This window comes from Girardinichthys multiradiatus, chromosome 4, assembly GCF_021462225.1.
Source record: "Girardinichthys multiradiatus isolate DD_20200921_A chromosome 4, DD_fGirMul_XY1, whole genome shotgun sequence".
In the NCBI taxonomy this organism is placed as follows: domain Eukaryota; kingdom Metazoa; phylum Chordata; class Actinopteri; order Cyprinodontiformes; family Goodeidae; genus Girardinichthys; species Girardinichthys multiradiatus.
The window spans coordinates 5,136,791-5,713,506 of record NC_061797.1 but is presented as its reverse complement, the minus strand read 5'-3'; the positions used below and the strand labels follow the sequence as shown (position 1 = coordinate 5,713,506).

Here is a 576,716-nt window from a genome sequence, read left to right as displayed (position 1 = left end):
ACCTGTTCGAGCTGTTGATTCGTCTGATGTTGCTGTAAGGTGGAATCGTGAGACTGAATATGTTGAGTATGATCGAAAAGAATTGCCTTGTGCGCCTCTGCTGGGTTGGGTTGGCTCGAGAATTCTGTCATAGTGTTATGTATGGCTCTGACCCACATGCAGAATCACGCTCAAGGGAAACGGGTACAAGGTTGAAAAAGGTTTATTTAAGGAGAATGGATCGGTATGGTGTGCAGGAACAACTGTAAGGAAAAACGACAGGTAAGTGGCGCAGTAAACGAAACCGGAACTTAAATGTGAAATGTCTCTTACTAGGAGGGAGTAGGCCATCCACCAAGAGGAGAGGGATTTGGACTGGAGAAGAAGTGAATATGGAGACAATGGTAAGTCCGATGATTTCTTAGTTACTTGGGTTAGAGCTTGGAGTGCAGGCGAAGCATCAGCGGAGAGGTGTAGGGTGGACAGGTTAGGTTGAATGGTGTCTGGAGAATCTGGGTCCGAAAGCAGCCAGCCGGGGAAGTTCCAGAGTTCGGCGTCGGGTAGGTGTGTGTGGAAGATGCTTCCTGGGGAGATCCTAGGAGTGAGGCTAGTGTGAAACGAAGCCACCGGGGCCAGCCTGGGTAACCTCCAGGTAGTCGTCGGTATAATCCTTGAAAGGTCCTTGAAAACGTAGTTAGTGTTTGAACGAAGCCACCGGGGCCAGCCTGGGTAACCTCCAGATAGTTGCCAGTTCAGTTCACCAAGAAGAACAAAGAACAAGTTAAACGTTGTCGAAGGCAAAGTACACATAAACTCAATTAATACAAGGCTGGCTGTGTAGCTACCACAGAGGCTAATACTCGAGCGACGAGATGCTGGCTGCTTCCTGCTTAAGTAGTCCAGGACTCAATCACCGAGATGGAAAAGACCTGTCTCCGCCACTGCTGAGCACTAGCGCCTACTAGGAGTCAAAAAACACAGACAAAAACATACAACAGAAACGCCAGCCCCGACACTAGTAAGGTAATATTAGGTAAATAAATAATTGAAACAATAATAAATAGCCATGAATAAAAATTTACAAAATTACAAACAATATACTATCGAATTATTTAAATATTTAAAGACTGTAAAATGCTTAAAGAGAAAATTGGAAAGAAATTGGAAAAACTCGAAAATATATTTATAGCTACATAACTACAAACTCTAGATAATATACAGTACAATTCCAGGCTGGTGAAAGCAGAGGGAAAGATGCACGGCAATGCCTGTTTGTTCGCACCTGGATCCCAGGACCAAATCTACCTTTCAACACACCTCTCTTCAGGCTCTGCTCCTCTGTTCAGTTTGGTTTTTTCCCCGTTTTGTTTTGGTCATTTTACCAAGCTAAACCTCATTATACAAGAAGGCAATCACAGTAAAATGCTGAATTTTAATATTAATATGAATATAAATATGAATAGATGCAGTATGAAAATGTTAGACTTTAGACTATTGTCTTTCAACTGCACATTCACAATGTACATTTGACAGACATTTTGTTGCAAGGCTCTGAATAAAAACAGAAAAACAAGCCAGAAAAACACCCAGCATGGGAGTAAACATAATAATAAGCGAATCAAAATAATGACGAGCATGTAAATAAGCTACGTTCAAACACTTTGATGCTCTGTGACAATTAATGTAATTTTGCTAAATCATCATCATGACACATTTAGGAATCCAGTCTAAAGTCTAATTACTAGGAGCGCATTTGTTTTTTTTTCTTTGTAACAACCCATTACAGCTCTTAGAAGACAGTGTCACACCTAGCATCGGGCTCAACCACACCACCTCACTAAGACAGAAATTTCTGTCAATCTCAGCAGAGAACAGAATCCCTCTTAAACTAGTCTTTAAACAAGTCTTTGCCAATAACTTTTATACTAAGTTAGGAGCTCTCTGAGAGGACTTTAAGAATCTTTGTGAAAAAGGGCCCAGGTCTAATATGACTTAAAATGAAGATTTTATCTGGACTACGGTTATTTTGTGATAATTATTGCTATTCTGTGTATCATATTCAGCTAAGAGGTTTGTTTCTAAAAAGAAACAATCCAGAGATCTACATAATGATAAAAACACAATGTACAAGACTTAGAATTTTTTTAAAAACAATATACATTTAATACCCATTTTAACAAGAATGGCATGTCAAAAGTTATTTATACTCCTCTCATTAATCAATAGAAAAATCTTTACTGGCATTACAGCTATCAAACCACTATTAAACATTGCTGAGCAAATCATCCATGTTTATACTGGTATTTGGACAATTTATCTTTGGTGTCGTAATCTTTAAGTCACTCCCAAGATTCTCCATCAAATACAGGCATTGACTCTGGCTGGGTCACTCCAAAACCTGAAGGCACCTTACTAGGCTTCCCCAAACAAGAGTCTTCTTCAGCTTCCTGGAACCTGTAAACCCAAAAAAGACACTAACCTTTCCTCTGGATCACCTGCCTGCAAGACTTCTGCCTGTCCACCCTCCAACTTCACATACACCACCTGGAAGGAAACCCAAAGGAACAATCATCACCTCACCACAACCTCACCTGTCAAATTCTACGTGGACTCTGTGGCGTTACTCACCTTCTTCCTAAAAGACTTGTCCTCAAACATGTCTAGTCGCACACTACCTCCACCTGTACTCACGTACTTCTCTTCCTCAATGCACCGACCAGCAGAACCCGGATTCCCTGACGACCCCATTGCATTTTTATCAATAAACCAGTTTAATTTGAACTCTGCCTTCGTAATTGTTTCTTGCACTAAAGTAATCTGGTGTGCCATTATGACACACTATGACAGTGTCCATTGTATATTCGAAATAAAGGGCTGATCGAAATAAAAATGTAAATGCCCCAATATATATATATATATATATATATATAATATTCTGATCGGTTTTGGCCTGATTGGAATTAAATTGTATTCTGAATGAGAGGGATTCTTTGTTAGAGAATATTATTAAACAAACAGCATCAACAAGACCAAGAAACTCCTTTATAGAAGTATAAGCAGGGTTAAGACAATATCCAAAGCTTTGCAAACTGTTTAATTCATCATCTGAAAAATCCTTCTATAAGTAAAGAGTGCAATCTCTTCTGCACCAACTTAAAAATTATGGAACCTGACTGTTGTGAAGTGCCTTGAGACAACATGTGTTGTAAATTGGCACTATATAAATAAAATTGAATTGAATTTAATTGTCTTCTGCTTATCAAAAACTGGACTATGGGGACAGTAGGTGCAGGTGGGAACCCCAGATATCCTTCTCCCCAGCTTCATCCTAAAGCTCATTTTTGGGGGATCCAAAAATGAGCCTGTTCCCAGGCCAGACCAGATATATAGTCACTCCATTGAGTACTGGGTTTTCCCCGGTGTCTCCTCCCAGTGGGATGGTGTCCAGGAGGCTCAAAGGCTGAGTCCAGGCACCTCGGAGGAAGCTCATTTCGACTGCTTTTATCCGGAATCTTGGTCTTTTGGTCATGATCCACATCTCCTGACCATAGGTGAGGGTTGGCATTTAGACAGACCAGTAAATTGAGAGCTTTGCTTTTTGGAAGTGTGAACTGAACATCACTCAGACAGGTCCCTTTGTCTGATGATCCCAGCTCACCCATTTGGGTTTACCAGGTCTGTCCGACAGCCTCCCCTGCCATCAGATCCAACTCACTTGTGATCAGTTGACAGCTCAGCCCCTCTCTTCACTTGAGTGTCAAAGACATACTCCCACAGGTCTAAAGATACAATTAGAAAATCCATCAACAATCTGTGGCCTGGTACTTAGTACACTAATGAGCCACCTTCTGCTCCACCATGTTATCGACATTCCATGTCTCACACAGAAGTAGGCAATAACAAAACAACACATTTTCTGATTGGGGAGGCTGTTTTCCCAATTGACTATGTTATCAGAATCATTGTTCTGACCCATCTTCTGAGGCCAGTTTACAACAAGAGACCCTACCAGGAGCTAAAGCTACACCATGTTAAGATGATGATTCAACTGTAGGTGCGCTGGAAAATCTGGAGCTAATTGCGCAATAAAATGCAACACATTATTAAAAGGTAATACAACAGAGAATGCTTTCAGTCAGAGGTTTCTTCAGATCCCCTGTAATACAGACTGCTACAAGAGATGATTGCTGCCCACAGCTATCAGTATTTTTGAATAGAATTCAGGGTCTGGCCTTTAAAAACCACACAGCATAATACCCAAAAGTAATGTGTGCAGTATTCATCTGACAAAGCAGATATTATTTATTTTATTATTTTTTTAATTGTCTCATCTACATCAGTTCTAAAAAACAGCTCTGCTAAATGTTATTCAAATTGTTATAAATTCAGTCACATTTTGAGAATTTGTAATTGAACCTTTATGATACAATTTAATAAAAACTCCAAATAACCACAACCTTAAACAATGCATAGCATATTTTTTTATTTTGTTGTGGCATTTAATTTAAAGTAAGTCCTGATCATCCCTACAAATGACTTAATGAAACCATGTGCATTGTGTATGTTTGAACCATTGTCCTCCATTTTTGATGCTGAGCCTGTATTTTTCCCCCTACCCTCATCACTGCCTTTCTCTCAATTTTTCTTTTTATCTCTCTCACTTTCTGTTGCAACTACCCATTGTCAGTTTATCCCCTCAACAGTGAGAGCACATAAGCAGACTCCATCCGCTCACCAGGGTGTAATCTCTCTTTGTTTACACTGCCAAGGGGTTATTTGGCTGTCTGTTAGAGTGTGACACAGACAGCGTAACACTGTCAAAGACAGCCTCAGCGCACTGCAGACAGGCAGATTCCGTATTCAGTGTATCTTGCACGTCAGCCCACACTGACAGTAGTGATGGCTCACAAACCCACAGTATGCTTTAAAAGAAAGGATCTATCCAGATGTTGGACACAAAAATTGGCTGCAAAATAGATTTTGGCTGTTATATCAGGAACACATGTCAATGGCTAATATTTTACCATATTGCACTGCTGTGCATATGTTCTTGGGCCTCTACATGTTTGCATATCTGCTTCTGGTTGCTAGATGCTGATGAACACCATGCAGCTTCAGTGCCCAGGATGTATTTGAAAAATCTGGTGATTTTGTGCAAAATACAAAGCATCCAGATACAACTTACTATGTAGAGACAATAAACAGGAAAAATAATAAGTTAAAATACATTACAAAACTATTGGCACTAAACATGCTTACAATATTATTTATGTTATTATTTCTTTCATAGTCCAATCCCACAGCACATCATATACATATATGAAAACTCGTGAGAACCAAGAGCCATAAACAGCAAAGCTTAAACGGAACAGCAGCCATAGGTGAACACCAGAAGAATCTAACAAGAAATGAAAGAAAATATAGAGCTTAAATACTGGGAAGGGATAACTGCTTGACTGTTAGCAGGTACGTTAATTAGACAAAAATGTGAGGGGGGAGAGGATTAAGAGCCTGGGTCTATTCCTTACTGTCAGCTGATAGATCTCTAGAGTATAATTGATCGTGAGGCGGTGGGGAGGAGATAAATAGAAAACATCGCTTTTGCTAGCAGAACGACTTGACAAAGTTTATTATGTCATCAACCTATTTAAGCAACATTATCATCTCTGGACCCAAAAAACTCAGTTATGTTTATGTCAGTCACATAGTTGAAGTAGTTTCATGGTGCTGAAGGATTTGAACGGGCCGTCCTGAGTATGGGGGGACAGGAGAAGGAACTGGAGAAGAGTAAAACCAGAACACAACCCAACATAAGAAAACAAACAGGTGCTAAAGAAGCAGGTGATAAAGAAGCTAAGAAACAAGAATAACAGGGAAACAGAAAGTGAACAGAACACATAGTTTAAGACATATAACCTCAAATAAACAAGGAACTATAGTCTAAAGAACATACAGATAAAAGACCATGGCAACTGGTATTATAAAACTGTGTAAGCCCCAGAATTTAAAGCTCCAAGATTTGTTTTACCTGGGTAATAGGAATTCCTGGGAGTCTCGTACTTTCTTCTCCCATTGCCATGGGCAATTTATTTAAATTAGCGTAATGACGTATGGGAAGTTGTGAAGAAAACTGCAAAACACCTTCATTCCTACAAATGACTTAGTCATTTGTAGGAATGAAGGTTCCTACTCAGTTTAAAAGCTAATAAATCATTTTTTGTGTCAACTGATAAATAATAAATGATGAGCAGCTTTAGAGTTATACAGTTGATAAATACTTTACGTTACTCCTTAAGTTGCACTGGATCCAAAAGCAGAAAAAGTTTAAATCAATTTACTATACATATTTTACCAACATGCATCTGACCAGAGTTGTTGCTTTTCAACAGCATGATTCATTTACAGTAACTAGTAAACACTGATGAACACACTTATTTTACTTTTATTATCATCAGGTAAACTCGTATCAGATAACTAAAAAACATGTTTTTAGTAAATCAGTCCAGCATTACAGGAAATTGATAACTTGACTGTGTAATCATAAGCAAATATTTATATAAAGTAAAAGATGGTTAGACTGTGGAGTAGACGATGGAGTCGAGGTGGAGTAGAGCTTCTGCATCCAAACCTGGAGCTGTGGTCTCTCCTCCTGCAGAACCATCTGCATAAAACTATGTGAAATCAAAAATATTAAGTGCTCTGATCATCAGCACTGCATTAAAACATTTGTTTTATAGAACTATGGCAAAATAGTTAATTATTCATGCCAACAATAACTTAGAATGTCACAAGTACTCGTACTCTTACTCTTCGTCTTCCACTTCATCCGGGACCAGGTCGCGGGAGCAGCAGACGTCCCTCTCCCCAGACACCTCCTCCAGCTCCTCTGGGGGGAGCCCAAGGCGTTCCCAGGCCAGCCGAGAGACATAGTCCCTCCAGCGTGTCCCGGTCCATCCCCTTGACCTCCTCCCGGTGGGACATGCCTGGAACACCTCCCAAGGAAGGCGTCCTGGAGGCATCCGATATAGATGCCCGAGCCACCTCAAATGGCTCCTCTTGATGTGGAGGAGCAGCGGCTCTACTCCAACCCCCTCCCGGATGGCCGAGCTCCTCACCCTATCTCCAAGGGAGTGCCCGGCAACCCTACGGAGGAAGCTCATTTCAACCACTTGTATCCGGGATCTCATTCTTTCGGTCATGACCCAAAGTTCATGGCCATAGGTGAGGGTAGGAACGTAGACTGACCGGTAAATCGAGAGCTTTTTGGCTCAGCTCTCTCTTCACCATAACAGACCGGCACAGTGACCCCATTATCAAAACCATATTAAATGGAAAAAAAACAACTGTATTGTTTATTCACATTCAGCATATGTTGTACGTTACAAAATTAATCCAATTATAAATTATCCCTATCCTGTCATTTCTTAGCTTTGTTTCTCTCTGTTGATTGTTGTCTTAATTAAACACATGACTTTATCTCATTCTTCTTAATATGCATGCACGCAAGCAAACAGACAAAAAAAGACATTAATGTGAGAACACAATAAAAATATACTCCATTCAAATTAAAGGATGAAACAATGTATACAAGACATACTCATAGTAGATACCCCAAGTAGAAGCTTCACAAATCAGAATACATGTTGAGTGGAGACACATAATGAGACAGTCATTCACTCACTGTCAAGGTGTAAAACTTTTCTAGACTCCTATAGTTTGAATATATAAGAATCAGGGCATTTAAAAGCCATCACATTGGTTTTTTTAAAATGCTTTCCAGTAAAAGAGAGATTGATTACAAACAGGACTGTTTCTACAAGTAAGGTTTATCATGCAAAGCTTTGAATTTTAAGTTTCAATACAGAAAATGTCTACTGTTAGAAAAGTTTTTGTTCTCTTCAATCGAGTGCAGACAGATCATGACAAAAAAGAACTTAATAAGCTTGAGAAAACCAAACAGTGTGTAAGGCATACCATTGCATTCAGCATGGTGTAGTGCATGGCAGGTAATCTGAAAGACAGTCAACGTACTGAGCAGCAGTTCCTGCACACTGGGCTAAGTGAGTTAACATGATGCTGCTGGCTCTGTAATAAAGCGTTTAATGGGCACACAGTTTCCCTCTGCCTTGGGGGAGCAAACACTAAATCCCTCTTTTACTGTCACTGACCCAGATGTTACTAAGTTATCCATCTCTTCAGTCACCCTAGCGGCTGGTACATCTATCTTCAGGGTGAAATACACATAAAAGGTTAGATGTAGCTTTTTAACTAAACCCGTTAAAGTTTCAATCGGACGATTATTATTGTACAGACCAGACCGTACATGTTCCTTGTTATATGAATGCTTCATTTAATATTCCACTCTTCTAACCTTTACTAATAATGAGAACACTTTTTTCGACTCAATAGACTAAAACCATGATGTGAATTGGGTTTCACAGCAGTACTATGTCACTATATGTATGGCAAGCTGTGGCTGATGTGGTAAATTTTGCCAACATACTCAATAAGCTTGATAATTTTTTCTTAAACTTTTTCTATTTGTGTCTTTGAAGCTTCACAATCAGTTACGTTGTCAGTTTCAGTTCGAGTGTGTCAGCTGTTCCCTTGGGTATCTACTCCTGCTTTAATTACTCACTAGGTGGCAAGCTGGCTATCAGTTTCCTTCATTTGCATTAAAAGCCAAATATTATTGGCACTGTTTACTGTTTTCATGTTGGGCATTTCAATAGTAGGCTAATCTAATCAAAACTTTCTGGGAATATAAGGATACAAGCTACCATCCAAATCACCAAAATACGTTGTCCACTTGTTATCCCATTCAAACTCAGTAAACTCTACTTACTGCAGCTGGTTCATTGATCACTAACTCAGTGAAAGGTTCGACGGATGGTGGATGGATGCTTAATACACAAACATCTAGGTATCCCACTCTCTTAAACATCCTGGCTTCCTCTCCATTCCCATTCATTGCTACTAATCATTTTACAAGCTATAAATATGAACTGTTTTGTAGGAGAACACACTAATGAAGAAAGTGAGATGTATGAAATTCAATATCTGAAATACCTTGACTTGTGGTAAGTTGTAATGACCTCCTAAAGATGCACAACTGAATTAAGTTCAATTCAGAAATATTTTATTACTCCCAAATGTATACAGTATTAAAGATATAGAAAAGCCATTGAATGACAAAGGTGTGTTTTGACTTTTGACTGGTAGTGTATATATTCGAATTACACCTAAAAATAACATCAACAAGGGTCCTACTCGATATTACCATAGAGACCATGGGGAAAGCAAGAAAAACCAAATGCAATTCTGATTGGTTAGTTATGAAAGCCTATAAGATTAACTGTAACAATGCCTGCTCCTCAATATCCTCAATATCCATGACCACTCAAAAATGGCTGGATTAGGGAAATCTTAAGGCATTTTCAAGGCAATCGTGATACTGCTACACCTTTTGTATCTTCCAAGAAAGCTTTTTCGTGCTGCTGTCCTCCCAGCTTCCTCCTACAAGGACATCACCACAGGCCACACAATTGCATTAGACTGACTCTAATGCAATTGTGATTGTCTATATATATATATATAGACAATATATATATGTGATTGTCTATATATATATATATATATATATATATATATTTATATATATACATATATATATATATAGCAAGAAGGTTCTGGGTTCAATTCCCGGCCGGGGGTCTTTCTGCATGGAGTTTGCATGTTCTCCCCGTGCATGCATGGGTTCTCTTTGCGTACTCCGGCTTCCCTCCACAGTCCACAGACATGCCTGTTAGGTTAATTGGTCTCTCCAAAATTGCCCTGAGGTGTGTGAATTAATGTGTGCATGGTTGTTTGCATGTTGCCCTGCGATGGACTGGCGACCTCTCCAGGGTGTACCCCGCCTCCTGCCCATAGGCTGCTGGAGATAGGCACCAGTTTACCCGAGACCCACTATGGAAGAAGCGGTATACAAAATGACTGACTGACTGAAATGAATATATATATATATATATATATATATATATATATATATATATATATATATATATATATATATATATATATAATGGGATTGTAATACAATATATAATTACTGTTGGATGATGAAGTCATTGTTTAAATATTAAGATATGAAAATTTTAATTATGAAAATCAATAGATTTAAAGATAATTATTTCATGTTCATATGGTACTTTAGGCCTGGGAACAAACAGTGCAGTTTTGAATTCCTAGTCTTCAGCAATGAAGGGTTAGAGGTGCACTGGATGTTATGGATTTCATGAGAAAATATTTATTTCAATCGTTAGAGACCTGAGACTTGACTCTGACCCCCCCTCAAAGACTTAAAACTTGCCTTGGATTTGCCCCTCAATGACTTAAGACTTGACTTGGAAAATCTCTGGGAAATGGAAACACCATATGTGTTTTCTTGACCATACCAGCCTAAATACAGTACTATAGTCTCTCAGCAACCAGCACAGCCAAGTCTGGGAAAAATGGGTAGGTTGCACAAATCCTCCCAGACGGGGACTCCACTCCAGCAACTAAAGAAGTGTATATGATCTCTATGTAAAAGGGGCTCTAGCATGGCAGAATATTTACTGCTACAGAGAGCATAGATTGTTTGTTGCAGCTGCACGGTGAGATCGTTTTGGTTGTAAACAAAACAGTGGCTCGGCATGGTTTAAGCAGCAGCACTTATCACTGCAACCAGGTAATAGCGTGATATGCTATAAATTCTGTAATTACCAAGCCTCTGTTGCCACCAGACAATAAACCACTAAATTCTCCAAAAGGGAGATTTTAGATGCTCAATATTTGCGCATGTCATGCATAATGGGGATTCCAATCCTTAATGGAAGACCTTGTAACTTATGCAAGTAGCTTAGCAGCGAATGTCCAATGTAAATAATTTTGTTCTGAAATGATCCAGTCATTTATTACAGCATATATTTCTAGTGAAATTCATGTGGTCATTATTGTTAAGCTACAGCTAACATGAACAGATTGCTATAGGTCATATACACCTACAAGTACAGAGATAGAGACAGACAGAATGCAAAACTGCAAATGAGTGAGACATTAACCGGGCTTTCTTTAAAAAGGAAAAAAGTTGACAAAAAATAGACATTTAAATCATCCTTTAAGACACTTCTGAACCTATAAGCAGCCTTGAATATGTATATTTAGCTCCTTTTTACCACCTACAAAATGTAACCCTGACAATACGAATAAAATGTGTCCTCTGAATTAAACATATGAGCTAGACTGAGGAAATTAAAGAAGTAAAACAGTCAGACTTGGTCAGCTTTTAGCAAAATTCAGACATGTCAAATCTGTAAACATGACAAAAATGTGTCTGGCCTGCTGATATAACGTTGTCCCCTAACTGAACTTTTTCAGTGTAACTGTGCAGATCTGTGTTTAAAGATTCTCAGACTAGACGTTTCCTGGTGGCTATCTGACAATCTGATGTTTAGTGAGAGGTTACACTCATAAAACAACTGTCAACATGTGCACATGAATTTACTACAACAAAACAGTACATACGAGGACTCTTCTGCTTTATCCACATATTCAATACCTTCAAAATCAAAGTAATCTTGTGCATGCTTATTTAAGACAAGCTAAGGTGCTCAGGAGTGGACGTTTTTGAAGAGACTGTGGAAAAGGTCGTGCAGAGTTCAGAGTCTGCAGGGAGATGAGTGATAGCCACAGAAACGGGGCTCTGTTGCTAGGCCTTGTTCTTTTCTGTGTTGCCTGTCGACCCACACAGCAGTAGACTGAGCCTTGATGGATTGGTACACAGTGAAAGGAAACTTAACCATCCCCCCTCCCCGTCCACGAGTCCTTCTACCCCTTCCAAACCAGACTCCTTTAAAACTGTGTCCACGCTGCCCACCTTTTACGTGCTCATGTTTCCTGCTTAAGTGCTGCTTCCTTATGTCACAAATTCAGGTAGAGTCACATAATAACAACATCAGACTACAGAGATTATAGAACGCTATGAGATGAGGAGGATCAGGAAAGCAACATGTTCCTCAAGATTGGAGGAGGGGTTGAGGCATGGGAGGGTTAAGGGGTTTAAGTACAGAACATTCCCTGACCCAGGTCAAGCTCAGAGATTCGTAACCCCTCTGTAACCCCACCCAAACCACAACCTCCGTGTGATTTTCAGTAGCAAGGGGGACTGTGTGGTGGGATGGGAAGGTTGTTGTACCTGGACAGACACAAAAGAGGGGCAGGCAGCAGGAGAGGGGCTTGCTAAAATAAACATCAAAGCCTGCAGGCCATGTCCCGCTTTTGTTGCCTTGAAAGGGCCGGCTCCCTCTCCCCTCTCCTGGGTGGTTGAGGGGAGAGGGAAAAGGAGGATAGGAAAGGGTGGGTGTGCATTCACATATGCTACTTCTCAACCCTGCCAAACTTCCTCTAGAACTCTCTTATTTTTTCTTTTGATAAATAAACCATAAAACTGTTTGTAACTATTTACTGCCCTCGTTTTTGCTTTCATTTCTCAGGATATTTTCGTTAGATTTAAGGAACTTAAAGAAAAAACAAAACCAAAAGTCTTATTTTATCTCACATTTATACTTACAAAACATAGAAGTTAGTACAGTGCCTGCTTGATCAGCCCATCCACTGACCCTACACACATAATTACCACAGCATTCAATTTCCCTCCCCCAAAATTGGAGCTGAAAATCAAATCAAGCCTAATTTAACTGTCTTCTATTCGCAAGTTATACAATCTGTGAGATTTGATAAATGTTGTGCTTAGCAACAAGGGTAACTGCATTTAGCCTAACCAGCTGATAACAATGTTCGCCATTTCTATACATTCAAAGACTATAAGAACATCTTCACAAATAGATATTGCACAGTCTTCTTCTCTACTCTGTGGTCACTGGCTGGCATCTAGCTGAACCATAGCAGTCTACTTTATGGGCTTGTTGTGAATAGTTGATTGTTGATGGCATGCTGATTCTATGTAGTCTTGTAAAAAGACTTAGAATCTCCCCCAAGATTGTCCAAGTGTTTCTTGATATTTCTGTGGAGGATAGTCAGTATCAGACTTTGGAAGATTTGCCTTTGGTTTATAAGGGAGATGCTAGGCTTCTTTCAGACCCACGATCAGATTACGTTTTTTTTTTTATTAAAATGGAAAAAACAAACATGCTCCGAATACCGAAAGATGAAATAGAGACAGCAGCTTATGTTGTCCATTTTATGGAGTTAACAATTTAGATTTTTTTTGTAGAAAAATACCTGATTAACACATTGTACCAGATGCAAATCAAATTAAATCGTAATTCATGGCCTCAGCTAGATAATGACTTGTTGAGGAAAGTCCCGTCGTGTATAGCATAATAATAAATAGTTTTTTTGCCAGTGAAGCATATAGTAAAGAAATGTTTAATCTGTGTAGCATTGAGAGTTGCACCATAGTGTCCAACTGTTATTAAAAACTTTCCACTGTCTCCTTAGGCATGTTCTGTATGAGGGATTACTTCAAAGTCAATAACACAATGTAAGCAACTGTCCACTGTCGCTACATGCTTATACAGGAGTGAATGCTGCAAGTTACTGACTCAATGCAATCAGCTGGGTTTCCTTAGACAGAAAACCTTTTAGCCAATTTGAACAAAAAACTGAATTTGAAAAAACATTGTTTGATTACTAATTTCAAATGTAATGTATATACTTGACTTGGATTCTGTGTGATATAACTGAACTGACTTTGCAAAGTGCTTTGAGACATGTGTTGTGAATTGACACTATATAAATAAAGAGAACTAAACAAAATTTTATTTTATTTAGGATATAGCTGGTGTTTGAAACCACAAAATGTTGCTCATCGTGGCATACATTGTTTTTGTCGTTATGCTGCTATCTGGATGGACAGGAGAGCTGTACCCTGCCTTTCTTGTTGACCACTGGAGATAGGCACCAGCTCCCCAATGACTGAATAGATTCATTTATTTTGAATGACTTTATTTTAGATCAATAGGATCAATGTTTTTAAATAGATACACATTAAAGAGGTGTTTATTTTCTGTCTAAAAACACACTAAAACGTATTTAGTGAAAGTTGTATCTATTTCTTATTTGTTCGGTTTTGGGTTTTACCTCTCTGAAGAAACAAACCGCGAAAGCAAACACAACATAGATACAGCTGTTCTAGAAGCTGTCCATCACTGAAAGCACAACACTACCCAATGCTAATCTTTGGGATCTTTCCAATAAAAGCTAAAACTTCACATGCTCCAACATGTGTTTTCGCACACATACCGGTCCTTCTCAAAATATTAGCATATTGTGATGAAGTTCATTATTTTCCATAATGTAATGATGAAAATTTAACATTCATATATTTTAGATTCATTGCACACTAACTGAAATATTTCAGGTCTTTTATTGTCTTAATACGGATGATTTTGGCATACAGCTCATGAAAACCCAAAATTCCTATCTCACAAAATTAGCATATTTCATCCGACCAAAAAAAGAAAAGAGTTTTTAATACAAAAAACGTCAACCTTCAAATAATCATGTACAGTTATGCACTCAATACTTGGTCGGGAATCCTTTTGCAGAAATGACTGCTTCAATGCGGCGTGGCATGGAGGCAATCAGCCTGTGGCACTGCTGAGGTCTTATGGAGGCCCAGGATGCTTCGATAGCGGCCTTTAGCTCATCCAGAGTGTTGGGTCTTGAGTCTCTCAACGTTCTCTTCACAATATCCCACAGATTCTCTATGGGGTTCAGGTCAGGAGAGTTGGCAGGCCAATTGAGCACAGTGATACCATGGTCAGTAAACCATTTATCAGTGGTTTTGGCACTGTGAGCAGGTGCCAGGTCGTGCTGAAAAATGAAATCTTCATCTCCATAAAGCTTTTCAGCAGATGGAAGCATGAAGTCCTCCACAACCTCCTGACAGCTAGCTGCACTGACCCTGCCCTTGATAAAACACAGTGGACCAACACCAGCAGCTGACACGGCACCCCAGACCATCACTGACTGTGGGTACTTGACACTGGACTTCTGGCATTTTGGCATTTCCTTCTCCCCAGTCTTCCTCCAGACTCTGGCACCTTGATTTCCGAATGACATGCAGAATTTGCTTTCATCCAAAAAAAGTACTTTGGACCACTGAGCAACAGTCCAGTGCTGCTTCTCTGTAGCCCAGGTCAGGCGCTTCTGCCGCTGTTTCTGATTCAAAAGTGGCTTGACCTGGGGAATGCGGCACCTGTAGCCCATTTCCTGCACACGCCTGTGCACGGTGGCTCTGGATGTTTCTACTCCAGACTCAGTCCACTGCTTCCGCAGGTCCCCCAAGGTCTGGAATCGGCCCTTCTCCACAATCTTCCTCGGGGTCCGGTCACCTCTTCTCGTTGTGCAGCGTTTTCTGCCACACTTTTTCCTCCCCACAGACTTCCCACTGAGGTGCCTTGATACAACACTCTGGGAACAGCCTATTCGTTCAGAAATATCTTTCTGTGTCTTACCCTCTTGCTTGAGGGTGTCAATAGTGGCCTTCTGGACAGCAGTCAGGTCGGCAGTCTTACCCATGATTGGAGTTTTGAGTGATGAACCAGGCTGGGAGTTTTAAAGGCCTCAGGAATCTTTTGCAGGTGTTTAGAGTTAACTCGTTGATTCAGATGATTAGGTTCATAGCTCGTTTAGAGACCCTTTTAATGATATGCTAATTTTGTGAGATAGGAATTTTGGGTTTTCATGAGCTGTATGCCAAAATCATCCGTATTAAGACAATAAAAGACCTGAAATATTTCAGTTAGTGTGCAATGAATCTAAAATATACGAATGTTAAATTTTCATCATTACATTATGGAAAATAATGAACTTTATCACAATATGCTAATATTTTGAGAAGGACCTGTATACACATAGGGAAGATTATGACAACTGCTGCTAAAAACATTCACAATAATTTAATTAGCTGACATTTGTCCAAACTATACTAGTATTATAAATATACTGTTACTGTCTTTTTCAATTTACCGGAAGGTTTTTGCCAATTCTCAAAGCCTTGCCTGAATGATTTGTCAAGATAATTAGTCTAACTTGATCAGTGAAACTTGTCACACAAAAAACTACTTTTAAATACATTTGTGTAAAAACATTCTTGCATTCACTTTAGTTTTCAAACAAACATGACAGTTTCTTACTCTACTGGATGGTAATTGGTTTTGTCAGCTGGACCAATTCACACTTTGATATGACTGCTGTTCAAATCAGAGTGTATAAGTTAACAGTGTGGGTATATGTGTGTGACTGTCCCAGAGACAGAAGTGTGTGTGTGTTTACTGAGGGGGCTCATTGGGTGTGGGTAGCAAGGGAGATGATTATGCCCATCTGTGGCAGATGCCAGGTGTGCAACCATCCTATTCCCCGATCTCCTGTCTACTCCTTTGAAATGACCCCCCCCCCCCCACTCTGTTAGAATCTCCCTCTTTATTTATCTCAGATACTCTCACACAAAATGCACACACATTTAGCTTGCATACAATCAAGCTCCATCAGCACCCTCCAGCTGGCAGAAAAAGCAACTGCCAACAGTCATTGTCGTTCTAACTGGTATCAGGGGGCAGCCCTCTGTGCACATGCACACATACAAATTTTCTGCTGGTAGATGTATGTGCAGATGTCTACCAAAACTTTCTGCCACAAACAAAGCAGTATAAAAGTGACAAGGAGATAGAGAAAACCATTTCTTCACAACCAGAATCAGATGAACAGTACTGAGGCCCTCCGTGGAACTGTAAAAATAGGGGAACACTTTTTAATCAGAGTACAATATTAAGTCATTCAAACTTCTGGAATATTGATCTGGTCCTTTAAGTAGTAGAGGGGGTTGTTAATCAGTGTCAGCTGTTTTGGTGTTAATTAAATTAACATGTGCACTAAAGGGGCAAAAATGAGACATTCCCAAAAACAGCAATCGTTTAGCAGGTGAAGGCCCCAGATATTTTGCCCTCCTCATATTTTTGACTGCTTTTCAGTAGTTTTGCATTGGACCAGGGTGAGTGCCGCTACTTGAAACAAAACAAACAAAACAAAAACAGAGTTCAGGCGGGCGACCAGGAGGTCGTCCCGAGCAGGCACAGAGTTCAGGCGGGCGACCAGGAGGTCGTCCCGAGCAGGCACAGAGTTCAGGCGGGCGACCAGGAGGTCTTCCCGAGCAGGCACAGAGTTCAGGCGGGCGACCAGGAGGTCGTCCCGAGCAGGCACAGAGTTCAGGCGGGCGACCAGGAGGTCTTCCCGAGCAGGCACAGAGTTCAGGCGGGCGACCAGGCCTGCACCAAAGACGTGGAGGCCGACTGAGCAGAGTAGAGGACTTCCCAGACACTCTGTGGAACTCCAGAGGTGTGGAGCCTGTCGAACCCTCAGAGGCTGAAGCAGAGCCTGGCGAACCCTCAGAGGCTGAAGCAGAGCCTGGTGAACCCTCAGCTCTGGGTTCAAAAGCCAGAACGAGGACAAAACATTCCTTAAACTCCTGCAGACTAGGAACAGGAGCTGAGGCGTCGACCGGACCCTCCGTGACGTGAGCAGGAGCTGAGGCGTCGGCCGGACTCTCAGTGACGTGAGCAGGAGCTGAGACGTCGGCTGGACCCTCAGTGACGTGAGCAGGAGCTGAGGCGTCGGCCGGACTCTCAGTGACGTGAGCCGGAGCTGAGGCGCCGGCTGGACCCTCAGTGACGTGAGCAGGAGCTGAGGCGTCAGCCGGACCCTCAGTGGTGTGAGCAGGAGCTGAGGCGCCGGCCGGACCCTCAGTGGCGTGAGCAGAGGCGTCGCCGGGGCCCCCGATGACTTGAGCCGGGGCGTCCCTCTTACGACATCTTCTGCACTGTTTGGAAGGGGTTGAGGCTGACTTAGTGTCAGGCTGTGATGCGTCGGGCTGTGATGCGTCAGGCTGTGGTGCGTCAGGCTGTGATGCGTCAGGCTGTGGTGCGTCAGGCTGTGGTGCGTCAGGCTGTGGTGCGTCAGGCTGTGGTGCGTCAGGCTGTGGTGCGTCAGGCTGTGGTGCGTCAGGCTGTGATGCGTCAGGCTGTGGTGCATCAGGCTGTGGTGTGTCAGGCTGTGGACCTGGCGTGGGCTGCTCTGTAGCAGCTCCCTGGAGACTTGACATGGATGATGGAGGATGGCAGTAAAACAGCCTTACTGCTGCTTCATACTCCATCTCAATCTGCCTTATCCTCTCCATCAGCTCAGGAGAGGAATACAGGAGACCAGTCGTCCTGAGGATCTTTATTTGGCTTGCAGTGAACCTCAAGCGCTGCTCCAGCTCAGCAGGTGCTCCAGAACATCGGGCTGGAGCGAGCGCAGACGGCATGGGCGGAGGTGCAGCGAGCCTGGGAGACAGTGCTGTGGCAGACGAAGATGCGGGCTTACTTGCTGCAGCCCTCAGATCAGCTGGCAGGGAAACCACCTCCTCGCCAGGCGACCGGCTGGGAATCCCTGCATGACGGTGATTCTTGCGGCGGGAGGAAGATGACGGCTTTGTTGCCGGTACGGAAGCAGGTGGGGAACGTCGGAGCTTAGGCGGAGGGACAGAACAGCCCTCCCGAACTCTCTGGCGATGGGCCGCCTCACACTCCATCTGTTCCAGCAGCAGAGGAGACGGCAGAACCTCCAAATCAGTCGGCAGAAGTCTCATCGCCTCCTTCATCTGCTGCTTAACCCTGCGATCCCTGGCGCTCTCCTGCCTACTGTCACGGTTTACTTTATATTGGACCTCAGAATGCAGACGAGCAGGCAGCGTGATGGTAAGTGAAAAGGTTTAATATCAAAAACTCACTCACAGCAGGAGGCAGGAACAAAACAAACGGGCAGGCAAGACAGGCATGGCATGATCAAAAAGACAAGACTTGGTTTGAAAACAAGACATGAGCATGAGAATGAATGATGTTTCCACGATGACTAACTGAACAGGTGTGTATAAATGGAGCATGGTACAGGTGGAGCAAGGAGACAGATTAACTTGGACAGGTGAACCAAATAAACTTAATTGACAGAGAACACAACGTGACAGGAGCAAAACATGGCTTGAACAGAACGCAAATCCAAGGAAACAAACTAACAGAAATATAACTAGAAAAACATGAAACAAAAGCAAAACCAGATCTGAAAACCAAACTTGACAAAACATGAACAAGACGACAAAACAAAAGCATGACCAGGAAAATAAACAGAAACATGATTCAAAATCTAAGAAGAATAATAACAAAAGAACAAGTCAAAACCGTAACTGTGAAAAACATAAGAAGAAACCCGAAACCAAAAACCAAACAACCCTACATCATGACAAATTCAATTAGAAATCTGTATCTCCTGCTCTCTCAAACATATGTACAGATTCGGAAACACATATAAAGACCAGCAGCCACTCAGACAAACCCATGCACACACACTGTGAGCCTACAAGCAGAGAGGCTGCAGATCGTAAAGCAAGTGGTGATGGCCTGATTGATCCCCCAGCGAAAATAGGCGATATTCTCCCAACATCGATATCAATAAACCCTCTTAGGCCTGAGGCTTTTCAGGGTCTGCTTTTGTTTCTCTTCAGAAGAGAGCTAAGAAAAATCTATAGGCAATTGATGGGTGTCTGGGAGAAAGGCTCTATTGGAGTATATCAAATCAACATATCGGAGAAGAGAAAGTTTGGCCTGTGAATTAAACTGCTTTTTTTTTTCAAGTTCAGCAGCAGAAAGGGATGACAGTGGTTGTAATTTAAAGCTATAGAAAATGTGGATAACCAGTAATAGACATGAGAACGTTTTTCTTTTGGGAATGGATGGGTGCATGTGATCCCTGTTTATACCCAGTTAATTTTGCAGTATTTAGTATTGCAAGTAATGTTAACAATGTAGTTAAGATGGTGAGAAGCAGTTATTTTTCAGATGATCTCTGTATAACTGTATATAACAATATCTGACCCTAAACACTTGTTATGTAACATTTCCTTATTTTAGGGTTAATGGTGGTGACAAAACTTTCAACATAGGAGAATGTGTGTGTGTTTGTCTGGCCTTTAATTCATTCAGGGTTGGAGAGGCAAATAGATCAATGATCAGCTTTTATATGATTTTATGATGATTTCATTTAATAATTTACAAAAGATGTCTAAACCAAGGAGGCCTTATCTAAATGTATAGTGAAATATAACTGCTGCTATTGTTAAATCATGAATTTATTTACTGTTATTATCCTCATGATAGTGTCGTGTTATGAGGCGAAGTTCTGACCCACATGCAAAAAAACTGTCAGGACACAATGTTCACAGTTTAATTGGTTGACTAAAATACAAGGGAATGGAGATTTCTGTTTCTGGGGGGGTTTATCACAAAAAGGTGGATCACTTTGAGAAAAAGGGCAAGAGTCTCACAGTCTTCCTATGTTAGTGTAGTAGGTTGAAAAAAAACACTACATACGTTTTGTATGAAAACAAACACCCCTTATTTTCTTTTGGAATACAAATGTGTATTTTATAAAGGTAACATTACTATGTACATCCACACCAGCAGAGGATGCAGTAACGCCACTGTGGACATAGAGGGACTTCACGCAGGTGCAGCTCAGAAGTAAGAAGGGTCAGGGTAAGAAGTAAAATGAGCTATGGCCTGATGATAACGTGTCTCTTGTCTGTCCACAGGTATGTCTATCTTAGCAACTTAAACTTGGTCCTAATGTAATGAAAATAAGTATGGATTAACATGGAAATGCTGTGCTGAAACGGTGACTGTTTTGGAGCATTTGTTCATGGGGTTTCTGTATGTTTTCTTGTACATGTAGCCTCCCCATTTTTGTAAGATTGCTATTGTTGTTACACATAAATGAGTGCTATAAAAGTTTTTTTTTTCAAAGCCAGTATTAAGTATTGTAATGTGCTACTGAGTTTTCTAACAGGTAGTGTCAGTTGAGCATATTGTAAGCTTAGATAAGTAGTCCAAATCCAAGGTTGGTAAGATCTTCTTGGTTGTTTGGCTGGCATTTGGTGGTGCGTTTTTCTTCATTTGGCAAGCGCCAGAGTATAATTGGGCTCTTTCTCAGTTAAATATGGAGTATTGAAGAGAGTCAACATATTTTTTTGTCAACTTATTATTATTTTGATACATTTTATTATTGTTTAATGTCAATTTTATATTAATCACCAGTCTCTGTATTATCATTTTCACCTTTCTAAATTTTGCTAATTGTCTATTATGTTTTTGATCTGATTACTATTATATTATTATTTATGCTTTTGTGGTGTATTGTATGTTGTGTAAATGTGAAAATGTGATGATTGTGTGTCAGAAGTAAAATGAGCTATGGCCTGATGATAACGTGTCTCTTGTCTGTCCACAGGCCAGCAGCCATAGTCACTCATTTAGGCAACACAGTCTACTGTGTGCCACTTGCTACCGCCCAGCTTACCCCTAGGGCTGGCGCCGGTAACATTAGGTGTTTGAGTTCCTTATTTGTTTCTCTGCATTTTAGTTTGAAAGTACTGTGAGATGTCCTCCAGCATTTCCATATCCCTGCTTATCTGTGTTAATAAACCTTTTTCCAACAGTTGCTCTACATTCCACCTTATTAGATCTTTTAGTTCATTGGTCATTCCTCCTCCCTGCCTCTGTAGTTATGCTCTTTGATTCGCGTTGCTCACTACTAGATCCTCCTTTTAACTACCTGCTCCATGTCCATGTACCTGTCTGTGTTCCATATCCTGTTTCATAGTCGGTAAGTTACCTGATAAATTATTTTTATTAAAACTTTTCAACTCACCATGCTGCTCCCATGCTCTGGCCCAACCAATACTCAGCCTTATATGACAGAAGCATCCAGTCATGAGGACCAAGCAGACAGGGTAGGCAGAGTTTTTAAAAGGTGCACTCACTGCGCTGTACCAGCACCTCCTTTACTTTCTCAGTTCACCATGGCAAAGATTGGAAGTTGTTAAAAAGCTGAAGCTCTGGCTGGAGGAAAAGGGGGAAATTTATTCCCTTGAGTACCAGATTGGTGAGATGTCAGATTGGTGAGATGTCAGATTGGTGAGTGTCAGTGAGTTCTGACAGATCTCTGTCTCTCAGGAGTCGATCACAACCTTTTCCAGATCTCCGAGAGTCATGCTGACATCTACACTACAGCCTCTCAGAGTCTGGATGAGGCTTGTATTCCATTTACTGCTGCACCTCCTGTTTCCTCCTCATCCCACCAAAGACAATGCCGTCGACTAGAAGCTGCCGTCCCCATTCCAGTAGGTCTGGCTGGTGCCTCCTATCTTTCTCCGAGGGTCAAGCCGAAGGCTCCCTGTTCCAAAGGGTCAGACCAACGCAACAGCTCTAAATGCAAATAAAGTCAATTCAATTGAATCATACAAAAAGATTCCAAGTGAAGTATATACATTCCAAATTCCTCCTAATTATTGAACAATCCAGTCACATTCAGTTTATTATTCAAATTGGTTTAAACATTTTCTACCTAAGGAAACGTAGCAGATTGCATCAAGTGAGTGACTTGCAGCATTCACCCCTCCTACATGAGCAGCAACAGTGAAAAGTCGCTTGCACTGTTTTCCCTTCATAAATGAAATCATAAATTTGTATATCGGATAAAAAAAACATTGTCTGATGATCTGAAACATTCAAGTATGGCAAGAAAGTAAAAAAAATGGCTGTATTGTATTTTCACAAAGAAAAAACTAAAATGATTATTTAAAAATAAAGAAGAAAAAATACAGGTCATGGTTCATCCCTCATGTAGTAAATCTATTTTTTATATGTTTAAAGACATGACTTTAAAATACTTGTCTTTACCTATTAATACTTTTTTAGGCTTTTCAAAGCTCACAGTATACAACATGCTGTCATGGTTAGGTAAGAAAAATCATCCAAAATCCAAAGAAAACCTTCGAAAGACCTTTAAAAGAAAAACTGAGTAAAACCCCTTTAAAAGATACCAAAAAAGTTATATTCAAATTAGACAATTCTGTTTTGAAATTCCTCAGGGTCTTTGCCTTTCCAGGTATCAGCTAGAACACACAAAGAACACACAAAGAACATTGTAACCAACTGAAGACGATACCCAAGATCCAAGTGTGGGTAGGAAAATTCAGTGTTAAAGTGGGAGACACACAGAAGGTGATGGAGAATGATTGGACTAAGATCCTGCAAACCTTCAAGATCTAAACTGACTAACTAGTGGTAAATAACCAAGAAGTTATCAAAGTGGATGACAAAGGAAAACCAACAATAGGAAGTAACAAGAGATCACTGAAATGTACCAAGTACTAAATAAAGTTAGAGTAGGTGTTGAAAGTGAAGGCCATGGTGATGTCACTGGTCATGTGATCATCTGTAGCTCTAACCTAAGAGGCAGAGAGTGGTGTCAGTAAATTTTAGAACTGAGAAGTGTGAGTCCTTAAGTATGATCCCTAATACCAATGTAGCTACACCCCAAGAACCTTCAAGCCCAACTTTCAGCTATAGGATATTGTTCCTAAGTTGTTGACAAACTAAAACTCTGAACAGATTGTGTGGGTATCCAGACTCTTTTCTCATAATAAAATAAATTTTTCAAATGTCCCGTCTGTCATTTTTGCGTCACTAATGTAACTTTGTTTATGTAAGTGTGAACTGATGAAGAGCCCCTAAACACCTCAGCCTTTTTGCAATTTTGTTGATTACTGTGGCTGTGTAGTTACCATACTTTAAGGCAAATACACATCACATTAATTTTGATACAATTTAGCTCAAAATTATTTTTAACCCTGGCAGATGTACCCTTTAAGCAACATTTTTCTTCTGATAAGAAGTAATATTAACATTTCTGAATGGTCCATCCAGAGTCCTGACTTGAATCTGCTGGAGAATCTGTGGAGGGATTGAACGATTAGGGTGATGGCAAGAGGCCTTCCACCCTCAAATACTTGGAGCTCATTATCTAAGATAAATCATCAAAATACCAGTGGAAACATGCAAAAGCTGATCAGAAATTATAATTTGGGTTTGATTGCTGTAAATCCAAAAAAAAAATAATTTACACTGGTTGTTGAGAAGGGGTTGAACATGCTGTGTTTGAATTAAAATGTAAAATAACTGTCTCATTTCCTTTCAAAAACCAAACTTCTTGATTGAATGAAAATAATTTTAAATCTATTCCTGCCAGGGGTGTGAATAATTACCTGGTGTTACTTTTAATGTAAATTATGTTGCTGAGATAGGAAGCCTACAAATGCATGCAGATAAAAATAAATACTCATACACCGTTATTTGGACAGACCTACCCTTCACACACACACATCCTGACACAAGTTCACATGGGAACAGCAGTATTTGCTTTATGCATGAGGACAAGTAAAAAGCACACAATGCCCACAGAGGACACAGACTGTAATTGAATGTGACTCCCTCTGAATACTATCCATAGCTTGGGGATCCTGCCAGGTAATTGGAATATACAGCTCCCTAAATCACTGGTAAACTCCACAAGGAAGCTAGGCTGTCAGATGCCGATGGCCCAACACTAGTTTAAGCTATGTTAAGGTGGCATTAGATCTCATTCTGGGCTTTCATGGTGGTGTGTTGGTTAGCACTTTTTAATTACATCAAGAACAACTTTGGGCCGAATCTCTGCTGGGGCCATTGAGTATGGGAATATGCAGGTTTTCCCTGTGTGTGGTCGAGCTTTCTCTGGGTACTCCATTTTCCATACAGAGTTCACAAACATGCTTGTTAATTAAACTGCTAACTCTAAATTTACCTCCAGCATGAGACTTGGCCCTCCAATGGACTGGCAACCTGTCTATAATGTTGTTTGCATCTCACTAAGTGATTGAAGGTATAGGCTTTAGGGAAAAAAAAGCCAAATAGACTGGAAAAAGGCCAGACGTACCACTAATTTAGCACTTAAATATCTAAAAGCAAAAAGAAATGTTTACTACAAGGTTGTTTTTGGTTTCATGGGTATAACACTACTTAGGGCTATAGTTCATAAAGGTATATGCAGTTAAGTAAATATTTAACCAGCTCCATTGATCTAATCAGACATCTCTTCTTCCCTGAATGTTAGAATTTTATGTTAAAATAAAAATGATATTTGTCGGTACCTACTCTCATTTTGCTCCCATGGATAAAGTTTTTCAATTGATATAAGATGTTTTAAACATGCAATATTAAAGTCCTGGGTAAAAACTCAACTTATTCTTCCTGCTGTTGCTCTGTATTCTGTGATTTTGTAAGCCACAGCCGTTAGTTTGTTGAGTCAGCGGATCTGAGTTTTAGTCAACATGGGTCTGTCTGCGTCATGTGCCCTGCCTTTTGCTTTGCTCTGATCACTCAGATATCTCAAGCTGTCCCTGGAGAGCTGAAACTGGCCAGAAAATTTTACATGCTCTTAATTGACGCAGTAAGTTTTATCAAACAGAAGAATGTTTTTTTATGTTTTGTCTGCACATTAACTGGAACCACACTGAAAGGTATTACAAGCCAAATTATCAAGTAGTCACACCAAAACGAATAGTAAATATGCTATTCTTAGCCTACCACTTTAGCAAAGTAGGGCTCAGGGTCAGTTTGGCCCAAGCCAATTTGCAAAAACTGACACATGAACGTTACTAAAATGACTCAAAGGAAATGGCTACTTTTAAACAACTAAAACAGCAAAATACATAACAGTAAAAAAGGTGATATGACATACAACCACTTAGGGGGTGCTGAGAACACAAACATTGACAACAGGAGCATGAAATAAGTTTATTGAAGACTGCACCTCTAGTAGATATATCTTCAGAAGCAAATAATAAAGCTTTTCCTGTTCAGGGCTGCCCATTGTCATGTCATTTTAGTCTTTTTAACCTAAGTAACCTACTGTTAGAGAAGCATATAAAGGCTGACTTGCAGAAACACCTGGTGGGACAAAATATATGTTACTGTAGGAAAAACTAGTATTGCAGAATCTGCAATGTTATTGGTGAGTGATCTGAGACATAATCCCACTAATGTAGACCATGTCCTCAATTAAAGTAGCTTTATTGTATATACATGCCATTGACAAAACGCTGTATCAGCAAAATACTATTTTTAAAAGACTCTGATCAGTAACTGAGACAAAACAAGCCATTGTTGGGGCATTCTGGGTTATTGGAAATGTTTTTGAATTAATAAAAATGACTTAAATGACTTAAATCCTTTTGGTCAAAAAACAACATGTAGATTTGTATTTTGCGTAACAAATCTGTGCACGTGCCTGAATGTGTCCAAACTCTGTGTTGACAGCTGGTATCACATGCAAAATCCTCATTTAGCTGTAACTTTCTATCCCTATCCACGTCACTTTTGCACCTGTTATCAATTGTGCATGCAATCTTATTAGATCACCCGCAACACTCCCACTAATTGCAAATGCATTTTTTTTTTTTTTTTTACACACACAATTTAACACTCCTTATTTGGAATCTAAGTTAATCAGGCCCTAAAGGCCTGAAATGCTTGGATACATTCTGGCGCATGCACAGATAGACCCCTAGTGGTGCTGAAGCACCTGGCCTGGATGAGAAAAGTCCCCTCTCTGCTGGAGCTCAACTTTTTCTTCATTCACCAATATTTAAAAATAAAAATTACCCTCTCTGCCATTAATTTCCCTAAAAGTGTTTCGAAATTTGAAAGGCATTTATTTGAGTGCCCTGGCTCCGCACCGGCCCACAGCGTGCACAAGCCCCATGTCTTGCTCCCTCCTCCAACTCCACTTTGCTGTCATGCAGTGTGGAGCACATGGCTAAATGTCTGCAGCCACCACACTTCTCCTCTGACCTGCATGAGTTAGGGACAGGCAGACAGGTCAGTGTTTGTGGAATCCCAGTAGGGATGCTGGAAGGCACATTGAAGGAAAAAAAAAAAAAACAACTTTCAGGCCCAGACCAGTTTCTTTCAGGTGCGCTTGAGTCAGTTTTTATTTTTTCACCATCCTTTCATATTGGAGACATGTTCTATGGCTCATAAAGTTTAGTTTTGGTGGTTTTAAAATATTCAAAAATATTTAGGCTCAGTCATGGTGTTTTTCGTTTTAATGAGAAATGGCTTTGAATCACATTGGCCCATGAATACAGTGCAACTGCATTAGCCTTTCCTGCTTTTTCCCTCACATTCATGACATTGTAAATAAGTGGTGGAACATACAGCAGACGCGCCACCATTTCTGGGCTAAATAGGAGGGCTCTTCCAGTGTAATCCAGAGACAGGTGTTGTGCCATAATTGTTCACTAGAATGATTCAGACCCAAGAACTTGCAGCGTTAAAAAGGCGTTTTTTTCCATAGGGGATATGGCATGGCTATTATTTGTGGCATGCTCCAAGTCAGCCCTCAAAAATGTCATTGCTGGATAGATGATATGTCTCTACTATTTTTATTTCTGACAGTCCAAATAAGTTGACATGTGCACAGAAGGTTCTTTCTCTTTGTTGACTGTCAATCTATGCCTCCTTCTCACCACAATGACCACAGACGTGTTCATAATGCTCTGCCAGTTTGCACATGCCTTTCAAACATGCTAAAAAATAGATACAAATCTGCAATGTTTCATGTTTTCATGTTTGATAAATCACATTATGATCATGATAAATGATGACAATTGCATATCCTCCTCCCAGTATTTTGCACGTTCTAATAATTAGCATATATTCTGCATATGAGGGCAAACACACTAAATGGATTGCGACTCCTATTCTGCTAATTTGACAGAAGCAATCCTCTGTGAACCTGGTCAGTTGATCAGCTTTGCACAGGCTACCAATTTTGCACCTGTGTTTATCCAAATATAAAATGCATGGTCATGCATGGGGTGCTAAATTTGCTTTTAATGTATAGAAAATAAGTTTGTTTTACAAACATTAGCTAAATTAGCTAAATTGTGTCTGCTGTTCTTAGAGCTAAAACTAATAGCTCTGCTAGTTGCTGAAAGAGGGCCATTATTTGCTTTTTTGAAAACTGAGCCACCATATTAGTAGTCGATCATTCCCTGTGATGGATGGTTAACATTAAGAAACAATCGTCCAAAAGGTATTAGGCCAAAAAATACTTAAATTATTATTTTATTAAAATAATATTTTTTATTTTTTTTAATTTGCATTGTGAACTGGTTGTTGAACACATACAAATTGTTGCTTGATTAGTTTTAAAGGTGATTTGGCCATACTCCTCAAAACAAACCTTCGTTTTGAAACGTAGATATTCACATTAAACTGTGATATGTATTATTTTATTGGTTATGGTTTATTCTTTTGTCTTATTTTTCATAGTTTATTAGTTTTCGTTATTCTTTAAAATTTTTTGTAGTTTTCTTATTATTTTACAAGAAGTTAAATATTTTTGTTAATAATTCTTATATTTTTGAAGGTCGTTGTGTGTGTTTATTCTATATATTTGCATATGGCTTACTGTTGAACACTAGTCCCCAAGTTCACTCTTTCACCAATTGTTCTATAGTACCGCTGCACTGGGCTTGTATTCACAGGACAGGTTTTTGATCAAATAAAATATTCAAATTTGTTAATGATTTACATTCAAATTTAATAAAAAAAAACTTTATTAATCCCAAAGGGAAATTCGTTCGTTCGTTCGTCGTCTTCCGCTTATCCAGGACCGGGTCGCGGGGGCAGCAGACTCAGCAGAGACGCCCAGACGTCCCTCTCTCCAGACACCTCCTCCAGTTCCTCCAGGGGGAGCCCAAGGCGTTCCCAGGCCAGCCGAGAGACATAGTCCCTCCAGCGTGTCCTGGGCCGTCCCCTGGGCCTCCTCCCGGTGGGACGTGCCTGGAACACCTCCCGAGGAAGGCGTCCAGGAGGCATCCGGTATAGATGCCCGAGCCACCTCAACTGGCTCCTCTCGATGTGGAGGAGCAGCGGCTCTACTCCGAGCCCCTCCCGGATGGCCGAGCTCCTCACCCTATCTCTAAGGGAGTGCCCGGCCACCCTACGGAGGAAGCTCATTTCAGCCGCTTGTATCCGTGATCTCGTTCTTTCAGTCATGACCCAAAGTTCATGGCCATAGGTGAGGGTAGGAACGTAGACCGACCAGTAAATTGAGAGCTTTGCTTTTCGGCTCAGCTCTCTCTTCACCACAATGGACCGGCACAGCGCCCCCATTACTGTGGCAGCTGCACCGATCCGTCTGTCGATCTCCCGCTCCATTCTTCCCTCACTCGTGAACAAGACCCCGAGATACTTAAACTCCTCCACTTGAGGCTGGAACTCCCCTCCAACCTGAAGAGGACAAGCCACCCTTTTCCGGTCGAGTACCATGGCCTCGGACTTGGAGGAGCTGATCCTCATCCCAGCCGCTTCACACTCGGCTGCGAACCGCCACAGCGCATGCTGTAGGTCTTGGCTAGAGGGGGCCAGCAGGACCACGTCATCCGCAAAAAGAAGAGACGAAATCCACTGGTCCCCAAACCAGACCCCTCCGGCCCTTGGCTGCGTCTAGAAATCCTGTCCATAAAAGTTATGAACAGGACCGGCGACAAAGGGCAGCCCTGCCGGAGTCCAACATGCACTGGGAAATTATATAAGATATTAACAATTATGATTTATAGTTATTTATAATTATTCATAATTATTTATAGCTGCTGAAACCCAAACCAATCATTATTTCACATTTCAATTAGCCATTTAAAACTAGTTTTACTTTACTTTACTTACTTTACTTTGGATAGAAAGTCATAGCTAAAGAGTCATTGTCCAGACTGCAAATACGTTCTCATTAAAACAATTTGGCTCATGTCATATATTAGTGCTTGATTATTTAAGAATATTTTGTGCCTCTGCCCTTTCCAAACATCATGAGTACATCCAGAAAAAAAAACAAAAAAAAAAACATATGTGACCCTCTTTAGCAGACAAGGCAAACATAAAAGCGTTGTTCAGAGATACTTTCAGAGTGAGGCAGATGGACAGGAAAAAATTAAGGTCCGAAGTATTCCACATACTAGCTGCGCTAAAGCTAAAAGCTAACCTTGCGACACTGATTTTTGGGAGCAACTTAAAATGGTCAGTAAAGCTTCGGTACCTGCAACAGTGAAGTAGTAACATAAACTAATGCGATCTATTTCAATTTCAGCTTCACAGACACTGACAGTCCAATGGCGGTCTTACGATGCGCTTCCTAGGTCAGAGTTCAGAACAATACAGCACTCGGTTCTGCTGTGGTACGAATTCATGCAGGAAAATTGTTAATTAGTTGACAGCTCAGTCCGCTACTAAATAGTAAAACAACAAATCAAAGCAGTGCGCTCCCTCCATTACTCCTTTGTTTAGTTATAAAGGCACTGGAGGCTAATGTGGATAATAATTACATAGGTAGTGGAGCTAGACTAAAGCTGATAATTATAGCAGAAAAAAGTAAGAAACCATAGCAACCTAGCCTCCTGCTGTGGTTGATCACTAACGATAACACCATCGTCCCAGCTCTGCTCCAGGAGAAGCTCTCCCAGCTGAGTGTGCCCGACTCCACCTGCAGGTGGATCACTGACTTCCTGTCTGACAGGAAGCAGCGCGTGAGGCTGGGGAAGCACGTCTCTGACTCCCTGACCATCAGCACCGGTTCCCCCCAAGGCTGTGTTCTCTCTCCTCTGCTCTTCTCCCTGTACACCAACAGCTGCACCTCCAGTCACCAGTCTGTCAAGCTTCTGAAGTTTGCGGACGACACCACCCTGATCGGACTCATCTCTGATGGTGACGAGTCCGCGTACAGATGGGAAGTGGACCATCTGTTGGACTGGTGCAGCCAGAACAGCCTTGAGCTCAACGCTCTAAAGACAGTGGAGATGGTTGTGGACTTCAGGCAGAACCCAGCCCCACCTGCCCCCATCACCCTCTGTGACTCCACAATTGACACTGTGGAATCTTTCCGCTTCCTGGGAACCATCATCTCCCAGGATCTCAAGTGGGAGCCAAACATCAGCTCCCTCATCAAGAAAGCCCAGCAGAGGATGTTCTTCCTGCGGCAGCTGAAGAAATTCAACCTGCCAAAGACTATGATGGTGCACTTCTACACAGCCATCATTGAGTCCATCCTCACCTCCTCCATCACCATCTGGTACGCCGCTGCTACAGCCAAGGATAAGGGCAGGCTGCAGCGTGTCATTCGGTCTGCTGAGAAGGTGATTGGCTGCAGTCTACTGTCGCTCCAGGAACTGTACACCTCCAGGACCCTGAAGCGGGCAGGGAAGATTCTGGCTGATCCCTCCCACCCTGGTCACAGACTCTTTGAGACTCTCCCCTCTGGCAGGAGGCTGCGGTCCATCCGGACCAAAACCTCACGCCACAAGAACAGTTTTTTCCCATCTGCCACCAGCCTGGTTAACAAAGCCCGGAAACCACCCTGACATTCCCCCTTTCCCCCACACCCCCCCTTTTTTTGCTGACAGGACACCTGTAACTCTATGCGTTACATTAACGCTCAGCTTGGACTCCTGCTTACTTGCACTGCTTTACTTGCACAATGATCACCTGCACTGTTGTATTGCTCTTGCATCTTATACTGCTCTATATTTACTCTCACTCACTTAAAACTGTGCACTTATATTTATATTATATTGTAGATATGTTTGTACTGTTTAACTTGTACTGTATTGCACCGACTATGCCAAAACAAATTCCTTGTATGTCCAAAAACGTACTTGGCAATAAAGCTTTTCTGATTCTGATTCTGATTCTGATTCTAATAGAAAATATTATGCAAAATTACAAGAAAGACAGAAATTATACAGGGCTGCTGCTGAGCACATTTGCATTGAATAGATCCTAATTCATAAAAATATGGTTTGTATGCGTTTGTATGTCTGTTTTGAAACAAACTATTTCAAAACAGACATACAGACATTTTAGTATATAATGATCCTTTATTTGTCCCTTAGTAGTAAACTTTATTTGTATCAACATCAAATTGACAGGCAAATGGAAGCACACAGTATCACACAATGAATAAGCAATTATAAAAAAAAGTGCATGTCTGAATCAAAGGTACATGCTTGCATAAGGATATTAATACTTATAAAGTTATGTTGTCTTGGGAATAGGTGTCACGTTCTCAGTTTGAGTCGGACCAAAGAGAAAACAACAAACACTAGGAGGCGGTAGAGGGAACAAACTAACAGGGAGCAAAGGGAAATAAACAAACAAACATGACTACAAAACCCAAACTAAATAAAAAGTTGAAAACACATGACCACAACAAAGTCCAAAGATGTCACACGAAAATAGGGAAGGGACACGTTAAAATTATATTTTTTGCAAAATGAGGGTTGAATGTCACCTACTTATTGGTTTTGGTAATCGACAGGTGCATTTTAGAAATTATATTAGTACCGGTATTGTCTTAGAACTTTTAGTATTGTGAAAACCCTACCGTCATCAATGATTTATTCAAAAACCTTTTATTAATTCACAGAAAACAACCAGAGCTACTGCAACAAGCTGCATCAGGCTGCTACATTGTTTGACATGGAAATTTGTGCATAAAATATTTCCAGAATGGAGACGTAGTTTTGTGGTGAAAAACACAGAGATGTTTGAGTGAAAACCACAAAATATTTTGAAGTTAATATAAACATGAAATGTACCAATGAAAGTAAGTCCTCTGAAAAAGAAAGAAGTATATGCTTGGAAGAATAACACATTATGGGCAAAAACAATTGTAGTTTGTTTGTAAATCTGCCGCTGGCATGGCAGTGCAACTAGACCCACCTAAGCTACAAGGTCAGGATGCACACAGTAAGCATGACTACTGCATGTCACTGTACTTCTAAAATTATTTTTTTCCTTTGAGGAACAGTTCCCTAAATTGCAGTACATGTATCTGGAAAACAGAGATGTATTACCACCCTATCTCCTGTTCGTTTTGCAATATTTTACTATCTACCCTGCCCTGTTGCTTTTGTCTTTTCTTGATTCTTTTTGTCTATCTGTGATTCCAAACAGTAGTGAGCATTATATCTTTCCCACATCAATTGTGAATCACATAATTATCATATCATAATTGCAGTAAAGATGGCTTTGACAGAAATCATTTCCCGTACCTAATGCAGCGCTAATCAAATTTGTTCCCCCACTCACTAATGCTACCTCTGGTGATTGAGTTCTGGACATTTGTTTGTGTGTGCTCATGTAGGTAGAGGATGGTTGTGTGTCATTGGTAGTGATCGTCTACCAGCTTGAGGGCGGTGCTTTTTTTGCCATGGTGTTCTCATATCTAAGTTTTCTTGGACTAACTGCACACACAAAAGCACACAAAAATTTCTCCTGCACATTTCTGTTAAACGCTTGTTTTCAATCTGTGCTTTTTGACTTTCACTGATTGACATGTGATCATGAAATCTCATCTGAACACATGACTTTCTCCATGGCTGGGGGAACAGATATGAAAGCTGTTCGTAAAAACTGTTTGTAAGTGCATGAAAATGAGTCGGTCTGTTAAATTTATCACAAAAGATTTCCCTTTAAATACAGGACAAATTGACTTTACTTATAAAAAAAAATAAAAAAAACATGCCTCAAGTTGTTTTACGAAGTCAGCTAACTTTTTAATGGTCTTCATAAAATGTGTTTTTCTCTTTTCAACCCCATCTTTCCACCTCTGTTCATCACAACCAGTAAAGATCAGGGTTATTATAGTAATTAAAAACAAATGAAAAAATTAAAACTAAAATGTATTTATTTGTAAACTAAAATAAATAAAACCTGTAATTAAAAAGGGAAAACAAACTAACTATAAATGCATTGTGTGTTCATAAAATTAACTAAAATGTACTGAAATTATGGACAGAATACCCTTAAGCATTGTGAACTGATGTGAAATAGATTTTTACCAACAAGAGTAGTTTACATCAGCTGTTCGCACTGTACAGCACCCCATTGTCCCAGGTGGCACTTTATAAATTACACTTTTGCTAAAAAGAAATTTGGAGAAAGGATCAGAGTCCTATATGGGATTTCTTTGAGTATGACTGCAAGAGGGATACAAGCAAGTGTCTTGTACTAAAAACAGTTGATAAAATATGTGGAATACCTTTCAAGGGGAAAGGTTTCAAGTACCTTCACAAGAAAGCCTTTCTGAGTAGAGGCCCTGAAAGAGAAGCCACATCACAGCCAGGTAGCACCAGGAAGGAAACAACCTTAAGGCAATGCTTTTACCATCGACCAAGCTGCAAGCCAGTTAATACACAGGAACACTGCAAGCGCAAGAATGCATGGTAAATATGTTTATTGAGACTCGGATGTCCACACGACTATGTGACAATTAAAACATTTAAATCATGTAATTTGTTTATTACACAAAGCAAAGCTTTGCAAACTGTGGTAGAATCACAACTAGCAGTACATGGGCTGCCTGAAGTGGCATTAATTTATTATTGGCATTTATTTATTTATTTAACTATTTACAGTGTTTATCTGAAGTAAATTAGCTGTAATGTAGACCAGATATGTCCAAACAATCAAAAAGATTAACTCAGGATCTGGGGATACAATTAAAGCCAATAAATCATGTTCTAATTGCAGTTTTGAAAGCAACCAGGCTAATTGTTATAAGTAAAACAAGCTAACATCAATATCTGTCTTTTCTTTCTATATATTTGAACAGCAAGGACAAGGTTCACAATACAGGCTGTACATGTTGTACATGTAGGCTTACATGTATAATGCTGTGTATTTGTCGGACCAACGTGTAGATCAACGCTCGGGAGCAGCATGGTGAGTTGAAGAGCTTCACTTTTAATAATAATAAGAAACAGAAATAACTTACATGGGTAAGCCAGAATGTGTAACGAACATAGAGCCAGGTAGCAAACAGGGTAGTATACAAGATGAACCAGCGTGAGAACAGAAAACCAGAAAGTATAAATGCTGGGGGAAGTGGAGAATGGACCATTGAACTAGGGGAGCAAATCGGGAGAGAATCAAGAACAGCTGGTGGAGAAGGTAACTGAGTGAGAGTGACTAATTAACACAGATGAGATGGGAGTGCAGGGAGGTAACAGAAAACATCTGAGTAAATAGAAATTAGTAAACAATGAGCCTACCAAAAATAACATGAACAGGGAGAAAACAGATCTATAAGAAAATACTAACTAAAACATCTAACCTAGGAATCCAGGAAAGTAGGAAACACCTAAACAACAGAATCTAATAAACACAAATGAACTGAAATAAAAGTGAAGACTATTGCGGTGTAGAGAAAGTAAACAGAACTCAAACTCAAAACCCCAAACATAGGCAGATCATGACAGTCCACCTCTTTACATGTGCATGCTGAAGATCTGACGATACAGAAACTCCCTGAATAGTAAAAACAAAAAATTTTATTGCTAGAGCCATCACACACAGAGGCCATATTGGGTTTCAGGGGCGAGGTTATTGAGAAGTCTCTGTCTTCCTCCTTTCACAATGCTGACTTCAGTTTTTCTTTCTTTTTATTTTTACAAATGGAACTTCCAAATGTTTATAACAAATCTGCAGCACAAATATATGCTTTTTTCTTCCTTTATTTTTATAAAAACACAAAAACCCAGAAAAGTTCATTTCTAGCATGGACAATGTCTTTACAGTATGTCACTAAAATATGTAGGATATTTAGTAAGTTTTATTCCATGCAAAATGTTTGAGAAACTGTACCAAGGCTAAATTTCCCATTTTTTTCCCATATTATATAAGTGCTAACAGCTGTTGGCTACATGGGCAAAGCATGTGTCAGATTAACAAGCTTACTGATTTAGGATCTCACAAGTAATTTGGAATTTTAAAGGAATTCCACTGCATAATAACAACAAGTCAGACTACTCTGACACTCTGGCATATTTGCTCAAACATTTGCACTACAATACGTGAAGGCAATCATATAACTGCTGATAGGAATTACATTTTTTATTTATTTTAATTTTCAAGAAGAAAACAAAAATTGAAGGGCAAAACTGTGTTTGTATGTGCTATATTTTTAAGTTAGCTTAACTAGAGCATAACATGAACTGGTCAAGACAATGACAGGAAGCCAGGATAAGTCTACCATTAGTTATGGCTGTAACAATTCAGCATTTATTTTTATGTCAGAGTTTTTAAGTTAACAGATTCAAAGGATAATATTATTAACGCATATGTTGGTACTAGGCCGAGGATAGTCCTTTTAACAGTTATAATTACTCTAAGAAGAAGGATGGAAGGAGGAGCTGCATTTGATGTAATAAATGCAAAATGCTGGTTCTCCTGACCAGCGGAACAACAGATCTTGCTGTGCATATCCCTAAAGGTCAGCTAGAGTTCGCCGGCATAGGAACTAATGTTTATAAGCACCTATTTTGATCCAGAAAATTTAATTAGTTTCATTGTTATACCTAATATTTACAATTTAGTTTGATAACAGAAAAAGCTTTCTGATAAATTGATGTGTAAAGATGGAAGAAGAAAAAAGATGTTTCCTCCACCCAGAAGATTAGGAAAGAGCACGAATCCATTAATGCAACACTGGTTTTCACAAATCTACATTATTCAATGAAGGACTCCTTTTGCCAGTTTGTGCTGCTGACATTGTTACCTATTAAACTAAATACAATTAAAAGTTTAAAAAAAACAACATGCAAAGAAAGAGAAAGAACTGGTGTGATCGAAATTTGGGGGTTGTAAAAGAAGACTTCCATGTTCTCAGGAAGGGTGAAGCATGTTGAGTAATGAGTGCTGCTGCTCCCAGAACAATCAGGGTCTCCATTTTGCTGTGTGTTTCTACCTGATGTACAGCTGGAGCTGTGGGAACTGCTGTAATAAGACCATTTGGACTTCTCATTGGTGAGCATTAGCAGCAAATATCTCCTATAGGTCCAAAGACAGCCTGAAGGGCTAAAGAGAGAGCAATGTTATCTTTGCTGCTCATTTGGTCCAAGGTAATGTAAGCTGTTGGGAACGGTTCGAGTGAGCTTGTGCTCATATTGGCTTTGGTAACTGGATGGATTCAATAGTGATTGATTTCCCAGAGTCCTACAACTGTATTTAAGATAGCTTAAAACTGCAAAACAAGAATTCCAATACGTCAAGAAAAATGAAGATTAAAAAGATAAATGGGTCATTTCCTGAACAAGCTTAGATTAAGAGAATGGTACTTGCTTGACCCCTACAGTGAGGGGCTTCAATAAGTCTCTCAGGGTGCTAAGATTTGGATTTGCGATTTCACTTAGACAAAAGGTCAAGCCAACTCAGTGCACTTGGAGTCACTGTATTGGGTGAGAATTAACATGATGTGAATCATGTGCTAGGTTCTATCACATCTCAACCCAGCTAAACACCTGCATGTAATGGTAAGACTATTCTCTGAACTACTATTTACAAGACCAAACATTCCAGTGGAGGACCACTGAAATCAGCTGTAGATTCATGTGAATCTGTTGACACAATAACTATGATGGTCTAGATTTTTCAGTGGAGTTTTGCTAAGATATTGTAATTAGTAAATTATCTCATCTGCAGCAGATCCATCTCTTCGCATCTTTACTTTGATGGAACAAAAATTTGTTTAGCCATCCTGAATAAATCCAGTCTCACAAATGTCATTTGCCTCTTTTCCATTCATCTTCCAGCACTGCATGGTTTTCCTCCTCTTGACCTTGCTCTACTCAGCACAAAACCTGTTGTGTTTCCATTCACTCACTGACAGTCAGCATTCACTGCTGTGCTTCAAAACCGTGCAACCAAAACGAATGTCGTCATTTTTCCGAGACACCATCGAGCTGCCATGGAATATTGCAGTCTCCTATGATGCACAGAAAAGCATGCATGCTTTTTTGTGCACCAAGGGTTAGTTAGGGTTACTTGCTGGTTGCATGTGAAGATTACATGGCTTGCCTGTAGTGTAGCAAGTTTGGAAAGTAGTTTTTCTGCTCATGGATATGAAATGGTTGAATAGTCACTAATGATGGCCTCAGATAATGGACCTGTGTATGTACTTGTCCTGCTAGATATCAGTGCTGCATTTGATCCAGTAGATCACAGTATTCTCTTAGAAAGCCTTAAACATGCTGTAAGAATCAATGGAACAGCATTAGGCTCTTTCAAGTCTTATCTGTCTGAAATATTCCAGTTTGTTCATGTTAATGATCATTTTTCTTCACACTCCAGGGTTATGTGTGAAGTACCACAGGTTTTTAGTGCTTGGGCCAATTCTCTTTACTACTGTGTATATGCTTTAATTTGGTAAAATTATACATTTCCAGTTATGTTTATGATACACAGCTATATTTATCCATAAATCCTAAAGAATCCAACCAGTCCGGTAGACTACACGCATGTCTTCAAGACATAAAAACCTGAATGACTTCAAATTGTCTGCTTCTAAAATCAGATAGGGCAGAAGTTGTCGTTTTTGGAGCAGGGTCTTTGAAAAAGAAACTGCTTAGTCAATCACTTAATCTAGATGTCATTTCATTTGTGTCCGGTAATAAAGTGGGTGTTATTGTTTACCAGGACTTTCATTTAAATCCTGTATTAAACAGGTTTCTAGCATGTTTACTTTTTTTTTGTTTCTCACTCATGGACAGGTGTGCTGGTGCTGCTAGCGTTTGCCAAGTGGTTGGGCGGGCTTGGCGGTGTGTGGGAGTTGGATCCTCTCTTTGGATGTGGGGTCACCGGCATTTGGATTGGACAGTGGAGCTGAGCTGGTTGGTGTTTCTCCCTGGACTGTTGTTGCAGTGTCGGTGATGTGGTGTGTTTGTGTGGTTGTGGGCGCATGGTGGGGTGTCAGCCCCAGGTGCGTGCTGCCGACAGGGGACTGCTTGCCGGGTGAGTTCCATCTTGATGTGGGGTCAGAGGTCCGTTGTGAGTATGGTGCTCGTGGCTCATGGGGTTCAGATCGGAATTTGTTGGGGGGTTGGGACTGTTTGGATGTCTGTGGCTCAGATGTCCTCCGTGTCTGTCTCGGGTCCAGGGGGGCAGGTCTGTGGTTTCTCACACTCACTATTACATATTTTTATGGAGAAACCTTATATACACAAGCGCCCTCACACAAGTGTTTGGATTCAGGTGTTAACAGATACACAGACATTCTGTATTGAGCCGCAGTTACCACTAAATACTTGCATTCATTACTACCGTACACGTTTTTGTAACATTGCTGTTGTTACATATGTGTTTCTGCAGGTGTAGAAGCAGTCTTCTTGGGTGTTATTTTGTATTCTCTTCGTCCTTCTTTCTCTCCTTTGTTCTTTTCTCCGTATCTCCCTTTTTCATTTTTTCCCACCTCTCTCTGTCTTGCTTGTTTTTTTTCCTCTTCATTTCCGTCTTCGTGTCCATTGCAACTGAAATAATCCCAAAGCAGATTCTGAGTTAAGTTTTTTTGTTTTGTTTAAGTTTTGATACTTTTGTTTAAGTTTTGATACTTTTTTATATATATATATATATATATATATATATATATATATATCAAGCGGAACATCATATCCTTAGTCGTAATGCTCCACTTGTGAAGTAAATCTTTTGGGCTTCTCAGACTTCAGACAACAACTCTGAGTGCTACTCTGCTGTTTCTAGTTGCTTAGGTTATCCTGACTATCTCTGTAGTTATGCTGCTATAGGCTTAGGTTGGACATAATGACCACTTTTCCTTACTCCGCTGCATCCTGCTATTACTTTCCAATTTTGCATTATTTGGCATTATTTCAGCTTTAAACTTCACATTCTCTCCCTGTTTTTCATCTTCATGGAAGCTGCATCTGGTCTGGCTCGATGTTTGGCTGTCACACATTCCCAGAGTGGGACATCGGTCAGAGGGGTGGCCACAACACCGCCGGAATAACATTGGCCACCCTAGTGTCCCCCAAGTGTGGTAAGCTGTTGGTTTAACTGAAGCTGAGTTGTCCACGTGTCAGCAAACGCACCTGCCTTTTCCGATTACCAGTGGATGCAGCATCAAACATTGGCTAGAATTTGCCCTGCTTATAATGTTTTCAGTTACTTGTTTAGTGTAATGAAGCATTACTCTGTCTCTTTAAATTATCTGTGTTTGAGTGGTCGGCTCTGTAACACGTATAACAGGGTGAGTAGGGTGAGCTCGGTAATCTGTATAAGACAGAGTTTGTCATGCAGAGGGCTTGCCTATATGCATATTTACACCTTGCATACATGTGGTATTTTAGCTCTCATGCTGACTCCAGCTAGCTGCATTCTACCTTTGAGAGACTCACTGTTCATGGTTGGAGATCCTTGGCAAATGAAGGGAGGTATATCATGTTGTAGATTTACATTGTTCCTAAGTTTACTTGTGAGGAACTTTGCATGTTATTCCATATTGAAGTGTTTGGTGTTATGACTTGGAATTTGGTTTATTCACATTTATTCTGCATTTTATGACAATGTAAAGCTATATTCTGAAGGCAGGACTGTGATGCAGCTTTGAACCTCATCATTAGGGGGAGTGGCCGGTTTTGAGCAATGTTAACAGAGGTAAACAAGGCATCAGAAGCTGAGTTTGGATGCAGTTTATGTAGTATCTTTCGGAGTGTGCGTCTATAAGAATGGTGATTTGTGTATACAGTTCTATAAGTATAATTTATTAATTAGGTTTGTTGCTCTGGACATTTTCTGTTAGCTCTTTTTACTTAATAAAGATATGGCTAATGAAGCCAAATTTTTACCTTGAGTTGGTGATTTTTATTATATTTAGTTGCCTTTTTGTAACTTGATCTCCAGATCACAAGTGACTGAAACACAAGATTGCATTATTATTAAAACAGTAAATTTAATTTGTTACCAAACATAGTTTAGGCTACAAATAAAGATTTTTGGGCCAATTAGTTAGGCTAAAAATACAGCTTGTGACCATAATATTCTATGCAATCTACTGATATGAGAAGTTGTGATAACAATGAATTATAATCTGGGATTTATTTGTGTATTCTGTATTGTAGAACCACAAACACCCATACCAGTATACCTGATTCTGTGTATTAAAGAAACCATAAAGCATCACCTGGCCAGATCATTGACTTGGGGGTCATACACACATTTAATCAGTGCACACTCTACGGTCACCACCATGCTAAGCTGGTCATTAATCTTAGAAATCAGTATTATAGTTAATGCATACAGTTATGTTTAAAACCTTGTTTATCAAACACTGTATAAGCATCAATTTATGGATATTTTGTAGTTTTCATGGTGCTGGTAAGTGTTCTGGCAATGAAAGGATCATCCTCGGTGCTCTGAAATGATTAAATGAATATCTGGGCCCATCAGAGACTTTCTTCTGGGATTTTTCAATGTCAAGGGCTTCTACATTTAGGCTGTGAAACTTTAAATGCACTTTTCTAGTCAGTCTGAAATATAATTTTGTAAAAACAAAACAAAAGACAAATGGTCTATGATAGGTTCTTTGTAGTTCCTATTAATGGAACAGCATCACAGCATTTTTCAAAGTCAGTCGATGGTTTTATATAGAAACTACTCCCAGATCCATGCTTCTGTGTGTTAATGTCTGTCTTCTAAAACCCCCAGTCGGTCATGGCAGATGGCCACCAATACTGATCCATGTTCTGCTGGAGGTTTCTTCCTGTTAAAGGGGAGTTTTCCTTTCTGCTGTTGCTACATGCATCCTCAGTATGAGGGATTGCTGCAAAGTCGATGTACCTAGTGGACTGACATGAATCATGGCACCAACACGAGAGATGTCAACTGAAACAAAGGAGAGGATTATCAAATTTCTTAAAGAAGGTAAATCATCATGCAATGTTGCAAAATATGTTGGGTTCACCTTCAGCTGTGTCCACAATCTGCACCAAGTACAAACAACATGGGAGGGTTGTTATAGCATACTGGGAGACCAAGGAAGACATCAAAATGTCAAGACAGAAAACCTAACGCAATATTTCACAAAAACAGAAAATGCTAAACAAAACAAATGGGATTGACATACAGAAAAGCTAAACATAAGCCATCATTAACACCTAAACAGAAGAAAACAAGGTTACAGTGGGCTAAGGAAAAGCAATGGTGCACTGTGGATGACTGGATGACCGTCATATTCAGTATTCACAAATCTGCATTGGGCAAGGCCATGATGCTGAAACTTTTGTTTAGCGCCATTCCAATGAGATTTAGAAAGACGACTGCCTGAAGAAAACATGCAAATTTTCAGAGTCATTGATGATATGGGGCTGGACGTCAGGTAAAGGCACTGGCACAAGTTTAAGTTATCTTATTTAATAGACACGTATCTCTAGACTGCTGTGTGAACCATGTTTTATTGCCATCCTGACTTCACCCAGGCCAACATTCAATCATTTCCTTAATCCCTACATTTATTTACAGTTCTCACTATGGCAAGCCTAGAAGGACAATCCGCACCGTTAGCAAACAATGTAAACAATACAACACCTCCCTTTTTTTTAAACAGGATACAGCATATCTGCCATTAGCTAAGCTAGGCATACATTCCAAAATAAATCTCCACTGAGAACGCAGTATTCATGTATTCAACACTGTTACATAACACTTCTGCTACAAGAGAACAACATAGAAACTGCAGTCATCACTTCACATCAACATATGAAAAAATTGATTTTGTATTTCTTTTTTTTTTTATTTAGGCAGTGATCCGGCCTACACCTTCACGATCATAAGTCAAGAATTGTTCTTGGCTTAACCATTTGCCCTGATCCTGTGATCAGTAAAGGGATTTTCCTCAAGGTTGGTGTTCCAATGTTTGTTTAGTTGGTGTCAAGGGTGGTGTTGGACCTGTGCTGTTGTTAGTGTCCATCAAGTGTCGTCGTTTGTGACGTATGGTCTGTCCATCGCTGGTGCCGATTATAAACGAGTGCTCAACCTCAGCAGGTCGTATGATGACAGCTAGTTTACAGTGTCATGCTGAAAACGGATATGGTCCCCATGCTGCAGCTTTGGTAGAGGTGCAGCGTTACGATAGTAGTATCGCCTTTGGTGTCCTTGCCGTCTGACTTTTCACATGGGGCCTAAGTTGATGTCTTGTGACTGGAAGCACTGATCGTAGGCGTCGGCTCATCAGGAGCTGTGCAGGCGATTTGAAGTCATCAACTGGTGTGTTACTTTGCTCTAACAGAGACACCTAGGGATCCATTCCCTGGGCATGAGCTTTATCCATAATTCATTTGGCTGTCCTGACTGTTCTCTCAGCAATGGCCTTGCTGAGAGAGAGCTGTACTATGAACCATTATCAGAAATAAGCATCTCTGGTATCCCATGTCTGGCAAATAAAGCTTTGAGGTTTCTAATAACTGACCCTGCCGTGATGGAGGATAGTCTTTCTAGTTCAAAATAGCGGATGTAATACTCCGCAACTACAATGTAGTCTTGTCCATGCCAGGTGAAAAGGTCCGAGGCCATGACCTGCCAAGGTCATCGGGGATCTGGTGTGAAATGAGGGTTTGGTTTGGGTTCACCACTCGCCTCTTTTTTGTCACCTATGAAAATCATGCTGTCATAGTGTGAAATTTCATTACAGTTTCATCAAGTCAGGAGTGTTGTGGGACCCTTTTTCCTGTCCTCAGGCCAGCCAGCATGTACAGTTTGTTTCAACAGGAGGAGCTGTGGGTCACCTGCTGTTGCAGCTCTTATTACTGAGAGCTTATTCGCTTACAGGTAGGCTGTTTATCACTGAATGGACTTGGTCTTTGGTGCATTCGCTCAGCGTGCAGGGGCTTCATGGACAGGGGTATCAGCGACAAGTATGTCTTTTGTTGGCGCACAATGTCTATGTCACATCTCTGCAGCTGTAGGAGCATATGTTGCAGATGAGCCAGAGCCACAGAAAACGGCTTCTTCAATATGTGTTCCAACGGCTTGTGATCTGACTCGACAATTACTCTTTTGCCATATATGTATGTGTGAAATCACTTGCATTCAAGTAACACTGCAAAGAGTTCGTTCTCAATCTGTGCATAACTGACCTCTGTTCGGGTCAGTGTCTTTGAGGCATTTGCTACTGGGCAGCCATCTTGTATTAGCACTGCTCCCAAACCATACTTTGATGCATCAACCTGTAGACACAGCTCCTTAGTTGTGTCCTAGTATGCCAGTATAGGGCCTGGCTCCCTGATTATGAGGTCCTCCATTTGCTGGAAGACTTTATCATAACAGATGTCGCAACTGACGTCACCTGGGATTATAAAATCCGCGGAAAATAAACTTTCGTTGCCATTTCCAAGATGTCTCACAGAACAGCAACAGAGGCGCATATCTGGAGAGACAAAAGCTCACAGGCAAACTCTTCCTCCACACGGCCATGCCTGGAAGAGCTTGAAAGCTGGAAATCTGTCTGATACAAGAAGGTCAGAAGATTCACATAACAATCGAACCCCGCTGGAGGTGGAAACCCACAGAGGTTTCATTTATTTCATATAATCCCCGTTTTGGACGGATGAGAAGTTTACCGTTTTTTTTGGTTTTTTTGAGTTGATCACGGATGCATGATTCCCACCCCCCAATAGAATCACCAGTAGTTAATCCAAGGTATAAACTTGTTGCATGCAATACTGATTAAATTTTTTTATGTTGAGCTCTTTTTTTTATTTTGTTTTTTTTGTTGGTGTGCAAGGTGTGTGTTCATGTTTTTGTCCGGCTGATCCCAAATCAGCCAGGAGTTAGAAGTTGGACTTTTAAAGTTTTTCCATTCAAAGCAGCTGCAGTCTGGGCCTCGTGGCCTGACCACTACTTTGTCCCAGTTTTATTACTGGAGTTTTTCCACTAAATTCCCATCTCAGAGTTTTATGACTCTTTGTTCATTTGGGGCAATCAGCTGGCTAAGAGGACAGCTCGCCATCGACCAGCTGATTCCTGCTATCAAGACATCAGCACACCAGCAGGACATTTTGTCCATAAAATTGCTGGTTTGATCATCATAGACACTCAATGCGGATATATTTTATTTTATTATTATTGTTAGGTAGTCAGTTTTATCCCCTTTGTGTAGAATAGTGCTTGTTAGTTAGGTGAAAGTTTTTGGACCAGAATGGTGGTATATCAGGGCTTCAATAAAATTTCACATATATATTTAAGAGAAGCATATGTGTTTATTTCATGCAAGAGTGATTTATCTGTCAAAATAAGGTCAAAGTTCCCCCACCTACAGTGAAGCAGTTGAATAAACAGTGACATTTAGTGGTTTTGGTAAATAATTATCAATTATTAATGATAAATAAGTAATTGTAATTATTAAGGGCTTTGAGCCTGTAATCACAACACCAGACTACATCTCTGATTTCTATTTTGGTTAAGAAATTATTTTCCTGAATTCTGAATTTTAATCATAATCCTTACAATATTCTGACACACAAGAGAATATGGCATGTGCAGGTACCGATCCTTGTAAGTTTGTGCGCGGGCAGACCATAACTGGTTTTGTGCAATTTCATAGTTTCATCTGAGCGTGCAATGTCTAAGGCCTTTTCTAATGTTAAATATGATCCCTGGTTCAGCAGTTTTTCTCTAACTTGTGGGGAATTAGTTGAAAGACAGTTCTGTCAGGGACCATTTCATCACTGTTAACATATCCACACTGCTTGAAAAGTAGCTTTGACTCTTTTGCGAAGTGTTCAAATGACTCTCCTTCCCCTTGGAGTCTTTCATTAATTTTGTTTCTAGCAAAAATTATGTTCATCTTCAGCATTAAATATTGTTCAAATCTTTCAAAATAGGTATTTAGCTTCTTAGCATCTTAGTCAGTCAACTGCCATGTGTTATACATGTCCCTGCCTCTTTCTCCTACCCACAGGAGGAGATACCTGCACTGGGTCTCCTCTGTCTTGCCGCTCAGCGGACCGCTAAACATCAGCTTCACATGCTGCACGAACCTTCACCAGGCATGATGAAGCTTAGCTGAATCCCAGTCCATCTGCGGTGCACAAACTCAAGACGAATCCATTTTTGTGTTCTCTAGTGGACGTCCAATCCGTACTATTCTGACACCATGTAATGTTCTGCTTTATGTTATTTAATTTAACACGTATCTCCAGGCTGAAGAAAGACACATAAGGTTAATGTCATGGCTTGCAAATAGCCTAGATCTCAATCCAATTGAAAATCTGGGGTGGAAGTTGAAGAAAATAGTCCATGATGTAATCTTCTATGTTGTTTTTAATAAAAACATATCTCTAGACCTAGTATAAACCATGTTTTATTGTCATCTTGACTTCACCTAGGTCACTGTTCAATCACTTCCTTAATCTCCACATTTATTCACAGTTCTCTCTACGGCAAACCTAGAAGGACAATCGGCTCTGTTAGCAAACAATTTAAGCAATACAACACATGACAAGGCTCCAACCTCCAAAGCTCATCTGGCAAAATCAATCAGAGAAAGTTGGAGCAAGAGTAATGTAGACTACTGTTTGTCATTCATTAAGTCTTTGCCTCAGAGACTGCAAGCTGTTGTAAAAGCCATAAGTGATGTACCAAACTGCTAGTGATGTGTTGAATTGTTCTTCTGTTTTTTAGTGTTTCTTAAAGCCAGAAAGTTGCATTTTAGAATGACCATTTGTTCTGTGTAATGTCTAATGATCTGCTTTTTTACGACAAAATTAAATAACTGAATGAACATACTCCGAGATTGGTGATTCCATAATTTTTGACAGGAGTTGTTATGGCACTAGTCAAAACAGAATAACTGTCTATATTTGGAACAGTAAATAATATATCCTGTTATTCAAGGAATGAAGCTTTGTAGGAAAAGGTATTTGTGGAGTTGGTTCATGCATGTCCGATCTAAGCTGTTCCTGACTAACAGTCCTGCTGCCCAGCCTCCACCTCCAAGCATATACCTTGCATCATCCAAACCACGCGCTTCATCTTTACACGATTTCCACTCAAATCAATCCTTCATTATCACCATCATCTTAAAGACCTCCACCTCCAACAACACTTACATCATCTTCGGTATCATCCCTTGGTTCTCCATCAGATGTGCTACTTTCATCCTCTCTACAGATGTCAGATATACAGATATTATTATTAAGGCAAGGCAAGGCAAGGCAAGGCAAGGCAAGGTAAGGCAAGGCAAGGCACTGGCTTGTGTTAGCCGACTCTTTACTTTATTGTTGAGTTTTGTTGACATTTCTTTTGGTACACCTGCATCAGTGCAGATTTAATTAACATGAAGAAATGTAGAGAGATATCCTGTAAGACAATTATCCATCCATCCATCCATCCATCCATCCATCCATCCATCTTGTAAGAGGCAGGGTACACCCTGGACAGGTCGCCAGTCCATCACAGGGCAACAACCCAGACAAACAACCATAAATGCACAGTCATACCTTAGGTCAAGTTAGAGAAACTAATGACCTGATAGTTTTGTTTTTGGACTGTGGGAGGAAGTCTATGTCTCAATACTACAATTTTAATTAAGGAACACGACACCTAGACATTGTTCTTATATTAATACTCAAGAGTAACTTTTATTTACTTTGGTATGTTTTAGTAAACAAAAGGTGTCAGAGAATAGTGATAACAGAATAAAGAGTCACATTTGAGAGAGCAAAATATATTATGCAAGAAAAGACTAGTTGGACCCTTCTGTTTACAAACCAATCAAACTGAATACATGTGAATACATTTGAAAAAAAAGATGTATCACAACATGACCATTTTTAGATCAAATGACTGCAGCACAAATCAGAAAACATGTTAACATTGTATAAAAATGTATACACTGGCCTCCTATATTGTGTGGCAAATAGAAAATAGTGATGGTGAACTGATGGTGAAATGCTGATCAAATAAATGACTGTCCAGCAGGGCAAGATACATTTTAGAAACAACAGAGAAGTTACCCAAAACTGAAAACAAAAGCAATCAGTCAGAATGTTTAGAGAGTATGCTGATTGCCAAAAAATGGTATCATTACTGGGATCATCATAAACATGCAAGTCAGCAACACACAAAAAAATGTTTCCCATCTGAGTGATTCAATTACACTTTTATTGTCTGACCGTTTATTCCAGAAAGCAAAGAATGAATGAGCACAAGTGCATGTATGTGCATGATTTTTGTGCCTATTTTGTGTGTGTCCAAGCAATGGAGTTTTTTTTTTGCTGCAGAGGGGGAGTAGAAGGCGATAAAGACTGTGAGTGGCAAGTGTACATGGATAACTTCACATCAACTGCCAATATGTTGTGCAGCAGCGGTAACAGGCAAGGGTCTCGGGGGAGGGCTGCAGCAGAACAGGCCAGCAGCAGACGGGGAGGAAAACAATTTCTGGTGCCAATAACCTCGAGCGGCACAGATGAAAAATGTTTTAATATTTGCAGCTGCTTTATGGCAGTCAGGATGACAGTGATGGAGTCAATGTCAGCTTTTTCCTTTTAAATGTCATGCTCTGTCTCAGGCTGTCACAGCAATTGCGTGCTTGTGTTAGTGTGTATGTGTGTGAGTGCTTGCAGAATTGATCTTTTCCTCTTGTAAAGTGCTCGAATGTGTGCCCCACCCCATCCCCTCCACCATCCTACCCCTAAACCACCCCTTTGCGCCTCTGTTTCTCATGTCTCTCCTCCCCTCTCCTCCTCCCAGTATCCTCCAGATGTCCATAAAGACAGTGCGCTCAGCTGTCAGATAAAACTCCCTGAGCCCAGCAGCCATCATTTAGATAATCACTTCCTCCTCTTTGCATTTTATTTGGATTTGATTATTTTTCATCTGCAGGAAGATGGAAACCATAAATTACATTGTGTCCCTGATTCCGTTGCTGAAATCAAACATGCAGCCAGAATCACAAAATCAGCAAATGGAAAGATATGTTCAACATCAAATTTCACAACACATTGAAGCTCTGTAAGGGATTCCACACTTAGCAATGTGCATGATTGGCTTTCTTACATTAACAACTTTCATTAAGAAACACATTGTAACATTCTAAAACACAAATTAACATTTCAACATATTTATAGGCATGCAAAAAAACTAAATTTCCTGTAAAATGAAGTCAGGGAAAACAAAAACCTGCCCTCTTTCTATTCTGAATATTACACTCAAGACATAAAAAGATCTGGCCTTTAACCCGTGTGTGTGTGAGAGCAAAGCAGCACTAGTGAAAAGACAAGGACAAGATGTAGAAGCTTGAAATAACAAGATAAAATCTTGTGGATGGTCAGAGTAAAGCTAAGGTAGTTGTAGCAAGCAAGATGGCAGACAAACATTGGCACCAATCTTAAAGAAGGAGCAAAGACTGCTAGTGTCATGGTTTGGATTGTTAGTGTGCTGGGATGTGTGTGATCTATGGAAATGACCACCTGGGGAAAAAAAAAATACCTTAAAACTAGGATGCATATTAAGTGCATTTTACTAAATTCTTACGAGTAATACAGAAAAATATCATACATTTATTAGAAGTTAATTATTGTCTCACAACCAGAGTTTAACCTGAACTTGATGAGTCAAATTTGAAACTTATATTACCATTCTTTTTTTTCACACTGGCACAACATCTTGACTATATCATTCTGTACTTTTATCACAAATATCCTCTGAACCTCGTTACCTTCTGTTGTAGCAAAGCATGTTACTCTGCCAAATTTATCAGGTAGGTCACGCTAAATTAGTTGTCTTCAGAAATCTGAGTAACCAGTGACTGTTCTACAGCGTAAATCAGCTATACCCAGAAAAAGAGTTATAAAATCTTTATAGTCAAAATGAAACCAACAGCAAAGAATATGGTCATAAGAAGAATCATCTATACTTCTGCATGTAGCCAGTTTGATATATGTCAGAAATTATTCTTAGAGAGTTAAGATTAATGAGATTAACAAGTTCTGAGAACGGATAATGAGATCTCTGCTATTTACATATTAAAATACTCTGATCAGATCATAATTTTTTCACACACAAAAATAGAAAATACAACTTAGCCTACATGCCCAACATTTACTGAACTTTATAAAAGGAATTTTTAGTAGCGTATGAATTGTAATGTTAGCCAGCTCATTTGGCCTTATATGTATTTAAATGAAATATTTAAATTGTCTACTGTATTTTACATTAAGAAAACATGAGTCAAATAGAAGTCATCAGGGAACATTTAAGTACATGTAATAGCGACATCTATGAGATACATTGGATTTTATTTAAGTTAGTGCTGATGGTAAATATAATCAACAGAAAACATTCTTCATGTGACCAGATTGAAATGGCAGTTTTGCAGGTATGTGTAGCATTGGAACAATCTATCTGAAGGAAGAAATATAATATCCTACCTGTTTAATATACATATGTAGATGTAATAAATTCCTTCATCAGAATATCGTGCCAGTTTAATATATACACCTATATAGTACATTTGATGCACTAAAACCCTTCATCAGAATGTCCTACCTTTATAAAATTCAGAGTACATGCTGATGAAACAATCAGAATATCTAACTTGAAGAAGAATGAAAGAATGAAACAGTCTCAGATGAGCTTTTATTGCAAATAAATAAATAAGCATCTACAAATACAGGTGACCCCTGCAAACACTTTGAGCATAAATAAGTTATGTGACAGTCTTTATTAAATCTAGCACAGTCAAAATGTACCCATCGACCCCACAGGTCACACTGCACCTGAAATGATAAAGTGACAGATACAGAATAATCAATACTCAAAAATATTGAAATGTAGTATAATTATAAGTGCAAAATAGCCTGAAAAAAAGACCATGTTTGTTGTGATTCACATGGTTGATGCTAAAGAAGGGAAGTCATTTGTGGTTTATAGTAAAATAACGATAGACGTCAAACTAAAGTAATACTAAGTAACAAGAAGTAATAAAAAAATAAGACATAAATAAATGAAATAAGACTTAATGTAACCTTTGACGAGACGAAACTTCCACACGTAGGATGTCTCAATAAGAGGGCTTTCAGGTAAGTGATCTGTGACATATGGGTGTGTGCATGCGCATTGCCACAAGGTATGATGGATTGTCATGTAGCACAGAGTCTGAACACCGGAAATGAAGGATATCACCAAAGAAGAAGAACTTTCGCTGGAAAACTACGGACAATAAATTAGTAATTCCCCTAGATACTGGCTACACTGAAACCCTGCATTGATTCCAGAACTTCTGTCCCCCTTCTATCTGTATATTGTGTCTCCGGGAGGCGCTGTTGGTTCACATGGACTGTGTGTTTGCCTCAAAAGATTATCCTCACCACTCTGCTATCCACTAACCCAAACCTCACAGGACTCATACCTAAACCTAAAGAACTCTGTAGAAACACTATATGGTGAAATAAACTACGGGTCAAAGGTTTTAGAACGCCTTTCTCATTTAATAGTTTTCTTTATTTCCACGACTATTCACATTGTACGTACATTCTCACTGAAGGCATCAAGACACTGAATGAACACATGTAGCAAACAAAAAATTGTAGAACTTTAAATATGTTTTTATATTTTAGATTCCTTAATGTAGCCGCCCTTTGCTGTGATGACTGAAATATTAACCTTTGGCCATCTTTCAATGAACCTCTGGGACGTTCCTTCAAGACTCTTTGGATAACCATTTCAGGTGACCACCTCATGAAGCTTATGGAGAGAATGCCAAGAGAACAAAGCAGTAATCAAAGCAAATGGTGGCTATTTTGAAGAATCTACAATATAAAAAATGTTTAAGAGTTATTTCAGACTTTTTGTTTACTACATAATTCCATGTGTGTTCATTCATAGCTTTGTTGTCTTTGGTTAGAATATACAATGTAAATAGTCATGACAATAAAGAGACCCATTACGTGAGAAAGTTTATGTAAAATGTTTGACCGGTAGTGTACATGTAGCGCCCATGGTGTAACATTGGTGCTGTGTGACCAGGGGAACAGATTATTTCAGGGGAAAAGAATTTGGCACAATAGGTTATATTATCAATGCAGGGTTCCAGTGCAGCCATCGCTAGTATCTGGGTCTGCCAGAAGGTCCTAAATGGTGATCTAACAAAATATAAAACTTGTCTTTCTTTTAACAATTAAAATGAGAAAAACACAGCCTTTTTAATTTGTGGAATTGTCATTTTTCTAATTTAGTTTTAGAACCAAAAATATATAAAAATGCCTGATTCTTCTTTTTTTTTTTTTTTTGTATTATTTTGAAATGGAAAAACCAAAGAATGATCCATAGGCCTACATAGATTTGGGCAGAGTGCTGCAGTCACACCTGTTTGCAATGTTCTAGTATATAATGTTGAACCATGTGTTACTTAATATTGGACCATTTGTACGTTGCTGGAGGCCACTATCCCTTCCGGCGTCATTGGCCATTTTGTACCCCAGGATAGTCCGCTACCACAAATCCCAGCGGGCACCACGGCTGACAGGACGGGGGCTTCGCAGCTCTGATGTCACAGTGGGCTATATAACAAATGAGCCCCTCCCAACTGGGCTTTTCAGCATGGAACCGAGACGCGGTTACCTCGCAACTGGAGCGTCATTCTGGAGAAGAAATTCCACGTGGATTTTCATTCATTCTCCCTTGGCCAACGAGAAGAAATTAATGAAAGAAGTTTCTGGAATTGGAAGGCCAGAAATTTCACTTTACCGATCAAAGACGTGAGTTAAACACGTAACAGAAGAAAAATCCCACGGAGGGTTCAAGGAGATGAAATCGTCACCCTTGTTTTTGTTCCAGTCGACTGCTGACGGTCCGTCATATCGTTCCTTTTCACCAAGGAGACCAGAGGACGAAACTGACCGCTCTCCTGAGTTATCCACAGACGTGTGGAAACTTTTCTCCCTCCTTCTCTCCCTCTGCTCAGAGGAGACGACAGCCAAGTAATTCCGTTTTATTTTCTTTTTCTTTTTTAGAAATAGCTTGGGCAGAATAGAGTAGGATGTTAGGGAGATTTAGAACCCCAAGCGCAGGTGTGCTGTAAAGCTGAGCTGCTATAAAAACCTTATGGTGAAAATCAAACATTCTCTTTGTCTTCAACTTCATGTTTTATTGGTTGCCGCCAAAAGTTTTATAACTCTTTGTGTGCGCTGACCTTGCAGCGTTGGGGGACGTTTTACGACCCTTGACGCCTGGTGGGGGAAGTTACACTCAAAGATTCGCTTAGCATAATATTCCCTTTGTATTTTGCCATAACTGTCATAACTGCTGGTATGATTTCATCCACACTCAAGGCTGTTTTATTGTGTTCAGTTAGATATTTCTTCCCCTTTTGAGTAGAACTTTGCTTGATTGTTTGATTAGGTGAAGATTATTGAATCGGAAGAGCGAGTTGTATCAGGGCTGTTGATTTATATTCACATACACAGCAAAATCAGAAGTGTTAGATTTCCAGTGTTGTTGTTGTCTGTTAAAAATACGTTGTTAATTCAACACTTGTTTAGTCTAGGTCAACAATATGAGTGTTGGTTTCTCAAAAGAGTTGGTGTTATTCCGGGGAGTTAAATTTAAGCAACTCAATCTGGTGTGGAATTTAAAATCAACGCCTGACAGAGTCGCTCCCAGAATTCCAACGTATCTGTGACGTGTTAGTTCAAGAGCGGGACCGCAGTCTCATGAAGTCTGGAGCTTACATCGTTGACAAGGTAAGTTTTTGCATTAAATTTTTTATGGCTGCATTAATTTTCCCTTTATGCAAATGTGTTGATTAATATACATAATTAGCTTAGTGTAAGTATATGTGTTTTGGTATCGCAGTATACATGTACAACTGCAATTTTTGTGAGAGGGTAAAGCTAGCCAAAATGGTGTAGCATGAGGTGTCAGGTTAACCCATTAAACCTGTTAACATATTTAGCTGTAGTGTCGGTTTCTTGATGTTCTTGGCTTTATACGACATAAAGTATTGAGGGGGTAGAGTGCCTGTGCTGGACCGGGGGTTTGAGCTCCTGCTTGTTGATGGACAGGTACTAAAACTCAGACAAGCTCTGAGAGGCGAGTAGTATGTGGCTGCTGGATGAATAGCTAGAGGGATCCTAGCAAAATAACTCACAGGGCCGCCACACCAAGTCCTGCTCTAAACTCGGAGCTTGTAATTAGCAGTAGTAGTTTATTTGTTAATTTTTTAAAGTTCTGGGATAAATAAAAAAAACAAAAAACGTTTCATTTTAAATTTACCTTGTAAGCAGAGCTAGCAACAGGGTGGCAACCCTTCGGCCATAAATCTCTGGAATGTCGGTGAGTTCTTATAACTTTACTCAATGTTGCAGCTATCCATGCATATAAAAAAATAACGACACCGCAATGTTTATACCTTCAAGTGATGTTATATTGTCAAACTCTTTGTATTTGTGGGTGTTGGTGCTGTTAGCCGTCATGGCGGCAGGCAGGCTGAGCTACAGTAAGCTGTCACGGTGCTGGCTCCCATTGTTCTGGTGGGGACTGGTTGGCATGACTCCTGAATATAAAGAGAATCAAACAAGCACTCCCACAGTCGATCTCATGCGAATAAAGCAAAGCAAAAATGTTTCTGTCTTTACACATCCATGGTGAACATACTGTAAATAATGGCAAATTGTGGCTTCCTTTTCTTTATTCTTCAATAGTATTTGGAGAAATGCAGAAGTATGTCAAAGTGGCTGAGACTGAAGATGGTTATGACTTCAACACATTTATTCAGAAAGGTTGGCATCAGTTTTCATGTAGTCCAGAGTGTTTGTGTAAATGGACTACTTGCTATAATACCTGTTGAATTTATGTGAAAAATGTCTTATGCAGTTGTGTTTATGATAGCTATAGCCTGTGAAAAAAATTACAGAAGTACTATTATAAGTTGACTTAAAATGTTGAAAAATGTCTGGTAATATTTTTATTGCAAGTTTTTCCATTGCTCTTAATATAATGTTTTTATCAGTCATTGAGAAGCTAGATCTTCCACTTGAGACTGAGCTACACTTGACAGATGAATCAGGGACAGAAGTCGATGCAGATGTGTTTGAGGATCTTTTGCAAGCAGGGAGCCTTACCGTTCGGGTGACAACTGAAAAGTCAACAGGTGAGGTAAAGCCTTGTTGGGGAAAGAGTAGATTATAAGTAAGTATTTGGAACTAATTATTTTTTTTCCACTTTGTGTATAAATGTTTTCAACTGTTTCCAGTTGTGCTTCAACATGATTTATCATCTGCTCCGTTGGAGTCAACCATATCAGACAACTCATCTGTGGCAGTTTCTGGAGACTCCTTGCTAGCATCCTCTGATTTATCTGATGCCACAGTGATTGTTCATACAAACGGAGGGACGAGAACACATGCTGAACGGGAAGTGGCAAAAGAGGTGTGCAGCTTTTATAACAAATGATGTAAAACATCATGCACAAATATATTTAGCTGTTAAACTGTGTGTGGTTTGTTGAATTTGATCAAGATTGATGAAAATTCTGACTTTGTGATGCTTCATCTTGTAGATGGTGAGAAATGTTTTCCAGGCTAAACCAGGTGAGCAGGTTATATTAGATGAATATGATAAAATGAGAGCTTCGACGGATGGCACAAGAAGACGTTTGGTCAACCTTCTTGTGGCCAACATGGTTGAAATTAATGGGTAAGATGTCAATCATCATACTTTAAAAATGTTTTGAAAGAGCACATTCATTTTAGGATGTTGCAGATCAGTAATCAATTTCTTTAATATATCCTCTGATGGAAATAAACATCAAATGGCTAAAACATGACATGAAAACTGACAATTTCAGAGAGACTAAAACTCATTGGAGCAAATAACAGTAGAATTTGTCTCTTTTAAATGCTGATAGAATAGTTGTAGTAATGTGATGTTTATCTTTCAGGATGATCCCACCAGTCTCCGTGAGAACTAAATATGCTTTGGGCATCATCTCACTATTTCCCAGCCTCAGAGATCCATACTCAGACAATGGATATGTAAATCTTTACATTAAAATCTTTTATGTCAGTTTATGCAGTAGGAATACGTTTTGAACTTGCTCTACAGTGTCATATTTTTACTATTACAGGAACACTTCCATGACCAACAGAGTGGATCTGGCTACTTGGCCTGGAGAATAAAAACTGTTCAGCGCAACTCTGCAGCTCAGACCCATAGATCCTACACCAGCATCGCCTATCAAGATAGTCCAAAGAGAAAGAGAGAGGTTCCCTCCCCCGATAAGCAGATGCTTGGTGAGGAGTGTTGTGAAGCGAAATCCTTTTTGAAACATTCATCTGATAAATCGGCAGTCAAAGAGAAGATAAGGGCCACGTTTCAGTATTGTCAAACACTGGTTCAAGATCAACAGTGCTCTTCAACTGTCTTGGATGTCTTCCCACGATTCCTTAACATCACTGGCTTGGTAAGACAACTTATTATTACGTGAACTGTCACTGAAAGTACACACTTTTAACTTGAAATAGTATAAAAATGTGTATTCTCTTGTAGATTGACCAAGACTTCACCATGATGTTTGGAGAGGAGGTGTCGGGCAGATTTTTGGCAAAATGGCCTACTTTTTTCAAACATAAGATCCTGACAGAGTGCAGAAAACTGACTTCTAATGAGCACATTCAAGAGCTCCTGTCTTTGAATGTAGCCGTGCTATATTTCATGATTGTTCTCATTTCTCTTCTTAACATTTTGTCAAAGATGGGAGCCAGTGTTGAAACGTTCCTCGCTGGTGTGGAACCAGGACAACCCTTCCTCCTGTGTGTTGGTGAAAACAAGAGCAGCATCCAAAGATACTACATCATCATTGATCACAAGGCCATCCCTTGCAAGGCACAGACCTCCTTGGCAGATTTCAATGAGCTCTTCAAGGCCCACTTCATCTTCTGTATCAACTACCATGAATCCCTCTACAACTTCTATACGTTCATCCAAACCACTGTTTTTAACATTGATGTGGGAAGTGCCAAGGAAAGTCCCAGAGTCAGGGAGCTAAGAGCAAGATGTTTGCACGACGCTTGGTGATAAATATCCTTGGATGCAAATATGTTTCTTTGTTATGTCTGTAAAGCACACCACAAAATTTCTGCATTGCTTTGTCAGCATTTAAGATTCCACCATGGTCTATATCCCGGAAAGACATTGCGTTTAAAATGTGGAGAGTTGGGTTGTTGTTTATCGTTTTGCACATATTCAGGTTTTAAAAAGCATCTTGTTGTGAAATTGTCAGTTTTCATGTCATGTTTTAGCCATTTGATGTTTATTTCCATCAGAGGATATATTAAAGAAATTGATTACTGATCTGCAACATCCTAAAATGAATGTGCTCTTTCAAAACATTTTTAAAGTATGATGATTGACATCTTACCCATTAATTTCAACCATGTTGGCCACAAGAAGGTTGACCAAACGTCTTCTTGTGCCATCCGTCGAGACTTTATGACCACATAACACTTGTATTTTTGTGCAAATATCATTTAAATCTAGATTATTTCTGTATGGCGCCTCTGCACAACAAGATGCTGCTTTGACTGATACAGCTGACAATGTGGACACTCAGAATGAGTCATATGTTAAACATGTGTGCCTCTGTTGTTGCACAGTTGCAAGCATCTGGTGTTGCTGAGAGCACAGTCCAAGCAATGGTGGGTTCTATGGAGGAACTTGTTCATGACATTCATAGGGAAGTAAGAGAGGCAATTTGTGACTGTACTTCAGAAATTCAAGGCACAGATTTGGAAAAGAAATTGGAAAAATGTTTTGATCAACAAAAAAATCCACTAGAGTCAAAAGACAGAAGTTCTTTGAGAAAAAGTGGGAAATTGTTGAACCTGTTGAGTTTGTTCTTGGGGTGCGGTTTGATGTTCGCAGAGATCAAACAACAGGACTTTACAGTCAGGTCCCTGTAACAGATAGATTTTTGTATACACCCATACTAGGAACTCTTAAGTCTATGTTCAGGAATGCTGAATTATGTGAAAGTTTTTTGAAAGGCTATCTTCACGAAGAAGCCATTTATAAAGACATATGTGATGGTTCATACTTCAAAAGTAACATTTTGTTTTCCCAGAAGAAACATAATCTACAGATTCAACTTTATTTTGATGAGTTTGAGACAGCAAACCCTTTGGGTTCAAAGAAAGGAATTCACAAACTTGGTATCATTTACTTTATTTTGAGGAACCTTCCCCCAAAATACAATTTTGTGTTGATGAATATACATGTTGTGGCTCTTTTTCATTCACAAGACCTGAAAAGATATGGCTTTGATGACATCCTAAAGCCTCTTGTTGATGATCTTAAAATTCTTGAAATTCAAGGAATTGAGGTGCCTTTCTCAGACTCACCATTGCTGGGTTCTGTTATACAAGTAACAGGTGACAACCTTGGTTTACATGGACTGGTTGGTTTTGTTGAGTCCTTCAGTGCTACATATTTCTGTAGATTTTGTTTGACAAGTAAAGATGAGTCACAGTCCGTCTTTAGTGAAGATGACCCTGGGATGATTTTCCGTACAAAAGAAATCCATAGCAGAACATTATGCAGTTCTACAGGAAAATCCTATGTTGGTTTCAACATTTGGTGTCAAAAAACATGCTTACTCAATATGTTGCATTTTTTCAATACCTGTGACAACTATGGAGTGGACATAATGCACAATTTACTTGAAGGTGTAGTACAGTACGAACTCAAACTTGTCTTTCAGTGCCTTGTTAACGAGAAGTATCTGTCTTTGGAGTCGATGTCACAGAGGATTCAAAGTTTCAACTATGGTTATTGTGATGGCCACACCTGCAGCCACACAGTCAGTAACCCCACACACAAACACTTTTTCATTTTGAGTTTTCATATACACATTAACTGCAGCATAAATACATGGGTTTCTGTTCATATTTTCATTTGACAATATTGAAATACATTAGTTCTAATTGTAGTGCACACATTTGGTTAACTTTTGTATGTTTAATTTTGACAAATGTTTAAAATTTTTTGTGTTTTCTTTGCTGGTGCTGTGGGGGAGTACCTTGAACAGAAGCAATGGACTCTGGCTGGCACACTCCAATTCCAGATTGACTGATTGGGTGATACCATCAGGAGTTCCATCATGGGGGAAGACCATGGAGTCTTTATTCAAATTTTTGCATAAGTTCTTCTTGTTTTTGTGATTTGCTTATTTTGTTTAGTTATTAGTCATTCAAGTAAATTTTTAAGCTAACTGTGTTTAGTTATTTTTGTTAGTTAAATTTCTGTATATGTTTTCCTTCTCTCTTCCTCAGTGTGTTAGTCTGTTTAGCTTCTTTATTGGACCTCTTTTTAGGGCACTGTAACTGTTATTTGAATTTTGTTATTTTGGGGAAATAAAACCCATATTCTTTGAAAATTATTATTGTGTCCTCATGCTTGACCAGCCCGGTCCCTCGCAGTTATATTGAGAGAAAAAATAGGCCAAGTGGGTTGAAAATGGATGAGGCTAGCAAGGATGTTGGACTAAATGCAATTCAGTCCTGGTGTCTTGTGAGAAATGCTCCTCTTATTTTTGGCGATTTATTGGAAATAAATTACTGTTACTGGAATCTGCTGCTCCTCTTGATTCAGATTGTGAATATTGTGTTTTAACCCATTGTACCAATTGGAATGACTTACTATTTGAAGCACTTGATCAAGGACCACCACAAGCTATTTAGATCTTTGTTTTTGCAGAAAAGATTGATTCCAAAGCGTAATTTCATGCTACATTATCCACATTGTATAAGAAGAATAGGTCCACTCCTTCATGTATGGTGCATGAGATTTGAAGCAAAACATAATTTTTTTAAAAGATCACTGAACAATTTTAAAAATATTACAAAAGCATTGGTTAAGCAACACCAGAGACAGCTATCTTACCACTGGGATAATTTTGATTTTCAGAAATTTGAGTGTGGTCCAGTGAATACATAAATTATTAATAGCTTGGATGGAGGTGAGGTTTTAAGTTACACTTTTAATGTAAGCACATACTGTGAAATGTCAACCACTAATTGGGTGAAAAACTATGGAACAGAATATCAGATTGGCATGTTTGTTTGTACTGGAACAAAAACAGAAATTCCTGTTTTCAGAAAAGTCACCAACATCATTGTACATGATGAACAAGCTTTCATTTTGACCTGCAGAGTGGACACTCTTTATTTTGATGATCATTTCAATGCATACTGTATCAATGAGAGAGCAGATTCGTTTTCTGTTTTTCCAGTTAAGGACTTGGTTTATTACAGACCCTATGAGAAGCAGTTTTCTAATGAGATGTGTGAGAAAACATACATTGTGCCACATTGCTGTATTGTATGACTTCTGTTGTAGTTTTTGAAAAGCCAGAGCTGTGTTCTGTGATTTGCTTGTTTGAAATACAGGTGGATGCAAACTGCAACTTGTGTGGTTTTATTTGTAAATTCAGGTGGCATCTTTTGTTTTTGGAAGTGAATTTTGGGATTAGTAATAGGATTATTGACTACCAGTATGGTTTTTAAAAAAATTCAGTTTTCTATGTTAAGCTATATTTAACACTTTCCGTCGAGTTAATATATTTTGAACCTTATTCAGTGTTAAATTAACACATTGATGGTGTTAACGTTTGACACTACACACTAGTGTTGGGTAAAATCAGCATTGATGTGTGTTTAATTTCAACTATTGAGAGTGTTGTTTCAACTCTTATCATGGTGTTCACTGCTTAACACTTTCAAAAGTGTTATTTTAACTCGATCCAGTGTGGACCAATATAGACACTTTGAAAGTGTTGAATTAAGAATTAAGAATTAACGCTTGTAATCTAGAAGATATCTTGGCTAGAATTCGCTCAGTTCTACTGCAGAGGATAAAATAATCTTTCAGAGGTGTTTTTGTGGATGCAAGGTGGAAGTTGGGATAGCTTGTGGTGTGAAACTTAAAGTTAAATTCCAGCTTGCAAGGCCCTGCCAGGCATGGAACATTAGCTGCAGCAAAACCAGCTCTGATAAGCATAGCAATTAAATTCCGGTAAAGGCAAGAGGCATCAGATCTACGTCCAGCGTCTGTTAGGGGCAATCAGCTGTTACCACAGCAACCAGATTCCTGTTACAGGTTTGTGATCTGGCCCCGGTGTCCGTTGGGTGTAACTACAGCTGTGACCAACACTCTCCTGCAATTTTACTCTGGTGGCCATTGAGTAAAATTGCAGTTGCAGCTGGATTTTCCCCATTGCAGACCTGCACTCGGGGCCATCTGGTGGTCACTAGTGAGAATTGCAGTTCCAACCAAGGAAATTTCCTACTTTGATTTTAGTCACTTAGTTCATTATCACGGGCAGATGATTCCATCACCTATCATCAAAGGGCATAACTTGAGCTGAGAGTTAAAGTTATTGATCATTCATTACCACCTTTGCTATAAAATTTAAGCATTTTTCTGGGTTTTATTGTGTGAAGCATGTTGGTCTGACTCATAAACTAACTTAGTTGTCTAACTTTGTAGGCCCAGCTAGAAGGTAAGTGATCCATAGTGAGCACTAGAGGGTGACACGGGAGTGGATTTTCTCTCCTGTCCCATCCCGTTCCCACAGAAAAATGTCTTGTCCCATCCCAATCCCAGGCCAGCATAACAAAAAAAATCCTGTCCCATCCCACTCCTGGTAAATTGACTCCCACTCCCATCCCGCTCCCATTTAGAACGACTCCCACTCCTATGCCACACCCATTTTTGTTTTCTTCATTTAGTCTTTTGGCAATTTCTTTGAAGGACCAGTTAGGTTCCTGTTTTTAGTTGTAGTAAAGGCCAGTTAAAGTAAAAATAATAATAATGAAGAAATAATAAGATATCAAACAAGGAAACAGACCATGCCTATCTTAGTTAAATAAACAAAATGTACATAATTGTATTTTACTCATTTATTAAGTGATTGTTTCCTTTGAACAATGACATTACTTTTATGTTTCAAGTTGCTGAAACGGAAGAAAAATGCACCTAGCAAGAGAACTGTACTTGGTGAACAAAAGTGCAAAAAGGCATTACCTTCATAATTTAGAAACAATTTAGAAACGTTGTGAATGTCCCATAAGTGAAGTAAATGTAACATGAAAGAAATGTAACATTAAATGTGCCATTAAATTATAGGTACCATTTATTTATTTAATACATCATTAGAAACAATAAATGTACCATTATATCATGAAATGGACTATTATGCAATTAAATGTGCCACTGAATAATTAAGTATAATTTTAAAGGCATGACGTAACTTGTGGTACACTTAATATTTAATGATGTATTAAAATAAATTGTACATGTAATGGTACATTCAATTTTTTTCTATTCCACAAGGTATTTATTTAATATCTTCCCTTGAGGAAGCCTTTCTACGGAGCCCGCGATGGGACAAGGGGGAATTTTTTTTCTTCTGGGTCCCGACGTAATACTTTTGTTTTCCCATGCAATACTTGTGCGTTCGCTCGCAATACTTTTTGTGTTATCTCACAATAATCTTTGCGTTATCTCGCAATACTTAGTGGGAGACCCGTTTTTGAGATTTATTGAGTTTTATTTTGAAATCTGCCTTAAATAAAAGGATCTTCGATCAGACTTAAAGACAGTTATTATCCACAAGCTGTTAAACTACTGAACTCTGGACAATAATACTGCACAAAACCACATCTGTGACACTTTATTAGCTTATTGCTGCTTCATGATGTGTACTTTTTTTTTTTTTGCACGCCATTAGTGCTTTTGTTTATATCGTGATTTAAACAATTCTTCTTATCCTAAACATTTAATCACATTGTTGACTGCATGTTAACCTGCATATGACAAATAAATCATATTAATGCCATATCAGTGTTGTTTGTTTTGTGAGCAGTTTGTCATCTGTGCTGCTGTTCCAAAATGTACAGATTTCTCAAAGTGATTAACAACTTTTGCGAGCAAACGCAAAAGTATTGCGTGGGGACACAAAAGAAAAAAAAAATTCCCCATGTCCCCTCACGGGCTCCATACCTTTCCTCTCTACTGTGGCAAAGGCTCTTAAATCTTTAGTGCACATGCGAGCAATTTTGTTGACACGTGATGGTACTTTTCGTTTGACGAATGAAGAGATGCAGGGCTGATTCAATCCAGAATTTGCCTTACAAGTGTCCCTTAATCACTGGTGAACTTGATTACGACTAAACACGTTTTACAAGTAGCATACTGCGTGTTAACACCGATACATTCAACTCTCCTGAAGTTCGGTAATATTTGCGACTTTCCTGTCAGCTCTATGAGTTTAATAGATAAGTCCTAACTTCTGACTTTACGTTGCAAATCCAATTTTACCACGTCCAGTTCTCCACCTGCGTTTGCTCCCTCCATTCTGAACGCAGGTGGAAAACATCGATCAGAAGCACTGTTGGCTTGTGGGTCGTGTAGTTCGTTTGACTAGCATTATAGTATAGGCTTCTTGGAAAAAAACTACACAATGGCGGCGTCGATCCAAATATTTTTTCTTAAAGTTTATAACAAAGTCTCAGTTTTACATTTCCAAAGACAATTGATCCTAGTTTCTTTTCCCTCCTATTGGTTGGCTCCCGCTCCCGTCTACTCCCGTTCATTTTTTATCGTGTACCGTCCCAATCACGGGATCTTTACTAATGTTGTCTCCCGTCCCGCGGGATTCCCATGGGAATACCGTGACCCGTGGGATTTCCGAAAAAATGTCAGCCTCTAGTGAGCACCACTAACATTCATTTGAAGCTAGAAAAAGTGCTTGAATGTTTTAGTTTGCTTATTTCTTGTTTGTTTTTTTACTTTTTCTCTAAAAAAAAATGTGTTTTATTTTGTTTGTTTGTTAGTGTGCTGCATCATTTCCAGTAAAGCCTAGGGTAAGACACAGTTTGAATAGCCAAACCCATGCACCCATTTTAAGTACATCATACACCACTGAACAGCTTAGTCTGTTTGCGTTGCTGCTAATCCCAACAATAGGGAGCTGTCTGACGACCTGTACGGTCCACCATAGAAATAGAATTCAAGCCAAAACTAACCTGTTAAGACCTTATTTGAGCCTTCTAATGTTGTCTAGTTTTTCTACATTTTCCATTTTCCAATGATCCAAGAAAAGACATATCTGATCATGTTTCAGCCTCCTCGAACAAATGTTCTTTCTGGAGCCTCAGACCCAAGAGTCTAACTTCCCAAGCTATACTCAGATCCTCTGAAGAACCTCCTGGATATCTCCTCTGTTTCCTTCACTTCTGAGTCCTCTGCCTCCATGCTCTCCCACTACACTGCAACTGTGTGACACTTTCCTCGCAGGAAGCATGCAAGCCAGACTGGAACCTCTCCCTCTCAGCCGCCTCAGTCCTGCAGACACAGTAAGCCTGAGTACATTCACTTACCCGAGCATCTCTTTCAGTTATATCTCCTTGAGACTCTCACTGTTGTTCCTTTAGAGAACCTGAACAACCTTAATACCGATCATCATTTCAATAAATTATTCAAAGCTGTTATTTGTTTATTGCAAACAAGGTTAGTAAGAGAGGCGGAAAACACAGACAAAACCAGAACAAATCAATATGCTATGACCCAGCTGGGTGGATATTAAAGCTACTTATATAGCAAAACGTCTACCATGGCAGGCAGTCTCTGGACTCTGCCATCCCATTTAGCAACTACGAATATCTTTGCCCAGACACAAAGCCACAAAGTTGGGAGTTGAAGATCCCATCATACACCTGCTTCAACAAACGCACTGTCATCTGGACAAAGCCAGCAGCACTGTGAGGATCATGTTCTTTGATTTCTCCAGTGCATTTAATACAATCCAACCTGATTTGCTTTGTCAGAAACTCCAGAAGACTCAGGTGGAGGCCTCAACAATCTCCTGGATCAAAGACTACCTGACAAACAGAACACAGTTTGTGAGACTGAAGGGTTATGAGTCTAACCAGGTAGTCAGCAGCACAGGAGCACCACAGGGGACTGTACTCTCACCGTTCCTTTTCACTCTGTACACCTCAGACGTCCAGTACAAGACAGACTCCTGTCATCTGCAGAAATACTCAGATGATTCTGCAGTCGTGGGGTGGATCAGAGATGGACAAGAAGCTGAGTACAGGAAGGTGGTGGACCGCTTTGTGGCATGGTGTGGAAACAGTCATCTCGTTTTGAACGTGACTAAAACAAAGGAGATGATTGTAGATTTTAAGAGAAACAGGAAAAAGTAAAAAACTATTTCTATCATGGGAGAAGAAGTGGGGGTGGTGGAGGAGTATAAATACCTCGGTGTTCACCTGGACAACAGACTAGAGTGGAGATGCAACTGTGAAGCCATCTACAAGAAGGGACAGAGCAGACTGTACTTCTTGAGAAAGCTTAGGTCCTTTGGTGTTTGCAGCAAGATGCTGCATATCTTCTATAAGTCTGTTGTGGAAAGTGTGATCTCTTCTGCCATCATCTGCTGGGGAAGCCGCATCAGAGCCAGGGACTTAAAAAAGCTCAACCAGCTGATAAAGAAGGCTGGCTCTGCTCTGGGGTCTCCTCTGGAACCTCTGGAGATCATTGTGGAAAGATGGATTCTTCATAAAATGAAGAACATTATGGAGAACCCTGAGCATCCTCTTCATGAGACTGCCCTACAACAACAGAGTGTCTTCAGTCAGAGGCTTCTTCAGATCTGCTGTAAGACGGAGCGCTTCAGGAGATCCTTCCTGCCCACAGCCATCAGCATCTACAACGGCTCTTTGAAGAAACCTTCATAATGAGCTACAACAACATTTAATTTCCCTTTGGGATTAATAAAGTATGTTTGAATTGAATTGAATTGAAAAAAGTACATTGAGGGGGAGAAAGCACAGATTCAGCTCTTTCACCTTCGATTCCACCTTGAAGATCTGGGTTCAGGTCTTCCTTCTTTAGTTAATTAACCAAAGTGCTGGTTGGATAAACAGCCGGTCTCTAGTTGGGATCCAAAGTTCTTCAAAGAAGGGGACGTCTTTTGCTTGACCAGCATGTTCAGAACAATTATCTAGCTAGGGTATTTCCTTGTACAACCACAGTGTGTCACCAGAAAGTACATGTTTTTATGTGTTCTGTGCTTTCATAGCTATGATGTAACGATGGATCCTTTTTTGCAAGGAGCTCCCTTGGCCGAAGGGCGTAATCCAAACCCAAGTGGTAAAAATGCTATGACTGCTGGCGTTGAAGTCTCACAGTCCTTTGTTCTCAGGCAAGCAGTCGGGCTTGTAAAGTTGCATTTCAATAAACCACAGGAGTTTTGGAACAATGTACTTTAGACAGCTGAAACAAAAGTAGAAAAGTAAATCAGCAAAAACACCTTATACTAATTCCCATGCATGGTGATGGAGGGAAGATAATTCATATTTTTTTGTACCAACAGGACATGGACACCTTACTGTCTTTGAGTCAACATCAAACTTTTCCCACCATCCCAGATATTTTAGAAGCTCATGTAACACCATCTGACAACTACAGGTTGACCAAAACAAGACAATTAAGCAATGTTGTAAAGAAGAGGGGGGGCAAAATTTCTTACTACTCAAGGTTACTAATTAATTACTAATTACTGCTGAAGGTGCTTTAGGAAGCTGCTGTATTTTGTTGTAGACTTGGGTTTGTCACACATTCTATATTGCCTTCAATATGTCTCAACAAATGTCACTCTGAAATCTGTTGTGTTTTCATACACTTTGGATTTATATTACTTTAAAATCTGTTGAAGACCACATCCTTTATATTATTTGTCATTTTTAGAATCCTGGAAATTGTCACGGTGTGACATTTTGGACTTTCTTTGTGGTTTTTGGTTAGTGTCTTCATTGTTAATTAATCCCTTCGCCCATGTTTAGTCTATGCATTAGTTTCACTTGTTGCTTCTGTCTCCCTGCCTCCTTGTCTCACCTGTTCCCTCTTCCTTTCATTACCTGCCCTTTGTATTCCCTTAGTATATTAGTTAGTCTGGTTCATGTGTTGATTGCTGGTTCCTCGTCTCTCAACTTGGGTCTCTACACTTGACTGCCATGTGTTCCATGTTCCTGCAGAGCTCGGAGATGTAGGTTTTGGACTTTGACTCTGGTTAACTCCTGCGGTGATTTATGTTACGTTCTGGATGCCTCTGAATAAAGCTGAAGATCATTCAACATGTGGCTGCCCAGCTCTTATCTGTACTTTGGTCCGACAACAAATATTATTGTGACAGTAGGAATCTGCCAGTACCAGGACCAAGCAGATAAATGTAAAGAGCTGAAGAAGTGGGTGACACAGTAGGAGGAGGAATTGAGGAGGATTTACAGAGAAGAGGTGGAGATATTACCTTCGCCCCTGTTGCTCCAGGAAATGGAGGGAGCTAGAGGACCCCAACCGACGCCGGTATCTCCAGTCTTCATACCAGGTTGGATCCGCTCCAGTTTGCCTCCGACAGTCTCAGCCACGTCCATTTCCTCACGCCGCCGCCGTCATCGTCGCAAGCCCTCCTCCTCACCCACGGCCAGTGAGTTGTCCACGCTCACCGCAACTTCCTCCGGGCCATTCACGCCAGCTGCAGCCTCGGTTGAGTCTTCAACGTCTGCAGCAACTCCAGAGTTGACCGAGTTTCCTGCTGGTTTCGGCTCCCACCCAGGATGGCGTCACAGCCCCAGAGCTGTTGTCTTTGGGGAGGTTTCGGACTGACGCCTCCTACCCTTCTACGGAGGGTCCATCTGCCATGGTCTCCTCGCAGCTGCTTTCCCCGGAATTGGTGGGTGGTCACCCAGCGCCCTCTGCAGGTCACCAGTCGCCGGTGCAGCCTCCAGCCCTGAATTGGGTTCAAGCCAGGCTGGAGAAAATGAAAGAGGATTTCATGAAGGGACATTGCTGTGATTTTGTGCTTCATTTAATGGATCATCCAGAGGATCTGAATCTGGTGCACTCTGTTCTACAGGCCAAATTCATTGCAGAGGAATGGCTCGGTGCTCCAGCTCCTCTTTCTGCTGGAGGTCCTTTCGACCCTCTTCTTGTGGCCGTTAGAGCAGCACAGATCTCCAAGGATTCTGAACCACAGCATGCGGCCAAACCTCTGGACTCGCAGCATGCGGCCAAGCCCCTTGACTCGCAGCATGCGGCCAAGCCCCTTGACTCGCAGCATGCAGCCAAGCTACAAGACCTTCAGCCTGCTGCCAAGCTACAAGAACCTCAACACACAGCCAAGCCGCAGATCCCAGAGTCCAGAGAGGGGTTCAATGGAGAGCCGCCTCTCATCCTAGTTCCTGAGTTTCCTGAGGGGTCCGAGGATGGACTGCCTCTCGTCCTAGTTCCTGAGTTTCACCTGTTCCTTTTGTCTCCTTGCCTCCTTGTCTCACATGTTCCTTCTTTATTTGATTACCTGCCCTTTGTATTCCCTTAGTATATTAGTTAGTCTGGTTCATGTGTTGATTGCTGGTTCCTCGTCTCTCAACTCGGGTCTCTACCCTGGACTGCCATGTATTCCATGTTCCTGCAGAGCTCGGAGATGTAAGTTTTGGACTTTGACTGGTTAACTCCTGCAGTGATTTATGTTACGTTTTGGATACCTCTGAATAAAGCTGAAGATCATTGAACATGCGGCTGCCCAGCTCTTATCTGCACTTTGGTCTGACAACAAATATTAATGTGACAGAAATAAAATAAGGCATGCATTTTTTTTCCCTGAACGTAAATTAGAAGAACACTCAGTAAAGTTATTTTAACCTGGAAAGTCTCACAAAAAGAAGACAGGGATGCAATTACAAAAGTTTATTAGTGAATGTTTATTTCTTTGGCTCTTGGACCCCAGTGGAAGATGTGAATGCTGAGAATGACATGCGCTTGAATGAACATCTTAGTGTTAGAATTAAAGATGTCTTCCCCCCTGGGATCAGATCGTGGTGGTGCAGTGGAGGCCTGAGGGGATTTGGAAGGAGTTTGGAAGCCAGATGGTGGAGATGGGGTGAAGGAAGGTCAAAGTTCATGGTGATAGTGAGTCTTCCATGTTAAATCTTCGTTTAAACTCCTTGAGTTAAATCAAGATTGTTACCTATTACTTTTAGATGTAAAATTAAACCTTAAAGTTTTCCTTTGAGATGTTGGCATTATTTGACAAATGGCTTTAATTTGACATTAAAGTAATCAAATCACCAAGTTTTTATATGAAGCAGTTGTTGCTCTTTAGCAGTGTTTCTGTGTTTTTTTCTGGGGCTGCTTTTTGTCTTCTCAAGTCCCAGCCCAGTCATGGCAGTTGGGACAATCATACTGAGCAACTGCTGGAGCTTTCTTTCTGTAAAATGAGAATGGTTCCTCTCCACTGTTGCCACATGCTAGCACAGGATGATGGATGCAAAGGCAATGACTCAATGCAATCAACTGAGCTTCCTTAGATATTTATCAATTGGTTTAAAAATGTATAATTTTTAAACCAATTGATATAAAATTTGACTGTACTGTATGATAACAATGATGACTGAATTGGATTAAATAAATGGATATGAATCTGAAGGGATTGCACATAAATTAATTTGATTGATTTTAAATGAATTTGGTCAGAAGATAATTTTATTGGACTTGGAGCACTAGATGAGCAAAATGTATTACATTGAAGTAAAGCTGATTTGTGTGTTTGTGTGTCACTAGTTTCCTCTTGATAAAAAGCCCTGTTTCAATTAAAAGTGTTTGTTACAACAGCACAGCAGGAATGATGGGGCTAAAAGTTGGATGGAGGGAAGAAGCTCTGCTTAAGTGACCCCCTTCTGGTATGTCTACAGGATACTAATTTTTAATTCAGCACCAGATTTGAGAGCTGACCCAAGATATTTCACCTCCAATAGGTGCTTCCAACCTGAAGCTGGATCCCCGCTGAAGGCGTGAAGTGGTTAGAGGTGGCCTTTCTGTTTAAACTCCAACTGTCCTGACCCTTATTGGATGATTTACATGTATTTAAGCCTTGGATACAGGCAAAAAACTAAAAACAACGATTCTAACAGTGACTTCATCATTAAACTGGGGCCAGAATTGTCTGGATAGTTTTTGTTCCCTTAATAAAGAAATTATCAATTGGAACTCAATTTTGTATTTACCCAGGTCATCTTTGTCTGATACTAAATTTTGTTTTATGATATGAAAGATTTATATTATGGGAAAAAAGTTAAATTCATTTCTGTATTAAAAAATGTTCCTTACTAGTCTGATGTAATATTCTATTGAAAATGTCATGTTTCTCAGCTGTAAACAGAAAATCATGATAATTAACAGAAATAAAGGCCTGAAAAAAATCAGTCTGTGTGTAAATAATCTCTATATTGTGTTTAATTTAGTGATGGAGTTACTGAAATAAATCAACTTTTCAACAATATGCTAATTTATCAAGATGCACAAGGTTTATTTTATTTTTTTTATTACAAAAGCTTCTTGTGAAATGGAGTTTTAACGAAAATTCAACTTGGAAGACTCACCTCCATTTCCAGCTCCGTCTAATTACTCCACCCCGTTCTCTGCTCCAACCAATGAGCTCCTGATCTACATTCCTCTTCAGCCAATCATCCCTCCAGGCTTTGCTTTAAAAGACCTTCATACGCAGAATCTCCTGATCTTCAGCTGAGGTTCGATCCTCCTCCACCCCATCTCCACCATCAGGCTTCAAGCTCCTTCCGACTCCCGTATCTTCTCAGGCCTCCACTCCACCACCAGCGTAAGGATCCCGTGGGGAAGACTTCTCTAATTCTTATCCTAAGATGTTTATTCAAGCTCATGTCATTATCAGCATCCATGTCTTCCACCGGGGTCCGAGCGCCAAAAGAAATCAAACATCAGATAATAAACTCCTCTAATTGCCATCTCTGTGTTTCTCTCATTTGTGAGTCTTTCCAGGTTTAATTACTTTGTTAATGTTTATTTGAATTATACTTGAACTACAAATGTTGCTTTACCAGTAATTGTAAAGCAAACTGGAGCTTCTTTCAAAATTAGTTTAGCTGGACAAAATCAAGCTAGCTGCAGCAGGGTAGAGCTTTGTGAGACAGGCTGCCTTCTGATGAGACATATTGAGACCACAAAGTCTTATGAATGTTTTGATGCTCTAAACTTTATTTATTTTAGAAAAAATAAGACAAGAAAATAACACAAGGACTGGATACAACAAACCATCACATTAAACATTTCAAACATTACCGTATTTCAATAATAATAAAAAAACATAACATGTATTGGTATTATATACTAACAATTACACATCAAAATTTTTCCAGCATAACAGAATGCTGTCTTAAAATTATGTCGGATTCTTTGATCGTTGTGTTTCAGTCATGACTGAGTCCTCAGTGTATCTCCAATGCGTGGCCTAATTAAACTGCTTAATCAGTTAATGACTTCAGTGAACACCGTTAAAAGAGAATTAGGCACAAAGAGATTAAGGGAAGGAGCTGTGAAAATGCTGAGGAGACTCTTCACCTGTCTCCTGTGTGAAATAAAATCCGGGAAGTAACTGAGGATAGAAGGCAATTAAAAAGTGAGAGTTTGCTACAAATGTGCTTTGGACAAGGGATCCAGTCAGGGTACATGTTTAAGTGCAAAGTGGTATGCTGTCACAAAGAGGGAAGTAAAAATGTTTAACTAAGCAGAAATAATGCAAAGAGAAAAAAACAGAAAAACAACAAAAGTAGAAAAACTTAGATAACAATTGCTTCTTTACAGTTCTCAGGTGAATTCAGTACTGTTGTACTTTGAATATTTAACTGTAGATTTTTAAAAACTTTTGCAGGAGGTACATGCGAACCAACTTTAAAGTTTTTCGGTAGATGCAATCTTAAGTAAAAACAAAGGAGTGGTTAAAATGTGCATTTTTCTTTTACTATTTCTTTCCTTCAGCTTCTTCTTTCTGATTTAATTCTGTACTTTGCCACACTGTTTTATGCCAAATTGATCATTTTTATCTGGTATTTACATAATATTTTTCTCCACATGTCATACGACTTATCCATGGCTGTAGCTGCAAATGTCAGTCATGCTTAATTAGAGATGTTGATTTTTGATTAAGCGCTTCTTTCTTTCCTCTCACGTCATGCTGATGTTTGACCTGCTAACCAATATGGATAGTGACACTGGTACTCCTGCATCTTCCAGGCTAGAATAGGTTTGAGCCCCGTTGGTTCTTGGGATGTTCTTGAACATCTTAAATAAAATAAGGTAATTACGTAGACATCAGCAGGTTATGGTGCAGGGCTACGAAGGGGTTGCAGTAGATGAATGAAGAGAAGCCCGCATACTTAATGTCAACAGCATTGCTGGTACCTGGATGGTTCTTGAACATCATAATACACTGCTCAAAAAAATAAAGGGAACACTCAAATAACACATCCTAGATCTGAATGAATGAAATATTCTCATTGAATACTTTGTTCTGTACAAAGTTGAATGTGCTGACAACAAAATCACACAAAAATCATCAATGGAAATCAAATTTATTAACCAATGGAAGCCTGGATTTGGAGTCACACACAAAATGAAAGTGGAAAAACACACTACAGGCTGATCCAACTTTGATGTAATGTCCTTAAAACAAGTCAAAATGAGGCTCAGTATTGTGTGTGACCTCCACGTGCCTGTAAACTCCCTACAACGCCTGGGCATGCTCCTGATGAGATGGCGGATGGTCTCCTGAGGGATCTCCACCCAGACCTGGACTAAAGCATCCGCCAACTCCTGGACAGTCTGTGGTGCAACGTGACGTTGGTGGATGGAGCGAGACATGATGTCCCAGATGTGCTCAATCGGATTAAGGTCTGGGGAACGGGCGGGCCAGTCCATAGCTTCAATGTCTTCATCTTGCAGGAACTGCTGACATACTCCAGCCACATGAGATCTAGCATTGTCCTGCATTAGGAGGAACCCAGGGCCAACCATACCAGCATATAGTCTCACAAGGGGTCTGAGGATCTCCGGTACCTAATAGCAGTCAGGCTACCTCTGGCGAGCACATGGAGGGCCATGCGGCCTTCCAAAGAAATGCCACCCCATACCATTACTGACCCACTGCCAAACCGGTCATGCTGAAGGATGTTGCAGGCAGTGTCTCAAGACTCTGTCACGTCTGTCACATGTGCTCAATGTGAACCTGCTTTCATCTGTGAAGAGCACAGGGTGCCAGTGGTGAATTTGCCAATCCTGGTGTTCTCTGGCAAATGCCAAGCGTCCTGCACGGTGTTGGGCTGTGAGCACAACCCCCATTTGTGGACGTCGGGCCCTCATACCATCCTCATGGAGTCAGTTTCTAACCGTTTGTGCAGACACGTGCACATTTGTGGCCTACTGGAGGTCATTTTGCAGGGCTCTGGCAGTACTCCTCCTGTTCCTCCTTGCACAAAGGCAGAGGTAGCGGTCCTGCTGCTGGGTAGTTGCCCTCCTACAGCCTCCTCCATGTCTCCTGGTGTACTGACACCGCAAACCTTCTTGCCACAGCTCACATTGATGTGCCATCCTGGATGAGCTGCACTACCTGAGCCACTTGTGTGGGTTGTAGAGTCCGTCTCATGCTACCACGAGTGTGAAAGCACCACCAACATTCAAAAGTGACCAAAACATCAGCCAGAAAGCATAGGTACTGAAAAGTGGTCTGTGGTCCCCACCTGCAGAACCACTCCTTTACTGAGTGTGTCTTGCTAATTGCCAAAGATTTCCCCCTGTTGTCTATTCCATTTGCACAACAGCAGTTAAATTGATTGTCAATCAGTGTTGCTTCCTAAGTGGACAGTTTGATTTCACAGAAGTTTGATTTACTTGGAGTTATATTGTGTTGTTTAAGTGTTCCCTTTATTTTTTTGAGCAGTGTACATTTCCTTTCATCTGAGGGTGACAATTCTTTGTTCAGAAGCTTGAACATAATTGGATGTTCAAACAGATCAATGATTCTAAACACACTGAAGAACCATGTTGTTTCTCTGCAACTTGCTGAGGAGCTTTTTATCAAAATATTATTAGTATAAGTATTTGAACCTGTATATATTAACGGTGCATAACTTGTGCACCCAAATATTGCTTTTATTTTTTGTATAGCCATTTTGTCCTTGAAAAACTAACTGAACAGCCCAAAAACTTTGCCACAATCCTTGTAAAATGTTTAGTGTACCTATCTTTTTATACATCTGATTCAACTGAAAGGCGCACATGTTTTCCAATATATTTTCTGTTGTTTTCTATATTCCTAATTATGTTATGGTATGCAGTTATTTTATTTCCCTTTAAAGTACATGCAGTAAAGTTATTTATGCAACTCAAAGCTATTAAGTTTAGTTTCCACATTGTTGCTATTTTTTTAAGAGAGATTTTAACATTTAGTAGTTGGACAACAAGCATTCAGAGGCCATTTATTTCTTAAGTTAAAAACAAAACACACAACTGCAGCTGAAGCATGGCTGTGGAGTTTCCCTATGGAGGAATTCATCCCAGTCCATCTCCTGTTCCATCCTACCATCACTTGTGAGGACTCGATATTTGAACTCCCCTACCTGAGGCATAGACTGTAGCACAAGTGTGGACATTAGTTCCACACTTGTGCTACAGAATAAATGGAACTGTGACACAAATATCACAGCAAGATTTAATAGGAACAGGATCAGTTAATCTCACTCAGTGCTAAGCAGATTCTTTACGTAGCTCATGAAGCTCTATGCTTTAGAATGAAAGACGCTGACAGCATCACTTACTGTCTGATTAATTTTGCTAATAATTCTATGACCACTTGTGGGCACTCAAAGAGCATCGCAATTTTGATCCCATGAGAGCAGTTGTTTTCTTAATATGAAAAAAAAACAATAACAAGACAATGAAGTCACAGAAAAGTAACACACACTTTCCTGGTGCAGCAGAACACTATGAATTACACCCCATTGTTATTAGTATACACAAAATAATCAGAACAGTAGCACATCAATTGCGATACATACTTTAAAAATGTGACAGGACCTGATGTTCCACCAAATGCCCCTCATTTCCTCATGTTTTCACCCAAATAACGTGTCTTTCCAAATGCAACCATATTGACAGCAGGTTTACACTTTAGGACACTAACAGAAAAGGAATGTACCATTTTTATATTCTCCATTGTTACTCAATGGACTCCTTTGCTTTCATGATCATCAAACAAGTTGAACAACTAATCTGATCTTTATTCAGAAAACCCTAAAAGCTATATTCTTTGTTAGTAGTAGTTAAAACTTTGCCTAATGTTATCCTGGATATGTTGAACCTGCATTGTAGTGCCTCCTCAGGGAATATGACTAAAAGAGAAATTACAACCAGTTCTAACAGGCCATGGTAGTTCTAAACTTTCAGACTAAACTTACTTGAATTACTGTTGTATTGCTATGTCCTTCCATCACTAAATGTAATGGCATATGTGAGAAAGAGCTACTTTAACACAATTGACTGGCAAACGTCTTTGGTTCAGTGGAATTACGACCTGATTAATCAGCCATGATTTTCATTTATCTGGGCCTTACAGGACTTTTTCTCTGTGGTGAGTTATTTATTTATAAAGCTATAAACTCTCATTTTTTCTCCAACACATTAAACTGCCAGTCTTGTCAGGTTGACAGGGTCAGTGCCCTCACTCATTAAAGAACCTGGTTGCGGAGGTGAGATGGAACTGCCAGAGAGCTCAAAACTCACTGAAAGCCACAGTGTTTATCTTGAAACCCTCTGTGGTGTGTCTTCTGCTCAGTCCCAGCAAACATAATGTAAAAAACTGTCTTTGATAAAGTGTGTATTGGGTTTAACTCGAAATAATCTTGTTTTGTTTCTCTGATTGACATTCAAAAGAAGGTTCTCAGGTTTGAACTCTGAACATGAAGTGTTTCCCACAAGTAATTTATCAAAAGAGACTTAATTCCTGTTTTCAACTTTTATTTGAAATCTCACATTAGATTTTCAGTTAAATAATTTTTTTATTTTTATTTGCCACAAGCCAAAGGTTTGATGGATGAGCAAAAAAATTGGCATGTTACACCACAACTTTTGTAGATAGCTAGCTAGCATGGATACCTTTTAATGCAATACTTATTGTTTGTCATCAATATCAGTCAGTATTATCAAGGGATGGAAAATCTTAATCAGTGTTGTCTGTTTTTTACTGTATGATGCCTCTCAAGGTGTTAATTAAATAAAAATTTGTATTTATTTTCCTAAACATTCTGCATGAAAGGATACTCACCCATTGACCCTTTCAAAGAGCAAATCATAAAACATGTTTATGTGCAGCTTGCAAAACTATCAGTATGGAACTTTTGAAAAAAAAAAGTGGCAGCAGCTGCAGTTTGCTAAGTGCAGTAGACTAGCACTAAATCTTAGGAGTTAAAGTTTTACTGGAGCATTATGGGTAAAAATGCCCTGTCAGCCTTCTGCCACCTCCTCTCCTGGCAGCCATATTTTCAAGTCGGTTGGAGTCCTGAGAGGGAACCACAAGCTGACCATCTTCATTACTGCCTCTTTATACTGTAGAGGAGACAGACAGAAGAAATTTCAAAGATAGGACAAAACTGTAAATAGTTAATCATGAATGTGTGCATACCATACATTTACCTAAGTAGGAAGACAGACCATCATTTTTGGACCAACTTCACTCTGATTTGTGAGCAGGCATCTTCTAGTAAAACCAACAGAAATTCCAATCAATATACTGTCCAGGAAAATACAATTAGAAAAGAAAAAAATATATACGTCTTGTACGGAAACCCTGCCTGGAGACATCATATTCATTTTAGAAAGGAAATGGCAGCATAATTTATTTTGCAAAGTTGCACCTAATGACTCCCACTACATTTATGGAATAATGTCCTATGTGATAAAATACTGAGTTGTCCATTAGGTGAAAGCCAAACAAAGCATATCAAAGGCCACCACGTCTGGTCAAATCTTAAACATACTGGCTGACAGTTAATTTGAACTTGTTTTGCATCCACAAAACCTTGGTACCTTGAAGTCATTGAGTCAACTTTCTCTGTAGAGCAACATATATACAGGGGTTGGACAATGAAACTGAAACATGGGTGACATACCAGAGTTCAAAAGAGGACAAATTGCTGGTGCACCTCTTGCTGGCGCATCTGTGACCAAGACAGCAAGTCTTTGTGATGTATCAAGAGCCACGGTATCCAGGGTAATGTCAGCATACCACCAACAAGGACGAACCACATCCAACAGGATTAATTGTGGACGCAAGAGGCAGCTGTCTGAAAGGGATGTTCGGGTGCTAACCTGGATTGTATCCAAAAAACATAAAACTACGGCTGCCCAAATCACAGCAGAATTAAATGTGCACCTCAACTTTCCTGTTTCCACCAGAACTGTCCGTTGGGAGCTCCACAGGGTCAATATACACAGCTGGGCTGCTATAGCCAAACCTTTGGTCACTCATGCCAATGCCAAACGTCGGTTTCAATGGTGCAAGGAGCGCAAATCTTGGGCTGTGGACAATGTGAAACATGTATTGTTCTCTGATGAGTCACCTTTACTGTTTTCCCCACATCCGGGAGAGTTACGGCGTAGATAAGCCCCAAAGAAGCGTACCACCCAGACTGTTGCATGCCCAGAGCGAAGCATGGGGGTGAATCAGTGATGGTTTGGGCTGCCATATCATGGCATTCCCTTGGCCCAATACTTGTACTAGATGGGCGCGTCACTGCCAAGGACTACCGAACCATTCTTGAGGACCATGTGCATCCAATGGTTCAAACATTGTATCCTGAAGGCGGTGCCATGTATCAGGATGACAATGGACCAATACACACAGCAAGACTGGTGAAAGATTGGTTTGATGAACATGAAAGTGAAGTTGAACATCTCCCATGGCCTGCACAGTCACCAGATCTAAATATTATTGAGCCACTTTTGGGTGTTTTGGAGGATCGAGTCAGGAAACGTTTTCCTCCACCAGTATCACGTAGTGACCTGGCCACTATCCTGCTAGAAGAATGGCTTAAAATCCCTCTGACCACTGTGCAGGACTTGTATATGTCATCCTCAAGACAAATTGACACTGTATTGGCCGCAAAAGGAGGCCCTACACCATACCGATAAATTATTGTGGTCTAAAACCAGGTGTTTTACTTTCATTGTTCAACCCCTGTATATATATGTATATATATATAGTCAGTCAGTCATTTTCTACCGCTTGTTCCATAGTGGGTCGCGGGAGAGCTGGTGCCTATCTCCAGCAGTCTATGGGTGAGAGGCAGGGTACACCCTGGACAAGTCGCCAGTCCATCGCAGGGCAACACACAAACAACCATGCACACACTCATTCATACACCTAAGGGCAATTTAGAGTGACCAATTAACCTAACAGGCATGTCTTTGGACTGTGGGAGGAAGCCAGAGTACCCGGTGAGAACCCACGCATGCACGGGGAGAACATGCAAACTCCATGCAGAAAGACCCCCGGTTGGGAATCGAATCCAGGACCTTCTTGCTGCAAGGCAACAGTGCTACCAACTGCGCCACCGTGCAGCCCTATATATATATATAGTGAAAGTAAAGCCATCTGTCCAGCAGTTTTCTACCCTCCTATTACCATCCTGTCAATGCAGACTGGATTTGGCTTGTTTCTAGTTTTGCATGTTTTTTTTTCACAGTCAAAAACACCCTGTCATATTGAATAGCTCACTGATACTGAAAACTGAAGTTGTCTTAGTCTTTTACTATGTCTGCAGCAATACAATTGAAAATAAATACTTTATTTTGTCCTGGTTTTAAGAGAGTTATGGGACTATGAAACATGATTATGATACCCAGCACAGCACCAAATCAGCAACAGACTGGCTAAAGAAGTAAATATTATGCTGCTGTTATGGCCCAGTCAACGTCAAAACCTCAGCCTGCTGAATACAAATGTCACTTTTCAGATTTTTATCTTTAAACACTTTTAAAAACCATGTATCTGTTTCCTTTCCAAAACTGTGAGAAGAACGGTCCCTTTCAATTACTTATACGTATTTTGTTTTAGTTTCTAAGATAAATTAAATTCACCCCGTCAAATCAGATTAATAGTACAATTCAAATGTTTTTTTCATTCTAATTTCTCTGACATATGTTTTAAGCTCAGAACACTATGACACTGATTTGACTGAGTGAGATGAAACAAGGCCCCACTTAGTTGTACCGTTTCTGTTTTAGTGACCCCTACATTTAATGACTACATACTCCTCTTTTTAGTTGCAATTCTGGACCTGAAATCAACTTGCTCTTTAAGCTTATGTTTTAATATAAGAATCACATAAAAGAAGAACGCCTTGGGATCTGTGCAACTTACAGCATGTATTAACCAAGAGTGAAGCAGTGATGTGCAGACTGATAAATGTGCTGAAATTACTCAATCCTTTCTCTTTTAATAATTCTGTCATCCCTACCTACCATTTGACCATTACACTATTAAAGTAATTTTTTGCAGAAATAGATATTACCATCAATCATTATAATCATTTAATACATCTTCTTCACCTCCGGAACAGAGATCATGATAACCTCACTACATTTAAGATGAATGTGTAAGAATCGTTTGGATTATTTTTGTGTTACAATAAAGCATTTTCCTATGTAAAATGATCTCCACTATAACTAAATGTTTATAATTTATCAGTGTAAAAAATATGTGGAATTCATTTCTGCCACAAAATGAATTAAAACATTTTAAATATTTCGGAACATTTTTGTGTGTGTCTTGTTAAGGGAAGCTAAGAGAGATTGTGGTACAGGGTTTTTTTACTTGCATGAATTGCAAGCAGAAGACCAAAAAGTAACAAAACCTTTGACATTGCTGCTCAAGATGTCAACAATTGCTAATTCTGAATATTTTCATAGGATCATACTATTCCATTTTAAATTCAGTGTGCACCAAATTTTGAGAAGTGAGGAGGAATCATTTTCCCTCACTAAACAATTTGCATTGCAGACTACAGTTAAATTCAGAAACATGTTAAAGGTTCATCAAATAATGTTTACATAAACCACTGACTTTTTAGTTTTTTGAGATGATATAAGTCTGCTTTGGCCTGGGACAGCCAAATCTGGATTCATCAAGACACATATAGCATTATCTACTGCAGGTAAGATCAAGTTCTGCTTCAACAGAACCTTGCTTTAAAATTCTGAACTATGGCTTTAGGATAAAAAACTGCGATAAATGTACTTTATCCATTGATTTGTTGCAGCTGCTGGTGTGGGAGCCATGGCTGCTCCACTGGCACATTTGATTGTCTTTCTTCAGCAGTATTTGACTCTAAACCCTCCACAAGATATCATGTGAATGGGTAACATCTCCATAGGTTAGGTAAATACCTGTGTTTTGTCTTTATTTCACAGCTTGTCAAAGAATACTAATGAAACTGATGGCTGCAGACTATAATGTCTCAGTTGCCCTGATGATAAACTGTTGTTGATAATGGACAATACGAAGAAAGAAAAAGTCAGTGACTATACTTTCATAAAGATGCTGCAGAAATGTAAATAGTTAATATTGCTCCCTTTTGATTTGATTGTGCTCGCTAAATACAAGGGGACTTAATCAAGCTTAAAAATAACTAACAAATAAAAGCGAGGTCCTGAGAGAACTCATTAGAAGCCTTGTCAAACTCCAAGAGACTACGTAATTACTATACCAAAAATAAAAATGCAAAGCTATTTTATTTGTATTTACTTTTCTTTCAGAATTAGTGCTGAACTAAGGTCAATGAAACTTTTATCCCCTTTGAAAAGTTTGATGAAGCAGAGTAAGTGCCGTGTGAAGGAAAGTGGATTTTTTTTCCTCACCTCCTCTCAGCCTGCAGATTACCCCTCACTGCCTTAAACCCATACAACCAAACTGCAGCAAATTCTGTCTATGTCAGGGATACAAAGAAAAGGTTTCTCCCTTTTTGTTCCATTTGGACATGGAAAACCAGAACCCAATGACAACCAAATCAGTCAGTTGCTCAGATAAACATCCTGGACATCAAACTTTAATTAATGTCACACTTTGCAGACTGCTGCGATACTACGCCTGATTGAAAAATAACTTCAATGATATTTCTATTAGTTTGTTTTATTAATAACATATCAGTGCTTTAAAAACATGTCATAAAATGGCCACTCACTAGAAGATGGCTCTACATCTATTCTTTTTTTATCTAATTTGTTTCAAGCTCACACTCCCATGAATTGGCTTAATTATTTTTCTTCTATAATTTAGCCCTTCACACCCCCATTTTCACAGTTTGCTTGCTTTCAAATTCTAAAATCAAACTTTCTATCTAAAACATAAAATCATGATTAAATGAAAAAAAAAAAAAAACATCAAGGAAATTCAAAGCAACTCTCCTAGTTGTTGATCGTAACATATATTTATTTCAGTGTCAGGTCTGGCCACAGACAAATGTTCCTACCACGCCAGCAACACCACACCTGTAGTGTTACGACTAGCTGTTTGATGGTTCAGGAAGAAGTCAGCTTTTTGTCAGAGCATCCACTGTTTGCACTCAGTTAAAATGTTCCACTGTGAAATGAGACACTCCTTATGGAAGTGAATATATCCCAATATTCAAATGAAAATGTATTGATAAAATGCTTTTTCATTTTCAAAAAAGCTGCATTTTTTGACTCATAAATAAAATTTAAAATAAATCATTCAAACTGCATTTTCATTTTCTTCTCCAAGACTGCTCAATTTGTAAATTGATTAAAATGATAAATAAAATAATGTTTAACGTTTCATTTTCATATGATGTCTCAGAAGAAAGTGACCAAAATACATTTTAAATTTCAAATTTGAAAATTAAAATGTATTAACAGAAATTATTTTCCATTTTAAAGTCATAGCTGCATTTTGTGACTCATTAATGAAACTGCTAATAGATAATCCAAACTGCATTTTCATTTTCTTCTCCAAGACTGTCAATTTGACTTTGCAATTCCTAGCAGCGCAGGAGAGTGACATTTCAAAATTAATTTTGGTCACTTTTTGCTGGGACATGTTTTGAAAATAAAATGTTATATGTTATTTTATTTATCATTTTAATTATGTAACAGAATAAGTAGTCTTGAAGAAGTCAATAAAAATGCAGTTTGAATTGTCTATTAGCAATTTCATTTGTGAGTCAAAAAATGCAGCTATGACTTTAAAATGAAAAAGCATTTCTGTTAAGACATTTTAATTTTCAAATTTGACATTTCAAAATGCATTTTGATCACTTTTTGCAGAGACATCTTTTGAAAATGAAATGTTAAACGTTATTGTATTTATCATTTTAATTAATTAACAAATTGAGCAGTCTTGGAGAAGAAAATGGAAATGCAGTTTGAATGATTTATTTTTAATTTTATTTATCAGTCACAAATTGCAGCTTCATTTTGAAAATGAAAAAGCATTTATTAATAAATTTTGAATTTGAATATTGGGACACATTTCCTTCCATAACTCCTAAGGGTGGAGTAAACAGTTTTCTGTCCTGCATTGGATGAAAGCATTGCAATATTATTATGCTTGGCAAGGACGGAAAACATGCACCTAGTGAAGCAAAGATTTGTGTTATTCAAAATATATACAGATTTTAAATAATGTATTGCTTAAATGTTGATAAAATATTGTCAAAATATATAATCATAAGGAAAAACATCCTAATTTTTGTGACAGCGAAACATATTAAATAGAGAATTCATATATACTTGTTAATAATTATGTGAACATACCACATTATATTAAAACAGTTAAAACAATATGTTACAGGTGTTATTGTGCTATTAAAAATATAGTAACTGAAATTAAATTCATATCTGCCTGCTTGTGAAAACACAGCTCTTACCACGTTGTGCCTAAAAGTCTCAGCCTGCCCCTTAGAAACTTTGGGTTACGTGTTAAGATTGTAGAGCAAGGAGTGAAATGGGACTGAGCTTTTGACAGAAAGTATAGGAGAGACACTTTTACTCGTATTTGTGTTTCTTTGAGTAAGTTGACCAAACAACTTATGTACAGTACTGTGAAAATTTGCCCCTTTAGATTTTTTCTGTTTTGGATTTTATGTCACACTAAAATTTCTTTGTCAGCTTAAGATATCCAAAAAGCTGTTTTTAAAAGCTGAGTAATATGTAAATAACCTCGAACAGGCATTATTCTGTCAGTACTGTAGATTGAAATGAAAAAGACTTTATTAGACTTTATTAGAAACTGCTTTGGGATTATTTCAATTGTTACGGACACAGAGACAGAAACGAAAAGAAAAACATAAGCACGAATGAGAGAAAGGGGGGCAAAAAGGAAAAGAGGAGAGAAGGATAAAAGAATGGAGGAGAGAAGGAAGGATGAAGAGAATACAAGATAACACCCTGCTTGCTTCTACACCTGCAGAAACATACATAATAACAGGTTTTTTACCGAAAAGTGCACGAATGCCTGATGTATTTAGTGGTAAATGCGGCTCAATATAGAACATTTGTGTATCTGTTAACACCTGAATCTAAACACCTGTAGGTCGGAGGGTGAGCGTGCTTGTGTATACAAGGGTTCTCCATAAAAATATGCAATAGCAAGTGTGAGGAGTCACAGACCTGCCCCCCTGGACCCGGGACAGATACTTAGGAGATCCGAGCCGTAGACATCCAAAGGCCCCCCATAGCACAGGAACCCCAGGAGAACCCCCACCGGGACTACCGCAATCTCCTCAGAGAAGAGCAGGGCAGAGTCGCAGGGGATCCACCCAGCAGCCACAGTGCAGAAGCCCCAGGGAGCTGCAGCTACAAGCCCACAGGCCCCGCCAACAGCAGTCTACGCCCGAGCAAATCCACCCATGGACCCAGAGACCCGGGACATATCATTCCCCAAGCAGAAGCCCGACAGAGCCCAGGGGTTCAGGCCCCGGCAAGCAGCCATGGGGAGTGAGCCGGCACACACCAAAGCACCAAAGCAGATCTAGGTTTAAAATAATCCTTTAATTTTACTAAGCTCTTTTGTTCCATATTACTTTCAGATTATTTAAACAAAACTATATTGTAACTTGTGTTTTTTCTTTTTTTTTTTATCTATTTTATCCTTGTAACAAACATTCTACACATCAGCATAAACAGTTCAGGATATTTTAGGTTTCCTGAAATTTGGTGTCTTTGTTCTGCATTTCTGCAACAATTTTTTTTTTTAATTCAAAGCATAAAACCTCAATAATAAGAGCCAAAAAAGTAGTATCTGTTAATTCAGCAAAAGATTCATTACATTACATGTTCTAGTATTATGTTGAGTTTTCCCATGACCTGACTACTAGGTAGCATATTCATATCCAGACAAACTAGTTTTCATATTAACAGGTGAGTATAAATCATGTGTGAAGTGACAGACTGCTTCATGTGCTCTTCAGAGGCAGGATGAATAAGAGACAGATTGGGATGATTACTTTAGCAATACTCCAGCACTTTGCATATGATATTCTCATCTCTATCCTCTTCATCTCCCTGTTATTTTGGTTTCTAATGAAATCACACACAAAGTGCCCAAAGTGCTGACACAAGCTGCAAGGCCAGAAAGTCAATCCTCTCAGGACCCCATTTATACAGAAGCTAAGCAGGCTCTGTCTCTCTTTTTTTTTTCTTCCAGTTCCAGCAATTCCAGTCGTCACTTCGGTGTACAAGTATCATCATGGTCTAAAAAAAAAAAAAACACTTCAGTGAGTTAATCTAAATCTAAGCCCTGGACAAAGAAAGAGGAGAAGTAAAGAATGAAAGGCAGGCAGAGAGATGTAGAGAATAGCTCCACATCTGTGGCACTTGTAAACTCCTTTGCATCTCGCCCCCGTAGCTGTGGCTATATTTCCTTCCCAAAATGACACTTTAATTAAACAAATTACCGTGCCTCGGGAGAAGGACCTTCAAGAGCGTGATAAGGCCGAGGGTAGATAAAAGCCTTATAGGCACTGTTTATCAGAGGCGCGGGGGTTTAAACCTTTAATAGGTAATGCCCAGATAAGTAAGCCTTTGTGGTGTTACTGGTGCAGAGATAATTTACATAGAGGAGCTTACCAGAGAGGGAGGGTGAGAAAATGGGGGGTGGTGGGGTGGAGTTGGATCAAACCAATGACTTATAGAGAGTCTCTGATTAAGAACAGCAGAGAAAAGAAAAAAAGAGGGACACCAAAAAAGTCTCGCTTCAGTCGCTCTCCTCTCTCATTTATTATTATTTACTCCATACAAAAGCTTCAGAAATAGCACAGATGGTTTAACCTTGACAAGAATTCTAAATACAGATTTTGTGTGTGTGCGTGGGGGGGGCTAGCATTTGTGATAAGAGTCTTTAAAGTTTTCATAGATTAACATGAGTCACACACATCCTTGCAGCAGATTTTACCTCTCTAAATGTGAGCCATTTTTAGATACTTGATTGTTTTTGTGCTATTTATAATATGCAAAAAAGACCTGGTAATAATAAAACCAAAATTAAATGCATGGGTTCCATGAAATCAGGTTCTTGAAGTCATTGATTTTCTAACTTTTTCACAGTACTGGTGGTTGTCATGTATCTTTTCTATGTAGTATGATAGTATTCCATATCATTGCATAGTAAAGCTGATACCTGTATGCAAATCCTTTATACTGCAGGCTATATTATCTCACAGTCATGTAGATAAAAAAAAAAAAACAGCTAACTGACAAAACAAAGCAATATCACAAATAAAACAAATGTGGGCATTAATACAGTTACTGTCCCTGCTGAATGAAAACGTTCCCACAGCATGATGCTGCCACCATTGTGCTTTACATTTGGAATGGAGTGTTCAGGGTGATGTGCAGTGTAGGTTTTCCACCCTAGCATTTGTATTCAAGCCAATAGGTTCTATATTAGTTCCAGCTAAACAGAGTACCGTCCTCTACATTTGCTGTGTCCCCTGTACAGCTTCTTCCAAACAGCAGCTGTTTGCAACCATGGCCAACCATGACTTTCTTTCACATTGCTTTCTCCTTGGCATTTCTTTCATCAATGCATTTGTGGACTGTAAATACCTCTGTGAATGTTCCCCCATTAGCTCTTAGGACATGTTTATTCTGCTTCCCGCTGAATCAGGTAAAACATGACTGATACTAAAAAACTGACTCAAAAGAATTGGTTGTTTCTCTTATTCTCAATTTTCATTTGCTCACAAAAAATATTGATCACAATCTGTGTTGTTTTTGTTGTCCCGAGGGTATCCAAAGGATATCCTCTTAGCATCTTGATGAATAGAATGAATGCATCATCCAGTACACCCCTGTCAAAATGTCAAGTTTTGTAGTGGATAAAAAAATGAGAGAAGATATATCCTCACATAACTTCATTTTATTTTTTTGCAACACTAGTGGCCTTTATTTTTGTTATCTTTTAAAAAGTAGGCAGACAGAAAATAGGGTGGAGTGAAGGGGATGACATGCAGCATAGGTCTCCGGGGTCAGGACTCGAACCGACTGCATTGAGGACTGAGGCCCCCATTCATAGGTTGGGCGCTCTACTGCTATGCCATGCATGTCCCACTATTTCCATCTTTATTGTGACATATATCCTGCACATCTCAATTGAAATACAAGCCAAAATCTTTCAGTGAGAAAAATAAGAAGTAGCTTAAATAATGTGGTTGCACATCTTTAAATGAATACTTTGCTTTCGATTTTCTTAAAACTTTCCGTCTTTTTGGATGGGATTCTATGAATTTGCCACATCTGGACAAAGCAACACTTGCCAGCTCTGCTTTGCAATAACACTCTAAATCTGTCATATTGTGAGGGCATCTCCTGTGCACAGCTCTATTCAGATCACCCTAAACATTTTCCTAGGAAATTAGTTCTGGGCACTGGTCCGTCCATTCCAAAACTCAAATTCTCCTCTGATCAAGCCATTATTTTCTTGTATGTTTGTTTTAGTTTTCTTGCCTAAAGATGAAGCTCCTCTTCATTCCCAGCTTTCTAGCACAAGTGTTAAAGATTTTGCCAACACTGACTGATAATTGCAACAGTTTATAATTCCCTCCTTGACTAAGCTTGACTTTGCTCCACGAAATACTATTTCAAAGCATGAAGCAACCACCACCATGCTTCAATATATGGTGTTTGATTGATGATGTGCTGCGTTGTTCTTGAGCAAAACACACCATTAATTATGGCCAAAAAGGTCTACCCTGGTTTCATCTGACCATAGCCAGGTTTGTATTTTTTTTCTTCATAGGAAATTCATTTGTACCCTCGGACCACAACTTTTGTTACATCACACAGATGACATCCAGATTTATCTGTCCTTAAAATCAAGTGACAGTGAATACCAACACTGCCTTCTTGACTGCATTCCTGCAGTTAAACAATAGTTGAGCCAAATTTCTTGTTTTTAAATGAACAAAAGACTGAGCAAATTCTATTTAGTAGTACTGCCACCACTGATGTTAGTGCTCTGAATTTTAAATTCATTAATACTTTTAAAAATCTGGGGGTGATTTTTGATAAGGAATTTAAGTTTTGTAAACAAATTAATTCAGTAATAAAGTTGAGCTTTTATCATCTACTCTTTTCAGCAACAGTTAAGCCTTTTTAAAACCACTCAGGGCTTGAGAAGGGTACACACGGTTTTCTCAGCTCAAGAGTTGACTACTGCAATGCTGTATATGTTAGTGGCAGTCAGTTACTACTCAGTCATCTGCAACCAGTCCAAAATGCAGCTGCCTGGCTTCTTACGGGTACCACTAAAGAGAGCACATCACTCCTGTTTTATTTTGTTTACATTGGCTTCCTGTCCGTTTTAGAATAGATCTTAAACTTCCACTGTTTGTTTTTAAGGTTTTAAATGGTTTGGTCCCATCTTATTATCTGATTTGCTGTGTCTTTGTGTGCGTGGTAGATCCCTGAGGTCTTTATCACAGTTTTTATAAAATGTACCAAGGGCTAGGTATGTGCATTGGGGTGACAGGCGTTCTCAGTAGCGACTCCTAGACTGTGGAACCAGGTCCCTCCGGACCTACATTATCTCTGATCTGGGCCGCTTTGAATCGAAACTTAAAAGTTTATTACTTAGAAAGGCTTTTAATATCCAATAGTTTGGTGGCATATTTTCCAGTGTTCCTATTGTTTTGTTGTTGTTTTATTTTTCCCTTGGTCTCATTTAACTCTTGGTCTCATTTTAACATTACAATTACCTGGCATTTTAGCAGGGTATTTAGGTCATCTGCCATTTTGGTCAGGTAAACGACTTACTACTCAGCTCAGCATGCATCGCAGCAACGGACTGGGCAGCTCAACAGGCGTCGCAGCCCTGACGTCACTAAAGTTTATAAAAACCAGAGGGAACAAACTTTCAACCCCCATTTCTAGTCGCGAGACTACGTTTGGAGGCACCTCTCAGGACAAATAGAAGCTCGTGGAGGGGCCAACCTTTCCTCCACACTGGCCGTTTCCAGAAGAGCTTGAAAGCTGAAAATCTGTCTGATACAAGAAGGTCAGAAGATCCATATCACGTTCTTTTTTTTTTTCTTTTTTTTTTACTGTGTCCTGTCTGGCAGAGTATCACTCAGAATTGTTGTCTGAGTGCCAAGAAATTGCCCAACAGATTTACTTTCACAAGCAGAGCATCACAGCTAATGCTTTAAAGCTCTGCTTGATATTTATAAAATAAACTTTATTATAAACTTCTTTGAGAATATTTCAATTGTTATAGACACGGAGACTGAAATGAAAAGGAAAAAAGAAGCTCAAAAAAGAAAGATATGGGGGGAAAAGAGGAAAGAGTGGAGGAGAAAAAGAAGGATGAAGAGAATACAAGATACAAGCAGGGTGTAATCTCTACAAGATTACACCCTGCTTGCTTATACACCTGCAGCTGTTTTTGTTTTGTTTTTTTTAACAAAATAGTACACGATAATTCTGAATGTAAAATGTACTTAGTGAGAGGTGCAGCCCAATATAGAACATCTGTGTATCTGTCAACACCTGAAGCTTAACACCTGTGAGTATGGGTGTGGACGCGCTTTTGTTTCTCCACAAACATATGCAATAGCGAGTGTGAGGACCCACAGGCCTGCCTCATGGTCCCTGGATGGACACTGAGGAGATCCGAGCCACAGACATCTAAAGGCCCCCCTAAGCACAGGAACCCCAGGAGAACCACCGCCGGGACTACCACAACCCCCCCCCCCCAGAAAAGAGCAGTGGAGAGTCCCAGGGGAACCACCCAGCAGCAACAGTGCAGAAGCCCCAGGGAGCCGCAGCGACGAGCCCACTGGCCCCGCTGGCAGCTGTCCACGCCCGAGCAGATCCAGCCATGGACCCAGAGGCCCAAGACACACCACCCCCCAAGCAGAGGCCCGACAGAGCCCGGGGGCCAGGCCCCAGCAAGCAGCCACCGGGAGTGAGCCAGCACACACCAAAGCACCTGGCCCCGGACACCGAGAACCACAAGTAGACCAGCAGGCAGAGACTCCAACCACCGGCAGGCAGTGTGGTGGGGAGGAAGCTGATCCAGGAGAGGGAGCAGTCCAAGACCCAACCTGTCGCAAAAAAAAAAAAATAGGCACACACGTCATACACTCACTCACACTCCCCATGCATACTCTATACTCCCAGGTCCAGGCGCCGGTACCCCCTAGGGGCAGCCAGCCCCCGAACCCAGGAGGTGGTCTCCTTCCCTCCTGGGGCACCCCGCTCCCCCACCACACAGCGCGCCGCAACGGCGAGGCAAAGGGCCCGCGCAACGCCACCCCCGCCCACTGGCGTAACAGGGCAGACCCCACCCAGCACCGCACCCACAACCGGACCCCCGACCCCGCACCATGACAGGACAAACTCATCCACCAAGAGGTCCCCGGCCAGTGGCAGGCACCCAGGGCCAGTGTCACCCACCACGCCCCCCCTCAGCAACAAAAAACACTACATCACTGCCACTGCAATGACCGCCCAAGGAGAAATACTATCCAGTTCAGCTCCACCATCGCCGCCCAGCTGATCCAAACGCCAGTGACCCCACGCCCTAGAAGTGGACACAACCCCTCCACCCCACAGGCCGCAGCCCCTCCACGCCATCCCCCAGCCCACCGCCCCGATCCCCCCTCGGACAAGACAGCCAGCAGAGCAGCACACCTCCAAGCCCACCCAACCCTCCCAGACACCGCCAGCAGCCCCAGCCCACCAGTCCACGAGAGGGATACATGCACCAGCCGGGGACCTGGGCCATGCAGGCCAACCGCTCCGGGCCAAGCACAACCCACCAGCCGCCCCGGTGCAGTCACAAGACATGCTCTGCCGCCCCACCCACCCGACCGCCAACCACAGCCCAGTGCCCGACCCCGGGCCAGGACCACAGAAGGAAGCAGTGGAAAAAAGGCCACGGCAACCCCTGTTACCGGGCACCCCGCCAACCCCACCCCCAAACCCCGGGGGTGCCCCAGCATGGCGCACCACAGCTATGCGGGGGTGCGGGTGGCACCCCCACATGGCCACCAAGCGGTTCAGCCAGCTAGCCCCTCCATCAAAGCGAGGTCACATCCCAATCAATGCCGGCTAAGACCCTCCTGCTGGATCCCGGCACCCCCTCAGCTGGCAGACCAGGGCCCAAAGCCAGGGGCCGAGATCCAAGGGAACCCAAGTGATCCCGAGAGAGCCAAAACTCCAGCCCAGCCCCAGACAATCCCCAAGACCCGACCCCCAACCCCAGCCCAGATCCGACTAGAGGGCCCACTCCCTCTCCCGGCCTCCGACCACAGATGGGAAATAGCGAATGGAGCTGTGAAAAGACCCCAAGCCTGCCTCCGATTTTATTACCCTTGGGGTTTTTCCACCAAGCTCCCGCCTTGTTTTTATGACCCTTTGTTCGAGATTTGGGGTTGTCAGCTGCTAGATGCTCTGCAACTGGGGCGTGGCCCTACTGTTCTGCCAGCTGATAGTCGCTGTCAAGAGGAGTAGGAGTGATTATCTGTCAAGATAAGGTTAGTGTTCCACCATTCGGTGAAACGGTTGATAACACAGTGACATCTGGCGTGGTTTTAGTTAATAAATATCAATAATTAATGATAATTTACTAATTTTAATTGTTAAGTGCTGTGAGCCCAATAATCACACCACCAGAGTGCATCTCTGATCTTTATTCGTGAGAAATTATTTTTGGTTAGAATTTATTTCTTCTAAATTATGATCTATCTAACTATCTATCTATCTATCTATCTATCTATCTATCTATCTATCTATCTATCTATCTATCTATCTATCTATCTATCTATCTATCTATCTATCTATCTATCTATCTATCTATCTATCTATCTATCTATCTATCTATCTATCTATCTATCTATCTATCTATCTATCTATCTATCTATCTATCTATCTATCTATCTATCTATCTATCTATCTATCTATCTATCTATCTATCTATCTATCTATCTATCTATCTATCTATTATATATAGTTTTATCTCCATTTTATTTTAATATTTGGGGTCTAAAAGTAGAAGGGCAAGAAGAAGACAATGGTGACCACAGACAGTTCTCCACTTTTCACATACCTGCTGCTGCCACTTCCCTTTACTATAAACAAGCTTGAAATGTTTACCTGAGCACATTTCTGAGGGAGGCCGTGAGATGGGAGCTGGCTCGAGCTTTATAAGCGGTACACTGTTGCGTCAATTAATGTATAATAAACCAGGGTAAAAGAGGGAAAATCTGGAGATTGAAGAGGACACAGAGTCCCGTCTGGATGTAAGGATGTCAAAGTGCACAGTCCTTTTGCCACTCTGTTGATCATGCAACCAAAGTAAGACTACTACAGATGAATCAAACCTGATGCATGCTTGTGCCTTCAAAGCACACATTGCCATGCTGTTCACGTCATAGGACAGGCACACATTTGCTGTCCAACTCCTCTTTCATCTCACAACTTCAAAGAGACCCATTGATTACTTTAAGTGGCCATTACCAAACATCCGATCTGCTGCCTTAGTCAAAGGGAACTACTGGAAAAGAAAGAAAAACAGTCACCATGAGGCTGAGTCTGAAGGGGATATGAAGGACAGGAAACGATAGAGGCTGCAAAGCAGCAGAGTCAGGCAACGTGGAATCAAAAGGAGCCAGAAGCTTAGAAGAAAACATCACTCACAACAACAGTAAACAATGAAAACGACAAGCCCTTTTATTTGTACACAAAGAACTTGCTGTTGTCGAACATGTGGTAAGAGAGTGATGTGAACATGGGATCCCCCGGGAACTCCCAAATGATTTTACAAGCAAACAAACAGAGCTAAGATAATGTCTGCCAGCAGACAAGATGGCAAGGGGAGCTGAAAAATGGAGAAGGATGGTGAGTCAGAGATCCAGATACAGAAAACACTGAGCATTTCTGCAGTATAGATAGAAATAAGGCAGGTTAAAGAAACACCTGATGGATGGATGGATGGATGGATGGATGGATGGATGGATAGAGTTATATATACAGGCTCAAATATATGCACTCCGTCAATATTAGGATAACTATCTGTCAAAATGAGGTGAGATCCTTTCATGTATTCATGCAGAAATTAATTAAACATTCATAATTAAATCAATGAAATATGATTTGGAGTATGTTTTAATTATTCTTTCTTTTGTAGAAGTGTATCACTATGATTGAGTTTAACAACAATCACATATGATGAAATGAGAGCCTATATTTTAGAGTATCAAATAAATAATGATCATATTACATGGATAAGATGTCATGAAACAGTAAAATGAGTTTATCTTCACACTCTGGAACTGAGGACTGAAGAGGCCTGTATGGAGTCATACATTAATTGTGACTCTCTTATCTTTTTCTGAAGTGGAAAACTACAAGTATAATCAAAAACATATATATGATGATTTTCTATTTTTCTAAAATTATTAAATGTAATACAGAGAGATAATGTTAATCAATCTTGATGTATTAATAAAAAGAATGAAGTGATGTTTTTTTTAGCTGTCACTGGTGTGAGAGCAAGAAGCAGAGAAATACTGTGTTAAAAGCTTGAGGCTGAGCAGATAAGGAGGGCACCATGGCCTGGGAGCCAGAGGCAGAGTCATAACATTAGGACGGGAGGGGCAGAGGAGAGGAGAGGAGAGCCAGCTTCACGGGAACTGGGCATGGATGGAAGGTCAACGAGCAAGCTCAAGTCATAACAAGCATGGAAGCGAGAAACGAGAAGCCAGGTGCATGCTGTTTTTCGGCAGTCTGAAGTTCGAAAAACAGGCAAAAGTAATGGCACCAGGATGGGAGCGGGAGGCGTGAAGGTCGAAGCTACTGACTTTCGAAACATATGCCAACTGTTCTGTTTTTTTAATTTTTAAATGTTTTCATTTTTTTTTTTTTTTTCCAACTTGACCATCAAAACCCCGAGCATCAGCGCCTGTCCAATTAGAGGAAGAAAACTGAAGATTTGCCCTTCACCCTGTTGGACCACTTGTTTGCTGAATATTGGACCATTTGCACATTGCTGGATGCCACTATGCCCTTCCAACGTCATCGGCCATTTTGTATCCAGGACAGTCCGTTACTACAAATCCCATCGGACACTGCGGTTGATAAGACGGGGCGTCGCAGCCCTGAGGCCACCGTCAACTATATAACAGAGGATGAGACGACCCACCATTTGCTTTCATGTTGGATACCAGACCAACATCTGAAGCATCTCTCTCTGGAGAAGAAGGGGTCCCACGTGGAGTCTTCATTTATTCTTCATTGTCCAACGAAAAATTCATGAAAGAGGTTTCTGGAATGAGAAGGCCAGAAATTTTACTTTGCCAATCAAAGACGTGAGTTTAACACGTAACCAAAACCACAGTTTCAAGGAGATGCAACTTTCCCTCCTTGCTTGGTTCTAGTCGACTGCTGACAGTCAGATCCTATTTTTCCTTTTCACCAAGGAGGCCAAAGGACGAAGATTGACCGCTCTTCCCGTAGTTAACTGTGGACGCACGTTAACTTCCAACTTTCCCCCTCCTCCTCTCTCCCTCTGCTCAAAAGGAAGACTTCAACAAAGTAAAACTCATCCTTTTATTTTTATTTCTTTATTAGGAATAGCGTGGGCAGAATAGAGTAGGAGGTTTTAGTGCGATTAGAGTCACCATTTAGAGTCTAATGTGTTCTGAATTGTTTGTGCATGCCATTGTTTTGAAACTTGCTGGTACTTTTGGAGGCCGCCGTGTCTCGCAAGTGAGTCTTCACCATGCAAACACCTGCGCGCAAGTGTGCTGTGAAACTGGACCGCTATAATAACCTTATGGTGAAAATCAACCATTTTCTTTGTCTTAAACTTCATGTTTTACTGGTTTGCCGCCAAAAGGGTTTATGATCCTTTGTGTGGGCTGAGGTTTACAACCTTGCTGGGGGAAGGTTTATGACTGCCCGTGTCCCGCTGAGCTACACTTTGGGAGGGGCGCACCCAAAGCTTCGTTCAACCATATTCCCCTTTTATTTTGCCATAACTGCCATAACTGCTGGTTTGACCTCATACACACCCACTGCTGTTTTGTTTTATTTTGTTTAGTTAGATATTTTACCCCTTTTGTGTAGAATTTTGCATGTTTGAGTAGGTGAAGATTATTAAATTGGAAGAGCGGATTGTATAAGGCTGTGATTTAATAAATATTCACATAGATAAAGAGAAGGCATTTTGTGTTTATTTTGTGCAACTGTGATATGTCAGTCAAAATAAGCTTAAAGTTCCATACTTTTCGGCAGAAACAGTTGATTAAACAGTGACATCTCTGGTAATAGTTATCAATTATTACTGAGTATTTAACGGTTGTAATTATCAAAGGCATTGAGCCACAATTACAACACCAGAGGACATCTCCGGCTTCAATTCATAAATGAGGATTGTGGTTAAGAAATTCCTTTTGTCAAATTATGATTGTTAATTATAATTCTTGATAAATATTAATTAATCAATAATCATGATTCCAACAACCCAAGAAGACAATCACTAGTTGCCTACTGAAGAAATCATTTCATTTGGATCCATGGTGAGCCTCCGTCTCATAGCCTCTTCAGCCTTACCAGTTTCAGCATTAGGGAGAGATAGGTTGAGTTGATTGATTTATTTCTATTATTCAAATTATTAAGTTTTGCTGATTTTTAAGCTGTTACTGACCCCTGCAAAAGCATTACTAATTAAGGAAAGCTTATAAAATTCTAGATTTATTGTGGACAGTCAATTATTTGAGTCATCTTTTTTGGTTTTTCATTGGTGGTAAAAAGTTTTGTTGCCTGGTTCCAAATGATTTTAAGAGGTTTTTATAGGTTGCCTTAAGCCAAACATGTTAAAACATTGCCCTTGGGGCTTGTGCGGAGCCACTAAAATCAACCTAATCCATATACCAATTGCAAGTTGTAAAATAGGGAATGAGCAGCCATTAACAGAAGTGACTGTCGAGGAGTGCATGACTGCCGTGGGCTACTCAGTCGTCCAGACCACCAGTTGAAGAAGGGCGAGACTTTTGGATGCAGGCTGTTAGAGGTTAGGCGTGTCATTTCCCGACACCAGCTTAAACAGATTTTCCAGTAAACCTGCTTAGAAAGATCTTCCAGGTTTAGGGAAGTCCGGACCTGTTGGATGGAGAGCTGGAATGAGCAATCCCCTTAGAAATAGGGAAGTAGGAGGGAGGGGTTAGCTCATCGGACAACGAAATATCCCCCAGCAAGCTGCAGAGAAACCACTTAGTTTTTGAATCAATCAGCAAGGGCCTGGCCTAATTTTGTGTGGATTTGTGATCACTCTTCTCATCAGAAGTAGTAGAGCACATTTGAGTTGGCTTCCTCAACTCCCACTTTTAAGTGTTGTCTACTAATTGTCAACAATACGTTCAGAGCTATTCTAGAAGCTTAATCATAGCCTGCATCATCTATATTAAAACAAGTTTTGATATTTGCTTGGGATACTGAAAACACAACTGAACATTCCCACAGGAAATGTTCAGTTGTGTCTGTGTGTTGACCATATAGCTGCTACTGTGAAGTTAAGAGGAAGAACTTGGAGTTTGTCCTTAATTTTATCTTATCTTGACTTACGTCCTGTCATTGTGAGAGGACATCTCAATCTTTGTCACTGCTGACCATAAACCTTTCTCCTGAAATGAACACATGGACAAGTTGCCTTGTCCATTGTAGTTTAACCTAAAGGTGTACATTTTTGATCAAGAGGTTCTTTCCTGTTGGCACCCTGTAAGTCCATCTTGATGTAACATGTCATCACTGTGGGTAATGACAATAAAGGAGTGTTATTCCTGAGTTTTTCTTGAACATGTTAACCAATTTCCTCACACACAAGTGTCACAGTTTGGGTCAGGTGTTAAACCTAGGACAAAACTGGATGTTCAAACATGATCTAAAACACACATACAGGTCCTTCTCAAAATATTAGCATATTGTGATAAAGTTAATTATTTTCCATAATGTCATGATGAAAATTTAACATTCATATATTTTAGATTCATTGCACACTAACTGAAATATTTCAGGTCTTTTATTATCTTAATACGGATGATTTTGGCATACAGCTCATGAAAACCCAAAATTCCTATCTCACAAAATTAGCATATCATTAAAAGGGTCTCTAAACGAGCTATGAACCTAATCATCTGAATCAACGAGTTAACTCTAAACACCTGCAAAAGATTCCTGAGGCCTTTAAAACTCCCAGCCTGGTTCATCACTCAAAACCCCAATCGTGGGTAAGACTGCCGACCTCACTGCTGTCCAGAAGGCCACTATTGACACCCTCAAGCAAGAGGGTAAGACACAGAAAGAAATTTCTGAACGAATAGGCTTTTCCCAGAGTGCTGTATCAAGGCACCTCAGTGGGAAGTCTGTGGGAAGGAAAAAGTGTGGCAGAAAACGCTGCACAACGAGAAGAGGTGACCGGACCCTGAGGAAGATTGTGGAGAAGGGCCGTCTGGAGTAGAAACATCCAGAGCCACCGTGCACAGGCGTGTGCAGGAAATGGGCTACAGGTGCCGCATTCCCCAGGTCAAGCCACTTTTGAACCAGAAACAGCGGCAGAAGCGCTTGACCTGGGCTACAGAGAAGCAGCACTGGACTGTTGCTCAGTGGTCCAAAGTACTTTTTTCGGATGAAAGCAAATTCTGCATGTCATTCGGAAATCAAGGTGCCAGAGTCTGGAGGAAGACTGGGGAGAAGGAAATGCCAAAATGCCAGAAGTCCAGTGTCAAGTACCCACAGTCAGTGATGGTCTGGGGTGCCGTGTCAGCTGCTGGTGTTGGTCCACTGTGTTTTATCAAGGGCAGGGTCAATGCAGCTAGCTATCAGGAGATTTTGGAGCACTTCATGCTTCCTTCTGCTGAAAAGCTTTATGGAGATGAAGATGTCATTTTTCAGCACGACCTGGCACCTGCTCACAGTGCCAAAACCACCGGTAAATGGTTTACTGACCATGGTATCAATGTGCTCAATTGGCCTGCCAACTCTCCTGACCTGAACCCCATAGAAAATCTGTGGGATATTGTGAAGAGAACGTTGAGAGACTCAAGAACCAACACTCTGGATGAGCTAAAGGCCGCTATCGAAGCATCCTGGGCCTCCATAAGACCTCAGCAGTGCCACAGGCTGATTGCCTCCATGCCACGCCGCATTGAAGCAGTCATTTCTGCAAAAGGATTCCCGACCAAGTATTGAGTGCATAACTGTACATGATTATTTGAAGGTTGACGTTTTTTGTATTAAAAACACTTTTCTTTTATTGGTCGGATGAAATATGCTAATTTTGTGAGATAGGAATTTTGGGTTTTCATGAGCTGTATGCCAAAATCATCCGTATTAAGACAATAAAAGACCTGAAATATATTTCAGTTAGTGTGCAATGAATCTAAAATATATGAATGTTAAATTTTCATCATGACATTATGGAAAATAATTAACTTTATCACAATATGCTAATATTTTGAGAAGGACCTGGACAATCTGGATTTGCACGGTAGTCTCCAAACTGGCCTCATCAAAACACTGACTTCAACTCTATTCACAATTTGTGAACTTTACTAAAACGTAGAAGGAAACTGAATTTTTTTTAAAGAATTCTACCAATCCTGCCAAGATGAATGGTTGAACACCCAGAGAGTATTACGCCTAAAATCTGACAGCCACAAAGTCCTGGACAAAAATAACACATACATTTATTTATTGCTGTCATAAATAGATGGCGTTTTGTTGTATTGTTTTATAATCAGCTCTTATATAATAAGACCATGTGGAAAATGGTAGTGGACCTTCGGAGAACACCACCCCCATGCACCCCCCTCACCATCCTCAACAACACCGTGTCGGCAGTGGACCACTTCAGGTCCTTAGGAACCACCATCTCTGAGGACCTGAGATGGTCTTCACACATAGATACTGTTCGAAAGAAGGCCCAGCAGAGACTGTACTTCCTGAGGCAACTCAAGAAGTACAACCTTCCACAGGAGCTGTTGGTCATCTTCTACACTGCCATCACTCAGTCTGTCCTGTCTTCATCCATCTCAGTGTGATTTGGCTCATCCACAAAACAGGACAGGTCCAGACTGCATCGAATAATCAGGACTGCAGAGAGAATAATCAGGGCTGACCTTCCCTCCGTCCAGGACTTATACAAGTCTAGGGTCAGAAAAATAGCTGCCAAAATCTCTGCAGACCCAACACACCCTGCACATAAACTGTTGAGAGTTTTACCTTCAGGCCGCCGCTACAGAGCACTGTTCACTAAAACCAGCCGCCACGGAGACAGTTTCTTCCCCCAGGCTGTTTCTCTGTTGAACATTTAATAGAGTACCAAACAACAGCATACAGACGTTGCAAATGCACCTTTTTATTTATATATATGTATATTTGTATATTGTATATATGTATATTCTTTAATGCAAAAAAAACAAAAACCAGAGAGGAAAGTGTACCGGAGTCAAATTCCTTGTTTGTATGTACGAACTTGGCAATAAAGCTGATTCTGATTCTGAATAAGAGACCCCTTTGAGTTGCAAAGCTGTCATCATTATGGATTGTATGTATTTTGATCATCATTTACCAATTTAAGATTTAGATCATGGGAGCATTTGGAGCTGATATGACCTAGGGCTCACCAGTGTAAAGTAGGAATTATTAAGAAGTCATTTTTGACAGTGACAACTTCCAGGAGGACTTTCTGCAACAATCTTTCTGGTAAATACATATTACATACTTCCTGGTGGTAATGGCAAGATTTCTGGTTTACTTGAAAATTGCAAACACAAATCAAAAAATATTTTTGTTGTTATGCCTGTGCTCAGAACCCAACTTAATTCAGTCTTATTAGGTTATTTAAACGTAAATTCAGGATTACATAAAACAGCATTTAAGTGCCTTTTTGGCGCTCCCACATTGTTATTGTTTTAAAATGTTTAGTACTGACTTCAAAGGTAAAGTGAAATATTTTAAAGAGTGTGTAGATAGAAGTTACTATGTGTCAGTGGTAACTAGACAGGCTAGGACACGCATTAGCAATGTCCTGACTTGTGCACCAGCAGCATTTATAGTTTTCTTATCAGCAGCCCTTTGGCTCTTCTGATCACTCACTAAATAATGGAGATGTCAATATTGTCCCGGTCCTGTGACTCTGGAGCCCACTCATGCCCTCAAACTCATTGGTTTGTCTGCTCCGCCTCCTCATTTTGGATGCTCTAAAAGCAGTCTCATTAATCACGCATTATGTTTGAAAAGAGTTCAGACTGTCAAGTTCAACAAATTTGCACATACATAAGCACAGATGTTCAAGTGCATGCTTCTCGTTTTTTCTCTCTAACATACATTAGTGGTCAACAGCCACAACGTCTTGTCAATGAGTCAGCTCCATTGACTAGCACTTGCAGCTTCTGTTCTGTCCCAGGAATTACCCCTCTAATCTTGTAGTGAGTTATTTGGTGGAGACCAATCAGCCTGATCAGACAAATTACCCTCTTTGTGACTGCTTGGATGCCCAAAGATCTTCAGCATAGGCACACAGTGTTGAAATCCCCTCTTTGTTCCTTTGTCTTCCACACGTACACACACAAACACACACACACACACACACACACAAACATTGTGTCGTTCTATCTTTACAAGGACTTTGCATTGATTTCCATACATTTTCCGTTAATTTTCCATTAACAAAATATCACAAAATCGCCACCTTATTGCCTACAGGACTAACTTTGTGATTTGATTACCCCAAGGGGTCCTGTTAGTGAGAGCATCTGGTGATAAATGTCCGAAACGCTTGTAGAATCAGTGGAAACAAATGATGATTACTCCTGAAATTCTGCTTTAGTCCTAGCTATGAGGTAGTACAGGGTCAGTATTGCTGCCCCTATACTAACTATGCAATCAACCTAGGAACCAAAACAGTTTTTAGAATTCAAAGAGGTTAAAATAAATTCAAATCAAAACTTTAGTATTTAGATCACAAAGGATAACTAAACATTAGACAATACCTCTCTATGAAATAGTCCAAGAGAATTTATAACATGAAAGTATCTTGGTGGACTGTAGCCAGCAACTAGGGAATAGGATTTTCCCCAAAACAAACAAATAGACTCTACAACACAGACATATCTCATCTGTCAAAAAACAAATTGCTACAGTTTTGATAACTTATCATGCCCCACAAGACTTATTGAAACTGAGCTATTCAACGGTAGGATGGAATTATAACATACCACCCCAAGTGCAGGTCCAAAAGGAAATAGCTGATAGGAACTGTGCATCGTACAGCCTTTTATTTATCCACAGAAGAGTGCAACTGTATGGTTCAGCATACATGATTCAGCCAAATTTTATATTTCTCAGCTTTCTTTGCCCAGTTGTAGCCTTCTCAGGACTTCCAAAAAACCGTCTCCCCAATTTTACAATTTTTTACGTAGCTTTCCATTTTGCAGTCCTCTAATTTGTTACACTTAAGCCCTAATCCTAAAGGCTTTCCTAACCCTAGGTGTTCAAAGTTTAGACAAATAAAGTAAGCCCTACCCGAGTTAAATAGCTCTAAACCTAAAACACTGAACATATGATTTGATTACAATAAATGTGCCACCACTAAAATAATGCACTCAACTTCTAATGAAAATACGCAAAACATATAGGCCCTACCCTTGAAACATTAAAGCCCTAAACTGAAAAAGACCTAGAACCTTAATTTATTTTTAATTGTTTACATAAAGACATCTGTCACCCTTCTCTTTGATCCTGCCCCCATCCTGCCCCCATCCTTACCAGTAACTACCACCCACCAGAACTGGATTGCCCTGTTCCACAGCAGCATGCTCAGCACACAACAATCATTAAGGTTGTCTCCAATGGCCTCTTGGAACAACTGTCTACACCATACATTTTACAGTTGCTCAAGATTTGACCTGGGTCCGTATTCATAAAGAATCCTAAGACTAAAAGTAGCTCCTAGTGATGTCATTTTAAGAAAAATCGTAATATTTCTCGAATTCTAAGATTTTGCTTAGAATTTTACCTAAGTAAGATAAAAGTTATTCACAAAACACATTAAGAGAGCCCTTAAAGAGGTGACTGTGGCTCAGTGAGAAAAGTGATTGTCTTGCAATCCAAGGATTGTGGGTTCAATTTAAGCTTCCTCCTGCCACATGTCGATGTGCCCCTGGGCAAGGCACCTTTGTTAAGTGCCTTGCCTACCGGTCTGCGTATTGGTGGATGAAGGTGCACATGTTAGTGAGTGCGTCTGTGTGAATGTGGCTCTAGTGTAAAGTGCTTTGAGTGGTCAGTATGACTGGAAAGGCGCTGTATAAGTTCAGTCGTTTTCCCATTTAAAGTGAACAAATTTTAGGAGTAGTGAGGAGGACTTTCAGTGATCTTAAGAGTGTCTTAAGCAAAGAAGATGGTGGAAAGACCGAGAGAAAGGAGAGATATTCTCTGTATGTTGAACAACAGTGAAATAAAGAAACGCTACCGGCTCAACCGTGCAGGGATCCACCCCAAAATTACGGTGGCAGACAGATGCAAACATTCAGCAAACGGTTAAACCAGCTGCAAACACAAAACGCGGGGCAAACACACAAACACACAAAAAAACTGCAAGTTACAAAACAATTGCAAAAGAAAAATGCAGCAAATGGCAAAAAAAAACTGAAGTTAAATTCAAATCACAAAACACGGGTTTCAATTAAGTTTGCTACGGCGACTAACATTACCATTACAGATAATATAGAAATGCAAACTATAATAAATCAAAGTCTCTAGAATGCTAATACTAGAGATGCAAATATGCTGCTGTTCTATAATATTGTAAAAGATTAAGGGCCTAATCTTTAAAGATCCCAAATAGCGGGTGCTTACTTGCATGTACTTAAATAGATTCCACGTTTTCAAAGATTGCGTGTGCTATGGATAACAGGTGCAAATCAGGTGCAGACCACCCTATTTAAATGAGGAAATTGCATGTGCTACTGACTGGAACAAGAGAAAAAGCAAACAGATCCTCTGGTGTGTTGCTAGAAATTGTTACGCTGCATCATTATAAATGATCCAGTTGCTGATTTTTTGCCTTCTGTTCTGTTCGGCCCCTGCTTTTCTGGACTGTTACAGTTAGTTAACTTTTGTTGTGCTACTCACAGCAGGTTTGTCATCTGCCCTGACGAGATTATTTCTCTTATTTTGCTCAACGTAACTCACAAGAAATTGGCCAATCAATATTAACAATATGAAAGACAAATATGTGTGTTAATTAATTTGTCTCCCTTGATCTTTCAATTCTTTTTGAAGACTCACCGGGTTCTGTTGTTTTTTTGAGAGTATATGTTTGAAGAGTTCGGAGTTTATCATAAGCAGCCACAATATCTAAGCCTGATCGTAATATTAGCCACATAAAAATAGATTGTTGTAGGAGTTGGCAATCTGTATGTTATAGCTTCACATAACTGTCCTGCAAAAAAGTTTATGTATGTAAAAAATTATTTTCCAATGATTTTACTAAATTCGCTCTGTTTGTTTTGCCAATATTTTAAGAATATATAACGTGTTTGATTGTTTAAATTGTTTTTTTGGTCACCCAAAATAATTTTTTACTGCATAATCCAAACCCTCCCCTCGCATATGTTCACATTTAAACAACGTAATCAAACTGATCCAGCTCCGATTACCCTACAATGACATAACGTTACTGTCAATAGTGTTGCTTTAAAGTGGTGATTTTTCACCTGCTAAATGATTTTAGCATCCAGTTTGCAAATAAAGGATTTAATCTGCATTATAATGACTTTAGTTCTTTCCTATTAATTATATTATAAACATCAAAGCACAGTGGGTATTTTGCATGATGTGCATGATCAGGTTTGTGTGCCTTCAGCAGATGATCACTGACAGCGATGTTACGCTGGAATGATGTTGAATCAAGCATTGCAAGAAGTTTTACCATAGGAGAAATACCATGGCTTTTGTTTGTGATTGGCTCCAAATCAGAGCCTAGATAATCCTACATAGAATCCTCTATTCTATCTAATCTGTTGGCACATGTACAGAAGATTCTCTCTCCCTGTCATCTGTCATTCTATCTATCCCTCCTTTTGGCCAAAGTGACAGCAGACATTTTTGCATCCCAGTTACCACCTGCATTTCAAACGTGCTAAATCCGCACACAAAAATTGCACCCACAAACCTTTTCAGGCTTTCAAAATCGTATTGCGGGTGGTAATGGATGAAATTTGCATATGACATTTGAATATCCTATGTTTTGCATAGCCTATTCATGGAGGCAGACATGCTAAAACGTTTCCACCTGCAGTTGCTCTTCCACCCGCTGATTTTGCACATGCAATCCAATTACCACCTCGTTTGTAGATCAGTTTTGCTGACGCAAACAGGCTTGTGTGCGGTTTTGTACAAGCAAATCTTTTGAAGATCAGGCCCTTTGTGTTTAAAAAGACATGAAGAAAAACATAAGTTTTCTATCTTCCAGCCAAGTTTCCTATGGGCATCCAGTTTATGTTCACTAAGGGTCTGGTCCCACTGGACTGGGTGGTCGACTCCCCAAACTGGTCTGACGCACTTACGTTTTATGGAGCTTTTCTTAACTTGCAGTTGTTTTGCTATTTGCTGCAGTTTTCCTTTGTATTTGTTTTGTAATTTGCAGTTGTTTTTTGAGTTTGCATCATTTTTGTGTTTGTAGCGCATTTTGTGTTTGCAGCTTGTTTAACCTTGCTTGCGCCTTTCGGAAACTATACAAAATAGTCAAATAAATGAACACATAAGCCTCAATCATACAATCATACAATTATTAATACATAGATAAGATTAACCTTATCATCTAACAGGGGGTAATTAAATGGTTTCAGCAGTAGGACAGATTAAAGGTGCACCTCCGGGAAAGTAATATTAGGAAGGATACATGAATAATAGTGTCATATTGAGGGTTTTGTAGTAGGACTAAAGTGCAAGGAAGGAGATCTCAGGAGCCAGAAGACTGAAGGTAAGAAGGCTTTAATTCCTTCACTCACACAGATTAGGTAGGGAAACCAAGAGTATGCTGAGCTCCATCCAGACCAGAATACAAGACATACATTCGACATGACTCGGATACACGACCAGGTATGACCAGGAATAAAGAGAAGTACGACCAGGACACAGAGGGGAACAAAGGCAACTAAGGAACTTAAATACAAACAGGGAAAGCAGGCTGAACCAATGAATAGAGGGACCAGGTAATCAGGGGAACTAGCAACAGGTATGGGTCAGACTGCAGGGAGACAGAGGAAGTTAACAAGTCAAAAACTAAGGTAAACTAGGACCAGACCAGGGGAAATAAACAAAAACACAAACTCAGAACACAGACACTGGCTGGAAATAACAAATAGAAGCAATAATTAATGAGCATGAATAGAAAGTGAACAAAGTTACAAACAAAATAGTACAGAATTATTTAAAGATTTACAGACTGTAAAATGCTTTCAAAACAAAAAAGTTGGCAAAAATTGGAAAAACTCGAAAACATATATCTAAATAGAAATTGTAGACAAGATACAGTACAATAATCTAAACACAATATACATAGAAGGAAGATAAATGAGGTGAATAAGTATTTGCTGTATTGTTCATTATGACGTCAGTAGCCTAAGCGTATGCTGGTGTGCTACAATCTCCTCTCTAGCTTCTGAAGGCTGCAGGTACCAGCGCTGCTCGCATTCCAGGCTGGTGCTAAAAGCAGAGGGAACGACGCATTGATCTGCTCGAGAATGCCTGCTTGTTTGCATTGTAATCCCAGCAGGCGCTGCTCCTCTGTCCATTTCGGTTTTCTACATTTATTTTTATCCGTTTTGTTTTGGTCGTTTTACCAAATCAGACCTCTTTATTCTGGTAATCCCAGTAAAATGCTGACAGTTGAGTGTCCACATTAATATCAAATAGATGAAGTAGTATGCATGGTGAGTATACATAACAATATGCAAATAAAGCAAAACAATGATGAGCATGTAAATAATGTACATTTTGATGCTGTCTGACAATTATTTAAATTTTATCACAGTTCTTAATCCAGCCTAAATTATATGATCAGTTGATTTCTCTCCATTGATTACTAGCAGCAAATTTTTTTTTTTAAAGTCACACCTAGCAATGGGGTCAACCACACCTCCTTAGTAAGATAGGGATTTATGTCATGTTCCTTGCTCAATAATGCCGAATCACTCTTAATCTAAGACTCCTTGGCAGGAATTTTTAGGCCAAGTTAAGAGCTCTCTGAGAGAACTCTGAGAATCTTTGAGAATACGGGCCCTAAACACTAGCGAGGGTGCATACTTCTGGCCTCAATGCCAAACTCTGAGTAGCTATTGAGCGGCAGGGGGAGTCAACTGAGAAACTATCTCACAAACCTAACCCATTACCAGTACATGCCTAACGCTAAACCTAACCTAGACAAAATTCATACTTTAGTCCTACACTTAACCCCTAACGCCTAAAAAACATTTCTTATGGGGCCCAGTTGCAGACAATTATGTTTATTCTATTATGCATATTTATTACAAATTATATTAAAAAATCCTAATTTGTAATTAATCATTTCTAACCATAAATATTTCCAAAATAACTTGTCAATATTACTGCCTGTCAATAGATTGTCATATTTACAGGCCTATTTAATTCAATTTCAATTCAGTTTCAATTCAATTTATATAGCGCCAATTCACAGAACATGTTGTCTCAAGGCATTTCACAAAAGTCAGGTACATACATTCCAATTAATCCCAAACACTGAACAGTGCAGTCAGATTCAGTTATTTATTCAAATTGGATAAAAACTTTTTCTATCTAAGGAAACTCAGCAGATTGCATCGAGTCAGAGACTTGTAGCATTCACTCCTCCTGGATGAGCATGTAGAGACAGTGGACAGTCACTGGCGTTGACTTTGCAGCAATCCCTCATACTGAGCATGCATGTAGCGACAGTGGAGAGGAAAAACTCCCTTTTAACAGGAAGAAACCTCCAGCAGAACCAGGCTCAGTGTGAGCGGCCATCTGCCATGACCAACTGGGGGTTTGAGAGAATAGAACAGAGACACACAAAGAATACAGAAGCACTGATCCAGGAGTACTTTCTATGGGAATAATCACATGAATGTCCATACACTTCAACAAATTACTGTAAAATCTACATCATGATTTTACTGTAAAGTCGCTGGGTTTGAAAATATAGCTCTTTGCTGTGAATAGAAATGCATCTGGAAAAAATATGAAATTTAATTGGATCGCTGGATCACGTGCTGGATCACGTGCACTGTAAATTTTAAATGTACAGGTGCATTGTGGGATGTTAACTGGCAGGAGCTGAATGTTTGTGGGCTAGAAAGCGGGACCAAGAGGGACTTTCACTGGGTAAGCACCTTTTTAATCAAACATGTTATTATCTGTTAGTGGACAAAAACATATTTTATATGGTTATACATCAGTTTGTTTGCTAAAGCTAACTTCGGTTAATTATAAGCTAGCATTATGTGCAACACAAGAGCTTTTTAGTTCCATTTTAACGTTTGTTTTTCACCCAGAATTTGCCGATAGTTACATTATAAGCTAACACTAATATTGGTATTGCCATTGGGGTAAATCTGTTATTTTTTCCTGTTATGTCTGTTGACAGCCTTAAACTGGCGTATTTTTTGCCTAACTCTGGCATACTGTGTCTCAGACGACATTAAAGTGATTTTTTTATGTGATCCTAATCCAGACAGTTGAGTGTTAATCTCTGCTGTGCTCGGTTACTCCACTAGGGGATTAAAGCGGAATCTAATCTGTTTTTCTGCTAGTTGCTGCCGAAGGTCTGGCTCCATGGAAATGAATGCTTCGTGTAGTTGTTTACTTGCACCTTGGAAGTTGGTACCTTGGTCTGAAAAAAGTTCGAAGGGCTTTCCCCTATGGGCAATGAACCGTCTGAGTGACATCAAGCAGGAGTCAGTATCCATGTTCACCAACAGGTCCAGATATACTGCTCGAATAGTAAGACATTTGAAAAGGATGCCCCACCTCTTTTCGGTGTGTCATCCAACTTTGATGAGCATACGGCCAAAGCAGTCTATACCAGTTGAGTAGAAGGCAAGTCGGAAAGGCCTCAAACTTGAAGGGGGTAGATCTGCCATTCTCGGAACCTCTGCTTGACCTCGCCACTTCTTACATTCAGGACAGTGGTGCTGGTGTTTCCTGACTGCTTCTCTCCCCCTTAATATCCAGTACTTCCTCTTGTAATGTTGTCTGCAGGATTATTTCCTGAGTTGATGTATCGCCATGACGCTGGAGCAGAGAGTTCTTGTATCTCTGCAACTCGGGTGCCCACGAACACCTTATACTGGCATGACTCGGAATGGAGCCAATTGAGAACCGTTGTCAAGTCTGTCCAGTACATTATATCCTGAATGTCGAGAGTCAGTTCTTTCTTCAGAACAGAAGTTAGCAGTGCTCCTGTCAGGGCTAAACACAGTTCTAATCTAGGAATGGAGAGTTGTTTTTGGGGGGAACTCTCGACCTGGCAGCCAAGAAGGCAACTTGGACTTGTCCTCCACCTTGGTCGATGCACAGATATGCCACAGACCCGTAAGCGCGCTCTGAGGCGTCACAGAACACGTGCAGGCTTCGGTTACACTTGCTGTAATCCAAACTTGGATCAGTGTAACATCTCGGCAGTGTTATCTGTGATAGCTGACTCAGTTCAATTTCCCACAAACGCCAGGCGTGGAGCAGATTCTCAGGTAAGTGGGGATCATCCATCCTCTTTTCTTGTCCCAGAGGTGTTGCACAATAACCTTGGCTCTGGTGGTATATGGGATAAGAAACCCAAGAGGATCATACTGGGCAAGCAGTCGATAAATGTTGCGCATTGTTGGCTCTGAACTGCAGCTCTGGTGTTGGTTGTACCGCAATACATCAGTCTTGCAGTGCCATATGAGCCCAAGAGTGCGCTCTTGAGGGTCTGCTGACTCCTGGGAGAACCAGAGAACACTGCTCTCTGACTGGGACTCAACCGGTAGATGGCATGGTATAACTGCGGGAACATTACTAGCTCATTGTCGTAATTCAAATCCTCCCTCCATGTGGAGGGGGTGCAGGCACTCCACTAACTTCTTGGCATGGACTTCAGAAGGGAGGCTCTGCAAACAGTTGTCAACATAGAAATTACGTTCCACGGACAAAAGAGTACCCTCTTCCGGCTCAGTATGCTTCTGGACATGGTATTGGAGTGCAAATATGGTGCAACATGGGCTACATGTCGTCCCGAAGGGGAGCACCTGCCATTTGTAGATAGTTGGTTCCTAATCTACCTTCATATCTCGCCACAGAAAACAGAGGAAAGGTTTGTCTTTGTCTAGTAGACGGACCTGATGGAACATCCCCTTTACATCACTGCTGATGGCGACTGAGTGTTCTGTTGAAGTACCCCCTTACCGGGGTCTTCTGCACGTTCGTTTATTCACCGTAACCTAGAGGAATTCACAACACATTAGAATAACACGTTCAGACACTGTTGTATTCAAGTTAAATACCTGGGCCCAGGGAGAGAAGCTCATGTAGGTAGGATACACCGAGACTTCTTCTGGCTCTCTCACTGGGCTGGGTTCTTTTATTTAAAACACACACGAAAACGGGCAGCGCCCCTGTTTACAATATTTTCTCTACACATAGTCACGTACACACTTTTCCGGTTAACCATATTTAGACAGGTATTGTCTTACAGCTGCATCCCGTTTGCACTGATATGAGCAGGGAGTAACTCTGTCAGTTGCACTTATCACTAATTTTCACACACATGCAGTTCTCAGTAATTTTCCACTTCACCATACCCCTGTGAGAAATACCTCTGCAGGCCACAAAATATCTTATACTAACACATGTTGCACATTTTATTTCCCACACTGGTTTTGAACATAGTAATAATGCACACACATAATATATCTCCACAGTTCCCTGAACCCGAGAAGGACTCCCAGCAAGCTAGCTCCCAGTGTAGGCCTGGCAGCAGGTAGTTGTTCAGACTCTGACCTTGGTATGCAAAGGAGCAGTTGAATACTATCCTATATTTGCCGTTGTGGTGCACCATGTGATGCGGAATAAACCACAAACACTTAGTTGCTGCACTCTCTTTTGATGCCACAGCTGTAACATAGCCAGCCTGAAGTAGTTTGTGGATCTCCTTCAAGTAAGCGGCAGTCTTCTGTGGTTCCTTGGCAAGCCGTTTCTCCGTATTGCGAAGCTGAGCCATAACCGCCTCTGGTGTAGCATGGAGGGGGGGAAGATTCTCCTTCCACAGTAAAGGGGTGGCGTAGCAGTTTACTCCATCAATTGTTACTCTGATCGTCTTTTCGTCAAGTCTGCGGATGCCTTTAGCATCTTGTCGGGATCTGGTAATGAGCCGCTCACTCCGATAGGGTAAGGTATCCATTTTCCATAGTTTCTCCACATGGTTGAAGAGTTCAGCTTCTGGCGAAGCACTAGCGGTGAAAAGACACTACTGAGGGGCTAGACAATGACGTAGGAGTCTTGATGGACCCTGTAGAGTCCATCCAAGTCGGGTGTGCACAGCTGCAGGCCCGCCTGGAGGGCCCAGATGTACAGACTCCACTGGAGTGAGAAGATGTGGATTATCTGATCCAATAAGGAGAAGGGGCCGTACTTCCTTTATATGTGGCAGTGGCAGGTCCTTAAGGTGACGGTATCTCTCCTGTAAGGCTCAGATTGGGTAACTATGATGTGCAAGGCCAAGTTCCTTCGCAGTAAAGGCTCTGTGGATCTGGAAGGACTTGTCAGGATTTGAAGCTGGAGAGATATAAAATGATACAGTGGCACCATGGACTGCGCAGATGTCTTGACGGACAGTGCGGAGTGCTAGGTCCTCAGGTTCCCCATGAAGTCCTAAGCGATCAGCCGCTTCACATAATAATATGGTACGCTCCGAACCATTGTCCAATATAGGACATAGGTTTCAATTGTTGTGGTCCTGCTCTTAGTAATAACACGAGTTAGCTTGAGTAGCACTTGACTGCTATTGGTTAGCCAATCTACATAGAGAGTCTCAGAGATGGAAGTTACTAAGCAGGTGCTTCCTTCCGGTGCACTTGGTGAATCAGACACTGCAGCATTTTGGTTAGTGTTGACGTCATGGAGAACTTCAAGGTGTCGCCATCCACATGGTTTAGCCGTCGCCGTCCACAAGCCTTTAGATTACACTTAGATGCATGATGTTCACGGGCACCTCTTATTTGCATTGATCCACTCTGTCTTCTGCTCCTCTGACAAGAGTTTGAAGTTACTGCACTGATTCAGATAATGTTGCATTGAATTACAGAATGGGCAGTACTTCTTTGGTTTTTCTTGTGTGGTCATGTCTTTCTCTCTTTTCTTTCAGTCCACTATCATAAAGAATGGTTGTAGCCTTCTGAAACTTATACTCGGGGCGTCTCTCCTTCCGTGGAGTTTGGTTCTCCCTGTTGGAGTAGTCACAGTACTGATCTCCAAATACTTGGACACGCATCTCATACTCAAGTCATTCAGCCAGATCAAGTAGTGTGGGAACAGGAGTGTTGATGGGATCAACAAATCTCTGGAAATTTGCTCTTAAGTCATAAGGTAACTTAGCTAAGAGCCACACTTCAGCTCTGTCCAACCCTGTTCTCCTAACTGTCGTAACATTCCTACTAGTGCACGAACTTGTAGTGCGAATGACTTAAAGGCTCTGATGTCACCGCTCCTTATGTTGGGTGCATCCATCAGTTTGGAGATCCGTTTTAGGGCCAGATGTTGAGGTTGACCATACATCCCCGTAAGCTCTCTCATGGTATCCGCAAATGGGAATGGAGTGTATGAGTCAGCAATGAGCAGTGCTTCTTCACACCTAAGGTGATCTGTCAATATCTGAAACTTGAAGTGTTCAGGAGCATCAAATGGTAGTACATTGTCTAAAGCTAACTTTAATCTTGCGAACTCATGGGGATCCTCACACACCAAATCAGGGATTGTTGGTTGAGGTCCACGATAAGGTTCTGGTGGTCGGGTTCTGCCGTGAGGGAATGGTGTTTGGGGGTATTCACCTGGATACAAGCGATCGGGTGGATACTGTTGACGATCATCAGGATATTTGACCCCGTACCGGTACTGATTACCTTGATCCTGATATCTACAAGAAGTGCAATCACGACTGTCGGAGTAGCTTGTTGGATCATGGGTAGGGTACCTGACATCTTGTCTGTAATACGGATCATCATCATAGTAGTCTCCCAACTTTGGCAATCTAGGAAGAGTGGTAGCCGATCTGTCACAACGAGCATAAACATCCTCAGCCTTTCTTTCCTCAGAATAGTGCATTGACTGTAACCGTCCCTGTGCTTCCGAATCCTGAGGTAGAATAGATCTTTCACCTGGTGCGGTAAGCAAAGGGAAATCTTGTGATTCAGGAGATGATTCAACTGAAGATGATGATGACTGTGTGCTGTGCTGCCTGGTGAAGTCTGCTCCCTTTAGACTGTGGACGAGCTCCTCAATCATGCCATGCTGATTCGGTTGTGGACATGGTGACTTATCTTTAATTGGCACCTGTAGAGCACTTTCAGGCTGATGTGGGTGCTTATGACCTCTGACTGGCAGCAGCTTACTAGTGGGTGGAGGTGTAGTTGATGTGGTTGATGTTAACTTTATGTTAATAGAAGTGGAAACAGAACTGCAGACAATTCAACAAATGCACTTATGGCCAGCAGAAACATAACAACAGGTCCTTCTCAAAATATTAGCATATTGTGATAAAGCTCATTATTTTCCATAATGTCATGATGAAAATTTAACATTCATATATTTTAGATTCATTGCACACTAACTGAAATATTTCAGGTCTTTTATTGTCTTAATACAAATGATTTTGGCATACAGCTCATGAAAACCCAAAATTCCTATCTCACAAAATTAGCATATTTCATCCGACCAATAAAAGAAAAGTGTTTTTAATACAAAAAACGTCAACCTTCAAATAATCATGTGCATCATAACATTAAACTCACGGTTTATGAACGCACACACTGTCAGTCATTCAGCTGTAGTTTTCTCTCTGAGCTGCGCTGCTAACACACACACCTGTGGTGCATTCAGGGGCGCATTCAGGGGCGCGTGGGATATTCCATATACAGCTCTACCCTTTTGTACAAAAGTGATACTGGAACGTGAATGGTAGAATCGCCAACTGCATGGAAAGAGGGGAAGAAGAACTGGTGAAAACAAGAACTATAATCTTGAGGAATAAACGAGAAGTATTTATGTTAATAGTAGAATGGCTTACTAAGTGAGATAAGTAAGGTCACCAGGGGTGAAGGGAGTCGGGACCCAAGTGTGTGAAGCGGAGAAATTTAGGATCGGCCTGTCGAAAACACAGATTAACTCTCAAACACAGTAAAAACACCAAAATTCAATAAAATGTTGACTAGGAGCGCTCACATTTTGAAACACACTGAGTCAGAGCTCAAACACAGTGAAGGCACCAACATTCAATAAAACCTTGCATAAAAGCGTACAGTTAGAAGACATTGAATCAAACAGTGATACTCCTAATTCACCTTACTTCTAACCTACTTTATCCTGCCGAGACTATGAGAAAAGTACCAAAAAAAAAAAAAAAAGTTTACTTGACTGACATCTTCTCTTGGACAGATACATACTTTATGAGCATTTACGGGTCCGTAAACAATGCAGAAAGGGTCTGCTTTTCCTCCTCCAGCAAAAAGAGGAAAAATATGATGAACCAATGGCAGTCGACTGGAACCAAAATCAAGGAGGTAAACCTGTCTCCTTGGAATAATCTCTGTTGGATTTTTGCACACCTGGGCAGCAACGCTACAGGTCTTCGATTAGAATAGTAGATCTGCTGATTTCTTTTCCAGCTGGTCTCTGGCTTTATCAAGATATCCTTTGAAGTTTTGGTGAAGAAGGTTAGCTCATCACCTCCGGGGAGTTGTCCCCTTTGTATCTTTGTTGGGGTCATCCATTTTGATCGGACAGATTGACTAGGCTGCTCAGTTTGACACGCGCAGCTCAACAGATGTCGTAGCTCTGATGTCACCCAGGATTATAAAACCCATGGAAAATAAACTTTCGTTGCCATTTGCAGCGTGTCTCATGGGACGACGCAACGTGGGCGCATATCTGGAGCTAACAGATAAGCTAACAGGCGAACCTTTCCTCCACACAGCTATTCCTGGAAGAGCTTGAAAGCTGGAATTCTGTCTGATACAAGAAGGTCAGAAGGTTCATATACCGATCAAAGACCACGCCGACACCCAGCGCAGGTGAAAAACCCACAGAGGTTTTATGTCCAAGGAGACCCCCATGTGATTCAGCCGACTGCACGGTTCTTCATATTTTCCCCATTTTGGACAGATGAGAAGTTTACCAATTTTTTGTTTTAAGTTGATCACGCACGTGTGATCCCCCCGTCGTTTTTCTTCAGACCTGACCCATCCACAACCGGTGGAGAGAAGAAATCAACGTCAAAGCAATTTCATTGTTTTTTATACTAATTTGGATAGGTGTATATAGATGTCTTGGCAGGATGAGCCATAGTTTAGGGTGATTTAGAATCACCAGTAGTTAATCCAAGGTATCAACTTGTTGCATGCAATACTGATTGAAGTATTTTACGCTGAGCTGTGTCTGATTTGCTGTGCAAGTGTGCTGAATTGCGGAACACGGATGCAATCAGCAAGGTGCGTGTGTATGTTTCTGTCTAGCTGATCCCAAATCAGCCAGGAGTTAGAAGTTGGTGCTATGAATCAGAAAAAGGCGGACCCAAGATTCCCGCCAGACACAGTACTGAAAGTTTAAAAGGTTTATTCAGCCACAGGAAAACGTCACACAGGTAACACTCCTCAGCTTCCAGGAATCACTGAGGCAGAAAGAGGGATTAGTGACTTGCAGTCTCTCCAGATTTTGCAGGGATCAGAAAAGCCACTAACCTGCTTTTGTCTTGAGTGGAACTGGAAACCCAGAGGGGAAACCTCAGTGGGCGGCGGGCAGTGATCTCCACAGCACAGGTAAGAAGTGACTCCAGGCTGAATAATCCGAGGGCTAGGCTGGCTCAATAATCCAAGGACAGAAACAGGGTCAATGATCGGAACAAGAGGCGTCAGACAAGGGGCTGGCAGAGGCATAAACCAGATGCAGGAAACAAGGTCGACAACCAAAATCCAAATAGTCCGACAGGAAGCAGGCAGAGGCATAAATCCAAAAAGGCAAGGCAAGGTCAAGAACAATGATCAGACTGGAAGGAGCGCTGGATAACTACTCACACGATGGCTTTCAAAAATCTGGCACCATCTGCTTGTCAGAGTCAGTATATATCAGGGAAGACAAAGGTGCTTGGCATTCCACAGATTGCACTACACTGCAGCAGCCACCAGGTGCATCTAATCTGCTGATTGCAGCCAGAGAGACAGGGTAGAGCAGACGTGCCAAAATCATAACAGTTGGACTTTTAGTATTTTTTCCATTTAAAGCAACTGCGGTCTGGGCCTCGCCTGACCATTCCTTTGTTCCAGTTTTATTACTGGAGTTTTTCCACTGAGTTCCCGCATCAGAGTTTTATGACCCTTTGTTAAAGATTTGGGGCAATCAGCTGCTAGTGACTAAGGGCACAGCCCATCGTCTACCAGCTGATCACCGGAAATTGAGACACAGCATACCAGGAGGGCTTCTCTTTCTAAGTTAACTCAAATCATTTTGTCCATAATACTGCTGGTTTGATCTTCATAGACACTAAATGCACATATATTTTCTTTTATTATTATTGTTAGGTAGTCATTTTTATCTCCTTTGTGTAGAATAGTGCTCGTTAGTTAGGTGAAGGTTTCTGGACAGGTGGTTTTGGTTAATAATTATCAATTATTAATAATAATTTACCAATTGTAATTATTAAGGGCTTTGAGCCTTTAATCACAACACCAGAGGAAATCTCTGATTTCTATTAGAAAGTAATGATTTTGGTTGAGAAATTGTTTTTCTGAATTATGATTTTTTAAAATTGTAATATTTGATATTACTTAATCAATAATCATAATCCTTACACTTTTGTTGCGAGGTAACGTAAAAGGCAAAGCACTCATCTTGCAAAGGATATATAGGTACATCTCAAAATGTTTTTATATTTGCTTAAAAGTGCAATATTTTTCACCAGTCATTTCAGAAAGTGAAACGGTTACTTTATAGAGATTCATTCAATATAGAGTAAAATATTTCAAGCTTTTATTTCTTGTAATTTTGATGATTATGGCTTACAGGTTAAGAAAACCCAAAATTGAATGTATTAGAAAATTTTAATATTACAATCAAAAAGGGATGTTTTAAGCAAAAATAGTAGCACAAAAGTATGTCTATTTCTATGCACATGGTTGGGCCTCCTCTTGCATGAATAACTGTATCAATGCGCCGTGGCATAGCAGCAATCAGCCTGTGGCACTGTGTAGGTGTAATGAAAGCCCAAATTGCTTTGATAGCTGCCTTCATATCATCTGCCTTGTTGGATCTGGTGTCTCATCTTGCTCTTGACAACAGCTTATAGATTCTCTATGGGGTTCAGGTCAGGGGAGTTTGCTGGCCAATCAAGAACAGGAACACCATGGTCATTTAACCACCTTTTGGTACCTTTAGCAGTGTGGGTCAGTACCAAGTACTGCTGGAAAATAAAAACAGGATCTCCATACAGCTTTTCAGCAGAGGGAAGCATGAAGTGCTCTAGAATTTCCTGGTAGATGGCTGCATTGGCTGGACTTCAACAAACACAGTGGACCAACACCAGCAGATGACATGGCATCCCAAACCATCACTGACTGTGGAAACTTCACACTGGACTTAAAAACAACGTGGATTCTCTCCACTCTTCCTCCAGACTCTGGGATCTTGATTTCCAAATGAAATGCAAAATTTACTTTCATCAGAAACTGGACTTTGGACCATAGAGCAACAGTCCAGTTACTTTTCTCCTTAGCTTTGATTTTACAGCCACTTCAAGCATTCAGCTGGCCAAGGTGAATGAATCTTTATCAGTGCAGACAAATCGCCTGTAGAGCATAGCATGAGATTAATATATGATATTATTTCATCATTACTGCAACAATTAAATAACACTTAGGGAGATATGCAATAGTATAATGCCACATTATAGGCAAAAACCCTCCTATTTGTAAAAGAGGGTTGTTTAAAGTATTCATAGCAAGCACCAGTTATTTTGTAACTTGGAATTTTTTTCCTCCACATAAGACATTTTAAATATTTTGACTCTGAATGTTTTATAACACACTCTTCTACACTGTTAAAAAAGTCTGTAAAATAAACAGTAAAAATCTGTGAAATCAAGACATAAAAATTCTGTAAAGTAAAATACAATATTTTGTTCAATTACCAGTATGATGTGGTATAATGTAGAACCGAAAATTATTGTAAATTTTGAAATAGAAAATTGCAAATAATATTGTATTTTGTTGTGGAAAACACACATTTTGTATTTTTTACAGAAAAAGTTGTATCCTTCACAACATGTTTTTTTTTTACATTTCAGTAGTGTAAAACTAACATTCAAATTCTGTGATTAATAAATTCAAAGAAATTGGTAGCTACATTTAACAAACATATTTTGAATGATCAGTTTTTAAGAATTTAAGCAATAAAAAGTGCTAATGAATGTGGCTATGGAGTGGGAAGTCTGAGCTTCTCTGCCTAAACTGTTGCTCCCGTGACCCAACTCCATATAAGTAGAAGAAGATGGATGGATGAACAATGAAATAAGTAAATAAATGAATAGATTTGTAAATTAATGTGGAAAAAGCAATTATGATACATCATTGTTTACTTCCAATTTTGTTTACTAGTTATCTATTTATATTCACTTGTATTTTCCCACTTTTTTAGATTCTCATTTCCTCTTTAATTCATTATTATTTATTGTCAATTTTGCTTGGATCATTCCTTCATTTTTCACGACCTCAGACTAACATGGAGGAAACACCAGAATCAACAAGGAATTCATGTAATTGCTCATTGGTTCATAGCTGTATTTTATTTATTTATTAATTTTGCTAAAACTGTATTTTTTACCTTCACCGTTGCCATTATAAGTCCATACTTCTGCAAGACAGAGAACATTGCATTGTGCTCAAGTTCTCATTTTAGCTCGTTAAACAGTGCGGCCTGTTCTGCTCTCTAATTGGTCCACTTACCTGGCGCGTGAAAGCTGTTTTGAAAAAGTTCGTTCAACGGTTCAGAGGCTGAATTGCGCTCAAACCTCGACATAGAAAACAACGCTGTGTGGACCACGTCAGCTTTCAGCAAATGTGAGTTAAGCTTTATTTTCTTCAAACATAAAAGGCACGGTAGTTTGTGTTTCTGGGGAGATTAAATTTTGTTTTTAAGGCGTCATTACAGTAGAATAATTTTTGCTACGCCTGCAACACGTGTAACTTGTATAGGTAGGTTAACATTGTTTAAACATGACTACATGTACGTTTTGCTGTAAAACATTGGAATCATTGAGGGGCTATGTGTTGCATTGCAGAGTGCACAGAAACGAGCCCAGTTGTTTATTCAAATGCCTCGGCACAGAATGTAAGCAGACATTTTGTACATATGCAGCGTTTAAAACTCATTTTTACCGAGTTCACAACGTGACTTCACAACCCGAATTAGCCAAAGCCATTGTTGCAAAATTGAAATGCACCATTTCATTGTGTGGACACCAAAGTTAAACTGTGAAAGAACTTGTTACTCATTTAAAGGAACATATAATGGAGGGGCGGCCTGTAGCATGTCCAGTAAAAGCCTGCAAAAAAGTTTTCACCATCAAATCATCATTCACAGCTCATGAATGATGAGCTCCAGGACCCCCTCCTGGACCCCCTGCAGTTTGCCTACAGAGCCAACAGGTCTGTAGATGATGCAGTCAACCTAGCCCTTCACTTCATCCTCCGGCACCTGGACTCCACAGGAACCTATGCCAGGATCCTGTTTGTGGATTTCAGCTCTGCCTTCAACACCATCGTCCCAGTTCTGCTACAGGAAAAGCTCTCCCAGCTGAGTGTGCCCGACTCCACCTGCAGGTGGATCACTGACTTCCTGTCTGACAGGAAGCAGCGCGTGAGGCTGGGGAAGCACGTCTCTGACTCCCTGACCATCAGCACCGGTTCCCCCCAAGGCTGTGTTCTCTCTCCTCTGCTCTTCTCCCTGTACACCAACAGCTGCACCTCCAGTCACCAGTCTGTCAAGCTTCTGAAGTTTGCGGACGACACCACCCTGATTGGACTCATCTCTGATGGTGACGAGTCCGCGTACAGATGGGAGGTGGACCATCTGTTGGACTGGTGCAGCCAGAACAACCTTGAGCTCAACGCTCTAAAGACAGTGGAGATGGTTGTGGACTTCAGGCAGAACCCAGTCCCACCTGCCCCCATCACCCTCTGTGACTCCACAATTGACACTGTGGAATCTTTCCGCTTCCTGGGAACCATCATCTCCCAGGATCTCAAGTGGGAGCCAAACATCAGCTCCCTCATCAAGAAAGCCCAGCAGAGGATGTTCTTCCTGCGGCAGCTGAAGAAATTCAACCTGCCAAAGACTATGATGGTGCACTTCTACACAGCCATCATTGAGTCCATCCTCACCTCCTCCATCACCATCTGGTACGCCGCTGCTACAGCCAAGGATAAGGGCAGGCTGCAGCGTGTCATTCGGTGTGCTGAGAAGGTGATTGGCTGCAGTCTACTGGCGCTCCAGAAACTGTACACCTCCAGGACCCTGAAGCAGGCAGGGAAGATTCTGGCTGATCCCTCCCACCCTGGTCACAGACTCTTTGAGACTCTCCCCTCTGGCAGGAGGCTGCGGTCCATCCGGACCAAAACCTCACGCCACAAGAACAGTTTTTTCCCATCTGCCACCAGCCTGGTTAACAAAGCCCGGAAACCACCCTGACACTCTCCCTTTCCCCCACACCCCCCCTGTTTTTGCTGACAGGACACCTGTAACCTGTAACTTTATGTGTTACATTGACGCTCAGCTTGGACTCCTGCTTTATTTGCACAATGATCACCTGCACTGTTGTATTGCTCTTGCATCTTATACTGCTCTATACTTACTCTCACTCACTTAAAACTGTGCACATATATTTATATTATATTGTAGATATGTTTATACTGTTTAATTTGTATTGTATTGCACTGACTACGCCAAAACAAATTCCTTGTATGTCCAAACACGTACTTGGCAATAAAGCTTTTCTGATTCTGATTCTGATATGTCCCGTAAACAGAGATTTTTCTGTGGATAACATTGGTGTTTTGTACAAGGAAACTACAAGTCAGATCATTAGTCTGTCAGAAAACGATGGGCCTTCTGAGAGCTTAAATGATGCTCAGACTAATGAAAGTCACTAATTGTTTCCATATTTTAATAAGGATTATCTCAGAAACTTGTCTTTTCTACCTGAAACTTCAAGGACAGCTGCTTCTTTCAGCTTCCACAATACAGAACATTGTTGAAGTGATGCAAAATGTGCATGAGCTGGGAATGGATTACACTTTGAGTTAACTAAAGTCACTTTTAAAAGATGACATGTGTCTAGCAGATGATGCTATTGCTAAAATTTGTGATTGTTTAAGAGATTCAGATTTATTTTCTGTTTGTCATCAGGGGCCACTGAAAACAACATATTCAAGAACTCAGACTTTCAAAAAAAATTTCAAATACACAGAACCACAGCAAATATCTTTAGGAAGTGATGAAAACATGACTCAGAGATCTTCTTACTACATTCCCATTAAACAGACACTAAATGCACTTTTAGAATCAGAATTATGGAAGAATTCAGTGTTGGAACAGTCCAATGAAACACACCCGGATGTTTTCTGTGACTTAAGTGATGGCCAAAACTTTAAGTGTAACCAGTTCTTTATTGAAAATCCTGGGTGCCTGAAGCTTATTCTGTACCAAGATGCCTTTGAAAATGTTAACCCCCTTGGTTCAGCAAAGAAGAAACACAAAGTTGTTGCAATTTATCTATCTGTGGCTAACTTACCTGCTCATGTGTGGTCAAGCACTGATCACATGTCTCTAGTTTCATTGTGTTCAGAGAATGATTTAAAACAGTTTGGAACTGCTAAGGTTTCTCTGAACTTCTCATGGATTTGAGAGATTTAGAGGAACATGGCATTATTGCAGGTGAAGAAACCATCGAAGGGGCACTGTTCTGTATTGCTGGTGACAATTTAGAATCACACAGTATTGGTGGGTTCACTGAAAACTTTAGTACTTCTCAGTACTTTTGTAGATACTGTGAAATCACGAGAAAAGACTTTCAAAGTGATCCAAATGCTTGTGGTCCACAGCGAACCCTTGAAGCTTACAACTTGGCTGTCCATCATCGACTTGAAATATTTTGTTAAAACAAAGAAATGGTTTACATATTCCCAGTTCAACCGTCGAATCAAGCAATTCAAGTACAAAGGATCAGATGCTCTCACAAAGCCATGCCCTTTCAACTCTGAGGCAATCAGGCTTTCAAGTCAAGCTGTTCAAAACTGGAACTTGCTGAGATTGTTGCCAGTGATTATTGGTGACAAGATACAAAATCCACAAGATGATGTTTGGCAGACAACTCTCCAGCTCAAAGACATTGTTGATTTGATTTGTGCACAACAAATTTCTTTGCGACAGGTTGCCTTTCTTGAAATAATAATCCAAGAATATTTGGAATCAAGAAAATCTTTATTTCCTGAAACTTCCAAAACATCATTACTTGCAGCACTATCCAGCCCTAATTTTGAAATTTGGACCTTTGATTAGGTTGTGGACAATGTGTGTTAAGAGTAAACATGTCTACTTTAAAAGATGTGCAAGGCATTTAATAAACTTCAAAAACATATGCTTGACACTATCAGAAAGACATCAGATGTTTCAGGCTTACATCTCAGCTGGCCCTAGATGCAATCAGCTGCTGCTGGTCAAGGACAGTTTTGTTTTTTACTCAAGCCTCTACAGTGATGAAATAAAACATGCAGTAAGAGACCTGGGATTTTCAGAAAAAGACACAAGTGTTTCCACAGAGATACAATATAAGGGAACATTGTATAAAAAGGGGCATTTCCTGGTATCAAAGTATGATGAATATATATAGTTTGGAGAGCTGGTTTTAATTCTGATTCAAAATGATACTGCTGTGTATTTTGTTATGGATGTACAAACAGCTGTTTATCATCCTGATTACCATCTGTATTCAGTGACAAAACAGACTTCAAGCACTTTGTGTAGTAACATAAATGACTTGGTCGACTTTTACCCTTTGACCACTTATCAGGTAAATGGACAACAAGTTGTTCCTCTGAAACACAGTGTGTTTTCAAAATAGAAATTTCTTTATATACCATGATGGACATTCCACTTAAATCAGATATGTGGATGTAAACAAAAAAAATAAAATAAAAAACAGGGAGAGAGAAGTTTGATTAAAAACTTAAGGATGTACATGAATAAAAAGTGTGAATCAGGCACAATATTTTGTTTGACACTAAGTATAAGTGTCTTTAATCTGTTGAATACATGTGATATTACAGTTATCTTGTTTTCACCATTATCTTATCTAACTGATTTTATTTCAGAAATGGCTGAGCAAACATTTTTACGCAGCGCCATCAATGAGGTGTTGCCTGTTCTTGCAGAGGCTTCAAAAGACATTCTCGAGGAGAAATTACAGTCAATTGGAGTGGAAACGCATGATGACTTCCAGTTCATTGTTGAGGAAGACTTGCTGTCAGCATTAAGACCAATTCAAGCCAGAAAAGCACTTGCTGCTTGGAAATTCAGATGTAAGTAAAATGCTACAAAAGCAAAAATCAACCATTAAACACTGATATTCATATTCAGTTCTGATAACTTGTTTGTTTTTTTGTGTTTTTGAAGGCCAGACTCCTTGAAACCAGCAGGTCCTCAAGTAATGCATCACCAGATACTCCTCCATCACAGCAGTCTTTGTCCCTGCTAAGTGTGTCATCAAACACCTCCAGCAGCAACCAGACATCTGCAGCAGACTGGGTGGACACCTTTGAGATACGATGGGAAAAGTTCTCAGAAGAACTGATGCAGTCATTAGAGAGAGGGAAACGGCCAAGTCCAAAACTGAGGAAGGAGATGGTCAGGATTGTGGTGTCTGAAATGATGCAAAAATGTTCTTACTTGGGTAAAAAGAGTTCTACAGAGGTTGCAAAGAAGATGGTGGCAAAATATCCAAAATCTATACAAGACGTCATCAATGGAGATGTCATTGGCCCTGGCTATCATTTATTGGTCAAACAACTTCAATATCGAATTGACAACGTGAAGCGATCTACAGTGCCAAAAATAAGAAAGCATAAGCGCTGCTCTGAAAACTCTGACACAGATGAAATTCCTCCAGAACAGAGAGCTGCAATTCAGGACACCTATGGGTGTATCAACTGGAATGTAAAATTCCGTCCTCTTGGAGAAACTGATGAAAGTCAGCAACAGAAGAAGGACAAGCTCAAGATGATGTCTCTGCAGAATGAGGCCAATACTGAGGAGATGAAACTATTACTGAGGACAACTTTCTACTCACAGCGCAAAGATATTAACCAGGGGAAAAGCATTCAAGATGTCTTGGAAGCCTGGCCACTTTTATTTCATGACATTGGGATGGCTGTACACTACAAGGAACTTACGGGACTTGGATTGAAGGAAACCTTTATGAGGAACATGGATATGAAGGGAAAAAGACTGCTGAACTACATGAACACTGTTTGTGTGAACAAAGACAAACGGTTTTTCCAGGCTCAGACAAAGTTGAAGATGGTAAGGGGAGAACTGGACGGTTACTCTGAAGATGTTAAAGAGATGGTGCTCCTTCTTCTCTGCTACTTCAATGAAAATTAAGAAGCAATGGTCTTCTGTGTGAAGGACACATGCCTAGCTGAAGAAGTACAGATGGATAATGTCTCCTTGACTCCCACCATCATTGTGTGTGGTGAGTTCATTTTTGTTTTTCCAGTTTCTTTGTCCTGTTGTATTTTTTGTTGTCTTGTCCCTTTTCTTTGCCTTTTTGTCCATCTTGCATGTTTTTTTTTCTATATTGTTTTTCTTTTTTTATCATTTTCTAATGCTATTACTATGTCAAATGTTTTTTATTGGTACTTTTTACTTATTTTGTTATCTTTCATATAAATGTCATTGTTTTGTTGTATCAGGAGTCTAAATGTATTCTTCTTTTTCTTTAGGTCAATCCTGCTTCTATGCTAAACGATTCATGCTGAATGTGGATCAACAGATGGAACACAACAACATCTCCTGTTTTATTTCTGCCCTTTGCATGATGTTTGGGAGCTATTATTGTTTTAACATACATTACCCATCGGGGCTGGCGTCTACGCTGGAGTTTCTGCAGAGGTATGAGGTTTTATTTTTTTTACTTGTAGGGAGTTAAATTTGACTTTTGACAACTTTTATATATTGAATCAAAAGTTTATTGCTTTGTGAAGCAAATGTTGATGTCGTTTTCTGTTTGTCCTCTTTTTCTGAAGGTGTTTCTATATTTTTCAAAGATATATGTTTATTTTTTTCAATATTATCATTTTAGATACAATTTATATTGGGCTTTCTTGTGTTTTAAATTTGCATTTAAGTGGTAAATGTTTGTTGAAATTTCATGCTTATAGATATTTGAAAAAAGAATTATTACTAAAAAGAAAAACATTTGAAGCAAATTTCAGTTATACAGACAATATTAATAAAATGTATGCTGGAAATAAAAGTGTATTGTAGGATTATGTTATAATCTTCAAGCCCCACCCTTCCAAAAAAAAAGGGGGTGAAAGTTACTTCTCATACTGTTTCCGACAAAGTTAAGAAGGTTGAAAAGACATTTATATTTGTTCAGCGGGTGCATTTGCTTCATGTTTGATGTTCAGAAAGACAAATGAGAACTTCATTGAAAATAAATTTTTCAAAGGTATGCAAGTGTATGTTTATTTTTTTTTATATTATCATAGAAACAATTTATATTGGGCTTCCTTGTGTTTCAAAGTTGTCTTTAAATGGTAAATGTTTGTTGAAATTTGATATTTGATGCTTATAGATATTTGAAAATATAATTATTATTAAAAAGAAAAGGAATTTTAAGCAAATTTCAGTTTTACAAGAAGTATTAATAAAATGTATTATATTGGCATTTTAACAGTTTTAATCTGTTATTCAAAGGTATTTTTTCAGTAGGACTAAATGAAGTTTTATGTACAACAAACAAAAACTGGCTAAATCTTACTGGAATAAAGTGTAAAATAACAGCATTATTCTGATAATTCATCAGAAAATGTTTGGTAAAATTACTTGATAAAACTGTTATTTTACAAAAATAACTCTTTTCAAATCACACTTAAAATTTGTGCAAGACTATGGGACAATCTGTTTATTTCACAATTTAACACTGTTGTAATTACTGTTTGGTCAGTAAAACAGTTTACATGTTCACTGTGTTTTCCACAGAATTATTCTGGCAACCATAGTTGCCAGTTTTTGTTTTGTAAAAACAACAGAATTTTTTTACAGTGTAGCAGTGGAACTAAGGACTCATGGGTGATGGTCAAGGTGCTGTAGAAACAGAAAGTGAGACAGAAAAGAGAGAGGGATGCAGTCTGTCAATGTCACCTGGTTTCTACCTCACCATTTTGAAGTCAGATTGGGATAAAAGGGGAGTAAATCATTCTGGTTGTATTTAGAGTGATGCTTTAGTTATGATGGACTTTTGTGTCTGGTCTCATATCGCTTGTTTTTTTCTGGGTACAAAGGAAGAAAATTAGAGTAGAAAAGAGTTGTGGTACTGCAAAGAAATTAAATCCTGATTCTGAAGGATTTATTTTACCTTTCAGCTGTCCTTTTTCCATTTCTGTAGTTGTATATGAACCTCTTCACAACCTTTCTACTCTACATATTATATCTGTTCCTAGTGAAGTTAATGTTGAAGACTTGCTTCAGTTACCACCCAATATTCAGGAGTAAACTGCTACAGGGTGGCATAACCTTTCATGTAGTGCCAGGCTGTACATACACAAATAATTGGAGCCCTTGACCCTGTCGAGCAGCACCAGGCTGGAAGTACAAACCTGACATTTTGATACTGCTCCAGGGGCCCCTTCTACCACTTATTTTTATATTTCAATAACCCATGTCAGCCTGATGAGAAGAAAAAGGGGGGAGGTTGGGGGTGGATGGGAACTGTGAATGATTAAGACTGCGAAAGCCAAATAATGCACTCAAATGACAGACTATAAATCAGGTTTTGTGACATTTTTAAAAAAAAATGTGTATGAAGAGTAACCTGGGTTTTATAGCATAAACCACTCAAGCAGTCACAAACACAAAGACATCCATACACATTGCTCCTTGCCCCAAATGCCATACATTTATTATTTATATGTAGTATATTTATTTATTTATGCTTTTTCTTTCTTACTGAATGCTTGTAACCTTTTCATTGCAATATCCACTGGGGCATTTGAGGTCTTGATAATGATATCTGGCTTTATGTGTGGACAGGCACCACAGGGAAGGTCAGTGGATGACAGTTGTTGAATTTGCGGTGGTGAGAGTATCCTAATGCAGCAATGGACAAGCAGTTAAGGACTGACAGCTATTGACAGCAGTGAAGACAATAAGCCACAGCACAGCTCCTAACAGTGGAAGGATGGTGCCTTTTTGCCATTGACTGAGGCCCAGTCAGTTCAGTCGATGGTTATCTCCTGCTTCTGCACCACTCATTATTTGCATGGCTCTGCTCTCTCCCTCAATTTTAGCTTTCACACTTTAATCATAGCTGCTGAGATGTTGTTTGCTGTCACCTCTGCCAAATTTACAACACCATCAACAACATTTGCATATTGTCTAATATGGATCTTTCCAATTGAAGCTGCCTTGCAACTGCTAATGGTCTCTGTTGTAGTTTCTGAGGCATGTCCATTGCCCCCATCACTGCAGCTTTGTCCAGATAAGATGACTAAAGGTAATTCCTAAGCAAGTGATTTACTTATTTTCTTTGTATCAGCAATGGTAATTTCACAATCTGCAAAGCTTGGTCTTTTACCAATGCAATGCCCATTAAACCTGCTAGAGTAAAAAACAGGAAGCATTTATGTCACACTCTTTTTTTCTTAATAAGATTGTATTTCTGCTAATACTGTTGTGCAATGTCACTCAACTGTAACTCAAAGGGCTTTACGAAGCAGATTTTTTTTTCCCTTTTTTGTAACGTGTCCTGTCCGGCAGAGTAGCACTCAGGATTCTTGTCTGATTCCCAGGACGTACCCTAACATATTTACTTTCACAAGTGGAGCATTATGTATTTTGCTATAATTCTCTGTTTGATATATATAAAACATTTTATTAGAAATTGCTTTGGGATTATTTAAAATGCAATGGACACGGAGATGGAAACGAAAGACTCGTACTCGTACTCGTCGTCTTCCGCTTTATCCGGGACCGGGTCGCGGGGGCAGCAGACAGCAGAGACGCCCAGACGTCCTCTCCCCAGACACTTCTTCCAACTCCTCCGGGGGGAGCCCAGGCGTTCCCAGGCAAGCCAAGAGACATAGTCCCTCCAGCGTGTCCTGGGCCGTCCACTGGGCCTCCTCCCGGTGGGACGTGCCTGGAACACCTCCCGAGGAAGGCGTCCAGGAGGCATCCGGTATAGATGCCCAAGCCACCTCAACTGGCTCCTCTCGATGTGGAGAAGCAGCGGCTCTACTCCGAGCCCCTCCCGGATGGCCGAGCTCCTCACCCTATCTCTAAGGGAGTGCCCGGCCACCCTACGGAGGAAGCTCATTTCAGCCGCTTGTATAAGGGATCTCGTTCTTTCAGTCATGACCCAAAGTTCATGTCCATAGGTGAGGGTAGGAACATAGACCGACCGGTAAATTGAGAGCTTCGCTTTTCGGCTCAGCTCTCTCTTCACCACAGCGGACCGGCACAGTGACCCCATTACTGTGGCAGCCGCACCGATCCGTCTGTCGATCTCCCGCTCCATTCTTCCCTAAACTCCTCCACTTGAGGCAGGAACTCCCCTCCAACCTGAAGAGGACAAGCCAACCTTTTCCGGTCGAGAACCATGGCCTCGGACTTGGAGGAGCTGATCTTCATCCCAGCCGCTTCACACTCGGCTGCGAACCGCCCCAGTGCATGCTGTAGGTCTTGGCTAGATGGGGCCAGCAGGACCACGTCATCTGCAAAAAGAAGAGACAAAATCTTCTGGTCCCCAAACCAGACCCCCTCCGGCCCTTGGCTGCGCCTAGAAATCCTGTCCATAAAAGTTATGAACAGGACCGGTGACAAAGGGCAGCCCTGCCTGAGTCCAACATGCACCGGGAACAGGTCCGACTTAGTGCCGGAAATGTGAACCAAACTCCTGCTCCGCTTGTACAGAGACCGGATGGCCCCTAGTAAAGAGCCACCGATTCCATACTCCTGGAGCACCCCCCACAGGGCATCACGAGGGACACAATCGAATGCTTTCTCCAGGTCCACAAAACACATGTGGACCGGTTAGGCAAACTCCCATGAACCCTCGAGTACCCTGTAGAGGGTATAGAACTGGTCCAGTGTCCCTCGGCCGGGACGGAAACCACACTGCTCCTCCTGAAGCCGGGGTTCGACTATCGGCCGGACTCTCCTCCAATACCCTGGCGTAGGCCTTACCAGGGAGACAGAGGAGTGTGATCCCCCTGTAGTTGGAGCACACCTTCCGGTCACCCTTCTTATGAAGGGGGACCACCACCCCAGTCTGCCAATCCAAAGGCACTGTCCCTGTCCACCACGCAATGTTGAAGAGGCGTGTCAACCATGGCAGCCCCACAACATCCAAAGACTTGAGGTACTCAGGGCGGATCTCATCCAACCCGAAGCCTTGCCACCGCGGAGCTTTTTAACCACCTCGGTGACTTCAGCCTGGGTGATGAAAGAGTCCAACCCCGAGTCCCCAGCCTCTGTTTCCACCAGGGAATGCGTGATGGCAGGATTGAGGAGATCCTCGAAGTACTCCTTCCACCGGCCGATAATGTCCCCAGTCGAGGTCAGCAGCTCCCCACCCCCACTGTAAACAGTGTTGGCGAAGCACTGCTTCCCCCTCCTGAGGCGCCGGACGGTTTGCCAGAATCGATTTGGGGCCAACCGGTAGTCCTTCTCCACGGCCTCACCGAACTCCTCCCAGGTCCGAATGTTTGCCTCTGCCACCGCCCGGGCCGCGGCACGCTTGGCCCCACGGTACCCGTCAGCCGCCTCAGGAGTCCCACAAGCCAACCACAGCCGATAGGACTCCTTCTTCAGCTTGACAGCGTCCCTTACTGCCAGTGTCCACCACCGGGTTTGGGGATTGCCGCCGCGACAGGCACCACAGACCTTACGGACGCAGCTACGGGCAGCAGCATCGACAATAGATGTGGAGAACATGGTCCATTCGAACTCTATGTCTCCAACATCCCTCGGAATCTGGTCAAAGCTCTCCCGGAGGTGAGAGTTGAATACATCCCTGGCCGAGGGCTCTGCCAGACGTTCCCAGCAGACCCTCACTATGCGCTTGGGCCTGCCAAGTCTGTCCGGCTTTCTCCTCCTCCAGCGGATCCAACTCACCACCAGGTGGTGATCAGTGGACAGCTCAGCCCCTCTCTTCAGCCGAGTGTCCAAAACATGCGGCCGAAGGTCTGATGATACGACAACAAAGTCGATCATTGACCTCCTGCCTAGGGTATCCTGGTGCCAAGTGCACTGATGGACACCCTTATGTTTGAACATGGTGTTCATTATGGACTATCCGTGACTAGCACAGAAGTCCACCGCTTGGATTCAGATCGGGGAGGCCATTCCTCCCAATCACGCCTCTCAAGGTGTCACTGTCGTTTCCCACGTGGGCGTTGAAGTCCCCCAGCAGAATAATGGAGTCCCCAGGAGAGGCACTATCCAGCACCCCCGACAGGGACGCCAAGAAGGCCGGGTACTCTGCATTACCACTCGGCCCGTAGGCCGAAATGATAGTCAGAGACCTCTCCCCAACCCGAAGGCGCAGAGATGCGACCCTCTCATCCACTGGGGTAAACCCCAACACGAGACGGCTGAGCTGGGGGTCAACAAGCAAAACCACACCAGCCCGCCGCCTCTCCCCGCGGGCCACTCCAGAGTAGAAGAGAGTCCAGCCCCTCTCAAGGAGATGGGTTCCAGAGCCCACGCTGTGCGTGGAGGCGAGCCCGACTATTTCCAGTCGATATCTCTCGACCTCCCGCACCAGCTCAGGCTCCTTCTCCCCCAGCGAGGTGACATTCCACGTCCCTAGAGCCAGCCTAAGCATCCGGGGATCGGGCCGCCGAGGTCTCCACCTTCGTCCGCCGCCCCATCCTCTTTGCACCGGTCCCTCACGGTTCCCCCTGCTGGTGGTGGGCCCACTGGGGGATGGTCTCGCGTCTCTCCTTCGGGCTTGGCCCGGCCGAGTCCCACGAGGAGCAACCCGGCCACCAGGCGCTCTCCGACGAGTCCCGACCCCAGGCCTGGCTCCAGGGTGGGACCCCGGCTCCGCTGTACCGGGCAACGTCACGTGCCTCGATTCTGTAGTCATCATGAAGGATTCTCGAACCGCTCTTTGTCTGACCCGTCACCTAGAGCCTGTTTGCCATGGGAGACCCTACCAGGGGCATTTAAGCCCCAGACAACATAGCCTCTAGGATCATTCGAGCACTGAAACCCCTCCACCACGTTAAGGTGGCGGTTCAAGGAGGGGGGAAACGAAAGAGAAACAAAAAAAAGAATAAAAGGGAGAGAGGTGGGGCAAAAAGTTAAAGGGAAGGGAGATAAGAATAGAGGAGAGAATGATAAAAAGTATACAAGTTAGCACCCTGGAAGTCTGCTTTTACACCTACAGAAAGAAAAATAGAAAGAGGAAAAAAGCACAATGACAACGAACGCATGTATAACAACATTACTAAAAATTACATGTTACTAATTAATACAGAATGTATTTAGTGCCTACTGCAACTTAATATAGAGTATATCTGTCTGTAAACACTTGAATCCAAACACCAGTGGGTCTATGTGTGTATATAGGGTTTCTCAATAAGCATATTCAATACAGGGTGTTAAGGAGCCACAGCCTTGCCCCCAGTAGACACAGAGGAGATCGGAGCCACAGACATCCAATGACCTACCAGAGCCAAGGAGCTCCGGGAGGACAACCACCAGGATCATTGCAACCCCAAAGTGAAGAGCAGAGGAGAGCCCCGAGGGAACCACCCAGCAGCCACAGTGCAGAAGTTGGGGTATATGTTCTAAAACTATTGCCGTGCATCACTTAGGGATGTTTTTTCTTTTTTGACCGCAACAACAGTAATTTTGTTCCCCCAAAGTTTGAGGAAAGTCATATCTATTCCAACATGGAATTAAAGCTGCAAACACCATTGAGCAGCATTGTGCCACTCGGCCTGTGTTTGCGACCGCTAAGCAGTACCATGAGCAAGCTTTCCAAATACCTTTGGTCGTGCTGAGTTCTGCTCTGGTCACATACAGAATCACAACAATCTGTGATGAAATGTTAAGTCAAGGGTACTAAATGTACTAAATGGATGTCATCAATTGACCATACCAACACGTTGAACAAGTTGTTCGCGATGAACATGTCCACGATGAAGCACACACAATTTGATGCGAATCCAATGATGCATCAGTGAGTTATTAAGAAGGCCTCTAGATGGAGCTCTCTAGAATATTTAAAATATTCTTGAGGGCGCAGTTGAGTCAAATTCCAATGTAATCCAACTGAGCTGTGTGGTGGTTGACAAATATCATGCAGATCATGCATGTGTGATTAAGAGCGGACGGTATTCAAACAGTGAGATATCAAAATTGCCCACATGGCCCAGCCAACAGTCACTGTTCAGAGTAGGAATCAATTTGACCTTGTTCTGTGCCATCAGACATGTTTGAAGCTTGTGTGTGTAAGAGTTTAAAAGGAGGACATCTAACAGTGAAACATATGACTTCCTGTTCTAAGTGGGTGGGGCTTAAGTGATGTCAGCAATGAGCATGTGAATGTGTTGAGTGCTGGTCTGAGATGACACACAGAAAGTTTGGTGCTGCTGCATCCTTGTGTGTTGAAGTTATTAAAGTTTCATCTTTTATGGCGAGAAGTCAGATGTTGAGACTTGGCCACTCCCACATGCTTTGATGCAGCAAAAGCCTAATCCTACTGAGCAGTTTGTAGGTTGACAAAGATCATTCTTATCTAGTTTGGAGCAAATCGGATCATGGATGTGTGATTCAGAATGTATCCATATGGATATGGAAATTTGCCACACTGTCATACCCACACACTTAGATATAGCAAAAACCTTTTGATAACTTTTGACGTCTAAAGCTGTAGGAGAAGCTTGGTCAGATACAACGTGTGTAAATGAAAGGAAATGGCAGAACTCATCCAAAATGGCTGACTTCCTGTGCAGTTTGGACCATGGCTCCAAGAGACGTTTTTGTACGTCCTGAGAGGTTAATATGTGTACCAAATTTCATAATCCTCCATCACAGCATGGCTTGAGACTGGTTGTTTTAGTGCTTTTAGGGGGCGCTGTGGAGCAATTAGGCCATGCCCACCAATTTTTTGACTGAATATCTTTTGGGGGCTGGACTTAGATCGATTGTATTGAATTTGGTGCAGATCAGGTGGAAAATGTGAAAATTAGAGCCAAACATAATATGTTTGGCTTGTATTGTCTCGTATATTTGCCCATTGAGTCCATACTTGTCATATGAAATGGGCTTTATGAATAAATTTGACTTTGACTTGACTCATGGCGCCACAACCACAACCTCCAATGAAAGGTTTCTGTGAGACCAACTTATTATCTGTCTTGTGACACAGTTTCAAGTGGATTAGATCAAGAGAGTCAGAGAAGGACCTTTCAAAGCAATTTGGATAAATGCCCATTTGCAAGCTGCAGAGAAACCATATCCTTTTGTCAGCATCAACAAGATCGTGGCACATTTCTGGCTGGGTATTTGATTCTCTCAGACAATGTAAAGCTCATTTAAGTTGCATTAACATAATTGGCCTTTAAGCAAAGTCAGATTAGTGGAACTGTGTCAAAGTTCCACTAATCTGACCAAAACTGTAACCTCTACTGAAAGGAAATTGGTTAGGTTGAATTACAACTTAGCAGCAGTCACGGATCAAGTCTATAAACTGACAAATGCAGGAAATGGACTGAGAGAGTGCTGCACAAATTCTTATTTTTTGTTTTTACCTCTGCCAAGTAAGTTATGTTTTTGTCGCCATTGATCTGTCTGTCTGTCTGTCTGTTTGCAAAATATCTCAAGAAGTTCAGAACGGATTTCGATGAAATCTTCAGACAAGGTGCATATTAGGACAAGGAACAGATAAAATTATTTTGGAAGTGATGTAGAGCACCATCTGGATCCCAGATTTTTTTAAATGATTCTTTATCATTGCTGGACCATAGTGCAACAACTTGGAATTCCTAAATGGTTTGCCACCCGTTATAGCTCATCAGTGTAGAAAAAAAGCTGACATGCATCAGTGACCCTATGGCTTTGGCAGAGGTTTGGGCTCCATGAGTGCTTTCCTAAATTTTATATTTTGTAATACTTGTTACCTATGTGTGCATCAGCATGTTTACATTTACACCTGAATTTCCCCACTGTGGGACAATAAAAGATATTTTCTATTCTATTCACATAGATAAGCCAAAGGTATTCTGGAGAAAACGTTTTTTAGTTAGACTTGATAAAGATCGAGCTGTTTGGCCACAATGACAGAATGAACATATGTTGAAAGAGTCAATGTGACGCTTTCTAATCCGACTGTCAAGCATGGTGGTAGTATGGTCATTCTGAGAGTATATTTCATTGTTAGGGGTACTGCCATATGTCACAAAGTGGATGGGAAAATAAAGGGGGAGAACTACCTCTAAATTATTAGACTTTATCCTAAATTAGAAGTTAGAGATTAAACCAGATATTAGTAGGGGGCATAGCTGTGCCTGTTTATATAACTCTGATCCTGTTTAGAGACAAAAACTCAATGTAAACTTGTGCACCAACGTGTTTAAAATTTATCGACGTTGTATTCTTAAATACAGAATGCACATTTAATTGCTAACCTAAAACCCCATATTAATATGACCTTCATGTCAATCATGAGTATATATAAACTTATGCTTAGCACTGTATCTCCCTTCCTACACCAGTACATATCTATTCTGAAGCTGAATCAGACATGGTTGGATTTATTTATAAATGGAATGAATTTGATTTCAGTAATATTAATCACAAGCTTATATACGATTTTAAAAATTTTGATTTCATTTTTGTGTCATGGATATTGATATCTTGAAACCGGTTTTCTTTGAAGACTTAAGATTTTATTTAAATATTTTTAGCACCTGTTAAAAACCTGATAATTTTCCCAATGTCCTGATACATGAGCTCTAGAAGTGAATTAATTTCTTTTTACCATGGCTGTACATGCACAAATTCACCAAACAATGAGACAGATCAGCAAAAACAGTTTTTATAAGATTTGCAAAGAACAGTGGACAAAGCAAAAACAATCACAAAATGGAACTGTTGAACAAAAGCTCATGATTCAATTACTAATGCAGACTTTTTTTATTGCTTTCTAATAAAGATGACTTCCTGCTTTAAATATTGCAGTTGCCCGCATGTCAAACCATAATGACCATAGGACATCTTGTGCATGTCAAAGAAAAGTCTTTCCAAATATGTCAGCAGGACTTGTTTCTATATCAGTTACCACTTGGATTAATCTCTAAATGGTAAATGGACTGAACTTATATAGCACTTTTTCCAGTCATACAGACCACTCAAAGCACTTTACACTAGAGCCACATTCACCCAATTGCACTCACTAACGCTCACACACCGATATGCAGATTGGTAGGCAACTTGAGGTTAAGTGCCTTGCGCAGGGTCACATTGACCTATGGCAGGAGGAAGTTGGAATCGAACCCACAACCTTCTGATTGCAAGACAACTACTCTTCCTACTGAGCCACAGTCGCCTCTACATGAAGAAAGCATAAAAAGGTCCAGTTTCACGTAGGTGTATTCACACCAGGAATGTCCTTTGGTCTGCTTGTTTGGTCCGGACCAAAAGTGAATTTTATTTTTATCATTTGGTTCAGTTTGTTTTCACATTGTACTTTTTACAAGTGAACTATTACTTGTAAACAAAGCCACGCGGGTGACGATCATTGTTCCCATTGGACAGAAATGACGGGGGCTGGATAGAGCGCAGACCCGGAAATTTAAGAAAACAGCTGTAGACGTGCTGCGTGCAGCACCTCTGTTCTGCATATTTGTGCTGTTATTACAGCCGCAACACTATTGTGAGAGTCAAGAGCAGCTCATTCAACACAGACTTTGAAACGTTCCATTTATAATTTTGGAACCCCGTTGGAGAATGCGTGCTGAACGCCGACGTTCTCTACGTGCCTTGTCCCACAACAAGTCAGTAGCGTTGCTAAGCAACACACAGCTTATCAGGTATGATTACCTTACAACACACACCTTTGCTACTGGCCACGGTGGCTTTTTATGTCCAAGGAGACGCACACTTTTTGTAGTTGGTTCAGATCAGGGCCGGTTTGTATTCAGAACATAAGCAAACCGCACCAGAGTCCGTTTGGAAGTGGACCAAGACCACCTCAAAAAGTGGGTCTCAGTCCGGTTGTTTGGTCCGGACCAGGGTTCGCTTGAGTGTATTCACACCTGCACAAAAGGTCCGTACGAAGGGGGGAAATGAACTCTGGTCCGTTTAAAGTGGACAAGTGTGAATACACCCTTAAAAAATTGCATTCCTGCATTACAAAGCATGTTAAGTCTAATTTATCAAGCCCAGTCTCTTTAATGGACTCCCTACTGCTTGCCTGCATTGTGCAAAGACAGATCTAACGTGACAATCTTGTAGAAACACTTTGTTAAGATTTTGACAGTTGCTGGCAAGCCATTCTAGCTAATTACAGTATTTTAACAACCTCTTCATTCAGCAACAACATTACACTGCATATTTCCCAAATGCCAAACCTTAAAGGTTTTCTGATATTTTTTCACATTATACTCTTCTAAAACATTTAAAATTTTTGTTTCTACAAATGTAAAAACTGTACCTCTTTTATCCATCAATTTATGCTCAATCAGAAACATGCAGCCACAACAGTAGAGAATCAGCTCCCACACTCGTTTTCTCCTGTTGTCCTTAGCTTCATGTTGTTTTGATACATAGCTGCCATATGTGTGAAATATTAATGCAGTGGGCTGATTTGGGGTGTCGAGCAGTGTCACTCATTTGGCTTTTAATCATGCGACAGCTTGAGAAAAAAGGAGGGAAAATAACTTCCCTTCCTGGGTGGCTGTCAAAGTCTTCCCAAAGTCATCTGGCACGTAGGGCATCATGCCTGTCACCTGTCTCTTCTATCATTGACAGCTGCATTTTTGGCTCATCTTCAAGTGGCTGAGCACGTTCACGTCTAGCCTCTCTTTCAGCCAAAACAAGGATGCCAACCATGAAAATATAAATAAAAGCTTATTGCATTGTAAACCCTCTGAAAGATAAACAAATTTGAATGCTGGTAAATGTTTCAGCGAGTTTTAGTTGCATGTATTTGAACATAATTTGAACAATGTTGCCTTAAAGACTATCAAGATTCTAAATAACATGTTTCCTCTGTTGGATACTACGCCTGTCCATTTATCCACTTTCTAAACATGCTGTATACTGTTTAGACTACAAGGAAGGGCCCGAAGCCAATCTTTGCAGTCATTTGAGCAAGACGTACTGTAAACCGTGGACAGGTGGCTACTGCATCACAGTGCCCAGACTGGTCTGCGAGGAAACTGTATCCAGACAAAATCAACACACGTACAAGGAGAAAAGCTAAAAACCGCACGGAAAGGTTTAAGTTGACATTTGAATCCAGCAGCTTCTGAACTACTCTGCAGCTTTCTTTGCTAATCAAGTCTTTTTATAAAATAAACAATCTTGGAATTTAATGTACAATGCTATGCACAAATATTCATTTTCGTTGAAATTGTTCATATATTTATGCTTCACAAACAACAGTTTTTTATTTTATTTTATTTTTTATTTTGTGGGACTAGTGGTCTTTATTTTGTAAGTTGAACAACAGGAAATGGGATGGAGAGACATAGAGGGAAACACATACAGCATAGGTCAATGGGCTGGGACTCAAACCCATGACGGCTGCGTTAAGGAACGTCCGTATATGGATTGTAAGTAAATTATGTAGGATTTTCAAAGGTTTCTGCAAAAAAAAAAAGAAAAAATGTAAGCATGTCAATTTATCATATTGTTTTTTGTTTTCCTTTGAGTCTCATGTCTCATGTTTTTATGCTTTTATGTTGTACTTTAATTTTCATTTTAATGTATTGGGTGATTTGTTTTGATTTTTATGTGTGTTTATGTCTTTCTTCCTGTAAAGCACGCCGTGTGTAAATGCTGCTATTCAATTAAAAGTACCTTGTCTTAAAAAAAATGAAAGTACCATGCCTTGTATTCAGCCCCCCTTTACCTGTAATTATAGGTAGAAGTCTTTTTAGGTATGCCTTTACCAGCTTTAAACATCGAGAGACTGACATTTTGTCTGTTCTTGATTGGAAAATAACTCTAGCTCAGTGAGATTTGAAGGAGTGTGCCTCTGAGCATCAGCTTTCAAGTCTTGTCACAGATTGTCAAAATATATTACCTTCATCTTTGACCAGCTTTTCTATTCCTGCTGAAAAAAAAGCATGCCCACATTATGACGCTGCCTCCAACATGAAGGGGAGGTTGCAGAGTTGCCTTTCTGCTCTGTAAACAGCAACATCACTTTGATTTTACACATTATATATATTTCTTGTTCAATGTAATATACCAGTTTATAAATAGTGTTCTCTTTTACATATTTTCATGAAAAATAAGAATAAATAAATAAACACACACATATCTATCTATCTATCTATCTATCTATCTATCTATCTATCTATCTATCTATCTATCTATCTATCTATCTATCTATCTATCTATCTATCTATCTATCTATCTATCTATCTATCTATCTATCTATCTATCTATCTATCTATCTATCTATCTATCTATCTATCTATCTATCTATCTATCTATCTATCTATCTATCTATCTATCTATCTATCTATCTATCGATAGATATACACTGTTTATGCACACACATGAAACCTTACCTGGGTTTTTAAATATTGGCCTCCAATTAATGTTCATAGTGTAATTGATTCTGTGCATTTTTTACATTATGTTCTTGTGAAAGAAGAATCAAGGCTAAAATTGGGTTGTTGTTAATTATGACAAATGCATTAATTATTAAAGGCGCAAACATGTCAGGCAAGCATAACTAATTATTCTAGTGTGTTAACAGTTGTTTAATGTTAGCAGCAGCTGAATTATTTAGAGCTCAACTGCCATATTTGGATTGTTTGTAAATGGGTTAGAGAAAGTTTCAGCAGGATCTTGCGAAACAAGAAAACAAAAAGAAACACACATACTGACACAGACGCACACACACAAACACACACATAATTGCTTATAACGTGACTGTGAAAGGGATGAGGAGGTGGAAGGAAGCATTGGTGTTAATTTAATGCACTACAAACTATGTTGGGTTTTAGCCAATGTAATATACAATGTCTGTGTGTGTGGCAGGGTTTCTTTCTTTGCATTGAAGGGAAATTTGTCAGTATATGAAGGTAATTGGATGTGACGGCAGACAATTTATGCTGTTATGTTATAATTGTCACCTGATGTGTATGCAGCCTGGAATCAAAAAAGAGATTCTTCTTTACTGTACCGCACTGAGATGAGGTGAAACGAGCCAAACCTCTTAGGTGGATTTGACAAATTTGTACAAAATAGCCTGACATGAGTGTCAATACATTGAAGAAGCTTTTGATAAAGCTTAGTTATGAAAACTTCTCATCTGTGCACAGAAAAAAACATGCTAACACAATAAACCAGCATTTTTGCATATTACAACTAATGCAGTGTTTAATTAGGCTGTTTTGGGAAAGTAGCTTTTCTGAGGGCTTTAGGTTCATAAAAATTATCGTACCAACATTTTCAGTTTTAATCATCCCTTGCCTGTCCCCACCACCCCCCGAACATTGTGATATCTGTCACACAAACATGGTCTTTGTTAAAGTAATTGCACCAAACTCAATAAAATATTCATTATGTAACCCTGACATAAGGATCCATCTGCCTGGCTTTTCATCAGGTAAATACAATTTTGCATAATAAGAACATCATAAAGATGACAGCATCTGGAAAATGTCAGACATTTTTTCCTTGGGAATAGGTTCATCAATGTAAGATTAGTATGTCTGTCCATCCATCCGTGTGACATAAATGTGGCCATTGCATGTTTCCACTGGTGTTTTAATTATTTATCTTTGTTGCTGAGCTCAAAGGTTAGAAGGTCTCCTTGCTAAAACCCTAATCTTTCTTTCTTTCTACCCACTTAACGTTATTGACCACACCTTTCTTTAGGTTTGATCAAGGTTTGATTTAGATAAATACTTCTCAAAATAAAATTAAGGAACACTTTGAAACAACATCAGAATGCAATTATAAAAAATAATGCTGGATTTCTATACTGATATGCAATGGCAATTTGTGTGAAAAGGATTCCACATCGTTTGATTAAATTTAAAATGATCAACCCACAATAGGCTTAATCTGAAGTCAGAAAGACATTTAAACAGAAAAACTGATGTGGTAGGTTTGTCCATTGCAGCAACTCAAAATGGTACTCAGTAGTTTCTATGCCCTCAATGTGCTTGTAATGCATGCCTGAAAACATCTGGGCATACTCCCTATGAGATGAAAGATGGCGTCCTGGGGTATCTCTTCCCACACCCTGATCAGGGCACCACTGAGCACCTGGACAGTCTCAGGTGCAACCTGTTGGAGTCGGATGGACATCATGTCCCAGAGATGTTCTATTGGATTTAGGGGAGAGTGAAGGCCAGTCAATGATATCAATACCTTCATCCTCTATTATCATGCACCAGGAGGAACCCAGGACCCACTCCGGCAGTAAATGTTCTAACAAAGGGTCTAAGGATTTCATCCCAATACCTAATGGCAATCAGGGAATCATTTTTTTTATCCTGTGCACCTCCCCAGACCAACACTGACCCATCACCAAACCAATCACGCTGAACAATGTAGCAGGCAGCAAAACTTTATCTGCAGCTTCTCCATACCCTTTCACATCTGTCACGAGCTCACATGAGAGCGAACCTGGTCCCAACTGTGAAAAAAACAGCGCACCAGTGCCAAACCTGCCAATTCCGGTGTTCTCTGGCAAATGCCAGTCGAGCTCCACCTTGTCGGGCAGTGAGGACAGGGCCTACTAGAGGACTCAGGCATCCCTCATGAAGTGTGTTCCTATTGCTTTGGTCAGAGACATTAATGCCAGTGACTAGCTGAAAGTCACTTTGTGGGGCTGTGGATGTTCTTGTCAGGTTGCTCCTTGCATAAGGGAGCAGATGCCTGTCCTTCTGATGGGTTAAGGATATCTGATGGCCCTATCCAGCTCACCTAGAGTACCTTGCTTGCCTTCTGTATGGCTCCAGAAAAATATCTGATCTGTATGGGAGAACACTGTGTGAATGTTAAGACAAACTGGCCAAGTGAAATGCATTGAAAGGGGGTCTTTAAGAGGCTGGAATCCTCATATTTAATCTCTGAAGATCTCCAACAATCATTTCAAGCCAAGGTTTTATAAAAGCCTTATGGCCTTGTCAATGCAGTCAATTAAGAGTCTGGTAACTAAACAACGATTTTCAAATCCATATGATAGAGAACTGCTGCATCACTCACCAATACCACTGCACAATGGTGAAGTTTGAATTTCCATTGATACAAATCAGATCAGGTTCTTATTCAAATCACAGCTTTTAATTTAGAATTTGTTTAATGCTATTTCCAGACAGTACTAAATGTCAAGGTTTGACCAGCGTAAATACTGACCCTAAGTATTTCAGTTTTTGAAATAGAGTGGATCCAAGTTTATGCATATCTTTGACAGTATTGCAAAGCCCTTTTCTTTGAGGGTAAAATCTATGCCCCTTTTCCACTGGGCTGATTTGGCCCTACTGGACTGCACTCGGCTCATTTTGTGAAAGTTTCCATTACTGTTTTTTTCCATACGGGTACCTACTTTTTTGGTCACTGAGCAGGTACGATCGGGTCTGAGTCGGGACTCCATGTGACATGACCAGACTGCTGTTCACTGATTGGCCATGGGACCAGGAGAAATGTTTTCAAAGAGGTAATGCAGGGAAAAGTTAATAAAATTCATGAGCGACTACAACAATATTAAGAACCATAATGGCCGGAGCGGGTCAAACCGAAATATAACTTTACCAATTACAAATCATAAACCAATTAACTGTTTTTGACTAGATTTGAGTTGTTTTCCTTAAATGAAAAGTCCAACATACCAGATAAACATGCTTCAATATCTCATTCAGAATCTGTCAAAAGTTACTTTTCTGGACAATGTTTACTATGAAGTTGTTCCTCGGGAAACTTCCTGTCCTCTAGTTGTGGCTGTTTTTTTTAATCTTTGCTACCTTTTGAAAGGTTCAGCCATCTATCCCTTGTCTCCTGTTCAAAATGGGAATTCAGACCTCCCTCTGTACAGTGACACTCTCCAGCTCATTCTAAGGAATCAAAAAATATTCCTAGGCAGAAACATATTGGCCATTCCAGTGGGTTCTTTGTGTACTCAAAGAGAGAAAACCTAATACATACATCCTGGTCACTTTCTGAAACCGGCTCATCTTAGTCCTTTCAATGTGTAAGAGCACCATCTCTGCTGGTTGATGGAGCTCCTCTCTTTAAAGCTAATTCCAGTCAGCCTACAAATGAGGCTCCTTCTCCAGTTGCTTGTATCTGGAATATGGGTCCTGCCATCACTTTTGAATTACACACCCAGATACTTGAAGTCATCTGACTGAGCCATATACTGCTCTAGAACCCTGTGGGAGCCCTTCTGGTTAACCTTTTCACCTGAGGACCAAGACCTCAGCTCCTCAGAAGAACTGACTGTTATCTTGGCCACATCACACTGCTGTGAACAACCCCAGTTCGAACTAAAGGTCATGGTTTCCAGAACCCATGATTCCTTCAGTAATTCTTTGCTGGTGAAAATCTGGTCCAAGGTTCCATGGCCAGGACAAATGCCATGTTGCTCATTCTAATTCTAACCTAATACACACAATGTAAAATTTGTTGATTTGAAACATGCTTTTTAAAACTCAGGGAGTACTAGAAAAAGTATTCAGTACTCATACTTCCCATTGCAGCTAGAATATCTTGTCTGTTATTAATACATCAAATTAAATTATTTGAAGTTATTAATTCAAAACAATAAACATGAAACAAAAAAAGTCAACCTAACACCCCATCCCTTCATTGTCGATTAAAGAGCTGGTATAACTGGCTATGAAGATGTCCACAAAATAATTCGGTACGAACTGTCTTCAGTTTTAATATATTATATCTATGTACAGGGGCTGGACAATGGAACTGAAACACCTGGTTTTAAACCACAATAATTTATTAGTATGGTGTAGGGCCTCCTTTTGCGGCCAATACAGCGTCAATTTGTCTTGGGGATGACATATACAAGTCCTGCACAGTGGTCAGAGGGATTTTAAGCCATTCTTCTAGCAGGATAGTGGCCAGGTCACTACGTGATACTGGTGGAGGAAAACGTTTCCTGACTCGCTCCTCCAAAACACCCCAAAGTGGCTCAATAATATTTAGATCTGGTGACTGTGCAGGCCATGAGAGATGTTCAACTTCACTTTCATGTTCATCAAACCAATCTTTCACCAGTCTTGCTGTATGTATTGGTGCATTGTCATCCTGATATATGGCACCGCCTTCAGGATACAATGTTTGAACCATTGGATGCACATGGTCCTCAAGAATGGTTTGGTAGTCCTTGGCAGTGACAAGTGGCAGTGGCATCTAGAACAAGTATTGGGCCAAGGGAATGCCATGATATGGCAGCCCAAACCATCACTGATCCACCCCCATGCTTCACTCTGGGCATGCAACAGTCTGGGTGGTACGCTTCTTTGGGGCTTCTCCACACCGTAACTCTCCCGGATGTGGGGAAAACAGTAAAGGTGGACTCATCAGAGAACAATACATGTTTCACATTGTCCACAGCCCAAGATTTGCGCTCCTTGCACCATTGAAACCGACATTTGGCATTGGCGTGAGTGACCAAAGGTTTGGCTATAGCAGCCCGGCCGTGCATATTGACCCTGTGGAGATCCCGACGGACAGTTCTGGTGGAAACAGGAGAGTTGAGGTACACATTTAATTCTGCCGTGATTTGGGCAGCCGTAGTTTTATGTTTTTTGGATACAATCCGGGTTAGCACCCAAACATCCCTTTCAGACAGCTTCCTCTGCGTCCACAGTTAATCCTGTTGGATGTGGTTCGTCCTTCTTGGTGGTATGCTGGCATTACCCTGGATACCGTGGCTCTTGATACATCACAAAGACTTGCTGTCTTGGTCACAGATGCACCAGCAAGACGTGCACCAACAATTTGTCCTCTTTTGAACTCTGGTATGTCACCCATAATGTTGTGTGCATTTCAATATTTTGAGCAAAACTGTGCTCTTACCCTGCTAATTGAACCTTCACACTCTGCTCTTACTGGTGCAATGTGCAATCAATGAAGACTGGCTACCAGACTGGTCCAATTTAGCCATGAAACCTCCCACACTAAAATTACAGATGTTTCTGTTTCATTGTCCAACCCCTGTATATCTATCTATATCTATATATCTATATATATATATATATATATATATATATGATCTATACATCTGTACATATATATATATATATATGTATACATTGTTGTGATTTATTGGTGGATTCTGATCTGTGGGCATATGACAGTTACTTTCATTTTCTCCAATATATTTTTCAGCCTGTCACCAAGGTCATTGATAAGCAAACCTCTTTCCAAGCTCTTTCCAAGTTTTTCTCTCTTATTTCACAGCGCTTTCATCCCTGAATCCCTCCCTCCTCTCAGGACTGATGGCCTCATGAATCATCCCATCTTGCCCATAGAACTGCTTAACACCTCATTCCCACTGCAGCCACCCCAACCTCCCCAATCCTTCTTTATTCCCACTAACAATTTGGTAATGAAATATTGATTTTTAGTTAGAATCAAATAGACGTTATTAACTTTGCATTGATAAATTGTCCTCTCTTCCACATTTTACACTTACCTGTCTGTGTTTTTGGAGCATGTGTGGCAAACACTTGATTCACAATGAAGCCTACATGACCTACATTGCTTCTTTTAGAAGCCACTCATTGTTCACCTACCATTGACACAAACACGAACAAACACACACACATGCAATCATTGCATTAGAAGTGATGAGTTTAATGTTTACTAGTCTTAACAATTGTGCTCATTGCCAGTAAACTGAGACCATGTTTTACAAAATGTCGTAAAACCAAATCAACTTCCAGTCTCAAAGTAAGGCAACATTGACATTGCATCACCATCTCATGTTTAAGGCGAACAACATCGTTTTTGAAGTGCACAATGAGATTTGCACTTTGGATTTGTAAAAAAATTGATAACTATAGAAGGATCATGTGAATGAGAATGCATTGATGACAATAAAGAACAGACTGAACTAAAGACAAAAGATAGAAAGATAAAAATAAAAAAACATCAACACAATGTAGCTGTGTTTGTGTTTGTTTTAGGTGTGTTCTAGTGAAACCTGAAATGTGTGACATATGGATTTAGCCTTTTATCCCCTCTTCTTGATGAATTTGATGAATGGAAATCAATAAGAAACAAATTTCTTCATAGATCTCACTGTGCTGGAAACACAGGACTGCCCTGTATTTAGCTTCATCCATCTTCTGATCTACTCTGATCTACTCTGACCACCTTTCCTGATCTTGCATAAGAATAGCATTCATAGAGTATGATTCTTCCACCACCATGTTTCACCTTAAGAATGGTGTGTTGCAATTGACGTGCAGTGTTTTGCTACGCTGGCCATAAAATAAGTTTTAGTCTCATCTGTACAGACCTCCTTCTTCCTCATTTTTGCTGTGTACCCTACATGGATTTTGCAGACTGGAGATGTGACCTTTTTCTGTTTTTTCTTCCTATATGAAAACACTAAAGGAGCTACTTCCATTAAGATTTGTTTTCCTTCCCATAGAAAGTACACCTGGATCAGTGCTTGTGGGGCTTTTTGTTTGTGTTCTCTGTCCTCTCAAGCCCCCAGTCGGTCGTGGCAGACGGCCGCTCACACTGAGCCCGGTTCTGCTGGAGGTTTCTTCCTGTTAAAGGGGAATTTTCCTCTCCACTGTCACTACATGCATGCTTAGTATGAGGAATTGCTGCAAAGTCAACGCCAGTGACTGTCCACTGTCTCTACATGCTCATCCAGGAGGATTGAATGCTACAAGTCACTGACTCGATGCAATCTGCTGGGTTTCCTTAGATAGAAAACCTTTTTAATCAATTTGTATCATAAACTGAATCTGACTGCACTGTTTAATAGTTAGGATTAATTGGAATGTATGAACCCCACTTGAAATCTGTATGATTCGATTGAATTGACTTTGTGAAGTGCCTTGAGATGACAGGTGTTGTGAATTGGCGCTATATAAATAAAACTGAATTCAATTAAATTGAATTCTTTTAACAATTCCTGTTCCTATGACTCCTTAAAGCAATTAGGCAATTTGTCGGTCTTAATTTCATTTAGAGGTATATGTGTGAAGGGGGCTAAAAACATTTAAGATTTTTGTTTGATGAAAAATGTGTAAAGCATTTATCATTTTTTCTTTGATGTCAGAATAATGCACTACTTCGTGTTGGTCTATCACATGAAATCCTAGTGAAATGCATTTAGGTTTGGATTTGTAAATTGACAAAATGTGAAATATTTTAAAGGTTATGAGTCCTTTTGCATTGTCCATTCAACCTCATCCAAATAACTCAAAGATACAACAACACAATCTGCTCCTCACTCTCTTTTTCCTGAATATGTGGCAATATAAAACTACTCACAGGCACAAGTCAGGAAAGCCCCGAATGGCAGTGAAGGTTATTGTAATTTTTTTATTTATATATCAAGATTTGGAGCTGCTCCACTGAAAGTATTGTTAACATGTTGTAAGCTGCAAAATCAGCAATTTCTGTTATTCATAAAACAATAAGCTAGTTTCGTCCTCCTTCTGTGTTTAGTTCTGTTTAGGTTATGCTTTTATGCAAATTCAATGTAACCTTTAGGTAAGGTATAGTATTCTAAACTACCATGAAAAAACATAAAAAATATAAATACATTTTTGCATAGTGTCCTTGTTGCATTAGACATTTCCAAATAATTTCATATTATTATGCACACATCATTGCACATATATCTAGGCAGAACTAGGCACTTGACACAAGATGGACGTGGTGGACTGGCAGAACCCAGGGGACACAACCAGGGTCTCATATGTGGCAGCCATTTCTAAGAAGACCATTTATTTTTTTTCTATGTGCTCTTTTTCATTTTTTTACTGACAGAATAACAATTTCCTGTTCCATCTGGCAAGCTTTTGACTGGAAATCTGAGACTGAAATGCAATCTTTGGGGCTAACACTGTGCTTGGCCTCCCAAGAGTATTGCCACACAAAAACCTTGAACTCACATTTATCTATTGAACTGTTTGTTTTTAGCTTGAGAAAGTGGCTACTTTAAAACACACTGAGCAATACCCCCACCATAAGATGATTTTGCTGGCCGCACATATGCTTCATTCAGAAATCACAGAGAAACACAGCAGCAATTAGAGTAGCACAAGTTCTCAGAGTACAAAGCACTCTTCTTCTGTTTTAGCATCTGTTAATGGTGTTTTTTTCACCAATATGTCCACATTTCTATAGGTTTTGATTCAATTTAGTTCATGTGTTCACAGACAAATTTAATTATTATTATTTCTTAGTGGAAATATTCTATATTGTGTTTAATCTCAAAACTAAATTGCCTAATAATGCTTTGAGAGTAATGTATCTTCTTAGTATTATTCAGGCCTATTATAATATATTTGAATTTGTATTCATTGTTGTTGTCTGTTCACTGAGTAAAAACGTCCAAGGTTACCATTAGCCCCATTCAGATCATAGTTCCTCAATGTACAGTCAACCATGAAACCCAATTAATGGATCTTGATCATCACGCCAGGCCAGTTCAATCAGTGAAATCACAGGGCCATGTGCGCTTTCAGAACATACAGCTGGGATAAAGGGAACCAAGGGGGTGTGTCATAAATCTCAGCATTCACCTGCACCATATACAGGTCCTTCTCAAAATATTAGCATATTGTGATAAAGTTCATTATTTTCCATAATGTCATGATGAAAATTTAACATTCATATATTTTAGATTCATTGCACACTAACTGAAATATTTCAGGTCTTTTATTGTCTTAATACGGATGATTTTGGCATACAGCTCATGAAAACCAAAAATTCCTATCTCACAAAATTAGCATATCATTAAAAGGGTCTCTAAACGAGCTATGAACCTAATCATCTGAATCAACGAGTTAACTCTAAACACCTGCAAAAGATTCCTGAGGCCTTTAAAACTCCCAGCCTGGTTCATCACTCAAAACCCCAATCATGGGTAAGACTGACGACCTGACTGCTGTCCAGAAGGCCACTATTGACACCCTCAAGCAAGAGGGTAAGACACAGAAAGACATTTCTGAACGAATAGGCTGTTCCCAGAGTGCTGTATCAAGGCACCTCAGTGGGAAGTCTGTGGGAAGGAAAAAGTGTGGCAGAAAACGCTGCACAACGAGAAGAGGTGACCGGACCCTGAGGAAGATTGTGGAGAAGGGCCGATTCCAGACCTTGGGGGACCTGCGGAAGCAGTGGACTGAGTCTGGAGTAGAAACATCCAGAGCCACCGTGCACAGGCGTGTGCAGGAAATGGGCTACAGGTGCTGCATTCCCCAGGTCAAGCCACTTTTGAACCAGAAACAGCAGCAGAAGCGCCTGACCTGGGCTACAGAGAAGCAGCACTGGACTGTTGCTCAGTGGTCCAAAGTACTTTTTTCAGATTCTGCATGTCATTTGGAAATCAAGGTGCCAGAGTCTGGAAGAAGACTGGGGAGAAGGAAATGCCAAAATGCCAGAAGTCCAGTGTCAAGTACCCACAGTCAGTGATGGTCTGGGGTGCCGTGTCAGCTGCTGGTGTTGGTCCACTGTGTTTTATCAAGGGCAGGGTCAATGCAGCTAGCTATCAGGAGATTTTGGAGCACTTCATGCTTCCATCTGCTGAAAAGCTTTATGGAGATGAAGATTTCATTTTTCAGCACGACCTGGCACCTGCTCACAGTGACAAAACCACTGGTAAATGGTTTACTGACCATGGTATCACTGTGCTCAATTGGCCTGCCAACTCTCCTGGCCTGAACCCCATAGAGAATCTGTGGGATATTGTGAAGAGAACGTTGAGAGACTCAAGACTCAACACTCTGGATGAGCTAAAGGCCGCTATCGAAGCATCCTGGGCCTCCATAAGACCTCAGCAGTGCCACAGGCTGATTGCCTCCATACCACGCCGCATTGAAGCAGTCATTTCTGCAAAAGGATTCCCGACCAAGTATTGAGTGCATAACTGTACATGATTATTTGAAGGTTGACGTTTTTTGTATTAAAAGCACTTTTCTTTTATTGGTCGGATGAAATATGCTAATTTTGTGAGATAGGAATTTTGGGTTTTCATGAGCTGTATGCCACAATCATCCGTATTAAGACAATAAAAGACCTGAAATATTTCAGTTAGTGTGCAATGAATCTAAAATATATATGAATGTTACATTTTCATCATGACATTATGGAAAATAATGAACTTTATCACAATATGCTAATATTTTGAGAAGGACCTGTATACAAAATGTTTCATCAATATCCTTCATGCCCAATAATATCTGGCTGTGTTCTGTGTCTCAATCTTGTTGCAGACATCTCCAAATATATTCAGTGCTTCAAGCAAAAATGTTTTAACTGCATCATATTCAGCTTATTGACATATTTCTTGGTCTAAATAAATGCTGACTGATCCTTGAAGGGAACATATCATGCAAAATCCACGTTTTTAGCCTTATAAATATATGTTGTTGTGTACTTGAAGTCTGTAGGAGTGCAGAAAAGTTGAATTTAGTCTCTCCAGGTCTTGTAGAGATATCTTTATATTATATTTTGGTCATATTTTTCAGTCTGTTCAGCTTCCTCTATCATCTGTTACGATTTTCAAAGTTGTACAACAGTATTTGCTGTGGAACAGCTAAATAAGGTTATGGACTTCGGGCTGATCAATTTCGCGTATCCGCCATACTTATTTCTCACTGTGACGTGTGCCTACAAAGAAAACTAATGAGTTCGGTTTGGTTGTTGGATGTATTAATCCACACAAATATCGCACCCTCCCCCAGCATCAGAACCTCTTTGAAGTGTCTGGTTACATTTTATTTTTCATGGAAATCTACCCATATCAGAGGTGAAATTCCTATTTCCAGACTTCAAGGATGAGTACATACAGGAACCTCCACCAGTTTCAAGAAGGATTTGCTGAAACATTTCATCTGATTAAGGGGTCAGTTCCTTCTATCAATGGAAACGATGAACACAGCAAAGCGGTAAGCTGCAAATAAGGCTAAAATGACAACAAACTTTGTTTTAGACATGAATGTATTGTGTGTTGATATTACATCCTGGCCATCGTTTTGATAGCAGTAGCATCGTGCTCTCTGCTTATGTTAGCGCTGTGCGCTGCTTTTAGCTCCTTGAGGACAGAACCGTACTGCGTGTTTTGATTAGTATCATTACATGGACAGTTTTGCATTGTTTTTGTAACTTTTGTCTTGTTTCTGCGGCGCTAGATAGTTGCTATCAAACTACAAAAATGGCTGAAGGTATTGAAGTGGGGCACTTTTTGACCTTGAGGGGAGCGGGTGTGAAGTACCTCTGTAGCATTTAAAGAGACAGCACCAAAAGGAGTTGCTTCCAGATGCACTTCAGAAAAAGATAAAAGAGGAGCATGTGGAGCTACAATAACAAGGAGCTCAGACCAAAGCACTGCAGTGCCACTTCATACAGAACACAGCTGAATGATTTGAGAAAAGGAAGGATTTAAAAGCACAACATGTCCCCTTTGAGTTGCATGCTCTCCTGAGGTTCCTTAGGTTTACTGCATCACTCTTCTCTGCAATGCCATCTGACAGTTACAGTTTATGGTCATTATGGCTGTGTGACAACATACCAAGGTCAACCATAACAAGGGTGGGTTAGCTCAACCCCACATTCTCTTAACTTTTAGCTTGTTGCAAACCATAAAGAACACCTGTAAATCACAGATTAAATGTGGGATCTGAAAGGGTTTAAAGTCACTGAATGCACCATTCAAAGAAGCCAATTATGAAATTTCTCTATTTCAGATTTTGTATCTACATCAGTGTTTTACCAAGTTGGACCATTTAAACAGGATGTGAAATGGCATTTTTATTTTAGAAAATAATCCCTAACAAACTATGGCCAAACCATCGAAGAAAGAGTATTTTAGCAAAAAAAAAAAAAAGTGTGCTTTACAAACAGTTTCCTGAGTACAGAGCTAAACTGACACCTTCCCAGTCAATTAACTCTGAATGCATTTGTGGTTGTACGGTAGACTATAAGTTCATTGTAGAAAGTTACCTTATCAACTGTCAAGATTGCTACAACATTTCTACTAGGCACCTACTTGCATGCTCAGTATTAGAGACTGCTGCAAAATAATAACTCAATACAATCAACTGTCAACATGCTTGTTCAGGAGGAATGAGGGCTGCAGAGACGATGCATTCGACTGGGTTTCTTTCCTTTTATGTAAGTGACCATTAATCTGTTTGTTTGAATGGACTGAATTTGCTACATATTTCTGTATACAAATTAAATCAGTTTGTTTTCCACAGAGCCTTCAGACATTTGTTCTGAATAGGGGCAATATAAATAAACTAAACTAAATTGAAAACTCAGTTAAATTTACAAACACTTTATTAATCCCAAGGGAAATTGAATAATACATGTTTCGTTATGCACACCTTAGGTCATGCAAAGGTCATTCACTTAGGTCATTCAAGGATACAGTAATCCAGAGTGCTTAAATATATGGCAACTGGACTTCTTGTTTCTTGAAGATGTTTCACAAGGTTCATCAGTTCTGGATAAGAGTTAGGTGTACCTGGATTTGAAATGGTTGTCATCACACTAATCAAACTATTCAGGTCACATGAGTGTCCGACTCAACCATCCATCCTGTCCATCATTTTGGGTTGTTATAGTTTGCGAAATGCTTCATTATGATGCCATATGAGTGGTTCTGGTCACATATCTCAAGGTGCGAATAGTTATGAAACCACCTGTGGAGGTGAGTCTAGACTGCGCTGTAGGTGTTAAAGATGGAACTCGAGGCCACCTCCTGTGTTTAATCTTGGCTTTCCATGTTTACGTAGTTGGCTTCCCCATCCAAACTGTACAAATTGCTATCTTCAAAAGAGTGTTCCCCTGTCCTTGGGTTGTAGAAAAGCTTGTATTGACTGGACGAGCTGGGTTTTTTCTGTTGGAGAGTTCTTTCCTGTGGCAGCTGTGTGGTTTCTCCAATGCAGATGTGTTAAAATTCCCCATTGCACTAGTCTACATATAGCACACAGCTAAGCCTGTATCTGGGTGTTTTATTCTTTTGGTGAAAGAGTACAATGAAACTGTTAAAAAGCTCATCATGTGACCCTACTGGCCCTATATAGATGGTTGTGAGATAGTTTGACCATTGTTCTCCTCTGGAAGATACACACCTCTTCCTTTGCTTTCTACCTTACTGCTATAAGGATATATTTAATCTAGATTGGATTGCTCTATTAAGTATGGAGACTGTGTCATGCTACATGCAGATAACCTTGTGTTATTAGCTCCCTGATGGCCAATCAATACTCCACTTCGTTGCTGCAGAGGCTGAACCCAGTCCCTTACCTAGATAATCATCTTAATGTTGGATGCTGAATAATTGGTAGCCTCTCAATCCCAGCCTGGTTGACAAGGATAGTTTGCATATTAAAAACATTGCACTAACAGTCTATCATTCTGAACAGGGAGGATAAACATTCATATACATAATATTTTGAGATAATTGAGCTGGGATGCATTACGAAACCACAAGAAGCCAAAATAGTTTGATATAAACAAGGGGCTGGTTCTTCCCTAAAGCTGAATGTTGATGTTTCTGTAATGATATGCACTGTGAGGAAAGATAGCGTTTCTAACTGTCTGAAACAGAAGAGGGGTAGAGAATTGAGTCTCTGGTGGCCATTTCTCTGTGGAGTGGGGAAATCATCTTCCCACTGAGCAGCTGCTCTCTAGTGGATGGAACTGACATGGATGATGAGGATGGTGATGATGTCTGAATGAAAAACTCCCTGTCCATCTGTTCATACCCACATTTTACTGCTTTTCTTGGTACTTTTCTTTTCTTACCTGTTTTGTTTACCTAAAGCACAATTAAAGGTAGTTTGATTTTTCTTTTAGAGAATTTTCTACACTGGTGCACTGAGAAAATGTGCTAATTCTATTTTGAGGCCTCAGTGTCCCTCACATCTACAGCGTGTGGCTTTAAAGCTTCCAAATCCCACACACAAAACATTCTCATGATCTCGCTATTATGTTTTTGTTTAGAAATATTTATTTCTTCAGCTTCATAGTTCAAATGACTTTTAATCTGAATACATTTAAATTAAGTGAGCTCATGGCAACTGAACATCAGTTACATATAAAATAATTTAATTCACAAACTGGCTATTGGAAAAAAATTTCAGATACTTATACTCATCTTATACCCACTCAGGTGCAACTATTCTTCTTCAAAATCTTAAAAACGTTCTTAAGAATCATTTTAACAGTTTTTGAAGGGTATGTCAATGCTATTTCTAGAGATTCTAGATTTTGTTTTGTTACATATAATGAGATTAAGGCACATTTTAATGGAGAAATGATGAAAACTGTCCTTCAAAGATAGTGAATATATTTTTTTTAATAAATGATCATATAGATAGTCTGTGCTTGTAAGTGTCGCCAATGTATGTAAAAGGTTAAAAAACAATGGGAATGACATGGAACAGGCAGGTAAACAGTTGAATCCAGCAGTGAGAAGAGAACCAGTGAGTATAAATACAGGGAACAACAGAGGAGAAGGTATGTCAGGTGAGAATATTCAGGTGAAAAATGAGCAACAGCTGAGGACACTGAGGACAAAGAGCCAAGGGAGAGGGAGATATATGCGGCAGACTGTGCATCACTTGTTGCGCATATTTTGACACCATATTTGGCAGGTTCGCTTGGCATTTGTTGTTGGATTGGACAGTGCCCAGGAAACTTAACCAGGCACTCCTCAACAGTCACGCAGGGGCCTGGATTGTAAAGCAGGGGTAAATTTTGCACCCACTTGTCCCACACACCCTCATTGCCATGGTTTGTCATGTTCTTGTCGGCCCTGCCTGATTTGTTTGTCGCCAAAGCATGTGACACAGGGCAAAACTTGGAATGTCTTCAGAGACATTGTGGCTGGAAATATTACCCTTCCAGCCCCAGCATTCCAAAGGCTTGCTGTTGCTTCACATTTTGATTTGTAAAGTCCTGACAAATTGTGCAAGCCAATGTAGGCTTCCAAGTGTAGTATGTCCAGGTCTTTCCAATTGTCCTCATACGTACCCTTCCCCTCTAAATTTGTCATCCCCAGAAACACATTTTCAATCAATGGCATTATGAAAAGCTCAAATGATGATTTGATGTCTTCAACACAGCTGACTGTATAACTGGTGGGGCCTGGAACCATTTTGATAACATTAGCAGCGCTAAGTCTACCCTGCTGTTGAAGTAGAGAATGGACCCTGTTATCTTTCCATTTTTTGGAGGGATCGTGTCACCTGCTGGTGGTTGAGTGACAACAGGAGGGTCAACACTCTCAATTTCATCAAGTGAGAATGCTTCAAAATCAGTCTCCTCTTCAACACAATCCTGTCACAGAAACAGTCTCTTCTATGTGACTTTCACTGTCAAAGAGCCGTTCCAAAACCTCATTGACAGTAAACCTTTTCCCAGAGGATATTTTTCAAGAGAGAAAACAAGTGTGCACAGATTGTAGTATACACAGAGTACAATGAGGAATGATTTGGATAGAGGGCTGGCATGCAAAGTTTTATGTTTGCTTACCCCTTATTTTACAGGAACTACCCTGTCTTTGCAGGGATACCGTGACCTCCACAGCGTGGGAAATGTCAGTTCTGTTATGCAAGGTGTGAGTAGTAGGTCACACATACACACACGGACACATGTGCATAGAATGTGAAAGTTCTCATGAGAATATTGTCCCCACACCCCAGTCATGTATCAACTCAAAAGTATCAACTCTGCACCTGCAGGTGGGGGGATTTCAGATCACACATGGGTTACACACAGACAGACAAGTTTCAAACAGCTAAAACAGTTTGTGGTCAAATTGACCCCAAAGGAACAGCAATGTGTGCCATAATAATTTTATGCTTATTCAATTGTATTGGTCAAATTAGAAAGTCATGAAATACAAAGCAAAAAAAAAAAGGAAGTCAACTATGATTTTTTGAATGATAAACATTGAGTGGTGTCAAATTGACCCCAAGATAATATGAGAGTATGTCCAAATGCAACAGCTGAGGTTTTGCTGAAAAAAAAAGCATACCACAGAAGTCAATAGTAATATTTTTTTATTGGACAATATAAAGGTAAAATCAAAATTTGCCAATGAAACACCATATAATCCCTGGACCCCAGAGGGTTAAAAAGTCTTCCTTGTGTCCTGTTCTGTGCATTTTGGTTTAGCCTGTTATGTTAGTAGTACTTTGCTTTTGAGTAGTTATATACTCTGTCTCTTCATTCAGTTTTGCCTGTACCTATTATTCTGCCTTAACTCAGCTCCCTGTTATGAGGGTTTTTTGGTTTCAGGTTTTTTCCTTATATGTTTTTCACTGCTCAAGTTTTGAATCATGCTTCTGTTATTTTCCTGGTTCATGCTTTTGTTTTGTCGTCTTGTTCATGTTTTGTCAAGTTTGGTTTTCGGATCTGGTTATGCTTTTGTTTCATGTTTTTCTAGTTTGTGTTCAAGAGTCTCTGTTTTGCTCCAGTCACGTTTTGTTCTGTCAATTAAGTTTATTCGATTCACCTGCACCATGTTAATCAGTTTTGTTTTCCACCTGTACCATGCTCCATTTATACACACCTGTTCAGTTATTCTTTGCGGAAACATTTCTCATTCTCATGCTCAAGTCTTGTTTTCGGATCATGTCATGCCTGTCTCGCCTGCCCGTTTGTTGTTTTGTTCCTGCCTCCTGCTGTGATTGAGTTTTTGTTTTTTGTCATTAAAACCTTTCTACTTACCGTCATGCTGCCTGCACCGCCTTCAGGATACAATGTTTGAACCATTGGATGCACAGGGTCCTAAAGAATGGTTCGGTAGTCCTTGGCAGTGACGCGCCCATCTAGCACAAGTATTTGGCCAAGGGAATGCCATGATATGGCAGCCCAAACTATCACTGATCCACCCCCATGCTTCACTCTGGGCATGCAACAGTCTGGGTGGTACGCTTCTTTGGGGCCTTTCCACACCGTAACTCTCCCGGATGTGGGGAAAACAATAAAGGTGGACTCATCAGAGAACAATACATGTTTCACATTGTCCACAGCCCAAGATTTGTGCTCCTTGCATCTTTGAAACCGACGTTTGGCATTGGCATGAGTGACCAAAGGTTTGGCTATAGCAGCCCGGCCGTGTATATTGACCCTATGGAGCTCCCGACTGTTGGAGCACATGTTGTGCTGAATATTGGACCATTTCCACGTTGCTGGACGCTACCAGGCCGTTTGGCGTCATCGGCCATTTTGTATCCCAGGATAGCCCGCTACTACGAATCCCAGCGGCCACCGCGGCTGACATGACGGGGCGTCCCAAGTCTGACGTCACGGGAAAGCATAAATGAAGGTGGCCCCTTTAAAAGCTTTGCTTTTCACGCTGGAAACCGGACCAGTAACTGAAGTGCATCTCTGGAGAAGAAGAGATCCAACGTGGATTCTTCATTTATTCTTGTTCGTTGGCCAACGAAAAATTCATGAAAGAGGTTCCTGGAATAAGAAGGCCAGAAATATCACTTTGCCGATCGAAGACGTGAGTTAACACGTAACCAAAAAACCACGGAGATTCAAAGAGACGCAACTTTCCTTCCTTGTTTTGTACTAGTCGACTGCTGACGGTCAGATCATATTTTTCCTTTTCGCCAAGGAGGCCAAAAGACGGAGATTGACCACTTTCTTGGAGTTTAACTGCGGATTCGCAGGAGCTCTTCAACACCCTTTTTCTCTCTCTCACTGCCCCAGAAGGAAGACTTCAACAAGTAAAATCCACTTTTTATTTTTATTTCTTTATTAGGAATAGCTTGGGCAGGGTAGAGGAGATTTAGTGCAATGTAGAATCGCCACTTAGAGTCTAATGTGTTCTGAATTGTATGTACATGCCATTGTTCTTTTGAAACGTGATTACTGTTGTTTTCTGAGGCTGCCGAGTCCTGCAAGATTGTGCTTTTACTGTGCGAACACCTGAAAGCAGGTGCACTGTGAAACTGGACCGCTATAATAACCTTATGGTAAAAATCAACCATTTCCTTTGTCTCCAAATTCATGTTTTATGAGTTGCCACCAAATGTTTCATAACCCTTTGTGTTCTGTAACATCCCCAGCGGTGAGGGAAGTTTTATGACTGTACATCTCACTGAGCTACACTTTATGGCGGGCTGTGCTCCCAAAGCTTCGTTCAACAACATATTCCCTTGTCATATTATCACTTTTGCCATAACCGCTGGTTGATTCCATACACACCCACTGCTGTTTTGCTTTATTTTGTTTAGTTAGATATTTTACCCTTTTGTATAGGACTTTGCATGTTTGAGTAGGTGAAGATTATTGCATCGAAGAGTTGATTGTATCAGGCTGATTGGTTTAATAAATTTTTACGTAGATAAAGAGAAGGCGTTTTGTGTTTATTTTGTGCAAGAGTGATTTGTGATTTATAATTATTGATAAATATTAATTAATCAATAATCAAAATCCCAACACGACGGACAGTTCTGGTGGAAACAGGAGACTTGAGGTGCACATTTAATTCTGCCGTGATTTGGGCAGCCGTGGTTTTATGTTTTTTGGATACAATCCGGGTTAGTACCCGAACATCCCTTTCAGACAGCTTCCTCTTGCGTCCACAGTTAATCCTGTTGGATGTGGTTCGTCCTTCATGGTGGTATGCTGACATTACCCTGGATACCGTGGCTCTTGATACATCACAAAGACTTGCTGTCTTGGTCACAGATGCGCCAGCAAGACGTGCACCAACAATTTGTCCTCTTTTGAACTCTGGTATGTTGTGTGCATTTCAATATTTTGAAGAATTGTCTTTATTTACATGACTATGAATATTGTAGCTTCACACTGAAGGCATCAAAACTATGAGTTAACACATGTGGAATTATATACTGAACAAAAAAGTGTGAAACAACTGAAAATATGTCTAATATTCTAGGTTCTTCAAAGTAGCCACCTTTTGCTTTGATTACTGCTCCAAACACTCTTGGCATTCTGTTTATAAGCTTCAAGAGGTAGTCACCTGAAATGGTTTTCACTTCACAGGTGTGCCCTGTCAGGTTTAATAAGTGGGATTTCAAGCCTTATAAATGGGGTTGGAACCATCAGTTGTGTTGTGGAGGAGGTGGATACAGTACACAGCTGATAGACCTACTGAATAGACTGTAAGAATTTGTATTATGGAAAGAAAAAAGCAGCTAAGTAAAGAAAAACGAGTGGCCATCATTACTTTAAGAAATGAAGGTCAGTCAGTCCAAACAATTGGGAAAACTTTGAAAGTGTCCCAAAGTGCAGTCGCAAAAACCATCAAGCGCTAGATAGAAACAGGCTCACATGAGGACCGCCCCAGGAAAGGAAGAACAAGAGTCGCCTCTGCTGCGGACGATAAGTTCATCCGAGTCACCAGCCACAGAAATCGCAGGTTAACAGCAGCTCAGATTAGAGAACAGGTCAATGCCACATAGAGTTCTAGCAGCAAACACATCTCTAGAACAACTTTTAAGAGTCTGTGTGAATCAGGCATTCATGGCAAAATAGCTGCTAGGAAACCACTGCTGAGGACAGGCAACAAGCAGAAGAGACTTGTTTGGGCTAAAGAACACAAGGAATGGACATTAGACCAGTGGAAATCTGTGCTTTTGTCTGATGAGTCCAAGTTTGAGATGTTTGGTTCCAACCACCGTGTCTTTTTGCGGCGCAGACGAGGTGAACGGATGGACTCTACATGCTTGGTTCCCACCATGAAGCATGGAGGAAGAGGTAAGGTAAGGTAAGGTAAGGTAAGGTAAGTTTATTTATATAGCGCTTTTCAGCAACGAGACACTCAAAGCGCTGTACATAATATTACAATACAATCACAAAGCAAATAAACACAGATACAGACACAGAAAAACGAATCAAATGACAAATCAAACAACAGAGGTAATTTACAAAAGTAAAATAAAATGAAGAGAATAGAATGATGGACAAGAGAATGAAAGGAAAATTGGACTGAAAACGCAACTAATCATGCCTAGATGGCACAGTCAAAGGCCACTATAAACAAATAAGTTTTTAATCTTGACTGCTAGGAAACCACTGCTTTAAATCAAGTTTTTAATCTTGATTTAAAGCAACTTGGGTTTCGGCGCTTTTACAGTTTTCTGGCAGTTTATTCCAGATTAGTGGAGCATAAAAACTAAAAGCTGCTTCTCCATGTTTGGTTCTGGTTTTGGGTATGCAGATTAGATTTGAGTGAGATGACCTGAGAGATCTGGCTGGTTGATACACTGACAACAAGTCTGTAATGTATTTTGGTGCTAAGCCATTCAGTGATTTATAGACTAACATAAGTATTTTAAAGTCTATTCTCTGAGCTACAGGGAGCCAGTGTAGGGACTTTAGAACCGGGGTGATGTGCTCCACTTTCTTACTTCTAGTGAGGATTCGGGCAGCAGCATTCTGGATCAACTGCAGCTGTCTGATCGACGTTTTAGGCAGACCTGTGAAGACACCGTCGCAATTCTACTAAAGATGAACGCATTAATTAGTTTTTCAAGGTCCTGCTGAGACATTAGTCCTTTAATCCTGGAGATGTTCTTTAGGTGATAGAAGGCCGACCTAGTTACTACCTTTATTGTGCCTCTGAAGGTTCAGGTCTGAGTCCATCACTACACCCAGGTTTCGAGCCTGACTGGTGGTTTCTAGCTGTATTAACTGAAGCCGTGTGCTAACTTTTAAATGCTCTTCCTTTGGTCCAAAGATTATTACTTCAGTTTTGTTTTGATTCAGCTGAAGAAACTTTAGGCCCATCCATGCATTGATTTCTTCTAAGCATTTACCCAGCGCTTGAATGGGTTCATGGTCACCTGGTGACATCGTAACGTATAGCTGTGTGTCGTCTGCATAGTTATGATAACTTACGTTGTTGTTTATTAAAATCTGAGTTAGGGGGAGCATGTAGATATTGAATAGGAGGGGCCCTAAGATGGACCCTTGGGGAACGCCTCATGTGATTTTTGTGCTCTCTGATGTAAAGTTACCTACTGACACAAAAAAGTCCCTGTCCTTCGAGTAGAATTTAAACCAGTTGCGTGCTGTACCAGAAAGGCCGACCCAGTTTTCCAGGCGCTCTAATAAAATGGAGTGATCAACAGTGTCGAATGCTGCTCTAAGGTCCAATAATACCAGCACTGTGGTTCTTCCACAGTCTGCATTTATACAGATGTCATTGAACACCTTGACAAGAGCAGTCTCTGTACTGTGGTGAGCACAGAAGCCTGACTGGAAGACATCGAAGCGGTTGGTCATTGTTAGGAAGTTGTTTAACTGCTGAAACACAGCTTTTTCAATAATCTTACTGATGAAGGGGAGGTTTGATATAGGCCTGTAGTTCTGTAGTAGCAGCTTGTCCAAGTTGCTCTTTTTCAATAGAGGTTTGATAATTGCTGTTTTTAGGGCCTGGGGGAAAACACCTGACAAAAGGCACGTGTTTATAATTTGTGTTAAATCAGATGTTATTACAGGCAAAGCTTTCTTAAGGAAAGCTGTGGGTAAAACATCGAGACAGCAGGAAGAAGAGCTTAGTTGAGAAATTTTGTCAAAATCAGTTCTAGTTGGAGACAACATTGGTACTGGTGTTGATGTGGATCTGCTGACTGCCCCTCTGATCTTTTGGGTTTTTTCAGTGAAGAATTTAGCAAATTCATTGCAGGCCCTTGTAGAGTGGAGTTCAGATGCTACAGTTACAGGAGGCTTTGTTAACCTGTCGACCGTGGCAAATAATGCACGAGCATTGTTAATGTTTTTGCTAATAATCTCAGAAAAGAAGGATTCCCTTGCATTTTTCAGTTGTAGGTTATATCTGTATAATCTCTCTTTATAGATAATATAGTGAAACTGGAGTCCAGTCTTTTGCCACCTGCGTTCAGCTTTTCGACACTCCTTTTTTTCACTTCTGACTGGTGAAGCACTTCTCCATGGAGACATTTTCTTCCCAGAAACGACTTTCACTTTAATTGGAGCAATTGAATCAATGATGTCCGAGCTTTTAGAATGAAAGTTACTACCAGCTCATCTACAGCATTACAGGGTAAAGTGGAGGTAGAAGAGTAAATCTGGTTAAAGGTTTCAGCAGCACTGTCCTTAAAGATGCGTTTTCTTATCATGTCTTTGGCAAACTGAGTCATTGCAGATGATGCTTTCAAAAAGAACAGAAAAGTAGTCAGATAGAGCAACATCAGCTACAGACACCTTGGAAATGTTTAGACCCTTAGTGATGATCCAGTCCAAAATATGTCCCTGTTTGTGCGTTTGATGTTTAACATGTTGAGTCAAACCAAAATTTCTAAGAGTGTCACATAGATCTATTGCACGTCTGTCTTCAGGATTGTCCATGTGAATGTTGAAGTCTCCCACAATAATTAAACAGTCATAGTTAACACATATCACAGATAAAAGCTAATTAAAATAACTGATAAAGTTAGTTTTGGACTTAGGAGGCCTGTAAATATTCAAGAACATTGTTCGGACCGGGCTCTTTACCTGGAGAAGATGTCAGAGCCATTTGGGTCCCGTTTTTAAGAGCTCCTTTCATGTTATCAGAATCTAGTAAAGCAAAAAGAGGGCTCAGTGGGGAGATGTTAGAGTTCTGTGCGGTCTGGGTCGGGGTCTGGGGTGAGGGGGGTTTACCGGGGGTGTCGGTCTGGGTTTGGGGGAATGGGGGTATAATGGGGGGGTCCACTTCTCCTGTGGATTTTGACGGGGAGACCTTTTGTAATGACCTCTCTTTCTCAGCCAACTGGCTGATTGTTTCTGCTGGAGCTTTTGGAGGCAGCGTTATCATTGTTGTTGATACTCCATGTTCTCTGCTGAAGGTCGAAGCTGCTGGCGGATTATTTACTGAATAGACGAGATTAGATGTGAGACGTCTGGCTCCTGGCTTGTTCAAACAGAAACCATCTTGCTTGAAGAGTTGTCTTTTTTCCTAAAAAATATTAGGGTGTCGATGAAGTTCACAGGTGTGGTGGCACAGGTGGGTTTTTAATCCCATCCACAGCTGTGTTGCCCACTATTAGGGTTCTTGGTCCGGTGGGGCGCTTTTTCTCTGGCAATTTAGGAGAAGACTTGAGAATGAAGGTTGTTCTCAAACCTTTTATTGTTCTCAGAAGATGGATCATTTTCCTGGTTTTCACTCTGTAGTGGAGCAAATCTGTTTTGGAGGGGAATTCCATTATTTCCAGCTGTCTCACTCCTATCAGTTGTTGTGACAGCAGCTCGCTGTCGAAGTCTCCTTTTCCCAGGGGAAACGGGGACATTTCTCTGTAATTCTGGCCATTCTAATTTATTTAATTGCTGAGATCTTCCAGTGAGTCGTCCACCTTGATTTTTTGGGCATGCCCCTAAAACATGCCAGGGGGGTCTGCCGGTACGTTTATTCTCAGTGTTCTGATTGCCTGCTGAGTTGCTGAGCTGGCTGTCACTGTTTGGGATCACAGGCAGAGTTGAATCATCGTTGTACACCATATTCACCTCCACATTCACTTCTAGTCGGTGGATTTTAATCTCCAAAACAGCCAATTTCTGTAAAAGTTTGTCAAAGTCCTCTGTGGTGAAGGGAGGCATTTTGTGCTGATTAGCTGGCGTCAACTTGTCCTGCTTTCGAGTTCGATTATAAAAACATCAAAGTCCTTTAAAAAAAAAAATTATAATAATAATAATAATAATAATCCTTGGGAGTCGCTGGTAAGAAGTTGCTTTAGTCGAATATTTCCGTAATTTTGGCTAAGAGATAAAAAGTTAGGAGTAAAAGAATGCAAGCAAGCAGGGAGCTTAGGAGAAAAGCATCTGAGCAGGCAGAGAGGCGGAAGCAAAAGGTGTGATGGTTCAGTATGCCGTCAAAATTGAAGGCATACCGAACCAACAAGGCTGCCACAGCATCTTGCAGCGGCATGGTATTCCATCCGGTTTGCGTTTAGGTGGACCATAATTTATTTTTCAACAGGACAATGACCCCAAATACACTTCCAGGCTGTGTAAGGGCTATTTGACCAAGAAGGAGAATGATGGGGTGCTGAGCCAGATGACCTGGCCTCCACAGTCACCGTACCTGAACCCAATCAAGATGGTTTGGGGTGAGCTGGACTGCAGAGTGAAGGCAAAAGGGCTAACAAGGGCTAAGCATCTCTGGGAACTCCTTCAAGACTGTTGGAAAACCATTTCAGATGACTACCTCTTGAAGCTCATCAACAGAATGCCAAGAGTGTGCTGAGCAGTAATCAAAGCAAAAGGTGGCTACTTTGAAGAACCTAGAATATAATACATATTTTCAGTTGTTTCACACTTTTTTGTTCAGTATATAATTCCACGTGTTAATTCATAGTTTTGATGCCTTCAGTCTGAAGCTACAATATTCATAGTCATGAAAATAAAGACAACTCTTTGAATGAGAAGGTGTGTCCAAACGTTTGGTCTGTAGTGTATGTATATATATATATATATATATATATATATATATATATATATATATATATACTCATACTTGTACTCGTACTCGTCGTCTTCCGCTTTATCCAGGACCGGGTCGCGGGGGCAGCAGACCCAGCAGAGACGCAAAGACGTCCCTCTCCCCAGACACTTTCTCCAGCTCCTCCGGGGGGAGCCCAAGGCGTTCCCAGACCAGCCGGGACACATAGTCCCTCCAGCGTGTGCTGGGCCGTCCCCCGGGCCTCCTTCCGGTGGGACGTGCCTGGAACACCTCCCGAGGAAGGCGTCCAGAAGGCATCCGGTATAGATGCCCGAGCCACCTCAACTGGCTCCTCTCGATGTGGAGGAGTAGCGGCTCTACTCCGAGCCCCTCCCGGATGGCCGAGCTCCTCACCCTATCTCTAAGGGAGTGCCCAGCCACCCTACAGAGGAAGCTCATTTCCGCCGCTTTTATCCGGGATCTCGTTCTTTTGGTCATGACCCAAAGTTCATGGCCATAGGTGAGGGTAGGAACGTAGACCGACCGGTAAATCGAGAGCTTCACTTTTCGGCTCAGCTCTCTCTTCACCACAACGGACCGGCACAGCACCCCCATTACTGTGGAAGCCGCACCGATCCGTCTGTCGATCTCCCGCTCTATTCTTCCCTCACTTGTGAACAAGATCCCGAGATACTTACACTTGAGGCAGGAACTCCCCTCCAACCTGAAGAGGACAAGCCACCCTTTTCCGGTCGAGTACCATGGCCTCGGACTTGGAGGAGCTGATCGTCGTCCCAGCCGCTTCACACTCGGCTGCGAACCGCCCCAGTGCATGCTGTAGGTCTTGGCTAGAGGGGGCCAGCAGGACCACGTCATCTGCAAAAAGAAGAGACGAAATCCTCTGGTCCCCAAACCAGACCCCCTCCGGCCCTTGGCTGCGCCTAGAAATCCTGTCCATAAAAGTTATGAACAGGACCGGTGACAAAGGGAAGCCCTGCCAGAGTCCAACATGCACCAGGAACAGGTCCGACTTAGAGCCAGCAATGCGGACCAAACTCCTGCTCCACTTGTACAGAGATCGGATGGCCCCTAGTAAAGGGCCCCCGATTCCATACTCCTGGAGTACCGCCCACAGGGCATCACAAGGGACACAGTCGCATGCTTTCTCCAGGTCCACAAAACACATGTGGACCGGTTGGGCAAACTCCCATGAACCCTCGAATACCCTGTAGAGGGTATAGAGTTGGTCCAGTGTTCCACGGCCGGGACGAAAACCACACTGCTCCTCCTGAAGCCGGGTTTCGACTATCGGCCGGACTCTCCTCTCCAATACCCTGGCGTAGGCCTTACCAGGGAGGCTGAGGACTGTGATCCCCCTGTAGTTGGAACACACCCTCCTCTCACCCTTCTTATGTAGGGGACCACCACCCCAATCTGCCAATCCAGAGGCACTGTCCCCGTCCGCTATGCAATGTTGAAGAGGCGTGTCAACCATGACAGCCCCACAACATCCAAAGACTTGAGGTACTCAGGGCGGATCTCATCCGACCCCGAAGCCCTGCCACGGCGGAGCTTTTTAAACACCTCGGTGACTTCAGCCTGGGTGATGAAAGAGTCCAACCCGAGCCCCCAGCCACTCTTTCCACCAGGGAAAGGTGGAGTTTTTGCCTCTGCCACAGCCAAGGCCGCGGCATGCTTGGCCCCACGGTACCCATCAGCCGCCTCAGGAGTCCCACAAGCCAACCACAGCCGATAGGACTCCTTCTTCAGCTTGACAGAGTCCCTTACTGCCGGTGTCCACCACCGGGTTCGGGGATTGCCGCTGCGACAGGCATCGCAGACCTTACGGCCGCAGCTACGGGCAGCAGCATCGACAATAGATGCGGAGAACATGGTCCACTCGGACTCTATGTCTCCAACATCCCTCAGAATCTGGTCAAAGCTCTCCCGGAGGTGGGAGTTGAATACATCCCTGGCCAAGGGGTCCACCAGACGTTCCCAGCAGACCCTCACTATGTGCTTGGGCCTGCCAAGTCTGTCCGGCTTTCCCCTCCTCCAGCGGATCCAACTCACCACCAGGTGGTGATCAGTGGACAGCTCAGCCCCTCTCTTCACCCGAGTGTCCAAAACATGCGGCCGAAGGTCTGATGATACGACAACAATGTCGATCATTGACCTGCTGCCTTGGGTATCCTGGTGTCAAGTGCACTGATGGACACCCTTATGTTTGAACATGGTGTTCATTATGGACAATCCGTGACTAGCACAGAAGTCCAATAACAAAACTCCTCTCGGATTCAGATCAGGGAGGCCATTCCTCCCAATCACGCCTCTCCAGGTGTCACTGTCGTTTCCCACGTGGGCGTTGAAGTCCCCCAGCAGAATAATGGAGTCCCCAGGAGGGGCACTATCCAGCACCCCCGACAGGGACGCCAAGAAGGCCGGGTACTCCGCACTACCACTCGGCCCGTAGGCTGAAATGATAGTCAGAGACCTCTCCCCGACCCGAAGGCGCAAGGTAAACTCCAACACGAGATGGCTGAGCTGGGGGGCGACAAGCAAACCCACCCCAGCCGGCCGCCTCTCCCCATGGGCCACTCCAGAGAGGAAGAGAATCCAGCCCCTCTCGAGGAGATGGGTTACAGAGCCCACGCTGTGCGTGGAGGCGAGCCCGACTATTTCTAGTCGATATCTCTCGACCTCCCGCACAAGCTCAGGCTCCTTCCCCCCCAGCGAGGTGACATTCCACGTCCCTAGAGCCAGCCTAAGCATCCGGGGAACGAACCGCCGAGGTCTCCACCTTTGTCCGCCGCCCAATCCTCTTTGCACCGGTCCCTCACGGTTCCCCCTACAGGTGGTGGGCCCACTGGGGGATGGTCTTGCGTCTCTCGTTCGGGCTTGGCCCGGCCGGGTCCCGCGAGGAGCAACCCAGCCACCAGGCGCTCTCTGACAAGTCCCGACCCCAGGCCTGGCTCCAGGGTGGGACCCCAGCTCCGCCGTACCGGGCGACGTCACGTGCCTCGATTTTGTAGTCGTCATGAGGGGTTCTTGAACCGCTCTTTGTCTGACCTGTCACCTAGAGCCTGTTTGCCATGGGAGACCCTACCAGGGGCATTTAAGCCCCAGACAACATAGCCTCTAGGATCATTCGAGCACTCAAACCCCTCCACCACATTAAGGTGGCAGCTCAAGGAGGGGTGTATATATATATGCATGGGTGTGGGCTCGATTCAATTTTCCTCCCCTACCAACGGGAATGTGTCCAAGGGCTGGTGGTGCAACGATCTGTGACTAGATGCACTAATGTGTTCGCAATTGTGAATGTTGCTCCTGTGTAGAAGCACTTTAAGTGGTCAGTATTACTAGAAAAGCACTACAGTTAAATCCATTTTTATCAGCTACATGTATATGTCTTGGCTGGCATACGCTAATGCGGAAAACCCTGTCCTGACCTTTACCCTAACACTAGTGTTTGTCTACTTCAGGGTTTCATAAGGTCACGTGGTCATATTCTGTGAAGTCATACACTGACTGGGAGGGTAAACTTTGTGTAGCTGTCATCTTTCTTTCTATGTCTCCCATGGTAGCACTAAGGGCATGGACATTTGTGCCAGTTGTACAAGGGGAACATCTACTGAGTGTCAAAGTGATAGAAGAGATGCTCTTTTATCCAAACAAAAGGAAATAGCTGTCTGTCTTGCTTGCAGGTTGGAAGCAAGATGGTGGATGCTCTGGAAACTGACAGTCAGCCAACAGCCCACCCTTGGAGGCTGTTGCTCCAAGGGCACAGATATGGCCAGGCACCAGGGGAGTTTCAGAAAATATCTAGACTAGGAAGGATTTTGGGGTGAATGCTGTCATTCATGGATCACTGGAAGAGGCAGGCACCATGGACCTCAGCACACAAATAACAAAATAGCTAAAACATAGTTGTGATAAGAGTTATATTTTTGTGGAACATTAACATTATAATTTATAGGCAAAATATTTTTTTTTTGACTGAAATACATCATAATCCTAAAAGATATAAGAGGTCATGAAAACTCACAAGTATACTTGAACATATGTGAATGAGGATGAAAAAAGCAGCAATACTTTTATTTAAACATAAGGTGTCTAAATAGAATGCTGATAAACAAATTATAGTGTATGTGCAGAGATAATAGCTATTAATTAAGTTTTTAATAGGTGATACCTATAAAAAGGTAACACAAAACATTATTCAGTATTCAAAAGAAAAATACTTAAGAAGGCTGTATCCTTGTAATTATATTACACAATTATAATTTGCTGTAATAGTAAAAAGTATAAGAATGTTGTCCTTAGTTTTTTTCTGTTACAAAAATGACCTCTAATGTGTTTATATTTTTAGTAACACTCATAGATATCTGAGTGTCTGGAAACGTTCAGATAACCCATTCGCCATTCTATTTATAAAGCATACTTAAAAAAGTGTAATATACATTTTGACCTAGTGAAATATATATTTTTAACGTATGTATGTATGTGTTGGCCTGTATGAACTTTCTGGAACTTTCAAAATAAATTGCATTAACCTACTTCCAGCTCAACCCAGGAAGAGGAGGAGTCAGAGCTGAAATCTTTGATCCTAAGACACCATTCCCCCTCTGGTCGTTCTCATTCCAGCCACGGACAGCGGCTAATGGAGGGACCAGAGGTTGCGTCAGCTAAAAGCATTGTAACTCGGAGGCGAGTAAGGCTTCTGCTTCAAAGAATCCTTGGACCAAAAGTGACTACAATCACGCCAATCATATACAACAAAGTTAAGTAATCACTGTGCTGTGCATGTACCAAGCATTACTTCACATAATGGGTGTAATAATACAAGTGTGGCTTGACCTCCAGAAGCACCCCTAACCCTAAATATAGAAGATTTTTCTCCATGGCCTGGAAAAGAAGACATCGGGACTGCAGCATAGCACACCTTCCTGCAACCATGTCAATGTAGAGAGAGCTACCCCTACTGAAGTTGCTGCAATGTGCCTTTGTCATACAGTATGGCCAGGCCAGCTAAACAGCTGACCCCCTTACAGCTACTGAGATTAGCTGCAACACTAGTCCCTTTTAATACCCACACGTGGCTGACTGGGCCAGCTTTGCTTACCTTAACTCGTCCCCCAGGAAAACACTGTCTTCAGAACGGTTAACGTAAGAGGCAGTGTTTGGGCAGAGAAGATTAGTTTAGAATGAACTAATCTAAATAATGTTTGTTTAATGAGGTTTTTTGTTTGTGTTGAGAAAACTTAGCTAAGTGCTAGCAGACTAGCATAGTTAGACTTTGTGCATAGTTGTTGTTCAGTAATGTCTGAGCTTGGCTCACCCTTTTCACTTTTGTGCTAATACCACTGCCTTATTGGGCTGGTATTCACCAAACACTTAACAGACCATATTATTATTTATTAAAATACAAAATTTTAATATTAAATATTAACAAATATAATCATAATAATAATCACAACAGATGTATGTATGTATGTATGGATGGATGGATGGATGGATGGATGGATGGATGGATGGATAGATAAACAATTGTTTTTGAACATTAACAAGGAGAATCCTGTTGAAAACCTGGTTGCAGTATTGTTGCTTTGTAAAAATACTTTACACTCAGTTGAAAGTATCTTTCCTCGTTGGCTGAAAGTCTTGTGTTACCATGTTCTACCTGTAGGCTGATTTTTTCCCCATCAATTTTCTAAAAACATTTCTCTGGTCAATAAATGATTGACTATAGGAATAAATGTCACAGCATGCATGTGAAGAACTGCCCACAATTGTTCCCTGCACCTTCCACAACATCAGGCATCCTAGGCTTCAGCCAAGATGGCGCCGACGATGGCAGCCTCAGAGCTTCGTTCTCTCTTTGTTTTTGTATTTTGTGTGTTTTTATGTTTTTCGAGCCACAGTACTGTGGTCTCAGGCCACAATTATGTGGTCTCATTCAGTAGAGAGGAACTTCTCAACTTCAGAGAGTCCTCTCTTGGGATTTTTTCACCATCTTTCATCGATCCAAGGTTCACTGAGCTCCTGGCAAGCAGAGCTGCGGCACTATACAGGATACTGCGCCGAAAGCGTCAGAGGGGAAAGCATGCTGGCGTGCTGGTAAAGCTCCACAAAAGAGGACTTCGCACACCACTGCCTTCAATCCACCTGGCAAATGTCTGTTCTCTAAGCAACAAGATGGACAAGCTGCTTCTTCTCACCGGTAAAAACACGGACCTCCGCGGATCAGCGGTTCTCTGCTTCACCGAGACATGGCTGAGTGAAAACATCCCGCACCGCGCACTGCTGTTGCCAAACTTCCAGCTGTTCAGAGCGGATTGCAGCGCGGACCTATCGGGGAGCTTCCAAACCCAAGGTTCACACTGTTAAAAAGTGAACTGAGGAATCAAAGCAGATGCTACAAGCCTGCTTTGAATGCACAGACTGGATTGTTTTTGAAACCACAGCCACTGACTTAAACCAACTAACTGATGTGGTGACATCATACATCAGTTTCTGTGAGGACATGTGTGTGCAGACCAAGACCTTCTGCACCTTTGGGAACAACAAGCCATTGTTTACTCCACATCTCAGGAACCTGCGCAGGGAAAAGGAAGAAGCTCACAGCAGTGGAGATTGGGGACGGTACAGGCAGGCCAGGAACAAACTAACAAAGGAGATCAAAGCAGCCAAGAGAAGCTACAGTGAGAAGCTGAAAAACAGCTTTTCTACTGGTGACACTTTGGCTGTATGGACTGGTTTGAGAAACCTGACTGCCTACAGGAGCCCCCCCCACCTTTCCTGAACAGAGTCCTCGCCTGGCCAACCATCTGAATGGCATCTACTGCAGACATGACAAGAAGCCATTCACACCTCAAACCTCCACATCCCATTCAGGAACAAATTCCTCCCATAAAGTAACCAACCCCCTACCTTCAGATTCTCTGCCTGCACTAAAGATCTCCGAGGATGATGTAAACAGGCTCTTTCAGCTCATGAAAACAAAGAAAGCTGGAGGACCTGATAACGTCTCCCCATCATGCCTGAAAGCCTGCGCTAATCAACTCGCTCCGATCTTCAGCCGGATCTTCAACAAGTCACTGGAGACGTGTGAGGTCCCCTCCTGCTTCAAACGATCTACCATCATCCCAGTGCCCAAGAAACCCACCATCCTAGGATTAAATGACTACAGGCCTGTAGTCCTGATGTCTGTGGTCATGAAATCCTTTGAGCGGCTGGTGTTGAAGCACCTGAAAGACATCACAGGCCCCCTGCTGGACCCCCTGCAGTTTGCTTACCGAGCAAACAGGTCAGCAGATGATGCTGTTAACTTAGGTCTACACTTCATCCTGCAACACCCAGGGACATACGCCAGGATCCTGTTTGTAGACTTCAGCTCGGCCTTCAACACCATCATACCAGACATCCTCCACCAGAAGCTCACCCAGCTCAACGTCCCAGCCTCCACCTGTCAGTGGATCAACAGCTTCCTGACGGACCGGCAGCAGCAGGTGAGACTGGGGAGCATCTTCTCTCGAACCAGACCAATAAAAACTGGTGCTCCCCAGGGGTGTGTTCTATGCCCACTCCTCTTCTCCCTGTACACAAATGACTGCACCTCAGCGGACTCGTCTGTGAAACTCCTTAAGTTTGCAGATGACACCACTGTCATTGGACTGATCCGGGATGGTGATGAGTCTGCATACAGACAGCAGGTGGATCGGCTGGTTCACTGATGCGGTCAGAACTACCTTGAACTCAACCCACTCAAGACTGTGGAAATGATGGTGGACTTTCGGAGAACAACACCCCCATACACCCCCCTCACCATCCTCAACAACACTGTATCGGCCATGGATCACTTCAGGTTCTTAAGAACCACCATCTCTGAGGACCTGAGATGGTCTTCACACATAGACACTGTTTGAAAGAAGGCTCAGCAGAGACTGTACTTCCTGAGGCAACTCAAGAAGTGCAACCTTCCACAGGAGCTACTGGTCATCTTCTACACTGCCGTCATTCAGTCTGTCCTGTCTTCATCCATCTCAGTGTGGTTTGGCTCATCCACAATACCGGACAGGTGCAGACTGCAACTAGTAAGGAATGCAGAGAGAATAATCAGGTTTGACCTTCCCTCCATCGAGGACTTATACAGGTCTAGGGTCAGGAAAAGAGCTGCTAAAATCTCTGCAGACCCCACACACCTTGCACATAAACTGTTCAGAGCTTTACCTTCAGGCCGCTGCTACAGAGCACTGTTCGCTAAAACCAGCTGCCACAGAGACAGTTTCTTCCCCCAGGCTGTTTCTCTGTTGAACATCCAATAGAGTACAAAACAACAGCATACAGATGTTGCAAATGCACCTTTTTATTTATATATGTGTATATTGTTCATTGTAAATATGTATATTCTGTAATGCAAAAACAAAACCAAAGAGCAAAGTGTACTGGAGTCAAATTCCTTGTTTGTATGTACAAACTTGCCAATAAAGCTGATTCTGATTCTTTAGGACCCATAGTAAGATAAAGGTGTAAACAAATTGGATGAGTGGAATCACTTTTAAAGCGGTTTTAAAACATACACAAATTATGAAAATATGCAGAACAAAATTTTTTGCATTATATAATATTGCTAGGGCCAGTTGCAGTAGCTAGCAGTGGTAGCAGTAGCACCTGATTTATACGCATGTTGACAGTGTATGTATATTGTAAGGAATATGATTATTGATTAATTAATATTCATCAAGAATTACAATTTAAAATAATAATTTGAAAAATATTAATTTCTTAACCAAAAATCATCACTTACGAATATAAATCAGAGATGTCCTCTGGTGCTGTGATTATGGGCTCAAAGCTCTTTAATAATTACAAATTATTAATAATTAACCAAAACCACAAACTGTCACTGTTTATTCAACCGCTTCACTGAAGGTGGGGGAACTTCGAACTTGTTTTGACGGATAAATCCCTTCAAGAATTTTTGAGGACAAAAATATCGAGGCACGTGATGTCGCCCGGTACGGCGGAGCCGGGGTCCCACCCTGGAGCCAGGCATGGGGTCGGGACTTGCCGGAGAGCGCCTGGTGGCCGGGTTGCTCCACGCGGGACCCAGCCGGGCCAAGCCCAAACGAGAGACGTGAGGCCATCCCCCAGTGGGCCCACCACCTGCAGGGGGAACCGTAAGGGACCGGTGAAAAGAGGATTGGGCGGCGGACGAAGGTGGAGACCTCGGCGGCCCGATCCCCGGATGCTAAGGCTGGCTCTAGGGACGTGGAATGTCACCTCGCTGGGGGGGGAAGGAGCCTGAGCCTGTTCAGGAGGTCGAGAGATATCGACTAGAAATAGTCGGGCTCGCCTCCACGCACAGCGTGGGCTCTGGAACCCATCTCCTTGAGAGGGGTTGGACTCTCTTCTACTCTGGAGTGGCCCACGGGGAGAGGCGGCGGGCTAGTGTGGGCTTGCTTGTTGCCCCCCAGCTCAGCCGTCTCGTGTTGGGGTTTACCCCAGTGGATGAGAGGGTTGTATCCTTGCGCCTTCGGGTTGGGGATAGGTCTCTGACTGTCGTCTCGGCCTATGGGCCGAGCGGTAGTGCGGAGTATCCGGCCTTCTTGGTGTCCCTTTCGGGGGTGCTGGATAGTGCCCCTCCCGGGGACTCCATAATTCTGCTAGGGGACTTCAACACCCACGTGGGAAACGACAGTGACACCTGGAGAGGCGTGATCGGGAGGAATGACCTCCCCGATCTGAATCCGAGCGGTGTTGTGTTATTGGACTTCTGTGCTAGTCACGGATTGTCCATAATGAACACCATGTTCAAACATAAGGGTGTCCATCAGTGCACTTGGCACCAGGACACCCTAGGCAGGAGGTCGATCATCGACTTTGTTGTCGTATTGTCAGAACTTCGGCCGCATTTTATGGACACTCGGGTGAAGAGAGGGGCTGAGCTGTCCACTGGTCACCACCTGGTGGTGAGTTGGATCCGCTGGAGGAGGAGAAAGCCAGACAGACTTGGCAGGCCCAAGCGCATAGTGAGGGTCTGATGGGAACGCCTGGCGGAGCCCTCGGCCAAGGATGTATTCAACTCCCACCTCCGGGAGAGCTTTGACCAGATCCTGGGGGATGTTGGAGATATAGAGTCCGAGTGGACCATGTTCTCCGCATCTATTGTCGATGCTGCTGCCCGTAGTGCGCCCGTAAGGTCTGCGGTGCCTGTCGCAGCTGCAATCCCAGAACCCGATGGTGGACACCGGCAGTAAGGGATGCTGTCAAGCTGAAGAAGGAGTCCTATCGGCTGTGGTTGGCTTGTGGGAATCCTGAGGCGGCTGACGGGTACCGTGAGGCCAAGCGTGCTGCGGCCTGGGCTGTGGCAGAGGCAAAAACTCGGGCCTGGGAGGAGTTCGGTGAGGCCATGGAGAAGGACTACCGGTTGGCCTCGAAGTGATTCTGGCAAACCGTCCGGCGCCTCAGGAGGGGGAAGCAATGCTTCGCCAACACTGTTTATAGTGGGGGTGGGAGGCTGCTGACCTCGACTAAGGACATTATCGGGCGGTGGAAGGAGTACTTCGAGGATCTCCTCAATCCTGCCATCAGGCATTCCGTGGTGGAAACAGAAGCTGGGGACTCGGGGTTGGATTCTTTGATCACCCAGGCTGAAGTCACCGAGGTGGTTAAAAAGCTCCGCAGTGGCAAGGCTACGGGAGTGGATGACATCCGCCCTGAGTACCTCAAATCTCTTGATGTTTTCGGATTGTCGTGGCTGACACACCTCTTCAACATTGCGTGGTGGTCGGGGACAGTGCCTCTGGACTGGCAGACTGGGGTGGTGGTCCCCCTTCATAAGAAGGTGGACTGGAGGGTGTGTTCCAACTACGGGGGGATCACACTCCTCAGCCTCCCTGGTAAGGCCTACGCCAGGGTATTGGAGAGGAGAGTCCGGCCGATAGTCGAACCTTGGCTTCAGGAGGAGCATGTGGTCTTCGTCCCGGCCGTGGAACACTGTACCAGCTCTATACCCTCTACAGGATACTCGAGAGTTCATGGGAGTTTGCCCAACCGGTTCACATGTGTTTTGTGGACCTGGAGAAGGCATTCGACTGTGTCCCTCATGATGCCCTGTGGGCGGTGCTCCAGGAGTATGGAATCGGGGGCCCTTTATTAGGGGCCATCGGGTCCCTGTACGAGCGGAGCAGGAGTTTGGTCCGCATTGCCGGCACTAAGTCGGACCTGTTCCCGGTGCATGTTGGACTCCGGCAGAGCTGCCCTTTGTCACCGGTCCTGTTCATAACTTTTATGGACAGGATTTCTAGACGCAGCCAAGGACCGGAGGGGGTTTGGTTTGTGGACCAGTGGATTTCGTCTCTTCTTTTTGCAGATGACTGCTGCCCCCCCTCTAGCCAAGACTTCATTGGGAGGTGTTCCAGGCACGTCCCACCGGGAGGAGGCCCAGGGGATGGCCCAGGACACGCTGGAGGGACTATGTTTCTCGGCTGGCCTGGGAACGCCTTGGGCTCCCCCCGGAGGAGCTGGAGGAGGTGTCTGGTGAGAGGGACGCCTGGGCGTCTCTGCTGAGTCTGCTGCCCTCGCGACCCGGTCCCGGATAAGCGGAAGACGACGAGTACACGGACGAGTACAAACTGTCACTGTTTATTCAACCGCTTCACCGAAGGTTGGAGGAACTTCGACCTTGTTTTGACAGATAAATCTCTCTTGCACGAAATAAACACAAACGCTTAACTTAATATATATGAAGATTTATTGAAGCCAAATAATCCTGATATACCATTATTCTGGTCCAAAAACCATCACCTAACTAACAAGCACAGTTCTACACAAAGGGAATAACAATGACTACCTAACAATAATAATAAAAGAAAAATATATATATGCATTTAGTGTCTATTAAGATCAAACCAGCCGTTTATGGACAAAATGTGTAATTTGGGTTAAATGGAAAGAAATCCTCCTGTCGTGTTGATGTCTCGATCGCAGCGATCAGCTGATGAAACGGTAGCGCCACGCCCCTTTAGCCACAACCAGCTGATCGCCCCAAATCTTGACAACGGGTCATAAAACTTATGAGGCGGGAACCCAGTGGAAAATTTCCAGCAATAAAACTGGAACAAAGAGTGGTCGGGTGAGGCCCAGACTGCAGTTGCTTTGAATGAAAAACTTTTAAAAGTCCAACTTCGAACTCCTGGCTGATTTGGAATCAGCCGGACAAAACATTAACCACGCATGATTCAGCAACGCTTGCGCAGCAAATAAAAATACAGCTCAGCATAACATAATTCAATCAGTATTGCATGCAACAAGTTAATACCTTAGATTAACTACTGGTGATCCTACATCACCTTAACTGCCTCATCCTGCCCAGACCTCTAAATGCACCTATCCGGTTTTATGAAAAGAACTAAATCACTTTGAAGTTGATTTCTTCTCTCCACCGGTTGAGGATGGATCGGGTCTGAAGAAAAGGAGGGGAGGGGGATCACGCGTCCGTGATCAAATTAAGGGAAAAAAAACCGGTAACTTCTCATCCGTCCACGAGGGGAAAATATGAAGAACCTTTAGTCGACTGCGTACACAAAGAGGAAACTCTTCTCCTTGGACATAGAACTTCTGTAGGTTTTCACCTGTGCCGGTTGTGGCGGGGTCTTCAATCGGCAAATAAATCCTCTGATCTTCTCGTATCAGACAGATTTCCGGCTTTCAAGCTCTTCTGGGAATGGCCTTGTGGAGCACCAGAAATGCGCCTTCTATACGCTGTCCTGCGACAGGCGGGAAATGGCCCCAAAACTCTCCATCTCAGCCGGTTTATACTTCCAGTGACGTCAGGGCTGCGACGTCTGTTGAGCTGCGCATGTCAAAATGTGCGACCAAAATGGCTGGCCCCAACAATATATTTGTGGACGTCTGGATCTATGTCCAGGATATTGTCAGTGTAGTGACATAGTGTCGAAGAGAGCAGTCTGTACGACAGGGGGTGTCACAGGCATGAGTGGGGAGATAATCAGACAGAAAAGATAAGAAAGAGGAAGGTGCAGGTCAGTGTAGAAGAACAATGACAACATGTCTTTCTGGGTTGACTAAAATACAGCACCACCAAATTAGAATATTTACAAATGCCAATATTCGCCTGTAAAGGTGTTTGAGTTTCCTTATATGTTTCTCTGCATTTCCTTGTTTATGTTCTTTAGCTTCTGCTATTTTAGTTCATCCCATTATTTACTTATTTATTGTATTTCTGTACATTTAGAGTTCTGTTAGATTCTTTCCAGTGTTTCGGTGTTCCTGCTCATCTGTGCTTATTAACCTCACTCCTTCAGTTGCTCCATATTTTCCCTGCCACCAGCTTCTGCACCATTCATCTGATAAGCTTTTCTACTTCAATGGTCATTTCTCTACCCTGCCTCTGTATTTAAACTCTGTTTTTCATTGTTCACCACTGGATCCCACTGTTTACCTTTCTGCTACATGCCCAAAATGGTCTGTAATCACCTCTGTAAGTTATATCAATTCTGTTATTAAATACTTCTACTCACCATGCGGCTATCCAAGTGAGCAGGAACATTCCTACAGGCAGACCAGGATGCAAGAAGGTCTAGTAGAGCAGGGACTGCTAAGGAAGATACATGGACACCTTTAAGACCTAGCCTCTCAGGCCAAAGAACCAGGAAGGCAGTTGCCATTTGGAGTCACGTAGAGGAACATTTAGCAAGAACCCTTTTGAACTTCTGAACCCGTTTGATTGCAGCAGGGAGAGAGGCAGGTGGCAGAATTAGCTTGATAACTGTACGAGAAGCATATGCCATTTGACATTATAAAGGACTTTAGTAGGTAGAGGTACTGTGAGTCCTTCTCAAAGCTCTCATAACCTTGCTCTAGCAGGTTTCTTATGTTTATAGGACAATTCATAAATTCCTTTCAGTGATTTCTAAGGTTCAAATTCCTAAACTATGATTAAAAATTATGAAGATTTGAGAATTCTTAAAAAACAAGAAATGCTTCCTTGAACAGGTCCTTCTCAAAATATTAGCATATTGTGATAAAGTTAATTATTTTCCATAATGTCATGATGAAAATTTAACATTCAAATATTTTAGATTCATTGCACACTAACTGGCATATTTCAGGTCTTTTATTGTGTTAATACAGATGATTTTGGCATACAGCTCATGAAAACCCAAAATTCCTATCTCACAAAATTAGCATATTTCATCCGACCAATAAAAGAAAAGTGTTTTTAATACAAAAAACGTCAACCTTCAAATAATCATGTACAGTTATGCACTCAATACTTGGTCGAGAATCCTTTTGCAGAAATGACTGCTTCAATGCGGCGTGGCATGCAGGCAATCAGCCTGTGGCACTGCTGAGGTCTTATGGAGGCCCAGGATGCTCCGATTGAGCACAGTGATACCATGGTCAGTAAACCATTTACCAGTGGTTTTGGCACTGTGAGCAGGTGCCAGGTCGTGCTGAAAAATGAAATCTTCATCTCCATAAAGCTTTTCAGCAGATGGAAGCATGAAGTGCTCCAAAATCTCCTGATAGCTAGCTGCATTGACCCTGCCCTTGATAAAACACAGTGGACCAACACCAGCAGCTGACACGGCACCCCAGACCATCACTGACTGTGGGTACTTGACACTGGACTTCTGGCATTTTGGCATTTCCTTCTCCCCAGTCTTCCTCCAGACTCTGGCACCTTGATTTCCGAATGACATGCAGAATTTGCTTTCATCCGAAAAAAGTATTTTGGACCACTGAGCAACAGTCCAGTGCTGCTTCTCTGTAGCCCAGGTCAGGCGCTTCTGCCGCTGTTTCTGGTTCAAAAGTGGCTTGACCTGGGGAATGCGGCACTTGTAGCCAATTTCCTGCACACACCTGTGCACGGCGGCTCTGGATGTTTCTACTCCAGACTCAGTCCACTGCTTCCGCAGGTCCCCCAAGGTCTGGAATCGGCCCTTCTCCACAATCTTCCTCAGGGTCCGGTCACCTCTTCTCGTTGTGCAGCGTTTTCTGCCACACTTTTTCCTTCCCACAGACTTCCCACTGAGGTGCCTTGATACAGCACTCTGGGAACAGCCTATTCGTTCAGAAATTTCTTTCTGTGTCTTACCCTCTTGCTTGAGGGTGTCAATAGTGGCCTTCTGGACAGCAGACAGGTCGGCAGTCTTACCCATGATTGGGGTTTTGAGTGATGAACCAGGCTGGGAGTTTTAAAGGCCTCAGGAATCTTTTGCAGGTGTTTAGAGTTAACTCGATTCAGATGATTGGGTTCATAGCTCATTTAGAGACCCTTTTAATGATACGCTAATTTTGTGAGACAGGAATTTTGGGTTTTCATGAGCTGTATGCCAAAATCATCCGTATTAAGACAATAAAAGACCTGAAATATTTCAGTTAGTGTGCAATGACCATCAAGGCCATAATCATTTTCAAACAATTTAGAGACCATCTTTCTTAGTGAAGAACAGTTATAAGCTAAAAAGCTTGCATGACATTGACCAGTCTTCACAGTAGTAGTTCAGCCCAAGACTGTTACTCCTCTGAGTCACAGGACAAGAAGTCAACTATGACATGATTTTGTCCTGGTGTTGGGATCCCAGCCATGGGTTACAACATTAAAGGCCAGTAAAATGTTTTCTGGAATTTTCTAAATAAATCACAGTAACCTACTCCAAACTCAGCACAGGAACAGAAGGAGAGTGGACTTCCCGTGATGTCACAGTTTGAATAAAAACCCCGCGTTCCAACAAACAGGTCTCTTTCCATGCCGATTCCAGATGGGAACTGGACAGGAAAGGCACCAAACACACGCATGTGTCCTTGCTGGCAAGCAGACATGACTCTTCATCTTGGATCCAAATGTAACTACAGTCGCATGCAACAAAGGTAAGTAATATTTGCTGTTCGAGTATCCTGCATTTATTCATATAAAGGTGTAATGAGACAAGCGTGACTTGACTTTTCCACTGAGGCTTTCCAGAAGCAGCCCTAATCTAAGCGGATTTCCCCCACGGCCTGGAAAAGAAGGCCGGGACCGCATCGCACGCCTTCCTTCGTGCATGTCCAGGTAGTGAAAGCTACGCTGCCAAATCGTGGCTACTCAAGGAGACGAACATGCCTTTGTCGTATGGTTCGGCTGTGCCAGCTATAAGCCCTTCCCCACAGCTACGGAGGTTAGCTGCAAGTTAACCCTTTGTTTACCCACACGTGGATGTTTTCCTCAACGCCCAGGACAACTTCTCTTCAGCACGGTTCACGTAAGAGGTAGTGTTTGGGCAGAGAAGATTAGTTTCAGCTAAATAATGTTCGTTTAATGATGTTTGTTTTTGTGAGTCCGATCAGGGTGGTGTCGTCCGCAAACTTCAGAAGCTTGACAGACTGGTGACTGGAGGTGCAGCTGTTGGTGTACAGGGAGAAGAGCAAAGGAGAGAGAACACCGCCTTGGGGGGAACCGGTATAAAAAAATAAATAAATGTGGGTAATAAAAACAAAAACAAAAATTCAAAAACAGGCAGTTTTAGACATGTAAAAAGTAGTTTATTACATTTTTAAGTAAAAACACAAGAAATCTCCACTTTTGCAGATGGTGCCCAATTGTGCCGAAATGTGCCATATGGTGCCAAAAGGAAAAACGGCTATGAATGTCTTTACTAAAACCTCTGTAACGTTGCTTTCGTTTACCTCAGCTGCATGAAACTTTTCACAGGTAATGTCCACAAGTGGATTTAGGGTTTTCTAAAGTATGTAGCCTGGTTCATATTTCTAAAAGGTTTATATACTGTACAATGCAGGAACAATTCTGGTGAGGGAAAAAAAAATCATTTTTTTCTGTGTGCCATCCTCATTATCTCTGAAACAATAGCTACAACTGTGATATTTAAACTTCTGATTGAATCTCTAGAGTGTTAGGTTTAATTTGACACCAAGCTTATTTAAATAGAGTCTGTAGTTGCTTGTAAAGAGCTTGTTGATTGAAATATGTTTGACTTTGAGTTGACTTATTTCTTTTAATAAATTCTTGTATTTTAAGAAATTGTGTGAATTCATTCTGTGTGTGCAGAGTTTTGCCGTTCTATAATGCCAGAGCTTGGCTCATCCCTTTCAATTTTGTCCTAATACCACCACCTTATTGGGCTGGTGTTCACAGGACGACCTTTAACAGACCAAATTATTATTTAATAAAATATTAAAATAAATAATATATTCATAATCACTACACTGGTCTATACTGAACCTGAAAACAAAAAGGCTGGAGAGATAGGTACCATCCTGTTATTAGTGTCTTTCATATTGTCGGTCCATTGCAAAGCATGATGATCAGTCTCAAGTACAAATTCCTTTCCAATGAGATAATATCTCAATATGTCTAAGGCCCATTTAATAGCCAATGCTTCCTTTTCAATAGCTGAGTACCTTCTATCTCTTGGAAACAGTTTCCGGCTGATGTACTGAACTGGCAACTGTTCTTTCTCTCCTTGCAGCAAAACAACTCCCAGACCAACATCAGATGCATCCGTTTGTACTGTAAAGGGAAGGCTGAGACCTGGACACTGCAAAAAGGGTATTTGACACATACGTGTTGGACCACTTGTTTGCTGAGTATTGGATTATCTGCACGTTGTTGGACGTCACTGTGCCCCTCCAATGGCATCGGGCCATTTTGTACCCAGGACAGCCCGCTCCTACATATCCCATCGAACATCCCCAGTCTGACGTCACAGGGTGCTATATAGGAGGCGCTCATGTTTGAAAACTTGCCTTCTGCTAGAAATCATCTGGTGATTGAAGCGCGTCACTTTAAGAGAAGAATTCTGTGCAGAGTTTCATTCATTCTTTCTCGTTGGACAACGATCCATTCATAACTGAAGTCTCTGGACTAAGAAGGCCAGAGATTTCACTTTGCCGATCGAAGACGTGAGTTAACACGTAACTGGAGACATGGAGTTTCGGAGAGACGAACCGCTACCGTGTTTCATTTTCAAGTTGACTTTGATGGTCAGATCATATTTTTCCTTTTTGTCAAGAAGACCAAAGGACAAAGACTGACCGTTCCCCTGAAGTTAATTGTGGACGCACATTAACTTAATCCCACTTTTCCTCGCTCGAATTCCCTCACTCGGAAGAAGACGACACAAGTAAAACCCATTTTTTTTTATTTCTCTATTAGAAGGCCTGGGCAGGGTCAGAGGTTGTAGAAGCGATCAGAATCGCTGGTTAGGATCTCATGTGTTCTGAATAATATGTGCATGTAACCTTGCTTGTTGAAACTTTGATGTGTTATGTAATATCGGGATCCGCCGTGTCCCCCAGAGCTGTTTGTGTTTACTATCTGAACGCGGGTGCGTTGCAAGACTGGACTGTTAAAACGACCTCATGGTAAAATTCTCCATTTTACCTTTGTCTTCAATCTCACTGTGCTAGCTTGCCGCCAAAAGTTATCAATCCTTTGTGGTCAGGAGTTAGGGGGAAGTTTTATGATCAGAAGACCATAAGGACAGTCGGAGCTGCTCTCCAACCCCCACCACTCGCCACCACTCATATCCCCCTCTCCCTTCGTCTGTAGTGCCATAAACCGCTGGTTGACTCAATACATACCCACTACCGTTTGTTGATTTTGCTTATTTAGATGTGTTACCCCTGTGTTTGTAGAATTTTGCATGTTGAGTAGGTGAAAATTAATAAATATTCACATAGATAAAGAGAGAGCATTTGGTGTTTCATTGTGTGCAAAAAGTGATGTGTCAGTCAAAATAAGGTTCAAGTTCCACACGTTTCGGCAGAAACGGTCGATTAAACAGTGACATCTCCGGCAATAGTTATTAATTATTACGGAGTATTTAACGGTTGTAATTGTCAGAGGCGTTGAGCCACAATTACAACACCAGAAACATCTCCGGTCTCGATTCGTAAATGAGGATTTATGTTTAAGAAATTGATTTTGTCAGATTATGATTTGTAATTATAATTATTGATCAAGATTATTCAATCAATAATCATAAACCCAACAGACGGTTCTTCAAATCACTTTATGCATTCTCGGCCTCTTTAGTTCACTTGATCTGTCATAGTTTTAGTAAGATGTTTGACCAACATGCAGATAACCACTCAGGAGAGAATCATAAAGATTTTAAGATGTTTATTGCACAACAAAGTGAAAACTCAGATCTGGAACCGGGAACCGCCAACTGCACAAAAGAAAGGGAAACGGGTGAGTAGGTATTGGTAGGGGGGAAATGTAAAGCAGTAGCTAAGCTTCTGTCTTACTATAAGTATGAAGAGGGAACCGCCAGTGGGAAAAGATTTGTGGCGTCTGGGAGCTTGGTACGGGAAGGTCCTCTTGACTTTTTCTGGAGGTAGGTGAGGTTTGGTCTTTTCGCCATAAAGGGTAGACAGGTACTTAGAGAGGAACACAGGTGAAGGAGGCTTTCTGGAGGGCATGTGGAGAGTGAGGTTGCTGATAACTTGGGCTGGTTGGTCGTTGATCCAGGAAGTTGCCAGCCAGGATGACTCCAGGAAGATAACTAGATGCTTGGGTCTTGAAGTCCAGGAAGATAACCAGGTTACTAAGAGTCCCCTTGATCCAATGAAAGGAAGGACTGTGCAGTCTGAACCTGAGAAGGAGCACACAAAGGTAAGTTGAAGCACTTAGAGAAACTATAATCAAAGCTTAGGAGTCTTGGCGTGAGTCTGTACCACTGAAGACTAATACTCAGGCACTGAAGTGCTGGCAGCCTGCAGCTTAAAAACACCCAAGAGCAATCAGGGAATGACAAACACCTGCTCCTTCATTACCTGGTGCTCCAGTGCCCTCTAGTGGCCAAGCAAAGTTAATAGCAGGCAAAACACAAACAGAAAATTCCCAGACTCCGACATGATCTTTTGTAGGACTAGATTTTCTAGTCATGTCAGTTAGTACAGCAGCTCTTGAAAAAAAGTTGGAAATTAGTCTATGGTAGCAACCCACTAACCCCAAGACAGATCAACCTTGTCTTAGTAAAAGCAAGGTGTTTCAAATGATCTTCCCATGTTCGAATGAAAACAGCAATGTCATCAATGTATGCAGCTGCATCATGCTCTGCAGCTCTCAAAACATCAACCATCAAACCTTTGAAATGATGCTGGTGCTCCATGCAAACCAAAGGGCAACACTGTGAATCTGATGAATCCACTTGATACTCTAAATGCTGTTATGTCCTTTGAAGATTTTGTCAAGGAAACTTGCCAACATCCCCTACAGAGGTCAAGGGTTGTCAGAAAGTTAGCATTTCCCAAGCGATCATTCAGTTAATTGACCCTCGACGTTGGATTCGGATCAAAAGCAGACACAGAATTCCACTTAGAAAAGTTTACCCAAAATCTAAGTTTGTATCATCTTAATTAGGATCAAGCACAACAGTGCTACACCACTAACTCTGTGAAGGCTTGATGATTCCTGTAGCCAGCATCTCCTCAAGCTCGCTTTTTAGCTCAGGCAATAGTTTAGCTGGGTTGCGTCAAGTAGCACCTCTGACTGGCTGCGTCCCTGGCTCTTGGTCTGAAGAATGGATAGTAATCATGTGTTCCATGAGGTGTACACGACCTGGCTTCAGACTGAAAAGCTTTTCAGTCATAAGAGATTGCACCTTACTGTATGTCTATCTGGTGCCAAATGATGAAGATCTGGAGACACAGTTTCAGCAGCTGAAGAAGGAAAATACTGCTACTGCGGTTTGTCCCCATCCAGAACTGTGCATGCCCATATAGAAGTCAAGTTATGTGGCTGGTCCGTCCATTCCTATAAAAGATTGACAGGAAATACTTGATGGTTCTTCCGATGGTCTGGCAAATAAAGCTCATATGTGACTGGGCCTGTCTTTATTTCATATGGCCCCTGCCACTTTGCAAGAATACTTCTCTCTGAAGTTGGCAGTAGTAAAATAATGTTTTGACTCTCATGGGAAATTCTTCTTGACACAATCATATCTCTGCTTCTGCAGTTGCTGTGCATGAACCAAGGTATTGTTGGCAAGTTCTTGAAACCTTTCCAATTTGTCTCATTTTCAGGACATGTGAGAGTTCACTCCATCTCTGCTCTGACATAGAACCCTCCCAAGCTTCTTTCAGAAGATCCATTGGACCTCTGACAGAAAGCCCATAGAGCAACTGAAATTGTGAAAACCCAGTAGATGTTTGTGAAACCTCTATAGGCAAATAACAGAAATAGAAGTGATCCCAGTCTGACCCTGTGTCATTCCCAAACTTCCTTAGCATTGATTTACAGGTCTTGTTAAATCTCTGTGGATGAAAGGGACTGGCCTTGACACCTTGAATTCCTAGCAAACTGTACAATTTATTGAGTAGCTTTGAAGTGAAGTTGGTGCCCTAGGGCCTCATGTACAAAAGAGTGCGAAGCTTTCATACTAAAAGTTTGTGATAGGGAGAAATTCTAAAACTTGCGGGGCAAAAACAATTCAGATGTACCAAACTGTGCACAGTCACGGCACATATTGCCTTTATACATCCCAGTTAGCGGTGAATTTTGCACAGCTGCACGTGCCTCTGGAACCGCCCGGTTACTGCCCATAAATATATATGCAAAGTAGTGTAAATAGCCGGAAGTCACCTGGTATAAGTAATATATTTAAAAAATTGAGTGGCAGAAGGTTAATGCTGTTAACACGGTAGGAGCTGAATTACGATCCATGGCCGGAATAAAAGTTATTAAGCAATTTAGACTTTGTGTTAAATCCAAACGATGCTATCTAGCTTCTGCATTGAGCTCAATTATAGTTAGTGTGAATATTTATCCTATATTTCTATTAGGAAGACTATCACCACACAAGCGATGCGGAGAACTTTATATCTTTTAAACCATTCAGGACCATCTCATAAAAAAGCAGACAAACAAAAAACTTCACCTTTGAAGCCAGCCATTGTGCATGGAGCCCGCTCAAAGTTTGTTCCCAACACAACTATTATAATTAGAATAATTGTAATTATTATCATAGTATAAAGGAATCATCAGTTGAGGAGGCCAACGTGCCATTGCGTTTGTGGGACACATTTACTCATCACAAATAGGTTGCACATAAATTGAATGAAGATGCATTCTATTCTATTCACAAAAAGAAATTCATTTACAGATGGTGTCCTTAAAGCGGTCCATAGCTCTGGTTACATTTAGAAACTGGCAAATTGCTGCAAATTGCAATTTAATGTTTACCATTTTAGCCAAAGTTTAGGGGAAGTTAATATATATCTGAGTAACATAAAGATGAGGCCATCCCATATGGCTGGCATGGCCCGGCTCAGGGATGACTGTTAAATAAATATAGAGACTTGTAAAAGTATTCAAACCCCTTCAACATTTCCACATATTGTCACATTACAGCCACAAACATAAATATATATTTTATTGGAATTTTACGTTAAAGACCAACACATATTGGTATACAATTGTGAAGTGGAACAAAAAATATACATGATTTAAAAGATTTTTTACAAATAAAAAACTGAAAAGTGCAGTGTGCAAAAGTATTTACCCCCCTTTACTTTGAGTGCAGCCAATTGCCTTCAGAAGTTGCCTGACGATTGCTAATAACTAAATAAATCTAATCTCAGTACAAATACAGCTACTCTGTGACCGCCTCAGAGGTTGGTTAAGAGAATATTGGGGAGCAAACAGCATCATGAAGTCCAAGGAACACACCAGACAGGTCAGGGGTAAAGTTGTGGAGAAGTTTAAACCAGGCTTAGGCTAGAAAAGGATTTCCCAAGCTTTGAACATCTCACGGAGCTCTGTTTAATCCATCATCTGGAAATGCAGCCCATGGTAACTCTGGAGGAACTGCAGAGATCCTCAGCTCAGGTGGGAGAATCTGTCCACAAGACAACTATTAGTTGTGCACAAATGTGGTCTTTATGGAAGAGTGGCAAGAAGAAATCCATTGTTAAAAGAAAACCACAGGATTTCTTGTTTGCAGTTTGCCAGAAGCCATGTTGGGGACACAGCAAACATGTGGAAGAAGGTGCTTGGGTCCGACGAGACCAAAATCGAACTTTTTGGCCGAAATGCAAAAAGCTCAATGTGGCAGAGAACTAACACTGAGCATCACTCTGAACACACCATTCCCACTGTCAAATATGGTGGTGGCAGCATCATGCTCTGGGGCAGCTTCTCTTCCGCAGAGACAGGGAAGGTAGTCAGAGTTGATGGGAAGATGGATGGAGCCACAGGGCAACCTGGTAAGAAAACCTGTCGAAGTCTGCAAAAGACTTGAAACTGGGGCGGAGGTTCACCTTCCAACAGGACAATGACCCTAAATGTAAAGCCACAATGCTAGCCAAAGGGCTACAATGGAATGGTTAAAACAAAAAATGTTAAACATTAGAATGGCCCAGTCAAAGTCCAGACCTAAACCCAATCAAGAATCTGTGGCAAGATCTGAAAACGGCTATTCGCGGATGCTCTCCATCTAATCTTACTGAGCTTGAGCTGTTTTGCAAAAAAGAGTAGGCAAAATGAGGTCAATGGTTTGGAGAAGTCATCACAAAGCCCTGATCTCATCCCATAGAAAATTTGTGAGAAGAGAATGGATGTTTAATGTCAGGCTATGAGAAAAAAAAATGTTATACAGTGAATGTAGATATATGGTTATATGTTTGTGTTATGATGTACATCCATACATCATAATACAAACATTCAACAAATTGTTGTGAAACCACCTCTAACTGCATTCACCTGCACTAAACATATTTTGTTTGATCCTATCAATCAATCCTACTTTTTAGGGGCAGTTTGGTCAGTTTCCCACTGCTTAGTCAGTTTATATAAAGAGTCTGGTCCTTTGGTAGTGAAAGCATGTAGTGAAATGGAGGTCCCACAAAATTGCTTGAAATCACCATTGTACCCATCCTAGATTGATGTGAAACAAGAATTAATTCTCCACAATTTATATTAATCATTTTCTAAAATGGGATCCAGGAAACTTTAAACCTGAAATATGGTGTCGTGAACTTGAAAACAGTTTGCAGAACATAAACTCAACTTAAGAAAAAAAATAACTTTTAAAGTTATTACCCTTCCTCAGATTCCTTGTTCCTTTCCCAGCTTTCATCTACCAAATGTTTGCTCTATTGATACATGTGAACTACTTCAGTGTTATTTGCACTCCTGTACAGGCAATGAAAACATGTGGTACAAGTTTATAAGCTTCATAAATTTGCAAAGGTGTAATGAAGGATAAAAAAGGAATTTTGAAGAACTTAAGCAAGGGGACCGGTAGAGTGGGGATAGAAGATAGACAGGATAGTGCATCAGACAGAAACAGAGATAAATAGTGTGATGGACATGGCACATCCTCTCTTTGGCAGCTTCATCACACACACACACACACACACACACACACACACACACACACACACACACACACACACACACACACACACACACACACACACACACACACACACACACACACACACACATTTGTCTCTCTGCAGTATGTGATTGACAGCAAGCAGGTGCTGAGTGAATGAAGTTGTCAGCAAGGCTGGTGATCAGCTGTGTGTCACTGTAACAGAAACTGAAGGCTCAGTTTGATGCAATACCACACTAGAATGTCATGTCTTGTTCTGAATAAAAATCTGTGTTAAATCCTAAGATCAAATAATTGTCCATGTTACCATGTTTTGAGCTTGTTTCTTCCATTTTCTGAGAGATTAAGTCAATGTAAATCTAAATAAAATCAGATTTACTATTAAGTCATATAATTGACCTTTCGCAAAACCCCGCCCCCAAACGGTCCTTGTCCAATCACACATCATTAGCATTTCTAGCTATGTAAGCTAGGTCCGACATTCCCCAAGATGGTGAAGCGATACGCTTATGGTTTATGTAAATCAGACAGTAGGTATCCCAAGAGTTTGTCTGGGGAGTTGTGTTTTTTCCCTTCCCAAAGCCGAAAACACAACTGGAGCGGTGCCTATAATGGATAAAACGGTGTGGAAGGCCTCACTCCCAGCTGAATGTCTCGAAAATTAACAAGCATACGTACGTCTGCTCAAGGTAAGGCAAGTACTGTCCTGCTCTAGAGGTGATAATATCACGGTTATGAATAATATTCGTTAATATTGTATATTATTTAGGATATTGTTGCCAGAAGATTACCCTCTTACGTTTAGTAAGTCCATTACCTAACTTTGGTAAATGTCTAAGTAGATGTTCACTGTCGTGTTGGCTCTTAATGCTGGTAACCCTCTAACGTTATGTTTTTTCAGTTTAACTACATAAAAGTAATTAGCTAACTAACAGTCATATTTGACTAATACATTACTTAACTAATATAAAAAAAGAGAACTTACCCTGCAGTGCAGGAGCAGGACTGGTCCAAAAGGGTGTGCTGGCTGCATTTGAGGTAGAGGTCATGGGGTTTCTCTAATTTTGCTTGAGAGCGGTATGCTTTAGCCTCGAGAATTGTTGTGTCCCCTTCATTACGTATTGTAATATTTTGAATATAACCCTCCACGGCATATTGTAACCCCTTTTGCCTCGATCTGGAGGATATCGCGCAAGTATTGTTCCAAAACAAGTCACTAACACATACTGGTAAAGAAGCTATCCCTGTCATGACATGCGCTAACACTCCGTCGGCTACAGAAAGCTTGATGGGCGTAGTAACAGTAACTAAGGGCTTTTGCGAAAGGTGGATTGAGTTGAAAGATCAAAATGTGTTTTTTTAGACCATGTTAATATGCATACAGTATCTACCTTTAATGATATAAGCATCTGAGCAACATATTACACAAAATCAATGTTTGCACCCATTTATCTTCAAAGTGGTTTTATAAAAGTTATCTGTTAATTTGAATTGTGAATTCATTTCACTGTATTATTGTTTTAACTCTTTGAATCAATGTTGCTATAAAACAGAAATGTGATCTACAAGTCCTATAATCATAGGTTACCAAGGCTTTTATTCTGCAGACATTGTTCTTGCACAGTTTGAACGAGATAAACATTTTTTTTAATAAAGGTGAAAGCTTGCAGAATAAAGCTGTTTATTTCTTGCCTACAACAAGAATACAACAAAAACAACCTCCTGCACAGTATACTGTTATATAACTGTCACATCATAGTTAGCATGTTCAAAGTATGGCTAAACGAGGTTAGCGCCAAGTCTGCCAGCTTAAAGCTAATGTCAATGGAAAACTCTCCTCATTGTTAACTATCAGGATTGTTACCATGATAACAAACTGAACAAGCAAGTAATAATATGTATAAGTTTAACATAACATGAATATGTATTTAAACACACATATAATTCCTGAGGGAATAATAACAGGAGGTTTATTCTTGTTTATTGGACAGTTTTCCTTTCCTCTGTCACTATATGTATGGGTTAGGGCAGTGGTTCCCAACCCTGCTCTTTAAGGCCCACTGTCCTGCATGTTTTACTTGTCACCTTGCTGCCACACACTTGACTTAAACAACTGGATGATTGCCAAGCTGCAGCAGCACTTGATGGCATGCAAAGAAGGTCATGCAATCATTTGAATCAGGTGTGCTGGAACAGAGGCACATTTTAAATATGCAGGACAGGGGGCCCTAAGGATCAGGGTTGGGAACTACTGGGTTAGGGTATGTGGTTTTGCTGCAAAGTTAATGGGTTGATGCAATCAACTGTCCAAAATTTCCACATAATAATGCAGGTGGAGAAATTGCATTTAAAAGTCGATGAAGCCGGCTTGGTTTCCTTAGAAAAAGTTTTCACCAATAAGAATAATACACTGAATTTGACTACAGTGTTTTATATCTAGGAGTGAATTGGAATGTATGTACTTGACTTTTTATTTGTCTGTATGATTGTTTTGAACTCACTAATATTTCAGTATATTAACTGAATCTGTTTGTTCTGTAAAGTGCCTTAACACAAATGCTCCCACATTCATACACCAACACACAGATTGTAGCCAACTTACCTGTTGCATATCACCCTGTGGTGAGGAAGAAAGCTGGAGTCTAAATTTAAGAAACTGGAAAAACAGCTACTCTTCACCAACTAGCCACAGCTACCCTGCAGATCTCTGCATAAAATATGCAACAACTCCTTCCCTTAATTAATTCCATCTACACATTTGTCTTTTGCTTGTGACCAGGCAAACTGGTGTACAAAGCAACCTGTGGCCATCTAAATGTAGCTAAACATATATGAGTAAGGCATATTGCATCACTTACTGTTTTCACTGTTGCACTCGGTGGATTATTTGGTCTGTCAGGCTCTCTCAATTTGATCAGAATAACACATAAGCACATTAAAGCATATTTTCTGTTGCTGTACTTTACATTTGGAAACCTGTGTTTCACATGTTTTGTCTCGAAGTGGTAAGGGGTTGCTAGCTTAGCGTTAGCTTCAGGTCTACTATGGCTAGCCGTTCTGTCCCAGCTGCTGTTTCTTCATCCCTGTCTGAGTCTCCTTCTCTCTCTTGTTCTGTGTGTCAGCCAAGTCAACATTAATTATAAAACAGCAGGTATTGAACAAAGTGGTGAGCAAGAATAATTCAAATAAATGAATTAAAACATGAGATTTTAAGACAAATAAAATTATTGAAATAAAATCCAAGTAAAAGTAGCAACTACAAAATATGACATAAACAGAAACAAATACAATAAAATCAACAACTTAGGCTTTAACCCTAGGCTTAGAACTTACTTTGTGATAAAGCCTATAGTCAAAGTGGCTTATGTTATCCTGAACTATCTCTGTAGTTATACTGCTATAGAGTAAAGATGCATTCAGACCGACCGCGATTTCAAGAAATTTTTTGCCTCATTTGTGTGCTGTCGCTTGCCTGACATTTTGTCAGCAATTCATGTGACCACGGCATCATCAAATGGGAGTAGCTTTTATCTGAAGCTTGCCAGTTTCAACTCAAAATGGCCGAATAACGCCAAAGGAGTCGAAATCCCTGGGTTCACCAGAGAAGGAACCAGTTTGGAGAGTACCACCACCTACTCCAGGAGCAGCGTCTGGATGACGGTCGCTTTTAGCGGTACTTCAGAGGACAGGAAACAGCTGTTACTTTTCTTTCTCTCCCTCTCCTGGTCGTTGTGCAGATGAAAAGCAATGACACTTCTACTCTAGTCTTTCCCACCTGTAGTTGTTTTTTGTGCTGTTTTTGCTCTTTTGGTTGATAAAAGTTTGGTCTATTTTGCACCTGGGTCCTAACAAAGTATCACACATCTAATAATTATTCCTATTAACTGATGATATTTAACCATCATCTTGGAAAATTTTTTAAAAATGTTTCCACGTACCCCCTGCAATGTGCTCATGTATCACTAGGGGTACGAGTACCCCTGGCTGGGAATCACTGGCTTAGGGGATCCTGAGCTATCTCTGTAATTATTCTGCCATAGAGTTAGGCTACTGGAAGACATAATAAGCAATTTTTCACACTTTACTTTGTTCTCCCACTACTCTCCAATTTTGCATTATTTGCTGATATTTTAGCTTTTAACTTTATGTTCCCTGTGTTTTTTCTCTTCCTAGAAGCGACACCTGGCTTGGCTGTGTGTTTAGCTGTTACTCCTTCCTGGAGGGGGGTATCGGCTGAGTTACTGCTGCCTGCAACTTAATGTTTTCCTTCTATAGATGATACTCTTCACCCTGGCGTACTGTGTTTAACCTTGTCTTTCTCCTAGACATAGCTTTTATCTGAGCTTTTGCTTAGACAAACTACAGGGGTTGGACAATGAAACTGAAACACCTGTCATTTTAGTGTGGGAGGTTTCATGGCTAAATTGGACCAGCCTGGTAGCCAGTCTTCATTGATTGCACATTGCACCAGTAAGAGCAGAGTGTGAAGGTTCAATTGGCAGGGTAAGAGCACAGTTTTGCTCAAAATATTGAAATGCACACAACATTATGGGTGACATACCAGAGTTCAAAAGAGGACAAATTGTTGGTGCACGTCTTGCTGGTGCATCTGTGACCAAGACAGCAAGTCTTTGTGATGTATCAAGAGCCACGGTATCCAGGGTAATGTCAGCATACCACCAAGAAGGACGAACCACATCCAACAGGATTAACTGTGGACGCAAGCGGAAGCTGTCTGAAAGGGATGTTTGGGTGCTAACCCGGATTGTATCCAAAAAACAAAAAACCACCCAAATCACGGCAGAATTAAATGTGCACCTCAACTCTCCTGTTTCCACCAGAACTGTCCGTCGGGAGCTCCACAGGGTCAATATACACGGCCGGGCTGCTAAACCCAAACCTTTGGTCACTCATGCCAATGCAAAATGTCGGTTTCAATGGTGCAAAGAGTACAAATCTTGGGCTGTGGACAATGTGAAACATGTATTGTTCTCTGATGAGTCCACCTTTACTGTTTTCCCCACATCCGGGAGAGTTACGGTGTGGAGAAGCCCCAAAGAAGCGAACCACTGTTGCATGCCCAGAGTGAAGCATGGGGGTGGATTGGTGATGGTTTGGGCTGCCATATCATGGCATTCCCTTGGCCCAATACTTGTGCTAGATGGGTGCGTCACTGCCAAGGACTACCGAACATTCTTGAGGACCATGTGCATCCAATGGTTCAAACATTGTATCCTGAAGGCGGTGCTGTGTATCAGGATGACAATGCACCAATACACACAGCAAGTCTGGTGAAAGATTGGTTTGATGAACATGAAAGTGAAGTTGAACATCTCCCATGGCCTGCACAGTCACCAGATCTAAATATTATTGAGCCACTTTGGGGTGTTTTGGAGGAGCGAGTCAGGAAACGATTTCCTCTACCAGTATCACGTAGTGACCTGGCCACTATCCTGCAAGAAGAATGGCTTAAAATCCCTCTGACCACTGTGCAGGACTTGTATATGTCATTCCCAAGACAAATTGACGCTGTATTGGCCGCAAAAGGAGGCCCTACACCATACTAATAAATTATTGTGGTCTAAAACCAGGTATTTCAGTTTTATTGTCCAACCCCTGTATATGTGCTCTTTTTCATACTCTACACTTGTAAACCTGCTGAGTTTATCGCCTTAGCTGTTTTTCTCTCCTAGATTAAGTCACTGAAGAAGCTACTACTGCCTTTAACGTTACACTTTTCTTTAACATAAAAAGTACCCCTGAATCAGTGCTTCTGTGTATTGTGTGTATGCTCTGTTTTGTCTAATCCCCAGTATGTTGTGGCAGATGGCTGCTCACACTGAGCCTGGTTCTGCTCGAAGTTTCTACCTGTTAAAGAGGAGTTTTCCTTTCCATTGTTACTACATGTGATAACGTGCTTTGAGACGACGTGTTGTGATTGAATTTCATAATTTGGAAATAAGGTACATACAGTTGTCTCTGTCAAATAACTTAACTTTAACATTAAGTTGGCAACATAGGAGTCAGCATATAAGGCAGCTTAACAGCCTGCATCAGTTTTAATTTATCTTAACGGTTTGCGCATATCATTAGCAATGGTACAGCCTGAGTCAGTGTAAAAGGCAGCATAGCAAGCTGGCTTTGTGCCTCCAATTTAGTTGTACTTTAACAGTTTGCATATGCTCCTTGAAATCTATTGGATAGCATGGAATGCAAAGGCACAACTCAGCTGTGCCTGTCCGCACTGTGACATTAGCGAGAACACCAGACTGATTCATTTATGGGACCAGCTAATTGCCTATCCAGAAGAAAGCAATCTCATGGGTTTTCATGTGCCTTTAAATTAGTTTAAGATATCCAAAATTAAAAATAAGAAAGTGAGGAGTATGCTAAAACTACAAATCTGCCAAGACACAGCCATACACCTAAGTTAACATAGCAGCCAAGGAGAGCTAGTCTGTGTCATGGTCGGTGTAGCGGAGGACCCCGGAATGCAGACGACAGTAAGCATAGGTGATGAGTAAATAATTTAATAAATAACACTCACTTCAACAAGTGGTAGCAAAAACAGGTATGGACAGACAGGCAAGACATGCTTGGCATGAGCGACGGCATATGCCAAACATGGAACGAACAGAGAGTCACGTGATCCAAAATGTTTCCGTGAGGAATGAACAGGATGAGGGTGTATATAAATGGCAAGACACAGGTGACAAACAAAACTGATTAACATTGTGCAGGTGGGCCAAATGAAGCTGATTGCTTAACAGAGACAGAGAGAAGAAAACATGACTGGAGCAAAACAGAAATTCAAGGATACAAACTAATCAGGAAAACATAACGTTCAGAACATGAACTAGAACACAAGAAATTAAAGCACAACCAGGAAAATAATAAACAGAAACAAAATGTAAACCAAAAACAAGAACAATTAGAACCCTAACAAAAACCCAAACACCCTCAAATCATGACAGTCTGTCAGTTTTAATCTGATAAGAGAAGCAACCAAAAGGTTTCAACATCCCAGGTTGGAGAATCTGTTGACAGAACAAGAAGAACAACGTTGTTGTAAGAAAGCCATAATAAGTCCCATTTGCAACAAACCTGTGGGGGGAACCAAGTAAACATGTGAAGAAGGTGCTCTAGTGAAATTAGACAAAAAGCACTGTACATCATCCTAAAAGCACCATCTCATTAAAAAAAACAAAAAAAAAAAAACATACATGCATACATACTGTAGTGATGCATTTCATGATCATGGACAGGGATGCTGGTTAGAACTGATGAAGAGATGGGGCTGAATATAGGGCAATCCTAGATAAAACTTTGTAGTGGCCGAAAAACTACTGGGGCTTACTTTCCAGCGAGACAACAATCCTACACATATAGTCAGTGCTTTTGCAGAATAGTTTAGATGTAAGTATATGCACGTGTTAGAATGGCTCAGTCAAAATCCAGACCTTAATCCATTTTATAGCCAACTTTTAATTTAAAGGTAACATTTCTTTGTTATTCTGGTGGCTGAATTAAGTTGTTTTGAAAAGAACAACGGGCTAAGATTTCCACTGTGTAAATGAAAAAAAAAAAACTGGTAGAGACATAACCCAAAAGGCATGCAACTGTAATTGCAGAGCAAGGCTGTTTTGCAAAGTATTGACCAGGTGAGGCTGAAAACAATGCATGCCACACTTTCCAGATTTTTATGTGGAAAAAAAAATGGCAAAACTCCTGTATCAATTACGTTCTACTTCACATGCACAGCTTTGTCGTGGTCTATCATATGGAGTTTGGTTTAACAAGAAAAATATGAAAAACTTGGCAAGGAATTTAAATCTGAAGGAACAATTAGTGGATATATAAGGAAAACAGAGAGAGACTGCATGAGTTTACTGTATGATGGGTCAGACTGGAAACAGCATAAGACACAAAAACAGCTGCAACCAGTTATGAAAATGTTTATTTTTTTTCTGAGTTTATGTTTACCCTGTACTTAACATGAGTGAAAACTAAGCAAACAAATATTTTTAGCAATGTGTTTCATGACATAACTGCAAAAACAATACAGAAGCCTTTTGTGAATTCTTTAGTATGTCAATCAGTCATTTTCTACCGTGGGGTTCACCCTGGACAGATCGCCAGTCCATCGCAGGGCAACACAGACTCACACAGGACAAACAACCATGCACACACTCATTCACACCTGGGGGCAATGTGGAGAGACTAATTTACCTAACAGTCATGCTTTTGGACTGTGGGAGGAAGCCGAAATACCCATAGAGAACCCACTCATGCACGGGAAGAACATGCAAACTCCATGCAGAAAGACCCTTGGCCAGGAGTCAAATCCAAGACCTTCTTGCTGCAAGACAACAGTGCTGCCAACTGCGTCACCATGTAGCCTCTTTAGTATGTTTTAAGTATTAATTTTAGTAAGATTTCATGAAATAAACAAAAAAAAAACTGCATCAAATACTGACATTTAGGAAATTTAATAGCTTGAGTCATAGGCAGCCCTAAGGATTACAAGATTTCAGGTATTAACACAGAAGCTCGGTTGCAAGGTGATGTGCTGCATTTTCAACTGATCTTAGGCACTGAAGATATTGATTTTCTTGCACACACATACCAATTTGCCATTGTCATTCATTCCTTATTTGTATAAAGAATTAAGATGGAGCAAGGATTATCCTTTTTTGGATCACCTGCAGGCATCTTTTAAGAGTTTTCTCTGTCACTGTTTGTCTTCATATGCTTATGCTTTATATGTTATCTATGACAATAACGTTTCTGTGGAAGTAATAGGTAATGTGCATACACATTTGTTTAATATTTAGATATAAATTGACTGATTTTATTAATATTGCACCTTTTACTTTTGATTTCGTTATTAGGCCTGACCAACGAAGGTGCTGCAAAGGCCTATTGTAATCACAGAGGATTTTTTGTTTGTTTTTGCTGCTTAATCAGCTTTTTGGTAGCTTAAACATATATGAAAACTCACCAAACTTTGCCCAAAATTGCCCCCCATTGAAAAGTTTGGGATTTTAATGGAATGAAAATGGGGTGTGACCAAATGGCTCTACAGCACCCCTTAAAGTGAGATAGGCCAACTGGTAAGTCGTAAAATAAAGAAATTCAAATGAAGGATATACCTCTTGGAGGTATATCCTAAAATGAACAGGAAGTCAGCAATTTCAGGTCAAAAGGTCATTCTTGAGCATGTTTAACATTTCATACATATCAAACTTTAATGAACTCCTAGAGATTTTGAGCTATCAACTTCACATTTGGTCAGTATGCCCTTAAGGCATGGGGAATTAAAAGTTATCAAAATACTCAGTTTTTGAGTACATTTAGGGAGTGTGGCCAGACCATGAAAAATAGTTTTAGCTGCAATTTTCAAACAGAAAGACTGAATAAGACCAAATTTGGTACGATTGAGTCCCTTTGGGTGCTCGATGATCCTATGTAGTCATATGCTCACATCATCAAAGCCCCGCCCCTGATAACATGAAGTCACTTTTTCATTTGGAAAGATTGTTCTTTGATCCTCTTGACCTAATCTACTTGAATCGTTGTCAAAAAACAGATAACAAGTTGGTCTAACTTGGTTTGGAACACAGACTGTACGCTGGAGGGTGTTGCCACTGCGTCATAGCAAAGGGCGATGTCATGCCGTAGCTATATATTTGGCTCTAATTTCCACATATATATTCTGATACACACCAAATTCAATATGAATGATCTTATTCCAGCCCCAAAAAATTTAAAAATGTTTGGTGGGTGTGGCCTAATTCTTCCACAGCGACCGTGGATTATGAAATTTAGTACACATTTGTAACTTGTACCTACAAAAAAGTCTCTGGGCACCGTGTTCCGAGGAAGTCAGCCATTTCGGATTAAAGCCGCCATTTTCTCTTGTTTACACAAGTTGTATCTAAGCAAACAGACTTCAAAATGACTCAGTATACTGGGGCACTGGGGATCAAAAGTTATCAAAAGCCTTTGCTGCATCAAAGTGTGGCAAATTTCGATATACTGCCTTTTGCAAACGGTTGGCTGTAAATCATACATGCATCATCCAATTTTCTCCAAATTGGATATGAATGATCTTTGTCAACATACAAACAGCTTAATGGGATTTGGCTTGTGCTGCATTAAACCCAAGCATGAAAATCTCACTTCTCGTCATAAAAGATGAATGTCTAATAACTTCTAAAAACAAGGCCAGAGCTGCACCAAACTTGGTGGGTAACATGTTTCATCACAAAACAGCTCTCAACACATTCACAGGTAAATTTACTGACATGGCTTTAGCCCAGCCCACTTAGAACAGGAAGTCACATGTTTCACTGGTGGATATCTTTCTTTCTTTTTTTTTTTTTTTACCGTGTCCTGTCCGGCAGAGTAGCACCCAGAATTGTTGTCTGAGTTCCAAGAAAAAGCCTAACAGATTTACTTTCACAAGCTGAGCATTACAGCTAACGCTTTAAAGCTCTGCTTGATATTTATCAAAGAAACTTTATTAGAAACTGCTCTAGGATTATTTCAATTTTTATGGACATGGAGACTGAAACGATAAGAAAAAAAATAAGCACGAAAGAGAGAGAGGTAGCCAAAAAGGAAAAGGGGAGAGAAGGAGAAAAGAATGGAGGAGATAAAGAAGGATAAAGAGATTACAAGATAACACCCTGCTTGCTTCTACACCTGCAGAAACATACATAAGCTTTTTTACTGAAAGTGCACGGTACTTATGAATACCAGATGTAATTAGTGGTAATTGCAGCTCAATATAGAATATTTGTGTATCTGTTAACACCTGAATCTAAACACCTGTGGGTCTGAGTGTGAGCGTGCTTGTGTATACAAGGGTTCCCCATAAAATATGTAATTGCAAGTGTGAGGAGCCACAGACCTGCCCCCCTGGACCTGGGACAAATACGGAGAAGAGCAGGGGGCTCCACAGGGTCAATATACACGGCCGGGCTGTTATAGCCAAACCTTTGGTCACTCATGCCAATGCTTATGCCAGATTATTTCTCTTATCTTGCTCAAAGTAACTCGCAACAAATTGCCCAATCAATATTAACAATATAAAAGACAAATATGTGTGTTAATTAATTTGTCTCCCATACAATAACTATGTAATTTCTGAATTTATTTCTTATATTTAAGGTTTCAAACATGTAATCAGTTTTTTTTTTTATTTAAGCACGTTCCTATTTCAGAATATAACTCATTAATCAATATTTAAAGTTATGTCCAATTATGGTCCTTTAAAAGATTTTCTGCATTGCTGAATTAGCAAAATAAATTCATGTGGGAGATAGTTGAAATGTATTGACAAGCATTCAGATGAGTCTGTTGAATATAGTATTGTCTACTAATGAAAGCATTTATATTTTTGGAGCTTATTGTTGGGACCCACAGCCATGGATTTCAACATTAAACTCTGGTACAAACTTTCTGGAACTTTCAAAATAAATTGTATTAACCTACTTACGGCACAGCCAAGCAAACTGTAGCAGCAGACTTCCCATGATGCCACTGGCTGCATAAAAGCACCCCCTTTTCAATGGTCCGACCTCTTTCATGCCGGTGATCATTGGGATAGGAGGGGAAACAAGCGCGCTAATGTTTCTTTGCTGGCAAAAAGACAAACTCTTCAAACTGGATCCACGGATGTTATATCCTTATGCATTATCATGAACAGCTTGCACTGTACATAAATGCGAATGAATAAAGCTGAACTGCAGATTATTGATGTACCAAGAAATTAGCTTAAAACCAGTTGTCACTGGTTCTTAGGTCTATGGTTTCCTTTATTGTTAATTAGTTCCGCCTGTCCCTTATGCCTCCATGTCTCCTTGCCACACCTGTTCTTAGTTCCTGTGATTACCTGCCTTTGTTTTCTCCCTGTATATTAGTTGGTCTGTGTTCTTTGTTCCCCGCTGGTTCCTCCGTCACTATTCCTCGTTCACTACCCCTGTTTATGCTCAGTTTAGCTACGTTACAGAACTATGTACACATGTACGTTTTTGGCTCGACTCATGTTTGTACTTGCTGGATTATGTTACGTTTTGGAGACCTTTAATTAAAGAAAAGTCTTCCTCTCATCATGCGGCTGCCAAGCTCTTATCTGCACTTTGGTCCGATCCAAACCCAGAACGTGACATTAGGAACCAGCCATAAACAGGACCAAGCAGACAGAGCTAAAGAACTTAAGATGTGGATAAAGCAGCAAGAGGAGACGCTACAAGCTATGTATGGAGAGGGGGTTGAGATTTTACCCTCGCCTTTGTTGCTGGAGGAGATGGAGTGTCTCGGTGTATCTGACCGGGCCTCCATGGATGTATTACCGGATCGGAATCATATCTCTCCAGCTTGTTCCTCCTCCAGGCAACGTCCTCCTCGCCGCAAGCGCTCCACCCCAGCTACAGCAGCTCCGGCCGAGCTCAACCTGCCCACAGCTTCTTTGCCTTAGCCATCCACATCAGCAGCGGCTCCTGCGGAGCCATCCTCGTCTGCAGCGGCACCTGCTGCGGCCGAATTCCCCGCTGGGCTCGGCTCCCGCCCTGGACAACATCGTCGCCGCGGAACAGTCGCCATTGGGGAGGTTTGGATGGGCGCCTCCAACCCTTCTACGGAGGGTCCATCCGCCATGGTCTCCTCGCAGTTGCTTTCCCCGGAGTTGGTGGGTGGTCACCCAGCGCCCTCTGCAGGTCATCAGTTGCCGGTGCAGCCTCCAGCCCTATATTGGGTTCAAGCCAGGCTGGAGAAAATGAAAGAGGATTTCATGAAGGGACGTTGCTGTGATTTTGCGCTTCATCTAATGGATCATCCAGAGGATCTGAATCTGGTGCACTCTGTTGTAGAGGCAGAATTCATTGCGGAGGGATGGCTCGACGCTCCAGCTCCTCTTTCTGCTGGAGGTCCTTTCGACCCTCTTCTTGTGGCCGTTAGAGCAGCACAGAGCTCCAAGGATTATGAGCCACAGCCGTCCGCCGTCAAGCTTCATGAGCCACAGCCTGCAGCCAAGCCTCTGGACTCACAGCCTGCTGCCAAGCCTCTGGACTCACAGCCTGCAACCAAGCCTCTGGACTCACAGCCTGCAGCCAAGCCTCTGGACTCACAGCCTGCCGCCAAGCCTCTGGACTCACAGCCTGCAACCAAGCCTCTGGACTCAGCCTGCAGCCAAGCCTCTGGACTCACAGCCTGCAGCCAAGCCTCTGGACTCACAGCCTGCAGCCAAGCCTCTGGACTCACAGCCTGCAGCCAAGCCTCTGGACTCACAGCCTGCCGCCAAGCCTCTGGACTCACAGCCTGCAACCAAGCCTCTGGACTCACGGCCTGCAGCCAAGCCTCTGGACTCACGGCCTGCAGCCAAGCCTCTGGACTCACAGCCTGCAACCAAGCCTCTGGACTCACAGCCTGCAGCCAAGCCTCTGTACTCACAGCCTGCAGCCAAGCCTCTGGACTCACAGCCTGCAGCCAAGCCTCTGGACTCACAGCCTGCAGCCAAGCCTCTGGACTCACAGCCTGCAGCCAAGCCTCTGGACTCACAGCCTGCAGCCAAGCCTCTGGACTCACAGCCTGCAGCCAGGCCTCTGGACTCACAGCCTGCTGCCAAGCTACAGGACCCAGAGTCCAGAGAGGGGTTCAATGGAGAGCCGCCTCTCATCCTAGTTCCTGAGTTTCCTGAGGGGTCCGAGGACGGACCACCTCTCATCCTAGTTCCTGAGTTTCCTGAGGGGTCTGAGGACCTGGCCAGACTGATGCCAGGCCCAGGCCTCTGCGGGCCCTGCCTGGGCCCAAGTCTTTGCTGCGGTTCTGGCTATGCCGCAGACCTCCGAGGCACCTGCTTCCACGTCGCATACCGCCTGACTCCTTGCTTTGTGGGCCTCCTAGAAGCCTGCATCTCTGTCGCCGCCGGCCTCCTAGACGCCTGCATCTGTGTCGCCGCCGGCCTCCTAGACGCCTGCATCTCTGTCGCCGCCGGCCTCCGGATCGTCGGCCTCTTCGCTGGCTACATCGCCGCAGACCTCCGGATCGTCGGCCTCTTCGCTGGTTACTTCGCCGCAGGTCTCCACGGTTTCACTGCCGACTGCTCAGAACTCTGTGGTGCAGGTCCAATCGCCCGCCTGAACTCTGGAGGTGGGGGTGGTGGATTGTGGCTGCAGCTGTTCTTCTTCATAACGGCGGGCGGCAGATCTTGAGAATGTATGGAGCGTATGGGAAAACACCATACTGGGACCTCTACAACCAGCAAGAAGAGACCGTCTTCTCTCCCGATCATGATGATGAAAGCTTCAACACCGGGCCGTATCATCCACCTTCTCCAGACCTCTACTCACCAGCCACCTCATCGTCGCAGCTCTTTGAGTCCCTATTCAGTCCAGGGACACCGACAGGATACAACCTCAGATCGTATCAGAAACCTGTTACAGGTGCATAACGAACCACCCGAGCCAACGACAGCATCAGTGCCTGGAGATATTGGAGGAGGAGTATTACCAAATCAACTTTCAACACATCGTGCGACGACTCGTAAACCCCAAGCTCCTTCCTGCTATTCGGAAACTTCTGACACTTCGACGCATACAAGCAGATGACTTCAGAGTGAAAACGATTGCAGAGACAGTTTTATATGAACTGAAATCGGTACAAGGCTTCCATAGTGGAATCACTGATATGTACGAGAAGATGAGCGGTAATGACTGTCTCAAGCAGCTTAACTCTGTTTCAGAGTGCTACGATCCGATCTCAGATGATTGATGACTTGTTTTGTCTTTTCTGTATTCTCTCTCGGGTTTCTACTGGTATACATATATAACAGTTTTGTTTTTTAAAGATTGCAGTGTTTGAATTGATCTTTATTATCTGAATGTGGTTTTTTTTCTGTTTCTCTATTAAATACGGGTACAAAATAAAAAAAATAAGTATAAATAAACCCTCAGGTGTTTGTTTTTTTCATTATTTAACAAGTAGTCGTCAGAGTGAGCATAAGACTGGGAATGTCTGAAAGAAGGATCATTAAAAATGTATATTACAACCCATCAAATCCGGGAAGTTTAGGGGGTTTAGAAAGGTTGAGGAGGGTTATACAAGATGAAACAGGGAAGAAGGTAGCATTTGAAAAAGTTAAATATTTTTTATTGGGAGAAGATACCTATACTCTACATAAACCTGCAAGAATAAAGTTCCCGAGAAACAGAGTTTTTGTCACCAGACCATTGAGACAGTTCCAAGCCCATCTCTGTGACATGCAAGCTCTGGCCAAGGAAAATGACGGTTACAATTATTTATTAACAGTCATTGACATCTTTTCAAAGAGGGCGTATGTACGTGTTTTGAAGAGGAAAACTGCTGCAGAGGTGCTAAAGGCTTTTGAATCAGTTTTTAAAGAAAGTCAGGTCCCAAAAAAACTTCAGACTGATGCAGGGAAAGAATTTTTTAACAAGAAATTTAAGCTTCTAATGGAGAAACACGGTATTGAACATTTTGCCACAGCAAGTGAAGCAAAAGCCTCTGTGGTTGAGAGGTTTAACCGTACGTTAAAAACAAGGATGTGGAGATATTTTACTGCTAACAACACCTGGTGGTACATTGACGTCCTGCAAAATTTAACTAGCAGCTACAACCATACCTACCACACCAGCATTAAGATGAGCCCAATGGAAGTGACCTCAGAAAATGCCTTTCAAGTGTTTCAGAATCTGTACGATGTTACCTCCAACAGATATTGCAGGGCCTCAGTGATAATGTTTAAACAGGGGGATCTTGTCAGAATATCCAAGGTACGTGGAGTGTTTGACAAAAAATACAAACAGAGTTTACAGATGAAGTGTTTACAGTGTATGAGCGGATACCCCGATCTCCTCGTGTATACAAACTCAAAGATTTGGATGGAGAACCTATTGAGAGTTCTTTTTACGCTGATGAACTTCAAAAAGTAATAATATTTAAGGACAAGATGTATCAAGTGGAGAAAATATTTAATCAACGCACCGTCAAGGGTGTCAAAAAGGTTTTTGTACGCTGGAAAAATTGGCCTGAGAAATTCAACAGTTGGATCAAGTTTGATGAACTACGAAACTTATAAAATAGGTGTGTGCTAAAACCTAACAATTCATACAATATCATGGACAGTAAGGCACAGGATGGCGGTTTTTATATTACCCTTCCCTCTAACGCTAGCAAGGAAGTGTTTAAAAATAATACCAGTTCGAGTTTCCGTGTAAATTTAGCTGAACATATTGATTTAGAAGGCCAATTGATGGTTGCATTAGCAGAGATTTCATACCCTCATACATGGCATAATTTACCAGATCATGATGCCTACTTTGAATGGAGGAAGGTTGGCGATGTGGAGATCAACACGCAAAGGATCAGAAGTGGCTACTATAACAGCGTTATTCAACTCGAGACAGATGGAACTGTTTTTCAAAAAAATGAACTCGGGTATCTGCATTAAATTCAGCAAAGTTCAAAAGAGATTTGCATTTCAAGCAAGCGGTCCGTATGAAATACGCTTCTTCAACACTCTAGCTTAGATGATGGGCGTGAAACCAGGGGAATGGATTCATGTATCTGAACCAAAACTGGCTCCTTTTCCGGCACATATAAAGGCTGGTTTCTATCACCTATACTGTTACAGCGACGTGGTCAGCCCGCAAATAGTCGGCGACACTTTTGCACCTTTACTGCGGACCGTCAAAGTACAAGGCGACTTCAGTGATATGGTTACTCTGACGTTTAACCCCGCCCACTACCTTCCAGTTTCCAAAAGACATTCAAAATATCCATATAGAAATTAAATCGGACCAAAATGTTCCTGTAAATTTCATCTATGGTAAGACCATCGTAAGACTACACTTCAAACCGGTGATATCACAACGTAGCCTGAGATAAATTTTATTTGTATAAACAGAGATATATATAACCTCTAAGACTGATTGGTTATCATTCATATTACGCTGGTCCTTCAATACTGCATCAAGCAGGCAAGAGAGAACATGACACATCTAAGTCTGAGACGTGATCCAAATCGCTTTGTAAATTACTATGTAAGTCAATCAGGTGGTAATCTGCCAGGTTTTTATGGGGCTCCGGTCATGTACGGACGCGGAATTGGATCATTATTTTCATAATTATTCCGCTTCGTATCCCCTCTGGTTAAAAAAGGATTTGCTATTGCAAAACCCCATCTTAAAACGGCTGCATCAAATATCGCTTCGGATGTCATCGGTAGAGCCGTGAGTAAAATGAGTGGTTCTACACGCACCGAAGGTCAAGAAGGTTCAGGAATTATGGTTTTATCCAAAAGACCCAGAACAAGATCGTTTAAGGACAGTTAAAAAACAACGACAAACGTGAAAAAGGAGATCAGTTGGAGCTGACAAACAAAGAGGAAGGAATTCATTCGCAAGTTTTGATATATTTAAATAATGGCTCTTTTACATAACAAATCATCAGAGTGCACGCTGGCAGAGTTGGACTTATTTTCTGCCCCGATGACGCAGCTATCGATTGAAGATAAAATTTACACCGAGATCCAGCCTTTATAAGCAATCACCGATGGAGGCCCGATCGAGTTTTTCATTCCGGGAGATGGAGAAAAGTATCTAGATCTCAACGATACGCTGTTGCATCTCAGAGTGAAAATTACTAACGAGGATGGAACAAACCTGCCGAATGATGCACCTGTAGGGCTCATTAACTACCCGTTAAACACCATTTTCAGTCAGTGTGATGTCACTCTCGGAGATCGATTGATTTCACAATCCAGCGCTACACATCCATATAGAGCCATAATTGAGACATTGTTAAACTTTTCTGAGGATTCTTTAAAAAGCCAGTTTAGCTCTGGTCTTTTTTATAAAGACACTGCAGGGGCTCTGAACTCTATTGTTACAACTAACGGCCCTAACCAAGGTCTTAACAGCAGAGCAGGCTTTACGGAAAATTCCAGGGAGGTACATCTCCTAGGCCCCCTGCATGCAGACATATTTTTCTGCGAGAGACTTCTTTTAAACTCCGTTGACCTCAAAATTAAACTTACAAGAGCCAACGATGCCTTTTGTTTCATGGCCGCAAGAGACTCTACTTTCAAACTCAATGATATTAGGAGCATCTCTTTTTATCAAAAAAGTTACTGTCTCTCCAGCTGTACGACTGGGTCACACTACAGCTTTAATGAAAGCAAATGCTCTCTATCCACTTTCACGTGTGAATGTAAAAACATATTCCATCCCTGAAAATTCAAGGGTGTGCAACCAAGAGAATCTTTTCTTAGGTATCTTTCCCAAGTATGTGGTGATTGCATTACTGGATCATGACGCTTTTACAGGAACACACGATCTCAATCCGTTTGACTTTAATCATTTTGATATGGAATATTTAGCTTTGTGTAAGGATGGCAGACAAATTCCAGCTAAGGCCTTCCAGCCCAATTTTAACCAAGGTCATTCAGTGAGAGAGTATTACAACTTGTTTACGGCTACAGGACGACATCTAAAATATCTTCCGCTGAGTATAACACGTCAGGAATTTAATCAAGGATACTCTCTATTCGCATTTAATCTTAACCCGGGTGAGGACACAGATGCTCTATCTCCAGTTTCCAGTGGGAATTTAAGACTGGAAATGCGCTTCAGAAACCCGTTGCCTCATACCACCACGCTGATCATCTACGCTTGTTATGATTCTATTTTAGAGATTGATTCAAAGAGGCCTGTGCTGGTGGATTATTATTAATCTAATCAGACATGAATAATCATGAAATTGAGAACCTGCTGCATCATCTGCTGGGAAATTTGTTTTATGGTGTGTGGCCGTGCGACCAGCTCCTGCTGCTAGCTGACAAATTCCCAGGGCCGGCCTACTTTATTGTGAACACACATCCTTCACACATGCCTGGAGAACACAGGTTAGCTCTGACTTTGGATGAGAATGGTCAATCCAGCTTTTTTGACTCTTATGGATTCTCTCCGGATTTTGAGTTCTACCCGTCAAGCATCGTAACATTTTTAGAAGACAGATCCTCAAAAATATTGTATCATAATAATCAGCTTCAAAACACTCTGTCCACTGTGTGCGGTCACCATTGCATTTTTTATCTATGTCATAGAGCGTGCGAATTATCACTGCAGCAAGTGTTGTCAATATACACTGGAGATGTGATTAAGAATGATTTAATGGTATCTAACTTTGTGAAAAAATATCAGAAATGTGTCATTAATCAAAGTTGTACATTTTATACTCACGGAACATGCTCTTTGGAGATGTTTCTGGATTGTTATGGAATTTAAATTGTCTTTTTTTCGTTGTTTTTTCTGATGATTTAATATTTGTGTAATGACATCATATGTTAGTGTGTGAAGTAGAGAACGAAGCTAGACTTGAAAATATAATCAATAAATATTTTATTGAATAAAAGAAATAGGCTACATGTTTCATTTTCTTTTAACGGTTTATGGTGAAAATGTAATCCATCGGGGTGGTAGTGTCGTCTTACGAAGAGACTTTTTTGACTTCCCATCAGCATTTTTTGGATCTTCCAGCTCGGATCTCGAGCAATGGGGAGAATGAGTTATCTGCCTTCTTCTTCTTGTTCTTCTCTGCTTAACGCTGGTGGGTGTACCCCCATTTTCAATAGATGTACCCTCTGTTTTGAACCGTCTATATTTATCACGAGCATAAGGGTTAATGACTGAAGATATGGGGATGTTTACCTCTGACAAGGTATGTAGAAAGTCTGACCACCCTTGGGGTAGCCATGCTCCAGATTTTTTAAACGGAAGGATGAGATTTTTCAACAAGTCAATCATGTGGGACCCCTTTACAACATTCCCTTTATATACAAATTCACCTCGCAAAGTCCAACTCTCACTTCTTTCGGATAATTTCTTCAAAATGTACTCAGCATTTTTATGGTTATGCTTCGGTAGGCTTTTCAGTACATCCGTAACAATCTGATCCGAAGCAACCTGGTCCTGCCCCGGGCCTTGTTTTTCTTGGGACTGCTCATGCTCAGGAACCTCTGTGTCACGTTGAAGCGTCAAGCTCACCTGCTGTTCTTCTTTCACACCTTGCTTGAGTAAAGTCAGATACCTCTGCAAAAGCGCATCGTATTTCTTGATTTTTTCATAAGAAGTCAAACTGGGCTTGTTTATTATCGCTCTCATTTCAGCATCCAAATTCTCCTCCGCCGTCTGTCTGATGGACGTGTCTGACTGGGTCAGACGCTTGAATTGATGAGGGGAAATGAGAAGCATCTTCTGCGATGTTCTGAGAGACATTATCTCCTGATTATACCACCCACTAGATCACTGATCAAGGGAGCAAGAGCCGTTAAGATGGGGAGAATAAAACCACCTCGTTGACTTTTGAGTGCCAGCTGTTTCCGCTTGATACCAGTTGTTTTATCAGCCAACAATCTGATGATTTTTCTTTACTTCTTCAATTTCCGGTGTTGAGAGGGTGGTAGTTACCTTTTAAAATATTCAGAGCAATCTTACACAGAGCCTGAAGAAAGTCGGGTGAGCAGTGCGCGAGAATATCCTTACGTTTCTGTGGACAGGCCTGGTACAAAGCTCTGAATAATGGGACATTCCTTTTTATACGTGCAGACATGATGACTTACTTTGTTCTGGGCACGTACACAGCAGGCCACTGGTAAGGAAGTATGCCTGTTCTCAGTCTGAAATGTTCTGGGCAGGTAGGCGTGAAATCGATGATTAAATAACCATGAGCTTCTCTCGTTGCGTCTTCAAAACTCTCCAGGAAGACACCCTTTTGCGATGGAAACATTTGGCGCGCTAGTATATTCAACTGCAGTTTATCTCTCGGGTTTTTAAACACCATATAATTACAGTTCAAACTAATAGTGCTACTGAACTTTCCCTGGTGAAAAACATTCTGAGTCAGCATCATGACGCTCATATTACGATGGTGACGAAACTGGGTAAAGACCTTCATCACGTTTTCATCATCTGAGGCTTGAGCAATAACATCGTCTAGAATGATCAGATGATTCTGATCAGGAGGAAACAGGTTTTCTTCTTCAAAAGAATGAGGCAATCCTTCCACAAAGGTAATATTTTTATTCATCTTCTGCAATTCAGCATACATCGGCTGAAAAGATGTGTAAATCCACACAATATTTTGTGGAACAACATCCATGACATGGTTACAATTCTGCAAAACACTTTTTACAAAAAAGGTTTTTCCACAACCACTGGGTCCTATAATCATACATGAGAAAGGCTAAATCTAGGATAAAAATCAACCTCCTGTAAATCGGCAGAATGCAACATTTTTATTTTTTTTATTTTATCTTTCTTCTTCTTCTTCTTATGCTCTAATAACCAAAAGGCAGAGTTGTCCCGTCAGAAAAAAGGTATCTCTTGTCATACACCAACCGAAACCTTTTAACAAATGCAGCATTTCTTAAGAGGAATCTCTTTTTATCCCTCCTGATCGTGTGCTGAGGGATTTCAATGACACCCTCACTGGACCCCACTAAGTAACCCTCAACCAGCCCTTTGATGCTGTCCAAATTGACCCTCTCGCTGCATTCATGCATCTGAGTGATGCCTTTAGCACGTATCACTAGCTTTTTCTGGTTTTTGGTTTGATATGCATAACTCTTGGGTCCTGTTGATGCAAACTCCGAAATGCTGTCTCCCGTGAGCTCATCAGTAAGATCACCCAGATAATTCCCCAACTCTAAAGGAGTTTCACCACTTTTTGTCACATAAATCAAACTGTCCGTGTCAATATAAATCAATCTGTCCTGCAATTGCTCCATGCTGCTGAGAAGTTTTAAACGTGCATAAGCGGTGGTGAATGCAGCAATAAACACATTGTTTACCTTGCTTGGGGGAGAGATGACACGTTTGCTGTAGTTCCACTGCACTACACACATTTCAGGGTTGAAGAAATGGAAGTAGTTAACCCTGTATTTACTCGAGAACATGAAGCTGAAAAACTCATCAGGGTTAGTGATGACTGTGGTCTGAGACAGATCACTTCGCTGCGCAAACTTTCCCCAAAAGCTGTTTAAGCACAGTTTCGCTACCTGTCTTTTGGCAGGGTTCACCTCGATTTTGCCTGCGTCTAATTGGATACCCTGGTGGAGTTTGTAGTCTGCTACATACTTTGACCTGCTCTCCTCATCCACCGCTTCAGAAGGGTAGCCTGAAGCCTCCTGCTTACCCTTTAAAAAGCAGTGAATGTAACCTTTAAAGATTGTGTCACTGGTCTTCTCAAAATGCCAAACTTCAGTGATTTTAGCAAGGCGATAACCACACTGCAACGCTTTACAAAACTCTACACTCACCCACACACCTGTCAGAGCTCTGTCCTCATCATTATGCCTGCAGGGACCTGACTGGTTATTTATTTCAGCACATGTGCGGCAGAGAGTAAACACCAGTTTACCTTGGGATGTTCTGTAAGGCAAAACAGGGAAAAAGAGCCCTCGTGGGGGGTAGACCACAGCTCTGACGAGGCCAAAGTAGCTGCTGGGGTCATAAACATTTTTGTAAATGATGGTGGGGTGCCCGAGGGGAAAGACGAAGCTAGCATTTACATAAGGGTACAGAGATGTGTAATCCACATAGTGTACAGTTTCACCTGGCCCCGCTGTGTACCTCAACCTCATAGGACAGGTGCGTCCACCATACAGAGCATCTCGGGGTGATAGCGGTTCGGGTGCATTAACTTTCTCAAGAAAGCTGATCACCCCTGGGTCTGATTTTTTCATTTCAGTCCACTCATGCTCCCAGATAACCTCGAGACGAAGACCGTACACAGTTTGGAGTACCTAGCTTCTCTCAACAGTGGCTGCGTAAAACTGTTCAAATGCGACCCCTCTCAACGGACATTTGTCATGAGGCATGTAACACTTTTTACAGCCATGGAAAAAACAGCCGTAAAATTCAAACGCAACTTTGACACCGTTAATCTCTGCATACCCATCCACAGAATATGGACCAATTTTCTTTTCCCCCATGTTTAATGCATGTTTGATGTCAATTTTTCTGCTGTCTGAAATCCAGCCAAGCCATTGAATGGACGTGCTGGAAACGTCTTGCTACTACGCCTGTAGTCCAGAGGTGAGGGGATGGCCAAGGTTTTAGGAGGAAGGAAATTGGTTACAAAAACCTTCATGCAGGCTGAGGCTATCGTGACGCATTTAAGCGGATCCACACTTGTCTCCTTAAAGAACCCATCCCTGAATTTAACACAACCTTGATAAAGAATGTCCACATCATTTTTACAATAACGAAGAGCTTCCTTCTCAAAGTCAAAGACCCCTTTGCTCGCTTCTCTGTACCAGCTGCTAAACACCTGTTGTTCTTGAAGGCTCATGCGTTCTACAGCGTAGGAGGATGGAGGAGGAAAAGACCCCACATACTGGAGATGTTGCTCAGACGAGAATAGGTGGGGAAAAAAACCTTTGGTCTTATCACTAAAACCTAATGCTTTCGGCATCGCACTAAGCTTCATACACATGAAGGACAGACTATCAATGTATTTTAACCTGTAATCAGGGTCGGTTAAACAGAGAACTTTACTTCCCAGCATGATGAGATGAGGTTTAATGCCTAACTGCAGCATAGCTGTGAGAATCAGGTAGCTATCATACCCATGTGCGTTATGAGCTATTAGGTAAAGCCTCTGTACATCGGTCTCCTGAAATGGAGAAGTAATTTTTGGGTGCAATTCAATCCATAAGCATGCCATTCCTCACCTTTCAGCGTTTTAACACAGACCAGAAAGGGGATGTGCACACCGTTCTCGTCAATGAAGCATTCAAAATCATAAAAAACCAGTTTATCATCTAACTGATTACAGGCTTGGGCGGTTTGAATGTAACACAGATGACCATCGCACGTCACATCTAAATCAGGAGGTATATTCTCACCACAAATACGGCATTTTACACACGTGTGGTTTATCCTGCTTGCTGATTGGAATAATGTATATCCTTTTGCACACCTTGCACAGTTTTACCAACTCACAGTCACTCATAGGCCTGTCAGCACTAGGTCTTTTGCGGGGTTCCCTGTGTCTACTGAAACAAGAAGAGTTACGACAGATTCTGACAACCTGCACAGCCCTTGAGATTTTTTATCCCATAGTAGTGACCTTGAAATAACAGCAGAAAGAGAGGGTTTGATCGATCAGGGAAACTGGTCTCAAATTTACACAGAGCTGCAGAGTCTGTAACGGTTCTGTGAAACGCTACAATTTTTCTCTTTAGAATGTTTTCAAATTTACCAATGTCGCTGAAAGTTACTGCTGTCTGATCATCTAAACCAGCCCTGTGTTGCCACTCCCTCCCCAGCTCTAAAGCCTGATTATCAGTAAGGTTAGAGTCAGAGACGTGTGCAAGACTTATGGCAAAGCATAACTGATTACCTGTATTATCTACAATATACAGGTGACGCTTTTTCTTATTAATCAGTTCACAGTCTAACGTTCCTTTAACCTTACGTTTTGACCCTCCTGCAGGGTCATTAACTACCTGTAGAACAAATTCCAGGTTATTATCTGCAGGCATTTCAGCGTTGGACTGTACTAACTCTCCCAGAAAATCCTCAAAAGCAGGCAGAATCATATTCCCATCATCGTTAATGGTAAACGTGACGTTACGGTTCAGATTTTCCCCGACTAATTCTAGCTGCACAACATCGTTACGTCTGGCTAAAGATCTTGCAGTATCGACTAATTCAGTGAGAATATGCATGATGTTTATATAGATTGTAGCAAGATCAGGAACATGACCAGGGCAGGGAGGCGGGATGGTGAAAGGTCTCCTTATTTCAATGTTATTAAAACGTTCACGTTCAACAGTCGCAGGAGGATCTCCCTCAATCTGATCAGGGTTGACTGCAACCTCTGGATTTAAATTGCCGCCATGTTGCCCAGTATGATCAGCGGCGTGTGACCTTGAAGGAATTTGTAAGTCAGCTGATTCATTTTGCTGAATGCTGGTTGGAGATGGTGTTCTATTTAAATCTTCAACAGCCTGTTCTAATGAGCTTAAAAAGTCACCGTACAGATTTTGATTTATTACATTTTCACTGTTAGCAGGAGATGCATTTAACCCGATGTTATCTGCCACATCAGCATTAACAGGAATTTCATTAAGATGAGCAACAACATTCCTTATCTCATTCAGCGCATGTGTGATCTGGCTTTCCATATTAACATCAGAAGAAGAAGAAGAAGACCCAGGGATCAGTTTAAATTACCTTGATATCAGCGCAATGTTTCACTAACAATGTCTGACATGCAGCCAGAAGCGTTAAACATGATGCTTTATTACAACGGTCACGTAAGGATAGGGGAACTCTCTGTCTGCGCTGTTGCTGTCCAGGTCTCGATGAAATCTGCTCCACCATCAACGTTGCCTCTGGAAAAATAAAGAAAAAAATAAATTAATGAAATATGCAAATTAATTCAGTAGGTAAATGAGTATAAGAAGAATTAAACTTACCATTCAATAAACCTCTAACAAGCCTCGCCCTGGTATAAAGAGCACAGAGTCGCCGTCTTTTCCTCAATTTAAGATATTCTGTGAAACAAAATAAAGTTACCTTACAATGCAGGTCTTTTGAAAAAAAAAAATCTTGGTTCTGTGAAGATTTGGATAGAACAGAATTTGAATATAACTATAACTTACTCCGTACATGAGGTATTTGAACGGTTCTGGGCGGTTCCAGCACTGAACTGGTACAGTTCTGCTGAATGTTATCCAGGCTTGGGCTCTGGATTAAATCATTCGATATATCTGTAAAATATTTTATCAGGGGTTAAAACAAGCCTGCAATATCGCATAGACCTGTGAAAACATATGCATAGAAATATATATATATATATATATATATTTTTTTTACTTACTCTCCTCTTCCGGAGCTGTTAATTTTTCCGGGGCACGGTCAGGGGACTGTGGCGCATGAATGGCTTCGCCCTCTATTTCATGTTTAGCTTTGATCGGATTGTCTTTTTTAAAGACAAGTTTCCGTCTCAGCTTTGATTTTTTCGGAGGCAGACGGTTACAAACGCTGACCTCACCAACGTTCAGGAATACGTCTCTTGTTAAATCTGTAAGTAGAATTTATTTCATTTATTTTTTAAATCACAAAATAGCATTCACCAGTTGACTAAACCAGATGTTGTTGCAGTTAATAATTACCATAGCTGGACTGTGTAAAAACGATACCATCCAGCTCATCACTCGTGGGTTCTAAAGAATATAAGTTAAACATTATTATTATCCAACGAGCATTCACAAGCACTTAAAGAATTCTTAAAGATGAATACTTACTACTGAAGATTGCGTTGTATCTGTCGATAGAACCAGAATATTCACCACCTTCTTCGTTCCCTGAAATATTTTCCGACATTTTTTTTCTGCTTCTCCTTACAAGTGTTCTAAAAATATTTCAGTGTAATTGTAGGATCTCTGCTCCTCCCCTTCTGGTTGGTTCTGGCAGCTCATTGTCTGCAGCTGCAACGCATTCTCCTAATGAGCTCATGGGCTTCTTAAGGTAGCTGCTGATACAGACCTTTGCTGGAACATAACCTCAGTTATGTGGACTCCTGTCTGTCTGCCTATCCATCTGCCTGCCTGTCTGCCTGTCGACCTGCCTATCTGCCTACCTGCCTGCCAACATCTGGTAATACTCCCTCCTAAGGACTGCACTGTAAATATTCTCATCACCAGTACTCTCTCTCTCTCTCTCTCTCTCTCTCCTTGGATTCCTGGGTTTACCTCCTCCTCCTCTGGCTTCTGGATAACTCCAGCTCAAGATTCCTTAAACAAAGTCTACAGTAGAAATAAACCTCATTTACCGTCTTATCCTGTGTGCTGAGTCTGTTTCATCATCCGGTTTTGTTCTAATTCGACTATCTAAGCAATTCATGGTAGTATGTTCCAGCCATCTAACAAGTCGAAGAACAATTCAGATGATGAACAGACTTCCTTAAAGGAATGCCTACAATCTACTGAAACCATGCTTCAACAGCTACTGCAACAACAAAGGACTACGGATTCTCATCTCACGGAATTTGGTGGTATGGTTCATGCTTTAAGCAAAATCATAACCAAACTCTCACCTGCCTCTTCCAATCCTCCAGCTCATTTAGAGAATCCTCAGTCACCCACAATTCTATCTTCTGGGATCCGAGAGCCTGACTTCCGTCCGTCTGAACTGTTTGATGGTAATCCTAATAACTTTGGTGGTTTTTCTCTCCAGTGTGAATTAGCATTTAGTCGTTCCCCCTCCCTTTTCCCTACTGCTGCCTCCAAGATTACGTATATTGTTACCTCGCTAAAGGGATCTGCTCTGCGCTGGGCGCACGCCTATTTGGCATCTAACCCTGTTGAGTCTCTTAGTTATGCCATTTTTTTCAGTCACTTCAAGAGAGTCTTCGATCAACTACTCCAGCAGGAGGCAGCGGCCAAGAAGATACTCACCCTCAAACAGGGAAGGAGAGCGTTGGCTGAGTTCGCCATCAACTTCGGTGGGTTGGGATGAAGCGGCACTCAAGGGTATTTTGTTAATTCCCTTGCAGATCAAGTAAAGGACCAGTTGGTTTTGAGAGATGAACCCGAAAGACTGGATGAATTAATCAACCTATCGATCCGCATTGACAACCATCTAAGAGAGAGACAAACAGAAAGGAACTACAATTCACAGTGGCAGCACTCTCTGGCGCCTCGAACCACTTTCCTCGACGCACCCACTTCCTCTTCAGAGGGATCTGCGGAACCGGAGCCGATGCAGATTGGTCATACTCGACTCTCCCCAGAGGAACGACAACGCCGCTTTGAGGGTGGTCTTTGCCTATATTGTGGACAAGGAGGACATTTTATCACAAGATGCCCCAAGAAGGGAAAAGAGAGGGCTCGTCAATAGGTCAGGGGACTTTGATGAGCATATCCCATTCTTCCCCTGTCTCTCGTCTGTGTTTTCTGGTCACTATTATTGTTGGCCAAGAGAAGTTTCCTGTTGACGCTTTTATTGATTCTGGTGCTGAACAGACTCTTATTTCCTTGGATCTGGTTGATAAACTTCAAATACCCTCTCAGCCTCTCAACAATTCCCTTTCTGTCAATTGCATCACTGGTCAAACCATGTCTCAAGTGAGATTTAAAGTGCCTCAGCTTCACATCATCACTTCTGGTAACCATCATGAATGGGGTGAGTTCTTTGTTGTCTCTTCCATCTCTCCACAATTAGTTTTGGGGTTTCCCTGGTTGCAGAAACATAATCCCGTTATTAATTGGGTGGAGGGCAGAGTAGAGAGATGGAGTAATCTCTGTCTCCAGAACTGCTTACAGACTGCTGTCTCTCACTCTATCAAACAACTCAAACCTTCTGAGCCTGTTGATCTGTCCAAAGTTCCACCTGAATACCACAATCTCGCATCTGTGTTTAGCAAACAAGGGGCTCTTTCTTTACCTCTGCATCGCCCCTATGACTGCCCTATTGATCTCCTCCCAGGCGCTCTGCTACCATCCAGCAGACTCTTTAAACTCTCCGGACCCGAGAGAAGGGTCATGAAAGAGTACATTGAGGATTCTTTAGCATCTGGGATCATTCGTCCGTCTACCTCCCCTGTTGGCGCCGGATTCTTCTTTGTGGGTAAGAAGGACGGCACCTTATTAAAAATAAATACCCACTACCACTTATTGATTCCATACATGAACAATTACATTCTGCCAAGATCTTCACTAAACTCGACCTGCGCAATGCTTACCATTTGGTCCGGATCCGAGAGGGTGATGAGTGGAAAACAGCTTTCAAAACCCCCTTGGGACATTTTGAGTATTTGGTTATGCCTTTCGGGTTGACTAATGCACCCGCTGTTTTCCAGGCTCTTATTAATGATGTTCTTCATGACTTTCTCAACCTCTTTGTTTTCATTTATCTGGATGACATTTTGATTTTAGAACAACATCGTCAGCATGTCAGAACAGTTCTCCAGAGGCTTTTTGAGAATCAACTCTTTGTTAAAGCCGAAAAGTGCGAATTCAGTGTCACATCTGTGTCTTTTTGGGTTTATTTTTGAGGCAGGCAGGTACAGAACTGATCCCGAGAAAACCAAGGCAGTGGCAGAGTGGCCTACTCCAAGTGATCGCAGGTAACTTCAAAGGTTCTTGGGATTTGCACATTTTTATAGGAGGTTTATAAGGAACTACAGTCAGGTCACTGCACCTCTCACTCAACTCACCTCCTCTCTGAAAACATTCCATTGGACTCCTGAGGCAGAAAGGGCATTTGGGGAATTAAAGACTCTATTTTCTTCAGCACCCATATTGACCCATCCTGATCCATGTGCACAATTTATTGTAGAGGTTGATGCTTCTGACATTGGAGTAGGGGCTATTCTATCTCAACGGTCTCCTCTGGATGATAAGGTACATCCATGTGCCTATTTTTCTCGTCGCTTGTCTCCAGCAGAGCAAAATTATGATGTGGGCAACCGTGAACTGTTAGCCATCAAGTTGGTGCTTGAGGAATGGCGGCATTGGTTAGAGGGTACTGAAGTCCCTTTTCTCATTTGGACTGATCATAAGAACCTCTCCTACATTCAAAATGCCAAGAGACTTAACCCCAGACAAGCCCGTTGGTCTCTGTTTTTTGCTCATTTTAATTTTTCTATCTCCTACAGACCCGGTTCCAAGAACATTAAGCCTGACGCTCTCTCTCGCCAGTTCTCTCATTCTGACCAACTCAAGACTGAAGCTTCCATCCTACCGGATTCTTGTATTGTGGGCGCCCTCACCTGGGCCATTGAAAAGGACATCAGGGAGGCACAGAGGTCCGACCCTGACCCGGGTACTGGCCCAGTGGGCAAGCTGTTCGTTCCCAACTCTGTCGTCAATAAAGTTCTGGATTGGGTGCACAACAATAAACTGACTTGTCATCCTGGGGTGACTCGTATGATCACATTTACCAAAAGGTATTTCTGGTGGCCGACTATGAACCTCAACATTAAACATTTTGTTGCAGCTTGTCCCACATGTGCTCGAAACAAGAACACTAATCAACCCCCTGCTGGTCTTCTTCAACCTCTGCCCACCCCTAGCCGCCCCTGGTCCCACATTTCCGTTGATTTCATCACTGGTCTCCCGCCATCTGGCGGTAACACAGTCATCCTTACTGTTGTTGACAGATTCTCTAAAACAGCCCATTTTGTTCCTTTACCTAAGCTTCCGTCTGCATTGGAGACTGCCCAACTCCTGGTTCTCCACGTTTTCCGCATCCATGGCATACCTTTGGACATTGTTTCTGACCAAGGCCCACAGTTCATCTTGCAAGTTTGGAAGGAGTTTTGCAAAGCTCTTGGTGCCTCCGTAAGTCTTTCGTCTGGGTACCACCCCCAATCTAATGGACAGACAGAAAGATGCAACCAGGAACTTGAAGTCGCCTTGAGGTGCGTAATAAATGACAATCCCTCTTCTTGGTGCAAACATCTCACATGGATCGAATATGCTCACACACATACTTCCTCTGCTACTGGTTTGTCCCCCTTTGAGGCTTCACTGGGCTATCTACCCCCGCTGTTTCCCAGTGTTGAATCTGACATCCTGGTCCCCTCTGTTCAGCATTATGTTTCCAGGTGTCGTAGGATCTGGCTACAGACCAGGAGGACCCTCCTACGCACCCTGGAACAAAATAAGAGGTTCGCTAACTACCACAGCCGCTATTTTGACGACCCTATTATTTACATTGATATTTTCTTCCCGCAGCAGAGTATACGCGCGAGCGTTGCCTAGCAACCGCCACTCTAGAACGCAGTCTGAGACGGAGATTGTTGGCATCCTACAAATGGCTTCCAGAAGGATATGTTCTGCTCAAGAGGTGTTGGAAATGCTTCAAAAATTACATGATTACGTGATTCTGGGGTCGAGAGGGATTCTGACGGTTCTTGGTCAGCATTCAGTTCCAGTGACAGCGGGTCACAGAGTGAGCCTCCCCCGGCTAAAAAAACACGAGTCGTCCCATTAGCAGGAGGTTGTGGCGCATTATTTTAAGGAAGTAAAAGCCTAGCATATGTAACAATTTTATCGTTTTAGGTTATAGTTTATAGATTAGTAAACTAACAATCTATAAACTATAGCAACAGTGCCACAATCAGGTGTCCAGTGCCCAGCTATAAACCCAGTAAACCAGCTCTCTGGCAGGAGAGACGCTAAAAAACAAGGTACTGATAATGGACAAAGAAATAAACAATAAGTTAGGTCATAGATATAGTAGCCCAGTAACAACAATCTATTCTGCGCTTTACAGCATTTTCATTGCAAGACAAGCGCACACCTGGGAAGGAGGAGGAGATAGGAAAGGACAGCACTGTGGTAGGGGAGGAAGAAAGTAGAGGGAGGCGTCAGAGCCAGAACGCGATGACAGAACGCCAGATCCAAGAAGCCCAGACCACGTTGCTCTGCTTGGTGGATGCTGAAATGCTCATCTACGTTCAGGGCTGCAGGGTGGCTGAGGCCTGCAGAATTTAATGAGATGATTCCTCCTCTGACATGAGTGTGGATGAGCTGAAGGCATTTTTAGCGCTAGTTTATGTCCGCGGAGTGAAAGGGGGGCGTAACATGGAGCTGTCCAGCTTTTGATCAGATTAGTAAAGCTTTTTTTTTTAAATGTATCCACTACTCTGTATTATTTTTCAGTACTATTTATAAACAATAATAAAACTTAATAGGTTTTGATCAAATAATATTATTAATTCTTCTCAAAACCATAATTGTATAGCGTGCAAGAAAACCTTTAGTATTCTGACCAATGTAATGCGATGACGTCATCACCGCCCTCGGATCCAGAATGCTCGCCATCAAATTGATGGGCTTGGGAGTTCTAGTAGTGTTAGAATTCTGGGAGTCCCAGTGCTAATTGGGAAAAGTAAAAAGATACAGACCAAATAAAGTCTTATGTTCAATAATAGGTTAAAGAGCATCAGTGCAGAACAGCAACACTTTATGCTCCATTGTATGGGTCTGTTTTTTACGTACAACCTTAGCTGTTCCAGACGACAAATAAATTATTGTTTTTGCATTGCTGTTATTCCACTTCACTTTTGCTCCTGGAGGAGATGGTCACCGACAATCAAAATTGTAATTATTGATACAGTACACCAGTGGGGAAATTTTAAAAAATGGTTCTGAGGTGACCAGCGTTCATCTATTTACTTTTATAGGGGTCTAAGCCGAGCAACAAACGTGATTTATTTCTCTTTGCTTTTAAGGGTGCAAGGCCCAGACATTCCGAAATGAGGTGGAACGCTGCTAAGAATTTCAAATGCACTATTAATACATCCCCCTCATATTGACATTTAGGTGGGAATCCGTCTTTTTTATTTCTGTCATTTCAAGCACCAGAGACGTCTATGTATTTGTGAACGTGCTTGTGTGTGTGTGTGTGTGTGTGCGCGTGCGCGAACCTTTATTTCCCTTCATCATCTGTTGAACGTAAGGAGGGGTGTGTAGGAAGGATGGAAGTGTAATGGTAATCATTTTTTTGTGACTGCATTCAGGGCCTGAAGTGGCTGTTGCAGAGGACTTTTAGATTGAGCGTACACACCCCCACACCCAAACACTCACTCACACACACACACACTCACTCACACACACACACACACACACACACACACACACACACACTTAAACACTGAAGAAGATATGCTGTATGGATTGCATCCACCCCCTCTGGTTACCCTCCCTTCACGCAGCCATTTGATTAATGATCCAGATATGTGAATAAAATATCAAAACAACTTGTCAAACCCTGGGGTTCCAAAGACAATACAACTTAGGGGTAAAACTACAGAGGAACGCCTCTACCATCCCTGTTTTCTATATTTATACATTGATTATTTTTTTGCAAACACAATTCTTGTACTCTATTAAATTACCTATTTTTGATAGTAGTTTTTATCTTCTTTCAAACATGTGGAAGTTACACAAGTCAGCTGGTATTAGAACTATAAAAATGCAGAAATTAAAACAGCTTCGGTTTGGGAGTGTCACATGTTTTTTATCTGTTTCCCTCTAGTTTGTGGATGTATGCACTTACAGATGCGTGCACCCTGGTGAGTATAAGGATGCTTAATTCACTATGGTGATACCATCAGCCCCCTTCTAACACAACACAGCACTAATTGACACTTTCATTAACTGCAAATTTATGGACCTATTTCTGTCTGCTATAATGACCATTTCTAAGCCAGTGCCAAGGGCCTGGCTAATGGACATGGAATAAAGGCAGGAACTTGTTTAATTATGATGGGAAAAGAGGCCATATTCACTTTGACTTTTCAGCAGTGTATGCCAAAAGGAGGAGCAAGTCTGATTTAGAGACGGTCAGAGTGTGGACTCGCTTTGTTTCTATTCCCACTAAAAGTGCACCTGGCCCAGTAAGTCTGTGTTTTTTTATGTCTGCTTCCTGTCCTCTCAGTCCCCATGCAGTCATAGCGGATGGATGCTCATTGTGGACCTGACTCTGTTTCCTGTTAAAGGAGAACGGTTCCTTTCCACTATCGCCACATGCTTAGTCAGAATTAGGGATTGCTGCAAAGTCAAAACTGAGTCCAATGTGCTAGCTTCCGAAAAATTACTTTTTGAAAACGGAGATATAATGATCAGCTGAGGCTGTCAAGGCTGGTGTGGCAGAGGACCCCAGAATGCAGATTAGCAGGAAGCATCGTAGAGTGGTGCGTAAACTGATGTAATAAATAAAACTCACTTCAGCACGTGGTGGCAGAAACAGGCAGGGACAGGCAGTCAGGACAGACAGGAATGAGTCGTAGACAGGCTTGGCAGAAAAGGCTTGGAATGAGCAGAGTGATAACAGAATGAATGTTTCCACAAGGACTAAACAGAATGACAGTGTATATATGGAGCGTGGTGAAGTTGAACTGAGAAGACTGATTACATGATGCAGGTGGACCAAATTAAGCTGATTGCTATGGTTTACAGAGGCAGGGAGAAACAAAACGTAACTGGGCACAACAGATACAAAAGATACAAAACTATCAGGAAAACATAACGTACAGAACATGAACAACACTAAGAAACTAAAGCACAGCCAGGAAAACAGAAGCAAGATCCAAAAACGTAAAATGGAAATAAGAAAAACTAAAACCCAAACAAAAACAAAAACACACCCAAACCATGACAGAGGCTGACTATTGTATTCAAATTGAATTCAATTGGATCTAAATGTGACTGTATGAACATATTTAAAATGAATTGCATCCCTTTATCTTGTAAAGTGTGTTTTGATTGCATCTTTGTGAATTTGTGTCTTAAAAATAAACTGAACTTAACAGAATTTATGTAAAGTAAAAACAAAAAAGACTCATCTATGATATACAACTATATAAGAATACATTCCTGGAACCCAAAAATCTCCCACTCTGTCATTATCAGGATCTGCCATGTTGGACTTTGTTGTGGTTTTGCGTTTGTTTTCTCTTCTGTTACGTGTTTCTATTTCTTTGGGTTTTGTAATCATGTTTGTTTATTTCCTTCTGTTTTCTGATAGTTTTGTTCTCTCTCCTGCCTCCTAGTGTTTGTAATTCTTTCTCCCCTCGCCCATAGTTCCCTTGGTGGTTGCTTTTTCATTTGTTTATTACTTAGAATGGTTTTCTCCTGATTATTATTATTATTATTATTGGACTTGGACACCTGTATTCTGTTATACCCTGCCTGCCTTCAGTCAAACCGGAGTGTTATAAATAAATCATTGTTCTGCTCGCCATGCCGTCTCCTCGCCTGCACTTTGGTCCACAAAAACCCTCATTTATGACAGTCATATATGATTTCTGAGATACCATCCCACTGTTATCCGATGATATTCTGTACCATTAGGATGAATGACCTATTTACAACTATAAGAATTTTTCTTGGTGGTCAAGTCAACCATTGGGAAGAAAACTCAACAACGTAGATAGAGATTTATAATCTGCTTCTACTGGAACCAATGTCATGACACATGGGCTAACCTTTCCCCAATGTTTCAAACTTTCTTTGCCATCAAAACATTCACTGCTGAATAAGTTTTTTAAATTTCAAAGCAAAATTCAAAGCAACATTTAAAGAGCTGGTGACACAGCTATAATACAGCATGACCAAAAAAAGCTTGTTGTGTGCGGTAATAAGTCAAACAGCCTTGTTTTCAGGCGAATATCCAATAAAAGTGCTCCGTGGTCAGTAACTTTGCGGCCAGCTTGCCATTTCACAATAATGATGGAAGAGGTTGAAAACATTGATGATTGTTCCAGCACATCTATTCTGGAATTGGTTTGTGTGGTGGAACCATCAGGAAGTTACAGTTCAGAAGAGTGTAGCGATGCTATGTTGATGTGGGGGCATCACACCTTACAGGTTTGAACCGTATAGAGCGGACTTAGTGCCTCGCACATCAGACTCTGAGGCGGAGAGTGACGGGGGAGAGGCACACATGACCGCCGCAGCAGTGGAAAACACACGGCAGGGGAACACAGATTGGTATGCTTTCTTCTCAGGTATTACATTTGTTCATAAATTTAATTCATGTAAATTCATCTAAATTTATCTATCTATTTTCAAATAAATTCATAGCAGTGCATTTATAGTACAATTGAAATATACACTAGAAATTGTGATAGGAATACTGTCCTCACCCCTCCTTCACCACCCAAACAAGGACTCATTTTAATACTTTTTAGGTTGTTGAGATTGCTGAAATACAACTTTCAAACTTTGTCTTAAAATGTGCAGGATGATTTAAGCAGATTTATCAATAGAATTTGGAATGCATAAATGTAAAAACAAATACTATTTTCTTATTTTTGCAGGTGCAAATGTGGTCTGTGTGTGATCATGACAACACAGGAGGAGAGTATTTGCTGTCAGGAGCAGGACAAGGTGATGCAGAAGATCCCAGGCAGTGCTATGTGTATCACCAGTCATCACAATTTCCCTGTGTTGTGTCTGAATGAAGATGTGTTGTACTTAACCTACAAATAGTATGTGGATTATGGAAACAACTGGAAGTGATATACTACATATAGACAATTCATCAGATGGTGCTACCACTACCTTGGTGAGAAAGTCAGAGTACCAATACTTGCCTGTGTCATTCACAAGATCAGAGACAGATTTCCACTACAAGAGGGACAATATGCTGGTTTTATTTATGCTGACTAACAACTTTCATGTTCTTTGTGTTAATGATCCAAGTATGCCAATAGGTTAGACCTTGTGAAGTAGTAGATATAGTCTTATAGTCTCTGTTTATTTACTGCTGTTTGTTTTATATCAACACATGTGATGTTTAATAACATTAATAATAAAAACAATAACAACAGGTGATAGTCCTCATTTCCTCTTGCTACTTAGTCACAAAAAAACAACAATACTGGTATAGCACACGTCATAATTACCAAAATATTGCATTGTTATAACAGAAAAAAGAACAAAGTAGGTGTACACAAACCGGTTCAGTTTGAGCTGGAGCGTGTGATGTGGACTTTCACACGCTGCACTCAGTGGTACCCATCTCTTTTCAGCAGTCTCAAGGGCCTCAACTTCATTCATCAGATTATCTGCACAATCTGAAAGAGAGTGTGTCGAGAAGATGAACAAAAAAATCATATGTATATGGTAACAGTGTATAAAAATTCTAACTGTCTCAACCCTAACCCTATATTTAAAGGGAGTAAAGGAAAAGTTAGTTAAAAATAAAAAACATTTCACCATAAGTTGCTTCTTCTACGACCTCCCTTACAATTTGGCCACCCTTCTTGTACTTTGGATAATGAATGCCATAACACGTGGTTAATATTTTAATACATTTGAAGTATAGCTAGTCTAACACATTACAGTGTGAAATATCAATATGCTTACCTGCATTCCATTGCATTAAAAGAGAAAGGGGTCATCTTGGGAACAAAGTGATTTACCAAGCTGTGGAAAGCATCAATGTTGGAGGTTAGGTATGAGGAAGATAGTTGAACAATATGTTTACAAAGTGGGGGGTCTTCTCCATTTCAGCTGTGGCTTTTGTACCTTTTTAAAATACAACGTAATATGACACAAAGGCATAGCCATGACTGTTCACCGATTAAACTCCCAAAATTTTGCTTCGTCGCTATAAAGGTATCGGCCTTTGTCAACAACACCGGCGGGCCTTCTTGCACTGACGTCACGTCTGCCTCCTTCCTCAGCCGGTGAGCGACGCCACCTTCAGTTTAAATTTGCCCGAATGGCCATAGTTTTTCTATTAAAACGATCTTATGCAGGCGTGCTTGTAAATAATAAATAGATAATCGGGAAATGTGTTTTACTTTACGAAACATGACCAAAAAATGGCACAATTGTGTCATCAGCTCTTTAAACTACACTGACTGCCAAAAAGAGCTGGGCAGCAACTTACAAACTCAGAAGAAATTATCTTATTTTGTAAGTAAATCAATAATTACAAAAGAAGTGCTTATCTAAAAACAAACTTGGTTTAAATGTAGTGGCAATAATTGCATATGAATATTTTAAAAGTATTCCAAGTATTCCAAGTGCCAGTCTGTTGTGGGGAGGACAGAGCTGAGCTGTAAAGCAAACCTCTCAATTTATCCGGTTGGTCTACGTTTCTACCCTCACCTATGGCCATGAACTTTGGGTCATGACCGGAAGCACAAGATTCAAGCAGTTGAAATGAGCTTCCTCCGCAGGGTGGCTGGGCAGTCCTGTAGAGACTGGTTGCGGAGCTCCATGAGAGGAGTCAGCTGAGGTGGCTCGGGCATCTATACCGGATGCCTCCTGGACTACTTCCTCGGAAGGTGTTCTAGGCACGTCCCACCGGGAGGAGGCCCATGGGACAGCCCAGGACACGCTGGAGGGACTATGTCTTTCGGCTGGCCTGGGAACGCCTTGAACTCCCCCCAGAGGAGCTGGAGGAGATGTCTGGAGAGAGGGAAGTCTGGGCGTCTCTACTAAGTCTGCTGTCCCCGCAACCCGAAGACGACGAGTATAAGTATTTTAAAAGTACTTAGAGTTTAAGTTTAAGAAAATAAGAATGTTTTAGGCTTTGTCTTACAGATAGAGAAGGAGTCAACATCCCCATTGCAGCACATAATTTTATTTAGTTCTAATACTATATATTATTTTATTTATCTAATTGGAAATGAGAACATGTATCTCTGGAAAGATAACACAATAATATAATGAAGCATCAATTTTAAAAGAATAAAATAATCTTCTGTTTCTGTTTACATAAAAATAGCATTTATTGTCATTACAGCAATCAAATCCTAGCTCCAAAGTCTTTGAGGCTGGAAGGCCTTCTAGCCATCACCCTAATCTTTCACTCCCTGAATAGATTCTTTACTAGATTCAAATCAGGACTCTGGCTGGGCCACTCCAAAATATTAACATCCAATGAGAAAAACTGTTTGGTCATATAAAACGATTATTTGGTAATTATTAATAATGGAATACATTAGAAAATAACCTTTATTGTCCCTCAATGGGGAAATTTAGGTGTAGCAGCAGTGCTAAATGCAAATAGTATATGTTATATTTTTAAAATTGATACTCCTCGTAATTCATGTGTGTGTATGTGTGTATGTATGTGGCATGTGTCCATGATGTCTTTGTTTTATGTTGAAACAGTTTTGACTGCAGCCTGCATCTGAGGATCTCCTGGTTGTTTCCAAATGTCAACTATAATAAGATAACAGATACCAAAAATTAGTGCTATTGTGGAAATAAGCACAGAAAAAAAAAAATCTCTTAACTGTTGACTTTTAGGGGAATCCAGCTGGCCTACCCATTCATCTTACTTTATAAGAGCAAACTAGTTTCATGCCTTGCACCTTAGTCATGTAGCCACAATTATCTATAAATTAATAAAACCTGACTAGTTATTATCGGGAGAAAGAGGCAGAGAGAGGGGGAATGACAGATCCAGAGAGGGAATATGAAGGGCTGTACAGTGAACAATCTCCGGATAATTAACAGAAAAATAAACAAAACATAAATTTGGATATTGCATTTATTTGGACTACCACTCAAATATGCGTGAACCACGTTGTTTTAATTAAAAGATAAATCTATGTGACACGCTGCTTCCCAGTTAATTATTCAGTGCTGTACAATAAAAAACCAAACCCATTAAATATGCCACGCACTCTATTTCTCCATTAACAATAAAAAGCATTCATCCTGGGGACAACATTTCAAATTCAACTGCTGCTCTAGTTTCCCAACCCCACCCAACACTATTTTTTTTCCTTTATTGCAGATATTTTCTTTTCCATTTCCATTCACTTTGCATCTACATCTTGCTGAAAACATTTGCAAAACACAGTTTGATCTGAGCAATCTTTACTTCCAGATATATTTTTCCAGTAGGGATTCCCTTCACAGCAGTTTGTGGCTAAAAATTATTCTTTTTTATATCTCACATTTTCATCTCGTTTTCCTTTTTTTTGTAAAACTGAAGCTTAAAGACCTGCCAATTTCCACTTGATGATATCCTGGGCTTGGACAAGCAATCATGGACTATCTTGGCTATCTATGTCCTCATTTCTATCACCAAAGGAAAGATAAATAGATAGGAATAATCTATGCTTTTGTGAGTGGGAGTTGAGATCTCAAGAAAGAAAGAATTTGCACATAAAGTTTTGACAGTTTTTTGTCCGCCAGTAACAGAAAGTTTTGTGTTCTAAAGAAAGACAGACGATATGTCCGGTAAGTCAGATGCTTTGTGCCTCACTGTGATAAACATGAATCTGACTGTAAGGATAAAACTGTTTGTTTCAATACCATGCAAGTATAACGCAAATGTCACAGCAATGACCCCTTCATAACATCACTGTCATTCATTACAATGAAAGAAAGCACTTTACTCACCTCAGTATGCAGCAGAATACTGTAAATTCCACGCCACTGATGCCCATAAATACACGTTTTTTAGAAGAGGAGTGCTTCAAAAGTGATACACACACATTACAGATCTAACCGGACTTGATTTGATGTTACACCAAACCCTTCTTCCTGTTCGGACGAAAATGTGTTTTTCAGTGTGCTACCATGTACAGATAGGAAACAGTCACTCTAATTTTATACTCCCTGACAAAATCAGTGAACCATCCAAATGGTCAGGTTTGGTCATAAGTTATTACATAGACCAGCAAAGGATATACAAGTGACTGGGGTTATAATGATTTGCAAAGAGCTGATACATCCAAAACAGTCGCGGGATGTTTGGTGGTCTGGTGGACTGTGGGGGCCAGATGTGGTGTTGTTGCAGTCTGTGGTTTGCTGAGGGCTGTGCATGGAGTGCATGCAGTCTGTTGGCTGCATGCACTCCAAAGGGGACTCCAAGGGGGACCCTGGGTGCCGCTCTGTGGCATGGCTGGGTGGCTTTGCCTGTTTCGTTGGGTAATATCACCCAGCAGACAATGTCTCTTTGATTCTGTCCCTCATCTAAACACCAATTGTAGGGGTCCCATGGACTTGTAACATGGAACCTTCAGTGTATCACACAGCCAACTCTGGTAACCATTAGTTTTAATATTCTAATCATTGCAACAAACTGTAAGCAACTTATTACCACATGCAGTTTTTTTTTTCATTTTGAGTACTCTGGACGCCTGGATGCCTGATCAATAAGAGAGGAGTGGGTTACATACATATAGTTACCGAATGTCAATATAAGTATAAGGTTTGCAACATATTCCTTCTCTTTAACAGGTGACTGTGGCTCAGTAGGAAGAGTAGTTGTCTTGCAATCGGAAGGTTGTGGGTTTGATTCCAGCTTCCTCCTGCTGTATGTCAGCAAGGCACTTAACCTCAAGTTGCCTACTGATCTGTATGTGTGAATGTGTGAGTGTTAGTGAGTGCGATTGGGTGAATGTGGCTCTAGTGTAAAGTGCTTTGAGCGGTCTGTATGACTGGAAAGGTGCTATATAAAATTCAGTCCATTTACCATTTAATTCTCTAGGCTGGATTACGTTCTTTTGTTTATTTAAGGATTGTCATCAGTATTTGGACAAAAACAGATAGGTGATTAAAATGGAAAATAGATATTTTTATTAATTTATTTTCATCTAGCACAAGTAATTATAACCAAGCCAACGACATGTGCTACTGAAGAAGCTCGACAAAGATCAGACAGCACAGTCATAACGGAGTGGATTATTTTTAGGATCACAGCAATGGTAGAAGTGACCTTTCATTCTGATGCCTGGACAAAAAGTAGTAAATCACAGACGATGACAACAAACACTGCTCTTTATTGTCAAAACCAGCTGTTATAAAAAGGTACTGGTTTAAGAGCTCAATTAGCCGAAGGACTGTAATAAAATGTGTACATAAAGAAGACTATTTTCTAATAAAAGATTAACTGCACAAACATCCCCACAGAAAAGCAAACTGCCGGCACAAATAGTTTGCTGTTTTCTCAAATATGCGTACATCATCTGGATTTTATAAGATGGGGTTTACTGTGGGAAAAAATAAGTAATACACCCATATTTTACACAGTGAGACCTGTCCTACAGTTGAATTCTAAATTTATAAAATTATCAAAATCAAAAACAGAAGAGGATTTTAGTATAGTATAGTATAATATATATACCAGTTGCTGAATTTGTATGCTTATTAGGCTTCTGCTAATTCACAGCATTACTTTGTTCTTTACTGTCCTTTTTCCTCCATCTCTCCCCTGTATACATTGCATTTTCTCCTGTTGTTTGTATGTGACTTCAAGAATGACTTGCACATTTCAAAAAGGTTTGTTTGCTCAAGGAAAACTTGGAGGCTTTTTTTTGTGGAGGAGGGCCAAACTGACTGCTACGTTGGCTGGCTGAGTAAGTGGGACACACGGAATGTGGTGTGCATTGAGACGAAGGGAAGCTGATAAGTTGTTAGCTGGGCACAGCTTAAAGCTTAGAAACTGCTTTCTGCGGCTTTCTCCCTTTAATAAAAAAATTATATATATATATATATATATATTGTGTGTGCTGTTGCAAGTGTATTTTTAGCAACCCCTACAGATGATTTTGTGTATAGCCTTCGTGGCAATAATGAAACAAGGAGTGAAAAAAGATGCTAGTAATAGCTGGGTAATGGCTGTGAGCCATTCAGACAACCAAGACAACACCTCCCTGATAACAGACAACAGACTATTAAACGGTTCCACTCTCTCAAACATAACCTAGAGAAGAAACCAGAGATGAGCCTACACTTCTTCTCCTTCATGGAAAAAATATTTGAGAATGGGCATGCTGAAGTTGCTCCTCCTCTCAAGCCAAGGCAGGAATGGTGGTACCTTCCCATTTTTGGGGTTTATCATCCAAAGAAGCCTGGCAACATCCGTGTTGTGTTTGATTCAAGCGCACAGCATCAGGGGGTGTCTCTAAATTATGTTCTGTTGAAGGGATCTGACCTCATCAATCTGCTCCTTGGGTTCTGATGAGGTTTCGCAAAGGAGATGTTGCCATAACTGCAGACATTGAACAAATGTTTCACTCCTTCCTGGTGAGAGAACAGGATTGCAACTTTCTACGGTTCTTTTAGTTTAGGGATAATGACCCTACACAGGAGGTCATCGAGTACTGCATGACGGTACATGTGTTTGGAAACAGCCCCAGTCTGTTCTGTGTGGATGATGCACTTAAGTCCTTTTCCACTGCAAAAACAGAGATCTGTCTGCTGATGGACACACAAGATGTTCTAGCAAACTCTAACCTGAGGCTCCACAAAATTGCTTCTAACAACAAAGAAGTTATGGAAGCTTTTTCTCCTGAATACCGTGCAAATGACCTGAAGGATCTGGATCTAAGCTCAGACATTCTTCCTGAACAGCACAGATTGGGACTAAATAGGAACTTGGAATCTGACACATTTGTGAAAATGCCGTTACAATATCCACATATAGACATCTACTGATGTCCAAATGTATTTGAAAAGGTGTTGTGGTTAATCAAATGGATGAATCGAACCTGAGTGTTAGTGTCTTTGTTTTGGCTAAATTTGGACAAGACATAAAGGCTTTTTTGGCCTAAATGAAGATTGGCAAACCTTAGTCATAAAGAACATCCATGGAAATCTTGTCTTTGGAGGGTAATTTGTTATTTGAACAAAACTATGCAATAACAGAGAACAAACTTCTTTGCTAGAGCTGATAAACGATAGTGCCTTAATGTAAATGTTCTTACATTTACATAATGAATTCCATACACAGTACAAAATCCACTGGATCATAATTTTGGGTTTCTCACTTAAGAACCAAGGTGTCATGTGTCTAAATACAATCAAAAAAGCTAAATGTTGATTAAATATGTTCCTGGTTAAGAGCTTTTTGGTTATTGCTAAATCTGTTGTACTTTCCAGATCGTTCTGCCAGATGAGTATAAAAGAAAGGATGCATGAGAAATGTGGGTCACAAAATGGGCCCTGGCCCACACAATAGAACTAATTTTAACTCCTCTGCATATGGTAAAGGGTTGGGTTACAACTGCTGGACTGGTTCTGTGTGTGGTGGAGGCTAGATGGGTTTGTTGTTGAATTAATATCCTCTACGATAACAGATCTAGTCAAGCTGGCACAAACGGATCCCCACCCTTACCCCCACCAACTTCCCTCTGGTGATATGTTTTGATGTAGGCATGCATTTCAAAACTCTCTTCTTGCTTCTTCATTTTCACCTCAGAAACTTAATCTCTTCATCACAAAGACAGAGATAGTACAGTTTTCTCCAGCTAATAGTCACAGAGCTTTAACAACATACAAGTCCTTCTCAAAATATTAGCATATTGTGATAAAGTTCATTATTTTCCATAATGTCATGATGAAAATTTAACATTCATATATTTTAGATTCATTGCACACTAACTGAAATATTTCAGGGCTTTTATTGTCTTAATACGGATGATTTTGGCATACAGCTCATGAAAACCCAAAATTCCTATCTCACAAAATTAGCATATCATTAAAAGGGTCTCTAAACGAGCTATGAACCTAATCATCTGAATCAACGAGTTAACTCTAAACACCTGCAAAAGATTCCTGAGGTCTTTAAAACTCCCAGCCTGGTTCATCGCTCAAAACCCCAATCATGGGTAAGACTGCCGACCTGACTGCTGTCCAGAAGGCCACTATTGACACCCTCAAGCAAGAGGATAAGACACAGAAAGAAATTTCTGAACAAATAGGCTGTTCCCAGAGTGCTGTATCAAGGCACCTCAGTGGGAAGTCTGTGGGAAGGAAAAAGTGTGGCAGAAAACGCTGCACAACGAGAAGAGGTGACCGGACCCTGAGGAAGATTGTGGAGAAGGGCCGATTCCAGACCTTGGGGGACCTGCGGAAGCAGTGGACTGAGTCTGGAGTAGAAACATCCAGAGCCACCGTGCACAGGCGTGTGCAGGAAATGGGCTACAGGTGCCGCATTCCCCAGGTCAAGCCACTTTTGAACCAGAAACAGCGGCAGAAGTGCCTGACCTGGGCTACAGAGAAGCAGCACTGGACTGTTGCTCAGTGGTCCAAAGTACTTTTTTCGGATGAAAGCAAATTCTGCATGTCATTCGGAAATCAAGGTGCCAGAGTCTGGAGGAAGACTGGGGAGAAGGAAATGCCAAAATGCCAGAAGTCCAGTGTCAAGTACCCACAGTCAGTGATGCTCTGGGGTGCCGTGTCAGCTGCTGGTGCTGGTCCACTGTGTTTTATCAAGGGCAGGGTCAATGCAGCTAGCTATCAGGAGATTTTGGAGCACTTCATGCTTCCATCTGCTGAAAAGCTTTATGGAGATGAACATTTCATTTTTCAGCACAACCTGGCACCTGCTCACAGTGCCAAAACCACTGGTAAATGGTTTACTGACCATGGTATCACTGTGCTCAATTGGCCTGCCAACTCTCCTGACCTGAACCCCATAGAGAATCTGTGGGATATTGTGAAGAGAACGTTGAGAGACTCAAGACCCAACACTCTGGATGAGCTAAAGGCCGCTATCGAAGCATCCTGGGTCTCCATAAGACCTCAGCAGTGCCACAGGCTGATTGCCTCCATGCCACGCCGCATTGAAGCAGTCATTTCTGCAAAAGGATTCCTGACCAAGTATTGAGTGCATAACTGTACATGATTATTTGAAGGTTGACATTTTTTGTATTAAAAACACTTTTCTTTTATTGGTCGGATGAAATATGCTAATTTTGTGAGATAGGAATTTTGGGTTTTCATGAGCTGTATGCCACAATCATCTGTATTAAGACAATAAAAGACCTGAAATATATTTCAGTTAGTGTGCAATGAATCTAAAATATATGAATGTTAAATTTTCATCATGACATTATGGAAAATAATTAACTTTATCACAATATACTAATATTTTGAGAAGGACCTGTACAATCTGGATTTGCAAGGTAGTCTCCAAAATGGCCTCATGAAAACACTGACTTCAACTCTATTCACAATTTGTGAACTTTACTAAAACGTAGAAGGAAACTGAATTTTTTTTAAAGAATTCTACCAATCCTGCCAAGATGAGTGGTTGAACACCCAGAGAGTATTACGCCTAAAATCTGACAGCCACAAAGTCCTGGACAAAAATAACACATACACATATGAGTGGGAAATGCTTTTTACACTCATATTTCATGTTGTTAAACGAGGATTTACACAAAATGAAAAAAGTTTCCCTGCATTGCTGTGGGTTGGGTCAGTTGTACCATCCCCCAACAATCTGGCCAGGTAAGATGAGAGGCTTGCTGACCTGGGCAGTGTCTGAATAAGAAGTCATATTTAACTCAACTTTATAATTTGCTGACAATTGGGTAAGCGGGGGCAGGATCCCCCTGAGCAATGAATGGAACACTATTGGAAAAACAAAAACAACAACTGACTAAGAACGAGGGATTTCTGAATAGTAACATTGCTTTAAATGCACATGGCCCTTCCCTACAATTTCCTGAACATGGGCCAATCATATTACCCTGCCATCAAAGACACAAAGGCAAAGCCTGAGTCAGTTTTTTTTTTTAGATCAGTTAGCATGAGTGGCGGCCAGGTAACGCTTGTCACTTAAGGTGTGAACACTTAAAACTTTGCCATCAAGCCGGTCTGGACCAGGTGTATTTCAGATGTGGTAAGTCACTGTGATTGAGCAAAGCTGTTTCCAATAAATCTTAGATAAAGAACTGTTGCTGCTAAATAATTGTGAAGGGTTTAATAATGGCACATTCTCAGTAATAAGCCAGGAACCCCCAGCGTTGTTGACTTTTAATGTTAAATATTGAAAGAAAAGAAAATAGAACAAAATGATAAAGACCTGTAATGCCCTGGAAACATGAACCTGACAGAACAGGGGAACAGCAGTTTCTTATCAAACAAAATATTGGCTAATCATAGTTCTTATCTCTAAGAATGTACCAGAACATACAGTACAACATTACGGGATGTTAGGAGTGCAGTTGCATAATTTATTGGACCACGTCAATTTTATTGAAACATATTCAGTGATGGACACACTTCACAGATTCACAGTCAGCTGAATCTTATCCACAACATTCTACAGCATGACAGACTGACAACTTATCAAGACAATTCTCAACCTTACTGAGAGTACAGATTATTAACTAAGGTTGGTTCACTGGTAAGACTTTAGATTTTGATTCAGCAAATAACAAATAAAAAAATTCCAAATACACCGAATTAGCTAAATGACAGCAGCTAGACTTAATGACAATACAATAATCAAACAGACCTGGACCGTAGTACTCAGAAAACCCATGGCGGATAACATCAGTTAGCTCAGTACACACACATTTGTTTTGTCCACATGAGCAGAGTACCATCTTCTGTCTGGCTTTGTGGCTTATAACAATGCCAACCCCAAACACCTGGGTGTCCACAGAATATTCAGCTTTGTCAAAATGACTCACTCAGTAACAGCCTGAATACCAATGGCCTTATAAATATTGCTATTACAATTAAAACAACCACTGCAAGACCAGTGCTCGGTATAGATCCCCTCTATATGCCAAAAGTTTACTTTTAAGTCATTTAGGGTTTGGTTCTCCTCTAGAGAAGGGCTGAAAACACAAGATTAAACTGTAGAATTAGAGACTGTACAAGGAAGATAAAGGCATTGGATAAACAAATGAGGAAAAGTGACTCTCCCTTTCTACTACTCTGGCAGCACTCTCTTCTTATTGAAACAAACAGATCCTCTCAACATGCCCATATACTTAGTTCAGACCTCCATTTGTGCAGGCAGTGAGTTTTCACAAATTTCTCCAAACTTCCTTCTGCTCCTGGTGTCAATATGTGTCTTTGAAGAGAGACCATACATCTTGATGTCTGAGCACACCAGTATGGAACAAGGAAAAGTATTTTTTTTTCTATTTCCCCTCCTCACACCAGCTCCTGCACAAAATGTTCTCCCTAGATTGAATCTGATCATCACTGCAGCAAACACAATGGCCCTTAATAGTAGCAGCCATTTGTTTGAGGGATGCCGATTACACCATCATCATAACCCACTTCACTTAGCTCACTCACTACCAGACAGACGGAAGGGATAAAATGGAGAAGGAGGGGGGGAATCTAAGAGGCAGAATAGGAGAAAAGAGTTTGTGGTCTTTTTTAGTAATTTAGAATATTAATATTGCTGCCTTTTCTGTTCCTCTTGGTTTCTTTTTTCTTAATCTATTATTCAATTTGAGATGCTCTAAATCAAATGAACATACGGGCTTGGAAATGTGCGGAGAATATCAATAGGTAAAAGACTGGGAATTAAAAGGAAACCATTTGAAGCTCAGACATAATAATATATGTATATATAGATATAATAATAATAGAAATAGCGTGGCAGCAAGGATAGGCATGTACACACCAAAGTGTAAACATACACTTGCAGGCCATTTTGTGAGGATGCAAATAGGCAAAGGTGAGGCATGTGGAAGTAGCTACTTTGTGTTTGGCAATCTGACACGGGCTTTGGAGCCTCACTGGCTTTTTGATATTACATTGTTTCCTTTAAATCCAGACAAAGGGGATTGCTACAAGTTTGGAGGCTTTGGATGTTCCAGTTGTCTGAATTTCCAGATAAGCTAGTCAGCAACACACAATGAAGGCTCCTTTTATTCATGTGCAGTTTAATTTCACACTCTCTTACATTACGTTAAGTCGAGAGGCAGAGCATCTCATCCCATTTTATTCTTGGGGCGAGTGAAAAATGCCTCCAAACAACTCAACTTGTATTTTTTTTTTTGCCAAAGCTGCCAGCTTCTTTATTCTTAGTCTGCATGGATTTTAAAAAGAAATACACATCAAGCTGAGCTTTATATCCTGGGAGATGTTTAGATGAAAAGAAGGGATGTTTTGCTTTGAATCACAGTCCTTGATAGAAAGTCTTAAATGGTTGTATAAAGTTGAGATTGAAATTGACCAATTCAGAGCCACAAATAATTTATTGTGTTAAGGATTAAAAACTTAAGACCTAATCTTTCGCAACACCTCCCTCAGAGGTACATAAATTCAGGCGTTCAGCAACCTGTACATACAGCTTTGTTTTATGTCCATGGGTGTGTTTAATTTTTCCTCTTTGAAACATACAAATTCAGATATGCACTTAAACAAAACTTCCCAAAGCGTTACAACTGAATTTCAATCCTCTAAAGATTTACAGTAAAAACACAAAGATGCCGATTAGAGAAGTTAAATAGCAGATGTTTATTTCTTTGGCGCTTGGACCCCAGAGGAAGACATGAATACTATGAATGACATGAGCTTGAATGAATGATTTAGGATTAAGATTAGAGATGTCTTTCCCCCCGGGATCTGATACCGGTGATGGAGTGGAGGCCCGATAATAAGGGAGTTGGAAGGAGCTAGGAAGCCAGATGGTGGCGATGGGGTGGTGGAGGGTCGAAGCTCGGCGGGGAGATCCATGGTTGGACGTCCTTAAAAGCGAAGCCTTGAAGGGTGATTGGCTGAGGAGGAATGCAGACTTGACACTGATTGGTTGGAGCGAAGATGCATGATAGAGTCATAGTACGGAGCCGGTGGTGGAGGTGAGTCTTCCAGATTGAATTTTCATCAAAACTCCATTTCATTTTTGGGAAGTTTCTGATGAGGTTACAGTGTGCTTGAACTTATCAGTTTTTTAGCTCTACATCCTAGTTGATTTTTTATTGTTACCCGGACAATTATCATGCCAAAACATTGCAGCAGTACCACTAAAGGCTCGCAAAGTATCACTAGAAATACTGGTACCACAATTTGAGAAGCATGGCTCTCAATATATTGTCTGCATTATAATACAAAACCTTAATGTTGTACTGCACCATCTGTGAATGATGGGGAATACAAACCTTTACACACTCAAATAAAATAAAATAACATTTGAATCTAAACTAAAGTAACATCAGTTATAGAGTATGTTATAGAGGGGTTTAACCCGTACCTTCTATCCCAGCAACCACACTCAGATGTGGGTAGATTTGTTGGTACCCTTCCACAATAAAATATCTTGCAACTTAAGTTTAATAGTATGCATTACCTTATATTCCATATTTAGCACAAATGATATTTTTTAGAAAATTGATTAAACTAGAAATTTCATAAAAGAAACAACAAACCCATTGATCAAAGAGATTTGTGAATGAGGGATGTACCATGGTAGCATGGGTGGATCCGTCATCAGAGTGTGCTGCAGCTTTAAAGCCAAGGTAAGCTGAACTGCAAAGTTATTTAGTTTTTACTGCTGATGCATTTTATGACAAACAGAGCTTTAAGTGTTGCCTCAACTCACTAATCTGTAACACTATAGCATCACATAGCTATAAGGTATTAATAGCTGTAGCCACCAGGATTATTAGTTAACACTTGGAACATTGAAAACATTTAAAACGGTCTGATATACAGATTTGCTTTGCAGGTATGTATGTCCTAAATAACACACCCTGATCAAAGGTGGTTACTTCACTAGCTGAGCTGGGTAGAGTGGCGTCAGGCATAACCTTCAAATTGGTGCATACGGATGCCACATGATGGAGGCTTCTGATATTGTGCAGGTCTTAAGCATAAAATTCACAACAAAGTAAACCGAATTATAAAATTAAATGAATGAAAATATGGCTTTAGCAAAAAGCCGATGGCGCACACCTCAGTGATCTGAAGGATCCCAGTTTTGCTCATCGGGTTTAATATCATTTTTTAACCAACCTAGTTTTAGGGCTGCACTATATATCGTCCTCACAATATCAGCGTGTGCAATATCACCAAGTACTGGAGTGCAATAATTGTTGACTAATATATTCCAGGTGTTATAAACATGCATTTTACACGCCAATGTAATAATAGTGCAGTTGGACAGAAACTCACAGCAGCAGATGCCCCCACCATAAATGACATTGCACATAATGCTAAAGATCACAGAGTGATGGAAGCATAGTTTGGAAAGAGAGGAAAAACGAAAACAGGAATATATCACAACTCATAGCAATATTTACCATTATTATCGTTATCGAAAGATTTTCTAACGTCGTGCAGCCCTACCTAGTTTTTTCTTATTTTTCTTTAGGGGAAAAAAATGAACGCTTGATTTCTGAATAAACCTTTGTGTCTACTTATGTGCTCAATTTGATTCAATGAGCAGAACAGGTACCAACAAATGTCTCTCCATCTGTATTGGGACCAGGTGTAAAAAAACTGCTCAGATTTTTTCACTACCTACCTGAACATTCTCCCTAAAATGTTGCGTGATAATTTTATCCTTCTTTGTTATTTTAGGTTTTTAAAAACTACTGTTTTACTTTACTGAAGTTGTTGTTCATATGTCAAAGCTGCATCTGTTGCAGACCCAGAAAGCTAACAAATATAAAATATGATGGAGAGATATTATAGACCAAACAAGGGAAAAGAGGAAGAATGAGGGAAGAGGAGAAACAGTGGTAATGTTTTCATTAGGTTTGGAATTATCTGAGTCTGTTAATGAACCCCTTAAGGCCTTCTGTGTTGAGTTCAGAGGAAGTGCAGGGGAGAGCAGAGTGAGAGGATTCAGTGAGTGAAGGTGTGTGTCTGTGTGTGGGAGTGGTTGAAAGGATGCATCACACTGATAGCGTGACATGCCTGTATTTAACCTGCAACACGTACATTACCACATTCCAATACCCACTGTGTTTCATCATGGTCACACAACTGTGCAATGATACTTCATGTTGTTGATTGTTTAAGATACATTATTCTATACTCAAGCATGCAGAAACTTGCATTTGAAGCATGTTTGATTTGAAATAAGAAGATTGGTAACAAAACCTATTGCAGAAAAGAGATTTTTGCAACAGTGTGGCTTCTGAGAAAGTCTTGTGAGCAAACTGCAACAGATGGCAGGGCTGGCATCAAACTGCATTTAAGGATAGATGTTTTTGGTTGAATGACAGCATAGTGTTTGGTGTTCATGTGGCCCTGCTGTGTGTTCAAATGTTCAGCTTAACTGATATTGAAAAATGATCTTCCATTTATCAGAGGATCAGAAAGATAACCAGTCAGGATGTAAAACCATTCAACTCCCAAACCAGTTATTCTCTCCAGCTCCTTCAGGGGAATCCCGTCAGCAATTTATAGGTCTCTCTCCTATACTAGGCAGATGATAGAACACAATGATCATGATGTTACAATTTATGGAAAATCAATGGAAGATCGGGCAGAGAATACCGAACAAATAACATGTGGCTAATGGATAGATGTGAGAACTTGGGACCTGGGGTCAAAATAGGGATAGCTGAAAACTTCTGGGTTTACTGGGTTTAGACAACAAATAATAAGGCTCAAGCATTGTATATTAAACATAAACTTCAAAGGGAAGTCACTGACAAACTAAAACAAGACAGTGCTAAATGAACAGGTCAGAAAAAACAGGCAATAAACCAGTCAAAACCACACGGGGGTGGGCTTTTTCATCTAAGATGACTCAACAAAACCTGAACCCTCAAATATATTTCAGTGGTTCTGAAATTTCTTCCAGGCTTCAGGCTCTATGTATGCTCACATTAAATTGAACATTTTCTGCCTCGTTTGACATTTCAACACAAAATACATTAAAACAAACAGGCACTTCACTCACAAAAAAAGCAGGGTGCATCTGTTCAACAATTCAGAATACATGACAGGAAAAACACTTGCTGCAAATAAGACCAGTATTTCTGCTAGGAACTGTTCAGCTAGTAGGTAAAGCTATACATGCCTACGGATTACGGCATCCATTTGTCAACATAGTATCACATACCATAGTCTGCTTGCATTCTGTAGATTTAACTTGCAATATTAAAAACAGGCCCTTGGTCTTCCTCCTTCTCCACTACATGAATTACTTAGTGTGTACAGAGAATTAAAAACACATTGGCTCTAATTTACAACTGATCTGACTTAGTGTTCTCATTCAAAAATCGGTTGCTTTAAAACACAGGAGATCAGCTAAAAATGATTAGTTTCATTATCTTCTTAGACCCTGAAGTGTTATTTCAAAAACCTGGTTGACCATTACTACATTACTTTTACTCTAGGCTTATTACTGATATTGATACAAACTTCTGAATAAATAATTCTTGCATGTCATCAAATGATATTCCTGTTGTACATTAACGACCATTTCTACACTGTAAAAACGTATTTGCTCACTAAACTTGACTCAGTCTAGTTTACTTGTTGCTTTGACTCAGTTAAGTTATGTCAATTATAACTGTCAAGTTCATAACACTTCATCAAGGATTTTGTTACAACTTTAGTTAAGTTGACTAAACTGTCTTTAGCAATTATGTTTAACTAAAATTGGTCAGTTAAGAGAAATAAATGAAATAGTTGCCCCAACTTACTGTGTACGACTTTTTACAACTTTAAATGTTCAATCTTTTTAACAAATGATGGAGTGAGTCTAAATAAGAAACAAAGTTTTATGAACAAGATTTTATTCAAATCTGGTCATTTTTCAAAATAAATGCAAAAATATTGTTTTACAAGTTTCCACTAAAAAACAGAAAATACTTTTCTTTCTAACTTCTTTTGAAAATTGTTTTTCCAATATACTTTTTAATTTTTCTCAAGGACAGTGATGAGAAAAAACAAACCCTCTAACAAGAAGACATAGTTGTATAAATTAACTACTGAAAAGCAAAATCAAATTTGTTCTGAGGTTTTTCTAAGACACACAACCTGTTAAACATTTTTAAAGGTTTTAAATATTTTCATACTTGTTTAAACATATTTTAAGCAAGTAACAAACACAAATAATACACTTGCCATTCACATTGAAAGATGTGCATTTCTGTAACAATGCCTGAGTAAACTAGTGCACTTAATTTCTGTATGACTGTCTGGTTTAAAAATATCGTATTCTACCCAAACCTCTAAGAAATCCTCCAAAGTGAAATGTTTTATGAGAATAACAAATTTAACTGAACTTTTTATACATACTGGTTTGTTTCATTTCAGATGTTTTAGCAAACAGATGCAAATAGACACTACATTAAACAGAGCATCTGAGTTCAATGTTATGGATTTATGAGCATTCAATAATGCCTTATGGGAAACTCCAAGAAACAAGTTACAATAATATTCCTAAGTTGTACAACTTGCCATGCTTACATTTGTATCTTAACTTCAACTCAACCTGAAAGGGAAAGAACGGTTTTCTTCAAAGGACAAAAACACAGCAGTCCTTGGTTCATATGAACAGAGTCACTTCATTTGAAAAGGGTATTTTTTAAGGAATGGACCCTAGCAGAGCACGAGTCGCTTCCAATTCCCAAGAAAAGACGCTGGATTACTTCAAAAGTGTATTTTAGGTCCTTGGGATAGTTCAAGTTCAGTACATACATCAGTCCCATCAGTGTCATAAAAGCGCTGGGTAGATCACATAGGTGACGAATCACAATGTTTGCCTCAAGCACAATGGCAACATCCTGGTAGGAGGACGGAAGTGGTTCACTCACATCTTCCAAGACAAGAAGGATTCCTACCAGCATTCCCTTGATGAGATCATCTTCACAGTCTGTTGGCTTCATGAAAGCCACTAGGGGTCTCTAACTCCGGTCCTTGAAAGCTACTGTTCTGCAAATTTTAAATGTGTCCATGCTCCAACTAACATGAATTAAATGAATGGCTCTTTGACCTTTGCTAGGGATGTATCTAAAAATTGCATGGCAGTAGCGCTTAAAGACTGGAGTTGGGGAACCCTGTCCTAGATGGAAGCATTGCTCTGCAAACTACTTTGTTTTCTAAAAAGGAAACCATAAACACAGAGATATCAAATTAAATAACTTTTAAGCAGAGTTAAATGATATCTCCAACTGTGAACTGAATGGGAATAAATGATATAATTACCCGGGGAATCTTTAAAGCCAAATTTATTAAAAAAGAAATGACTTCAAAGTTTTTATAAAAAACAGGAAAGTTCTAAAAGAAATACTGTACCATTACACTTCATATTCTTATGTGAAGATATTTTGGGTAAATACACAATTCAGGTAATCTACAATTATGATTTTAAAAGACTGACAATCTTTTCTAATAAACTACATGTTTGAATTTGAAACGTTTCTTACCTCACACATCTTTAAGAGCGGGAAAGGTTTCTCTTTCATGCAACATGGTAGACCCAGCAACACCGCTGTTCTTTTTCTTTGGTTTGATGGCTGCAAAAATGAAAGAAAATGTATTCAAATCACCATAACAGGAGATAAATAACCGATTTATCATAACTAGTAACTAAATGCAGGGAAAATATTTCACTAAAAAAAACAAACATTTAGACAGTTTACAATGTAAACAAAGTTACACTTACATCCCTGTCAATACTGTCCAGCAAGGCCATCATTTCCTTGTTTCCATCAAAACGCCTTGACCTATACAGCAGAAGCAGTTTCTGGAGATTTCCATCTAGTCCTTCATAGAATGAATAGAGGTCCACTGACATCAAACGGGTGAATTCCTTGACAATCTTTAGGGAGAATGACAAATATTTAGGACCAAAAACAGAAAACCTTTTTTTTGATAGCAAGAAGTTGTAGGTATGAAGTATAATGTTTTGAAAAATTAAAAACACTGACCTGTCTTTCAGTAAAAAGGGCAGGCCTGAAGGAACACACACAGTCCCCATAGACACAGGGAAGAGAACAATTCCTTGCCTGATTACAATGCTTCAGTTTGTAATGGGTGATTAGTGTGTGCTGTTTTGGTGAGGAGAAACTACAGCACTTGCAGTACCATCTCATTGAAGAGTTACACACCAGACACATCAAAGCAGAGTGGTGCAACCTAAAAGAGACAAAATAATAAAACTGAATTGAATGCACCGATCTCCTTGGCAACCGCTCTGTTTTGGGGGTAAGCGCGCATGCGCTCTTGTGTATCGTATGTGAAATCTGGTCATAAGCGGTGTTTTCGAGCTGTACCGTGTTGTTGTAATTCAGCAAAATAACATGACACGTAACACGAGTTACTCTCCCTTTGCTTTTAACTGGGGTATTTAGCAGCGAGCAGACATACATTAAACGTAGCGGTGCTCGTTTTAAAAGCTGACCGTTAACAAAAGCCTGGAGCTCCCGAGGGAAGAGGCAAAGCAAGAGCATTGAGGCTCCATCATAGCAGAACAGTTCAGAAACTATTTGGAATGAGGGGAAAATAGCAGCGTAACTGGTTCCGGATGACGGCTTCATAGCAGACAGCCGTTCTTCCCTCTTCTTGATACTTCGTGCCGGCGCAGTACCGGACCGTATCGGCTCACTTTCACCCCTGTGCAGCACAGGCCAAAGCAAGCACTGAACGCGAGCACTAAGCGCATTCATGAGAAGCAGAGATCAGAACCGGGCACGCGCCAGAGCCGAGCACATCACAGTGCATTCAGAGCAACAGTTTATCAGAGTTTACCGTGTGTGAGATTTAAACGCACACACCACAAATTTTTGTTTGTTGACATAGATATATGCGCTCACGTTGGTGGCGCAAATATAACACCACAAAGTATTTGAGGAAAACTGTGGGAAAAGTGACGGTGTTGAACCATCTCACAATGATTACAGTTGCAACGTCCTGAGCATTTTATTTATTTTAGAATTTAAACCGTCTTTATGTCATCAGTGGGTCTAAAATACATTTATATTGTAGTTTTATCTGATTTCAATTATATTCGTACCTTTACAGTTTGTATTCTCTATATCCCTCTTGTGTCCAAGTTTTTTTCTGTCTGTCGAAGGCAAGCAGTGCAGCTAGCCGACAGCAGAGCAAGGGGAGAGCGGGAAACAGACAAAAAGCGAGCGGGATAAGAGGGGTTACCATGAAGTAAAGCTCAACGCCACGGGAAAATTACATTTTAATATTTTACTAATATTTTAAAACACTTATTAGATGTCCAGATAAAAAATTACCTACGTTTTTTATTTTTTTGGAAAAGTGCCCAAGCTAGCTAGTTCCCTTAAAAATTAAACATAAATATAGTATGAAATACGGAATTAAAAACATTAGACGACTGTTTAAAACAAAAAGATAGTTAAATCAAACAGTGTTCTCAAATAAATCCTATAAAGTATTGAATTAAAGTCTACTTACTCTGGAAGGATGAGACCCAGCGAGAAAGAAGATGGCGGCGAATCATTCTGAAAATTTTCTGACGAGTGTACCATGTGACCGTTGACGTTACGTAGTAGCGCATGCGTGTTCAGTGGATCACAGCTGGAACTACTTTTCAGTGTGCAGAATGGATTATTTGTAGTTTCTCTCTCTCTTTTTAAGTTGACGTTCTTATAACATATTTTAATCAGTTCAATGAAGTAATGTGTACAGACAACTTGATTAAATAAGCTCAGCTGACAAAAACCCATAATTGTATATTACAGTGTAATTATAATTTGCTATTTGAAACTGGGCAAACAAAAAGGAGGTCATACAAATGTTGCATTCCTCGTGTCAAGCCACTCCGGAACCAGACATGTCAGAACTGGACTGTTCCTCAGTGGTCCAAAGTCCTGCTTTCAGATAAAAATACATTCTGCATTTCATTTGGAAATCAAGGTCCCAGAGTCTGGAGGAAGAATGGAGAGTATCCACATTGGTTTGAAGTCCAGTGTGAATTTTCCACAGTCAGTGATGGTTTGGGATGCCATGTCATCTGCTGGTGTTGGTCCGCTGTCCAGTCAATGCAGCCATCTACCAGGAAATTCTAGAGCACTTCATGCTCCTGGTCTTGATTGACCAGCAAACTCCCCTGTAGCATCAGTCTCCTGCTCTTAGCTGACAGATGTGGCACCCAGTGTGCTCCTTTAGGTTATCTGAACTATAGTCACCATCATCTCCAACCATTCTGCCCGTTATGCTCTGGCCTCTGATGTCAACAACATGTTTTCATCTCTTTTTGTTCTGGGAGAGATGGTTGTGTATGAAAATCCCAGCAGATCAGCATTTTCTGAAATATGCAAGGATGTCTTTCATCAACAATTATGCCAAGTTCAGAACCAGTTAAATCCACTGTCTTCCTCTCTGGTCAGAGAACAGAAACTCACCAAAGTAGTAATAATAATAAAAACATTTACATTACTTCAAACCCTCATTCTGCCCAGCGGGATGTAATATATTTTTTCAGGATTTCCTCTAATGAATTGAAGTCTTTTCCCCACAGAAAGCTGGATTGTTAATTGAAAATTGGCTTGAAATTTGGGGAATAGTGATTTGGTCGGTTTCCTAGCTTAACTAGAGAAAACCAACACACAAATAACACCATGGGAGGCACTTAGGGAGAGCAGAGGAGCTGTGGGGGAAGGAGCTCTTTCAGCTTCAAAGCCAGCTAAAATGTCTTCACCAGGGACCAGGTCCCATGTTAAATGCACAAGTATATTATTAATTGCTGCACCAGCAGGACCTGTTAATAAGAACCCAAAATAGCAGCTTCATTCCTTCTGTTCTTCATTTTTATTCTGCTTTTACATTTTATTCTTATTTTCTACTGCTGATCTTTTAATCTTCTGCTTAGCTTGGCCTTATCCAGTTTAGTCCCATTGTAATATTATGCTGAGTATTTGTTGGACCAACGTGCAGATAAGCACTTGGGAGCAGCATGGTGAGTTGAAGAGCTTTCCTTTTAATAATAATAAGAAGAAATCAAAAACAACTTACACGGGTAAGCTAGACAGTGTAACGGACATGGAGCCAGGCAGCAAACAGGGTAGTTTCCTGGAGGAACCAGTGAGAAACAATGAAAACCAGAGAGGATAAATACTGAGGGAAGTGGAGTATGGACCAATCAACTCAGGAGCAGCTGGTGGAAGGGAGACTGAAGAATACTGAGGGTGTTGGAGCTTGGGAGTATTGTGCACAGCCGGACCACTAGAGGTCACCCTTCTGCAAGCTGTGTGATCTGGTGACAGGTGTTCCTGATCAGAGTCTGATTGTGCAGGCCTTTGGAGGAGTATTTAGGAGTCAGCCACCAGTCCTTTGATGACTGAGTGTTTTGCCCATGTGGTAATCGTCAAGCTTCTAGTATATTTGCCAGATTTTGCTGTGTTGGAGTACTAACCCTGTGCTTTGCTTTCCTGCTTCCTACTAGTGCTCGTGAGGTGTGGACGGATCTCGAACCCCAGACCTTTACCCCTTCGGACTGCATCCTGACTGCTAATAATTCTCCTGGATTCTCAATTCCTGACTGTTGGCTTAGTTTCTGAACGCCTCTAACTTCCTGCCTTTGTGGTTGCAACTCCTCACCTTGGATGATGTTCAACTGGACCACCTTCTTGATTGCCTAACTCTTTGCCCCACCAGTAGACTCACCAGCTCAGCTTTTCCATAAGAAGAAGTAAGCTAGTTTGGACATTTTTAACTATTGGCAGCCTATTCCAATTTAACCAATACCTCTCTCTCATAGAGTATCCTGTGCAACCTGAGTTCCTGCCTGAGATTTCCTGACCGGAGAATCCGGTGTAACCAGAACATGTTCTGTTTAGAAATAAATGATTTACTAACTTTATTTCTCCCGAGGATGGTTTTGCATGTGGGTCAAAACAAATCACTAAAGATATGACAGAGGGAGAATGAGTAATTAACACAAATGAGCAAGAATCCAGTAAAGTAACAAAAGCTAAACAGCAGAATGAATCGAATCTAATAATCCTCAATGAACTGAAATAAAGCAAGAGAAGAACATTACAGTGCAAAGAAGGTAAACAGAACTCAAACTCAAAACCTAACACAGGCAGATTCTGAAACCCACAAGCTTATAGTCACTTCATACTTCTTATCATACGAACCATTCATAGCACCTTCTTTCCTCCATACACTCAACAACTTGCTAAATAGGTTGCACAACCTAACACACTCAAAAAGAATGTTCAAGATGGGATTGTTGCTTCTTGGCTGAAACTCTCTGCTCAGCTAGTGTTGGATTTTCACAATTAGGAAGGTAGGTGAGGAAGATCCAGTTCAGACGTGCACATGTTGTGCAGCAGTACTTGCACTTTTGATAAAAGAAGAATGCAGGGTTTGCTAAGGTTTTCATACTGTATGATAGGCCGGCAGAAAGTGAAGCCTAATTTTGTAGTGTTTAATGTTTTTACAAGTCAAAAAATTAAAGGTTCGATATGCATTTATACACTTCCCTTTAGAGTCAATATTTTATTAGAAAGTTGAGTGGAAGGAAAAAGTGTGGTTGAAAAAGATTTACCGACAAAAGGAATAATGACAACATTGAAAGAACTGTCAGTTGTTCAGGCTTCTGATAAGTATGTTCACTTCTATGCACTCTATACCTGGTTGGGCTGCATTTTGCATAAATTACTGCATCAATGCAATGTGGCCTTGAGGGGACTGTAAAGCAAATCCATTTAAGAATTGGGGGAGCTTCACAAGGACTGGGCTGAGGCTGGAGTCTTTGCATCAAGAGCCACTGTGCACAGACAAATCCTGCACATGGGCTGCAAATGTTGCATTCTTCTTGTCCAGCCACTCCTGAACAAGAGACGTCAGAAGTGTCTTACATGGGCTGAAGAGAAAAAGAACTGGACTGTTGCTCAATGGTCCAAAGTCCTCTTTCAGATAAAAGTAAAGTTTGCATTTCATTTGGAGATCAAGGTCCAAGAGTCTGGAAGAATAGTGGGGAGGCACAGAGTTCACATTGCTTGAAGTCCTGTGTGAAGTTTCCACAGTCAGTGATGGTTTGGGGTGCCTTGTCATCTGCTGGTGTTGGTCCAGTATGTTTTCTGACGTCCAGTCGATGCAGCCATCTACCAGGAAATGTTACATAACTTCATGCTTCCTTCTGTGGACAAGCTTTATGGAGATGCTCACTTCATTTTCCAGAAGGACCTGGAGGCTGCTCTCAAAGAACCTGGGCTTCTGTTACACCTCAACGGTGCCACAGGCGGGGTTGGGCCTACTTTTGGATTTTTATGGGTACATAGAAATAAACATACTTTTCTGTTTAAAATATTCTTTTATTATTGATCTTCACATTTTCTGAGACCCAGAATTTGGAGTTTTCATAGAAATAAAGGCTTGAAATATTTCACTTTATTTGTAATGAATCTATATAATATATGAGTTTCAATTTAAAAAATGCACGACAATGATATTCACATTTTTTGAGATGTATCTGTATGTCAGCCTTGACAAATGCACATTACCACTCAGTTGGTATATAGCAAAGAACTGACAGTTACAATATTGAAGCCTCCGTAATGTTACCATCAACACAGACAGCAGACAGCGTTCATGTTAGGAGAGCCCTGAGCAGGACGCCATCAAATCTACACATAAATTTGCAGACTGGAAGCACTTGGACACACCTAAATGCCACCAAAGCTTATCAGAGAAATTCTTTTTTTTAAGAGTGTGTGCATGTAATACAGCATACTTTCTGTGCGAGCAGTGCTGGCTATAAAGGTGTACCAATGTACTTTAGTCCCTAAAGGGAATCAGGCAATGTGACACTGGCATACTAACTATTCCAGAGTCTCACTTTTTTTAGTGTTGCACAAGTCACTGTTAGCTACCTCTCTTATCTGCAGCCACTATTAAGTTCATGTCTCGTCATTTGCTTGTTAGTTGACAGACTATGCAGGAGAAGCTAATGTAGTGCATCAGGTTGGCACCACAGCCGAGACGAAAGAAATCCTAATTTTATCTGTGAGTAATATTGATAACAATCACACAGGTCTGACGTGTGTGCTTGATCCTTTTGCTTGTCTCTGCATTTGATTAGAGACCTTTCAGGTTTGGATCACGCATTTCATCCAAAAATGGATGGATGGACAGGTAAATGCTCATAAGCTAAACACTAACTGTTACAAATCTCAACTGCAACAGATACAAGAAAGGGGCTCAAATAGCACTTCTATTTTATTGTTTATTGGATAAACAAATGTGTTTTTTTATTCAGCTCTTTTTAACAATTTTTCTAGTGTATTTTTTGATTTCAAAAATATCACATTTCCAAATTTTTTGGTGTTACCACATTTGAGAAAAGATCTGCATACACCTTTTACTAATGTTGACTCGTTTGTGTTCATCCTCCACATATCAGGGCATCGGCAAGTCAAAATCTATCCATATGGTTTTGCCAATATGGAGAGATTAAAGGAAAGCAGTGATGTCATTTAGTCTGGACAACAGGAAGACTGGAAAATGACTAAGGGGCACAAAAGCCTTTTTTCCAATTCAGAAAAGCCCAGTAGTAGTAGTAGTAGTAGTAGTAGTAGTAAAAGGGGAAAAACTTGCATATTTTTATAATTATATTTCCTCTTAAATAAAAGATAAACATTTTTCCATCCATCCATCCATTTTCTATACCAGGTTGGTAACTTATCATTAAATTTGTGCAAGTTTTTTTCTTTGTTTTGCTTTCTTTGATTCATAGGAGGTAGCTTCAGTTGTGAGTCTCTACCTGCCTTTCTTGCAGCTGACTAAAACCAAAAAAACATGAAATATGTTCTCCAGAGTCTTATCAAACTTTTCTGAACTTAGTTTTATATTTATGGTAACATTAGGTCCAAATACTTCATTTTCACGGTTATTAGCTTGCAAATGTGTTTAAAACTTGATCATGTTTAGCCTTTTTCCAGCTGAGATCCCATATACAGCCTTATCTACCATGAGGTTTAAATCCCTTTACAAACAAGCAGCAGCAAAACATCTCCAAAAGCTCTCCTTTTCATAAGCTCTCCTCTCTTTTTCATCCCCATCTATCATTTCCCCACCTTCACCTCCCTCTCTTCCCTCTTTCCTGTCTTTTTTTCTTCTGCTTCTCTTCTTTTCCTAGAGAGGGAAACCTATTTGTCCACTGCAAATGAAATCACTCAATTCTTTGAGAAGGATACTTTGGAGACTGCTGGTAAACCAGCAAAGAGAGAGAAGTATGGGGGGGTGGGGGTACATGTGTCTGTGAAAGACTCCACCTTCCAAATAAGTTCCATTAATCACAAGCTAGAGTCTAATGTAACTAATATTTTACAATTAGAGGAGACAAGATGGAGCTGGGGGCCATTCATCTCCCTTACACCACATGATCATCGATTCATAAGAGCTGAGGAGGGAGAGGGAGAGGGGAGGTCATAGCACACTAGCCCTGAATATAACACGTACTCAGCATTGTGTACACACACACACACACACACACACACAGCTCACCAAGTACTGACCTGCACGCAAGCACAAACCCACCCACATACAGTACATAAGCACAAATGATCAGCAGTAAACAGAAGGACACATGAGAATGAGGGGGCAAGCTGCTACATTAGCATTTACTTGTTCTGTATACTAGGTTCTATTTAAATCCATCGTGGAACTACGGTTTTTGATTTTATTGATTATATATGTAGTTCTTTTTTCCTAAAAGAAAATTCACTACTGTTTTTTTTTTAAATAAATACTTTATTTTCCATTAGAAACTGGTACCAAAATAAATGGAAGCAGCTGATCTGCTGAACAACAGCTCACTATTACAGAAGACTCAGTTATAAATTCTGTGTTTCATCATAAAGTCACATTACATGAGAAGTAATCCTTTTTTGCCACAGGCTGAAGCTGTTCAGATGAATTATGAAGAAAAACAAAATCAAATGCTCAAAATCAACTTAAAAACCAAACACTGCCACAAAACCACTCTTCATAGAGTATGAACTGAGTAGATGTGTATTTTAATTAATAGTCAACCTCTTCATCTAACATCTGTTTTAACCTACAATAAAACCAGATTTAGATGTCAATTATTATTCTGAAGAGGAATTTCTTTGATATTTTCTTAAAACTTTACAAGGCAGCAACTCACTCTATTTAGGCATCTAGACGTGGTAAGGAAGATAGGCTGAGGTTCAAACCAAGTATCAGAGTGAGGAAGGGAGGTGATTTAAGTAGCTTTGAACATGCTTTGGTTGTTGGGGCACACTGTTCTGGCCTGAGTATCTTAGTGGGTCATGTACATTCTGTGGCAGTTTCTGTGAGTTATTGATAAGTGAGCTGATGATAAGTTCCAACCTGAGGAATATGAAAACAGATGGCGCTGAGTACTTCTTAAAGTCTTCAGCTATCTCCCCTGATCTGACATCTTTGAGCTCCACATTATTACTACATCTCTTAAACAGGTTCTCACTTTCACATCTGTAGGGAGACTCATCCCCTTGTGAGATGAGTGTATTTCTCAACAGCCTAATCCCTGCAGATGTAGCTGTTGGTGTCCAGGGAGAAAAGCAGGGGTGAAGGAACACAGCCTTGAGGGGAACCAGTGCTGCAGCTTCACATGCTGCTTCCTGTCAGACAGGAAGTCTATGATCCACCCGGAAATGGAGTTGGGCACATTCAGCTGAGACAGCTTGTGTCATCGCAGAGCAGAGCTAATTATGTTGGAGGTGGTGTTGATGGGCCATAAACATCTTGGTATAGCTGTCTGCAGAGTCAAGATGTTGAACCACAAAGTAAAGTGTAATTTACAGCATCATTTCAAGACCTGCTGGCTTAGTGGGCAAGCGGAAGAAGGTCTATTAGGAGTTTGGTGACATATTTGAGGTGTGACAAGTATGACAGAGCCAGTTAATCTAAGGAGTCTGTAAGCACAGAGGTTAGGGCAATTGGTCAGTCACCATTGAGTTCTTTGATTTGGATAATTGGACTCCACCAAGTTCCGGTGAGGCTGTAAGGCATTTTCTGTGTGGTGACTTTAACTTACAGATTTCACAAACTTTTGGATGCCTCTGCAACTGCCTGTGAAACTTTTAAATTGCTTGAATGTCTGATACCCCCACTCACGCCCTCTGATGCTCATTCTATACAACCAAGCTTCTTGCCAATTGACGTTTTACATATCCATGACTGGTCTGCGCACTCATGCAAAAAATATGGAATCACTACAAATGAGAAGATTTTTGTGAAAAACAAAAAATCTGAAGTTGTCTTTTCTCTAAAAAATGTCAAACTGTCAAAGGTGAGAAGGCACCCACATACAAATGTCATTTGATGTCTAAATGTGATTCGTAAGGAACAAATGGGCCAAACAAGCCTGACTTTCGACATCCATCCCAATAAATAAAAATAAGGACCGACCAACCACAAACAAACTGAAAAAAGATATCGATCTAATTTCAAATCAGTTATTTAATTACACAATGTTTGGGGAAAATTAAAAAATCTTAATTTGGATTCTTTAAACAATTGCATGCACAAATAAGTCTGCTAAATTTGCTAACATGTTTCATAAGTATGTTTAATCCAGAATGTTCAGATGTTAAATGAAATTGTTTTGTTTAATTTTGTGATTTTTTTGGTGTTTTTTGTTTTGTGTTGTTGTTTGTTTTGTTTTTTCTATGAACTGACTTACTGAACATCCTCTAAGAGCAGTTATTCCATTATGTTTTGTCGAATCTTGTAAATTATTCCATTGAGTGCATTACTTGCTTCTTAACTGTTTCTCCTAGTGTATACAAGTGCATTGCTTGTACAACGTATTAATGTCTCTGCAACTTAAAAACTGTTATTTGTACTGATAATTGGGGGAGTAGAAACATCCTTCAAGCTAATTAAATACTAAAATATAGATGCCAAAGTTACAGCTAATTTTAATATATGTTTTTGTTGATTTATTTTTTTTACACTTAATTTCAAGCGTGTGTTTCTGCAGTGCGACAAGCATGTGCCACCGAGCTATCTTGGCGCAAACAACTGGTCTACTGTGCCCTCTAGTGGTCGCAATGCAAGGCTGCACAAACTCAAAGTTTTCTGATGCAAAGCAAGGTTGGGGAAATTAGAGGCAGAAAGCTGGAAGACAGGTTCATCTGCAGGTCACCATCTGCCCAGTGACCAACCAAACGCCAGCAGACAATGATGCAATATGCATGCACAAATATGTTTGGGCAAAAAAAGAAGATTTAGAAATAAAATAAAAAATAGAAGGAGTGATTTGACAGGAGGGGAAGCTAATTTAAGGGCAATTCAGTTCTTACTGAAAATGATTGCATCAACAGCTACATGCAACAGTGGACCGAAACACACACAGGAAGTCACTCGGAGTAAAAGGTGATCAAAAAGATGCGTAATAACTCCCACGTTTCATTAAATATAGAAGCACACATGATAACATTTATTGGCAGTACATAAACATACAGGCAAGTCCACTTTCTTGCAAATACACACACATACACACACACTGTGAGCCAGACCATGTTGAACCATTTTTTTTCTTCAGCACCATGGGTGAGCATGCTTATAGATGTAAACTGGTTGCAGAGTTACTTTCTCCAGATGTGACCTTATTGGAAACAGTCCCACATGCTCACTTATACACATCTAGTTGCAGGTGATCTGTTTTACAATTAGTCAGGCGTTGGCCTCAGGAGCTTCACATGAGTACAGATTGCATTTAGATGCTGCAGCTCAGGTTTCAGACAACACAGGTGGGCCTGGACACAGTCACTTAGTTCTTCCTTTTGAAAAGCACAGGCATCTGGACCACCTTGCTAAACAACATGGTGCAATTATTATTGGTTATCCCCCATCAGTTTTACAGCTGTCAATACCTTTGTGACTCCATTTTCCTTCTCAGAAACAAGGATAAAACTGTGGTTATGATTTTTTTTATTCTTTCTTTCTTTCTGCATCTCCCTTTCATGGCAGAGACTTGATTTAATTTAATTTAATTTAATTTAATTTATTTGTTTATTTTGAACATGGTAGGAAAAAAAGTAAAATACAGTAAGTTGGTCTCCCAACAGCATAAAATCATTCAAACATGTAAAAAAAAAAAACAGAGTTGGTGTGAGAAACAGTAAGAGGCCTGCTCTTTAATTAATGTCCACCAGGTGTCATACTCATTACAATTAGTGTATTTGTACATGACTAGCTGCTAGATAAGCACACACTCACGCACACACACACACACACACACACACTCTTGTTTTGCTGTATGTACAGGTCCTTCTCAAAATATTAGCATATTGTGATAAAGTTCATTATTTTCCATAATGTCGTGATGAAAATGTAACATTCATATATTTTAGATTCATTGCACACTAACTGAAATATTTCAGGTCTTTTATTGTCTTAATACGGATGATTTTGGCATACAGCTCATGAAAACCCAAAATTTCTATCTCACAAAATTAGCATATCATTAAAAGGGTCTCTAAACGAGCTATGAACCTAATCATCTGAATCAACGAGTTAACTCTAAACACCTGCAAAAGATTCCTGAGGCCTTTAAAACTCCCAGCCTGGTTCATCACTCAAAACCCCAATCATGGGTAAGACTGCCGACCTGACTGCTGTCCAGAAGGCCACTATTGACACCTTCAAGCAAGAGGGTAAGACACAGAAAGACATTTCTGAATGAATAGGCTGTTCCCAGAGTGCTGTATCAAGGCACCTCAGTGGGAAGTCTGTGGGAAGGAAAAAGTGTGGCAGAAAACGCTGCACAACGAGAAGAGGTGATCGGACCCTGAGGAAGATTGTGGAGAAGGGCCGATTCCAGACCTTGGGGGACCTGCGGAAGCAGTGGACTGAGTCTGGAGTAGAAACATCCAGAGCCACCGTGCACAGGAGTGTGCAGGAAATGGGCTACAGGTGCCGCATTCCCCAGGTCAAGCCACTTTTGAACCAGAAACAGGTGAGGACCATGTGTTGACTCCCATTGACTTCCATTGATTTTCAGTCATTTTCAACCCTTTCTATGCCCTAACTCTGACAATAACCCTAAACCTAACCATTACCAGGGCATGCCTAACCCTAACCTTAACCTAAACTCAATTCACATCTTAGTCCTAAACCTAACCGTTAGCAAAATTGATCGTGAGGACCAGCAAAATGTCCTCACTTTGGTACAAATGGTCTTCAATTTGATGGTGAAATTGTGATATTGGAAAATTGGTTCTCACTATGATGCCAAAACAGGAACACACACACACACACACACACAGTTTATGCAGTGAAACTGTAGCAGAAGCTTTCTGTGTCTGCAGCATTGGAGTAACATCATTGAGACTGCAGACCTGCTTTTTTTGTGTTTTTGGTGTTCTATAGCCTGAAGAAGGCTCTTTCGAGAGCCGAAACGTCGCATAAGCACACGTTTTATTATTTCTACTTTTTGGAAACATTTACACGAAATTTTTACTTTTATTTTTTTAAATATTATTTTGTTTAGTTTTTGTAAAAAAACATTTTGTATTCATTTTCTTTTAAGTAATCTCCTTTTTCTCATTACTTTTATTTGTTTCATAGTTTATAATTTCACATTTAACTATCACCCTAATGGGTGACTTTATGGATGAGGACGGGTGGACCACGGTTCGCTACGGAAGACGCCAGCGTTGCCTGGAACCAAGGGCCTAGGGTGCCCCAGGGGATGGACCGTGCACCGACCTTCTCCTTCAGGAGAAGGAGTCAGTCCCCTAAACCTAACCATTACCAGTGCATGCCTAACCCTAACCTTGACCTAAACTCAATTCACACCTTAGTCCTAAACCTAACCGTTAACAAAATTGGTCGTGAGGACCAGCAAAATGTCCTCACTTTGGTACAAATGGTCCTCAATTTGATGGTGATATTGTGATATTGGCAAATTGGTTCTCACTGTGATGCCAAAACAGGAACACACACACACACACACAGTTTATGCAGTGAAACTGTAGCAGAAGCTTTCTGTGTCTGCAACCCTGGACAGTGGTAATTATGTGTACAGCAAATCTGCTGAATGTGTAAAATCAAGTTATATCATGGCACTCGTTAATGGGCTGGACTCACCCTCAACAACTTGTCCCATCACAAAGTCTGCAAACACATAAAAGATATGTACACTCCATGCTAATGATGAAATACCACACATGTCTGGATTTTACCTCTTCTAAATAAAATCCTTTTGAATGTCTGAACATCAAAAGTTTTGATACTGTATTTAGATTTCACTACTTTGATATATTTTTTTATTCAGAATTCTTACTCTAGAATTAATTTTTTAGAACTTGCATTACCAAACTGAAAACATCGTATATGCTTACACAACAGAAAACTGAAATGATCTGTGTTGGTTTATGTGCTGACATATGGCACATATCAAAACTCAAAGTAAATGTATCGCCTTTGTCATGATACAGGTGAGCTTTTCCACATTTTTATTGATAACTGGATAATTCCAAATAATCCATTTCCTATTCTAAAGTTTAAAAGTTTTCAAAAGTATCAAAAATGTAGAACCTGATGCGAGTATTTTCCTACTTGAGAGAAAAAAATAGTTTATTTTTGAAAAGATCATCATCTAATTATTTTTATCTTTTGGTTCATTCACACAAATCCTTGACTTTAATGTTTCTGCCATCGGTTTATTTGTTCTTGAGTGACTCAATGTGAACCTAAACAGAAATCCATGCAGAAAATGACTACAAAATGAACAAGGACATTTGGAAATGTAAGTATAGAAAACAATTGAAGACTTAAATGTAAAATTTGTAGATAACCCTGCAGTAAACCAACTTAAGGAATACTTGGGGTCACATGTTGACAATGAATTGGAATGTTTCAGGCTGTTGCTCTAATGTTTTACCTTTGTGGGGACCTGTTATTCATAATTCTCCCATTTCTTTTAAATTCAACAACAACCAAAGGCTTGTGTCATAGCCATGGAAACATATGGATTGTTCTGATATATCTGGTCTTGTGGAGAAGTTATTAGGCTGCAAGGTAACAAAGTGAGATCATTTGTGGATTTGTAGGTACAATAAATATGAGCAGAGGAGTTACCTATACTTTAATTCTCTTACTTCTTTCATTTCTCTCTGACCATTGCAGAGATAAGGGTTAGAGGTAAAAATAGGTGAAATAACAGCACAGACGTTGCCTTTAAATTGGGTAACTGAAAATATCTTTTACTGCTATGCTTGTACATGATTTTAACAAGGAGTATTAAGTATTAAGGGTGGCCGAAATTAAAAGCTTAAAAGCTGGTAAACAGTGAACTGGAAGCTTTGCATTCAGCTAAATGAGAGATAATGACTTTTGCAGTAAATTACAGATTGCCTTTTTAACTATTTACCTCCATTTTAATGACTTTTTGGTCTCAAATGGTGTAACAGAATGTCTCGGACACAGTTTTATGAGGCCAAATCAAAAATATCAAACAGATCACTGCTTTGACACTTTTTTAGTTTGAATACATTTTATTTTTATTATAAGTACAGTTCAGTAGTTACAAAACAAAGGATCTGCCATGAGGATACAGCAAAACATAGTGTGTTCAGCTCACAAGACAGGTTTTGTACATCATATGTGGAATGGAATGATCATTATAGCTGGTTCAGAGAAGGAGAAAGCCCAAGCTCCACTCTCACTATGAATCTCTCATCTTTATACAGAAAACAGAGATAAGGTCCAAAGTCAAAGCTGTTGGTCAGTTATTTCACCAGAATACATCCAACTGGTTTGCTTTGACCTCATTTCCAAACCCCTAAAATGATAGCTTCTCACTTTTCAATGCTTCACCTTTCTTTTTATTTAGATTTTGAATCTCTTCTTCTGTAAAATTGAAAGTATGGTTTATTGTGGTCTATAGAAATCATTTGAATGTAGCTGAAAAGAAAAGATTGGCAGGGCAAAATCTTCTCAGGCTGGTATCCAAGCTCTGAAAGTCACCCGGGAGAAAGCAGTAACGGGTCTATGCTGTGGGTCAGAAAGGGATTAGCATACAAAACATAAATCTGAGGAACGATTTTTCAAAGCCACACACAGTATAGATGTTGATCAAACTAAGAAAAAGACGAAGTATTATATTTGGACTATACATACCGCATTAGACTATTTTTTTTTCTCTGGGGTTTTTTTTTTCTCTGGGTTCACAAAAAATGACGTAGAAACATTTCACAATGCCAAGGGACACACAAACACGCTCGTTTTAGTTAATTAGCTAGTTTTGTACTGTATAGGTTGGATTTATAATACTATCACAGTGCAAAATACTTCTGAGAATCCAAATAATTGAAATAAATCAGAAAGTCCCGCTATGCATTATGGATCTGTATATATGGGGGCACAGGAGACGATTGTCATCTTTTCCTCTTTTTTTCATTTTTTCTCTCTTTTTTGATCAGTAAATGGACAAGGCATTAATGTACAGTACATAAAAAAGTTCAAAATAAAATCAACCCTACATCCTACAGTCTAGCACAGTTACATAGCTTGGAAGTAGCAATAACAGATGACTTGTAATCGAAGGCTATACACATTATGTCTTTTTCCAGTTTTATGCAATTTTTTCTCCTCTTAAAGTAAGTACATCAAACCATTTTCAGTAGTCAGTAACACTGTGCAACAATAATCGGTGGCAGTATTATACAAACATCTGCAACACTACAGTCCTCCAGGTTTGACATGAAAGATGAAGCAAAGGGGATTTAGGGGTTTAAAGAAAGAAATGTTCTCCCTCTTTTCAGGTTTTGATTTTTCTTTTTTAATTCTTCTTTTGTGAACTTGAGAAGAATGGTAGCCATGTGATTGCGTGGCCGATAAATTACTGTCACTCCTTTACTTTCCCTCATCACAAACATTTTAAATGTCGACTTTGTCGAACTACTGTATATCTTTCTATGTACATCGAGCACCTGTGTTGCATTGAAAAATACAGAAAAATGAAAAAGAACAGATTCTGTAGTGGGGTGCAGGCCTGGTTATGGAGGGTGGAGCATTTAGAGCAGTTTGAATGTTCTTTCTTCACAATCATTATTAGCACCGCTGTCATAAAAAGTCAACCAGTCATGCCTCCAGCAGTAAATAGATTCTGGGAAAAAAAACGTGCTGCAGGTTAAAATACATCATGTCCTTTGTTAACCATTTTCAGCGCAAGTGGTCTGGGACATAAACAGGGAGTCATGACAGCTAAAAGCTGAGCCAAGAGCTGCTTGTTTTACAGGAATGTGCTTGGTCTCAGTCAAGAGTCTGCTAAAGTCTAGTTTCTATTCAGCAGTAGAATACATTCTACCAATTACAAGAGAATAATCTTCAACTTACAGGAAAAGAAACAGATTTCATTAAATTTTACACTTCAGTCCAAGTTACAAAAGATTTTTCTAGCTCAAGGAATGTATCAGTAATGTCAGGGCTAGTTTACAGAACGTCATCATCAGACAGGTAGTTTTATCCAAGTAAAAGAAAGAAGACCTGAAGGAGAACAAAAGCAATGTGTATAGGACAACAAAGACAAGATGCATTCAGACCACAGAAAACACAAAGGAAGGTTGCTATCATCTTATGTGTGCGAGGATGCTTGCAAAAGTCATTAGGTCCATCTCGCGAATCCAAAGAAGACCGTCTCAGACGTCCCATTTTACAGTTCTCACTTTCCATTCCCTCTGGTGGTAGTAGTTATTTTAAATCATCTTAAATAAAGTCTCTGCTATAGTGTTTTCCTTCATTTAACCTTCATCCAACTTCCCCTCATCGTCACCTTTATCTTCGATGTCATCATGGTCATCGCTGAGCCTTGCTCTGGTGAGAGTTAGTCTTTGTTTACAGCATGGGCGTCCAGCCCCTTGGGGTCGCCTAGGTTATGGTTGTGGTTAAGATCGTTGTTAAGCTGGTTGGGCTCGAGGGTCAATGCGAGGTCATGGTTCATGGGCTGGTCCTCCTCTCCTAGCCACAGATGCACTACGGCCAATGAGAAAACAAGAGGCAGATTAGCACGACGAACGCAAAACACTGACACAAACACTCTTTAGCACTAAATCATGTGATTACATTTGTGAAGGTTCACAGTCAACTCAAATTAAATATTTTAGACTGTAGTCTTTATTTCAACTACAGAAGATTACTCTGTTGGCATCGTCAGCGAATCAAGATGAATTGGCACCAGACGCTGACGTTAATGTTGAGTCTGACTTATACCAAGATCAAAGCGGAGATTTACCATCCTATAACAACTCTCATCTCAAAAACATCAGAGAGATTTATCCAAATGCCATTGTAGGAACCTTTAAACCATTGTTACATTTGAACTGTGTGGTTATTCAGACATAAGTTTGTGATTATTGACACAGGAAGTGGAGGTAGGAGGCTGTGCACCACCAATGATCTTACATGGAACACACCTGTTCTCAATACATTGTTTGCAAAGGAAGGTCTTTGCTGGTGCATTCCTGTCTATCTCTATTCACTGAATAAATAATCAACTTCTACGCAAATAACCGTTCAAAGCCGACATGATAATGCTTTCAAGGTTCATAAAATAGTGTTTGCAGAATCTACTGGCTTCATCCGCTGAGACCAACTAATCTTGATGTCTACTAAATAAATACAGCTTGGGAAGTATCTTCTGCAAGTAAGGTAATAATGGCTTAAAACTATTAACAGAACCTTGCTTCAAAAATTCTTACCAGTCCCTTATATAATGTCTCTGGGTTCTGAGTGTGGGTTTCTTTCTGAAGATGCTAGCACATCTAGAAATCTCGGCAGCTAATGCAGGTTTACAAAACCTAGATGATACCTTTAATCCAAAACCAAACAATCTATAATGTGCAACTTTTTTCTCTTCCTTGATCTGTCTTTTGTAATGCACTGTACACCTGCACAGTTCATGGGCCTATAGACATCACAAGCCTCTTTGAGATTGCAGTTCTCTAATTAGTATACAAGCAACAACCACCAAGGCGCCCCACCCCCTTTACCGGTCACATTGCTTTTAGAACTTAAAGCAGGGATTGCAGAACTAAGAGGGTGTGGCTTACAACTCACATCATTCACCTAAGCATTTTGAATGAGATATACTGTATGTCCAGGATTTACAAGCTATTTGGCTGAGATATGTGTTGCCATCCTGATGCAGGGTTCCTGAATCCATTCAGTGTTTATATAGAAAAACATTTCTTATGCTCCAACCTCAGGATATTATTATCTATCAGGTCTGGTGAACAATTTTATGTCTTAGATCAGAAGAACACTCTGCACCTGTTGACTGTGCTGCTATGGCTGTCATGGCTTCGTATTATATCACTATGTCACACATGTTCTGAAATCCCCTGTTACCTCTTACAATTCATAGTGATTAAGGGTATTTGACTACCCAGCAAAGTAGCCCCTTGTTTGTGTCACATCCTTTCAGCTGATTGCAAGCCATGAAGAACATGCGTGGATTATGGAGCAAAAGGATGATCTGAAAAGGTTCATGGTTTCAAGTATTGGAAAGGTACAAGAATCAGGCCTCTGTTTACTGTAACAATAACAGAGACACACTATCAGCAAGGTCACAGCTTTAACTAAATTGTAACATTTCTTGGACTCCTAACTGCAAACTGTGTTTTGTATGTTATGTTCATAGGAGCTTACATAGCGACTTCTTTATTTGGAGCTTGGTAAAATATTTAATTTTGAAAACATAAACTGAAAACACATTATAGTTATGACACCTATGGTAGTAGTTTCATACAAGTTATAAGCAACTTGCTTGATTAAATAAGTGTGAAAAGAAGTGTGACAGTGTGAAAAGTGAACATAGTAATTCTATTAAAAAATAAATAAAAGTGTTGTAAAACAGCAGGAAATATATAACTATAATTAGGTCCTGAAGCGGCAGCCACCTTCCCCACCCCCCTCCAACATACACAAACACAAACACACACACATGCACTTTCATTCCCTCAGCAACTTCTTTGGAAATTATTTTGCAATAAAACACCACCAAGAACATTTGCATGTCATGCTCTTTTAAAAGTGGCGTTATGAATCTGACAAAATCAAATTAAAACACGAGTTTATTTGAGCTGTGCTCTCTCTCACAAGCATAGATATGGATATCAAAATGAATGGAGTTAATAACAAGATAAAACATCTCTGAGATTCAATGCTGAGTAATAACTCAGGCCGTCTGTTCACTAAGGCAATGGCTCCAACAGCAGTAACATTCCTCTATGGTAGGTCTTATAAGACTGTGCCTATGCACTTTAGATAGCTCAGTTAATATTGAAAGTATTTTTTTCTTGTAATGCTATTAATATTGTTAGAAGTGGTATACATATAGACATATGACTAGAATATTTTTTTTTCAATTCACACTGCACGCAGTATGTAATTTTGGACTGGTATGATGTCATACACAGCAATGGCCACAAGATGGCAAACTAAGATAGTATATAAGGCACTGATGTTGCACATAACTTTCCATGCCTGCTTATATTTTACACCTGTCTCCTTTAATGATTGTGTAGTCTTGGTTTTTGAAAACTGAAAGTTGAACCTAATGAGAAGTTAATTTATCTCTTTTACAAGTCATTAATTTATGTTGCCAAAATTTGTCATTGTTTTTATTTGATGTGCAAAATCTGTCACAGCCAAAGCAAAAGCAAAGTTCCTTTTTTGAATCTTCAAAAAGTGCTTTGCTTCTCCCCAAGGGCACTTCCTTCCTGTGACTTCCCTGTAAAGAAACTTCCTGTAACGAGCTCCAGATTAGGGCCCCATATTTGATTTTCACTGTTCATTAACTAAGCCACCTGGAATGTTATTATTTAAGCATGGTGCTCCTTCTCCCCAAACAACTGCCGCTGTGAAGGAGGGGGAAGAGATTTTCTGGCCAACTTTATAGGTTTAGCATAACTTCCTCCCCCCTCACAGTTTTTAATTTCCCATTCGGGTAGACGGCAGATGCACCTAACAGACACGGAAAACCTGCCTGGCATTCATTTATCACATGAATGCAAGGCTTATCTGTTTGTTTTCATCAAAGAGCCTTGGGGAAAAAAGATGCAGCGTGCATAGATGATGGTTATAAGATTGCAGCATGTTTCAGATAAACATACTTGTCAATGGAAATAATCTATAGCACACGCCACATTCCTATATGATATAAAAGAGCAGGGCGCCCTCATGTGGCACTGAGTGAGATGGCAGATGGCAGGAGAGAGGTGGGGATTTTGTGGGAGAGGACCTGAGAAAGCAAAACACATGGTTTAAGACACCCAACTCTCGCATCTATCCACTGTTAAAATATGAGTCATGCTCAACAGAATGAATAAAGGGGATAGATGATGAAACAATGGCATTCCGCTTTGAGCCTGTGTGGGCGACCACATGGGAATAAGGTGGTGGAAATGTGTAAGTGTGAGTGTATCAATGTAGTCTCGGTAGGATACTGTGACATCAACTCCAGTTATGTGTATTTAAAATCACTTAGCATTTGATAATGTTAAAGTCAGGGCTAGCAATTAAGAAATGCTCTGGATTCTCATCAGCAGCTTCTAACTTCGGTTTTCTACAGTAGATTTCAGATTTTTTTGTTAAGCTGAAATGTGAAATGTGAAATTTCCATTGCATTTGATCAGTTCAGATTGAATGATGTACGATTTTTTGTTGAACATCAGTTCTGACACTACATCAGCAGGTAGAGGTACATCACATTGTTTGGTATTTGCAGCTGAATAAAAACAGTGAGTACACTGTCAGAACTAGACTGAACTCAGTATGATGATTTATTTGGTTTTCAGTGGATGAATAAAAAAAAGCTCTACGTTCAAACACACCTCCAAAGTATTTAAGTAAAGGAAGATGCAGACATCCAAAATCCTAAAAATCCTGAACATAGGTGCTAACACTGCAAATATGAGGGTAATTATTAACATTATTATTAACATTAGAAGGCAGTCAAAAATGTTACTATAATGTTCACATTATTTAAAAGTATTCACATTTTGACATTTTACAACCAAAACTATCAATGTGTTTTCAGTGTTTTTTTTTTTTTTATGTGAAGGACCAACACAGAATACAGCATGGTTGAGGAGTGAAAGGAAAGTGATACACGGTTTTAGAAGGTTTTCACAAAGACAAAAGCATTGCGTGTGTTAGAATTCAAACCACGTGTGCTGTGTCCTGTACATGGCTGGTGGCAAACTGCAAATCCTGGGGCTTTCTGTCTGCTTTTAACTTCTCCACAACCTTCTCTCTGACCTGTCTGCTGTGTTCCTTGCTCTTTATGATGCTGTTTCTTCTCTGCATCAAACCTCTGAACATCTTTAGTTATACATCAACTCTAAGCAGCTACCCTGCTCATGTTAAAGAAAAGCATTCCCACAGAATGATGCTGCCACCTCTGTGTTATGCTTAGACCCTAACCACACACACATATGCACGTAGCATTTTGTCTTAAAAAGTTCAGTTTTGGTCTCCTATGAAAATAATTTGTTTAATAACTTCATACAGAGTTATCAAAATGAATATATGCCTGACCTGAAAAATGACAAAATATCAAAAGATGGTTCAAAGCTGCCTCATCTTGACAAATGTGAATGTTGACAGGTTGTGCTAGGTTGTGTTAGGTTAAAATAAAAGACCTGTGTGAACTTTCTCCATGCCACTGGTGTTGTTTAGGGCTGCTTTGTTCCTGAAATCCGGGCTCAACACTAGCAAAAACTGTTGTTCTTGGCACAGCCTCATCTCATTGTACAGCCCAGTATTTATAAATATGTAAATATGAGCAGCACCAGGCATAACACAGCCTGCTTGTATACACCGAGGAGGAGAGGCAAGGAAGTGAGCGCATCCCCTCACCCCCCTCCAAAAATTGTATTTTTAGATGGTTTTAATGAATAGAGGATGTTTATAGTTACCATTCCCTGTGATTCTCACAAAAGACTCGAAAAATCCACATCCATACCGCCACCCCTCCTCTTTACCTATCGCACTCCCCACCCCCACCCCAATCGCTCAAAACATTACTAAAGAAGGAAAAGAGGTGAGGAAAAAAAAAGCAAATTTGTGGTAAAACGCAGCGGGATTATTGTGCTCTCAGTCTGCTTTCAGCTCAGATCCTTATTAGACAAACAGAGTACGGCGTTAAAGTGCAAGAAAGAGTGACAAAAACTCCTGCGTGCGGGTGAGGAGAGTGTGCAGCGAGAGGTGCCATGTGCAGAATGAGAGACGACGAGGCATGCAAAGAAAAAGGTTCCTCAAGAAGCAGCTTCAAGGCACGCCGCAATTTGTGTGTTATGCCTGCTCTTTAAAGTTGCCAAAATAATACAAAAGCTGAATCAATATGCGCGAGAAGTGAGCAGAAAAGGTTAGCTGTTTTCTGATGCCTGTGATAATTTGCTTTTTTTGTCTGTGATGACTCCGTGTCAACTTGTTTTCTTTTTATAAACTTGGTTTTGTTTTGCTGCAAACTCTGAGGGTCTAGTGCGAGGTGATACCAATGATAGGATAATTTGATTCCGAGCACAGAGAAAAAAAAGGAAAAGAAGGCAAAATATAAAAAAGAATGATTGCAGTTGGGGGAAATACAATGAAGTCAATGTTAGTGGCCTCTTTCTGTCTTTCGCTGTCTGTCTCCAAAACTATTTCTGAGGCTAAAAGATTGCTGGCTTGATAATACCTCCGCTGAGCAATTTAAGCCCAAACACTCTGATGCTACAATCTGTCTTCTCTGCCTGATAGCGCTTTTCTCTCCTCTTCTCTCCAAATTACTTTCTTTCATATCTAATTATATTTGCTAATGATCTTATAAGAGAATAATGGAATGTGCTTGATCTATTACCTTTTTTTTTCAATACATAAATACAATGCGGGGGAAATGACTATTGGAGACAGGAGGAAATGTTTTTTTTATGTTTTGCATGAGAGGGAAAATGAAGCTGAGAGCTGCAGGGTCATTAATGGGCGATGAACGCAGAGGTCATCTCTCACATTCTCTTTGACATTTCTCTCATCTGACATGCAGAAACAATCACAAGCTCATCCTCTTTTTCACTTCTGCCCCTGTTCTTCACTTTTCCCGATCTGATCTTTTAGATATTTACTTCACATCTCTTTGGTCCTACGATGGAGACACTGAGCTTTGTGACGTACCAGCTTGCTTCCCTCTTGGGTGTCTATGTTTTGTCAAACACTTTGCACAATGTGGTAGACGATATTGGAAATATTACATGAATTTGAATTAAATCTACAACAATCTTGCTGACCAAGGCCTCTATCTTCTATACCCGCTTAATATTCTATGCAGGATTGCTGTGGAGGCAAGGTACACCCTGAACAGATCACTAGCCCATTGCAGGGCAACAGAGGACTATAAACCATGCTTATGGGCAATTTAGAGTGGTCAATTAACCTTAACATGTATGTTTTTGAACTGTGAGAGGTAGCCAGAGTACCTTGATAGAACACACAAATGCACAGAGAAAGGGACAAAAAAAGAAAGTGCTCAGTATGTTCTATCACAGGTTTAGCCCCAGTGGAAGAAAAATGTACTCCCATATGCTGGGGAATTGGACAATCTGACCACCCAACCTCATGCAAACCTACAGTGTGACCACAATCAAACTCTAGTGCTCGCGATGCTGACTAAGGTATCCATCCTCTGTATCAGCTGAGGAGTGTCACTTTATCTGACTGTTAGGTACTCTGGAAGCAGCCTATATTACATTTGCTCTGTTTATGATGCCACCACCTCTGCCAGCTCTGGACATGTCAGATCCATAAAAACTGTATTATTTACATACTTAACTAGCCCAGATTTAACCATTCCTTCTGGTTAAGTAACTGTTTTTGTTTATGAGTGTATCTCACTTAGTTTAGCTAGCCCATTGGTAAAAGTATCCAACAGTACAAACACATTTATATAAAAAAAAGAATGATTATAGTGTGGTTTTCGTCCCAGCCGTGGAACACTGGACCAGCTCTATACCCTCTACAAGATGCTCGAGGGTTCATGGGAGTTTGCCCAACCGGTTCACATGTGTTTTGTGGACCTGGAGAAGGCATTCGACTGTGTCCCTCGTGATGCCCTGTGGGGGGTGCTCCAGGAGTATGGAATCGGGGGCCCTTTATTAGGGGCCATCCGGTCCCTGTACGAGCGGAGCAGGAGTTTGGTCCGCATTGCCGGCACTAAGTCGGACCTGTTCCCAGTGCATGTTGGACTCCGGCAGGGCTGCCCTTTGTCGCCGGTCCTGTTCATAACTTTTATGGACAGGATTTCTAGACGCAGCCAAGGGCCGGAGGGGGTCTGGTTTGGGGACCAGTGGATTTCCTCTCTTCTTTTTGCGGATGACGTGGTCCTGCTGGCCCCCTCTAGCCAAGATCTACAGCATGCGCTGTGGCGGTTCGCAGCCGAGTGTGAAGCGGCTGGGATGAGGATCAGCTCCTCCAAGTCCGAGGCCATGGTACTCGACCGGAAAAGGGTGGCTTGTCCTCTTCAGGTTGGAGGGGAGTTCCTGCCTCAAGTGGAGGAGTTTAAGTATCTCGGGGTCTTGTTCACGAGTGAGGGAAGAATGGAGCGGGAGATCGACAGACGGATCGGTGCAGCTGCCACAGTAATGGGGGCGCTGTGCCGGTCCATTGTGGTGAAGAGAGAGCTGAGCCGAAAAGCAAAGCTCTCAATTTACTGGTCGGTCTACGTTCCTACCCTCACCTATGGCCATGAACTTTGGGTCATGACCGAAAGAACGAGATCACGGATACAAGCGGCTGAAATGAGCTTCCTCCGTAGGGTGGCCGGGCACTCCCTTAGAGATAGGGTGAGGAGCTCGGCCATCCGGGAGGAGCTCGGAGTAGAGCCGCTGCTCCTCCACATCGAGGAGCCAGTTGAGGTGGCTCGGGCATCTATACCGGATGCCTCCTGGACGCCTTCCTCGGGAGGTGTTCCAGGCACGTCCCACCGGGAGGAGGCCCAGGGGACGGCCCAGGACACGCTGGAGGGACTATGTCTCTCGACTGGCCTGGGAACGCCTTGGGCTCCCCCTGGAGGAGCTGGAGGAGGTGTCTGGAGAGAGGGACGTCTGGGCATCTCTGCTGAGTCTGCTGCCCCCGCGACCCGGTCCTGGATAAGCGGAAGACGACGAATGAACGAACGATTATAGCAAGATCACACAAGAAAGAAATATCTTGTAATTTTTTTTTTCTTTGCTCACATATCTCTTTGACCCATTTAAACCAGATCTTTGCACTTAATTTCCCTTTCTCTCTTTCTGTTGCCAAACTTTGTCTCATTCTCCCTCTTGCTTGATTCCTCCATTACCCCCACCCCCTCCCCCATTTTTTTCTTGCTCTCCACAGGCCATAGGACAAGCCAGGCTGTCACGGGCTCTCTAAACCCCCCACATTAATGGAAGGAAATGGCATTCGATCCCTGTTTGATCTCCTAATCATTTCTGCTGAAATGATAATTAGTGCTTTTCCAATCCTCCCATAGAGGACGGAGAAAGGGACGAGCTGGGAGGCAGTAAATGTATAAACGTTTCAAGGAAAATCCTTTGGCTTTTCTGAGTCCCAAACGGCACCTCTGTTACTGAGCCGGGCATGTTCTAAGCCAACAAGTGCTGTCCTGTGTTGCAAATATCTCCTCCTTTCACACACAGAAGGGAATATATTGTACACAGTGACATACACTCAAAACCAGAGCAAGACGCAGGGCCTGGCGACTGCTGTCTGTGATTCTTTTCAGCTGACATAATCCTGATTGATTCGTTCAGCAGATAAAAACTGGGTCCACTTCTGGCCTTTTACTGGGAGAAGGGGGGCGGAACATAATACAGTCTTTTATTCAGCAACAATGTAACATAATGGCATTGGAATGTGCAGGGGAAAAAAGGTCACATCTTAAATGCTTCTGAAACATTTTGCTTAGAAACAGTCTGTAGTCAAGTGTAAAAAGTCTAAAACAAAAAATATTTTTTGCAGTTAAGGTTCTATGGTTCCACTCAAATAAATGTTGTCTTTTCTTGATTTGATTTATTTTTATTTTTTTTGCCTGAATGTGAGCTCACTCCCGGTCATTCTTTCCTGTAAAGGAAGCTTTTGTTTGACGGGCATGAATAGGTGAGGTCATCTCAACTCACTTTTTGTCTTTCTCTGTTGCTATTTGGGAAGCTTTGTGTTTACATACACTGACATCCTTCCTACGCTTTCTGTGATACGCACAAAGCCATTGGCCACGCTGGTGGACCTGTGCATCATGTCCTTGGCTGTGATGGAACATTTTATGTCTTCCCTGTGAAGTCTTGCAGATTTGGAAGAAAATAACTATGGCACTAACCTGTGTGATATGGTAACATTTTATGGGGTTAAATAAAATCAGGACAAGGCTTCATAAACCCTAAACTGTTTTTTAAAGAATGTCCATTCAGTGTAGAATTATTTATTTAAAGTCTGACCAATCTAAATAAGTAAGATTAGAACTAAGTATAGTTTTATGCAATCCAAAGTACACAACAAATACAATGTCTGTGTACAGCAATATCTTCTTACAGTGCTTACACTGTGTACACCACAGATGGGCATTCATTTATATTGACTTAACATGCAAACAAACAATAGAAAAAATCAGGCGCAATTGACAGACAACATTTTGTTTCGGCATTGTGGTGCTACTGCAGGTTGTGCCACCCTGTATTAGATTCTCCATAATAATTATGTGCCATATTGTTGCCATGAATTAAAAAAAACAACAAATAAACAAATTGAAAATCGCTTGAGTTTTTGGTGTTTTAAACTGCTACTTTTCTAGCTTCCTGTAGTGGCTACCAGTTCTGCAGAGCGAGTAATGTTGGTTAGTGCCTCTGCTCATGAAATGATACAGCGTCTTTTGTTCATGATGTATTTTTATAAGAGTGATGTCTTGTTTTAGGTAAGCTGCTATATCCTTGAGCCCCCAAATGCACCCCTGGCAACACCACATATTTATGTTAATGCGTCAGACAATACGATGTTAGGCTACAAGCAAGTATTTGTTGATGTGTAAGCCAAGCCATTCAGTTTTCCATTGCTACAAAGAGTAAAAAGGCTTTTAACCACATAAAAAAGGCCTTGAACCACATATGATCATATGGAGATCAGATTTGGTTCAGTGACATGGTGTAATATCACTATTTACCATTCTTGCTTCTTACAAGTGGTTCTCACTAGTGGGTTCTAGCTGTGCTAAAGTTTTATGTAATGCAAAACAAATGACATACTAAGTTCTGGGTTCAGTAAAAATAAGCAGTGCCCCTACTGATGATTTTCATAAGAACAAGAGAAAGGAGACAATGGCATAGATAATAAATTGTTCAATTATGTGGTTCCTTTCCATGGCACTAGGGCTCGAATTCAATTTCAGTCATTGATAAGCTGGCCAATCTTGCCACATGATGCAAATGTTCTAGCAACCATCTCTGGTTGGTTTTTATGACAGTACTAATAGAAACCTGAACATCAAAAAGGAGATGGCCTCTCTGTACATCAATGGGGTAAATTGGAGGCCCTAATCAGCCGCCACGGCACCATCACAAGCGGACAGTGTTTTCTGCACCGGTGTGGTGGCTCCCTGTGACATATCTGGTTACTAATACAATGTGGCACCGAGCCAGATGGGAGATGGAAAGGAAGAACCAGTCAGTGGATCTGCCAGTAAATGTGTCCCCAAACCCTCCATTTGACTGCTAGCGAGGAGGAGGGTAGACAAAGGCAATATGATGACACATCATGGAGGAACTATGTAGATCACAAGGGGAGGAGAGAATGAACTAGAGAAAAAGTAGCAAATAGGATGATGTTATATAGGGCAAAATGCATATATAGGGCAACAGTAAGTGTGCCTCTTTGTTAAACTTTGTAATATTTCTATTTAAGGACAGACAAAGGCAAGGATATAAAGAATGTGAGTGAAACAATAATTCTTAACCTGAAATAGTCTTCTCTTAAAGTTATGAGTTTAAGAGAAGATTGAATTTCTTTTACTTTGCCCTTAATTCTTAACTGTCAATGGTTATAGTACAAAAGGTATCATATAAAATTTTATCATAAGCTGTAACACAGTAAAACAGCACCATTCCCAGACTGAAACACAGCTAGATAAACAGATGCAGATAGTGAGACGTAAAGAAGTCAAATCTCTGCAGAGGGGGATTAATATGACACTCAGAAAGACAGACAGGAAAATAATCGCAACTCAGCAACACAGCTATCAGAGTTATTTATGATCCCAGAGAACGTGTCACTGGTTCCCAGAGTTTTAGTGGCATGGAGGGAATTCTCCCAAATGTCTCGGATAAATAAATGACAGCAGTTTAGAATGTGACGACAGAGACGGCTCTGAGGGCCGGGCGGTTTCCTTGAGTCGGCACTAAGGAGGAGGAGATGGGGGCCATGTGAACAAGTGCAACATATGCATCAATTTGGCACACCAAGCTGCAGGCACTTGCCATATGTTAAACCTTTTGTAGACATGACTGTCAGGATCCATGGAAGTTGAAAGAGCTCCCTGTTACCTCTTAGTCTCAGTGTTTCCTGGAAGAGGCTACAGCTGATGTGCCCAATGTTGCATGCATGCATGCTGGCTGACTGATTGTTTTTTTAAATAGTTTATATGGTTCAGTTTGTGTAAAACTAGTCCAATTAGCAGTAAGGAAACACTAAGACATTCAGAGAACAGTCTGAATGTCCTGGCTGAAATCAGGACGCATCAACAGTTGTGCAATTTTCTTGAACCTGGGCGAGTTGTAGACTCTACTAGTTTCTTGATTGTAGCTGACAGAAGGGTATTGTAAGGGTCTTATGCTGTTGTAGCTTTAAGGTTCAACATGTGCTGTGCTTAGAGATGGTATAATATGGTAATGAGTGATTTGAGCTACTGTTGTCTTGCTATCATCTCCAGCCAGTATGCTCATTCTTATCTGACCTCTGACATCACAAAGGTGTTTTTGTCCAAACAACTGCCACTCACTAGATATCTGCTCTTTTTCAGACCATTTTCTGTAAACCTAAAAGATGTTTGCACATGCAAAGCCCAGTAGATCCGCAGTTTCCAACATCCATGGTCAAAATTACTTTAATTCCAATTCTCCGTCATTCTGATGCTCGCTTCAAATTTAACATGTTGTGTTCACCACGTCTAGACGTCCAGTTGCCTTTACTTGCTGCCATGCTGGTTCACTGTTTGTGCTAACAAGCAATTAAACAGGTGCATATTGTTCAACACAGTGCTTGGGCATTATTTTGGTCATTTTCAGCATAACCAAGAAGGCATTAACTCTAGCAAACTATGTCTTTAAGGGTGTTGCTCATGTAAAAGATGAGATATTAAACTGTTTCCTGGTTTATCATCTGATAATTTGGCTCTGAATGTATGCAACTATGACAGTTTTGAATCATATTTTCATATTTCATCTATTTCTGTACTTATCAATCTTGTTTAGAGTAACAATGGGCAGGGGCCAATTGCAGTGTCAAGAAAGAGACAAGCAAGCATGCACTTTACACATCAGTAGTCAATTTGGAATTACCAGTGAACCTCACATGCAGGTTTTCAGACGGTGAGAAAAAAACATGCAGTTTTGTTGTCTCGTGTTTTATTTTTTTCTCAGCTACAGATAGACTTTAGATAAAGATAAAGACACTTTACAGCAGTTTAGCATTGCTAATAACCCATATGTTTCTCATTTCTCTATCTCTCTTCCCAGAAACTGTCTAAACAAATGCATTCACTTCACCACTTCAGTACTCCTTGATGTAAAGAGAGAAAAAAGAAGGCAGGGACTGTGAGAAATAAAAAATCTGAACACCTGGCTTTTCTTTAAAGTGGTTTGATAGGCTTTCAGCAGTCTCCGATGATACAACAGTTGCTGCTACAAACATCTGCTTGGTGCTTTTTGCAGATCTCAATTAAGCCTCTCGTAGGAAGCCACACCGTGCCTTATTTATGATATTTTTTTTCAACATGCCAAACAAGGCATAAAGGCCAAAAGGTCTGAGAAATCCCACTTAAATAGGACATAATGAGGCATAGAAACAGACACGAGAGGAGGTTGGAGGTGCTGGCATGAGATTTTAAATAAGAGGCATTCTTGCCAACACTGGCAGCACTTTTAAGAAAATGAGAGGAAGGGGGGGGGGGAAGAGCATCGACAACAAACACTAACAATGAGAAGCCCGAAGCTCTCCCTCGTCTGTTTCTTTGCTATTTTTTCCATCTTCTGTTTTTGAAAAGGCATGAGAAAGAGACGATGAAGAAGGAGTGAGTGTTGATATGATTATGTAAATGTAAACAAGATTTCCTGCCGACTGGAAGCCGTTTCTCTTTTTCCCTGTTTTTGACCCGTTCTCCTTGCAAATCTTCCATTTAAGACAAATTCCCCTGGGGAGGCCGCTCTGCCGTTACTTAACGGGATAATTATGATATACGAAACCTTTCCAAGATCGCCCGCACCCCCCTACTTCCTCCAACTGAACACAGACACACACACTAACGCCACACTTCTTCCCCCACATCTTAGCCTTCTTCCCGAATCACTCACACTCTCCATTTCTCTTTTTCTGTTTTTTACCCTGTCTTTTATCCACTGTCCTCTGTCTCTCCTGGACAGCAGTGCTGATTCGTCTCTGAACCTCCATAATAACCTGAAACATCTATTTAACCGATGGGTACTCTAGACAATTTTTGACTCCTTTGTTTAATTCTGAGCTAGAAAGATTAGACATTTCCACAAAGCTTTAGGACTTGCTTATGTAACATTTTACTTTAAGTCACAAAATTTGCAGCCTTTGCAAACTTTGAACTTTTATTATATAACTTTTGTCAGGGATGTTTTGAAATGTGAATGGGGCTTTCATTTTTGCATTTTACCCATCATATTATACAAAATATATATATATATTTTTAACAATATATTCATTTCCTATGCTGCTATGGATATTGCTGCTGAAAGAACAGTTCAGTGCACCATCAAAAACTCTAAGGGACAGGATCGGTTGCAAAGGAGAAGACTTTAAGATTGTCTCCTAAGGGGAGGGGCTTACTCACAATTCTACCCAGGACTGAGATGAATGAAGGTGTGATCCAAATGTCTTCCATAAGCAAAGTCTTCCAACAATCCAAGTGAGAATTGACAACAAAGATTATGAATATAAATTTCAGGTCTGTTACCGGGAAGCTACTCAGATCTTAACAATATGAAAAGCCTGTGATCAGTTCTCAATTCAGTTCAATTAAGAAATACTTTTAATAATCTCAAATGGAAACTAAATCAAAAGGCCGACGGAGAAAAGACCCACCAAACAGTGATTAACTCCTGGGAGAAATTCTAAGTCGCTTGACTTAAGATTAGGCCCAGAAGTTGATATTGCAGCAGGTCAGAAAGTGTTAGAAGAAGATTTTAGCATAACCTTGATGTACATGATGTTCTGATAAAAGTCTTTAGAACTGAAGAAATAATATTTTCGTCTACAGTAAACGTGTAAAAACAACCCGTTTGTGTTACTGCCAGAACTTTGGGCCATGACTATACAGCATTAATGTCCTGTGTAGACGAGCAGACAGGACAAATGGTAATACTTGATGTCTGTTCAATTCAGCTGTGAAAGCTTTCTTTTCCAGCACTGCCTCCATCTGACTTGGCCCTTCACACCATGACCTCACAGTGGAAGAATTGAGCAGCAATCACAGTATACTCGGGATATTTCTCCACCATCCCGCCGTAGAGTGCGCCCGCACGTGTGCAGTTAAGTGCTATCCATAACACACTCTATTTACCCTTTGATCCCCCACAGCCAAGAAGTCTCACAAGAACAAAAAAACACTTTTGGTATCACGACTCATAAATGTAAAAGAGTGGACAGAAATCACGCTGCTCAAAACATTTCATAATGCAGATGTACAACTTAATTGCAATTCTACTTGGTTGTTTGGCTCCTTATTTACTCCTACAACTTTGTTACGGAGCCACACGTCAAACTATTTACACGCTGGTGTAAGCACTTACGGCTACGACTCCTTCCTGCTTGACAACGGCCATAAACAACCGAGTGAGAGATCAAAACTGTTCATCAGAGAGCGTGACAGATGACAGATATGGCAATAGATTTTCCATGATCTTCAGCACACATGAAGGGGGGGACCTCAGGGGATGGGAAGAAAGAAAAAAATGCACTAGAACACCAATGTAAAAAAAGTCAAATGAACTCATGGAAAAGGTTTTTTCCACTTGAGGCAGTGCTGCACAATAAATGCTATAGGTTAGCATAGCAATAGGTTCTCACAACATTCCCTGATCAATTACTTATTGAAAAAAATGTGTGTAATGGGACAAACAGTGTGTGATAGGCAAAAGTAAAATGTTATTTGTCATATTGTCCAAACACTTGTTCCAAAGCCTGGATAATTGGCTCCACAGATAAATAGAAAGCCTGGCTATCTGGCTGAACAGACCTGACAGATGACAACATAACTTTGTGAAAACACGGTACCTAAAAGAAATTGAATCATATCATGTCTTCTCATGTTAGAACACACTGATAGTTGAAAGAGAAAGCAAAGCTTAAGACATTAAAATCACTTTTCAGGCCCATTTTACCCTTCATTAAAATAGGATAGTTGGTTAATTGTCAGTAGAAATAGGATGGTCCTAAAGAGCTTACAGAATACAATGATTTCTAAATGACAACACATTTAATGAACACAAGTCTTGTTGACACTGAGGATCTGAAATTGGGATCCAGAAAGAAAATGATTCTTCTTATGAATAAAAAAAAAATATTTTTGGTAAAAAGTTGAATCATGAACATGTTACTTTAATGTTAGAATGCATAAAATGTAGAGAATTACATTGTGAGCTGCTTATATTGCCAATTGTAGTTGTTACCAAAAACAATAAGCAAATTCAAGTAATTTTCTAGCTTTCAACATGCTCAGCTCAAGTGTGACATCATTTCCACATCTGAGCTCTGACTTCTAAGAAAAACCCAACAAACTATCAATACTTGCCAAATGGGTCACGCCCTGCTATATCCCGGTTTTTCCAATGTTTCCATGGGCCCTATCACCTTCTGCAAGTCAGGAACACCTTCCTATCATGAAAGTATATCAGCAATAGAGGGTCATTATTTCTACCATGCTCTCTCTAACTATGATATACTGCTAAGACAATATTAAACCACCACATTCTCACCCTGGTGATTTTGTGCATGTTCAAAATGCTTAGGAGACACTAACTTCCTATCACACGTACTGCAGAATCAACTGCAGTCCTAATGCCAAGACCTGATCTTAACCTCTCAACATGACACAGTTGAAAAAAAAAAAATCTCAGCAATTCCTTCAAGGTGCCTAGAAATTACTTGAAGTTGAACTGCACAACAATCACACATTTTAATTAAAAATAGAAAATATTCTTCTTTTATCCACCAGTTTTAAAAATGAAAATGTCCCATTTACAGCAGGTGGTGTCAGAGGAACCGTACAGGGACTTTTTGGTTCATGCAAAAGGAAAGAGAAGTCAGGTAAAAACAAAGGATTGATCTTGTATCAGCCTTACATAAACTATTTGACAAGATGAAATGCATTGCAACCTAGTTCTAACTGATGTATGAAGAATAATTAATACAGCCCCTCTCTATGAGCCTCAATGCCTCTCTCTCCCTCCCCTGAACAAATTGTTTTGCTGTTGAAATCCATAACATTTCTTTTGTTCCCCGTCTTTCTGTAAGCCTGCACTCTAATTTTCCCAAGGCCAAGAAACTTCAGACATGAGAACCCTGATATAAAACCAGGGAAATTTACCTGGGATTAGCAGCCATTGACAAATAACCTTGGTGATAGATGCACAGTAGATTTGGTTCAAAGCTCTCCCGGCAGCCTCAAAAGAGATTAGTTCACTTCTTATCAGGTCAGCCGTGTCGCCTGGGAAATGTGTTTAAAGTCACATTGATTTATTGAAAGATTCCCCAATAAGAAGATATCTCTAGACTTAAGGAGTGCATGTGTATGTGTGTGATGTGAACGACTGCCTCAAATAAATTACACCGCTTGTTGAGGCTTTGAGAGAAAAAGAGAAAGAAAAAGAATGCTTCAGACAAATACACTTTAAAAAAACACTAGAGACATTTCAGTTCTCTCTGTACCTCTCACTCTTTCTATCCCATTTACCCCATGCTGGTAGAGCTGAAGAAAACAGTGATTGTACAGTGGTGAGACACAGAGTGACGCTGACAGGGAGGTATAATAAGGCCTCTTTTGTTCCCCAGAGAGAGTGAGATAGAGAGACATATAGAAGGATGGGAGCTGGAGAGGGGTGGGGAGCTTTCATTTACATCATTACCCTCTTAAGCGTCATTTCAGGCCAAGGAGCGGACGGCTGTGGGAAAGTGGGCAGGGAAGCCGGGGAGGAAAATGAAAGATCTGACATGTCACTCAACATGTCCGCCAGAGGTTATTCATGAACTGACAAAACACTGTCTGCCTTGTAAACCTTTGACCCTATTCTTTTCCCTTTTTTAATTTTCATTTATTTTTTTATACTTTTTTATTTATTGCTTTTTTCATTTATTTTTTTCCTAAAATACCTCTCATGTCTGTGATTCTTCTACTTTGGTAATCTTAATAGAGACAAATGGCTCTTTTAACTAACTATATGTTTCACACAAACCTCCAATACTGTATTGACTTCCAAGCACATATACATTTTCTATTCTCGCCTAATCCTTGCGGGGTGGGGGGGTATCTATCTCGAGTGCTCAGTGGGTGTGAGAGGAAGGGTGTGTATTTCAAACCAATGAGTATACTCTCACTGTCTTACCTGTGGAAGGTTTCACGTCAAACATATCCATTAGGTAACCGAGGGGCCTTATATTGCGCCTTTGAAGTCATACCACTCATTCACCAGTACACAGTACTGGTAGGCAACTTGGGGTTCAGAGTCCTGCTGAATGACATTTTAACAATTGGTAGAGAGAAGCTGGAACCAGACTTGCAGCCTTTGGATTGTCAGATGACTACGCTTCCCACTGAGCCACAGCCGCCCCAAACGTTACAGTAGATTAGATGGCTTCTGTGGATGCTGTATCCTGGACACACAGGTCTAAGACATTACTACCACCGCCTCACAACCCAGTTTGAATTTGAACTGTTCATTATAAATTCTCTTGTAATATTGAAAAAAAACATTCCAAATGCCAAATGAGAAAAATGTTTTGGGTTTTTGTATCCCAAAAGGCAGAACCACCATACTGCCAGTGACTTGCTGATCACAGCATTATAGTGCTAAAATCAATGTAGCTACAAAACATCTTGAAGCTTGGGTTGGGAGTGGCCTAAATACAGCTTAAATACCCAACAGCCAGGCTCTAGAGGATTTTGCAGAGTTTATTTCTACCCCAGAGACACCAGCAGGTTGAAAACACCTGCGTGTTCTCGCAGCACAGTTTCTCTTTTTTATTGTTGTCCTCCATAACCCTTATCCATAACCAACTATTAGTTTGGGTGACAGACACTTTCCAAGCCATTACCTGACCTAATTCACAAGTATTTTTACTCACTAATGCTCTTTTCACAGTTCACAGGTGACTCTCGATCCTATCTATCTCTAGAACAATCTGTCCTTCTCCAATTATTATAAGATAACCGTTAAAAATGTAATAATGCAGAACAACCTCTTTAAATAAGTACCAACCATAACTCAGATCTAAATCATTTGTGAAGGGATTCCTATCAAAATGTGATCTATAGGTTTGATGCTAGAATTCTGTACCCCTCACCTAACGTTAAAACTCAGATTGGCTACCTTTACAATGTTTTTCTGTACAATAGAGGAGGTTGCTGTCTTTAAGAAAGGAGTGAACTTGAAGTGACACCCCAGAGTCGGGCCCACAAAGATGTCATTCATGGAGCAAAGGATTTAAACCAGAAAAGACAGAACAGGGTATAACCGTTGACTCTTTAGTGTAATGGTTGTCTTTATCCGGCTTATCTTCACTGGCCTCTCATAAATCTTTTTATACTGTTGTTGTATTTCATCTATGATTTTATTATTATTGTCATTATCAATGTTTGACTCTTCCCTTTTTCCCTAGTCTCTCTGTCTTCCTAATTCCCTCAAGAACCACCCCTATACCCTGCCTTCAGCTACATACCTCAGTCCCATCCTTCTTCTGTCTCTCTGTCAGCTTCCATGCTTCCTCCATGCCTTCGTCTATCTCTCCCGCTGCTTGCTTTTAACTCTTGAGGTCATCCGGGACCCCTGGGCAGCCATCCCAGAATACTGAGCCGGCTAACGTCCTGCAGAGCTGCCTTCTGGACAGAGCAGGCAACCGAGCCAGGACTCGATCGGTGCTCCGAGTCAACTTCGCACTCAGACACTGCTACAGAGTAAAAATAAGGATCTACAAAAGTTCCTCAATTAAGGGGGTAGTTCTAAATTGATCTGGAACAACTCTAGTAAACCAAAAAAACCTCAATGCCACAGTCTGAATGGTTTAGTGAACATGGAACCAGCTAATAATGAACAAGACTGCCAGCTTCACTGGCACCTATAAGTGGTTTTCCATCATGTGCCAACATTTCTGTAGAACAGAGCATATGAATTAAGATGTCTTATTTAAGCACAAAGTGCAACAGAGCCAACAGAGATTCTGAAAAGCAGATAGGGAAAAAAAAAACAAAGTATAAAATGTGTCGAAGTAACAGGATACATGGCAATGTAACCCTGTTGGAAGACACATCGATACCCTGCTGTGCACTTAACCAAGGTTAATGTAGCCTCCTACACTCATATAAACTGTAGTTGCTGGTAAATTGTAATTTACAACTAATACTACTGTTTTTTTTACACCGCATTCACAAAGAAAAAAATTTGTATTAAACAAATTCTGTTAACTGTTCTTAAGAATGTTTATGTCCCTAAAAATATATATTATTTGCAAGAAAACTACTCAGCACAAAGATATTATCTCTCAGGGTAAGATGTAACAAGTAAGAGGAAAAACCTTTGAGCATTCAGTGAGTAACCTCTGTTCTGTTCTGAGTTCATGCACTTGATATCCTCCCAATAGCTTTATACCAGTAGAGTAGTAGAAAGACCCCTGACAATGATTGTAGACCTAATGAGTGCCCTAATAACACGCACCCAAAAAAATCTATAAAAAAAATGGGCTAGAGCAGCTGTGCAATGAAATGTCATGATGTTTTTTTGGAGAAATATAGTTAGAGGAACAAATTAATTTCAGGATCGGAAATGTGAATTTAAGTGTACACTTTGCAGCTGTTCTGATAGACGTTTGGGTTAAATGTGACATTTTACAATATTTTATCAAGTTATAGAATAAAAATGTCTTTTAATTTGCATGTAAAAAAGTGCAAATGCAATATTTTCACTGCCATAGTTTTTCTTTGACGTGGCCTTGGGTAAGATGTTGGCTTGAACATTGTCCGAGACTTCTCACATCCTTGCAATGAACTTGATGGCATCAGGCAAACGGTCCCACAACATCTAAAGCAGAACCTCCACTGCTTTCTAATTCATGCTGCTAATTTGAACTGTGGGTAAAATTATAGACTTATTGATCTTTTATATGTTTTATTTATGTTGTGTTTGAATGTATTTGTATTTTTTGTAATCTGAATAACTTTTCACACTTTCATAAACCCCTCAGAATTAGTGGCATAACTGGCTCAGCGTTTATCTGTTAGCTACTTGAAAAAGCCCATAATGGACCTAATGCTGTCGAAAACTGCATACGCAGGTTTCTTTTCAAATAGAAAGTACTCCTGATCCGGTTCTGCTGGAGGTTTCTTCCACTTTAAAGCGAGTGTTTTCTTTCTGATGAGGGATTGATGCAAAGTTAATAATATTTTTTAACAGTTAACATTTTACCAACTGCCATTATATACTGACATAGACTGTCACTGTATTATAACCATTTTAGAAATTAAATGTATGTAACTGAATTTGAATCCATCTGTAGAACGAGATTGGATTCATCTCATTGTCTATTTCTGGATATAAACTGGATCTGTTTGTCCTGTAATATGCCTCTTAATGACCTCTGTTGTAAATGACCTGAAATGAATGAGATTCAATTAGTGTTGGGATGGTGCTAAAGAAAATTTAACTAAGAACATTTTTAAGTGAAAAGAAAAAAAATTGCTGCATCATTTTACCTTGCCTTCCGGTTCTACGTGAGTTATGCATGAATGGAAACTCTAAACTCTGCATGTTATCAATACACTAAACCCAATGCTTTCTGCAGTGGTTTGATGATTGTTCGCTGTCAGACAGACAAGTGGCACAGTGCATCCAGACTCCACTTCCTATTTAGAGAGGCAATAAAATTCAAGGCTGAAAACAAAGCAGAAATGTACACAAAACCACAACAGTGTTGAGTTTCTAAGAAGTTAACGCGAGGCCTTGTGTCTCTGTGTCACCGCTCAAGTGGAAAGCTATAATTAGCGATGGAGTTATTGCCTGAGTAGTTTAACTACGCACAAACACATACAGCAGCAAGCGCAAGCAACATGGCTAGTCAGTGTCGAGTCGACATGTAATAATACAATGACAAGAAATCAAAATTTAGACATCAGTGTTTGAATGCTCCAACCACGTAAACATAACCACCCACATTAACAGGCAATGCAGTAGTGAAGTGGTACTCAAACGTGCATGTATATCAGAAACAGACAAAAAGGTGGTTTTCATTGCTTTCTAAACTCTACAGTAGTTGAGATCACAAGCACGAGAAAGGACAAGCACCATTTTTTATCTTCTTGCATCCCCCCCTCCCCCCCAATGGAGACAACCGGGTGAGCCGGTGATCAATACATAATGGAGAGAGAGTCAAAAACAATATTGCGACATCAGGGCCAATGTCTCTAAAATGCCTGTGTTTATTCAATAAAAAGGGGAAAGACAGACTGGGCTCGCTTGACCAGAGATGGATGAAGAAATCAATTTGTGGGCCTCTCACTTCCAACAAATGAGAAATATAAAGAGACTTTTGTTAATCTTCAGACATGCACAAAGGCACATCATACATGCATTTTTACTGAGAACTTATCATTTTATCAAGACCCATATTTATCACAATTTAAATGTTATCAAGGTACGTCTGCTGACAGATGACAAGGATATCACTGGTAGGTTGAGGTAACGTAGAGACAACATCACTATTCCAAACATATGCATCATTTTTTCTGCTTCATGTATGACGAGAATTTCCAAGATGAGACAAAGACATCAAGGAACATCAACCTCCCTTTCAAATGTACTGCAGTATAACAGTTTCAGTTTTTCTTCTTTTTAGTTCTATTATTGACCCCTCGCCCTCTGATAAACGTTTGTATTTTGAGCTAACAGGGCCTTGTTGACATGTTTCTCATTCTGCATGAAATCTATTGGACTGGATTGCCAGTTATCGCAGAGAGTCAGCCACAAAGTCTGAAAGAGTGTGACAAGTCGGGGAGGATAGAAAAGTGGGAAAAAAGGATTCAAAGCGACAGAGAAATGGCTGCACTGTTGTTGGAACAAAGTGTCTGTGTGTGTGTGTGTGTGCTTGTCCATGTGTAAGTGCATCAAAGAGTGGTGTCCAGTGTCAGTCAAGAGCCCCATCAAACACACCAGTGCTTTTCCACACAATGATATCGACAGAATGTCAAGAACAACAGCGACTGGCGGACGAGCGTGGTGCAGTTCCACACGCATGTAGAACGATTGCACTAGAGCATTTTTGTGTGTGTTCGAGTGCACGTGTGTTTGCTTCATCAAAAACAAAGGGATCTGAATACACACTCATGCATAAGCAAAAATATTACTGGCTGTCAGTCAACTTCAAACAATGCAGCTGTAATCTATGATAACACAAACGAAACGTGTGGGGAGCTTGAAAAACCTGCGCCAACCGAACTCATTCTGACCATTAAAGACATCACTTCTGCTGAGCTAAAAACCTGATGAAGTCAGGAGGTTGCAGGTTGAATTCCATCTCGGCCTGTTCCTTGTTTGTGTTGATTTCAGCCGTAGGGAATCAGTGGCCTGAGAGGCTGTTAGGATGTGTAAACACTGCGAGACTCCAAATCCCAGAGGTCCACGCTCTGCTCCAAGTCTAACAGGGTTCTGCTTCTTATCAATTATCCCAGTTGTCAGACCTCCCTGTCGACAAGGAGCAGAGCAACATGCAACCCCCCCCCCCCATTCCTTTGCCACCCTCCTGCTCCCACACGCGCTCTCACACCCACATTTGGCCTCTGATCTCTCCCCAGTGGATATTTTCTATTTCCTATTTCCGTCATCACCTGGTTCTAATTTACAGGTCCGGAGAGGGAATGCTGGATCAAGCCAGGCTAAATAGCTGTCAGTCACTTCATTTTTAGAGCTGCCTCTATGGCTTTCTGCTGCAGCTCAATTCCCCACTTCCAGTGAATTTTAGCATTTGCTGCACATGTTGAGCTTTCTTCAGCATCCGGTGGGACACGCTCTCTTAGCATTAAATGAAGGCATCAAATAGCCTCCTTTCACGATAAATGGAAACAATTATATGGTGTACAGCAAATCAAGTTGTGGGAAACATTTCTCAAAGCCTTTTCACAGAAGGGGTTTAATGTTTTACTGAGCGAGGGGACAGTATCTGACTTTGACCTCTAGATGGTGCTGATCTTTTAGCAGTGGGAATCTCAGATGTGTGTGGATGTGTTTTTCCCTGCGGGGATTATTAAAGTTCTCCTGATTCCTGATAGACGCACTTGTGTGACAGATAGGGTGGTGTGTGCAAACAACCCGCATGTGTTGCTGTATTGTGCTTTGAGCTTAGGGCGCTGTGTGCACAAAAAATGTCAACATTAGAGTCATCATGTGTTGTGTGTGTGGGTGCATACCTTTTTTTAATTCTATTTATTTTTTTTCCCCCTACAGGACAATAAAAACATTAATTTGCCTTGAAATCATTCCTGATGTATATGTATAGTGGGGCCCATTGGAACCCAGTAATGAAGCTGCGGCATCTCGCCGACTCCTAATTTGACTAGTTAAATGACTCCATTACGTGTCTAACAGACAGAGGCAAATCATTTCTGGTCAGTTGAGGCTCACTTAGCCGCATCCTGGTGTTGGGGAAATGTCTCTGTCTCCGGCTGGCTGACTGAGTGGCTGGCTCGATCTGGCTCATTGTCCCTGCCGCTGCGATCTGTACTGTTTCCATTGGTCTTTTTTAAACAGAGTGATGCTTGAAATTCTTGTGAGGAGGGCAGGGTGAAGAATTGTAAACTGTGGTTCAATTATAAGATTGAACATTATTGCAACAAAAAAAATATATATAATCAGTAAAACAATGCAAAGAAAATTAGAGAACAGTTTTTACATTTCTTTGCATTAAATTGTGTTTTTCGATCCCAGTGTGTGTGATCACATCTCGTCAACAATGTTTGGCTTCTGACGAAGGGACAGATACAGCGAGGGGGGATTCAGATATATTGAATTATTAAAAAGGACTACCTGCTGTCCATCAATGTCACTTAACACATGTAGAATGTGAAGTGTCTTCCCAGCAGCCACAGGGTGGACATCTGTTACCACACGCATACACACACACACACACACACACACACACACACATACACGGTTACACTCTACAATCATGCACGGTGCGGCACCTCGAATGTCTCCTTTCAGAGAAGAAAATAATGAATTTGTTTTATTGCTGCGAAAAGCTTTGACAGTGGCACACACACGTCACAGTATTTACACAGTGCAGATCACCTGCCATCTTTATCCAATTCCCTCAGGACTGCAACTCTAGAAGTTGGATCAAAATGAACATGTGTGTGTTTTTTATATATTCCTGCACCTCAGCAGGGCTTACAAAAGTTCCACTTTTTCATCTCTCTTTAACATCAGCCTCTACACTTACAGCTCTGATTAGAAACCCCACATGACAACCAATAAATTATCAAAGAGTTCACCCGGACGTCTCAGCTCAGCTCCTGGCAGAGAATTTGGGTTTTGTGTGAGGAGATTTATACAAAAAGATAGAAAACAGCTCATTTAATTATACTGGAAACATACATTTAACATTTAAGTCATGAGTATTTGTAAACACTCACCAAAATCACTCAGAGCTGAGGTACGTAACAAACACAGACAATAGAAAAATGTAAGAAAACCTATTGAAAAGTGTAAGCAGAGAGTATGAGTTTACATCCAAGAATGTACCGTACCATTTAGTCTTCAGGACGTACACACACCAGATTAGCGTGCAATCTACTCTAGCTTTCCATACTAAAACATAAGATGTACACTGATTAGCTTTGCCTTTCAACCTCATGAACCCCAGGACTTGCATCCTGGCACATGCATGCTAGTCCATTGAGCTTGACATGAGATCCCGCTGATTATTCTGCTGGATGTGATGGGGCGATGAGTGACACGCCTGCAACGCTGATGGCAGTCTGTCTGAACAGATTCGTGCCAAAGGCGCTGGTGTGAGTTTGTGTGTGTTCAGGGAGTTGCGGCATGCTTTGTGTGCTTGTGTGCGTGAGGGGGGGTGTCAATGAGACAAAACTGCTTTGAAGTTAGTCATCTTACGCACTAACATAGACTCTCCATCAAACCATATTCATCTTCACCCGATTCGATCCCCTGTGTATCTCCCTGCGCCCCCGCTGCCTCAGAACACTGTGTGTCAATAATGCTACCAGCTGCTTCGCTGCTGCTCCAATGAGTGTGTAGGACACACAGAGAGACAGGTAGACACACACAGGGGAGGCAGACAGAGGCCTTAGTCTGTTGGACATAAAGGGCTTAATGTGAAAGGTAATTATGTAGTCTGATCTCACATGCAGGATTTAAGAGCTAACTATACCAGCCGTCTGCCACAGACACACACGGTGATGTCAATAAATAACTGTCATGTGACACGAAGATAGACAGATGGATGGCTAAATAGATTTATAGATAGATGCACAGAGACAGCCCTGTTCTCAGCACCAATATTTGCTGTTAAAGTGACAGATAAAACCGCTGAGTAAAACTAGAACCTAGTACACAAACATATCGGTGGGTCAGGTGGCTTCAAATAAATATATGTTCTTTTCACTGGCATATATGCAAGATACCTGCTCTGAGACAGTGAGTGCCTCTAAATGTTAAATATTCTGTTCAGTAGAAATAACAAAATGAAGGAGTTAAAATGCTGACACAGTCAGAAGCAATGAATATAACTAAATCTTTATTGTTTATTATAAAGCCTGCAAAAATAATTTACTCCAGAAAATAGTTAACTTCTCACTCCGACCCAATAGTTTTTTTCTAGAGGTTCTTCATTTCGCCCTAAGAAATTATTACTAGTAAAGCGCTGTCTTGGCCTTAAAGTGTTTGCCAGATTTTTCACCATGTGCACAATGTGCACTCCAACTTTTTAAAAGTTGTTTCTTGTCCACATGGACTGATCTGGTTTCATTTGGAATTCACTGTTTTCTGTAAACCTGTGGATATTTGGTGTGAGTGGATTGACAATCTAATACTTTTAATTTGTGCGCCAACATAAGTCTTTCTTTAGGATTTTTCCTCTTCCTGTGTGCTGTAAATGACATGGTCGTCCCTGAAAGGTAAACTTTCATGGAATTCGAAATGATCACGTTTTAGAGAGACATTTCTGGAGAGATATTTGGTTCAAGAGAAGGAGGGAATTTGCTTGTTTGTGAATTTTAATAAGGTTACATGGAGTTAAAAGCTCGCTTCTGTCAGACTTGTATAATACTAACAGGGTCAAGACTCAGTTGGACTGAATTGACAAAATAATGGCATTTGTGATATTAGTCAAGAAAAAAAAACTGACATATTATAAAGTTAAGATATATTTCTTTAGAAATAAGTTAATTTCAGATGATTATGAGAGAAAGACAAAAAGGGAAGATTTTAGACACAATAAAAATAAACAGAACAGGCTGAGAGCAAGCAAAGTGGAGATTGATTTATTTTTTGTCAGTTTTCTTTAATTTTATATGATGTCTTTGCTCTTTCATTACATCAATCATCATTCTTCTCTCCCAGCACCACCACTTCCTCCACCCCCCTCCTCCTTCCTCCTCGTTTTGCAGTGCCGGGGCACCCCTGTAGTTTGGGTGACTGTTGATCCTTGCAAAAAGGACAGATCAAATATTTCTCCTCCAGTGTATGAGGCTTTCCGCTGGGGCCAGGCAGATATGATGATTGGGGCTGACGGATGGACGGGGGCCCTGGGTTTTGAAGTCTGAAACAGACAGCGGTGGCTTTGATAGCCCCCCACTCCTTTCGCGCATGATCACCAAAGAGCCCGGGCGAAAAGAGAGAAGATAGGAAGGGAGGGAGGGGTGAAGTTACGAAGAGGAGGGTGCAAGTGAGCATGAATGAGGAACAACAGCATCTGTAGAGTCGACAGGCCTGGCGGTGGCAGCAGCAAGAGCCACTGTCAGAGGCTTTTTGAAGTTTAAACACCGCTCTACCCGGCACTCCTGTTCGTCTTTTCCCCCTTTCTGTGCTTCCTTCCTCAAAACCCGCCTGCTTCTCATGTCCATGAATACCCTACTCTTACTTTTTTTCTGTTCTCTTTACTTCCACACTTGGTGGTATCTCACACTTGTGTATTAACAAGTATACAGCACTTTACGTCACGTGTTTGAAAACTGCAGGCTTACAAAATCCATTCAGTTAGTTTTGATTTCTGCCAAAAAAGTGTCATAAATATTTTAATAAATAAATATGTTTAACCACGTGGACAGGATCAGTAAATTTCTTAAACAGTTCAGGACATCCTGAAATATTTTGAAATTTTTTATTTCTTCAAATAAAAAGCTGAGGCCTTTTCTTCAGAAACCGGCCTATTTTAAAAAAGAAAAATTAGTTCTATTCCTTGTTTGGAGACTAGATGATTTCTCAAATTTATTATTTTTTTTTTTACCTTGCGTTCATATTTGTACATAAACAGACAGGAAGTACACGTCTCACAAAACACAATCAGCTTTCACAGAACATAGATTTTATTATTGCCTCTCTAAACTTGCCTTCGAGGATGTAAAAAAAAAATTCTGACAGTTTGACAGAATATTGAAAATCAAAAAGTTATCTTATAAAATTAATTGGATAAGTGTTTATTTATATAATTTCTTCTTGCTTGTTAATTAAAAATAGTGTAGATTTTACATCCAGTTTTTTTTCTTTATTCATTTTTATATGAGTTAATCTATTTATTTGTTGTTGGTGTCTCCTATCTTGGCATCTTAGGTAAACAATATGGTGGGCCTGGTTGCCTTATAGTTTAAAGCAGATTTGCTCTACAAAAGACTTGAATTAAAAGTACGAAAGACAACAAAATATGACTATTAGATGGAAAAGGAAAGTCTGTTTAATTTGTTTCTATCAATCACTTCCATTTGCTATTTTACTGAGGAAACAAATGCAGTTGATGACAAAATATTTAACAGCAAACCAGTACTTTGGAGACTTAAAGCATCTAATCAGGCCACCTTAACATGGGTATCAATATAAATAAATAATTTGAAAAATACCTAAACAAATAAATGTTAACATTGTGAAACATCTATTTGTTATTATGGCCCTCAGGTCTTCAGGAGGATGTTCCACAGCTGAGTGTTTGGTTGCTTTTAAAAGCAAACTAAAGACATCTATTTATTTTGGTTCTTTATCTCTTTTTGTTTTTCATTTTATTCCATTTTAGATCCTAATAACTTTAACCTTTTTACATTATATATTTATGTTTTATTACCTTTTTCTATTTAAAATGTGAACAATCTTAGCAAGTACTGTCATGTATTTTTGGTAAGATTGCTATTTATTACTTAGATTTTATTGTTTACAATATAGGTTTTTGCTTGTTTAGTATTTATGGTTTCAGTTACCTAACCATTAGTGCTTTTATCAATATTATTGACTATTTGATTTATTTCTTTTAAATATATATAAATATACACATTTCCAGTCTTTCCCGGGATGTGACTGAGTTTCTTCAGTTCCTTATTTCTTATAATTGATAGATGTATCTCTCTCTTTTAATTCTTCACCATTTTATTATAAATATTAGTAGTATTTGTTTGGTTTGTCTGTTTACTTTGGTCATTTTAATGTGTGCTATGTCTGTTGTTTTGTTTTGAATCTCTGTAAAGCATGTTTTGTTACAGCTTTATGAAAAGTGTTCTATAAATAAAGTTTGATTGATTAATTGGAAGGGTTACATTCAGGGTTGGAAAGAGAATGATGTGGGACCTGGGCAGGAGCCACTTTTGGTGCCTTTCCCACACAAATCACTTTTATGCATGCAAAAGAACAATACGTTAATTGTTTGATACACATTAACTACAACATTTTAGTTTTTTTTTTACAAAACATTTTTTCCAAAAAAATAAATTTTTTTCTTAAACATTCCCTACAAACTTGGCACTATTTCAAGAAATGCTTTCACTCATGCTAAAATATGAACCCAGATATTTGAGGAATATTTGAGCCTGTGTTGTTGAAATATAACAAAAGCAAAGAAAAAAGCATGAATCAATGCTTAAAGCTTCCTGATGTCTCTGATGTGCTTTAGGGTCAAAGGTTAGGGTAGAGTTGGGGTAATGACCTTATCTTTGTGAAATAGTTCTGCATTGATTATCTACATTAAGATCCATCAATTAGCAATATTCCAGAGGGATTTCAGATTTTAAGTTATATTTGAAAACTTTGAAAACATAAACTAAATTAAATTTGGGGCTCCCTAACATTTCTTGGCCTTTCTCAGGGCTGTTAAATTACAGTTTAGATGAGTGCCTTAATAACAAAGAAAAGATTGAACGAAATCATTCAGCATTCATTTGAACCAGCACAAGGCCTAAAGTTCATCCAAACAAGACAGAAACCGGAAATCTGTTTTTAATAAAATTGAATGAGATGAAATAAAAGAAAATCCATCAGATTTAAACCTGTACACTTGGAGTCACCTGTGACTCTGTTATACACTGTTATTATCCAAAATGTAAGGAAATCCATTTGTTCCTCGCTGCTCTGCAGCATGAACAGGCGGTGACACCCGACAGATGGCTTTTGTCAGACCCAGAGCGCAGAGTTAACCCAATCCCCCACCCCCCCCCCCCCCCCCCCCCCCCCCCCCCCCCCCCCCCCCTCTTTTTTAAATGTCTCCCATATAAACAGATTCAGTTGCTGCTTAAAGTGGGTTCAAAATTAAAGCGTATCGTTTTACACACATATTGCATGCATATTACGGAGCCCCAGCTGGTGGCAGCCTGCTCTTAAGAGCCATATGATTAAGTTAGAGGTTGGGGTATCCGATAGGATTCTGGCTCTCTCTATCTCACCGCCTATTTTACAGCAAACTTATTAAAAGGAGGAAGCGACATTATTTTTTTTCTGAGTGTATGTGTAATTATTGTCACACACCTGTGACTCCCTGCCATCCACGACAGGGAGGCAGAGGAGGGAAGGTGGGATGATGAGGAGGGGAGGGGAGCTGGAATGAGGAGCAATGTCGTTGGGAGCAGCGGGAGTCCTCGTTTCAGGAAAAAGGGAGGATAAAGAGGAGAGAGAAAACAAGAGGGCTTGTTAATCAGCCGCTTTCTGTCACTGGCTGTACACTGATATCCTAATGATTCATGCCGAGATAGTGACATCACAAGGGAGAGTGACGGAGAAACAAAACAAAGAGGAGGTTGCAAATGAAGGAAAGGGGGGAGATGACAAGCCCCAAAAAGGACAAGTAGTTTTGCACCGACAAGATGACAGAAAGCAAGAAGAAAAGGGGGTGAAAGGAGGAAAGAGACATAAACGTCCCTCCAAGTGTGCCGCTGCATTCCTTACAAACAAGCGCTTGTTTAATTTGAACAGAATGTTTCTGGAGAAGAAACATTGTCAAAGTTTTCCAGCCAAGTTCCAAGCTGCTACATTTTTTCCCTTTCTTTCCCGTTTTCCAGTCCCCTCAGCAGACCACCGCGTCGGAGGCAATGACATGTGATACGATCCTCTGAAGACAAAGGAAATTACCTATTAGGAGGGAGAGATGATCTGCCTTTAGCTGCGCTCCAAGAAAGTGACTCACGATGTTGTAATTGTTTACCTTTGACTCAGCCCATAAGTCTCTGCTCCCATCTCTCTATTCACTTGTAACATAATATTTTGCTCTGCTGCTTTCAGAAGCACTCGCACTCTTTTTTTTATTTTTTCTCTCTCTCTCTCTCTCTCTCTTTCTCTCTCTCTATCTCTTCTAACAGGACAGATGTCATCGCCCCAAACAGTCTGAGTCACTGCACGCCTCCGTACCCCTGAGTAACCCAAGGACAGGAGGGAAGACAGAGCTGTAATTTTTACATTTTAGACATTTAACTGATGCTGTTAATTATCACAACTTGAGGGTTCGGTGTCTTGCCCAAGGACATGAGGACACAACCAGTAATGTACTGAAATAAATGTAAAGATAGAAGGTGCGTGAGATTATTATTATTATAATGGTTATAAATATGATAAAAATACAGGTAAAATATACACTACAGGTCAAACGTTTTAGACACACTGCCTCATTTATTGTTTTTTATTAGTTTCATAACTATTTCCATTGTACGTACAGGGGTTGGACAATGAAACTGAAACACCTGTCATTTTAGTGTGGGAGGTTTCATGGCTAAATTGGACCAGCCTGGTAGCCAGTCTTCATTGATTGCACATTGCACCAGTAAGAGCAGAGTGTGAAGGTTCAATTAGCAGGGTAAGAGCACAGTTTTGCTCAAAATATTGAAATGCACACAACATTATGGGTGACATACCAGAGTTCAAAAGAGGACAAATTGTTGGTGCACGTCTTGCTGGCGCGTCTGTGACCAAGACAGCAAATCTTTGGGATGTATCAAGAGCCACGGTATCCAGGGTAATGTCAGCATACCACCAAGAAGGACGAACCACATCCAACAGGATTAACTGTGGACGCAAGAGGCAGTTGTCTGAAAGGGATGTTCGGGTGCTAACCCGGATTGTATCCAAAAAACATAAAACCACGGCTGCCCAAATCACGGCAGAATTAAATGTGCACCTCAACTCTCCTGTTTCCACCAGAAATGTCCGTCGGGAGCTCCACAGGGTCAATATACACGGCTGGGCTGCTATAGCCAAACCTTTGGTCACTCATGCCAATGCCAAACGTCGGTTTCAATGGTGCAAGGAGCGCAAATCTTGGGCTGTGGACAATGTGAAACATGTATTGTTCTCTGATGAGTCCACCTTTACTGTTTTCCTCACATCCGGGAGAGTTACGGTGTGGAGAAGCCCCAAAGAAGCGTACCACCCAGACTGTTGCATGCCCAGAGTGAAGCATGGGGGTGGATCAGTAATGGTTTGGGCTGCCATATCATGGCATTCCCTTGGCCCAATACTTGTGCTAGATGGGCGCATCACTGCCAAGGACTACCAAACCATTCTTGAGGACCATGTGCATCCAATGGTTCAAATATTGTATCCTGAAGGCGGTGCCGTATATCAGGATGACAATGCACCAATACACACAGCAAGACTGGTGAAAGATTGGTTTGATGAACATGAAAGTGAAGTTGAACATCTCCCATGGCCTGCACAGTCACCAGATCTAAATATTATTGAGCCACTTTGGGGTGTTTTGGAGGAGCGAGTCAGGAAACGTTTTCCTCCACCAGTATCACGTAGTGACCTGGCCACTATCCTGCAAGAAGAATGGCTTAAAATCCCTCTGACCACTGTGCAGGACTTGTATATGTCATTCTCAAGACGAATTGATGCTGTATTGGCTGCAAAAGGAGGACCTACACCATACTAATAAATTATTGTGGTCTAAAACCAGGTGTTTCAGTTTCATTGTCCAACCCCTGTACATTCTCACTGAAGGCATCAAAACTCTCAATGAACATATATTGAATTATGTAGCAAACAGAAAATTGTAAAAAAGAAAAATGTTTTTATTTTAGATTACTTAAAGAAGCCGCCCTTTGCTGTAATGACTGAAATATTAACTACATAACTACATAATTCCATGTGTGTTCATTCATAGCTTTATTGCCTTTGGTGAAAATCTACAATGTAAACAGACATGAAAATAAAGAGACCCGTTAAGTGAGAAAGTGTGTCTAAAACTGACCAGTAGTGTATATAATTTTATTCCTATTTAAAAAGCATGCCATAAGCAATGCAAACAGACAGCTCTTTGATATGTTATTGGTTTTTGAAAGAGAGATTAATAATAATTTCATAAAAATGAGCAGGAGCCAAGAAGAACTTGGAAACTGTGGAGGAGGTATGGAAGAACAAAGTTCAGTTGGGAAAATCACATGACAAGACATCTTAGTCACTACTTTGACCTTAGAGAAGAGCAGAAAGAAGAAATTCATTGTTGAAAGAAATCTGCAAGAAATCCAGAGCAAAGTTTCAAACAAACTATGTAGCGAACATGAAAGAAGGTGCTCTGGTCAGATAAGAACAAAATATAACAATTGTGTCAACATGCAAATTACTTTGTTTGATGCATGACTAAAACTATACATGGCCCTTAAATTTTCATCCTGACAGTGAAACATGGTGGTGGTAGCATCATGCTGTGGGGTGCCTTTATTTCAGCATAGAAAGGGAGGTTTGTCACAGTTCATGGAGAGATACAGGGCAATCTTAGAAAAATAAATATTAGACTTGATAGTGAGGCAAAGGTTCCTCTTCCAGGAAGACTGCAACCCTAAACATAAAGTTAGAGCTACAATGGAATGGATTACATCATTCATGGGTTAGAATGGCCCAGTCAAAGTCAAGAAGTAAAAATAATTAAGAATCTCCAGCCAGACTTGATTTCATGTTCACAGATGCCTTCTATCTAATCTGTCAGAGCTATAGTGCAATGAAGAATGAAACAAATATGTTGTTTCTAGAAACACACCCAAAAGTTCTGCTCTAATTACAGCAAAAGGTGGTGTGCTTGCTCTATACTTTTGAGGTTCTTCATTGCAAGTCTTTCTGAAAACTACTGTATGTATATTTTCCTCACAGTTTCCTCCTTTGTGTTAATCAGTCATGTAAATTCCCAATTAAATACAATGAAGCTTGCCATTTCAATGTGACTCAATGTGAAAAGGGAATGATTAGTTTTGGGGAGCGCTGCAGTTGGTTGTCTGTATCGATGCAGTTTTACCTCTTGAATAAAAAGATCTAGCGGAAATGGGGGAAAAAAAAAAGAGACGGCTGGAAATAGCATCGGCAAACTAACAGGCTGCATGTGCTTCTTTTTTTGTTGGACGCAATGATTTAATAGAAAGCAGATGGTTACAGATGCAGGGCCGAGAGCCTGTGATGACATATCTTTAATATTTTAGAGTGGTCTTTGCTGTAAATGTTGCAGCAGCTGTTTCCCAACACAGTAAATTTACAGCGGATTTTTTTTTATCCTTTTTTTCTCCTTATGTGTGTTTGCGAGCTTGTGTGACTGACAGCTATTGGATTTACTGTAAATTACAGAAATGAATATGCAGAAGTGATGAAAAGGCAGTGGAAGTGGAGGGAGGCTGTGCATGCACCCCAACTGTTTGTCACCGAATCAATCCCTGCTCAGTCTGATCCCCGCTGAATATTCCCTTATTTTAGCTGGCTCGCGCATGGTCGCTGATATCCAAATGTAAAGAGATCCTAAGACAATGAAAGGCAGCGAGAGAGAGGTTGACGCAGGAAGACAGGGAGGCAGCAAGGATAAATATATGTTTGTGTTGTGTTCTGTTGTGGCCACTGGTTCAGCTTTAATGTCAGCAGCATAGATAGAAGGATAGAGAGCTTTTTGCTTTTGAGTCGAGGTGATTGTCATCAATTCGCATCTTGGCATTTAAACCAGCCTTTCAAATGGGTGTTTTTGAAATGCAAATGCAGCGACATGCGTCCTGTAAAATTAAAAGACACATGAGTGAAAGAGGCTCTTTTAAGGACTCTTTGAGTGTACACGTATATATTGTCCATGAAACAACTGATTGTGTTTTTATCTGTAGTTTTATGCAGAAAGGTGAAAAGTGAAAGAAGCACTTTTTTTTTTATCTCGCCCTTGACTCCCCTGTTTGTGCCTCGAGGGATGTGTTCGATTAGCTCCCTCCTTTTCCCCACAGACACACGGAGAAAATATGATTCACATTTTTCCCCCTCTCTCCATCTCTCTGACGCTACAGTTATTTAAACATCAATAGCCATGTGTCTTCTTTAGCACACACTCTTTCTCATATTGATATTTGTATATGATCATTACTTTTTGGCCCCGCACGCTTTGTTATACCGTGTCAGCTTCAATAGGTGTGAGATCCAATACTGCAACCTCTGCATTCCCCCAAAAAGCCGATAAAACAGCCTTCACTGTGTAAGGGGAATCTAATGTAAGACCACTGCACATGGACTAAATATGAATAACTCAGAAACACTGAAAACTGGGTGGAAATTTAATAGGATTCAACTAACTTCCTTCATTTTTTATTAAAACATTATTATTTTTTATTCAATACTTCATGGAAACAAACAAACCCTTCTTCTAAGAGAAGGAAAACAATCTTATTGTGTTAAAGTAAACTGAAAAACAAAAACGTTTCCTGTACTGATGACACTAAGAAGAAGTTGCTGATTTTTCTTATTAAAATAGTTGAGACTGTTTTTGGACTTTATTAGGAAAGAGTATAAAAAACGTACATTTGTTTTATTTCAGTCTCACAAACAAATTCATTGTTAGAAGAAGATCTTTTTCTTTGAGATGCAGTTTAGATAGATTCAGATATTTGTTTGTTTCTTTTTTTTAAATATTACATCTCAAGGGCTGCACGGTGGCACAGTTGTCTTGCAGCAGGAAGGTCCTGGGTTCGACGTCCGGTCTTTCTGCATGGAGTTTGCATGTTATCCTCGTGCATGTGTGGATAATCTCCGGGTACTCTGGCTTCCTTCTACAGGTCCTTCTCAAAATATTAGCATATTGTGATAAAGTTCATTATTTTCCATAATATCATGATGAAAATTTAACATTCATATATTTTAGATTCATTGCACACTAACTGAAATATTTCAGGTCTTTTATTGTCTTAATACGGATGATTTTGGCATACAGCTCGTGAAAACCCAAAATTCCTATCTCACAAAATTAGCATATTTCATCCGACCAATAAAAGAAAAGTGTTTTTAATACAAAAAACGTCAACCTTCAAATAATCATGTACAGTTATGCACTCAATACTTGGTCGGGAATCCTTTGGCAAAAATGACTGCTTCAATGCGGCGTGGCATGGAGGCAATCAGCCTGTGGCACTGCTGAGGTCTTATGGAGGCCCAGGATGCTTCGATAGCGGCCTTTAGCTCATCCAGAGTGTTGGGTCTTGAGTCTTTCAACGTTCTCTTCACAATATCCCACAGATTCTCTATGGGGTTCAGGTCAGGAGAGTTGGCAGGCCAATTGAGCAAAGTGATACCATGGTCAGTAAACCATTTACCAGTGGTTTTGGCACTGTGAGTAGGTGCCAGGTCGTGCTGAAAAATGAAATCTTCATCTCCATAAAGCTTTTCAGCAGATGGAAGCATGAAGTGCTCCAAAATCTCCTGATAGCTAGCTGCATTAACCCTGCCCTTAATAAAACACAGTGGACCAACACCAGCAGCTGACAAGGCACCCCAGAGCATCACTGACTGTGGGTACTTGACACTGGACTTCTGGCATTTTGGCATTTCCTTCTCCCCAGTCTTCCTCCAGACTCTGGCACCTTGATTTCCGAATGACATGCAGAATTTGCTTTCATCCGAAAAAAGTACTTTGGACCACTGAGCAACAGTCCAGTGCTGCTTCTCTGTAGCCCAGGTCTGGGGAATGCGGCACCTGTAGCCCATTTCCTGCACACTCCTGTGCACGGTGGCTCTGGATGTTTCTACTCCAGACTCAGTCCACTGCTTCCGCAGGTCCCCCAAGGTCTGGAATCGGCCCTTCTCCACAATCTTCCTCAGAGTCCAGTCACCTTTTGTCGTTGTGCAGCGTTTTCTGCCACACTTTTTCCTTCCCACAGACTTCCCACTGAGGTGCCTTGATACAGCACTCTGGGAACAGCCTATTCGTTCAGAAATGTCTTTCTGTGTCTTACCCTCTTGCTTGAGGGTGTCAATAGTGGCCTTCTGGACAGCAGTCAGGTCGTCAGTCTTACCCATGATTGGGGTTTTGAGTGATGAACCAGGCTGGAGTTTTAAAGGCCTCAGGAATCTTTTGCAGGTGTTTAGAGTTAACTCGTTGATTCAGATGATTAGGTTCATAGCTCGTTTAGAGACCCTTTTAATGATATGCTAATTTTGTGAGATAGGAATTTTGGGTTTTCATGAGCTGTATGCCAAAATCATCCGTATTAAGACAATAGAAGACCTGAAATATTTCAGTTAGTGTGCAATGAATCTAAAATATATGAATGTTAAATTTTCATCATGACATTATGGAAAATAATGAACTTTATCACAATATGCTAATATTTTGAGAAGGACCTGTACAGTCCAAAAACATGACTGTTAAGTTAATTTGTCTCTTTCAATTGCCCTTAGGTGTGAATGGGTGTGTGTGTGGTTGTACGAACTGTTTGTCGTTCGTTGTTTGTACGAACTGTTTGTCGTTCGTTGTTTGTACGAACTGTTTGTCGTTCGTTGTTTGTACGAACTGTTTGTCGTTCGTTGTTTGTACGAACTGTTTGTCGTTCGTTGTTTGTACGAACTGTTTGTCGTTCGTTGTTTGTACGAACTGTTTGTCGTTCGTTGTTTGTACGAACTGTTTGTCGTTCGTTTTTTGTACGAACTGTTTGTCGTTCGTTGTTTGTACGAACTGTTTGTCGTTCGTTGTTTGTACGAACTGTTTGTCCTGTGTGTCTCTGTGTTGGATGCTGGAGTTAGGCACCAGCTCTCCTGTGACCCTGTATGGAAGAGGCGGGTATAGAAAATGGATGGATGGGTCTTAAGTTTCCAGGGTTCCTATGCAGTTGTGAGGTGTATGGAATTGACTTGTATCCCTTTCTAGTTTTAGAAAAGTAAGGAAAAAAAGAAAACTGGAAGTAAAAATGTGTTTCCATACTTTCGTCCTTATTCTTTTTTCTGCAAGACGTAAATCAGATTTTCAAAACAAATGTAACAATTTTCACATTAATTTAAATTTAAATGAAAATGCTGTATCTTTCGTTTGCCTGCCAGAATGCACCTTTATCGTTACAGCTATCAGTATTTTGGTTTCTGACCTGCTTTTTTGACCTCTCGACAATTTTAAAACAGAGATTGATGACCTGTCAGCTGTTGCTCTTAACCTGGATCTGGGTGTAGATGCTAAACAAAGCTTTGAACCTGCTTTAAATGTTTTGTTTAATTTTAACTAAATAAAGGTAGCAAATTTCACAAAATTTGTTTTCCAGAACCTGTATTCAGAGCACCTACACCTAATTTGACAAATCGGATAGATCTAGGTTAGTTAAACTACCAAACTGTTCACTAAAATGTTTCTTAATCACACTGTGAAATTAGAAGCTAAGTTCAGCCTGGCGGAATCTCATGGCTTCTTGTCCCATGTAAATGTTTTGTACTCCAGGAAGGTGAGTCAAGAGAAAACCCTGCTATTAAATGTATGATCAAAGGCAAATAAAACCTAAGGCCTATTTTAGGCCAAATGTTTTAAATTTGCACATCCAAAATTTGGTAGTGAAATGTTGCTTTCAGTCGTTTCAGAATTCAGTAATAAATGTTGATTCTAAAGGATTTTGGGTTTTGTTTTCTTTATTGCTATATTTTCTTTAATGGATACAATCAAGGGCCAGTAAGAGACTGTTTAAGGGCCATCTCTGATCCTTAGGCCTGCCCAGGTTTCACATTCACAATTTACAGCTGCTAACAGAGACATATTTGTTTTAGGAAACTCTTCTAAAATTAACAGCGCCCAAAGTCTTTTAAATCACATTGTTTTAAGCAGGTTGATTGGTCTGATGATTTTTGTTTTAAACATCTGTTAGTGGAAAACATTGAGTGGTCAGTGCGACTGGAAAAGCCCTACAACAGTTAATACATTTACCATTTACATATTTTTGGCGATTAGCATTTTCTTTGTGGTCTGACCTGCTGATTCCAGTTTTATCCAATTCCAACTTTCTTTCTGAAGATTGTAAAACAAACTGTGGTGTACAGACTTTATATTAAGTAAATGAAATGACTTTAAAATAAAAATGGGCTACATGGTTCTTCTTACATATAGTAGTTTAGAATCCAACTGACAATAAATGAATTCCTAGGTTATCCTCAATTTATGTCCCGAACCTTTATTGGGCTTTCTTTAAACTCTAAAAAAGTGCATCTGAGTAAGGAACAGATGCTATTTGTTGGTGTCTTTAAGAATAGAGATGGAATTTTGATATAGATGCACTTAATTAGGGTAAAAAAATCGGACACTTCATCGTTTAACCTGCTGATCACTAGTGAGAGCTGATAGAGCTGAATGCCTGGTGAACAAACAGGTTGAAGGTGTCTGAAGAAATATAGAAGTATTGATGCATGTGTAGAAGGAAGCCTGCAGGGGGCCACACAAATATATTCAGTTCCCATCTGATGAGCAGCTTGTCATAAGTCTGAGTCCCTGGTTCTTGCCAAGCCTTGGTCCTGATACGAACATGATAAGAACAAAGGTTCTGAAAAGATTCCCTTCTCGTTCATTGGAACTCCTGCCTGCCACCTCCATAACCCCACACATATAAAACACACGCACGCACGCACACATTTTACTTTAACTCCCCATTTAATTTGCTTTTTGGCCTAAGAGCACTTCTACTCTGTCCCATAGAGATCCAGGTGGTAATTTATTTCTCTTTTTTTCCTCCCCCTACAATGTTACAAAAAAATGAAAAAACAATTCCTGCGAAAATGGCAGAAAAAGATGTGTGTGTTCATCCCTGTTGCAGCCAACAGCTACGGGACAGATGATGTGGCCATCTTGAGATCGTTTGTCATTTGTCGGGCAGAGTTGACCTTGCAACGGCTGCCGACCGTTGCGCTGATATCATCTTTTATGGTGAGAAAAAAATAACAAATAGATACAGAATAATGGAAGAAGCCAGATAGAAAGAGAGAGGCGGCTGTTGTTTTCTGTAATAAAGACAGCATTTATGCCTTCCCTTTGCACTGCCAGTTAAAAGAGAAACAAAAATGGAAATCCATTACGGAACGCTTCTTAAAAGTGTGACCAATCCTTGTTCAGTCAATTAAAGTCTGGAGACAGAGAATATGATGTTTGTCTGTTTAGCCTTCAATGCATACAGATCAGTTTGGATTTGATGATGAAAAGACACTTTTCCCTCAGTCGTAGATAGTGAAAAAGAAAAAAAAAAAAAACAGGGAGATGGAGGGATGGAGGGGCAGTGCAGCCAAGCTCTGCTTATCTCTTTTCTTCTCCTTTGCTTTCCTACTCCCCCCATATACAAAAGCATTAATGTGCACAGCTATGTGCTTTGCCATTGTTCTGTGTTTAAATGCTTGAAAAGGGACGTTGTTTGTGTAACTGGCAGAGTTAGCGGTGTGCGGCTGGGTCCAAATGCCTGTACTTAAAAGTTGCAGAAAAAACAGAGAAAAATACGACGCATTAAAAGGGGCAATAGAGAGGCAGTTAACAAGAGTGGTTACCCCAGAATGAGCGGGGATGAGGTTTCACATTAAAAAAAGATTTATCTTAAACTATGGTACTAATCCCTTCAGTTTTAATCCCCCCTCCCCACTCCCTGGACCATCCCCTTACAACATCATTTTTATTCCTATGAAAAAAAAAAAGAAGCTGAGTCTGCTTTGCGTCTTGATTTTTAGAAGGATTCCTGGCAAGTGAATCACATAGCTCGAAGGACTAGTCTTTCTAAAAGTAAGGATTATTAGAAGTAGAGATGGGCAATGATCGTATGGCTTGTTGATTTTGTGATAGGAATTATTTATCTTGCATTGGCTCCAGGTCAGTTCACCCTCTCACTTGTTCATAGCTTCATTTCATACTTGGATGCTGTCATACACATTGTGGCATCATCTCATACAAGTTATTTTTATTACAGCTAAATATTGTTTGAAAACTTTGTATTGCTCTCTGTTCTCTACATGGATCAAAACAACACCTTTTGCTAATCTATAAAATAGAAGAGGTCTAAATGACCAGTGTCATGCTGTGACAATAATCAGAAGTCTAATTTATGATGTTTATAAACCCCGAAAATCTGGCAGTATGATTACTAAGGTTACCTTTCCAATTGTCCCACTGCTGGTAGCATGAGATCATCAATAAATGCTTATGTTTCAAAATATGATTGAATGCAATTAGGGTGTATGGTGTAACATTAAAACCTGCACTACTCAATGTAACTGTTAGAGTGAAGGATGGTTTGATCTGTTTTATTTTAGAGCCCCTGTCACACTGCTGAGTATCTGCCTTTTGTTTCAATAGTTTTATTGAAAAAAATTACACTCAAGAATGGCTTTACAATGCTAATACTGTAGCATTCACTATTTCATCACCACATAAATCAGGGTTTCACAGACTTTTGGATGTCAACACGTTTTATCGCAGTCCGATATTATAATTATAATTTAGCTGATATGCTAGATACTTTAAAATGAAACAGATGGCATGGCCATCTCTGATCTATCTATCTATCTATCTATCTATCTATCTATCTATCTATCTATCTATCTATCTATCTATCTATCTATCTATCTATCTATCTATCTATCTATCTATCTATCTATCTATCTATCTATCTATCTATCTATCTATCTATCTATCTATCTATCTATCTATCTATCTATCTATCTATCTATCTATCTATCTATCTATCTATCTATCTATCTATCTATCTATCTATCTATCTATCTATCTATCTATCTATCTATCTATCTATCTATCTATCTATCTATCTATCTATCTATCTATCTATCTATCTATCTATCTATCTATCTATCTATCTATCTATCTATCTATCTATCTATCTATCTATCTATCTATCTATCTATCTATCTATCTATCTATCTATCTATCTATCTATCTATCTATCTATCTATCTATCTATCTGGAGTTCTTTAAAAGTGGCACATATTTCATGACAAAACTGGGCATTGTGTTGGAAACAAGCCCCCATATTTCCTATTTTCTCGCATATAGACCCATAAAACATGAGTTTTTAATATGCATAAATATCAAGATAGGAAACAGTGTGACAGCAACTATAAAAACAGTAGTTGTCTGCAGTTACAGATTTACATACATGACTGTGAACAGTTTTAAGAAACTTTTCCTGTCAATAAAACCACAAATTAGAATGAAAATGTAACCAATTATTGCCCATTCCTAATTAAAAGGATAACCAAGTGACAGGGATACAGCGGATATCAGAGAGGATGCACTGAAAGAGACAGAGAAGTGCACAGAGTATCTGCTGCGACCTATTTGACGTTTGTCGTGCCGGGTGGCAGCAGCGGTGGTGATAGGTGGCGGAGGGGTGTTGTCATGCTCTCTGTCACACTCGGCTGTGTCATACAAGCTGGATGGATGCCTCTGTCCACTGCAAGCTGCTTGAATGGGGAAGCATATGGGTGTACGAGAGCCTCGGCCCACCTCATGAATATTTGATTCATATTTCCTGTGTGTATGGGTGAGAAAACTAGAGAGAGAGAGAGAGAGAGAGAAAAGGAGAGAGAAAACAGAGGAACGAAAGAAAGAAAGAAAAAAACGAAGGATATTTCGTTCTATTTCTCACTTGTCATTTCAGAAAAAGCTTACAAGGCTTACTTTGTGGCATTCTAATCATAATTGCCAATCCTGAATACAAATCTCTCAGCGCTAAACATGCCGAGTGAAACTAAAATGACAAAATGAAGCTCATATAACAGTGTAATCAAAGTTACATTCAGGAGAAAAAGGATAAGCAGGGGGAAAAAAGAAGAGAGTTCTTCCCTAACCGGAGCAGGAGATGAGGATCAGGGGCCAGTTATTAGCTCGACCAGGAACAAAGAGCCCCAGTGTTGCGGGGCGGCTTATGGCTCAGACAGTTACTGTACCTTTCAAAACTAATATGTAACCATATCTGTTTTAAAAGGACGATTCATATTACTGTGAATTCATGGGAAAAGTTCCCATCTCTGTGACCCAGGAAACTCAAATCCCACTTGTAATAACCCTCCAGACACACACATCTTCAACACACAGACACATTCACTCAACTGCAGGACTGGCCTTTAGGAGAAAGTATCCCATTTAAAAAGATAGGCACATTGAATTTTTGTTATGATGTCAAATATCCTCAGCTTTTTTGACAGAACAATGAAGCTGATTGTGCTTTAATGCTACTGAGGCGAATGGAAAAGGTCAGTGCGGGCGTGGCTGGGCAGACAAGGACGGCACTGACTGAAAATTGGGTTATATGTGATCAACTAAGTTATTAATCAGATTAAAATGGATTCCCTCTGCCTGCTGTTTAACTAGGCAAGAGGGAGGGAGGAAAAAAAGGAAAGAAATAAAGACGGAGCAAAGAGGGACAGAGATGCAGAACAAATAGGCCAGTGTTTACACATTCAAAAGCAAAGAAACCCATTGTGTTAGGAGCTGCTCACAGATGAGTTCTGATAAGGGCCGGTTCTTCGGAACATCCAGTTGCATGTAACCCGACTGTCTAAAAGCATGTGCCCTTGCCACAGATGCCCCCTCGTCTCATCCAGGTAACCTCTCTAATCCTGATTAAATCACTGTAATTAGAATAAGCAGCGTTCCTCCACCCCCATATTTCCCTAATAAAACAATGCAGCCGTTTAAATCCAGTCGGTGGGATTTGCAACGCAACAATGCAGTTTATATCCATCTCTGCTGAGGAATTAAGTGTATTTTCTAACTGCTAATGTTGTAATGTTGCGAGGTGATTTGTTTCGACGCTCGCTATTCTTATTCTCCCTGCGGTTTGTGCTCGGTCCCCCCCTCCTCCCTTGCTAACTTTATTTATTTGCCTCCTATTTATTTGCTTCTCTGTGCTTTTTGATGTTTAAATCAAACAAGTTTTTTTGGGGGTTTTTTTAGCGAGTGGTAGGATCATTCTTTGCGTTGGGGAAATAACGCAACTTATTTGTCCTTAATTGCCACAGAGCTTTTCAAATACAGCAACTTGCTGCCTGTGCGTCTCTACCTGTGTATATTTTTTTTGTTTTTATTAGTATCGCAGCATGCCTCCATTGATGTGGAATCGCAGAGGAAATAAAAGTTGACATAGTTTCTTCTTTTTCATAATTTTCTAACTTATCCCTCCCCACAACCCCTTGTTTTCCTCGTGCTCTGCCTTGCTCTCTGTTGTTTTTTTATATATCAGTATTTTTCCTTGAAGTTTCTGCTGCATTGTCTCATTATGTGTCGACTTGCTTTGTAAGTGTAGTTATTATGCCTGTCTGTCTTTTTCTGGCAGTGCTGTTTTCTTTTACTTTCTCTCTCTCTCTCTCTCTCTCTTTCACGCACACACACACACACACGCGCACACACACACACACACACACACACACACACACACACACACACACACAATCTCTGTGCTGTCTCTCTGTTTCTTCCTCGGAGGATGAGGAGCTTTATGAGTACAACTCCTCTGAGGCATCCTCTTCACATCTCCAGGGCGCCTAGGGAAGTGAACGTTGCATTCTTAAGAGGAGCAACTCAAACCGAACAAAGTCTACAGGAGTCAAGGAAGAAAAGAAACAAACAGCAAACTAACGAGATGGGAAGCAGAGATCATGTCAAATATATCGGGTTAGAAGGCCAATTTATAACCCATTGTTTAATGTTTTCCAATATCAAATACTGTGCAAACCCGCTGTTGGTGGAACAATATATAGACATAAAAGCACTTTATTTGCACAAATATATACACTATGCTTTCTGTGACTGTTCTCACGCTAGATTTTCCCCATCCTGTCTCTGAAACACTGAATAGAATAATTGTCATGCAACTTTGCAATCGTCCACCATTCGTCTCTACTTTCTTATCAAGTGCAACTTGATCCTGCCTCTCATTCACTGCACTGAAACACGATGTGACCAATATTATTGGTGGTATTATAAAGAATGGCTGAGAAAAACCAAGAAAGGAAGAATGTGATGCCTATTCTGATATAAGCTTTCAGCAGCCCATTGATATATGGGAATTAGTAATGGAGAAATATTTTTAGAGACTGAGAGCAAGAGCAAGCAACAGGTTTACAGCTTGACAGTAGCTATTACACTTGACTGCTCTGAACACTACACTATTTGCTCTTTTGGGTGACAAGGTGATAATGCACCTCTGTACAAGTTAAACTGGTAATATCATTGCACTTGGGAAATAGCACCTTGCCTTCACCAGCCGTCAGAACTGTCACTCTGGCACGCAGAGGCGCACAATAAGAGCCTGGGGAAGCGCATCACCAACAGTAGTCTTCCTCTCAGTAAAATACAGACAGACAGACAGGCCTCCAGATGGCTTAATCACTGGAGGAGCCCATGGCCTCGAGCAACAAGCAAAGAAAGAAAGACTTGAGAGTGAGAAAAACATAAAAAGGATGGATCCTGGAGTGTGGGAAAGTGAAATGCAGGAATTTGAAGGAAAAAAAAAACAAGTACCGACCAGTGAACTTGTATTGGTCCAAACAGAGAAACATCAGGGATTTGAAAAGCCACTCAGATGTTGGTACAACTCTGGTTTGAGTTTTAATCAAATTAGAGTGTTTACAAAAAAAACAGCTGATTTAACCTTGACTAAACCATTTAAACGTTTGATACGGTAAGAAAACACAAGAGTTGAAACATGAGCTTTGACAATGAAATTAAGAAGCCCAAGGACACATTTTTAAAGAATTACCTTTTGTTTTCTTTGGAATTCATAACTGTAGTATAGTTTTACCTTTGGGATTCCCTTGCCTGTTTAGTAGTAAGATCTAACGCATGTGTTTAAATGGACAATGTTCGTTGAAAGGTCATACGTATATTGAGACAGGTAATATCTGCAGTCAAATCATTTAATCACGGCCTAATCAAAAACAAGAATAATCTAAACATGTTGCGTTGAAGAATAGTACAAATATGTTTCTTTCTATAGAGAACAGATGCATAGACTTACATGTAGCAGTGAATTAAATGCTGCACCTAATACTCATACCCAACAAATGCTTGTACCCTGTTTGGTTAATTTTGATGTTATTTTTTTTTCAATGCAACCAGTAGGAAAAAGAAGTTAAAGGGTGTCAACAAGTCTAGGACAAGACCAGTCCAAATCAACAATACAATTTTGTCTATTTTCTGCTCCCATTTAATCTTGCTCATGCTCATCCCAACAGTCAATAGGTACATTTAGAGTTAGCAAGTAACTTAACACATTTTTTCAATGTGGGAGGAAATCGTACATATAAACTTCAGCTTTACATGCGAACTCCAGTGTGTATTTGAAAAACTTGTACCTGGTGATGAACGATTGCAAAAGGTAAGAGAAACAGGCAATTTCATCAAAGAAGATTACAAAATTAATTTAATATGCATGCTTTGGAGGTGTAGAGGAAGGTGCTGCTGTCAGAAATGTAAAAAGTTATACAATTTGGAACCTTTCATAATCGATGACACTTGATAAGATCCAGCAAAATGTTTCAGGACACTGATATAGTTTATTAATAAAGACTGAGCATTAAAAATGCTCAAGTATTTTTTTTATACATATCTGAATGAATAAAGCATAAAATAGCTGTGCATTTTTTTCACTTACACAAACAAAACACAGCAATTATGAGGAGATCTATAGAGTATATAGTGAGAGGACTTGGGAACTAGGAGTGATGGGTATAATTGAATACATCCAGCATTTCCCTCACTTCTTTCTTTTGCCTACTCCTCTAATTCTAAGAGGTACTCAGCTATGAGCTCTGCCATTTTCTCCTTTAAAATCATCCACACATGCTCTCTACCTTGTCAGTCTCAACCTTCCAAAGTCCTCCGCCGCATTTAATATATTAAGTGAACAAGGGGGTTGAGGTAACGTGAGTAATACAACGTAAGGAGCAATGTTCGCAAGCAGACGTGGCGTGTACAGCACTGTTTGAATAATGTAATACTTCATGTTTGATAATGCATGGCTATAGATAGGTCTGCACTGCAACCAAGTATTGATTGTGTTAAGCACACCTAGAGTACAGCAAATGGTGGGGGTATATATCAATCTTTACCATGTACTGTACTTGAATAACCAGATACCTTGTCTGATTACTGAAACCTCAGGGCCACTGATGCTGCTAATGACGTTTATTGACAAACCAAATTTTCAAGGGTAGTTTGCTGAAGTGTGGTTTAATACAAAAGACAAATGAATGTATCTTTGTGTAAATCCGCACTATATCTGTTAAGAGTCAAAGTGCAGGCAGATTCATGTGTATTGTACCCCTTTTTGTCACCTCCGGGCATACTAATGAAGAAGCGGTCACTCCAGGCGTGCGATGTGTGCCCTACAAGAGTTCACGCAGATTCAGGGGAGAATTTCGATATTAATGATTTATGCCATATTTGCATACAAACCTAATGCAAACCCACTCAAGATAATCACATTTTGCCAGGTCTGAATTGAGTTTTACAGACGTCTGCGCTACCCCCACCTTTTTTCCACCCACCATGTAACACTGGAGTGTGTGTCTCTTTTTGTTCAAGCTACGGGTGACCCCCAACACAAGGGGTTTACAAGTGGACACATAAAGAAGGACTGTAATAGTGCATTTTACTGAGACAAGTGTGCCTATTATTTCACTTGCAGCCACACAACAGTAGCATATGAACCAGGACTGGCAGAAGCAGGCATGATAATAGCACACACCGACAGTGGTGTAAACGAGGCTGGTAAAAATTTTATTTTGTCCTGAAAACACAATATTCGCACTCTTCCCTTATGGTTTCGTTTCAGCATATTTTACATATTTGAATTATCAGTGTTTTTTTTTTGTTTTACAAAATATATATGAATTAAACATATATTATTGTTTGACAATGATATCAACTAAATTTAGCTAATATTTGAAGCAGATGTTTCCTGAGCACATCAGCAAGTTGAACTTTTGCAGTTTTTATCAGTTAAACAAAAGCAGAGGTCTTGCATGTTAGGAAATTAGCTAGACAAGAAGAAACCCAGTGGCCTCCTTATACTGCTTAGACTGGAAAAGCAGAGAGCAACTTACAAAGTCAAAGATCTAACTTTGACAATGACAGTTTTAAACCTTTTTTGCTAAATTAGTGAAAACCCTTTTTAATCAGTAATGATTCCTTATGTACCATATAAAAGCTGATTAAGGATTTGAAAAATGACCAAAGCCGAAAACTGTAACCCTGAAGTCATGAACCAAGCAGTGTTCCACACCTAATGTCGGAATTCTAATGTTAAGTGATTCTTTTCCCCTTCAACTAGCCATCTGCTTCCTGTTTACGTCTGTAAAAAGCATAAGATACCGAACCCGACTTATGCCTTTCTTTTCAAAATTATATCTGATTATTGTTACATAACGTTTATGCAATTGGTAAAGCAACCTGAAACAAGCCTGTTTTATTAGGTTTACATTTTAGCACTATTTAAAAAAATATTTTACTCATGTTTTTTGTAGTGTCTCAATGTGATCATTAGTGAAGTACCATACCATACCAACTTTATTTATAAAGCGCTTTATACACCGACACGACCAAAGTGCTGTACACAATCATAAAAACAATGCAAAATGGAAAAAGATTGAATATGAAATACATATTAATATACAGACACAATAAAACAAGTAAAAACATCTCAGATTTTGCCAAACGCCAAAGAAAAAAGATAGGTCTTAAGGAGTGACTTAAAAACAGTGAGTGAAGAGGCCTCTCTTATGCCCAAAGGAAGATCATTCCAAAGCTTGGGAGCTGCCACAGAAAAAGCACGGTCCCCTCTGAGCTTGCATTTTGTTTTTGGCACCTTCAGGAACAACTGATCAGCTGACCTGAGGGAACGTGACGGTGTGTAAGAATGTAACAGCTCAGACAGATAGGGAGGGGCCAGGCCATTAAGAGCTTTAAAAACAAATAAAAGGATTTTAAAATGAATCCTAAAATGTACTGGCAGCCAATGTAAGGAAGCTAAAATAGGGGAGATATGATAAAATTTCCGGGTGCCTGTTAAAAGATGAGCAGCGGCATTTTGTACCCTCTGGAGCTGGGAAACATATAAATCACTGACTCCTATATAAAGTGCATTGCAGTGATCCAGCCTTGTGGTCACAAATGCATGGACTATTGTTTCAAAATGCAGTCTGGAAAGGATATGTTTTACTTTGGCTAGCTGCCTTAAGTGGAAAAAACTGGATTTTACAACAGCTCTAATATGTGCTTCCAACTTAAGACCAGCATCCATCTTGACCCCGAAATTTGTGATAACCGGCTTGACATACTGGGCCAGAGAGCAAAGATTAGTCAGGGAATGTGTTGTCGATCTGCCAAAAATCACTACCTCTGTCTTATCTTTATTTAGTTTCAAGAAATTTAGGGCCACCCAGGCCTTCAAATCATCCAGACATAATTGCAGAGACCGAAGAGAGGTGGAGTCTGCATTTTTTAATGGTAAGTATATCTGTGTGTCATCTGCATAACAATGAAAAGCAATCCCATATTTTCTAAAAATAGAGCAGAGAGGGAGGAGGTACAACAAAAAAAGAAGAAGGCCTAGAACTGAGAAGTATAAAGATTGCCAAAAAATTCAAAGTCAAATATGTCTACTTGCAAAAGGAGCTACCTTCTTCTTTCTTATGGATTAAAACATGTGTGAAGTTTAGGACATTATGATACAAACCCTTTCTCCCTTTTGAAATATGCTTTATAGTCACAATTTTTCTAATTATTATGCCTGTAAATACAGACTTTGCTTTCTAGTTGCAGCCTTTTCGGTTCATTTGTTTTCTACATAAAGAAAAATTTAAATGATTTTATTAAACCAATGAGATTATTATTGTTATGATATTAAAGCTCACCACCAGCACTTAATTTTTCTTTCTTGTTATAGAGACACTCTGCAGCTAGAAACCACTGTAAAAAAAATAGATGGGGGGGCGGATAGAAGACTTTTTTCTTCAGTCTCAAGGATCAGCTATAACCTTAGCAGAATCATGAAAGTTGACAGTTCATTTTTCACAGGGTCATAGATCGACGAATCTTATAAAGTAATGGGCTTTTGGGAGCCAGCTTTATGAGGGCTAAGATGGTTAAGAGACATGTGGATGAGATGGCACAGGGAACTGAGGTCCTGCTCTGACTCATCCAGGGTTATTCCCCCCATGCTGAGGAGCAGGAAGGAGGAACTGCACTCTCTGTAATATAAATGTGTAATAAAGATTAATCTGTTGCTAGTCGCCAGGCTGATAGCTTCGAAACTTGCTTAAAGTAAGGCTAAAATCACTTCAGACTCAATCTTGGGATACTTAGTGAGTGTTTGGGACTCCTTTGTGGGTGTCAAGCAAAAAACTAAATGTTTATGTGTTTGTGTGCTTTCAGTTTATATGTGTGCATTGGTGGTGCAATTTAATCTACCTTATAAATTGTATTTTATGCAAGTGAAGGATATTTTTTGTAATGTCTGTAAACCTGTGTTAGTGCTTTCCAGCATTAACTATACCATGAGGTGTCACACATGCTCACCGGTTCCGTCAGACCTCTTCATGCCAGCCGTGATTGCACCGGCACTTCCACCTCCCAGGCCATTGAATGTAGGCGTGGTGTCATTTTTGTAGGCTCTGAGAACTGACAGCATGGTCATTTGCTGCTCTAGGTGGGTCTGCTGATCAGCCTTCAAAAGTCCTGATGCGCCTTCAGGATACAGGAGGCCCAGGCCCTGCTGCCACTGCTTGTCCAGTGCCAAGGTTTGTTTCTGGGTTTGGGGAACCATAGGAAGTGGCTTCATGGTGGTGGAGGATGCTGATAAACAAACACTGCTCCTTAGAGTAAGAGAGGAGTCATCTTGCAGCTCTTTAACGTGAACCAGGCCATTGTCAGAAGCTGGACTGTCTTCTTCCTCTCTCTCCAAGTCCATTTGTTCCTCATCATCTCTTTCCTCCTCTTCTTCAGCCACTCTACCATCATCTTCCTCTTCCTCAGAATTATTTTGTAGTTGTTGTCTTTTGGGTGTGTTTGAAGGGGTCTCACATGTGCTGTGCTCCCCAGCTTTTATGACTTCTTCATCGGATCCGATGCGGTCATACTCAGTATCTCCACATGAACCCCTCTCACCAATTTGGTCCTCCACAGCTGACGGTGTTCCTCCAATGACCTGATTATGCAGTTCCAGTCCCTGCTCTGCTATATAACCTTGAAGGCCTGGATTGACTCTTGGAGATCCATCATATAGGCCTCCAAACCTCCTGAAGAAATCACTCTGGAAGGGGTTGTATGGTTGGTCGATGTGGTTGTTCCAAACTCCCTGGATTTTTTCACCATCTCTGTCTCCTTCTCTGTCTAGAGCCAAAGCAGAGATCTTTATATTGGAAGAATGAATGGTAGAATTGGTAGAAACACCCTCTTGTTGAATTTCCTTGCCTGTATCAGATCGCTGCATTTGGGTCTTACCCAGATGGTTAGCCTGAAGGTGTAGAGCCATGAGCTCCAAAGAGGAAGTAGAAAATGAGCAGAAGAGGCAGCCATGCCAAGCCACATTATCATGAACAGTGATTGAGGAGCCAGGCAGAGATCCGGGTCCAGACTCAGGCCGTACTGACACAGACAGATCAAGAGGTTCATATTGGGACCCAGGTTTTCCAGGCTCCGAATGCTTATTGGGTTCTGGTTTATCGTCTTTCTCCTGTTCACTTGAGACTACTCGTTTGGCTTTGGGTTCACCATTATCATGGTAGCGCTGGGCCGGCAGTTGGATAGGGTTCTGGTTGTCAGTAACATCTTTTTTCATAGAGCTGAGGACAAAATTGTCCATGAAAGCTTGGAGAGAACCTTGAAAGTGGACTCCGTTCCCTATCATACTTTGGTAAGCCCTGCTTAGATCGGAGAAGCTAGCGGCACTATCAGTTACTGAAATAATGGGGGATTGGTCATCAGCGATCTTTAGGTTGTCAGCTGAAGTGACCGAATCAAATCGTCGATCCCCACGATCGCGATCTCGGTCATGCGCAGAAATTATTCCAGCTGATGCCCACTGATGTGGCAGCAGTGAACCAGCCCTAAAGTCCAGATTGGCTGGCATGCCCTTGAAAACATTACGGAGGACATCTGGTCGGGCAAAGATGCCACTACCTGGTTTTACAGGATCTTCTTTATGATCTGAAGATGTGTTGTGGCCAGAGGATGAGCCTGTGTTGGAACCATTTTGACGTTCACGATGGTGGCGCTCTAGGTGGTACTTCAAACTTGCAGACTGGGTGCCAGCATAGTCACAATGGGGGCATCGGTAGGGTTTCTCTCCTGAGAAGCCAAGAAAAAGACAGAGAGAAAGAGAAAGAAGGAGATTAGGAAAACAGTGAATAATTAACCTGCTTATTACATTAACTCCATATCAAAATCTATTTATTGGAGCAGGGAAAGTGGACCCTAGGGTCATGTAACCTCCCTCAACAAAGAAAATTAGGTCAAATGAGCTCACCAAAAAGATATGCATTTGATTAACCACTAAAATAAATGATATTAGTTTGCATTAATCATGTTAGTGTTAAGTACCTGAAAAAAAGATGGCTTTAGAAAAAAGAGCAAGGAACAGTTAAAGAAAAACAAATGCTACAGCTTTGACCAAAATGAAGCTACAACTATGATAATGAACCAGAGTAAGCTCTCAATAAACAACTCCATGTCCTTTCCAATCTCTGGCCCACTGCCACTTGATGCCTATATATGTATGTGTTAATGTGCTTGCATTAGGAGAGGAGTAGGCCAGTAAACATGGGCTGATCTAGCTTCACCGAGTTAGCCATCACTCATTTCAACATCATCAAAGCATTAAACATTTCAGCTTATGGTGCTTTTAGTCAACTGCCAGAGATAATATTTTCAACTGAAAACAAAACTGCCTCAATGTTATCTGTTGTTTTAAGGGTGTGACCAGATCTGTATTTATAAGAGTGATTGGAGTAGGGTCATTGTTCTTGTTCTCTGGCTTTATTTTCTCTCAGGCGTGTGTCTTAACAGTGAGAGTGACATTTCTTGGACATTTCCCGTTTGCAGCTTCTCTTGAGGGGGAAAAGAAGATCCCCCTTAGAGTAAAACAACCCCAGCCACACTGCAGTGAATCGAGTCAGAATACAAACTAGGCTAAACTGCTACATAAAAGTAATAAAAGGGCAAGGGAAATTTGTGGACACCACATGCGTACCACATGTCTGTTTGGAGCCCAGTGATAAAGAACAATATGATTCACTGCAGAGGATACAAATGAAAGTGATTTATTTTACAGTAGAAGACGAGGGAATCGGTTCTGTAACATCTACATGTGTTTATTTATGCTTCACATCCATATTCATGTATATTCCTGATGATGGTTTAACACCAGCATTATTCCGCCTGAAGGAGATCTTCCATAGGAATGATACTTATGTTGAAATAGAACACATCCTGCTAGCAATTATAATAGGCTTTGCGTCTGAGCCAGATTTGGATTCATTAAACAATGAACAAAGAGGGAAAAAATGCTAAGCTTGATTTTTTTTTTCCTAAAACACATACATATAAAAAGTTGCCAGAGTGGAATTTCTGTAAGAGGGATAACAATAACTGTGTGTAAAGGCATGCGAACTGGTGGAGAAATAAATAAAAGGTAATAGGATGGTTTTAGTATTTTGTATACACATTCTTTATATATATTTCGAGTATATGCCAATAAAATATTTAGATTATACACACGGAAAACATTTCATAGAGGTGAAAAAAAGCATTGTTACGCAAGGCTGGTTTGAATGATTTAAGTCGGGCTGTGTAGTAAATCATGGATATAATTAGCAAATGGCATACTGCTCAAGTAATTTATCATTATTTAGAGGGCACCATTCCAGAAAAAGACTCTGTGATCTGCAGACCTACTGCAGAGTTCTCAAATAAAGGGCCACAAACACCAACTCAATAGAATATTGATATGGGAGAGAAAAGAATGGGGGACTATACAAAAGAAAATTGAAGGTGGAAATGCTGAGGAGTGTAGAGAGATAGAATAAGAGGAAAAGCAAAGAAAAGAGAACGGGAGCATGGAGAGAGACAGATAACCCTGACTGGAGAAAGAAAGACAATGATTTGATATCTTTTCTCTTACACAAGAGTGTCTGTGAAGCATAGAGTATATTTAAAATAAACCATACGAGATGAGCTTTTAACCCAATAAGTGCTTCTCCTGTGAGCTGCTGAACAGAGGCTCAGTGCTGATTTAATAAGGAAACATCCCTGATGCAAATGATCATTCTCAATTCCTCTAACTGGACAAAATGATATTCTACGAGCCAAATTAGACAGAAATTAGACTGATAAGATTTTTTTTTCCATCCTCTGTTTTTTCTTCCCTAATAAGACACTGTTAATGTTTAAGGGAAAAATAAAGATTTATATGCACAAACAACATACAGTGGCTCTCAAATGTGTACACATCCCTGTTAAAATACACCATGAAAACACTATTTTCCCTTTAATGAGCCTTTTTTTAGCTTTTACCTTCATTTGGCACAATTCAACAAAAAAAAGCAAATCTGTTAAAGTAAAAAAAAAAAAAAAAAAAAATACATATATATATATATATATATATATATATATATATATATATATATATATAAGAAAGCCCCAATGACCTGGTTGCAAAAGTGTTTGCAACCTTGAGACTAATACTTTTAGTTATGCCCTTTCTCATCCAGTTTCAACATTTATTCTTCTTGGGTACAGACCTAACTTCAGTTATAATAAATTGGATTTACCTGAAACATAGTCTAGCTGTCTTAGTTTAATCTTTGCGGGAAAGTTAAAAATGATCTGATTGTACAAAGGTACATATCAGAAGAGGTGTAAAAAAATCCAAAACATTATATAAATCATGGTAGTGTAAAGGCAGTCATCAATAATTGGAGAAACTCTGGAACAACAGTGACACTAATAAAAAGATAGGATGCAAACCTAGCAGAAAGGCTGCCCAGAGTCTGACTGTAACACTGAATGAGCTGCAGGAATTTCCGTTTAGTATTGGTCATGTTCTACATGTTACGATAGTCTCTTTTGTTCTCTATATGTGTGTACTTTATGAAGTAAATTTGAAAGTCAGAAGCCTTTTCTTCCAAAGAAAACATGAAGACCTTAGGAAAACATCCCAAAACCTTGAGCATTCTCCATCTGTTTAGACCAAGGAGGAAGACTGCAACACAGAAGCCTTTTTCCTTCTAAGAAAACACCCAGACTTAGCCTAAATGTTCCCCAAATCTTGTGGCAGAATGCCTTATGATCTGAGAAAACTAAAATTTAATGTTGGGCCGCAATTCCAAAACCTGTTTTTGGCAGGTGAATATCTACAGATCAGGATGGATTTTAATAAACATTCAATAAAATGGCTTCATTAGAAGAAAATTTAAGTTTTGGAATGGTCCAGCTACAGTTTACAAGTAAAACTGACAGATAACCTGTTGGGTCATCTGTGGATAAGATATCTCTTCACAATGTGATACATATGGAGAGCCTTTGTGGGTAAACTAGGCAAGTTTTGCCAAGTCCAAATGTGTTATGCTAACAGACTCCTACCAAAGAAGACTAAATGCTGAAATTTAATAATAATGTGGCTAAGAATGTATTAGTTTAGGTAGTTTTTTAAAAATCTTTTCAAATGTATTCCTATAACAGAGGTGTTTAACAGGCGTGTGTACACTTTTTACATTCACTCCATCTGAAGTGAGAAGGACAAACATTCTAGATTTTACATATGACCCCGTCCTTCTGATGTTTACAGGGCAAGGCAAGCTGAAAGCAAAAACAAATGTTCAGAGTGATCCGTTTATGTCAGTTTTCTTTTAAAATTAAGCGTATAAATATCTGGAGCAAGTGAAACAGATGACTTGTGCATTTCTGCACCTCCTTGTGTTTATGCACGTGTCTATGCACCATTTGCAATGTGTGTGAACACATGTTTATGCGTGCATGTCGGCCGTGTGCATCTCAGTGTGTGTGTGCGTGCGTGTGTGTATGTTTGTGTCTTGGAGAGCCATTTGGACTGGCTAAGACATCTGCTCCATCATACGTCAGGGGCCTGGTGTGACATCTGGGGAATATACTGTATCCTGCCTTGCAACATTACACACAATTTACTGCTAAAGGTCATTATGTACCCGTTAATCCACTTTTAATTGATATCAGCCAAACAGCACAACTTCCCAGGCACATGACAGATCATTGCTGCATCAAAACCAGGAAACTGCTGTACAATACTTAAAAATAGATTGGTAAACTTTTTACTACTGTTCGTTATTAGCCTGATGGACTGTTATTGCAAATATAACATCTAGGACTGAGGCCTCCATGTGTGTGTCGTGTGTTCTATGGCTACGCTACGTAGTAGAGTAGTAGAGCACATGTGGTGGCCCACGTATAAAACATTTTTTAGCTGTTACTTGAACACTTATAGTTAAACCTTCCTCTGACTGCAGAATGAAGCTCTAGGTTGCAAGCAGAGGTTTTAAATGGTTTTGAATGTTTCCAGAAACACAGAGATAAACACTCTAAAAATGTAGAGACTAGCTGTTACTGGTATCAAGCTTTTAAAAAAGTAATGCTGTTAAAACTGTAAAAAACTCACCCACAGCTGACCACAGTTTTAATAGTTTTGTTCAGCTAGATGTAGCATAGAGTACTGCCCCTTCATCACAGGCTTCTGTGCACTTCTGTGCATTGAAAAAAAATTTACATTCCGTGCAATTAACATAAATGTAAGGCACAGCTAAGATTATTAGACCTGTTATAATAAATGTATTATTTTTTTAGCAGTGGGAATATTTTTTACTTTTCTTTTAAAAAACGACATAACATTTTTATTTTTTTTAGTTTCTGTGTAAATACCAAAACACTGTATAACCATGGTATTTTTCCTGAAAGTTGTTGTATCATAAGAATATCCTACCTGCCCATGTGTACAACAGACATGGAAATTATAGTGGCATAACTAACAGGACATCCTGCTAAAAGATTTTACGTTTTGTTAGAATGATGGAAAAAAAAGAGTTTCGTGTGTTGGGGAAAAGGAGGAAGAAAAAATGCTTTTTAAAAATATTTCTGATAAAGGAAACCCAAGCAACAAAAAAGAAACATATCACCCTTATTTTTAGCGTTTTAGTGCTCTTCCTTGATTATGAAAAGGTATGAAAGTCTAAAAGTAAAATGAACAAAATAGCGTGACTGTCGTCAGATATCTGGTGTCTTTGTTTTATGGGATGGTTAATGGTTTTTCAAGTGAGGCTCTATTTAAAGGTTATCTGATGTGATGCAGAGAACTTCTTCATTTGGTGAATATCCATATTATTTGGCCCAAGAGGCTGAAGCTGACATGGGTCAAAACTAAAGAGGACTTTCACAGCTTTAATGTCTTTAAATATCTTCAGGTCTTCAAAATGTCAGTGGTTTATGCAAACGCTATTTTATGTCTTTATAACTTTTAAAAACATTAGCTTGGACAAAGGGAAATAAGTTCAAACCGGCTGATGAACTAGGAGCCAAGCCAAAGCAGACTTCTACCATTTCAAATCTCCCAGTCTTGGAAGTCATGGTTCATCTCACATTATGCAACCTCTATATTTATTCTAAAACCTTCATAGCAAGCTGTGCCACAATGTATGATGTAAGGCTCAATAACTGGGCTGCATGATTTCTTACTGCAGATTCAAGCTCACGACTGAAGATGTTAAAAATAAAAATAAATCCTATTATATTGCTTTGTTCTTTGGCTTGATTTGCTTAGCATGTCGTGTTTTGCAGTACATGTTTAACATAAAACAGTCATGTTGAAAGACTGTCAACCACCAAAGTCTACCATGTAAATTACTGTAGAGTTCTATATATATGACCCAAGAGTCAGAGTATGATAAAATAGTTTTGTACTTCAGGTAAGCTACTAACTACTCATAATCTCTCAACAGGGCCCTTCCTGAAAAGATCCAATCTTTAAAGTCTATTCATTATAGAGCTGCTGTTGTTCTTTCTGTCCTGGTCTTTACTTCAGGCAGATAGTAAGCATACTTTACAGCCTTCATGTTTTTCCTGTTTTATTTTGCTGATCACTGGCTCACCACAATGTTGCTGATATTTGAATAACGTTCCAACAGAAACTGAGTTTGTTGAATATGGCGCTGATTAAGTTTTTTAAATCAGTTCATTTAATGGTTATTGTTAAACTAAATGTAATAATATTATCAACTTTGTCTTTTAGTAGTTAAGGGTAATCTGGCACTGTTTCTAATACTGCCATGACTTACTGTTCAATTATTAAAGAGTGAAAATCTAACCATAAAGGGAGCTATATGCACAAGGGAACTTTGGATATTAAGTGTGCTCTACAGGGCGATATTAAATCTTGCACTGTTAGTGTATTAAGGACACTAAAGAGATTAGAAAAGGATAAAAAAGGTAAATGCACTGAAAAAAAACTGTTTCAGGAAAGAAATAATCAAAGGAAAAAGAGACAGGAGGAGAGGGAGGGAGCCCGAAGGAGTGAGAGGAATAGAGACAGAGATCACAGGTCCCACTTGATTCATCCTGATTACAAGGTTAGGTTAAGGTTAAGTGACACGGGCAAGTCATGCTTCTTCTCTCCCTCTGTCTCCATTTCTTTCATTCCCCCTCTGCTCATTTAAAGCAAGCGGGGACTCTTATTGGCTATGTGCTTCGGCCTGAAGTTATATGAAGCTATTGTCAGGAGCACGTTCTGTTTTTAGTTTTTTTTTTCTTTACACACAGCTGCTTACTGCTAAATAGTGCCTTGTCCAGAAGGGGACAATCTGGGCCTCTAATTGCTGTCACTGAAGCCTAGATTCATTATGTGACTTTCCCATTAAAATGTGAGCATTAATTTGTATAATGAAATATCACCCTCTGCAGTGTGTTCATTAGCTCTGGCCCCACACTGTAGTGCCACAGTCGCACAATGTTAGCTACCTAGAAAACTGTGGTTAATTTTGCTAATGGATATTTTCCCACTCAATGTTCAAGAGGAAATTAATACTGTAACATTAGCTCTTTAACTTTTTGAGGAATTTAAATTCACTTCATTCCTTTCAAGACGGTGTTAGTCGCTCATTAATCTCTGCATTGCACTGCACAATGCTGCCTCGGCCAGCTCGGTAAGCAACTCTATTGTGTCAGTCACTTTGCATTAGACTAACGAGACCTCGGCTGTCATCTGCAAATTTTCTCGCATTGTCACCGGAGCACAGAGTAGATTTTCAGCCGCTGCAGAAGTCATCTTGTGGTGATAATGGAGCTGCTCCGATTAGCGTATAGGAATGATTTAAAGGCCATATATTGGGAATGCATGAAGCATTTCTTTTTTCCTCCTTGTGTGTAGAAGAGGCACCGTTAAAGCTGTGCCTAAACAGGCTCATATCCAAGGATACATTCCTTTTCAAAAGACAACATCCTCACTAAACTTTCTAAGTTTTGTACCAGGTGCTCCAGATGAGGACATTTCTGTTGTTTCACTATACAAATTAGATTGGCCTAGCAGTACATTTTGCAATATGTTTTGCAAAGCACCAGACTAAGGTGGAGTTCTGCACTTCCTTCATGATAAAATATGGCCCTCAGGGGTATCCTTACTGCAGCATACTACTCAAAGCACACATAACTCAGCTCTCTAACCTAAGAGATATCAAATGCCTCCCAAAGTCATCAACAGCAACTGTAGTGTTTCTGGGATAGCACAGACTGGTTGTGCTATTTAACTTCAAAAATCTAATTTGGAAAGTGTTATGGGTGTGTTAGCATGTTACTGATTGAAGATTGTCCTCTAGCCTCAGATCAATATGTGCTTTTATTGAGAAAAGGAAAAGGGGCGCTCAATATCATTTCAGCACTCAAAGAGCCAAAGAGGAAATAAAAGCGAGTAAGAGAAGAGGTTTTTTTTAACTGCTAAGGAGAATCCATAATTAAGTTTGGTTTCAGCTTGGTTTAACTTTTTAACCTAAAATCTCCACTTCCATTTAATAATAATAAGTTTACAAACCATTTTTGGCATTCCAGATTTTTGTGAAATTAAGAAATGAGACAATGAGTATTTGTTCCACTGCTAATGTGATATGTGTATATTTTGCAAAGTTCAACTTAGGATAAACAGAATCAAAAAGTGTAGACATCCTTAAACTTTGTAAAAGCATTCCTTGCTTTAATTTTAGCATTCAGTCTTATTGGCTTCATACATGTGGATTATAGCACAGGCTGGTCATCCTGAAATGAAGTTGAGCTTTCTGTGTGGGATTTTCCTGACATTTGTTTGCTCGCATCCTTTAGCTAAAACCATAGTTTACAGAGTAATTACAGAAGATAAAAAAGGATCTCATGGTGCCAAGGTATTAACCTGGAGAAGGTTGAAAAGAAACAATTCACAACATTATTTATATACAGAGAAGGCAGTCATCAATAACTGAAAATATGGCACAATAGTAGCATCAAAAAAACAGGTCGTCAAGCTGCAAGAACTTGAACAGTCTCCTGCATTCTCCATCTGTATGTCCTAACAAAACACCAGGACCTAGCTTTAATCTGCCAAACCTTGTGGGAGAATGCGTGGTTGCTCAATGAAATAGAATATGAACGTTGCACCACAATTCGGAATTGTATTTGTTATACTACTGCTTTTTTATTTCATAAATAACCCAACATATCATCAGAAGAACGTGATGGTGGCAGCTTCATGTTTTGAAAACTGGGAAGCGTGATTTTAGTCAAAAAAAATAATGTCAGTTTTACCCCAAACCTGGTTTCTACCAAAATGTTGAAAATTTAGAAAGACAAATTTATTTCGGCATTACAGTTGGTCCAGGCACACATCCACATTAACAGGAGAATGCTTCCATGCAAAGACATTTAAAATTTTGGAATGGCCTAAAACTGAAAATAGGTTTAATCTTCCAAAAAGGTTCTGTGGACAACAAATATCCTCACAATCTGATAGATTTGGGAAAATTTGCTCAGATAAGTACAGGGTTTGGAAAATGAAACTGAAACACCTGTCATTTTAGTGTGGGAGGTTTCATGGCTAAATTGGACCAGTCTGGTAGCCAATCTTCATTGATTGCACATTGCACCAGTAAGAGCAGAGTGTGAAGGTTCAATTAGCAGGGTAAGAGCACAGTTTTGCTCAAAATATTGAAATGCACACAACATTATGGGTGACATACCAGAGTTCAAAAGAGGACAAATTGTTGGTGCACGTCTTGCTGACGCATCTGTGACCAAGACAGCAAGTCTTTGGGATGTATCAAGAGCCACGGTATCCAGGGTAATGTCAGCATACCACCAAGAAGGACGAACCACATCCAACAGGATTAACTGTGGACGCAAGAGGAAGCTGTCTGAAAGGGATGTTCGGGTGCTAACCCGGATTGTAGCCAAAAAACATAAAACCACGGCTGACCAAATCACGGCAGCATTAAATGTGCACCTCAACTCTCCTGTCTCCACCAGAACTGTCCATCAGGAGCTCCACACGGTCAATATACATAGCTGCTATAGCCAAACCTTTGGTCACTCATGCCAATGCCAAATGTCTGTTTCAATGGTGCAAGCAGCTCAAATCTTGGGCTGTGGACAATGTGAAACATGTATTGTTCTCTGATGAGTCCACCTTTACTGTTTTCCCCACATCCGGGAGAGTTACGGTGTGGAGAAGCCCCAAAGAAGCGTACCATCCAGACTGTTGCATGCCCAGAGTGAAGCATGGGGGTGGATCAGTGATGGTTTGGGCTGCCATATCATGGCATTCCCTTGGCCCAATACTTGTGCTAGATGGGCGCGTCACTGCCAATGACTACCAAACCATTCTTGAGGACCATGTGCATCCAATGGTTCAAACATTGTATCCTGAAGGCGGTGCCGTGTATCAGGATGACAATGCACCAATGCACACAGCAAGACTGGTGAAAGATTGGTTTGATGAACATGAAAGTGAAGTTGAACATCTCCCATGGCCTGCACAGTCACCAGATCTAAATATTATTGAGCCACTTTGGGCTGTTTTGGAGGAGCGAGTCAGGAAACGTTTTCCTCCACCAGTATCACGTAGTGACCTGGCCACTATCCTGCAAGAAGAATGCCTTAAAATCCCTCTGACTACTGTGCAGGACTTGTATATGTCATTCCCGAGACAAATTGATGCTGTATTGGCCGCAAAAGGAGGCCCTACACCATAGTAATAAATTATTGTGGTCTAAAACCAGGTGTTTCAGTTTCATTGTCCAACCCCTGTAGATACATTTAGTGAAATCTACGATGTTTACAATATCTTAAGAAAAAACATTGAATGCTTAAATTAAATCCAAAGGTTTATCAATAAAATATTCATTTATGGTGTGCATACTTATAAACCAAGTTTATTGCACATTTAGTATGTTTTAATACTAACCAACCCGATTTGTTTATCCATTACTTTTACAAAATATATGTGCCATCATCTTTTCTAATCTCTGGAAAAGGAATTATGAAGTTTTTGGTTTTTTTACATTACAAAAACCAGGCTTTTTAACAGTGGTGTGAACATATTTAGGATCCAGTACAAGTATTCAGTTGAACTTTATCCTTATTAATCCTATTTAAGTGATCCATCTAAGCTGGAGGTAAGGATCTTAATGTCTTGCTCAATAATGCATTGACCAGGCATATGTAGGTTACTTAGTTCTCTCCATGTAAATGAGCCAGCTTATAAAGGCCCTGCAAGATGGTAAGGCAAAGTTTATCTTTTCCCAGCTGTTGTTTTTATATCTTATGGCCTTAATTGAACTTGAGTCTTTTTGCAATTTGACCTTTTGTAACAAAATGACCACAAAGTCATAGGTCAATTGTAACGGACTTTCAAGCATTTATTTCCGAAATGCTAACAGTAATACATGCTTCCTATCCCATTTATACATCATCCTTTACCCATAGTTTCCCCTTTGGCTGACAAAACCAAGCTGGAATTCAGGATTAACATTTGTCCTAACTATACATTTATCAATCTATATTTCAAAAGCGCAATATTCCTTTACATGCTCACATAATATGATAAGGTGTACATAATATTAAGCTTTTTGTCTTTAAATATAAATGAAATCATATGTCAAAAAAAACATCTAATCTGTGAGTAATTTTTTGTGTCAAAATGAAACAAAGAAGACGGCCTGGTATATGTATCTAATCTTCTAAAGGTAAGTTCTAGAAACTTAAACGTAAAAATGTATTCATTATTATAAGTTAAAACACATTTATTATGTGTGACAACAATAGAAATGTTTAGTATTATGGTATTTCAATTAACTATGTCAGGTATAACTCAATAAGAGTCATACTCTGAAGTCTGAAGCAAACTAAATATATGTATACGCTGTATACACATTCCATGTGTAATCCTATTATTTTCCCAATGGCTTTCTCAAAAAATTCAGTGCCTTGCAAAAGTAATTTTGTAAGGCACTACTCATGTTTTCCTATAACAACCACGAACTTAATACATTTTATTTGGTAACTAACACACTAATGCATCACTGGGAAGAAAAAGGAAATGATCTATGGTTTTCCAAATTAGAAAAAAGAAAATGGCATGCATTATTTTTTTACCCCACCTTAGTCAATACTTTTCAGAACCACGTTTTATTGCAAATTCTGCTGCAATTAATTTGGGTTGTGACTGTTATCAGATTGGCACATTTAGAGATTGAAATCTTTGTTAGTTCTTTGTAAACTTAAGCATACATAAATATGGTTTGATCTAAACCAGCGCTGCATTGTTGTTTGTTTAACATCTTTGTCTAGCTGGAAGGTGAGCCTCACCTTGCTGTCATGTATTTTGCATCGTTGGTTTTCCACCACACACAGCCATGGGGCTTCTAATGTGTTTCTTTCAACAGTTCTTCTTGCACCTGTGAAATAATTTGTAGTACAACACTAACCGTAGTCCTGTCAAAACATTCCTCTACCTGAGCTGTAAGTCTCTGCAGCTCCTCCAGAGTCAACACGGTCTCTTGGCTACTTTTCTGATTAATGTTCTCCTTTTTCCGCCTGTCAGTTCAGGTGGACCATCATGTTTTAACATTTTGCGGTTGTCCCATTCTTTGTCTTTCTGTTTTCAAAATGGAATCTAGCTTGGATATTCATCAAAGTATTAGAACTTTTCATAGGGTTAAAGCACTGGGTACTGTCCGCAATCCATGTACTTACTCTGAATGCAGACATAAATACCCAGTATGAACCAACGCTACCAAGAGCTTGTATAGGTAGACCAAACTAGAACTGCTATGCAGACCATCACTCCTATAGATGTACAAGGTGACTCTCATAAACTTTAAAGGGTATAAAGAGCTGCAAGAAAGTCAAGATTGCCCTCTGTGAAGTCATTGGAGGACCCTGTACTATTGTTGTGTTAATTAGATGTCGATAAAATGATGAACAGAAAGGGGTAACTAGCAAACACAAGGTACTACAGCTGAAATAAAAAAAAACCTAATTGGGAAAATAGAATAAGGATTTTCTATCTTTCTTTCTTTTTTTCTTTCTTTCTTTCTTTTTCTTTCTTTCTTTCTTTCTTTCTTGTTATTCATTACCAATGATTGCTGTGTTCTCATTTGCAAAATATGCAATTGATTAATCTGCATCATATCCATCATATAATAAGGAGTCCAATATGTGATTAGGTCAATATTCAGAACCCGATATGTCAATCTAACCCCAGAGAAATGTCAGTACAAGTAGTAAAGTAAATTCTGCATGAAGTACAATAAATGTTTAATTGCTGAAGGAAAGCAATCCATGCTTGTGCGAGGGACATAGTGCTAAATGTACTCACCTGTGTGTATCCGCAGATGGACTTTGAGATGATGGGAGGTGCGGAAGGATTTGCCACAGTAGGGGCAGTCTTTAGAGGATGATCCAATGCTTCGCTCCCTGGCCTGGGATGGAGGCGGCTGTAGGCACACCGCTGCCTTCCCCAAGTCTTCCCCAACATCTGGAGCAAACACAGAGATAGCAGAGGGAGGGGGGAGATGAATGGACAGTGTGCTGAGTGCCACTTCAAACCAGCCATCCTCACATCACAACACATTTTTTGTCTTTGTCTGCTGTTTGTCTGTCATTGTCCCTCCTTTACCATGCTGAACGTGCAAACATAGCACAAACACATCAAACAGGTTCATGAGCTGAGCTATTTTCCTCCCTGACAGAACGCTGACAGTTCATAAGCTTTTCAGGTTCTTCAGAAACACCATGGCTCTGATACACCCCGCTTTAACTCAAGGACCCACACCCTAACACCACCTCTTTCTTTTCCAGTGTTTTTCTTCCATTTTTTTCAACCCTTGCTATCATCATCAGTTCTATTAAGCGTATGCTAGGTGGCAAAGAGAATTAAAACTGCGAAATAAGGCAGACAGAAAGAAAGCAGAATAATAGGGAGAGAGAGTGATTTGGCTTTGTCAGCATCGCAGGATCTCCTTGCATCTCTTCCTGCGACCTGATTTTGACAGGTAGCTGTCAGAGATATGATAGGGTGATAACAGTTTTGACCCAGCCCTCCGCCACTTCCTCCGCATGCCAAAAAAAAAAAACGATGATGCACAGTTTAGTGCAACGGCAGTCTGTTATCAACACAATCAGCCCCCGAATAGGAATCTAAAAGATGAGTGACGACAACCTGGGAATGTGTTGACAGCAGCATAATCTGAGGTGAGGGTGTCACCATCAGATTGTACACACTGGCCTTGTACTGATGATTACGAGTCTGTGATGTGCTGAATTTAAAGAGATGACAAGAACAAAAAACACTAAAAGGAAAGAAGAAAAACATACAAATTTGTTGTTGACATGTTTTTTGTCCTGAAACTGTAAATTTAGAAATTTCTAATAGGTCGTCATAGAAGTCTCTGTACATCCACCCACCTGACACTAAACTGTCATTAAAAAATTACAGATTTTATAGAAAATTAACTATGAAGTGTTATGCGGATTTGTTTTTTTGTGTGTGGGGGGGGGGAATTCTGTCTGTAAATTCTTTGTCTTTGCATCAAATATGTCAAAACAAGCTTTTCTTTCTAAAAACCAAATTGGATGTCGTTACTCTCACAAAGGTGATGATTTAATGCTTACAATTTTTTATGCTGAGAATGAGGCTTCTTGCTTTTAATTCAAACAGATTTTATATTTGTATGAAACAAAGCAAGTAGACACAAAAAAAAAAAATAAATGGCACACTTTAGACTTGGTGAAAAATACTAGGTATAACAATAAAAATTTATTAAATTAATGTCAAAAATTGTAGTATTTCAGTTTTATATAGAATTTTTTATTTCAATTTGTTTGATTTTGTTTGTTGCTGTTTTTCCTCCAAAATATGTATCTTTTACTTAAACTTTATTTAATTTTTGTAGTTCATTCATTTGTTTTTGCATTTATCTTCCTGGTGTATCCACCTTGGATAGGTTTTCATACCTTTGCAAAGCAATTTTCCATATTTGACTTATAGTCTACTATAAGTAAATTGACTTTATGAGTCCAGTAAATAGCCACAGGCCATTTAGATTTATTTTGATTTGATCAAGTGCTCTAATCTGTCATATTTCTTAGAAGTCAGCAGGTTTAAATGGAAAATAAATGGGCTGTAATACAAAGTTTTCAGAAAGAAATATACAAGTAAATTAAATCACACATGGGATTTGAGCATTTTTATGAATATTATAGGAATTCATTAAAATATTTAACTAAAATTAGAAGCATAGTTTGAAGTCCACAGGTATGAAATGGATCGTAGAAGTAAATGATGAGAAGCAAGGAAGAGAGCAAAACAGTCGTAGGAGCAGATATCGCCTTAAATCAGGAAACAACCTTTCAGAGAAATCTAATTGAACTCAATTTTTTTTCAGCAAATTAGTAAAGCTTTTTTTGTGGCAATTTGTTTCTTGCTTGAAGCAAAGAGCCTTCCCCGACATTTGTGTTCACCTGCTTATGAAGGTTGATGAACAAACTTTCAAACTATGCTGAGGCTTTCAATACTGTATGTATGTGACAAACTAAGCGCAAATTCTGTCCAGTAATAAAATGTATTTATTTCCAAATCTGGTAAAGGATTTGGGGAATATGTAGGGAAAAGGCAACGGAACCAGAAAAAAGGAAAGAAAAAAGAATCAAAATTGAACACAATGTGAAGCTTTTTTAACACACCCACACTTTTCATTCTGCAGCTCCCCACCCCTTTTCACCCTCGTCTAGCGCAGAGTCAAATAAGGTTTACAGAATAGAAAGACCTAAGTCAGCAAGTCTTCTTCCACCCTGACACTAAACACACAACTCCATCCACCAAGGCCGCTGTCAGCCGGAATGTCACTTATCACAACTGAAAGTGAAAGGGGGCCTAAATATAAATGTTTGACAATGCACAGATAGTAAACACCAGCTGCTTCTGTTTGGCTTGGTGTGGCTTATTTGTGTACAATGAACAGACTGTAAAAGCACATGTAAATGCACAGAGTTTCATTCAAATCTTATAATCAGGGGACGTTCGAGTTTGCTATTTCTAGCTGTATGTAAAAGGCAAATATGATTTGTCTGAGATTTGTAAAGCTAATGGTAAAAACTTCCCTTAAAAACTTTTGTATTACTATTACTGGATCTCAGTTTTATGTTTGAGACAGTTAATCATAATCTACTGACTGATATATTGGAAATTTGATTGTCTGGCACTGTGCTGAATTAGTTCATATCTCATTCGGCAGATCAGGATTGTTTTGTTTCATTTTTCAATTATAAATCTAAGCAAACAAAGATATGGGGTTCCTCAAGGCATCGTTCTTGGGCATGTTTATTTCATTACTATATGGTCCCCTAACTCAGATTATGCAGTACTATAAAATAGTTCACTATATCGATGCTGCAAAGACACAGCTTTATATTTCTGTTTCATCATAGTGTTCCCAGTACTACAACTAAACAAGGGGAGGCAGCATTTAGTTGAAATACTCCTTAGCTCTAGAACCAACTTCTTCAGAACCTGAAATGTATTAGAATCATTGGCTCCTTTAATTTACGACTGAAAAAACATTATTATTTACTACAGCTTTCTCATGAAGGCCACTTCACTCTTATGATCTCTGAACAATTTATGTTTTTGTGTGATGTTTAATTTTTACAATTATAATTTTTTCGTGTTTTTAATGTAACTTTCTTTACATCTGTTTCTGTATTTTGTTCTACAAAAAAACTTGCCATGCCTATTTAGAATATGACCATATTATTTACATCTTCATCTATTATCAGGCTTTTCCACTTAGATGCATTCAGAACAACGGTTGTAAGCAGAAATAAATAAATAAAAACAATTACAATTTCCCCAGTGCTCGGTCCAGGACTCCACCATACTGTAGCCATAGACGCCTCTCATAAACATATTATGAGTGGTCTACAGTACAGATCCCTTTTTGGCAACAGTTCCCAGCATCATGTAGCAGACACTGGCCCACCTGCCCATCCCAGATGGGGTTTAAAATTAAAAAATCCAAAACATAGATTAGAAGCAGGGCACACACTGGACCACACACACATACACGCACGCACACACAAGCGTGAATCTCTCTCGGTTTCTGTCACGAACACACAGACAAGCATGTCCTTGTGTGTCAGGGTTAATAGTGCTCCTGTAAGAGGAAGACACACAACTGAGAGGATGAGAGTGTGCTCTACTGGCATATAACAGCCCTTCAATAATAAATGAGCTTCACACATAACTACACACCCTCATACACACACACACACATGCACACCAAGACTAAAGAAAAAATGTACAACACAACTTTGGGTGCGCTTCTTCTCCATGAGTGTGTGAGCGTGCATGCAGACGTGACCCTGTGGGACTGTGAATGCCCATCATTCCTGGGCAGTAAGCTGGCTGTCCTGCATGCACGTCTTTAATCAGTTGACTGATCCGTAGCTTTAACGTGGACGTTCCAATTACTGTAAAAGTCATCGTGCTCCATATAACCACAAATATTGACACTTTATTGCACAACATTTTATGACATTTTGAAGGTCACACTGTATATTAGGCATCATCGTTCACAGCAGGGTGTGTGATGCAGGGAGAGAGAGCATCAAATCTGTTGACACCCAGCTGTAACTACTCTCTGATTATTGATTTTCACCCGCTTTTTTCCCTTTATTTATGCAAAGGTTTGCTGCAGAAGACACAACATTGCAATCAATGTCCCAGGCGATGTGGACTTGCTACGGCTTTTCTTTAATGCTGCATTTCACACTTCAGAAAACCTCTCGCTCTACTTTTCTTCTAACCTTTTTTGGGGTAATTTATAGTTAAAACAGATTTTAAAAAGTAGCGTGAAGTTGTTAAAAATACAAAGAAATATATTTACTGTTTTAATTCCGAAAACACAAATGAATAATTAAACAAATGTAACTTTATTATTATTCTTTTTTTTTTTAAGATCTGGATCTACAAGGTCTCCCTCATCCAAATCTCTTTCAAATTTCCAAATGTCAAAACGTCCTGCTGGGTAGCTCTGTTCTGTATGTCAGTCAAGGCTTTTTTAAGCCTTAGCTTCCACATCATGTCTCAATAAAAAATAGAATTAATAAAGAATATCTTCATATTTAATATTAAAGCCACTACAACTTTTCTTGCAAAAAAACTTGAATGAGTTTTTATTCATTATCTATAAAGAGCTCTCTTGCCTCTACCCCAGGAAGAAGAATAAGAAGAAAAAAAACTTGACAAATGCCAAACTGTGAATGTGTAGTACAAGAGTAGCACAGAGGGGAACAAAAATGAAAAAAATATACATGTATAATTTAACTGTATCTGATCTGAGACCAGCTCCTCTCCCCTCTGTCTTTACCAGTGTCACGGCGTTGTAATGGAACATGCCAGAACAAAGGCTCTGAGATCAGATTGGAGCAGAGTTGAGCAGGCCATCTGGGAGGCAGGCTGAGTATCAGTCACTTTGCCTGCTGTCTGCTGCACTCACACTCGTGAACACACACTTCCCTTCTGACTAACTGGGCTAGAGCTAGAGTGCAAAACACGCATCTAAGCGTGCGCTCATGTGCGTCTACGACACCTCGCTCCCCGCTGAACTCGCATTGCTGGAATCTCAGAGGCATCGCCATCATATGATGCAGCCTCGGCAGCTGACTGACTGACACATACATAAATTGAAATGGATCTTCACGTGTGTCCGCGTTCCTGTGGGTAGGGCATGCTGCCTCCTCCTTTTTCCGGCCACCACACCCAGTTCCCATTAACAGAAGACATGAAAAAAAAACATCAACAAGAGCAAATGCAACGAGCAACACTGTGTACGTACATGGTGCCAGAGGTGCAGGTTGGTTAGTGGTGGCCAATGGCAGGGTGGGGTTGCCAGTTCCTTAATGGTGCTCTTTCAATCACACTTTGCACTCTAAACACTTTGTGGTTTTGATTAGCGTGATATCACTTTCAGGAAATAAAACAGGGGCTAAAAAGCACATCAGTCATAAAAACACAAGATGTTTTTGCTTTTTGCCCGGCCATTATTCTAATGTGTCACATGACTCCGACCGGAGCCCATTGCCTTTCTCTGCAGCCAAATAAGTGATTGGGGGGTGGGACTGGGGGTAGGGGGTAACTGTGTGTGTATGTGCATGGTGGAGGGGTGGTGGAAACAGTTTGAAAAGGGGAAAAGATATTAAGAGAGATTGGGTGAGCGGGAGGGTGCTAGGGGAGAGAGAAAGAGTAAAACGTGATGACATCATTTGAAAGGCATTAGGCTTTTAAAAATGTGCCCGGGGGGACTTGATTTCCTTACACCAGAGCAACAAAACACTATCCGGCCTGATGTTTGCTTGTGCTCCCTCTCTCTTTCTCTTCCATACACATACACACACACACACACACACACACACACACCTCCCAGCACCCCTTCCCTTCATTCTGTTTCTTTTTTTTTTATTTGGACCGGTGCCATCTTTGTGAGCGTCTGGTTCATGCGAGTTAATCAATTTGAGGTTTAGTTACACTGCTGATGCTAGCATTCCAGCCACTGCAAGAACATAATCTGAAGTTGCAGAATTTATTAACCAAACACCAATTATCATTAAACACCGCTGCATTATCCCCCTTCCTTTTACCACCTGACAAGGACTACTAAATGAAATTCTAGATTAAAGTTACTCTACTCCTGATTTATGGGTATCATGGAGACCCTAATGCGAGGGTCTCCATAATGTGCAAATGCAACTTTTAAAAATTTATTTAATTATTTAATTATATTCATTTATTTATTCGCTATATGAATACTCCAGGGATTAAATAGGTCTCAGTAGTATTACAGAAAGCAGGCCTAAATACAGAACAGCAGCATGAAAAAAGGTGTGTGTGTGTGTGTGTGTGTGTGGGGGGGGGGGGGGGGTTAACCACAAAAGAGCATTTGTGCTCTAAATTATATGCTGCCTTACCTCTTACTTGTTGTGTCCTTACTGACCCTTCCTGGCAACAGAAGTAAGACCAAGTAAAATATGAGAGCCAAAAAACAGAAAAAAAAGAAACAGGAAAAAAATAAAAAAATAAGGCGAACGCCAGTTTTTGTTTACCCCCGCAATGTTTGTGAGATTAAAACAGCAGCAGAATGTGTTTCATATAAGGCGGTGGGGTAAACAGGGGCACCAGATGTTCTTTGATGTTAATAATGGCATTTATTATTAATATTAATTAGACCACATTCAGCAATACATTTGGGCCATTTCCAAGTCAATTAAGCAAAATGGCATTCGGGAGATGTTGAAACGACATTTTAAGGCAGGTGTTCAGCGGTCCCCTAATAAAACATTTTTCCAGCTCCTGAAAAACAGCCGATTTCCAAGGCGGAATTTTTATTTTATTTTCTCTTTGTTTACTCTTCGGCAGCATCTCTCTCTTCTCTTGTGAATGTAACATTTGCCGTTGTATCTCAAAAACAACATATTGAAGGTCGGTAGATGCAAAATGCATTATCTAATTAAAGTATATAATATCTGGTGATTCTGACGATGAACACACAGGGAGGGGTTAGTTCGTATGTAAAGCTGCAATGGAGACGAGAGCAAAAGAACCCCAGAAGGATTAAAAGCTTCAAGACGGATTCTTAAGACAATACCAAACAAATTTACCTTAAAAGAGATATTTTTATTCAAATCTTCTTAATGGTTCAATCTGTGAAGCTAAGCAAGCCTAAATAATGTGCAGAGCTTTATCATTACTCATAAATACCAGTTCTACCAAATCTAATTAGACAACACAAGCAAGAGGCCTCATACCAGGGGATGTCTTTTCTTCACAATCAAGAATAATCCTTAGCTATACAACTAAAAAACACACCAAAGCTCCATTCATTTTCATCTAGACCTCTGAATAGGTTCCTGCCACACCTCTCAGATTTTGTGTGCTTACAACGGGTGTGTGCGCTCAGCCCCGCTTTTGGCAGCAGGCCCCAGTTTTTTTTTTTTTTTTTTTTAGCTGGTGGAGGCAGCAGCCTTACAATGGTACATTAACAATCTGTGCGTTCATTTATCAGTGTGTACGATTTGGACTCTCCGTTCATGGCGCACTGCACTTTTCATGGCTGAAAATTAATGAACAAGCCTCCCCTTGCAACAAACATGCACCTGTGCTGCAGAGATGCTAATCACAAACATTTATATTTATTAGTGAACACCCGCGCTAAAGGCTGGAGTTGTGAAGGGGGAAAAAAGAGAGAGGATGGATGTGGAAAAAAGAAACATGGGGATATCAGTTCTCTTTTTTGGTTTTAAATGGAACATAAAGGGCAATAAGGTTGTCCACAACAGTTTTAAAGCTGCACTTCCTTTTTTTTTTTATGTTGCACATAGGATTATCCAGAACGTGGTTTCAGAAGGACTCTGAAACCTGGCAGATTTGTGAGGAGAGCATTTTTTTCTTTTTAAATATATTATGTTTTCTCCACTCCACTGTTGCCACTTCCCTCTTCACCCACCAACGCCCCGCGGCCAACAGAAGGTGGCTCTCTCCTTCAGTTAAAGGGCTATGCCTCTGCCCAGCTAGGAGAAGAGGAATGGTGCCATAAGTTTTTCCCTGGCACTGGCCCACCTTTGTTTTCCACCCCTACTCAAGTCTGTTTCAGGCTTCAAAGAGCATTGGAAAAAGATACACACACACAGTCACACATCCATGCACATAGAAATGTCTGAGGGAGCACTGATGTCTCACTAACTTTATCATTCTAGCAGGGTGATCATAGCCCCGCTGAGAGGCTGAGGATGATGCTTGAGGGTCTTCGAACGTTTGAGTGCTTGTGAGGCACTTACATGTTTGTATATGTGTGCACTGTCCACCACTGCTTGGATGTATGTTTGAGAGCAAGAGAAGGCAGATGGGGACAGAGGTAGGTGTCTTTTAGGACATGAAGACAAAAGCAATTACTAATGTGTTTGTGTGTTTGCATACACACACACAGTTGGCGTTGTGCGCATTTGTGTGTGAAATGCTATAATAATCGTGGTGTATATTCATCATGTCCTCTCTCAGTCTGTGTTGGCAGGAAGTGGTGTGGTTACCATTAGTGAAGGATGACTAGGTTGCTGCCTCGCTTACCAGGGTACGGCTGGATTGCTGTTTATAGGGCAGTGCCAGTAAAGGAGAGGAAAGCATTAGGAATGAGAAAAGTAAAAAGTGTAAACAGAACGAGCAAATGGAAGGAAAGAGAATCAGACAAGCAAGGCAGGACCATTGAGAAGATGTACGAATAAGGTTGTTAATGAAACAGAAAATTTTTAAATATGGAACGGCAGGAAAGACGATGGGGCAAAAAGAATATGTGAATATAAGATAAAAAGGTTAGGTAATGGGAACCCAAAATTAAATTGTACACACACCTAAATATGACAACCACCGTGTTGCACTGTCTCTTTAACGCTGAAAAAAACAGAGCTCCCTTAGCAGCCATTGATTTCCTATTCATTCCTGAGCGTGCTAACTCAACACCAAGCACAATAGGCCAATCATCAAACTCAGCTACAGTCCCACCATTTCTATCCCACCCTTAATCCATCTGGCACTGGTCAGGGTCTATACCGTACAGGGCATCAATGCTCTGTACACCGTAGCCATTAGTGGTGTTACTCTCGGTCAATGAAAATGAATCAATTAAGCCTCATTAAGGATGCATATTAAGGTGGAGTAATTATCTGGTGAGGGATGTAGCTACAGTGATCGATAGCTCGGGAGCATAAATGCACTCTTAAAGACATATATTACTACAGGAGATGAACACTTTTTACAAGGTCTCTTTGGAAAGGGAATTCCACGGTAGGTAAATCTGTGTCATGGATACACACTGCGTGATTGTTTGTGTGTGAGTCAGACAGGCTATAGCCCAGTCCGGCTGTAAATCCACAGACCTAGGATGTGTCCTGTTTCCTCTGCTATGAGCTTGCCCAGTGTCTCAGAAAATGAAGTGAGATGATTTATGTTGTAGCTGAAAGCATCCCACACTAGTGTGTATTGCTGAATCTCCACAGACTCATGTGATTAAATGCTCCTAGTAAGTGTAAAAGGAGTGTAAAAATGGGACATGTTTTTAATAGTCAAATACATTAGGGCCTTGATGTGGTATTTCTGAAGATTGTTTGTTAATGTTTCTACACAATACCTTTGAAATATAGTCACAGCCTTTGAATCATTTTCACAATGCAGTCACATACTTTAACGTATTTTGGGGAGATTATGTGTGATAGAACAGTATGAATGCCACATTACTGTAATTGTACATCTGGACTTTGACTAGGCCATTCTAACTAATGGATGTTCTTTGGTCTAAGCCATTCCTGGCTGTATGTTCAGGGTTGCGGTGCTGCTGGAAGGTAAACCTCCACCCCAGTGTCAGGTCTTTTACAGCCTCTAACTGGTTTGCCTCCAAGATGGTCCCGTATTTAGCCTCATTATATCCCTGCTGAAAGGAAGCATCCCCACATTATGATGCTTCTATGCTTCCACCACCATTTGCCATCTTAGGGAAGATTTTCAGGCTGATATGAAGTGCCAATTTCCTTCCACACATTGGGTTTTGGTATCATCAGACCAGAGCACCTTTTCCAACATGGTTGCAGTTTCCCCTACATGGCCTGTGTCAAATTGTGGGATGAAAATTTGGTTACCTGTACCTACTAAATAAGTTACTTTATTTATTTAGCACATTTCAAAGGTCAAAGAACTACCTTTACCTGCTCACCAGAGTCCACAGCATCCCACTTCAAGAGACTATGTGCTGATTTTAATGAATAAACTGCCTGATAGTGACAATGAGACTCCCACTCAAATGTTGATGCCAAACACACTACCGGTATGGAAAAACAACAGTCGGGTTATAGGAAAAACAAAAAACAAAAAAAAAGTATTTTAAAGCAATACAGTGTGAAGGGGTTTGTAGCTGTCCCCATTTGTATAATTATTCCTTCAGGGAAAAGACAAAAAAAGTATGTCAACTTTCTGCTGAGTAATACATTTCTTTAATCTTTGCACTTCGTTTCTTCTCTTTTGAGACAAGAACTGACCAACTAGTGCATTATCACCTCCTTTTAGGCTATAATGAAAACTGTATGTTGTATACTGTATGTATAACATGTCTGAATGAAGCACTGAGGTCCAGCTGACCCACAAAATGGCAAAGATATTGCCGCCCCAACAACTTACACTCACAAACATTGAAAGGTTTTGGTGACCTTTACTTTTATGGTAATTCGTAAGTTTTTATTTAAATTTTTTTACTGAGTCTAACATGGAGCCTAAACAGCTTAAATATCAATGGAATGTTTCTTTCAAATCTCACTTTCTAACATGTTAACTGCTGATATTTTATAGAATATCTCTAAATACACATTGACACATTTTCCTTTAGATGGTACAAATTCTCTCACAACGTCACTGACAATGTGTTCATTGACATTTTCATTTGGCCACGCTTATAAGTGGAAAGGAGGTGCAGCAGGGGTGTTACTCTGAGAATGACCATGCTGGGGAGTTAAACCACCATCCCCTCACCTACACTAGCCAGTACTTAAGGTTCTGATATTGTCACATAAATGCAGCTCAGCACAAAAAGATTATCGATGTGTTGTCATGGCACAGTTTCTAATAGGAAATCAAATTTTGGGTTTCATTTAAAACTGTATGCAATAATTTGTTTGTCTACACAGTAACAAAACATTGCAAATTTAACATTATTTCATACCATTCGTTATTTTATGAGATGATGTGAGCATCCCTTTTTTAGCAAAGGAAGCAGCGTTTTAAAAGCTACTATCTGATTCACTGACTACCCACATCCAAAATACACACACATGCACACATTAGCATGCACAAAGTAACATGCACACACACACAATCCCATGCATAACGCCTATTAAAGAGCACGCTCTGTCCCAGTCGCATAATTTTAATTTGTTATGAAGGTCATTGACAGCAAGTAATAATCACCATTGGGGATCTAACAATTTGCCATTTCGGAACATTGAGGCACTGATGACTCAACTATTAATAGACTAAAGCCCCCCCACCCAGCTTTCACCCTACTGCCTACATCCCCTGTCTATTCAAATGCCTAAAATGCATAGTACATTTTACAATAGAGCAATACACAAGCACTACAACATTTAGAGCGCATTTAACTTTATCCCACATATTGTTTATCTTTCAATTTTGTATAAGTACTTACAGGATACTAAAAGAACCTTTCAGAACCTGCTGTGACTCTTGGGCTGCCAATCACAGACACCCCAACACTACACCACACACACTCACACACACACACACACACACACACACACTCTCTCTCTCTCTTCCACCACCACTCTTTAGAGACAATGACAAGTTTTATTATAGCCAACTCATTTACTCTGCTCCAATATAACCCAAGCCCCCCTTGGACAAATGCATCTAGCATTTGTCACCAAACAAATAAGACCAAGCTTAAGCTATTTTTATCAAGTGCAAGAGCGTTTGTTCTTGTTAGGAGATCGTCAGTGTTTGGGGCGAATGAAATTGGAGCAGGAATCCTTTATCTTACAGAGGCTTGACAACTCAAGACTAATTGCAAATTAATCTGGATCGGGATATCTGCACTGAGAGGGGCTCAATAAGAACTTGTGGCGAGTTAGAGGAACTAGTTGTTATGTATTTATGGTGGAGCGTTGTGCATACAGAAGAAGAGGAAGGCTGGAGATGGAAGCAGCCAAAACCCAAAAGACAAAGTAGAACATAATTGCCTGCTTTTCTATATCCAAGCAGTCATATCAAGGCTGGAGGATTGTGGATATTAATAATTTATCAACAGCTTGATAGCACAGAGCATGATGAAGTTTTTAGTGGTGGAAGTTTGGTGTGGCTGTTTTAGCTTTCTCCTTCGTGGGTAGAGCACAATCTCTATACTTGTGGAGGTCAAGTCATCTTTTGTTATGGGCCAAATGCTACAAAGCTGTATGAGATGATTTTCTTTATCACATTCTGATGATTTCAGTATAAAAACAACATGATGAGTTCAGATCTGTTATAGGAATTAACATGTTTGTATCAGTTTTTGCAGTCTATAGTATGCCACTTTATGCTAGATTCAAGTATTACCTCTTTCTTCTATTGCTATAGAAGGGATGACTACTATCAGAAGTGATTTCCAACACTTGATCGTGAAATGATCTCTGGAATGGACTGAAAATCTGACTTGAGACCATGCCTGATGGTAGTTAGGTTCCTGCTGAGGAAATGGGCTTTGATTTGCTGTCTGGTAGCCAGGGTATGTCGCTCTCAATTACTCACTCTGCCTCTTCAGCTAGTGTATTCTGTACTCCCCCAAGTCCTATGGTGGGGAACCTCTGGGTACCTTGACTGTCGTTTAACTGCTTGTGGCATGAAGCAGCTGAGGAAATTGGTCATTAAATCCAACGAGCTAGGGCCAATCCCCCAAGTGCCCCAGATCTGTTTTCAATCAGATAGCACTGCTTTACAGGAGTGACGGAAAGGAATCTAACACAGCCTGAAGCACACATTAGGTTGCTGCAACTCAACTTGCTATTAGCACTTACTGTAACAACGGCTAAGGAATTTACTCAACTTCATACATATCTTAGCAGTTGGAACATTCCTGCCCCCAGAGGATGTGGATAATTTGTACCTCCATTGTTTCAAGCACAGTCCCTAGATATAATATATTGCACTTGTAAAGAATGTAGACTATTCAGAGCTGCCTTTACATTAGACTTTATACTGGTAATATATACTGGACCACACAGAAAATACCAATTATTAAAACTACAGCTTCACGTCCTTTGATATCTGCTTGATATCTTTTGACAGCGAGTTGTAACTACTTGACTTGGTATGAAGACCGGATTACAAACTTTTCTTGTCACAAATCTTAAGTTCTATAAAGTTAAAATCTAGATTCCAGAAAGGCATGGTCAGTAAGATTGCAGAAACATGTCTGGGTGCGATTCAAAAAACACTCACTTTACCTGTTAAAGCTTGTGAATAAACAATTTCAACCATTAATGAGAGAGTGGTGTAATTTTCTAATTTTTATGTGTCATTTAAATCTTTACAAACTTATAAGTTTCTTTTCTGGTATGGAAGACATTTCAGTTATTTTATTAAAAAAAGATTAATTGGTGCTAATTGACTACTGATCTGTTCAGTGTCTACACTGCCTCTTGTCCACTGACTGACTGTTAGAGATGTCAACCAGCTTCCCACAGCTGTGAAGGATAATTTGGGTATAAAACTTGGATGGATAAATTGAATTTAGTGCTAAGGTGTGAGCTTTAAGGTGCACTCTAGTCTAGAAAAAAGTATGAAAATTACAGCTAACAAAAGCCATGCAGAACTTCATATCTGAGAGACAAAACCAAATTAGAACTTTGCTCAACATGCTGTTTAAACATTGAATACAAATTTCCTGTTAAGATCTAAAAGGCGGAGATAAAACTGCCCTGAAACCTAATTGAATTGTATAGGAGAGCCTGTTTCCACTCATATAATCAATGGTCTCCTTAATACCACTTTTGTCAGAGACTCCCACAAAAAGGGGAGTGACAGAACTGTTGAAGTCCACACTTGTCTCTAAGAGAACTCTTAGTCCCATGGCTGATGCAAAGTATCATGACCAGATGAGAGTGAAGAATTGAAAATGGAGAAAAAAAAACTGTGTTTTTATCAATACAGAAATGCTGTTGGAGAAAAATCTTTTGTGCAACAGGGTAACATTTTTTTTTTATGATATTAATAACATAAATGGCAGTTACAGTAATTTAAATGATCCAGAGGTGCAGGTGCTTTGTAACCAAGGTCAGGGAGAATATAAGAGGGAGGGGTAATTGTGTTCCTAATGGTCTGAACCTTATTAGAGAAAAAATGATAAAACTTGTCTACCAACAGAGGGCTTAATGTAAAGTGGGGGAGGGTTCACTGTGTGGAAAATAATACTAAGGTTGCCCTTGGGGTCATTTTTCTGTTTAGCAGTACAGGACCAGAAAAAATGTATTTAGATCCTAATTTTTTTTTTCATTTACCCTAGCATTCAAAGGTGAAGAGAAAAATGAATTAGTAAAACAAAGACTAGATCTATAAATTAGATTAGACTTTCTATTATTGCATATATTCTTTACATGAAAGGAAACTGTATGCTCCCATGCAGCACTAAAATCTGATAGCTAATTTTTGTAAAGAACACAAAATAAAGGATAAAATATAGAGATGTCTGCATTCAGTTTGTAAAGATGCATGTAATTGTATAGATATAACAACATTTCCTATTGCTTACCTTAAGAAATGAACCAGAAAAGATGTGCCATTTAGCAAATTATTTTATAGTCTTTGCAAGTGTCTCGGAGTCAGACGTTTACTGACTTCTCTGGTTGCTGCAGTAACTTCTTACTAGTCACTAAAAGTAACTGAGGTTGCTACAGTCAGCAGCTATTAAGTTCTGACAGTATTCTGCTTTCAACAGTAGTCAGTATCACACGCTGACTGGAGATGGTGGCAATCTTGTCTGTCTAGAGCCACCGACTAAATAAAGAAATACCTCAGCATCATCACATCTTTTAATTTAGGACGACAGGTGAAAGGCAAAAAAAACAAATATACCAAAATGCACTAAAAACCTTGTTGCAAAAGTCTATAAAGTAAGAAGAAAATATTGCCCTGTGTCCTTCCTAATGCACAGTATAAATTATTTCATACATCCGTTTAACTTTATGGTTTGCCTTGGAGGTTCATGGAAATCAAATCTTTATAAAAAAATGTTCCATGGGCGCAAGGTTGTTTGGAGGAATAAAAGACATGGAAATGTGTAGGAAAGAATAAAAAGTTTGCTTGTCATTATAGATTATGATGAGTGAAGAATAAATATATAAATGAATTTACACATTTCTACTCTACAGTGAAATTGTTGATTTGCCTTTTTCTGTGTGGAGTTTGCATGTTTCACCTGTGAATGTGTGGGTTCTCTCTGGGTACCAGGTTCCCCCCCACAGTCTAAAAACAGCTGAGTTAGGTCAACTGGCCCCTATGCTGTTCAGACCCTGTAGTCCGACGTCTCCGCGTTGGCCCTATGATGAACTGGTGAAATATCTTGGGTGAACACTGTCTATTGCCCATTTGCTCTTGCCCCCAACAATTCTTACAGAATCAAGCAGCAACATAAAACAGAGAAAGTTTATTGTGATGAAAAACTACTAGGAGTAGGACGGGATCTTATGTCAGATCTTGAGATATCAAAATGCCACCATATTTCTCGTAAAAGTGAAGTCTGTCTCACAAAGCTCTATACAGTTTCTGTTTGCATGTAACTTCATCGGCTTCAGTAACATAATGCTATTATGTTCCTTTGAGATGGGAGGGCTTAAGCTTGACATCCTGTTGTGTCGATGTTTGAGGCTCTTATTTTGAAGTAACAGAGAAATTTCGGCTGAAAGACTCAGATAATAACGATGGGATAGCTGACACTATTAGTTCAGTGTTAAAGAAGCCTTCTGCGCTTTTGAATTATTTGTATTAGTTTTAGGTTTTTTTGTAGAAAAAAGAAACAATGAGAGAAAATATAGGAACATAGTGTGATTACCATGACTAACTAAGCATTAGCCACTAGTGATGGGAAATCTAGCATCAGCCTAAAGGGCTATTTCACAGTTTTTTTAATTAGTCTAGTCTAAATTTGACCATATCTAGTTAAAAATTCAAAATGCATAGATGGAACAATCATAAACAAAATAATTATGAACTAAACAAAGACTCTTTAGAATACAGATTGAGAGTTGTAAAACCTTTTTTTTTTATTTGTGAAAGCACAAAAAACAAAACCTTTTTTTGTTTGTTTTTTTGGCATTATGACCACTAGACAAGCTTCATCAATTTGAGATTATTGATGCCTTTGCTCTACTATGCATCAAAAAATGAAGATTCCTAGTTTTTCCAAAACTATTTCTGAAAACCTGTCTCATGTCGTTCTTGTAAACCCATATTGCTCATTGGCTCATCTCATAAGCTGAAAGGTTCGATACACCACCACAATCAAAAAAACTGTTTTGTGTAACATACACACAAACAAACAACATTTCTTTAAAGGTTGAAATGCAAAACAATAAAATGAATAAATGCCTCACAAGAAAAAAAAAAAAAAAGCCAATTACACAAACCTTGATAACTCCCATTTTGACAAAAGGTCTTTACTTGGATCTCTCTGACTTTCCAAGACTGACTGATCTCATCTACAAAGGAAAAGGGCAGACATTTTGCAAGAAGGTAAATACTTTAAATGTTAGCATAGGGAGTGTCTTCGATTTGTCCTTTAGGAAGATGCTGCGAAGCGATACACCGTGCACTTCCTCCTTCCCTCCAGCTCTCCTTTCCCATTCATCTGCCTCACAAACTGTTTGCTCTTTTCACTGCTTTCTGTCACTGCAAAATGCATGACCAGCAATATGGGGAAAAAATCTACACTCACTTGTTGCCTGGAGTTTATCTCTACATTATTCTCACCACTCCTTCCGTTCATTTCAGAGAATAAGATAAATGAACAACGTACATTTTGTACACCTGTCCTCCCCTCCCCACCTTCCTCTTTCCCTAACGATAAGGGATTTCATTAACGTTGGAATGCTTGGGCTGAAAGAAACATAATTGCTTCAGTGTTGTTGTCCTCTCTGCTGCCGACGCCCTAATTTCCTCCTCGCCTTACTCTTGACTGTTAAGTGATCATTATATCAACACAGGGGATGGGCCAAGGGTAAAATATTGACAAACCACGGTCATGTTCGTGTGTAATGTTGATGGGAGGTATGTGGTTGCTGGTGAGGAGAACCATCTTAAGAAATGACTACAAGGGAACAAAATAAAGAAGAAGAAAGAAAGGTGTTAAGAGTGTGACACTAAGGATGTAAAGTGAGCTCTATGATCAATGGAAAATGATCACAGAATCTGTCAGCACTTTAAAACTAGGACCCCACCTCCATCTTGTCCCTGATGGATAACTGTATGTAAAAGATACATAATTTTCTGACTTGCCATTTACACAGCATTGCACCTGAAAGCCAAGTGGCATAATAGACAGTTTAAAATGTCAGCGAAGTAAGAGTAAGAGTAAGTAAGAGAGACAGGTCCGCAGCAGAATCTTAATTAGAACAGCTCCATCTAATGGCAGCAGCTTTCCAAACTGGCTCATGATGACAGTGGTGTCGAGTAGACATATGCATACATAAACACACACACACACACACACATGGTCCTGCTGACATACCGTTACCTCAACAGACACACACACACACACACACACACACACACACACAGACGTTAACATATTTATATGGATCCAAACAGAGAAAAAGACACATTTTACTTCTGTGTATCCATTTAAATTTTAAATGAAGTGAGAAGAAATGGTTTTGAGATGCATTGAAATTCATAGAACCTGCACGCACTCTCATTCCGCATGCAGCAATTGTTGACATCAGTGCAATTTGCGAGGGATCCTCTTTCACACAAAGTTAATTTTATTCCTCCAGCTGACCAGTCAATGACCAAATCTATCTAGTTGAGGCAAAGCATCACAAGAACATTCAGTGGTAGTCTGGAAAAGCATGTATAGGATTTACCTATCTATCCCTTAGCAGACCTGGCTGTTGAGCCTGAGCCAACGCCACATGATTGTGTTAATTAATCTGCCATTGTGAGCACGGGGAACAGCTGCACTGGCTCTCATGGCGGCGTTGTCAAAGCAAAACAATGAAATCTTAAGCTTCCCCAACTGAATCTTCCATTACAAAAGAGCGCCGACAACAGGGCTAAATTCATAAATCCACAGATCAATTTTTACCAGCACTAATGTGTGACCTTTAAAGCAAAAAAGCAAAAAAAAAAAAGTATAGGAGGTGGAGGAGTTGCATCATTTAGGCTTAAAATACCATCAGATATTTAATATATAAAGGCAAAAACAAACACACTGAGGAGAAGAAGGATGGACAGAGGTAGAAAATGAGCAACAGAGACGAAATAAAGTGAAAAAGAGGCAGGGATCAGTGCATCAGAGGCAAACAGATGAGTGCTTGGAATCACCAGCTGGGCACTGGTATTTTAAAACAAAACGTCTAACACTATTAGCAGAGATCCATCGATCAGTGTTACGTAGTGTTAATTTAGACGAGAGGAGAGGGGGATGGAGAAGAGGAAGAATCACACTTCACAGGAGCCTCACAGGTTATTCCATTGGAGAGCAGAATGTGAAACGTTTGAAATCAAGACCCATAATGTTTCTTGACAAGTTATCAACAGAGAAAATTGAACTTAAATCTTTTTTACTATGGCTTTTTTTAATATGTGACTCGTTTTCATGAAAGCAGCAGAGAGTACAAAAAATATCCCGTTCATTTCGAAACTACATTGACCAAGGGAATTCATAAATAAAATTGGGTATACTGCACTGCCACCACAAATTATGTCTGCAATAACAGACATTGCAAATAAATGGCTTAGCACCTCTAATCGAGTTCACAAAATGTTGCACTAGACAACCATTTCACTGCATTCATTACAGCTTCGCCGAATTACACTTTTATTGCCCGCAGAAATCGCAGCATTTGTCCCTAATGTGGCAGCCTGCTCAGCTTTGTTTTAGAAACTACAAGATGCCTGGAAGAGATGGAAGATGCAGAGGGTGGCATGGCCTTGGTGCATGCTTGGCACTTCTAGAGAGATGGTGATGCACCCCGAAAAAAAAATAAAAAAATTTATCAAGATGCCTGGCTCTAACCCCACTCTGCAGCCGAGCCCTTCTGTCTAGCAGAAAAGCCTCCAGCAGCCCACTGAGCACGCAAGATATTAGGAGAGGAGTGATCCACGGCGCTGAACTGTGTGGATGTACCTGACAGATCCTGTCGTTTGTCTGTGACTCTGTGGAATGGATGAAGGTGCATGTAACTGTTTCTTTTAGATCTGGATAAAGGAAAACACTTTGGATAACAGTGAATGGAAGCAGTTTAAATGGCCCATAAAAGGAGGCAAGGCATTTCCTTCTCCCTATGACACTGTCTCTCAATCTGCACCCTGTTTAAGCCTGCCAAACACTAAGTCAAATAGTGACACTGAATATAGCAATGAATTCCAAATCTGTTGTTTGGATGCCATATTTTTGATAGACTGCACAAATGTTCTTTTTCTTTTTTTCAGAGAGTTTTCATTTCAGTCCTTTTACACACAGAGCATATAACCACTCCAAAAGACTTCTGATGCCGCGAAACACGCTAACACACACACACAAACGTAAACGCAAGAGCACACAACGCTGAAAGCTTGCAGATGGGGAAGGGTGACATGGTGCTAACTCGCATCTGAAAAGTGATGCTCGCTGCAGCATCTCACCTGTCCAACGCGCTTGATTTCAGAAAGCCATCAGATGTTGCATTAACCGCAACACTGAACAGTGGAGAGCATCCGATCTGGAGATGTACGCAGCCTGAGGTTTGGTGCACTTACACTTGACAACTCAACAGGACACTTAGTTGAGCCAGAGTGGGAATTGTTGAAGCCAGAAAAAGGTTGATATCTTGTCATTATGTTCTCCCTCATGGCTTTGTTATATTTACAGCTAATATGTTACAGAATGTGTATCGAATTGGATGAGAAGGATTTGTTTTTCCTCCTGTGGTACTGTGCTGTCAGCTCCCTGATTGTTGGAGTATAAAAATAATCGTCATGGAAATAGATCTCATTGACAACGTGCCATGTTCACACTGTGAGCAGCTTGTGCCTTGTGAACATAATCCAGAAACGTCCTCCAAAAACTTTCCTCCACAAACTTTCAATCCCTCATCCTCGTTTGCCCTTCTCTCCAAAAGATGAGAGAAGCCACTGCCAGGGAAGACAAAAGACAAAACCCTGAGTGTCAAGCACTGGCGAAACAGGTAGAATCGGGAAGTTTTCACTGGGCTCAAGGATCACAAAGAAGTGATGAAGGAAGGAGGAATGGGGGGGTTGAGGACAGAGGAAGCTCAAGGAAAACAAAAACAACTGTGATATTGAGGCGGATTGACCAAAACAGATTTCCCATACAGGTCCTGAAAATCCACTGCTCATCTCTGTGTCTAATAGGAAAACCTGGCTCTGAGAGTACAGCACCGGCACAATCACACCTTACCTGCGAGCCCTGCCAGGAGAGGTGGCATTTGGCCGATCCGTCCTCCCATGAGGGTGGTTTGTGGCTTAGCCCCGACTTAGCTCGGTGTCTTAAGACAGAGAATGGGCTGAATCGGGAGGACCACTGGGAAAAAAATGTGAGTCTGTGAAAACCCAGGATAAACTATGTTCTCAAGAGGGAGAGACTTGCTGGCAGCTGAATTGAGGCCAGAGTCGTTAAACATGGCTACATTGGAGCCTCGGAGCACCTTGGCTTTAGGACTCTAAATACTTTTGGTATTTGCTTTCCTTTAAAATGGTAGCACAGTTGTAGTAAGGTTATGGATAAAAAAATTGTGCTCTAGCAAAATACTTACAACATACAGCAAAAACTACAATTAAAGTATATCCATGTGTTTAATATATATATATAAAAATTGCCAAATTGATAGAGATTAGGTTGTGATGACAAAACATAGGGTCATTAGAGGGGCTGTAAATAAAGGTGTTTCACCAAACACATGTTCCACACCCGGTCCATGCGGGTTCCATACCTGGGGTTGTCGCATTTAAAACGTGTTACTCTAATAAGACAACAATCGCTCTTATTTACAACAACCACAAGACGACATGAAAAATACTTTAACACATTTTCTGTTAAGGCTTGGGTGAAACAAACACCTTTGTTATTTAGTAAACAAAACATCTAACAAACAGCCCCTTTCACATGCTAAAGATACATCCAAACATATGCTCTTGACTGAAAAAAAAAAAACACGCACACACAATAGGTGTAAACCGTCTAAATTGCAATTGCACTGCATCTTGGAAAACAAACACTTTCCTTTGTTACCAAGACAACTGAGATAATGTGATTCCTGCGGCATTGTCAGGACTGCTACTTGCTACATTATGTGTGACAAGCTTAAGAGTAGATCTAGGGGCATGAATGTGCAGATTTGAGCTCCAGCCCATTGTGGATTGTAGATAGTCCAGCAAACCATATTTGCATGTGCAACCTTGCCAAGGAGTTAAGCTGAATGGGCTAACGTTGCTTCCACACTCACAAAACCCTAGACTGAAGTCAGCGCTGACATATAACACTCTGTAATGCTTGCTGTGCTTTGGTAGTCCGTCTTACTGTTATTTACTTGCCACGCTAATTCCTGGCTCAGTAAAGCAACACAGTGCCATTATTTTAAAGGATTTAAATGTGTGTGTTTAATATATCTATCATGACAAATAGCACATTCATATTTAGGCCTAAAGCCTATATGCTCCTTTTTCTTCTGTCTATGCTTTCCATGGCGACAAAATGAATTCAGCTCTGAACCTAATTAATCCACAAAGGTTTCATGTCTTAATCCCCAAAGTCAAGGGGGTTATTGTCCTCACAAATGAGGTCAGTGTTCCTCCCAGTGGAAATAAGCAAAAGAAGGAGGAAAACACACGGCCTATGGATGCTCACAGTCAGGCTTTCTTTGTCAGTCGTTCGTCTGCTGAATATTGTTCTGATCTAGTGACAAGAGGCCCTGCAAACAGAGCCATGGCTCGCCTGCTGTCCGCACAGGGACGGGTACATGCACAGAGATATCACCATGTGAAAGGGATGGTTTGCATGTCACAACAGATAGAAACATGAGCTGGCCAGTGAAATTGATGGTAGTGCACAACAGCGGCGGGAGAGAGAAAATGAAATGCCTGCCAATCTCCAGTACACAGACCTTTTGAACCAGGTGGATAAGAAGGCTGGTTCTGGTGGCAACTGTCACTAAGGGGAGTCACTGTCAAATTCTGAGGCGAAGAAGCATCATCCAAGTGTGACAGGACGATAGCATGATACAGCCTTCCCGTCTGTTGGAATGACAAGGGGGGATGTGACACACATGGCCACACACATGTGCCTGAAGCATAGTCACCACCAGCGGCCCACACAGGGTCTCTGTAGGGTACAAACCCTGGGAATAGCAGCGAGCCAGCCAAATGGTCGACATACTGGCACATTGTAGGCTCAATCTCAAAAGACCAAATGGAGAAGCATGGATGGCTGACCACAATGGCCGACATCTTTTCTAATTCAGACCATCCTGACAAGGGCCTTCAAGAACTCATCCAACAGAGGCATGGCTCAAGATGCAGGGTGGGGTTGCTGGCCAGTTATATCTCGGTTTAACAAAGGGTCAGCCAACAGCAGACTTGTTTAAAGGAGGGTGACCCATGGAGGAGAATATCCAAGATGACACAATCAACAGCTTGTTCAAATCTGTTGCAGTCAAAGAGTCCGGCCACTGGACTGGAGTCTGCAGCAGACATGGGGGATGAGCCTGCCTCCTAAAAATGAAAATGATCTGAACAAAAATGCTCTGCCTTATCTTAACGGTGTGACAATGTGTCATCATGTGCAGCTGTTATATAGATAATTACTTTTACTCGCTCTCTGTGGAATATAATGCATCCTGTCTACAACGGATTAACCGTCGAGTGCTAGGCAAAGGCTCATTTCTGGCAAATTGCTTGTTTTCTATGACTAATGATGTGGCGACACACACTGTCATGCACACATCAAAAGCATCAGTGCAAAAACCTGCACTGTTTTTGATCACTGATAATTACTGTATCTGCACTCCAAGAAGAGTAAACAAAGTAAGAAGTTGAAACAGAGATTGAAATGGGGTAGGTCTCACTGCAGACACTAATTTCCAACTTCTGTGTGACTGCTGGAATAAAAAGAAGTTTGTACTGTCACTCCCCCCAGCCTTCCTGCCCAACAGCGGAGATAGAAATGCGAGCAGCAACTGACACAGGGAATTAAAATCTGCAAATGCCAAATTTTTTGATGCCTCATTTAAAAATCTACAATTGGAGCTGGTGTTTGTTGATTTTTACCAATTCAAGGGTTATTACTTTTCAAAAAGATGACAATTAAAAGTCCCTAAATCCCTCCCATGAGCTTTATTTCACAATGGAAGTGAAGAAGTGATATTAAGCAGCAAACACAGATGAAATCTCAGCATGGGGTCACAACACAGACCAAGCAGAGTTTCACAGAGTCTAGTTGGGTTAAACTGATCCACACACCCTCACAGTTAAAGTACAATTTCCCATGACTGTGTTTAAGTGCGCGCTAAATACATGAGTCAAAAAATTGGTTTAAGAAGCTCAGTCCTGGAAAAGGACACAATGCTAGAGGGAACAGAAGGGCTTATTGAGCTGGTTTTCTTTTCCCTTTTCCTTTCTTCCACCTCGTGTTCTCCACACAACTGCCTGCATGTTTCCCCTTCATCTCCTAAGATATATAGAGGAGAAAAAAGATTTAAAAGGACTGGAGAAAAAAGCTCAATTGTTTATTGATTTTATAATAGGCTTAGTGCCACAGAAATAAAGTGGGGGCTGATGGGGCAGCGTGGTCAACCAGAGGCGATGGTGTGACAAACACGAGGCTTACACACAAGTAACAAGCTTCAGTCCAAATGCCGGGATATTGGCCCATGCCATTTCTATTTTTTTCCCAAATACCCTTTTATAGCATTAACCAGTTTTAAACTTTTGTAGAAATAATCGCTCCTCTTACAAGCAAGATACGGCCTTACGGGGTTGGAAAAAACTATCTCTGTCATTCAGAATATCTCCTTGACCATACAGGTCAGCAATCAAAAATCATCTGAGTGAATCAGCATTGCATAGCTGCCATTTGAGGGACCCTGCACATTATTGAGTGTATTTACTGAAAACTAAGAAGTAAAAGATGCAGCAAGGAGCTCTGAACTGTTTGTGCTCTGTATAACAGAGTGTGTATCTGTTCGCCTGGGAACACATGGGTGAGTGGAGGGTCTGATATATGGATGATAACACTAATTAGCTCATTTTGTTTTGGGGCACAACACTCATTAAAAACCCAGTGGGGCCATTAAAGTTACCATCCCTCCAAACCATTGCTGCCACCATTTCCATCTAGGCAGATATCTCACCCAGCTCTCCCTGCTTTTAATGGCCTCTCCTTCAGGTTGTTGGGTTGAGCAAAGATTTGTGAAGCTTGGATCATCCCCTTTCTTCCCCCTTTCACTGCTGTCACCCCCTCCCCGCATTTCCTCATTTTTATTGAAATCTCACTCACATTTTCTTCACATCCCAACTCTTTTAATCAAGATTGTCTCCATCTTTATCAATGCCTTTATCATTGCCGGTATGTCTTACCCTCCAACATCCACTGCCTCACGTCTGTGTTCCATTAGCTGTCTCCTTGTAATAAACCCCTCCAAAAATTGGGGAGGGCTTCACATTTTACCCAAAAAGGGGGATTGATGGTGTTTTCCAAGCTTTACCCACCAGTGTCACTATAATACCCTCAAACCTCCACATGATTCAGTGCGGCATGCAGTGCCATAAGGCACATGTTACTCTGCAGCCGGAGAGACAAGAGGCAGAGGCCTGCCAGGATTAGATGAGCAGGTGTAGCATCCAGCTAACAGATACAACACAAAGCCACATTCAAGCCCATTTTGTCTGGGGCAAAAAATGTTAAAGCTAACAGAAATACTCATCTAAAAGGAGGGGTTCAAGTCAATCTGCTACACATATTACTGACTCAGCTGGGCAAAGAGCACAGAAATGTCTACCAAATTTGTTTGGTTAGGGAAGTGTATTGTCTGCATGGTCAGCTAGATTTTGCCTCACTATCTTTAAAAATGACTCTCAGAAGATATCTCCTGAGGTATTTTTGTTTCTCTCATTATCAAGATTTCTGTATTTTTATCTCCACCTTATACCCTGGTCAAACGTAGTCTACCTTTCATTTACAATTGTGTAAAAAGACATGTTAAAATAAGAAAAATAAGACTCCACCATCGTTTTCAAATGCATTTAACGTTGTAGCATGCACAATTTGATAACCCGATAAGCCAGTGAGTTTTTTGAAATGACTGAAAAATTATGTTAGTGCGCCACATGTACAGCGACTGAATTGATGTGACTGGGACACAAATATTACACTCAATAATAACATTACATATTCTCATACTATTAAATGCAGATGCTTCACTCACACCAGAATGGTTGATGCTTGAAAATGAAAGTGATACTGACAGCATCACTGATTTTCTGTTTAATTTGGCTAATACTCATCTGACCAGTTGGTGGCAATCATTGAGCACTAAAATGTAATTCGCAGATGAGCAGTTGATCCTTAAATATGATCCTAAGAAAGTAATATACCTGATCATGACACAGCAGAATACTATAAATCCCATACCACTGATCCCAGTATCCAAGCACTATCCAGAATGAGACACATATACATTAAATGCATAGCAGGACCTTATGTTCCACAAAATCCCCTCTTTTTCCTCATGTACCCACGTCAAAGGTATTTTTTAAAACACCAGCAAACATGGCAAGATAGAAAACTATAACAGCAACTTTCTTTAAATAAAGCTACTCGGTGATCTTTCAAAAAACTGGTTCTAAGTAGAGCTCCACAGTATTAGGAACATTCTCAATAATGATAATGTTCTTGTACATTGCAAAGATGATATGACTGGCAATTAAACCACATTTCCCTGAATCCTAGCTTTCTTTCCCATCATTACAATCTCTCCCACTCTGTGTGAGGTTTAGCGTATTGGTCATTAAAATCTTTATCAAGTTAAAGAGTGAGTAGTGGAACTTTTTTGATGGCAGATAGACTCCTGTGTAAACTGTTCTCTAATTTTCATTGGTGACGTTACATACAAGCGTCTGCAGTCAGTCAATGAAGGGCTGTGAGTCCATCCAACTGGCCAGATATGCAACTGGCATGGAGAGTGTGAATGCATGGCACTTAAAATATTGTAGCCTACCAAATATTGTATCCAAGCAGTCCTTTCAAATGCAATACATCACAAACTGAAAATGTGAATACAACTGCAATTTGGTGTAATGTGCAAATCTAAAGGAACTTTTATTTGCTAATCACAGTTCATTTTTCTGGTGTGGAAAAAGGATGATCATCAGAATGATCATCATCTCCAACAAGTGTATCTAGATTTTGGCACTCCAACAGAATAATCATTCTTTGCTAGGTGTGTTAGGATTAACCTTTTCCTACTTATTCACAGACATACATGCGTATGTACCTGACTGTTGTGAAGTGCCTTGAGACAACATGTGTTGTGAATTGGCGCTATATAAATAAACTGAATTGAATTGAATTACACCATGAGTCTATTGGTGAAGCAGCCATGATAAGATGCTACTTTCGCATGAAATCTAGAGTTTTTAAACAGCAGTTTTTAAACGCCTGCATCAGTAAAATCCAATCAGTTCTGATAACAGATGAAAACTATGTTTGTGAATGAACTCTTGTAAAACTCTTGTCAGTGGTGACCCCTACTGCATGGGAAGAGAAGTACTAAAAAGACGTATAAAAAGAAAAAAAATGAAAGTGTTTTTGGACCTTTTCATTCTAGCTCAATTTATTTTATTCTGATCATGTGGCTTAGCAAGGATTATGGAAGAAGCTACGTATATTTTGGTTTAAAACTAGTGTGCAATGCTATAAGTATATTATGATTTACTAGGTGGGTTATATTTTATCAATGAGACTACCATTTGTATCCTTCAAAAATGACAAAGTTTAAATTTTGCGATGCATAAATAGCCCCCTTAAACGTATGCACATACTGTATGTTTGCAGGTTTCTCATATTCCACATAAGCCCATTGTAGTGTACTTGTCAGGGATCTGGTTGTATTGTGTCTGTATGGTTTCTCTGTTTCCTTGGGAGCTTCAGGTTCACCTGGTGGCCGGAGCTGGGTTACTGAATCCCACATACCTGTGTCTAATCAGGCTCCCTACTGAAGTTTAAGAGAAGCTGGCTGCTGGTCAATCAACGCCTCAGTGTCAACCTTAGCGGTACTTCTAGCCTGCTACCATCAAACTTTGATGTGTTTTTCCAGTTTCTGGGTTGTTGTTCTCCCTGTCCTGTGCTCCTTGTTTCAAGGATACCTCCTCGAGTATCACCTGAAAGATCTGTCCATGAAGATACTGATCCGCCTGGCTCCAACTCACTGCTCCGTTAAAATACCTGCCTCATTTTCTCGAAAATTCTCAAAGAACACATGAAATACGTCCGCCTGGAGCCCCAACGCCTATCGGAGAATTGTCTCTACGTCAAATATGAATTCCACCTACCTCCTGTAACTGTTATGGGCTACCTTTTCGAGGACAGACAGGTTCGAGGTGACCCAGAGAAGATATAAGTGGTGGTGGAAAGGCCCATACCCGGGAATCGCCAGCAGCTTTACAGGTTCTTGAGATTCTTTCCCAGGATTTAGGATCCACCATCACTTTTATCTTCTTTGACTGCCCAGAGAAGAAAAAAGTGGTGGTGAAAGGGCCCATACCCAATAATTGCAAACAGCTTTAGAGGTTCCTGGGATTTGCCAATTTCTACAGAAGGTTAGTGATAAATTATAGTCAGATAGCCTCTCCCTTAACCTAACTCGCCTCCTCAAAAATAACCATCCTCTGGTCAACTGAAGCTTATAAGGCCTTTACAGAATTAAAAAGATATTTCACTGAAGCATCCATTCTTGCCCAGCCAGATCCTCATAAACAGTCCATCTTTGAAGTGGATGCCTCTGATTCAGAAAAAAAGAGCTGCACTCTCTCAAACATCAGAAACTGACCAGAAACTTCATCCCTATGCCTTCTTTTCCTGCCGGTTGTCCACTTCTGAGCGAAACTATGATGTGAGCGACCGGGAACTACTCTGCATTAAATTAGGATTCGAAGAATGGCGTCACTGGTTGGGGGGCACAGAACTCCCCATACTGGTTTGGACTATTTACAAGAACCTGTCCAATCTCCAATTTGCCAAACACCTCTGTCAAAGAACAGAAAGTCAGATGCCCTCTCCCATCAGTTCGCCCCCATCCTGCCACCTCATTGCGCCATAGGTTCAAATACATAGGATGCTGTCGACCAAGCTCTCCAATCTGGGCTCGATCTATCGCGCCTACGTTCCAACAGCCATCAGGTCCAGACTAATCCAATGGTTTTACATAGCCAAGTTCACAGGACATCCTGGAGTCAGCCACACCATCACCCTCATCAACCGTAAGTTCTGGTGGCCATCTACTTATAATGATGTCAGAAGCTATGTACTTGTCTGTTCTGTCTGTTACAGAAACGAGGCCAAGCCCCATCATGACTACTTCAACCACTTTCCACACCCAAATGAGTGGCTATTGTCACCAGCCTAGCCAAAGGAATGAACACCAGTGTCACCATTATTGACTGATTCTTCAAAGCCTGCCATATCATTCCCTTTAGGAAGCTACCCATATCCTTTGAAACAGCTCAACTCTTAACCAAACAGGTTTTCTGCCTCCATGGAATACCCCGCATATTGTTTCAGATCGCAGTCCACAATTCATTTCTCAAGTATGGAAACAGTTCTCTTCAGCTCTGAGTGGGGGTCAGGGTTTGACCCCCAATCAAACCTCCAATCAGATCAGATGAACCAAGAGATGGATGCTACCTTTAGATGTGTCACTTCCTTCAATCTGGCTGACTGGAGCAGCTACCTCCCCTAGGTTGAATATGCCTACAATTCTCAAGTCAATCCTCAAGTCTCTCGATCGTTTGTTTTGGAACCCTCATTTGGGACTTTGAGTCTTCTTTGCCTTCCATTTCCTCTGGACAGCCTAGAGGCAGTCGTTGAGGGAGGAATAATGTCAGTGATCTGGGTGTGTTGTGTCTGCATGGTTTCTCTCTTTCCTTGGGAGATGCAGGTTCACCCGGTGGTCAGAGCTGGGCTGCTGAGTCTCACACACCTGTGTCTAATCAGGCTCCCTACAGAGACTTTGGCTGCCAGTGATTCAACGCCTGAGTGTCAACATTAGCGGTACCTCTAGCTGTTAACGTCAAACTTTGACGTGTTTTTTCGAGATTTTTGTTCACCCTGTCCAGTGCTCCTTGTTTCAAGGTTACCTCATCGAGTATCACCTGAAGGATCTGTCCCTGAGGATAGTGATCCGCCTGGCTCTGACTCACTGCTCCACAAGAAACCATATGGCTTTCTGCTTCCACGATCGGCAACTTCAAGCTTCCTTCTCTGGCTTCATTCTGAACCAAAAGACCTGTCCGCCCTCCAACAAGCTTCCATTGTAATCAAAGAGCTCTGCTTTGACCGACACACTGGACCTTGTCAACGCCCCTCTCAGCTCTGACCCTCTTTGGAATAACAGTAAGATCCACTCCTCATTTCTTTCCATCCTACAGAAGCATTATTACTTCCAATCAATGATCTCCCACCTTTTCCCTTTCGCAGTGGCTCACCCTCCCGAACACCGGAGGCCGTTCCTGGATTTAGCACCTTTAAAATACCTGCTTCAAATAAAACTTTTATAATGTCCTGTTGTCTCCTGACATTATCTGCAAATGGGTCAGAAGGCTGATGATGACAGTAAATATAATACAAAGCTTTTTAATGAAACAAAGTTTCTTCATACTCATTTATAAGTTATTGATAATCAGTTGCTAATCAGTAGTCTCTTGCTTTATCCGGATTTATTGGATCATAATGCATGACATAAAATGTGTATCAAAATACACTAAATCAGAGTGAATCATGGTTGAGTCGTGAATTAATGCATATCAGATCAGTGTTTTCTTCTCATGTATCTCTGATGGGTAATTTGCATTGAATTGAGATCTGTATGTTGTAGAAAGCAGAGATACCAAACCCTAACCTTTACAAAGGAGCGGTGCAAGTTCTCTTGGAATGCCTTAAGAGAGAAAAAAGTCCATGTGCTTATGGCATGAATTGAAATAATGTTGACACTGTGCACAGGTTACTCCCGACCTGTGCAGAATGCTGAGTAAGACTCTTGTGACCCAACCACCCCATACTCCAAGTGCCTGGTCATTTTCTAAATAGTTCATTATGGCCATGATGCTCAGAGGCAAGGCTGAAAATAATCCTGGTCTCAGGTCTGGATATTAAGAGTGTTGATTAGATATACGAGTTTGCCATTTGCCCACAGAGCGTGGAGTGTCTCTAACAGAACTAAGGACCATATGGCTGGTGAGAGATTTCCCCCCTCTCTTCCTCTTTGCGCAGCCTGACAGCTGGATGGCTGCTAACTGGGGACGAGGAAGCTTGGCAGCTGCAGCTGAGAGCAACGCTTTGATGCCGCTCACCCGTATTTCTACTCACTTGTTTTCTCTCTCTCTTCTTCGTCTTGTCCTTTTCCCCTTCCTTCTCTTTAAAGAGAAGCCAGGCACCTAGTACCAACCACTCTCAACATTGACAAACTTTCCACAGGTTGGATGAGGGACATAGAAGACATGAGAGCAGGAAGTGACCCGATAGCAAATGAAGTTCACTAAATCTTGCTGTTGTTTCCATGGAATCTAGTAAAACTGCTCTATTACCTATTTTATTGGAGTACTTATGTCAACTCTACCACTTTTTCATGCCACACTGGACTAAACAATGGCAAAGAAAGAACAAAAGAAAATAGCTCTAGCCTTCCAGAATCTGTATATCTACTGTTTTAAATAGTGTCTTGTGACTTATGAAGGAAAGTGGCCCCTCTTGGGTGGTTGGGTGGTGGTTAAGGTAATGGTGGCAACAGTGGGGTAGAGGAAACAAGAGGGTGAGGAGGAGGAAGAGGAGAAAGCCCTCTGGGAAAACATTAGGATGTGCAGCTGGAAAGTACAATAAAAAAATATCAGAGATTTTCTTTCTCGATGTCTTGTTTTTTTTTGTTCTTTTCTCTTTTGTTCTTTTGTACAAAAGGATCTTTCATCATTTCTTAAACAAAAAAAAACAAAAAAGACGCCTTTGGATGTTTAGATGCAGATACCTGGATGCTTTGTGCAGAATGAAAGAGAGCCAGATTCCTTTGAATAAAATAGTAACAGCATGCAGGTGTTTCTTCTTTTTTATCTTAGATCTCAACTGCAAAGTGTTCATTGAACTCTAATATGCGGCAATGTGTACACAGAGATTTGTTTTTAATGTCAACAAATAAGAGCTGTAACAGGTTTCAATTAATATCCCCATAGCAAGTTATGTTTCTGCTTTAATTAAGGCCAGGGCTAAGAGAATGTCCGGGTACAGTCGTTCATGCCAAAGTCTCAGCTCTTAAAGTCGCAGTGTTAACGAAACCATTCGTTTGAAATAAATACTTAAGAGGTTGCATGTTACGACTTAACATGCAACATTTAGCTGTAGAAAAGGTTTGATAAAAGGTTCCTGGTCATTTTCAATTTATTTCTATCCCACTTGCCATGTGCTCAATTTTAAGATTATAGTTAACCCTAGCAAAATCAAGGCCTAGTGAGGTTTTAAAAAGATACATTCATCATATCTTGCCTATAGTTTCAAATACTTTTAATGAGATGCCAGAGAAAGGGTGCAGGTTACCAGATGTTTCTCTGGCTGTAATAACAAAGCAACTAGAGCAATCTTAGGTAAAGTTAATCCTGTTTAGAAATGATAGTCGGCAAGCTACGAGGGCTCTGGGTCAGTCCAACGCTTTGTCAATTTGTGCCTTCATTTTGATACCAGTGTGTTGCCATTTTGTCCATTACTTCTTCCATTTCACACCCGTAAGCAGAACATTTCATATTCACATACTAAAACCAGTTTATTTCATTTTTTTTATTTATTATTACAGTAACAATTAATGTTAATTTGTTTTAGCAGCAGGTTTTTGATTAATTTTACATTTTTCTGTGATTATCCTGAAACCATGGGGATTTTTCTGAAGGTTAACATATGAAAATCTCTTGCCTAACCTTAACCCTAACCCTTTCCTCCCTCATTTTGTCCTGCACCGCATCCCCAAATTTTTTACATCACTCATCTCTCCCCCACTTTCTTTCTCTCTCTGTCTCTCTATCTCTCTCTCTCTTTCGTTTTGTATAAAACCCCCTGTTGCTGCCAGCTCTGGACCAGCTTTAAGCCTACTAAACATGGTACAGGAAAGCTGAAGGTTGAGGAGGAAGGACAGGAGGCAAGACGATGGGGACAGGGCAGAACAGGATAAGCTAGGAGGTAAGAGTGAGGGGGGAGAAAAGAAAGAGAAGAACCAGGGTTTGGCTGGAGCCAAGAGGAGAGCAGCTGGGCACGGCTAACAGGGAATGATAATGACCTCAGAAATCTGCTGTTCGCTCCACAATAGGGTGCTCAGTCGCCTGGAAAATTGTGTTCATCAGCTAGCTCTGCTCACTTACTAATTGACATTGCCAAATATTTTAAGAACAATTGGAATGTGGCAGGCGGAGAGAGGGAAAGAAAAAAAAGCGAAAGCTCAGAGATCTTAATCCCTGGACCTAATTCCTCTCCTATTTTTTATTTCTTTCTCCCTCTCTCCTTCTCCATTTTCTGTTCTCCCTCTTTCTCCCCCACTTTTTACCCACTCTGCCTCTCTTCTGCTGTGATGAGGAGATAGCCACTGCTAAGAAACCATCACATTTTTCATGTAGCTTTCTGCTGTCATGTCAGCTCCCTGATGTTGACACAAAGGGCTTTTTATTTGACCTGTCAATGGGGGTTAAGAGGGGAAGGGGCGTAAATGAGGGGTGGAGAGTGTTGGTGGGGTTTGGGTAAGTAAAAGAATGATAAAGTAAAGGAGTAAGAAAGAGAAGAAGAAAAAAAGAGAAAAAATCGACCAGAAGAGGAGAAGAGGCAAAAGCTGGCGCTCCCTCACTCACATTATATCACTCACTGGGCCCTCCATTTTTCACAAGGCAAAGGTCAACGTATTGTTTTGCTCTTTTACACACAGGAGGAAACCCAGTCGTGCCCCAAGTTGACTTGTTTAAACAAAGGTCCCCTCGCCCTAAACATTGTGCCTCAATCCAGTCGACCAATCCGCCAACCAGTGCCATCATTTGCATTCCTTGACTGAGAGCCCTGCCTCATTTCACAGGAATCCCACATTGATGGAGTCAGACAGCTGTCACCAGACAGAGAGAAAAGGAACTTGGCACTCATGCTCATGCAGCTCTGCCCTCCCCTCCGTCCCTTTGACCCTCTGTTAAGCACACACATAAACAATCAAAGAACAGCAACTTTTCCAACCACTGCAGAACTTTGCGGGGTTTTTTGGACTAAAAGGGCAGCAAAACACTTCTCATGATTTGTATGTGCATCTCAATTTTTCACTGAAAAAGGCTGGGTAAACATGCTCAATCAATAGCAAAAGCTGTGACTGTGATGTTAATTTATGTCTTTGTCTGGTTTTTCTCTATCTGGTTATTAGTATCAACTTTGTCTTAGTATTTCCAGTTTGCTGATCATTTTCCCCATTACTATTTAATTCCTTTGCAGTTTTACACATTAACCAACATTTTTCTGTTCAAAATGGTGTGTCCCACTTGTGAATCCTTCAAAGCAACCATGCATCAGTTCCCTTGTGCCAGGGAGCTGTCTGATGTGACTTTGTTTTAGTTTTTTTTTTGTTTTGTTTTGTCAATAATATGAAGTTTCTCTTTGTATTTGCAAAGGCTGCTAGTCATTTAACCAATTGCCATTTTTTACCATCGTAGCATAGGACCTGTTTTGGTCATTTCACATCCAACTTGGTGCAAATGCGGTTTTATGACTTTATGAACAATGTTTTCCAGCCTAATCGTCATATTTTTTGAGGGTCTGCAAACTCAGAAAAAAATTCATAAATTCAGGAAAATAAATGTAACTATGTTGAAAATGCAATGATAATGAAAGGGTGAAGGTACAAAATGGTTTGTTTACAGGTACAGAATGGATGTAGAAGGGGAGAAAATGGCAACATGCTTGTTCAAACTGGCAGAACGAATTGACCCAGAGCTGTTTCCAAACTGTAGTGAACAGTTGTGTTTGTGAGTCAGCTTCTCTTCTGTTCTCGCAGCTCAGTTTAAGCATGACACCTGAGAAGATAGCTTGCTGATGTATTAAGAATATTAATATGCAAACAGTCTACCTGACAGTGTTAGGCAGCCTTCTGTTGTGGAAAGATAAATATTATGTTTTAATTATAAAAACATAAAACAGAAATGGGGAAGACAGATGATGAAGGGGGAGGCGTGCGTGTGTGTGCTTATTTCGAAAGAAAACGTGAGTTTTTCCAAAGAGTTTGAGTTGAAGGGAGTGGATAACGCTGTTTTCCCAGGAATGTGATGCCCTGTCATCTCTCCCCTCTCTTATTTTCTGGATTGTCTACTTTCTTTTCCTTTATTGTCATCTTTTCTCTTTCACTGTCTGAACAGTCCATTTTTTTTCTGTACTGAATTTATAACCAAGCGGGGGAATCCTAACGTGATCATTAAGACATAAAACGGGCTGATAAATGTTTCATAAGGACAAGGCAGGCCACTGATGGCCACCCAGGAATACCAAGAAGCCAGCAGAGTCTCACAGTTCTCCCCTCGATCAAACACACACTTGTTGGAATACAATTGAAGATTTTAAATATCTAAAAAGCCTGGGCTAATTCCCAACATGGGTAATATTTACAAATTGACTCTGAGAGACTGAGAGACAGGGTAGGGGAGAGAGGCAGAGAGCAAAAAAAGAAAAGGAAAGAAAAAAAGGAGAAAAATCAAATGAACCGTGCAAGGAAAAAGAGAAAAGAGAACAGAGGAATAAATTGGCCTTTTATATTGTGCAAGCGTGTACAAAAATACTAAGTCTGCATTTATCTAAGACATGTCAATCAGAGCAGCACACTGACAATTAGTGCGTTTGAATAGAACTTTTATCATTTACCAGACACCAGAGTCCTGACCTACTGTACAAAAATACAGCTCAGGGAATGAATGTGCCTGTAACACAATGACTGTCTATTTAAGTTTGGTGACACATAAAAAATACAGATATGACAGGCCAGACTTTTTCAAATGAGTGGGGGGTAGAAAGCTCAGGTTTTGTAACCACTGAGTTCTCTGATTATAGAGAAAAGAAGAATAATGCGGGGGGAAGCAGGAGAGGAACAGATGTCAGTTACAGAGACAAAGTAATTTGCCTAGACTAAAGAAATGACGAATAAAACAGAGATGTTATTCATTATTTGTTAGGCCTGGAGTTTTATACACACATATAGCATAGCAAACATGCACACATGACTGCCCTCTTACTAACAGGGTGCTTCAGTTCGGTAACATTTACAGATTGCTTTGTTAATCTGTTTCTTCATGGACAGAAACAGGGCTGGATTGATATACTAAATTAACATTAGAGCCCGTTAACAGCCCTTTTGTTACTGGGCTTCAACTTCAAAATTCCAACGACCATAAAACATAGATACATACTCCTCACACAGGCCGCCCTTCGACTGGGTTGTCAAATTGTAAAAACAATATGACTACCTACCTGCTAACTGCTAATGATGCTGAGGTTGGCCTCTGCTTTGCAGTGTTCGATCAGCATTAAACAAAAAGTCTAATCCAATGTTTTCAGGGAACCTGGACTGCCGCTGTGCACCTCTTGTTCAAAGCCTACAATAGTTATAGTGGTAAAAAAAATCTACTGGGTAATTCTACACTCCACTGAGATTATTTTAGACAAATGAGAATAAGATTTGTGGACCCTTTATTCTATTTCTAAAAGCACATCAAGAGCATTTGTCCACTTAAGATTGTGAAAAGCATGAAAAGGACAATATATAGAGTGGTAAAACAAAGTGAATTACTCCACGCTGAATACAGATTCTTTAAATCACAGTTTGTCATCGTTTAAGAGTTTTTCTAAATACACAAAGGAAAAAATGAATTTATTTTACATTGTGTCATGTCTTTTGTAGGTGCTGGTCATTTTATCTATAAATAGATCTGGAGGTTTTTTTTTTTCTCATTTTGTACCCGACTTTATTGGGTGGGAAAAGGAACTGTCTAGCCTGGGGTGTTTTGTGTCAACAATGCATCAATTTATACTGGCCATGGCGATGATCCATGCATTCCTTGATAACTGATGATTGAGGTGATTTTCTAAAATCTGCTTGCTGTGTTCTAAAAGGAAATGTGGGTATAAATGAGGATAAATATTTGTCAGCATGTTGTCACTCAGAGTTATTTTGGTTTGATTCAATGGTCCAATGGTATTTTTTTATATTTTATCATCTGGTCCATATTGGAATTGGAAACTGGATGGAATAGGGAAACCAACAAAATGGAGACATTAAAATTTTTCTGAAAATAATGTGAAATTTAGAAAATTACTCACCATGTTATTAAAAACACATTACGGCCAAAATAAAAATTAACTATAAATGGATAAGTACATGGTGACAAAATGGTTTGTTCGCAGGTATGAAACATTGCAGGTATGTACATGCTGGTATGGAAAGCAGGTCCAAATTGGAAAAGGGACAAACTGACCTAGTACAAATTGCTTCCTCTTTCCATTGTTTTGGAAAATGTGGTGCCTAGATCTTACAGTGGAAACTGTTGTAAAATGTTAATCTGTCTTTTAAAGATTATTTTATTTTCTGTTAAATCAATTAAATAGGTTTCTGCAATGTGGACCATTATGCATTCCGTCGTTAGATTCCTTTGTACATTTGTTACAGTAATCCACTGTTTGAATATTCATGGTCATGGTGAAGCCAGATACGAAAAGTTACCCTTCATTGTTGCTTTAATGTTTCACCTTGTTATCTGTCTCCATGGTATGAATTGTCAGTTGGTTGAGTATCAAAATGTTTTTCTTTAGGTCCAAGAGTATTTCTGAACATCTAACTATTGTTCTAGAAGTGCAGTAATCCTCTGACAGGTTGACAGTCAATAAAAATGATGACACAAAGAAACAAACTTCATTAATAAAAGCTCCTAAACATTTGTTGTTTCAAAATCCTATACTTTTCAATACTAATATTTCCAGAATTCTATGCTCATTTGCAGACAGTTTTCTAAAGCATAAATACAAAAGTACACCAACAATTCATGACAGATCTGTCTACAGAGGTCAGGCTGTAAACATGGAACCTGCAAACACTACGAACAGGAAGGAAAAGGATGGATGAATGCATGGAGATGGATGGATAAATATAATAGGTGGATGGAAAGGGTAATATATATTGAAAGGGTATTTTTGCTTCTTGACCTCCATTTTGTGTGGAGATGTGGGACAGTATTTGATGATGCAAATTTCCACAGATTTTCTTTTGTTATATTTGCTCATTTTAAATTATAAATAAGGATATTTACTATGATTTTACTGTTTCATATTTGTATAGTGGTCAGGTGTTAAATATGGATCTTGCAAAACTCAGACTGCATGGAGATGGATGGATGGATGGATGGATGGATGGATGGATGGATGGATGGATGGATGGATGGATGGATGGATGGATGGAAAGATGGATGGATGGACAGATGGATGGATGGATTGGATGGATGGATGGATGGATGGATGGATGGATGGATGGATGGACAGATGGATGGATGGACAGATGGATGGATGGATGATAAAGATTTTTTAAATTATTGGATAATGATTTCTTACACATATAAATAGGTTTCAGTGCTGTACGTTCTTTTTCCACATTTATTCAGATCCTGAAAATCAATTCCAGCCCTTTCCAGAGTATTCTAGATGGCATAGAAACCCTATTGAATGTATGTGTTATTTTGCCACCGTGGAAACAGTATCATTGTGCTGCAATGCACCGATGATACTGCCATTCATTACTTTTCTGTCTCTGCTTAATCTGGTTCAGGGTTGAAGTAATGCAGGAAAAGACCATGCAAAAAAGAAGTGTGGTGATTAAAGCTAGTGTTTTTTCTGGCTTTTCCAGTCCTTTAAAATGAGGAAACCCTGAAAATTCCTTAAGTTAACCTGACAAACTATGCTTTTGTGTTGTTTTTTTTTTTTTTTAGTTTTCAGTTTTCTGTCTGTTAATCTAAATGTGTATTGAAGCAGTCACAAGCACATAACATACAGAAAGATTATTATAATTCCTAATATTATATCTTGGAAGTTCCCACTGACAATGAGTGGCTCATAAGTGTTTGTGACCGGCCTCTCTTATAGTAGCCTGGCTCTTGTTCAAATATATTTTATTCCTTTTTCAATGACACAGTAATTACACTGTAACAGTTTGTCTGCATGTGTAATTACACCCTCATTGTACTGTTGCAATTAGATGAATATCCATGCTTTATAACCTAAGGCGTCAAGTTGGCAAATCCAATTTCAATTTGTATGGAGCAAGCATTTTGCCTGCTTGTTTGAGCCATCATAAGACCAGGGATATGCAGGCTAATCCCTGCCATGTTAAAACGCAAATGAAAATGTAGACATGGGGGATTCACCACAGAGAGAAATAGACAGAAGGTAGAGTACAGATCAGATTCTTTAGCAGCCAGAATCAAAAAGACTGAATTGACTTTAGGGGTAGTGGGAAGGTTGTAGAACTTAAAGCGAGGACTTCTGCTGCTTAAGGCCCTACATGCCAACGTATTAACAGATTTGGTGACAAGTTACAGAACAGGAACTGTTCTGTAAAAACTGGATTTAAAGGTAGCTTCTGCACATGAGACAGAAGAGGAAATGGTCTTCAGGAAGCAAATTTTTTGGGATACTATGAGTATCTGTTAAGAAAAGTCAGCTCAAAACAAAACAAAACAAAATACACACACACACACACACATATATATATATATATATAACATACAGAAACATACACATATATATATATATAAATATATATATATATATATCTATATATATATATAGGTGTATATATACATATTGTTTTTCTTCTCTTCTCTTCTCTTTCCTCTCCTCTCTCTTCTGCCCCCCACCCATCTCTCTCTTTTAAATAAGTTCCATCTCTGCCAGAGTTCACCTTCGTTCACAGTTGACATGTTATTGTTGATTACTATAATTTAAGTTTAACTCAAAATTGCTGTGGGTAGCTGGTGAGACGGAGGCCATTGTGCACACACAGGCAGATGTACACACTTAAAGAGCATCAAACAATCTTTTTGTTTTTTTTTTTCTTTTTGAGCTAAGTTATCGAGATAAAGACAATAGTACAGTGACCACATCCTGTTCACAGCAGAAGACAGTGATATGTATATATGTTCACACACTAAACCCCATGACGTCTGTATCACATATATTTCTCAAACATTAAAATCTCTAATTTGAGTGTCTCTGATCTCCAAATGTGAAGCCGGTTTTAGAGGTCATGAGGAACAAACAGTCAATGTTTGTATTCTGGGTTAAAAGAAAAAAAAGAAAGTTTGAAGTTTCGTTAGCCTTGCAACAGTAACAATTTGCCAAAGATGCCTATGCTGGAACTTGCCTTTGCAACACTCAACAACAACAGTCTCACAGTTGTGGCAGCAGCAGCCTGAGAAAAAAAGCTGGAACATACGCAGTGCAGGGTGACTGGGCTGAGGGGGAGATGAATTGTATACAAACTATACATACGCATGAAACGGCACAGTGAGGCAAGGGAAACTCATAAGTTTGCCAATATATGATTTTATTTGATTTGACTATTTCCTATTGAAATTACTCTTTTAGTCCTATAATGAAACTTGAGGCAAGATTTAACAATACCAACAAATTTAATAAAAACCTTTAAACTTTGATACAACTTGGTCCCATTTTAAGTTTTTCTTCTTTGTTATTTTTATGTTGTTGACTGTGCTTCTAAAGTTGTAAAAATCTCACAAGCTGTATCCATCAGAACTGAGGTGCTTAAGTCAAAAGAGACAGAGACTGAGCTGGAGATGCTATGATGGAAGGAGGGGGGTGGTGGGGGGTGGGGTTGGGTGAGTGTACAGAGGGAAAAACTTCCAGCATTAAAATTCAGAAGATAATTACATCCGCAACACCCCCACCCTGTTGAGAAAGTGTTATGTTTAATAGTCTCTATAAAGAAAATAGGTTTTTATCTCACTCTCATTTTCATTAATTCCTAATTGGGGTGGGGGTTGTCTGTTATTATTTCTTAGATTAAAATAAACATAGCCTGTCCCATGTTCAAACCCATCACAACACACAGGAATGATAAGGACTTCATGCCTCTGTGAATAAATAAATAATTTTGTCTCCACTGGTGGAATTAAGTTCCTTACAGCCTTAAGCTAAGCCACTCTGAGTTATATTTATATATATATATATTTTTTTTTTTCTCAAAAGACTCAAGAGTACATCCTCGCTTTTGCAAATAGAGTTCACAGTTTTTTTTTAGCTGCTTTATATGTATATCTTTAATTAGTGTCTTGTTTAGCTTAAACCGGCTGATTATCGCATATCCGTGACCTAATTACTGCACACGATTCTTAATGCCAGCATTGTGCCCTAAGGAGCAACCAAAAGTTACCTTTAAAAACTAGTGTAATCATTAGCAATGAGCTGCCCCTAATCCTGCTAAACATACACTTATCTAGCCCCGGCCGGTCTGTGTTTGCTGGATAGGGGAGAGGGGTGGGGTTGGGTATTCTCCACTGTGTTTATTAAAGACGTTTATTAATAACTGTGGTTAAAACAAGTTAGTCCCTACGCTCCTAGTCTTTACCCGTGCTCCACAGGGATCTTGACAACTAACCTGCAAATGAGAATGCAATTGTGAACCTGGTCTTTTCTTGAATCGCTTTCTCTGGAGTCATCTGACAGTTAGTGGGAACTGTGGTGAAAAATATTACAACATTAACTGAGTTTATCCATATGCTTTAAGTGAGACTACTGCATCTATACTCTATTTTCATAAAGAATAGGAACAAAATAATGTTTATGTTACGAATGTATAGTGTCTTAAATCACTCTTCATTAAGAGGATGCATGAAAGTGAATGGGTCCTTGTAAAAAAAAAAAAAACAAGCATTTAAGTTTTAAGTATCTGTGGCTTCTTTTTAAACAAATGTATTTTAGAAACAAATTCATCCATTGTTTATTAAAACTACTGGTAATGTTTGTGGAATCTATTATAAGCATTTATGAAATCTACGTCAGGCAAAAAAAAAAAAAAAAAGAAAAATGTAGTTTCTTGGAGTTTGCTCTGGTACCTGAAGATGGCGATGAAGGATGTGGACTATCATCTTGGATGCTCCCCGTCTGGGACTGTCCTCCCCCGGCACCGCTCTCTTCGGTCACATTGGATGAACCGGGAGTAGTGGAACGACTAATGGACTGGGACTCAGGGTCACTGGCTGAGCCACGACGTTCATCTACACCTTGATGAAGAGCTTCATCAATGCCTCTCCTGTCTTTGCCATGTACTCGGGAGTGAACAATCATTTGATGATAGGTTCTGAAGACACGGCCACAATCAGGACACTCTGAGGGCTTTTCCTTTAGACTGGAAAGGTTGTAGTCAATGTTTGGGGCTCCTAAACCAGACAGGCCTCCAGGGGCTTCAGTGCCACCAGTGCCACCATGGTGAGAGATTAGATCACGATGACTTTCAAAGCCTCTTCCATCCTCCTTCATAGGAATCATGGCTCCGCTAGAAGCCTTAGATCCATGAATGCCCTCAGAGAGCTGCTTCTGCTTGGAGCTATCACTAGAAGCGATCATGGAATAGTCTTGTTTGTCCTTTGAGTAGGAAGCCAGGGTCGCCACACCACTTATCTCATCTTCTTGCCCTGGAGTTATGTGTGGCTGGTGCTGCTGCTCTTTAGGCATGAAAGCCCTGTCCATAGCCATACCACGTGCCATGATCTGCCAGGCTTGATAACTGTTGAGAGAGTCCATTTCTGCTACTTTTGCAGCTGCTTGAAGGCGCTCCATGCAGCTGGATTTGAGTGGCGGCACAAGATTGAGACAACCTAGAAGTGAGCGCTTTTCATTTTCACCAAGCCCATGAGCCATACCTCCTGCCATTGGTCCAAGCAGTTTTCCTAGCATTTCCTTTTCCTTCATGGCAATCCCTGCTTTAGCCAACATTTGGTGCTGCTCACTGAGGCCTTGTTTGTCTGGTGAAAGAAAACCTCCTTGAAGACATGAGATGTAGCGAGAATAAAGATTGGCATGAGCTTCTTGAGCCAGATTGTTCATGCTATTAACAGCAGCCATGTCCTGCTCACTGGGCTGTGGTGGCTTGCTCTTAATGGCCAGCTTGTTTAGGTGGACCTTCATATGGTTTTTCAGAAACCAGGGTTCCTTAAAGCGACGGCCACAGATTTGACAGCAGTGCTCAAAGGAGTCCTTATGCTTTCGCATGTGACCCTTAAGAAACCATGCTTGGCTGAATACCTGACCACAGACATCACATCGAAATTCAGTGGCCATCTGCATGCCGCCAGCTCCACTGGCACCCTGTCCTTGTGTAGTTTCAGCTGTGATGTGGGCCTTTTCCACGTGACTTATAAGTTCTTCTTCATGGGAAGCTGCAAACTCACATAGAGTACACTTGTAGGGCTTGTGGAGTATGCGGATGTGGCGGTCTAATTCTTCACGCTTCTTGAATTTCCCTTTACAGAATGTACAACGGTAGCCATTAGCTGGGTTCACAGACTGTTCATCCTGGCTCGTCGGCTTGGGTGAAGAAGAGGGCTGAGAAAGTGTTTCTGGAGTGGTGAGGGCAGAAAGGGGAGAAGGGCCACAGGCTGATGGCATTTGCTGCTGATGGGTGTTGGAGCTGCTATTGAGGACAAGATGGGGTGTTTGGGCTGTCTGGAGAAGACTTCCACTGCCTCTCATTTGTTTATCTCTCAAGATTGCCCTCTCCTCAAGCTCATGAAGCAACCTGTTTTCCTCTCGGACACGGCCACGGCCCTTACCCAGATTCCCTAGTTTGTGGGTGCGAAGATGGATCTTCAAGTTGCCCTTCTGAGCTGCTCTGTGGTCACAGTAGGGACACTTAAACGGCTTCTCACCTGTGTGTGTGCGCATGTGGAGTGAGAGGATGCTGTTAAAACGGAAACGTTTGCCACACAATGGACAGGGATACTTTCTATTTTTGCGAGCATCATCTTCGATATCATTCATCTGTGACATGATGCCCAAGTTTTGGCCATTGAGAAACTGCTGAAGATCAACCCGGCCATTTAACCCACTTAGTGCGCCTGCATCAATATCTCGGTTGAGTTGATTGGCTAAAAGTGCCATCTGACTGCTGATAGGTTGACTGGCCAGGGATGCGTGGTGGGTCTTCTCATCCAGAGGTGTAATGGCCTTCTCTTCAGGAATCTGTTGTGGGCGGTGTAGGTCAGGAAAGGCGTGTCCTAGTTGGGCAGTGAGCTGGTGAAGCTTTTGACTGATGGGGTAGCGGCCATTTAAAACAGCACTACTTAGATGAGCATCGGTGTCAGGCACCGCTGAACCAAGACATAAACTGGAGTCCTCCATCCTGTTGGACCAGACAGAAAGAAATAAATTTGTTAGAACTAATAATTTTTTATCAAATCTGCAATAGGCACAATGCTAAGGTGATTTTGGTTATCCAACAACATGACAATGAGTCATGTGTTACTCAGTTTAAGGAACCCTAACCCTAACCTTGCAAAGCACCGCTGTGTCACTCTGTCAATGAAATAGGGAATCTCTTTAACCCTTATATCTAAATATATATTTTTGGCACCAAGGGCTTTGAGGGGTGCTGTGATGTCTTAGAACATTTCCAAACCATTAAACCATATTGGACAGAATAATTACTCTGTAACAAAGTAAGAGGTGTGTAATTAAGCTATTAGTGCCCATCCTATCAGAATTCCTTGAATTACACGCCTTAATGAAAAAGCACAGCTAAACAGTTGGGAAGCTACCTCAGTATAACAATTATGATATTTACAATAGCACTTCAAACAAAAAGGGTTGTTCAAGTAACAAAACGTTCTTATCCTAATTTCATTCAACTTTTTGTGGTGCAACACTCTTAAGGATCTATTCTTACTCCTGTATCCTTTCTTGTTTTTATCACTGTTTTTTTTGTTGTTGTTTTTTTTTTCTTATCTACCTGGATCTTCTGCATTTGGGATATAAAAGAGATAAATAAATAAGATTGAATTGTGACATAAAAAAACATGAGAATTATTTTTTAACCATGTGTATTGACAAACCTAGTGAAATTAAGCACAGAATATTGGTAATCCAGAAATAAATTCAGAAAATCAAAAATAAACTTTGACTACTGCTGAAAGTGCTTTCATTTCATATGTGTAACAAAAGTAGATAAATAATTAAAGAAATGGGAACAAGAATGGTTTAACGCAGACCCATCTGTTCTCCAGATGGAGAGTTATAGAAGGCCATTCCTATCATTCCTGGCTGCTTGCTTGGGTCAAAACCTGTGCAATGACCATGGCTTTGCTTTACTCAACAAAATATTGTTTAATATCTCATTAAGCTGATTCATATGCTGCCTAGTAACTGTTGCTCCACGATGATAATTTGAACTAAACCTTTTGTATTGTAATAGATGCAACTGGCTTCAGGTGAGCTTAGCTCAAAGAAAAAAGGAAGCCAGGAGCATCAATAGGACACACCAACATCAAACATGTACATGTAAGTTTGGTTTATATGTCAGAGAACCAAACGCCAACAAGTTGAGATTTTGTTTTTTTTTCTCCTCCCTCTATTTATTTATGAAGTATGGTAGACTACATTGTACTTGCTTCATTTGTCATCTTGTTCACTTAAAAACCTTATCTCTTCTCCTCTCTTCCCTCAGTGGGAGGTTAGCAGACATAGGCAGGGTCTGTTCTTGTAGTCACTGGGCTCTCCAGCCCACTACTGATGGTGGATTCTCATCTTGAAGATATGAATTAGACAATGTGACCAGTTTCTACTTTTGCATAAAGGAATGTGACGCTTGTGGGCGGCCCTTTAAATTCTTCTTGTTTCTCCCCACAACTGTTATAAAGTAGTTCAAATGAATTGGGTATGTTATGTTCTGTCGACTTTAATGTAACAGTTGGGTGTGCATCTGTCAAAGCCTGCTTAAATGTCTAACAAATGGTGTGATTGTGCTCTCATTTGACTTGAATAGTGCCATAGTTATCTTAGGAATAACTCACATAGTATGTATAAATATATAGTGTCTATCATCATGCATACATTGGAGAAGACCTTATTTGAATGGGTCCTGTTTTCAGAAGCGTCTGCCTTTTGGAATCAAAATCTGCAAAAAACTAGGTTGATGAGCTGTTGCTCATTTGGAGAGATAGCAGCTTGCCCTTTTCTTCAATTTGATTTCTGCCTTTATCTTTAACATATAACAAAGGCAGATAGACAATGGAATATTGTGAAATGAACTGACAAATCCAGTTTGTGTTTTTTTTTCTTTTCTTTTTTTTAATAAACGTATCCTGGCTGACGAGCATATGCAAATGAGGCACATTTATATGCCTGCCTTGCTCCCGAGTCATTTTATATTTTTTCCCCTGATTAAAAAGGACATTTCTTATGTGACATCCCCCCTCTGCTCACATCAACACACACACATTCACAGACACATACACACACACACACGCACACACACACACACGCACACACACACATCAGGGAATATGAGCGTGATGTGCACGAACACAAAGACACACGGGAAAGACATGCACTGAACACAACCTCTTTGACTACAGACAACAATTCAGTATGCGAATGCCCTCTAAAGACAATAGTGAGCAGGTCGCAACTCACCCAAAACTGTTTTTTTTCTGCTCAGACAATAGCTTGAGTGCAGTTTTTACTAGTTACACGGACAGAAGAAAATAAGCTCATGCAATATTTCAAGAAAAAGTATCATGTTTTTAAAGATGAAAAAGTTTGACTTATGCGTTCTTACCAGTTATATCACGTCAAAACAGGGGCCCTCTTTGTTCCTAAAATGTCCCATTGTCTTTGGTATTGCTGTAGATTCTGTGTTAGAGCAACAGATGCACTTCTATAGTGGTATAGTATGTCTGCCGTTATTCTAACCTGAATACATCTTATCATTTCCTGGCATGTGAAGCAGTGCTGTCTCATTAAAACTATTGGCTCCTCTGATACCTCGAAAACCACAAAGACTTCCTTTAGCATTTTCTCACGATAGTTCGGTTGTTGTCTTTATAGTTTGTGGTTTAATATTCAGTAGAGCACCACGTGCACCCGTGAAAGCCAAACCCTCTGCAAATGTCATTGTGCAAAAAAAAAAAAAAAGTGATTTGACTTGGTTTCTTTTTCAGGCTTTAGCTTAATATTGAGTGGTATGTTGAACACCATTTCAATCTGATCAGTTCTTTTCTGTTATCAATAATGATATGTATCCTAAATGCATTTGGGATTTAAATATTATTTTTGCTCTAATTGTAATCATATAAATTATTGTAAATGCAAGATAGTTTCTATAGCAGGAATTGTGGCCTACCGTTGTGGTCAAACATTTTACTTATTTTAGGCTTTTAGTATTTCTACAACCAAAACTATACAATGAACAATGTGATGGTGTTTGAAAACAATAATTGAATGAACAAGTTAGGATTTATTGTGAATTTTCTCTATTTCTCTCAGGGTTAAAATTATATATATAGGCTCAAATATATACGTACATCAAGAAATTCTTCTAATTTAACAAGGCCAATTAGCTTCTCATCGCCTGACCTGTTTGATTGCTGTTGGTACTTTCTGTTGGCCAGCCAATTAGTTTGTTAGATGGCACTCAATACTGGGAAACTTCAAGGTAGTCAATACAAATCTGCAATGTTTTTGGGACATGTCAACTCTTTGCCAATATCTGGAAGAAGATTTCTACAATCACACCTAGATGAAATAATTTTGGTTAGGATGCTCAGAACCAAGCCAGGATGCAACCTGACTCAATACAGGTGTGAACTGGAAACTAATGGAACACCAGCATTGCTGTCCACAATGAAGGACGTTTTAGATTTCAATTTACTGAAACTGTGTCAACCCAGAAAAAAAGGCCCTGCTTAGAAATCATCACCTTCAACATCAATTGAAATTCCCAGTGACCCAAAGCTTCAACACAGCTGGATGTGCCAACATGACCGTGCCCCAAAACGCAAACTCAAAAATTGGTTTGGAAATGAGTAAAGCATGCTAACATTAAGGTTCTGAACAGGTCCTTACCAAAGCTCAAGTGAGAAATTTGTGAACTTCCTGTATAATCTGGGTCTGTGTCAGGAAACCAGCCAATCAAAATTAACCTTACTACTAATGTCTGGAGCCCACCACACCACTTATCCTACCTTCTTGCCCTGGAGTTATGTGTGGCTGGTGCTGCTGCTCTTTAGGCATGAAAGCCCTGTCCATAGCCATACCACGTGCCATGATCTGCCAGGCTTGATAACTGTTGAAAGAGTCCATTTCTGCAACTTTTGCAGCTGCTTGAAATGGCTCAGTGCAGCTGGATTTGAGGGGTGGCACAAGACTGAGACAACCTAGAAGTGAGCACTTTTTATTTTTACCAAATTAAGGAGCCATACCTTCTACCATTTGTCCAAGCAGTTTTCCTAGCATCACCTTTTGTAAGATTTGTGAACTTCACCTGGTCTGTGCCAGGACACCAGCCAATTGAAATTAACCTTACTACCTTTTGCAACGAGAATGGCTAAATATGCAGCCAGAATTGAGTAAGAATGTTCTTGAAGGCCCAAAACATGTGTGATCCAAGAGCAGCTTTCTCAGACATTAGTGGGAGTGTAAAAACATATTTGAACCTGTATGTATAGTTTTGAGCCTCTTTGGATTTTTTTGAAATTGTGCAGCTAGTTCTTGTTTTTAGAAAACCATTGCAGATGTATGTTGTATAATCATTCCACTCAATTACTAAAATAACTGAAATAAATGTTTAAAATCTCCATATAAATATGGCATTATTTCCCATTATGATTGTATGTGAAATTTGAATTGCAACTGCCCTGTAGATTCATTTTAGAATAAACTGATTTTCAAACTTGCTTTTCAAGTTAGTTGCAAGTTTTGTAATAAAACCTTTCTCTGGCATTTAAAACAAATATGGTTGGGGGTGGGGCTCAGAAAGGATCGAAAAGCCATTTGTCGGACTTTATTTTGGCATGTATCGACATGATTCTCATCAGCTTACCACAATGCAATACCTCATTAAGTCCTCATGAACAAATTCATTGCTTTAAACAAATCAGTCATTATTCACAATATGCTGAATTTAATCATTTTTGCACCAAATCATTAATGACACAAGAGGGTTGGAGCGACAGCATTCTGATATGCAAGGGACAATGCGGGGATTTACCATATGTTACATGTGCTGAGATTAGAATGCTAAATATTTAGTGATTAGACAAACATCAGGGACATTCAGATTCATTAAAAAGATGTGTTTTTTCAAAGCACAAACAGAACTTCCACATCATTTCAAAGATCAATTACATCTTAGCAAAAGATGGTTTAGTTAAAGTTGGCTCTTTGTTAGGCAGAACACACCAGATATGAGCTTCTTCCACGGCTTGTGTTTTGTTCTATTGCAGGTGGTCTTTGCAAGACGTCTAATTATTCCAATAAAAAAGCTGCCTTGTTTTCCTTCCTCTCTCTCGCACTTTGACTTCACTGCATTATTACTTTCTGTAATGAGGTGAAAACACTCTGCTCTGAACTGCACTTGGAAAACAGTCACACAACACCACATTCAATCTAAACTCCATCCTGTGCCCTGAGCCACTTGATCAAAACCAATAACATTGCATTTCAACAAGATAGGATTTTTAAAAACTGGACTGTGCTCTTATCAAAGGAAAAAGTGAACCCAAAGACAAGACCAAGGCCAGAATCAAAATGTATAGATGTTCTCTCTTAAAGCAAATATTTAAATTATTATTTAAAGAAAAATACTTGGACTGCCTGATATTTGGAAAATGAGCACTTCTGCTATGTTTGTCGAAGACTGCAATGACACAATTGTGATTTTATGATTAACCAACATTTTCCTCAATATACTCTTTCTTTTCCATCATCAAAAGACTCCCAACACTGTACATAGTTTTTTTTTTTTGGAAACTTTTGCTGTTTATTATGACCTGAAAAAGCCAGCACATTCTCACTCCTAACTTACAAACGTTTGGTCAAGAATATTTGCCTCAACATACCCCTTATCAGGATGTTTTTATTCACTGGGAACAGCAAGGCAATCGATGAACTAAGTAAACAAAGTAAGCTTGGACAAGAAATGTTAAACGAGAACAAAAAGCAGGGAATAGTACACTGAATCCCAACTATGATTATAATAAGCCAAATTTAAATCAGGAATAGGCATTTCACACAAAAAGAGACCTTTCTAATACATATTATGCCTGAATGAAAGCCATTTGTAGTTTCAGCATCGTGCTTATGTCCCCTTTACCTCAATGAATGCTTCAGCGATATTGCAATATTTCAACATGTATATAAAAGAAAATTCAGGTCAGTAAATTCATACTGACAGAAACAAAGCTTTGTTGTTTAGCACTATGAACTGTTTTGTAGTTTTCATCTTGTCATCCTTTCCAAAGAACAAATGGAAAGAGGATTTTTTGTTTATGTTGACTAGATGTTGTGCTGAGCTTAGTATCACGACTAGAAAAAGCTCCACGTGGTTCAGCAGTAGAGCGGGCGCACCGTTTGCAGAGGCTACAGTCCTCAATGCAGTTACTCTGGTTAGGTTACCGGCTCTGGGCCATTTGCTACACGTCTACCCCTTCTCTCTCTGCTGTTCTTCCTGCTGGTTCTAAAAGAATGGAGGCCACTAGTGCCACAGAAACATAAAGAAAAATTAAGAAAAAGCACCATGGTAGTTGGTAAACAATAAAGAGCTTTAAGGACTTTTCCAGAACTCAAAAACCAATGCTCCTCTTTAATTCCAGCTGGTATTGGACCTTCCAGGTGTCAGAATAAAATATCTGCTTAATGTCTATGTAATATTAATGACATTAGAGTTCTTTGTGGATGTCTGCATTAGAGGTAGGACTCACTGATAGGGAAAAATATTTGCAATTTTTTAAAATCTTGGTCACGTTTGAGATTTCTTAGCTGATAACTCAAAAGGAACATCTTTAATCAGCACACTGTAGCTCAGTAAAATCATGAATCACCTGCCATGACATCTTAATGTCATCAACAGATCTTAGCTGCCCTATGGTGGACAGCTAAACCAGCAACGCAACTTACAGCGAGTAACTGAGAAGATATCTTCTGTCTTCTTCAGAGGCAGAACTGATCTGTAAACATCTCAAAAGTTATTACAGTTTCTAACAAAAGTATTTTACAAAGCCACATGTTAAACTAAAAATCAGCAGGTATGGATGGGAGCTGGAGAAAGACATCACAAACATGTGGTGTTATCTGAAAAGTCATTCTGCTTTAAACCAAAGAAATGTAACACATCCTTAATCTAGATAAAAAGTAAAAAAAATATAAAAAACATATGAAAGAAACATTTGGCCAAATAAGAAATAATTGCCATATGCTGGCTGCTTCCAAAAATTGGCATTTGGAAAAAGAAAACAAACGTACAAATGATTGTGAACCATCTACCTTAATGCGCAAGAACTGAAATAATACCATTCAGACAGTAAAAACTAATGGGTGGAGAAGTTTGGGAAGCAAGTTTTAATCCTTGTGTATGAAACAACCAAACATAGCAGAAATTTGCATGGAATAAAAACCATTTTCCATTGTAGCTTCAGCTCCCTTTTATGCAAAAAGTATCATTCTAACCTTGCAGCCAACAATGCCACTTGAAAACTTGACATACAACAAACAAATAACATTCAACAACTATAAAGCCTATACAAAAATGGATGGAAGTGGATACGTGAACACCATATCATCTTGAAACTAACAGAAGGATTTTGACAAGAGCACAGACTCAATAGATCTGTGACAAGTCTGAATGAACAGGAGCCTCTGCTTTTCCTTCTTTCTCCTGAACAATGTATCATTGAGGGATGCTTAAGAGGTCCTGTCAACAGGTAGTTCAACTTTCAGTTCATCCCCACTGATCAGTTGGAGCCCTCCTGACAGCAAGAAAAGAAAGACACCGGGAGGGAGCGAGAGAGGCAGAAAGAAAAATGTTGTGGATCTTTTTATCCGTCCGTCGCTCTGACAGCCTCGCAGGAGATGCCAAGGGAGGAAGATCAATGCGGGACAAGCGGATTCCCACAGTTCATTGTTCCGGGCCAGCCAAATCATCTTCCCAAGACAGACGGGAGCTCAAAGCTTCCCTTTATGATAACCATTTTGGTTATTATTCCCACTATGATGATGATGACCTGCAGATGTCTCTGTCTGTGACTGAGTGTGTGTGGATGTGTGTGTGTGATAGTGAAAGGTTTGTGTCCATGTGCATCTGTGAGCACCTCTCCCCTTCTGAGTGTGCAACAATAGAGGTCACAGAGGCAGACCCCTGCAGCGGAGAATAAAGCAGTGGAACAAGCTAAGGATTAACACTGTCAAACATTTGTTAAGCAGACTGTCTCAGTTTAGTGAAGTTGTGGCGGTATGCCTTACGAGTGAAACAGTGGATCGCACGGTTCCCTCACAACAAGGTTCTGGGTTCAAATCCTGGCAAGGCCTTTGATTGTGAAGTTTTGCAGGTTTAATGATACTACTCCAGTTTCCTCCACAAAAATTTTCATTCAAGCTGCTGACTTTAGTAGGTGAATTTTAAAGTTGTTTGCAATATAATCTATTTTTAATCAGTGAACAGAGCCTTATAAGCACTAACAAGTCACGCTGACAACACCACTCTTTGCTTTGAAGCCTGTAACTAAAGTAGTTAATGTAACCCGAACTTGGCTATTGTCATTATCAGTGGGGTGTCAAAAGAAGCACAGAGATGTAATAAGCTTTTTAAAAGGAAAGTGTATGTTGAGACACATCTGTGGTTCATTCAGGCTGTGAGAAAGCAAGACATGCAGCAGAAAATAGGAAGGCCGAACAGCTGAGTATAGCAAGGTAGCACTGTTTCATCCTACAGTAAATATTTACAGCTTTTTGGAAATCTCAGAATTAAGGTAAGGGTTAAAATTGCTGTGGTTTACACACAGACAACTGTTTTAGTAAAGTTAATGCTAATTACTAATATAAGATACTCAAGAAAGTTAAAAAAGTCAACTCCATAATAATTTAGTTTATATTAAAATAGATAAGAAAACTTTGTTGAAGCAACTAGTATCACATGGATGTCACCTCACCCCCTGGTGTAAATAAATGATTATTCTTAATGCTATTGTTATACCTGCTTATATTATAGTTCTTAAAGAAAAATGGGAATTGGCTAAAACCTTTGTCGGCCAATCAAACTTTTACAAAACATTTGTTCAATGGGTACATCTCTAATTCTAAACTGCCCCAAGATGTGAGTGTTTGTGGAAATGGTTGAGTGGTGCTGTAAAGGGGAGTTGAGTGGTGCTGGTATTATTGGACCTTAGTGCAGCATTTGACACAGTTGATGACTCCATTCTATTAGAGCGCCTGGAAAAATGGGTTGGCCTTTCTGGTACAGCACTCTATTGGTTTAAATCCTACTTGAAGGACAGGGACTTTTTGTGTCAGTAGGTAACTTTACATCAGAGACCACAAAAATCACATGTGGCATTCCCCAAGGATCCATCTTAGGGCCCTTCCTATTCAATATCTACATGCTCCCCCTAACTCAGATTTTAATAAACAACAACGTAAGTTATCATAACTATGCAGACGACACACAGCTATACGTTACGATGTCACCAGGTTACTATGAACCTATTCAAGCGCTGGGTAAATGCTCAGAAGAAATCAATGCATGGATGTGCCAAAATTTTCTTCAGCTGAATCAAAACAAAACTGAAGTAATAATCTTTGGACCAAAGGAAGAGCGTTTAAAAGTTAGCACACAGCTTCAGTTAATACAGCTAGAAACCACCAGTCAGGCTCGAAATCTGGGTGTAGTGATGGAGTCAGACCTGAACCTTCAGAGGCACATAAAGACAGTAAGAAGGTCAGCCTTCTATCACCAAAAGAACATCTTCAGGATTAAAGGACTAATGTCTTTGTAGGACCTTGAAAAACTAATTCATGCGTTCATCTTTAGTAGAATTGATTACTGCAACGGTGTCGTCACAGGTGTGCCTAAAAAGTCGATCAGACAGCTGCAGTTGATCCAGAACGCTGCTGCCCACGTCATCACTAGAACTAAGAAAGTGGAGAACAACACCCCGGTTCTAAAGTCCTTACACTGGCTCCCTGTAGCTCAGAGAATATACTTTAAAATACTTATGTTAGTCTATAAATCACTGAATGGCTTAGCACCAAAATACATTACAGACTTGTTGTCAGTGTATCAACCACCCAGACCTCTCAGGTCATCTGGCTCAAATCTACTCTGCATATCCAGAACCAGAACCAAACATGGAGAAGCAGCTTTTAGTTCTTATGCTCCACTAATCTGGAATAAACTCCCAGAAAACTGTAAAAGCGCCAAAACCCTAAGTTGCTTTAAATCAAGATTAAAAACCTATTTGTTTAGAGTGGCCTTTGACTGTGCCATCTAAACATTATTAGTTATGTTTTCAGTCCAATTTTCCTTTCATTTTCTTATCCATCATTCTATTCTATTCACTTTATTTTATTTTTATTTTTAAATTACCTCTGTTGTTTGATTTTCTGTATCATTGTAATGTTTTTCCGTATGTACAGCGCCATGAGTGCCTTGTTGCTGAAAAGCGCTATATAAATAAACTTGACTTGACTTGACCCTGCTTCTTGAAGCCCCACATCCTCATTACTGATGACCATGGATAGTATTAGGTAGGCATAGAAAATAGATATGTGGTGTTTTTAGCAACCTATTAATGACTGCTCTTGATCAGTCATACAAAACTTAACCTACACCAATATGTATAATACTTGCACTAAAACCCACCCTTTTGGGCAGTGCAGGGATACCTTGTGAGACTGAAAAATCTGCTGAAAAGTTGAGTGGAGACCCACCTTTTTTTTAGGTGACAGTATTGAGAAAGAGACAAATAGAAAGAGAAAAGCAGTTGAATGTCAATCTGGCCTGAATAACAGAATATCAGAAATAATTGCTGTTTTCTTCCACTCGGTGCTGGGCTCTTTCTGGTAGAGTTTTGCATAATGACTCCAGTGGAGAAGGAGTGGGGGTGGCTTTGGAGGTAATAGTGGCGGGTGTGTGGCGGCAGCAGAGGTGGTGGTAAGGGGAGGGGTTGTTGTGACAGGTGCTGAAATCCAGCTAAGGAGGAAGGGGAGACAAAGGTTCAGTTTACAAGAGAAGACTTTAATTGTTACGCAGCTAATTAAGAGAAGAAGGATATTTTTTTGCACTCTCGACTATTTACCACAAGCTGTGTGTGTGTGTGCTGAGAGGTAAATTGTGCCTTTAAACCAAGTCAGTCTATAGCAAAGACTCACTATGCGTGCGAGTGTGTGTTTTAGCAGACAGGATAGGTGCTGCTTCTACATGTAACATATCTTTTCACGGCTTTACTTCTGTTGAGAGTTTGGGACTTTCTCTTTCTTTTTTCAACTAAAATAAAAGTCTATGGGTAATTAGCTGTATTCATTACAGGAAGTGAGTCAGGTAATTATTTTACATCGTGCTGCCGATAATTGAATGATTCTTCAATGTCTGGAGGTCTGTTTGAAACTATCCCCCCTCCCTTTCCCCTTCTTTCCCTTCAGGAAGATAAGAGAGAGGCTGGATACAGGTACTCCTACCATATGCTCTTGAATGAAAAAGCTCTTCTGTCCAAGCAAATGGGATTTTTAAATATTGAAACTCTGGATGTCTTTTTAATATGCCCGTGTTAAATCTCTCTTTATTCCGTCACTTTGATAAACTCCCCCTTTGTATCTCACTGCTCTCTCATTTTTCTTCTTCATCGTTTTTTTTTTTTTTTTTTGTTAATCTGGGGAGTTTGAGGAGAACATCAGCTGTCTAAGAACTTTAACTTGCTTCTCAACTATGCTGTGTTTTTTTCTTTAAGCGGCACGTTTCCTGTTTAACAAAACAAACAAATCTTATCAAAGCTATCAGGAAGCGGAGACTTGAGTGGAAATGCATGTGCCTCTCCGCATATGTTACGCTATCTGATAGTTGCCTTATAAGTGCTTTGGTTCTTTTGCACTTCTAGTTTAAATGAGAGAGAAAAAAGTACCGCAATCCCTGCTTTTTCTACTTTCACTATAAAGCTGGGGATGAACAGTGATCTAATGTAGCACTTAATATGAAAGGAAAGAGAGTGAGCGAAATAATTTCTACTTTAAGGCTAGGGTGTATTTATTACAGACTAATTGTAGCAGAGGAAGTGCTTTAGAAGGGTGTGCTCTTGGGAGAGGGTGGAGGGCCTCAGAGACATAAGAGAACATGTTTATCTATCAAACTTTATCAGAAAACAAAGTGGTGACTGCTCTTAAGATTAAAGATGGGGTTTCGTGGAATACAGAAGAATGAAATGGTTTACAGAAGGAAATAAAAGCAATGAAAGTTTGAGGAGGGGGGGGTGTACAAAGATGAAAGATGCAAGGGAAGCACCATTTGCGTCAATGCCAGCGACTCAATGAACAGCAGCCATGATTAAAGCAAGCTGTTGGGTGAAACATAAATGTTTTCTTTTTGAGTCCTTTCTGTTATTGGGGCAACCGAACATGTTGCAGAAAACTCAGTCCACCACACCTAGAAGCTCTTCAAAAAAAGTGCAACTCTGTAGGCCTACCAGACGCATTACAGAATGTGGTTGAAGGTCAAATGAAGAAGTGAGAAAGGACATTTTTGCTTCTTAATCTCCATTTTGTGTGGCCATATGGGACAGTGTTTGATGAGTGAAATTTCCACAAATTCAGGTGTTTACAATGAATTTACTGCCCATATTTGTACAGTGGTCAGGTGTGAAATATGGAACTCAGACTGTAGGGGGATGGATGGATGGATGGATGGAAGTTAGGGTCAGTGTAATGTGAGACCCTAACCACCCTATTAATGTGGTGTTCTGACTGCCATTTATAGGACTGACACTTCTGACCCATTTTCATAACTAGAGAAGAGGTCCAGTTGCCTTCTGTTTGAGCAATTAAGATGGGCAGTGGACTGATGGACATGGGATACTATCCAGGAATACAAAATTTTCCTGTACTATTTTCTTGCCTATTCATGTTCTTCTTCTATTTGTCCTGGCATGAAAAAAATCTATATTCTTTCCGGTTTTGCCACACTGAGTAAGAATTATCTGTATGGTGTGTTGCAGAAGCTTTCACTACTTTTTAACAGGCTTGGTTATCTGGGTGGAGTTAAAATTTTATTCCCTGCCCCCACTCTCGAAAACGTTTGACAGTTAAAGAACTACATTAAGTGCACTTATAGAAAGAACAGGTAGCTTGAGTGACATAAACATCTGCAGTTCATTCATTAGAAGGCCTGTTTTTATGATCCCAATCCAGCAGGCACACTTTTGTGAGATGATTGTATCATCTTATTTATATGACACACACAATGTTATTCCATGTGTAAAGAGTGGGTATAATTCTAGAACCAGTCAGTTTTTTTTTTGCATGTGTTTTAAAGTTTGTCCCCACAGTTGTAAAGAGCAGATTAAGTTTTTTGAGCCTTCATTTCCACCAAAGGACATTCAATTTTTCTTGACCATGAACCAAAAAGAATGTGAAAGGGAAGCAAACCAAACAGGAAAAATCTCTCAATCAGAACATTTTGTAAAAGCAGAAGGTAGCTCAAAGTATTTGTGGACAAGGATAACTAAATTATATTCCCAACAGTTTAGATAATCAGCTAAAATTACGGGACAGAAGGAGGGGACTTTTAAAATATGGGATTCGAATTAAAGTCTATATACCATAGTTTTCCATAATCTGTTTTATTTTCTCACACTTGTCCAGACTTGGAAAATATTAGATACTGTAAATACAGCTCTATACTAACGAAATGTTGCAAATTGTGGAGTGACAATCCTGGGATACTGTTATCTAACTGTAGCCTGTCATCTGTCTACACCAGTGTCTGAGGTTGGGAGCTCCCTGTCCAAGCCAGCAATGCATTTTGTTCACTCCCTTCTGCCCTGTCTGACCTTCAGCACTGCCAGCATCTTATCTTTCACAACAAAGACTATGACACACAAACGCACACTCATTAAGAGACACACATTTCTCTGTGCTATGCTTAGAGGCAGGGTTCATCAAGTCAGTAGATATTTGTAAAGAAAAAAATCAGCTCTCTGCTGTACTAATCAAGAACTAATTTAGTTTTATTCAGATTTGCTGAAAAAGCATGTTAAGAAACTATTATGCTTGACTAAAACACACACACACATACACACACACACACACACACACACACACACACTGCTCAATGCAAAAAACTTCCTCTATTTTGTTTAAACGTAGACAACGAAGGTTTTCGGTAGTGTTGTTAAGATGCATGGCACAATAAAGCTTTAGTTAGGGTCTTTTGAAGTAAGGCTCTGTGGGGAAGTCATAAGTAGTTAGCATGTTATCTGCTGTCAATAACTGCTGCAATGACCTTAGCTCGTTTAGAAAAAATAAATTTGGGCAATGCAGATAAGCTCGTCAGAATGGGTTCAAGGATTTCTACCATTTCTAGTCTCACAAAACTCACTGAACACATACAGGGGTTGGACAAAACTGAAACACCTGGTTTTAGACCACAATAATGTATTAGTATGGTGTAGGGCCTCCTTTTGCTGCCAATACAGCGTCAATTCATCTTGGGAATGACATATAGAAGTCCTGCACAGTGGTCAGAGGGATTTTAAGCCATTCTTCTTGCAGGATAGCGGCCAGGTCACTACATGATACTAGTGGAGGAAAACGTTTCTTGACTCGCTCCTCCAAAACACCCCAAAGTGGCTCAATAATATTTAGATTTGGTGACTGTGCAGGCCATGGGAGATGTTCAACTTCACTTTCATGTTCATCAAACCAATCTTTCACCAGTCTTGCTGTGTGTATTGGTGCATTGTCATCCTGATACACGGCACCGCCTTCAGGATACAATGTTTGAACCATTGGATGCACATGGTCCTCAAGAATGGTTTGGTAGTCCTTGGCAGTGACGCGCCCATCTAGCACAAGTATTGGGCCAAGGGAATGCCATGATATGGCAGCCCAAACCATCACTGATCCACCCCCATGCTTCAATCTGAGCATGCAACAGTCTGGGTGGTACGCTTCTTTGGGATTTCTACACACCGTAACTGTCCCGGATGTGGGGAAAACAGTAACAATAGAACAATACATGAACAATACATGTTTCACATTGGCCACAGCCCAAGATTTGCGCTCCTTGCACCATTGAAACCGACGTTTGGCATTGGCATGAGTGACCAAAGGTTTGGCTATAGCAGCCCGGTCGTGTATATTGACCCTGTGGAGCTCCCGACGGACAGTTCTGGTGGAAACAGGAGAGTTGAGGTGCACATTTAATTCTGCCCTGATTTGGGCATCTGTGGTTTTATGTTTTTTGGATGCAATCGAGGTTAGCACCCAAACATCCCTTTCAGACAAGTTTCCTCTTGCGTCCACAGTTAATCCTGTTGGATGTAGTTCGTCCTTCTTGGTGGTTTGCTGACATTACCCTGGATACCATGGCTCTTGATACATCACAAAGACTTGCTGTCTTGGTCACAGATGCACCAGCAAGACGTGCAATTTGTCCTCTTTTGAACTCTGGTATGTCACCCATAATGTTGTGTGCATTTCAATATTTTGAGCAAAACTGTGCTCTTACCCTGCTAATTGATCCTTCACACTCTGCTCTTACTGGTGCAATGTGCAATCAATGAAGACTGGCTACCAGGTTGGTCCAATTTAGCCATGAAACCTCCCACACTAAAATGAAAGGTGTTTCAGTTTTATTGTCCAACCCCTGTAATTAAATGAATGTATTTTAGTTTGCCACCCAGAAACATCTACATAAAAATTGCTGATTGTTTAAAACAACTTTTGAGTTTTAAAACTCAACTGAATATGGATCAGCATCCCTAATTAATCTAACATGCAGGTTTATGTACTGTTGTTCACAGAAAACTCAAGCATGGATGGAAAGAACATGAAAACTCCACAGAGAACATTCCCAATTAGGATTTGAACCCAGTTCTACATCCTGTTCTAACAAGTCATTACCTTGCATGAGCAACCCAAAGTTGTGTTCATCCAACAAACATCGTTAATGGTACATCAAAAGCAGGTAAGATACCTAATACTTAAAATCTTTATAAAACTACTATAAAAAGTCCCTATTTTCTGGGTAGTTTCCAGGGGTTAAGGGTACTATGCAGCTTTTCTCATTGATTGTGAAAATATGTGAATCTGGAGAAAAGTTGAGAAAATATTAAACACAGTTAGCAACTAGTGCTGGGGCCTGCTTCTAACTGCCCTGAGTGTCACTTAATGTTGCCCCAATGAGGTTTTAGGAGTTTCACCAAACATTATCCCTCAGGGACAAGAACACTAAAGCAGTGTGCCCTTCTTAGGCTCCGAAGCCACCTTAGAGTGTTGGATGTGGGCAGAAGCGGTGGTGGTGTTGGGGAAGTGGGATAGCTGGGGGGGTATGTGATGTGTATGCCCTCACCCTCCATCTCTCATCATCACCCCCCCAACCCCCCCACACACACCCCACAACCACACTGACTCCTCTGAGCTCCACCATGCTCCCTCCATTCCTCTCCATATTCTGTCCCCCTGCATCTGATTAAGTTAACAATGTGGTGTTATTTGCATGCTGATTTTTCAGACCCCTCCACCCCACCTACTCTCTCTCTCTCTCTCTCTCAATTCTCTGACAAACAAGAGAGGCAAGATCAGAGTAATGTGATAGCACAGCAGCCAGCCAACGCAATCTGCCTCAAAGACCAGGTGTTCGCAATCCACCTCCCTCTTAATTCCTGCCTCCATCATTTCTCTTGTTTTTATTCCTGTTGTTCTTCTCTTTTATTCCCTACCCCAGTTCTTCCCCTTCGTCTCTTCTCATCTATCCCTGGTGTGTTTATAAGGTTGTATTATAATCAAATCTGGAGGAAGGGAGGCCTGTCTTTTTTTATTAATTATAGGCCACAGCTGATGTGAATGTATTCCAAAAGCATCTTCAAAATAGGTCGGCGGTACAGTTTGCTATTCTTATCACATTTAAATGTCAACATGGTGCAAAGCCTTACAAATTAGTTCAGGCAGGCTTCAACCCCCATTTAACATTTAAAGCGCCATTCTGCAGGGCTCAAAGAGCGATTTAAATCAGTTCACACACATGCACATATGTACAGATATAGTGCTTTGTCTTTCAAACTTCCTGTTTCAACCCAGACATTAAACTGCCAACCTTTGCCTGAGAGATTTCATCCCACCGTCTAGTTGGGTAGAAAAGAAAAACAAGGCAAAAGAAACATATAAAACAACAGAAGCAATGCATTAGCTTTTATGAATAATAAATTTGCTTATTGTTCCATACAGAAAAGATGCTGGTTTCCAACATGCCTGCATAAATGGGCTGTACTGATGAATCTGTCAGAATGTGCAAGATTGTTTCTTGAATTGCAGCCTATTGATGACAAACAGCAAGAATCTGAAATACTTTTGTTCACATGGGGCACCAACTAAGCCCGGCAGAACAGCAGAAGACAATGGAGATGTTGCACTGTTGTTCTACACATTGGTGGCTGGGCATACCAAACAGAGTTTACTTATCTTACCAGCACACTTAGACAAATGTGCACAAGAATATGTTTATATAAATATAATCAAAAAATTGGAATCACGTACAAACCACCCTAGGACAGTTTACATTCGTGTCCTCTACAAATAGAAGTTCATTATCATTCTTACAAAATTAAATCGGACATGGCTGTGAATTAAAGCTCCATCTTGCTTCATCTTTGAGCTGTGACAAAGACAGAAATGATGAAATACAACAATGGTAAGGTCAAGAGCCATGATTTGAATAGGGGTGTTAAAAAAAAAAAATCTCCAAGACATCTGAAGCAGTTCAATAGACTACCAAAAACAGATCTTAGCTTGCATAACATGATTTTGCTTGACAATGTGATAATAAAAGACTGATGGAGCAATGTGATCATCTTTTGCAGCTTTTAGTGATGTGGTTCAAAATAAACAACCTTATTACTGTGTGGAACAGCAATGTTCATAGGTGGTTTTTCCCAGGTAGAGTAAAGTCATTGAGGAGCAAGGCCTATAACACTGCAATGCTATAGGTAAGGTGTTTAAATTCTCTATTGGTTGCCCTTTTGCCTTTTTTTAACACATTGAACATTCAACAATAATGTTTTATTCTTTCAAAACTGATTTCAGTGTACTTTAAATTACATTAAAAACTAGTAAAGTTTTGCAAAAAGAAACATACTTATATGTGTAAAGGGGGAAATAAATTATATTTACAATGGTTAATGTGAAATAACATGTTCATAACACCCGTGAACACCAGTCCACCTCAGGTTGACAGGTACACTATGTGGCATATGGGGGTATCTGTAATTTGGAGTATTAGGAAACGAAGTTCTAAATCTACAAGTAAAACTTTTATTGTTCCAAGACATGTTCCGAGATACACTATATTGCCAGAAGTATTCGCTCACCTGCCTTGACTCGCAAATGATTTTAGGTGACATCCCATTCTTAATCCATAGAGTTCAATATGATATTTGTCCACCCTTTGCAGCTATAACAGCTTCAACTCTTCTAGGAAGGCCGTCTGAAGGTTTAAGTGTTCATGGGAATTTATTTACCATACTTCGAGTAGCACATTTGTAAGGTTAGAGACTGATGTTGGACAAGAAGGCATGGCTCTCAGTCTCAGCTCTGATTCATCCCAAAGATGTTTTGTCAGGTTAAGATCAGGACTCTGTGCAAGCCAGTCAAGCTCATTCACACCAATCTCTGTCATCCTTGTTTGTATGGACCTTGTCCTGTGCACTGGTACATAGTCATGTTGGAAGAGGAAGTGGCAATCTGTTTCCACAAAGCTGGGAGCATGGAAGTTTTCAAAATTTCCTTGTATGGTGAAGCTTTCAATTCAATTTAATGGAACTCAGGGGCCAAGCCCAGCTGCTGAAAATCAACACAACAACATAATCCTTCCTCTACCAAACTTTACACTTGGCACAATACAGTCAGACAAGTATCGTTCTCCTGGCAACTGCCAAACCCAGACTCGTCCATCAGATTACCAGATGGAGAAGCGCAAATCATCACTCTAGAAAATGGGCCTCCACTGCTCTAGAATCTAGTGGCCTCATGGTTTACGCCACTGCATCCGACGCTTTGCTTTGCACTTGGTGATGTATAGCTTGGATGCAGCTGCTTGGCCATGGAAACCAATTCCACGAATTTCTCTATGCAATGTTCTTGAGCTACTCTGAAGGCCACATGAAGTTTGGAGGTCTGTAGTGATTGACTGTGCAGAAAGTCGATGTAGACCTGCAATCTATAGCTTACATACCAGCTTGCTTCCACTCAAGATTACTGGCTTTACAAGACTCAGGTCTCTGTTGAGGAACCAAAGATAAGTCTCGATTCTTTATAACGAGTCCAAATTGTATTTGATATCTGAAGTCTTTGAGTTTACAGCTGAAGTGCATACACTGTAAAGTCCGAAACTCGGGTCTCTATGTCTGATGCAGAATGTAAAATTTTAACAACTCCAGCATTTAATCTTTGTAACAAAAATACCAGCAGAAAGTGCATAATTATTCCTTAGGTTCCATTACTAGCTCTTGATAAAAGTATAAAGGGGTCACAGTTTTGGTTTGTATGAAGATGACTGCTGTTCACAAGGCATCTTTTGGTCTGGTGACCTTCACTCACAGTTTAGGCTGACTGTCAGATACACCTGCAACTGCCTGTAACACTATCCCTCAGCTTGTAGGGAGTCTTTGACCTTAACTGGGCACTAATGTGCCTCCAAGTAAAGCATGTTAAACATTTTCATCCCCCATCTATGAAGAAAAGTTAGAATCCCAGCCTCAAAAACAAGAATGCCGAGCTGCCCTGTGTTGGCCCTGTCAAGCTGTTTCATTGCAATGAGATGTAGGATCAGCTTTTAGCCTGGAGACAAAACACAATGAGACATAGTTTGCCTCATCATGTTATTTACCCTACTGGTTTCAATTGGGGTATGCATGCCTAATATAGACTACCTAAAGAAAAAAAGTTGGCAGATATAGAAACAGATAAGAAAGAAGATAAAAGGAGTCCCAAGAATTGTGTTATAAAAAATGTAAGAAGCCTAAACTGTATTCCAGAACACTAATACACTTTTCTATTGAGTTAAATCCATATTAGTTATTTATTAGTCTATTGTTACACTATATACGACTTTATGAAGCCTAATGTGAGAACAAGAGCCAGTGTAGGGGTCACCGAGAGATTGAGTATCAGCTTACAATTGGCCTCTTACATCAGCATAAGTAACTGAATCCAAAGGGCTAACTGGCTTACAAGAGACTCAATCCCTCTGACGGGCTTTCATCTACCTCTGGGCCTGACTATGTCTCTTTCCCATCCAACCCACATGCTCTATGGGTGTGTCTAATATGGACTTGCTGAAATGTCAAAGCATTATATATCCTTTTACGCACAGAATGGCCCCTAAGGGTTTAATTGACTATGCTGTAAAGTGAGTTCGAGAGCCACGAGAGAGTGCGATGAAGATGAATGTGTTTCATTAGAGGGCAAACAGAGCCTGATGGCTGTGCTTGGCATTGAGAGCAAAGGAAGTGTTGGACATGGATGAAAAACACATTTGTGAATGTGGAATTCAAAGTAAAATTGACAGGCTTGGTTGTCCCCTCCCTGGGTTATTACCTACAGTGAATTTGGTGCATTACTGACGCATATTTACATGGGTTCCTCTCCAGTTTCTTTTTTCGTCTCTCTTGGTTTGGCTTTTGTCTTTCTCTGAACCAAACACAAAAGGAAACAGGTTGTACGCACCTGCCTGGTGAGTTCAAAAACCCATCAAAAAGAAAAAAAAAAGAAGAGAGCAGAAACAGAAAGAAGGGAAGGGGCCCTACTACCATCCCGTGGCCTCGTTTACCAATTATACTGAGTACCTGCTGACAGGAGGGTTGTCACAGCGGCTGTTTAGCCACCCAACTTCCCTCATCTTCTCCCCTTCAACATCCCATCAGCTTCCATCTTATTCCTTACAGTTTACCACATGTAAGGAAAGAGAAAGCTCATCGTGTCTCCAGGCAAACAGATGAGACAAAGGAAAGGTGGATAAGCAACGAGACAGCTTGGTGTTTGGCCTCAAGATTCACGCTTTGATTCGGGAAACATAAGAAGAGAAGGTTATTGCTTCTCTGCAAGCATGGTTCAATATGAGTTTGGAGGTTTGCTGGGTACTTCCTTCTGAAGCAAAGTAGTGAAACCATATCACTGTTTTTTTAAAGCAATGTAATATGGTGCAAATATAGTAAGCTTTTTTTAATTTAGGTAGATTAAGCTGATTTTTTTTTTCTCTTTTCACTTACTGTATGTCTCCTACGGCCTCTGCTTCCTAAAACTGCAGAAAGGTGTAAAGACCCCCCTTCCCCCAAACGAACCCCCGCTACTGTCTACCCATTTGCCTTTGTCATGCCATCTCAGAAACTCAGCCAGCCAACAAACACGACAGAGACAAAACATAACCATAATAGCTCATTAAAAAGAATGGAGACGACTTAGCAAAACAAAGCAGCCTTCATGGGGCTGTCACCAAAACTCCTCCGGTGGTACGTCCAAACTGCAGCTGGTGACAGGGAGGCAAAAATGTCTTTCTCCCGCTGATACTTGCATTGGCTTGGAGTGTTTTGATGCGTCTCTATTTGTTCTGCTACAAATCTAATGTGTCTTTGAAGACTGACAGACCACTGTGAGACAGAGAGTAATGTGTGTTCACCTTGTGTTTTTCTCTCCACCAAATCAGACAGAAGGCATTGCTTCGAGGTGTGAGGCAAGTAAGGTTATTTTAGAAAGGATTAGAGTATACTGCTCACTTCATTTATTTCAAATACTTCATGTTCAGTATAGCAATTGAAATATGTGAAAAAGAGAACTACATCCAGTTTCTCTCTATTTAATCTAGAGCAGACTAACTATGGTAATCTGAGATGTAGAGTAGGTTTATGGATTTAATATACATCCAATAAATGTATTGGCAAAATAGCCCCAAGATTTAAAAGATTTACTGGAAATACAGTTTTACCCCTTGCAGCAGTGGCGCAAGGGGTATACGCTTAATAAGTTCCTGAATTTGTAACTGATTCATATTTTCTTCTCATTTAGTTTTTGCAATTCTTGAGCTGTCTGGATTTTATGGCCAAATTTGTTGGCATTCCTATGCTTTCTTAACTCAATCAGGGGTGGGTGAAACATTGTCTTGACCATTCAGGGCCACTGTTCCCCCAAAAGCTGCCCAAATCTCTCCTCTGACCTTGGAAAAAGATAACAAGAAACAAATATTATTAAAAAGTAAAAAACCAAAATAATAAAAGTTTTTCAAAATAAATAAGAAATATAAAATCAAGTTAAATTTTTTTTTTTTTGTTTCTTATTACATTTTATATCCAAAAACCTTAGCTTTTACACTTTGCTGGCAAAAACTATCACTATCACTTAAACATTTTACAGTCATCATTGAAATAACATTTACTCCTAGTCTCTCATCACTTTTTCTTATATCTTAATGGAATTGTCAGGAACAGTAACGAATTCAAATTTAATCGTACCTGATTCTTAGATATATTTCAGCGTTTTGTTAACTGATTCTTGAATGATTTCTAATGGTCGAGCACTACTGTTAATAGACACTTGTAAATTGTACTGAATCCTTAAAAATATTAGTGCAAATCAAACTGAATCTTAGATTTATGTTTATCTATTGTACCTGTGTCGTAACCAAATTTTAGGGCCTCACAAATTGGACCAGAAAATTTTAAAAAGAAAAAAAAGAATCCAAACCAATCCTAAAATGCAGCAATTCATGGTGATTTAAATTATTTGTGGTCTGTGTGGAATAGTGGCTTAACATATAGAATCAATATGTAAAACTGCACCAGATTCAATAAATAAAATAAATGGATTATATCAGAATATATTTAAAAGGATTTCTAATGGATATCTAGGAAAGAGGTTTGATGAAATGCAGTACAACATTGAACACAGATTCGGAGACACATTTATTAACCTAAATTTTAACTTTCTAAACTATCTGAGAAAAGAACTTCTTAATCAGAATCAGAATCAGCTTTATTGCCAAGTTCGTACATACAAACAAGGAATTTGACTCTGGTACACATTGCTCTTTGGTTTTGTTTTTGCATTACAGAATATACATATTTACAATGTACAATATACACATATATAATAATAAAAAGGTGCATTTGCAACATCTGTATGCTGTTGTTTTGTACTCTATTGAATGTTCAACAGAGAAACAGCCTGGGGGAAGAAACTGTCTCTGTGGCAGCTGGTTTTAGCAAACAGTGCTCTGTAGCAGCGGCCTGAAGGTAAAGCTCTGAACAGTTTATGTGCAGGGTGTGTGGGGTCTGCAGAGATTTTAGCAGCTCTTTTCCTGACCCTAGACCTGTATAAGTCCTGGATGGAGGGAAGGTCAGCTCTGATTATTCTCTCTGCAGTCCTGATTATTTGTTGCAGTCTGGACCTGTCCTGTTTTGTGGATGAGCCAAACCACACTGAGATGGATGAAGACAGGACAGACTGAATGATGGCAGTGTAGAAGATGACCAGCAGCTCCTGTGGAAGGTTGAACTTCTTGAGCTGCCTCAGGAAGCACAGTCTCTGCTGGGGCTTCTTTCGAACAGCGTCTATGTGTGAAGACCATCTCAGGTCCTCAGAGACGGTGGTTCCTAAGAACCTGAAGTGGTCCATTGCCGATACAGTGTTGTTGAGGATGGTGAGGGGGGTGTATGGGGGTGGTGTTCTCCGAAAGTCCACCACCATTTCCACAGTCTTGAGTGGGTTCAGTTCAAGGTAGTTCTGACCGCACCAGTGTACCAGCCGATCCACCTGCTGTTCGTTCGTTCGTTCGTCGTCTTCCGCTTATCCAGGACCGGGTCGCGGGGGCAGCAGACTCAGCAGAGACGCCCAGACGTCCCTCTCTCCAGACACCTCCTCCAGTTCCTCCAGGGGGAGCCCAAGGCGTTCCCAGGCCAGCCGAGAGACATAGTCCCTCCAGCGTGTCCTGGGCCGTCCCCTGGGCCTCCTCCCGGTGGGACGTGCCTGGAACACCTCCCGAGGAAGGCGTCCAGGAGGCATCCGGTATAGATGCCCGAGCCACCTCAACTGGCTCCTCTCGATGTGGAGGAGCAGCGGCTCTACTCCGAGCCCCTCCCGGATGGCCGAGCTCCTCACCCTATCTCTAAGGGAGTGCCCGGCCACCCTACGGAGGAAGCTCATTTCAGCCGCTTGTATCCGTGATCTCGTTCTTTCGGTCATGACCCAAAGTTCATGGCCATAGGTGAGGGTAGGAACGTAGACCGACCAGTAAATTGAGAGCTTTGCTTTTCGGCTCAGCTCTCTCTTCACCACAATGGACCGGCACTGCGCCCCCATTACTGTGGCAGCTGCACCGATCCGTCTGTCGATCTCCCGCTCCATTCTTCCCTCACTCGTGAACAAGACCCCGAGATACTTAAACTCCTCCACTTGAGGCAGGAACTCCCCTCCAACCTGAAGAGGACAAGCCACCCTTTTCCGGTCGAGTACCATGGCCTCGGACTTGGAGGAGCTGATCCTCATCCCAGCCGCTTCACACTCGGCTGCGAACCGCCACAGCGCATGCTGTAGGTCTTGGCTAGAGGGGGCCAGCAGGACCACGTCATCCGCAAAAAGAAGAGACGAAATCCACTGGTCCCCAAACCAGACCCCCTCCGGCCCTTGGCTGCGTCTAGAAATCCTGTCCATAAAAGTTATGAACAGGACCGGCGACAAAGGGCAGCCCTGCCGGAGTCCAACATGCACTGGGAACAGGTCCGACTTAGTGCCGGCAATGCGGACCAAACTCCTGCTCTGCTCGTACAGGGACCGGATGGCCCTTAATAAAGGGCCCCCGATTCCATACTCCTGGAGCACCCCCCACAGGGCATCACGAGGGACACAGTTGAATGCCTTCTCCAGGTCCACAAAACACATGTGAACCGGTTGGGCAAACTCCCATGAACCCTCGAGCACCCTGTAGAGGGTATAGAGCTGGTCCAGTGTTCCACGGCTGGGACGAAAACCACACTGTTCCTCCTGAAGCCGAGGTTCGACTATCGGTCGGACTCTCCTCTCCAATACCCTGGCGTAGGCCTTACCAGGGAGGCTGAGGAGTGTGATCCCCCTGTAGTTGGAACACACCCTCCGGTCCCCCTTCTTATAAAGAGGGAACACCACCCCAGTCTGCCAGTCCAGAGGCACTGTCCCCGACCGCCACGCAATGTTGAAGAGGCGTGTCAACCATGACAGCCCTACAACATCCAGAGACTTGAGGTACTCAGGGCGGATCTCATCCACCCCCGAAGCCTTGCCACCGCGGAGCTTTTTAACCACCTCGGTGACTTCAGCCTGGGTGATGAAAGAGTCCAACCCCGAGTCCCCAGCCTCTGTTTCCACCACGGAATGCGTGATGGCAGGATTGAGGAGATCCTCGAAGTACTCCTTCCACCGCCCGATAATGTCCTCAGTCGAGGTCAGCAGTCTCCCGCCCCCACTATAAACAGTGTTGGCAGAGCACTGCTTCCCCCTCCTGAGGCGTCGGACGGTTTGCCAGAATCGCTTCGAGGCCAACCGGTAGTCCTTCTCCATGGCCTCACCGAACTCTTCCCAGGCCCGAGTTTTTGCCTCTGCCACAGCCCGGGCCGCAGCACGCTTGGCCTCACGGTACCCGTCAGCCGCCTCAGGAGTCCCACAAGCCAACCACAGCCGATAGGACTCCTTCTTCAGCTTAACAGCATCCCTTACTGCCGGTGTCCACCACCGGGTTCTGGGATTGCCGCCACGACAGGCACCGCAGACCTTACGGCCGCAGCTATGGGCAGCAGCATCGACAATAGATGCAGAGAACATGGTCCACTCTGAGTCTATGTCTCCAACATCCCCCGGGATCTGGTCGAAGCTCTCCCGGAGGTGGGAGTTGAATACATCCCTGGCCGAGGGCTCCGCCAGGCGTTCCCAGCAGACCCTCACTATGCGCTTGGGCCTACCGAGTCTGTCCGGCTTTCTCCTCCTCCAGCGGATCCAACTCACCACCAGGTGATGATCAGTGGACAGCTCAGCCCCTCTCTTCACCCGAGTGTCCAAAACATGCGGCCGAAGGTCTGATGATACGACAACAAAGTCGATCATCGACCTCCTGCCTAGGGTGTCCTGGTGCCAAGTGCACTCATGGACACCCTTATGTTTGAACATGGTGTTCGTTATGGACAATCCGTGACTAGCGCAGAAGTCCAATAACAAAACACCACTCGGATTCAGATCGGGGAGGCCATTCCTCCCGATCACGCCTCTCCAGGTGTCACTGTCGTTACCCACGTGGGCGTTTAAGTCCCCCAGCAGAATAATGGAGTCCCCGGGAGGGGCACTATCCAGCACCCCCGACAGGGACGCCAAGAAGGCCGGGTACTCTGCACTACCACTCGGCCCGTAGGCTGAAATGATAGTCAGAGACCTCTCCCCAACCCGAAGGCGCAGGGATACAACCCTCTCATCCACTGGGGTAAACCCCAACACGAGACGGCTGAGCTGGGGGGCAACAAGCAAACCCACACCAGCCCGCCACCTCTCCCCGTGGGCCACTCCAGAGTAGAAGAGAGTCCAACCCCTCTCAAGGAGATGGGTTCCAGAGCCCACGCTGTGCGTGGAGGCGAGCCCGACTATTTCTAGTCGATATCTCTCGACCTCCCGCACAAGCTCAGACTCCTTCCCCCCCAGCGAGGTGACATTCCACGTCCCTAGAGCCAGCCTAAGCATCCGGGGATCGGGCCGTTGAGGTCTCCACCTTCGTCCGCCACCCAATCCTCTTTGCACCGGTCCCTCACGGTTCCCCCTGCAGGTGGTGGGCCCACTGGAGGATGGCCTCGCGTCTCTCGTTCGGGCTTGGCCCGGCCGGGTCCCGCGAGGAGCAACCCGGCCACCAGGCGCTGTCCGACGAGTCCCGACCCCAGGCCTGGCTCCAGGGTAGGACCCCGGCTCCGCCGTACCGGGCGACGTCACGTGCCTCGATATTGTGTTCTTCATGAGGGGTTCTTGAACCATTCTTTGTCTGACCCATCACCTAGAACCTGTTTGCCATGGGAGACCCTACCAGGGGCATTTAGGCCCCAGACAACATAGCCTCTAGGATCATTTGAGCACTCAAACCCCTCCACCACGTTAAGGTGACGGTTCAAGGAGGGGTCCACCTGCTGTCTGTATGCAAACTCATCACCGTCCTGGATCAGTCCAATGACAGTGGTGTCATCTGCAAACTTCAGGAGTTTCACGGACGAGTCCGATGAGGTGCAGTCATTTGTGTACAGAGAGAAGAGGAGTGGGGATAGAACACACCCCTGGGGGGCACCAGTACTTATTGATCTGGATCGGGAGAAGATGCTCCCCAGTCTCACCTGCCAATCACCTGTCAATCCGTCAGGAAGCTGTTGATCCACTGACAGGTGGAGGCTGGGACGTTGAGCTGGGTGAGTTTCTGGTGGAGGATGTCTGGTATGATAGTGTTGAAGGCCGAGCTGAAGTCTACAAACAGGATCCTGGCGTATGTCCCTGGGTGGTCGAGGTGTTGCAGGATGAAGTATAGACCTAAGCTGACTGCATCATCTGCCGACCTGTTTGCTCGGTAAGCAAATTGCAGGGGGTCCAGCACAGGGGGCCTGTGATGTCTTTCAGGTGCTTCAACACCAGCCGCTCAAAGGATTTCATGACCACAGACGTCAGGGCTACAGCCCTGTAGTCATTTAATCCTACGATGGTGGGTTTCTTGGGCACCGGGATGATTGTGGATCGTTTGAGGCAGGAGGGGACATAACATTTCTCCAGTGACTTGTTGAAGATCCTTGTGAAGATCGGAGCAAGTTGATGTGCGCAAGCTTTCAGGCATGATGGGTAGACGTTATCAGGTCCTCCAGCTTTCTTTGTTTTCATGCGCTTGAAGAGCCTGTTTACATCTTCCTCGGAGATCTTTAGTGCAGGCAGAGGATCTGAAGGTAGGGGGTTGGTTGTTTTATGGGTAAAATTTGTTCCTGAATGGGATGTGGAGGGGATGATTTGAGGTGTGAATGGCTTCTTGTCATGTCTGCAGTAGAAGCCATTCAGATGGTTGGCCAGTCGAGGATTCTGTTCAGGATGGGTGGTCGGGCTCCTATAGGCAGTCAGGTTTCTCAGACCGGTCCATACAGCTGAAGTGTCACCAGTAGAAAGGCTGTTCTTAAACTTCTCACTGTAGCTTCTCTTGGCTGCTTTGATCTCCTTTGTTAGTTTGTTCCTGGCCTGCTTGTACCGCCCCCAATCTTCACTGCTGTGAGCTTCTTCCTTTTCCCTGCGCAGGTTCCTGAGGTGTGGAGTAAACCATGGCTTATTGTTCCCAAAGGTGCAGAAGGTCTTGGTCTGCACACATATGTCCTCACAGAAACTGATGTATGATGTCACCACATCAGTTAGTTGGTTTAGGTCAGTGGCTGAGGTTTCAAAAACAGTCCAGTCTGTGCATTCAAAGCAGGCCTGTAGCATCTGCTTTGATTCCTTAGTCCACTTCTTAACAGTGTGAACCTTGGGTTTGGAAGCTCTTAATCTCTGTCTGTAGGTTGGGATGAGGTGGATTAGATAATGATTAGAAAAACCCAGAGCAGCCCTGGTAACAGCATGATATGAGTCCTTTAAAGCTGTGTAACAATGGTCCAGTGTGTTTTTGTCTCTGGTGGGACACTTAATATGCTGTCTGTATTTGGGGAGTTCATGGGAGAGGATTGCTTTGTTAAAATCTCCCAGTATTATGATGAAAGAGTCCGTGTATTTTTTCTCCATGTCTGTAATCAGCTCAGCAGGATGTTTTTCCGCGGCAGAAGTGCAGCCATGCGGTGGAAAACATGAGCCGATTATTATAAACGAGGAAAACTCCCTCGGTGAATAAAACGGTTTACAGATTATGGAAAATGACTCCAGATCTGGACTACATGTTTTTCCCAGCACTTTTACGTCTCTTCACCAACCTTCATTTATCTAAAAGCAGATTCCGCCTCCTCGCCTCTTCCCCGATAGCTCCGCGCTGCGATCCGCTCTGAGCAACTGGAAGTCCGGCAACAGCAGTGCGCGGTCCGGGATGTTTTCACTCAGCCATGTCTCGGTAAAGCAGAGAATCGCTGATCCGCGGAGGTCCATGTTTTTACCGGTGAGAAGAAGCAGCTCGTCCATCTTGTTGTTTAGAGAGCGGACATTTGCCAGGTGGATTGAAGGCAGTGGTGTGCGAAGTCCTCTTTTGTGGAGCTTTACCAGCACGGTTTCCCCTCCGACGCTTTCGGCGCAGTATCCCATATAGTGCCGCAGCTCCGCTTGCCAGGAGCTCAGTGAACCTCGGATCAATGAAAGATGGTGAAAAAATCCCAAGAGAGGACTCTCTGATGTTGAGAAGTTCCTCTCTACTGAATGAGACCGCAGTACTGTGGCTCGAAAAACATAAAAACACACAAAATACAAAAACAAAGAGAGAGCGAAGCTCCGAGGCTGCCATCGTCGGCGCCATCTTGGTAAATATATGTTATATATAAAAGACGTGTTTACATTTTTAAAAATTCCTTTGCATCCACGGAATGTGTTTGGAAAATATCAGCTCAGTAGGGTAAACTTCCTTTACTTTTATAAAGTCCACAAAATGCAGTGAAAAGCCTTCAGCTTTGGCCGCTGCAGTGGTCCAGAGGTAAGGAGCCTACAGTCAACCGTCAAAGGTTCGAGTTCCGGCCTGTTGACCTTGTCTTCCCCGCTCTCTGGACCCAATTTCCTGTCAGTCAACTAACAAGATAAAGGCCTCTAGTGCCACAAAAAAATAAAATTAAATTAAATTAAAAACTCCCCCTTATCAAAAACGCTGCAGCAAGAGTTCTGATGAAAATTTTAAAAAAGATCATATTTCTCCAAATGTAGCTTCCTTCATTGGCTCCCTGTCAAATCATTTAAAGTTATCAGGCCCCTCTTGTTTGGAACAAGCTGCCAGTTTTAGTTCATGAGGCAGACTTTTATGAGTCCGCTTTTAAGGCTGGGCTTAAAACTTTCCTTTTTGATAAAGCTTATAGAGTGGCTTAGGTTATCCTGAGTGATCTCTGTTGTTATGCTGCTATAGGCTTGCTAGAGGACATAATTGCCACTTTTCCTCACTCTGCTACATTCTCCTACTACTCTCCTATGTTGCATTGTTTTCTCTTATTTCAGCTTTTAACTTGAGGTTCTCTTTGTTTTTTCACTTCATAGAATCTACATTTGGGCTGGCATTTTGTTTAGCTGTGACACTTCCCTGGAAGGGGTCATCAGATGAGCTATTTCTACCAACAACTTCATGTTCTCCTTCTATAGATGATGCACTTGGCCCTGTCTTTCAATGTTTAACCCCAGCTCTCTTCTAGTCATAGCTATTCGCTGAGCTTTTGACTGTGACTAACTGTATGAGCCCTCTTTCATCCTATAGACCTGAAAACTGTCTCAGAGCTTATCTGCTTCGCTGTGTTTCTTTCTTGGATGAAGCCACTAAATGAGCCATTACAGCTATTCACTTTTAACTTTTGTTTACCATAGAAAGTACTCCTGCAACAGGGCTTCTGTATTTTTTGTGTGTATTCTCTGTCTTAAACCCCCAGTCAGTCGGGGACATGGTCACTCACACGGACCTGGTTTTGCTTGAGGTTTCCCCTGTTAAAGGGGAGTTTTCCTTTCCACTACTGCAACATGTTCGTCCAGCAGGAGTGAATGTTGCAAGTCACTGACTCGATAAAATCAGTACAATTTTCTTAGATAGAGAAAGTGTTAACCAATTTGAATAATAAACTAAATATGACTGGATGGTTTGAAAACTAGGATCAATTTGGAATGTATGTAATTGACTTGATATGATTCAACTGAATTGACTTCTTTTGTTGTTTGTAAAGTGCCTTGAATTGGTGCTCTGTAAATAAACTGAATTTAATTGAAAATTTTAATAGTTAACAGTGTGCAAAAGTCTTTCGCTCTTAGCCATTCCCACTTCCGACAATTTTTACCCAGGTTTGCCCTCTGGATACTGCTCTGATTAAATCTACCAAATTTTATAAAATTGAATTGAGCCCTGGTCTCAAAATAAAGGTTTCCACTAGAGTTGGAAGTTTACCACATCAGGTACTGCTATCAATTTCAACAGCTTTTCTGTTACTTTGTTTAAGCAATGCCAATATATGTTTTTTGACAGCTAGCAATAAATTAGTTCAAGAAAGTGAGATGTTCATGTCAGCTATCTCATTCTCATCTTCACACTCCCCCTGTGATTATATACAAATGCTGCTCTTGTTGCTGACCTACTTCGTACCAGTTCAAAACTCTGTTTCAACATGTATTGGCTAACCAGGATATTTTTGTTTAAGTCTAGGGGAACAAAACCAAATGAACTCATTAAAGCATTTGTAAAATTTAAAGAGCAAGTTAGAAGAAAAGGTTCTAAAACATAGCTGTCCTAAGTTGCCCCTCCACAGTTAATACCATTAGTTGGTGCTGAGTCAGCACCTAGCACAGTGACAGCATAATCATAACTACTTAGAAGTCCCCAAGTAATTGAGAAATATCCACACCATGCGATAGTTTTGTGTCCTTACTGGATAAACATAAATCATATAAGGCCTAACTTTCATGTATCTGTTCTTTTCTTTGGGTATCTTCTTCAGAAAGAATAGACACACTGAAGATTAAAAAGATGGCTGGAGCAGTAGAACTGACTGCATTAATTAGTGTGAATTCCACATCTGTGTGAGCTACACTATAAATACCTTTCACTTCCCAAGAAGGCCACCAACCCAGCACACACACACACACACTTTTCATAGAATGACCAAAAACTGAACCCAACATGTCTTAGAAACTGGGCCAAACCATATGTCCGTCTGTGTATTTTGGGATCAGGCTAATTTATTTTGATGACAGCAAATGAAAAAGACAAAGGAAAGGGGAATATGAAGGATAGTCTGAGCAAACCAATCACAGAAGGGAAAGACAGTGGCAAACACACGAGACATTCCAGTCTTATCAGGACTACTAGAAGTAAAATAATGATCAGCCTCAACATCAGCATTCAGAGAAACATTACAAGCCAAACAGAACATTTTACAACAAAGTGGTGCTATGCTATTTTATTTTGCCTGTTAAGTTAGTTTTTGAGTGTAAATAAAAAAAAGAAAAAATGGAATAGATGGGAGATCATAAGTGGCTCCAGGTGTTGTCCTTGGTGCCTCACTACAAAAACTTCCTGGGTTCAAACTTGGCCTGAGCCTTGATGAGGAGACGGCAGGTCCTACTTGTGTGAGTTTTCTTTAGGTACTTCAGCATACACAACAGATTAAATTGTGATGCTTAATTGTGTGCATGCATGTATGTCTGTCCTGTTCACTTCTGTTTTGGCAAAATAACGGACTGGGGTCCTGTCTGTGGTACACCCACCTCTCACCTATCTAGGCCTTAACATACTTCTTTACATCTGGGAGCCAGCTGGGCCTCGTCAACAAGCAGTGCTCTTTGCGTTTGGCACCACAATTTGAATAGGACTGTTATGTTTACCTGTCAGCCCTCACAGCCAGGGCAGTCACAAAACCTGAGCTGCACCAACATCCACAAAACGTTGTAGCAGACCCTAGTGGGCGGGTACAGATAATGAAATTTGCATCACACCGGCTTCGCGGTTTAGTGCACAGCAGAGCAGATTGGTAGGTGTGAATTAGACATTAGCCTCTCTCACAAAACAGCTCTGCCACAAACCCACAAATAGGAGACCCTCACTAAGCAGGTACCTGCACACAAAGGAGCCTTCAGACCACCTTGGACCAGCTAGTCACACAGACCATCAATAATCTTTATATCACAGTATCGAACCAGAAAGCTAGCGCACCCTTACATAAGCCACCCAATACAGGGCTGGGACTACTTCGTTTGGGTCCAGATGTCGTAATAGCAGCAGGTTGACTTCAAACCACCATGTCATCCTGGTCCTTTCAGGAAGCACACAGACACGGCAAAAAAGAGTGTCTAGGTAGTAAACTGTAGGCTCTATAAAAGACAATAAAAAAGACAAAATAATGCAAGAGTCACTAGTAATAAATGTGAGAAGTTATAGAAGAACAAAATGAAAGGAAAGTTACAAAAAATGCTCACGATAACAACTTTACATCCTGTTCAAGGATATTTAATGGTCAATTCTTGTTTCTCATTTATATACTGAGGTTTACGCCTCAGTCCTTTCAACTGAAAGACAATAAAGCCGCAAACGTGTTTTAAGTTTCAAAATGACATTTTATGGTTATAAGTACAACTACAATGTAAAACACTATTGCTTAAAAAGCTCCATCACTTGACTTTCAAACGAGATTCCAAATTTTACTCTCCCAACACTGACACATTTGAACAACTTAATGTAACAAAAGAGTAAGTGAAAAATCCACTCCCTGGATTTGAACTATGAATTCATATGTTTATAATCCATCATTGCCAACTTGAGGTCAGTTCCACTATGTAAGGAAAAATAACATAATTGTCTTTTGGTTGATGGGAACTAAAAATAAACAAATAATAGCTCTGAGATGAGCAGAGGCAAGAGAGAGAGAGAGAAAGGGAATTTTGTTTGTCCTTCAGCTATGTTTTCACTCCTCTTCCCATCCCATGGCAGTGACTGCAGAAGAAACGGATATGTGAATTAAACCCCATTGTTTTAAAGGGATCTGCTGCTAAATTTGGGTGCTGTGCTTGCTCTCTCTCAGAGTTAAAGAATTTGCCAGTTTATGTTTGCATGTTTTATTGTCCTCCCCCCCATCCTCCACTAACTCCTTAGATGTATACATTTTACACTACATGCACACGTGTGAGTTTTGCATCCGTGCATGTGTCTAGGCGAGAGGGAAAGAAATACCCGTAGACATGCACATAGCTCACCCATGCGAGTTTTGCAATTAGAAAAGACACAAAAATAATTATTCTGCAGTGCAGTCAGTCAACGTATCCTGAGTCGATGATGCACGGATCACGTGTTTAATAAAAAAGGTTAATCAGTTGTTAATCAGTGGATTAATAACGTGTTATTTTCTTTACAAAACTATTAATATTATGCCATAAATATTTAACATTGATAGGTTGTCTTTTTTTGTGGCAGAGGCAGCGTGGGGATGGGGCTGATGTGTGCTTGGTGATGCAGGGCAGAGTGAGCAATATTCAGACATTAATGTGCATTAATCATGCTTTGGTGAAGACAAATAAATTCATTCATGTTTATTAATACAACCTTGGAGAAAACAATACTCTTTACATTATTCACTGAGTTATTAATAAAGCATTTATGAACAGGAGGTCCACAAAGCACCCACTCCAGGGAGATAGATGGGCAAATGAAAAGAAGGACAGAACGAAGAAAAAAGAGCAAAGAGGGAGGTCAGTCACAAAGCCGGAAGCAAAAGTTGTGTGTTGAGACAGAGGAAGATGTTAAAAGAAGGACAGAGTGTGTGAATGAGCATGTGTGTGTTTGTGTGTGAGGGTGAGATGGGTTTGCCACTGGAAAGCTGGGGGTTAAACGGGATTTTCTGCCCTTACTCTTTTTTTCTCCTTGACAAATTACCTTGCCCGTTTGTTAATCAAAGCAAAACAAATATTGCTTTTCATTCGCTCCATTTGTTTGAATGAACATACAGACATTCCCAAAATACTCATTCCCAGCTCAAATGTAATTAAATTGTGCCTTTAGTGAAAACATGCAGTGGTACTCCAATTAGTTGTGTTTTTGTCGTCGGGTAAAGACGGGAATGGCACTGAGTGCGCCCCAAGCACCTCAATGTCCCTGTATCGAAGTGCTACAATGTTGGGTTAAGGGGCGTGTGTGTGTGTGTGTGTGTGTGTGTGTGTGGGGGGGGGGGGGGGGTATGGTTTATCAGGATGGGTGTTTTTTTGATATTTTCTCAGTACGGTTCTAGCCCCCCACACACACACTTCTTTCTTTGTCTTAAGCTCCAAATTATATTTTTATTGAAGGACTTTATAGATCGCACAGCAAAATGTCATCCGTCAAAATGACGATGAATCCATCTTTTCATTTAATGATCAGCCTACCTGATATGCATTTCACATGCCTCAATATCTCTTTAATGGGAATCAATGGAAAGCAAATAATGCTGGAAGCCTGTGATGGATGAAAAGTGGTAATTTTTTGATACCTACAACCATCCTTAAAGCTGAGGCTTTATGTTTACACCTGGATAAAGTCTGTGTAAGAGCCAACATCCCACTTGCCTTCTTTTCATAATGCAAAAAATTAATCAGGAGGAATAGGGGGATAACAACACTTAAAAAAGTGAAATTGAAAAAGGAGGAAAGAGAGGCAAATAATGAATTATGAGGAAGAAGAGAAGGTGAGATGAAGACTTAAAAAAAGCGGATCAATTGAAACTGCCAATAGGGAGAGAGTGAAGGGAAACTGGTCATTGCTTAAGTTAAATAGTGATTTCATCATGTAAATTGGGGGGTGGGGTGTCTGTGGCAGCTCTAAAACACATAACTTTTTACAAAGTGAAAATCAAATATTAAAAATGACAGGCCTTATAAGTGTGCTGAGTGAGCTCAGGTCACGGAGGGAGGGAGGCGCGGGCGGCTTGTCAGCTACTATCTGTCAGGGCGAATTAGAAACAATCAGGGCCGAGTGAAAGGGAAGGTGATTGTTATTAAGCGGCGGGGTCCTGTGAGCGGGCTCCCCAGATGTGGTCGTGCATATGAACAGGAACAGGAAGCCAGTAGTTTAATTCAGGAAACTCGCCAAGGAAGACAAGCAATGCCACGATTCGGGGGGTGGGTGAGCTTTGTTGGAGAGAGGGGGATGGGGGATGGGGCTTGTTGTATGCTGGGAGTTCGTTTGACTACACCTTTGTGGACATTTGCAACAGGTTTTGGTCTTCTGGTCCACCAGTCACAGACTGTGGCTCAGTGGGAATAGTAGTCGTCTTGTAATCTGAAAGTTATGAGTTTAATTCCAGCTTCCTCTTGCCACTTCTCAAGTTCCCTACAGATCGGTGTAGAGATGTGTGAATGCTTGTGAGTGCAATTGGGCAAATGTGGCTCTAGTGTAAAACGCTTTGAGTGGTCAGTATGACTGGCACTATATAAGTTCAGTCCGTTGTTTTCTATTTTCTTTTCTATTTTTTGCCCAGATCCATGGCCTAAAAGCACACCAAGAGGTAAAAAAGTATTGTAATGAGTAAAAAAATAAAGATGTGCTATGACTCTATGACCCAATCTTATTTTCAAGGAACATTTTTCTTCATCCAGGCCAATTCTTGTATGTATTTTCCACTGTGTGGTCTAAAACAATAATGTTGATACTGAGACGATCCCTTGTTCTACTGCAGGAGTGTTGACTGACATTTTGATCAACCAGATTACAGCTTAGACCAAAAACTTCAGATTATTTTACGTTGATTACACTATGAAACAAGATTGAAATCACTTCATGGTCAAAGCAGTTTGTAAAATTCATAAACTGTTACAATTAATTAAAATCTGTGCTAGCAAGCCCACATACCCTCATGGTATAGGAGGGTTGTGGCTGCTTTGATTTGTGCCTCAGAGATAAAAGGCTTTAAAGAGTGATCAATAAGGGTGCATCAACTATAACATGAACTTAAAACCTTAATTAATATATGACTTTAACTGGAGAAGTTACTTCCTGTTTCTCAACAGATGGCTGAAAGAGGATAATAATGAATTTTACTCTCTTACAATTGAAATTAACAGAAAACATGACAGAAAATTTGAAAAGGTAACGGTACTGTTGAACAAATTCAACCAACTACAATTGCTTAGCACCCTCTCATTATGAAACTCTATGAAATAGTTCAGGGCAAAACAAGTAGTACTACTTCCCTACCAGGGCCCTTTTCTCAGCTAAATTTATTTTACCCTGGTAGATGAGGAGGAAACGGACAGGGGGCAAAGGAAGTTCCCAGAAATCTACTTTGGTTCCTAAAAAAGGTTCCTGGAGCCGCAGACTGTCTTTTGAATTAGTCGCCTATCATCCCAAATTTCTCAATCACTAATCTAAGAAGGACAAGACCTTTAGCTTTGATTCCTTTGTTAGATCTCATTTATGATATTAAGATGCCCCCAGTCCCTCAAATACTAGAAGAGAATTAGGGGACTCTGTGATGGGTGATGAGTTGAACGGGAGCAGGGTAATGTGTACAATATGTTGGTCAGGGCTGGGTGGTGGAATCTGAATGACAGGGAGTGACATCTGCCAAGAAGCTTTAGCCTCAAAGGCACACAGGCTGCTGTGACACTTTGAAAACCACACTGCCACAGAAACTGGCAGCTATTCACAGGAAGAGAAAGAAAAAAAAGCTTTGCTTGATGTTTCAAATTGACTTTTAATTTTTAATCCAGCAAGCCTGATTGTTAGTAGTTTTACTTGACTGTACTGAAGACAGCCCAGCTTACAGACACAAAGTCAAGTGGATCCATTGTACTAAAATAGTTTCACTTAACACTAGTTATGTGAAATCAATGGAGCACATGAGGGGGAAAAAGAGCAGAAATGAATGAGGTTGTTAAGATAGCTGCTTTCATTTAGTGCGTCTGTCTTCAAGCATGAAGGGCTTTGATTTCTGTTTACTTTGTAGTGAGAGATATCGCAAGAAATTATCCCAACCCTTAAGAAGCGCTGATCATCCAGTGGGTTGAAATAAAGTAGACTTGTTTGGTCTCCCTCCCGCTCTCTCTCTTGTTCCCTCTTGTCGTCTTTATTGTGGTGATCAGTCGGCTGCTCGCCTAACACGAGCCATCTCTGGTTTCCACCTCCTGGTTTTTTTTTCCTGGGTTGCCATTGCTGATGTAGTGGAGGTTATGGTGTTAAACACAGAGCTGCAAAAACGTTCCCTAAGGTAATAACAGTGAGCGTATATACAGTGCCGTGCTGTAGCAGGACGTTTCGAGTGTCGAGTGTGGTAGTAATGTAAATGGAGAGAAAGAGCTGAGGGGAAACGTGGAAAAGCAAAGAAATAGTAAGTTCTGAAAAAGTGAGAGATGAGAGGAACAGCTTGGAAGGGGTGGAAGGTGATTTATCGAGAGACAGCAATGCATTACTCTGACACCTGTGGCGAATTTGTGGTTCATGCACAGTGGTTATATTTCATATTGGTTCATCCACTGGTATTTTTGCATTCTTAGCAATTCTTGGATTTGATATTTTTTAAATAATAGTAATATATAAATTGCTTTGCAAAAATAATCAGACCAATTGAACCTTTCCATATTTTTGTCAAGTTAAAAACATAAACCTGAATGTACTTTAAGGGATTTTATGAGCTAGACTAACACAAAGTAGTGCATAACTGTGAGCATCCCACCACAATATAAATGGTAAATGGATTGAACTTATATAGTGCTTTTCCAGTCATAGACCGCTCAAAGCGCCACACTAGAGCCACATTCACCCAATCGCACTCAAATGCTCCCACCACCATGTTTTACCATAGTAATGATGTGTTATGGGTGAGTTGCAGTGTTTTGTTTTGTTTTTTTGTCAAACTTAGCATTTTGCATCTAGGCCAAACTTTAATTTAGGCATCATCTAACCAGAACAACTTCTTCCACATGTTTGGTGTTTCCCCTAAACAGCTTGGGGTAAACCTTTAAAATTCTTATCACTTTTTTCAAAGCATCTCTCATAGTGTTTACACCCATTTTTTCTGTAAATACATTTTATCTGTTTGTGCAATTGTCAGGCTGGTTAAACTGGGTAAACCAATTAGTTGGTATCAGGTATTGAAATCCCAACACAATAAGCTGGGGAATAGACCAAATGTTGCCTAAAATGAAAACTTTTCTTTTAAGCACTTCTGTCCTTTAACAAATGACACAAATATGGTGTGAACATGAAAGAGACCTTTCACTTAATTACATTTCTTTGAAGCTTGTGCTGACTACAAAGAAGATAAACAGGCTCAATCTGTATCAGTTTGCGAGAATAATTTTCATTTTGTGCCATTTTCATTAGACAATCAGATCGAGCTGAAGTGCTGCCTGAGGATCCGTCAGCGACAGGTTATTGAAAGAGAGTGTAGATATGGATGCTGTGTGAGCTGGAAATGAGTTTCTTATGCTTTAACCAGGCAATGATTTCAAGTAAGCAAATGCTGAAAAAGGTTAAATGTAAAGTAAATAAAAACAGGCCAGAAGCACATTTGGTTGACCTGGTTATGGGACATTTGTACCTTCTCTACCACACCATGCAGTTTCCTAATTAGAACTTTTTGCTTTTTAAAACTGGTTAAAACTGCACTTGTAACTGTTCATGGGAACATTCTAGTACTACACTTCCAATATGAGTTAGGATGTCGATTGTTTAGGACTACAACACAAGCAACTTTTTGGAAGCAACTTTCAGAGCAAAGTTCCCTATCTCTCTTTTTGCAATAATATCCTCCTAATTAGATGAAGTTGACGTGGCAGAACCAGCAAGCTAGAGCAATACAGTCTGTTACAATAGACAACTGTTTATCTTGCCCTTCAGTTTAAACCTACTTTCATCTCGGCTCTGTGACTACCACTGTTGGTGTCTCAGAGGGGTAACAGTGCCAGTTAAGTGTAATGTGTTTGCAAGACACAGGATCTTAGGATAAGAAAACGCTCTACTAGTTCTCAAAGTGAAGTCTTTTTCACAGAGCGCTATCTGGTTGCTGTCAGTGTCACTTCATCTGGTAAAGTGGAAGCTTTCAATATGATCCCCAAGCTTAACAGCCTGTTGTATCTATGTTTGAACGTTTTTTATTTTTTTTGTAAAGTGCCGGGCTGGCTGGCAACATTTGGAGTTAAAAACATTAAAGAAGTCTTCACTAGTTTTAAATAATAACTAATTCTTGTGACCGGATTTTGGGTGTCTGGTAGAATAACAAGATATAAGACGAGACAAGATATAAAAGACTAGACAAGACAAGATATAAAATATTAATAAGAACAGTTGGAATACTGAAACTTGTTAAACTGTTGCTGGTAATGATGCTAAAGTTGCCATCTTTTTTCAGGCAATTCCTTTAATGTTTTTTATAAAACCTGAACATGTGTGGTGCTATTATTGCTTTATAACGTTCCACACTCCTGTGCAGCAGATATGTTACGAAGACACACACACACACACACACACACACACACACACACAGATCACTGTGGCGGAAAGCAAAGTGAAACAGGCTGACCATAAAACCAGAACGGCCCTCACTTACTGTTCCATGCATCCCCCGCCCTCTTCTCGTTTCCCCACACCCATTCTTCTACTTCTTTTTTTTTTTTAGATTTTTTTTCTCAGCTATGAATAAATTTAGTCTGTCCCGGACATGAAAATGTCAAATACCTAAAATACACCTAGGCTAAATAGCATATTAATTTTTAATGCCCGCTCATCCTATGCTGCTATTCTCATATCAGGTCTGTCTGCCAACAGCTGTTGCTGGCTTTGTAGCTGGGAATTTATCATCCATCTAGCTAAAGGAGGTAAGAGAGGGAGAGAATACAAAAAGAGATGGGAGACATTGTTTAGGAGTGAGGGACAGATCCATGTTTTCTAACATTGCACATCTATCACCCACAACTATCCTTCGACATATTGGGAAACAATTACACTAATGCTAAACATAAAGTATTTGAGATTCCTTCCTTTTGTGCAGTACAGAGCAGTCTCATCCATACATAAGAAGAAAAATAAGGACAGGAGCGGTGACATTGACCTGAGAGGTAGTGACATTGGGAAGAACGGCATAGGGAAGCAAAACGCACTGAAGCAATTTGCCAGTGTGGGTGTTGAATGCCACCCATGTGCATTTTTAGGTGGCATGTGGTGGATGATTATCATAGATTATCACAATCCAGATTGTTACAAGTTCTGTCTGCGCACATAACAGCAGTGTACTGTAGCTGTGTGACTGCGTGTGTGTATGTGTTTTGGTTTAAGACAGTGCCTTTGGGGATAAAGCTAAATGGTGGGTGAATGACGAACAGTTGGAATGTGTGAATGCATGTGTGCATTTAACTGTGTGTATATGTGTCTTGTTCTTTTATACTTACAGTGTGAGAAGCAAATAAAACAGGGTTTAGTAAAAAAAAACTAAGTGAAGTCAGGGGTTTCTATGTGCTAAGGGAGTGTGAACTGACCTTAATACACCACCTGCATACTGGTGAACAACCTGTTGGGATCAAGAGGCCTCTTGCTGTCACTCTTCACTGACTAGTGCTTACTGGAATGGCCACCTAGAGGGAGACACAGAGGAGGAGAAGGATTAGAAAAAGAGGTGATAATGAAATATAGACCTGAGAGAGGGGAGGAGGAGAATGGACAAGGGATGGAGCATTAGGAAGAAGACAGGTTGAAAGGAAGACAAGTATGAGGTGGCGATGGTTGGGGATCAATGTCAAGATGGAAATCTAACAAATTCAGTAAGCGCTGCTGCAGAGGTCAAGGGAACGTGGCTGAAAAAGGTTAAAGATGAAATCAAAGCCGGTGCGCTGCGGTGCCCGGAGGCACAGCTGAAAATCTATCCCTCCAAGGCAAGGCCACCGCTGACGTGAGGCAGACAAGAAGCTAAATACTGCACGCCACTCGGGGATCTTTCATTTTCAACCGATCAATAAGGGCTTATATTTATCAGGGCCTCCGAGCAGTTGCCACGTCTGACAACCTCCACTTCATTTTTGGACTCCTCCTCCGTTCTTTTTCCTCTCCCAGCTCCTCCTCTTCTCTTCCTTCTATTCGCCCCCAGCAATCTAAAGTGAAACCCATCGACCATGAAAAGGGGCAGGGACCCTGGATTGTCATTAACCCCCCTCGTGTCGCTAGACAAGTCTAACACACACACACATTAATGTGCACACAAATGCCCCGGAGATACAATTGTGCTAAAGGTCCTCCTCCGCCCTCTTTGAAGACACAGGGTCTTTTGTTTCTAAAGCAGGTCATGTCACCAACTCACACATCCTTCCTCACTTTTAATTATATAAGCAGAAACAAACAAGAAAACTTTATAAATATTCACTGTATATGTGCAAAATGTATATGAAATAAGTAAAACATCAAAAACCCATATTATTATAAATCTGAGAAGCATTATTAGAAGCAGAAGATTAGGTTTTGGGGGCTTAAAATAACTGGCTGTCTAATCATCTGCACAACAATATTTGCTGTGAGGCATTCTAAATAGATTATCGCTAGTCCATCTGTGTCATCATTGATTTATAAAGCATTAAGCTGCTCGGGGAAGAGATAGGGCCTCGCCTTCTCTGCTGTTAAAGGGACTTCTTGTAGAAATCAAGGGCATGGCAGTGGAACAACTGTGGCACCCATCTAACCTCCCCTTTAATCGTTAAGCAAGAGGAAGTGAAAATAGGACGGGCGTCTCTCTCTCTCTCGTTTTTTTTCTAAATAGCGGAGTATGAATCCAAATTTTCAGCATCTCTTTTTGTTTGGCAATACAAAGAGATTGGGAGGAGGGGAGGAAGTACAGAAAATAAGGAGAGAAACAAATACACATGCACACGCACATACACACAAGCTGAGAAAAGAAAAAAAAAAAAAACAAGGGAAATCATTAACATATGAATGCTATATGCAAATGGTAGGGAGAGAGCAGATGTTGTTGCATTTAATTGACCTATATGTGAATTGCATCCAAACCTTTCAGCATGTTTTCTGGGCCCGCTGAGTACAGTTTTTGACTGCCTTCCTAGAGCCACTCAATGTGCAGGCAGGGCACACAGTGATTTCATCAGTGTATAAAAATAAAGAGAAAAAGACATGGGGCTAAAAATAAAACGGGAAAACAAATCTAAAATCACATCTTTCTTGGTTTGGAAGTCAATTTGTTAGATAACGTAGGTGAAATGTCTAGATGGACCAGTTTTGGACTTTTGATACCAACTCTTATCATCATAATAATATGAGAAAGCACTACACTACAACTGATTGAAGACTGTGTGTCTAAGTTTGAAACACCTGGTTTTAGACCACAATAATTTATTAGTATGGTGTAGGGCCTCCTTTTGCGGCCAATACAGCATCAATTCGTCTTGGGAATGACATATACAAGTCCTGCACAGTGGTCAGAGGGATTTTAAGCCATTCTTCTTGCAGAATAGTGGCCAGGTCACTACATGATACTGGTGGAGGAAAACGTTTCCTGACTCGCTCCTCCAAAACACCCCAAAGTGGCTCAATAATATTTAGATCTGGTGACTGTGCAGGCCATGGGAGATGTTCAACTTCACTTTCATGTTCATCAAACCAATCTTTCACCAGTCTTAATGTGTGTATTGGTGCATTGTCATCCTGATACCCGGCACCGCCTTCAGGATACAATATTTGAACCATTGGATGCACATGGTCCTCAAGAATGGTTCGGTAGTCCTTGGCAGTGACGCGCCCATCTAGCACAAGTATTGGGCCAAGGGAATGCCATGATATGGCAGCCCAAACCATCACTGATCCACCCCCATGCTTCACTCTGGGCATGCAACAGTCTGGATGGTACGCTTCTTTGGGGCTTCTCCACACCTTAACTCTCCCGGATGTGGGGAAAACAGTACAGGTGGACTCATCAGAGGACAATACATATTTCACATTATCCACAGCCCAAAATTTGCGCTCCTTGCACCATTGAAACCGACGTTTGGCATTGGCATGAGTGACCAAAGGTTTGGCTATAGCAGCCCGGCCGTGTATATTGACCCTGTGGAGCTCCTGACGGACAGTTCTGGTGGAAACAGGAGAGTTGAGGTGCACATTTAATTCTGCCGTGATTTGGGCATCTGTGGTTTTATGTTTTTTGGATACAATCCAGGTTAGCACCCGAACATCCCTTTCAGACAGCTTCCTCTTGCGTCCACAGTTAATCCTGTTGGATGTGGTTCATCCTTCTTGGTGATATGCTGACATTACCGTGGATACCGTGGCTCTTGATACATCACAAAGACTTGCTGTCTTGGTCACAGATGCGCCAGCAAGACGTGCACCAACAATTTGTCCTCTTTTGAACTCTGGTATGTCACCCATAATGTTGTGTGCATTTCAATATTTTGAGCAAAACTGTGCTCTTACCCTGCTAATTGAACCTTCACACTCTGCTCTTACTGGTGCAATGTGCAATCAATGAAGACTGGCTACTAGCAGTCTATGGGGATGAGGCAGGGTACTCCCTGGACAAGTCGCCAGTCCATTGCAAGGCAACACATAAATAACCATGCACACACTCATTCACACACCTAAGGGCAATTTAGAGAGACCAATTAACCTAACAAACATGTCTTTGGACTGTTAAAGGAAGCCGGGCTACCCGGTAAGAACCCACGCATGCACAGTGAGAACATGCAAACTCCATGCAGTGCCCCAGCTGGGAGTCTATATATATATTTGATAGATAGATAGATAGATAGATAGATAGATAGATAGATAGATAGATAGATAGATAGATAGATAGATAGATAGATAGATAGATAGATAGATAGATAGATAGATAGATAGATAGATAGATAGATAGATAGATAGATAGATAGATAGATAGATAGATAGATAGATAGATAGATAGATAGATAGATAGATAGATAGATAGATAGATAGATATAATCGGGTTGATAGAGGAGAGAAATCACTCTTTGCCCTCTTTAAGCTAAGACTGTTTTAAAACAACAAACTAGGATAGTGACCATGTCTGTTGGTAAAGTCCACGGCCTAATGCAGGCTCTCTACCAGCATAGCTGGCATTGGCTAATTAAGAAGCTCATATCAGCTCTTCAGATCTCACTTTTCCTTCTAAAAGAGCAGAAAAGAGCCATTGTGCATAATAAGCAGGTTTACACTGCCAAACTTAGCTGGAGTTTACATTTTTTTTGGGTATCTGTTGTTAATCTCTTAGAGAACCGCCTGTCGAGCTGGTGTTTTACTGAAACATTCCAGAAATGTAATCCTACTATTTAAGACTGAATTTGAATTTCAACCTTTAGCTCCTAAATATCTGACAATGACATTTAAAATCAATGTAAAGAGTGCATAAAATATTTTGAATAGTAATGTTAAATAGAACATGTTCTCATGCACTTCTATGTGTCTCTATTTATCAAAATATGTTTAAATATGATAACTCTTTCTTCATGTTCTACATGATGTCATGCAGGTTTATATTTTAGTTTTAACTCTGTAAATTGGTATTTTTGCCCAAGGTTAAACAGTGAGAATCTGAAACTAGCCCAAGCCCAAAACATTGCTGTTTTCAAGAAAACATGCTAAAATTGTACTGTGACAGTTTTTCATATTCATCCTGAGACACAGCATTTGGCTTGTTAAGATGATGACGGAAACTTTGCATGTTCTACTATGAATATGTGCATTTTTACAATGTTGTGTGGGCAAAAACACATTTTATGGAAATCTGTGTGGATAGCAGAAGGGATGCTTGTTTGAAACTCTTCCTGCACAACGATCCCCACAGTGATGAGGTCCAAAGGAGGGCAGCCTTCTGACATCTTGCCATGCCATAATTTTAACCCACACCATGGAAACAAATATATTGGAAAACTGTTTTAACTCATTTTTTTAAGATTTAGTTATTATATGTTGGTTTATTTTGTTATAGTTAGTATTTTCTAATTTTGAAGTAAACAAGAAAAGGTAATGATATCTCATAAATGTAATTATTTTTAACTATTTTTCAATCTTTTCAAAACCTGCTTAAGAACTAATTTTTATTATTTGGTATTTAAACCATACTAAGAGGTAAAATATTTTGACTTGACATGTTTTTAGTTGAACTTCTTTTTTAATACTGTGCTCTTTTAATGTGGATTCTGTTGTTGTTTAACACCGGATCTTTAATATGAGCAACACTTTGATCAGCTCTTGTTGTTTTAAAATGCTCATAAATAAATTGGACTTGACTGGATTTCTGCAGAGGAGAGAGCTAAATAAAGAGAATGAAGAGTGACAGTCCCACGTTTTACACTGGCATACTTGCATGACTGAATCCTGAATAATTCTCTTTTCACTTCCCTACTTCTGTTACTCTTTTAGCCTACCCTGCACACACACACACACACACACACACACACACACACACACGCACACACACGGGAATTCTAGAGAATGTCATTAAATTGTATTAAATAGCCTTTTGTCCAGGGGGCAAGGACCACCAGATATATGATAATACATTAAGGCTCCATAGAAGCAAGCACTGATCCGAGACCATTTTAAGACCACGCTTGGTGTTTGTGTCATTGTAGCTGTGTGGTGTGCATGACACGCTAAAGAATAAGATGCTAGTTTGGAAAGAAGAAGAAAACCCAATGTGGACAAGAGACAGGATTTTGGGAAGTTGGCACACAGGAATAGAATAGGTGTAATACATGGAAAGAGAGAGAAAGGGAGAAAGAGAACAAGGTGGAGCGACTGCCTTCCTGCACATGTGGCTCTCTAACAACTGTGACACATACTAATAGAAACATACCTAATAAATTACAAGCTTTCAGGGTCTGGCAAGCTGACATTTTCTCTGTACGCAGGACAATTTCATATCTGCGGCGCAAAGTCGAGGGGCTGCTGGACCAAATTGCATCACACAGAGATGCCAGAGGATTAGCATAAAAATTAACACTTAAATTTCAGCTTATTGTCAACCCCACTCCTGCACCGGCTGCCTCACAACAATCAATTCCTCTTAGGAATTTGATTAGATTCCATGACGCTTATTATCCCAGTCATGTTTGCCTGCCCCTTTCACAACTGCTGCCGTACGCACACACCACTGGCAAAGTCAGAGCTCTGCCTTTCACAACTGTCTGGACCTTTTGTTTAAATGGAATTAATTGGAAAATAAATCAAAAGGTGTGGCATTTCTTTTGACAGATAATGCCTCATCCCCTGTCTCCTTGTTTATCTAGTGGTTTTGTGTCTTCACCTTGCACTGAAATCCCATCCCAGCACGTTTTTATTATTTTACACTTAGGTTCTGTGTATAACAGTCTTGTTTTCTTTCAAATATAATGGAGAAACATCAAATAACAGGAGTGTCACTTGATTGTGCAACATTAAAATGACGCAATGTTGTTCTTGAAGTGCAACTCGGTACAGTGTGTGGAGTGCTATCCTTTGCGTGGTGAAGTAAGGAAGGAGGTAAATCTTGTTGACCAACATTGTTGCCAAGTTGTGAGTAAGGAAACAACTATTGTCTGTTTTAAAAGTTGCTAGAAGTTACCAAATGATGTCATTATCTAATTTGCATACAATGTCATATCAGTGCACGTGTAACTGATGCTGTAGTAGAGACAAGTCCATAAAATCACTTAAAATCTGTTATAAACTACAATTAATAAATATGTTTAAATATATAATAAACATTTATCTACCATCTTCCTTAATCTGGGGTTGGTACCAGCAAAGCTGACCGAAAAGACTTTGTCGAACTGGCTGAGAACACTCAGTTGCAAAGGCATGAAAGGTACCTCAATACTTTTTTAATTGTTTGTGTGAAAGCACTTTGGGGATTTGGTAGAAAGTAAAGATTGACAGCTAAGATAGAAAGGATCTGTAGGAACTATAAGAATTCCAGCGACTGGTTAACCATTAGCCTCTAATAATGCTAACAAAAGGTTTTTTTGGCATTAAGAGCACATAATGATTAAACAAGAATAAAAACTGTAATATATGAATTAGTTGAACCTGGACTGGGTGAATGTGCACATATCACAGATTCTTTAAAACACAGTTTGTGATCAGGAAAATATCCCAAAATGGGTATTCTTACTTTTGAAGACTGGGCTCAAACCGTATGTGCTTACTTTTTACAGTCTCGTTATTAAGCATTTTTTCCTCTATTTCCCCCCCTTTGTTTATTGCTGAAAGATTGAAAAAAGAAAAAGAAATCAGGAGAATGTCACAATAAAATGTTTGTCAATTTCCATCTCTGCTGAAGCCTATTGCACAAGTATGTCCTATAAGCAGAGCGCACGTTGGGTGGCTTTGGTTAAATTCTTGATTGTTTAGACAAATGGCATTTCATCGCATCCAGATGTCTTTAAGCTGTGCTCCACCACCAAAGCTGCTTTACAAGGCACAAGCTGAATGTATACAAACATCTCCTCACAACTGCATTCCTCATCTGGGCCTGTGAGCGTCACAGCCCTCGTCATTCAGTTTAGATTACAGCTAGGGGGTTCACATTTGAGATTTTGATTTGTTCTTTTGGGGCAGATTCTCACAAGAGACAATTTTTTTCAACTGAATAGAAATTAAGACTTTAGGTTAGTTAAGTTGTAGGGGAAAACCCATCATCTTGTCAATCACCCTTTTTGTTGCAGAGATAAAAAAATCTCAGTACTGTTTTTCTGAATTTAGGAGAGGTGACAAACTGACGTACACCATGGCCAGGATGAGAATTACAGGAGAATGTACGCAGGGTCCTGAATAAAGATGCCCATGGGGTTTAGAAAAGGAGAGAGGGAGAAGGAACAAATCGTCTGATGTTCTAAGTGGATAACAACAGCTCCTGCTATGCAGCGGCGGAGGCGCAGAATAATTTAAACCAGCTACCCGGCCCCTCCTTCCACTCCCTCATCTCCTGGCCACCCCTCCATTCTTATGTTAACACGGATAAAGCCAAATGGGCCACCCAGCAGCAGAACAGAGAGCAGAAACTTAAGTCCACACTTCAGAAAAAATAATCCAACTCTCAGCTTCTCTCTTTGCAATATAACCTTGCCCTCTTTCACACAGGCATGGTGCTTGGTAAGGGAAAGGCTGAAACACATACAGGCGGGAGGCACACACCAGTGAATTTACTGTGCCTTTAAAGCATATTACTTTTCAGACCAGGCTTTGAAGAATAATAAACCTGCCGCTTAACTAGGCTATTTTCCTTTTGAGTGAACAGTGGCAAGGAGAAAAATTCTTAAGACTTTAAATGCAGAATAAACACTCCTTTCTTTGTTGATCGTACAGCTCTGTTGTGTTTTTCGCTGATCATGCCCCAATTCCCCTCATTCTCCTTTGTCTGTCTGTCTGTTTTTCCTCGATCTCCAACCAAAGAGCTGCTGCTGTGTTTGGTCTCCAAACAGCATATCTGAGGTACACACCTCTCTAATGTTTTATAGGTTCAAATCCCTAAGAATAAGCGAGGGATGGAGTCATATTTTATACCGGTAGTTTATTTTAACGGGGGCTTGTAATTAACGCAGCATGTCCTCTATCTTCCAGCCATCAATGCCAAGGCCTTTCTTTAAACAACTTTATTGTGAAATGTTTGCGTTCTCAGCGTTCGGCTGGGGCCCACACACAGAATATTATTTCATACTTCAAGGCGAGAGTAGGGGGCGTCAGTGGGATTGGGGTGGGGGGGTGTACGCTCTGAGCAGTTATTGTTTTTGATTATGGCAAGAGTCTCTTTAAATCAGATCAGGCCCAGATGTGGAGATGTGAAAGGCCAAAGGAGAACCTGTTAATAGAAGCGATGTGTGTGTAAAGGTGACCAAATACACACACTCAGCAGGATTTCTGGGAGTAAGACCACACTCTATGATTAAATCAGTTTGTTAACGCCACTGATTGGGGGTTATTTTTGGGGTCTTAACTTTGGGTTCTTATGAGTTTTAAAGGGGACATATCATGCAAAATCCTAATTTTTTAGCCCTTATATATAAATTTTGTTGTGTACTTGGAGTCTGTAAGAGGAAGAAAAGTTGAATTTAGTCTCTCCAGGTGCTGTGCAGATATCTTTATATTCTGTTTGGGTCACATTTTTCAATCCGTTCAATTTTCTGTATTCTCTATTACGTTTTTTGAACCGTTGCGTCACAGTATTTGCTAAGGAATAGCAAACAAGGTCATGGACTTCCGGCTGAATAATTTTGTGTATCCACCATTTTTCTTTCTCGCTGCAATGTTGTAGTCTGAGGTCAAAAACGCCAAATGTGCAAGACGTTACGTCTAAATGGTCGGTTGTTGGGTGTATTAACCCACACAATTTATTACACCGTCCCCCAGTATCAGAACCTCTTCGAAGTGCCTGGTGAAATGTTATTTTCAGGGAAATGTTATCACATCAGTGTGGATATTCCTATTTCAGCTGTGTGCTGCTTTTAGCCCCTGGAGGACAGAACAGTACTGCATGTTTTCAAAATTATTATTACATAAACTGTTTTGCATTGTTTTTGCAGTTTTTGTCTTGTTTCTACGCCACTAGATAATTGTATCTCTGTTATCGAACTGCAGAAATGGCTGAACGGGTTGAAGTGCAGCGCTCTTTAACCTTGAGGGGGGCGGGGTGTGAAGTGCTTCAGTAGCATTTAAAGAGACGGCACCAGACGGACCTCAGTATAGGGGTAAAATAGGAGCCTGTAGAGCTACAATAACAAGGAGTTCAGACCAAAGTATTGCAGTTCCACTTTATATAGACCACAGCTGAATGATTTAAGAGTAGACAGGAAGGGTTTAAAAGCATGACATGACCCCTTTAAATTAACTTGATACTGTTTATATTTCATGATTCAAATAACCCTGAGTTAACTCAGCACTCAATGTACAAGTTTGACATCATTTATGAGAGCTACTGTGAAGATCATAAGAATGTGTTGATAACTCTAAAAGCTTATTGACTGTTATAAATGATTTATAAAGATTTTATTAATCTATTACAAATGTACGTTTTTGTTCTTTTTAATATAAAATATCAACCAGGGAATGGATCTGTAAATTAGCCAGTGGCTTAGAAGGCCTATGTAGTGGGCAATGGTTACATTATAACACTATATGGTGTGTCCAACCTTATGAACATGAATGAATGAATCAGACTAAGATGAAAGTGTACCTTCTTACAGGAAAACAATCCTCAACATACACCCTGAGCTACAATGAAAAGCCATTGTTCAAAGTATATTTCTGTGGTGAATGGGATAACTGAGCTTAATTTATTTTGCTCAGAAGAGTTGGAATTATTCAGTCTCTTTATGTATAAAGCTGGAAGAAACCCACCCTAAAAGACAGTGAAGTTGTAATTGGTGGCTTCGCAATTAAAACGTGGCTCCACACATTTACAAACAATAGAGATAGTAGCTCTTTTGAAAAAACATCTTGCCACAAACCTGCCAAAACAAATCTTTTTTAAGGTTACAACAGGTCAAACTGAAAAAGATGTCGATCCTAACCAATGTTCTCAAAACCTCCTACGTTTTAGGCGCTTTCCTACATCCCTGCCTCCCTTAGTACATTAAAGACATAACAGGTGGGTCATATTAAAGTTCTATTGACTAAAAGTCCTTGCATAACACACAGCAAGATGTGCAGAACACATGTAAATCTCATCTGTACATGAGGTCTGATGGTTCACAGGCTTCACTATGGATGCAAAAAATATTACATTCTGTCTTTAGTACAGACAGACAGGACACCAGTGAGAGAATAAGTCTCATGGCAAAGGTTGTCCGACACTAAAGCTGCACTGTTGCATCCTGCTGAGCCATCAGTAACACTTCAGCAAATGGAGTGCAATAAAAAAAGTATAAAGGATGCCAGGGCAGTGTTGAGTCCAGACTTCACACCACAAAGTTATGCTATTAGTAGTATGAAATCAAGAATCTAAGGAAAAACAATTCATTTTACCACCTAATAGTAGACCTCTGTCACATTTGACCAACAAAACTGCTTCAAGAAGGGAGATTCTCATTTACCAAGAATTAATGACATATACTGGAATAGTTGATAGCGATTATGAGTCATGCAGAGAGGTGCTACATTTTCTAGGTAAGCCATTAACAGTCAGCTTGGAGTTAGCCTTATTTACCTCATTTCTAATCTTGTAAATCATGCAGAGAAAGCTAGTTCAGTCTACAGAATGTCTTAAAACAATTAGCCTTATCGAGAATCTAACCCAACTAACACTGATGGTGTTAACAAAGGTACTCCTGACTTCCATTATTTTATAGTTCAGCTTAGAAGTCTTTTGAAGATAAGAAATAATGTGGCTCAATGTGAACAATATTTATTCTTACTGAGTAAAAAGAATGGTGAGAATTATATTTTCACAAAGCCGTTTAAACTAAGCCAGTCATACATGGCAGAAAGAACTGACACCACAATGAGCTAAAGGTGCACATATGGGGTAAGAACGCTGTCAAAAATAATGTGTATGTAAAGACGGAAATGTGTGCATATTAGTTAATAGTTGTGCATAAGTAAAATACAAAAGAGGTATTGTATATTTTCTCTATAAGAATACAAAATAAAATGTTACAGCTTCAAGAAATTACAAGCACAAAGTTCAAGTTTACAGTTGTGGTTTATTCTTTATGAATACAATATGTTATAACAGTTTGTGAATACGATTTCTTTTCTATGAGAATACGAATTTACATCAGTGACTTGGTGTCACGTGATCTCAGGCTCAGAATATAGTGGGTGGAGTTATACAATAATGTACAGTAAGTGGCAGTATGCACCTCTGAATTTGTTGCGAACCGCCAGCAGAAGAAGAGAAGAAGAAGAAGAAGAAGAAGCAGCAGCAACAGCGCCAAATAAATGGACCAAGAAACTACGGTACAAAGCCAGATAATGTTAAAAAGTTTATATATGTCTTAATGTCATTAATATATGCTCTTGGTCCGTTTATTTGGTGCTAGTGCTGCTGCTTCTTCTTCTTCTTCTCTTCTTCTGCTGGCGGTTCGCAACAGATTCAGAGGTGCATACTGCGACCTACTGTACATTATTGTATAACTCCACCCACTATATTCTGAGCCTGAGATCACGTGACACCAAGTCGCTGATGTAAATTTGTATTCTCAAAGAAAAGAAATCGTATTCACAAACTGTTATAGCATATTGTATTCATAAAGAATAAACCACAACTGTAAACTTGAACTTTGTGTTTGTAATTTCTTGAAGCTGTAACATTTTATTTTGTATTCTTATAGAGAAAATATACAATACATCTTTTGGATTTTACTTATGCACAACTATTGACTAATATGCACACATTTCCGTCTTTACATACACATTGTTTTTGACAGCGTTCTTACCCCATATGCACATTATTAAATGCTTGATGAAATCACCATGATGAGAAATGTTGGTGAAAAACAGGCTTCATTTGAATTAAAGTGAAAATCAACCTTCACCTATATAAAAAGTATATTTTGCTTCACTGGGCAAAATGTTGCCATTTCACAATTGATTTAATTTATTTTACAACAGATCCACAGATTTAAAATCAGTTTATTTCTGGTAGGACGTGGGACATGCATCTCTTACAAGACAAAAAAACAACATCTGAGACACAATCAAATAAAAAACACTATTTTAAATAAAGGCATGCTGAAAATTATTTACACCCATCTCAAAATAAGTGGAAAAATCAATCAAACACCGACCAGCTTTTTACAAGTTTCTTCTGGTATTTGAACATGAATGAATGAATGCATACAGCCTTGGTACCATATTTGTTTCCGTTAATAACCCAAGCTTGAAGGCCTCCCTAATATTTAACCTGCACAGAATCCATGTCTTGTGAGTAAAAAGGGCTTTGTGTTGTTTAAAAACTGTTTTAGGTCCCACCACACGTATTTGATTATTCGTACACATGATGGTATTCAGATTTTTATTGAACAACATATGATGCCATTTATTATCAGTTCATATTTTCCGGTTACCACACCCATCCAAATGCAGCCTGTCTTTGCCTTGTTGTTAATGATAGCTTTCACAGGGATGGTAAATACCTTGTCCATCCAATTCCTGTCATAGAAACATGGGGCAGAATGACACCAAGTTATGTAGGGCCAAGATTCCTGCATCTAGAAGGCAGGAGAAGATGTCCAAGGTTCTCTAATGCCAGGAACTACTGTGTGTTAAACGACCAAAATATTCAAGATGCATGTGAGTCTCCTACAGATCCAACATGGGTTCATTGTGACATCTCTACCCCATACATGCTACGCATTTGAAAAAGACTACCTCACAAGCCCAAAAAACAGACCCATTTTTAACTACATCAAGTAATACTGTAATCTTCATACTGACTGTCAGCTGCTCAGGAGCCTGCCTGGTAACATTTTTGTCAACTCATGATCTCAGCACTTAGGTCTTCTGGTGCTTGTTCTTGATGTGTCTACGCTGTGAAAACTGAACTATTCCCAGTCTGCAAATTGCAGGTGAATACTTTCTTTTTATCAGTGAGTGACTCACCAATGGCACACTAAATCCCCAGAAAAGAAGTGTTCCAAGGTATTTTTATAGTACTATGGTTTAAAAACACAAACTATAATGCTACATGCTTCCAAGTAAGACTTCATTTCTACATCCTTACCATTCAGCACTTCCTGAGTATTTTTCTGCTCTCTCCCTTATGGAGTTAAGAGCCTATAAAAGGATAAAGTGATATGTAGACATTTCTTTACCCTCACAGAGGCCAAACAGATCGAACACAGAGGGAACCTGGCTGCTGGCTAAGCCACAAGGAACATTTGTCATCTTCTTTTTCTCTCAGTCATTCTTCTCTGATTCCTCATTGTTTTGTGACTTTACCTCTTTCTTTTCAAATTAATTATATGTACGTTGGTCATAACTGACAGAGCTCAAAATAACAATAACAGTAATGAAAACTTAAATTGCAAACCACATGCATGCATAGATGCACAGCCATTCTCAAATGCTCTCCAGACCAACGAGCAGGGAAAGTGGCCCTCACCAGAGGCCCATCGATCGTACCTGAATCCACCAAAATCCCCACTCTGTCAAGCCCTTTCAATTTTTAATCACCGGCTCCATCATCTGAACAAGCGCCTGTACTGTCACACACACACACACACACACACATGCACAAAGGTAAAATAATCCATATGCCACAAATACGTTAAGCACATACAGTACTGTACTTGAAGCACTGTACTTGAAGCACTCTTAACCCCATGCCTGTGCACATATTTGCACAAATGCATATTTCCCTCCACCACTGACAACAAACAGAAATACATGTGGTACCAAGCCTGTTTTAAAATCTACTAAACTCTGATTGCATTCTCAGCTGACAAATATTACCAGGATCTACAAACTATTTCAGAGTGTGTGTTTCTGTGATTGTGAAAGAGAAGGAAAAGGCATATAAAGGAATGGCGATCACCTGCCCCAGGCTCGTGGGCCCCAGACTGCTTTGACCTTGGGCTACACCATATTCATTACATCATTAGGTTACATCTTCATTAACTTTTCATTGTTTATGGAGGCGGCATGGGGAAGGAAAATAGATGAAGGTGAAGTTATAAAGGGAGCTTTTATGAAAAAATAAGCTGCTGTACCTTGTTCTGCCAGCTTCAGTGTCCCTCCTCTGCAGTATTGGGTGGGAAGATGGTGATAAAACTACATTCCCATAAAATATGTAACTTTTACCTATATTATATTTAATATCACTGATGCAAATGGATTAATTTGAACCTAAGGCGAAGCAATTTTAACTCTTTTTTTGATGGCAGTCTTGTTGGACCACATGTAACCGACAGTGGTGCCCCTTTATCAATTTGATTGTTTCTTAAAACTCTATAGAAGATTCTCAGAGAGAAAGCAAGGGGAAATGCCAACTCAGCTTGCTGCTACTGGATCAGTAACTTTTAATAAACAAGCTTGGTGGTTCTAACATGTGACAAGTTTTAAATCATAAAAAGTTTCCTATCAGTCTGAAAACATTCTCTGTCACTTTTAAACTGAGTTTTAGTTTTAGTAAATTAGGGTGGGGCTGAGAACTTGAGTGAATTTTAACCAACCTAATTAACATCAATCTCAAAAATGACACCACAGTTGATGCAAACAGTACTTTATGAACCTGTGAGATTTGCGATAGATGGCTATTTACACAAGTTAGTATGTGGTTTATAACAATAATCTTCGCAGGTGAGACATACTGCAAAACAAAATTGTGTTATATTTATTTGGCTAGGAAAACAGGAATCTGAGGCTGCAATGTGCAAACGCTCAACAAAATTGAACAATAACTGATACGTGTAAGGCACTAAAGTCTTACAATCATGTTTTGGACTTTGCTTTCTGTATCTTGTTTTATATGTTAAATTGCTCTTTAGGCATTAGTCCATCTATCATGCATGACATGTGGAATAGGTATAGACATTTTTCACTAATCATGCTCAATGTGGTCCCTTTTACTGCCACTCTGGGCTTCACCTATTTTGGTCATTCTCTATGTTTGTTGTGTTTCCACATGAGTTTTATTGTTTAATGTCATTTTGAGTGTTTATTTGGGGATGTTTGGCATTTGTCTACTGTCTTATATATGTATGTTAACATCAAACTGCCAAGAGATGAGCAGATGCAAACTAGCCTTGGGCACTAGCCTGATATATACTGTGTATGTGTTCATTAATATGAACTATCCCTATTTTAAACAAAACATACAGAAATCTGATGAGTTTCAGCTCCAGCTGTAACATCACAATCTGGTGTAAAAAACAGGAGAGCATTAATTCACCCTGCCGTGTTTTAATGGTTCAGCCTAGTGGTGGTGTAATGGTGTGGGGGATATTTTCTTGGCCCAATTTGGACTCCTAACTAAATGAACATACATTAAATGCCACACTCTACCCAAGCATTGTTACTAAAAGGGACCATCCCGTTTTTAACCAAAGTGTACCAATGTTCTGATGGCTAATTCCAGCAAAATAATTGACCATATCACATAGCTACAATGATCTCAAATGGGTTTCTTGAACATGAGTTCACTGTACTCCAATGGCCTCCACAGTCAGCAGAACACAAGCACCTTTGGGATGTGTTGGAGATTAAGATTTGCATCTTGGATGTGCAGCAGACACATCTGCTGAAACTGCATGATGTAATTGTGTCAATATAAAGCAAATCTCTGAGACATTTTTCCAACATTCTTTTAAACATGTGCCACAAATAATGATTAAGGTCATTCTGAAGGCAAAAGGAGTCCAACCTGGTACTAGCAAAGTGTACTTAATAAAGTGGCTGGTGAGTGTATGCATATGTCAGTATATAACTTACTGATGACAGTTTGAAATCGAATACAAGCAATTGCAAACTAAACGAAAGCTAATGAATCACACAACCCTAGGAGGAGCTTGCGAGCCAATTTGGCAGACTCATGCTTCTTTAATATCCACCTAGTATTAAAAGGTTTTTATTAAACTGCCATCATGCACTCTTGTCTATCTATAATATAACTGTGTATATGATTTTGAAGACTGGCCTTGCAGCCACCAAAAGTTGTTGTGTTTGTTGTTGCTTTCTGTCATTTGCTCTGCAGGTTTTATACAAAGAAATCAGACATTTCCAGGTGTTGTTAACCATTGGGGTCTAGTTATAAAGGGCAGCTAGCTATGATATAGCTCTTCCTCCCTCTGTCTCACGTGTTTTAACAGGTTTAGTGTCTGGCTTGAATCCACTGATTGTCCCGAATAAACAGGGTAGATGTCCCTGTGTGTTTCAAGCTGCTGAACACTTGTTAGTTCACACCTTTTCACACAAAAAACTCACAAGGGGAGGAAAGGCAACATTTGTACTTTTTCAAGCATTTTTTGGAACAGTGGTGCTGAGTCCAAATGTAATTCTGATGTTGTCAAGAAAAGGGGTCAAGTTGTAGTTTTGTATTTAGGTAACATCTAAATGCAAAATTATACCCCAATACTCCTGATTATTCCAATTATCATTTACCAATTAATGAATACTGATTTATTAAGGAAAATGGATCCTTTAGGAAAAAATTGAAAGAGAAAAACAGTTAAAAGAGATATCTCAGGAGAGAGGTTAATATATCGTTAAACCCACTTATGCAAAAAAAAAAGAGATCAAAAAAGAAAAGCAGGGTTTATGGTACAGTGGGAAGAGGCAGTAGGGGCTTGGGATTCATTAAACATTTGCTGCAGATTTATTTACCCTCTGTTAGGATTAATTTAGGATATACAGTTATGTTTTTCTTCTTCTTCCCCAAACACTAATAAGTTTCTTTCTGCATCAGTCAAAAATGAGCCAAGAATATTTAATTGGTGTTTTGCCTACAGGTTTGTCTGTCTGTCTGCCCAATGACTGCCTGCCAACCTGTCCAGGGTGGCAGCGCTTTTTAGTTTGTTTCAGAAGAGATGACCTGATGAGCATGTAAAGCAATTTTTTTATTATTATTTAAAAGGAAACAATTAAAAAGAGGACAAAAATGTCAGCGCAGAAACATTGTTCTGTAACCCACTGAACATGATCCATACAGTACCTCAGTTGTGTTTCTGAAACAAATTTATTTTACAAACACAAAGCCATCTCTGTCCCTTATGATATCGAGTAGGCTGGTTAGCACATTGCACATTGTTAGCACATTGTCAACTCAGTGATACGACTGCTACTTGCATCTTGGTGAGTAAACTGCAAAGGGGTTGGATGTGTTGCTGTAGTATAAGTCCATGAACAGATAGGTGTGGCAGTTGTCCTTCTAAATACAGTTCATATTGAATTACTACCAAATGTTTTTTTAGAAATACAAATTCAAATCTACCCCTCATGCTATCCAAGATCACCTTGATTTCAGCATCCAGGCAAAAAGGTTTGATGTTCCCAAGACATATAAAAGTAAAAATGTTGTTTCCATCTATCAGTGCAGAATAAATATGCCAAAATTAGGGGTGTTTTAAGATCTAATCACATTAAAATGCCAAATATTTATCGTCAAGTGTGGTCTGTCCAGTAGCTGTTAGCTTGGTAAGCCCTGGTAAGTTTATGCTATTATAACATACAGTCACAGTTGGGACAGCCTTTATTTATTTTTAATTTTTTTGTTTTGTTTTTTGCATTGTGTTTCACACAGATTCACACACAAGGTCCTTCTTTACTACATCCCTGAGTGAGACAGAGAACAAGCACTTGTGTGGTGCTTGTTTAATATGCAAATATGCCATGACATCATCAGATGTATCCACACTGTCTTAATGTGAATGCCTAGTATGCTGTGGCCAAAGAGGGACAGTGGGACACGCTTCTTTTGAAGTGATTAGTTGGTGACTGACAAAGGCTAAATGAATGTTCTGAGCCAAAGAACACTTAGCAACCAGTACTGCATTTGATCAGCTCCAGTTCAAAGTATGAATTACTTGGACAGATCAAACCTGGACAAGATACCTCTACACTGAGCAGAGATTCTTTAAAACAGATTTATGAGATCTTCACTTTATTTGTCACGACACCAAAACAGCATTAAGGCCACCTTAGATTTAGGGCTGAGTCACATCTGAGACAGAGCTATGTGTAGCCTCAATGTTACAAATGACCATTGTAATGCTCAGACTGCCGATTGGTACTTGTCAGCTTCATGTAGGCAATGCGGTTTAACTGTAAATCTAATATTTCATCTGTTGGTTAGAGCTAGAATGACCAGCTGATGGCTCAGAGATATACTTTAGTTTTTATTTCATTTATTTAAAAACAATTGACATCCTGCTAGAATCTTCTTTTTCATCTCTCTAAGACACAAATCATGATGTAGCCTCGCCAACAGCAAGATGCGAAAATTTGAAACTTATCCCGAAATGACATTAATAGCAGAAAATACATCATACTCTCTCCAATAAATCCAGTCATCATGGGAAACAAAAGCAAATGACACAGTGCATTACATAGTGGATAATAATGGAAGATGTAAAGGCAAAATTAGACATTTCCTTCCTACCTAAGATTCAGGTATTCGATTACATGAATCGTGTTTTAGTTATTGAATATGCTTCTGAGAACATTGCATGATTGCATCAGTAACGCGTGCATGCATACCACACACAGCCACTTAGTTGATTTTATCTTGCAGGTCTTGTTTTCCAGAAAGCTTCAAAAAGCACTGTGTGCAAATATACCATGGTCATTTGTTTAGTCTGTAGTTTATTGTTACATCAAATGAGATGTGGAATGTCTTGAAATACAACTGAAAGGCCACATAAAAAAAGTCCTTCTTCCATTCCAGTATTCATTTCTGTTTTCTACCCACATTTCTTTTTTCTTAACCCCAGACTTCAGTTTAAGATTTCAGTGATCTGTAAAAAAACAGCTCATCCGGTGGCAACTTTTGTCACAGCAGCAAGCAATACATTCATCATGTAAGTTGATACAATCAAGAAAGAAACTTCAAAACCACTTACTTAAACTGATCACAAAAAAGCATAACATAAAGCTAAGACTTGTTATTCTCAGTAAATCCAGTGACCAGCTATCAGTGAAGATTTTATATGGATTTCAAATAATTTTAAAACAATTGCATGGTATTACATTTTTAGGACACAAAACCTTTTGCTTGTTGCTGTGCATGTGAGGCACTTCAATTGCCTGGTAGCTAAAAGCAGGGAGGGAATTCAACTTCACAAGGAGAATTAGAGAGAGCATCAGATGGTGTAAAAGTTCTGGGGTGAGACAGATCTTTGTCTGTTTGACAGGTAACATCCTTTTTTCTTCTCTGTCTCAGCATCAGTTGTGTCTGCCCCAAAGCATTACTGTCAACTGATCTATGATTAAACCAGTTTAACCTCCCTTCCCATTAAGCCTCATGGCAGTATACTCAACGCCTGCTAGGAGCCCAATTTTATTTTATTTTTTTTTACTTCTAGGGACAAGCGCTTTAGAGTAGTTTGAGCAAAGAATTTTGGGTTAATTTTTAAGTTTGAAGCCAGGGTTAATTTTCATGAGTTCTTGGGTAAATGGAGCAGAGAGAGGTATGGAAAAGGTTTATTCTTTAAACCAATGGACAGGTTTTCCAACAGCTTACTGAGCTGTTACCAGGCTGCTTTCCTTAATTACAGCTGGGGGAAAAGCATTTCACTGCATAAGAGAATGAAAATTACAGTGGATGAATCTAAAAAGGATTTGGTCACAGTGGCAATTGAGTCTGCTCTGACACCTGGGCTGGCTAAATTTGTTAATAGGCTTAGCTTGCTGAATTTCATTTTTTGTCCGTTTTACATTAGTGTACCAAATGATCAGGGAACAGCTTCTCATATTAGGCCTTGATCATTGTTATTTTTGCTTTTAATGACAAACGTGGTGAGTCGCAGGTTGGTAATTTCAATGGTTTCTTGATGCCAGGCCGAATTAAAAAACTTGAGAAATACCTCAATCATACTGTGCGACTTGTGAGTTGTTGACAGTCCCTCTGCTATTGGTTGTTTTCATTCTGCTAAAGGTCATGTTACCTTACGAATCACCTACTGCTTTTATTGATTTACAGTTAATAAAAAAAGTGTTCATGGAAGTCCTTCTATTACAATCCTTGGTATGTCAGGAATATTTATCTACAGCAATTTTGATGTTAATGTCCCAATTTTGGTTAAAATTGAATCTGTCACTACACATGTCTACAAGGACTTATATTCTTTATCAATTTGGTCAGCCTGCTCATCAGGATCTCCAAAACAATAATCTGTGGACAAGTGTTTAAATAGTGGAAACAAATCCTGATGAGCCAACCTTAATTTTTTTGTTCTAAAACAAATGCATAACTCTTCGAAAAACTCTCTAACTTGGGCCTTGATTCCAAACATATCAGAGCTCCTTCTCTGTTATTGGTGTATTTCCGTGGCTGCATTACAGCGCCACACACAGGCCTGGCATGGTTAATCTTAGATTTTGGGTCTTTTTCTATGTTTTTGTATAGTTAAGAGATTCTTGAAAGTGATATCCTGTTTAGGAGGTACTATACAGAATTACGTTTAAAAAACTAAGCATGAATTTGGACACAAGCCTATTTTCAGTATTATTTGCGTGGTATAATAGTTGTCATGAAACAGTTTGTTATTTGTTTAATAATTTTTTTTTAGAGGGCAGAATCTTGGTGAAGCAACACACATAAATGGCAACCTGGGTTCTATTTTTATTATTGTATTGACCTGACTTTATATGTTTATGTCATGTTTTACTCTGCAAAACCTTTTGTGATTTAATCTATAAGTGTAACAACAAAAATAATACTTACTGGAAGATCTACACTCCAGACCTTATAGATGTACTGAATAAGCCAGCTTGATTACACTTTTTTGTGTTAAAGATGGAAAAAGAAAGCAGCTTTGTTTGAAATTTGGTTACATTAAGGTAAAGTTTATATGAGTATAGAGAACAGGCGAGAACCAAAATAGATAAAAATAAATAAATATGTTGACAGAAAGCAGATGGAAATACTACACTGACAACAGTTATCAAGATGTCTAATGGATGGACTGATGGATTTAACAAATAATTTTGATTTCTAAAGAATTTAGTTTGATGTTGCAAGTGTTGTACTATAAATGTAGATTAACTTAACCCTTAATTAATATAGATTTGGCACAGCAGTTTTGTTTCCTACAAATAGTACTTGCATGAACATGCATACTTTTTCATATAATGTTACAACCTTTCATTTTAATATATGTTTTTGGGACTTTATCTGACCAGCACAATGTAGAGAACAATTGCAAGTGGAAGGAAAATGATACATGGTTTTCTTTAAAAAAAATGATCAGATATAACACAGATTCAGTTTGAACAATTCAAATTCAGTTTCTGATGGCACAAGTGTCTTCCCATTCAGAATAACCAATTAACCCAACAGTTATGTTTTTTGGACTATGGGAGAAAGCCAGAGTAACTGGATGCATGGGCAGAACATGCAAACTCCATGGAGAAAGACTATCCTGGGATTTCAACCAAGGACCTCCTTGCTGCAAGGCAACAGTGCTACCAACTGAATTTACATCCATCAGTTTTCCCATCAACTCTGATGCGAAAGCATCGCCACAGAATGCTGCAGCTACCACCATGTGTTTTCATGGGTATGATGTGGTCAGAGTGATTTGCTGTTTTATTTTTGTGTTGATTTATGACAAATTCCATTAAACATTAAACATTTTGGTTGTCATGTGACAAAATAGAACGAAGTCCAATGGCCAACAATACTATTTCCGGATGTTGTAATTCACTCAAAAGGTTATTTCCTTTCTGACTCTCTTAAAACTCAATAACAGCACAATTCCTTCTTGTAAACAACTGAGTTTTATTCGACTGAATATGTTTATCTAAATAAGTGATCCTTTTTTAAATCTTTGATGGATGGCTAAATTCTGCGGGTCACTTTAGTTCCTGTGTTAGGTGGCCTCTCAGTGGCTTGTGTTTGTGTTGTGTTTGCTTCTTTGATTCTCTGTACCTATGCTTTTTTCAGTGGGCCTGCCTCTGAATTCTGCATTTCAGTCTTACCACGTTAAACTCATTTCAGATTTAACCAAAACTTTAAAGTGAGAGCAACACTTCAAGCATTCAACAACATTACCCCCAAAACATTTAGAAGTTGGTTAGAACTGGAAATCTGAGTTTTTCATAAAATCCGTAGATTAGCCAGATCAATAGTGTTAGTGCTAATGCCTTCTCGAGTGTGTCGTCATTGGACCACACACAGACCTCTCACATACCCACAGCAATCACAGTGCAGCATTCGCAATCTGACAGAGAGCACCACTTGGGAAATGAGGCAGTGTGTGTGTCATATGTGTTGTGCACATGTGTGTACAGGTTGGGGTGTGTGGGGGGGACCCCAGAGCCCTTGGGATGGTGTGTCACATAAACTCCATCACAAGCCTGCTTTATTGAGCCTGGCATGGGTCAGACCCCTACTGTCATCTTCAAATATGCCGGCCACCTGCTCACACACACGTACAGAGATACACACACTTGAGCATGTACTCACATACATGCTCACACACTCATGCATCCACAAACCAGTACACATGGCTCGGTGAAAATTCATCTGGTGTTTTCTGGTAAGTGCAACAAAAACACCAAATCTGGACGTGTCATGTTCATCTCCCTAGATCCAAGAGCAGAGGGGCCAATTTAAAGCAACCTCTCAGTGCACAGGCTTCTATCCTTTATTTCAAACTAAGTCACCCTACTTAATATTCTTTTTTTAAATATATTTTTCCTGTTTAATCCTCTAATTTCAGAGTGAAAACACTTTTCATACATGCCTGATTTTGCTGACGGCTATTTACTTGAGAAGGCAAAACTGACTGAAAATCCAAGATATGTGGCCAAGCCCTTGTGTCACAGATAATATGAATTAGTTATGCAATAAGATGTGAAGCATTGCCACAATCATTCCTAAATAGATAAGAAAATCAGGGGGGTTTTCTTGTTTTTTAAGTAATAACGCTTATTTTTCTTTTCCTCAATTTTCTCTATGCAGTGTAGTACTTCTGTGTAAATCTACCCTCTGCTTTCATACAACTGTCACGCATTGAGCTCTTCATTACCAGCAAAATGAGCAAATGTTTAGCAAAAAAAAAACAAAAAAATCCAGCACGGACACGCTTCTTTTTCCTCAAAAGGCATAAGAATGGTTGTTTGCATGAGTGCATGAAATCAGTGTGTGCATGTGTCTGTTTTACGCTGCTTGTGTGTGTGCTCCCTGATGGAGATAAGTCTGAGTGGTTAGGAGGGAACAGATGTCAGCTGGTGTCGGCTGCCAGAAAGATTGAACAAAGCCAATCACGTTTTCTTCCTGTCCAAAACGCATGGCAGAGAGAGACCTGCATCTAACAACAATTTGCGGCATTAACTTCGAGCATGCCACCCTGCCTGCAAACTCTCACCGCTCTGTCTCTATCTCTCACACACATGCAGGCACGCACACACTTGCATGCACACACTCCACCGTCGTCCTGTTTAGAGTAAATATGGTAAACAACTGCTGGAGATATGAAAGGTAGCAGGGGGGAGCAAACAAAATGGCGTCTGTAATATGATCTGCTCTCATTGCTACAGTAGCTTAATCATTCATGGGGCTGTACAGTGAGAAGAGAAGTTACAATTACAAGATGCATAACTGTTTTTTTTTTTGTTTGTAACAAAAAGCATATACAAAAAATGTTAAATGTTCCTTCAGTTTCCCTCTATCTCTTTTCAATTGCTGCTACTTGTTCATTCTCTGATAAACAAAATCACATTAGCACTATGTGCTTTTCACGCACTAAGAGTAAAAAAAGTGTAGAAGCTTAACTGGGAAGGAATCACAGAGATTTTAGTTCTTTCGGAAGAGGAGAGTGTGTCAGGGAGAAATTCAGCATCTATTGTTAAAATAGGGAGCACTATAAGAGGCAAGGACATATCTTTGTGTATGCAGGAGTAGATGTAAGAATACCCATTCTGGCATTAGTCGGGCATGTGCAGCACCACTTCTTTTTGCTGTATTTGAAAGTATAATCAGATGCTTCTAAGAACTCACCTTTCTCTCAATGCAAAATTTAATCTCAGGCATAGACACTGATAGCATATGATTTTCAAAATGATGCAGCCAACTAAGGTTAAAACCCAGGCATATATATTTCTGTTGGGCTGTAGAGTCAGGGACCAATATGTTACAGATTGTTGTAAATGACTTAGATGATTTACCAAAAAATGGGACATTTAGTGGAGGTTTTTGTATAGATGGGAAACTGGCCGAGCTTTCCTTCTCCTTATTTTGAACAACAGATACTCAAATGTAGTCCAGCATCCCTAAAAAGAGTGAAATAATCATTCAGTTTAGAGAAATCTACAGCTAAGAGGCCATTTTCAATATCATTTGCCTCCAGGATGTACTGCCAAATTTTTCTTACAGTGTAACACTGTAATAACAGGCTCCCATATCCTATTAACTGGATAGTCAAGGAAACAACAGAACACTTGTTCATGGTTCAAGTGATATTTTTGTAAATTCCAATTCTTGATGCAATGACACCCTGGGTGGTGAGCCATACTGCCTTCATAAAATAGAGAACATCTCTACTTCAGATGAGTCTTTTCGAAAAAAAATACATTTTCATTTTTTCCCTCTCTTTCACAAATTTTTAAACTTTTGAAGGTACGATTCATTTTTGGTAAGCGGGATTCTGTTGAGTGGTTAGCAAAATAAAAAATGTTACAGCTGTTCAAGCAAATTTTATTTCTTAAATCTTTCATTTCTATGACGTTTGGATTTGATAATATTTAACATAGATTCCTCTGCAAATAGCTTCCAAATAGATATGTGAGAGTGGTTAAAAGTTCTTATTCAGTAGTGTTCCTATTATTGACGGACTATATATACATACGGGGGTTGGACAATGAAACTGAAACACCTGGTTTTAGAAGACAATAATTTATTAGTATGGTGTAGGGCCTCCTTTTGCGGCCAATACAGCGTCAATTCGTCTTGGGAATGACATATACAAGTCCTGAACAGTTGTCAGAGGGATTTTAAGGCATTCTTCTTGCAGGATAGTGGCCAGGTCACTACGTGATACTGGTGGAGGAAAACATTTCCTGACTCGCTCCTCCAAAACACAAGTGGCTCAATCCTATTTAGATCTGGTGACTGTGCAGGCCATGGGAGATGTTCAACTTCACTTTCATGTTCATCAAACCAATCTTTCACCAGTCTTGCTGTGTGTATTGGTGCAATGTCATCCTTATACACGGCACCGCCTTCAGAATACAATGTTTGAACCATTGGATGCACATTGTCCTCAAGAATGGTTCGGTAGTCCTTGGCAGTGACGCGCTCATCTAGCACAAGTATTGGGCCAAGGGAATGCCATGATATGGCAGCCCAAACCATCACTGATGATGATACAATCCGAGTTAGCGCCCGAACATCCCTCTTGCGTCCACAGTTAATCCTGTTGGATATGGTTCGTCCTTCTTGGTGGTATGCTGACATTACCATGGATACCGTGGCTCTTGATACATCACAAAGACTTTCTGTCTTGGTCACAGATGCGCCAGCAAGACGTGCACCAACAATTTGTCCTCTTTTGAACTCTGGTATGTCACCCATAATGTTGTGTGCATTTCAATATTTTGAGCAAAACTGTGCTCTTACCCTGCTAATTGAACCTTCACACTCTGCTCTTACTGGTGCAATGTGCAATCAATGAAGACTGGCTACCAAGCTGGTCCAATTTAGCCATGAAACCTCCCACACTAAAATGACAGGTGTTTCAGTTTCATTGTCCAAGCCCTGTATATATATACATATTTACTATATGCCCAACAGAACTATTCATTTAAGAGAGCAACAGCAGATTTGCTACTTTAAGAAAACACATATATACATGTGTGTGAGTGTGTGTGTGTGTGTGGTAATCGCCATGAGACTATAGGCTTGACTGACAGATCCTCAAGGGATGTCTGCTACAAATCTGAAATCTGTTGACCTTTGACCTCTCAACTGAGTTGTAAAAACCACTGTCCATTTTCCTTAAAACTTTAACAGCCTGCCAAGTGCTGTGTATTTGTGTGTGTGTGTGTGTGTGTGTGTGTGTGTGTGAACGTGTGTGTGTGTGTGTGTGTGTGTGTGTGTGTGCGCATGCATTTGCCAATGTCTATTGCGTGTGCAAGCCTTGCTTGTGTACAAGTGTGTGGTATAACCCTGAGGTTAAAGAGCAATCTGCAGCCAATTAAGCGCTTCACTAGGAGGGCCTTGCTTCCATGAATGAGAGGAATGCCCCATGAGCCTAAGAGAGAGAGACTTGACAGAGTGCTCTGAACGCTGTGTGTGTGGGGTAGCCGTGTGTCATGGCTGCCATGTTTACAGTGCAGTTTTGCATGCTGGTAACAATTAAGTGTCAAAGAGCTAATGTACAGGTTTAAAAGTTCACCACATACAAGCTTTCAAACAGAAAGATTGAAAGCAGGATGCCTGACCCAAAACCTCCAATCTAAAAATCAGTATAGCTGTAAAATGAAATAAAATATAAAAAATATTTCCAATTGTATTTTGGAAGGAAAATAACAAAGGAAACCGAAATCAGACAAAAATAGTGAAGGGGTCAAAAGTGCAAATCATGTGAAAAAAAAAAAAAGTTGTAAGAAAATTATTCAATCTTCAAAAAAAGTATTTTTATCATTGTTATTTTTATCATTATACGCATTATTATTATTATTATTATTATTACCTTCATAAATTACTTAAAGAATCTTGAGGAAACTCAGTAACTAACATCTGAGTACAAGCCTAAGCCAAACACCCAGGAGCTATGATCCTGAAAACTGGAAATATTTATTGTGCTCAGAGAAATCAGTATTCCAGATTATTGGAAGAAATGAACACTGTGCCCTCTGGAGCAGGAAAGAAGAAACATTCAGAATGCAAGCACTGAGTCCAAGTCATGTACAAATTCATTTAAAAAAAAAGGATATTGCACTTTAGAATAGCTTCTGCTGTAGCTGTTCACAGGCACAACTGTTGCCTAACAGTAACAATGTCCTGCGTTCCAATGCCAGCCTGGGTCTCTCTATTCAGAGTGTGTATCTTCTCCCTAAGCATGCACAGGTCCTTTCTAGGTCTTCCCAGAGTCCAAAATAATTTATGTTAACTGGAGACTCTTAATTATCATTAGGTGTGATTGTGTCTGTGTTGCCCTATGGTGGATTGGTGACCTGTCCAGGATATAACCTGCCTCCCAACCACTGGCCATTGGAAGGCATCAGCCTTCTCTGTGACAATGCAAGGATTAAGGTGGTGGAGAGGATGGATGGATGTGTGGTCCTCAAGACATAATTTCCAGGACAGCTATGTTTTTCTCAAGAAGACAATGTGAAACCACATGCCCATCCACAAAAGGTGGTATAGGTACTCGACTGTAAACCTACAGTCTTAAACTTTGTCCAACAAAGAGATATGGAGTTTTCTTTACAAGAACGTAGAGATAAAAGAAAGAACTGAAGATAAGGCCCAGGCCCAGACACAAATAAGGTATTTTCCAAACCCAGTTTTTTTGATCGATTTTTTAAAAGCCAAAACCATTTTTTTTTTTATTCACGACTATCTATGTAATAGCTTATTTTTTTACTACAATCAGAGATTGACAATAGAAGTCAACAGATGTCTGCAGTACAACTTTTTTCTTCTTCTTCTTTTCTGCTTCATCCATGTGACCCATTCCAGTTCCTCTTATCATACACTAATTAAGCTGAAACAGGGTCTGATTTAACAAATTTTAAAGCTAGCTTGCTTTTACAATCAAAGTTAGAGCTAGGGCCTTGTGCAAATTCTTTTTGGCAATCGGAGTGAACAGGAAAATGCTTGAAAGTGAGAACTCCTGAAAACGTCAAGACCTGATCATGTTGCTTCAGCCCAAGTAGGTTGAGGACTGCAACCTGACAAACAGCACCATAAATTAAGTACGTTTGGACATCGTTATAAAGAATGAAGCGAAGAGGGAGGATAAAAGTTTACATAATGACTCACATGTTTCTATTGGTCCTCTGAGGATTTTAAAATCTGTTTGTTTCACATGTTCAGAAATTCCGGCGAGTGGGAAAAACAAATGTAAATATCTTTTAAAATTAAAGATAGGTCATGCAAGTGGAGATGGGTGGATGGCAAGGAGGTGACACGGAGGGTATGGCTGATGTCCATCTTGCTCTCCTTAACCTGCCCCCCACATGTACTTCCTCTCTCTGGTCCAGGCTATCCATCAGTGGGTGAACAGAAAGGATCAGGGCCCAGAGTAATGAGCCGTAAGCCCCCTTACATGTGTTGATGTGCCACTAAATAAGATCAATTTACCTTGACTACCACTACACTGCTCAGCAGCAGTGACTGAAGGAGAACTTGCCCTCCTCTTCACACACAACGCACACACATCCGCAAACACACACACACATGCACACACACACATAGAGTGTGCCTTAGACACACTTCTAAGGCACACAAACCTGGCTTCTTTTGTGTGAGACTCCATCCATGGGTTATCTGTCTGTCCATGTGTATCTTACAGAAAGAAAGAAGATCTGTGAGTGTGTGCATGTGTATGTGTGTGTGGGAGCGTGCGTGCATGTGTGTGTATGTGTGTGTGTGTGTGTGTGTGTGTGTGTGTGCATGAATGTGTAGCAGTGATTGGGAGCGAGTGTGCCTGTGGGCAGGGAGGACAGGATGGTGATCTGGTTACTCAAGACAGACAGAAGCAATTGTTCTCCAGTTACAGAGTTTTCTCTGAGACTTGAGGGCATCACTGTCAAGTGTTGAGGCCATCAGGGAAGTCTCACTTTAGACTATTACACCCAATCTTTTTTATGTGCATGTGTGCATGGCTGTGGGTGTGTATGTCTCCATGCTGTGACCTCCACTGCTCCATACAGGCAACAGTGAGCGTTCCTTACATTCTGAGGGTGACATTGTGCAGTGTGTATGTCTTTTTGTTTGCAAAACTGTGCAGAAAAGTTGTTGCAGCTGCTCTTCAGTTTCAAGCCAAGAGATACATAAACTCAAAACCGGAATACGAGGGTCCAGGTGAAGTCAGATCAGTAGCTGCAAAGCAAAATGTCAAACTCTCTTTCTACTTTGAACTACTGATAATTTGCCAGAGTTTAGAATCAGCCAATTTTCCTTTGATCAGCTCTGAATGTTGATCACCAGGTCAAATGCTAAAAATGTAGATTTTTTCCCACCTTTGCATTAAATGCATCAAAGGTCAGTAGCCCCACAACTTTTCATCTATACATGCTTCAGTCCGTTGCACTTTTTCACAAAAGCACAAAGTCAGAAAATAACATCCATCCATCCATTTTCTATACCAGCTTCTTTCGCACAGGAACCGGTGCCTATCTACCGCTCTCTATGGGTGAGAGGCAGGGTACACCCTGGACAGATCACCAGTCCATCGCAGGGCAACACAGAGGACAAACAACCATGCACACACCCATTCACACCTAAGGGCAATTTAGAAAGACCAATTAACAGTCATGTTTTTGGACTGTGGGAGGAAGCCGGAGTCCCGGAGAGAACCCATGCATGCTAGGGGAGAACTTGCAAACGGGCCCAGAAAATATAATTCAAGACTAAATAATCTTCAGACTCCTTCACTTTGTGCTACATTCAACAACTACTACCTCAATAATGGAAACTGCAAACTCTTTTATGTTAAGGTTCCAAGAAGAAAAAGTCATAATCGTCAGCTCAATCATCCAAGAAAACTGAAAAACTATTGGTTCAATAAAGCTCAATCCCTAATTTTAACACCTACATTTGCAAAATAAAAAAAGAGTCCAGATCACACACGATATAAGGCAGGCTCTCTACCTGTTTGAGATTAATGCATGTGAAAAGTGTCTATACTGGGATAAAGCATTTTGTACACGAGGCATCATGAGACAAAGGGGCACATTAATGAGGGACAAGAGAAGCATGGAGGAAGACATACAAATGATACAACGAAGTAAAAAATAAAAAGTGACACAAAGGGAAAGCCACAGGAAGGAAAGAAAAACGGCCAGAAAAGGGGACAGATTAGTGAACGCTGAACGAGGCTTTAGAAACGCTGTCGGGGTGAAAGAGAATGCCACTAATAATGAGATGTCTATTTTACCCACCAGCTCTCCATCTCTCTCGCTGCTACGCCTGTTTTCCTCTGGCCCCCATTATCAGTGCACTTGAACCCGGGGATAACAATGAGTTCACAGAGATTGAGAAGTGCCGAGGCCTTAATTGTATGTATTTAGTCACGCAAACAGAGGCAATGGCCTGAGAACGCCTAGTTAGCCAATGACATCATTTAGCCACACAGCCACTTTAACTCAATGGGGCTGCTGTGGCATACAGCTCTCTGTCACTTTATGCTATCCCTGCTTGTCATTGTTCTGTGTCTCTTTATCTGCCTCGTACTTGGGAAACATCTAATGAAATGCCACCGTATGAACCATAATCAGTGGTTTTCCTTCCTCTATGTTCTCTATTTTTGGTTCCCTTACCCGAACACAAACTGAAGGTTTCTCTGTATTAAGGATTATTTGTTCAAATAGCAGAAGTGCAGCTACAAAATATAAATCTCAGTATTAATAGTTATTTAATGAAATTCAAACAAGACAATTAGTAAATGACAAACTGCACTTCTCTGGGAATGTTGCAGGCAAATGTGTAGCACTTTAAATGGTTCAGAAAAGATTCATTTATGAATGTTATGTCAATCAAACACATTACCTAATACGTCCAAAGGTATTTCAGTGAAAGCCGGCTGTCTTTGGGGTATTTAATACCTTTTATGGATATGTTTTCCCTTTTTAAAGCAGCACCTGCAAATGAGGACAGACAAATGACCTCTGGCTCTGTGCTCATGTGTTTGGACGGCAGCATGAGCATGTCCCCGTGTGTGTATATGTGTGTGTGTGTGTATATGCGCGTGTGTAGGTCTATTTGTTTGCATGCATACTTATGTCAATCAATAGTGGTTGCTGGCAGTCACAAAGAGGATGATGGCACTGAGATGTTAGTGTGCCTGACTTGCTATGCACAAAGAAGGGTGTGTGTGTGTGTGGATTGGAGGGGTGCTTTTCAAGCAGGGATGTCAGCACTTGAAAAATCAATCACCATCTGGGCTTGTTTTGTCCAAAGGACAGAAGGAGGGGAGGAAAACTCACAAACACGCACACATGTACCTCTCGTATCTTTCATTTCACGCTAAGACAACAGAGGGTAAAACTGCACATCGGCTCCACGTCCCCTCAAGTCTCCCACCCTTCTGTTTTAAGTGAACACTTAACTCCTCGCCTGGGTCCTGCTGGTATCAAAGCAAGGGCAATTTTCTCCTCTTCCTCCTGCAACTTCTTCCTGGCCATTTTCAAATCAGGGGTTGCAGCAGTTGCATCAAAAGACAAGAATATAATTGAGGGGCGAAGGGTCGAGCGCTGAAGGGTTTTTTTAGAGGAAAGTGCCGGCCACGCTGGGGCCTATCGCAGCCATTAGGGCATTTCTATGTGAACACATTGAAACAAGGCTGGTGTGCAAGGTCACCTAAAGCAAACATGGATAGGAGGAAAGAAAAGCAAAGATTCATCTGCTTGAGTTAGCACGTCAGGTCAATGGGTTTAGCTCCCTTTCACCAAAGCACAGCACTCATTTATTGGTGCTGCTTTGAGTGGCTTTCAAAACCTGCTTTTATGTCCACTTTTATATGAGAAAAGTCCATGTTCTATACAAAGGATTTTTTTAATACATACACACAACCATACCCACACACACACCACCCAAAAATTGAAAGCATGTGTGTGTACATGTGCATGAGTGGGACCCAATTTTGCTTTGGTGCTGCCTCTTTTCAGTTGCACAGCTGTGTGAGAAATGCCAGTAGCACAGGCTGCTGATGCAGCGAAAGCATTTAATACTCAACAAACAGTTATCTAAGCCCATGTCCAATAGCTAGACACCACTGTAATGTGACCTACATACTAAACGAATAAGACATTTTTTTAGTTTTTGGTTTGACAGTTGGGGTGTGGTGAGAGTGCACAGTGGGGGTTTGGGAGTGAATGTAAATCGAACACATTCACATGTCAGTAATAAGATGGCAAAATATTTACTTACTTTTTGCCCCTCACCCGTTGCCCCATTTGTTTCCATTTTCTCCTTCAAAGCAACAGAGAAAGTATAAAGAACATAATAGAACATATTGTGCTCTTCAAGGAATTAAACATCTCGTCTTTTTAGACTACCAGCAGACTTATCTTTTAATTTTAAGACAAACGAATTATTAACACTGCATTGAACAAGGTCACTTTTAATTGGTGCCATGAAGGTCTGAGTTGGAGAAATGCTGTGGTCGCTTTTCATAAACAAAATATTAAAAAATGTTGATTTTACATTCACTGACAAAACACGTTAGGCATGGTGAAGCAATGCTTCAATTTTGACATAATTTGGCAAACATACAGGCCAGTGACTTCAGTTTGACTTACAAGCAGGTGGAATGGCTAGAATAGATAGCAGAGAACACAAGTGGTGGCATCTTGAGTGGTGCACACCTATAAACAATCAGTGAAGTTTAGCAGTCACAGAGGATGTCTCCCTTCAGATCATACTTTCAATCCATGATCTACCGACAATATATCAACACGAAATGCGAGGGTCAAAGTTGATCCACACCAGTTACGCCTCTGATCCAACTCTGCTCTGACACCGAAAAGGTAGTCACTGACCTGGATCCTGGAACCAGTTTGATGTGGTTAAGGCCTAACAGGCAAAACAGCAGCAACAGAATGTGAGGTGCAGGAAGAGCAGCACCAGTTCAACATCCAGTGTCCAGTATCATCTAGTGATTTTGTAGACCAAATGAATTGTTCTTCAGAATCTGATGTAGATCATTACATGTTGAGGGTGGCACACAACAGCTTTAATGTATTTAAAGCACTGATTAAATAAGGTAAGTGAGTATAAGAACATCCAGACAGACCTCGGGCAGAAATGTTTGGGTAGGAGAAATGGCTGACACACACTGATGCATATTGATCAGGTAAATGCTGCTGAGTTAAGGTAAAAACACATTAGGAACATGATGGTGAGATTGTCAATTTACGAGTGCCAATTGGCACATTCACCACCTACCAGAAGCAACACAATGAAGTGCACTGAGACAGAAGAGATTACTGGACTTTAGCTATGGGCAGTAATGCTTCTGAATTGAATAGGTTTGCTGGGCCTTGAACATCAGCCACAGATGCAACCAATGTTGGTTCAGCTTAACTGAAAACCATAGGCTCATATGTTTTGACATCCATCTTATGCAGGTGATGTTTGGGGTGGGGGACACTGGAATCAAAGTGGCCAGAAGAATACTCAGCCACAGCTGGTCCATTTTGACACCAGGATAAAACAACTTGTGTGGGTACCCTCCTGTACCTACTGGTTCCAAGACTAAGCAACATCTGCATTCCCAATACCTGCATGATTCAACTACAAGCCCTTATACAAACCCACAATGTCAAACAATGTCACAATTAAGTGCTGGTGCTGCCAATCATTGCATCTACAACTATATGAAGGAACCAAATTACAATCAAACCTACCTAACTTGCTCAAATTTTAGAGATCTTTCTGAATAAATAACATAGATTAGTAAGGATAAGGCTACTAACAGAAGACAAAGGTCCATCTATTCTACCAGTGATGTCTCTATGTTTTTTGCCTCATCAATTAAGGCTTTGTCACAGTATAAATGTTCCTATTATTTTGGTGACCAAAGTGCACACTGGAGTTAGGATACAGTCTTTGCAGATTTCCAGATGTCCACTTTGAAAGTGTGTGACAGGTTTGGTCCCTGTTTCAGCTTAAAAAACTGATGAATGAATAACAATTGAACATGCCTGAACACACAAATACACACAACAGTCAATCCTCCTGGCCACGTCAATTGAGCAGGTGTCCTTAGTAATGCACCATTGCTCACTTGGATCTATGCGTCTCAGGAAAGAGGGTAAAAACAGGAGGAGGGGTAAAAGAAAAAACAAATAAAGGACAATTAGAGGGAAAGGATAAAGTATGTCTTTCTTAAAAAAAAAAGTTGGAAATATTTTCCCTCTCTCATAGTGGCTCATATTTTCTTTATTTGTTTATGTCAGCCTGCTTGCTGACAGATTTTGGAAAAAACATGAAGCCGTGTCACAAAATAGGGGTGAGCGTAGTGATGTGAATCTGCCTCCCTCCAACATGACCATCACAATGATACAGTGAAGCTCATTTGAATGTACCTAATTTTTCAGAACAAGTATACTGGCACAGAACTCCTACACTCGTTATTTTTTGAGATGATCAAAAACAGAGATTACACCAGGAAGACAAGCCGCGAGCCCAGCTGAAGAGAAACTAAGCAGGAAAAAATGTACTTAGTAAAGACCATGCGTTCACCCCCTGCTGAGCAACAGCTACATGGTACATAAATAACCATTATGAATCAGACTGTCTGGTCTCACCCGGCCATTTCTCAAACAAGATCCAGTTTCCATTTTGTCATACTGGTGGCGAAGCTTCAGGAAAACATTTTAAATATATTAGGTTGGATAGTGTTAAAGTTGGGTTTATAGATTTATAGAAACATTATGAACAGTCGATATGCTACCTGCGGAATTAACTCTTTTTGTGTCTTCACTTTGATAAAGTACCGATTACTTTGTGTCTGAAGCTAAAACAAACCGAAAAACAGATTACTAATGCAACAGTAGCTCAGACACATGTTATATAAAACTGCCATCACATTTGCAGGAAACAGTTAATGACATTGAAGTCTATGGGTATTTACTAGAAAGGCACTGGACTATACAATATATACATAATGTATAATGTAACATATAATACTGGAATATTATAAACAATGTTACTTTATTTATGTAATTCAATGAAAGAGGTGCAATGTAGATATTATATAAATCACTACATGCATAGTAATCTAAATCAAGTGCTTGTTTCTGTTCGTTCTGATGATTATGGCTCACAGCTAATGAAAACACAAAATTCAAAAATCTTTCATACAAAATGGACTTATAAAACATGCATTCTATGCTGTGGCCATGTTGTGCTGTACAAAGTCAGAGACAGAGTCCATTACAAGGGTTAGAAACAACAGGACATTGCTAAAGAAGCTGGCAGTTGACAGAGTGCTGCATGCAAGGATATTATTGGAAGGTTTAGTGGAAGAAAAAGTGTGGTAGAAAAGGTGCACAAGTAACAACTTCAGAGGACTGTAAAGCAAAGCTCATTTAAGAGTTTGGGTGAGAATTACAAAGAGCGAACTACAGCTGGAGTCAGAGCCCCAAGTACCACCACAGGATACACATAGATGTATCCAGGACATGGGCACCGATGGAGCACTGATGCAATAATACATCCAAAAAGGCTTCAATCAAGTTTCCAATTCTAAAATTTTAACAGTGCACAGACATACTTCTCAGGTAGCCAACGTTTTGATACTGAAAATATATTTTAGTGGTTAAAGGAGATAGTAAAAGTTTCTCAGAAACTGATTTGTTTTTCTAGCTATTAGCGCTAATTACTAAAGTTAACAGAAACAACACTTCAAATATCACGATGTGGAATGAGTCTTTATTATAGATTAATTTCACTTCAGAAAATGATATTAGAGATAAATGAAATCTCAATAATATTCTAAATTATTGAGATGCACTTGTACTGTAAACTATAATATGTTAAATGTATTCAGCCAGAGAAACTAAATTATGGAAAACTAAATCCCTGCAAAAACCAATAAAACAACATTTTCCTCATCTACTATATTGGTTTTGTTTTTAATACTTTACTCTTTACCACAACATTTTTTATGGTCGAATTTGTTAAAGTTTTGCAGTACATGTTTTAAACAGGAAGTTCATTGTTTGCTACCATAACCTACCACAATCTTCTCAATAAACAATTACAGATTTTAATTACCAAAACAATATAATACAAATCTGACATTTAGCCATTTAAATTTTCTATCAATTAGTGATCAAGTGATCAGCTTGGACATTTTAGAGCCTATAGCTGCTTTAAATTTGTAGAAGAGCTTGGCTGTAGCTGGGGTAGCTGTTAGCTTAAGTAGCTAGGAAATAGTATTCTGTATTACAAGAAATGAAGATGTTAGGAGAGCTATCTTAGGCACATGACTTCATAAAATCCATTATAAAAAATCTGAACTGTTTCTTTAAGTTTTCACCTGTCTAAGAAGACCACATACTATCAAGACTTTAAAAAGAGGCCAGGGGCAGCCAATTAACAACAAGTAGTACCTCTCAAATACTGTAAAGCCATTTTGACAAGTCAGAAAATATATATTATCAAAAATAATGAACATTATGTTGAGTATGACAGCTTTCTTTCTTAAATGTGCCGATGTAAAATATTCAAAATGAGGATCACTAAGTTTTACAGCTGCAGACTATGAAGATTTATGTTCCTTTTACTACCTACTGGCACCAGGTTAAAGGGCAATTTCCTCAGTTTTTCCCTGTTTATTTTACCCAAACCAAATTTTAAACCTTGTATCAAAAATCAGGTCCGTATTCAGGAAATGTTCTTTGTAAAACTTCAATACATCCCAATGTGCACACCAATAAAGGCCTCTAGTCTTTCTTCTCATTCTCTGTGACAAGTAAGTTTAGAATTGTTCAATGGGCCCGCGGGTGGGTTTTCCATTCTTTCTAGTTCCTCCTTTATTTGGCTCCTTCTTTTAGAGCATTAGCGTGAGCAGCCATTGAACTACAACCGCTGCTGTAAAAATGGATCAGGATTAAAATGACCCCACACAACAAAATTAAAAGTTCCCCCAATGTATCTTTTCTTTAAGGCATTCTCGGCTTCCTTGGGAACACGACTGTTTCTTGACAAAGTGGTCTCAGCTAAACAATAAGCACCTTTCAGACGCACACAGAGACTGCCTTTAGGACTGTAGAGAGCGATGGATTTCACATATCAATCAAAAGAGAGACGGTGAGGAGGTTGGGGGCTCGATTTTTCAGAGTGGTTCTTGAGAAACACCAAGCACATTTTAAAAGGGATATGCATTTCTCACCTGGTCTTGAACTCAAAATATTCTAGTAGATATGTAGACTGTAAGCCACTATAAAGAAAGTGCCCGATAAAAAGGCAGAGGCCCTTGGAGTTTTTGTATGTGAGGTCCTGTTTGTTTAATTTTATATTTATCTCTATGTTTGTTCGTGTGTTTGTGTTGAAGTAGGGAGTGCAAATGGTCACAGCCACCTACTGGGCCAGCTGTGTGCATAATTGCTGCTAATCTCGTTGAAAATTAATAAGGTGTCAGAGCAGGTAATTCGCAGCTGCATTTGGCAACCTCAACCCAGAAAACAGGGGTCCAAAAACACCAACTAAAAATAGTGAAAGGCAGAAAGTCAGTATCCATGTTTTGCACTCTCACATAAGTATAAAAACAGCAAAATTGGGTTAAATATTTAGTAAGCGAGGTAAGCTACCACAGTCGTGGTAATAAATACACACATTAAAAAGGAAAAAAGGTTTTAATATATTTTTTTGAAAACCAAATGAGTGAAACTATGTTGTTTAGCTCTGTGTGCAACATTACAGGAAATCTGTATTTATTTCAAATGTATGATGTATTACAGAACACATTTTTGAAAAATCTACCTGAAATAAAGTATGGAAGCATTACCTATAATTACTTCTGTTTGATGGATTGTCCGAGTAAATGGACACATTGGCATAAGCAGGGTTACCCCACACTTCTTCAGTCCCTTGTGAATTACATCATTTCTCCTGGCCCAGACCTTTAGTCTGAAATTAAAGTAGATCTCAGTATGACAGAGAAAAAGTGTTTGTATTCATGTCGTGTGTGAGCTATTTTTAAATAGGGGTGCTGTGAAAGTGTGGAATTGGGGACAAGGCAGCCTTGCACCGGGCCGTGACACAGACTTATGTTAAACCTAATTAGATCATGATAATAGCTTTAGGGCCCCAGTGATCAATGCTAGAGGTTTGTGGAGATGAACTTTCCTTAAGTTTCAAGCCATGCATCGGTTGTTTCCACACACACACACACACACACACACACACATATATATATATATATATATATATATATATATGTGTATACATGCAGTAGGGGAGTGTGATTCATGAATTAAAAAGATGTTAAATGAAGCCTTGGATATAAATCCAGAACCACTAAGGGTCTGCTTTAGAACTCCTTGCAGACGGAAATCCATGAATTCTCTAAGCCTCTCCCATTGTGGAGTGCACCCCTAATGTGTCCAATTCACAAAAGACACCAGCTGATTGTGAGTTACATTTCCATCAGCAATGATATACAGTCTAGTTTACAGCTTACAGACTCTTCAGATCACTTTCACTGACGTCTAAGAGGATATTTTATGCTTCCATTACTAACTAATGTAATTTGGGTAATGTAATAATTTAACATGTCTGGGTCTGCTTACATATCAGGGAGCTAGCTTGTATTGCGTGTGATTAGTCTTGATATCGGATGCTGTGGGATTCCCTGTACATACAGTATTGGCTAAAGTTTTTTTCCAGTAGCTGAATCGGAAGTTGTCCAAGAACTTCTATCTTCCCAGCACAGCCACAGTTGCTTTCAGGAGTCAAAAGTGTAAAATTAAGGATCCTTGCTTATCAACTAATGGTAGTTGACGCTTGTATTGTGTTTGCATTTTACACACTATAATTACCTTCAGACAAGCTCTAGTTTAGAACCAACATTCTTGAACTGCTGAAAACTTACCCACCCATTTAATTTCACAACTGTCAACTGCTAAGGCTGCTATCCCTTTACTGAAGCCTCCTATAATCATGCATGGCTAAGAAGAAACTTTTAAGTTGTCTTTACTTATTTTTTAAATAGGTTTTGTGGATGTAATAGGGTATCTGCAGTAGATATCTAACAGAACCTTAATTTAGTAGAAAGCAAGTTTTTTTTTTTTTTTTTTTCGGTAGCCTAAGAGTTGTAAAATGATAATTACATCTGAAAGAAAAATTGGGAAGCTTGCAAGCCTGAGACCACCATCTCAACTGTAAAGTATGAGGGTGGCAGCATCATGTTGTGAAGGTAATTTACTGCAGGAGGAGCTAGTGCACTTTATAAACAGATGTCATCTTAAGGAGAGAGCATTGACTGTAAATATACAAAGTAAATGTTTTGGAGTGACAATCGTACAGCTTTAATCTTTGTCCTACGGGCAGAGCTGAAAAGGCGTATTAGCAATGTGGCCTACAAAAACCAGCCTCGGTTACACCAGTTCTGTTAAAAGGAATGGGCCAAAATTCCAGCAAACTATTGTAGCTTAAAGCTTGGAGAGAAATACTCAAACCGTTTGACCCAAGGCAAACAGTTACTAAGGAAATGTTATAAACCTTTCAGTTTTTAGAAAACAACAATAAAACAATCTCTCTGTTTCAGGTATGTAACAAACAGAAATGCTCTTGTGAATCTTAGCAGACTCAAAACAGGAAAGATTTACATAGTTGGGAAGTTAAAAAATACTATGCTTCTTGTTATACAGGGTATGTAAATATTTGGTTTCAACTGTACTGACAGTGGAAAATAACCAGCTGCTCACAACTTTTCGGCTGGATCCTGCTAAAGAAAATGTGAACTACCCTTTTATCCTCAAAGCCTCAGAGGGATGTGAACTTCAGGGGGCTGAATAAGTCACCACTCAGGCAGAGCTCAAAACCAGCCAGCTTGGTTGTTTCAAGATTCACTCTACATTGTTGTTTGCTTGTCTCCTTCTGGTTCTTTGGCTAAACCCCAAGTTGGGCCCTATAGTGACTACATTTATTCCAATCTGCCTCCACATCATTGATTTGAAATATAGTTCTTCCAAAAATGGCTTGGATTAATAACCCGTTATTGCTCTGTCAGTTGGTTTTTCGGCAAATTCCAGTATGAAATTCCTCACAGTCGGCTGTCTAGCACCAAGGTGATGACTGGGTTTCCAGAAACTATTTTCTTTATGAGCTGAGAACATTGTCTATTACTTGTGGTATATGCTGCAATTCTTCAATAAAGAAGATGAATAGAGTTATTTTAATAGCTAGTCTAGGTTACAGGTGTCTATATGTTGTTAAAACAAGTTACATGGATGAAGGAGTAACGTGATTGAAGACACAAACCGCCTGGGAGGAAAAAAAAGGCATCCCTCGGCTTGTTGCTGAACAGTGAGGTGTTAAGCTTTCCATGGCGACATCTATCTCTCGTCACCACCTTGAGGGCATCTTTTAAGCAGAGGAATTTAGCCATTACGTGGCATTAACCTCATTAGAAAACACTCTTTAGCTGCTCCAAGATAAAATTGATTTACTGCTGCCATTTCCACCACTGCTCTCGATCAATGGTTAAACTATCCCTTTTATGGCCCTGTGCACACTCTCTCTGCTCTTTTCTACAGTTTTCTTTAACTGCACTTTAATCTCATTTGTTCCTCCACTCCCTGTCCTTGTGCCAGGTGTGTAAGTCGCAGAGCTTGTCTCCATCCCCAAGACTTATTCAGTAGTGGTCGAGAACGACAAGAAAACCCAGTGAGACTCCTCAACTCAATGAAGTAAAATGTTGCAGTCTAGGTATTCTTGAAATGAAAGAATTCTAACTCAGTCAGCCAAATTTTTGTGCTTGGTTATATTTTAGCAAAGATTATAACATTTTTCATGGGGAGTCAGGAGAGCTACACAGTAGTAACTGTGTTTAAGTAGAATGTGTGTATTTCTTCATGGCATGGCTTTAGGAATGACATGTCAAATCATCACTATACAACAGATGATTATAGATGCACTTGCATATTGTGCACAGCTAGCCCAAGCAGAAAATTCACAGTGCAAGTCTGTGTGGCCAAATGCAAGCCTCGTTCTGACAGCTCGGGTTTATGTGGACATTTAAGCAAATCAAGCAATGCTATACTTCTTTGATAAATCAATATCACCACCATTTCAGCATTTCTTTCTTTCCTCCCTCTTTCGTGTGCATGCTCCTATCTCATCTCTCCCTGTCTGGGAGAATTGATCTGCACAGATGGAATGATATAAGCCAACAGATAGAGTGATACACTCTGTTCCCTCCCCCATGCCCTTCTTACACCACATTTTGACACATAAATAAAATATGTGACCTTTTTTGTTTCAATTCGTCGCGGTGTTAGTTCGAAGAAAGGGAACGTGACTCGCGGGACTCTCACGCGGAGTCATCGGTAGACAAGAGGGAGAGAGGAGTTGGCTGGTTGCCATCACTCACAGTTCACAGGCACCGAACAAAATCCCCCTGAACTTTCCAACATATGCCTTTCTCACAGCGACGCAGTCATTTTGAAGAATGGCGTAAAAAAAATTAGGAGAGTTCTAAATTATTCATGCATTTCTTTTTTTGTCATAATGTCTAAATTTACAACTGCACACAGCCCTATACTCAGGCACAAGTATTTATCATTACATTTATACTGAAACTGTGGAAAAGAGTAATTGAGATAGGCAGATGTGTGAAGAACCATCATTTCAGTCAACCTAATCTCAAATCAACCAAAATAACATTTTAGGCCTTGCTATTAACAAATGAACGCAACATTTTCATCCACACCTTGGCTAGATATTCCCAGTGCAATGTCAAAGGCAATTCCACAGCTCCACAAGAAATAGCTGCTAGGTGAACTAACCTTGCATCCTTGGAGAGTAGCAGAGCATGGAGCCGCCCGCACAGGCCCGCACGAGTTTCCACTTTGCTCCGTCAGATTGGTAATGGTGTCAGGATTTTAAAGGTTCCAGCTGCCATACATCTTTGTCTTTGTACTGTTTTGGATTCCCTTAGCTCATGTCAAACACATGCATTCAGCATTAGCCACTTTATGTTGGATAGAGAGCTCATATGTTCGAAAGGCACTGCTTGTGTATGTTTAAAGACAAACGAACTACTACATTGGAGAACTAATGGGATTAAAAAGGAATTATCTGTTGATATGCTCATGCAGTCCGTCTGTATGTCCACTTAAAGCTGACCCGTGTGTGTATATGTGTGTGTGTGCATATGCACTCTGTGTGCGTCTCTGTGTGATGAATATGTAATACAATCAGCCTCAGCTGTATTGTAACCATGGCCCCACAGCCTGCATTGTAAAGTGAGTACCTGTGACATTCTACAACTTCTCTTCCTCACCCCATCATTTTGCTTTCTGATCATTTTCTATCATCTTTACTTCCTGTTTCCCACACTTAAAATTCCTCCATTCATGTAGAACAATAGTAATATCAAATACTCAAGTTGCCCCAAACACACATACACACACAATTTTCTCTCTTCTACTTCCTCCCTTTCTCCTCCCTCAAAGCCCTGAGTCACCTCAGACAGTCACCTCAGACGTTGGGAGGGGGTTGTTCCTCAGACAGCGTGACAGTGTGCTTAGCCTGGTTAAGCCAGCTTCAGCTCCGCTCCTGGTCGCTGCTGCACAGAGAGCCCTGCGAGAGAGAGAAGGAGAGAATGAGGGGAGAGCTGACTTCATTATCATTGTCGCCGTCTGCTTTCCGGCAGCACACAACACAATTCTCTCTACAGTATGTAGTACCCCCTCATCTGGAAGGGGTTTCCCTTCCCTGGAAAGAGGAGGAGAAGGTGAATTTAGTGATGCACAGTTAACTGCATTCCACTCCTTTACACCTATTGGTTTGCAATGTTTCATACATTTGTTTTACCTTTATTTAAGGTAACAATATTGTATGACAACATTAACTCTATGAGCATGTTTAAATCTTCACTTGTTGTTACTACTGCACTGCTAATTTCAGTAAATATTCCTAAAGCTAAAACAGTTAGTGTCCTTCATCTTACAGTGTGACTGACCTTTTGGACCCTTCTTAGGCAGATCATTTAAAACCTAAAAGTCTCAAAACCAATTTATGGATTCCTTTTTTATAGAATTAATAATATATGAGAAAATGAAAAATAGAAAAATAGATCCAGCAGTTAATTGTGGTAGTCAAATCAATTTAAAAATCAATCACTTGCTGTTAAGTGCACCCAAAAAGCTCTTATGATATCTTCATATGTCATCAAACTTATTGCTATAAAAACTGTGGTGGGGCAAGAAGCATTGGTTTTTAACAGTAATTAAGGTCTTTAGTTCAACAGTTAAGGAGTTGTTTATATACTGGATCAAGGTAACAAGAAAACCCTCCCTCTATCCATCCATTTTCTTTGCCAGGCTTATCCTTTTTAGGGTCGCGAGAGGGCTGAAGTATATAAGGCAGAAACAGCCTGGACTGATCACTACTCCATCACAGGACAAACACAGAGAAAATATGAACAACCATGCACAGGCAGAGTCTCATCTATCTAAAATTTCAAGTTGACAGGTAACCATGAATGTATGTTTTTTCTTTTAGTTGTATGGGAATATTCATAGAAAACCCACGCATGCATGCATAAGGAGAACATGCAAACTCAGCCTAGAAAGCCTCCATCCAACATTCAAACCAGCAACGTTCCTGCATTGATTCAACTTTGCTTACTACTGCAGCCATCAAAAAACTCTGTCGACGATTCAGATTCAGAGTTTAACATTAACTAACACAAATTTAAAAACATACTGAATCAATGTAACCACTTTTTAAATATTTAATATTAATATTTAATTCTAATAATTCACTCTTCTAATTCTTTACACGCTGTTTGAAAATATTTTCCTTCTCACAACCATATAATAATGGAGCATGGGGCATTGCAAACAATACTTAATCTGTCTTTTGTCAAGTTTACCTTCTAAGCTATTTAAACCCCCAACCCCAACATTAAAGCATCAAAAGGAAAAATGCGGCTTCTGCATAGATCTGCAGATATATATTTCATGCAGTAGATATCAAGGTCATTAAGCACCGTTTTGACACCTCCGTTATTTACTAAACCAAGTGGTTTCAAACCTCGTTTAATCAGACCTTACCAAAACCTGCTGACTCAGAGAAACGCTTCTTTCTTTCTTTCTTTCTTTCTTTCTTTCTTTCTTTCTTTCAACTCTGTTTAAGTTTGTAGTCTCCTCAGCTTCATCATGCTTTTGCTTTCTCACCTTGTTGGCCAGCTTTAACTTTTTAACATGTTCTTTTGTAGTGTCTGGGGCTCGGCAGGACAGAGACACAGCTGACTCAAAATGTGTCACGGACAGTACTGGATAAGTGCTATAACCAGAAACTGTTATAATAATGGTCAGGTGGTTGTGTTTTTCATCTCCATCTCCCTCTCTATTGGAGAGTGATATATTAAACAGGCAAAGTGCAGTGCACCATCTTTTGCCTGAAAAGAGGTTTACCTTCGATTTTCTCTGCTGGGAAAAGCTCACTTTGGGTGGGAGGGGGGAGATGGGCAGAGGAGAACAAGAAGCTGCTCAGTAGAAGTTATCTTTAATGGAAGGACCTCAGTAGGGATGATTCAAGTAAAGAAAAATGTGGGGAAAGGGGATGGATAGAACAGAAGAAAACAAAGATGTGAAGTGCTGACAGCTGTGTTTAGTGCAGTCGGATGGTGGGGTCACTAACACACACAAACAAATGTTCACATATCTCAGCGCTCCCTCACAGAATGAAACTTAGATGTAGTAATGTTTTACGCGGCAGCTCACCCACACGCTCCGAAAAGAAGAAAACACAGTCACAAACACACACAAAAGGGCTACAAAATCTACCCCATCCTTACACTCCCATTTGTCCTCCACACACATTTACTTTGTCCTCACACAACCACACACACACACACAGACTAGGATAAGTCATGAGGAAACGGATGCCCAATGTTTGTGGGACCACCTGTTCATGCTGGAAACAAGTCTGAGAACCCAGTAAGGGTTAACCCTTCATGTGAGAAAGAGCCAGGACTGTGTGTGTGTGTGTGTGTGTGTATGTGTGTGTGTGTGTGTGTGTGTTTGTGTGTGTATGTGTGCGAAGTCCAGGTATTACTTATACTGTCAGAAGCGTAAATTTGGTCGAGCATGTGTGTGAACGGGTGTCTGCACTGGTGCCGCCCCTTCTAAAACGTGTTCCATGAGTGACAGACTGGCTCAGGCTTTCCGGCTGGGACAGACCAGACCCCACTGCTGGACTACCTCCCAAGCGACAAACACTCACACATAATCCGATGGGCATTCTACAGAGAGAGCAACTTCCCTCTGCATTGCATGCTTTTCCAAAAAGAAGGAAAGAAAAATGTAAAAACAAAAAGATGATTTGTAAAATCAGTTTCAACAATCAGATTAATTTTCACCTAATACTACATCCCTTCCATGCTGTCTAAATAAAATCACAGGGTTCCGTTACATTTTTAATCTCAAAATTCCATACTTCCATATTACTCAAATTTGTTGATGTTTTTGGACCGATTTTCATCCCATTACATACAAGTGATGTCATTAATTTGTAGTCAGAGCTCCCTAAAAGTCAGCTGTAGACACAATATTTGTCCACATATCCAATGGTTGTGTAAAAAAATACACAGAAACCAAAAATAAGAATTGTACCTGTTTTCATTGGTTTCACGGTCAGTAATTGAAAACACAATATACCTATGCTAAGATTGTCAAAACCAACACTTCTGTTAATTATGTTCTTCTCTAACATTTATTTATTGTGAAATGCTTAGTTTCTCATTATTTTCTCAAATAGTTTAAAAGCATAGAGAATAAAACATCTTTTTCTTTACTTTTATTTTGTAATTATCCAGATAGGAAAACAATAAATCATAAACGTTTCTAGAATATTCGAGACTGAATAAAAGAATAATATTTAAGACTTTTTTCCTTCCATCTAAATATTTCTCAGTGTAAAAAACACCAACCTAAAATCATGATCAGCTCAGCATACTGACTGTTTTAAGACTATAAGCTAATTATAAAATACAGGGGTTGGACAATGAAACTGAAACACCTGTCATTTTAGCGTGGGAGGTATCATGGCTAAATTGGACCAGCGTGGTAGCCAGTCTTCATTGATTGCACATTGCACCAGTAAGAGCAGAGTGTGAAGGTTCAATTAGCAGGGTAAGAGCACAGTTTTGCTCAAAATATTGAAATGCACACAACATTATGGGTGACATACCAGAGTTCAAAAGAGCACAAATTGTTGGTGCACGTCTTGCTGGCGCATCTGTGACCAAGACAGCAAGTCTTTGTGATGTATCAAGAGCCATTGTATCCAGGGTAATGTCAGCATACCACCAAGAAGGACAAACTACATCCAACAGGATTAACTGTGGACACAAGAGGAAGCTGCCTGAAAGGGATGTTCGGGTGCTAACCTGGATTGCATCCAAAAAACTGAAAACCACAGATGCCCAAATCACGGCAGAATTAAATGTGCACCTCAACTCTCCTGTTTCCACCAGAACTGTCTATCGGGAGCTCCACAGGGTCAATATACACGGCCGGGCTGCTATAGCCAAACCTTTGGTCATTCATGCCAATGCCAAACGTCGGTTTCAATGGTGCAAGGAGCGCAAATCTTGGGCTGTGGACAATGTGAAACATGTATTGTTCTCTGATGAGTCCACCTTTACTGTTTTCCCCACATCCAGGAGAGTTACGGTGTGGAGAAGCCCCAAAGAAGCGTACCACCCAGACTGTTGCATGCCCAGAGTGAAGCATGGGGGTGGATCAGTGATGGTTTGGGCTGCCATATCATGGCATTCCCTTGGCCCAATGCTTGTGCTAGATGGGTGCGTCACTGCCAAGGACTACCGAGCCATTCTTGAGGACCATGTGCATCCAATGGTTCAAACATTGTATCCTGAAGGCGGTGCCGTGTATCAGGATGACAATGCACCAATACACACAGCAAGACTGGTGAAAGATTGGTTTGATGAACATGAAAGTAAAGTTGAACATCTCCCATGGCCTGCACAGTCACCAGATCTAAATATTATTGAGCCACTTTGGGGTGTTTTGGAGGAGCGAGTCAGGAAATGTTTTCCTCCACCAGTATCACATAGTGACCTGGCCACTATCCTGCAAGAAGAATGGCTTAAAATCCCTCTGACCACTTTGCAGGACTTGTATATGTCATTCCCAAGACGAATTGACGCTGTATTGGCCGCAAAAGGAGGCCCTACACCATACTAATAAATTATTGTGGTCTAAAACCAGGTGTTTCAGTTTCATTATCCAGCCCCTGTATATTATGACAGCAGCCGCTGATAATTAAGATGTGTAAACATTTCAATAATATTTCCCTGAAAAATTTTAAAGTAACTGAGCTAGAAATGGCTGTTGGGCCATCTACCGGAAAGATGGACTTATCGAACTACACCTCCCAGAATTCATTGCAGTGCGGAGATTCCTTAGACTTCACAGACCGAGGTTAAATAACGTCAGGCGAGTACCAGCATCTCACGACAGGTAGATTTATTAACTCGCTGGCAAGTGAACTTTTTTCCTTCGTTTTACCTTCGAAGAAGAAGCTTAACAAAGCTTTAAGAGTTCTATGCCAACCCGGAAGATCTCTTACAATCCCCGCTGAAGAACTGGTTTTAACAAATTACAATCCCAGGTTGCAGCTCTCTGGATCAGGAAGACAGACGCGTTTTTTGTGCACCAGAGCTACCATTCCAGACGCATCATGCTCACAAGAAGACATTCTTCAAATAAGGCTTATGGGTCTGGGCAGAGATAAAACTTAGGTTGAGAATAGAATAACCCAGGATCGTCGTATGAACTGTTTGCGTCAACCAGTTCGGCTGAGTGTTTTCCACTGTTTCGTTAATTTAGCTTTGTTTCATCAACTGGCTTTTAAGGCAGCAATTAAGTTACATTTACACTTTTTAAAAGGATTTGGGATAATACAATAGTCCCGTGCTTTGGGGACCGTTTATTCTGCGGTGCACTGCTAGTCTTACACTTTCTTCTCCTTCCCCCAACTTGTTTCTTGCTTACGGCTCTTCCTTTGTCTGGACCGTGAGGGAACTAGCTAGGTAACCAAGCTAACAACCTAGCCACATTGGATGCTAATTTGCCTGTTAGGCTGGTTCCTTCTTTGCCTTTAGTGGTCTGAGTAGCCCGTGCTAACCTTATCATCACTCACTCTGTCCTTAAATTTCTGGTATTTAATACCATAATAATTTCATGCTAAAGTGTTATTTCTGGTATCTATGTTCATCATGGCTCCTCACATCCAAAACTTTGATTATTCCATATTTTACAGTTTACCATTACTCATCAAATATGAATCTTCTAATTTACTAATATTATTATTCCTATTATTATTAGAAATTATTAATTATGAATGTTAAACTGTAACATGTTAAACTGTTAAACATGCTAGAAAACACTTTTTTTTTTTTTTTTTTCCACGCATAAGAAGATTGAGTAATTTAAAAATGTATTCTAAATTGCTGGTGTGGCAACATTTAAGGTACCAAGCAGGAAAAAAGCTAAAAAGTGCTAAAGTTAGGATGTGCCTAACAGTTTACCCTTTTGATATATGAGAAAAAACTGAGCTTCTTTAATATTTTTTGGGATTAGAACCACCTTAGAATCTAGCTAGCATAAATATATCAACAAATCAAACCTGGACTGGAATATTCTGCACTGGTTATAGATCCTTCAAGACACAGTTTGTGGTGGGGGGGTTATTGGCAAAATTCTTGGCAAAAAGTAATATGTACTTCTAGCCTGAAGGTGTTTGAATCCTCAATAGTGTGGCACTCATAAACGCATATAGGAGCTCCGCGTGAGAAGCACACACCCAATTCTGACCTGCAGACACACTCCCACATAAATATTTGCATCCACACAAACCACCTTGAATCATGAATCTCATCATTCTCATAAGTGTCTGAAAACATGCAAGTGCCATTACTAAACCACCGCCACCTCATCCCCTGCCCCGACAAATAATCACCTAGAAGGAGGAAACAAGAATGAGGAGGAAAAAAAAAAAAAGCAATCTTGCTTTTCAAACGAAAAGGGGGAAAATGTTTTAAGGGGCAATGAATTTTGTGGAGCTGAATAGGATGTTGGTACATGTTTTACTAAAGGAAATATAATGGCAGACTATTATTAGATCACATTAATCATGAGTGTGCCAAAGGCAGTGACAGCCATGCTGAAAAGGATTGAAAATGCTGGTAATGGATATAAATTACCCATTGTGTGATAAAAGGATTTTTTCTTCACTAAGAAGGTAAAAAGGAATAAAACACTAAGAGAGCCACTAAATGCTGCGTGTACATATTTGTGTGTGTACGAACGCTCACACGTGTGTGTGTGTGTGTGTGTGTGTGTGTGTGTGTGTGTGTGTGTGTGTGTTTGTCCTGCCGCCTGGGTCTGTGTATGCGTGAGTGTGTGTGAATGTGTGTGTGCAACATGTAATAACACAGGGTTATCAGTGAGGATTAAAATTTTTTAAGGGAATCAGATAGTGACAGTGAGGCCTCACATTAAAGCTACCAGTGACAGAATGGAAGTGAGGATTAAAAACAGATTAAACTGGTTTGTAGTGATGGAGATGAAAGGAAGGCGGATGAGAAGGAGGGGTGAGGAGAGAAGGAGGGAGAGAAGGAGCTTTGACAGAGGTCTGTCAGGCTTTTGGCATGGTGATAATGAGTCACATCTTCCATGCACTGTTATTTATTGCTGTCTTGGCTCACAAACAAAAGATCAATAATTTTGAGCAAATCTAATGTTGTCCTCGATGCTAATGTGCTCGTCCATCACATCTGCCATCTTCACCAAGGAGATGAACTGATTCCCTGTTTATTTGGAGATCAAATGCAATCAGATCACATGTCTCTAATAACAGAGAGGAAACAGTCTCCCATGTGAACATGCGCAGCACCTCAGATCACGTCCATGCATACACGTTTACATTCATGTGTCATGGATGCGTAAATGATTATATATGGCGACAGAGGCCAACGGGTTGCCACACCACTTTTTGGCATCAATCTTCATTTCTACCTCAGACTTTGCTTGTGAAAGATGAAGAGTGTCAGTGGCCTGTCCCCCGACAACACAGGAGGCGCATGAACATCCGTCAAAGCAGGGCGCCCGATGCTCACCGGTTAGCCCTGCAGCACAGAGAGAGATAAGAAGACAGCAGATTCTTCACTGACAACTAGCCCTGGGTGAGACACTTTCCAGCCACCTGAACTCAATCAGGCCCCAGTAGAGGCAAACGTTTGGTTGTTTCATTTCATCTCCATCCCCTCACTCACTCAGGTACCTGTGATTCATCTCACAAAGCTGCATGCATGAACACAAATCACATTTGGAATCTGGAGTCCCTTCTGCTTTTGTTATCTGCTTGTTTTTGGTTCTGTTCAACCCATTTAGCTAAAGATCCCAGCACACACTGACATCACTGCTTCAGTCCAGTTCTTTGTATGGTATTTGGATCAACTCAACTGTTCACTGTGTGCACCGATTCATTTGAGACCATCTCAGTTCATCTTGGCACACCAAAAACACCCCCATCCCGTGCCAATATGTAGAGCTACGATGTAAGGTCTGTGGCAGGTGGATACACTAAGCTCCTTCTCCTACTCCCTGGGTGAGGTGTGAGGAGCAAAACAATGACAGACAAAGGTCACCAAGCCCACAACTCCTCACCTGCTGTGGGGCTGACCTGCCAAATGGACCCCTGAGGCACAAAGAAAAAAGCTAGATAAAAAAAAGAAGAATTGGGCGCAAACAGTTAAAGTAAGAACTAAGCCAGAAAGAAAACAAAATTTACAAAACAGAAAAGGAAGTTTTCCAGTTTAAAGACATTTTCTAAGTAATATTAAGAATGAATTATCTTTAATTTTTTTATCTTTTATTCTCTTGCAAAACCAATCAGAAAGATCATAGAATCGGAAAGCACAATGGGAATTATGGTTCTTTTTTATGGTTGGAAAAAAAAAAAATCTTGTTTGCTAAATTTCTTATAAAGATTGCTTATTTTGTGAAATAGCAAAAATCATGCAGTTATATAAAAATTCAGTTCAGTTTGGTTTTATGTTCTTTAGAACCAGTTTTATGTCAATTTTATGTCAAGGTAAGACAGGGCAATTTGCATGGGTGTGTGTCTGTGGGTGTGTGTATTGTGAATACCAGTAGAGCTTAGTGCCCATAATCGGCCACAGTCGTGGATAAAGCTTCAGAGTCAGTGATAAATTAGCCAGATACATGTTTTTTAAACCTTTTCAATGGCAAAGGGCCTTAAAATTTGGAAGTACTTCAAGTCAGGTGACATCAAATGGCTCATGCTTTTATTTTTAAATACATAAATAATAAGGGTTTCATTTTATAAAATAGTCTCATGCTGGCATTGGCACTTTATACCTATATGTCATACTTTAAATTACGCAATAAACAAACAGATATTGAGATTTTTGGGCTGGACATTTAGATTAAGTGATTATTTAAAACTCAAAAGATTATTCAATAGATTATATAAAAACAAAAAGTCATTAGTGGCAGAGCTACAGTTTTGGTAAAGTCAGTTGACCCTTTGATGCCAGTTGGTAAAACGTTATCCATCTATGGAAGCCCAGCTGACTCAATGGGATCAAATGTATTAACTTTTATGGTTTGGTTGCACCAATTTGCCTCAGACTGGAATCTAATGTAGTTTAATGGGTTTCAAAAATCATCTCTTACTGCCTTCATACTGTTAACTTTCCTCCGCCATGTTTCACTAATATGATATGGAACATTTAATAAAGAAAAGATTTACTTTACCTGTACTTAATTTGTCAATTTATTCCACAAGATTTTGTGGCTAATTATCGTTAACGAGTATTCAAATATAAAATAAGCAGGAAGAAGAAAAATTAAATAACTTGACAATTTTGTCACATACAAAATACCAAAGCATTCTACAAAAACGTCCACAGATCACACTCATAAAGAATTTGGGAAGATTTATATATATATATATATAAATATATAAAAACTGGGTATATAAACAAATAATATAATCTTAATATTATGTTAACAGAATTTGTTTGCTTCCTACATGCACTTGTTTCCTAGAAAGTGTGAGAGGGAAGAGAATGCTTTATACAGCAGGTCAGGACCTTGGCAGGTGAAATAATAAAGCCTTGACATAAGGCTGTGACCAGGGAGGCACACCATGACCCACGGCGACCCAAGGCACCTCCCAACTACCCCAACTGCACCTAATTCTCTCCCTCACTGTGCCTTTCTTTTCCACTGTTGGCATACCCAGACACCTACAAGTATGGCACACTTCCTCAATGTTCAGAACAGTGTAAGGTCACAGCAAAAGGTCAGGGTTCTTGGAAGCTAGACAAGAATAAACAACGGTCAGCTGTTGTCCACTATTCATTTTGTTTTGTTTTTTTTTGCAAATAAGGGTTTTAATGCAATAATGCCAGTACTTATCCAAGACTTGAAGCAAATTCCAGTAAGAAGCCATTTAAGTGGGACTCCACATGATGAAAGTAGCTGTTAGAAAAAGCCATAAATTCTGTGCGGAAATCCTAAACTGGACCTTTTTTTTCTTCTTGCTTAAGTAGTGCAGAGGAATTTGCCGCGTCAAATTCCACATACACTCATGGATTCATGATAGAGTGATGCTGGTTTGTTAAAACCTACAAGATGTCGCTGATTTAGCCAAAGTCACAGTGTCTAAAACAAAGAGTCAGACAACTCTGATCTGTTGGCTAAAATGTAATAGAACTGTGAAAATTACATCACTATTAGTCAAAATGAAAAACAATCTGTGTTACTGTACTGATCACCCCTTAAACTGTCATCATATCAGTGTTCCTCTGCAACATGTTCTGTAATTTAAGTCAATCAGAAGGCTTGCTTTATTATGGTAAATCCTACGACAGTCAGGAGTAGTTGTGAAATGGTCTGGATAGAGTGCCTTGTAAAGGCACTTGGTTACAAAGAGTTTAATTTTTAGGTATCAGAGAAAAGAAGGCTGAATATAACCCCACATTTAATGTTTTTTTTTTTGCAAAAAAGTATTTAAATCACAATTATGCACTACTTGTGTTGGTAATTTACATCAATTTCCAATAAAACATAAGGTTGCGGGTATGAATACATTAGCATAAGACTGTATGTTCATGGTAACCATGTCTCCATGTATTCTGTTTTATTGTAAATACAGTTCTCAGGCAAGCTCATTAAAGTTAACAATAAATATTTACTATAATAATTATTTTTTAGATATCTGGCAAGATTTATTGATCTTTTCCTGCCCCTTCAACAACTTGGGTTTTTAAAAAGGCTCTTCTGGGAGAACCTTCTGAACTTTATCTGTGCATTTCGGTCATGGTTGTCTTATTTAGAAAAATATGCTATACCATTAAAAAGCACCATACTATCTGTTTTAAGTGGATGGAAGTGTTCTGTTGACAAAGTTAATTCCAATAAAAGTCTTGTATGACAATAACCATACATTTTATGTTGGGTTCTTTTTTATTATGCAGTGTTCCTACAAAACTTCCAAGAAGCCATAAAAAAAATCTGTAAAACTATTATGGGTCACTGTCTCTGGGATATAAAAGGTCATATTCATAGTTTTTATATAGAACTGACTTATTTAGCATTAGCTCTTAGGCTTTTACTTGAAGTCCTCACATCATACATTTCACAGGATTTGATGTATCTCCTTTACATTTAGACTCCCATGAACAGCCATTCTAGAAAATAAGAAACAGCGTAATTGTAGCTTAAAAGTGAATTTGCCTTTAAAAGTTATCCTGAACTGGTGGTTGAGGAGAGCTGCCTACTATGGAAATACAAAATTTGTGCACATGTCTACTTAGACACATTTATTGAAGGCACTGGAGTCCAGATGGACTGTAGGGCCAAGTTGATCAGATCAACAACCAACCTTTTGGCTAACATCCTGCAGTCAGTGGTTCAATCAGTCAGCTTGGGGGCAGAGGAACAGAGAGAAGCTAAATAAGTGACTTACCCAGGTTGGTGTGTACTGCAAAACACATAAAAGTATCATTTTGGGCTGAGGAAACATGTCGAGACTAAGCATCAACACACCACTGGTATCATCTACTTCAGACTGACAGCAGCCAGTGTTGCTTATCAGTTCATCCCTATCTTACTGAACCAACAGCTCAAACGAAGCAGTCTGGGGGTGAGACAAGACTGACACTGCAACAGAGGCTTTTGGTACCCGCTGCTTTTCATAGTCTGAATATTGCCCTTGGGAATCCACCGCACTTAAGAATCATGTCAAAGCTTTCAACAACGCGTGACGTCTCCGCTCAGCCACCGCTCTGCTACTCACTTACACCCCCAGCATACCCTCCTTATTTTCCCAAGCCTCTCTTGACTTGAGCAAGAGACTTTCTCCCTGAACTTTTTAAGTTGTCATTTTTAAGCACACATATCAAAGCTGAGAGTAAAAGGGGAGGTTGGGGGAGACAGATGTTTCTCTTATGCTTTTCTACTTGACTACAATGAAGCTGTGGAAAAGGAAAAGAGAGAATGGGATGGAGAACGGAGTGAAAAAACATTGGCAGAAATCTTTGTGCAATCCACATCCTTTTTCGACTTTCAACGACTAGCAGTACATCATTTGTATTGATGCAATATTAAATTTCAATATTGCATGTCAAAAGGTACAAAATGATAGATCATAGCCCAGCTAAATTAATTATTAAAGGCCTAAGTTGGCTATGCTATCGGCTTCTCCTACAATCAGCTGTGTCAGAGGAGTGCAGTTCGTGATACTGGCAACATTTCAAAGCTTTATCATTTTTCTTTCTAGTCACATTCCGGCTTTCTTAATCTAGATTTCTGTCATTTATTAATGTTTCCAACGAGCTAAAACCCAGAGATCTTCTCGGCCTCATAATCAAATGCTCAACTCACATCTTCTAATTTGTTTTAAAAAAAGGTTAAAAAATCAATGAATAAACTCATAATTAAATATTCAATACTGAACATAAGCTAAGACTAAGAAAATATGTTGTTTTTGTTAGATATTTTAATAGCATGGAAGATGAGAACGAAGCAGCCACTACTCTAGCATGGACACATTCTGTGTGAGATGATTTATGTGTTCTGCAAACTTGGGGGTTTATCTCTATATTGTGTTTGATGTAGTGATTCCCTGACATTCTAATGTCTGCAATAATGATGTTTACCTGACCCACTGGTCAATTTTTATTCCTGACCCTAGTAACATCTTCCATAGTTTGTCAGTTGTGGTTGATGGAAAAACGAACAGAGAAGAAAAACGGAGAGGTCAGAGAGCATCTTAGCAGGTATAACAAGCACTCACTTCACATAAAATTGTGACATGCAATAAAAAGCTTGCATTTGTTTTTGCTTTTGGTTAGACCTTTTCCCAAAATTGCCTCTGGTGTTTCTCAGAAGCCACCTAAGCCACCTCAGTTACAAGTGAGGAGGTCTATCCAGGCATCATCATAACTAATTATTACTTGATAAAACACAGGTGGAATCAAAGCTGCATATGAGATGAATAGTACTGTGCCGCTCACAGCTCTCCAATGGCCGGAGTGCCACTGCCTTTAAAGTGTTTGTTTAAATCCAGAGGCAGGTGTTCATAGGTCCCATTGTTTCCAGGCCCAACTATGTTCACGTAGTATAATTTGCTTCACAAATTCTTTGCTTTCATGCTTTAACCCCTTCATCAAATCAGAACCTCATCAGCTAACTCTAAATTTCAAGATACACTACAATTGTAAGTCATTAAATAGTTTATTGCTTGGTTTAAAATCGAAAGAACACTTGGGAAGGTTTGTCTTTGCATATGAAGAAACTTCATGCGTGAGGTTTCAGACTGTGGTGTTGAGCTGTTGAGTGGTGTTGGAAGCCCGCAGCTGTTTATTATTGTTTTTTTTTTCCCCATGATCGCTTGTTGGCGGTCCTTGATTATCACATCCAAAGGTGTTCAGGCTGTTGAGCTGTTGTGCCAAACATCTGAACACTGAAAACATTATGGTTGTGTCAAGTCATTTGACCTGCATCTACTGTCAGTACTAACACATATAAGATACCCTGCACTAAAGACCATCAAGACAACACAGGTGACCAAATTTAAGATGTGGGTATTTTTTTAAGAAGCTATGATGCCACTGAATATAAAACAGTGCAGAGAATGATGGCAAGATACATGCCACATGTGGTGTAATGTTGAGGGTGTGGTTTCTAATCACTTAAAGAAATAAAAGTGTATTTTCTCATGTAATGTGTAATATATGTCATCAATGTGTTTTACACTTTAGGGTAAAATCTTGGACTATACCTCTGACGCTCACACCCTTAGATATAGGCTAAACGTCATTTTCTGGCGAAAACAGAAAACTGTGTTTCTACTGTTAGTTTACATGACAACGGAGCACGTTTTCTCTGACTGAAATGATTGACATCAGTAGAAATGAATGCGCACGCGCACAACAAAATGAGTTCCAAACAGTTTAAAACCCATAGAAGATGAAGATATCAACAATAACAATGTTAGATTGCACAATGCCTATTTGTGCTGCTGACTTGTGCTAAATTTCTCCCCTGTTTTGTGAGCAGGAAGTGGAGCATGTTTTGGAGTTTCAAAGAACATACTGCATGGCGATGAAATTACACCATTTTCACGTCTCTACTGTTGCCGTGTGTATGGAGATTGTAATTAAAACATTGGCATGTAGAAACGTAACAAAAACCCCTTTTACATTGTTGGATCATTACCGTGTAAATAGGGCCTTAGGCTTATGATTATTTTTCATGATTAGGGGTAGGCTAGGGTTAGATAGGTATAGGAATACTTTCTTTACAAACTTCACAAGCATCAGTGAAAGCAAATGATGGGGCTAAGAATTTAAATTATTGCAGGGGAAAATGTCCATTTATTGTGACCTTAACCCTGAAGACATTCGTGAAAATTACATATCTTATGTGGAAACAAGAACATTAAATTTGTGTGCTTTTACAAGGATAGCCAACATAAACAGATTCATGAAGAAAATATGTCATTATAATGCAAACATTTTGAAGTCTTTATCAGACAACACCCATAAAAACCCAATACCAATGTACATTCCTTTAGGCCAATATGTAAATTAATCTCTTATTCTAAGGTTGTCATAAAGCAGATGGACAGGCAGAAACTGCACTTACAGCTGTAGTTGATCCAGAACGCTGCTGCTCACTAGAACTAAGAAGGTGGAGCACATCACCTGGTTCTAAAGTCCCTACACTGGCTCCCCATATCCCAAAGAATAGACTTTAAAATACTTCTGTTAGTCTATAAATCACTGAATGGCTTAGCACCAAAACACATTACAGACTTGTTGTCACTGTATCAACCATCCAGACCTCTCAGGTCTTCTGGCTCAAATCTACTCTGCATACCCAGAACCAGAACCAATCATGGAGAAGCAGCTTTTAGTTCTTATGCTCCATTAATGTGGAATAAGCTCCCAGAAAACTGTAAAGCGCTGAAACCTTAAATTGCCTTAAATCAAGAATAAAAATTTATGTGTTTAGAGTGTCCTTTGACTGTGCCATCTAAACATTATTAGATAGGTTTTTAGTTCAACTTTCCTATTAATCATTTTATCATAAAATTTTCATTTTTTATCTTTTTTACTATCATCTTATAATTTTAAATATTTTTTAATCTCTTTAATTATTTGTGTGCATTAATTAATTACCTTTATGCCACTGTAATGTACTTTTCCTATTATGTCTCTTTCTTTTTTTTTCATGTACAGCACTTTGAATTGTCTTGCTACTGAAATGTGCTATATAAATAAACTTGCCTTGCCTTACAAAAAATTACAGATCATTGCAAAAGGATATCTAAAAGTATCATTATCACAAGTGAACACAAGGAAAAAAGATTATTACCTGTTACACCTTTTCCACCAATGTGGTTCGGAGTCCTTTCTGGTTTTGAACCCGTGTATTCATCAACAAAAAGGTTCCGGAGAGCAAACTCTGGCTCAACCGGACAATACTTGGTTCTTCTCCGTGAACCGTAACATCACCCATCAGCCGGTCAAAGTTGGAGATACGGCGAGGACAGAGAACGTCCCATATAAAAATTTTTGTGTTTGCAAAACCAAACTAAAAAGTCATTGTGTTATTCCTCTCTTCTGTTACACTCGTGGATGCTGAACACATGCAAATGAAAACATTGTACACACAACTGTCGCAGTCTCCTTTTAAGAATTATCATTGGTTTATGGATGCTGTCTTTTTGCATTAAAAGGAACATTGTGTGCAAGTCAGCAAGCTCTGCTGTGTAATGCCCCCTGTTGATGACTCATGCTTGATTCCCAAAACTGGTAGAAACATGCGATGATGCTCAACAAAACACCAAAGTTTTAACGCAAGAGAACCAACCCAGTTCAATAACGAGAGTTTATTCGGTGGAAAAACGCTATGTGGCCCAGAGTGACAAGCAGATTTTAAAACTCACAATTTCTAAATAACTTATACAATCCTAACAAAAAATGGTGGTTTTGTGACCAAAATTACTACTAACAATCAGAAGCAGAATCAGCTTTATTGCCAAGTTTGTACAGACAAACAAGGAATTTGACTCCGGTACACTTTTAAATGTACATATATACACAATTGACTTTACAGTAGAATATAATGTGACAGTCCAAGTGTGTGTGGTGTTGTTCTGGAACTCTGACTGTAAAGTGTTTATCAGAAAAACAGCCTGGGGAAAGAGATGGTCTCTGTGGCAGCTGGTTTTAGCAGACAGCGCTCTGTAGCGTCACCTGAAGGTAACAGTCTAAACAGTTTGTGTGCAGGGTGTGTGGGGTCTGCAGAGATTTTAGCTGCCCTTTTCCTGACCCTAGACCTGTATAAGTCCTGGATAGAGGGAAGGTCAGACCTGATTGTTTGTTGTAGTCTGGACCTGTCCTGTTTTGTGGATGAACCAAACCACACTGAGATGGATGAAGACAGGACAGACTGAATGATGGCAGTGTAGAAGATATCCAGCAGCTCCTGTGGAAGTTGTACTTCTTGAATTACCTCAGGAAGTACAGTCTCTGCTAAGCCTTCTTCCGAACATTGTCCATGTGTGAGGACCATCTCAGGTTTCGAGAAACGGTGGTTCCTAGGAACCGGAAGTGGTCCACAGCAGACACAGTGCTGTTGAGGATGGTGAGGGGGATATGTGCGGGTGGTATTCTCCGAAGGTCCATCTTCATCTCCGTAGTCCTGAGTCGGTCAAGTTCCAGGTGGTTCTGACCACACCAGGATACCAGCCGATACACCTCCTGACTGTATGCAGATTCATCACTGTCCTGGATCAGACCATTAACAGTGGTGTCATCTGCAGATTTTCACAGATGGGTCCACTGAGGTGCAGTAATTTGTGTAGAGGGAGAAGAAGAGTGGGGAGAGAACACAACCGTGGGGGGTGCCGGTGCTGATGGTTCTTGTGCGGGAGAAGATGCTCCCTAGCTTCACCTGCTGCTGCTGGTCCTTTGGGAAGCTGGTGATCCACTGACAGGTGGAGGCTGGGACTTTGAGCTGGATGAGCTTCTGGTGGAGGATGTCTGGGTTGATGGTGTTGAAGGCCGAGCTGAAGTCCACAAACAGGATCCTTGCGTACATCCTTGGGTGGGAGAGGTGTTGCAGGATGAAGTGTGGTCCCAAGTGGACCGTATCATCTGCCGACCTGTTTGCTGGGTAGGGAAACTGCAGGGGTCCAGCAGGGGGCCCTGCATAGTAGATCCCTGAAATTTGTACAAGATCTCTGGTTCTGTCTTTGAATCCTAAACGTTCATGTATAAAAGTTAGATATGACCTGTTTCAGGTTAGCTTGTAGATAAAATGTATATGCAGTTGAGAATGGCCTTGCTATATGCTGATCTGTGTCAGTCTTTAGTCTGTACAACTGTTAGATTTCCATTGCTGGTGTGATGTCCTAAATCCCTCACCCCGAGAGGTTTTAATTGCACGGTCCAGATTGCCAGGGCTGGTCAGGGCCTGGCGACCCCCAGAAAGTCACAGTCTCCATTTAGCTTCCAGATCCTATGCAAACGAACACAGTTCCCCAGTGTTATGGTGCTAGCACTGGCTGGCAAAAATTCAATTTTCATCCCCCTTTTGTATGCAAGCCTGCTGTCTTGCCCTAACGATGTTCTGCCTTCAGCACCCCCCACAAGCACAGTCACCAACACACACCCACACACACACACTCATATACCCGTTTTCTTGCCTTCTCCCTTCAACAACAGAACACAGTGGAGTCGTTAGGACCCTCTCTTCATTACTTCAAAAAACCAATCATTAGACACCAGAGTATATACGTAATTAGAAAATCACTTCCTTTGCAATCCCGGCTAAGTAGTTTACATACTGTAATTACAGGGACAAAATCAATTTTTAATCATTTCACTGATTGGGCTCATCAGCTCAGTAGGAACATTGTATCCTGCTTGTTGTGCGAAACAACATCTGGGCTAAAACAATTACCCTTTTGTGTTCTAGAGCGTTTCTCAAAATGCCTTGCTGCCTCTTCCCCCACATCGTGGACTCCCTATTCTAACTCTATTCATTTTAGAACATCTTTTTCCCTTTTGTCTTTGTCTTCAAATCCTTCCTTCCTCTGCTTCGCTTGCTCCCTTATCCTTACCTCGTCTCAATCTGTCTCTTGCACTCCCTGCCCTTGACTTGGACATGGAGGATCACATTTAAAGCTTTATAAATCAATATGCTATAATAAGCTGCTCGTGACAGAGCAAGCAAGAAAGGAGGGGTAAAAAAAAACAACATATTGGTTTTTTTACGCCTCTTGTGTTTTTGATTGTCATGGCCTTGTTGTTGTCATTGACATTTTTTTATATTGTTGTCTTCAGCAAAAGTTGCTTCATCCACTTGTGCAGAAATATCACCATGTTATAATATATGTAAACTGAATGTGTGGTTTGGGGCCTGCAGGATGTTAAAAAGAGCTCATTGTCTTCTTTTTGAAATAAGACAGTAGAAATTAAAACTATTTTTGGTGCTAAAATGTTTCACCCTTGAATGGTTAATGAAATGCTTTATATTCTTGTCTGAGAGAGGGCCCAATCGATCCATATTACTCTGAACTCGCTCTCTCTCACTCTGAAAACTCAGGAAATCAGATTTCTGAGTGTGTGGAAAAAAAATCGGTTAATGCATTGATCACCGTGACTACATGCAAATCACATTTGCTTTTATTTTTATGCCAATCAATTGTATTAATTAACGGCTTCATTTAACAGCCCCCTACAATCCCTTTGGACACCGCTGTCAACCTCAGAAATCACCTTTACCCCAAAAACCTACCCACAAGTCCCTCAGTAGCCATGGAAATGAATGGTACATGGCAAGGACCATAAATCAGGAAATTCAATTTGACCATGAGCTCCAGCAGTAACAGTAAAATATGAGTGCTAACACAGCACACAAGTAGATCACTCCTTACTGGTCATTAAACTGCTTATTTTACAATAAAAAATGGTTCACAACTTAATTCATGGAACATGTCATGAGGCATAAGATTCAGCTGGCATTGAAACAGTAAACATTTTTTATTTTGCCCAAGTGAAGCTAAAGTAAAAAAAAAAACAAATAACTGAGAAAACACTGCAACGAAAGTAAACCTTCAGTTTACCTGACAATTAACTTATTTACAGTCTTACAAGAGTATTTATGTCTTGAACTTTATATTTTGTCACATTACAACCACAAACTCTTGTGATAGACCAACTCTAAGTAGTGAAAAACTAAAAGGTGGCATGGAAATAAAATGATTTTCAAAATGTAACAGTAAATAAAATAATAGTGCTGCCACCATGTTTTATTGTGGTGATGATGTGTTCAGAGAAATGTCCAGTGGTAGTTGTTTTTGCCCACATTGTACATATTTTGCATGTAGACCAAAAAGTTCATATTTGGCCTCATCTGACCACAGGACATTCTTAGCAATATGGCCGTGTCCCCCACATGACTTGTGGAAAACTATCAGCAGGACTTCATATGGCTTTCTTTCAACAATTGCTTCCTTGTCACTCTTCCACAAAGGTAAGATCTGTGGAGTGCTGACTAATAGTTGTCCTGTATAAAGATTATCCTAACTGAGCTGTGGACGTATGCAGCTCCTCCAGAGTTACCATCACCCTTTTGGCTGCCTCTCTGAATAATGCTCTTCTTGCTGGGCTCCGTTTACACAGATGGCAACTTTGTGGTAGTATGGCAGTCATGCCCTCTTCCATTTTTGAATGATGGTTTGAACAGAGCTCTATGAGATGTTCAAAGCTTGGGATATTGTTGTGTAGCCTAACCCTGCTTTAAACCTCTCCAGAACTTTCTCCTTAACCTGTCTGCTGTTTGGTTTGGTCTGTTTGTTCACTGGATCAGTTGGAATTATACTAAGATTAAATGATACACAGATGGACTCTGTATAGTAAGAGGGGAATTCTTAAGTAACCCTCCTTTATTCTGATACATGCATTATCATACACCACCTTTACTTTAACACAGACCTGATGCCCTATGTCATCAGGTCTGTGTTCATGTTTGTGCACACATATGAGAGGGCTGAGGGGTGTGCGGGGGTTGTTAACCAGCCTAGCCTTGCTGCTCCTGCCAGGATGCTGGTGTGTGGGATTAATAATAAAAGCTTTTCGAAATTAATTATTATGCCTAAAATGCTCTTTTGTGATTTGCTTTGAAGGGCATGTGGGTGAGAATGTGTGTGTGTAAGGGGTTGACGAGGGGTGGGGCGTCGTGGTTGAGGGGTGGCTTGCTTGCTCATTTGGAGAGCTTTTCCAATTATACAATTAGTCTGGAATGTAGGCCAGCAGTTTCTTGTGCTCCCCAACCCTGTAAGTACCCTTGCTTAACTTTTTTTATCCACTTGCTTGCTAGGTGAAGATGGGGTAATGTCATTTAAAGGTGTAGTCAGAACGCTGCAAATGTTACGTATCTGGACAGAAGTAAAAGTAATGGCCAATTGCAGAGTGGACCAAGGTAGAGGCTGCCAAACAGCGACCTTGGTTGTGAATGGGGTTACGTGTGAAAACCGATGGCCATGCACTGATACAGTACATAAAGCCATCCGGTTGGGGCCTCTCTGGTCAAATACTGTTTGTTGTGCTTTTTCGCTCATGAAATTCAAAGACTTCTACGGACCACCACCACTTTGTGAAGATGGGCACGTTAGCTGGTCTGGAAGCAAACACAAATGCCGTACAATGCTAACTACTGTTGCGTCCCTTTCATTTCTTCCACAATGAAGTGATATGATAAATGGATTTATGATGAAGAACAAATTGTTTTATAATTTGGCCCCTTTGTGAATGTCCCCTCGCTCTTGCCTGGCTGCAACCAAGTGTGCTGTACTGGGTTTAATATGAAGCAACAACAACAGCCAAGTGCCATCTGTTGGCATGCGGATTTTCTGTAATCTCTCTTTACTGATTACAACAATGAATACACAAACCTCTTAAATAATTATCCCGCAATGTAACAAAAAAAAGGCTAAATAATTATAATCATTAACTCCCACCAAGTCTGCCACTCCTACAGCAAATGAAGACTGTCAGAGAGGGAGTAAGAGATAAAAAGAGAAACTGAGTGAGAAATGGAGGGTTTTGTTCTGCAAGATATACCGACAGCTTAAAGAGAACACAGAAGTGGCAAATTTTCCCAACAAAGTGGAAAACACGGACCCATCTTCATCAGTGTAACAATACTTTTTAATTGTTTGTAATTGTCTATATAAATGTGCATATGGAGAATTCAAAGAGCAATAAATGGATCCAGTTTTTTCACCAATAATTTCAGCAGTTTTCTTTTTTTTCTTAATTAACACTTCTAGACTGAAAGCTGGACATTTATAGTAATTTTCTTGTAATTATTTATCCCAGTTATTAATTATTATTATTATTAAATTATTAAAGTTAAAATAATTGTTTTGATGAAATAGACACTTGCTTTTCTTACTTTTGGAAGAAAAATAAAAACATGAATTGCTATGGGTTCTCACCAGGTACTCCGGCTTCCTCCCACAGTCCAAAGACATGCCTGTTAGGTTAACTGGGCACTCTAAATTACCCTTAGGTGTATGAATGAGTGTGTGCATGGTTGTTTGTGTGTTGCCCTGCAATGGATTGGCGACCTGTCCAGGGTGACCCCGCCTCTCGCCCATAGACTGCCGGAGATAGGCACCAGCTCCCCCACAACCCACTATGGAATAAGCGGTAGAAAATGACTGACTGCTATTCAATTACAGATACCAGATATTAACACACACTGTATAAAATGTATCAAACCTTTTTTTTGCCACTTTCTGACATTAGATTGAACCTTTTTTTTTTTATTTAAGGTAAATTAGGATTATATTTGCTAAACGCCAGAATACATTTTTTAACAATTTCTAATTGCTTTCTGAAAGACCCAAATTTTTTAAATACACTAGGAATTTTAGGCTTTCAAGCAATTTAAGAAAGCCCAGAAGACAATGTCATGGATTTTGGAAGCTGCTTATGTTGATGTTGAGTTAATTGAAGGGATATCTGTGGATGTAGTTTCAGACAACACCTCAAAACAATGCTTCAATATATGAAATCATAAAAGAATTAAAGAAAATCAGCCAAGATATTAGGAAGAGACCTGGGGACCTCCACAGGGCTTGTTCATTCTTGGGTACAATGATGCTTAAAGGTGGCATGTTTATCTGTTCAAACATTTAGAAACGATTATATACATTAAATGTCCAGCCATCATATTGTTCAGGACAAAGACAAATACCATGTCATACCATGAACATCCCTTGGTACAAAACCAACCCCCGAAACAAAGCAAAATCAGAGAGGAGGAAGCCATTACTCTAAAAATATAAATAAAAAAACAGATTACAAGGATATATCAAACTAAATGACCATTATTACCATTGGATAAAAAAGGGAGAAGCTTGAAAGGCTGGGATCATAATCCCGACTGTGATACGGGCAGGAAGCATGTTGCAAGGGTATTTACTGCAGGAGGGAGTGCAACACTTCACAACATAGATGGAGTAATGAGGAGAGAACATTAGGTGTAAATATTGAAGAAACATTTTAAGAAATGAGCAAGGAAGTTACATCTTGGGCGCAAAGGGGCCTTTCAGTCAGACAATGACCCAAAGCATACTGCACAATTAGCCAAAGGAAGGTTTAAAGACAGGAAGAAAAAATGGTTATGTGTATTTATATACAGTGCATGTAAATATCTGGTTTTAAATGTATCCCAACGTTTTGTGGTTAAAGACATCTGGGGCCAATCCTTTGTCAGGGTCATGTTTTGTAAAGCACAACAAGCTTCAAAGTCAGATTTTTAAAGCAAATCAAAAATGGAACCTAGTTGATGGAACCTTAGCACCTTTAGAAACAGAAACCTGTGCTATTGTTAAACTGAGTGTTTCACATTTCATTGTAGAGTAAGACAATAATAAGAACAAAAAAGCATTTAAAAATATTTAATTTGTTTTTAAAACGCAGTAATTATATAAAAAAAAACAGAAAAAAGGTTTTCTTTTAAAAGGGTGCCTGTCTTTTAATGAGTCTTCAAGGACTGGTGGACCTATTTACGCAACTCTCTCTATATAAGTCCTCTAAGAGCATGAGCGGCTGCAAGTTTGTGTGTCAGTGCTTTGTGTGAGAAATGGTGTGAGAATACGTCAAGGGTAGCATGTGTTAGCTCTGCTTCCAATATGAGATAAATCTGTGGCACATACCTCCAATATGATACAAGCCAAAACGGCATGACTCACCCATGCTATGTTTGATTAATAAAAGCTACAGCAGGCAGAACACACTCCTATGGAACCCACAAGAGTCAAGCCACACTTTAAATAAAGATATGCATCAATGTACGTCTTACTCTAATGATTAAATATTTTTAGTGAATTACGATATGAACTTCACATATCTGTGTATGGGATATGAAATTCTAACTGTTGCATCTGAAACTGTTTTTCACTGTAGTGACATAGTTGTTACAAAGGCCATTCAAAATTAAATACCATCTAAAACCGATATAATATATAAAATACATTTTACAGATTAAAAAAAAAAAAAAAAAAACATTTCCTATAATAAGAGCGGTTACTGTTTTTGCAGAGTGGAAACCTGGCCTAACACTTAGCTCCATTTCTTCAGACACCTAAGCTGTATATTGAGAGATTTATTCAAAAACTACAAAAAACACAGAAGTGAGAAGACAAGTGATTTTTTAATTAGAGAACAAGAAATGATTTTAGAAATGCAAACATGAATAAAATCCTAAAGAGTGTAAGAAAAGAAATGGATTGTAATTTCTGTCATGTGTGAATGACAGCAATGATGATGATGATGAGGATGATTGCCTGCTGATTACAAACAACCAGGTTGGATAAAGCTATTTAACTTAACAAAGCACAGACGTCCCCTGACTTGTCATCCAGCCCATCATCATAGACACACATGTGCAGTTCTATAAGTATCCATCACTGTGAAGGATGGGGTGGACACGCTCCTCCACCTCCAGGAATAATGCCTTGCACCTGTTTACTGTGTCACCTCTGTGAGCTAATTGTCTCATGGAGCTACATTGCGTGGGAATGACAGAGATGTGGCTTTCTGACAAACCATGTGGGCACATGTGTTTTTAACATGAATTAAGAGGATTGCTGCCATGTCTATTTTCGGTTGTGTAGACTTGTCCGATGTGTTAATATGTGTCTTTTAGCAGTTTAGGTATGAGAAGGCTAATGCGGGTGGCCATATATCTCACAGGCCAGTACCCTGATCTGGGAATGATTTCACACCGAAACATAACCCTGTTCTAGACACAAGTTGGAAAACTATTTTGCCTCTTGTTGTGCTCTGTGATCAGGCTAGCTAATATTAGAAATTCAGCCCCTTAACAATGTAATATTTATATGCATAATTATCCATGCAATATTTTTGCATTTTAAGAGTTTACACGTGTATCGTGCTTAATCACTCATCTTCTCAGTACAGTACTATAACTGTACAGTATTTTTTTTTTACTTATGCTGTAAATTTTTCCTATACTGTAGAGTCTCTTCATATAATTTTTTTTGTTTTTATATTTTTTTTACCTTTGTGTGTATCTGCATGCTTCTCCTTTCACTTTGCTGGAGCTACACCTGAATTTCCCCACTGTTGAACTATAAAGGATATATTTATATTCTATTCAATTCTATTCTACTTTATTGTATTCTATTCTAAATAAGATACAAACCATTTGAAGAAAACATAGAAAGATCAATGTTGATATAAGTGTGTATTCTATACATGGTAGATAAGTTGGATTTTGAGGTCAGGATTGGTGGAAAACTTTCCACTTGGTATCCTGACAGCTCAAGGTGTTCAATTTGTTTCCATTAAAATTGGTACTTGGAAGTTATGGCTTCAATTATGGATACAACTGGACTCTCTCTCTCTCTCGCTATATATCTATTCAAAATATTCTTCTGGTTATAGAAGTTGTGTAACTTTTACACAGTCCAGTGAGACCCACTGGCAAGCCAAAACAGTGATAGTAAACTCCTGGAAATAATTACTATCAGTGTAACTGAGAAGTATTTGCATTGGCATTGCTTATGAAGCCCACAGTTAATTTTCCCAGATAAAGTTTGGAGTAAAAACATAAGTGCATGGGTCTGTGAGTGTGACAGACATCTTTAATATCCTCCCCTTCCCCTTGATCAATGGGTGTGATCATACCCGCACGACTGCCTCTTCAACGGATGCCGGATGTCAGGAAGAGCGCAGACAGCTTCACAGAAGGTGGGACGACAAGAGTCTGTAAACAAAGCACACATACCAGGAAATTCAGTGTCACCTGCATTTGAAGCTTGACAAGTTTGCAACACTGATGACAGAAGAAAAAATACCCATTAAGATGTGTAATACTGAGCCTCTTCCACACAAACCCTTCACATCTCCATTCATTAGTGAAACTTATTGTGAAATCACTACACTTTAAAATAATCCTGTCGATGTATCAACTATAAGTGCTTGTAAATCCTAATAACTTATCTTTTTAAATGTCTTCATAGCATATTAGCATTTTAAAAAGACAACAGAATCATAAATGTCTGTAAAGCATGTTTTAGAATTTGTGGGGAAGGTGTTCACAGAGGAAACTCTTTGAGAAATACCCAAAACTAGTAAAAAGAATTAACTTCTGGTGGTATACCTGGTTATTCCACTGGGGTTAAAATGAAAACAATTTTTCTGTAACCTGCATTGTTTGCCAGGATGGCAGGTTTCTGAAAACACCCTATAGGCTGAGGAGTATAAAGCTGTGCAGCTAAGCTTTCATTAGCCTGGAACTCACTTTGTAGGAAAGTGAGTAACTACAAAGTGACAAGGCTTTGTTGGGACAGCCAGGGCAAGGCAGTCAATAAGAGTCCATGGCATACATTGCAGGATGTGCCACAATGTTCCACACCAGGCCATATGAACCAGTTTTACTAGAAACCAATTTTAAAAGCAATATAGTATTTGGGGTAAGGGAAAACCCCTCACATACACCAAGAGGATAAGGAACTAGGCAGGAAGGCTGCCTTTTTTATAATTTTTTGTTAAATAGGCACATTGACTAGGGTAACCAAAATTTTAGCTTAAGCAGGATAACAACAACAGGGTGCAGTGAAGTAGACTACGGTCCAAAAATCGAATTCATTAGAACAATTAGCAAGAACATTAGAACAATTTTGCTCTGTACATGTTTCCTAGCTGTTATAGTAAAGTTTGGCCAGAAGAATGTGAAAAAATCAGCTTGGCTCTCTGTAGGAACGGAAACGTTATAAGGGACTATGGGACAGTAAAGATTTTCATCTAGGCTTAGTATTGCTGGATTACTTCCAATACAATGTAAAGTCTGGCAACGCAATTAAACACAAATTATTTCAGCAGCCATAAGCACGATAATCTAAACCGATTGGTTTGTCAGATTCATTTGGTTCCTGACAGTTATGTGCGTATATATATATATATATATATGTATATATATATATATATATATATATATATATATATATATATATATATATATATATATATATATATATATATATATAAACATGGACAGCTTTGTGTTTAAAGGTATAGGTTGGATAGTGTTAAAGTTGGGTTTATAGAAACATTATGAACAGTCGATATGCTACCTGCGGAATTAACTCTTTTTGTGTCTTCACTTTGATAAATATATATATATATATATATATATATATATATATATATATATATATATATGATGCATATATAGAGATCAGTACAAATGCAAGCCACATTTTCAGTTTCTTTATTGCAAACATTATTAAGTCGAACTCAACATAACTGGTATAGCCAATGAATTGTGAAACTAATATTTCCAAAACCCAAGGAAAGTTCTTTTTAACTTTTGCTAGGTTGAAAAATCAAAAATATGGTGGTTTAGCTTTGTTCCTACTAAGCTGCTCCTTATTTACATTTCATTTTTTATGACATCTCAGAGGTTTGCATAAACCTGTTCAAGTTTGCTTAGATGAGAATGTGGAAGATCCTGGTTCTGCATATTTACCTTAAATTTTAGAATTAACAGGCACTGTTTCTGCACTCTGCAAATCATCTGTCAGTCACAGTTACTATTTTTACTAAATTGGGCTTTATTTTATATCAAAGTCTCCTTCTGTGATCCATTAAAATGGAGATGCCGCTAAATTGGACCTCCAAAAGAAAATCCAAGAAGAGGCTCAACAAAATCTCATGGATCTTTGAATGAGCAGGGGCAGCCAGGCATGTAGAGGCTGGCTCAGTCCTACAAGAGTTGGGTGATAGGGGGAGCACAGATGTGGAGGGTCTGCAGGAGGGCCACCCAGATTTACCCACCACTACTTTTTCAATGGAGCGTCACTAGGTAAAACTCACACTCATATGCAGGGAACACACACAAGCTCACACACAAAGCTGCAATGTTGCCTTAAGTCACAATCTAAATTGGCTCCCAGGGGCATACTGACTACCTTGTTCACCAAAGGCATTGTGTATGTTTTCTGAGTGCTTAGCATATGCTGTTGTAACCTGAGATCATCTGTCGCACTCTTACTCTCTTATTTCTCTTCGTCTCCTGTTTGCACACACGGAAACACAAGTACACAAACATGCAACACTGCCAGGAGTTGCTCCCCTTCTCTCCTTTTATGTTTTTCCCATCAGAAGATTAATTAAATTCAAAATAGTTTGCATCTACCTATTAAACAATGTTGCACCAACCGCCCACCAGACAATCATCAACAGAGACACAACCACAGGCAGGGTGGCAGGGGTGGAAATGGTTGGGTTGGGGGTCTAATACAAGAAAAGTAGAAGACGGAGAAACAAGAAAGAGGAAATGTGCTAAGATCACAAGCAATGAGAAATGTCATGTCTGCTTTTTATGGATATTCTACAATATTAAGAGCGATGTGTGAAAGAGAACAATAAGCCGATGCAATGTCACAGTCAAATAGTGCATCCATAAGTGGATAAAAAATTGTGAAAGGACACAATTGTTTCCCCAAAAACTGCTTCATTGATGTTGTCATGATCAAAAATTTTAAATGCAGTCAAAAGAGGAGCTTGCCAAGTACTTTCCAGAAGCAGATGTGCACTGCTAGACCTGTTATTGTTCTACCGGGGGAGAAAATCGCAGCAAAAGCTCCCAACACTTGATTGAATCTGGTACATCTCTGATCTGATATAAAGCTTACTGCAGAGTAATGAAAATAGCTAACATTTTAAGACAGTCTAACCTTTCCTGTGTTTACCTTATTAAAGAGTGTGTACCTTAACTGGTAGAGCAGTACACACAGGAGGTGGGGGGGGACGTGTATAAAGCAGGCAGTGTTTAAGCAGGCGAGAGCTAAAGTAATAGGCAAGAGCAGTGAAGTGTTGATTCTACAAAAGATGCGAGGGAAAAAATTGCACCTTAGTGCTCACACACATGCACTCTCTCTCTCCCTCTCTCTCTCTCTCTCTCTCTCTCTCACACACACACACACACACACACACACGCACATTCCTTCCCCCTCCTCAATCTACTCCCACAACACGGCCCGCTGCCTGGCAGCCGAACTTAACATTTTCAGAGAAAATATTCCTTGCCTCCAATAGTCCGATGTAATTCATTTTCCATCTCTGTTCATTAATCATTGTTAAAATTAGTGATCCATTTCTTCCACTCTGCCATCTGCACTCAGCTTCCTAACAAACATGACACCTCGGTGCATAATAAAAGCTGACAGCTACGAGGAGGCCTTTCCAAATAGCTTTCTGCATATGTGCACCTCCGTGTCTTGATGCTGTTGTCAGACAAAAGTAGGTTGTTTGGACCACCAATGGCTGGAGACAAATGCCTACATGTGCATGAACGTGCACGCAAAAATATATGGCATCACATATGTACATTTACATTTATAGACAGCAAAATATTTTATGTAAAACAAACAAAAAAAAAACTTTAGCATTGTACATCCTTAATGCTAAACCTCCAACGTGCCAGCAAAATTACAGCCGGGTCTATTCAGAACTGAGTCTGTTAATATCTAAATAGACTTGCTAAAATGAGGAAAGCAGAAAGATCTGGGATGAGATAAATCACAGAATTCAAAAGAAGTAAAAGAAGCAGAGGGAAAGTGAAACCAGTGCAGAAATGTTTAAGTGTACTGTTTACCCATACAAGTTTTTGGCTTTAGCATCAGCTGGAACCACGCTGTAATTTTCCATTTGTCTTTGCTTCCACCAGCCAGGACATCTGTGTGTATTTGTTGTGATATTGTATATCAGCTCAGCTACACCCTGATCACACTTAGGTAGAAGCTACAACAGCCAAAAGAGGAAACAATGGTTGGGAGAGAGCTGAGGGACTAAATCAGCTCTGGAGGATCCCCCTGCTAGGTCACAAAGGTCTCAACTTCCCTCTACAGTAAGCATACGTTGTTGAACCTTTTTCCGGTGACCTGTTTGTCACGATACAAGCACAAACTTCAACACATTTTAATAGGATTTACTCTCAAAGATCAACACAAAATTGTGCAGAGCTGAAGTCACAGAAAAAAGTATACATTTCCATTGTATTTCTTTCCAGAAATAAAAATGTGTAAAACATCTGATGTGCAAATGTATTCATCCTCCTTGACTCTGATACCCCTAAATAAAATCCAGTGCAACCAATTGCCTTCAAAAATCTGAGAGTAAATAATCAACTTGTGTGATTTAATCTCATTGTAAATCCAGATGTTCTGTAAAAGCCTCAGAGCATTTTCTAGAGATTATTTAAGATCCAGATCGGGTTGGAGAATTTTCCCACATTTGTGCACTTTAAAAATCGGACTTGTATGTAGGAGTGGCAAAGAAATACCTTGTTGAAAGTAAACCATGAGAATTTCTGTTTATATTTTGCCAGAAGACATGGCTGTGGTTTTAATGGCTCTTGGCCATTAAAACCAAACGTAAGCTGCTAGGCCTACACGCAAACTGTGGCTGTAAGCAAACACTGCACTATTATACAAGGTAGTAGCAGCATCATGCTGTGGTGATGATTTTCTTTAGCAAGTAGAGGGAAGCTGTTGGAGTTAAATACAGGGTGTTCCAGGGTGCAATAGATTTGCAGAAGAATGAGCCTAAGCATGCAATCAGAGCTCAAATGGAAGATTGTAGACCAAAGCATGTTCAAACTTTGGAATGGTCCAGTGAAAGTAAGACAGTAAGGTGACAAAAGGTGAAAAACTTCAAGAGGTATAAGGGATTGTGGTTTTCAAGGCACTGAATGTGCCTAAAAGGTAGCTGGCTTGATTCCCTGGGATACTTAGAAATTAAACATTGTCACCCATTTTTTCCAGCCCATTTATTGTGCACTTACTCACAGTTAAATGAAGCAAGGCAACACTCTAATGTTATACTGTTTAATAGCTGCAATGTTAATAATGTTAATGTCTAATAGATGCATTTCTTGGTTGGATGTAAACTGAGCAGGTAATGCAACCATCAAGCAATGGGTAAAATCTCTCATGTGCTCTCATTACTCAGATATGTTGCACAAACGTGTTACTCTGCTGAATTTCTTGCTTCAGAGAACAGCTTTTCCATCTTAAATCAAAATCATTCAAAAATCCACCATGTGAATGTGAACGCCACTGAAGCTTCTCTCTCAGTGCTTACTCAGAGAACCTTCCACAAGTATATCAGCACCCTCCTCCACGAACTGTCCCTTCTCACGTTCACGCACACACATATGTGCGCAATCTGTAGCATGCACGCCCACGCAGATTTTAAACCGTAAAGATCCAGTTGTACTTTACAGGTCTGGCTCTTCGCTATACACACACTATCAAACACAGACAGGATCTCAGGATGCTGAGGTGTGTTTGTCTGTGCTCCAGGAACAGCACATCAATCTATATAATGCCCTCAAAGAGATGGCTTTTTCACACCACTAACTGCCAAGGACTACAAGGGGCAGCGGCTGCAGCGGCTGAGCTGTGATTCAGCTTTTACTCAAACTGAAGTCCCTGCACACGTATACACACACTCACACACACACGTTCCTACACATAAAGCTTATAACGCCCATATCCCACACTACACACACAAGCAGACATACAAAATGTATTTAAAGATTAGACATGCAGCCTTTGTGGCAACATACACATGCCAGCTCACTAGACACACTCAATCAAACTTTTCCACTTCAATGATAAAGAATAAACTATATTTAAAACAACATTCTTAGCCAGAGTACTGCAGTTCCTTTATTTTTTATCATTCTCCCAAAATCAAATCACAATTTTGGACTGCAATTTTAAGTTACATTTGCACAACTATTTGATTATGGAAACACACATACAGCTTAGAAGAACTGGTCAGCATTGTTCTGCTGTTGCCTGCACCAAAGCTCTGCGCTTTCATTCCACACATTATATTCCTTAATTTACTGTACCTGATTTGGTATGTTTAATCATGGGTTCGTCACCTATCTCAGAAGTCATTGCAAAAAAGGTGGGTACACCCTGGACAGGTCACATGTCCATCACAGAGCACACACATAATTACACAGGACAAAGATCATTAACTCCAAACATTGGGTGGGGTTAGGGATGGTTTAGGGTTAGGTTTGCAGTTACCCTACGAGCATTTTTTCTGGGTACTGCAGCGAGAGTACAAAAACCAGTTAAACCAGAAATAGAGCCTATATTCGATCAAAAACAGTCAAAAGTCTAATCTTTTTTTTCAATCAGTGAATGCACCATATTTAAGTGCTGCCATTCCTAGCTAACCACAACACTCTTTGGTGCGGAAGTTGTTACTGCAGGAAGGCTTGAAGTTAACTGTTTTCAGTATAAACTGGGTGGAAACACAAAAGGTGAAACTATTTAAAATGGAATGGTATTTTCAACAGAGCTATGTCGGTTGTTTATTCTGACTGCTATAAAAGGGAGCAAAAAATTGTCATTTTGGTATTTCATTATTTTGTAACCCGACTTTTTGGGATACAGAATGGTGTCATCTGCCACAGGACGTCACGTTGTGCCCACATGTTTCATCAAATTAGTGAATCAACCTGAAGCCGATTTCCAGATAAACCAGAAAATCTGAATTTAACACAGCAAAGCTGCGCTGTTATTCTTCTGAGCTTTCAAAGTAATGGACCAGGCAGAGTTGGAGCATCGCCTTATGGAAAACTCAGAAGAAAAGATAATGGTCTACATTCAATAGTGTCACTATTGTCAGTGGAGACTGACATTGTTTAAGGCCAACTGTGCTGACCATGCAATTGATAATAAAAGGTGTTAAAACTAGTTTAAAATATCAACTAACAATAGTTTTGCCTTTGTTTTAAATTAAAGCAACTCCTCTCTCACACACAGTGTAGCATCTCCCCTTCTTTTACTGTAAACAATTAATAACTCTTGGCAGGATGGCCAGAAAGAAATCTTCTGAATGCTGTTCAAATAGTACTCAACTAAAATCGGTATTGTTTTCAAAGCTCTGACAATCTATGGATTTTGTTACTTAAACTGAAATAAAAAATAAGCAGAAAAATGCAAAAGCTTTTACTGATATTTATACTTAACAGAGTGCTTCATTGTTTCCAAACTTAAAATTGTAACCTCTTGCAGTTCTGGTGTCTAGTGTTATATTTATTATTCATTTGTTGCATGGAGGGCCACAAAACAGACAGCCTAAAGCAGTGATTGGAGGTCTGTTGCAGACGGCGCACAGAAGAGCCGCTAAATCATCTTGACATTCACCGAGAAGTAGCCACACAGAAAGCTAGTGCTGCTGTTAGTTCTCCTACCGACTAATTTGGTTCTACTTAACCCCTAAAAACCCCTCGTGCGTGAGCACACAAGCACACAAACACACAGGCAGAAATAGATTCTAGGCGAAAAGAGACAGACAGACACAGATACACATACACACATGCACAAACGTGTGCACGCGCCTCTCAGTGACACATTTAATTCCAGGGTCTCGGCACATCTGAATTACTGCAGCCTGATGAGGGACAGAGGGCCAGGCCCCTTTGGACTGATTAGCATCATTTAAAAAAGTCTTCCTTTTTCTTCTGCCTGCCTCACTGACCTCTCCCTCTTCCTCTATGACTCTGACATACACATCCCAGCACGCATGTGGGTGGCATCCCCAGTAGCAGAACTCAGTAGGTAGCACATACACATGTACATCGAGTACATGGAAATAATCCTTGACTACTTCTCATGCATTTGTACAACAAAAATATTTCAAAAGCTTGTGGTTGTCAGTACATTACCTGCATTGTGAAGTCATTAGAATCATTATAATTTTATAATTTCCTCTACCCCTCCCCTGTGTGTTGCTGCACAATGCCTGTAAGATGGCCAAAATGCAACCTACTGTTCCTGGTTTTTTTTTTGGTTTTTTTTTCCTTACAAAACAGACAAATCTAGCTGTTTGAAAATGTTTCTGGACATGAAAAACCCAGACAGCCATGCCAAGGAAATTAAAGAACCTTAGCCCATCACTCTTATTAAGGTAAATCTGTTTTGCAACTACAGCTGGTAAGCTACAAGCAGTAAGTCCATTTAAGGACCTACTACAGACTTGCTACCCAAACTGATAGCCATATAATAAATCAAGTAATATGAAATGTTAAACTTATGTTACTTAATAAAGAGCAGAAAGGCAAAAAGATATAAAATACTGAGCAATAGGCACATTTACTTATAAACCAGAAACACTATGAAACACAAGACAGTGTGTGTATCAAAGTAACTATATAAATGGGTTATAAATAACATTAATTAGTTTTATTTAGCAGTACAAGAAACAAAAATTGCTTTTTGTTTTTTAAATAATGGAACCTGGATCCTACTATGCATTTTGTTTTAAATACAGAAGCATATCAAAACATAATAAACCTGTGTTGTCATGATAAAGTACTGTATGCATTAGAGCTGTATAGATATAACGATAACTACAGATATAGATATGATTTTATCTGAGTCCATTTTCTGTGTAAAGTAAATAAGATTTAGGCTCCGTAATTTGTGCATAGTCCCCCCCTTGTAAATTATATAAGCCTTGCACATGGCTTAAAATTTTGTAAAGCTTTTCTCAAAATCCTACTTATGGTTGCCATTCTGTGCCAAAAAGTTCATCTGGCCTGTAAATTTAAGCATGGATTACAAATATTCAAATCATGAGCTTACTGTTCAAATAAACATTTCCAACAGGGAGGGAAGAGGTCGCAAGGCACTTTCAGCATAATTCCTTCTCTGGTAACCCCCATACCCCATTCCAACTATTTTTGCTTTGAATATGCTGAAAAAAGAAAAGAAAAAGGGGACGAGAGCAGGGATAGGGGGGCAAAAACAGAAGAAAAGTTTGGCTTCTTCATTTAACATGCGGCTGGATAAACAGTGTTGATGAAATATGTAATTAATGTAATTGTAACCACCTATGCAATTACAGGCAGCCGGGTGGGCTCGGCTGTGGCCCCTGTAGCTCCCTGCTATAGGACAATAGGGCACCTTATTACAGTTTTTAAAAAGGGGGAGGGAAGTAGTGAAAGAGGGGGACAGGCTTAAGCTGGTCAGCTGCTCACCACATGGTTGAACTAATAGGGACTGCAGTCACAATGATTTCAGCTTTGCTTTAGCTGTGCTAATCAGTGCCATATAAATCAGGGACAAACTCCCAGACACCCAAGGATCTCTGGATTTTAGAATTTCAAATATTCAGTAAACACAGTGATGCTTAGTATTCACCACAAAAGTGAAACAAGATTTTTTACCACTCTGGATTATTTTCTTTAGGAGAATGCAAAATATGCCTCAACTGCAACTCTGCACTGTGATATAATGGATTACACTGCCATGTAACATCAACTATCCACCTTCTGTGGAAAGCAGCTACAAATTATGAATAAGGAAAGTAATAGTGTTGGTCCGCATAAACATATTGACATGTAATGCAGACCACTACCTGCAACCTTTCATACAGACCGCCAGTCTTATCCCCAAGATTAAAATAGCCTCTTCTCCACTTGCCGCCCCTGCCCTGCCTGGCATTAAAATCTACCACATTTGCAAAATTGCAAACAGATGCAACTCAAGTACCTGCAAATAATCTGCCAAGACCAATTTCAAAAGGGAGATTTCAGAATATGCGGGAGTCATTAGAGGGAGTATTATTTCAGCGATGAGTGCGAGAGGGCCAGCAGTGGATCACCCAACCAGATGGGTTCTGCTGCCTTTTATTCAGGAAGAAAGAAGCCGATGTGTTCTTCATCTCCCCCCATTTTTTCCCCAAAATGAAGACATATATATAACGTGTGTGAAACAATTACAGCAGAATATTGGAAGTTTCAGAAACAACAAAAGAATGTCAAATATCTTTTCGAGTTTCTCAAAACAATCTTTTCATCTCTTTCCCAGTGAGGATGCTTCGGGATGGTGGGGCTGATGAGGGGAGGGCTGGGGGGGGGGATTTCGATGTAAACGAGAATCCTGACACAGAGATCTGAGGCTTTTATTGTTTTGCATCGGGTGTTAAATGTGAAGAAGAATTAAAAGGTAGAAGCCTTAAAAGAGGCCTGTGGCGTATGTAAATGAAATATGTTTTGGAGCCACAATCTGCGGCTGCTGCTGTTGCTATTTTTCCAACAGCCATCTGAAGTTCTTCTGGACGCTCAGTGGCACTTTTAAAGTGATGCACAACAAAGCGTTGACTAATTAAAGACGATTTTAACACCAAGAACTGCAACAAACTTCATTAGATACTCCACCCAGCTTCTGACAAAAACTCCATTCAGTATACGTCTGTAAACCACCGTGATGAATAATAATAATCAAAACACACATTTCTGTTTCTTCATAGCTATTCAAGGCATTGACCAGCTTTTAAAACAAATTAAATGTTTACATCAAATGGAATTTGATTAGGTGACTGGTTATTATTTCTCACGGGGAAGCCGAATAACAATCTAAGGCACTTAAAAAAATTATCAAAATCACCAAGTCCTTGCAACAATACACATTCAATCAAATGCTTCATAATTCTAACAGTAGGAAGCATTTTAGGCATTCCACCCACAACAAACAGGCTTTGTTCTCCTGTTATGAGAGGCAGAGAGGGGACACAATCAAGTGCGTGAGAAAGTCAGGAACGCAGGATTTCAAGCAATTCCTTCATCTGTCTCTTTCTCTCTTATTATTCACCTCCAAACACCATTGCTTCTTTTAGGGTCACCTATAATATGTGCCTCCTGTTTCACTGTAGTTGGCAAAAAGAGAATTTGGTAATTGAGCGGTACAGAACATGTGCCCTCCCTGCTCGAAGATGACAGATGGATTAGAAAAACTTCAAAGGCAAGCATTTGGATCACCAGGGGAGAGATGCTAGGTATTTGAACTATCATTCTTTACCCAGGAGACAATGACTGCCTGACATGGTGCATACATCAAGGAATAGTGCAACAGCAAAGACATAATCCAATGTGCATATGCACACACACCCCCATGATCACTCCTCTGCTGCCTCTTTTCCCAGAATACTCCCCCCTCCCCCTGCCAATGCTATATATTTAACATCCTGTTTTGAATAAGTTTGTGCAAAGCTCAGAACAGAACATGTCAGGGGAGGGCGATGCTGATGAAGGAGGAGAGAATAGATGTGGTACTGAATTTTATCTTTTACTTTTTTTACCTTTATTATTTTATTATTTTAGTTCAATCTTAGGGTTTGAATTGAAGTATTCTTGTCCACACAATGAGATTTTCTTTGTGTTTAAAAAAAAAACAACCTCTGAACCTGATGGGAGAACAGAGGGTGGCAATGCCTATAATCATCTTAAAAGTATGATTTATGAAAAGGGCCATCTGCTTCATCTAACTTAAGCACTGAGGCAACCTTTAATAATATAGCAACACGAGGAAAGGAGGGGATTGCAGGGGGTGGAGGGCAGCACTGTTCATGGCAGTAGCTCACAATGATTTCAGCAAACTTGTAACCCAAGTGCACGTCCACCTTTCGCCTTTCTCTCTCCTATACTTCCTGTTGCCTCCTCAGCATCCAGCCATTAGTTCAGAAGGCAGCTAATCACTGTTGACCTACCCTGTCAAAGCATTTAACCCTGGCCCCTCCTCTTGACCCTGAAGGAATTAGCACTATACACACATGCAAGTGCACACACATACAGCCTCGGAAGAAACCTACAACCTACCTTAGACCTGAAAGATCCCCCTACCTCATTCATCTAGCGGAAGGAACAGGTACTTGTATCTGAAGTTTTTATGTGCTTTTATGGTTTTAGGTTACCCACTTAGGGTGGTATTAGACCACAGTGGTTACCACTGTTCCGTCACAGCAGGAAGGAGTTGAGTTTAAATTTTTCCTCTGGTTTGTTTGTTCTCCCAGTGCATGTGTCAACTTTCTCTGGGTACTACCAGTGTCCTCCTATATTGCAAAACAATTCAGCTAATTTGCTTTGGTGTAATGGCTGCACAATTCTCGTTCTACAACCACAGTCTGCACTACTGGCCTTGGTCCTTACGGTGGCTCCTGGCATTGTTGTCTAATGGACATACCACATTTGGAACATCTCAAGGTTGTTGAGGTCTTGAGGTCTTTCAGCTACACCAATGGGGTGATGCAAATTGCAAGTACATCTAAGCCATTGAGCTGATTCAGGATCTTCAATATTGACTCCACATTTTTTACTTTCCCAAGCAAGTCATTATGTCTGAAATCCTGACCTGGAAACAACTAACATAAGTATTGCATATGCCAGTCTGTCACACACACAAAAACAAACACATTTCCACATTGAGATTTAAACCTACAGCTCTCTCCATTCGGTCACTTTTTCAGCTTTCATCAGGAGTCTATATTGTGCAACACGTCTCCCCATGTCACTCCACTTTGTCACAATTCTTGTATACAATATGGTGTCTCAGGACTACCTGTGGGAATGTCTTTAATGAAAAGTTTCAGCTTTTTCAGATTTTAGAGTTCTTTGTAAATTCTATAGTTGACATTTCTTTCTCAACAAGCTTTGACAGAGAAATTAAAGACCGCTATTTTTATCATTCAATACTAACTGAAACATTTCTTGACAAACCTGTCACGAAAAATGCACATCATCTGCTCTCGACTGTTCCCTTCCTTCTTCACTCCTTTCATCCATCTTTCTCCTCCTCCTCGAAGCCTCGCAGCATGTGTAAGCAGAACCGCACGTGCTCCCCTCGCCCTCATTACGAGCTAACTATGCTGTTTGATTAAAAGTGTGTACAGAGAGGAAGAGAGAGAAAAAGAGACAGAGAGAGAGGAGAGCGAAGAAGAAGAGGAAGAGGTGGTAGTGGGGTGGGGGGGGACAGGCCGAACCTCCATAATTAAGATCACTTCACAGATTACCTCTGGCAACAAAAGCGCAGTAAGCGGTCGCCCGCAGCCTCAGAAATTAGATGAAAAAGGGGTGTTGAGGAGGAGACTGACCTCTGCCGGGCTCCGCATGAACACAAGTAACGGCTGAATCAAACACCCCCCACACACACACACTGCCACCCCCTTCCCTAGCTGCCCCCTTCCTGCCAACATGGACTGAGACACAGACACACAGGTAGTGGTACATGCTGTAGTCAGAATGACAGCAAATCGTGGGAAAGCACACATCTTCCAGGGAGAGGAAGACACTAGCACCTGAGGGCTGACACTGATGCATTACTGCTAAGCACACTATCAGCAAAGCTGTCCACCAGCAATTATGATGTACTTTTTGGGGGGGTTTGAAGCGCAAATTGCCACTTAAAGAAAGTTTAGCCTAGTTGTAATTTGCCTTAACATTTGGAGAACAATTGTAACATGTAGCCCAGTCTACCAAAAGCATTGCAGTTTCATTTTCAAGCTAGGTGGAGGTTCTTGCATGAATAGTGGCCTGGATGAGCCCCACCTTCTGTTGCACCCCCAATGAATAAAAATGCAGGAAATCCTCTATGTTCTGGGACAGGATAAAATGCCATATCACCCTGTTCAGAGGCTGTGAAATAGTCCCCCTATTCTCCAGGCAGGGGGTGCAGCTCCCCATTAACTGCAAATTCATAAAAGCAATATATGTTATATATTTTATCTGGTGCTTATGACCCCACATCCCCACTTGCCCTTTCTAATGTCACTCTGCGCAACCGCCCATGGTTCACTGGAGTGACTGCAGAGAAGGCCACTTTACTTCCTTTCTTAATTCTTGAATATGTTTTTTTTTTCAGTCTATATACATATTAATTATACATATCTGGCTTCAATGGCTTTCACTTCATGATAACTTCTATTTTCTCTCATTGGTTACAAACAACAGGCACCAAATACAATACTTCTACATAAAATACTACAGAGTTCATCTGGTTTAAGCAGGTGAAATGAAAAAGAGATCAGAAAAATGAATTCCCTTAATTTAAAAAGTCGTTCACATGAATTCATGTCCATTAAATAGTTCTAATAGCAAGCAATAAATCATGCAAGAAAGCTGAAAGGTTGAACAAATTTCTACTTCTACTTTCACACGTAAATATTTTTTTTTGTTAGAATTTTGGTGAATTTTCTGTCATAAAGGTTCCATGTCATTAGTTCACAAGTATTTTTTTACAGTTTAGGTTACCCACTTAGGGTGACTTTTTTTATTTGATTCACTTGTGATAACATTAACAAAAGACAAAAATGTCACTCATGAATCAGTGCGTTTAGGAGTGGCATTAACAATTTTGAAGGACAATGGTGTTTTTTACATGGCAAACTTGAAATGAGTGCACTTCCCTAATGTGCTCCATATGTCTGTAAGCTAAACATGTAAACTCAGAAACCTTTGGGACAACAACTGCTTTGTACAATAAGGAACTGCAACATTTTTTTTCTCCAAGGTGAGAACCAGTTGACAGCTGTGTACTTTTGTTTTTTTGTAATTATGTATAGCTCTCTCTGTTTAAACTTAACAATATAAACAGATGGCTCATTCCTTGAACATTAAATGAGATCACACTGAATTATGTCTGCTCCCTGGTTCTGTTGTAACTGTGTCCTACCCTCCTTCAGGCTAGGAGAGAGTACAGGTGGGTTTAAAGGTACAGCACGGACAAGCAAAGCAAAGGAACTCCAGCTTAATGCATCCTATCTCTTGTCATTTTCCCCAACACCATTGTACAGATGACTACAACCATTGTACAGGTGTTATTTTCTTTATTTTACTTGTGAAATTATGTCAGCTGATATGCTGAAAAATTAAAAATGACTGAATCATTTGTTTTCAAAAGCTAAAGCAAAACATATTGTAAATGATAACAACTCTATTAAGAATTTTCCCAAACAGAATTGATTTTAGCAAAGGGGTTAGGAGCTGATATAAATAAGCTGGCAAAAGTAGTTAATTGGCATGCTACTTTATTAAACAAATGATACGTGAACTTGAACGATTTCATGATGCTGCTGTTAATTTAGTTTAGAATGTTTAGTCAATAAACATGAAATGTATTAATTCAGTGTTAGATTTTGCAAACTGAACTTCTGTCATATCCTAAACCCTGTTTAAAAAAAATAAATGCATTCCATTATAATTTCTATCATATGGCACAAACTACCTTTTTCTACTTCACTATCTGCAAAAACAAACTAATGAGGATCAGATGCCAAAGAAATCAATGGTATACAAGTGTCATTTGCTGATTTCTAGCATAGCATTTGTACTTTCTCATACTATAGATACTATAAATAAAATATACAGAATTCTAATTTTCTATCTATCCATGAATCCAACTGGTATGGACCTTTGCAGAGACCAGTTGTCTAAGTCTAAGGGACCAAGAATTTAAGTCATGTTTTGGTTCTACTTTTGCTCTTTACTTGTCATATTCTTTCAAACATTTTCAGCATCCTCGGTCTCACTGGTGTCCCAAGCTCTTCACCTTACCTTCCTCGGTTCCTCATACTCCTGCCCTGCAAACCAATTCTGATCTCTGGTTAAAAAACAGGGGGGTCGGCCATTTACTCTAATCACAGGAATCTAGAAAGAGTGCCTGGAAGCCCTTTGGTGGCTGATCGGCAATCAGAGACATGAAGGCTACAAGAGGGAGAGAGAGAAACAAACCTGAGCACAGTTTCAGAAGTGTAGAGCCGACCTCTATCTCTAATATGAAGCAGTTCTGTCATGAGATTGTCTTGCTGTTGGGTGGGCATGTAAGGGGTTGAATGGGGGATATGAGTTGTAGTTCTTTCTTTAAATTTGGAAGACCTACTTTAATTGCTTAAAGACAATGTGGGGTAAGAAAGCATGCTACAATGTGTTTCAGCAGCTGAAAAACGGAGCAACAAGAGATAAAAATGTCTTCTGTTGTAATAAGTAAAATTTTACTTCTTTACATTCCAGCAGTAGCGATTTAAAACATGTTTTTTTACATGTTTCTTTGTTTTTTTATAGTTTTTGTTCTGTTATTTTCCATCTTTTCATCAACTATTTAGAATACCACAGTCAACAGTATCTACTTCAGTCCCAAATCAATCTATGGTGAAACCAGGAAACAGACTTTGAACATGAATGTTGTAGCATAAAGCATGTATGTGCTTTAGCAGAATGTTGTTTTCTTGTTCCCAAAATGTTCTTGTCCCGGCTTAGTTTAAATGTACTGTATATAGTGGAAGGAGGCGGAAGACAGTTAGCCTGATAAAGGCCCCATTTCAGCCGATTGTAGTAATTCACAACTCAAACTGAAATGTTTGTATCTGTGGGATATAATCATATATTAATGGATATTAAGCAGCCGTGTCAATAAGCTGTTTTATAATTATTAAAGAAATCTGTTAAAAGCAAGCCAAATAGTCACTGGAAAAAAAGACGTTTCACAATAAATTCAATAATAGATTTCCAGCATGACTGTCAAGTGTCACTACTGGCAAATTCTTCTAAATTATTACTGCTAACCTTTGCTAACCTTTGAATGTAAAAATGGCATAAAAATAGTCACTTATTCTGTTTCTTTAGGATTATAACCAGTTATTCATGTATGATTTCAACATTTTAGGACAGAACCTTGTGGTCCAGCACATATGACCAAAATATATACTTTAAATGACTTGGTTTGAGGAACTTAAGTGGTTGATCTTATAATTTTGTTTGACTCCTGTGTCTGAATTTTTTTGAAAAGTGCTATACAAATAAAATTAAATAAAGTAAATAAAAGTATGTTAAAATTCTGATTTCATTTAGCTAATAAGTTCAACCTAAAACTTCTTAAAAACCAAAAAAATGTGATGCAGTTCATGTTCTCTTTTAAAAGCTTTCATGCAGATGCCTTTTCTAACCAGTAAAAGAGAGCTTTTTGCCTTTCACTTTGAAATCTTTTATCACACCTTGTTTAAACAAGTCATACTTATCGTTTCTATGACTTTTTAACAAAATTGTGCTCCGAGGCAAACACATTTACTCACTGTAACTCTTTCTATGCGCTTTTAATTAATACTTTATTAATTAGTCATGTTTTAAACCAGGAAATATACAACTACTGAGATCATTTAAAGCTGATTCTGATTCTGATCATTTTGAAATCTTCAACAAGATTGGTCTTGATCTGTAGCAGATATAAGGAACTACAGAAAACATTTTAAAACAACAGCTTTAACCAAGTTGCAGGCCAAACTGGGATAGAGTGATTAGGACCAACCTTTAAAGGAAACAAATCGAAGTCCTTATGTTTAAAAGTGTGTGAGTACAACAAGAAAAGCTTTTCAGAAACTCAGCTGTGATGTGAGGAAAACAACTTCAGCTGATGATCAGCAATAAGAATGCAGACTAAAACGCCACCGAATAAAAAGCAAAAGTAAGTAAGATAAGCAGGGGTGGTAGGAGGAGGTGGGGGCTGGATGAGGTAAGCCATTTAAAGATGCAAAAGAAGAAGACAATTTGAAAAAACTGAAATTGGTCGAGATCAATTAGGTTTCTTTTTCTACAGAGGTAGGAGCTCGTCTTATATGACAAAAGAGAGGTATTAAAGAAAGGAGCACGTCACCGAGGGAATTCTCCCGCATTAGAGCGCTCTCTTTTCAAATTCAACCCCAGCTCTAACGCAGATAAATAATAGATAAATTTTATTAGCTTCCCACCTTGAACAAGACTTTTTTAAAGTAGTTCATGAAAAGACCGACAGCTCCTGGAAAGCAAACACACAGCCACACACTGTCACACCTGTGCACCCACACAAATGCAATGTATGCTTTACCTGATTAAATAAAACACCAGGAGGCATCAACTTCACAAGCTGAGGAACGTTTGCACCCTGCTAATGCATGGTTTTAACACAACTCCTGTTTCTAAATGTGCTGTTCCAAAAGGTGGACAGAAATACTTCTTCATAGTGTTATTTCGGTGGTTAATGGAACATGATGTGAATCTCCATTTGCTGATTTATTATTGCATGACCAATCACATAAATAATATAAGTAAGTAAAAAATATTTCAAGATGTTCAATATTGAAATGAAATCATGAAACATGCTTTTCCTCCATAAATGGCCAAAGCAACTGACTTGGTTTGTTCTCTCTTTTGAGATCTGTTTTCTGGTTAATGACAGCTGCGCATTCTGCTCTGTTTGTGACAGGTATGAGTAACGGAAGTATTTTTCTGCTCAAGATTTAGTCAGCAGTCATGAGGGGTTATTTGTACATTCCATGGATGGAGCAGGTCCAACTTCACCATTTTGTTTTGCTGTTATGCTTAAATGTGTTGTAGCAAGATTTTTAGGAGAACAGATGTGTTGATAGAAACCGAGGAGTGAACTCTCCCTGATTTTTTCTGAAATTTAAAGGAGGTACCACATTCTCTCACAGCAATCACTGAAGCTCCATAAAATTAGAACCATGAAAGGAGACTTTGTTTTTGAACTTGCTGTCCTAAAATAGTTGCAAAGCTAAACAAGAAGACATGTATTTACCTATTTCTATGTTAAAAAAAGGCACAGTAGCAGTCCTTGGTCTCACAGCAGCTTTGCCTCGGAGATGTGGTCGAGGCTGCGCCAGTCGTTTATAGAAGGCTGTGTGTTTAATGCCTGGAATGCTCATTTTCCTTTTGGGTTTACTTATTTACTTTTGCATAAATGGGAAACAGTAATGTGGCATTAAAGGGCTTCTCGGGGGGAAAGCCGCGTTTTTAAATGCAGCCTTTTTTTAAACGCTCCCTTGGTTTGTTATATTAAGGCAGGGTTGATGATTAATGCGGCACAGATCTAATTTTTCTTGATTAATATTAATAATAATAATAATAAATTACAAAAATAATGCCAGACATGAAATGAACAACGCTGCTCCCTACACACACACAAACACACACCCACACACACCCAAACACACACACACCCTCCTTTGCTCAAAGTCATAATATACAAAATGAGCACCCGGGCTCAAATGAGTGGGAAATAATCCCAAATTTCCCAACAGAAAAATGTAAAATGTAAAATGACTGCCTTGATCAACCGGAGACGAGGAATCCTTCACACCAGCTGCAGCTGCACCACCACCACTGTCACTTGGAATAAAAACGTAAACCTTTCACAGCTTTCGATTGAGTGTTTAATTCAGCCCGATGTGACATTAAAACCCTTCGCTTGACTTCCAGTGGTTGTGACAAATGTACCAGCACTTAATAGAGGTGTGCAGACAGGCCGGCATTTCAGTGACTTTTATCAAAGTGAATTTATCAATTCAGGCTCGCAGGATCTTTGGCAGTCGCTTGTTGAGAGGGAAGCCTGCAGAATCTGTTAGGTAAATCATCTCTCCTTTTCTGCCTCTCTGCTGCTCTCCTTCTGCTTTCTGTGTTCCTCGCTGTGCTGTTTCCCCCTCTCCCCCTCATCACAGCCAATCATATTCATATTCACTGTCATTATTCTTCGTCATATAGGCGGGGGGGTGTTAAATGTAAGAATAACATAAGACACACACTTACTATAACACACATTGTAGTAGCTTCACACACTGACATTGCAATCTTACATGTGTACTTCAGCCAAACCTGTGTATTTATTTATTTTTAAATGTAATACATGGTTCAAACTTAAAAGGGAACAAGCATCAAATGGGATAGTAGATGACTGTGGAGTCACAGCCGAATAATTACCAAAAAAAGCTTTTTGAATAATAAATGCAACCCTTTTTCCCTGTTAAATGTGATTGAAACTTTTCTGAAAGGAGAAAACAGGTGGAAGGAGAAATTGCCTTTGACTCTGTACAAACGTCAGAGTGGCTCATAATACCACATGACCAAAACACAGGCTCAAAACCAATTTACAACAACCAAATCTCTTAATAATATAATGCCTCTTTTAACAGTAAGTCCAAATGATCATTTATTTATACGTTTTTGTTGATTCACAATCTGAAATAAAGCTGTACATTAGGAATGAAAAGAGGAGAAGACATAAAAACTGAAGGCAGGTAGGAAAAAATGAGGGTTACAATTGGCAAAGATGGTGGGGGGCTGACAGGCGGCACCGGAGAGGCAAAAAAAGAGTGAAACAGCGCGAGGGGAAGAGCGATAAGAAGGCTTTTGAAGGGTCCTCTCAGGCACTGCAATTGCTTGCGATCAAAGTGTCTGAGGTACTTGAACCTTGCCCACCTTTCCACTACCTCACTAAGGAGATCCTGCCCCACAAACCACCTATAAACCACTCGGACACATGATCCACTCATACAGATGTGGAGTGGAAACACACATACAATCACACACACACACAAACACACACACACACACACACACAGGTAGAGAGAAACATCCTTGCTCTCAAACACGTTTTAACACACCATCATTTACCATTAGTCCTCGATTAACAATTGTCTGTTCCACTTCGGAGTAAAACGGTACTTATCGCCAAAAGAGAGCTTACCTAACAGTCTCTCTCACATCATGCCGATTAAAATGTGTACTTTTTTAATCTACGACTGTAGCGTTTAAGCAATGGATCCTTTGACAGGTGAAGGTTTTGCCCTTCAAACCCTGATGCAGGATAGAGACACAAAAACAAGGATGCCCTGCTGGAACCACAAATGAGAAGCAAGAAAAAAAAAAAAAAAACTTTTAGCAAAGACAAATGCATTTTCTCCCAGTATATATTTTTTTCAAATATGTGGACTTTAAGTAAAGTAGAATAGTACTAATTTGTCTTGGTGGAAATATTTGCAGCAGAGGAATTCCGGCAGGCAGGCAAGGAATCAGCTCTCCGACAAAAGAGCTATCTTTCCCGAGTAACAAGTTGGTGGAATGAGTGTCGACAGAAGAGGAGCTGAAATCCCCCCCTGGGCTACAGAATATCCCGCTATTGTAGTCTTAACCCGCGAGACCTGGCTGGGAATGTACAGCTTTCACAGTCACTTCTCATCCTATTTGTAGCACTGGCGTTGATGTGCAAGCGCCTGTGCCACAGCAGGTCAATCTTTTTTTTTCTTTTCTCTTTGCACTGCTCCGTCTCCCTCTCCTACCTCCAGTTTGCACCACCTTTCCCTTTACACACCTCACAAAAGAGTTGTATAAAAGAAGTCCGCATATTATTTGATGGAGCGTTCTTTGGTAAAACCCGATCACAACGTTTCCAGGCTTTTATCAGCATTAGTTTTGTCATTTCTATTTATATTTATTTTAAATTTATCCATTTTCTTATTCATTCTTCCAGGGAAGTTTCATTAAAGATCCAATTATGCAAATGAGATGCTGAAGAGGCGGCTGAACGTGCACTACAATGGTGTACAGTAATCGTTCGGCTCACCGTACAGCAGATCCGGGGCCAGATTTATGAGCTCCACCGAACGGAAAACGCCTCCATCCTTTGGTGAGAACCTCCTGATCATAATTAAAGGTGAGCGCATTCTCCGCAGAATTCCCCCACCTTTCTCTGAACCCCGCCTGTTTTTTTTGGGCCCCCTTCCTGAATCGTTTCATGTACTCATTAGCAGAGGTTTGGAAGTTTACAGAGGTCACATCCAAAAACACGTAACGCAGCTAAAGAGCAGGCACGACATGAGTCTCACAGTCATTGATGGTAGACGAAAGGGGGTGATAGACAGGACCTGCTTTACACACACACACACACACACACAAACACACCCACACACACACACACACACCCACACACAAGCTTCCATCTCATGAAGGTTGGAAGCATTTACCACTGTCTTTGCAGGGTGCAGCTGAATGCTAAGCAGCAACAATTCTCTGCTTCAGGACCTCTGATTGATGTGCGCTTGCCGGTTTGTGTTAAGCTGTTGTCTGTGGAAATGACACGGCTGAAAACACAGTTCTCCTCAACGCATCAAAGGGGAAAAAACAGCTCTGACATCGCCTAACACGTCCACAAATTCACAATCCGAAACAAACTTTTAGGAATGAAAAAATACAAGCAGGACACAAACCGACGCCAAACAATGCTGCATAAATGTTCAGGAGTTCCTTTGGGGACATTGGGGAAAAGAGGCAGAATATTGCAAGTTGTGAGGGGAAAGGGTGAGGACTGGGAACTTGTGACCATGTACACACTCAACTGATGTGCAGAGACACACATTCTCTGGGACTCATCTGATAAGGAGAAATCACCTCCTCCATACTCAGCTCTCCCTCTCAGACTTACTCCATCCAGACTTTGCCATGGCCCCCACTCCCCCCCTCAACCCCACTTCCTCCTTCTGCCCAGACAGGCAGACGCTCCTTGTGATGGCACCCTGGCATGAGAGGACTGAGTCGAGCCTTTCTGTCAACGCCTCATCTGCCCTACACTCTTTATTCTTAGATCAAACTGACATCTGTGATTAGCCTCCGCTCCACCATCTCAGCCCACTGCTCTTCCAGATCCCTACTACTGAATCTTTTTGTTTATTTTTCTTATATCTGATGTGTTGATTAATAATTAACTTTACAGGTTTTAAGATGTAAATGCTCTGGATTACGTATCATAAATTCATTCAGCCAAATGAAATCCTACAAGCAGCTAAGATATGAGTAAAGGTCATAGGCACCTTTGTCTTTGATCCCCACAGCAGACATGATAACCTGTTGGTTGTGGTGGGGAAAACCTTCTAACCAACAGAAGGAATCTTATTTTAGGAGGTTTATTGGAATGTTAGTCGGAGAAATCTCTAATGTGCTCTTGTCATTATGCAAGGCAACTGCATGTCGAGCCAAACAACCTGCTCCCCTTCATGGCTTAAACTCAAGAGATCAAGGTCAAGGAGTTGTAAGGCTCACCCTCTGCCTGATCCATGTATGTTAGAGTCACCACAGCTCACACCCACACAGAGCCACTTTGCTCTGCAAGCGCAATAAGGAAGACTGACTGATCAGAAACCAGGGTGGAAATGAACAGTAGAAAAAAATCCAGCCCATACCCATCTAGCACCGGTAACCAAAAAAAGGCAGGAGGGCTGCTGCTTTCACAATGACTGCACATATCAATTAATGGCTGGCTGATGAGCAGAGCTGGCCTGATCCGGCCTGCCCACCACTGCCCTGATCCCAGCGGATGGGAAAACCTGGCCCTGCAGCCTGTGCAGCTGGAGCCCTCTCCCCATAATTACATGAGAACGGGGGGGGGGGGGGGGGGGGTCGGAAAGCCACAGTGAGGCTGCAGATCTGTCGGGGAACTCTTGCAGTTGCATGAGTCCCAATCACAGGGCATGGTTGTGCTTGCATGTTGGCTGTACAATTTTAGAAGCCTTTTTACACTGTCCTATGCGCTTTTCCTTTTTTTTTTTTTTTTTTATCTGATTGTATAAAACGTCAACATGCAAATAATTGACCATGTGTCAGACTGACAACACATCTGCTTCAGTGAAGTGGGCCTCATGACTGACTGACAGCATGCTGAAAGGAGAACTGATTTGATGCCATCCTCTGCATGCCATCTCCTCTCTCCTTCTCTCTCCCTTGTTTGCAGCTGAAAGATGTGTATCAGCACAGTCAGTCATGGTCCATGCCCAAAACCACCCCCTTCCATCCTACCCCAACCTTAGCAGCACCGTTACGGGCACAGGTGGGAAAGCGGCTCAACGCTGGATCGTCGACAGCGCGACTCTTGGGAGCAGATTTCGAGCTCCGTCAGTCAGAAAGTTGCAGCACGAGAATATGGCAAATTCCTCATGCTGTTGTGTGTGAGATATTTCACTCTTTAAAAATCTCATTTAAAAACAGGAATCTTTATGTCCGATTTCTAACAGATTAAGACAATTATCCCAATTTTAAAAGCCTGATTTTTCTGACATTTATAACCACCTGGTCAGGATGCAGTGATGCAAATTGTACATATGTGAAGGAAGAGATTTAGAGGCAGGCATGATAAATATAAACTAAACTAAGCAACATCTGAGGATACCTTAAATGCATAACACAAATTCCTCTAAAAGGCCAGTCTAGCAAAGCAAAGCAAGGCCTTTTTCCAGAAGTCTTCTCAAATATTTCACCCAAAAAGAATGACAACATCTCAGCTTGTAGCAGAGCAGAGAGTTGCAGGGAAAGGGCAAGCAGGTCTGTGAGGCAGCTATGCAGTGTCATCCATTTCATATTTCTCTTGCGATAAAGGACTGAAAGAGACTGACAAAAGGGGTTTACGCCCAGACACTATTTCAGACACAATATCCGCCCTGTGCATACCATTACACAATGACAGCATCCCAGCCCGTACAGTCCATCTATTTATTCAGTTCTCCATGCACAATGAATCTAAGGAGGAAGCAACTTGGGGGGTGGGGGGGAGGGGGTGGGGTCTTAGGGGACAGAGGGGACTCAGGATAAGTTGGGAAAATGTTAGGGAAACAATGTGACAGTCTGTGGAGATATTTAAGTTTTTTTTTTTTTTCATAAGGCTGGTAGCTGGTTGGAGGTAAGTGGGGTCAAATCAGTCAGGGCTCACTTTTACTTCCAAGAATGAAAAAAGGGAAAGGAAACAGCTTCCCACCCAAGACGCACGGTGTGACATGGACTCTAAATGGGATTACAGAGCTCAAACATCCCCGGTGTCATGCATAATTGAATTCATTTCTTTATTTATTAATTTGGAACTGCCCGTTTAAATTCACACATAATAAATGATTTTGAAGATAGTTAAAGTTAAGACTTATTTCGCTGTTTTTTTTTTTGTTGTTGTTTTTTTTTAACTTTTTTTTATTGATTCAGGATATTACAATAATTATAGGAAAACGTGGTTTTTTTCTGAAAACAGGGACAAAACACAAATCTTGTCTGATCACCCCAGTGGTATATTATGGCCTTGTGAGCTGTTCTGAACTATTTACACGCTATTTACTTCAACCTTTTCAGAACACGTTTCCCATCCCTGACAAAGTGTTGTCAAAACAGAAACAAAATGGGTCAGTGTCAGCGCTTCAACCATTGGAACATAAGGCTTAGACGGATTATTCATTTCAGAGGTCGATCTCGGTGCACAAAATGGCAGGTTTCACCGGCTCTTCTTCCATCTCAGAAGTTTGCTTGTTTGCTTTTATTTCTCTCTTTTCTTATCTTGGACACGTGATGCCAAAGTTGAACTTCTTTATCCCCGCTGTTTTCAAATCCCAACTGCGTAGAACATTGCAGGTTAGGGGAAAACTAAAGTTTTCCAAGCAGCCGGGAACACGGCCACATACTTCTGTAAAAGTCCCACGCTGTGCCGCTGATCCGTAATGCGCCAACGTCGCAAAGCCGTGCGCAGTCAACGGCTTTTACGCACAAGCTTTGTGGAAAAAACACCACCAAAAACAAATAAAAAGCAGTAATGGACATTTAGCGTTTATTTATTTCCTGCTCTAAATGAAACTAGTTCAGCACGCAGAGACTTGCAAGGTGTCGCTTCCGAGCAGCTCCATCTCTCTCGGTCCCAGCTGCTGTTTTACGACCCCTCGCTCCGGATAATTGCACCCTTATTTTCTAATCATGATTCGGGGAGACATCAGGAGACCCCCGCTGCGACACACACACAGAAACAAGCCTGAGTAAGCCCCCCAGAGCCCCCCAATGAGACCCCTTTGCTTTGAGCTCCACACTTCTTACCTTTTTTTATTTTTTAAATTTGCCGACTCCGGTGCCCAAGCGACGCGTCGAGAAGAACAGTGTTCAGTGAACAGCGAGGCATGTCCGTCTGATCTGACGGGATCATGTTGCTGCTGCGGGGACGGTAGTGTTAGAAAAGTGCGCTTAGGACGCGTTACAGTCTGTCCACTCCACGCTCCTCCGCGTATTCCGACTTAGACATAAAGAGAAATACAAACAAGGCTTTATCAGGACTTGTCCTCCGCTCTCTGTCCGGCTGGGATCGGCAGGCATCAGCAGCGTATCCCCTCTATCTCTCAGCTCAGGCTCCCCCTGTCTGGTGGCTGCAAGAGGCGCTCTGCTGTAGAGAGCAGAGCCCGCTGCTCCTGCGGTATCCGCCGTCAGAGCAGCTGATGAACCCAGCGGCGAGGGGAGCCACGATCCCCCCTCTCTCGGTCCTTACATTAGACGGAAATAAAACGCTCCTAAAACACTTCCTAGTTCCTGACCTTAAACTACACAGCAAGACGCTTTTTTATTGAAATATTAATAATAAAAGAAAGCAATGTGCCCCCTGCTCTAAGCCGTGCAGGCGCAGCCAGCGGAGGCTCGGGGCGATCAGAATCGGTTGGCACAGCCTTAACATCCCTCCCTGCAAACACACCAAATAACTCCAAAAAAGTGACATTCCTTACCTTTTAGGACAGCTGTCCTAGATCCCTTTCATCCTCGTCTCCTCCTGGCCTTTAGAAACTCCTGGATAAATGAGCGTTTCCTCCTCTGCGTCCCGAGCGTCAGTCACCGCTAAAGAGAAGTAATGAGTGATAAAAATGACGCTCATCTATCTGCACTGTAACCTTGTGGCGTATTTAATGTAAATAAGCCTCATTGGGCTGCGGGTCCCCCGCGCTTACAGACGCAGGACCGCTCCCAGGGGAGCCTCTTTTACCTTTTCTTTTTTTTTTTTCTTTCACCAATTTAACGGATTTATGCCTGCTGCGCTAAAATGAAATTATTTGAGAATAAAGGTGCGAGTGCGCTCTTGGTTAAAGCGGGAAGAATTTTCTGCGCAGGTGCTCGAAGCTTTTAAAAACTGCTATTTCAGTCTGAGTCAAACACAAATACTAACAGGAACTTGAAAGTTGGCTCAACTTTTTTTGAAGCGCTGAATAAAAGCACATGACAGAAAGACAGAGAGACGTCCCGCAGAACTCGAGTGTTTCCTGCAACTAAAAGCTGCCCTTGCACCGTGTTTTTGATATATTATGCTTCCATATAGGGGGGAGGCTGGAAGAGGCTGAATAATGCAATTATAGATTCAGTGTCCCAGCGTTGACAAAAGACAGGGCTTCAATGGAGGCTTTGTTGAAGGATTATATAATGATTATGGGGTAATTATGGGAACGGTTTGGTAATAATAATAAAAGGGGAAAAAGTATATCAAGTGCTCTCCTGAACGGACGGCTTGTTTTCTGTAATATTAAGTGCATAGAGGAGAGTGACAGACAGACAGGCTGTGCTACTGACAGCTAGTGATGGGGCGCAGCCTTGATTATTCAAAATGTCGCACCGAAAGACGCATAAACGCCGCTGACTGAGGATAGACCGCAGAATCGGACGTGGGCCCGCAGTGGGGAGCAGAGGGGTCAGGTTTATAAAACAGCACACCCCAAGCACACAAGCCAGAGTCGGATCACACGCACGCGCACACGCACGCGCATCCCCAGCGCTGTCCGTTCGCGCGGGAGGCACAGACAAGCGGATGGTCACTCTGATGGAGAGCGCGCGGCGCTCCATCTGTGCGTGGGAATAATCCGCAACTCGCAGCGTGTTAAAACCATTATTACTTTAATTGCATTCAGGAATTAACTGCAGCCTGTTCGGAATATTTTTCCAACCAACCAAAAAAAAAAGAAAAAAAAAAACAGACCCACATTTTATTATAACTCAACCCTGCTTTTTCTCTTTCTTTTAAATAAACCGATACTTGTTGCTCAATTTGTCTTTATCTTAATTCTTAATCTTCCAACACGAAGTATTATCAACTTTAATAAGCATCCATTACGCCCCAGATTCCCATACAACTTTCTTTGTTTACGCGTGTGATTTTCTTTCCTAAATAAGAAAGTGTATGTTTTCCCTCCCCATAAAAAGAAATTAGCATACCCATTTCCTCACAAATAATATGACTATCTCTGTGGAAGTGATAGCACAGAACGGCAGGGGTGTTTCTTTACCGATTCTCCATGGATCAACGGCGCGTCATCAGAGCTTTTTGAACTTGTTATAGCAAGTCAAATGACTCTTTATCGGCTGACAGCCCTGACAATCCATCGGGGATGGGAAAGCAGGTCAAAGGAAGTTGCCATATGGACTTAAGAATCCAAATTTCTAACAATGCCAGGCGCTGCTGAGTGCTGTCCTCGCAGGAATCTCGCCATACATACAGTGCGTTTGACTTTTTTTACAGATGTTCTGCACAGGCTCACAGGGATCTGTGGCACTTTATTTATAGCAGGGTCAAACGTCTTAAAATGTGGGTCACCAGATGATGAAAGTCCAGTAGAATGCATTGTTTTGTCAGATATTTTTATTAGTGTTTGCTGTTCTGACCCAGGGATGTTTACACAAAAGGAACAAAAATATTTCCACCATTTGTTTAAGGCTATTTATCTGCATTTTGCACGTGAATGTAAGTATGTTTTGACACGGTTGTTATTGCCATCCAGGAACCCTGAGAAAGTTATTCTAAAATGTTTTATTAAAGCATCCAGGACAGTGCATACTTTTTGTCCTGTAGTGGAACTAGTATCACCTTAGTTGCACCTTATCTCTATATCTGTTCTACTGTGCAAAGAGGCTCATGAAAAGTTTCAGGCTTGTGAGTATCTTGACACAGATACAGAATCAATGCTCATGGGAGATGTTAAGTCAGTTATTTCAATTAGCAAAGAAAAAAAAAAAATCACATATATCAAAAATTATTTTGTTTATTAGCTGAATAGTTTGACTTCTTAAAACATACCTAAAATTTATTCAAAATTTTTGTAATTAATTGCATGTCTGTGTTCTTTACAAATTATAGTTTCCCTCAATGCTGACGACAAAGGTATTGAGTCATTAGTAAAAAAAAAAAAAAGAAGTTTGTCACGCCTTCTTTGACTTTTTGGACATCTTGAATTCTTTGAGGGATGGACTTCACTGATGAAAGACAACATAAATGAATCAGGTTTCAACATTATTATACAGACTGATTAGCTTCTCTTTTTTACTCCATTTCTACCATAAATGTTTAGTTGGATATAGGTCGGGCTCTTTGCTGACCATGTTACTGAGCTGCTCTGACTGCCATGGAGAAAATCTCAGAAAACAGATACATCATCGTCATCACTACTTTGGATTGATGGAATGAGAAAAGTGTTGAAAATGTCCTTGTCCACCTGTAGATTCTCTGTAAAGACAATAACAGCCACCCATCCTGCTTCTTTACCTGACAGATAGCCCCCCTTCTTTTCAATGACTGTGGGAATATGATGGCTTTCTTCAGGCAAAAGCCTTTATAGTTTCATGCGAATGCACCAAACAAACACATAATTTCCATTGACAGTGCCAATTAGGGATTCATGGGAACCCAGTGGAACTTTGTTTTCTTCTTTTTAGGTGTTGTGGGTAATGTCTTGCATTTTCAGTGCTTTAACACCTTCCCTGGTCTGCCATAGTGTTTACCTTCCACAACATTAAACAGCTCATTTAGGTCTGCAAGTACTAAACCTTACCTGCAGGCTAATTTGCATAGTTCAACTTGTGCCGGCACCTGTTTTAGAAATGTAAATTACAGGTGGGTTCAACAATGCTCTCCAATCGATAAGAAGATTACAAGCTGTGCCAATAATTACAAAAACATATTTGTTTTCTTTTCTGAGATATCTTCTGTTTAAAAAAAAATGTTTGTAAATTTTTTTTAAAGTGATTCCAGTGCTTTGTAAGGCATTCATACCTTTTGAAGGTCTGCATATTTTGCCATGTTGTAACCATAAGCATCTACAGGTCCTTCTCAAAATATTAGCATATTGTGATAAAGTTCATTATTTTCCATAATGTAATGATGAAAATTTAACATTCATATATTTTAGATTCATTGCACACTAACTGAAATATTTCAGGTCTTTTATTGTCTTAATACGGATGATTTTGGCATACAGCTCATGAAAACCCAAAATTCCTATCTCACAAAATTAGCATATTTCATCCGACCAATAAAAGAAAAGTGTTTTTAAAACAAAAAACGTCAACCTTCAAATAATCATGTACAGTTATGCACTCAATACTTGGTCGGGAATCCTTTTGCAGAAATGACTGCTTCAATGCAGCGTGGCATGGAGGCAATCAGCCTGTGGCACTGCTGAGGTCTTATGGAGGCCCAGGATGCTTCGATAGCGGCCTTTAGCTCATCCAGAGTGTTGGGTCTTGAGTCTCTCAACGTTCTCTTCACAATATCCCACAGATTCTCTATGGGGTTCAGGTCAGGAGAGTTGGCAGGCCAATTGAGCACAGTGATACCATGGTCAGTAAACCATTTACCAGTGGTTATGGCACTGTGAGCAGGTGCCAGGTCGTGCTGAAAAATGAAATCTTCATCTCCATAAAGCTTTTCAGCAGATGGAAGCATGAAGTGCTCCAAAATCTCCTGATAGCTAGCTGCATTGACCCTGCCCTTGATAAAACACAGTGGACCAACACCAGCAGCTGACACGGCACCCCAGACCATCACTGACTGTGGGTACTTGACACTGGACTTCTGGCATTTTGGCATTTCCTTCTCCCCAGTCTTCCTCCAGACTCTGGCACCTTGATTTCTGAATGACATGCAGAATTTGCTTTCATCCGAAAAAAGTACTTTGGACCACTGAGCAACAGTCCAGTGCTGCTTCTCTGTAGCCCAGGTCTGGGGAATGCGGCACCTGTAGCCCATTTCCTGCACACGCCTGTGCACGGTGGCTCTGGATGTTTCTACTCCACACTCAGTCCACTGCTTCCGCAGGTCCCCCAAGGTCTGGAATCGGCCCTTCTCCACAATCTTCCTCAGGGTCCGGTCACCTCTTCTCGTTGTGCAGCGTTTTCTGCCACACTTTTTCCTTCCCACAGACTTCCCACTGAGGTGCCTTGATACAGCACTCTGGGAACAGCCTATTCGTTCAGAAATTTCTTTCTGTGTCTTACCCTCTTGCTTGAGGGTGTCAATAGTGGCCTTCTGGACAGCAGTCAGGTTGGCAGTCTTACCCATGATTGGGGTTTTGAGTGATGAACCAGGCTGGGAGTTTTAAAGGCCTCAGGAATCTTTTGCAGGTGTTTAGAGTTAACTCGTTGATTCAGATGATTAGGTTCATAGCTCGTTTAGAGACCCTTTTAATGATATGCTAATTTTGTGAGATAGGAATTTTGGGTTTTCATGAGCTGTATGCCAAAATCATCCGTATTAAGACAATAAAAGACCTGAAATATTTCAGTTAGTGTGCAATGAATCTAAAATATATGAATGTTAAATTTTCATCATGACATTATGGAAAATAATGAACTTTATCACAATATGCTAATATTTTGAGAAGGACCTGTATATGTTGTGGTTTCATTAAGTAGGCCAATATAGTCTAATGAATGGTGATGGGGAAATGGAATCATACATGTTTTTAGTGCTTTTTGGTTTTTACTAATAGAATCTTTAAAGAATTGTATACATTTGTGTTCAGCCCCCGTAGTTCTAATACCTGTAAATAAAATCCAGTGCAGCTGCTTGCCATTTGAAGTCATACAATTAGTAAACAGGGTTCACTTGTGTGTGATTGAATCTCAATATGAATCCAGTTTTTCGGTGAATGTCTTTATTTCAGCCATGGTAGTGGCAGCATCATGCTAAACTTTTCTTTAGCAGGGACAGGAGTTGATGGAAGATGATTAAAGCTGAATAACAGAAAATCTAGGAAGACAACCTACTAGAGGCCCAGTACTGCCAGTACTTAGGTGGGAAACGTTTTTTGGTAAAAAAAAAAATAAACTACTACATAACTTTGCTTCCCATTTTCTTTTCTCCTGGATTTAGCTAGTGTTTATCTGTCATTTAAAGGGACCAGAGGAAATGTGGGTCCTGGGCAGTCCTGGGAGGGTCATCGGAGACTTCTTGCTGACCTGCCAGTGACGAGCAGCTGAGGATATCTCCACTTGCTTCCCCTCTTGCTTGGAAGTCATCCAACACAATTGCTCAAAAAACAGGCCTGCCTCTGTTAGCTCCTCAGGCAGATTAAAATCATCCTGCCATCTCTGCCTGACTCTCTGTCTCTGTCCAAATGCACAACAAGTTGCTCAACCTTTCTGCTGCCCTTCTTGCTAATATCTAATGGGGTGAACACAACAATCCAAGAGCACTGGGAACAAACTAATTATGTTGCTTTGTTTGATTGTGGTCATGCGTGTTTCCATAATTGAGAATTTATGCAGTCAGCAAGCATCTTTAAAGTAGGCCTGTTTCGATTTAAATGCAAACATAACCGAGACTTCGGCTTTTCTCAGTGGAAGAAAAACACTTTTTTTCTCCTTCAAATTGAGTTCCTCAAACTCTAATTTGGAGCAACCCTTTGATGAACTAATGTTTTCAAACTAGCGCGCTATAATGAAAAGGGAGTGAGTGCAATTTTAAACAATCTGAAGCTCTGAACCTTCTGTGACTGTAAACTGTAAAAATTGAACTTTAGAATTTGTATCAATTACACTTTCAAGTTCTGACAGGACCTTAAATAACAGCCAGGAGCGTTGGCTATGGAAAATGTTTACCATACCAGATTCATTTCCACTCCAATCGTCTCCTCTGTTGGTGACATCAATTCCTCATGTGAGGCATTTACATTTTCAACAAATACACACAAAATGTGTCCTGCTGTCTCAGGCTCTCCCATGATGACTGGGGTCAATGAGTGTGCATGTTTGTCAGCTCTGATCGTTAATGAAACGCTCACACAAATACAGCTCAGGCAAATATTTAGAGGCCAGCTTGGAGATTTCATCACAGACAAATCTGTGATTCTTCGGGGAGCACAGGATTACTTTATTTGCCAGGAAAGAGCATATACTCAAGATCAAACTTGTCCGGGGTTTGATGAATGTGGAGGAGCAGGAAGTAATCTGCCTTTGACGGATAACCAGTGTGATTTTAATTTAAATCATATGAATCAATGTCTGGCCAGAACAGAAATAAATTATATTTAAATGAAAACATCTGACTTCAATTTCTTAAGAACAATGTTCTGCATAGTAGGTCTAGAATAACCTTGTTTTGATACTGATTTGATTTCTATATGTTTGGGTAAGTTTCCCCAGGCCCAGTTTGTGCAAAGTCATGATACTAAGATTTCATACTGAAAATATACTATGGTTCCAAAAGTGTTTGTTTGCCTGCCTTCAGACACATAAGAACTTGAGTTGCACCCCATTCTTAATCTATAAAGTTTAATATGATGTTGCCCAGCACCTCCTCCCTTTTGCAGTGAAACAGCTTTAACTCCCCTGGGAAGTCTTTCCAAAACTTTAGGAGTGTGAATATGAGATTTTTTTGATCATTTTTGCTGAAGTGCATTTTTGAGGTGAGACACTGATTTTGGATGAGAAGGCTTGACTTGCAGACTCCATTCTAATTTATCCCAAATTAGTTATTTCACTTTGTCATCAGGGTGTTGTACAGGCCAGTCAAACTTGCTAATCCATGTCTTCATGGACCTTGCTTTGTCAATAGGTAAGATGTCATGTTGGAAAGGGCCATCTCCAAGATCTTCCTACAAAACATTAACCAGAATTCCTTTCACTGGAACTAAAGGGCTGAACCAACTCCTGAAAAACAGCATAACAACATAGTCTCATCTATACCAAACTTTACATATGACACAATGCAGTCAGACAAGTACTGTTCTCCTGGCAACTCCCAAACCTAAATTCATCTATTGCATTGCCAGACAAACAAATATGATTCATCACTCCAGAGAACACGCCTCCATTGTACTAGAGTCCACAGACAACATGCCTTACATCACTGCATCCAACATGTTGCATTGCACTTGGTAATGCGAGGCTTGGTTGCAGCTGCTGTTGTTATCAATCATAGTTGACTGTGATTCATTTAGTGGAACAGGACTTATTGCAACAGGTGGCATCTTATCATAGTACCATGCTGGAGTTTACTGAGCTCCTGAACACAACACATTCTTTCACAAAGGTTTTTAGTAGCTATATGCTTTATTTTATACACCTGTGACATTGGAGGGAGATGGAACTAAGAATCTATGATTTAAATGAGTGAGTGAATACTTTTGGCAACATAGTTAGTTTAAATGCAAACCAGTTGCTACAAATGAGTTTTTACTTATTATTTCTATAATTCTTAAAGCTAAAAAAAGTTGGTAATTCAAATACACTTACTTTCATTCTGTACTGGTTTGTAAAGAATACATTGTCCAGTCAGGGGATCTGTAATGCTTGGCAGGGTCTGTCTTAGGCGACAAGAACCTTTAGAGTCATATTGCAAGATGTTGTAGTGACTGATGTTGGGAAAAATTGGTATATGAGGGGACCCAGACATATCGTAAAGGTTCTGGAGTTTGACTGGACCATTTCTAACAGATGAATTTGTTTTCAACTAAGTCATTCTGGTTTTCTTCCAGGATTGCTCTGTATTTTGCTCCATCAATCTTCACATGAACATTTACCGCCACCATGCTTCACTTTGCGTATGATGTGTTTAGCGGTATGCACAGCGTTACTTTTGCATAAGGCATGGTGTTTGGCCATCCATGTTTGGTCTGTCATTCACCCATTCATACACACATTCACACACTGACAGTGGTGAGCTGCATTGTAGCCACAGCTGCCCTGGGGCAGACTGACAGAAGTGAGGCTGCCATACAATTTTCATCACGGAGCCCTCTGACCACCATCAGCAGGCAAGTTTCACCTGCAGAGATCCAAACTGTCTATCTTCTAGTTTTGAGAAAACAGTAGTAAAAGCCCCCAATTTGCAGCCTAGATCTAGAATCCTGTTTGTCAAATTGTATGTTTTTTGTATGATCCAGTAGATATAAAGCTATGTATTTCAGCAGTATATAGACAGAGTTTGTCATTAGAAACAGATCTGTTTAGTCAAAAGAATCATATTATAGAACACAAAATCTGTGTCAGAGTAAACCGAACACACAGTACAATCATATGAAATTTAATATCAGCCTATCAGCATGAACACACAGACTTTTTGGTCAGGGGTACCTCACAATTTGGTGGGAAATTAGGTGGTAGGTTTAGTGAGGAAAGCACTAAAATAGGAGCATTTTGTCGTGTTCTGAGGTTTAGGTTCACCAAAGCGCAGACAAGAGCTTGGCAGCAGCATGTTGTAACAATCTTCAGCTTTATTCCAAAGGGTTTCAAAAATGAAGCAACAGCACTGCAGGTGAAATCAATAAGTCAAAATCCAAAACTTACAAAGTAGACTCTGCAGGAAACATGGTAATACTTAGACCATAGTCGAGGGCAGAGAACGAGGATTTGAACGGAAGGAACCAGCGAAGAACAAAGAGAACCAGAGAGCTTATAAGCAGAGGGGAGTGAGGAGTGAACCAATGAGCACCAGAGGTAGGTAATCAGATGAGAATGGACAACAGGTGTGAACCAGGCTGTAGAGAAACTGAGGGTGTAAGAATAATTGCTAAGGTGAACAAACTAGAAAAGGGAACGAGAGAGGAACTAGACTATGAAAACCAAACTAAAAGTAAGCACTGTAAAACAAAACTCAGGGAAACAGAAGTAAGCGAAGCTATGAACATAGATGGATAACCAAAGGAACATAAAAACTTAGAAACAATAATTAACTAAATTAAAACAGAGAAACTAGAGGGAACAGAAGATCACTACAACCTAAGAAACCCTAAGTACAAAAGTAAACAAAACTAAACCGACACTGACTGAAAATAAAAAGAGAATGAAGCAGAGAACGCGAGGACAAAACTAAGTGTAACAAAACTTAAACAATAACTAATGCTAACCAATCAGGAGGAACTGGAGGATTAGAGGTAAACTAGGGGAACTAAGCTAGAGAACAAAGATAATAATAATAATATTAATAATAATAGTAATAGTAACGATAATCAATAATTATAAGAAAACCATAACAAGAAATAGGAAAGCAACCACAAAAGGAACTAGAAGCGAGGGGAGAGAAAACAACAAAACACTAGGAGGCAGTAGAAAGAAACAAACAACCAAACGTGAAAACAAAACCAAACTAAAGTCAAAACACAAGACCACAACAAAGTCCAAAGATGTCGCACCACGAAACACTTATGTGATTTCAGCTTATGACAAACGTATCAATAAGATCAAGTGTTTTTCAGCAAAAATAACAGACCAGCAAATAATCTTGCAGAAAAAAATGCTGTATTGTTTTATCCTGTGTGACTGCATGTCTCATCTGTAAACATTTCCATTCTCTGCGCACCCCCCCTTCCACACACACACACACACACACACACACACACACACACACACACACACACACACACACACACACACACACACACAAACAAACACACAGGGTGAGAGCTGCAGAAAGCACAGAAGTTTTAATGTGTCACTTGTTGAAGTTTTCCAACACAATCAAATGTCCAGCATTGGATCATTTCTGTGTTTGATATCCAGGATGAAAATTAGGCCTATATAGCACTCACAAAAGTTAAAGCAAAAACAATAGGACTGAGTGTGCTCTCCCTTTACAGATGTGGTTGTTACATCAGCCGTGTTCTTGTTACCACAAAACTACTGGTGACCCATGGATCACAACTGCTTCTCTTTCACCTAGTGCTTTATTAGGATTGAGTGTGATTTCCTGTTTCACAAATTCCACTTGAAAAAACTACTGAATTACTGTTGTGATTAGGTTAGCAATATTGGAATATTTGATTTTGAACTAAGTCCATTTAAATATTTGACCCAACTTTTCCATCTTTATCCAGTAAGACCTTTCTTCTAAGCTTTCAAGGAAATTCTCTTTTTCTCCACTACAGTGCATAGATACTCAGGAACTACAACTCCTTTCATGTTACCTTTCCACTAAAGTTCATATTGCTTGGATAGAGTGCTATCATATTTTAGTATTACCTATCAATTGGTTTCTAATCACACTAACGAGGCAGCTAGCTGGCTGGTGACAGAGCGCTAACGGCCTCATAGGGAACATTAAGGAGGTTGGGTTATGCACTGAGCCGTTAACTATCTACAGGCACCGGCTAATGGCTCCAAATGACCTCCTCTGTGACTATTAGCACATAATTAGAACCTGCAGACCAGTGGTGACCTCCGCTGGACTCACGTGATTACTCCCTTTCCCTGTGTTTTGCCTTACTCTCACCTAACATCCTTCCCATTTTTGCGTCACCTTAATATGCCATTCATATCTCTGTATTTCTTCCTTGTAGTGTTCTTTTACTCATCATCTTTTTATTCTAATGCAACAGGATAACATTGGCACAACAGTGGGAAGGCAACTAGTTTATCTTTTTATTGAGCCCTACTACTAAAGAACGTGATCACAGATATTGATTGTTATATATTTTAATTGTTATGACACATCTATTTTTAAAATGAAAAAAATCAAAAAGCATTGATGGTTAATGTCCCATTTACCCTGCTTTTAAATACCCGCACATCCATGACCCGATTCAGCAGCATGACCCTAAAATAAGCAGATAATGTTGTTCTGTACCAAACAAAGAAGCTAGGCAGAAGATAAAGTACACCTTCTAGCCACACCACAAAGGAGTTCAGTCACACTAACACTTGTGTACACTTCAGCAACTGTCTCCTATTACCCAGAACAAAAGAAAACCATACTAGTGTCAGCTCAGAAGTAGCAGGAAATCAGTAAAAAGACACAAAAGGAATGTGGTGATTTGTGTGTGTGCAGAAAAAAATGCAACACAGTACCAGTTACTTAAATTATCAGCAAATTATCTCTGATCTTGTGGGAATTATGTGGGTTATTTGTAACAAGCAGTCAAGGACAAGAGAGCCTTGTATTTCAACTATGAGATGAATACAAAACACAAAGCAAATCCTGAGGAGCTATCTTTTCAGGTCATCGTTTAGCCTTGGAAATAAGGAGCAGGTAAATTTGCTCACTTCAGATACAGATGAAGGTTTAGGAGTGCATTTAATGGAGAGTATACACTGCTGGACAAATGCTGCTGGCACTGCCACCAACACAGTAAATACAGCTGTTCTATCCTTGACCATGTTACTGGTTTGGTGCAACAGCTCAACACATATTAATGTGAGAAAAGGGAAAAATAGTAGTCACATTTCCTGCTGCAAAAGCAATGTCTGTCTGCAAAGGTACCTATTGAACTTGTTCAAATGTTGTGCTACAACCTCAAATAAAAATCTGAAAGCATGGCATGCATTTGTATTCAGCCCACCTGAGTTAATACTTTGTAGAAAGTCCTTTCACTGCAATTACAGCTTCAGATCATTTGGGTAATGCTTCTCCCAATTTAAAGACTGAACTTTACAAAGAAGCTAAACCACCGTCAGATTTGACAATATTATAGAATCTCTGGCTGTATGTTTAGGGTCATTGTCGTGCTGGATGGTGAACCTTCACACCAGTTTCAAGTCTTTTGCAACATCTAACAGGTTTTCCTCCAGGATTGTACTGCATTTGTCTCCATCAATCTTCTCACCAACTCTAAGCGGCTCCCCTGATCCTGCTAAAAAAAAAAGCATTCCCATAGCATGATGCTGGCACCACCATGTTTATTTGCTATCATTTGACATTTTTCAATACATTTCCAGTCTTTTTTTCTTAATGAAATCTCTAAAACAACAATTCTGTTGAATTTATTCATTTTTGTCATTCTCTAATGAAACATCTATAAATATAGTGGTCAGTGACAATCACTGTCGAGTGTTTGATTTTGATTGATTGAAATTTTACATTTGCATTGGTTGTCCATATCAAAAGACCTACAGTATTGTTGGATTATTTTTTTTTTGAACAAATATGTAAAAGCAGTTGCTGTATCCAGAAAATAGCACTTTACTCTTAGGTTGATTTGCTATGGGGGGAATCCTTTCGAGCAGCAGTGCAGTGAGCAAGTCAAACATTAGGCACCATCACAAAAACAGGCTAACTTACAGAGAGGCTGATATAACTATTAGACACTTGTAATCAAACAGGAATAAGTCAACCCTCATTGAGTACTCAAAAAGTAATGCACCTGAAAGCAGGGTTATTCTGGTGCACAAGAGCTGGAAGGAAGGGAGCTTCATCCAGCAAGAAAAGAGAAAGATGTTAGAAATTGCTCTTCTGTGCCATCCATTTCCAGGAGATGGCCGCAAACCCCTGGACACACTTAATCAGGAAAAGGGCACACCTCCAAGTATCCATTCTTTTGTAATGGCATTACACCACACAAGTAAGATTTAGAGATCCCTTAATGTGGCAGAGTCTTCTGCATAAAAGTATATACAAAGGTTAATATTGCAATAATATGTTCCTGGAGGGCATTGTAATCATTATCTCTCTGGTGGTATCAATTAGAAGCACTTTACTGCAGGTAATGACTAAGATTCCGGTACAAAATGACATTATTATTATTATACCCATCTATAATTTCAGAGTGGATACACAAGACATGAGGGTAAAAAAGAGAAGCTTAAGTTCAACCAAAGGTAGCTTTAAAAGTCTGAGACTTTTGTTGATTGAGTTGAGGAAAGATGAGCTTGAATGGTTTATTCAAGCATGTGGGCATGTAGTGTAGTGTGTGAAAGTTTTAAATCACCCTTAATTTCTTTCTAGTTTGCTTTCACAAAGATAAATTGTCTTCAGGTCTTTTGAGGTGGTCTTGAGCATAATTCTTCAAGCTCTTTAAAGTTTCTTCTTGGCTTTGGCTGCTGTTTTATTCATTGTCTGTCCAGTCTATGTGGATTATTACCCTGTAAATATTGGCGCAGTGTGTTCTGATGAAGCTGAGAGAGTAAACAAGGTCAAAACAAGCATCAAACCTTAAAAAACTATGTATAGTTGTGAGGTTTGTGAGAAAAAACAACAAAACCGGAAACAATCTCACACTGGACCAGAGAAACGCATCATCCTTCAGCTAACCTTTTGAATGTAGTTTTTATCTTTTAGCTCCTTGGGGAATCTCCTCACTGGCACTAAATTACATTTTTACTGTGTCTAATACATTTCATAGATCAGCCTTAGAAAAAGGAACAGAATTTGTGTATTGTGTATTGCTAATTTGATTGTTATATACACAGCACCTTGCTTTGAGGTTGTTTTGCTTCTAGGTTGAATTCTGAAATATTACTATTCACACCTCTTGAATTGTGTTGCATTTTGTCATGACCAACTACAATATATTTTGTTTTAATTTCTATGCTAGACAATTGATAACCTCTGTAGACATCAATTATATTTATATATATATATATATATATATATATATATATATATATATATTTTTTTTTTTTTATTTTTTTTTATTTTTTTTTTTGCCACCAATTGGATGGATTTAAATCTAGACTTTGACTGGGCCATTCTTACACATGATGACATATAAGCCCTTGCATCCTCTTACTTTTAGCTGGTTTGTTCCAGCTTCTTCAAAGTACTTTAAAAGAGTGCCTGGTGTTTAGTGAGCTCTGAAATGGGTACAGAGCAGGAAAGAGAGGTGGATCTGAGAGATGATAGACCCAGTAGCCTGGCGAATAATGCTTTATTAGACATTGGCAACGTCTATCACAGGGTTGTCATGGAGCTCACCTTTCTACAGTGGCGATTCAAACAGAATGTTACATTGGCCAGGTCACTGCCTAATCTGTCACACCCATAACAATGACTAAGGCCACCTTTCAGAACAATAGGATGTGCTCAATACTCAACAAATGTTCTCATCATTGCAACTGTTAAGACGGCATTGAACATTTAGAAATATCAACTCAGGTCCATGCCAGTGTGTCACTTGCTCCTTAAATGTCAGTTACTTTTGTAGAAATGGTTTGTCATGTACTATTTTCCAATGAAGTGCATGCTTACTGTCAGGTCACCTAATAAGCACCGAGTTCAAGTGCTTTTAACAACCAAATCAATGAAAAAGCTCTTAACAAAATATTAAAATGACTGAGGAAGACAAAGTTGTTTGGTCATTGAAATGAAATTATATGTTGCAGGTCCTGAAACCTATAGTTAACAGTCAGGTCAGATAGAGTTGTTTACCTTAGTGTGACCTTGCTGTGAGCGTTACAGTAAGGTCAAATAAGGTTCCAAAACTATTGTAATTATGTGAAACTGTTAAGATCCTCCTGTGCTAGATGTTTTGAGTTTGAGTTCATTGTTTGTGTCTGCATTTTCCCTGTTTCTGTTCTCTAGTTGATGTTATTCTAGTTATGCTTATCTAGGTTCATGGCTCATTCGTTTTTTAGTCCCTGCTCCATGTCTGTATACCTGCCTGTTTTCCATGTCCTATTGCCAGCGAAGTAAGTTACCAGTTATATTATTTCTAAAAACACTTCCACTCACCATGTGGTTCCCACACTTTGATCTGCACATTGGTCATCATCATCATCATCTACACTCCTGGCTCAGTCTTCATCATCATCACTATCTACACTCCAGACCCAGTCTTAGTCACCATCATCTTCATCATCTACACTCCTGGCTCAGTCTTCAACATCATCTAAACTCCTGGCTAAGTCTTCAATATCATCTACATTTCTGGCTAAGTCTTCAATATGATCTACAATCCTGGCTAAGTCTTCATTGTCATCATCATCTACACTCCTGGCTCAGTCTTCATCATCATCATCTACACTTCTGGCTCAGTCTTAATCATCTTCAGCACCGCCATCTGCTTCCCCTGATCCGCCACATTTCACTTCACTCCAGACTCATGTTCCTGATCCTAAGTTATCCCAGGGGTTTGAGGACAAAGCACCTCTAGCTCCTAATCCAGAGGGGTTAGTAGACGGACCACCTACAACTCCTGATCCAGAGGGATTCAAGGACAAACCGCCTCCCGCTCCTGATCCAGGTCCCCTAAACGAGGGCGTCTAGGTGGACCTACCTCATGTTCCTGTGCTCTGTAACGAGGGTGTCCAGGTGGAGCTACATTTGTCTACGCCTCTAGAGTTTCACCAAGGGTTCTTCCGCTGCTCTGCTAGTTTCCACAAGCTTCCGCGCCATTCTACAGTGCCACATTGAGGGTCCTACCAGCTCCCATCCATTCACCAGAGCCTCCTTGAGGGTTCTACTGGCTTCCATGCCATTTTCAGGGCTCCTTTTTGGGTTCCATGGCTGTTGTTCAGAGCCTCGTCAAGGGTTCCAGCCATTTCGCCACAGATCTTTGTGCTTCCACTCTCCAGAGCTCCAACATCATTGAACCTCTGTGGGTTTAAGTCTCTAGAGCTCCTCCATGGGTTCGAGTCTACAGAGTCCCTCCGTGGGTCTTCCATGCTCCATGGTCGAGCTCTAGCTAAGGTACTTGAGGGTCTTCCCTACCTCCTGGCAAGCTTCTCTATGGTCAGCCACCAGACAGGGTTCCTAAAGGGTCCTCTACACCTCTTGGTCGACCTCCAGGAAGGGTTCCCAGAGGGTCCTCTACATTTCATGGCTGACCTCAATACGGGGTTCCCACAGCGTCCTCTACCCTCTGCTGCCAACCTCCAGACAGGGTTCCCAGAGGGTCCTCTACGCTCTGAGGCTGTCGGGATACAGACATCCGTCTCTGCTGCAGCCTGCCTCCAGACTTCCATCCCTGCCGCCATCGACCTCCTAGGTGCTTCAGATCTCCTGGACTCTATCTGTGCCTCTTGTGTTTAGATATTTGTTACTTCCCAGGATTGCTCCGTGTTACGTGTTTTAGTTTGAATGTCTTTGTAGATCTGTTTCCTTCCAGTTTATGTTCTTTAGTTATACCCTTTGTTTACTTATTTCTTGCATTCTTGTACATTTATAGTTCTGTTAGATTCCCTCCGGTATTTCTATGTCCCTACTTATTGATGTTAATTTGCCTACCTACTTGCATTCTCCCTGCCACCAGCTACTCCACATTCCACCTGATTAGATCTTTTAGTTCTTTGGTCATTTCTAAACCTATTTAAATCAGTATGACCCTATCTGAAAAAGAAAAGTGGGAACAGAGGATGACATCAATTTCACAAGCCACACCCAGGCCTCAATAACACAAGACCAGTCCAATCAAGAGGTCACTTACAGAGAACCATTCCAACACACAACATGAAGAAGGTTAACAGACCCTAAAAAGCAACACATCATGTTCTGGTAGAAATTCAAGAAAAGATGAGAAACAAAGTTGTTATCCAGTCCAGAAAGGGTTACAAATTTGTATCTAAGGCTTTGGGACATCATTCATAAATTGAGAAAAAACATGAAACAGTGGTGAACCTTTCCAGTAGTGGCCAGCTAACCAGGATTACTCCCAGAACTAATCAACCATTTATCCAGTAGGTCACACAAGAAGCTCCAGGTCTGATGCTATTCATCTAAAACTGTAAAAGCAAATTTGTTTGGTTGCAGGTGATAAACATGGAGATACGTTGGTCAGTTTAATAATTATATTCTCAATTAACTGGCTGTTTTGGTTGTTTGGGTTATTATTTACGGTAAAAAGCAACATCAGCAATGTTCCTCTTGCTGATTATTCTGACAAAACAAAACACCTTTTACAAATAATGAATGAACTAAGACATTATTTTTTTCTGATTTAATTACATATTTGGTTAAATGACTTGCTTAAGACTAAATGTTAGAACTTGGACTTGACTTGGAACTTGCATTTCTTGCCTATAAACCTATGTCATTTCCTGTCTTTACTTCTGACTTGAACTGGAGGAACTGGAGGAGGTGTCTGGAAAGAGGGACGTCTGGGCGTCTCTGCTGAGTCTGCTACGCCCGCGACCCGGTCCCGGATAAGCGGAAGATGACGAGTACGAGTACGAGTACTTCTGACTTGACTCAAGTCTTGGGTGAAAAGACTCGAGACTTACCTATGACTTCCAAAACATTGATGTGGTCCCCCCTCTAGTGCAGACCAACATGACTCCCACTTATGTTTAGCCTCTAAACCTTAGATGGTTGGTCCACCATCTTGAATTTCATTGTCATGTTTTGTTTGGTGTTGTGACCCAAATGCATAAGCCACCAACAAAACAAGGTACATTTTTAAGAAGGTTTATGTTTAGGTTTGCAGTAGGGGCCAAGGTGACAGAAGGAGACAGAATTAGAGCAGCTCAGGTGATCAGCTTACTTGATGTGGATGGGTTACCACCTCAAAATGTTTTACTGTAGACCCTTGGCTGGATGAATGGAGTGGCAGTGTAAAGATGAGTAGCTGTGTTTTTTCCTTGACAGTTTATTGATTCTCCAGGATGTGTTTGTGAGTCATGGTAGACAGTTTGTGGAGTGTGGAATGGAGTGCTTATCTCCAGAAATATTGTTGTGAGTTGGGCAGATAGATGGGTGGATGTATGTAGGTTGAAGTTAAGCAGGACCAAGAGCATTTCTCTGGCTTTTTGGTGATTCTGCAGTGAAGTATTAAGATTTGTTGTTGGACTTCACAGAGAATACAGAGTATTACACTAAAGGAAACTTATGGCGAGTCCAAGTAGAAACCTGGACACGAAGAAAAGAGGGTAGTGTGTAGGAAAACACAAGCTTGTAGACTTGGTTATTATGACCAACTAAGAAAGTCTGGCAAATTAGCAAAGGTGATGCCTTTCATCCTATTCTGCAATGTCCCAACAGCAGGTGGGTGTCTACAGGTGTGGGCAATCATATTGCTGACTACTAAGAAGATAAGCTGGAAAGCAGAACAACCAGACAAGCAGTCAGCACCCTAGGATCAAGACAATCATTTGGCAAATCAAAAGAAGTCATCCATCAAAATAATTTGCAATCACTTAAAGTTGCATTGGTGATGTCCACAATATTGTTTTTGGATAACCGAATACTACGGCCATTCAATAAATTTTCACTGCCAGTTACTAACTCATCTTGGAAGCATCTTAAGCTCTTGTTCTGAGTCACAACAAAGGGTCTAGGACAATAGAGAAAAGGGTGTAATGAGCTCTGGCATTACTGAACAGCAAAACTCTGCACCCACATGGAATAATTCCACACAATTTCTTAAAATATAAGAAATTATTAACAAAACGAATTCAAGTCAAAGTTAAATATAGTTAAATCAACAAACCCTTTACTAGGCTAGAACAATTCACAACATGTGTTGTTGGCGCTATATAAATAAAACTGAATTGAATTGAACAATTCAACTAAAACTACTGAGCAAAATTATCTTTGGATCCAGAACATGAGGAATTAATTAAGAACAGTAACTAGTATACCTTCCAATCACCAGTCACAATGCAAGATCAGAAGAGCATATAAAATACTATTTTAATAAAATTATATTTTAAAGAATGATTTTCTGAATAAAACAACCTTCTAGATAAGTAACTCTCAGTGTTGTTTAATTAGCCATCCTTATTTAGTAAAATAATATTTAAGGAAATACTATTTGGAATGGAACCAACAACCTTTCTGGAGAAATTATTTTTAATGGTGTTTAATCAGCTGTCACATTTAGTAAAATAATAATTAGGTAAATATCATTTCCTAAGCTGAAAACTAACTTCTGGACAGTTGATTCTTAACTAGCCGTCACCTGGGTAATGGACTATTAAAATGGTGATGAGGAACACCTATGGACTCATAAGATGGCGACAAGTTACATGTAAACTTCTGACTTACCTGGTGCAAGCATCAGCCGTTAGCAGTTGCAGCTAACACCGGCTTGTTTACCACTCCTTTCAAGTCAAATAAAAATACCATTAACATACCTAAATTTGTACATGAGAGTTGGCGGCGCATTATGGCTAATCTGTGTTTAAAAACACCCTTTGAATAAAGTTTGTTTTAACTTTAAAACACAGAACAAATGACTGGCTTCAGGCTAAAATGTCTGTTCACATTAGCTGGACAGAAAGCCCGCTAGCACTTGAGTAGCTGAGTTTCCTTAAGACAAAACAATGAAATGAATAATTTCATTGAATGAAATTTCATTTCATGAAATGAACAGTATTTAGATTATTTCATCCTAAACTAATTTTCTCTGCAACCAAAAACCATTGTGAAAAAATTATGTCCTAGGGCTACAAGTTGAGGAGCAAAGTTTTCCCACTCCACTCCAGTCACATGCCGGACAGAACAAACGCACTGTTGTGTCTGCTTCAGTCACTGCGATGCGGGGTTGGGCTGCGGTCTTGACACCTTTTCCTCCGGGTCATTGAGAAAGCCTCTTCACTAAACATTACTAGAGACAGAGTCTCTGCTGGGGACTCTCTGGTTGATTGTCTGTAGGCTTCAGAAAGAACGTTCATGTCCCGCTTGTACTTAAACACCCCTTTTTGTATGAACACTGGACCATTTTGAGCAGCAGATCATACTTAACTGTGTACAGGTCCTTCTCAAAATATTAGCATATTGTGATGAAGTTCATTATTTTCCATAATGTCATGATGAAAATTTAACATTCATATATTTTAGATTCATTGCACACTAACTGAAATATTTCAGGTCTTTTATTGTCTTAATACGGATGATTGTGGCATACAGCTCATGAAAACCCAAAATTCCTATCTCACAAAATTAGCATATTTCATCCGACCAATAAAAGAAAAGTGTTTTTAATACAAAAAACGTCAACCTTCAAATAATCATGTACAGTTATGCACTCAATACTTGGTCGGGAATCCTTTGGCAGAAATGACTGCTTCAATGCGGCATGGCATGGAGGCAATCAGCCTGTGGCACTGCTGAGGTCTTATGGAGGCCCAGGATGCTTCGATAGCGGCCTTTAGCTCATCCAAAGTGTTGGGTCTTGAGTCTCTCAACGTTCTCTTCACAATATCCCACAGATTCTCTATGGGGTTCAGGTCAGGAGAGTTGGCAGGCCAATTGAGCACAGTGATACCATGGTCAGTAAACCATTTACCAGTGGTTTTGGCACTGTGAGCAGGTGCCAGGTCGTGCTGAAAAATGAAATCTTCATCTCCATAAAGCTTTTCAGCAGATGGAAGCATGAAGTGCTCCAAAATCTCCTGATAGCTAGCTGCATTGACCCTGCCCTTGATAAAACACAGTGGACCAACACCAGCAGCTGACACGGCACCCCAGACCATCACTGACTGTGGGTACTTGACACTGGACTTCTGGCATTTTGGCATTTCCTTCTCCCCAGTCTTCCTCCAGACTCTGGCACCTTGATTTCCGAATGACATGCAGAATTTGCTTTCATCCGAAAAAGTACTTTGGACCACTGAGCAACAGTCCAGTGCTGCTTCTCTGTAGCCCAGGTCAGGTGCTTCTGCCGCTGTTTCTGGTTCAAAAGTGGCTTGACCTGGGGAATGCGGCACCTGTAGCCCATTTCCTGCACACGCCTGTGCACGGTGGCTCTGGATGTTTCTACTCCAGACTCAGTCCACTGCTTCCGCAGGTCCCCCAAGGTCTGGAATCGGCCCTTCTCCACAATCTTCCTCAGGGTCCGGTCACCTCTTCTCGTTGTGCAGCGTTTTCTGCCACACTTTTTCCTTCCCACAGACTTCCCACTGAGGTGCTTTGATATAGCACTCTGGGAACAGCCTATTCGTTCAGAAATTTCTATCTGTGTCTTACCCTCTTGCTTGAGGGTGTCAATAGTGGCCTTCTGGACAGCAGTCAGGTCGGCAGTCTTACCCATGATTGGGGTTTTGAGTGATGAACCAGGCTGGGAGTTTTAAAGGCCTCAGGAATCTTTTGCAGGTGTTTAGAGTTAACTTGTTGATTCAGATGATTAGGTTCATAGCTCATTTAGAGACCCTTTTAATGATATGAGATAGGAATTTCGGGTTTTCATGAGCTGTATGCCAAAATCATCCGTATTAAGACAATAAAAGACCTGAAATATTTCAGTTAGTGTGCAATGAATCTAAAATATATGAATGTTAAATTTTCATCATGACATTATGGAAAATAATGAACTTTATCACAATATGCTAATATTTTGTGAAGGACCTGTAGTTGCTTTTAATCGCCGGCTATTCCTCTGGCAGTTTGTAGTCACTTTGGATCCAAGAAATCTTTGAAGTAAGTAGTCTTACACTCCCCAGTGAGTTTAAAGACCCCTTAACTGACACCCGTGCCTCCCCGTTAGCTGCGGTCTGCAGCTGGTTTGAGGGGGAGCGGATGTGGGGAAAGTGTTTTTGTTCAGGGATTCCAGCTCTGACTCCTCCTCTTTCTGGGATGCTAGAATGCTGTGACTCGGGCTACTTTGCTTGCTATGTGATATGCTGCTCCGGTATGTGTTGTTTACTATAAATAGATTTCTCTGATGAAGGGCCCAAGCGGATCCACATGGGCAGGTACAAATGATGTAACACAAATACATCCCAGTTAACTCAGGTTGGAAGCTGAGCAGACCTGGTGGGGGTGAGAGTTGGGAATTTTTAGTTTTTAGTCAAACACCAGTCTGTAATTAGCATAGGAACTACTTTGAACAAATGAAAATTATTCATTGATCTATAACTGTCTAGATCAGTTGGGTCTGAGGGCATTTAGTGAAACTACAACTTTGTTACCCTGATGTTTTCTTTTGTTGTTGTTCTATGGCTGTATTTAGTGAATCTGATCCAAATAAATATTAGAAAATACTAAGCTCCAACATTGACAGAAGAAAGAAAGAAGATATAGCATTGTGATCGGTATACTGTAAATACATATTCTCTTTGCTGTTGTCCTCTCCAACTTGAAAAAAAAAAAAACACTGGAAGAGGCCGACCTAGCTTTGGTCCAGTAAAGCAGTGGGTGATATGGCTGAAAAATATCTGTATTCTGATTTGTTGGTCCAGAACAATCTGTTCAGAAAAGAGGCGTAGACATGAAAGTGTAGCTGCTGTGTACTATAGCCACACATGTCTTCTCCATAAACAAATACAGCGCAGCCCAGCCTCTAGCCAGCGGACATTATGGTTAGCGACTTTTCAAAGCAAAGGCCAGAGCTTGAAGACCCATCTCCGTTATTTAAGTCTCCTGTTTGGGAACACTTCAGTTTCTCAGTGTAGCATTTAAATAGACAAAGACAAGTGAAAGACACAAAAGCAGTGTGCCGACATTGTTCAGCAGATGTCTGGTATGCTTTTGGCAGTATGTTAAACTTATTAACTCATTTGATACAGCCCCATGAAAAAGTTACTATAGCTCCGTTCACACTGCAGACAAATGTGGCCCAAATCTGATGTTTGGGGGATCAAGTGACCAGGTCAGACTTTTTAGAACAAGTGTGAATGCTTATCTGGCCCATATCTGACTTTTTCAAATCACATTTTAGCCACATTCATATGTGGTCCTGAATCCGACTTGTGTCTGATATTTTGGAAAGTGATTCCTTTGGGAACGACCAAGGTGGATTAGATGTGACTTCGACGTCACTTTCCATCACATTCGTCACAACTTTGCGCCACCCAGCAGGAAACAGTAGCAGTTAGCAAAACAGACAGGGGGCTAGAATAGTACTGCACAGTGGAGAGACAGCGAGACGATAGAGCTCGTTAATAAACACAGATAAAACTTTATTCAAGCCTAATTGAAAGGCTCATGGGAACCATCTGGATGTGGGACGTAGTTTGTAATGTAGAATTTGTATACAACCGTTCAAACAGAGGACTTTAAAATGCTATCAAGGTTACCGAGCATGTGATGATCTGCCCCTGCTGCAGTCCGATACATTGGATTGCATCACGTATTCTGCCTGTGTAGTTGAGAGGAGAGGCGCTGACATATATGATTAAAGGTTGCCATCGACATGATAAAGTTCTGACTTAGTCTCTGTAAAGTTAACATCCCTGCCACTCCATTGCTGGCTGTATCTCCGCATCCAAACAGTTTGTTGTGCTGAATTGGTAGTCAGATTTCCTTAAAACGGAACAATAAAGAGTTTCACTCTCCTTTTATTCATGTGTTTCCCACACAGTACCTGCTGACAATAAATGGCTTCTGTTGTGCACTTAAACCATAACACCTATTTCTCCATGCTTACTGTTGTGCTGTGATTGACGACGTTGTATTGTTCTTATGCGCATGCGGGTCAGTTTGGAGCTCCAACATTTTCAAAGTAATCTGAACGACCACACAGAAAAATCTAATTCCTGAAAAAATTGGATTTGAGCATTAAATAGTGTGAACAGTCTATCACTGCAGTCTATCACTGCAGTGAAAAACGAAAAAAATAATGTTTTTTTTTTTTTTTCATTTTGTTCCCTTACGGTACTGAAGACAAACTAAACCAAAAACCATAGTAAATAAGGAGCTGTGATTTTCGGCGTACCGTTACAAACCTGGTTAAAGCAAAAAAAATAATATTACACAGGTAACATTTAGTACAATAACTCTTTAGTTTCCTAAGTATTCATTCTTAAAGTCAGTCAGTCAGTCATTTTCTACCGCTTATTCCATAGTGGGTCGCAGGGGAGCTGGTGCCTATCTCCAGCAGTCTATGGGTGAGAGGCGGGGTACACCCTGGACAAGTCGCCAGTACATCGCAGGGCAACACACAAACAACCACGCACACACTCATTCATACACCTAAGGGCAATTTAGAGTTACCAATTAACCTAACAGGCATGTCTTTGGACTGTGGGAGGAAGCCGGAATACCCAGTGAGAACCCACGCATGCACGGGGAGAACATGCAAACTCCATGCAGAAAGACCCCAGGCTGTGAATTGAACCAAGGACCTTCTTGCTGCAAGGCAACAGTGCTCTTTCTTAAAGTATCATAAAATAAAATTTCTTCCAGTGTTCTTTTAATTGAAAAAGTCTTAGCAAAACTCAAAAAATATAATGCTCCTTCTTGTGCAGGACAACTTTTCAGAGGCTGCACTAGTGGCTTGGATGCACAAGTAATTTTATTCCCAAATGGCTGACCTGAGGAAAGTTATCCTCATGCACTTTCCACCATTTCAAGGGAACACTCAAATGTGCTGACAAAACCAAAGACTGTACATATGGAAACATACCAGTTTTCATCCATTTGATCTTGGAAGCCTTTAGTCATTCACTTTGTTTCCTTAACACGTTACTGTGGCTGCTCTGCCTGTTCGGTAAATATATAAATAATATATAATTTCAACTAAACAACTGCGTTTTTGCAAATTAATGCCAGCTCTGCATGAAAGAGAACTTTAGAGGAAGTGAGTCATTCTTAGAAAACCCATAACAAAGGTAGATTATACAAAGTTGAATATGTGCTACATCTATTTACAGTATTTATAGCTGTCACATTGATTAGTTTCCACTTCCTCTTTAACTAAACATCTTCGCCATGTTTAGTATATGTGGTCACTTTCTAGACTGTTGCTTATGACAGGATATGAGGTATTGCTAATTAGTGCACCTGCAGTTTGGCCACTTCTCCCATTTCAAAGGGTTATTAGTCAGATTGTGTTTACAGTATTTTCTTGTCATATTGTTCAAATGTTCATAGATATTGAAAGGAACACTACCCTTATAGTGTGTCACAAAATCATAGAACCTGAGGCATCTGTGACAAAATGTGACAGGAAAACCGATGATGAAAAATGTTCCCACTACAGGTATTTTATTTAGGATATCATCTGATTAAAGGGAAAAATACGGAATTTACATTAACTAATCAGAACAAGTTCTGTTAGATACATGCCAAGATATAAAAGGGTTCTGAGCCTGAAAAAGAGAGTTATAATCTTAAATGTCTGCTGAATTAGCATAGATGAATCTAAAGTTAATATGAACAGGGGCGAGGTTATAGCACCTTCTTGAATGGGGGTGTTTCACACCACCGCACAGCGAAGCCCGCAGGCAATAGGCAGAAACATAACAAAAATGGAAAGGCTGAGAAATTCTCTCAGAGGGATTAGATTTTAAATAGATATCAGCCCATATATAATTCCCTTTTCTTTTTCTTGTATGTAAGTGGGTGTAATTTAGGGTACATAATGGAAGAAAAAGAACTTTAGGTTAATCTCATTGACCTCTACACACTGGTGACTAGGGGTTGTAGCTAGGAGAAACACCATCTCCCCAGCAAGTTACTCCTGACTGCCCTGAGAGGGGTACTGAAAGTTGTGAAAGTGATTTAATGTAGATCAATAAGAAACACTTGTTTCAGTATGTTAATGAACAGATTTCTTTAAAGCATAAGTGAATCAGTCTTAACGATTACTTAGCAACCAAATTCGACTCAATTTTTCATAGTCTTTCCTTGTTCGGTTTGAGTCGAACATCAAAAATACTTTTTTGTACAATAATGCCAAATGTAGCTTTTAAACTTTGGTAATTAATACATAATTGTTCATTTTAGTTCATATGTTTAAGGCAAGACTATCCTGAGGTGTTTGTTGTTTTGTCACTTTTCACTAAAGTGAAAATGTAGTGCACAACTGCAAACCTACCAAGATGTGGCTGTCCACTTAAACTGACAGGCTATTCAAGGGGAAAATAAATCTAGAAGCATCCAAAGACCCATTGTAATCCTGGACATCTACAACTGAGAAAACATGTTTGGAACAAGTTAGACTGGGAAACTGCACTACACACCGCACTGAACACAGCCTCTCCACCATAATATATGGTTGTGGCAGCATCATGCTGTGGGAATGCTTTTCTGCACCAGGGACAGAGAAACTGGTCAAAGTTGATAGGAATACAAAGAAATTCTAATGAAAGCACAATAAAAATACAGCCTCGATTTTTCACAATTTCTCAATCTCGTCTTTAACCCGTTAGATGGTGGCAGACAGGTGTAAGGGCTGGAAGTACATCAGTTTGCTTTCACAACGCTACCATTTAATAATAATTAAAACAAAATCCCCCAAAAAAGTTCCACTCACTCTCATGGATACGGCTCTGTCCTATCAAGTCTGACAATGAGTATGGCACTAGAGGGGGGGTAGCAAATGAAATTCCTGTCATAACAATGTACGGCACGTGGAGGCGAACTCGAAACTGGCTTCAAAAAGGATAAACATTTAACAACATTTATTTCTGTACCTCACTGTGTAGTAGTGCATATAGCATTACTGGGTGACTTTTGTAGGAGGATTTAGAAGTCTTAAAAGACTTATGAGATGATTTTGTCGTTGAGTAGTAATTGGAAAATTTGATATACAGCTACGGTTTGTTTATATGTTGCTTAGCTGGAAAATACTATTGTAAAATAAGAAAATAAATATGTATTTGAGTGCACGGAGGGGAGCTCTTTGTTTTACCTGTAAGTGCACATGAGGGAAGGAAAGATATTTTGCTTACCTGTGCAAGTGGTGCAAGGCCTTCCTGACCACTTTTTAGACTTTTAGTTTGCTGTATGACCGTATGCTGAATGATTCAGGAATTACAACCTTTTAAAGTTTTAAAGTACAGGTGTTTTCCATTTGAAGACTCCTGGATTTACCCACAGAAAAAACCTCTCAAGAATAGTAATTTCTGTGTTATCTTGTCAAACTTGAACTTGTAGGAGGTAAAAATTGTATCTATAGCCTGATTTGATTCCTGAATCCAAATCTTTAGCCCTTCGTCTATAGTTACATAAAAAAACAAAAACAATGTTGTTATAGCTCATATTAAGCAGGTTTCTTTAAAGAGCTGTTGTAGATGCTGATGGCTGTGGGCAGGAAGGATCTCCTGTAGCAGTCTCTTACAGCTCAGGGTTCTCGATAATGTTCTTCATTTTATGAAGAACTGTTCTTTACACAATTATCTCCAGAGGTTCCAGAGGAGTCCCCAGAACAGAGCCAGCCTTCTTTATCAGCTTGTTGAGCTTTTTTCAGTCCCTGGTTCTGATGCTGCTTCCCAGCAGATGATGGCAGAAGAGATCACACTCTCCACAACAGACTTATAGAAGATATGCAGCACCTTGCTGCAAACACCGAAGGATCTACGCTTTCTCAAGGAGTACGGTCGGCTTCACAGTTACATCTCTGTTGTCCAGGTGAACACCGATATATTTATGCTCCTCCATCACTACCACCTCGACTCCCATGATGGAAATAGTGTTTGACTTATTCCCGTTTCTTTTCAAATCTACAATCATCGTTTAATTCACGTTCAAGATGAGATGATTGCTTCCACACCTTGCCACAAAGGGGTCCAGAAGCTCCCTGTACTCAGCTTCTTGTCCATCTCTGATCCACCCCAAGACTGCAGAATCATCTGAGTATTTCTGCAGACAACTTACTCAGGTGGGCCAACAGGAGTCCGGATATGCATTTTACAGCCATTTACCCTTTTTCAACGTTTAATTTTTCTTCCTCTATCACTATATCTGAAATACCTGTATCACTACTGCTGTCGTCTGTTGTATCTAACCACCACACTGTCCAGTTGGTTAGCCATCACCTGTTTGTTAGCCTGGCCTTAGATGTTCCACAGACTTAATCCAGTCATTATTCACTATTGGCTCCCCCTTTGGCCATGAGACTTTCAGTTTAGGTTCCAGTATATTATGGCATTCCTTGTGCAGTGAAGACAGGACAACATTCTTAAAAACTACAGGAGGCTTCACGCAAGTAGGGAAACTGTTGTGTATGAACACAATCTATGATTAAATGCTAATTTTGTTCATTCAGGGATCAGCATCTGGAAGTGTTCATACATATTCTGATTGTATTATCAATTATTAATGAAAACGTCCCACATAAGGCCATATTTTAATATTTAAGTGTCAAGGAAGTAGTAACTATTTGTATTCCAAAACTCTAACTTACATATATGTGTACTTTTCCACATATCACAGTATACTTTAGATTAACCGACAAGTTATATATAGTATTTTAGCTGGATGTACTCTTCTTTTTACAACAGTTATCATTTTTCAAAGAAGCTATAGGCCTTACTGCTATTGTTTCTTAATAATAAAAATAGGCTATAAAAATCTATTGCCAACATATGCTTTTATTTTTCATATTCAAGTAACATCTACCTTTGTGGCTAAATTACGAGCTAATTTAGATCAGCCGATTTTCAGTGCTGACTTAGCTCCTGCATAGCATAGAAAGTGATGTTGTTACTGGGTCATTGCTCAGACATTTGGACTGTAGTAGATCTTATTTGGGGTATACATGCGTGTTGCAGTGCCCATAAAAAACGTCCGGACATCCAAAAGATGCAGGGCAGCCTTGAGGACCTGGTGATCATACTGTGTATGCTACAGTGTCAAATGTGTAGTGTAAAATGCGAGACAGATATACAATTGTGAGATGGAAGTACATGGTTCCAAGGAGGCTCCTTGTCGGTGTACACACTGTGGTACAAGTCAAGTCAAGTTTATTTATATAGCACCTTTTAGCAACAAGGCACTCAAAGTGCAACAAGCAATGGATGTTCAGAATATATATTTTTTGTTTTCACAAGGCCCTCAGGCTGCAGTAGTCATAATAAGATGTAAAAGGTCTAATGGACAGAACTGTTCTTTTCAGCTGTAGGATGCTTTTTAAGGAGGAAGCCAAAGATTAGGGTACTGGAAAAGAGACCATGAGAAACAAACTTCATGGTTGAACACAAAGAATTCTAAATCTAAATCTTCCAGGAACAGGAATAATTTTAAATATAAAAAAACAGGACAAGGAATTCGGGACTTTGTCCTCTGCCAGGAAATGACAAACATTTAGGTAGATTTTCCAAGGATTGTGTATGTGTGTAAACCCAATATATACATATGTACATATGTGGACATGTAGACGGTTACAAGCTGACTACTTGTTCAGGATTGTATGTATGTACAACGCCTGGGTGGTTTGGCCGTCCCCGAGTTCAGCAGATACTTCTAACTGCTCCTCCACTCTGGCCGGCTTTGTAACTATATCTGTCCTTAGCTTCTCATGGAAATAAATAAAAGCTCTACTCCCCTACTGCATAAAAGGAGGGCATGCCTCACATAATCATTTGAGACCGGGACAAACTCAAACCATTGATATCTGTGTATTTATTACGCCTATGGCAATATAAGGCAAAGCAGAGTGAGATATCAGCTTACCTTGAGCACAGTGAAAGGGAGAGAGTTTAAGATAAAGGATATTTAATATCCAGTGCATGCCAGCAGGGGCCTAAGCCTCTAATAGCACTTGGGGTTTCTGAGCAGGTAATGCCTTCATCTTTGTCTAAACACACTTTTATGGACTTTAACTGTAATGATATAAAGAGAGAGGGGGTCACAGATAAATGTAGCGTAATGGCTCAAAGCTGAAGATTAGCCATGTATCATGTCTAGGGGATAATGCTTCAAGGCAGTTCTTCTGAAAAGGTGTTATCCAATGTGGAAAGAAGACAAGAGAGAGCAAGAACACTGACACACACTCACACATGCATACCCAGACACATATATTAAATAATGACCTCTTCTTTCCTGTCTTTTTCCTCCGCCCTTTTAACAGCGCTTTGCATTTTGTCACATTGCATTAGAATCAACGACGAGGTCATTTGCTCTGTAATGAATCTGTGAAGCCAATATTCATAGCTTGTGACAAACATTACCAAGGCACCTCCTGTGTTCTAGGACACATTACCTTTGCTTATTTGGTGTCTAAATGATAAGATTTCATTTGATAACCTATATCTGTTAAATTTAACATAAATCTTAAAAAGATTATAATAAAAACAGTGTTACCTCATACTGTGCAAAAGCAACAGCAGCATTATCCGGCCATTTAGGCAGTTCTTTACAGATCAATAAGGTGGCCTCTTTGTCCATTAAGCGGGGAAGAACAATAAAACAGCTACATCACAAAACTGAAGCGTGAGTGAGGGAGAAGAATAGTGTTGTTGCCCTAATTATGCACTGCGGTGATGCATTATTTACCAACTCAACATGCATCAGCAGGGCTGAATATGAGTAAAAATAATTTATGATGAGATTCCCCCTTTCTTTCCTTCTTTTCTTGGTATCTCTGTCCTTCACACTCCAGCCTACCCATCTTTAAATCAAACTTCAATAAAATGTGCCACCACCTATTCATTTTGCATGATGCTGCTCTGAAAACCACACAGGGCTGCAAGATCTGTTATTCAAAAATTCTTCAGAGAATGCAGGGTCAAAACAACAAAACAGGATTGGGGAAAAGCCAAGAGCCTCTGTAACTCACTAACTCATGATGGCCTATATACAGGTCCTTCTCAAAATATTAGCATATTGTGATAAAGTTAATTATTTTCCATAATGTCATGATGAAAATTTAACATTTATATATTTTAGATTTATTGCACACTAACTGAAATATTTCAGGTCATTTATTGTCTTAATACGGATGATTTTGGCATACAGCTCATGAAAGCCCAAAATTCCTATCTCACAAAATTAGCATATCATTAAAAGGGTCTCTAAACGAGCTATGAACCTAATCATCTGAATCAACGAGTTAACTCTAAACACCTGCAAAAGATTCCTGAGGCCTTTAAAACTCCCAGCCTGGTTCATCACTCAAAACCCCAATCATGGGTAAGACTGCCGACCTGACTGCTGTCCAGAAGGCCACTATTGACACCCTCAAGCAAGAGGGTAAGACACAGAAAGACATTTCTGAACGAATAGGCTGTTCCCAGAGTGCTGTATCAAGGCACCTCAGTGGGAAGTCTGTGGGAAGGAAAAAGTGTGGCAGAAAACGCTGCACAACGAGAAGAGGTGACCGGACCCTGAGGAAGATTGTGGAGAAGGGCCGATTCCAGACCTTGGGGGACCTGCGGAAGCAGTGGACTGAGTCTGGAGTAGAAACATCCAGAGCCACCGTGCTCAGGCGTGTGCAGGAAATGGGCTACAGGTGCCGCATTCCCCAGGTCAAGCCACTTTTGAATCAGAAACAGCGGCAGAAGCGCCTGACCCGGGCTACAGAGAAGCAGCACTGGACTGTTGCTCAGTGGTCCAAAGTACTTTTTTCGGAGGAAAGCAAATTCTGCATGTCATTCGGAAATCAAGGTGCCAGAGTCTGGAGGAAGACTGGGGAGAAGGAAATGCCAAAATGCCAGAAGTCCAGTGTCAAGTACCCACAGTCAGTGATGGTCTGGGGTGCCGTGTCAGCTGCTGGTGTTGGTCCACTGTGTTTTATCAAGGGCAGGGTCAATGCAGCTAGCTATCAGGAGATTTTGGAGCACTTCATGCTTCCATCTGCTGAAAAGCTTTATGGAGATGAAGATTTCATTTTTCAGCACTACCTGGCACCTGCTCACAGTGCCAAAACCACTGGTAAATGGTTTACTGACCATGGTATCACTGTGCTCAATTGGCCTGCCAACTCTCCTGACCTGAACCCCATAGAGAATCTGTGGGATATTGTGAAGAGAACATTGAGAGACTCAAGACCCAACACTCTGGATGAGCTAAAGGCCGCTATCGAAGCATCCTGGGCCTCCATAAGACCTCAGCAGTGCCACAGGCTGATTGCCTCCATGCCACGCCGCATTGAAGCAGTCATTTCTGCCAAAGGATTCCCGACCAAGTATTGAGTGCATAACTGTACATGATTATTTGAAGGTTGACGTTTTTTGTATTAAAAACACTTTTCTTTTATTGGTCGGATGAAATATGCTAATTTTGTGAGATAGGAATTTTGGGTTTTCATGAGCTGTATGCCAAAATCATCCGTATTAAGACAATGAAAGACCTGAAATATTTCAGTTAGTGTGCAATGAATCTAAAATTCATGAATGTTAAATTTTCATCATTACATTATGGAAAATAATTAACTTTATCACAATATGCTAATATTTTGAGAAGGACCAGTATATATATACTGTCATCTGCTTAAAATATTTAATTGTGTAATTGTGTGATTAATCGCAAATTAATAATTTTTTTTTCCATCTCTTCTAAATGTATCCCAGAATTGTTATGTGTATTTATAATTTTCTTATTATGAAAGATGGCAAATACTGTCTTTACACAACTATATTTTATTGAAACAATCCAAAACAATAGAATACTGTCCACAGTGTTCTCCACAAAAAATGGTGCTGCTAGCTCAACAATATTTCAAATATATGCTTCCTAAATAATCCCAATAATTAATGTTCATTAAAAAAACTAACCCTTTGAGGGGGATCAAAAGAGTGAAATTAAAAACTAAAATTACACAACAGAAAAAACAAAACCTAAAAGTGGAGAGTTAAGACAGCACTAGCACTTAAGTGTAGCTTAAAATAATGCTGTTCAGTGTAGCTTATACTTTAATTGTAACAGATAATATTAGGGTTTGCTCTCCAATTGTGTTTAACAGATGCTGAGTACAACCAAAACTTATTCTCCTTTTCCTTACCATAATGAAAGAACACATAGGAACTACAACTTAGTGTACAGGTTGTGCACATTATTTTTGTTTTTATGCACTGAACCAGTTCTCTAAACAGGCGAGTCTGTTGACATTTTGTGATGACAAAGCTGCTCGCTTCTCATGAACAACATGCCCAGACAGTAAAAATAACCTCTTGCATGGTACAGTTGTGGCAGTGGTGGCCAAGTACTTGCGGGCAATATTGGCCCTCTCACTTTGTGCTCCTTTGTTTTTGGACAACCACTGCTGGGGACAGTCGTCCAAGTCTATTGTTAGCTCTGTCCTGTATCGCTCCACACATTTCTCGATGGAGTCCTCCTCTTCATCAGATGAAGACTCCACGGCAAGCATGACAACTCATCTTTTCTTGGATGGCGTAGATGTTGCTGGTTCATGCTGTGCAGGTCTCTGTCCCTCCTTTAACAAACCAATGATAAAGCGCCACACCTCAAACCTCTCTGGTCTCCTTAGAGACTCGAGGTCCTTAAACCTTGGATCAAGTGCTGTGGCAACCCTGAGCCAAGTATGGTTAATTTTGTCTTTGCATTTCTCCATTTCTTTAATGAAGGTCTCCTTAAATTTTACCATATATTCTGGGTCATCCTCAGAGACTTCCATGACCTGCAACAGGTGACACAATGCTGGTAGCACCACTGAGCAGCAAACAAACATCTCTCCTCCCAAGAGTTCAATTATGTTCCTGCAGGTAGAGAAAAGTGAATCAGTGACTTGTTACTTCCATTCACAAATAGACACACTTACAGACATCTAACCCTTTTTCACCCATGTCCACACATCCATCCAGACACACTCTTCTGACAATGACTCATTTACATTAGGAAACAATCATGCCATAAATGGCAGTGAATTTCCAGCAGTGCTCCAACAGTTTCCAACTTCTTCAGTTTATTCAACTCAGCATACGTTGGCATTGTGACATTGGTTGCATGTTGAGACAGTGTATCTCTCAGTGGTTCCTGATTTCACAGAACACGCTTAATCATCTCCAGAGTACTATTCAACCTGGTTGACACGTTCTTTGTGAGTGTCTCTATCTTTTGGAAATGTGCAATTTGCTGCTTTTCCAGCTTCACTGCATTTGGCGGGCTGTGCTTGAAATGGTCTACAACCTTCCTGCATTTGGCTAATGCCCTATCAGACTGCTCTGTAGATAAACGGTGATGGCTCTGGGTGGAGGCTATGCGCGACACAAGGCATCTGTTAAAAGGTTAGCTGCATGGCAGCAGCGATCATGTTGAGTGCGCTATCAGTGGCCAGTGTGCTCATTTTATATACTATGTGTTACTCTGGTTACTAGCAGGAAATGCTCAGTGCACACGTCTGCGAAGTGCCTCTCCTCTATTTCCAGTCAGGGCATGTGACCGAAGTTTCGACTCTGGTCCAAAGAAATACGCAATTACCCCAAGGTAACTGTGATTAATTACAGGTGTCCAGTAATCCCCGGTTGGTGCCACAGTGTTTGTCCCTCCCAAGGCCTCCTCCACTTTGGGTTTTTCCTCTTCATACAAAATATGTATCTTGGATACATATTGGTGGCTTTTAATGGTAATTCATACGTGTTGTCATTGGATGTTATGGGTATTATTTCAAGCAGAACCTCATTCTCCACATTGTTAAGCGGCCTGCAGGCTGTAACCACCTATTTAGCTATGGATGTTGAAAGTTTGTTACACGTTCTATTATCAAGAGGTCTCTGTTAAAAGCTAACCAAATTTGTTTGCTGCTGATGAGGAGGAGGGCTGTCAACATTAGCTGTATGCTTGGCCAGCAAGTGGTATTTGAGACTCAACATACTACAGTGGTAACTCAGTTCACGACAGTAAATAGAAATGGCTTTGGTCTTGTCTTTTTTTATATTATTTTATATACCGTATTTTCCGCACTATAAGGCGCACTTAAAAACTTTAAATTTTTTCAAAAAATGACAGTGCACCTTGTAATCCGGAGCGCCTTATATATGGATCAATTGGTTAATTGGTTGATCCATACTGGTTGTACACGGCGCTCTGTCAAAATGTTTCAGTACGACTGGTAAACTACAAAGCTGCACCGCTTGCAGCATTATGGCTACCGTAGTCAGGGGTGTCGCCGAAGTAATAGCGGTAAACACCTGTACTGTGCATATTCCTAGTCCAACACCACTTGTGTGTGTATAACGTTTGAATGTACTGTTGCAGGAATTGCCTGAACTATATGTGATTAGAAGCTCAGTGTGTGGGGTGTATGTTTCGTGTGTGTGTATGGAAGATGTTGACATTACTTCTCCGGACAGAGGTGGCGCTGTGTGCTGCCGTAGCTGACAATCAAGAGTGAAGGAGTGACGTCGGTATTATTGTGTGTGTGGGGTGGGTAGAGATGGCGACCGGAGCAGCGGTGTATGAGTCTGTAAGCCCTGTGTTTTTACGTGCTGCAAAGTCATTAAAAAGAACCCCGAATCTTGTCAACAACTCAGTGTTTTGATGCTGTTTCTTCATGCTCAACTCAGCAACGTATGAGTGAGGGAGTTAACCCCGAGGAAACTAGTAACTTCGGCCCTGGAGAAAGCGTCTCCCCTGTGTCATCAGACTACGGTCAGGGGACAGAAACAGGAAAGGTTAACAGTACTAACGTTTGATTTAGTGCATCAAACTGTTTCTTTTACGTGTTTACTGAATCAGGGAAAAGTTCCCTTTCACGTTTTAACTAACGTTTGATTTCAACTTCAACTTCATAGACTCCAATGCATTCCTAACGTGCGGTTGGCTCTATTCAATGGAATTCTATGTAGAGGAGACCTTACCATGAGAGTGAATGGAGTTAGCTGGTTTGTAGTGTATTAATAAAGTTTGACTGACTGACTTATCTGACTGTTTTGTTGACATTCTCTTTAGCACAGCTCCATCTAGTGGATGCATAACGCAACCCCAGTCAAACGTTTGACTGCAGTAGCTTCTATTCTATGCGCCTTATAATCCGGTGCGCCCTATATATGAAAAAAGTTCTAAAATAGGCCATTCATTGAAGGTGCGCCTTATAATCTGGTGCACCTTATAGTGCGGAAAATACGGTATATTTATGGTAATATTACAAAAGAAGAGGCCAGGGTTAAATTACTGCAACCATGTATATTATAATTCCCAGTAGAGTAGCTGGGCATTTTGACTGTGTTTCTTTGTGGCAGCTCGTCCACACAGTAATGGACAAACGCAGAACAGACTAAATGGCAGTGAAGAAGATGACCAGCAGCTCCTGTGGAAGACTGACCTTCCTACATTGCCGCAGAAAGTACAGTCTCTCCTAGGTCTTCTTTCGAACAGTATCTATGTGTGATGACTATCTTAGGTCCAGAGAAAGGGTGGTTTCTAGGAACCGAATTTGATCAGGAGTAGACAAAGTGTTGCTGGGGATGGCGGGAGGAGTGTGGGGGGTGTTCTCCAGAAGTCCAATGCCATGTCCATTGTCTTAAGCAGATTAAGCTACAGGTGATCCCGACCCCACCAATGGATCACCTGATGCACATCCTGTCTAAATAGAGACTCATCACGATACAAGATAAGATCATTGACAGTGGTATCATCTGCAAATTTCAGAATGGATTTGCAGATGGGTCTGCTGAGGTGCAGTCAGTTGTGAAAAGATAGGAGAGGAGTGGGCGGAGAATACCATGGTATGCTGATGGTTCTTGTGCGGGAGAAGATGCTGCCCAGCTTCACCTGCTGCTGTCTATCAGTCAAAAAGCTGGTGATACACTGACAGGTGAAGGCTGGATAAGCTTCTGGTGGAGGATGTCTGTGTTTATGTTGTTGGAGGGTGAGCTGAAGTCCACACAGAGGATGCTTGCATATGTCAACAGAGTTGAGATGGTGCAGGATGAAGGTTGGCTGCATCATTTGCCAACCTGTTTGCCTGGACTGGAAGACTGGACTATTGTAATTCTTTACTATCAGGATGTCCACAAAATGCAGTTAAAAGCCTTCAGCCTTCAAAATGGTGCAGCAAGAGTTCTGATGAAAATTAAAAAGATAGATCATATTTCTCCTATTTTAGCTTCTCTTCATTGGCTCCCTGTTAAATCCAGAATATAATTTAAAATTCTCCTCCTCACATATAAAGCCCTTAATGATCTAGCTCCATCATACATCAGAGATCTGATTGGTCCATATGTTCCTAACAGAGCACTTCGTTCTCAGACTGCAGGTTTACTGGTGGTTCCTAGAGTCTATAGAAGTAGAATAGGAGGCAGATCCTTTAGTTATCAGGCTCCTCTCCTGTGGATCCAGCTCCCAGTTTTAGTCCATGAGGCAGACACCCTGTCTACTTTTAAGGCTAGGCTTACAACTTTCCTTTTTGATAAAGCTTATAGTTAGAGTGGTTTAGGCTATCTTCCTTATTTTTACCTCCACCTTCCTCCCTCCCTGTTAGATGGAGTAAGCGGGAGTCAGGTTTAGCCTAAACCGGCTCAGTTATGGTTGAGGTGCAAACACACCCTCCATTTCTGCTACCTGTGTGACCCCTTCTCTTTTCCAATGGTTATAATCAGTCTGACAGTGAGAGGTATCCCGATCCTTGTGATTTTTAGTATAACAATGGCCATCAGTGCGCTCTAGATGGACAAACTTTATCAATTTATTATTTTACTTAGTGGCCCATTCTGGGGTGGCCGGGCTCTGGCACTCGGTGGTTTGGTCTAGCCTCCCCGGCGGCCCCGCATCGTTCCAGACCCTTTGTGGGGTGCCTTGAGACAACATTGTTGTAAACAAGTGCTATATAAATAAATAAACTGAAACTATCTCTGTAGTTATGCTGCTATAGGCTTAGGCTGCTGGAAGACATAATGACCATTTTCACCCTCTTCCCTACATTCTCACACTACTCTCCAATTTTGCATTATTTGTTGTTATTTCAGTTTTTAACTTTATGTTCTCTCTCTTTTCTCTTCCTAGAAGGTACACCTGGTCTGACTCTGTGTCTACCTGTGACACCTTTCTGGAGAGGGGCATTGTCCAAGCTTCTGCTGGCAGCAACGTAATGCTCACCTTCTACCAATGATCCACATGGCCCTGTCTTTCAGTGTTTAACCCTTTCTCTCTACTAGATATAGCAATTCACTGAGCTTTACTGTAACTAATTACATGTGCTCTCTTTCAGACTCAAGATGAAACGACTAAAGGAGCTACATCCACTAACATTTACTTTTCCTTCCCATAGAAAGTACTCCTGGATCAGTGCTTCTGTATTCTTTGTGTGTCTCTGCTCTGTTCTCTCAAATCCCCAGTCGGTCGTGGCAGATGGCCGCTCACACTGAGCCTGGTTCTGCTGGAGGTTTCTTCCTGTTAAAAGGGAGTTTTTCCTCTCCACTGTCACTACATGCATGCTCAGTATGAGGGATTGCTGCAAAGTCAACACCAGTGACTGTCCACTGTCTCTACATGCTCATCCAGGAGGAGTGAATGCTGCAAGTCTCTGACTCGATGCTATCTGCTGGGTTTCCTTAGATAGAAAAACTTTTTATCCAATTCGAATAAATAACTGAATCTGACTGCACTGTTCAATGGTTAGGATTAATTGGAATCTATGTACCTGACTTTTGTGAAGTGCCTTGAGACGACATGTGTTGTGAATTGGTGCTATATAAATAAACTGAATTGAATTGAATTGTAAGTAGACTGCAGGGGATCCAGTAGACCCATGATGTCCTTGAAATGGTTCAGCACCAGTTGCAAAAAAGATTTCAAGACCACAGATGTCAGAGCATTGCCTATAGTCATTTAATCCTGTAATTGGTAATTTATTGGAAACCAGGATGATGGTGGAGCATTTGACACAGGAGGGACCCTGATACCACTCCAGAGACTTTTGGAAGATTTGAGTGAAGATGAGGGGCAGTTGGTCTGTGTAGGCTCTCAGACTGAAGGGGGGAAACACCATCACGTCCTGGAGTTTCCCTTATTTTCCACTGCTGAAAAAGCCTACCACATCTTCCTCAGAGTCTGATGAGAGTAGGGTGGTTGGTGCATGTTAAGCTTTTGTGTCAGAGTGAGATGTGGATGAGTTGGTGGGAGGTGTGAATGGCTGCTTTTCAAATCTACGGTAGAAGCAGTCAAAGTTGCCTACAAGATGAGGGTTCTGCCCAGGGTGGGGGGATAGTCTCCTGTAGTTGGTGATGTTCTGGTTTATTGTTGTTGTATGTGCATAAGGTCTTGGTCTTTACGCACACAACAACTGATATATGACATCACATTGTCAGTGAGTTTGGTCAGGTCAGTGGTTGCAGTTTCAAAAATCTGTGCACTTTTTACAGTTCTAACCACAGGCTTAGAAAGGAGATGAAGCAGACAGTGATCAGAAAGACCTTAACTTAAAAAAGACATATGGTCTGTTTACACTGGGGTGATTTGTCAAAGAAATTGAAGCAGGTTTAGCCATGATGGCCTTTATACCATTCTTAGGACTTACAGTAAGTGGTGAAAAACAAAAAACTTTTTGAATTTGTGCAAAATACTTTCTGACTACACACTTTGAGGTATGATCATAGAGTGAGTCCTGCGCCAGGGTAAAATCATTGCACAGGCAGACTCCCCTTTCTCTTCATTCTCTCATGTTAACAGGTTGATGAAAATGGTAATGTTGCTTACTTCTTCTAATTAAAGCAAAATCTGATTGTAGAGAGGAGAACCCTTCCATATTTAAAGGATAATTCTGCTGTCACAGTGAGGTTTTGGGGTGGACCGAAGCGCAGACAAGAGTTCGGGCGCAGCATTTCAACTGGCAGTCTTCAGCTTTATCCAAAAATATCAAAACGTAACAAAAACACACAGCAGGTACTGACCAGAGTCTGGATCCAAAAACTTACAAAAATCTGTAACACTGCAGGAACATGGCATGAACGAGGGTAGCGAGCGTGAACGAACAGGCAGAACAGAGTGTGAACAAACAGAGGAACCAGCAGGGAACAAAGAGCACAGACCAACTAATATACAGGGAGACATGAGAGGAGAACAAAGGACAGATAATCAAAAAGACACAGAACAGGTGTGGCAAGGAGACAGGAGGCTGAAGGGACAAGTGGAACTGATTAACCAATAAAGAGAAACATAGACCTAAGCAGAACAATAGACTAAGATAAAATAACCAAAACATAAGAAATCTAGAATAACCAAGAGGTAAAGGAAACAGAGGAACTGGAAGGAACAGAAGAATAACTAGGACCTAAGGCCTAAGCAAAAGGAGACCATAAAGAAACCCTGACTACAAAAGTAAACACTGATAGAACAAACAGACGTAAAGAGGACTAGTGAGGACTAGAATAAAAGTAAACAGTAACTAACGCTAACCTATAAAAGGAGGGACTGGAGAATAAAGATAAATTAGAGGAAACAGAGCTAAGAGGATCAATGAATGTAAAGGGGACAAAAACTGAGTAATTAACAACTAAAAGAGGAAAACTAATGACGAGGGGAGGACACACTGGGAGGCAAAAGGAAACCAGAACTGTCAGAACACAGAAAGCAATAAACATGAATACAAACCCTCAAACAAGAAACATCTAGCAAAAGAAAACACAAAACCACAAACAAAGTACAAAATGTCACATCCTGACATCTGCATTTCGTTTTTAGACAACCTAGTGCAGTAGCAGCAATAGCACTGTGGTGGGATGCCCAGGAAAGCAGCAGAAAGAAAGAAACTATTTAACAAGTGCCACAATAACCTTTGCACTGAAATGCGCTACCCCTAATTGTCCGCAATTCAGCCAAGTTTGGATGGTCTTGGACGTCTCTGTGATAGGGTGGTCATAATCTGGTGTGAAGGGGGCCTTACTTTGACCAAAAGCCGATTTTTTTCAGTCACTTAGTGTGTTGGCACATTATTCATTTTACAATTTCCTTCAGTTAAAAAAAAATGTAGTCATTTTTTTTAATGAAGGAAAATACCTGCAACGACATATGACATAATTATGTTTTGTTCATATCAACATTAGCACAGTGAATGAGTACAGTATTTAACATTGTAGGGAACATTTTAAACATGCTTCATCCAGTATTATGAAAAATGTTATGGCAGGTTTGGATGACATGTTTTGATCTTGTTTTTTTTTTTTCTTTTGTACTCTTTTGATTTGTTTACTTTCCCTTAGTGTAAATATGGTGTCAAAAAGATCATTGGAATGGCTTCAGATTGTTTGGAATTTTATTGCCCCAACTGTGGAGCTGAGTGGTGGATCTTAAGGCAGCCTGATGAGAGACTAACAATGCAGTGGCAGAAGCATGGGCAGACCGCACTGCCAGAATCTAGAAAAGATGAAAACAGAACTGCAAGTTGACGGCACTGTCGTTTAACCCAAAAGGCTGAGTTGTACATATGAATATCCGTATCCCAGATAGGCGTCCTAGTGGTGAGTGACGTGCCTGTGCAAACAACGACATCAGAGGCCAGACCTCTGCCCATGCTTGTTAGTAACTTTCCATTTCTGTACATTCTTGGACCCCTTTTGGGGATGGCAGACTACCACTCACCAAATACAATATAGAAAATATTTTCCACAGTATATCTACTGCTAAGGAGTGCTTTGAGCACTGGAGGAAGACACCAGTCCATAGTATCAGGGAATGCTGTGTAGTGGTAGAAAGGACAACATGGTTGGCAGGTTCTGGTTCTTAATATCAGGAACAGAAATCCCAATCCTTATGGGAAATCATATGATGACCTTGGGCATGTTTCTTGACATGACCCCTAGGGACACTCATGCCTTTAAGAAAACCTGTGAAGAACTGGAGGGTAGGTTATGTGATGTTTAAAAGAAAGGCCTTACCGGAAAAATAGAGGCGTGGCTTAAATAAGCACGTGATTCTGCCAAGGCTTATGTGGCCATTGTTGTTCTATGAGTTTCTCACCTCCACCATTACAGCTGCTATTTAGGGAGATAGTTGGGCTTTCCAAAGAGCTTGAATAACATCAACCACTATGGAAGAAGCTGCAAGTTGACACTACACACAGAAATCAGTCACTGTTTTTTGACTGAGAAAGGTGCTGCAGTACCAAAGGTTTCTGGGATAGAAGTGATGGTCAATATCACTGGAAAGTGGAGTGTAGAGATGGCGGAGCAGACAGAGTTCTGGCTATGTCATTGATTTATGATGAACAATGTGGCTACGTTAATAGCTGGGATAGCAGTTCAAAGAGGGCACAAACTAAGGGATGATCAGTCTCAGGTGTTGTTTGTAAGAATGTGTCTGATTTTAGAGGGACCAGAAACACCCGTAGAGCTCAGACAAAATCATTGATGATGTGTCCCAGCTTTGCGTCTGAAAATCTTTCATTACAACTTTCGATAGTTTAATATAAAAATGCTAAATTTAGTTTGAAATAATAAAAAAGAGGGGCACTTAAAAAATGTAACCCCCACAAAATAACAAATTTTCCTCATTAACACTGGCTCATGGCTTCAGAAAATACAGTCTTTCTGAAGTTCCTTTCTTTGCTTCCAGCACACTAAAGTTTATTTGTAATGTCTGAGCCATTTTGCAACAAAATAATCAACCTAGCTATGAAGGACGAATGGAATATCTACAAACACCCAACACATAGCCAAAACTTTTCTGGTGCACATACATTGGTGCCTTCCATCTCTCAATTATTTAGAATGAACTGGTTTGTCTACACATGAATGTGTCTTTCTAATTTCCATACATTGTGGTGGATCAACAAACAAGCAGTATGCAGATGCCACCTCTGGCTTATGACAGATGCAATAAAACATTTGTAAAGGATGGGGCCATCCATCATTCGGCGTGGGGCACACAGAAAGAAGCAAGCTTAAAAGCACAAACAAGAGTCTCCAGCATAGGGCAAGGAGAGGTAGAGAGGGGAGGGGTGGGATAACTAAATTTATATCATATTACACAGTGAAATGTGACCTCATAATGACATCAGTGAAATTCAATCAAGTCCTTGATTCAGTATTACTTAAGGTAAACCAGTGTCCTTCCTAATGCAAAATTAGAAAATTTAATCCAGTGTTGTTATTTTACTATTGCTTTAACTCTGCAGTTTTTGTGATAGAAGATAGAGTTAACCACTAGCAAATAGTCATACTGATACAAACAAAACTTTAGTTACATCTTCTGAAGCAGTTCAAAAAGTAGGAGAAATAATATATTCTTGCCAGTTACATCGGTATAATTTAAGAGTTACTATTTGGGAATGTTTTGATCATTTGACATTTGTTAGGTCATCTGTACAAGTGCACAATGGGCTGTCAGGCCACTCCATTGACCCAGCAAACTGAATGGGACAACAGCACCTATGCAAGGTTTAAACTACTTTCACATGCCTATCCTAAGTAATTAAAACAGAAGGCATCTGGACACTGTTCTTGTTTCTTGAACCTTTCATCCAAAGGTCTTCTGATTTTTTTCTGTTCTGATCATAAGTTAGGAGTATCAAGCCTCTAAGTCAGAATGATCACATTAATAGGGCATTTTGGGTCACATGAGTCATTGACCCATGTTTCCATCCCTTCCATTGTCTCGGTCATTGTCACAAGAGAAGAAGTCCAGTTGACATCTGTCAGGTGATAGGCAGTGCAAGGTTCAAACTGAGAAAAGCTATAAATGTATTTGATCACTCAGATCAGCACTGAGGACAAAACAATTACTGATACATCACTGCAATTGTTCTTTCATGTTGGGTTCTGAGATTTAGAGTGACCAAAGCACAGACAAGAGCCCGGCAGCTGCATGTTTAAAGGAGTCTTCTTCTTTTATTCAAAGATAAGTTCAAAAGGTTTTCCAAACGTATCAAGAATGTAGCAAAAATCACTGCAGGTACAAAAACACAAGTCGAAACTCCAAAAACTTACAGAGTTGACTCTGCAGGAACATAGTTTAGGTTTAGATGAGGATAGGTGAACAAACCAAGGAACCAGCAAAGAACAAACAAAAACAGAGAGCTTATGAACACAGGGAAGTGGAGTATGGACCAGTGAGATACTGAGGCAGGTAATCAGATGAGAATGGAAATTAGGTGTGGACCAGGCTGTAGAGAACTGAGGGAAACTGGATGGTTGCTAAGGTGACCGAACTGGAATACAAAGGGAACATGAGGGAAGCTAGGCAATAACATAACCAAAGGAACCTGAGTACCAAAACAAAACTATAAATAACAAAACTCAGGGAAACAGAACTAAGCAAACCTATGGACGAAGATAAACCAAAAGAGACAGAAGAACCTAGAATAATCATTAACTAAAGTAAACTGAGAAACAAGAGGGAACAGAAGAAACTTGAAAACCTAATAATTAACAAAGAACCCATAAAGAAACCCTGACTGTAAATAAACAAAACCTAAACCACAGAAAGGGAACCAGGATGAGGAGGAACAGAGAAAATAAACTAGTAAACAAAGAGCGCAGGTGAACAAATAGCAAAACATAAATAAACACAGATATACTAAATGGGAAACTAAACTAGAAACTACAAGGAAGACAAAGGAGCTAGAATAACAACGAATATAATAATAGTCATAAGAAAACCATAACAAGTAATAGAAAAGAAACCACTAAAGGAACTTAGACAAAACCCAAACTAAATGAAAGGTCGAAAACACAAGACCAAAACAAAGACCAAAGATGTTGCTTCACGACATTTCAGTTTCTCTGACAAAACTAAATTGGAATTCTCAAATATAAAACAATTCATAAATTACTCATTACTGATACCTTAAATATTCCCGAAAGTTCTTTTCTTCATCTTAACGTCAATAATACAAAGGGGCTACATTGTTAGCTGTTGCTGTCTATAAGCTGTCCTGCTGTCGCTGCATCGATATGTAGTGATGAGCAAGCACACAATGAAAGGGACAGAAAATCTGCATCTTTGTGACAATTTTGCTCTGATCAAAGCAACTGTAGCCACAGGAGACATGGATTAACAACCATTTAATGATGAAGTAAAGTTTGTATTATGTTGTTCTTGTTTGGTGTTCGCCTGTCTATTCCATCTAGCTTTGAAGAAGACAAGCGGGTAGGAAGTATTTCTTCCCCCTTTTTTTTTGCTTTTGGTAGCAAACTTATGGATGGGTTTGATAAAAGTCGTGAAGGCATGCAGGCACAGTGTTGCCTGTTGAATCACATCATCAGCATCAACAATGAAAAAAAGGAAAAATGGCAGGCAGTTATAAATGAATATTCCTCACCTGTCTGCTTGTGTTGACTCCTCTTGTTTGGATTTCACAGTGGGGGAAAAATACAGGCGTATATTTACTTTTAATTGAAAGGAAATTAAAGACGCAGCCACATCCGCATGTGACAAAAGAAGATCACAAGGCTTGGAAGTGATGATAGCTTTTGTTTAAGATGGATTTCATAATCCCCCCACACTCCCCACTGATAATAAAGAAAAAAAATCTTGGACATTTCTCCAAATACAATTACCTCGGCATCACCTGATTAAATCAAATGCATTTGCATTCTGTTTGCATGCAGTGTTCCGTGAACCGGTAAACAAGGCAGGCAGAATAAATCTGATGTGTTTTCATGCTTATAGTTGCTCTTCTGTTTGCTACATTTTATTCTGAGTATTTGAATTTTCATGACTTGGTAAATAACAGGGCAAACACACGCATTGCTGCAAGGATGGATGTTCTAGAAATGGGAAGCATATTTTTGCAAGCCTAAAAACAAAAGTTTAGAATCAGATCATGTTTTCTGACAGATGTTGTTTGGCCAGAAAGTTTGGCAGATTAATATTTGACTGTGTCTGATGTGTGCTTAAGAATGTATCAAAGAAGAGGCATCATTTTGGGACCAACCAGAGGATGTTGCAGCTGGCAGTATGTCAAAAAACATAAGGCCAGACTTGGCGCCAGTCTTTCATATACTTACAGCCTGGATGGTTGGAGAGAAATGTTGTGATTAGACCACAGTCATGTTCACTCTAATCCCTGACCTTCTTTCTCCCTGGACATTTGGAACTTAAGACTGTAAAAGATAAATACTCTGTCTCATCTTTCAGTCCCATATTAGTATAAGTTTAGCTCATTGGTCAACAGAGCTGGAAGGCCTGTAGATTTAATTTACAAGTTTAATGTAGTATTCAGAAAAAGAAAATTTGACTGTTTTTCAAAATGGATGAGGTTCATAAACCATTGCTCAAAAATGTTGCCACGAACATACTGGACTGTTGTTTCTGATGTATTTAATGTAAATATAAGAACTAAAGTTCTGATTCTTCTAAATGTATTATGTAAGTGTACCAATCTTAGCTCCATAGATGTGACTTGCTGTGCTCTACAAAAGCATTTGAATGTATTGTAAAAATCCATATTGCCTGATGTGCATTTACACAAAAATATTTATTTGTTCTTTTTTCCTCTTTTAAGGTAATTATTTAAACAAAATCATTTTTACTTTCCTTTCACATTTCTGATTTACATTATTTGACACAATCTTATGTACATTCACAGATAACCAAGAAGGCAAACATCCATTAAACCCGTTAAATCCATTAAGCCATGTATTAGGGTCTACGATGCTAAGAAAAAAACTATTTGCTATTTACGTATAGCTTCAGGCTGCACGGTGGCGCAGTTGGTAGCACTGCTGCCTTGCAGCAAGAAGATTCTGGGTTCCCGGCAGGGGGTCTTTCTGCATGGAGTTTGCATGCTCTCCCCGTGCATGTGTGGGTTCTCACCGGGTACTCCGGCTTCCACCCACAGTCCAACGACATGTTTGTTTGGTTAATTGGTCTCTCTAAATTGCTCTTAGGTGTGTGTATGTGAGTGTGTGCATGGTTGTTTGTGTGTTGCCCTGCGATGGACTGGTGACCTGTCTAGGATGTACCCCGCCTCCCGCCCATAGACTGCTGGAGGTAGGCACCAGCTTCCCCGCGACCCACTATGGAAGAAGTGGTATAGAAAATGACTGACAGATGACAGACAGCTTCTTTAAGGGAGCAAACAATTGTTTTGTCTTTGCTTGATTTTCTGTCCTTATTTTTTCTCACAATTAAATGTTTCTGATTACCCAAAAAATGTTAATATTAGCCAGGTTTGCTGAAAAGCTAAGTTTAGTTTTACTAGTCCCATCCAGGCCTATTGCCAGACATGTAGAATCAATCAATCACTCAACTAAAACCCATTTGACAACATGAAGTAAGCTGATAAATCTAAAAAAGTGACGCATCATCATCCTCACAAAAGAAATTCACTAACAGGTGGGAAACAAAGTCAATGGTATCTATGGGTGTATTCACACTTGCCACTTTTGGTCCTCTTTAAACGGACCAGAGATTGTTTCCCCCCTTGGTCCGGACCTTTTGTGCAGGTGTGAATACATTCAAGCGAACCCTGGTCGGACCAAACAACCGGACCGAGACCCACTTTTTGAGGTGGTCTTCCAAATGGACTCTGGTGCAGTTCGCTTATGGTCTGAATACAAACCGGCCCCGATCCGAACCAACTACAAAAAGCGTACGTCTCTTTGGACCTAAAAAGCCACCGTAGCCGGTAGCAAAGGTGTGTGTTGTAATGTAATCATACCTGATAAACTGTGTGTTGCTTAGCAACGCTACTGGCTTGTTGTGGGACAAGGCACGTAGAGAACGTCGGTGTTCCGACGGGGTTTCAAAAATGGAACGTCTCAAAGTGTGAGTTGAATGAGCTGCTCTTTACCCTCACAATAATATTGCAGCTGTAATAACGGCACAAATATGCAGAACAGAGGTGCACGTCTACAGCCATTTTTCTAAATTTCCGGGTCTGTGCTCTGTCATTTCTGTCCAATGGGAACAATGATCGTCACCCGGGTGGCTTTTTTACAAGTAATAGTTCACTTGCAAAAAGTACAATGTGAAAACAAACCGCACCGAATGAAAAAAATAACGTTCGCTTTCGGTCCGGACCAAACAAGTGGACCAAAGGGCTTTTCTGGTGTGAATACACCCTATGACATTGGGTAACAAAGCCATGTCCCAGGCTTTGGGTCTCCAGCAGACCAGAGTGACAGCCATTATCTACAAATGTAGAAAACAAGGAACAACAGTGAAACTTCCCAGGAGTGGCCTTCCAAAAGTACTCCAAGAAGGTATCAACATGTCATCTAGGAGGCTGCAAAGGAACCTAGAACAACTTCTGAAACACTGCAGGCCTTACTTACCTCAGTTATGGTCAATGTTCATAATTGAACAATAATAAAGAGACTGAGCAACAACTGAATCCATGGGATAGTTTCAAGGCCAAACAATTGCTGACCAAAATGAATACATTTCAGAAAAAAATATCTTGATGATCTCCCAATAATTCTCCATTAACAATGTAAAATAAAACTTAAGTGGTGAGTTTGCAACTCAGTGTTCAATTCAGGTCAGTTTCTTTATACATCACTGATCCACAAAAATGCCATCTCAAGCAACCTTACAAAACAAACAGATCCAATTAAAATCCAGTATAAAAAACAATTAATTCCAGTACAATAACATGGCATAGACAGTGCCTTAACAAAGACTTGCAGCTAATGGTATCCACACTGCTCAAATAAGGCATTGAACTAGAGAAAATTATTGAAATATTAGGAACCAATCAGGCTACTAAAGCAGAAGAGCAGCTGTGTTGTTTTATTTGTTTAAATGATTCATGTAAAATATTCAGTTCTACACCACTTTTTCTAAACTTTAAATATAGTCCTAGTCATAAAGAGAAAAAAAAAGAAGAGAATGTCTTGGCTCTGCCTGTACTCACCAACATTAGAATTGTTGATGATGTTGATAATATCATATTTTGTACATCCTAATACTCTGAATCACTTTCTTCTGTATAATTATCTCTTAGATTCCCCTCCACCTACTCATCTTGATCCAGCTTCACACAGGGCACACTAGTAGGGTCAAAGGCCAGAACTATCATGAAACACTATCACCCCTCTTCCTCCATTAACAATAATCAAGCAACAATGATCATCCGTTTGCTTCAGATATCATTGCCTTGACTGATACATAACCCATTTGTAACTATTAGATGAGAGTGGTGAGTTGTATAGTTGCTTAATGTTGATGTCTGTTGAAGCAGTTTGGATTGGATGACCAGCAGCTCAGATTGCAGATGTCTTAGTTATATGATCTGAGCTTCTGGCAAGCAGATAAACATCATGTAGATGTATGTCAAGCAAAACACGAGGCTCATTAAGATACCAATATTTCAACTGATAATAAAGAAAATACTCACTACCACTTCCAATACCACGGAACAAATAAGATAAGTTAAAAGCATTTAAAGGCACTGCTTTTATTCAATGGTACCTCAGGCGCTTAAAATCATTATAAATGTTGGACCACCCTAACCTTGCAGCTTACAATCACGGTAAAAAAAAAAGTACCCTTTAGTTAATCGTATGGTGTCATTTTATTAATGATCTAGTCCTGGTTTAAAATGATTTAAGTCTAACCCTAAGTGTACAAAACCACACAAACCAAAGATTTCACCATATCATTATTTACTAAACAAATGTGAAGCATAAACAGAAAGGTTTTTCCAAAAGTACCTAAGCGCATTCTATAATCCCTAGATATAGCTTCTTCTGGCTATCAAACTCCACTCACAGTTTCCGGAGTTCTCCTCCTCCATTGCTGCTTCAAGCCGCAAGGAATCGTGGGATAGGGTGGGCATTGCTCACCAGGCAATTGGGGCTATACTGCCCCCTGCACTACCCTTAGCGAACTGTATTTAATTTGCAGTCATTACCACTGAGACTAAGATTTTGAGACACTCAGCAATGTTTGTTTATATTTTTTTAAACAGCGCTTTGACACATTAAAATCATGCATCAACGTTTTTTTTCATAATCAACACTGATTATGTCAATGAATAACTGCAGCTCTGACTGAATGTAATCTTAACATTTTTGAGGGGTTCAACCAAAATCCTGCCTTGAATTTGACAGGTAATTGGTGGAGGGAGTAGAAGATTAGGATGATGGCAAGGAGGCTCTCCAACCGCAAAGACCTGAAGCTCATCGCCAAAAAATAATTGTCAAAATTTTGTGGAAATGTGCAAAAAGCTGCTCAGCAATTGTTACAACGTTTTATTGCTGTAATGTTGAATCATTGATTATTGAGAAGGATATAAATAATATTCAATATGTAATTTTTAATAATACTTATGCCTGTCTTATTTTCTATCAAAAAGAAACTTCTTGGTTAAATGAAAATCATTTTAATGTACCAACAGTGAGAATTATTTTGGGCTCAACTGCATACATAAATTAAATCAAACAATAATAATTAAAGGAGGTGCATTTTATTTTTACAAGGACCTGTATCTTGTTTGAGAATCTTGTGTCGTGCGATTTATTTAGATAAAGACTGAGGAAACATGGACCCTCACACATTTATCCCTTACAGGAACCTGGCTTTATTGTGTTACAGGAATGTCTGTGGGCTTGTTTCAGTTGTAATTTAATAATATACATACTAACAACTAGAGAAAGTGAACGGCTTTCCACATTTGAGACAGTATGACCAATGCTGGTATGAGGTAGGTACTGGGACTGAAAAATTGGCTCTGGACTTTTTCCTTGATATACCTACTTCCCAGGCCCACTAAGAGCCACCACCAAGGTTGCCCTGATATCTGCGTAGTTAACAACAAACTTTTTAAAACTCAAAAGACAAACTTTTTGCCCACAACTTCCCTTAAGAGAAACAAAACAATTGACTAATTAATGGTACACTTATGCTCTGATTAATCACTTATTTATTTTTAATCACTCACCAATTTATTTCAGTATAATATTGCGCATTTAAAATACTTCCATGTTTGTATATTTTGTTTCAGTGAAACTACAGTCCAGCACAGAATTATGAAAACGAAGACAGAGGGTGAAACAAACACTGGAAACAGCTTCAAACTCACCTTTTATTAAACTTGTTTACAATAGCTAATATATCCCCGTATGCCCTCACTACCATGTTCTTTAGGTTTATTAAGTACCATTGCCTTCTGTGTAGCTGTAGAAATGAACTGGCTATGCAACAAGTTGCACTGTGCTGATCTTGAATTACCTTTCAATTTCTTTAGTTACTTTTAAATTGGCTTAAAAGATAAGATTTAATATTTTACATTTGACACTGCTGAATAACAAGATATTTTTCAAGTCATCAACATCTAAATCCAGAACCAGTTTGGAGAGCACCACCACCTATCTCCAGGAGGAGCATCTGGATGATGGTTACTTTCAGCGGTACTTCCGCCGATCCAGGATTCAGTTTGAGGACCTGCTGGAACAGTCCTTTTCATGACTAATTTCAACGGCTTTTTTCAAAGCCACCCACAAACTTCTTAAAAGCAAATCTTCTTTCATTCTATGTGTACATGAATGTTTCTGTCTTTTTTATATATGTGATGTTTGCGGATTGTGGGTATTGTTTTCCCTTCTTTCTATGCAGGGACTGCAGTGAATAATTCGTGAACTGACCGAAAAGTTTATACATTTTTCAGCTCCAGTGAAATTCGCTTCGCGTCCATTGCGGGTTTTGCTTCGCCCTCGCTTCACTCTATTCTCGCTGATCCCATCGTGTCTTTCGCATCGCATTGCTCCTGAACACGGCTCTACATAGGGTTAACATGTAATTCATTCAGTCCTGTTGCATCATTCGCGGTTGACCTTCCGACCATCTTCAACTTTATTTCACTAATTACTGGTTATCTGACTGCAAATGGTTTACTCTTCTTATAGCCTCAAACAAAGTTAACAGGAGCAGAGATGACTCATTATGGGTCATAGCTGCTACTCGCTTCAGGGATAAACTCCCATAAGTATCCAGCTGTGGTATGGAGGGGGGGGATTTATTCTATAAGATTTTTTGGGGGTTCATAATCCCCCTAATTGCCCCGCAAATTATGCCCCTGATTATATAGGGTTATAATATGAACAAACTGTCAGTAAAATAAGTATTGAACACGTCAAAGTTTTTTCTCAGTTTAAATACATCAAATGGTGCCACTGTCAAAATTCACACCAGATGTTGGCAACAACCCAGGTAATCAACACATCACATAGAAAGGAATCAAAGCGAAGTGGTCTATGGATGAATTTATTGGTAAAAAATATAATTTTATTTTTACCAATAACAAAATTGAAGTTAAAAAAAAAAAAATTTTCTCTTGGCTTTAAATTTGGTAGTAAAATATTACAAAATGGCGGTGGAACATTAACTCATTTTGCATATTTAGGAAAAATGTTAATTTTAGCAGGTGTAGTTCAATAGTTCTGTACAATATTAAATGGATGGATGGACGGACGGATGGATGGACGGACGGATGGATGGACAGACGGACGGACGGATGGTATGAACTAGCTTTTTTTTGCAAAATCCCTTAACTAAAAGAAACTCTTCAGCATTTGTAACATGCTGTTTAATGTTTCATTCAAAGGTTAATCAAGGGATATGTGGTAAAATGTGACCTGTATAAAAAAAAGCTCTTTGTTTATTTTTTTTTACTTTGAAACTAAGACCAATTCCTAGACATCTGTCACTCATGTGACCAAGCCATTTTAATAAAGGTTGTATGGAGCACAAATTATTTTAATGGATCAAATGTCAGAATAGACCCCATACAAATACAAAAGAAAAAGAAAATCCAAGGATTGAACGAGGAGGAAACCCACAGGAAAAACTGTTGGGATGGACAAAAGGTATTTTATATTAACACCAAAACATCTGTCACTCAGGTAGGAACAAAGCCAATGCAGTGATGCTGCATAAATCCTATCCTGATGCTCAAGAGTCAAGATAAGAAAACAGTGGTCAATAGAATGCCGTTAGATCTAAAAAAAAAAAAGAATCTTGAAGTGTCATGATCCATCCCTGTTTGTGTTTTTGTTAATTATGCTGCCTGTTTTCCATGTAGTTCTTTTCACTTCGGCGCTATTTAAGTTCTTGATGCAGAGTCATCAGCTTCCAAGGTTCCTGCGTTGCGGCCACTGGCCTGGAGTGATTTTGTTGGACAACCTTCAGGCCCCCTGTCTGAACTCTGGGTTTTTGTTTTGTTTTCCTGTCCTCCCTCTGAGGCCCCCTCCGCCCGCCCGGTTCGAGTGGTTTCATTTTCTTTGTTTTTACATGAACTCAGGGGGATTCTGGTAATCGCCTTTGAGGGAGGGGTAATGTCATAATTTGCACCTGTTTTTGTTTCTGTTAATTACACTAACCTGTTTTCCATGTAGTTCTTCATTGTCAGGTCTCTCTGTGTCTGAGTCCTTCTTGTCAGTAAGTGTCATTAAAATGTATCCATCCACCATGCACCTGCTGATGTCCTGTTGCCACCTTGGTCCTTTTCAAACATACCGCGACATAAAGAGTCAGGGGCAAGCTTTAGACACACTTTCTGATTTAATGGTTTACTTTGTGTTTATGACTATTTACATTGTACGTAGCTTTTCAATGAAGGAATCAAAACTGTGAATGAGCACATTTGTAATTATGTGGCAAACGAAAAATTGTAAAATAACTTTTAATATTTTTAATATTTTTGTTTCCTTTGCTGTGATGACTGAAATATTAACCTCTGGTCGTCTCTCAATTAACCTCTATTTCAGGTGACCACCTCATGAAGCTCATGGAGAAAATGCCAAGGGAGCAAGCAGTCATCATAGCAAAGGGTGGCTATATTAAAGAATCTAAAATATTATATTTATTTTACACTTTTTGTTTACTATATAATTCCATTTGTGTTCATTAATAGTTTTGTTGCCTTTGGTGAGAATTTACAACGAAAATAGTCATGAAAATAAAGAGACGCATTAAGTGAGAAAGTGTATCTACAACCTTTGACTGGTAGTGTACATCACTGGATTGGACATCGCCTATTAGCCGCTATAAATAGTGACGTCCGCATGCAGGTGTTACTGCTATGCATTGAGTCATGTCAACAAAACCAGGCTATTCTGATTTGAGATGAGCATGCATCTGTCAGAAAAACGATCATAGCACCCTTATGTCTTATCTGATTTTTATAAAACATGGCTCAAATTTAAGCTGAGAAAATATATATGATACACAGAAATATGCCCTCTCCTTAAATATAAACCAATAAGCAGTGTGGAAACTGTGCATTATGGTGTTGACAGCTCAATCTGCAAAGTTGTGATTATTGTTTCACAGTTTATTGGTTTCTGGCATTGATGCTGGAATTTCTAAACTGATTTATTAAAAGAGGGTTCATGTGACTCCTGCCACCTAGGCCCAAGAGCAGACTGGCCACTGGGACTGGCCAACGGGAGGACCGGGACATTTCCCAGTGGCCTGGCTGATGGCCTGGCACGCTCAGATGTCACCAAGGGGCAGGATCAAAGCCTCAGTTTGGGTTGCGTTTGATTTTTTTAAATAAACAATCAATGCCAAATGTGCGACTCACCCGGGTATCTGACTCCCCTTTGAGGAACCTAACAAACTTAATTAATCCAACATTGAGTTTTTACAAGGGATATTGCAAATTTTAGAATGCGGTTGATAAACAGAATATGACAAAATGTTTGTTTTATGTTAAAATGTCCAGGAATTCAGATTCTGTGTACCCTTTATAAACCTTATAAAAGTTATGTAACAACTGGAGGAAATTAAAACAGCAAAGCTAGCATCAACCTGAAAATAAATTACAATTTTTTTTTTATGTAAAAGTTTAGTTTTGAATTTCAATTAAATTTACCTTTGGTTTTTTGATAACTACAACAGCGCTATAGACTCGTGATAAAGCACATTATTAAGGACTGTAGAAAAATGTACTAGTATCCATCATACATGATGCTGAGTATATACAGTGAAAAGCTCAGGAGATACAAACATAAATATTCATATATCTTATTTTTAAAACTTAATTTTTACACAAATAAAGGAAATAGTTGTACCAAAATAAAAAGCTATGTTTCCAGATAGTCCCCAGTTCTATTGGTTTTACCATCTTTTGTAGAATCAGGAGGTAGAGGTCAAAAATGGGAAGTGAAAGTTCTATATTATTTCTCCTTTATTTCCACACATTTAAGACAAAAGGAAAACTAGGAGCCAAACATATAAGGGAGATTACCCTTTATTTTGAATTACTGGTTATTTGCTGGTTAATTACTGGTTTTTCTTCACATTTTTGGAAAAAGCTGTTAGACTAGGATTCATAAATAAGCGAATATTTAAATTATGGTTTATTATAAATCAATATAACAACTTTAATTAAAGCTCCAAGCAGCATTGGGTGGCCCTTGTCGCTTAGTGCCGCTCGGCCTGTGAGTCACGCCTCCCACTGGCTAGCCCGTCGCCAAATTCCACACATCGCCACTAGTGAGTATCATAAGCAAGTCTTCCCAATATATTTGGTGATGCTAAGTTCTGCTCCAACTAGAAGCCTTCAAAATTTGGTCAAAATCTGAGCTGCCTGATGGAAGCTGTTGTCACTTTCCGTTTGGTGGGGAAGGGTTAATGAAGACTTCCTGTAGTGTTTTGAAAATGTCATATGACATTATTATGTTATTAGACAAAATTCAAAACTTAACTGACAGCCATTCAACCCAGAAACCTGTGACTTTCTTCTCAGCGGGCATGGCTAAAGTAACCTCAACAACTGACCACACCATTTATTTGACCAGTCATCCATGACGAAGCACACAATATTTTGTACGGATCCAATTATGCATTAGGGAGGTATAACCGGTTGAAATATTCTAGGGGGTGCAGTTGAGTCAAATTCTATTGTAATCCAATTGAGCTGTTTGTTGGCTGACAAAGATCATTCATATCCAGTTTGGAGCAATCTATCAAGGGAACATGCGAACATGGAACTTCCTGTTGTAAGTTGGCAGGGGTAAAGTGATGCCAGCAAATGCACCTGTGAATATGTGGAGAGTTAGTCTGTGAGAAGACAGAGAAAGTTTGGTTCAGCTGTGACCTGGTTTGTGGAAGAGTTATTAGACATGTATCTGTCATGGCGAGAAGTGTTGAGGCTTGGCCCCACCCACCTGCTTCAATGTAGCCTAAAAGCCTAATCCTATTGAACAGGTTGTAGGTTGAGAAAGATCATTCATATCCTGGTTAGAGCAAATCGGACCATGCATGTGTGCTTTATAGCCAACCGTATGCAAATGGCGAGATATTGAAATTTGCCACACCCACATGATTTGATGCAGCAAAAAGGTATCAATAATTTAATGCCTTGAGATTATACTAAGCCATTTTGAAGTCTCTAGGTCCAATGATGTTGAAGTAGTTTGCTCAGATACGAGGTGTGTAAAGGAGAGAAAATGGAGACTTTGATCCAAAAGGACTGACTTCCTGTGGGGTTTGGACCATGGTACCTTTTTTGTAGGGTCTGAGAAGATGCATATGTGTAATGAATTTCATAAACCTCTTAAAGCATGGCTTGGGGCAGATTTTTTTAAATGTTCTAGGGGTTGCTGTGGAGGAATTAGACCACGCCCACCAAATATTTTACTGGATATCGTATGGGGGCCTTGACTAAGGTTGATCATATTGAACTTGGTGCAAACCCGATGATATATGTGGAAATTAGAGCCAAACATATGATCACGCCGGCACGGCCACACCTTCCAGCGAAAACTCTCAGTGTTACAAACAATGTGAAACCAACTTGAATTCTGTCTTATAATACAATTTCAAGTTGATTAGATCAAGAGGGTTAGAAAATGACTTTTCTAAATCAAAAAGTGACTTCCTTTTCTCAGGGGCTGGAGCTTTGATGATGTCAGCATGTCTCTCCATCCAATGACCCTCTGAGGCTCCGCTTTTAAGGACCTTCGGCCATGGATCTCCTCACCATCAGCTGAGCTCATCCCTCCTCCGTCCCACCTCCACCATCTTCCTTCCCATCTCCTCCAGTCTTCCTCACTTACCCTGGCCTCCAACCCACCACCAGTTTTGAGTCCCTGGGGAAAGACATCTTTAATTCTAAGCCTAAAATGTACATCTAAGCTCACGCCATTCTCAGCATTCATGTCTTCCTCCAGGGTCCGAGTGCCAAAGTAATAATCATGTAATCATGTTTTAATAAATTTTTCTAATTGCCGTTTTTGTGCTCTTTGTGAGTCTTTTCTGGTTGAAATGATTGTCGGGCACTCGAAGACGATCAATTGTACCAAGTTTGGTCTCATTGATCCTTTCTTTTCAAAGTTGAAGCTGTTTGAATTTTTTTTTGATGAGTAGATAAAGTTCATGGTCTGGCCACGCCCCCTAAAAATGTTAAAAACTCAAAATCTTGATTACTTTTAATCCCCGATGCTTTAAAGGCCACAATGACCAAATATGATGTAGATAGCTCAAAATCCCCAGGAGGAGTTCGTCAAAGTTCGATATGTATGAAAATTTAAAAATGCCCAAAAATGACCCTTTGACTCAAAATGGCTGACTTCCTGTTGGATTTAAGGCATATGCACAAGAGACTAAATTCCTGATTTGAAGAGATCTACCTGTGTACCAAATTTCAAATCTGTATGACTTACCAATTAGCCTATGTCACTTTAGGGGGCACTGTAGAGCTGTTTGACCAGGCCCATTTTTAATTCCATTAAAACCCCAAAATGTTCATTTTGGGGCCTTTTTGTACAAAGTTTGGTGAGTTTTTATATGTGTTTAGGCCCCCAAAAGCTGCTTAAAGGGCAGACATTTTAAATAAAAATAAATCTTGCGATTACAATAGGCCTTCGTAGCGCTTTTGCTACTTGGGTGTAATTATAATGTTTACAGAGACATATTAGAAAAATCAAGTAAACATGGAGGCAAATTGCAATAGATAACATAACTGAGATGTACAGGAGATTATTTACCCTCAATAAATAAGGACAATCTTATCATGAAAATAACATTTATGTTTAGCACCAAATGCTTCATGTGTCGACAGAAGGCGAACAGCACAATGTGCCCTGAATGAAATAAAAAAAAACTCACAAATCGTTTTAAAAGATGGGGAAAAAAAAGCTTTAAGCTTTTTGTTTTTCTTAATTCCCCCTTGCAATAAAAGCAGCAGAGGCAAGCTCAAGGATGATATTAAGCACATAAGTATGTCAGTGTAATGCCAATTTATTTCATCAATGGTATTCATAAGGCATTTAAGTCAATGACACATGGCGAGCAACAGTATAAAACAAAGAATCCTCGTTAAAATAAATGCATGCCCCTTTCATCGTGTGCTGCATAATTTAGTTGGAAAGAATCCCTAAGAAAGTCATCAGTGCTTGCTGGCACCATGTAGAACAGTTTTGTTGATCACACAAATCCCTCTCATTTGTGTCCCTCTGTAAATTCACACTCACAGTATATTAAGTCAGAACAGTGAAAAAGTATGTTTCAATCACTGTGTGATGGGTAGCAATTAGGAAGAAAAAACATAATCTAGAAGAGGTAGTAATGTACATTTATATGGCTAAATGTAGGTCTGTACTGTAAATATGTTACATCCAGTACCTTCATGTTTTTCTAAAACCTTTAACAAATTAGCAATTTTTTTTGAGTTACATTTGGCAGGTAAAGATATTTTCTTTCTGTTTTCATACATCAAAATCTTATTTGGCTAATTATATAAAAATTAAATCATAAATTAGGTTTTGACGTTAAAGGTTCGTTCGTTCGTTCGTCGTCTTCCGCTTATCCAGGACCGGGTCGCGGGGGCAGCAGACTCAGCAGAGTCGCCCAGACGTCCCTCTCTCCAGACACCTCCTCCAGCTCCTCCAGGGGGAGCCCAAGGCGTTCCCAGGCCAGCCGAGAGACATAGTCCCTCCAGCGTGTCCTGGGCCGTCCCCTGGGCCTCCTCCCGGTGGGACGTGCCTGGAACACCTCCCGAGGAAGGCGTCCAGGAGGCATCCGGTATAGATGCCCGAGCCACCTCAACTGGCTCCTCTCGACGTGGAGGAGCAGCGGCTCTACTCCGAGCTCCTCCCGGATGGCCGAGCTCCTCACCCTATCTCTAAGGGAGTGCCTGGCCACCCTACGGACTTTAAAGGTAAACACACATAATTAGCAACAACCACTCTAAAGGATGTGTTATTCCATAGATATAGTTAAACTCACACTTCAATCATAGCCTTAGACTTAATTAGTAAGAGAACTGTGGGATCAACAATACTTTAAAATTCTGTTGCCAAGAAATATGAATTTCTTGACAGTGCAAAACTTTAAATAAAGTATTTAAACACACCTAAAACAACAGTGAACATATTTCATTGAACTCAAGCTGAGCCAGTTTTTGTTAGGAGTTCCTTCCTTTATTTAACGTGAAAAGTAAATATTGAAAATGAGTTAATGAGCCCCAGTTATCAGTAAATGGTAGTATTTTGTTAGAGAACTTTATTTCAATGTTTTATGCTGGCTTGAAGCTTATTTATGAGCACCTGAACACTGTTTTGGAGTGGTTTTCTTTGTGCAAAGTTTCTGTTTTAACAGCACACTTTACAATTAGAATCACCAGGCCTTAAATAAGAGAGAGACACACAGATTCTTCTGTATGAATTATTGCACTGTTTTGTATTAAATGTGTGTTATTTTATGGCCTGTCATAGAATAACGAGGAGCACCTTATACGTCACACGGTTACAAGTCGGTCTTCTCCAGGGGTGAAAGTAGTTTTAAATTCTTGTCGGTACTTAGGGGTGGATATATTGTGTGTGTATGTGTGTGTGTGTGTGTTAGTTGTTACTCTCATCTGTGGCCCCCTCAAGATCTCTCTCAGCAAAGTCCAAACTCAGACCAATTAAAATGTATTAATATTTTCCTGTGCAGAGCAGCTCTGTGGGATTCTGCAGCACCTCTTCAACCATAGCCTGGCCCAGAAGAAGGTTCCGGTGTTGTGGAAGACCTCCTGTCTTGTTCCGGTACCAAAGAAAACCCACCCATCAGTCCTCAATGACTATAGACCCCTTGACCTGACATCCCACGTCATGAAGTTCCTAGAGAGACTCCTGTTGGCCCACTTGAGTAAGCAAACAGTAAACCATCAGGACCCCCTTCAGTTTGCTTATTGCTGTGGAGTTGGAGTTGAAGATGCCATCATACACTTGCTTCAACAAACCCACTGTCATCTGGACAAAGCCATCAGCACTGTGAGGATCATGTTATTTGATTTCTCCAGTGCATTTAATACAATCTAACCTGATTTTCTTTGTCAGAAACTCCAGAAGACTCAGGTGGAGGCCTCAACAATCTCCTGGATCAAAGACTACCTGACAAACAGACCACAGTTTGTGAGACTGAAGGGTTGTGTCTCTAACCAGGTAGTCAGCAGCACAGGAGCACCACAGGGGACTGTATTCTCACCAGAAATACGCGGTCACGCCAGCCGACACCAGCTCTCCCTTAAAGATTAGCGTAGCGCATACAAGGTGCATTACGGTAATGGAGCAGAAAGGACCCGATCCTGGCAACAGTTGAGAAAATAAGAGGAAAACAGAAAAGTAACCAACAGAACATTTATATTATGTACATTTTTTTACAACATTCACATACTTATTTTATGTAAAAGAATACATATTTAATAATTTTACTGTACAGTTTTGGGGAACACAACTCGAAGTACCTCAAAATGCTCATCCAGTATATGCTTCTCTCCCACTTTCAGGAATTTATTTCTCCAAAACCATGAGAGGTGACAACTCAATCTCTTCAAATTATAGTAAAGGGTCATCTACACTATAACCAGAATTAATATTTCATAATTGCACTGTACAGTTTTGGAGAAATACACAACTCAAAGTACCTCAAAATGCTCAACCAGTAAATGCTTCTCCCACTTTGAGGAATTTATTTCTCCAAAACCCTGAGAGGTGACAACACGCTTTGTTTAGATTATATTAGAGGGTCATCTACACTATAACCAGAATTAATATTTCATAATTTTACTCTAAAGATTTAGAGAAATACACAACTCAAAGTACCTCAAAATGCTCAACCAGTGAAGGCTTCTCTCCCACTTTGAGGAATTTATTTCTTCAAAACCATGAGAGGTGACAACACGCTCTCTTCAGATTATATTAGATGGTCATCTACACTATAACCAGAATTTATATTTCATAATTTTACTGTACAGTTTTGGAGAAATACCTTGTCAAAGTACCTCAAAATGCTCAACCATTATATGCATTTGTCCCACTTTCAGGAATTAATTTCTTCAAAATCATGGGAGGTGCAGAATATATATATATATATATATATATATATAGTGTGTGTGTGTTAACTCTGATCTGTGGCCCCCTCGAGATCTCTCTCAGCAAAGTCCAAACTCAAACTAAGTAAAATGTATCAATATTTTACTTTACTCTAGGCTGTCTCTATAAGGCAGAAATTAGAATCAATTGACAATGTAGAATATATAAATATAAATATAATAAACCCAAACACTACTCTCAAATATATATGTGAAGATCTATTGAAGCCATATAGCCCTGATATACCACCATTCTGGTCCAAAAACCTTCACCTAACTAACAAGCACTATACTACACAAGGGGGATAAAAATGACTACCTAACAATAATAAAAGAAAATACATGCGCATTGAGTGTCTATGAAGATGAAACCAGCAGTTGTATGGATAAAATGTGCAATTTGCGTTAACTTATGCCCCTTTTACACTGGCTCATTTTAGCCGGCGCTGCTCTGCACCACTCGGTTTCGCTCTACTCGGTACGGTAACTGTTATGTTTCCACTGACCCGCTGAAGCTATGGCGACTGAAGCCCTGCCTCCAGACATGAGTGTAGAGCGCTGTGCTGCTATTAACATTTCTGTGTTACACTGTCACAGTAAAGTAATCTGCGTGAAATGATAAAAAAAATACATAAAAAACAAAAACATAAATAAACTAAATACTAATAATGTTTGTATTAATGTATATGCAAAAATGTCTTATTTATGTTTTTATGTCTAAAATGATCCACTGGGATAATTGTCTGGACCACAGCCCAGCCAGAACTTATAGAATAAGGCTCAGGGGTTCTGATGTTAGGGGGTGTGGCAGGAGAAGCAGAGAGGAGACGCTGCTGTCTGGATGGTGGAGGTCCAAAGTTTTCCTAAAGAAGTTACAATTTTTGGCTTTATGAGAAAGTTTTTGTCTCAGCCATGGCAATAACGAGGACAAGGACTTAAAAGCGCAAAACCGCAGACTTTTGATCTTTGAAGTTAGTTTTAGGTTGGATATTCGTGTTCTGCAGATTCACCAGGATCGTCCTCTCGTTTGGTCCGATGCAAGCAGTCTGATTATGGGCAGCTGCTCTCTGCCTGCTCCCTCCTCCATCAGACATTGGTCACTAAAGGACCATAAATAAATTTCCGAACCAAACACGTTGTTTCATGGTGGCTTTGTTTTGGGGTTTGTGGCTCTGAACAGCTGATTTTATGTGTGATCAGCAGATTTAGGATGTTATTACATAGAGCGCTCTGCCTGCGTGCAATTCAGAAAGGTGATTTGTCCTTTTTCTTTTCTGTCAGCCTTCAGGCATGGTTTATGACCCGTAAATGGTAAAATTACATGTTTGACCTGCTCTGGCCATTGTGGTCCTTAATATTATTGTAGTTGCTCTTGAGTTTTTTTAACTTTTCCCTGCACTGCCTCAACCAAATCCTTCTCATTTCTCCTCCTCCCATGGCCAATCAGTGAAAAGCAGTCTGGTCACGTCACATGTAGTCCCTACTCAGCCCCGGGCGTACCTGCTCTGGAGCAGGGACCAAAAAAGTAGGTACCGGTACGGAAAAAACTGTAATGGAAACGCTCACAAAGCGAGTCGAGTGGAGTCGGACAGGGCCAAATCGAACCAGTGGAAAGGGGGCATTAGACAGAGAAGCCCTCCTGGTGTACTGATGTCTCGATTACGGTGATCTGCTGGTAAAACGGTGGGGCCCTGCCCTTTGCCTCTAGCAGCTGATCGCCCCAAATCTCGAACAAAGGATCATAAAACTCTGAGGCGGGAACTCAGTGGAAAAACTCCAATAATAAAACCGGGACAAAACAGTTGTCAGGCCACGAGATTCAGACCGCAGCTGCTTTGAATGGAAAAACTTTAAAAGTCGAACTTCTAACAAAAACATACACATGCACCTCACTGATTGCATCCACGCTCCGTGATTCAGCCGCACGGAAAATCAAAACAGCTCAGCATAAAACACTTTAATCAGTATTGCATGCAACAAGTTGATACCTTGGATTAACTACTGGTGATTCTAAATCAAATCAAACTATGGCTCATCCTGCCAAGACCTATAAATACACCTATCCGCCTATCCTATTTATTGTAAAAAAAGAACGGAATTACTTTGACATTGATTTCTTCTCTTCACCGGTTGAGGATTGGTCAGGTCTGAAGAAAAACGAGGAGGGGGTGGGGGGGATCATGCGTCCGTAATCACCTCAAGAAAAAAAATGGTAAACTTCTCATCCGTCCAAAATGGGAAAAATATGAAGAACCATTTAGTCAACTGAATCACAAGGGGAAACTCATCTCCTTGGAAATAAAACCTCTGTGGGTTTTGACCTTCACCAGGTGTCAGCGGGGTCTTCAATCGGTATATGAATCTTCATTCATTCTGGGAATGGCCGTGTGGAGGAAAGGTTCGCCTGCAAGCTGTTGTCTCTCCAGATATGCGTTGTCCCGTGAGACACGCTGGAAATGACGACGAAAGTTTATTTTCCCCGTGTTTTATAATCCCAAGTGACCTCACAGCTGCGACGTCTGTTGAGCTGCGTATGAATTGCGCAGCCTAGTCGGCCTGTCCGACCAAAATGAATGACCCAATACTGCATTAAATTGCCACATATAGGCCTTGTATTTTGAATTATTTTTTTTTCTTTCTTTGGATGAAAAAAATCTAGAAATGAAGAACCTAAAAGACCTAAAACACAGAAGTTTATGTATAGCTAACAATCATTCAATTGCAAATTGCATGCATAAAAGAAACCTGTGACGAGAGAACCAAAACTAGTTTTAGGCCTATAGTCCTAAGTCTGACCCCTACTGAAAAGCTTCCATCTATTTTGAAATATGACATAAACAAAATTATATATTAATAGTGTGAAGCAATCTTAGTGATGTGTGTCACAGTACAGTGTGAGAGTGGCTAGCCTTTCATCAAATGTGTGAAACCAGTCTGAAAACAAATTGGTCAAACCTTTACCCTTTATGAATGGGACTAAATCAGAAAAGTCAGAAACTATGCCAAACTTTGCATGGAAGTCTGCAGACAAGCCTTTTACTCCACAGCCTTCTTCCTCTGTGTAAATGTTTTTTTTTAGCCATTGGCCTTCAGTGGCAGGTTTGGCAGGCACAGGAAGTGGGACGCTGAATATCACACAATCATGTAGGGTCATGGAAATAATTTGATATACAGGTCCTTCTCAAAATATTAGCATATTGTGATCAAGTTCATTATTTTCCATAATGTCATGATGAAAATTTAACATTCATATATTTTAGATTCATTGCACACTAACTGAAATATTTCAGGTCTTTTATTGTCTTAATACGGATGATTTTGGCATACAGCTCATGAAAACCCAAAATTCCTATCTCACAAAATTAGCATATCATTAAAAGGGTCTCTAAACGAGCTATGAACCTAATCATCTGAATCAACGAGTTAACTCTAAACACCTGCAAAAGATTCCTGAGGCCTTTAAAACTCCCAGCCTGGTTCATCACTCAAAACCCCAATCATGGGTAAGACTGCCAACCTGACTGCTGTCCAGAAGGCCACTGTTGACACCCTCAAGCAAGAGGGTAAGACACAGAAAGACATTTTTGAACGAATAGGCTGTTCCCAGAGTGCTGTATCAAGGCACCTCAGTGGGAAGTCTGTGGGAAGGAAAAAGTGTGGCAGAAAACGCTGCACAACGAGAAGAGGTGACCGGACCCTGAGGAAGATTGTGGAGAAGGGCCGATTCCAGACCTTGGGGGACCTGCGGAAGCAGTGGACTGAGTCTGGAGTAGAAACATCCAGAGTGCACAGGCGTGTGCAGGAAATGGGCTACAGGTGCCGCATTCCCTAAGTCAAGCCACTTTTGAACCAGAAACAGCGGCAGAAGCGCCTGACCTGGGCTACAGAGAAGCAGCACTGGATTGTTGCTCAGTGGTCCAAAGTACTTTTTTCGGATGAAAGCTAATTCTGCATGTCATTCGGAAATCAAGGTGCCAGAGTCTGGAGGAAGACTGGGGAGAAGGAAATGCCAAAATGCCAGAAGTCCAGTGTCAAGTACCCACAGTCAGTGATGGTCTGGGGTGCTGTGTCAGCTGCTGGTGTTGGTCCACTGTGTTTTATCAAGGGCAGGGTAGCTATCAGGAGATTTTGGAGCACTTCATGCTTCCATCTGCTGAAAAGCTTTATGGAGATGAAGATTTCATTTTTCAGCACGACCTGGCACCTGCTCACAGTGCCAAAACCACTGGTAAATGGTTTACTGACCATGGTATCACTGTGCTCAATTGGCCTGCCAACTCTCCTGACCTGAACCCCATAGAGAATCTGTGGGATATTGTGAAGAGAACGTTGAGAGACTCAAGACCCAACACTCTGGATGAGCTAAAGGCCGCTATCGAAGCATCCTGGGCCTCCATAAGACCTCAGCAGTGCCACATGCTGATTGCCTCCATGCCACGCCACATTGAAGCAGTCATTTCTGCCAAAGGATTCCCGACCAAGTATTGAGTGCATAACTGTACATGATTATTTGAAGGTTGACGTTTTTTGTATTAAAAACACTTTTCTTTTATTGGTCGGATGAAATATGCTAATTTTGTGAGATAGGAATTTAGGGTTTTCATGAGCTGTATGCCAAAATCATCCGTATTAAGACAATAAAAGACCTGAAATATTTCAGTTAGTGTGCAATGAATCTAAAATATATGAATGTTAAATTTTCATCATGACATTATGGAAAATAATGAACTTTATCACAATATGCTAATATTTTGAGAAGGACCTGTATATATATATATTCACATTTCAGGGTTCAAACATAAAGATATAAAATTCAAATTGTTTGTGAAGAATCAACAAGTGGGGCACAATCGTGAAGTGTAATGAAATTTATTGGATGTGTCAAACCTTTTTAACAAATAAAAAACTGAAAAGTGGGGCGTGCAATATTATTCAGCCCCCTTGCGTTAATACTTTGCATCGCCACCCTTTGCTGCAATTACAGCTGCAAGTCCCTTGGGGTATGTCTCTATTAGTTTTGCACATCGAGAGACTGAAATTCTTGCCCATTCTTCCTTGCAAAAAAGCTGGAGCTCAGTGAGGTTGGATGAAGAGCGTTCGTGAACAGCAGTCTTCAGCTTTTTCCACAGATTTTCGATTGGATTCAGGTCTGGACTTTGACTTGGCCATTCCAACACCTGGATACGTTTATTTGTGAACCATTCCATTGTAGATTTGGCTTTATGTTTTGGATCATGGTCTTGTTGGAAGATAAATCTCCGTCCCAGTCTCAGGTCTCTTGGAGACTCCAACAGATTTTCTTCCAGAATGGTTCTGTATTTGGCCCCATCCATCTTCCCATCAATTTTGACCATCTTCCCTGTCCCTGCTGACGAAAAGCAGGCCCAAACCATGATGCTGCCACCACCATGTTTGACAGTGGGGATGGTGTGTTCAGGGTGATGAGCTGTTTTGCTTTTACGCCAAACATATCCTTTTGCATTGTGGCCAAACAGTTCGATTTTGGTTTCATCTGACCAGAGCACCTTCTTCCACATGTTTGGTGTGTCTCCCAGGTGGCTTGTGGCAAACTTTAAACGAGACTTTTTATGGATATCTTTGAGAAATGACTTTTTTCTTGCCATTCTTCCATAAAGGCCAGATTTGTGCAGTGTATGACTGATTGTTGTCCTATAGACAGACTCTCCCACCTCAGCTGTAGATCTCTGCAGTTCATCCAGAGTGATCATGAGCCTCTTGGCTGCATCTCTGATCAGTCTTCTCCTTGTTCGAGATGAAAGTTTAGAGGGATGGCCGGGTCCTGGTAGATTTGCTGTGGTCTGATACTCCTTCCATTTCAATATGATTGCTTGCACAGTGCTCCTTGGGATGTTTAAAGCTTGGGAAATATTTTTGTATCCAAATCCGGCTTTAAACTTCTCCACAACAGTATCTTGGACCTGCCTGGTGTGTTCCTTGGTCTTCATGATGCTCTCTGCGCTTTGAACAGAACCCTGAGACTATCACAGAGCAGGTGCATTTATACAGAGACTTGATTACACACAGGTGGATTCTATTTATCATCATCAGTCATTTGGGACAACATTGGATCATTCAGAGATCCTCACTGAACTTCTGGAGTGAGTTTGCTGCACTGAAAGTAAAGGCGCCGAATAATATTGCACGCCCCACTTTTCAGTTTTTTATTTGTTAAAAGAGTTTGACACATCCAATAAATTTCATTCCACTTCACGATTGTGTCCCACTTGTTGTTGATTCTTCACAAAAAATTTGAATTTTATATCTTTATGTTTGAAGCCTGAAATGTGGCAAAAGGTTGAAAAGTTCAAGGGGGCCGAAAACCTTCGCAAGGCACTGTATATATACTGGTCAAAGGTTTTAGACATACTGTCTCATTTAACAGTTTTCTTTATACATACTATATACATTCTCACTGGAGGCATCAAAACTGTGAATGAACACATAATGAATTATGTAGCAAATGAAAAATTGTATAAGAATTGTAAAAGAGAATGCTAAGGGTGCAAAGCAATCATCCAAGCAAATGGTGGCTGTATTAAAGAATCTAAAAATGTTTGGATTTATTTTACATTTTAAGTTTATCACATAATTCAGTGTATTCATTCATAGCTTTGTTGCCTTTGGTCAAAATTTACAATGTAAATAGTCAAGAAAATAAAGAGACCCATTAAGTGAGAAAGTGTATCTAAAGATTTGGTGTGTGTGCATATATATATATATATATATATATATGCACACACACAAAATATATATCTATATATATATATAAAATATATTGAAGAGCTTGAAACCAGCTTGTGCACAGTTTTCCCTTAAGACAATATTTTGTACCTTAAGATTTCATCAAAATATTAATGCAAAGCAGTAAATATAATTTCATAACAAAATCTCCCCACCTGTTATTGGATTAGACTCAGGAGCCAACACAATACATCATTTCTTTTATTAAGTCCTGTTTTCCTGTTTTCTGTGCTCATAAAAGACAGTGATGTCTGAGGATATGTTTCCATTATAGATGTCTGAAATCATCTCAGAAAATTAGATTTTATTATCGGCTGTGTTCTATCATTCAGGCACTGTTTTCACTCCCTGTACTTTCCACATTTAAATACTTTGTTTATTTAGTGAGGGGATAGAAATGCCTGTACTGTAGAACATAAAAGCAATCAGTCTGCATGATTTAACAAGAACCTGCGTCCATTAAATGAACAGCAGCACTATTGAAGGAAAATGATGCACAACACATCAGCAGTTTCTCTACCGTCCTCGAGACAACACAGACAAGATCTTTTTTTAAAATTACCCTTTTTTTCTGGGGAACACCATTGGTAATGTTATGTATCATACCCAGTGGAAAAAACCGTCACAAAAAATACAAAATAAAATTTCAGGGTCTTTTTGTGTCTTTGTATGAAGGGTGGTGGGGCTAACTGTCTGCCTATGCCTGTTTGTATACCTCCTGGAGGCACAAATGTCAGCTTTGAGCAGTTTGTGGACTCCCCACTAAGCTCTTGGACTGCTCTGATCCAGATTTGTTCTATCTTCTGGACTCTTGGCATGGCACACATGAGCTGTGGCCATCAATGTGTCATTCAAATGCCATGGCTTCACACTCACCACTTACAATTTTGCTCATGGATATCAAGGTTACAATTTAGTCCATTCACAATCTGCAGCTGTTACAATGTGCTTATACTTACTGATTTCTATATTATTGCACCAAAATATTTATTTTCATGAGCATTACTGGCAGGACAGGGGAAAAGTCTGGATTAAAGGTTGTTTTGTACTTGAGATTGTATAGAATTTCAGTTGTAAATAGTTTATTACAAACAGAAAAACTGAAACCTAAAACAATAAAGACTCAATCTGAGCTAATTCAGTGTTTTTATTCACAAAACTGTTAAAACAACAAGGACAAACAACAACAGAATACCAGAAAGAGGCAGGTGTCATGATTAGTCATCTGTCCATCCGCTAGTTCATCTGTCTGTCCCTCTATTGTCTTATCTGGGATGGGGTCATGGGATAACAGGTCTGCCCCAGATTCTGCGACAAGCCCATAAGACATCTAAAGGGAGGTGCTATGTAGGCATCTTGATCAGATGCCCAAAGCACCTAAACTAACTCCATTTGATGCTGAAGAGCATCGACTCTATTAAAAGCCCAACCGGATTACGAAACCCTGTAAGCCTGAGTCCAGCCGCCCAACGAAGGAGTGGAGTAAAACCAATAATGTTCAAAACTAAAATAAAAAATCCTTACAGTCTCTAAAACGAAAAAACAAAACTGACTGTGAAATAATGATGACTGGTGAAAACCAAAAGCTTTTCAAGTAACCAAAACAAAGCTAAAACCAATATTTGCAGATTTCTTTATTAAAAATACAATTAGTAAATAGACAGAATTTTAAATTAGTTATAATTTATAACTGCCCATCAAGTGGACATATTTAAGCTTGTAGTTTGCACAAATTCACATCCAAACTGTAGCAGATAAACCTTTTAAAAAATATTTTACTCAGCCCTTTTTGTCATGACATTAAGTATTGAAACAACTGCCAAGAATACAGATGATGCATAAAGAATAAAAAGGAAAAAAAAAGATGCAGCTAAAAAATTGCTGCCACAGCCAAATGCAGGTATTGTTAAAATATAAAATAAAAGTGGAAGAAGTAGTGAAAGTGAAGAGCTGGTGGCAAAGAGAGGAGCAACAATGCTGCTGCTAAACAGCTTTGGCAGGAGATGACAGGAAGCAAGTACAAGAAATAAACAGTCAACACACTTTGTTTCTGCCTCTTAAAAATATCTTGTCCCATTTTAAATCCTGACACATTCTGTGATGGGGCTGTGCGTGGATGAAGAGGGCTGGCATAATATATTGGCGGGGAGAGCTCTGAGGCAAGTAAGTATTTTTTTTCTTGCCATAGCTATTACTATCATTACAATGTGAATCCCTGGGCCCCAGCGGAATTGCTTTCAATGTAGTGCCAGCACTCACTAAAGAAAACCCCACATGGAATAACTAATCCCTTTCAAACGGGTCGCAGCCAGCGCGGACATGACTTTGCAATGTGCGAGCAACGCATCAACGGGGGGAGGGAACGAGGGTTGGTGAAGTCATATGCTCAAAGTTTGGTTTCAAAACACTCGCCCCTCTCTCAGCACAGCCCCCTCTTTGATCCCCACCGCCAACCATAATAATCAGCTTCTCCTCCAAGTATGTATCAGATAGAACACAGACAAGATTACATAGAGCGCAAATATGTGTCCCTATTATCCTGCCAAGGAAGGACTCAAAAGACTGACAATAGCAGAGGTGACAAAGTCAAGAGTTGGAAATGAAGGGTGGTGAGAAAGAGAGCAGTATGTGGTGTAAGAGGGGGGAAAAGTTGTTCCTGAGCAGAGGAGAGTGGCAAAACGACAACTCATTATCCCCAGATCGAAAGCATCCCAAACACACACAAACACTTGCATGAAGTATGAAGTACGCTCTCCCGCTTCAAGTCAAATTTTGTACACCACTTTTGTTTGCGTGCTCCGTCTCTGTCTTCCAGCTTTACTTATTTATGGGACTTTACAAGTTCCTTGGCGGAGATGCAGAGCATTGCAGTTTATGTCTAATTTAGTAAATATCCTTTCGCCAGTCAGGCCTGTCAGCCATTGTTTTTCTCTCCTCTCCTCTCCCCTCCTTTTCGTACCCCCACCCCTCCACCCCTCATCTCTCCCTGTCTCCCCTATCTCCGGGTGCCTTGGTGACAAACAAAAAGCATGTTCTGTTTCTAAATGCCTTATTCTCTCTGATTCCCACCCTTATGTTGTTTGTGGGTGTTGCTGCTAAAGTTTAAACTTACGAACTGTGCGCCTCAGACAAGGCCAGGTAATCTAGCACATGATACCAGGCTAGCTGTGTGAAAAGTGTCAAGCCCTCATTCTCATTTAATGCAGGAGGGGGATAATAGCCTGCCAAATAGGCAGACAGCAGTCTCCTTTGCAGTACCCTTCGTTAACGAAGGAAACCAGAGAATGAGAAATGCACGAAGAGAAGGAAGATGAAATATATTTTGAATGTTTTATGGAAAAACAATCTGACACAAAGTCATATTCATCTCCTATGAATCCAATATTCTTTTAGGAATTATATTAGATATTATCTATTATATCTTCCATTGTGTTCCCATCTGCCCTTTTCTGGATCTAAATTATGTGCATTAGTACGTAAATGGGCTAATGCCTGTCTGTATTTAGCTGGCTACATGCCGTGAATATATTCTCTGCTTCAAAAAGTAATTGGTAATTACAGTGGTCATTTAGGCAATCACTGTCTCTCTGAGATTCATGTCATTCTTAAAAATAACTAGCTCTTAACCTTTGACAGAATTCTACAGAAACTGTTCATCATCGCCCCCGCTTTGATTAATTTTTGCACACACACACACACACACCCACACACACAGACATACACTTGCGCACAATGGACACAAATATGCTTGGTAACAAAGATGAGAACACACCTACAGTATGCACAAGTGTGTCTGAATGTTAAAAATGTGTTAAAAATGGAGGCACATGGAGGGCCGACTTCATGCGTCCACACAAAAAAAATCCTTTATCATGGAGAATATTCCCTTCCCACCTCCAACACCATTAGTTCTGTTTCAAAAACAGTCCAACTACACATATCACAGGTCATTTAATTTATCTGCCCCCTTTCACCCGCCCCACATCCTTCCATTTATCTCTCTCCCTCACATCTGCATCAGATTTATCTCAGCTCATTCACACTGAACGCTTAAGTATTTTCATCTATTCTGTTCTTTCTTTCTTTACTACATCCTCTCCTCAATTCTCTTTCAGACACTTGCTATGTCTATGCACAATACATTTCTGTAGACGGTGGTGGTGGTGTAAAACCAGTATAGTATGTGAGAGATCATCAGACTATTTACTCTGATGCCCTCCATTATTGAGTTCTCAAAACAACTTCTTTGTCTTTCAGAGGATAATATATCATTGTTTCCTTTTGCAGTCACCCACCAGCATATCAGCAATTTTACAGAAATAAGAATTTCTAGGATGTTTCATAAATTCTTCATTTCCCTTGTAGTGGTTTTTATGAAATTTTAATGCCAAAGCTAGTGACCTTAGTCTTGATTTATAGAGTATAAACCAAATGGAAATAAAAGCTCTATATAATTTTTTGTAAAACATGATCAAAAGAGGGGATGCATGATGGCTCCAGTTTGAACCCTGTGCTTCTGTGGATTTTTGCTAGGTACTGGGGTTTACATTTTCTTTTTTAAATTATAAATTTTGGGTCTAATTTTGCCATGAAGTCACTATACATTAAAGCTGCTGTCGAACTGCTTCCTACATTGTCATGTATACGGCAGTATTTTAAAAAAAAAACATGTGTAATGTGGGTTTAAAGGTAAGAAAATTAAGGACATTTCATGACAAATCAACTCCCATCATGTTTTGGACGTGTTTCTGTTGGTTTCAATGGGTTCCTTTTCTTAAGTGGGTGCATATTTATGCAATATGAGAGGTGAGGCGCCCATGCTGCGTAATATTTTGACAAAGAAATTCGTGGCAGTCTGGGTTATGTATATGCAACGGTGTTAAACGCATTTTAAGATGATGCATGACATTGTGGCTTCCTACGCAACTGAAATGAAAGCCAGAGAAATAATAATGTGACATGGATAAAAAAGATTATTGTGACAGTTTATGTTAGACATGGGTTGGTGACCGATATAAGTGCATACCAAGGTTTAAAAATGTATACGTCACGATTTGAGCTTTTTGACCTGCATATAGGGCACAAGTAGTAAAAAAGCAAAAGGATTTGTTTACGAGAAAAAACATTGAAATTAGAATAAGACTGGTTTTGCCCAGCCATGGAGGAAGAACTACTACTAAAAGCTAAAGCTGCTAAAAGCTAATAGCTTTGCAATTGCGGTGAACACCATTAGATCAGCTGTGTTTGCGA

At 40.4% G+C, this 576,716-nt stretch overlaps 2 protein-coding genes and 1 long non-coding RNA gene across 13 annotated transcripts; 1 reads left to right on the top strand and 2 right to left on the bottom strand.

The window, feature by feature from the left end:
• Positions 1–181,802: 181,802 nt before the first annotated feature.
• LOC124866711 lies at positions 181,803–243,807 on the bottom strand. 7 transcript variants are annotated; one of them, XR_007037886.1, is made up of 7 exons: positions 243,658–243,807; positions 242,160–242,367; positions 241,895–242,050; positions 241,656–241,745; positions 223,550–223,667; positions 181,948–182,294; positions 181,803–181,868 (listed from the first exon to the last, which is right to left on the bottom strand). XR_007037886.1 is itself a non-coding variant. In XM_047362618.1 (5 exons), the coding sequence occupies exons 1-5, from the start codon at positions 243,729–243,731 to the stop codon at positions 182,247–182,249; spliced, it is 576 nt and encodes a 191-aa protein (XP_047218574.1). In that variant the 5' UTR covers positions 243,732–243,807; the 3' UTR covers positions 181,803–182,246. The 7 variants fall into 7 exon arrangements, 4 of the variants coding, with proteins under 4 accessions (XP_047218574.1, XP_047218576.1, XP_047218577.1 ...); XR_007037885.1 differs by lacking the exon at positions 223,550–223,667; XR_007037887.1 differs by lacking the exons at positions 181,803–181,868; positions 181,948–182,294 and adding an exon at positions 193,555–194,077.
• Positions 243,808–245,438: 1,631 nt separating this feature from the next.
• On the top strand, positions 245,439–246,064 carry LOC124866712. The gene is made up of 3 exons (XR_007037888.1): positions 245,439–245,562; positions 245,648–245,893; positions 245,963–246,064. It is a non-coding gene; the product is annotated as an uncharacterized LOC124866712 (long non-coding RNA).
• Positions 246,065–256,704: 10,640 nt separating this feature from the next.
• znf536 (zinc finger protein 536) lies at positions 256,705–504,323 on the bottom strand. 5 transcript variants are annotated; one of them, XM_047362958.1, is made up of 10 exons: positions 503,790–504,323; positions 477,282–477,360; positions 459,526–459,635; positions 451,951–452,053; positions 409,458–409,553; positions 366,161–368,445; positions 365,704–365,781; positions 324,314–324,472; positions 309,979–311,748; positions 256,705–259,203 (listed from the first exon to the last, which is right to left on the bottom strand). In XM_047362958.1, exons 6-10 carry the CDS (start codon positions 368,442–368,444, stop codon positions 259,055–259,057), a joined length of 4,440 nt encoding a protein of 1,479 aa, XP_047218914.1. In that variant the 5' UTR covers position 368,445; positions 409,458–409,553; positions 451,951–452,053; positions 459,526–459,635; positions 477,282–477,360; positions 503,790–504,323; the 3' UTR covers positions 256,705–259,054. The 5 variants fall into 5 exon arrangements, with proteins under 5 accessions (XP_047218914.1, XP_047218913.1, XP_047218915.1 ...); XM_047362957.1 differs by lacking the exon at positions 459,526–459,635 and having other exon boundaries at positions 503,790–503,898; positions 504,044–504,323; XM_047362959.1 differs by lacking the exon at positions 459,526–459,635 and having other exon boundaries at positions 451,938–452,053.
• Between the last annotated feature and the right edge of the window lie 72,393 nt (positions 504,324–576,716).

Coding starts and splice junctions, on each gene's coding strand:
- LOC124866711 (XM_047362617.1), bottom strand. CDS start 243,731: ATGGTACACTCGTCAGAAAATTTTCAGAATGATTCGCCGCCATCTTCT. Junction 242,368..243,657: donor CTGGGTCTCATCCTTCCAGA/GTAAGTAGACTT, acceptor TGTCTCTTTTAG/GTTGCACCACTCTGCTTTGA. Junction 242,051..242,159: donor CCCTTTTTACTGAAAGACAG/GTCAGTGTTTTT, acceptor TTCTCCCTAAAG/ATTGTCAAGGAATTCACCCG.
- znf536 (XM_047362958.1), bottom strand. CDS start 368,444: ATGGAGGACTCCAGTTTATGTCTTGGTTCAGCGGTGCCTGACACCGAT. Junction 365,782..366,160: donor TCCTTCATCGCCATCTTCAG/GTACCAGAGCAA, acceptor TTTTCACCACAG/TTCCCACTAACTGTCAGATG. Junction 259,204..309,978: donor GAAGAGGTCTGACGGAACCG/GTGAGCATGTGT, acceptor CATTGGCCGTAG/TGCATCTGTGGCTAGGAGAG.